This window comes from Phyllostomus hastatus, unplaced genomic scaffold (assembly GCF_019186645.2).
Source record: "Phyllostomus hastatus isolate PE091 unplaced genomic scaffold, TTU_PhHast_1.1 phas_contig_40, whole genome shotgun sequence".
Classification (NCBI taxonomy): Eukaryota; Metazoa; Chordata; class Mammalia; order Chiroptera; family Phyllostomidae; genus Phyllostomus; species Phyllostomus hastatus.
Genome location: NW_025333872.1, coordinates 93736042 through 94303261, shown reverse-complemented (window position 1 = coordinate 94303261; position 567220 = coordinate 93736042). Strand labels below are relative to the sequence as shown.

Here is a 567220-nt window from a genome sequence, read left to right as displayed (position 1 = left end):
TATAGTACCTGATACATAATAGATGCTCAGGCAAAGGTAATAATAGCTCAGGTTTATGAAGTGCTCACTACGGGCCAGACACTGTGCCTTACTGGTTCTTATTTCCACTGGTCTGTCTGTTGCCCGAGAGTCTTGGCGGGTGCCCTCCAGCACCCCCTGCCCACCACCACCCATCAGGGATCTGTTCTCTCTCTGCCTTTCCAGCGTGAACACGGTTTCCTTAAGATAGTTTAACGTGAAGGCTCATTTATAGCAATTCATTCAATATGTTGTGCATCTACATTTGAAGCTTTAAAAAAAAAAGTCTTTCTAATTAGGAAATGAAAATGACGGCCTCTCATTTGGAGATCCGAGGCAGCTGGGACCCATCAGGAACGAGACTTGGCAATGGGGACCCTTCCACTGGCCTTTGAAATCCCACTCATCCAGCGATTCTCATTTTGTTTTATTTAAAAGACTTTTAAATATTAGGAAAGTTGGCAACACATGTGAAGAAATTAAACCAATCCATAATAATGGTTCAATAGTAATCACTAGAAGACAGTGTCTCTCATTCATGACTGGGCCTATTAACTGGAAGTCCCCTCAGCTCTAGGTTCAACTTTGAGACAAATTCCTTACTACCCTGATCAGGCTCCCAAAACGTCCGAGCGATGTGTGACCTTTCTTTGAGAACGATGCTATCTTCGCAACTGCCTTGACTTGCGTCACGCAGTGAACTCAGAGCTCACATTGGATCTGATAGGCATCGTGATAACAGTCTGACAATTAGGGTGTGACGTAAATGTCTTATGCTCATCCATCAACGCATTTGGCTGTGTACCCAGGAAAAAGTACGGGCCTGGGGTGGCGGTTGGGCACCACTGCGTGACTCGGGCTGGGCCCGAAGTCAAGAGGCATCCGAAATCACAGCTGGGTGCCTGGGCTGGTCCGCATGACCCCGTCCCCCCTTCACGTTACTCTAAGACGTCCAGATACTGAAGATCCAAACTCTTCTCTCGGGTCCTCTTGCCTGCCTCCCTATCACCCAGCCTCCCCGTCCACCTCTCCCTCTGCTTCCTGGCAATGACATAATTCAGAGCCCAGTTTCTGCCCAACACAAGCCCCTCGGCCACCAAGATTTCCAGCACAGGGATCAGGAAACTGGACATCCTGCTGGATGTAGGAGTAGGGAAGGTGTCCGTGGCAAAGGAGCTAGAGCTTCTGGAGAATAAGATGCAAGCCGTTTGTCTTTCCACAGATCCTCCAGAGAGCCCAAAATGCCAGTGCCAGCTTAGGTGGCACTAAAAAAGGACAACATTCAGGATGAGGAGGGACTGCCCATGGCCCTCTGTGCTCTGCACTCCCAACCGTTCCTCCCAGCTCAGCACACTACTGCAGTCACATTTCAAGAAGGATATTAGTAAGTGGCAGCACAACCTAGGAAGGGTGACCAGGATGGTAAGGAGCTGGAAGCTGTATTGTACTGTTACACAGTTTTATAAGCAGCTACTAAAGACAACAGGAATGCTAAACTTGGAGAGAGACAGAAGAATAGGTGGGTGAATACGATCACACGGGCATACTATTACTTTTTAATTACTGAGCTGCTACTTTGGACCAGACACTGCCCAGACCGAGAGTCAGCATGGGAGGGGGTTGCTGGAAGGGGGTTTGGTGCAGACTGGAGAGAGCCTTGCAACAGGGCGGTCCACCAGGGAGCAGTAGCCTTGAGCCCACGCATGCCTCTGCTTTGACTCTGACGAGCTGGGCTGGACTCAGCCCGGGGGCGACAGCAGGGTCTTCCTCAGCCTACTGCTTCCTCTTCCCAGCCCCACAGAGCGCTCCTGGGCATCAGCAACACCTACACCCCCCGTCCGGGACCGGGAGTCCTGCTTAGCTCACTCTGAAAGGAAAAGATGGGACGTCTCTGCCCTGCTGTCTCAGGGCCCTCACAGCCCAGACCAGAGACGGCGGACCCCCGGGGTGATCAGGCCTGGGACATAGAATATGCAAGATCCTATGAGATCTGCTTGCTGGAGGATGCTCTTGAGTTAGAATATGAAGGCACGGGCAGGAAATGAAACTAGCCTTTTAGGTTCTGTAGTCTTTTTAAGTGATAAAACCCCAAGACGTGCAGAGCTGAGCAGGTGGACTCTGGGGCCTGCGCCTGGGCCTGGTCAGCACACGGCCTTTAACAAAGAGAGTTTTTAGAGTCGTCCCTTGCTCCCCCCTCACTTGCCCCCCATCCAGGAGGAGAGAAGAGGTGAGGGGGCTGCCGGACTTTGTCCCCCAGGCAAAGCTCCGTCCTCCCTCCTCTGGACCCTGTCCTCGTCCAGGTGGGCCCTCGAGGCAGCCCTGAGCCCCGACCGGACCCTGTCTGAGTGAGTGAATGTAGTTGGTACCACTTTTCTTTAAGCAGAGTAGCCAGTGGGCTCCCCAAAGGGACTGCGGTAGCATTAGTTCAGCAACTATCAAAGCAAGTAGAGACCATTGTCCCGGCTAAACTTTTCGTTTTTCCTGGCAATGTTCCGAGACTGCCTCACCGGTCTCTGGGAGGAGGAGGAGGAATGACTTGTATGAGAGATCAAACACCCACCCCCGGGCCGACCGGCTGGCCCAGGCCTGGGAGATGGCAGGGCAGATAGAATCTGGGGCCCGCATCTGCGGCTGGCCAGGGGAGGCTGGCCTGGCTGTCCCGGGGCTGTGCTAAGGCCACGCTTGACGCAAACCTCAGGAGGCTGGCTCCTCTCCGGGAAGCTGTTGGGGTCTGCCCTGCCTGGTCTCAGGAAGCTGTAACCCCCCGAGACTTAGGCTGAGTGAGAGACCTCCGAACCGGGAGCCACTAAAGAGACAAAACTTATTCCCCTGGCATGAACGCTGCCTGTTCTGTGCTGGCCCCCAGTGCTTGATCAGTTAGCCAATGACGGGTGGGATTTCCCATGGAGGGTAATAGCCTAAGACAGGCATGATCACGAGGAGGCCTCAGGGAAGGACTTGGGGGACTGTGGAAATGAAGGGGTGATGGACATCGACCCTTGCCCCCTCGGCTTTGTCAAAGCCTGAGTCCTTGTTCTTAGTTGTGAGAAATCCAAGTCTCCCGGCTGCCTTTGTCTCCTTTGCCCGACTCAGGCCTGTGGAACTAACAGGGGCAGTGAAGCCCAGACCAGAGTCGGTGGACCCCCAGGGTAATCAGGCCTGGGACATAGAGTATGCAAGGTCCTGTGAGATCTGCTTGCTGGAGGATGCTCTTGAATTAGAATATGAAGGCACAGGCAGGAAACAAAACTAGCCTTTTGTTGTGGATCACCCTGCCTGGTCTCCAGGAAGCTGTAACCCCCCATGACTTAGGCTGAGTGAGAGACCTCCGGACCAGGAGCCACTGAAGGAGACAAAAACTTATTTCCCTGGCATGAACGCTGCCTGTTCATATGCCTCATTCCTCATGCTTGAACGGCAGTCAATGACGGGTAATAATTCTCTTGGATAAAGAATGAATCTAAGACAGACGCGTTCACGAAGGAATGACAGGGACAAGACTCACGGGGCTGTGGAAATGAAGGGGTGATTGACATCAACCCCTGCCCCTTTTGGCTTTGTCAAAGCCTGAGTCTTTGCTCTTGGATGTGAGAAATCCAAGTCTCCCGGCTGCCTCTGTCTCCTGCCTGCAGGGGCAAAACAGCCCAGACCAGAAACGGTGGACCCCCAGGGTGATCAGGCCTGGGACATAGAATATGCAAGATCCTGTGAGATCTGTTTGCTGGAGGATGTTATTATCTTGGAATTTAAAAGCACAGGCAGGAAACTTTTGGAGCCTATACCTCTTTCATATGTTAAAGACCCCCAAACCTTGCCCAGAATCTCAGCAGGAGTGTTGTCCCCACCTTTGTAAGTTGTTTACATCTTTTGATCTTTTCTGCCAGACTGTGAATCCACAAACTAAGTCTGTTTTCTCAATAAAAAGCTGCTTGGGTATGGACACCAGGCACTCCCCATGTGAGGAGTGGCCATGGCGCCCTCCAGGAGAGAGGGTGGCCAAGGTGCTCCCTCTGTGAGGAGTGGCCCTTATGTTCTGATTCCCCCACAGGACCTAGTTGTCTCTGTGTATGTTTTTAGCATGTTTCAATGAACATCTGCAGCCGAGATGGATACTGCAGGCTGGTATCATCCACAGCCTTTTAGATCCTGTAGTCTTTTTAAGTGGTAAAACCCCAAAATCTCAGCCCAGAATCCCAGCGGGAGTTCTGCCAGCACCTTTGAAAACTACCTACTTGTTTTATCTTCCCTGCCAGACTGTAACCCACAAACTGTGTCTGTATTCTTAACAAAAGCCTGCTCGGGCGGGAAAACAGGGCGCTCTCCCCTAGAGAGAGTGGCCGTCTCATCCCTATTCCCCCACAGGACTCGGTTGTCCCTGTGTATGTTTTTCTCGTGTTTCCACAAGCATTTGCAGCAGGGATGGACACTGCTGGCCCATGCCCGCCACAGGACACTGCCAGAATGAGAGCCCTGGCCCTGGGCGCAGAGGGCTGCAAGGCTTGGGACGGAAGCCCGTTGGGGTGTGAAGGCTCCCGGCTGAAATGCAAAGAGTGGAACCTGCTTCACCCAAATACCCGGCACCTCCAACACTTCGGGCTTGCCTGTTATTTCTCTGCAGCCTCCTCGCGGCCTCTCGTGTCTGCTGTAGCCACCACACAGAAGAGCTCGTCGGAACTAAAGTGGGGACAGGGTCACGAGGCCTGGGCTGTCATCAGACCACCGCTCGGTGGCTGTGAGCGTGGGCACTCCATCTCTGAGGCCTTCATTCCTCAGTCTGTGACATGGGGAGGCAGGGGCATTGGCCCTCCGTCCTTCCCAGCTCTAGAGTTTGACAGCCTTTTCAATGACACTGGTACAGAGAGAAAGATGCAGGCCCTTTCCCTCGCCCGTGGCATCTCTACCACTGGGAATATTTCCACGGGCCTACCAGGAGGAATATTTCATTTCACCAAGCCATGTCAACGTCAAGGACAAGGCTAACCGCGAGGGGCTACGGGGCTCAGCTCCGTGCGTTTTTAGACCTCAGGACACTTCTGAAAACGTGAAGTAGCAAAATAAGTTTGCAGGGGCAGACCTCCCCAGCTGCACTTACGGCCTCCACAGCAAACTCATCCGTGTTGGGGTTCCTAAGCCAGGAAGGCTGCAGAGGAGCAGAGGCGGCATTTTAAAGTCCAATTTCTATCTCTGCCCCATTCTTTCCTGTTCTTTCCCTTCCTCCCTCACTCACCCTTTCCCTCCCTTGCCCAGGAAACAGAGATGCACTTGATCACCCATAAAAAGTCACCAACAGGACAGATACTAAAGTATTTCTCTGTTCTGGAGGAGTCTAACGCAAGGGGTCTCTTTCTGAGAAGACAAGTGCAACAAACACAGCTGCACCAACGGTCATTCTCCCTCCCTGCTCGCTAGGGAACCCCAGTGTACAAAGCTACCCGTGCCCTCCACGTGCCAGCCAGCGCGCTCCAGGAAGCCGGGCTGCCCCGCCCCAAGGCTGGTCTGAGCCGCTGGTTCTCACAGGGGGCCCCTGGACCACCAGAAGCAGCACCTGGGCACTGTGGGACATGCCCTCTCTCAGGCCCCACCCCGAACTTCCCGACTCAGAAACCCTGGAGTTGGCGGCTGAGCCGTCTGTGGTTTAACACACTCTTCGGGTGATTCTGACGCACAGGACAGAATCATCGGTATAAGCCGGTCCTGCCAAGTCAGCTCTTTCTTCAGACCTAGGCAAGTGATAAATGTACGTGAGAGCAGTCTGCTAGGAAAGGCTTCTGGAAACAGCTTCTCAGTTCTAAAAAGGAAATATGAGGACCCCCTTCTCAAGGGATCTGAGGGGTCTGTGTCATGATAATACTAAGATGCCCTTTGCTTTTTTCCTCTCATTCTCTCCTGAATGTGTACTGGTCTTTTCCAGAGGTTCCGTGATGTACAAGACACCACAGGCCGAGTGTGGAAGCAGGTATGAGAACTTACTCACACTCAAGGAAGCTAGAAGTCCACAGCAATTTATAAAAAACTGTAAAACGATGCCACTCTTCTCACTAGCATTTTTGATTTGGAAAACAGCTGTCTCTTTTTTCATGAAAATGTGATTTACGTTAACACAGAAAAGTTTATTATAATAAATGAATTAAATATGTTTACATTTTCTCAGTTTTAATTTATAAAATGGTAAATATAAATAGACATGACCTACATTATTTTAAAAAGAAAAGCTCTCTGGAGCTTTGGGGTCCTAAATTTTTAACTGGGAAGAAGTCCTGAGTAAGTCTAAGGGCTGCTTCTCGGGATGTGGATGCGGTGGCTGGGGCTGTTGCTGCCATTTTGTGACCATGAGAGGAGAGGAGCCAACCTACAGGGAAGACGGCGGGTGGGGAGAACTGACCTGCGAGGCAGCTTTGAGCCACTGAGGTACCAACCCTGGTGTGTATTTACACACTTGTCCTGTCTTAGAACTTCTCGTTCTCTCTGATGAGACAGTCCATTTGTGCTTAAGCAATTTTAGGTTGGTTTTCCTCTCACTAGCTGAAAAATCTTTGTTTACCAATTGGACCAGTGGATACAGATATTAAGTCATACCTATTTACTTAAGCACTAAGCCCCAAAGAAAATCATGTGTTAGATACTCAATAACTTTTGTCAATATAAAAAACTAGGTAGAGGAAGAGAGTCTCTGAAAGGTTTAAGTAGTTAAGTACTCTCTAAGTATCAGACAACAGACGAAAGGAGTCCCAGCAATGCTTTACCTACACTGAAGTCAGCTTACTCAGAAATAAGGCAGGTTTGGGATATTGTAGCAGAGACAGGTAATTGTCTGCCTAAAGCCCTTCCATATGGTCAGAGGGGTAACTAGGAAGTCTCTGTCGGGACAGGAGAACATTCCCGCACAGACATACCCCCCCTCCCTGCCCGGCTGGGGCCAGGTGACTGATGCTCCCCGCTGGAATGTGAGCAGCGACGTGCCTCACCTCTGACCGAGTCAGCTGAGAAGTGCATGCGCTCCTCCACCCCGTCTCTCCCCCTGGCTGCCAGCCCGATGCAAAGACCTGGAGACCCCAGAGAACAAAGCCGCTGGATGGGGAGGGCCTGGGCTTCTGAATCTTTCCTGACAGAGAGCTGACCCCCAACCAGAAATACCTCTGTGCAACTGCTACTGGGGCACAAAATGAATTTTGTTTTGTCAAAATGAAAAGATTGTCTGATGTTTACTGTTACATCCCCATCTCTAGTGCCTAGAACAGTGGCAAGTGGTGATTATATGTGTGAGGATCCACTGAATGAATGAATAAATAAAAAGATGGATGGGTGCATGGATAAATGATGAGTGAATAGAAGTTCCTGTGAAATCTATAATGGTTTGGAATAAAAGAACACCAAACATGTAGAAAAGGTTCACATGTTAACTAGCATTTGTTTCTGGATATTTTAAAGTAAAGGGATAGCTAGAGGTGTTCAAGAATAAATAAATTGGGCAGCTACTTGGGAGGTGTGTGAGGTGTGATTGGTAGTACAGGCTCAGTTGGAAAGGTGACTGCACTCGTTTTCTCTTGATATTCTCTGATCTTTTAACTAAAGCCATTAATAAAGTTAAGGATTTTGTCATTATCTATTTTAATGATTAGTACTATCTTTAGGCTCTTTAATTATAATTTTAAGAAGTAAAACTATGAGGTGAAAATTCCAGACCTCTAAATGGTTTTCACATCACATACCAAGGTACATAATTATTGCAAATTCAGTGCATGTAATTATAGGCAAGATGCTCTACAGGAAGTCATCAGCTTCTGGAGTTCTGGGCTTGCAAATCTAAACACATATAGTGATGATAACGAACGTCAATGGGTAAGACACTATGAAAAATATTTGGTTTTGATATTAGTTTTAAGAGAAACTTTGAACTTATATGAAAAATTTCAGAGGATGAGAAGGGAAATTCACATGGACATCCATTCATTTCTCTAAAGAAAAATCCTATCAATTTTGTCTGTGTTCCTGAGACGGGGAGATGGAACAGGAACTTGGCTTGGAGAAATCAGATAACACCAAGTCCACAGACTGGATAGTTTTCCTAGAAACGATTCTGTTAGATACATTTACGTGGTAAATGGCACATACTTTCTGCTAACCTTCCCACATCTCCTGAACAATGCAAGAGATGCCGGGGAGAAGTAGACTGGTTGCCTAGCAACCTGAAATTAGCGAGACATGTCCCCTTTCCTTGACTTGATTTTAAATCAAGCTCTTCAAGGACAACTATGAGATAAATGACAAAAATATAAAACTCATAATGCTAGCACTGTACAGTGAGCTTTAGGAATGAAGATCCATGTTAGGATATTGGAGTTGGTTGGGAAAAGATTACTTTTAGTCTAAAATACTCTTATCGTTTTTCTGTGGTGATCAAACTTACCTGCAACAGATCTTGCTAAAGCGGTAACTGTCGGAAAAGATGGATATGTTCACTAGCTCAAATGTGGTGGTGGTTTCACAGTGTATGTGTACCTCACATCCCCAAACTGTATACCTCAAGTAGATGCAATTTTTTCACTGTCAAATATACCTCAATAAAAACAAAAGCAGCACTTCTGCAGACTACCTAAGTTCAGGACAAATGGAAAGAAAACAGGAAAAATAGGTTGAATCTGGTAAATATGAAACAGGACAGCAGGAAAGGCCCTTGCTGACCAGGGCGGCTGTCCAGAGCCTGCGTGGGGGCGTTCATCTCTGCGCACTGCTGAAGGAGGTGTGGGAGCTCACTGGGGATGTGGGGTCCGCGGCCAGAAAGGGGCTTCGTCAGTATTAAGACACAGTGGCCTCAAAGCAAGAAAAAGGACAGGACGATACTGTTCGTAATCCTCAAACGTGGACATTTATAAAGTAGAAAATCACCTTGCCCTGCCTTTTTTTGCATTACTTCTCTGATAAAAATTAAGTCTGAAATCTAAAACCAGCTCATTTATTCCAATTCGCTACTTCTCCGGAAAATAGATAGCTTGTAGCACGTTTTATTTCACTGACAGGATGCAGAGAGCGGAGGGAGGACACATGAATTCCAGGTGGCAGAGGGTCTGGATCTCCCAAACGGCGGCGGCGCCAGTGCCTGTGCTTTTCAAACTCTGGGTCAGAGCGCCACCTACTGGAACAACTCACTCAGTGCCAGGACGGCCGACTCCGTCAAGACTCAAAGTGTTAATGAATGTTGTTACCCAGTGTCACGTGTTCAATAGGTCACACATTCCTCCTTTGTGGCGGGGGAGAGCTATGACATTAAGTGCTAATTTTTAAAAATCCATATTACATCTTCCATTCACGTGACAACTGATATGTACACTGCGATTTGGGTTAACATTTACACAGGACTTACGGCCTACCTGGCAGTATTCTGAATGTTTAAAAAGACTCATTTAGGGCTTCCAGTCAAGGTGGCGATGCAGGCCGACACGGCTCACCTCTTTGCACAACCCTATCAGAGTTACAACTAAAATATGGAACAACCATCCCTCAGAACCGTCAGAAATCTAGTTGAATGGAAGTCCGACAACTACAGAATTAAAGAAACCCCACCCATCCAGACTGGTAGGAGGGGCGCAGACATGGAATGGGCTGGCCCCACACCCACGTGGATAAAAATTCGGGAGGGATATCGCAGGGGCAAGGAGTCCCAGACCCAGACCAGGCCTTGCAGCCCAGGGTTCCAGTGCCAGGAAGATAAGTCCCCAGGAAGATAAGATAACTTCTGGCTGTGAACACCAGCGGGGGCTGAGTCAGTGGAGGAGGCTGCTGGAGCCCTGAGCAGTTCCTCCTGGGGAACCCACACACGGACTCACCTACTCAGACCCGCTCCCTCTGAGCTCCAGCACCGGGATGGCAGCTTGAAGGGCACCAGTGGTGCACAGGGAAGGACCGAAGTGTCTGGCTTCAGGGGGAGCAGAGGCCATTGTCCCTTTGCTGAGCCCTCCCCCCACACAGAGCTGGTAGGCTGGTACCATATCTGAGACTCCATAACCCTGGCTGACACTGTGTGGCCCACCTTGGAGATCCACAGAGGCTCTGCCCCACCCCAAGCTGCTTTTGCATAAGAATGACTGGTCTTAGCTCCTAAATCCTACCAAACAAGCAACAGCTGGCTTCGGTGAGCCCTAGCGGCAGCCAGATTAGAGTCACAGTTTGGCTTCACCTGAGAATCTCTGAGCCCAGCACAAGTAGCAGCCATCTGAGGTTGTTTTATAGCTCAGGCAGGGGGCCCTGTGTGAAACACAGGTAGGGGCTGACCTCGGTCTACACCACCTGGGAAACTTCCAGGCCAGTGCACTCACTGGACAACTACAGACCACGATGGAGCACCACCACCCTGCCTCTGCACAGCTGACCTTCCATGGAGGGCGGAGGATGGTGGTCCGTGGTCACAGTCACGGTCACAGCCAGTCCTTGCAGCTGACTGGCCTGGGTAAATCCCTCCCATTGATCTGCCAAAAGCAACCAAGGCTCAGCTACAAGACCAGGGTGTACTCAGTCCACACAAAGGGCACACCTTGAGGACCCAGCTTGAGTGATAGGGGAGGGTGTGCCACCGGACCCTACAGGACACTTGCTACATTAGGCCACACTACCAGACACAGCGTCAAAGCAGCTCTACCTAATACACGGAAACAAACACGGGGAGGCTGCCAAAATGAGGAGACAAAGGAACATGGCCCGAATGAAAGAACAGATCAAACGTCCAGAAAAAGACCTAAGGAAATGGAGATAAGCAATCTCTCAGATGCAGAGTTCAAAACATGGTTATAAGGATGCTCAAGGAACTTAGTGAGGACCTTGGTAGCATAAAAAAGACTCAGTCAGAAATGAAGGACACACTAATTGAAATAAAGAACAATTGACAGGGAAACAACCATAGAATGGATGAAGCCGAGGATCAAATCAATGATTTAGAACATTGGAGCCAAAAAACAACCATGCAGGACAAGAAGAAAAGAGAATCAGAAAGAATGAGGATAGTATAAACAGCCTCCAGGACTACTTCAAGATGCCCAACATTCACCTAATACGGATACCAGAAGGAGAAGCGAAAGAGCAAGAAATTGGACATCTATCTGAAAGAACAGTGAAAGAAAACTTCCCTAAATTGGTGAAGGAAATAGACATGCAAGTCCAGGAAGCGCAGAGTCTCAATTATGGTGGATGCAAAAAGGCCCACTCCATGACACATCATTGTTAAAAGGCCAAAGGTTAAAGAAAGACTCTTAAAAGCAAGAGAAAAGTAGTTACCAGAAGGTTGCCAGATTGGGGGGGGTGGCGGGGTGTGGCAACTGAATGGGTGAAGAGGTGAGGAGATTAAGAAGTACAAGTAGGTAATTACAGAATAGCCACGGGGATGTAAAGTACAGTATAGAAAATTGCCCTGGCTGGCGTAGCTCAGTGGATTGAGTGCGGGCTGCGAACCAAAGTGTTGCAGGTTCGATTCCCAGTCAGGGCACATGCCTGGGTTGCAGGCCATGGCCCCCAGCAACCGCACATTGATGTTTCTCTCCCTCTCTCTCTTTCTCCCTCCCTTCCCTCTCTAAAAATAAATAAATAAAATCTTTAAAAACAAAGAATCAAATATTTAAAAAAAAAAGGAAAAAGAAAATAGAGGAGCCAAACACCTTGACCCATGGACATGAACAATGGTGAGGGGATTGCCTGAGGGAGTGGGGGGCACTGGGTGGAGGGGGGCAAAGGGGGAAAAATTAGGGCCACCAAATAGCATAATTAATAAAATATAATTAAAAATTAAAAAATTAAAATAAAAATATTCATTTCACCCTAAGAACTGTATGAGGGAGGAACTGCTATGATCTTTATTTTATAGGTGAGGAAACTGAGGCACATGATAAATCTATTTCCTAAGTTTTGATGTTTTAATGTTAGTATAAATGGTATTTCTAAAATTTCACTTTTCAGTTTTTCATTTGTAGTATAGAGCATTCAATTTTTGTTTGCTGATCTAGTATCCTATGACTGTTAAATTCAATTATTGACTTTTTTCAGATTTTATAAGGTTTTCAACATAATCATGTCTGTGAATACAACAGTTTAACCTTTTCCTTTACATTGTTCAGCGCCTATTATTTCTTTTTCTTGACTTACTGCGCTGGCTGGGACTTAAGTATAATAATGATCAGAGATGATAAAGGCGGATATTCTTGCCTTGTTCCCCGTTTTAGTGGGTGAAGCATTCTCTTTTTTTTTTTTTTTGCTAGTATATATTAATTGTAGTCATTTCAATAGATGCACTTACCAGATTGAAGAAGTCCCCATATTTTTCCAGTTTGTGGAGTGTCTTTTTAATCATGGACAAGTGTTAATTTTTTTCAGGTACTTTTTCTGCATATATTTGATGATCATACGGTTTTTCTCCTATATTCTATTAATGTAGTAGGTCATACCAATTGGTTTCTGAATGTTGAAATAACCTTGCTCCAATGATCATGGTGTTTTATCTTTGTTTTATATACTGGTGATTTTTTAAGTTGATTTGAGTGAGAGAGAGAGGCAGGTGGGGGGAGAGAGAGAGAGAGAGAGAGAGAGAGAGAGAGAGAGAGAGAGAGAGAAGCACTGATTGGCTGTTCCACTTACTTACGCATTCATTGGCTGGTTCTTCTGTGTGCCCCGACCAGGTTGGAACCTGCAGTCTCGGCCTGTCGGGACGATGCTCTGACCAACTAAGTACGCGGCCAGGGCTACGTCGCTGATTTTAGAAAATAAACATCTCCTTGTTGTGCACTGCTAGATTCCATTGGGTAATATTCTCATGAGAGATTTTAGCTGATAATTTTTCTGGAGGTGTTTGTCTAGGTTTGGTGTCAGGATTATGTTGGCCTCATAAAAGGAGCTGGGAACTGTTCTCGCCTCTACTATTTTCTCAGAGTTTGCGTGAATGGAATAATTTCCCCTCTAAATGTTTGATTGTATTTCAACCGGGCCTGAAGTTTTATTTTGGGGGAAGATTTTTAAAATTAAACATTCAATTTCTTGAACAGTGTAAGAATATTCAGCTTTTCTATTTTATCTTCTACGGGTTTTGATAAATTTTATTTTTTTCAAGAAATTTATGTATTTCACCTAAGCTTTCAAAATGGCATAAAATCCTTTGCCAGTTTTCTTTATTATGCGTTTAGTCCATAGACTCTGTAATGATATCCCCTCTTTCATCCCTGACATGTCTAATTTATGTTTTCTTTTTTCCCCCGACCTTCGGATTTTGTTGGGACTTGGTTTTGGAGCCAGCACGCGCTCTGGGCGGTGTGGCTGCAGCACGTGCACGTGAAGAGAGTGAGGACTCTGCTTTTGTGGGCTGAGGCGTTCTGTAAACATCAGACGGACTGACAGAGTTGTCAATTATCCTGTACCCTTACTCACCGTACACTTTCTCTGCTCCGGCTCCGGAATCAGCCACTCCCCAAAGACTCCGATCTTTTTAGTGCAGGACAGCATTTGGAGACCGAGATACGGGGCGCTTGCTAGGAGGGTGTCATTGCTTCCAGGCCCTTTCAGGAGACAGAGGAAATTTTTGCGCATGCATGCACCTTTATAATTATTCCTAGAACTATCTGGATTTATTACAGATTACATGTGTATCCTGAGCTTATATCATATTTCCAATCCCAACTAATATTCTGGTGTTCTTTCTAGCCTTCCCCCTTTCCCTGTTTGTAAATCTCTTTTCAGACAACGAGAAACCCGGTTCCTATTGTCCTCAGCATATTTACTTCTTTGCTCAACCTGTTAACTTGCCCAACGTAGCCAGTTCCCAACCACTCCCCCGCCTCCCCTTCCCACCTCTGCACTGCTGCGTGCTCTGCCGCCAACGCCTCCTCCGCATGGCATCACTGCCTGTCTCTCCCACACCCTCAGCCACTGGGGCCTCCCACGGCGGCCTCTGCAGTGTTCCTGTCCCTCCGCTGTGCCACCTTCCGGACCCCTGGGGCGCCCTCCCCCTCCCAGCCTTACCTCCTCCAGTGCCAGGGTTTCTGTGCCCGGCGGGGAAAGGAGGGAGAGGAGGGGAAGGGAAAAGAGAAAAGCAGTATTTTAAGGCCTTTTCTATTTTTCCCATCTGTTTACTCGGTCTGTCTCCCTGGTGCTCCTCATTTCCCCCCAGCAGATCCAGCCTTTCTTCAGGTGTGTCCCCTCAGCCTGAAGAACATCTTTTCGGATGTCTTGCAAGGCAGGTCTGCTGAGGACAAGCCTCCAAGCTTTTGTCTGTCTGAAAATGTTTTCACTTTGACTTCGGTCTTGATGGATATTTTTAGAATTCTAATTTGTTCTTTCACTTTCCACGACGTAAAGGTGTGTTTCCATTGTCTTCCGGCATCCACTGTTTTTCATGGTGTATGTGATGGGTATGTTTTTCCCTCCGGCTGCTTTTGAAGAGTTCCCTTTTTCTTTGGTTTCAGCATTCTGACTGTATCAGGCCAAGTATGGCGGTTCCTTGTGTCTGGTTTGCAGTTCCGTCTGCTTCTCAGGTCTGTAGGTTATTAATGACTCTTCCCGTGTTCCGAAACCGAATTTCAGCGTGGGGAGAAAGGGTTCCCCACACCAATAAGCGAATCTCAGTTACCGGCCAAGAATTTCACTGAATTCTGACACTGCCTACCCAGAGTGGCCTCGGATTCCGCAGGGGGTGGGCTCGGTCCTGCAAGCCTGCCCGCCCGCCCACTGTCCCCCACTGCAGAGGCCTGCCGCAGGACCAGGGCTCCCTTGCACTTCTGACGGCCTGGCTGGAAACCGGAGGTTCCTAGACTGCTCTCTTCGGGTTCGGTTAACTTGCTGGGGCAGCTCACAGAGCTGCCGCGTGAGTGACAGCGTGAAAGAAGAGCAGGGGACACGGACAAGTCAGGGAGCCCGGGGGAGGGCTGCCCTCCTCCTGGCTCCGCACCGACGGGGGAGGGGAAGGCCGAGTGGAGGTAGCAGGCAGATCTGTAGCCGCTGTGGTTAGACTTTCCACGGCCCTCGGGGTTCTGAGACGGGAGTCAGGACTTTCCTTGCCATGAGGCTTGGAGCCTGAGTGCCAGTGCCGCCCCGCAGACCTCTGGCTGGGTGCAGCCCAGCCCCAGCTGCTGGAGCTCCAGGCCCGTGCGCTTTACAATTAGACACCGGCCCAGCTGCCCGAGTTCGGGACCCTGGGGGGCTCTCTGTCTTCTCCCACTCCGATCCCAGCTTCCTGTGTGCCCAGGGACTCTGTCCACCCGCCACCCCAGCCGGGTTTCAGAAAGCCTCGACAGTGTCCTCGGTGAAGGCGGGCTCCCGTTAGAGAGACGTCTCCCGCCCCCTGCCGGGCCCCCAGCCGTGCGTGCATCGCCACACACCGGGTAAAGGCTCCGGGCTCCTGCCCTCGTGCCCGACGGGGCCCACGGGCCAGGCTTGCTGCGTGGCAGGAGCTCAGCTGTCGTGCTACCCACGCACGGCACCACGCGTATGTCAGAAGTGGGGCTGATTTCCCCGTGCCCCCTCAACGGCAGACCCCCTCCTCTTGCCACTAGGCCAGGAACGGAGGGAAGAACAGGATGAACTCGGTCACTGCATCTTTGAGATCCTCGAATGATGTCGCCTCCCTGACCCGCCCCCCGGCCTAAGGGACCCCAGGGAGCTGGGAGGCCTCGGCCCTGCTCGCCTGTCCTCACCCTCCTGCGCCGCGGGGGGCGCCCAGGTTGCCGCGCACGCGCACGGCCGTGCACCAGGGCGTCTGCTGACGGGGTCAGCGGGGACAGAGCCCCTGTGCAAGAAGGGGTCGCTTTTCCTTCACCCAACAGCTCCACCAGCAGCAAAGCCAGCACCTGCCTCCCTTTTCCTTCCGAGTGGCACAGGGGCCGTGCACGGGGCGGCTCCGTGCTTCCCACCTGCCGATTGCGGCACCGCAGAATTTGTCTCTTTTACGCACATAACTCAGACCCCGTCTCCTGTGCAGTAACGGGCCTGGCTGTATTTCGGTAAAGGCGCAGGTACCCGTCTCCGGACGGGTGGCAGGAGGGAGAAAGCCTCTTCGCAGCAACGCCGCGCCCACGTTTCTCCCCGAATCGGGGGCGCGGTTCGGGTCACGCGCTTGAAAGGAACTAGGTTGGTTAAGGGCTCCACAGGGAGTGCTGGGAAGACCCTCGTCTGACCCCTTAATCTGCTCTTCCTGGGGCTCCCCGAATGAGCTTCCAAATCTCTCCCTTGTCCCAGAGTGGCTCCCTCACCACGTTCCCCTTCGACTTGAACGTGCAGAGGAACCCCCTGGGAAACGCCCTGAAAAGCAACTCGGATTCGGTCAGTTCCAAGGCCCCCCCGCCCCCCCGCCCCGGGGAGGCGGAGGCTGCCCACCTGCGCACCCGCCCTGGTTCATCAGGGCTCCTCTAGGGCCTCAGACACCTGCGGTGGAGGCGGAGAAGCAACTGGGGGCTCCCCGGAGAAATCTGGTTCCTGGAGGAAAGGGAACTTGCTCTGGTGTGGGCCACCGCTTCCCAGAATGGACTGTGCACGCAGGTCAGGGCGTCCATGAAAACTGGGGTAGCAGCCACCAGCTTGGCTTTCGCGGCAGAGACCTCCTGGCTGGTGAACCTGAGGCTCCGGCTGTACCGGCAGGGAGGGTGGGGCAGAGGGAGGGGGCAGAAAGCGCTCTGTTCATCAGGCAGGGCTCCTGGCACTTTAGAAGATGAAACCAAGAACTGGAGAAGTTCAGTCACTTGCCACAAAGAACCAAAACTGAGATTCAGTCAGAATTCTTGATGCCAAAACTCAGACTATTAACCATTAGGATACACCATTTTTTTTTTAATTGAAACAAATGTAAGCGTATTAGGTACTAGACTATTCACATTTAGAAACTCTTGATGGAAATCTTCAAGGCCACACAAAAGCAGACAGAACGTTAATAACAATGGCAGACTTCACACAGACTTTCTCCGATTTCAGCTAGCGCCCCCTTCCTGCCCCCGGAATTCCATTTGGGACTCGGCTGCACATTTGGTCGTCACCTCTCCCCAGCCTCTTCTGGTCTCTTTTTCAGTCTCACCCCATTTTACATGACCTTCATGGTTCTCAGGAGCTCTGGCCACGGGTTTCGTAGAATCCCCTGAAATCTGTGGTGGTCTGAGGCTTTTCTCACGGTAAGACTGGGAAAGGCTTTAGGAAGAAAGCCACACAGGTGACGCACCCTTTTTTTTAAAGTAACTTTTTATTCTTTTTTTTTTTAAATTAACTTACTTTTTAGAGAGAGAGGAAGGGAGGGAGAAAGAGAGGGAGGGAAGCATCAGTCCATTGCCTCTTGCACGTATCCCGACCGGGGACCGAACCTGCAACCTAGGCATCAAACTAGCGACCTGGGCTTTGCAGGGTGATGCCTGACCAAGCCACACCGATCAGGGTGAGGTACCCTTCTCGGCGCATCACACAAGGGGCACACATTCTCAACATGGCTTACCTGTGACGTCCTGATCACCTGCCTGAGGTAGTGTTCTCCAGGTTCCTCCACGGTGCAGCTACTTTTCGCCCAGTCCAAACCTACTCTTTGGGAGCAAGTCCCTAAGTGCAGCCCGTTCTCACTGCAGGGAACTAAGCTCCACGTGGACCGAACAGTATCTACACTGTTATTTGGAAACCCCCCTGGTGATTTTAAAGGTTGAGAATCACCAATGTAAGTCAGTTATTATTCGATTCCTTTTTGCCAACGAATAGTCTAGGGATAGGTTCTGGCAAAGATTTCTCTCCCTTATAAAGAGAGTTACACCAGGGAGAGGTTTTTCCTCATTTTCTCTGCTGGAAAGTGGAGCCTCCCGTCCCTTGTCTGGGCGGCTGCTGTGAATGCACCACCTTGGAGGGGCAGCCACGGTGTGGCGACCACGAGGCGGTAAGCCGGGAGTGAAAAGCCAGCATTATTAGGATGACAAGCAGGCTCAACCACCTGGAACTGTCTCCAAACTTGTTCTGTTTGGAATTATAATTGTTATATTGAACAGTTATACTTCTTTATTGTTTAAATACCTCTTCACTGTTGTTCTGCTACTCGATATAGGGAACCATTTGTGTGATGTGGGAATGTAGCCCAGCTCCCACTCAGAAAAGCCAGTGGGAAATCAAGGTCGGGCACACAGGAGCCACGCCCACAGATAGGTTCTCCCATGGGGAATCAGGCCTGCATTGTACCTAGGCTGCTATGAGACTTGCTTTTGCTAAAACTCCCTCACCCTGGATTGAGGCAGCAAATGTTTACTGCGTATCTCTAAAGTAACTTCCTAAAGTCTGTGCTAAACCTCCCCAGTATGGAGTGTAACCGGTTCAACCACTTTTCCCCTTGGTCTGCAACATCCTTCTCTTTGAAGTAATTAGTAACATTCTTTCCTTTATTACCTGTAAAAGGTAATCCCCTACGGCAAACCTGCACGTAACAAATGAGGACCATCTTCAACTTAACGTACCCAGAAAAGCAATAAAAGCCTGTCCGGGCAGGGGTCGAGGCCCTCTCCCTCACTCAGAGAGCGGCCATGCCGTCCCTTTTTCCCCACAGGACTTCTGCAGTCCGTGTGCATTTGTCTCTCTCGGCTGCAACACACGGCTCCTACCGGCCAGGGTCCACATCAACTTGAAGTTAAAAGCATTCTTGATATTGGTGCTTCATCCACTTTTTAAAAACTATCTATCCTTCACACTAGGACGTGGTGGGTACTTAATTATTTTTTCAATGAGTGAGTGAAGGACTGAATGAACTGAAGAAGCTATTATAATAACAACAGGGTATCAGTGTAACCAATGCCAGTATATTTGCAATTAGATTCTGGACTTCCATATCTTTTCTCAAAACAAATGCAATACAGTTGTATACCTTCTGCCACTGGAGAAAAGTTAGTGTGATAACGTGACAGTGGTCAAGTTTTTTGATGGATGTGTATCAACTTCAAATTGAAGTTTAATGAATGTATAGTTCTTAAAATTTTAGAACTGCTTTATTTATTAACCAAAACATCTCTAGGGTGGCTGAGGCAAACAACGGAACACCTACTGTAGAGCAACGAGAATGAAAAAACTACCTGGCCCTTGAACAGCAGGAGTGGGGGTGGTGAGAGGCACCAACGGCTGTGCATTTGAAAATCCATGTATTCTGACTCCCCCAAAACTTAACCACTGGAAGCCTTACCAATAACATACACAGTTGATTAACACACACGTCGTAAGTTATGTGGATTATATACTCTATTCTTACAAAAAAATAAGCTAGAGAAAAGAACATCACAAGGAAAGTACATTTACGGCATTTACTGAAAAAACAAAACAAAACAAAACAAAACAAAACAAAAAAACGCACGTACGAGCTGACTCGCACAGCACGAACCCGTTGTTCCAGGTCAACCGCACCACGTCGTGCACCGGCACAGGCGACTCACACACACAGCGCTGCGCAGAGACGCTAGGCAGGGACACGTGCCGGGTGACCGCCCTGAGGTGATGACGAGCACAGCGGTGCTGTCCGAGGTCGGCACAGTGCGCATGCACCCTGACTGAGAATCAAACCGGTGACCCTTTGGTTTGCAGCCCATGCTCAATCCACTGAGCTACACCAGCCAGGGCTAAAAATTATATTCTTAATGTATTAAATTGGCATTAAAAAGGTAGAAAAACCATTCACATTTACATTGCAATAAAGGATAATAAAAGTCAAATTATAGCCAACTATTAAGACTTTTTTTAATTTGAGGGCACACGTATTGACAAAGACAGAACAAGAAAACCAGTTTGGGCGCTTTCTTCTGAACAAAGGATACCCCAGTCTCTCCGTGGCACGCTTCTCAGCAATTCTCTAAGTCTGACTTGTCACACGAATTACTAAATGGGGACAGTCTCTCTCGCATCTGTTACTTTGAATTCTGAAGTGGTCAATATCTAATATTTTCACTTCTGCGTAAGAGAAAACGCATTTTGGTCCATTAATTCACCTACTCGCTCCTGGAGGACATTAACCAACTCCGCTATCACGAAGACGTGTGTGTCGTCGATGTCTTGAATGATGAACTTCTTCCCCAGGGCATTCGACTCATCCAAGTACAGCAGAAACTGCTTCATGGCCGGGTCGCTGCAGGGGACACATGGTGAGGAGAAACTTTAACTTCAAGTTATATCGGAAACTGAGCGATCAGAATTTTGAGCATGCAGAAGATTTAGGTTAATTTAAAAAGTCCTAAACTCTCACTCCCACTCTGCCTTAAGTGTTGATGATTTATAGATGTAGATTCATCTTAGAACTGTTAGAGCAAGTTTAAGAGAAGGAGGCCAGAGATGAGATTTTCAAAGAATGCTTTGTCCTTGACAAGCGAAAAAGTAATGCCGAAAACCTTTAGTTACTAGGGCCTAGAATCACAGTCTCCTTAATCAATTTTAAAAATGCATTTCCTCACTCCTCCACCACCATTACATTTAAACAGCCAATAGCTTTTCACCACTTGGCCAATGACAAATTAATGTACGAAACCAGGTGAACTGTCACTCTGCTAAAATGGGGAGTACAGCCAGAGGCAGGTCCAGATTCAACCCTGGCTTTCTCACTCACTCGTGTGACTTTAAAAGCACTGAGGCTCCCAAGGCCTCAAAGTGAGCCCCCACAGACTCGTTGCGGAAACTATAGGAGAAGAAACGCCAAGGATAAGTATTTGGTCTGCGGTAGGTACTCACGTTTTTCTCTTCTTCCTTAAAATTCTGAACCATGTTAAGTCTGAACAATTATTCAGAATCTTTAAAGAAAAGCCTAACAAAATCTCTCTGAGAATACTGAGCTCAAAGAAGAGATCCAAACTCAATTCTGTTTACTGTGGCTTTAGTTTGGAATGAATAGGACAGGCATAAGGGAAAGAGGGATATAATTTCTTGGATTTACCAAAGTACACCTTTTTCATAAAAGCCTTGAATCACAACAAAGAACACTCTTTTGATCTAATATACAATAACATGTTTAGCCACGGATGGATGTTTAGATGCAGTGGTGCTGAAGCGAACAGAAACACCGACAGAAGAGAGCTCAGCAGCTTGGCAGCCCCCGGTCCTCTGACCTCACGTATTTCTAGCTGCAAGCTTTCCAAGCCAGTGCCATTTCAAGAGACACTGACATAGCAGCCAAGTTCATCGGGGCTGGGGCCGCCACAGTAGGGGTCACAGGCTCTGGGGCTGGAATTGGGGGGCCTCATCATTGCTTATGCCAGGAACCCTCTCTGCAGCAACGGCTCTTCTCCTAGGCCACCCTGGGCTTTGCCCTCCCGGAGGCCCAGATGGTGGCTTTGCTCATCCTCGTCACCACGTGAACACGGCGTCACCACCTCCCATGTATGATCCTGTTCTTATACCTCCCTAGGCCGCCTGGCGAAGCGGAGGGCTCGGGGTTTGACAAGGAAAGACAAGTAAGTACTGTATTAACCAAAAAAACCCCCCCAAAACAAAAACCTCATTCAGTATCCAAACTACTAACCATTCTATAAGCACTCCTTTTAAGACGTTGACCATCTTTTCCTCAACCAGGCGATGCCGACGACCTTACAAATGCTAACAAAAGGAATAAGGTGACATAGAATTCAAAAACATCAACTTTAATACACTTTGGGGCAAAATATGAAATACTAGCAACCATTCAAGTCTGTGAAAAACATAGCGCTAACATTAAGAAAACATACATATTTCAAACTTTAAAAAAAATTATCATGCGTCTATTGGAGTATTTGCATATAAACCTTCCTTGCAAACAAATTCTACCCAATCCCAATAAAAGCCAAGTGGCTTAACCACCCTGGTGTGTCCGGTCCAGTTTTTACAACAGTAGTTGAAGGACCTCTCTTCCCCGCCAGGAGTATGATGAAAAATAAGATTCTGGGAGACAGGAATCACAGCATGGTAGCTCTGAAATGGGCCTTAAAGATTATATACTGAGGGCAAGCCTTGGAAGAAACGAAGTAGTAGCTTTACTCCCACGCCCACCTCCCAAATGGGCACAAGCCAGGTCTCCGAACCTGTGTTCTTTTAGCAAATAAACGGCGTTCCCCAGAGATCTACTCTAAAAGGGAAAACACACACCCGGTGCACGTCAACCTGACCCTTAAGCTTCTATACACGGGCGCGGCGCAATGCCTCTCCAAAGTTAATTCCCGTTTCAGCCACTGCAGACCAGCCGCCCGGCCTCGTCAGAAAGGCCCGGAGACGGTGCGGGATACCGCCCTGTACCCCAACAGCTGCAGGACAGGTTTCTGGGTCTCCTCGCCCCCTCCTCGCTTTCTTGGGGACCCCTCCATCTCTTACAGACCCTGCTTTACCCTCTCGCTGCGGGAGCAGACGCGTCCCACTTCCACCTACAGACCCAGCGGCACCTCCGCGACGCAACAGAGTAGGCAAGCTCCCGCTACGTCATCACGTCGGCGACCCCTTGAGGGTGAGAGGCGGGGCGGGGGCGGGTCCAAGGGGCGGGGCTGGGAGCGCGGGGGCGGGGTCACGTGCTGCCCGCCGCAGGGTGGAGGGCGCGGGCGGGGCGCCGCAGAGAAAGGTGGTCGCCTTGGTGACCTGGTTCTCTGTGAGCAGCTGCGGGCAGGCCAAGTCCACGTGCCGGCAGGTAGGAAGCCCAGCCTGGGCTGGTGGGGGAGGGCCACGACGTCAGCGAAACCGGGCAAGGCGGGGAGATGGTCGAATGGCGACGGGGCTTGGTCGGGGAGCGGCCGGGACGCCCCCGCGTGGACGGGCGGTCTCGATTGACCCCCTGATCTTCCGCGGGGTGTGAGGGCCTCTGGCAGCCTTGGCAGCCCACCCATTCCGGTTAACCGCCCCTCCCTGGGGCCTCCCCGAGACCCGAGAGCGCGCGCGGGTGCCATCAACCCGGGCGCTGTAGTGACGGAAGGACGAGAACAAGGAGGACGAAACAGTGTCCATTCAAACGGGAACCTTCCAAACCTCAGCTTCTAGCTCTGCTCCTGGAGGTTGAATAGATTAAATGCTGATAGCTGAGTAAACCCGGGAACGGACATTTTACCCGGGAGACCCCCGGTGATTCTAAAATTAACTCCTTCCCCCTTCTTTTGGTTTGCATCCTAACCGAGCTCGCTCTCTCTGTTTTTACCTGTGGAGGTGAGGTTCTTGCTTTCTGTTCCTTAGGTAAGTTGTACTTCTCGGTTGAGCTCACGCTGCTTTTTACTTCGTGTGTTTATATGATTTAGGAACCCAGCTTTTCCACTCGTTTCCTTTTTTCTGTTCCTCAAATCTTTTCCCTCCCCCTGGTTTCCATATTTTTTCTGGGCGCGTAGGCTCTCGCTTTTAATCTGCCCGGTTCTTCCCAAGGATTCTTTCCTTCTTGCAAGCATTCTTCTGCGTGACCACCTCGGCAGTTCCATCGCCTCGCACCTCCCTCCGTGCACTCGGGCGCTCCAGGAGCCGGCCTGACGCCTGCCCTGTGCTACAGTGAATGTCTCCTCTGGAACTGAGCTACTTCTCATCTTTCACCCTCACTTCAAAGCCTGCTTTTCTTCCTGTTTCGGCGAATCATCCTGATTTCAAACCTCCATTCATTTGTTCCACAAAGATTTTTGTGCACCGGATACGTGCCGGACACTAGTCTAGACACCGGGGTTACAATGGTAAACAAGTACCTGATTGTAGTGAGGGGAGAGAGACGCTGAAATCAGTTGCCGAGGAGGTTTCAGGTGGCGATGTGATGATACAGTGATGGGAGGAGCGGCTTTCGTTAGTTAGGTGGTGTCCGAAATGGCCTTCAAACCCCGAGCTGTAGGACTTCGGGGGCTCTGGGGAGGAACCGGCGCTCCCAATAAAATGCTTGTAATAGTGATCAGCAAGAGTAAACTGACATAGGTAGCTACAAAAAAGTTTGAGACAGAGGATTAATGCTGTCAAAATATATAAAACTGGAGCACTTAAATCACGGTGATAGGAGTACAGAAAGAGACGGATCAGTGGAACAGAACAGACAGCCAGAAACAAAACAAAAACATGTATGTTTGTATGTATGTGTATCTATACGTACACAAATTTATAAGGTAAAGGAATGATCACAAATCAATGGGAAAGAGGAGGATTACTCAATAAACTGAAAAGGAAAAGAAAAATGGTCTTCAGGAAGATTTCTGAATAAAAATATAACTTCTCTACACCAGCAATAACTAACTAGGAATTTAATAACCACATACTCATAATGGTATTCAAAACTAAAGTTACCTAGAAATAAATCAAGGGAGAAATACTTTTTTTAATGAAAATATTTTTTCCTAGCCTCAAAAAACCTAATTCTGTGGGCAATCCACTGTGATTGCGACATGTTCTTATGAGTAAAAGATATGTTTTTAATTAGATGCTAAACTACATTTCTTATCATTGTCTTAAATGCACAGCATGTCCCTGGCTGCTTACTGTGTCATCTGTTGTAGAAGAATGGGAACCTCAAGTCCTCCTCCAAAAAGCAACACGTACTGGAAAGATATCAGTGAGTGCTGGTTAAACGATAGTTTCTAACAGATTTGTTTATGTCTTTTCTGGGCTAACGGTCCACCCCACATTGGCAGGCCCAGAGCCGTGCACACTCCTCCTCCTTGGGAGTCCTCTCCCTCCCCTGTGTTCCCTCTCAGATTCCTGCTGATCCTTGTGAGGTCGACTTAAGGGTTACCGCCTTCTCCTTCAGCAGCTGTGTATTAAGCCCCCACCAAACACAGTGCCTGCACGTATGTTAGGTTCATGACATTGAATTCAGTGGTGAGCAAGGAAGCTCAGCATCTAGCCCTGGTCTGTCTTTATTAGTAAATCTGTATTTACCACTAGCGTTCATTTGTAAAATGAGAAGATTGGCCTAGATCATCTCTCAGTTGTCAGATGTTTACTTTTAACACCTACTGTGCACTGGGTGTTTTTACTCTGTTCTTGAGATCATCTCACGTGGGCCATGTCTTGCAAGTTTATGTTTGAGTCCATTTTCTTTTGTTATCCGAGGAATCATAAATCATGCCAAAGCGGGGTGTCTTGCCCCCACCAAAACAAGTCCTGAGTCCAAACACCAAAGACGACATCTGGTGCGGTGGGGAGAAACGTCCCTGGGCCTTTCCTTGTTTGTGAACTAAACGGAGTCAGAAGGGAAGTCAGGCCCCTGGACGTGGCGTTCAGTGGAAGCTCTGCGGGCCTGGCGGTCCCAGCAGGGCGGCGGGTGCTGGGGCCGCTGCTGGCTGGGGTGGGGGGTGGAAGGAGGGGAGAATGTGTGTGAAACACCCACAGGTTCTGTTTGTACCCAGTGCTTACTGGTTCATTCGTTTCTGTCTGGGGATAGCAAGCCTTGTGTTGACAGCAACTGCTTATTTTAATGGAGAAATATCAGTAACTTCTTATCTGAACATGCCTATTTCCGGTCATGTTTTTAAAGTGAAATTCATTACACTGACTTTTTTTCTTCTTTTTGAAGGAAATATAATAAAGTTTACTGGATCACTTATTTTAGGGTAAGTGTCAACAGTGAAATTGACTGCATTATAATGCTAATTGAAATCTCAGGGGAAGTGGTTCACAGGTGGCATGGGGGAGTGAGGAGGGCACAGATTTCGGAATCGGGCGGAGTCGTCACTGGTTAGTCACTGGTTCTGCCACTTCGGTGGCAGCCACAGCTACTTCACCGTCCAGGTCTTGGTTTATCTTGGGTCCCAGTGAATGACAGGGACAGAGCAGGGACTCCCTGAGTAGCTTCCACACGCCTAAAATCACACCTTGTCTCAGATTCTAAAGTGCGTGGAGAAGGTAAAGATCCACTATTGTCACAATAATTTCTGGAAATCTCAAGAGTCACCACGAAGCTCTCATGGGAGGAAACTGAGGCTGAGAAAATGCCAGGGACAACATCGCCCATCACAAGCTGTTTCACAGGCGCTTGCTCAGTGAATGGAGTGACTTTCCGAAAATTGCATTTTCATTCTGTTTCTTTGCTTGTTTTTGGAGGAGGGCGTGATATAGATACAGGCTCCGGCACAAATAACGCCCCTATTTTTTTATTACATAAAAATCTTCTATTACAAAACCATAAGCATGTACTTCTGTAGCATAACATTATCACGCTCAAGCACACCCTGTGACGTTTTAGGTGAAATGTTCCAATTGCTGTCCATCTCGTGCGAGACATTCGCGTGCTGTACCAACCACACTCGGTGGCGTTACCTCTGCCGGACCCCGGATGTGTTTAATGCACGTCTGCCACTGCTCTAGTGTTTTTGCTGGGGGTACTCTTTCACTGGTGTAACTATGAAGTCAACTCTTAGATGCTAAAATGACAGAGTAGATATACTTGGCTTTTTATCCAAATATATACATTTCTCCATGATATTGTAAGGTCAGGCAAACCATATTTAGATGATTTTCCCCTTTGACTTATTCCAGGCAAAAGTACTCTTTTGTGTAAAGAAGTTTCTTTGTCTGTATCACAGTTACAGCCAGGAATCGCGTGGAAATCAGTCACACCATTTTTAGTAAAGAGATTTTGTCTTTCATGGAAGGCACGATAAAAGTGCTGAACACATTTGCCGGCCTTGGCTGCCCAGAGGGTCCCCCAAAAGAGAAGAGGGTTCTCCCGAGCCTTCTGGCTATCCCCCGGTGCCGGCCAGTGTCTGGCCTTTCTGCCGCACCTGCTGCCGCTTCGGGGGCGGGGGGTGGGATGCTGCGGAGAGGGGTGGTTAGCATGGCTGCCGTCACTAGGCTCTGAATGCAGACGGAGGGCAGCTTTGCGTCTGGGCGGAGGGGGTGTGCAGGTCAGTCTGATTCCGGGAAACAACCCCTGCATCTGGGGTTACTCGACAAACAATACCGAATGTTGCATTTAAAATGGACTTTAGGTATAACTCTTAGGGGAGGAGCAACTCTGTATGCTGGTGACGGGAGCCCAAATTGACTCCTCTTTTCGAAAAAACAGTTTGGCATTATCCAGTAAAGTTGAACAATATATATGCTGCGAGAAAGTCTGTAATTCTGCTTCTAGATACTTGCCCTAGAGGAACATAAACACGCGTGTGCAGTGTCAAGGGGTGTGACGTGTGGTAACAGTACTGTTTGTAAGGGACTCAGACAGAAACCCCCTAAATACCCGTCTGTGGTAGAGGGGACAAGGAAGTTGTGGGGTATTCGTGCAGTGGATGAATCACAGCCTCACGAAAGTGTAAGTGCGTGAGCTTCACCCACGCAACGGGGTGGGTGAACCTCACAGACAGAGGGCCGAACCAAAGGACACACTCAGTGCGACCCCATTCCTGTGAAGTTCGCAGGCGGACCGAGTGTTGGTTACGGGTGCGTGTGTAGACGGTAGACTGCTGGGATGGCCAAAAAGTCCGTTGAGTTTTTTCCATGAAATAAAAAACACACTTTTCATTTTCACCAATAACTTCATTGACTTGGATATTTTGAGTATGACGGCTGTCTCCCGTGGGGTATGATGTTGATTGTTCTCAATGAACGTCTCGATTTGATCACTGTCAGCTTCAACTGGCCTACACGTTCGACACGTTCGATCCGTCACAGCACCTTCCCCACACACGGCGCAAATCTCTTTTCGTGTTCGGCTGCATTTTTACTTTTCTTGAAATGATAAAGCATAATATGCCAAAAATGCTGCTGATTTTCTTATTTTCTTAATATCTTCAATATTTAAATGGTATACAAAAATTCACTGATTTTGACGTTTCTTAAAAATGCACGCTGACATGACAGCTGTCACAATAGAGTCTTACAAAATTGTTTTGAATGAAGTTAAAGACAACTAAGTGCTCACTACTAGAGCCAATGCATGGAAAAAAAACAGAACGGACTTTTGGGCCAACCCAGTATAAAGAAAAGCAGGAGTATTACTATAATAAAAGTCATAATGATGATTAGCTGTAGAGACAAGAGAGTGGGTCAGGGTCAGGAAGGGACACAGTGGGGGCTTCTGGGTACTTACTGTTAACGTTCTGTTGGTGGTTTTTCTGCCTGGATATGGTAATGTAGCTATTATTATTTGTTAACTGAAATGTGTGTGTACCTTTATACATACTTTTTTTAGGTATGTGTAATACATGGTATATGCACATTACTGTACATATATTATGTTTCTCAATAAAAAAAGAACACTTAACTATTTAAAGCTTAATAAAAGAGGAACTCTTGTGTTACATTTATATCATCTATTTTTGATGAATTTTTTGTTTCTTTTTAAGAGGCTCTTTATTTCTTACATATGAAGTTCTGGCCCTGAAGAAGTCTTTGACATTAGATTCTCAAGTGGTAGAAAGAGAAAAAATGAAGTCATATATATATGTGCCCACAGTGTCTTTAGATAAAAGAGAAAATTATGGTAAGTTGATGATAAAGTTATCTCATCTTTGTGAAAAATGGGAGCTAGTTATTTAATTTTAAAATGAGTATTTAAAACACAGTACTAATAACATTCACCCCGTTAGCTCTGAGAATCCCAAAACCCTGGGAGAACCAAGTTCTTGAAGGGCTCACTGAAGACCAGATTCTTGACTTCCACACCTAACGCAGGTTTGCGGCTCTCCGGTGACCAAGGGAAGTGAAAGCCAGCCGGCTGTTTTAGTCTGAACTCGCAGTCCCACACCTCAGTGGGGACCGGCGGCCCAGAGGCTGGCCCTCAGTTTGGCGAACATAAAAACCTGATTTTGTCACTTAACTCAGAGATACTTCTGATTTAGGGGCTTTGTTCATTACGGACACCAGACTGAGGGGATGGATTTATAAATATGAACACAAACGACTACAGAGGGGAAAGCTCTGCCACAAAGTCTAGAAAACCCGGCTTTACCAGTCAGGCCAGTCCTCCTCACCACAGTTGGGTCGCATGGAAACGCGGTTAGCAGTCAGACCACGGCTGGGCGGACAGGAAAGCCGAGTGCAGAGGAGTATCTCTTCATCAGGGTGTGGGTGTGGGGGTGAGTCACCGACCCGAGTCACAGCTGTGGGTGCCTGCGTCGTCAGCCGCAGTGACCTCGCCTGCAGGTGCATCGTGATCCCTGCGTGGGGCGGGGCGGGTGCACTGCTCCCCATCGACATGGTTCATGTGTGTCGTGTTACCTCACCTTCCTGTATTTCAGCATGCTTTTATGGTGTGCTGTTTCGATTAATTACAGTTTTTATGTTTGTAATTCACCTGTAGAGTGAAGCTTAATTTCAGCTAGATAGCTCCAGATTTTAGTTTGAAAGCGACTATTTTTAGGGGAATTTTCCTGCAAGTAGCTAATACTGTGATGTACATGAGGGTTTTTGTTAGCGTCGGTGCGTTAGTTCTTGTTTTTTGGCCCTTCCCTAACTTGGAGAGCAGTCTTGTTTTGGGGTTTAGAGCACTGTGCTCCATGATGATGTCAGCTGCTTTGACAGTGACGACGGAAACAGAAAGACGCTATTTTATATTTTCTTTTTGAAACATCATGGATTTTAGTTTATATTTCTCTTTGAAGTGTTGGAGCTTGGCATGACGAGTACCTATTTAGTGTCATTGTAACCTTTGACTTGGTGATCGCTCTAGGACTCACCTACCAGGCGAGAAAAGAGCTTCACAAAGCAGTAAGGAAAGTACTGACGACCTCCGCCAAGATACTGCGGGGCCCGTTTGCCGGTGAGTACCAAACATGTCACGGGGGGGCCTGCTCAGTATTCCGGAAGTCAAATCCGGCGGTGCACCCAAGGCACGTTGCCATCTCACGTGCTGACGTTTCTTATCGCAGCGCTGAGACACTGAGTAACGTGATTCTTTTGGGCTGTATTGAACTTGAAGGCTTGACTCCTGGGACACTTTTTCCCTTCCATCTTTGAGGATGTACTGTTAGATATTTGTAGATAAACATTAAGACTAAGTATACCCTCTTCAGAATTTAAAGTCTGTTGGGGAATCTCTTCCATGCTGTCTCATAATGAGAATATTGCATCAAAAATGTAGATTTCACAGCCAGCAGCCCTGCGGTGTGGAGTAGCTGTAAAAGAGCTGACCAGATCCCCTTAAAAAGCTGAAATCATGAAAGTGAAAAGGGAGACGGTGGGAAGCCTTTCTAGAATTAAGAGAGACTAAAAAGACTTGAATCCTGGTTTTAGAAACCAACTCTAAATATATTTTGGGGACACCTGGAGGAAGTTGAACGTGGAGTTAGACTGGATTTTCGATGATTTTGGAGAATCTCTGTTAGTGTTCTCTGCTGTCACAATGGCATTGTGATTTTTTAAAAAATATTTTAAGCCTTGGCTGGCATAGCTCAGTGGATTGAGCGCGGGCTGCGAACCAAAGTGTCGCAGGTTTGATTCCCAGTCAGGGCACATGCCTGAGTTGCAGGCCATGACCCCCAGCAACTGCACATTGATGTTTCTCTCTCTCTCTTTCTCCCTCCCTTCCCTCTCTAAAAATAAATAAATAAAATCTTTAAAAATATTTTATTTTTAGATATTTTATTTTTAGAGAGAGGAAGGGAGGGAGAAAGAGAGGAAGAGAACATGGATGTACCTATAGGCTGCCTCTCACTTGTCCCCAACTGGGGACCTGGCCCACAACTCAGGCCTGTGCCCTGACTGGGTCTTGAACCTGCCGGCCAGGGCAGGCACTGTGATTGTACGTGGGAGGATGCAGGCTTATTTTTAGGAGAGTCGGTGTGAACCGTGGAAGGGTAAAACCCACACGTCTGCACCTTCCTTTCACACAGTGTAGGAAAAAATACACAGACATGCATATAGAGTGAACGAATACGGCAGAATAACAGTTATTGAATCTAGCTGTGGTAGGCATATGGGTATTAAATATTATTCTTTTCAGTTCTTCCATATGTCCTTTTCTTTCTCTTGGCGAAGACCCTTTCAGTACCGTGGACGTGGAGGACCACGAGTGCGCCTCGTGGCTGCTGCTGCGGAGGAGTCAGTCGGACGACCCGGCCGCCCGACGGCAGGCCGTGCAGGAGATGTCGGAGGCCCACCACTGGCACGGTAATGACCCTGAACGCGTGGCACCCGGCAGCCAGCTCTCCGTTTCTCAGAGAAACGAGACGGGAGTGGGGTTTCCAGGAAGGAAAAGAATTTGGGCAATTTAAACATATACTGAAAGTATTTCCAGAAATTAAAAAGGAAACTCCGGTGAAACCCCCTGGCCTGGTAGCCAGACATGCTGGATGAGAACCACCTCCAGGGCTGAGGCTGGGTGGTCTGTGTGACTTCATACGGGAGCAGAGTTCTGTTCCATCCCGGAAACTCTCGACTCTGATAGTTACGGCCTGACGCTGTGTTCACTTTCTCTTTTGGTGCATAGGTAACAAAACATATTTTAATTGCTGGCTGCCACACAATTATATTTGCTTTCACTTGACAGTTGGCTCTGACACTAATAATTAGTCAAAGTATACCTAATTTATGTGTATATGTCATTGTAAGGGGTATTTAAAATACTTCTGTTTAAAACTCACAAGTTTTGCAGTAAAAATACATGAGCCTAGAGCTCAGATCTGCTCTAATTCTAGTACAAAGACTAAGGTACACTCTGTGAGTAGCTTCGTGTCATAAAAATGAGTAAACAGAAAATAATAATGTCCTCAAAGAAAGTTAAGTCTCAATAAGATCTCTGCCTCCACCTAAGTTAACTAGCTGATTGATTGGTGGCTGTAATTACACTTTATAAAGTAAATATAAGCTTATTTCATGTTCAGGCAAACTTAGAATAAAAATCTTTTTCAAACATCTGCCTTCTGGGACTCCAATTTGGACTTACTGTACCAGAAGAGTCAGGGCTGGGGCCCTGCGTGTACATTTTGAAAAGTTCCCCACTTGGTCTTGAAGAGCTTGCCCAGGTTGCGGACTGCCGCTGTTAGACACAGTGTCTGCTGCAGGGTCGGAATTTTGTTCTGATACATTTCCTAGTCCGTTTGGGCCACTATAACAAAGTATCATAGACTGGGGGGCTTACAAACAACAGAAATGTCTTTCTTACAGTCCCGGAGGCCGGAAGTCCTAGATCAGGGGCCAGCCGAGTTGGTGTCTGGTGGGACCTGCGTCCTGGTTCAGAGCCGGCCACCTTTTCTTTCTTTCCTCACCTGCCGGAAGGGCCAGGGCAGTTCTCTGGGGTCTCTTCTAGAAGAGCACCAATCCCATCATGACCTAATCACCCCCAAAGGCCGTTCCTCCGAATGCCAGCACACTGAGGGCTAGGTGTCAGCGTGCGGGCCTGGGGGAGCACCGACACTCACTCTGCAGCAGCGATGCGGGAGGAGTGGAGTGGCGGGCCTGGGACCTCGGCCTGTGGGCAGGAGGGAACGAAGGCCTCTTCCCGCTACCAGGGACCATGGACCGTGATGCAGTCCCAGGGTTTTGGGGTAGCGATCGAGACAGCTTTCAAATGCTAAAATCCTTTTTAAAGAGAAGTTAAATTGGTTCTGACCTATCAATGTTCACATTCGAGGTTCCTCTTTTCAAAAATGTCAGACCCTGATGGACCCAGATACCAGATGTGTGGTGAGGGGAATTGAGAGATCAGATACAGAAATGCTGCACACGCAGCTTACTGACGTTGCGGTTTTGGAAAGTACTTGGGGACACAAACGTGCGATATAAAAAGCAGACTGCTTTTGCGCAGTCTGTCCGAGTGACGCCTGGAACACTCTAAGGCCGCTGGCCGCTGATGGCAGACTCTCACCGCCGCAGATTACCAGTACCGGACGGTCGCTCAGGCCTGCGACCCCAGGACGCTCATCGGCTTGGCACGCAGCAGAGAGAGTGACCTGCGCTTCTTCCTGCCTCCGCCTCCTTTGCCGTCTCTAAAAGAAGTGAGTGAATAAAGTAACCCAGTGAGTGAGCAAAGGGTTGATACATAGTCCGGGGGTGCAGAACAGACACTCAGAAGGCAGTTCATTGGCTACTTTTCACGAGCAGGTAAATGAGGTCAGTGGAGATTGTAGTTTTCACACACGGAGTCCTTGACCCCTCAGGAATGCGGTTCCTCTCGTGTCATTTTCTGTTTCGGCACTAGGGGCCTCGGACCCCAGAGGGTAGCTTCACTGCACATCAGCATCCATGCATCGGTCCCTTGACGGAAGGTGGTTTTTAGATGAGTTTTTCTCAACTTCAACACTACTGACATTTTTGGCCAAATAATACTTTTGTTGGAGGCTGTCCTGTGCATTGTAGGGTGTTTAACAGCATCCCTGGCCTCTTTTCATTCGAGTCCAGTAGCAATCCCAAGTCGTGACAACCACAGTGTTTCCAGATCGTGCTAAATGTCTCCTGAGGTCCAGGACACAGTATTAACGTGTTAATGCACCGAGATGCCAGTTTTTAATCGGTAATACAGACATTTGAGCATGCTTCTGGCGTACCCTTCCTAGACTAGAAAATCTGAAAAGTTGCTGTCAGTTTTTGAAAAATAGAAAACCAGATAGATTGGATGTAAGTTATTAGGGAAAATCAGATAGCAACTTTCATTTTGAATCAAGATGTGAAGTAGCTGATGAGGCAAAAATGTCGAGTTGCACTTTGCAACGAGCCTTTCAGATCGAGGTAGCAGACACGAAAGTACAGAATTCAGAGTTAAACAATCCTGTTTATCTGGGTTGAGGACTGTTTTTGAGACTAAACAGCACTAATTCATCTCTGCGTTTTTTTGTTTCTTTGCTTTTTTGGCTTAGATTCTTTTGGTACTTCTTGTTGCGCTCAGTTGTTGAGCTTCATTGTGAAGAATTTCTTTTCCTTTTATTTCAGGATTCCTCCATCGAGGAAGAGCTCAGGTGCCTGCTGGCGTCCTTACCCCAGACGGACCTGGATGAGTGCATCCGGTACTTTACGTCGTTGGCCCTGAGCGAGAGCAGCCAGAGCCTGGCGGCCCAGAAGGTCAGCTCACCTGTTCACCCCTAAATGCTTCCCGGTGCCCCCGCTCTCCAGGGCGCTGTGCCGGGGCCACAGGGACCGAGTAACCGGCTCCGGTGTGTGCCGGCCCAGGGCGAGGTGCTCGGGGTGACGGGGAGATGGCGGATGAACGTCCTTTCTCGGTGCAGCTCTGCTGTCCATGCCCCTCATTGTGAGCGGTGCCGGGTGTCATTTCACGTCTTCCAGAGGCGCTGTATCTCTCTTCCTAAGAGCTTTCTTTTATGACGGTTGCTCATTTTCCGCAGCATCGTTGGTATTTTTTCTCACTGATTTGTAGGAGAGCAGAGCAGATTAGTGACATTAGCCCCTAATCTGTGGTAAGGGTTGAAATGTTCTTTCCCAGCTTTATTCTCACCTGTTTTTAATATCTATTAGGACTATTCCTCACTGTTCTGTTTCATAAAATTTTCCTTTTTCTTCTTTTCTTCCATATGGACTTGAATTTCAGTTTGGGAAGGATTAAAACCTGCATGACCTCTGTCGTCATTGCCTTTAATTTTTTTCAATAATGCTTTTCCCTTTTTTATCATCTTGATTAATAGACTTTAAGTAGACTCGGCCAGCATAACCTGTCCCTGGACCATTATGATTAACCCTGGCTTTTCTTACATATAAAGAATTGTGTATTAGTGCTTCGTACTTTCAGGTACAAAGGGGAAAGAACTGAGAAACACTCAGAGATCATTCTCTTCTAGGGATAATTCCATGTTTTCTACCCTAGTAAGCCACAGTTTGCATGATTATTAAAGTTCCCATAATATTTAGAGTCCTATGTATTAGTCCTTTATAATACTGTGTTTAGTGCAGAGATTTTTTTTGTCCAACAAAAAATATTAGTCATTTAAAAAAAGATTTTAGCCCTGGCTGGTGTAGCTCAGTGGATTGAGAGTGGGCTGTGAACCAAAGTATCACAGGTTTGATTCCCAGCCAGGGTACATGCCTGGGTTGCAGGCAACAGCCCCCAGCAACCGCACATTGATGTTTCTCTCTCTCTCTCTCTCTTTCTCCCTCCTTTCCCTCTCTAAAAACAAATAAGTAAATCTTAAAAAAAAAGAACTATTAAAAAAAGATTTTATTTACTTTTTAGAGAGAGGGGAAGGGAGGGAAAAAGAGAGGGAGCGAAACATCGATGTGCAAGAGAACATTGATCGGTTGCCTCTCACATACCCCCAACCGGGGACCTTGCACGCAACCCAGGCATGTGCCCTGACTGGGAATCAAACCTGCAACCTGTTGGCACTCAGTCCACTGATCCACGCCAGCCAGGGCTTCGTCATTTTGTTCTTAAGTAGAAGTTTTATTCGTCTCACTTGCAGGGTGGCTTGTGGTGTTTTGGAGGAAACGGACTTCCTTACGCCGAGAGCTTTGGAGAAGTTCCTTCAGCGACAGTGGAGATGTTCTGTTTGGAAGCTTTAGTAAGACATTCTGAGGTAACTTGCACTTTCCAGTGTGTTTTATTTGTGTCACAAAGTTATGCGTATGCATGTTCATTCCAGGGAAATCATCCTCATTTAGTACAAAAGAAGCTTTTCGGTTGTTTTTCAATTTCTGCTTTCCCCCACATTTGATGGTTTCAATGGATAAAAAAAATGATTTAGCACCAATACATGGATTTCATCTCCTGAAGTTTTTCTAAAAATGGATGTGATCTTAATTGCACGCGAAGAAAGCAGAGCATTTATCTTTGAGTTACGCTGTCCTCACCCTTTCTCAGATCACTTTTATGAGCAGTGTTATCAGGTAATTTCCATGAAAGCATCTGTCCAAGATGTGTCACGGCAGAAAATATTTGAATGACCACATTTTAACCATAGCACATACCAGTGACTTTCAGATTTCTTGGTATTAGGGCAACTTTTCTATTGAGATCACAAAAAAGGAAAAAGTCACAGACTGTGTGGTGTTCAGACATTAGTGCATAGAAACCACTCAGGAGGCATGTTAACCACTCAGGAAGTGCGCACTTCCTGCACACCTGTGGCCACCGGCACGTCCAGATGTGGGGTGGGGCCCAGCAGCTGGCATTTGTGCCAGACGCCCCCAGTGAGGCCACCACGGGAGGTTCCCACGTGGTGAGAAGCATCCTCCTGGACATTCCAAACTCGCCCGCTTAATTTTGGGGACCACTGGAGTTGGCTCAGAAGCACGGAGCTTCCTTCTGGTCACGGCCGGTCCCGCCTGTGGAATTGGGAGTCAGGGACAAAGCAGAGTTAGTACTGGACTGCAGAAGGGAACGCAGGCCGACTGGCTCGAGTTTTTGCGGTCTGCGTCCGGTTTCTGAAGCAGTAGATGCATCTGCAGCACCAACTACAGTGCGCGGAGCTCCGGAAGCCTCTCCAGTCACGACGTACCTCACTTGATGTCTAGAAGGCATACTTGTAAATGCATATAAAATGTGACGACATTTAATGAAAATGTAGAGAATGGGAATTGTTGCACATATGTGAGTGACATGGTGTCACTAGTGATGGGACAGTGAGTAAAACTAGTGATTGGAAAAGGCAAGGCCATGCCAGTGACCTTGGCAGACCTAATGACTTGGTGGATTTTGTCACCTTACCTTAGCGTACACATTTCCTTCGGCTTTCTTTTACCTCTTTTAGCCACTGAAAATTCATATCCCTTCTTCTGTTTTTTCTTGATCTTCCCCTTTTAAAAAATTTTCTGACTCCTAAGTTTAGGCCAGCCCCAGTAGCCGTGAGTTTGTGTGGGGCAGATGTTGCTTATCTCTGTGCAACCCACCACTTGGACGGGGGTCCTGTTATCAGGGCGCAGGCTCCTCCAGGGTAGAGACCATTCTGAGCCAACCGGAGTGTCACTAGAAATTGAAACAGTTGTGTAATAATGACACTGTCGAGTTATATCCAACCCAACGCCAAACAGAGTAACTTCAAGAAGAAACACCGCAGGCGTCCTGGGCGGATTTTTCTCAGTGATCCTGCAGCACTTCGCACGCAGACGGGGTTTGTGTGTTAGGTGAGCTGAGAGGCGAGGCTGGGTGGTCGGTCTCTCGGGGACTCTGCCACCCGGCTGCCCATCGGCGTGCCGTGGCACCTGGTGAGTGAGTTTATGCAACACTGAGTGAGTGTTCACTGATTTGTCGTGCCAGATACCCACACACTGTGACAAAATCGAAGCATACGGAGGCTTGCAGCTGCTCCAGAGGCTGTACCGCCTGCACAAGGACTACCCCAACGTGCAGAGGAACATTCTGCGGGTCGTCGGCAACATGGCTCTGAATGAGCGTCTCCACCCGACCATAGTTCGCTCAGGTAACAGCTCCACGTGCTCAGTGTTCGGGACCCAGTCTTCTGTGTCCCCGCCTCCGTCCATCGTGATGCATTAATTCTGCAGCAGACTGAAGGCTTTGCTTAGAGCATGCCGTTTTAGCGAGGAATTGCCTTCCATGTGCGGATAATCCACGCCTAAGATAAGCAGTGTGTGGGTAGTCACAGGAGAGCAGTGTTTGCTGATGACCATCTAAATGTTTATATCTTCGATACAAATGATTATCAGAGACCCAGATCTGGGTACTCTGTGTGCTTACGGCTCCTGGGGTGTCTTTATTCTGTGCCTTTTCAGTAGAAAAAGGTAGGTGAGACATACGAATATACATACACACATCACATACACATACACCCCTGCACACGTGTCGTTGACCCTTCAACAACACGGGTTTGAAGTGCGCAGGTTCACTTACACACAGGTGTTTTTCAGTAAATACCTGGACTGTTCTAGATCACCGTTGGGGGTCCACGGATGCAGAGCGCTGACTGTATGCACTGGCCTGCCCCGTTTTTCACAGGGGACTTGAGCATCTGTGGGTGTCGGCATCTGCAGGGTCCTGGCACCGAGTCCCCTGCAGATACTGAGGGACAGCTTCAGTGTTGAGGCGTCTACAGTTACACACGGGTTTCGGCTGCGCGGGGCAGGCGAGGGTCCGTGCCCCCAGTCCCCTCATTGTTCAAGGGTCAGCTGCATATCCACTTGCTCTTATTTTTACATAGGAATTTATGTAAATTCAGTTATGTAAATTATGAATTCACATTTAAGAGTGCCTTTTGATCAGCAGAAGAGGGATCGGCAAACTCTATAAAGGGCCACTTACCATGTCTTTTTAAAATTCAGTTCAGTGGGGTGACGTGGGTCAATAGGGTCATTTGGCTTCAGGTACACGTTTCTGTGACACACGGTCTGTGTACTGTGTTGTGTGTCCACCACCCAACGGCAGCTCATCTTCTCTCACCATATGTTCGGCCCCCTTTCCTATAAGTTTTATTTGTTCCTATTTTTGTAGATTCTTTAAAACTTTTTTTAATTTATTGATTTTAGTGGGGCGGCGAGAGGTGAGAGGGAGAGAGAGAAACCCTGACTTGCTGTTGCGTGCGTTCACGCATCACTGGTTGATTCCTGCACGCGCCCGGACCCGGGCTGAACCCACAGTCCCGCGTGTGGGGCCGGCGCTCTCACCGACACGGCACTGCAGTGCCTGGCCGGGCCGCAGACACTTACGGCGGAAATGTACACGTCGCTTTTAGCCTTGTTTCTCAGCTCAGTTACACGTTGCTGCAAACGGAGTGGGGAGTGACTGACGGGCGTGCTCGGTTGGCGCTTCCCTTGCGGAGCGCCGCTTTCTTTGCTTTGTCCTCACAGTTAACAGGTTTTAAGAGGTTGCGTGATTTAAAAACACTGAGTATTAAAGGAAGACACAGCTTTCCCCAGGGACAGCTGATGCTGTGTAAGAGGTGGCATTGAGAAAACACGGTGTCACGGAGATGGCCTGTGCCCTGCTTCCTCTCATCTCTCAGAGTCTCGTGACCCTGTTAAAAATCAGGTCACATTTTTGCACATACCAACAGTATACTTGTATGTCTCTACAGGTAGAATTTTAAAGCATTCTTCTTATTATAAAGCACGCTCTAATAGATTCTGAAGAGGGATTTTCTGATAGTACAGATGTGAACATTAATGTTGAAGAGTTACTGGGTCTGAAGCTTCCTTTGGGCTGTAAACACTGGCCTTCCGTCACCGCGGCGAGCCACACGCGTGGGCCCTGACGAGCGGGTGGAGGGGGTGGGGCACAGCTGTTCTCCGGGGGCCCTCGGGGCCTGCTCAGAGGCACGGCCCACGTGGACGGCTGTTTCGGAATCTCCTTCCGGCGCAGAGCAGCCCAGGGACCTGGCCGGGGTCCCACCGCAGGTCGGCAGGAGGCAGAAATGTGAGCCCAGCTCTCCCTGATCTCAAGGCCCACATTCTGTTTTATTTCAGATTATATAAATAATGCATGTGGGTGCGTTATTTATATAATTATACCTCAGAGAACACAGATGACATTAAACTCACCTTTTTCTGCAAACCAAAGCATTGCAGGTTCGATTCCCAGTCAGGGCATGTGCCTGGGTTGCAGGCCATGGCTCCCAGCAACCACACATTGATGTTTCTCTCTCTCTTTCTCCCTCCCTTCCCTCTCTAAAAATAAAGTCTTTTAAAAGTAATAAATAAATAAATAAACCCACCTTTTTGTAAGGCCCTCTCCAGTCCCAGGTCCCTCCTAACACTATTGGGTGCCTCTTCCCCGGCCCCTGTGGGGGTGCGTATATGCACCCCTGCACTTTCATACACACTCACGTGCATAAAGTAAGACATTGTTGCAGAAACCCAAACCGTACAAAATACATGACATTGTACTGCTCTGTCTGTCTTAAAAAATGTTCCCTCCTTGAATCCCAAGTTTTACAAGATTTTTATCTATTAAGTGAGCTCATTATTATTAAAAAATAACTTCCCCACACATGTTAAAGGCTGCGAATATGACTGCCAATCGGGATGAAATACCTGGTATTGACTCACTGAGTTTCATCATTCTTGCTAAAAGCAAAATACGATTTTTCTTACCGTTGATGACCTCATCTCAAGTATTTGCAACTTTTGTTAGATTTTCTAAATAAAGAAAATGCCTTTGGAACCCCTCCTACCTGCTTGGAGACCCGGGAGTGGGACCTGGCGGGGACCCCCACGGCGTTGGGGCGGGGACCCGCAGGGCCTCGGGAAGAACGCAGGTGGGGCAGTGGAGCTTCTCCGCGTGGGCAGACGCTGAGGTGCGCCCCTCGGCCATCACCTCCAGCCGCCCGAGACCTCTCGGCCCGCTGAGACGGACTCGAGGCGGGACTGAGGAGGTGCGCTCTCTCCCCCAGGCTGGGTCTCCATCCTGGCGGAGGCCATGAAGTCCCCGCACATCATGGCGGCCTCGCACGCCGCCCGGACCCTGGCGAACCTGGACCGGGACACGGTGCGGGAGAAGTACCAGGACGGCGTGTACGTGCTCCACCCCCAGTGCCGCACAAGGTGGGGAGAGAGCCCCCATCCCCGTGGGGGTGCATGCCTGGCAGGCTTAACGTTTTGACTTACTTCTAAGTGATTCAGAGAAGTCAGATTCCTTATAGATGAGTCACACACCGTATTCACTGAAACGGTTTATCCACAATCACCTCCGAGGAATGGCAGGCTGGCACCAAAGTATGGAAGCAGCTGAGGCATCGGGTTATTTTATATCAGGGCCTACGTTCAGGAAGGTCGAGTTCACCCTTTACAACATGGCGCACTTAAACTTCGTGTGCACAGTTGTTTCACAGCATTTCCCACGTAGATTTCGTGTCTGGTTGGGATGGTGGAGGTCAGTGTGGGTGGGAAGGAGACAGGACGTATTGACTTACGTGCGAGCACCTGAACCAGCCTCGGCCCGGACCTGCAGGGACTGGGGCGAGCACAAGCCGGGTGGGAAAGCACGGGCTGGAAGGAGTAAGTAGTGATGAACGTGACTCCTGCTCCTCCTCGGGGTCACTTCCGGTCCCCGTTTCCAGCTGTGTCACTGCTGAGACCGTAACTGCAGAAAGGACCAGAGTGAAAAGTTACATATTTCTTGGATTTCTGTCAGGCACTTTATTACCTCAAAAAATAGCAAAAACTTTTTTAATATGAAAAATTAATTGCCCACTTAATTCCAATGTGTAGATAAAATACTACGGTATTTGTGTGTTGTGTAATTGTGTGTGCCCTATAACTAGATGCAAGCAATATACTACCTACGTATTTTTTAAATGTCACATCTGAAGACTGTTACTTGAAAGTGTCATTTGCTCTATTTTCTGATAAACATCACCCTTGATAATTTTTTAAAAATCTCTTTTGTGCATGCTGACTTTGAAATGACACTAGCATAGTCTTTTTTTAAAAAGATACTTTTACTGATTCCCGGGACATGCCCATGGAGTTCTCCGGAGGGTTATCTGACAGGTCACCTCACCGGTCAGCACACCCGTGGCAGTGGGTTCTGGTTGGCCCGCCAGGCTGGACCCGCCTCCGTCTTTGCAGAGCAGTGAGCGCGCTCCGTGCGTGTCTCTGCCGAAATTCCTTGGAGGGTCCCGCGGCAAACCTCCGCTCCCAAAGCTTGCCTTAATTTTTACTTTATGTCATATAAACCTGCTAAGCACCATCCTCAGAGAGTGCTATGGAGATTCTTGCCAAAACAATAATGTGTGTGTTCTGCTTCTTTTTAAAACTCTTTCCCTGGTAGTCAGCCCATTAAAGCAGATGTCCTTTTTGTTCACGGCCTTATGGGAGCAGCATTCAAAACGTGGCGCCAGCAGGACAGCGACGAGGTTCTCACGGACAAGGTCTCGGAGGCCGAGAGCAGGTACATGACGTGCTGGCCCAAGGTAAGGACACGGCTGACACTCGTGGGCCATGGGGCCTCCGGACCCGCCATCCTGTCCCCCCAGGGTGTTTCCCTGCTGCTCTCCTCCCCCGTGGGAGCACTTGTGGGGGTCACACGAGCAGCTGGGCTCGTCTCCCCGCGTTGTGTAACTTGGGGTGCGACCCATGACTCAGAATATTCCAGTAAGACAGACTCGGGGGGAGGGCCAGTCATCCTTTACCTCCGTTTAAAAGATAATAATGTATGTCATTCATGATCGTTGGGTAGTTCTATGATTTTAATAATTTAAAAAATAGAAAGACCTTGAAGAAACACTTCTACTTGGGTTTCTTGGACCTTATTTCTCCCGAAGAGCCCTGACCCTGAGGTGCATTCACCGAGTGGAATTTGTCTAACGCTCGGTGGGAACCGACGCGCTAGATGCGCGGACACAGCGTCCAGGGCCTGCCCTGCTGCTGCTCGCCCCCCTTCCCAGGGGTGCACGGGGCACCAGGCACCGTGTGCACTCTCTGACGACACCGAGGCGTGGGGACGGCGACGGAGCCCAGGGCCACAGAGAACAGGGGTGGGACTTGCCCTCGAATCTCTGAGTTCTCAGGGCGAACCCTTTAACTGTCAGGCAGCACTGTTCTGAGATCAGAGTTTTCTGTGGATGCTTCCAGAAAGCCAGTCTGGTCTGGACTCAGAAACAGGCCTTGCTCTAGGCCACTGAGGATTCAACTGGGGACGTTCTCTTGACACCTGCGTTGGCCTTGTGCTGTCACTGTTGACACCACCTGGTGACCGGAGACGTGGAGAGTCAAGACGCTGGAGTTGTTTTTCTGGTCACCTTTACACTTTGCTCCAGGGTGCTCTTTCGTCACCAACGTTGCACGCGTCCTTTAGTCAGAGTTTCGATGAGCAGGAAGTCACTGGGCAGTGAAGCTCACGCGCCCCTTGGTACCTTGTATTTCTCACAGTCGTGGTTGGCAGAGGACTGCCCCGCTCTCCGGATCATCTCCGTGGAGTACGACACCAGCCTCAGCGACTGGCGAGCGCGGTGCCCGATGGAGAGGTAACGGGGGGTCGGGGGGCAGCTCCGGAAGGGCAAGGGCCCGGGCCACGCGCCGGTCCTCCGGGGCGGAGGGGACCTGGGCGTCACAGACAGGATTTCCTAGCCTCCTTCTCTTTCTTCTGCAAGTGAGTGAGTGAAACAAGGCTTAGACGGAGTGCAGATGGTGGGCACCTAGCGCGGCTCACTTAGAACTACTCCAGTAGTGAGGACCAGGGACCCTCTAACGAAGTCCCTTCACTCCTGGAAGTAACTAACCGTGGCCCGTCTGGCTGTGTGTTCGGTCATACCGGCTGAAGGAAGCAAAGGAGACGATGCTGAGGCACACGGGCCCCTCAGGTCATGTGCATGTCACGTGTGCAACTGTATGTGCAGGAGGGACACTGGACTCCGGGGCCCAGGACCCGGACGATAATAGCAGCCACTTCCACCTCTGACCCACGGGAGGTCCCAGACGAGTCACGTAACTCGCCCGGGAACTTGGCCTGCAAGCGGAGGGAGCCGGTCTGACCGGTGGGGGCTCCGAAGGGCCCGGCCTGGGGGCCGGGGGGAGGGTGGGAGGGCCGGCACACCGGACCCCGGGGCTCCTTCCCTGGGTCGCCCCGAGGAACTGTGACGAGCCTTATATGGAAGAAAGGATTCTACAGGTAAATAGTTTGAAACTGCTGGACCAGATAGTTTTGTAGTTCCCTTTTTGGAAATTCCTTAACTTTGAATTCTCTGATTGTAATAGCCTTCTGGTATTTCTAAGTACCAGACCAATGTTATGTTTTCAGCATAAATAGTGATACAAGCAATGACTCAGCAGCAATGCCAGATGCCTTCGTGTAGGTGAATCACAACAGAGGCAAGGCCTCGGTGTCGGGCCACGTGGTGCGGGCGGTTACTGTGAGATTTGCCTTTGGGCTGTAAAAATCGCCAGCCCCGTGGCAGATGCTCTGACGGTGCTTGTTCAGTAAATGAGCGGCTTGCTCGGCGCCGAGCTGCTCCCACTTGGGCGAGTGCGGCTGCGCTGGAAACGGAGCGAGCGGCTGCAGAAATGGAGCAGAGAGAGGGGGGTGTTCCTGGCTCCAGATGCAGCACGTCGCATCGGCCCGTGAACACGAGCTCTTGCTTTAAAAATGGGATAGCAAACCTGGCGGGACGTCAGCAGCCTCCCGTCATGCCTGTTTTCGTTTTGCCCAGAAAGTCCATTGCGTTCAGGAGCAAAGAACTTCTTAGGAAGCTCAGAGCTGCCGGCGTCGGGGACAGGCCGATGATCTGGGTGTCACACAGCATGGGAGGTGAGTCTGTCTCGTTCCCGCAAAGTGCACGCTGCGAGGGGCTGGCCAGGCGTTGAGGCTGACCCAACTCCCTGTGCCTGTCCTACTTAGAGTGACCCTTGTGCCCCTAGAAGAATCCTTTTGGCTGTGGCTAGGAGTTTCTGAATTGCTACTCTCCTTCCATGCTATTTCTGTTTCTAGACAGGGACAACTAGTAACAAACCACAGAAAAGGGATGTGAGTTTGACAACTTAATGCTTTCATGCGGTGGTAACAAGCAAACATCAGACGCAGCCCCTGGTTTTGCAGGCCCGGCTTGTAACGACTCCTGGCTGGTTCCAGGGCTCCCCTTCTTCCCCGCACCCCGACCGTCTGGAGCCCAGCGGGGCTCGGGTGCGCACAGCCCAGGCCCCTGTGTGCCCGCGGCCCCCAGCCCTGCCGCCGTCCGCTGCGTGGCCCCCAGCGCCTGCTGGCTAAGGGACACCTGCTCCTCCCAGCCCTCTCCCAGCCCACTGCCACTGTCACTGCCTGGTTTGTCTGTGGAACGCTCAGGACTGCCACTGCGGCCTGGCGTCCTGCTGAGAGGAGAGCAGATGTCGCCTTTGGTGTCCTTTGGTGTCCTCGGAGTTGCACTGTCACCGTCTGGTTGTGTGACCTCTGGCTTCACCACTGGCCCCAGGCCTGGTGGGGGGAGACGGAGGTGCCCTGCCGGGTGCGTTTTCCCACGGAAGCTTTGTTTTGCACAGAGGGTGGGCTTTATGGGACTGTGTTTTTGGGGATGTTAGTGCTGTCCTAAGGGAGGGGCCGTCATCAGTGGGCTGCTGTGGGCAGGGGGGTGGGGGGCCGGGGGGAGACTGGCGGCTGGCGGCTGGGCAGACACCCCACTCGCGGTCTGGGCACGCCCCCTGTGGGACGGTGCAGCCCGTGACAGGCGCCCGCCTCACAAGGCGGGGCTAGAAGGCCGCCTGTCCGTGGGGAAGATTCCGATCCAGGGGATCAGGAGAGCCGCCCAGTGCTGACGTCCTAAGGCCCCGTTCACAGGACCACAGAGAATTATCGCTTAAACTTCTTAGAGACAGCAGCTCTTGTCCTGTGTTTCTGGTTTGCCCTCTTTGGGTTTTAAGAACAGCGGAGGGAAGCTCATGCGCTGTTCTTCTTCCTTCTCTGTGACTAGGGCTTCTCGTCAAAAAGATGCTGCTGGAGGCCTCCCAGAAGCCGGAGACGAGCCCCGTTGTAAACAACACCCGCGGGATCATCTTCTACAGCGTGCCGCACCACGGCTCCCACCTGGCGGAGTACTCCGTGAACGTGCGCTACCTGCTCTTCCCGTCCCTGGAGGTCAAGGAGCTCAGCAAGGGTAGCGCTGCCCCGGCCACGTTACCCTCGGGTTTTCTTTGAGACCTTCCCTTTTTGTCTTCAGCCACTATTTATTTGTTCAAGTAGAACAGTTTCAATACTATGTTAAATATTTAAAATTTGAAAAGTTATATAATGTTTTGCTGTAAGTATAATTTCAAATGACCAATTAACAGCTTTTTTCCATGAGTTTGGAAAATCGACTGTTAAAGTATGCATAGGCTTTGAAGACTTTTGCCATGTTAACCATTATTTGTTTTAATTATATGCATTTTCTTTTTTTCTGGCATACCTTTTAATCAGAATTTGGAGCCCTTGGCTTGAGCCTTAATATGCCAGAAGTCATTTTATTCATATTTTTTCTCGCCTTTATGGAGAGTTACTTCCCTGTCTTCCGTTGGAAACCTTTTGTTGAATCTTAATTTTTGCAGTCAAATTTTATTTTCCATAAGCTCTTTCTTGTTCTTTAATCTCTTGTCCTTTGAAATCATTCTAAAGATACCCAAATTGGTGGATTTTTTAAAGTCCTTCTGTGTCTCTCCACTGCCCAGGTTTGTTTTCCATTTGCCCCTCGGGTCCGTCTCTTGTAGCTTTCCGGCTGCCCTGTCTGTCCGGTGCTTCCTGGTGGCCCCGTGCTAGCTGAGGCCGAGGGACAGGAAGGGCTGGGCACCCTGTGATTGTGGACAGGCTGCGCTTTAGGGTGGGTGGGCGTGCTGGCCCGAGCCCCACCCGAGCCAGCCCGCCTGCGGACGGCTCCCTGCCGGCCCGGCCAGTGATGTGGGAAGCCCCGCCCCCCGACGCTGGCCTCTGCGTGGGTTTGAGCCCTCGACTCTCATCTTAGGGGCTTCTTTGAAGGGGATACATTACATGAGCCACCTTCCCAAATGAGAACCTAATTTTCTCTGTACACCTGGAAGGTTAGTATACTTTGTTACGAGCTGGACAGACAGAACGTGTCACAGTCCTGTTCTCGATCCTCTCACAGACTCCCCTGCGCTGAAAGCGCTTCAGGATGACTTCCTGAAGTTCGCCAAAGACAAGAACTTCCAGGTGCTGAACTTTGTGGAAACGCTGCCCACCTCCATCGGCAGCATGATCCAGCTGCAGGTGGTGCCCGCGGAGTCGGCAGGTACGCCTCCGCCGCCGGCCGCGGTGGGCGGCACCTAGCGTTTGGTTACAAGCAACTGCTTTCATGTTTAATTTCTCAGTTTTAGAAAGATGTAGATTCTAATTCTGTTATTCTTTTCAGCCATAGATTAGAATTTCTCTGCAGACATATTACCTTGGTATCACCCCTCTCCTCCCTTCATTTACTTGATCTGATGGCAAAGGTGAATTGGCTAGCTCTGTATTAGCCATCATCCGTGAGCTGTGTTGCCTTAAGGGTGCAAAGCCCTCTAGCAGCCGGGCCGGGAGCGTGCACAGAGACCTTGGCACAGAGCAACTGAAGGGACCAGGCCTTGGCACAGTCTCCCCACGGCCCTGAGGCTGGGGGTGGACGGTGCCCGCCACCGTAGCGTCCTGTACTGGACGCAGGCTCTTCGGGAGCAGGGCCCGGATCTGCGCTCTCTTTACAGCCGCCTCCGTTTCCCTGGGCGCGGGGGGTAAGCCCGACCTGGCACTCCCCGGCACAGCTCGGCGTGCGTGTTAGACCCTCGTCCGATCCCCACCGAGCCTGGGTTGGGGGCTGTTCCAGGAGCAGCCAGGGACGGTGTGAAAACGGGGCACTTGCCAGACGGCTCTTTGGTATGCGTAACAAGTTTGGTCCTAAGTTCATTACGTAGCATCTAAATGAAACGAAACCCACCGAAGAGTCCAGTGAAACCTAAAGACGGTTACCTCCAAGTAGTAGGTCGTGTTACTCTTCGGTGGTTGAAGGCTTGAAGAGATCAAGGGACAGCTGCTGGGTGTCTAAAAAGCAGGAAAAAAAAAAGACTTCAGAAGATGAGAGACAAAGCAAAGGTAGCAGAGGCACTGGGAATATTGTGGAGGAGCTGTTGTGGTGACATGGCCTAGTCAGAAATGTCTGCGCCTCCTTCCGCGTCCCCGGGACGCCTGCCTCCTGCCGGGCTCGCGTCTAGGCGGCTCTGGGAGGCTCACCGAGCATCCTGAGCACCGAGTCGTAGATGGAATGGATCCCCTGTAAGACATTCCCAGTCTTTATCAGGACGGGGAGCTCATTGTCAAGGTTACGATACTGACTCTAGGGAAAGGGGCGGTTACGAGATGTGTGGAATGACTTAAGAGTAACCTGCAAGTGTGCACGGGTCTGGAGATGGTCCAGCTCAGGCTCCGTTCACTGTTGGGCTGGGACGTAGGCCAGACGGCCTATGAAGAATTTATGAAAAGCATAAATGACCATTATCCCTGCTCAGAATCCATTCTGGCATGATTAATCAAATGTGAACCTTGAAGTTCCTTTAAGGGTCCCCTGTCACAGCCAAGTCGGCACTTAGAGCCGCCCCCCGGCCTCCGCCGATGCTGATCGGGGGGAGTCTCTCCTTAGACGCTGCTGTTACTGACATTTCGGCTCTCTTCAGACTTAGGCATCGGGGAGCTGATTCCCGTGGACGTCAACCATCTGAACATTTGCAAGCCCCAGAAGAAGGACGCGTTCTTGTACCAGCGCACCTTGCAGTTCATCCGTGAAACTCTAGCCAAAGACCTGGAAAACTGACAGCTGTCCTCCACTTTTCCCGTGAACACAGTGCAGGAAACTCGGTGTCCTTGTTCTCTCTCTCAGCGACCGTGCAAACTAGTCACCCCGGCACCCGTGCGGCCTGGGGTGCGCGGCGGGCAGGCGGACCCTCTGTAAAGCTCAGACGCAGGGCTGGTGGGCCGGAGAACCGAGGGCCAGACTGGACTCTCCAGGTTTCGGGGAAGTCCGTGTGTGCCAGGTTGTGTTCCGCAGTGTCGTCCCTGGTGGGCAAGCTGCTCTGGATAGAGGGTGGCTTCTGTCACCTGTGACTGCCTCCGACTCACGCTAGACGAGCACTGGTGGCCCCCTGCAGGGCGCGTGCCCGTCCGCTTACAGGGCAGTGCCATTGGGGAGGAAGCCCAGCATGGAGAGGAGCGTGAGCCAGAACGTAAAAGACTGTGTTTTCGTTCTGGGTTTCCATGCGCTGTAATTTTACGAGCATGTGAGCGCAAACCTTTGTCCGACCTGCCAGCTTCGTTGGACCTGCTGGCATCCGTGGGTCGGCTCCTCGTAAGTTTTTATTTTCTTATTACTGAGAACAGTTTTTTAGAACAAAATTTTTTTAAAAATCCAGCTTATAGTCTTTCCAGACTTTAAGTACCTATACTTACAGTTTTTCCCAGATAAAGTAGCTAATCTATACCTGATCAGTGTGAAATGAAACTACTCTAAACCATTACCTATATTAGCAATACTTAGTATCAAGATTCTCAGATTCTCTGTAGGCGAATAAAATATACCTTTCTTGCTCATTTGACTTCCAGCATGTGAGAATAGGAAATTGTGTTGATAACTTTTTTTAAATAACAACATTATTGAGATATAATTCTCCTACCATAAAATTCACATTTTAGAGTTCATTGATTTTTTTTAGTATATTTACAGACTTGTGCAATAATCACCACGTTCTAATTCCAGAACTTCTTGCCATCCCCCCAGTAACTCCATAGCCATCAGCAATCACTCCTTACCACATCGCCCCGAGCCCTGGCAGACTCCAGTCTACTTGGTCTCTGTGGGTTTGCCAGTCTCGGACATTCCGTGGGAAGGGAGCCGTACTGTGCCTGGCCCCCTCCTCTCAGCACAGGGTTCCCAAGGCCCACCCGCACTGACTGGGGCACGCGTCAGTGCCTCCTTCCTCTTCCCGTCCCAGCCACGCTCCGTCGCAGGGCCAGGCCCTGCTTATCCGTGTGGGCGTCAGGTGACGGACGCTTAGGTTCTTCCCAGTTTTTCGGCTCTCTTGCTGCTCTGACCAAATTCATGTGCCTGTGTTGGCGTGGATGTATGTTTTCCATTCTCTCGGGTACACGCTAGGCGTGGAGTGCTGGGTCATGTTAACCTTACGTTGACCACTTTGAAGATAACAGACGTTCCTAGAATGGGACAGTCAGAGCTAAAGCGGAGTACAGAAGCCGGAGGGACACTGGGGCCATCAGTGCACGCCGTCAGCGTCTGATCGTTTGGTTGTGCAGCAGCCTCGCAAGCGACTTAGCTGCGTCACTTGCGTTGTTGAGCAGACGCAGGGAATGCGATGCTCAGCCGACAGCGACGCGCGTGGCTGGCGGGGCGACACGGGGAGAAGAGGTGGCTGTGTTTGCTCACTTTCTTTTTCTGTTTTCTGTGAGCTGCAGTTGAAACTGCTGCTCAACAGCTTATGAGTGATGGACTGAAACCCCGCTCCTTGAAATGTCAACACAGCTCTCACAGCTGTGCTTTCAAAACAAAGCCTGGGGGGGAGAGCCAGTGCGGGACTGGGTTACTGCAGTTCTTCAGGCAAGCCATGTAACACTTGTTTTCATTCTGCCTGTGAAATGGGTATAATGTACACAGTTTCTGCACATCCGCTTTGTGAGATTTAAGTCAGTAATGTTTTTAAAATAATCGTTAGCTGAAAAACACTTTTAAGAACACGAAGTAGGAAAACACATGTACTTGAAATAGTTTTAAAATTAGACCATCAATAGAACGGTTCTCCGAGTTTCATGAACTTGGTATAAGTATCCTTTCTGGAAAAAACTTCAAACCAGGCTTCATGTCGCCTTTCCCCTCATGTGAAAAGTCACTTCTTTTTGAAACAAGATCAGCTAGACAATGTAGGTCCCCAAACGAACCACTGAGGCAAGAATGAAAACGCAGTCACAGTTATCCCTCCTTACCGCCCATCCACTTCTCGACCACGTGTCCCCAGACCTACTAGGTTCCATGGTTAACCAGGTTTCCAGGCCCTGAGCCCTCTTCCCCCCAGTGTTTAAATTAAATGTCGCTACAGAAAGGGTCAGAGGGCTGTGATACCTTTTTCGAAGTATCTCAGCCATTCAGCCAAGGTTTCTATGCCGACAACCAGGATACATACGGTGGGGGGAGCCGGGGGTGGGGGCACCCGCATGCACTTCCTGTTGAGAAGACAGCCCGGTCACGCAGCGGCGTGCCTGTTCCTTTGGAACCTGGCTCATAGTTCACAGTGCCCTCAGATTCTAATTCCTGACACTGGAGTTGTAGGCATAGCTTTCTGAACTTTTATCCCTTTGTATTATCAACTACATTGTGTGCTTTTGTTTTTATCGACGTTTTGTGCAAAAATTATGTCCATGAAAAAAGTTCAGACGTGTTCAATAAATGTCACACTTTAAAGTGTTCACAACAGCTGATTGTGCCCTTACGTTGGAGGCTGGACACTCGCCACAGCTAATCACTTCACATCCGGTAGAAGTTTGCTCTGTGAAAAGTGGTATTTTATTACGATTACTTTCACAGAGCGAGCAGAAGACATAAACCAGTTTCATATATAAGCAATGTTCAAATTTAGAAGCCATTCTTGTAAACATTCCAGGTCTCAGTCTGCTTCCAGCTGGCCCCGAGGAGTCCAGAAACAGCGCCGTGGGGTTAAGTCCTGGTGTCAGAGCCCGGACACAGTCAGCGTCCTGGAGCTTTGACCTGCAGGTTAACGCAGACGTCATTTCTGGAGCATAAAGCTAGTTGTTGGCAATGGAAGTGGAAGATGCCCTGATTCCTGGGACCGTGAGGGTGCGTGGACGCGAGCGCGTTCCCCACGCGGAAGTGGTCTGTGTCATACGCACATCTGCCATTCAGCTTTCAGACCGTTTGGGCCCCTGGGATGACTAGGTTAAAACACCCTAAACAGACGGCGACACAGGGGCTCCCGAACTCACCGGCTCCCACGGACGCCACGTGGACGCTACACACGGGGCAGGTCCCTCTGGAAGACGTGCGGACACCGGCTGGGCAGCTCCCGCGCACTGAGTGAGTGAGCGAGAAGACGCCCAGGTTAGACCCGGGAGGGCCGAGACGCCGTTCCCCGTGAACCCCCCGCCCCGGCGCAGTGGGACGCGATGGGGAGGAAGCACAACTCTGTTTCTCCCCGAGGAAAGAAGAGTGTGAACCCAACGGCGAGCACCCCACCTAGGTGGGGCGTCCACCCAAAGGATGGACCCCCGAAGCTCTGGAAGCCCAAGGGGGTTATGTCCATGAGACCCACGAGAGTAGAGCAAAGAGAGGAACAGTTCTGAATGGTCTCGCAAGGACTCGCCACGGCTGTCTCCCCAGGGCCCAGTGCAGGGGCAGCAGAAAGAGGCCCATCTCCCAGTCTTTCCCCAAAGGAGGCCTATTTACACACATGAAAGCTGCCCCCTCTCTCAGGGCCAGGCCTCTGGTTGAAGGCACATCTTTACTCCTGGTCGCCGGGATCTCCCTGGAAGGAGCCTGCACCCATGTCTGTCTGGGCCCCCAGCTTTTGTGGCTGCTGCCCAGGGAATGCACCCCTTGATCACCAGGCTCTCGAGGCCAGTGAGGCTTGTGTTTGTGGGTCTCACAGGACCTGAGCGAACGGACAGTTCTGCAGAGGAGGCAGGTAGAGACACTCACCTCCCAGGCTGTCTGGGGGAGAGATCTGTTTGTGCACTTTCAGAGCTGCCGCCTGAGCATCCAGCTTCCAATCAGCCTGCATCTAGGTGCTGACGGAGCTCCTCCCCCTTGGAGCATGAGCAGGCTTCAGAGGGCCCTCAACTGCTGGGAGCCGCTGAGAACAAAGAAGGTGGCTTGGACAACCATGGAGATTGGAGAGACCACCAAAAGTTCAGTGGGCCGAATGACGAGGTTCATCTCCTGCATGAGACATGAGACCACGTAGGTCAAGACAGGGAGAAGTGGCTGTTTTATCTGCTGCACAGAAACCAACTCGGAGGGTCTTGGAAAGTGAAGAAAAAGGAATATGGTCCAACAAAAGTACAAGATAAAACTTCAGAACCGGACCTTAATGAAATAGAGATCAGTCATTTGCCTGCTAAAGAGTTCAAAATAATAAAGCTCACCAAGACAAGGAGAATAATGCATTGACAGAGTGAGAATTTCAGTGAAGACATTGGAAATATAAGTACTAGACAGAAGTCACGGAGATGAAGAATATAATCACTGAAGGGAAAAATCCAACAGAAGGGTTCAAATGGCAGATTAGATCATGTGAAAGAAAGGATCGGCAAAGTCAAAGTGGAATTTATCCAACCAGAGGAGCAAAAAGAAAAAAGAATGAAAAAGGTAAATACAGCATAAGGGACTTATGGGATACCATCAAGCCATACATTTGATTAGTTTAACATCTAAGGCAGAAAATACAAAACAGCAGCCAAAATGAGAAGACAGAGAAATATACCCCAAATGAAAGAACAAGAGAATTCTCCAGAAAAGAGAAGAAATGGAGGCAAGCAATTTATCAGATGGAGAGTTTAGAGTAATGATTATAAGGATACTCAACAGCACCAAACAAAGACATAGAAACCATAAAAAAGGACCAGTCAAAAAGAAAGAATGCAATATCTGAGATAAATAATACACTGGGAGGAATAAACAATAGGTTAGATAAAGCAGAGGTACAACCAGTGTTTTGGACGACAAGGTAGAGAAAACACCCAGGCAGAGCAGCAAAAATGTAAAAATAATTATTTTTTTAAATGAGAGCTTAAGAAACATGTTGGACAGCATGAAATGTAACAGCATCTGCATCGTGGGAACACCAGGGGCGGGGAGAGTGAGCAAGGGAGGTGACCTGGTAATGGCGGAAAACTCCCTGTCTGACGAAGGAAGAAGTCACACAAGTCCAGGGAGCTCAGAGAGTCCCAAACAAGTCGGACCCAAAGAGGCCTCTGCCAAGACGCATCAGAATTAAAATGACAAGGATTCAAGGAGAGAATCCTAAAGGCCACGAGAGAAAAGCAGGTAGTTACATACCAGGGAGCACCAACTAGCCTGTCATTGGGTTTCTCAGCAGAAACATTCAGGCCAGTAGGGAGTGGGTGTGAAATCTTCAAGGTGACGAAAAGCAAGCACCTACGCTCAAGGCTACTTTGCCCAACAAGGTCATCATTTAAAATTGAAGGGGAAATAAGGAGCTTCCCAGACTAGAAAAAGCTAAAGGGGTTTGTTAACACCAAACCAAACTGCAACAAATATGAAAGGGCTTGATTTAAGAAGAAGAAGAAAAAGACAAATAATTTTAAAAAAGCGGAAACAGTCTAACAATAAAATGGCACTGCATTTGCTGATGACATATATAAAACTCTAAAGACTCAGAAAGCTTTTTAGAATAAATAAAATCAGCAAATTTGCAGGAAACAAAAGTAGTATACAAAAATCATGTATTTCTAAACAGTTCAGAAAACATTAAGAAAACCAATCCCATTTACGATTGCATAAAATGGAATAAAATACCTGGGAATAAATTTAACCAAGGAGGTGAAATATTTGTACAATGAAAACTGTAAGACACTTACAAAACTGAAGATGATACAAATAAATGGACACATTGTTCTTAAAAACATCGAAGGTTCATAAGAATTTCATATTTTGTTTATCCTCAATCAAGACTATGTCTCCTATTTCTCTTTCAGATAATTCATTACATTTCATTCAAGCAGGACCCTTTTCAATTGTTTTGACTTCTGCACATACGATTAAGCACCAAACGCTGTGCCGTTGGCTCAAAAGGTACCAGAATGCTTTTGCGTTTCTCCTGCCCAGACTCCAGTACAGGTTTTCCCAGCTGGCCTGGGCTGTGAGAACCTTCTGACGGGTTCCTCATCCTAACAAAAAAGTGAAACTGTGATTCAGTGAGTGCTTACTGAGTACCTGTGCTCCAAGTGTTGTTTTTCATTAGAATAAAAGGTAGCTTTATCAGCCCTATTTTAGAGATAACAAAACTAAGCATTAAAAAAAGACAAATCTTAAAACTAGCCCACAGCCTCGGAGCTGAGAGTGAAGGTTAAACCGAGTGTTGATGGTAAAATCTATGCGTGTTCACACTGCAATATTTTCATAGAACATTTTGCACCATTAACTTTAAAAGCTGACGAAAAGAGACAGCAAAAATAGTCTAGGATTTCCAAGCTGACATTCGAACTTCTCTCCCCCCATACCTAATTAAAAGGAACAAAATAGAAAACAGGAGGAAAACTAGAAAAAAAATTCATCAGCAACCAAAAAAAAAAAAAACACCCAAAATTAAAAGCTACTACCATTAACTTTGAAAAATGGTGGCTAAGAAAAAATAAGTGATATTAGGGAAGGTTAATCAATACGACCTTGAAGATTTTGATTATCGTTCCCTATTTGGTAGAAAAAAAGGGTGCTAAGCAAAGTTAAGGAAAAAGCCTCGAGGTGGGAAACCTCATCTAACATTGGAAATGTTTTTTTTTTTTTAAAGCTAGAAAACAGCAAAGCTTTGTTTCCCGAAGCCCCGATGGGAGTGAGGGAAGTGAACCTAGCAATAAAACTTCAGAAGAGGGCGCCAGGCCAGGGCGCCTAACAAAGCGAGGTAGGGCTGCCCAGGCCGTGCTGCAGGGGCATCTCTCGCCCCTTCCCATCCTCAGAGAAAAGGGCAACGAGCCGTAATGTCAAGCTCGGACGGACCGAAGCAGCCTGAGATAGAAGGGGATGCCATTCACTAGGGCAAGCTGGTCTGGATGCAGTTTGTTGTATGCCGTCCAGATGAAGAGAAAGGCCTGACAGTGTAACAAAGCAAAACCAAGCTGGCAGATGACGATGGCTAGAGGTTCGCTCCCAGAAGCAAATGCAATCCCTGAGCAGCGGCAGCAGAGAGTGATGGACAGGGCAAGGGCAGAACTACAGACACAGACTGAAAACCAAGTCAGCACAGTTACAGAGTTCAAGTAGAAACCATGATGGGACCCTGCCCGGGCAACTCAGCTGGTGAGAATATCAGCCCAATATGTCAAGGTTGCAGGTTCAATCCCCAGTCAGGGCACATACAAGAAGCACCCAATGACTGCATGAGTAAGCGGAACAAAATCAATGTCTCTCTCTGTCTAAAATCAACAAGTAAAAATTAAAAATATACACTAAGGAATAGAGACATGGAAGAAAATCCCCCTCTTAAAAAGAGGGATGCAGAACATAATGGATACAGGAGGAAAATAAAACAAATTAGAAAATAATAGATGAGTTATTCAACCAAAAAAAAGGCAATAGACAGACACTGTCCACATATTCTCAGGGAATAGGGACCCATACGCCTCTTCTCTCAAATTTGCTTATTGATTAAATGTAGGCATAGACAAGAAAAAAGGAATGAAAATACTGAACTCTAAATCACACGAATTCAAAGGTAATGGCCCAACATGCTCAGGCCCAGAGGAGCTTGGGAGACACTGTTACCTGTCCCAGTTCCATCCGCGGAGGCTAGCTGCAGGTCGATTAAACTTAATGCTGATTGTAAGGATACAGTGACATATATTATTCATTTAGCACTTTACTGTACATTACACATCGAACAATTTCTAGAACGATAATCTCTGGACAGATTCTGGGTGAATTTTTACCTCTTTGTACTTTTCATAATGCTGAGTTTTTGTGAGTATTTTGCTACCTAACTCACTCTAAAGAGAAGACTCTACAGAAGTCAAACTCCAAATCAGAGCCACATTACTCAGGTCATTGCAACATAAGCTAGAGACTACCTTAGAAAAACAAAAGTAAGTTGCAATGCCAGTGAAAAGGAAATCTTAAAAATTATCATAGACTTCTGCTTTCAGTAATAGCAGGCTTGGTGATTTGGATTCCAGTCTGCCTGTAGAGATAACCAAAAATCTGGATCAAAGTTTTTTTTTAAGATTTTATTTATTTCTTTTTAGAGAGGGAAGGGAGAGAGAGAGAGAGAGAGAGAGGGAGAAACATCAATGTGCGGTTGCTGGGGGCCGTGGCCTGCAACCCAGGCATGTGCCCTGACTAGGAATCGAACCTGCGATGCCTGGTTCGCAGCCTGAGCTCAATCCACTGAGCTACGCCAGCCAGGGCTGGATTAAATCTTTTTAACCGACCAAAGTGCTAACAAGGAAATAGGGAGTTACTGACAAAAAACAATAAGGGCAAAAGGCAAAAACAAGAAACCAGAGAGGCCAGAAGTCAAAACTGCCTCTGCCTGAGGCAGGGAGGCCACTGCTGCACTTGGCAGCCCCTCCGTGCAGACGATCACCAAAAGTTGTCCCCCCCCCCCACCCCCGGTCAGATCATTTGTAGCAAGGGCTGTCTTCCGCCAGCACACAGCCCACTCACCCTCCTGGGCCGGGCGTCCTTGTGCAAGGCCCCACGCGGAGGTCGGAGGTCGTGTGCAGAGCCAAAAGAGGCGGCTGAGAAACTGGGCTGAGGTTCTGGCAAATTCCCGAAGCGAATCTGAGCCCACGCTCAAGGTCCAAAGTTGAGGGCCTACCAAAGGGTCTGCTAACCCCACAGTGTGTTAAGCTGGGACTGCAAAGGGCTACATGTAGGTACAAAATCAGGGTGACCCAGAAGTAAACATCCGTGTCCAAGAACAAGATGGCAGCATCGTTGCCTTCTGGACCCTCTTTCTCATTCATAGCTGGGAGCTTCTCCCCCTGTCCTCGCCTGGGGGAAGGGGTGAGGGATCTCTGTGGGGTCGCTTTTACAAGGACCTTAGTCCCATCACGACCTGAGCACCTCCTCAGGTCCTTACCTCCTAACACCATCATCTCTGGGGTTAAGGTTCCAACAGGAGTTCTGTGGGGACACAAACATTAAAACCGTAACACCTTCTTAAGAATGACAGGATACAAATGGTGTGACTTATAACGGATAGCACATTAGGTGTATTAAAGTACTGTAAGTGGGAATTTTATGAGAGGTTGCTTGATGCAGCCAATAAACAAAAAACCTAATACTTAAGTATAGTAGCAAAAACAACGGACATTTAGGGTAATGACTATTGTTAACTGTTATGTATAATTATGGTATTAAAGTTACAAAAGAAAATGTTATTTAGAAATATATATTGAAAGTATTTGAGTCTGATAATCCTAACAGAATTGCTTTGAAATTTTGAGCAAAGGAAAAAACAAAGCAAATATAGAAAAATATTAGTTACTATTAAATCCTGGTGGTGAGAGTTCAAACTATTTCCTTTAATTCCATACATCTTTGAAATTTTTTTAACAAGTTAAAAACTCTGAGAAACATTCATGAAATCCTTAAATGGAGAAATAAACCACTGACTCTTTAAGAGTCAGTATTGTAAAGTTGCCTATTCTATTCTGCGCAGTCCCAGTCAAAAATTCCAATAGGTTTTATTTTTTAAAAATTTGTTTTCATTGTGTTTAGAGAGAAGGAGGGAGAGAGAGAGACAGAGACAGAGAAATATCGATGTGAGAGAGAAACATTAACTGGTTGCCTTCTCGTATACCCCTGACCAGGGATCGAACCCTTGACCCTTCGGTGTACAGGATGATGCTCCAACCAAGCTACACCGGCCAGGGCTAGGTTAAAAAAAATGATTTGGTAACTTTTTTTTAAGGATTTTATTTATTTAGTTTCAGAGAGAGGGGAAGGGAGGGAGAAAGAGAGGGAGAGAAATATCAGTGTGTGGTTGCCTCTTGTATGCCCCCTACTGGGGGCCTGGCCAGCAACCCAGGCATGTGCCCTGACTGGGAATCAAACCAGCAACCTTTAGGTTCACAGGCCGGCACTCAATCCACTGAGCCACTACAGCTAGGGCAGGTTTTATTTTTTAAAAAGGAACTTGACGAATTGATTCTAAAATTTCAACAGAATTACAAAAGGTCAAGAATAGCCAAGACACCCTGAGGAGAAAGGTAGGAGGGTTTGCTTGACCGGGTATCCAAGCTCAGTGAAGCCAGACAGTGTGGGGCTGGCCCAGGGACTGGCTGGCAGGCAGGCCGGCGGTGCGGAGCAGAGCGCCCGGGACGGGGGCTCTGAGACGGCACAGTCGGGGCTCAGGAGAGCCTCCCGCTCAGACGGGTGTCGCACCGGCTGCTCACGGTCAGCAAGGGCAGCCGAGTGCGTAGAGAGCAGTCAAAAGACAGCAAACCGAGACGCATTTACTTAGCACCATCTAAGGAATCCTGGTAACAAGGGGAGGCCGTGGCCATGGACCCAGAACCTGGGCCAGAGGTGTGCAATCTCCCAGCGTCTCTGGGCCACGCTGGAAGGAGAACAGTTGTCTTGGGCCACACATTCAATACACAAACACTAAAGAAAACTGGTGAGCAAAAAAAGAAAAGGTTTTAAGTAAATGTACAAGTTTGTATTGGGCCGTATTCTTGGCCATCTGGGCTGCATGCAGCCCGCGGGCTGGACACCCCCGCCAGGGCCTGCGCCCATCCCCACACAGATCCGCCTCGCAGGAGGGCCTGCCCCGCTGGGGTGCGGAGGAGCCGACCCACCGAATCTCCAACACACACGCTTCCGTGCCCCGGGGCTACAGAACATTCTCATTTTACACTGATGGGGTCACTTCAAAAAGCAACCCTGTGTTTGACCACACGGCAAACCTTAATGAAGTTTTAAAAGCGGATGTTTATATAGGCCATGGTTTCAGGTCATAATCCAATAAAATGAGGCGTTAACAATTTAAAAATGCCAAACAAACCAAACCCTTAATTCCTGGAAAGCTATGCAGTCCTTCCTGGATCAAGGAGAAAATAAAAGTAAGTAACAATCTAGAAATCAGTGAAAAGGGGAACAGTTCGTGCCAAAATTTGTAGGGTGCAGTTAGAGCTATAATCGGGGGAGATACCTAACTTCAAATGTCTTTGTTAAGTAAGACAGACTAAAAATAATGGGACCCAGAAATGGTGGAACCCCATGCTTTTTCACCCCCTCACTTAGGGACATTTTTTCATTGCTTCTAGAGAAAGAGGAAGAGGCAGGAGGAGGGGGAGAGAGAAACACTGATGTGAGAAACATCGACCGGTCATCTCCCACGTGTGACCCAACCAGGGGTCAGACTGGCAGCCCTCCAGGGCACAGGTCAGCACTCCAACGGACGCACACCAGCCAGAGCCCTGGTGCGATGTTCAATTAAGAGATTAGGAAAAGAAAAAAAAAATTGAACAGAAAGTAGGAGACGGGTGCAAATTAAATAATGAAAAATGTTTTTAAGGCTGACAAAATTTTTTTAAAAGATTTTATTTATTTTTAGAGAGGGAAGGGAGGGAGATAGGGAAAGAGAGAGAAACATCAATGTATGGTTGCTGGGGGCCGTGGCCTGCAACCCAGGCATGTACCCTGACTGGGAATCGAACCTGCGACACTTGGGTTCACAGCCCGCGCTCAATCCACTGACCTACACCAGCCAGGGCAACAAAATTTTTTTTAAAGCAATGCAAAGGATAGATAAACCCCAATGTTATTTCCAAATGTCTATAAAATCGAATCACTCCTTGAGAAACCTAATGAAAGAGAGAGCATGGCCTGGCTGGCGTAGCTCAGTGGATTGAGCTCGGGCTTCGAACCAAAGCATCGCAGGTTAGATTCCCAGTTAAGGCACATGCCTGGGTTGCAGGCCACAGCCCCCAGCAACCGTACATTGATGTTTCTCTCTCTCTCTCTCCCTCCCTTCCCTCTCTAAAAAAAGTGGATAACTAAAATCTTAAAAAAAAGTGAGAGCCATGCTTTGTTATTTAATGGATGGTATAGTACAACTATCCCTCAGGAAGGCAATACTGGGCCCGCACACTATTTATAAACCACACTCTAGGTGCTTCGAAGAGTTTCTATCAGCCCAGACAAAGCCTGAAACCTCCGCTCTAACACAGAGACTTAGGTATCTGTTACCCACTCCTTTTATTTTCCATAGCATAAGATCCTAAACTGTCACTGAAGGCCCTCTGAGGTTCTTTCCCATCAGCTGACATCCTTTCCAAGTACATAAATCCATTTTGCTACTTGTCAAGTTCTTACCCCTCGCGCTGCAGATCTTTCCTGCCCTTCTGCTCGCAGTCCCTCGTTTGCACCCTCCCGGCTCCCTGAGTCAGAGGCGTGTCTCCAGACACAGACCCTCGGCTTGTAACGGACTGAGCTGCAAACCTCCCCGCCCCCACTGCCTTGGAAGCGGTGCCGCTTCCTCCCTCTCCACCGAGTCCTGGCTGTGCATTCAGGCCAAATGACTTCTCTATGGTACTTGCTGGTCGGGAAGGACTAGCCATCTTTACTATTTTGAGATGGTCAGTATATTCTCATTCCTGAAAATCATCAGAGAACAATTATAATACATGTTGTGTGTGTGAATTAGCCGAAAACAAACCTAGACGAAAGTTGAAGACTGTTTATTCTCTCCTCCCTCCTCTGTGCAGTAATGCACTCAGACCGACACAGCAGTCTAGGATTTTAGAAGCTCGCTGTTAGACCCTACGGAAAATGTGTTCTAGCATTTCTCACGTCTTACAGATATTGTAGCATAGTTATACAGTTATCAGAGTGGTCCCTACTGGCATTATTCAATTCATAAATTCTCAACCAAATTATTATTATTTTTTTTAACTTAGTTTGATGGTTGAAAAAAGAACCGAAAACCAAAATTCAAACAGAGGAATAACTAGGAGTCACATTTCATCCAGGATAGAAGGCTGGCCAAAAAAGACAGCCCAAAGTGTTTATCGTATCTAAAAAGAAATAAACCCAATTAAAAAACGTTTTTAATAGGTTTTTTTTTTACAATTTCAATACAAACTAACACTTCAAATAAACATTACAAAGTGTTTCGTAATTGCCAAGTCAGTCAATAAATAATTTTTGTGGTTCCCCTTTCTGATGAAATCACTTCATTATTCAGAGAATGTTTTAATGCATTTCTTTGCTCATACACGTCGAGGGAATTGTATTAAGTGTCTTGAATTTCAACAACTTGAAAACTTTTACAGGAATTGCTTAGGCAGATGTTTTAATCTCAATCATGTACTGGAACAAATTTTAAAAGATTTTATTTTTTAGCAAGAGGGGAAGGAAGGGACAAAGAAAGGGAGAGAAACACCCATGTGTGGTTGCCTCTGGCACGCCCCCTATTGGGGACCTGGCCCCACAACTGAGGCATGTAACCTAGACTGGGAATCAAACCGGTGACCCTTTGGTTTGCAGGTGCTGGCTGGCACTCATTCCACTGAGCCACACCAGCCAGGGCCGTTTAGTGGAACAAGTTTTAAAAATACGCAAGAAGTTGCAGATTAAGTTGTAAAAGGGAGAATAGGAACTTGAGTGATAGAGATGGTGTTGAATTGGAAAGTACCGAGTTTGCCGCACTCTGCCGTGAATCGTAATGTCTTACGGAAAAGTAATGAAATGAACGACAAGGTCACGAGCAACAGCCCTGTGCGGGGGGAGGCATCCAACAAAAAATACAAAAACCACAGAATGAAATCCCCAAGATGGCGGAGGCTCCCTGTCGAGGTTATTCAATGGACCGCTGCTAACCTAGGAAACCCACCATCTCCTGAGCGCTGATTTAAAAAATAAGGAATTCCCGGAATAGGAATTCCAATTGTCTTTTTTTTTTTTCTTAGAGAACGTTGGTGTGAGAACCCTATACGCACAACTCCACGCGCTCACTAACCTTGAACGCCCCCAATCACGTAACATTCGGTCAATTCTGCATGTTAAAAACTACTTGTCATTTTTCCTGGGACCTGTCTCCCGAGGTCAGCACGGTTCTGGGTGTCGCTACCCACCGTCGGGTTCTGAAGCGCCACTCGTGTGGCGGGCATGCGTCTGAACCGAAACCCTGCTCTCTGCACCACTGCTGGCGGTTGGCTTTCTGGAGCAAAGAAGGAAGCCGAGAACTGGGCGGATTCCCAGCACCGCGGGCAGCTGTCATGGGAGTCCCTTTACCCTGCGTTCCCGACTGCTCGTCACAGGTTTCTGCTCTCAAACCCGCCTCCTCTGCGGTGGGGGAGAAGAGGTTACGCAGAAAAGCACATCTGGATGAAGAAATCTTCGCTTCCGTGGTCCAAGTGCCCCCTCAGCATGCTGGCCAATCACTGAGCTGCCCCGAGCCCATTGTCCACTTGCTTCCTTTCTCCCTCTAACGCTTTCACGGGTCGTGTTGTGTGTTTGATTTGGTCGGAGAGGAAAAAAACGGTCTAGACAAAGCACTTACTACAGACGGTATGCTAATCACCTGGGGCCAGGAACGACCGCTCTGCTCAAGGGTTCTCTGCTTATCTCATGGGCCATCCATGCCTTTGTCTTTGATCGGTTTTCAGGTGAACTGAGACAATGGGGCGGTTTTGTTTCGTCTCGAGTGCCAGATTTAAATAATCGGCAGTGTGTCTTGCGAGTGGCAGTGAGAGATGGTTCTGAAAACGCAGAGGTCTGAGCGACAGAGAGTGGGACCCCTGGCAAGATGGTCACTGCCGCCCCGATGTCAGCATCACGTACGGGAGTTCCCTGGTGGCGGCAGGGGTGGCAGAGTCACGGGACGCGGTGAGATCTTGCCAGTCAACTACTTATTAGCAAAACTGTATCTGCTCCAAATGATACTCTAGACCTTATAGCATTATTTTTAGAATGTAGAACAGTATAGTGATGTCTTTTTTAAATGATTTAACAGGCGAGAGTGGTGTTGGAGACACACAGAAAAACGTAAGTAAAAGATAAACCTGACGATACATATGGAGAAGCAAACCGAGAAACACTTGTTCTGGGGTTTTGGAGGTAAAGGGACATGTGGTCCTTCCCCTCCTGAATCCTGGAGCCGCAGCCGGGCAGACCTAAAGCAAATATTCATCGTGTTGCAACAGTGAGGACCAACCTCAGCGCCGGGGTGAGTCTTCCCGTTTGTGCTTCCACCAGGTATGCGGAGTGAGGGAAGAAAAGGGTTCACAACTTCCCTGGAAAAGGGGACGGACAGAGTGTAAGACCTGGCTGGAGCGGCGCCCCAGGGCAGTACCGAGGACAGTACCAGCTTACCGGGCACGCACGTCTGAGACAGGATGCATAAGTCTCGAGCGGCTTTGAGCTCAGGGTCAAGCTAATGGCAAAGGCTCCAGAACCCAGAGAGTGTGGACACCGTCTCCCGCATGGTCAAGGTCAACACCTGCGCACGTAAGTCAACCCCAGGGCTCACACGGGGAACGGACGGCCCAGTGGCTTGGCTGACCTAGCTGCAGCTGCTCTTTTTTAAACCCGGTGCCAGCCGGCCAGGGCCGGCTCTTACTGGTCCCCACCACCTCTCCGTGCGATCCCTTCCTTTCCGCACCAGCCTCCAGGTGGCGCACCGAAAAACCATCCCGACCTGCGAACGCAGACAAAATGAAGAAACACCGCGTACACGCATACATTGAACAGCCATTTAAAATTCGACGGGAGAGGACTTATTAGGCACGCTCCGCTAACTCCCTTTTCTAAAACCCGCACGCCGACTCCCATGGGCAGTGTCCCGCACCCCCGAGAGGGAACCTGAACTGCGCGAGTCCGGAAGGAGACGTTTCTCGGTGGCTGCAGCGTCACCTTGCTGCACGCGAGGCAGGACTCGCGCACACGGCACGAGTGACAGGTAGGGGTGTCTTCTCAGCGTGCCCTAGGCAGGGGTGGCTTTTGACCGGGGGGGGGGGGGGGGCGAGGCCCCGGGGCCTGTCTCTGCATGGCGATGCCAGAGGGAAGAAGGCGCACGTTCCACGAGGGCGCTGTCCGGGGCTCCCACTCAGGTTTCCGCCAGCGGGTCGAACACCTCCAGCACTGTCCTCTTGTCCTCGTCGCTGACGGCGGCCCAGGGACCCAAGTCTTTTTGCCTGGGCTCCGGCGGCGGCCCCGCCTCGGCAGCTGAGCCGCTGAGTTGCGGTGGGGCTGTGTGCACCCTTCCGAGGTTCCTGGTCCCCGCGTCCAGGGGGTCAGAGCTCTTGGAGAGCCAGGTGTTGTTCAGCAGGCTGGGGTGGTGGAGAAGGCTCCAGAAGGGGTCCTGACAGCCGCCCAGAAGGGGGGCCGCCTCTGGCTTCGGCCCCTTGGGGCCGTGGGTCTCGGGGCTTGCAGCTGACGAAGGGCCCGGGAAGGCCGGCTGTGGAAAGGGCGAGCCCCGGTCAGGCTGGTGCGCAGGGGGGCCGCCGAGCCCCTGGAGCAGCTGGCTGTGTGTCTGCAGAACCTGCAGGTGGAAGGCCGCGGGGGCGGACTTCTTCCTCCTCGGGGGCGCCTGGGGCGCAAGGGGCGGGGCTTCCAGGAGGGAGGCCACGGTGGCGGCGGGGGCCTCATCCTCGGCTGGCTTTTCCACGCCGGGCCCCCTCTCGGCACCTTTCCCAGGATGCAGCGTTCTCGGTTTGGGGACAGGAGGGGCTGCCACGAGAGGAGGGGCTTCGGGGCTCGTCTCGGGGGGCCCAATCGTAAAGTGGACCGGCTGTTGCCCCTGTGGTTCTTCCGGTGACGTGGGCTGAGAAAAGGCACGACAGAGCAAGTCAGTCGCCGGTGGCGGGGGAGGTGGGAGGGAGCTCAGCACTCGGAGGGTGTCAGCCAGGAGCAGGGAGGAGCGAAGCGGAACATTCTAGCAAATCTGAGATTTGAGAATGTCGGGGATGCAGAAGAAGTGCGGCCAGGAACGAGAGAGCACGGCAGAGGCGCGCACACACACTGATCCAGGCGTACCCGCAGGTCCGAAGCAATGGGAGCGGAGACTTGAAAACCAGGGCCGCAGTGAATAATAACCTGAGACAGGTTTTCCTTTGTCACCTTGGGCAACGGGGCAATCCGCTCTCCTTATTGAGAGCTAACCACTCCGCGTCTCTCCATTTGAGGCCTCGGCTTTAATAATTCACAGGGAAGTCAAGCACTGTATTTTGCCGTGTACAATACGCACTTGTTTTTGGCCCAAACTTTCAGGAAAAAAAAACTTTCGTTTTAATTTTGTAATTCAGCTATTTATTTATTTGTACTTAGATACTTGTTTTTTTATTATAAAGGATTTTTAGCATTTATTTTGAACATAGGGTACAAGAAATTTTATGTAACAAATAACTACATAACATGAGAACAGATACAAGGTGTTTCAAGTACTACTTTTGTGTAAGAAGCATCTTTATTTTTTTCCCGTCAAAAATCTGGGCAGCCCTCGCTGGTATGGCTCAGTGGACTGAGTGCCAGCCTGCAAACCCAAGGGTCACTGGTTTGATTCCCAGTCAGGGCACACGCCTGGGTTGTGGGCCAGGTCCCCCCAGTGGGGGATGCACGAGAGGCAATCACATATTGATGTTTCTCTCTTTCTCTTCCTCCCTACCATCTCCTCTCTTATAAATATAAATAAAAAATTTTTAAAAGACAAAATGAAATTGTTTAAAAAAATTTTGGGCAAAAACGTGTGTACTATACACGGCAAAATATGGTATGTTCCAGGATTAGGCTAATTAAAGGATTAAGGGATACCCTTGCTCCTTGAATCTTGGTATGTAGATACAGAAGAATGGAAAGTTTCACAGAGACTCTTTCCGTCCTCGGTTCTAATCCAGAACCGCCCCAGAGACAAAAAACGGCACAGTGCGGAGGAAGCTTTGGTACCAAAGCAGCTACTACGGAACAGCTTCGGCCTCTCAGTGTTTCCTTTGGTTCTTTAGGAAACAACAGCGAACACAGTCCCTTCTCCAGCAGTCTCTGCCTGCCGCTCTTGTGTAGCCGGCTGGGAAAACGAATCGGTTTCGCCCCTGGCTTTTAAGAGAGAAGGCAAAACAAGGACGGAGGAAAGGGAGGAAAAACGGCAGATGCAAGGAGCCGAGGTGGACAGAGGAGAGAGCGAGCTCGGTGTGAATGCCGCGGCGCCGGGGCCGCGGCGCCCGCGCCCACCGGTGGGAAAGCAGCACTCATCTGTCGCGACCAGCCAGGGTTACCGAGCGTCCGGCACCAGGACACTGAGGTCAAACGGGAGATCCAGATGCCTCTAGAGGTGCCAGTCTCTGGGCCGCTACGGTCCTGACAAACTCATGTCTCTGCAGCAGCAAGCAAGGCTGAGCAGCTTGAGAGCGAGAGCAGAACACAATCTGCAAGAAAAGTCGTGGCGAGAAAAGCTGTGGACCCCCCCGCCTCCGAGGCCGGCACCGCTCCTCTAGGGGCCGGTCAGTGTTCTTCCGCTGCAGACACCACCTGTCCGGGTGTGCCCGGGTGAGACCGCACGCACAGGACGGAACACACACACACACACACACACACACACACACACAGGACTGGAGTGCTTAGAATCAGGCGGCCACAGTTCCATGTGGGGGCTCAACCCGGATGCACAGAAAGGGTGACACCTCCGAGCTGTTCCTGCCACGGTGACACATTCCTGATTTTTCTGCTCAGCTGCAGCCAGGGACACGGAGGAGGAGCAACTGCCAAGCACGCCCCTCAAGGATGGGGCCGTAGCAGGGGCCCGTGACTGTTTACGGAGAGACAGACTCCACGGAGACGGGACTCTTACCCAACCAGACTCAGGAGTAAGAGGCTGACCTGACCAGTTCTTACCTTCCCGGTCCTCCTCAAGGTTGGCTTCTTGATGGCAGGGACTCTGGGCGCTGGCCGACGGGGCAGGGGCGGGGCCGCCCCTGCAGTGGGCTCTGGTTTGGAAGACCCCTGGTCCCTCAGGGCCGTGGCGTCTAGGGCTTCTCCTGGCGCGCCTGGAACACACAAGCACGTGGCGGAAGTGTGCAGTTGGCTGTGTGGTGTGATCTCTGTGCAGGCCATGGCCTGAAGGTGCTTTACTAATGCTGTGTGTTTCCTTGTTTCTTAAAGTTTTTTTTAAAGATTTTATCCATTTATTTTCAGAGAGGGAAGGGGGGGGGGAGAGAGAGAGAGAGAGAGAGAGAGAGAGAGAGAGAGAGAGAGAGAAACATCAATGTGTGGTTGCTGGGGGCCGTGGCCTGCAACCCAGGCATGTGCCCTGACTGGGAATCGAACCTGCAGTACTTTGGTTTGTAGTCTGTGCTCAGTCCACTGAGCTACGTCAGCCAGGTGTTTCCTTATTTCTTAAAAAGATGATGTTGGAGGGTTGTCAGGACAACCAGCTAGGTTCTGCCCCCGGCTTCTCTTGCCCCCCTCCCAAGAGGGATGGTGAGCTGAGTCTGTGGGTGGTCTTGGTGGGGGATCAGTGACACCTTGGCATCACACACAAAAACTTATGTGTATGTGCATTTCTCACGGGAGATGATCTATAACTCCTCAAAATCTCTGCAGGGCCCACGACCAAGGGAAGGTTAAGTTCAGGCGCCAGGTTGATTTCAAACCTCAAACCTCTCCTAACCTCTACATCCATAGAATTTTCTTTAAAAAAAAATAGCAATATGACTCACATACCATAAGATATACCCTTTTCAAGGTTACAGCGAGTGGTTTTTAGTGTGCTCACAAAGTCCTGCGGCCGTCACCACGTCCGACCCCAGAACATCTGGGGCGCCCACAGGAGACCATACCGGGAGGCCCACGGCCCGCCCTCCCCATGCCCCCCTCCCTCCAGCCCTGCAAACGCCGTAACTCTCTGTCTCTGCAGATCTGCCTATTCTGTGTACTTCATACACATGGGACGTGTGCACGTGTGTGTGTGTACACACAACACACTGTTTTCAAGATTCACCCACAGCACAGCAGGTATTAGTATTCCATTCTTTTTTATGGCTGAATAATTTCCCACTGGATAGTCACACTCTATTTTAGCCATTTCACAGTTGATGGACACTTGAGTGGTTATATACAAACTGTAGTTATATTTTTAAAATAAAAAATAAGCATTTATTTTAAAATAAACTTAAATAGGCCCTGGCTGGTGTGGCTCAGTGGATTGAGCGCTGGACTGTGAACCGAAAGGTCACTGGTTAGACTCCCAGTCAGGGCACATGTCTGGGTTACAGTCCAGCTCCCCAGTAAGGGGCACGTGAGAGGCAACCACACATCGATGTTTCTCTCCCGGTCTCCCTCCCTTACCTTCTTTCTAAAAATAAATACATACAAGCTTTAAAAAAGTAAAATAAAATAAATTTAAATAAGAAACCACTTGTGATGACGTTGTCCTGCTGGTGTTCTGCACCCTCGCCACCAATGCCCAACCTCCCACGTTACGTGGAGACCCCAAATCGGGGAGACGCCCCGATTAACCACAGACCCAGGGACGGGGATCGCACGTGGCTTTCCAGAGGGCACGACCTCTCCTTTCCAGAACCGCACGTTAGTGACGGCGGCTCTGCATGCACGACGGAGATTCCAGGGTAAAACAGGGTCCATGGGGTTTGAGCGAAGTCACAGCAGGGACACGGGCAGGCAGCGTGCCCGCCAGCCGAGCGCCTGCAAGTGCTGGCGGTCTCCAAAGTGGATTTCGTGTCTCCGACGTGGATGTGTTCCCAACCACCTCTTCCAACTGCAGAATGAGTCAGTGCCCGGGGCATTAACCTCTTCCAAAATTCACTTTGCTTATTTCAATCTCTGCCTTAAGCGCTGCTTAATAATCCTGGGACGCCTTTTACATACGTACTGAATTTTAAACGCATAACTTTAAATGGACAATAAATCTGAGTAATGGACTTCTACAAAATGTCGCTAACGGGCGCTTTCATTGAATTCTGCCTTTAGGGGAAAAAAAAGTTACTTTCTCTCCCCAGCGCTTTCAGGAGGAAGATGGCAAGGAAAGGGGAGTAGGTGTTTCTCCCTGGGAGGACAGCCCGGGGACACCTACCTCCTCTGGCTTCCAGGAGACACCGGATTGCTGCTTCCGCCTCCTGAGCGTTGGTAGTTTTGATCTGCTTGACGTTGTAGGGTTTGCTTATCCCAGTCCTCGCTTTGGGCTTGAGGACAGAACGAGGGAGAGGAGCGCGTTAACACAGGCAGGAAGACAGCCGCGCCCGGCCGGCCGGTTCACCCACCCCTGATGTGTACCCAGGGGTTCCATCGAACGGTGATGAAAACCCAGTCCTGTCTGAGCCTGTCCTCCCCCGGGCACTCACACTCCAAGAGGAGCAGGGGCAACAGTGTTCAGGGCAGGGGCCCTCATCTCCCAAGGTGGGTGGGTTTCAGGCTTTTGCAAAATATGGACCAGCCATCCGCTCACTTTGTTTCAAGAACCAGGCAAGAGCCACAAAGCGCATCAAACTCGGCCCAGCTGGGTTATAGAAACACCTTCCAGATAGGTTTACTGGAAAGTGCCTTTTCCGCCTCTTCACCCAAACCTCTGGGTCCCCTTTGATGACCTGCCTTCTTTCCTGTAAACCCCAGATGAGCCGTCAGCCGCCTGCTCCTGCTGCGGCCGAGCGAGCACCTGACCCGGCTCTTGCGCCCTCCTGGGCTGCGCGAGCTCCCACCCCGCACCCGGCTTCTCTGCCCTCACCGCGCGACCCCTTTGACCTTCACTATAGCCTTGCAGCTCAGTGCCACCCTCCAGAACTCTCCGCCGCTAAAACCCGACCAATTTAATGATTACTGCTGGGTACGGCGTTATTCAGGCCCACGGGACCTTTTTTTAAAGTCTTTTCTCTCAGTTACCCTGACTGCAGGATGATCATAATTTTGTCCAGACAAAGGATCTAAACTTTTCCTGTTTTCCCTTCTACCAAGCACTGCTCTACACGCCAAGGTCAAAGTCAGGCATCGGAAGAGGGAGAAGCAGGTGAGCCTGGAGACCGACAAGCCTGCCTCGCAGGGACACTTGGATTTTTCACCAACGTGATTGCTCCCCAGTGCCCTGCACGACCATTTCAAAGCCCGTAAAAGTTCAGGGGTTCAGGGGCGCACTGGTGGCAGGGGGAAGGTTAAAGAGACAGCCATCAGTACATTCATGGGGAAAGGGCCGATCCCAAGTGGTTGCAGGGGCTGCGGCGGGGGGGCCGCGGCGGGGGCGGGGCCCCGGGGCCAAGCCCGTGGGGCTGAGACGTCCGGGCTTCGCTTGGAGCCCAGCACGGAACTCACCGCCTGCTGAGGCGCTCCCGGCAGGAGCTTCGCTGTCGGCAGAATCGAGTACTGCCCGTGGGTGCCGGAGGAGATGGACACGTCCGAGGCCGACTTTTTCACCATGAAGCCCGCTGTAAAAACCAACAAGGACAGGCTCCGTCTCAGGGATGTCGCTGACGCTTCCCGGCAGCAGGTTCCCAGCCAGCGGACAGCAAGGCGGGCTGGGCGGGCTGGGAGGCCAGAGAGGCCGGCAGGGTCTGGGCATGCGCGGGCCTGGGGCCTCCACCGGGGCCTCAGAGTGCTGGCGATTCTCTAACAGCTGCTTCCTGTCAGGGGAGAGGCTGCGGAAAAGCATTTTCTTTCTTTTTTAAAAAATTGAATCTTGCCTTGGCTGGTGTAGCTCAGTGGATTGAGCATGGGCTGTGAACCAAAGCATTGCAGGTTCGATTCCCAGACAGGGCACATGCCTGGGTTGCAGGCCACGGCCCCCAGCAACCACACATTGATGTTTCTCTCTCTCTCTTTCTCCCTCCCTTCTCTCTCTAAAAGTGAATAAATAAAATCTTTAAAAAAAAATTGAATCTTGCCCTGGCTGGCATAGCTCAGTGGATTGAGCGCGGGCTGTGAACCAAGGCATCGCAGGTTCAATTCCCAGCCAGGGCACATGCCTGGGTTGCAGGCCACGGCCCCCAGCAACTGCACATTGATGTTTCTCTCTCTCTTTCTCCCCCTCTTCCCTCTCTCTAAAAAAAAAAAAATAAATAAAAATGAAATCTAGAAAAAAACTATTATTAAAAAAAATTGAATCTTTATTGTACTTTTCCCCCCCTTGCCATTTAGTCCCCTTGGAAATGCATTATTTCCATGTGAATGTTAGCCTACTACCCTGGGGGTTCACACCAGATACAAAGGTCAATCCGTTTTGAGTTGTTTAAAATGTACTACTGTTACTAAGGCCAAATTTTTCAACTGTTCTGAGGACAAGGTCTAAAAAACCCCGAAGCAGGGGAATCGTCTGTTCAATTATACTCACAGCTACTAGGAACCAATCACGGTCTACAACATTAAACGACACAGACACTGGGTGAAAACACGTGACCGAAGGAAAAGGACACTGATTTTGTAAACATCGTGAAAATAAAAAATTGCCTCTAAATGTGTATCTATGTCATTGTCAAAAGGCTGGAAATCTTGTTTAACAGCTATGATCTCTAGGTAGTCAGGCGAAATTAAAAATTTAATTATTCAGCCCTGGCTGGTGTAGCTCAGTGGATTGAGCTCAGGCTGCGAACCAAAGTGTCACAGGTTCGATTCCCAGTCAGGGCACATGCCTGGGTTGCAGGCCATGGCCCCCAGCAACCGCACATTGATGTTTCTCTCTCTCTCTCTTTCTCCCTCCCTTCCCTCTCTAAAAACAAATAAATAAAATCTTTTAAAAAATTTTAATTATTCATATTTATATTTGTAAAGTTTCCACAAAAATCATTAACATTTAAAATTTTTATACGGATTTCATTTTCTGCGTGTCAACTCAGGAAAGTGAAAAACGTGCGTAAAAACGCCGTGTGCGTCTGGCTGGCCGTCGGTCGCCACTGAGACATGGACAGAGCCTAGCCGGTGCGGAGATAAGACCGTAGCACCAACACCTGCGTCTAATCGTCACATTCCGGGGGGTGGGGGGTGGGGTTGGAGAAGCCAACAACAGCCGTAACTAGAACCTGATCAGAAGCACGTCACAACCTTACTGTCCGGTCACTAACAGAAGCTCGATGGGCTGACCATCGTGTTTTGGGGAGCCAGGAAGAGCAGCGGTCTGCGAGGGGCCCCAGGGCCGGGAGGAGCTCGGCTGCAGGTCCCGGGAAGAACGCCGGGGACGCCCAGGCCTGGACTCGTGGGCAGGAAGACGCCCGGGGAGAGGCGGGCGTGCGTTCACCCTGCGCATCGTCGTCGGGGCACCTGGGTTTGCTCCGTGGTGGAGAGTCAGGGGAGAGGGCTCCGAAAGACGCTGTGGGGCGGGGGTGGCAAAGGCGCTAACAACCCCCCCCCCCGTGGCTCAGTGCGGACCCCGGTTTTCCGTGCTCTGAGGTGTGGAGCAGAAAGCAGCCTAAGGAAAGCACAGCGACAGGAGGGCCAGGGGCAGCCTCACAGAGAGACCACGTCTCATGGGCCACGAGACACGCAGCCGCATCCCTGGTATCGGATGTGTCCTGCATTTGGCCCCGAAAGGAGCCCGCGGAGGGCGCAGGGCGGTGGGAGGGAAGGCGGGAGCTGGCTCACAGCCGTTGGTTCAGTAGCAGGAAACAGGCGGTTACGAAGCCCAGCCGGTGCGCAAGCCCCAAGCAGCGGAGTCTTACTTGGAGGGGGGGGTCTCTGCGGCGGGCGCGGCGGCGGAGGCCGACCGGGAACCGACAGAGACCTACTTGGAGAACGGTGGCGGTCCCCAACAGCTTCCAGCTCCTGCTTTAACTCCGCCAGGTCGGCGTCACCTGAGGGCACGGCGGAAGGCGGGTGAGGTGAGTGGGGGTCAGGTGCAGGTGTGCACAGGGCCACCTGTGGCGGGAGGAGCCCCCGCGGGACAGCTGGAGTGTCCCCCTGACGGCTGGCGTGGGCGGGGAAGGACACCCAGTGCCTGCCGGGAACATGCCAAGAACCCTCGGCAAGAGCCGGTGTCCAGACACGAGAGACACAGAAAACTCGCGGGGGTGTCCAGCCCTTTGGCGTCTCTGGGCCACCCCAGAAGAAGAACAGTTGTCTTGGGCCACACATTAAGTACACTGTGACATGTAATCACAAAAAAATCTCATCATGTTTTAAGTAAATTTATGGTTTTGTGTGTTGGGCCGCATGCGGCCCGTGGGCCTCAGGGTGGACACCCCCGCTGAAGGGCAGACAGGTGTGTTTCCTTCTGGAGTAACCGACAGGACATCCACCCGGACGGGAGGAGACAGCTGGAAACCACAGCCCCCCGCTGTGCGGCCCTCACTCTAAAAACAGGGCGACCGTCCGGCAAGTTGAGAATGACGTCACTCCTCTGCCCTGAGCAGCCTGCCGTCAGCGACAAGGCCCCGGCAGGGAGTGTCCCCAAGCACCCAGTGCGTCCCACACACGGTGGCCCGGGGCCTGCCACTTCACAGGCCTTCGCTGTCCTGACCTGTCGTGCCAAAGCCGGCTGCAGCCGAGAGCAGCCCGAGGAAGTGACTGCTGTGTTTTACTACGCGTGCATTCGTCACATCTAAGTTCAGAACGAAAATGTGTGACATTCAAATCTTGTATCTATATACTCAGAAAAGTAGAAAATATGCTTAAAAAACCCTGGCGTGCCATGGATTACTATGGTGCCGTAAGCCAAGATGCTCTTGGGTTTTCCCTCCCACGCAACACGGCCCGGTTCATTCTGTTTTCACTCGGACACGCCACCCCTCCAGCCCACAACTGCGCCCCGTGCGAGCGGCCAAAGGCTGAGCTGGGAGAAGTGGGGGCGTCTCCTCCCAGCGGGGATGTCTGAGCACCTGGAGGGTGAAGACCCTGCGTGCCCGCCCGCTGGCCGGGCAGCCTCCACACAGCCTGCTGCTGCAGTCCTCATGCGGAGGCGCTGCCCTCCTCACATCCGCCTCCCCTTGAGCAGTGGCCGGGACGCTGGCCACCTCTTGTCTGAGGGGCACGTCCCTTCAGCCACCCCCGCTCCAGGGCAGGAGCCCTCTGGACGAGCACTGACGGAGCGACCGGATGCACGGATGAAGGCTGTTGGTGCCCAGCGCACCTGGCTGTGCATCTCCATCACCTGGGATTCCCAGGCACCCCACCCCCAACCCACATCTCCAGGGTGGGGCTCAAAAACCTGTAAGTCCCGGCGGGCTGGGCAGCTGGGCTTCGAACCAGCTTTGGAGCCACTATCTATGAGTTGGAGGGACTTGGGGGCCTCTGCACCTCTCCCCACAGCACAACCGGGAAGCACCTTGACTCCCTTTCACCCCTGCTCTCTGTTTTTGCCCCAGCGCAAAGGGTCCCAGCACCTGGCTAAGCTCCTGCACCTGCTGGGCACAGCGCGCCTCCGACAGGAGACACAGGCCCGGCAGCCGCACGGCGTTTGTGGCTGCGGGTGGGCCTGGCGCTGAAACGGGAACCGCCTCTCTCCAGCCCAGGAGCACGCGCGGGTTTTAAACTATTCGAAAGAGTCGCCAAACCACATCATGTAGAGCCACGCAGTTCCATCCATACGACCTCCAGTCCAGTGATATGATGATGCCAATGTGCAGTAGCATCATTAATTACACACATAAAGTTACGTAATGTATAAAGTTATTACTGTGTAAGAACATAACGTTATAAGTAGGTAACACCAGACCCGTGACTCAGGACGCAGATACCGAATGTCTCTTATGAGGCTGAATGAGAAAAGTTTTGGAGAGGAAAAAAAAGACATCAAATGGAAAACCCGTTCAGCGCTGTGGCTATTTGAATACACGGGAGAAACAGGAATTATGAGTCTGGGATATTTTAGGGGCACCAAGAATTGTAAGGACAACACAGATCACTAGAGAAGATCAGCGTGCTGGTCGCTGCTGCCTTCCCCAGCCCAGTGCCTATCACCGGCCGTGACTGTGTGCTGTGGCCTCTCAGGGGGCAGGCGCGCTCGGCCGTGGCCTGATGATGCCAGATGCTGAGACAGAGAGGGAACTCGGTGCTGGGAAAACAAAGGTCCACGCTACCTTTGTAGGTTGGGTGCTGCTTCTTCTTGGTGAGCGCAGGGGACTTGCCGGGCGGTGCCGCTGCCGTGGAGCCGGAAGCGTCGGAAAGGTCGTCCCCCGCCAGGTCACTGTCTGAGACCACGGTCTGGCTTATTTCATCCAAATAGTCTTCTTCGTCTTCGAGAATATCCCCTTGGGGAAAAGTGAGTCACAGACACAGTGAGGGTGGCAGGGCACGGCCTTCCACAGGGGGCTCTGTTTCGACAGCAAGGCCTGCGGCTCCTGCAGGGACACCCCGGCACTGTGGCTTGCGGGCCACGGTGTCCCCACGTGAGCAGGGACGGGGCCCCAACTCTGTTCGTGCCTGGGACGGGGACCGAGCCCCAGGCCCTGACATCCCCGAAGGCGCTGTTTTCAAGGTGAGTTCTGACGTCTGCAGGCCTGTTTACCAGGGCACCCATCACCCTGCACACGAGCACCGCCCTGCACACCAGTGCCGCCCTGCACACGAGCACCGCCCTGCACACGAGCATCACCCTGCACACGAGCACTGCCCTGCACACGAGTGCCACGTGCACACGAGCATCACCCTGCACACAAGCACCGTCCGCCTCGTGGCTCCGGGAGAAGACGAGCACTTGGAGCGCCAGTTTGGAGAAGAACCCCTGCCTGCCCGCCTCACCATCCCACTCGAGAAGGCCTCCTGGCCGGCTCACCTTCTGACTCGTAGTCCAAGCTCGTGAAGTCGAAGTTCTCCTCCAGCAGGCAGGAGTTGGCCGTGGGCGACACGGAGGCCATGCTGTCCCGCTTCCGGGAGATCTCCTCCTGCAGACCTTTGAGCCAGTCCTTGGTCTTCGGCCGGATCTTCACTGCCCGGCCTTTCACCTGCGAGGGACAGTGCGCAGCCCCCTGAGCACGGGGCCGGGCCACCCCCACCCCGGGACCCCCAGGGCTGCTGCGTGCTCAGACTCAGGCGTCTTGAGAAAAGCGGAGTGTCCAGGCCTCCGGCGGGCTGGCATTCGGTCTCAATAAGAGTCGAACGACCACCTCCAGCTCCTCGTCCCGTGTGAATTTACACTCAGGATATCATCAGAGTGGAAGCCAGCTGAGCTGCCGGCTCGAGAACGCACACTCTAGACAGACAGACCACCGCGCGCCCACACGGAGGTGTGGCTGAGGGCGGACCCAGGAACTCGGCGGGAGCTGGACTCTAAAACTTGCTCTTTCTCCCAAATTCTGCAAGTACCCAGGGCCGGGCAGTAGACACCTCCACGAGGACACCAGAGTTAGACGCCAGCTGAAGTGTCCCAGCTCTGCCCTCCGGGGGTGCCCACGTGACCCTGGGAAGACCACGAAGAGGCCCCCACTCCACGGGTGGCCGGCGTGGCTCACCTTCATGCCGTCCACATTGAGAACGCTGAGCGCCGAGTGGCTGTCTGCGAAAGTCACCAGCATCTGCCCTTGGTTGATCCTGGGACGAAGGAAACAGGTCCGGTCAGCCCCGAGGGGTCGGGGCGGCGGCCCCGAGTCCGTGAGGTCAGCGGCCCTGCGACCCACACCCGCCCACCGGGGGGACGGCGGCCACGGTCACCTGACGAGAACGATGGTCCCATAGCTCCCCAGGGTCTGCATGAGCTCGGCGCGCACGTCCTCGGGGAACTCGGTCTGCTCCTCCGGCGTCGGCGACTGGAGGTCGACGACGACGGTGGCGTCCAGCGGGCCCTGGAAAGAGGACACTTCCTGGAACACCCGCTCCCGAGCACCCACGTCCACTTCTTGAACTTCCACCTCCACGATGGCCAGCACGGGTCTGCGTGAGACACGGAGGGAAGACGGGCAACTGTTAGCCTGGGACGGGGCCGCGGCGCAGCCCCACAGCTCCCCCGTGGACGGGGGCCACCCACGGCCCCTGCTGTGGGCCCCAGAGGCACTGCCGCCCCCACCCCCTGCCCCCGGTCCTGTCCTCCCCGACCTCAGTGCTCTCCTGACATTTTTTTTTAAACTTTAACTTGCTGACTTTTTAAAAAGATTTTATTTATTTATTTCTTAGGGAAGGAAGGGAGATAGAGACATCACTGTGCGGTTGCTGGGGGCCATGGCCTGCAACTCAGGCATGTGCCCTGACTGGGAATCGAACCTGCGACACTTTGGTTTGCAGCCCGTGCTCAATCCACTGAGCTACACCCACCAGGGCTTATCCTGACATTTTCATGGAAGGGTGAGGGGAGAGGAAACACAGCCAGCCACCAGCAAAGATTTTGCACTCGGCGATCACCAGCACGGCTACGGACACAGAGGGGTGGGCACCGTGCTCCCTGTGCTGGCGGGGGGAGGGGGTGGTCAAGTTCTTCCGGGGGCCGTTTGGCGACGTGCGTCGAGAATCTCAGAGAGGCTTGTCTCTTCTAATCTGAACTCCCGGGACTCTGCTCTAAGGAACGACCAGGGGTTCAGAGCAAGATCTGAGCGCGAGGCCGGTCCCTCCGACGCTGTGGGGAACCACCTAACTTCTCCGGGTCGGGGGCACAGTGGGTTACGATGCAGACGCAGAGGGCTCGCTGTGGGCTCATGATGCGCGATGCTCCCCGCCCCCCCGGAGCGTCCCCCACCTCCGACACCCACATGGCTCCCACTGTCTGTCCTTCAGGGCCCGGGGCCAAGGTCGGCGTGTCCGAGCGGCAGTCCCCGGCCACCGGGCATAAAACAGCACCGACCCCTCGTCTGACCCCTCAGCGCCAGGGGCAGGGCCCAGGACATACGGCCCCTCGGCAAACAGCGTTCAAATGAGTGCTTCCGAGTGCGCGCCCTGAGCTAGCACACCACAAAGTCCCTCGTGTGGAGACTTCCCGAGGTTCACTGCTAGGCGTGTGTTTTCCACCACAGGCTTCTGAAGAATTACAGGTGTCTCAAGACGGAGACCTACGGGCTGGCCACCAGCTCTCCCTCTTAATTTCTTCCCTGTGAACGCTGACGTGCATGCGCTCTTTCGGTGGCAGCCACGGGGCGATCAAACCTGCTGACACCCTGAAACGCCGTCCCCGGGGCCTTGAAGGGTGGTCTACGAGACGCGTGTCCCCCCCGAGGCCGGTCCCCGTGCACCCAGGGCTGGCAGCGCTCTGCTGCTGGGGCCCCTCCGTAGTTAACGCAGGACGCACGGGCCAACCCCACGGCCCGGAGCGTTTGAATCCCTGGAGCCCTGCCGCGTCCGTGAGACGCGAGGAAAAACACTCGTCACGGAGGAGCAGGTTGGTTCCGGGGCGCGGCATCCGCCGTGGGGCCAAACCGCGGCCACCAACGGACGAGCCGGGTGTGTGATGTCGACGGGACTGTGTCGCAAAAACGTTATGCGGCAAAAACGCGAGGCACACAACGGCGTCACTCGTGAGACTTTAAATGACAAGACACTTCGGGCTGTGTCTTTGGCACTGTCATAAGTGATGTCATTTGTGAGATGGAGTGACGGCGGAATGCACACTCGTCAGTTCCTGGTGCTGGGTGTGTGGCTGTTCGTGCTTCGCTGTTTCTTACTCTCTCTCACACACACACTCTCTCCCTCTCTCACACACACACACTCTCACACACACACACGGACTCAGACGGCGACAGCACGCTGCCCCCCGACGGGGAGCAGCAGACAGAGGAGCATGTGCCGTGGCGGCGAGGGCCATACCTGTGATCGGACGCCTGCAGCTCTGCTCGGCCGTAATACCTGAGGGTGCCGGGAGACCAGGTGTGTCTGACCTTGGAGTCCGCATCCAGGTCGTTGTCCAGGAGGTTGACTTCTCCGGCTACGCACAGGATGCGCATGGAGAGAGGCACAGACAAACACAGCGTTGTATCAGCACACAGGAACGCCGACTGCGGAGCTCGTACGGCAGAGACGGATCCCACCTGTGTCCGACTCGTCTGCTCTCACCCCTGGGGCTTGAAACTGCGCCAAGGCGGCCTTGGACTTGGGGTAAAAGATCTACTTCCACGGAGCCGTCCAGAACAGTAGACCAGCCCTGCCTGCATCTCCCCCCGCCCCAAGGGGCACAGTGGGGGGCGGGGCACAGAAGTCACACCACGGGCATCCCGTCCAGGGCTCGGGGGCGGAGCAGGTCTGCAGCCCTCCGCACAGCGGGAGAGGCTGAGGCTGAGAATACGAAGGCCTCTCAGTGCCCGGGGGCCACACAGAGGTCCACACGGAACACACTGCACCTTCTCACCCTGCAGAGGTGTGTTCCCGGCCTCGACATCTCGGCACGCATCTGGCCAGAGAAGTTCGGGAATTTATGCACACGTTTATAATAGGTGGTCTGGTCTTAGATGGACCGCACGTCCTGCCTGGGCATCCATCACTCAGCGTTCAAGGCACACTGAAGCTGATGGGTAACAAGCCCTGACTTTCCCGTGTTCCATCTGAATGGGGGCTTCAGAAGGGACAGTGTGGTCACATGGGGCAGTCTGGACGACATGCATTTGGGGGTGAGGGGGGCAGGGGAGGGGGACAGCGTGGCTTCTCTCCTGCTCCCCGCCCGCAGCCCAAGGCGGACGGGGTGGCAGGGGGCATAGCTGTGGTGCAGGGAGGGGGACCGTCCGGCCCAGGTCCACCTGCTGCTCAGTCTCTAGAAGGAGGACACAGGGGGGAAGCTCCCCCAAAGCGCAACTTCCTCAGCTTAGGGCCTAACAACTGGGGTGACGCCGTGAGGCTTTGGCTGTTTATGCGACACAGAGCACTGGGCGGAGCCAGTGGAATGCTCCCTCCCCGGGACTGAGCGCCGCGGCCCCCCAGACCCATCAGACGCGCCTGTCCCACGCACCCATCCCGTCCAAGGGGTGCCTCTTCCTCCACCACAGGACCCTGTCTGTCCAGGCGGGGGTGCGGCACTTGTCGCTGGTGTCGTAGGCCGCGGAGCCGACATCATACTTGTAGGTGGGTCCGAAGTTAATGGTGCCTTCGTGGAAGTCTTTGAAGATCTGGGGGAGGGGGAAGGAAGTTGCAGGACCACCGCAGTCCCCCGAGATTCTGTACGTCGTGCACGAAAACAAGGAGGGCCCGCTGCAGGGCGCTCGCTCCTAACAGTCGCGGAACCTGCGTTGCATTTATGAACACGTCTAATCCCGGACATGTACGTGCCTTTTAACCAGCAACGCAGGATCGAAGGCCTGACTCCCACCACTGGGTCTCCCCCGCCCCCCCTGGCACAGCGTCTGCTCGTCAGCCCCACGGGGCGGGAAGGCAAGAGGCAAGGGTGCACACTCCTGGCCTGGCCGCGCCCGCCCAGACCCACCCAGCGAGGCCTTAACCGGTGTTTGTTAACCGAACGCACGGAGGACACAGAAGCCCAGAACTGCAGGCGAACTCTCTTCTGTCTCCGTGTGGCTCTAGATGCAGCCTTGGTGCTGGGGAGACCCGGGAGCAGGGCGTGCCCTCAGTGTGTGGAGGATGTCGGCAGGAGGAAGCTATGGTGTGGTACATCCCCCCTGCCCCCTGCCCGGACCCCCTCAGCGCCCACGTCACCGGCAGGGTCGAGGGGGTGGGTGCAGAACACCCGGAGGCACGCCTGCACCTGGCCTCCCTCCGCTCACGCGTGTGACCAGCCAGCAGCATCCCCAGAGGTACTGGCAGGCACCGCACCCCAGCCCAGCCTGGGGGTGGGGGTCGCAGGGGGCCGACAGGCATCGACAGGTGCCACCAGCAGGAGCTGGAGGCTGGCTGGTGCGACCTTGCAGAAGTGAGCACAGGCCCTACACTTGATTCCTTCCAATTATGCCGCAGCCTTAGGAGACACTGAAAACCGCACATGGGTCCCGGAGGGGGGAATGTGCCCTGTTGGAGTCTGGAATAGCATCGTGGCTCTGTTACTGACCCATGTGACTTTGGATGAGTTATGGGACCCTAGCCTCAGTTTTCTTGTCTACAAAATGGGTATACCAGCCCCAGCTGGTGTGGCTCAGTGGATTGAGCGCCAGCCTGCAAACCAAAGGGTCACCTCTTTGATTCCTGGTCAGGGCACATGCCTGGGTAGCAGGCCCCATCAGGTCTCCAGTAGGGGGTGTGTGAGAGGCAACAACACACTGATGTTTCTTTCCCTCTCTTTCTCCCTCCCTTTCCCTCTAAAATAAATGAAATCTTTTTTTTAAAGATTTTATTTATTTATTTTTAGAGAGGGAAAGGAGGGAAAAAGAGAGAGAGAAACATCAATGTGCAGTTGCTGGGGGCCGTGGCCTGCAACCCAGGTATGTACCCTGGCTGGGAATCGAACCTGCGATGCTTTGGTTCGCAGCCCGAGCTCAATCCACTGAGCTACGCCAGCCAGGGCTATAAATGAAATCTTTTTAAAAATAAAAATAAAATGGGCATATCAATAATAACCAATTTGTAGGAGAGTCTCGAGAGTCAACCATACGAACTGGTGTGTAAACTGTATGTTATTAGATATTTCTCTGGTGGTTCATGGGCGAGCCCATGAGAAATGGAGACATCCACGTATTCTGAGCAGGGCCTAAAGCGTCCCTAAAGCGTGGCTCAGTGCGTCTGGAGTACGGCAGTCCCCAAGAGGCTGGCCCGGGAGTGTGAGCGGGTGGGCTTTTGCACCCAAGCTTCTCCATCCTCCCACCGAGGGGCGCTCAGAGGCGGGGTCACTCCAAGCTGCGGTGACTCACGTGAGCACAGCTACTTCCTGGTTTGACAGGGTAAGGGACACCCCACCCACGGAGCACAGGCCCTGGCGGTGGCTCCTGCAGCTGGCTGGGGTGCCTGCGGTGTGCTTTTGTAGAGCAACGGCACCCTCCACCCCCCGCCACGAGAGGACACCCAGCCCAAACACAGCCCGCTTGGAGAGCGGCAGGAGGTGTGTGTGTGTGAAGAGACCCTCGCATTTCTCCAGCTTCGGGGGCCACACGCGTGTCCTACAACGTCACGGCCCTTGTGCAGTCCACTCCCGGAACCCGTTTGCTGGACAGGAGCACGCACGCTGAGGGGGTCGTTCCCCACTGGAGCGGCTGCTACAGTTGCTTTAGGAGCACCACTTACTTTTCCACTGGACTTCTGCAGCTGCAGCTGATCAAATTCCAGAAGTTTCTTCCAGTCTTGGCGTTTCACAAAATAGAAGACTTCTTCGTACGTGAGATCAATGCGGTAGTTGAAATCGCCACACCAGAACACGTAGTCGTGAGAAAAGATGTTTCTCCCCTGCGTCGTAAAGGAGGTCACGGTCATTCCGGCCCGTCTCGCAGGGAGGGTGGCGGGGGTGGGGGGGGGGAAGACCTCCCCACGCAGGGGATACAAAGATGCACTTCCTCAGAATGTTCCTTAAAAAACGTCTCCTACTAGAACATCTTACATTTCACTCAGCCCACAGACCCACTGAGGAACTTCCACACGGCTGGCTGACTTTGTGATTTTGCGCAGTGGTGTCGTTGCGTGGTTTGGGGGAAGCCCCAGCTCGGACCTGGGCCCCACGACTGTGCTCGGTCATCAGACTGTTCTCTGCGTTTATGTCTACACCCCAAGAAGGATTGCCCAAACACTTCCTGGTGCGAGGATGAGCTTTCAGGAGCTAAGTAAACTCGCTCAGGACGTGCAACTTCATAAAACTTCATGGATTCCACTCATTTCCATCCGGTGACCCTCCCTCTCCGTCTCGCCCAGTCACTCTGACCGGGAGGCCCAGGTCGCCCCCTCCACCCCCCACCAAGAATCCCACACCAGCAGCCGCTACCCATCAACCGTCTGCCAGGGCTGGGCTCTGTGCTGGGGGTGCACCTCCTCACGGCAGCCCTGGGCAGCACACGCTACTGGCTTCTTTACAGTAAAAAAGAAAAAGTTCAGAAAAGCTTGCTGAAGGCTGTCCCCGTAGAAGTATGTGACAAAGACAAAATCTGAACTTGGCTCCAGAATGGGTGTCTGTCCTACTATGTGGTGCAGCATTCCGCTCCGCCTCCCTGTCCCATGACAGCCGTCGGGGCAGAGGCTGCAGTGATCACAGCCAGAGAAGACAGTTGTCAGGGCAACGCCGCCCCATGGGCCCTTCTGCAGTGCTGGGCGAGTTCCCCCTCCTCACCGCTCGAGACAGGGGCTGCCAGCCACCGCAGCCCCCGAGCCCCCCGAAATGTGGCCAGGGCAACCGAGGGCGTTTTGCTTTGTTTCATTTTAACTGATTTACATTTAAGTAGCTATGTGTGACGGGTGGCCACTCTACCGGACAGTGCAGGTGTAGAGTATTTCCTTACAGATATGTTCACTCCTTCTGCTGTCGATGCAGGAGCTACAGCACATCTTTTACTCTGAATGTGTCCTTCAAATAGGACATGATTATTCTGAATGTACTTCAAAACAGCACTTCCTAGGGAGAAGGCTGGGCTTTTTAAAAATTACATAAAGCACACATAAAAAATATGCATCGTGTCCTACATAGTTTGGAAAATGACAGACTGCCAATTTCCCAACTCATTTGTGTCTTCTTTTAACCAGGAAACAAAAACTACAACAAGGATTATAGGAATTATTAACAAAAATGAAGGAGTTTTGCCTAGAGTGCTCGTGCAGCCTAGAGGAGACGGGATGTCAGTTTTGGGGGGTCTGGCCTCCCGTGGAAGGGCCCTGGGACCTCGTCAGCGGTGGTGCATACACCGTGGGGAGAACGGCTGGGGTCCCTCCTCACACTGCGAGGCAGGTGGTCGGCACCAGGCTGGAGGTGTGCGGGCCACAAGCTTGCACAGAACGGAGAACTTCAAATCTGAACTTGAACAGGAAAACCTGGTGGCTTCAGGATGAAAACCTCCAAATCACCACTAGAGGGCAGCACGATGCATGTTACTGGCGACTGGGTGACCAGATGGGCAATGCAGGGCCTCTGAGCCAAAAAAACATTCACTATTTTCTAAAACGGGCCATCTTCTCGGAGCCACAGCAGGACATGTGCCAGGACTGTGACTCTCAAGAAAACCGAGTCTCGTGCTGCGAGGGTTCAAACGTTCCTCACCAGCCTGGACAAAGCAAGGACAGATTCCCTTCCCCACTCCACACACTTGAATTAGACAGAAAGTCAGAAAACGCAGTGGAAAATGCAGCGTACGCGGGGGCACTGGAGAGACGTCTGAAGATGGGGACCGAGCCTCCAGGCGGACGCCCCGGGCTTGCCTCCCTCCCCAGCACGCAGTCCCCAAGAGCTGGGGCCCTGTGCTGGTGCGCCCCCTGCTCCCCGCAGTGCCCGCCCAGAGGCGCAGCTGAGACACCCACCCGGGGGCGGGGCTGGACGGAGCCCCGAGGACCACCCCCAGCGCCGCCCCCAGCACCGCCCGCGCTCACCATGGGGAAACTCAGCTTCTGCGTGATCTCCCTGTAGTCCTCGTTCCTCTCCTTCACCTGGGACTGCCCGGCCGTCAGGTGGCTGCACACGAAGCAGAGGCTGGTGCTGTGGAACTGGAAGCGGATGCCCACGGCCCCCTTGTTCCCAGCCTTGCCTCCCATGCCCGTCTTCACCGTGTCGATCGCCACGTCCCTGCAACACACAACGAGCGCGTGCTTCTCAGCGGCTCCAGGGAAACGCGCCTGCGCGGAGAAGAGCCGGGCTGCCCCTGACGCCGCGGTCCCTCCCGACCTCTTCCGTGTGCTGCTGTCCGCAGCTGCCCCCCCCACCCCTCCCGCCCCGGGTTGGCAGCCGCACCGCCGGAGGGCTCTGCACTCACAAAAGCACTCCACAAAGAGGCCCCGAGGCCGACCCACCTCCATCCTTGCTTGCCGTTCTGGGTTCTCGCTGCCAGCAGAGACAGCACAGACCCCACCACCAACCTCCCCCCACCTGCCTTCCCTGCAAAGCCCAGGAGGTGCGCTCAGGTCATCCCGTGTTTAAGGACAGGAAGCATCCAGTTATTTAGCTGGGCGGGGTAGGTGGTTCAATGCAGGCTCCTGATCGCCTTCGAACGCCAGCTTATACTGCATGTGAGTGAGTGTGCAGGCGATCAGACAGACACATGCACAGGCTGGGGCAGAGGCCATGCCTGCTACAGAGGCTTTCTGCCCACGTCTTATTTACAATTTCCTATTTATTTATTTATAAAAGTATGTTGTCTTTTATTTTTAATTTTAGATTTATTTATTTATTTATTTATTTTTAGAGAGAGGGGAAGGGAGGGAGAGAGGATGAGAAACATCCATGTGTGGTTGCCTCTTGGGCAACCCCTACTGGGGACCTGGCCCACAACTCAGACATGTGCTCTGACTGGGAATTGAATGGGCAACCCTTTGGTTTGCAGGCCGGTGCTCAACCCACTTAGCCACGCCAGCCAGGGCTAGATTTCTTTTTAAAAGAGGTAAAAGAACTGCCATTTCCTGGTGAGTTACTCAGCTCTTGGTCAGAGGTTTCCCGTCTTAAATTTCAATGAGGTCTCCCTTTCCTAGTGCAGAGCTGAGCTCAGGTGATGATGGCCATGTACAGTAACATTCCTAAAAGGGTTCAGCTTCCGCCCTGGCTGGTGTGGCTCAGTGGACTGAGGGCCAGCCTGTGAATTGAAAGGTCAGTTCGATTCCCAGTCAGGGCACATGCCTGGGTTGCAGGCCAGGACCCCAGTTGGGGGTGTGCGAGAGGCAACTGATACATCGTGATGTTTCTCTCCTTCTTTCTCCCTTCCTTCCCCTCTCTCTAAAACTGAATACATAAAATCCTGAAAAAAAAGAGTTCAGCTTCCTAAGCTAGAAGGTCCCCATTGTGGGTCTGCTCATTGCCAGACAATATTCTATTCAGCCCAGCTTCTCCTCGGGGGTTTTCTCCCATTGACCTGGAAGAATGAATGGCGGGCCGAGATTCCTGTCGCAGGGCGAGGAGGAAGTCAGAACAAAACCCACCAACACTCCCTGTTCCCCCGGACGCGCGGGCACTCCAGGTTCTCACCTGATGAACGGGACGTGGTAGGGGCGCACGAAGATGTAAAGGCAGACGCCCACCAGCTGCGCCGAGGTCAAGAGAATGTACCGATGGGAGCGCGAGATGGCCTTCTGCAGCTGCTCGCCCCACATCTTCCGGTTGGTGGTGCTGGGAAAGGAAAGCAGAGCGGCGCCGGTGACTGTCGGGCCGGGCGGCAGTGGGTTCGCCCACCTACAAAGCCTCCAGCCCCGAGCTCGTCCCCGACACGAGGGAGGGCAGGCAGCGTGCCTTGTGGGGCCAGGCCTCCACTGGGCCCCTCGGCTGGCCATTAGACACGCAGTCCCCAGCCCTGCCGCCTGGGGCCCAGCCGAGGGCCCCGGCTCCTGAGAGCTCTGCAGAGTCGGGTTTTATTGTTTGTTCAGGAAGTTCCTGAAATAAAGCCGCAGCGGGTCCGGCAAGAAGAGTGCTGGCTGACTTTACTCGCGGTGCGAATCCAGCGGTGGAGGGCAGAGAGGGGCCTCCGCCCACACTCCTGCCTTCTGGCCTCTCCCGGGAACGTGACTCAGCAGCCGCACCCTCCAGGCCGCCTGCCAGCTCCCAGCCGGACGCAGCCTGCACACCTGGCCGGACAGCTCCCCAGAGAGCGTGCTCGGGAACCCACCCCACTTCCATTCCCGCAGTTAGCAGGGAAAGAGGACAGAGGTTGGGGAGAGGGCGGTCGGCGGTCCCTCCACAGCGAGGGGCGAGGTCGGCAGGTTCAGACCCAGGCGGCTGTGGCCCCGCACCTGGCTCGGGAAGCTCTGGTCTCGGTGGTTTTCACGTCACTCTTCTGCACCCCGGCACCCGGCCGCTTACCTGGCATTGACGATATTCCCTGCGCTCAGCTCCACCATCTCCTCGAACCCCACGGCAAAGATGTCTGCTGGGCTGCTGTCATCTGGGGGCAGGCGGCAGATAAAGGAGTCAGGCCCACCAAGGCTGTGCTGGCTGGGGCGTGGGGCAGTGCGTGGGCCTGTGGGCCCAGCTGTCCCGCTGCCCGGGGGCCCTCATCCAGTCCACGGGGCCCACCTTCTCCTGGCTCCCACTGTGCACTGGGCCTTTCCCTGTCTACATTCTCGGGCACGTGACTGCACCTCACAGGGGTCCCGAAGCGTCAATCAGAGGCCACACGTGGAAGTCCCACTGCCAGGGGCATCTCGCCATCCCCCCAGCCAGACCCCAGGTGACAGGGGCAGGCCCTGTCTCATGTTTGTCTGAGCCCGGCCAGTGGGCCAGTGGCCCAGCTTTCGAGGCTAATGGCTGACTGGGTGGTCCTGCTGGACCGCCTGCTCTGGGGGCCATCTCAGAGAAGGGAAAACAAGCCCCACTGTGGGCTGTGGGCTGTGGGCTGGAGCTCGGATGACACCTGCTAAAGACGCTCCTGGCTCACAGGAAACAGCAGGGGAGAGGCGTTCCTTCTGTCCCCTCGGACAGGAACCCTGCAGCCACCGGCTGCCCCTCCAGTCGCATCCCGCCGACACTCAGCGGCCCCAGCCAGCAGGAGCCTGTAATTCCGCCCCCCACCCCCCACTCCCACTCCGTCCCCAGTGCCAGGCTGTCAGCGTCCTTTCCTGCTGTCCACGCAGCCCAGCCAGGAACCGCGAGCCTGACTGGCATAGAGTTTCCTTCCTTCCTTTTTTATTTTTTAAAGAAAAAACACTGTTCCTCTGATCTGCTGGGCAACTGTCACTGCAGCTCCTTCTCGCTCCTGAGCGTGGCGACTGTTGGCGGGAGCCCTGGCCAGCCCTCTGTCCCTCAAAGCCCCCTGCACAGTGAGAGCCAGCTTGTGTCAGCCCCCCCCAGCCCCGCCCCCCCTTCCTGCGGGCCAGGGAAGACTGGCCATTTTAGCAAAACTGGGGGGAGTCTCTTGGGCCCGGGGGGTGCTCATGCTCTCGGCCCATGCAGGGCCTGCCGGGGGGGGGGGGCAGTCAGTCCCAGCGACCCCGCACTGCGGACTCGAGCTACCCTGCCCGCCCAGGCAGCAAGGGGGTGCGACCTGTGCCTGCCACCGCGGGGAAGGGACCTGCTGACACGCGCGCGGCTCAGAGAACGGGGTCGCCAGTCTGCTCCAGGACCCAGGGAAGCCGCAGGGAGCAAGGCCACCGGGTCAACGGGAGCAAATCGACACATCCTTCAAGTCCTGAGTTCTGAGCCCCTTCGCTATGCCCTAGCAAGCCCGAAGACAACAGGTGGGCTGTCAGATCTGGAGTTATCTCCTCCTTAAAAGGAGCTCGAGGTCGTGACCACCTGGAGCGGCTGTCACAGAGACGCACGGTCGGCTGGGGCGAGGCCGGGACAGGCGTCCTTGGCCAGCAGGGACGCGACCCCTGGCCCGGCTCTTCCAGAAGGCAGCTCGCCCTCCTCAAACAAGAGGTTCTAAAAGCCAAAACCGAAAACCGCGAACTCTGCCTGTGTGAGGAGAGGAGACAGATCCACCGCTCTGACGGCCTTTCCAAACGCCTGGACGAGAGAAGGCGTCAGACCGTTAACTGGCCAGGCGTGCTCTGCAGAGGTGGAGCGAGAACGCCAAACCCCGAGTTCCACAAGTCGGCCGCCCCCCGGAAAGGCCAGCCCGAGGGCCCCACGGCGCTCACCCTGGGGCTCGGCGGCGCCCGAGAGCCTGGGCGAGTCCAGCAGCCAGTCGGCCAGCTCGGCCGTCCCCAGGAGGTTGCTCCTGAACTGCTTCCCACCGTTCACGTTCCAGGTCCCCACGGCGACGCGGATCTGCTTGAGGCGCGTGAACTCCGACTGCCGCTCCAGCATCGCCCTCAGGATCCTGGGAGTCACTGCGGGGGGGGGGGGGGGGCGCACAGAGGGGCGTCGGCCTGCGTCCTCCAGAGACTTGGACGGGGTCTCTGCCTGCAGGACGCGGCCACCTGTGCTGTGGACGCGGGCCGTGGTCGCAAGAGGCTGCCGCCGCCCACCATGGCCAGGATGCCCTGCTGCGGCACTCTGGCTGAGGAGTCCAGAAAACGCAGGACTAGGGAGCCCCTGTCCACACCTGGTCCCCAGCCAGGGCCACAGAGGCGGCGACACCAGGCCACAGCATCTCACCCATTCAGCATCCCCTCCACGGCCCGGGGCAGGGGGTGGTGGGTGGGATTTAAGGGAGGAGGCACTGTGATATGCTGTTTTAAATAACTAAAACCATAAATATCTTACTCCCATCGTGCATTCTCCACCTTCCATCCTGCACGCCCATGTTTTGTCTGAACCTAGTCTCTCCTCAAGGCTTTAAAAAACCGTTACTCTGACCCACGCCCATCCCTAGCTCTCCAAAACACGTCCCCTTCTCCAAGCTAGTGACTTCACCCAAATCTACGTCCCGTCTCCCGTGCTGCCCCACGAGACTCGCTGTCCTGCCCAGTGCTCCCTCCAGCTTTCCCCCCGGGCCGCCCTTCCTCCCGCGGGGACAGACACAGATGCCGCCCGGGCCCCCTGAAGCCACGGACGAGCCCCCCACGGGAGAGGGGAAGTACACAAGAGCTGTGAAACCATCTTACACGAGGGCAAATTAATTTTTTGACAACAACAAAACTTTCTAAAACAGAACTTAAGACTCATGAGGAAAAATGCCTTGCCTCCCCCTCTCCTCCTAAAATTGTATAGGCTCTGGGAAATGAGATGCTATCAAAATTTTCCAAAAGAAACCTCTAGCTCACTTATTTATGATATCTAACCCCCCCCAAAGAGAAACCCCACAAATTACCTACAAACTCATAGATACAAACTCATAGAACACACTGGCGGCTGCCAGAGGTGGGGCTGGGGGTGGGTGGGTGAAGGGGGTCAAAGAACAGAAGACAAATGAGTCCTGGGGGTGTCACGGGCAACGTGGTGACCTCTTTGGGACTGTTGCTAAGAGGAGATCTTAACCGTTTGCGTCCCAAGAAAAACATTTTTGCACTTCTGTATGGTGATGGGCGTTAACCAGGCAAACTGTGGAGATCTTTTCTGATACCTATAAACATTGAATCCTTGCGACGAGCGCCTGAAACTAATACGACGTGTCAATTATGTCCCACTTTTCAAAAAGCAGAAGAAACCTCTGGCTGCAGACAGAACCGTGAGCCCCCACCCCCTGCAGAGGGCGCTCCTGCTGCCTCCACTCTCACAGGGCCCCGGGGCCGGAAGGAGGCAGGACGCTGCCCCCTGGGGGTGGGGGGGGCTCGCTGGCACAAAAGACATCTGGCAAAGGGACCAAGGACCCATGCACTAGGGCGAGAGCGAGTCTCTGGTGTGAGCTGGCGTTCATAGACACCGACGCTTCTAGAATAGTACACGGACTCCGCCTGATGGGGAAACAGAGTCTGAACTAAGAAACACGAGAGTGGGCTCCCGCTCGAGGCCAGAAAGCCCGGGCACCCGGAACACACGCTGGCAGCTGGGACTGCACGCGTATTTTTACTGTACACGTGTGTGTTGACGTCTGAGAGCCCAAAAATTCTTTCTGTCTGGGGAGACACTGCCCCTCCGGGGATTAGCCAATGCTCTTTTCTTTCTTAAATTACTTTTTTTTTTAATCGAGGTAACGCTGGCTAATGACGTTATATAAGTTCCAGGGGGCAACACTGTGACTCACCATCCGCATCCACCAATGTGTGCTCACCCCCAAAGTCTGGTTCCCGCCCATCACCGGACCATTGTCCCCCTTTGCCCGCCCCGCCCCCTCCCCAGCACCCATGGGCATAAAGGACTCTGTTTCTCTGGAGCCCCTCCTCTGCCTCCTCTCGTGGCCGCCCGTGACTGACCATCTCACAAAAGAGGACAGAACACAGCTGCAGGCTGCTTGGGTTAACAGGTCAAGCTCAGGTGACAGCCAAGTGCAGAGCAGAGGCGCTCCCTCCGTCTGGCCCAAGGCTCAGGGGAGGGTCTGCCACTGGCCCCCCGGGATTGCGTGAGGGCGGCGGGAAGGGCTGGCTAGCATCTCCCCACCCCCCGACACCCACCCCCTCTGCGTGGCGGGGCAGCCGGGCGCCCCCACCCTCCCGCGGGCGGAGAGGGCCCCCCCGTACCCAGCAGGGCTGCGTTGTCCAGAAGCACCCTCCCTCTGTCCGCGGACTCCTCGGCGCAGACGTCCCCGACCAGCAGCAGCCTGATGGCCTCCTGCTTCACCCCGTCGAAGAAGTTGGACTGGATGGTGCGAGACACGGACCGGGCCCCGTCCTTCAGCTTCCCCACCTGCCGGGAGCCGGCCCACAGGCCGTGAGAGGCGCCCACGCCGGCCAGCCCCTGCCCCGGCCCCAGCCTCCCCCCCCCCACCCCCCCGTGCCCCTCGGCCCGCCCCCACCTTGGCCTTGCCCTCCAGGGCCCGGCTGCCCGTGAACATCTTGCTCAGGCTGTGCCCGTTCAGGGACCACATGGCTCTGAAGGACTCCCCAAAGCGGTCGGCAATGGGCTTGGAATTCAGCCGCAGGCTCTCGAGCTGCAGGTGGAGGACCTGGGGGAGGGGTAAGGGGCAGCTGTCGCTGACCTCTCACCTGGAAGCCCCCCACAGCCGCCTGCTCACATCAGCATGTGGGTCGTGGGTTCCTTACTCGGCAGACGGTGGAGCACCCTGCGCCCCCCCCGAGCAAGAGGAGGAACCTTTGCGGCACAGGATGGGGCCCCCACTTTATCTTTACCATCCCACCCGGCCCTCCTCTGACCCCCGTACTCCCCACGCCTGCGCCCCACCACCAGGGAGGGGGCTGGACGGGAAGCCAGGGCGGTCCTTGGACCCCAGGCCTCCTGCGAGCAGGGAGCCAGGAGAGACCACCAGGCACACGGACAGACCAGGGCTTCCCGCCGAGGCCTCATGCCAGGCTCATGTCATCAGCCCCGCGGTTCGCTCACAACAGGCCTTCTAGACCCACAGGTCCCCGGGGTGCCCCTGGGCCTCCACGTCTGAGACGCACGGCAGGTGTGCCTACGGGTGGGCCAGGGGCAGCCCAGCCCCCAGGGACCCTCCCTGCAGACAGACGCCTGGCGCCCCGGTCCCACCTCCCCACAGCGAGACCGCGAACCCAGGGGTCCCACCTCCCCACGGCGAGACCGCGAGCCCAGGGGTCCCACCTCCCCACAGCGAGACCACGAGCCCAGGGACGCCCCCACCGGGCCCCACTGGCTGGGGGCCGGGGAGCGACGCAGGGGGCCCCGGGCCGCGGCAGGGACAGACCTCGAGTGCGATGAAGCTCTGCACGGCGTTGGTCCGGTCCAGGCAGTCGAGGCAGTTCATGCGCAGGGTGCCTTTCTGAAAACTTGGGGGACGGCGAGACGTCAGCGGTGACAGGTCGTGTTTGGGGCAGCAGCCACGGCGGGAGCACGTGTCTGACAGGAGACCCCGCCAACGGCGCGTGCCCCTCCTTAGCAGCTCGCGGGGACCCCGTCTTTGTCCCGGCGGAGCCCGGCACTGCTGGGTGGCAGGCACACCCCAGGGCACATGCTCGGCCGCCCGGGCACCGGGGGCCCTGGAAACACAGTCCCCTCCCGCAGGCGACTGCCCTGGAGTCACATTTTTGAAAGTCGCCGTGGACACCCAGGGAACTGGACCACAGGCACGCACGCAGACGCCGGGCCGCTGCTCCTGGGGGAGGTCTGGGCCAGGCCCCCGCGAGCCGCTGGTCCCACTTTCCCATCCACCGATCGACCCAGAACCTCGCCGGTGGGCGCTTCTGTTCCAAGACACCTCACTGAGCACGTGCTGCTCCCTCGTTAACACTGAACTTGCCGCCAAGGGCACCCCCTCTCGCTCACATCTTCTCCGTCGAGGCATGCCCCGCCCTCCCCGCGCTGAGGGTCCCTTGACAGCCCCCACCGCTGCACTGGGGGCTGCTCTGGACAGAGAAACTGCCCACAAAATGCACGAAACGCATGAAGACGCGGCACTGAGGTAGCAAGAGGGGCACCGGCGGCGGCGGCAGAGAGCTGAGCAGACCGGCAGAGCCCGCTGAGGACGGGCGCCCTGGGCGACGGAGCTGTCTCCGTTCTGAGCGCGTCTGAGAACGCGCTGTGAGTGTGGATTTGGGGCCACGGACAAACTTTCGTGAGCAGGCACCATGGCGAACACAGAACCTGGGGGTGAGGCGGCGCGACCGCGTTGCGATGCGCAGACGCTGGGTCTCCTTTTCCTGCCGAGCTCCGGGCAGGGGAACGAGCACCCCGGCTTTACCACGCGATGGGGATGACGCCGGCGGCTCCCCTCCACCCTCAGGGGTTTTTGTCATGGCCTGGACAAAGTTACGTGGTTACCGTGGCTCTACGTGGCAACCCAGGCCCCTTGACTGGGCCCCCTAGCATGCCTCACTGCCTGCTCACACAATTCAACAGCACATCTGACCGTGGGAGGGAACGGAGGGGCCGGAACTGGAGACGGCTCCGTCCCCGAGCCTGCGCCCCTCGCCAGTGGCAGGGCGCCCCAGTCCGCCCGCGGCCCGGCCCCAGCCCGGCCCCGCCCGGAGACTCACCGTGGACTCACCCCCTCGCCCTTGGTGAACACGTCGAAGTCATCCCAGTGGAGCTGCAGCTGGGGCCTCAGGAGGTTCTCCAACTTCTCGAGCTTCCCGCCTTTGGCAAACTGGTGGAAGTCAAAGTTGATCATAGGCGTGTCGCCGGCGTGGCAGGAAGCCCAGAGCAACTTCTGGAAGGGGAGAGGGGGAGCGTGGCAGGGGACCAGGGAGGCAGGACAGGGACAGCAAACCTCTCGCCGCTGCAGTCGGAGTGGCCGGACCCACCGCTCGGTGGAGCCCACGGTCCAGCCTCACGGCGCACGGTGGCCCGAGTGGGTCACCAGCCCCGACCCCGAAAGGCTGGCACGGAGCAAACGCACGGGCCCACGAGGAGCATCTTGCCTGCAGAGAGGGTCCAGCCTGGGCAGAAGACGGCCAGGGCAGGTGGGGCTCGCCCGGGAAGCCCCCAGCCCCGCTGCAGCATTGCCCTCCCGCCGCAGGGCTCTCCCAGGTGCTGGTGAGGGGAGGGGCTCTGTGTCCTCGGGCACCGAGTGCCGCGGGCCCCTGAGGCGCGAGGGCCGAGCAGCAGGCTGGGAGCTCGTAACCCAGCTCTCCGTTGCCTGGTGACCAGTCCCATCCAGACAAGCTCAAGCCTCCAGGCCGGGCTGAGCCTCCCCGGAGGGCCTCTGGGTGCTCCTGGCAGAGGCGACCTGGCAGCCTTCCCAGAGGCCCGGCTCAGGCCCCGCCCCCTGCCCCGCCCCACCCACCCCCACGGCCTGGGCTCAGACCAGCCCAGAGCGTCTAATGACTCTGAATGACTCTGAAGGACTGGAAGGACTTCCGGCTGCCTGGCCCCATGACTCAAAGCACCCTGTGCGCAAACCGATGCCCGGGGGCCACCATCCGTCCGGAGAGTCCTGCTCTGAAAATCGAGTCCACTGAACTAAACAGCGAACTAAACAGCGTGTTGCTTCGTGGCTTTACGCTCTGGAGTGAGCCCCTCGTCCCCCTGGGCCCCGATGGCGGCAGGCAGGCGTGGGGACCTCGGCATTACAGGGCTGACGGGCGGCGGCGGGAGCCGGCTCCACCTGACACCCGGTCGGGCCTCCTGCCTCCTCCCTGCCCAGCAGCCTGCCCTCCCCGGCCTGCGCCGTGGGGCCGCTGTGTCCCCAGCCCCTCTTGTGACAGAAGAGCCCGTGGGCGCAGGAGGCACTTGCCGCAGCTGACAGGTGCTGGGGACACCCCTTCCCTGTATCTCAAGGCATGAAGGGAAGAGGGATTCTTGAGGTTTTTCTTTCCTTGCTTCCCCCCTTTTTCTTTTCCTTACAAGAAGCTGCCAAGATACGGGTGGAAGGGAGATATTTCGCAATCGCGTTGCCAGTAGCAACAACCAAACAGGAAAAGCAGGTCTGGCCAAATGGAGAGTCTGCTCCACGTCCAGGCTTTCCTGGGCAGAGTGAAGTGGGCACCTGGCGGGGTTCAGCTCGCCAGGGGCCAGGGGTCAGGGGTCAGGGGGACAGCGAACTCCACTGCTCCTGAGGTGAGGTCTGACTTTGAACTCTCCATCGGGGGCGTCCCTGGTCTGGAAACGGCCAGAGGGCTTTTCTCCATTCAGTGGGGGCCGTGGGGGATTGGACAAGGGCTGGGGAGGCCCCTTCTGGAGCTTGTCCCTGACGCAGAGGACTGGACACAGACAGGAGCTCAGGGAACAGTAGGGACCAGGGCGGCGGCAGCCAGAGGGGAAGCGGGAAGAGGGGCTCTTACTCCAACTGCTTCCTCCCTGGCCCAGGGTTTCTCCCCACAGGCCCCCGAGCCCAGGCCGGGGAGCCCCAGGGAGCCCACGGGCACAGGAGGCCGAGCCAGGGACGGCCCAAACAAGGATGGAAGGATGGAGGGCTCCAGGCTGGCAGGCGGGAATCGTGCAAGTTGCTTGTCTTAAACCCGCCGGGGGCTCTGAAGGGCCACTTGTGGCACAGTGCCCTGCGGGGGCTCGTGCGAGCTGCCAGGAGGGGCGGCCGGCAGCTGGCCAGAGCAAGAAGATGGGGGGCTCGGGCTTCTGAGCAGGTCAGGGGTGCGTGGGGGGGGAAGCCCAAAGGTTCGTGCACACGCGTGTGAGTGTGTGTGCACGCCCACCCAGCGGGAGGCTCTGCAGGAAATGCAGCCAGAGATGAAGGCGACCTGTTTTGACTCTGAGCAAATTCTCCCGGCCATCGGGTCAGGAGCCCAAATCGCCTGGTGCTGGAGCTCTGGTGAGATCTGCAATGTGGTTTGCAGCCACCCTCCCCACCCCCTGCCCCGCCAGGGAGCCCGCCTCCAGAGAGCAGGGACCCCAGCTGCCCCCCCCACCCTGACCCTGACCCTGTCCACCCCACGCCCACGCCCTGCGTGCTTACCTTGAAGGCTCTGTTGAGTACCTCCTCACCACCCCTGCTCCCCAGCAGGTTCACGACCACTTGCTGCCCATACTGCTCCTTCAGCAGGACCATATGCCTGCAACAGAGCAGGGCCGCACGGTGACCCCGCGCCCTCAGGACACAGACGGCCCCGCCTGCGGGGGGAGAGCGGGTAGAAAGGGCTCGCCGGGCACTCGGTTCCGGTGCAAGCCTCCGCATGAAGGGCTCCGGCCAAGAATAAATAAACTGCCCTGGCTGGTGTGACTCAGCGGATTGAGTGCCAGCCTGTGAAGCACAGGGTCGCCGGTTCGATTCCCGGTCAGGGCACATGCCTGGGTTGCAGGCCAGGTCCCCCTGTAGGGGTGCGTGAGAGGCAACCACATACTGATGTTTTTTTCTCTCTGTCTCCCTTTCTAAAAATAAAAGAATAAAATCTTTAAAAAATAAAAGGAATAAATAAACCCAGCGCACCAGAGGAAGGACTTTCTATGAAGCACCCCATCGCATCTAGGACAGCTGGCTTGGCCTCATTTGGACGGAGCCTTCGAAACGCCACGGGCGTATCTGTGACACCGCTCCGCCCCACTGGGCACACCGTGGGTCCCGAGAACGAGAGCCCGGGAGCGCAGCGGGCCGCCCCGGGGCCCGACGGTTATCTGAGTGCTGCTGTTTATGAGGTTTAACCCAACTGGGCCGGCACAGCAACATTTCGGTCTTCAGGAAAGTTACTGGCACAGCAGAGACCATTTTAAAAATATCCATGTTGAAATATTAGGGGGAGGTTATAATATCTCTTATCACCAACTTCTGAAAAGTAATTTTACAATGTTAATGATAGAAATGTTTAAATGTCGTATTCATAAAAGCATAGGAAAAGGAGGCAATGTAAAAAGCAGACAGAAAACTAATTTAATAGGGACCATTTTTTACACCTAAATACGGAAAAAAGACCAGAAGATAACATACTGTCATGTTAAAAGGGATGGGATTTTTATGTCATTTCAATTTTTTTCTTCTTTAAACAGTTCATTATTTTCTAAATTTCTGCAATGTTTATTTTATCAAGAAATTAAAAAAATTATGACCAAGAAGACTTTGTAACAAATCCTCACCAGAGGGCAGTTTTTTCATTGCTTTTGGGGAGAGGAAGGGAGAGAGAAACATGGATGTGAGAGAGAGACACTGACTGCCTGCCCCCCGTGCGAGCCCCCTCACCCCGGGAACCGGACCTGCAACCCTTCAGTTACAGGACAACGCGCCAGCCCGCTGGGCCCCACCGGCCAGGGCCTGGTCATCCCCCGCTAGAGCAGAGACACTCTCTCACTACCTCTGGGGGGCAGCACTGGGCAGAAGGACAGGATTCGGAAGTGGGCAGTTTGCGCTTCTGGGCTGACCAGTTGAGGACGCCTGCCTGTGTGTGGACGGCCTTCCCCGGAGCAGTGCTCCGGGCAGCCCTGCCCTCCCCACAGTCCCTCCGGGGGAGACGGAGGGACGGGCGAGATCGGGGGACTCAGGGGCTCCGGCAGGCTGCGCTCCATCTCCAGGGAGCTCCGGCAGCCCAGGGTGAGGCTGCCAGAAAAAAAAACAGAACATGCACAGCCTGGCCCTTCCGCCTGCTCTGTGGGGTCTGCCTGCCCAGGGAAGGGGCGTCCTGACCTGAGGCCTGGCGCGTGGACCCAACAGCAGGCTCCGCTCTGGAGGGACGCCTGAGCTGCCCGGCACTGAGACGGCAGCCTTGACTGGGGGGTGGAATGTGAGGAAGCCCACTGCGGCCACGCACCCGAGCCGAGACCGAGCCACAGCGCAGTGTATCAGAACCAAGGCTGATGTCCGACGCCCCCCTGACCGAGGCCGGCATGCACACCCCCGCTGGCTCCAAACTCCAAGGCTCCGAAAGAAACACCACAACTCGTTGTCACTCACGCCACCAGCCCCAAACAGCCCTGGTCACAAGTGGTCCCCGCTCTGAGCCAGTCCCGTCATCTGCACCACGAAGCTAAGTAATCCTCCTCCCGTGAAGGACGGGCACGAGGACTAACAAGGTGGGGGACCGTGACAAGTCCGGTGCTGTCACGTGGGAGTTGGTTCTCCTTTCGATTTATTGATAAATTGAAATATTGATTATTGATAAATCGAAAGACTCATTTCACTGGCTCTAAGGGACAGCGTCTCGGAGTCCACTCCAAGGGCAGCGAGAGTAAGGCTCCCTCCCCCTGGCCTTGGTGGCTCTGCGCACTAGGGTCTTTTTTTTTTTTTTTACACTTTCTACCCAGCTGCTACTGCCACAGGGAGCACCTCGGGAAGCTGGGAGATTTTTGGGACAGTGAGGAGTCACAGTTCCCTCTGGCGCATCCTCCTCCAGCTGGGCATAGCGGAGGGACCGACAGTTAAACCCACGCAAAGGGAGGGCGGGCGGATGGACTGGCTTCACTGTCCCCTGGGGGTGACACGGGGCACCGCCTAGTGGGGGGCTACCACTGTCATCGAACTGCACGACGCTGCAGTCACAGCCCATGGCCTGCTCAAAGCACCCCCTTCCCCCAGCGTGGCAGACAGAGGACAGAGTGACAGTGTGTAACGCAGGGGCCAGTATGACTCTGACAACGAGCACTTCTGTGGGTATCAGAGCTACCCACGGGGAGGGCTCTGGTGCGAGGGCGGGCGGAGGGACTCACTCTGGACCAGACACACCAAAGAACGGAGAGACTCTCTTCACGGCCCTGTGAAGTCCCAGAGACCTGGGGCGACCCTGCAGGGGTGACATGGCCCTGCTCCCTGGGGACCCACAGCGCTCCATCGTGGTCTGCTGGAGACACCCGTGACCTTACTCCCAAACACACACTCCCAAACTGCTCTGCAGTGACAGCAGCCCCGTCCGCAGGGGCCGGAGAGGGCTCAGAGCTGGCCCCGCCTCCCAGCTAGGCGCACACCTGGGAAAGGGGGTGGCTGGAAGCCTGAATCTGAAGCGGTTGCTGCCTGCAAAAGGGCGTGTGGCCTCAGGAAGGCGTATGGTGATTCACAGAGGAGACTGAGTTTGCTCTCCGATTCAGGGAAGAAGTGAGTGTGAAAAAGGAGGGGCTTCTACTCTCAAGCACACACACACTGATTTAAAACCGAGTCTACGGAACGTTCCTAATGTTTTTTTTAATAAAGGTCCCACGGACACGACGGTTCCTGACACAAGCCCAGCACACCCCTTTTCTCTCTTGCTTCCGGCCGACTCAGGAAGGATCTCGTCTCAGCCACATGTTTACCGTTTCCTCCGAACATCTAGCAGAGATCAGTGCCAACTAGGAGAGGGCCGTGTGCACCCTGCGCAGACCACGCGGACAGTGTTCGGGGAGAAAAGGCAGTACCACGTTCTGGATAGGTCACGCATCTCTTCCCAGGAGAAGCCACGGTCGGTCGGTCGGGGCCGTGCTCGCTGGGGCCGGCGGTACCGGTCTGGGGGAGGGGCGGCCACAAACAAGGTTCAAGTCCACGCGGAGCTTCCGGCACAGTGATTAACATACAAGCTCACTTTTTGAAATTTTATGACGGTCTCTAACATAATCTTTAAACTTCGTATTCAGATGAAAAAAGAGACATTTTAGGAAGCTATGAACTCTTCAAGTTCAAATTACGAATAGTTCAGGTTAGCAATGGCTTCTCTTAAGCGAACTGCAAAATACTGCGTTACGATTCCATTTGTGTTTTAAAGCATGAACTATGTATAGGCCAATTCTTCCCTAGAATGATACGTGAAAAAAACTAATAGTGAAACCCCCAGCAGTGGGAATGGAAGTAAAGGGTACTCTTACTTCTCACTTCAGACCTTTCAAGTGTTGACTTTTAAAACCTGTGAATGTTACTTTCTTTAAAAAAAGATTTTACTTATTTTTAGAGAGGGGGAAAGGGAGGGAGAAAGAAACAAAGGGAGAGAAACATTGATGTGTGAGAGCTACATCGTTTGGTTGCCTCTCCCACGCCCCCAGCCAGGGACCTGGCCCATCATCACCCAGGCACGTGCCCTGACCGGGAATCACACTGGCGACCCCTTGGTTCGCAGGCCGGCACTCAATCCAGTGAGCCACACTAGCCAGGGCAAAAAAAACCTATGACTGTTACTTCTCAAATAAAACCAAGTAGCTACAAATAGCCCATTATTTAGATGATCCCTGACTAACCAGGGCGAAGGGATAAAGCTTCGTTGCAGAAGGAACTGATAAGATAATTCCAAGTGTTACCTGCGCATTTACTGCCAAACCTTCAGGGGACCTGAGAGCAGGGGAAAATCTCATTTTTGGAAACTCCCTTTGGCAAAGGAGCGAAGTAAAGGGCACATTTAGATCCAGGGTGAGGGGCCCTCCCCTGCCTGCTGTCCCCCATGCTTCTGTCTGATGGAAGACAGACCCCAACGGAGGACAGGCTGAGCATGGTGTCAGATGCCCTTGACCCCTAAGGAGGAGAGGCTGAGGACAGTGCCAGGGGACCTTACTTGTCGAAAGCCGGGGCGTTCGCTTCCAGGCCTCTGTTGAGTCTCAGATGGTGGGACCCAACCTACAACAAAGAGAAACCACACCAGTGACTCCGGCTGCTCTGCGAACCCAGGAGGTGGTGGTCCCCCCCTGCTCCCCACACACACCCTACAAGCTGCCAGCCAGGCCTCTAGCGGCCCTTTCCCAGGCCCCTCGGAGGCCCCTCCCCGCCCAGGAAGGCCAGGCCTCGAACTCCGGCCCCTGGGCCTAACTCAGGCTCTGCTGCAGCCCAGCCTGAACTGCAGTGCAGACCACGCCACTGGGTCCTTCTGCAGACAGAGGAGAAACTGGGGTGGGGATGGGGGTAAGACCACGAGGCCCACGTCAGAGCCACCAACGCTTCTGTGGTCAGAGGTACAGCCATGCCAACACGGGCCCAGCGTCCTCTACAACAACGGGGCCCTCAGGTGCCCCCCAAAACCTGAGTTATTCACGGCCTGCAAACCACTGTGCCTTACTCTTCAGAACTGGCTGCTGAACACTGGAAGTTTAAAAACAAGGCTGAAACTACATACCGTTCCTGGAGCCAGGGCTCTCTGGACAGACCTGGGACATTTCTAGCACTGAACTGGTTAAGCACAGCGATGGACCGTGATGCGAAGGGTGAATGGGAGCCCACCCACGGACCCGCACCGAGGAGAGCCGGCTGGCGGGGTTCCTGGGTGGGCAGGGAGGTGGCTGGGTGGGCGGACGGTAGGCGGGTGGACGGAGCGGACGGAGGGCTCTTCCCTAGAGAAGGAGGACACCGCCTGACGGGTGCGGAGGGGGTGGTGGGGAGTCACCATCTTACAGCCACGACAGTCAACAGTCGCCCAGTGAAAGCCCCGCGTCAGCCACAACTGCTGGGGAGGGTGGGATGCCGGCTGGGCCTCGGAGCGCCCCCCACAGGACGCTCACTGGTTGACGAGCCAAAGGCACTCACTGTAAGCAAAGGCACTGAGTAGCACCTTGCCCGGGGGATCACAATTCCCACCACTAACGAGGGGCAGGTGGACACCCCGAGAAGGACACGGCGTCAGGGATCGAGAGCCTGAACCTGACCGTGACGAAACACCAAGGAACGCCAGGATGAAGCACGTTTACTTTAAGGAAAAAGGCAGCCAGTGTTCCCAAAAAGGTTGGTGTCACCCGAGACAGAAGGCAGAGGAAGTGACGGGGAGACTCCAGGAGACCGGAGAGGTGACGACTAACTGTGAGGTCATCCCGGCCAGGGGCGGGGCGGGTGGTGCTGAGACCGGCATCTCGGAGAGGACTGACTAATCTGGGGTGTGGGCCGCGGGGCAGATGGAGGAGTTGTGCCGACGTCACCTGGTCTGCACCTGTCCCTAGACTTCAGTAACTAAGAGAGGGTCTCTGCTCTTAGGAGAAATGGCCCAACGGGACGACACGTGGAGAGACCAGGTACGCAACCTCCTCTCGGCGGCTCAGAACGTGACAGCACGTGTGTGTGGCGAGACGGTGACCCTCAGTGACCCAGGTGAAGGACACAGCTGTTCTCGCTGCTGCTCTGCCAGCTTGGCTGCAGGTCTGAGGCTATTTCAAGACGGTTTCTTAACACGCCCTGCCCAGGGCTGTCGTCACCGAGGGCCACAGAAATGGTGCCACTGGCCTCACCCGCAGGGCCAGACGCAGCTGCTCTGAACACGCACTGAGTGTCACCCAGCAGCGCTCCGCTCCACAGGGGACACAGCCACCCCTCTCCCCACCGGAGGAAAGGGCCCGCCTGGAAAGCCAGCTTCCCAGCAGCAGACCCGGAGAGGGGAGTCCGGGCCTGGGTTGGCCGGTCTGGGTGAGTCTACAAATGAAGCCCCGGATCCCTGTCGGCCCCGAGAAACCCTGGGAGGTTTCGAAGGCTGCTCCACGGAAAGGCCCTCGTGGGGTGACTGCGTTCGCTCGGCCCCGCTCTCCGGGGGCCGTCCACACCTGGCTGAGGACACGGAGCTCCCCAATTTGATTCCAAAATCCCTCCCCAGCCGGGGCCGGGAGGACGGCGGGGCCCGGCACTCCCAGGCCAGGCAGCGCCCACCCATCTGTTTATCTGGATTCCCGTGGAAACCGGGCCTGCACTCCTCGGTGGAATGACTGCCACCCTGAGAAGGCGTGGCTGCCCCACGTCCGTCTGTCTGTCTGTCAGTCATCCCCAGAAACCTCCCCCTGCTGCAGGGAGACTGCGGCTGTTCTTGGAGTTGTCCCCACAGGGGGACGCAGTTAAGGGCAGGACAGAAAAGGGGGGCTTGGAGGCCTGGGTTTCAGCTGTGACCACCCTGTTCCTGGACGTGTCCAGCTGTCCCTCCCCAAGTCACAGTCCAATGTTTCTCTGCAAGCAGGAATTTGAGCCTCGGGTGACCCAACCCGGCAGTGTCCAGCCTCTGGGCTCTAAACTCCTCCCACCACAAGAAAAGTGTGTCACCAGCCACGCACGGAGCCAGTGAACACAGCCCGACGACACCCACGTCTGCACGGCAGCGGGTGCTGCCGTAGAAAGGCCGGGGAGAGGAAGGGGGTGGGCCCTGAATTCCCTGCCCTGGACGCCTCCCCACAAGGGGAACGCCAAGGGGGGACCCAGAAACACACCTCCCGGCTTCCATCAAGTCCGCCTGACAAGTGCAAACCCACCAGGTGGAGACCGTGCCCCTGCCAGGAGCAAGCAGCGCAGAGCAGGGCAGGATGCCGCGGCGGCAGCGGTGGGACTCGGGGCCGGGCACCAGCCGGGAAGCAGCAGCCCGGCCGCCTCCCCCACCCTGTCCCCCCCCGCCCCCCGTGCACCCTGACACTGACCCGCATCGGTCCTCTCCGGTGTCACGTAGCTCCGAGGCCGCGGTGTGTCGGCAGCCCCGAGGGGGCGGCGCTCCCGTCAGCACCGGCACACGGGAACCGAGTGAGATGCCCTGTGTCGTCCCCCTCCTCCTCCTTCACCCACCCTCCTCCCGCGGCCGGGTGGACACATGGACAGCCACTCCCCTCTGAAGTCATCCCTTCACTCCTTCAGACCACAGACCTGGGGACGGCGGCCACGGGAGTGACCGCAGACTCTGGGACGCCTGGCTGGGAGTCGGCCGGAGTCCACCCCGGCCGTTCAGAGAGCCCCACGACCACAAAGGGCGCTTGGGACTCTCTCCAGTCAGCCCACCGTGCGCATGCCCCTCCCCAACCCCACGTCCAGGAGCAATGAGCTGCCGGCTTGAAACTGGCCGCGATGGGCGGGTTTACACCACAGCAATGGGCAAGGGCTGCCCATCGAACTTCTCGCCCTGGGTCTCAAGCAAGCTGGTTTACCGGCATGCGCCTGCACGGCCCCAAGCCTTCCTGAGCGTGGCAGCCACCCAGGGGATTGCAGAAAGTACGCGAGCCTGGCTCCCACCCCAACACTGCGGTGTAATCGGGGGTCATGCAGCCTGGGCGTCGGGAGCTTTAACGTTGCCCAGGTGACCCTGATGTGCGGCGAGGTTTGGGCACCGCTCCTCTGGTGGGTCCTGGGCAGGGAAGCGTAACCTCCTCAGCAGAACACGCAAGCCCGTCTTGACCCGGCCCTCGCCTGCCTGTCCCATCCCCTCTCCCGCCAGGCCCCGTGCCTAGGGCTGCAGGCAGCCAGCCCAGAACACGCCCCTCGTCCGCCAGGAGCTAAGCAGCCACAACACCTGCACCCACGGCTCCCTCGGCGAGGCCCTCTCTCCTGGCCCGGTGACTCTGCCCCAGCCTTCCCGAGTAGGCTCAGACTCTGCCCCCCTCGGCCTGGGTGATTTTAATTTTTTCATTTTTTAACCTCACCGAAGACCTTTATTTCCCACTGCTTTTTTGAAGAGACAGGAAGAGAAGAGGAGAAACATCAATGCCAGAGAGAAGCATCGATCGGTTGCCTCCTGTACATGCCTTGACCAGGACTCGAACCCACAACCTTTCAGCTATGGGACAATGCTCAGATCCACTGTGCTGCACGGGCCAGGGCTCTTCACTGCTTGAAACCGTGGTTCTACAAGCCATCATCTTACACATGGGAGTAAAGGACGGTGCAAGCGCACAAACCAGCACATACAGCGCCCGGCACCCAAGGGCTCAGTGAACAGCGTTTGACCGGGGAGGAGGCTGCAGGCTAGGTGGGAGCGGCAGGGACGCGGTCGGCTCGGCCTCCGCCCCCGGCCGGCTTAGCCACGGAGAGCTTCGACACGCAGACCTCACTCCCCCATGCGAGACGGGGGCTGGGGAAGCACGGTCCGTGGGGAGAAGGCTCTCACGTCGTGACAAGGGGGGCAAAGTCTTCGACGGACGAACGGTGTATAAAACACACACTACCACCACCTCTTCCAGGAGGGCGATTAGCTCTGGGGGTAAAATTTCAGCGTGGCTATTTATAAACCGCACAACCTACTGACACAGCCAGGATGCAAGTATTCCCGGGCCACGGCTGCTGGGGGTGGCCTTGGCATCCAGGAGTTTCTGGTGAAGCCCTGTTCCCGTGAAAACTCGAAAATGAGGCGTCGCCCCACCATCCTCTCTGCCCACCCCTCTCCCCCACCTGCCCCCCTCCCCACGAGGCTCAGGTTCCCTGGGGCAGCCCCAAGAGGGGGCCGCACGGCAACCTAAAAGGCAAGCTTTCCACCCCAAAATATTCTCACGTTTACTACAACCTAAATGAGGAAAGAAAAGGACAAGTTCAAAAAGGAGAAAGACAACCAGAATCAATCTGTGAGCTTGGGGTTCACACAGTTCAGTGAAAGGGGCCATGGCCCCACCCCCAGCAGCCCTGCTGATCCCCTGTGGAGGCAGCCTAATTTCTCCCTGGTGATGGGTGGTATTTAGATGGTACACGTGGGGGTGTTAGACCCAAAAGTTAGTAAATCCTTAATAAGGTTAATGAACACAAAGACTTTGTTTTTTAATCCTCACCTGAGAACATTTTTTCATTGCTTTTAGAGATGGAGGGAGGGAGAGAGAGAAACATCGATGCAAGAGGGAAGCATCGATTGCTTGCCTTCCTGCACACACCCGAACTGGGAATCGCATGCCCAGGTCGGGGACTGAACCTGCAACCTAGGCATGCGCCCTGACTGGGAATCGAACCTGCGACCTTTCTGTTATGGGACGACACTCCAACGAACTAAGCCACACCAGCCAGGGCACAGAGCCTTTTGAAGCATATGTTGAGGGAACCGTGGGGGCTCTGGAGAAGCAGTGTCAGGGTCTGAACGATGCCACAGCTGCCGAACAGCGGGACACCCAGGCCCACCGACACGTCAGATGGTGGGCCGGCCGGCTGCTCCACGGCAGGGCCAGGCTGCGTCAAGGGAGGGGCTACCGGAGATCAGCCTCAAAGAGGGCACGACAGGTGAGTGTTGCTCTGTTTTCAGAAGAGGGCAACCAGGACATGGAGGGTCCTAGAAGTACGACTGAGCACGGCCAAGGAGCTGCAAGGTCCGGAGAGCCAGACCCGCTCTGGGGCTGCATAACCCAGATGCAGACAGGCACGCTGCAGGGGGAACGCCCTCACCCCAGAGCGTGGCCTTGCGCTCCGCCCTCAGCTCCTGCGAGCGGGACCCCCGCCTGGGGGCAATGGACGCGTTGCAGAGCGTCCTTCCCAAATCCTAAGACTCTGTCGTGACCGTCCCCCCCCAATCTGTCATTTCCTAACGTGGCCCCCTCCTTTCCTTTTGCACTCCGCTCATTGGATCTTTGCTTTTTATTCTTCTAAGTGCGGAGCTCCAGAAGTGTCAGAAGGAAGACTCCAAATCTAAAGAAATTAAGTTTCAAGCCCTGGCAGGTATAGCTCAGTGGATTGAGCGCAGGCTGCGAACCAAAGTGTCGCAGGTTCGATTCCCAGTCAGGGCACATGCCTGGGTTGCAGGCCACGGCCCCCAGCAACCACACATTGATGTTTCTCTCTCTCTCTCTCTTTCTCCCTCCCTTCCCTCTCTAAAAATAAATAAATAAAATCTTAAAAAAAAAGAAATTAAGTTTCAAACTCTGCCTTGGACGGTCCAGAGGAGGCCACTCTGTGGAGACGGAAGGTGGACAAGCAGCCACTGAGGCCCCAGGGAGAGCGGGGAGGGCACGGGCTGTCAGCCGCGGGGACAGTGTTCTGACATTAATTCCAGCGGTGGCCACACAACTGGGTCAGTGCATGGGATCCACGGACGCTTTCCGTGAGTGAAGTATAAGTGTGTGAGTTATGTCTCAATGAGGGCCCTTAAAACACACACACGTACACACACACACACACAGACACACTCTCTTCTGGGATGCGCCCAGAGGAATTTTCCGTGACATGACCGTCCTGGGGAGGGCTTCTCTCTGCCACCGCCGAAGGCCGCCAGCCGTCTGCACGCAGCCCAGGGCACTGCTTTCCGGGGCAGAGACGGAATGTTCGTGAAGCTGTCTCCCCGCCCACAGAACGCAGGGCCCAGACGAGACACTCGTCCGTCTGCCCTGCTCTAATAGCTGACACGCCTCATCACCACGTCTGTCGGTGGCAGGGCAGGGCGGTGACAGACACGAGGACAATGCAGCTATGGTGGCTCGGGGTGACGTCAAGGGCCGGGCAAGAACCAGCCGTGTCAAACACCCCCAGGAGCCTGGGGGGCGGCCCTGAGCCCCTTCCGTCAGCAGCTGGGGACGCACCTGCTGTCACACCGAGCCCGGAGTAACTACCGCCCAGGCGACGGAGGCCGGGCAGAGCGGTGTGCCAAGCACAGCACGTCCCCTCCGGCCAGGGAGGAAGACCCGGCCTTGGAGCTGAGGAAGCTCAAGCCCACTCGGCCGCGCCCCCCACCCCAGGAACTCCGTGAATGAGGCTGTGCCGTTCCACTGACAACAACAAGTGTGTTCTTGGAGCGCAGCACCCCCCCCCCCCCGCCGCAACCCGCCCACCAACCCCTCCCAGGAGACCAGCCGCCGCCGAATGCCTCTGGCGCTGGCCAGAGCTGTTTTGGACGGCACGGGGTATTTTTAGAAATCATGGGAAAGCTCTGTGCAATTCTCACGTGGCCCCATGACAGGCACCTCCGCACGCCAGACCTGCCCCACCCCGGCCTCACAAAGCCAAAGCCGTCCGGGACAGCCGCTGTCTCAAAAACCCACCTTCAACCACGCTCTCGACAGACCGAAGCTGGGTCTAACTTCAGTGAGGCCGTTCGATCGGGCTACGTGGTTCGCTGCCAGCCAAGACCTCCCCCTTCAGCCTCCACAGCAGGGAGCTCAGGATTGGAGAGTCACACACGATGTGTGCATTTCTGCACACAGACACCACACACACACACACACACACTCAGGCTTGCATGTGTCCTTTGACGGCTCAGCTCAATCCGCATGGGCTGACGGAGAAGACCAGAAACCGTGCCGGGAAAGATAACAGAGTCCAAAGCAGCCGCCACAGGCGCCCAGACGAGGCGGCAGGGGGAGCGGCAACGACACACACAGAGAGGCGCTTCTTTCTTGTCACCTACCTGCAGCCCTGGCTGCTCCCAAAACAGCGGGACGGAGCCTCTGATCTGGACGAAGGACGACACGCCGTCATCCATGTAGATCGTCTGCACCACAAGGAAACAGAAAGGAGAGTCTTCTTCAGTGAAACCCAAGGTCCTGGGCCGGTAACGGGATCCGGCCGCCTGAGACCCGACACCGGAATGAAGGGCAGACAGCGGACTTCGGCCCGGGCGGGCTCCTGGCCCCCGCGGGGCCGCCGGCTGCCCAAGCCCCAGGCCGGCCCGCGCACTTGCGGGCATGCTGGCTGCTGGCTGGCCTCAGGGCCTGGAGCCGGCAGGGCTGCCGGGGTCCAGGCAGCCGGCAGGGAACTCCCTCCACCTTGCGGAGCTCCCTGAAAGGCCCAGCAAAGCCTGCCACCCCGTTTTAGGACAAGCAGGGGAGTGCCAGGGTTTAACCCCGATCTTCCTCAGAACCCTGCATTCAGGGGCTGTGGGAAAAGGGCTGAAAGGATGAACCAGATGAGCCACAGCCAAAGGTGCCACCGAGGGCACTTGTCAGCCCTGTACTTGATGATATGAGCTGAGGCTGTACTTGAACTTGCAGCTGGTCCTGGCCCTAGGCCACTGTGTCCTTTAAACCTGCCACTCACTGAGTCAACACACAGAACTCGGCTGCCACAGGCTCCCGGTGTGACACCACCTGAGCAGACACAGGTGATACTTACACGTTAGAGACCATGTCTCCACCCCCCTGCACCCCCACCCCCGTTAATCCAGAAGGAACCGACCCCTCGTCTGCCTGCAGGCTGCCCCTGGCACGGCCGGCCGCGTGAGGGAGTCTGAAAGGGACACAAAGTACAGGCCCGAGCATCACGAGGGGGGCCGTGGCCGTTCTCAGATGCACTGCCCTTTTTATCTGAGTAACTCTACCCTGGCCTGGCAGGGCCGGCCCGGGCGCCGCCGCTGGTCCTTTCCACTCCTCACCAGCCCGCTCCCTCGCCGGGTAGCTTTCCACCGGCTAGAGTGTGCTCAGGTCGCCCATGCATTAGTAATCCCGCGGCGGAGGGCTCCTGGGCGGCAGGGAGCACACGAGCCGGGTGAGCGGCACTGCGGGGCTGACATTCCATCCCCGGCTCTCCGGAGGGGAAGGGCACTGGGCTGAGAACGTGCTGCCTGCGTCTCCATGCCCACTGCCGGCCAACTGGTCTCCCACCCTCCACCGTTCTGCTGACAGCGACGTTGCAGGCGGCTGCTTCAGCGGCTGCAGGCAGGGCCGGCCCCCGAGCCCCCGGGAGGGACTGCGGAGGAGGAAAGCAGCTCAGCCGGCCCTTCTCCAGAGGACGACTCTTCACGGTGCCCAGGACCCGATCTCAGCTGGGGGACAGTCACCCTTTACTTGAAGGAGCCCATGGTGACAACTCGTCAGCCTGCGTCAGCCCCCGAGCCCCGTGAGCAGGAACTTGTGGGGGACCCGCGTCAGAGGACCCCACCCCGGGGGCGAGAAGAACCGCCTCCCGATGCCGATGTCTCCATTCCTCCCTCCCACACGAGAACATTTCAGTTCCGTGTCCCATCCTCTCCGTAGGAGGTCACCTTCTCGGCCCCGAGGTGACAGTTCAAAGGCAATCCCCAGACACCCCTGACGGAATCTCAGTACTTCCCCTCTGGGTGAAGAACGGGGGTTTAACCACCGAAAGACTGGACGCCCCGCAGCTGAGATTTTAACCGAGGGCCCCTGGGGAAGGGGGCAGCCAGGGGGCAGGAGGGTCAGGGAAAGCAGGTCGGCATGCGGGCCCTGGGGTGACAGCAGCATGGGCCCCACTCCCGTGGGCCCCGCAGGATGACTCTGAGAACATTCCTTCACCTCTTTCAGCCTCAGCTTCCCCCTCTGTCACCTGCTCACAGAGGGAAGAGTCACGAGGGAGTGTGAGTTCTCCCTGCCAGGCAAGCGCTGCCCATGAGCATGGAGAAGGCCCCGCAGAGGACAGCGAGGGGCTGGGCAGGGGTCGCAGCACCAGGGGACAGAGTTTGGGCCGCGGGAAGAGGGGCGTGGGACGGGGCAGAGAGGGGGCTGGAGGGGGAGGCAGAGCAGCCGTGATTCAGGGAGAAGGGCGTCCGCCGTGGCTGTGCGGTGGCCACACCAGGCCCGGGACCCCCTGGGCCCGGCCTCTCTGAGCGGCCCTCTCACAGGGCACTGGGAGCCGAGTCCCAGTGGCCACAAAGAGAAAAGGACAAGGCAGTAAGACTCAAGGCTGGGCATACGCACTCGTATCCAAGAGGCTTGTTGCTGAACCTCTATTTCCAGACAGGGTGTTTACAGTTCTTTCCAAGCCTGCATTCCCGGGGGGACCCACAGAGCCACCCTAACCTCCCTGGATTCATCAGGGGCCTCATCTGCAGCAGCCCGATATCCACCTGGCGTTTCCCTGCGGAAGGTGGACGGGGCGGGGGGGGGGGGGGCCTCAGAGGTTTTGCTTTTCTGCCTGGTGCGTGAGTCACGGCTGCAGAACAAGCCCACCAGGTCTGACTCAAGTCTTCCTCCGGGGAAGACTGAGATGCGCACGTGCACACACAACACAAACGCTCACACACGTGTGCATGTACACACACAAAACACCTCCCACACCCACATCACGCGCTCACACAGCTTGCCTCGGGGGAGGAAAGCCGTCCTCCGTCAGGGACGAGGCTCCCACGAGGCAGAGCGGGCGGTGTCGGAAGCCGGTCCCTCTGCCCTCCCTGAGTGACGCCTTCAGGAGGAGCTCAGCTGCCACCGGGGAGCCACCTGCCCTTTGTCTAGTCCCCTCGTGTGTTTGAGAAGGTCACCAGCAGGGCAATCTGCCAGCTGCCCTCCTGCAGTTAACACAGGCCTTCTGGGCCCAAACAGCCAAGGGCTTGGCCTGAGGGGTCTCATTTCCAAAGCAGGGGGCCTCCCGGCCAGTGGTCACCTGCAGGCAACCACCAGGAGGGCCCGACCGCCCCAGCCGAGGCTCCTTCCCACTCCAGGTTCAGCACTCATTTCCTCCCAGATGCTGCCTGCCCCCTTGGGCGGGCGGGCGGGCGGGCGAGGACACTGAGTTCCAAAGGCTGCCGTTTCCTTAAGTGTCGGCTCACGAAGCAGGTGACAGTACGCTGCCTGGAGGCACCACCCCCTCTGCCCACTGAGCCCCTCCGCCTGAGGCCTCAGGAGGCCCAGGCACAGTGGGCTCTCTCCACCAGCAACGCCCTCCAGGGGGCGCCCTGGAACCTATGACGCCGCCCCAACCCGGGGCTCACAACCGCGGAGGCTGCTGCGCCAGGTGGAGCAGGATGGGCCGGCCCCAGTGGCCCCATCGGACCCCCCGCGGCCTGGACGAGCGCACTGGGGGCAGGGCCACAGGCGGGTTTCCCTCACGCTCCCTGGACTGGCGGGCTGAGCTGAGCGTGCTCCCAAGGCTCCAGTCCCTGGCTTTTCCTGAGAAGCGCCTTCAGGGCAGATGGCTGGGAGGGAGGCCCACACAGCTGCCACTCGGCAGGAACGTGGTTAAACATGTATTCCACTTAGAGACTTCGGTGCTTAAAAACAAAACCACTCAGATCCACCAAAGCGCCTCTGCTGCTACAAAGTGCCTGACCGAACCACGCCAGGATCCCAGATGGGGCGCGAGCGGCGCTCTCACACGGTGAGAGGACAGTGCACCCACGGCAGATGCCACTGGGGCGGGCTTTGGGGAGGGGCCGACCCCCAGCAGGCTGCGCTGGGTACACGGGCACCAGCCACGCCCACTGTCAGGACGTTTTCCCGCTCCGCCAGCTCTACTCCGGCTCCCCCTCCCACGCACTCCCCACCTGGCAGCCCCCACGCCCCCCCAGGGCCGGCCCCGCCCTGCCCGCCAGTGCTCGGCGGCCTCTCCCTTGCCCCGGCTGTGGGAGGCACCCCAGAGGACGAGGATGAGGACGCCGCCAGGGCCAGCTCTCTGTCTTGCTCCTGCGGCATCCCCGCCAGCAAGCTCACGAACTCAGCCGAAAGACCCCGGGTTGGCGCCCACGTGGCCAAACAGGACGCCCCTGCAACCAGGTCTAGGGAGCTGAATCCTCCCCTCCCCCAGGAGGCACCTTCTTCCCCCAGGAGGCACCTTCTTCCCCCACGGGCCCGGACGGGCTCGCTGTCTGGGGGCTATCCGATGGCACTTGTCACCCGGGACCCTGCCGCCCACAGCAGAGCAGGTGGGGAGGTGCGAGAACAAAGCAAGTCCTTTTCATCACGGAGACTTTACCGGGTGGGGGGAGCGGCCTCCATGTAGGGACACTGTCTTCTCTCCGTCGGTTTAAAACAGATATTTATCCACCCGCCTCGTCTATCTCCAGGAGCACAGACACTGCGAGGCGTCACAGGCAAGACACGGGCCCTGCTGCTCCTCGGAAGGCCCCCGTTTGGAGGTCCTCCCACTCAGCCTCTGAGTCAAGGGGACCGTCCTCACCTCTGCGCGAACGGAAGCCCGAACAGGCGGCAGCTCACATGCAGCAGCCAGGTGCTCCAATCTGCGCAGCAGTAAATTGCCTACAGCCTCCCGGGCAACCCCTCCCCCAGCCACAGGCGGCAGGAGGGGTCAGAGCAGCAGCCACTGAGTAAACACAGGTGTCTGCGGCTCGACACCCACAGCCCCACGGCACCTGTGCCTTCCCTGGGCGTTCCCTCCTGCTCTATTCCGCCTGCCGGTCCGCACGGGGGCGGCGTTATCCTCCACGTGGCACGTTAGAGAGAAACACGGCCGCTGCGACACGGCGCCTCTAGGAGCTTTAAGGACGGGCTTCGGGAAACCCGTGGGTGAGGGATCCTGCAGAGGGGCGGGTCCCCGGGCGTCGCCGAGAGCAGCATCCACGGAGCAGGCCGATCTCACCGTGCCCGGGTGCTGGGGCTGCCCCTAGGGCGAAGCTTCGGTCGATTTGGAACGGAAGAGGGCTGTTGCCTCACGCTTGCACGTCTCGGGGTTTCTGAATTCTGTCGGTTCACCCACCCTCAGCTGCCCTCCGTGTGACTGCCGCCCGGCGCCATCCTGGCAAAATCCTGCTTCCTTTCGCCGAAAAAGCTCAGGGAGTCCGTAGGTTCCCCGCAGGAAAAGCGGAGGCCGCGTTTGTGGGCGGGACCCCGCCCCCCATTGACTCGCTCTGTCCTCCAATCAGAGTGAGAGGCTGTGCTCACCGGAAACTAACTGCCTCGACTACACCCCCCACCGGAAACACGTGTGCACGGGCAGCAGCCCCTCTGAACCACCGGGGCCAGGACCGGCCTGGGCACTGACCTGCTCCGTCTCCACGAAGTTGGACACGTGGCCATCGTCGTTCACGCCGCGGATGTGGAAGCGCGCACCGGCGCGTTCGCAGCTGATGCGAGAGATGAGGCAGGCCTTGGCCTGCTTGTGCGAGGCGTACACCGTGCGGATGGCCACCACCCCGCAGATGACCTTCAGCAGCCAGTCGCAGCAGCTCACCTGGTGCTGCCGCAGGGGCACGTGCAGCAGCTGGTTCCTGCAAAATGGAGTGGCTCGGGTCACCGCCAGGAAACCATGCCCCAGGGCGGGCCGGGAGGAGGCCCTGCGGGGCGGCATTCGCTCCCAGCGCCAGGCGGGCTCACGCCGCTGCCCGTGGACTCGCAGAGACGCCAGGCAGGCCCACTGCGATAGGCGCAGCAGGGAAGGGCAGGAGTCCTCTCCCGGAGCTGCTGCTTGTCTTTAACTGGGAATCCCATCAGTAAAAACTTAATCACGTTTTATGATTACCTAATAGTAATGAAAACAATCATATTAAATATATCCGTGCTCATTGCAATTCTGTCCATATCCCACGAGGTGAGTTACAAAGCAATCCCAAACACGTAGAAGAGGATGAGGTAGAAAGAAAACACAATGGAAGGTCCACACATCCGGCCGCACTGGGTGGGTGGTCCTGGGTCTCTGGAGACCCCTGATGTAATGACGGACGTGACGGACCACATTTATCAAGTGCATGCTCAGGACGGAGCAATGCGCTTCATCCTTGAAACGACACTATGTGACAGGTATTATCATTAGCCCATTTTACAGATAAAGAAACTGAGGCACAGTGGAGGGAAGTACCCCTTTGTCCAAGGTCACAGGCAGGAAGTGGCGGCATGGAGCTGGGGGGCCGCCCCTCTTGTGATGAGGTCCTACCTGCACAGCTCACCTATGCGTCCACGCCCTCCTCTCCTCCCCGACTCGCTCGGCCTCCCAACACCCCCTCAAGCTCACTGAGAGGGCAAGCGAGACCTGAGGGCTCAGCGGGGGTGCAGGGACACCTGGACACCCCAGGATGCCTCTGGGCTCCACGTGGCACGTGCAGGGGGCCTGAGTGGTGGCATTCCGGGGTCCCTAACAGGCTCCCAGGGAGGCAGAGCTCTCACGCAAGACTCCCTCTTGTGGGCATGAAGCAAATCTACCAGGTTGGCCAAAACGTCTGTTCCGTTTTTCCCGCACAATGGCTCTAGGAGGTGCTTGGTTGTCTTTAACTTCATTGGAAACAATTTTGTGAGACTGTATTGTGACAGCTGTCATATCAGTGTGCGTTTAAAAAAAACTGATCAAAATTGGTGAATTTCTGTGCAGCCATGTCAATACTGGAGATGGAAAAAAACACCCCACACATTTTCAGCATTATTATGCTTTATTATTTCAAGAAAAGTGAAAACGCCACTGAAGCACAAAAAAATCCGCGCAGTGGATGGGGAAGGTGCTGCGACTGATCGAACGTGTGAAAATGGTTTGCGAAGTTTCTTGGTACTGTTGGCATTTCGGCCAAGTAACCCTTCTCTGTGGGGCTGCCTCGTGCCCCCGAAGGTGCTGAGCATCACCCCTGGAAGCCAATGGCAGGAGATAGGCAACACACTCAAAGTACCCACATCAATCAAGCTATTGGTGAAAATGAAAAGTGTGTTGGAAAAACGTAACGGACTTCTTGGCCCGCCCGGGAGACGTTGGCGCCCTGCCCTGAGTCCTCCTCAAAGACATCATCAGCGCTTTCGGTTTCGGGAGGAGTGGGCTGTGAGCCCTGACATCTCAGGCAGCTTCTCGAAGGGGCAGTGATCCCCAGCTCTTAGGCCGGTCTCCCCGAGTGTGTGAGCAAAGCCACTTCCACCTGGGCATGGAGACCCGCTCGGGGAGGGAACACTTCGCCCCCACCCCCGAGCGCTCAGAACCCCAGGGCCTGCCTGCCTGCCTGACAAATGAGGACCGCGGGCGCTGCTTTGCAGAAACACCCCCGTCTCCTGCATCCCTCCCTGCAGCTCGGACAACAGACCAGCCAGAGTCACAGACGCACGAGATCCACACATGGCATGAAGGCCAGGCTCCAACATCCCCGAGCCTTCCAGCCACACAGCCACGGCCCCCACCGGTCACCAGGGTCAGGAGGAGACTTCTGCCCAGCCGACGGCGCTGAGTAAGGCCTGCGTGCAGCCACCCTGGCCCGAGCCTCGGCGGGCAGGCAGGCGGGCGGACGGCTCACGTCCTCGAGGGAGGAGCCAGAAAGGGAGCAGTTCTCTGCCTCTCCTCCCAGGCCTGCCGGGACTGGGAGGCAGTCATCAGCGGAAGCCCATCACCAGTCTGGAAAGACGACTTCACCCCTCCACCAACTCCCCTCATTCACCAGCCACGCGCAGCGTTGACCCCATGTGACTCCAGCCTCGGGCGCAGACGCGGCATCCCCAAATGGCCAGTTAGGGAATCAGACCCATGACCGCTCAGCCGGGGCCGACGACTGTGGTCAGTTCTGTGAGCCCACACACCACACCCGGGGGGACGGCCCAGCGGCCTGGCACCCTTTGGAGTCGCCGCTGCCTCCTCTCAACTGCAGACAGAGCCTGGTGTGGTTTCTCTTTGTTGCAGGTTGGGTCCCACCATCCGAGACCCAACAGAAGCCTGGAAGCCAACGCCACTGCTTTCGACAAGTAAGGTCCCCTGGCACTGTCCTCAGCCTCTCCTCCTTAGGGGTCAAGGGCATCTGACACCATGCTCAGCCTCTCCTCCTTAGTGTCCACCGGGCTCTCCCCTTCCCAAGCCCCTCTGAACCCCCACGTGCTGAATCTCTGCTTTGTCTTTCTGGTTTTGTGCGGCCACAGCCCCGGCAGGAGGCCGCCGGAGAAGGGCAGCTCCACGGGTGGGTGTCCAGAGTCGCTGACACCCCTCTGGCCCTGTGACGTTCCCGAGGAATGTCACAGCCTCAGAGACATCTCCCCTCTGCTCCCTGGGCAGTCCCCGCCGAAAACGGCCCCGGGGCCTTCGCACAAAGCCCCTCTGTCCGTGAGCTCCGCTGCAGGTGCAGCTGCTGAGCTACAGAGACACCACCCCCGGACCACGTCCTTGGAGTTGGGTCCCCGGTGCCTCCACCTCTACCTTGCTGGAAACGCCGAGGCTCGGGCCCCGGTCCCCGGTCCCCGGTCCCCACCTGCTGAGTCAGAGCTGCCTCCTAAAGAGACCAGCAGCAGAGTCACGGGCATTTTACAGTTGGAGCACGGCACCGCCTGGGCAGCTGGAAACCGGGAACCTGAGAAGATCTGGGGGCGGCGATGGAAGGGTGGGTGTAGCCCCGTATCTCCGAGCAGGAGCCAGGGGTTCCTGTGGCGGGAGGGTCCGAATCGCCAAGGAAAGGACATTCCTCCGGTGGTGACCTTGGACTTCCTCTGCCTGGGCGAAGGGACGGGCCCCCAACGCAGGACGTCGATGAGCCACCCGCCCCGTGGCAGGGCTGGGTAGCCGGGACAGCCCGAAGGTGCACACTGCACCTTCTAGGTGTTCTAGGAAGTTCTAGAGTTCTAGGGACACCCCCCAATGCCTAGGGCGCATCAGGACAACTTCCACAGCAGGACTTGTACCACTTCGGCTCCTGACTCGCTTCTCACGCGTCTCCTGGTGCATCTGGGGGGAGCGGCAGCCCTGACGACCCAGGCGGAGCACCGGGACCCATCTCGGCCATTCCCCCGGCGCCCGGAGGGGGCCTCGGGTATTCACACACCCACAGGGCCGTCCACACCTAGCCGTGTCCAGGAGCGCCGGGACGACGCTTCCCAGCAGAAACCCAGCCAGCTCTGTCTGGGCAGCCAGATGTGTCTTATCACAAGACAGCATCACCTTGGCAGGGTGACTCAGTTTCCCCACTTTTGGGGCTGGTTTGGGATCTGCAGCCAGAACGCCTGGTTCAAATTCCCTCCCTGGGTCAAGCCTCAGTCTCCTTATCTGTAAAACGGGGTTCACAGACCCCACCTCGCAGATCCCCATGAGGATAATGAGAATATTGCCCATGGAGAACTTGGGACGTGGGCGCAGTGTCTGCCCACACAATGTGACTGGCACGGCTGGGAAGACGGTGGAGAACGGCGCAGAGGCCCTGGCACCCAGGAGGCGCCCGGTGGATGGTGGCTTTGTGCCCTTTACCTGCGGCCCAGACTGTCTTTCCCGAACCCACCACCTCGAACACCCCCCTGACCCCAGGGCCGGGCACTGTGGAGAGCGAGCCGGCCCAGAGGTGACCCCATGGGCTGGCGCAAAGCGGAGGTCGAGGACACAGGTGCCCACCAGAGCCTGCCTGCCCTGTGACCCGGAGGCAGGAGATGCGGGGGGCGGGGGGGGCCTCACCAAAAGAAGGCGTCCCCCCACTCGTGGCTGTCATCGCCCTGCTTCTGCGCCCGGACGGTGAGGTCGAAGTGGGACCCGTCGCTGGGCCACGAGAAGTAGAAGACGCCCGAGTTGAGGATCTTCCTGAGGGCCGTGAGCCGGTGGTCCTCCTCCCGCACCTCCTCCTGCAGCGGGTAGAAGTCGGTGGCGGTGATTTTGTAGATCTCAGCCTCCGGGATTCTGCCCACAGACGTGCAGCCCGTCACCAAAACCAGGAAGCTCAGGGACGCGTCACCTGTGGTGGTGGGGGGGCAGACAGGGGGGCTTAGGACCACCGTGGGCAGCGCGCAGTGAGGAGCCCAAATGGCCCAGTTCTTGCAGCCACTACGAGACACATCCGCTGGCACCCCAGATTCCCCAACTCAGAGCCTCGGGAACCCCCCCCGCCATGGGGGCCCACGGTCTGAGCTGAGGTCCTGCACGCGGCCAGACAGGCAGCAGCACCTCCTGGGAGCCTGCTGGAAATGCAGGTTCCGGGCCTGCCCACACCTGTGGGCCCAGGCCAGCAGCCCGCACTCTGACACGCCCCAGGCGGGGCTGCCGCCTGTCGGGGGCTGAGGGTCACTGGCCCGGAGCCTTCCCAGCCTGCACCTGCTCCCCATGTCTACTGCCTGAAGCCTCTCAAAGCCACGCTCCCCCGAGTCCCCAGCCACCGCCGGGCTCTGGGCCTGCAGCTGATGCCCGTCCTCCAAGCTCTGTCCCTGGGGTGGCCTCTCAAGCTCACCTGATGATGGCGGACCTCCCTCCTGCACTTACACCCGCCCACGGCTCCCACTCCCCAGGAACGGAAATTGGAGCCCCTCTCGCCAGCCCCCGGCCCCATGGAGGGACGGACACCAGGGGCCTGCAGCCACTGTGGGCTGGGCTCTGCAGCTCCTTGACGTGCCACATGGCCCCTGCCCCAGGGCCTGCACCCACCACACTGCCTCTGCCCTGGATGGCCCCCCGCCCCGCCTGCCCAGCAAGGCCTTCCACAGCCCCTCCTGACCCCACTCACCTGCACCCCCAGGACAGCGCAAGCCCCCCACTGCTAGTCAGGGCCACCCTGCCTGCCTCTCGCCACCCCCACTCCCCGGCACCAGGAAAACCCCCCACCCTGTGGGCTCATCTCAGCAGCACCTCCTCCGAGGAGCCCACCCTGCTCTCCAAAAAAACAGCTGGTTGCCTCTTCTGTGTACATACGGAGTGTACCCCCGGCTAGCCCTTGCCATGTCCCCAGTAGACTGGGGGTCCGCAGGGCAGCACTGCGTGTGGCCAGTGCTGGATGGATTCTCCCAAACAAGCCGCCGGCCCCCTGTGAAAGGTCACCACCCCCTCCGGGGACCCGCCACCCCCCGCACTGCCACCACACTGTCCCCGGAAGTTTTCTGTGCTGCACCCCCCACTGCCCAGCGGGCACCTGGCACACGAGGTGCCGTGTGTGTCGGGCATGCAGCCAGGCTCAGGGGACGGTGGGGACAGTGCCCCGCCCTCCTCTGCTGCAGGAGGACGTTTCAGGGGGCCCGAGAGGCAATGTGGGGGACAGATTAGCCTTCAGGGTGACGTGGGTCTGGCCCACGGGACGCTTCTCCCGCCCCGTTGGCAGGGAGGTCTACTCCCCGTGGCGAGTGGCCGGCGCTGGAGCAATGGCGGTCAGTGCCTTAGAGCTCCGGACACTGATGAAAGACCCCTAGGACGTCCGGTTCCACCGCACCCCCCTCCCCCACCCCTCCTCACACTTAACGGGAAGGGGCGTGCTGCCGGGTCAGGTCACGTCTGCTCTTTATTGTTCTTTTATTATCGATACACAAGTCACCACTTGTGCCATGCCTGCCGCTGTGGCGGGGGCAGGGTCCACCAGGTGGCTGTTAGGGCCATGTCCCGCCCCGCCACCCGTGGCCGGGAGACCACTCTGAAAGCACACCTGAGCTGCAGGCGGCGACAGGAGTCAGGGGCTGGGTGTCTGAGGTCGAACAGGCATCATGCGGGAAGGCAGGCGGATTCATGAGGAGCTCACAGCCTCACACGACCGCCTGTCACACGCCACTCTTCTTGTAGCCCGGGCAGGGACCGACGCCCGCCCGGGCGTCCCGCCCGCCTCACCCGGCGGGCGCAGGGCAGGGGAAGCAGCGTCCAGGGACAGTCCCCTGGGAGCCTGGAGGCTGGCCCTCAGGCCCCAGGCTTCCAGCCCTAAGATTAGGCTCTGCAGGGCGTGGGTGTGAGGAGAGGCGTGGCGTGGAGAATGTTCTTTCCCGTCTCTGCATCCCAGTCCTCCCGGCCTCCGCGTGGGGAACCGGGTGCCTGGCCAGAGTCCCGGGCTGCCTGCCGTGAAGTCTGCGGGGACTTCCTGGGCAGGGTGTGGCCGGGAAGGGGGCGCTGGGAACAGGCGGGCCGAGGAGGCTCTCCAAATGAACAAGAACAAAGGAGACAGCCGCCCCCACGGAGAGCTGGGCGCTGAGCCCTGGGAGAGGCGCGGGTGGGTCAGAGTCACGTGGGGCCCTGGGAGCAGGGCGCTCTGATAACAGCAGTGCTCACGGTCCTGGCCCCCCCCAAACTTCCTCCCAGCTGCCCCTGCGGCGGGGGGTGGGCAGGTGCCGTTTTTGCCCCACTTTGTACAAAGGGAGACACCGGCACAGAGAGGCTCTGAAGGGAGGGGAGGGTCCCGGTGCGAGCCCAGCACCGGGCCGTGGGGCGTTGCTGCCCCTGGGCCCACCCCACCCGTCAGGGCAGTGTTGGCCGTGTGCCCCCAGAGGTGTCTCTGGGGGAGAACGGGGAGGCCGGTGGGACCCGCCTGCGCAGGTGGGTGAGCAGGCCCCTCCGGGGCTCACCAGGAGCACAGGGGCCAAGCTTTGGTTTTGCAGCAGTCGGACCGGCCAGCATTCTCCCGGCGAGAAGTGCGGGGGGCCTGGGGAGGGCTGAGTCCGGGGCCTTGAGACCAGTGAGGACCGTGTAGGGAGGGGCAGACGAGCTTGCGCTGGGCCTGGCCGCAGGAGACGGGGCTCGGAGGTGGGGCTCCCCCACCTGCCACGGCCTGAGAGACCTGCGGCAGGTCCCCCAGCTCCCGGGGCCTCCGTGTCCTTCCGGCTCCAACACTCCGGTGCCGCCGAGGCCCTGGCCCAAGCCACACCACCCCGGGCCAGAGGGCCCTGGCCGGAGTCAGGCGGGGTGGCGGGGAGCGAAAGCAATGGGTCACAGGCCAAAGGCACAGCAGACACACACACACACATGCACTGTCTCACACAGGCACACACGCATGCACACCCCTCCAGAGGGCAGGAGGCAAAACTCCGGCTGCAGCCGGGACGCGCAGGACGGAGCCCGGCCCGCACCAGCCTCAGCACCTAGAGCTCCGTGGGCCGCGTCTCGGTCTGGGAAGGCGAAACCCGCTCTGCAGGCAGATGGTGCCCACTGGTGTGAATGCCCTTCACGCCACTGAACTGTACACGTAACATGGTTAAAAGTCTCAAGTTTAGCTCCCGTATATTTTACAGCAATGAAACAAACCAACTCCCAAACCTCAGTAACAACTCAGAAATCCTTCCCTTCCCTGGCCGGCGTAGCTCAGTGGATTGAGTGTGGGCTGCGAACTAAAGTGCCGCAGGTTCGATTCCCAGCCAGGGCACATGCCTGGGTTGCAGGCCACGGCCCCCAGCAACCACACATTGATGTTTTTCTCTCTCTTTCTATCTCCCTCCCTTCCCTCTCTAAAAATAAAAATTAAAAAAAAAAAAAGAAAGAAATCCTTCCCTTCGAGAGGGCTGCCCCCAAAACCCACCTCCGAATCGGAGCAGCCCCAGGGCCCCCGAGGCCTGCAGCGCCTTATCTAGCCGTGGCCCTCTGCCACGCGGCAGGGGAGGGCTGGCACCGGGTCATGGCAGACACAACGCCATTTGTTCGGGGACAGTGCTGGGTGTGTCCTCCCGGAGCTCCTCTTCTCTGTGCTGGCGTTTCTCCATGTCTGCCCAGCTCTGCATCCTCTCCCCAGCCAGGGTCCCGCCCACCCCCCCCCACCCCGAACCCTGGGCTGCGCAGGGACCGCCTGCTCTCTGCTCCTGCCCTCCCACCCACGCTCCAACTCCCGTCTGTGAACGAAGACTTGGGGCTCCGGGTTGCCCCACTGGGAAGGGAGGAGCTTTGACCAGGGGCTCCCCGAACCCCCTGCCTGCCCCGTACTAACTAACACACTTGGAATTCTGTTGCCTCCGTAGCCAGGTGGCGCCCTCTCAGGGGGCTCTCTCGCCTCCCCTTCCCAGACCGTGAGAGCGGGGTGTGCCGGCCACTTGTGCAGCTGTGACAGCCGGCTGCACACATGTTGTCCCCGCTCCGACGGGTAGACGGCAACCGTCCGGGTCGGCGTGGTTACACCGTGGAAACTCCCCAGAGAGCTGGATGTCACGTATTTGCCAGCATTCCACTGGGTATAGTTTTGTTTGTTTGTTTTTTAAAGGGTTTTACTTATTTATTTCCAGAGAGAGGGGGAGGGAATGGGAAAGAGAAGGGGTGAAACATCAGTGTGTGGTTGCCTCTCGCACGCCCCCAACTGGGGACCTGGCCCACAACCCAGGCATGTGTCCTGACTGGGAATCGAACTGGCGACCCTTTGGTTTGCAGGCTGACACTCAATCCACTGAGCCACACCAGGCAGGGCAAGGTATAGGTATGCAAATAAACTATTCTGAGACTGATGAAGGCCAGTGCATCTCGAGACCTGCCGGAGAACACTGCCTACCCTGAATCTCAAAAGACTGTCAGACTCCCCTCTCCAGACTTTGCCTTCTGAAGGGACAGGGCTGTCTGGGGTCAGGGGACAGGGGACAGGGGACAGGGCTGCCATGCTGCCCCACAGGCTGTGCACGGCACAGTCCCACAGACGCGATGCCTTACAGACCTTGATGTGTATTCGGCCCGAGGCTGGGGAACAGGGAGGCCTCGGGCGCTTAGGTTAGAAGCAAGTCAAACCCCTGACGTCCCGGGGACAGACTCCTGTCACTCCAACGGGCAGTGCTCCGCTCTGCGCCGGTGGTCCCTGGGAAGCCCAGCTGCCCTGCTGACTGTGGGGTCCCGCCCCTCTGGCTGTCATTTTGGGGAGGAAGGGGGGACTGTGAGCTCCCCACGAACACCTAGGAACCTGAGGTGGGTGAAGCTTTCACGAAATTTCCGAGCACGTTCCTTCCTCTCCAACAAAAGGGTGGGAGGAAACAGAACCACCTGCCCCAAGGTGGAGCCCGAGGGGCGGTCTCTTGCTCTAGGGAGCTCCGCAGCCTAAAACGTCAAAAGGGAGGCCACCTCCCCACCACCCTGGGGAGGGTCGTCCTGGTGGCCACCAGATGGTGAAATGTGAAGTGTGCTCCTCGCTGGCCAACCCCCTCGGCAGGGGAGGACAAACGAAACAAAACAAAGCAAAGCAGACATATCTGGTCTGGGGTGGGGGGTGGCCAATGAGTGCAGATAGAACAAGTGGATGCCAGGGCCCGACTCTCCCCACCCAGACACCCCAGATCACGTTCAGAAACTCGTTGCAAAAGCCAAGCCTTCCCAACTTTCCAAAGGCCAACCTCCCCCGCCCCCCGCCACCCCCAGGCCCTGGGTGGAGCCGGGCAGGTGGGCCTGGGGGCATTCAGAGGCCGTCAGAAGTGGGGGCCGCCTCAGCTCGTCTCCTGGGTGGCCTGAGCCTGCGTTCCCCCCTCCTCCTCCTCCTCCTCCTCAGCGCAGGGAGAGGGACAGGCAGGAGCTGCGGGAAGGGAAGGAAGAGGGGCTTTGACGAGGCAGCCCCAGGAGCTGGTCACTTCTCTCCACACCCCTGGCCCGGGGGGACCCTGCCCCTGGGCCGGGCACCCTGCAGGCACCCAAGCTCATGGTGACGATGTTCTTCTGGGGGCTATCCCCCCTTCCTGGAGGGATGCATTTCCTATAGCTGACCTCAGAGGACCGCCCAGGGAAAAAGTGCTTCCCCCTGGGGTGGGGTGGGGTGGGGTGGGCATGCTCAGCCTTCTGCCCTTTCAGGGACAGAGCGGCCTGGGGGCAGGAAGCAGCCCCTGGGGCCAGAAGGCACTAAACCTGAGTCACTTCATAAGAGCTGCCTGACCTCGGGCAGCTCTGCCCTGAATCCAGGCCCCCTTCTGATGCACAATGCATCATTTAATTAAGCACCAGGAAAATGCTGCCAGTCACTCCCAGCAGGTAGCTGCCCACTGTCTCCCTGAGTCTGCAGAGGGGGGTAAGCAGAGCCCCGACCTCCCAGGCTGCCGGGGGCGCGGAGTTCATGGCCATGACCCTGACGCAGGACCCGGGGGGAGCGCCCTGGGAGGCTACCTGCCATCCTCACGTCACCCCCACTGCAGCCAGGGCCGCAGGAATTTTTCGTAACTTTGGCACGATTGCCGTGGAGGGTGGGTGGGGAGGCACCCCACGGAAAACCCTCAGCGGGCAGCACGTTTTCGAGGAGACAGCAAGCGTTGGAGGGCAGCGGGATCTGGGCTGGACGCCCGGCTGGGCTTCTTCAGGCCAGTGACCTGGCCCCTCTGGGGCCGGCTCCCCCTCCTGTAACTCGGGTCTTCACACTGCCTGCCTATCTTCTGCAGGCAGGGGTCTTCTGAGGGATTAAGTAAGGTGACAAGGGTGTAGCCCCTGGCTGCACAAAACGGACATTTCACACACCCGCCCTGGTGAGTGGGGACTGAGTGCTTTTCCCAAGGGATGTTTAGAAGTCAGCCATGTTGTCGACGGAGCACAGGAAACATCACCCCATACGAGACCCCGAAAAGCCATGGCCAGTGCCGGCACTCAGCCACCGTGCCCACATGCTCACAGCCCTCCCCAGGGGGACGGAGAATCAGGAAGGCCCCCGGCTCTGGTCCTGGCTCCCAGCCTCTCTGCTAACACCGGGTGGGACCTACACACATGAGCTGGCTGAGGCAGAGGGAAGGACACGGAGGCACCAGGGGCCCCGTGAGGTCCAGGAGCGCGGAGGTGACTCAGAGGCCCCCTGGGGAGGCGGGCAGCCACCCCCAAGGACGGCCCGGCTGACGGCACAGCCCCTCCGTCTCGTCCTGAGCAAGGGAACCCATGTGCTCCTGCCAGCTCTCTGCCCTCTCCAGCCAGCCCAGGCGGGTTTCGTGATGCACTTTCCTTTCCTCCAGGTTCCCCTCCCCCCACCGCTCCAGGTCCCGGTGGCTTTTCTTTCCTCGCCAACAGTGCCCAGGCCCCTCCCTCAAACCCACGCCCAGCCTGTCCAGGGGGCCTGGGACTCCTGGCATCCACCCTCCTAGAGGACAGGGCCCTTGTCAACGACAAACAGCCCCCTGGGCAGACCGCCCCGCCCCCGCCCCCCACGGATGCTCGGTGCTGACAGGCAAACTACAAAGGTGAGCTTTCTTTGCACCCCAGGCTTCTGCCCACAAAGCCACACAGACAGGTGAGAACCAGGCTGCACTCACCTTGACCTTGCGGGCATGGAGGCGCGGGCTCAACAAAACAAACATTCACAAGCTCCCCGCAGTTCACACACACACACAACGCCTGGATCCAGCAGTCCTTCCAAACCAGCACACGCTGGCAGGCAGGCGTTCTGACCGCGGCGGCAGCGGCGGCTCCTCCGGGGGAGGGGACACTCACCGGATTTCAGCCTGAGCTCCCCCAAGCAGCCGTAAGCGTCCGTGAGCTTCCCGTACTGGCCTCGGATGACCTCCTTCTCCTCCGGGGCTGGGGGACAAACACATCGCAGACGCTGTCAGCCTGAGTCCCCCCGCAGGGTTCCCGCACCGCAGCCTTCCAACGGCTCCTCACCCACCCACTCGGGGAAGAAAACGCAGAGACAATGGCTCGGCCCCCAGGAATGCGCGTGTGTGTGAGGGTTTCATAATCAGCGAATCCCCAGGCAGCCGAGACTTCGCTCTCCCCACGGAGAGCTCGCTCTCTGGAAGCGCCCACCACTTCCTGGGGGCCGGAGGGGGTGGGGGCCCCCCCGGCGGGCGGGAGGCACGGGGTTCCAGCTGGAAGCAGGTACCTGGGGCCCAGGCGTGTCGCCCTGTGCCACGGTCCACATGCCCAGAAACAGGAATGAGACACCGTTACCCGCTGAGTCTGTTCCTACGGATGTTCCCCGGAGGCTTAGTTCTGCAGTGCCTGCACCCCCAAGGACCTGCTAACCTGAGCAGAAGGTGGGACCCAGATGCCCCGGACCCTGTTCAATGAACCCCAAGGCGCACTGCACGAGCAGAGCGCCCCCACTTCAGCAGTCGTCCTCGAAGCCCCTGGCAGGTCACAGGCTGGCGTGAAAGCAAAGCCGGCAGAAGACCCGCAGGGGCAGGGAGCCCCAGCCCCTCTGCTGGCTGTTCTGGGGGCGGGCTGTAGACCCCTTCTCGGGGCACGTCCCCCAGTGCACAGGACACACTGCAGCTTGGGCGGATCCTCACAGGGCCCGGCAGGTGCCAGGAGGACACTTCCCAGGAAGCAGGCACCTCGTCTCCATCGGATTCACTGACTACAGAGGCTCTTTTGGGGTGACAGGGAAGGCCAGGACGCCCAGCAGCCGCAGAGGGGGCTTTGGGGAGAACCTGCGTCATCTCTAAAGTGGGGGGCTCATGTTTCCGGACATGCAACTTCGTGGGGCTAGGTCCATAGTTTTCATCAGAATCTCAGGTTGGTGATGCCAGAAAGGCTAAGAACCAGCTTAATAAATTACATTTCTACCCCAATACTCACTGAATTTTTCTGATTGTTTTTTTCTTTGGGGGGGTGGGGGCAGAGAAACCTACAGATAATTATGAAAAGGACTGGGAGGCCACAGTCCCGCCCACCCCGCCCCCTCCGTCCTCGGAGCGGTAGGGGGGCGGGCGGTAGAACGGCTTCAGTCTCCGACCGCTGCTGTAGCCAATGACCCGGAGTCTGTGGCTCAACACATCACACACCCACGGCCCTACGGAGATGGGTCTCACAGGGCTAAAGTCAAGGTGTCCCCAGGACTGTTCCTTCTGGAAGCTCCAGGAGAGAATCCATTCCCCCGGTCTGTCTGGCTTCTGCGGGCCACGCCGGCTGCTGGCCCCCCACCCTCTCCAAAGCCGGCCACCGAGCTGCTCTGGCCGCTCCCCCTTCCCATCTGCCTCTCTCCCTCCTGCCCCCCTGTCAAGGGACTGGCGCTGCCAGGTGCCTAGGGAGTCCCCCTGGAAACAGATCCCTCCCTGCTGGAGGACAGGTAAGCCCTGTGAGACCCCCACCTCACAGGTGGAGGCGGGTGCCCCTCCGGCAGGCCATGTGCGAGGCCCCGCATAGCGTTTCCACATCCACAGGGGCTGCGGGCAGAGCCAGGGAGCCGTGGCCGGGCAGCTCCCCAGCCTCGGGGCAGCAGACAAGGGGGTACATGCGAGAGAATGATTCTGACACACACGAAATACGTATTTTGACTCCAGGGGCTTCACAACGCCCCCCGAAAGAACCCCGAAGCCCAGTATGACCGGGTGGGTCACCAGGAAACAAGCCCCTGCCTCCACCGCCACACGGCCACCTCCGCCCCGTGCGTCTGTGTCCCCCTCCTCTTCTTGTAAGGACACCTGTCCCGTCGGACTTGAAGTCACCCCACTCCAGCACGACCTCCCCTCCACTGACTGCATCTCCCTATTTCTAAATCAGGTCACATTCTTCGGGATGGGGAGCTGGGACTTCAACATGTGATGTTGGGGACACATTCGAACCCATAACACTTAGTCACCTGTTCACCGGTGACCCAGTCCTCTCAAAGCCCAGACTCCCCTGCACACCGTCTCTGCAGGAAGCTGCTTTCCTTTTCTCGATGTCTTCCTCTCTGAGGCTGCTGCTTCTTTTTTTGTTTTTAAAGATTTTATTTATTTATTTTTAGACAGAGGGGAGGGGAGGGAGAAAGAAAAACACTAATGTGTGGCTGCCTCTCACACGCCCCCTACTGGGGACCTGGCTGCAACTCAGGCATGTGCCCTAGACTGGGAATCGAACCAGTGACCCTTTGGTTTGCAGGCAAGCACTCAATCCACTGAGCCACACCAGCCAGGGCTCTGAGGCTCCTTCTAACCCACCCCTATGATACAGGTCCCCACACTCCCCTGGGCCCGGCCTCCCAGACGGCCTGTCCCAAAACCACCCACCACCCCTGTTGGTCCCAAACAACTCAATTTCCTCATTAGGTCTGAAGGAAGGAGAAATCCCTTTTGTTCAAAAACAAGCTTCCAGCCTGGCTGGTGTGGGTTGTAGGCCAGGTCCCCAGCAGGGGGCGCTCAAGAGGCAACCACACACTGATGTTTCCCTCCCTCTTTCTCTCTCCCTTCCTCTCTCTAAAAATAAATAAATAAAGTCGTAAAACGAACAAACACACAGCTTCCAAATCAAGTATCTGCAAGCACCAGGCAGGTAAGGAGGGAATGACAGTGCTGGGCGGGGGGTGACAAAGGACACACCCGCTGGGGGTGCTGCAGCCGGTCAGTCCCAGCCAGCTGCCCCAGGTGGGCACGCCAGCCCAGTGCCGGCAGGCCTCCAGCTTTTCCAGAGAAATAGGCCATCCTGGTTTTCAGCGTGACGAGCAGCCCCAGCTTATTTCGGGCACCGTGTGGGCGGCACACGCACCTCTGCAGACTGCGCTTGGCCGGCCCGTGTGCTGCGTCTGTCCGTCCTGTGCACCGGCTCGGGAAGGAACACTCCTCCTTCCACACCTTCGTTGCATTTCCTGCGGGTTTTTCCCCGCAAGAACAGTTTTGCTTCCCCAGCCATTGGCCATGATCGTCCAGGTTGCTAAGGAAGGGCCTCTTGTCCACCCTCCCATCCTCCTCCTCACCCACGTCTTGGCCGTGGGATGCCGCCATTCATTCTCGAGCATGCACACGGGCACTGACGGGGGCTGGGCACGGGCATCCAGCAGTGAACTGCGTGGGCGGCAGCCCGAGCACAGCAGAGTCTGTGAGGCAGGCGCGGGGCTGCGGCAAAGCGGGGACCTGTGCCGTGGATGGGTGACAGTGGAGGCCAACTCAGTGGGTGGGGCCCCGGACAGGGGCACAGCTGAGGCCCCTCACGAAGGCAGCGGAGTGGGAGGCCTACTGGGCGCCAGATACCGTGAGAGCCCCCTGCCAGGGCAAGCAGACAAGGTCGGTGAGCACAATACAGGCAGTGACCTGAGCTAAGGGGGGAAGTGAGCAAAGCAGGGGGTATGAGGTGGGGTGTGGGGTGTGCCTGTGTGTGTGTGTGTGTGTGTGTGTGAAATCCTATGGTTCCAGAAGGCCTCCGCATGACGGCAAACTGAATGCAGACCAGGGGGAGGTGAGAGGGAAGGCTGGGTGGAGACCGGGAGCCCTGTAGGCCCAGCAGAACTCGTGCCAAGGTCCTGGGGCGGCAGCTCTCCAGGACCAGAGAAGGGGAGTGTGTCCAACAAAGGACTCACAGTGAGGACACATCACAAACAGCTTTCTAGGGCATAAAAGGGCTTGGGACTTCCCTGGGCGTGAGGGGGCCCTTGCAGGGTTTTGGGGTACCTTTGGCTGCTGTACTAAAAACAGACCCCAGAGGGGTACGAGGAAACAGCAGGGAGACCACGGCGACTGAGGTGAGAGGGGATGCCCCCTGGACCACGGCGGTGGCCGCGCAGGTGCCGAGAAACCACCGGAGTCTGGGAACACACACACACACACACACACGCTTTCGTCATGGAAATCTCCGAAGGAAAGCGGAGTGCGTGTGATAGGCCCCATGCACCCACACACCATGCACCCACCAGCTCCAGCATCAGCTCGGGCCCTGCCCCGTCTCCCACCCCTGAGCACCCCTGGGCCTCAGCACACGGCCCTTGGACAGTAAGCCTCGCCCAGCGCCCAGCGTTAGCAACACCAGTGAGCAGGCCCCTCCCCAGCCGAGCTGACTCAGAGACTCTGGGCTTGAGACTGGGAATCTGTGTTTTATCGAGTCCTCTTGGAGAGAATCGCTGCCTTAGATTATTCTAAGCCAACCCCAGACTTCGTATCATTTCACCTACAAATATTTCAGTGAGAATCTCCAAAAGGTAAGTGTTCTTTTTATTGATTGATTTTCTTTTTGTTTTACTGACACAGAGAAACACTCAAAGTTGTTCCACTTATTTGTGCATTCATTGGTTGCTTCTCGTATGGGCCCTGACCAGGGATCGAACCCATGACCTTGGCATATCGAGGTGACGTTCTAACCCACTGAGCTATCCGGCCAGGGCAGGGTTCTTTGTAAACACATAACCTCAATATCATTACCACATCTAAAAGAACTGAAACTTAAGCATAATTCCTTAACACCATTAAATATCTGCACGTTCTGAAAGCACAACCCAAGGATCCGTGGAAGACAGGATGTGGGATAGGAGGGAAGACAGGGTTCAAGGACGATGCCAAGTCTGTCTCCCGACCCCCCGGAAGGATGAGTGGCTGTCGCCCGAGATGGGGAGGGCGGACAGGACAGGTGTGGGTGCAGCGGCAGGAGCTGAGGCCGGACACGCCGGCGATGCAGCTGCGGGCCCCCGGGGAGAAGCCAGGGACAGCACCGGCCCGGAGCCCCGCAGAGATGGCCGGCTGAGACACAGCCTGGATGTCCCCAGCCTCCTGAGACTGGGACAGGTCACCCGGGGACAGAGGGCAGGGGACAGTGTGGTCACAGGCCAGGGAGGCTGAAGAGACACGGCCATAAAGATGTCAGAAATCCAGGAGTGCGTGGCGTCCTGCAGGCCTGGGGGCGGAAGCGTGTCAGGGAAGCAGGAGGGGTCAGTGGGCTGTGGCGCTGCCCTGTGTCCTGTGACAAAGTGAGTGCTTGTCACTTGAGTTAGGGCTGGGCGAGCCACTGAGGAGTGGTTTCAGGGAAGTTGAGGAGCAGAACCGTCATGAAGAGGGAGAGAAAATGGGGACGGCAAGTAGAGACAATTCCGTGTGTGCGTGCATGGGTGTGCATGCCCGTGCATGTGCATGCCTGTGCGTGTGCGTGCGTGTGTAGAGGAGAGAAATGGGGAGGTTGTGGAGAGGACAATGAGGTCGAAAGCCCTCCCTAAGCTGGGGGCTAACCCCCAGCCTGCACACGGGCGGGGGGTGGACTCGATCCAGGGGAGGGAAAGGCTGCTCCTCGGCCGAAGTGGGTCAACACCCATGTGCGGGGGGAGGGTGGGGGGCGCTCACCCTGAACTCACACAGCCTGTCCCCGGCCAGGCCAACGGGAGAGAAGGGAGAGATGCAGGTGGGCGGGTAACTGTGGAAATTCTCTCCCGCTTGCTTCCACGCTCCCCCTGCAAGGAGAAGCAGCTCTACCAGCTATGAGAACAGGGGAGGGGAGGAAGGGGAGGGGGCGGGTGGGAGGGAAGGCGGGAAAGACTAGCTGTGGGGAAGGTGGGAGAGTGAGCTGAATGCAGAAGCATCTGAAGGGCCCGCCGGGACTCAGGGACCATGAAGTGACAGGATGAGACCGGACAGCGTGGTAGTGGGTGGCTTCCAGAAACCTCTAACTGTGGCCGTGCATGGTGAGCAGGACCACGCGAGGGCGGGAGGGTGCAAGGCCAGGTGAGGGGGCGAGCGGGGAGGAACGGCGTGGGGCAGGGGAGGGCTGGGCGGGGGAGTGGTTAAAGGGACCGCAGCCCCAGGAAGGGAGGGGGGGGGGCTGGAATGGGAGCACCGAGGGAGGGGCTGAGAAGACCGGGGTGGAGGATGGAAGCAGGGACCTGGGCACTGGTGGTGGCTGTGGAGTGAGCAGCTGAGCCTGGGCGGCAGACACACCCCCCCGGAGGAGGGGGGGTCAGGCAGCCCAAGGCCAAGGCTGTCAGAAGGCTCGCCAGGGCCACGGAAGGCACCGGCGAGGGTGGGGCTTGGCACTGCGGGGACTGACAGAGGAGGAGGAGGAAGGTCAAATCTCCAAGGCACCAGGCGAGTCTGAGGAAGGCGGTGGGTGCCCTGGTTCCTTGATACGTGTGGGCAAAGGCTGGACGCCTAACGCCGCCTGCCGGAGAGTCTGACCTTAGGCCCCCTTTCCGGCCCTGTTTCCCTGGTAACCTGGTACGAGTCGTCCACGTTATTAGACAACGTGGCTGACGATAAAAACAGACCCGACCGGTAGGGTGTGGACCGAGCAGAACCCCGCCACGCGAGGGAGCATGCCGGGGCGGGGGGGGGGGGGGGTCTCCGGACTGCACGTGGACTTTCGGGGCCGCCGTGAGGACGCCTCTGGAGCAGAATGCCCCCCCCCCACCCCACGCCCTGCCAGCAAGCCGTGGCCCCATCCTGGGTCCCAGAGGGGCGATGGCCATTTGGATGTTTAGAAGGACCTGGAAAGACCCCGCTGGGGGGTGCTGTGCACGAGAAGGAAGTTGAGTGCTGGTACGGGGGAGGGAAGGAGAGGGTCTGGGCAGGGTGCCGAGGGGCTCAGGGGACACACATCTCACCCCTGGGCCCGGTGGGCCAAGGGGAACGGGAAAGAATCAGCCCCCACGTGAGTGGCCTGCAGGGACGCCAGTGTCCTGCCTCGGAGCAGAGCCAGCTCGGCCGTGGATTCTGGTTCCCAGGACAGCGCTGTGGTCAGACGCCCCGAGGCGGGGGCGGCTGTCCCCGACTGAGGTGGCCCGCGCCCGCTTCCCAAGCCCCGGGGCCCACAGGCCGGGCTCCTGGCCGGCAGCCAGCCAGCCCACGTCACCAGTGACTCACACCACCCACACGTGCTTCTTCCTTGCACATTCTCTTTCTTTTCTTTCATCAAAGTTTCCGCAGGAACCCACTATAAGGAAATTCCAGCGGAGCCCAGCCCGAGGGTCAGAAAAACAAGTGGGTCAAGTGAACAGCACAGGCGGCCCGAGACTGAGGGGCCGTTTGTGGCTGCATTCTTGCACAGAATAGTAAACCGCCCTCTTGTATTTCAGGGTCTCGAGAGGCTAGAATCGTCCAGATCAAGGTCACTGTCTCCATCCTGTGCTCATTCTGAGCTCAGCTAAGGCCGGCTGGGGCCTGTTCCTTCCAGAGTTATATCAGTTGGGAGCTAAAGCAGCTCTTGAGAGAGACAATGGTTTTCCTGGGCGGACCGAGGCTGCTGGGGCGTTGCTAAGCACAGTGGAAATCAAAACAGCAGTCTGCAACAGAAGCTGCCGAGCCAAGACAAAAGCCAACGGGGCTGACACGTCAGCCTGCCTCCCTCCCTCCCCGAACTGTCCAGGCCGCACAGAAGCACCAGTAGGGAGGGGGTCCTCAAAAAGACCATTACCTAAGCAAGTGCACCACCCCCCACCCAGCTGCACGGCAGTGCACAACCCAGTCAGAGAAAATAAGGGGGGGAATGTATCCTCTCTTGCAGCCACAGCTGGAAAAACTTCTGCGGGGCACCCCCGCCCTGCGCCGAGGTCAGCAGCGGCTGAGGGTGCTGGGCTGAAGGAGCTGGCCAGTGGCTTGGACAACAAGGCTCGAGTGCAGAGCTGGACACGGGGGCTTTACAATCCCCCCTCCCTTAAAAAGAGGAAATCGAGGTCTTCATTCAGCACTGATACAGTGCTGAATGTGCTTCTGGCCAGGGACCAGGGACCAGGGTCCAGGGACGGGGACCCAAGCCTCCATCAGCAGTCCTCACAGCTCCGGGTGGGGCCGCTGTGGGGGATAAGAACAAAGCATAAAAACACCTCCCTCCTCAGATGTGCACATACTCTCTTCAGACCTGGGCAGCGGTGGCGGGGGCGTAGTGAGGACAGATCCTCGTGGGCAATGGGTCACGGCCTGGCCACAGACCCCACTCCTGGGCCCAGTCTCTTCCCACCCCACAAGGGACACCCTCTGGACCAAGGCCAGGAGTGTCCCCTCCTCCTGCGGCAAGCCCTTCGGTTCGCGCCCAGTGACTAACGAGGTCGGTCCAGGCCTGGGCTGGTGCTGGGGGTTCCACTCCAGCTTCTTCCCCGGTTTCTTCACCAACAGACCAGCCAGACCAGTCCCGGGCGCTTCCTCTCTCCTCTTCCTCACTCAGGTTCTCCCGCCAGCTGAACGCCCCGCCCAGCTCTGCTACAACCTCGCCTCCATGGGACCTCCCTCCCACGGAAGCCCTATTTCCATGCGTGTGCACTGCACGCACACGCACACCCCCCCCTTCAGAAGCCACGTGGTGTCACCCATGCATTATCTTCTTGTGCTACATGCACAGCAGGGGGGCAGCGGGGGGGGGGAGATCACCCCCTCACACTCCAGTTCCATCAGTCGGCAAGGCTTCCAGACGCCTGCCGCGCGCCCCCGACGTTGCTCTAGGCCCTGGGGAAGCAGCAGAGAGGCAGAAACAGGACCCGGAGAAGCAGCAGGAGGGGGGTGTGGTCACTGCTGGACGGTGGTCAGCCCTGCTCGGGGCGGCAGGTGGTGAGGGGCTCCAGGGGCCGGGCTGGCCCTGCATCAGGGAGAACAGGACGGGAGAGAGTGGAGACAGCAGGTCCCGGTTCCCCAAGGGAGGAGGGAAGGAGGTGGGGGGGGAGCGTCCAGAGTGGGTTTCTTAACATGAGATACAATGGTCTATGAGTGTACAACAGCCTGTGCGTGTATAACAGTCTGTGCATGCACAACAGCCTGTGCGTGTACAACAGCCTGTGTGTGTACAACAGTCTGTGGGTGAACAACAGTCTGTGTGTGTACAACAGTCTGCGTGAACAACAGACTGTGCGTGTAATGGCAGGAATGACCTAGGTTGGAAGGAAAGGGGGGAACTTCTTTCTTCTTTCAGGCCCTATGTATTTTGTCGTGTTTATTCCCAGAAACTGCTGTCCCTGGGGGCGGAGTCTTCTTTCCCATCACCGCCTCTCACTGACCAATGACAGCTTTTGGGAAACACCCATCAGGTCTCACCTATTGTGGCTGAAGAGCCGTCGGCTTATCAATTCGCTGAGTCGAATGGACAACCAAACACCTGTCGCCCAGCTCCATCAGCCCCCCACGTCCCCCCAGGCTCATGTCCCCCACCCGCCCTCGCTGCTGAGTGCGAGCATGTGTGTGTGTGTGTCTGTCTGTCCATCCATCCGTCTCCTGAAGTGTCAGACGTGGCCTCGCTGCACTCTGGCTACCCTGGGGCCTGTCTCCTGCGTTTTCTGAGTGTACACATCTTACCGCCTGCCCCCGAAAGGCTGGCAAGTGCTCAGGGTGGGGGGGAGACAGAAGCCGCAGAATGAGCGAGGACTCTCCCGGAGGGCCAGGGCCGGGGGTGGGGACCTAACCGCCGCCACACAGCTCTTCCTCTGAAGCTCCTCACCTTCCCCCGCGGGGTCACGCCTCAAGTCCTCCTCCCGGGTACGCGTTCTCTCTCGGGCAAAATCCTAACAGGCTCTCCGAAACCTCATTGTTCCATCAGCAAACTGAACCAGATCCCCAGAGGGGGACAGTGCTGCAGAAGCCGGGACACAGACCCCGAGACCCTGCGGGCCGGAGCCCCCCCTCTGCAGGCAGAGGTTTCTCAATGCCGTTTCTCCCTCCGAGTGCCTGGTTCCTATGCGGCAGAGGTACGAACGCCGGCTCTGAGGACGGACTGAACATTTTATCACGACCACACGTGTTAGAGAAAAGCCTTTACCGACTGACTGACTGTCTCCAGGGCAGTGTCCAGTGCACATGGGGGTTTGGGGAGAAGTGCCCTCTCTGGACAGATTGAGACCCACGGTCAGAGCCCGGAAAGCAGGGGCGGGGCTGGGAAGGGGAGTCTCTCTCTCTCTCGCTCTTGCTCTCTCTCTCTCTCTCTCTCTCACACACACACACACACACACACACACAGAGCTGGGTGGAGACCCCAGACCTGGCGCCCACCCCGGACCTTCCCCTGTGTCCCCACCACAGGCCCCCTGGGGTCTTTGGCATCTTCAACCTTTTCAACATCCTCATGAAAGTCATGCCTTGTCCCCCGTCAGTCATCAGCAAAATTTAGACAGATGATATAGGTAGACAGAGTTCTGATTAAAATCAACTTACTTACACTACCAGACAAAATCGCTCAGGCCTTACCCCAAAACACTGTTTTGTCGTCCGTCCGGGGGAAGTGGCCGGGAGCCCTTGGAAAGGAGAAACAGAAGGCTCCATCCGTCCACTTAGGAGACAAGAAATGTGAGCGTGGAATTCCAGCCCCGCAGCTGCATCGCTGGCCCTCCTGTGACCCTGGAAGGTGTGTCTGGCCTCTGCGCCTCCCTGGGGGTGCAGGGGCTCCCCTCCCTGTGGTCCGGTGAGGCGGCCAGCAGATACACAGCGGGGGGACTTCGGCAGGAGGGTGTGGCTCAGCGCGGCAGGTGGCGAGTTATTTCCAGCCCTCGTCTCCCACTACTCCTTCCTTTATCTGCACCAAAGGAGCCCATTTCTGGGGCAGGCTGGGGCACGACTGTCACTGCTCCACGGGGCCACAGCGCGGGTGACGGCGTTCTGCTCACTCCTCGCTGCCGGCAGGGGCCAGCTCCGCCCCGCCTGACCTCAGCTGCTAAATCCAGCAGCAGGAGCTGCAGGGAACCGTCTCCTCTGCTTCAAGGGACTTTTCCAGCACACGGTATCCGTCCCCCCTGGACAAGAGTCCTGGTGACGCCAAGTTCACGCAGCCACGGTCCGAGAGACAGGCTGCTGAGAAAAGACCGCATGCCCCCAGACACACCAGCTCTCCGCCCCGGCCCAGATTATTACAAAAAAAAAAAAAAGCTATGCAATATGATGAAAGGTAGTCAGGAATCGTCATGGATATTAACAGGAGTCGGCTAAATGAGCTACTGAACCAGGATCGTTTATGATAGCTTAATAAATACCGTACTTTGTGTTCCTAGTTTAAACGTACATGGTTATGGCTTTTTATTTATTTATTTATTTAGTGTTGGTTACAAGGAAGAAGCAGAGTGAAGGACAGACATTCTCATGCATTTTAACTGATTCACAAAGTATCCACTACAAAATGTAGAGAATCAGATATTCCTGGGTTAAGCTCAGACGAAGATCTGTGCCATCTCGGATTTTGTGTGCCAGATAATTTCTCCTAACATTCAACTTTCTGGCTAGTTTACAATCGTGTGTGTGTGTGTGTGTGTGTGTGTGCGCGCGCGCGCACGCATCTGTGACACTGTTTAAATTTTAGTAATTTCTCACTTTTCCTCTACAGTTGATGTGCCATGTTACAGTAGTTGCAGGTGTACAGACATTTATAGACCTTTCCAGGGGACCACCCGGAGACGTCGGACAACCCCCCACACACACACTATGCACAGTCCCTGGGGACCTCGTGCTCTGTTCCCTACGCGGAACTTGATTTCCCTGCGACTGTTCTATAACTGCCAATTTGCACTTCTTAATCCTTATCATTTTAACTAGGTGTATGAACTAGTGGTGAGTCTTAATTGCTTATGCTTAGTGTTTAAGCTTTTTTTTTTTTTAAGCCACAAGGAATCTCAGTAGAAAGAGTAGAAAGCCAATGCAGGTTATCCCTCATTTGTTTCCAGATTAGGAGCTGAGGCCTGGAAGGATTAACTGTGTTCCCCCAAGATTTAAACAACAACAACAACAACAACAACCCGTGAGCAGCCAGAGCCAGAGTCAGGTCCCGTCTCTGCTGCACGAGACATGGGAGCATAAGCAGCAGGAGGGTGTGGGGTGGTATCACTGCCTTCCAGGGTCAGAGGTGAGGACGGGGAAGTAGCTGTTTCTTCGTGGAGGTCACGACCACCGACCCCTGATCAGTCAACACACACTGAACACCAAAAGGCCGCGGCCCTCGAAGAGGCTCCGCTGAGGTCCGGAGCAGCCCGGTCCCGCCCTGGGTCTGAGCATCCGCTGCGACACCCTGCCGTCTCCCTGCCCCACACCCCACACCAGAACTCGTGTCCTGCTCCCTGACACCTCACACCATGTTAAAGGACACAGGAGAGTCCCCTGTCATTTCTTATCCCCCGTTTTGCCCTAGCTGTCACCTTAGATCTTGTCCCGGGGCAGAAGAGGCAGAAGAGGCAGAAGGTGAGGCCCAGCCCTCAGGGAGGGCGTGGTTTCATTGAAAACCCACAGGGAAGAGTCGGAGTCGGGGAGGAGAGCACAGCGACGGCCGGCCCAGGGCTGGACCAGGACCCCGGGTTCTGGGAGCTCTGGGAGGGCCGGCCGGCCACGCCCCAGCATCTGAGAGGGAGGAGGCAGCTCGAAGAGGCACAGAGGCAGGAATAGAATTAAGTGCCAGCTCCCAAGACATTACAGAAGCCTCTCCGGAGGAGTCCCACATCCTCGAGAAACTGCCTTCAATTTAAGTCTGGCATCCGCGCTGTGGAATAGCTGCTACGAACTGGGCCATGGGGAGGAGCTGCCAGGCCGGCCCCCCCGGGCTTGCAGTGAACCACCCCCCACCCCAAGTGGTTTCCGAGCCAGGCAGCTGCACAAGCACACGGTGACCCACCGGCTCCCCGTGCCAGGAGGGGGGCCGGCGCCTCCCCAGGACGTGGCCAAACTCACCTGCCTTCCCAGCCGGGGCACGGCACCAGGCCCATGGCAGGTGCCCAGCATCCACCTCGGGTACCGAGCACAGTAAATCCACCCACTGGGCAGAGGCGCCCCAGAACAAGCAAACGGGACCAGGAAGATGCATTCCTGCAGGCTGCGAACCAAAGTGTCGCAGGTTCGATTCCCAGGCAGGCCACATACCTGGGTTGCAGGTCACAGCCCCCAGCAACCGCACATTGATATTTCCTCTCTCTCTCTCTTTCTCCCTCCCTTCCCTCTCTAAAAATAAATAAATAAAATCTAAAAAAAAAAAGATGCATCTCTGTAGGGTGCCACACTCGGGGACTGCGCCCCACTCACACTCAAGATTTTTGGATGAGGCTAGTCTGTTCTATCTGCCTGACAGCCCTCACCTATATGTTGAGCTATTTTTAAGTTTTAGGTCAAGCTAACAAACAATGAAACAAAATATGCTCTATCCTCTCCGTGTGAGAAGTATACCCCCATGATGAACTAGAGCACCAGGCCCAGAATCCCGCCAGTGTGGGGAGCAGCCCCCACCCCACCCCAGTATCTTTCCACAGACCTCTGCTCTCTGGGCTCCACCCACCCTGGCAGTGGCCTCCTGCCCACACCTGAGAACACCCCAACTGGTGTGTGTCCAGTCCTTCCCACACCCAGGACCTTCACCACACCCCCACCCCAAGGCAGGGGGCCAGAGCGGACACTTCCTATGCAGGAGCCGGGGCCCTGGGCACCTGTGTCCTGGGGCATGGTCCAGATGGGGGGGGGCACAGACGGTAGGTGGACACGGCCCTCCACCCCACTGCTCATTCCAGTGAGAGAAGCGGACTGTCTCCCCTGAGCCCACCGATGTCACCCCCTGGGAGGGGACAGCCCACGCCCTTCCAGGCTGCGGTTTACTCTTCCCATGTGAGCACTTTGCTCCCAAAACTGTGTCTTGGCCAGAATCTCCGAATCAGTTCCCATTACCACCGCCCTGCTACTGGTCACATGGAAATCTGTCAAGCAAATGCTGAACTTGCACACACAAATGCAAGATGGTGGGGGAGGGGCCACTCGAAACAGCAATCTTGTTTGGCATGGAACCAACTAAATTTCAGGAGATCCATTTTTCATTAAAAAATATAGGCGTGGGTAAGAGCTATAGAATGTATTGATGATTGTGAAGTCTGAGTGACAGGTACCTGAGAATTCCCCTTTCCCTCCATTTTTGTGCACATTTTAACATTTTCACGATTAAAGGTTAAAGCCCCCCAAAGAACCCCAGCAGGATTTGAAACCACATTCCCACCAGTCAGTGACCAAACCCACAGGCAGAAGCCCACACGAACGCAGCCTGCATTTTTGTAAGCGCCATGCTGAACAAACCTCCGCAAGGAAGGATTCGAACCGGAGCCCCGGAGGCCACCAGGCCACTGTGGCTCAGGTGTCCCCAGTCAGGACCTGGAGCGCCCAGCTCGCCTGCCCGTGCTCCAGTCTTTACCTGGGAGAAATGACAACCGGTCACTCAAGTGACTCTCCCAGGCGGCCTTAAACAGGTCAAACTTCAAGCCTCTGACCCAATAAATCCGGGCCACAGAGCCTGGGAAAGGGACCAAGGCAACTGAGCAGAGGAAGCCGTGCGCAGCTCCCGTTCAAACAAAGCCCTAAACTCGGGCCTCTGTGCAAACACAGCGGCTGGGAAACCCCAGGCCCCGTGTTTGCAGAGAAACTTTCCCGCAGGAGCTCAGAGTGATTAATTCAGGGACACTCACTCTTCAGTGAAGCCTGCCAACCCTCCTTGCACCCTCCACCCCCACTGCCTGTTCAACAGCAAGCCAGGGTGGGCGGGGCTGCACCAGCTCACAAACGCAGGTGCCAACGTCCCCGGCCACCCCTCCTGGGGGCTGCTGGGAGGACATTGAACTTTGGAACACTGGCGCTGGTTCCGGAGGTGGGCAGCTCCCATGAACAGGCCATTCCCCTTCATCTGGCCCACACTAGGTCTAAAAGACAGACACTAGCACAGCAAGTACCTTTTGTCCCAGTGGGCACACAAGGACACTTCTGTACCCTCCCTGTGGGGTTGCAGGCCACAGGGAATGGTGGTGGCACCCTGTGGCTTTTCACCTACACCTCTGCTAGTTGGCCAGGGCACGGGGAAAACTCCAAAAACCTCTGAAATGGGTGCCAACGTGCAGCTCTTCTGCCTCTGGAACTCCTGTGCCCACTGGCCCATATTAAAGATAAATTCCCCAGCGAATTCTTTTAGGAGCAGAATTGGGAAGTTTCCTCCAATTCCGGCTGGCTGGCTGGCTGGCTAGCTGGCTGGATGACCTCGCACATTGGCACAGAAGGGCTGGGCCCAGCCACCCGCCAATCAAGGATCCTTTGTTTCTCCTGAACTCAGAGCCCAGTTCGAGCCCCTGGCCCGGTCCAGGCCTTGCCTGCAAACATGAAGCAATTCCAGGTGAGCCCTTGCACGGGAAAGCCTTTTCTTTTTTTTTTTCCTTTTAAAGATTTTATTTAATTATTTTTAGAGAGGGAAGGGAGGGACAGAGAGGGACAGAGAGAGAGAAACATCAATGTGCAGTTGCTGGGGGCCGTTGCCTGCTACCCAGGCATGTGCCCTGACTGGGAATCGAACCTGCGACACTTTGGTTCGCAGCCCACACTCAATCCACTGAGCTACGCCAGCCAGGGACAGGAAAGCCTTTTCAAGTCGGGGTCCTTAGGGGGTTCGATGAGGCTCCAAGAGCTGTGCTGACTAGGGGCTGGATGTCGTTCTGCCTCCCCCTCTCCCCTCCCCCCACCAGCTCTCCCGCTGCTGCTCCCGTGAAAGCAGCAGCACCGCTGTCTGCCACGGAGCTGGGCAGGACGTGGGACCCCTCACGGCCGGCCGGGAGCAGCCACCGCTCACACGGGAGGAGACCCTCCACTGAAGTCTCCCTGGCCTCTCGCTCCTCGCTGGGAAGACCCATCCCAGGGAACCACAGCCGGAGGGAAAAAGGAAACTGCCCCTAACCTTGACCCTCACAAAGAGAGTGACCACAGTCAGGATCCTGCCGCCAGCTCTGCGGGCAGCCACAGGTGTACTAGCCCACACCAAAGCAGAAACTGCTACCTTCCACGGGGGAAAAAGGACAGCATTCTTTACCTTGTCCAGGGAAGGCAAGCAACGAAGGGAGGCCTTTGGAACACAGACAGAGGTTTCCAGTGGAGAGCCATCCTGGCTGACCGGGCGCGTTTAGGGTCCTTTCAGAGTCTGAGATAACAGCTTTGCATTACCTGAGGCTCGTACAGCCCTTCTCACAACCAGCTATCCTACCAAATGCTACAGCTGCTTTTAAAAAGCAGTTGTACTTAATTCAGAAAAACGGACTTTAGCAATGAAGTGCTCGGCCCCAGGTCTACCGAAACCTGAGTGCTAGGTTAGGTGACAAACGGGGGTGGCACAGGGGCCCTTTCACTACTGTGCTGCCATCACCAATGTAACGTACGGGCGCTTCAGTCCCAGCCTAATCTCCCCGTTGAAAATACGCACGACGCTACGTCCCTAAACCACTTGTAAACCTTCACTTCTGAGAAGTCTCTTTCTCCCAGCGGCTTCCAAGGAACTGAAATGTGTCTGAATCTGGCTTAATGCGGTAATCCAGCTGAGGGGTAGCTTAATCCCTTTGATGAAGCCACGGTTTGGTACCATGACATTAATCTCTCCGCTCTGGCAAATGCAGTGTGAGGCAGACATCTGAAACGGAACGGACATTTCTGTGGTTTTCTCACAAGACCTTAGCAAATGACCAAACTTGGACGTCTCGGGACGTACTTGGACGTCTCGAGCCCAAGTTGGAATAACTTGACAATAAGTTAATCCACCATCTGCTGCCCACTTATGGTCCTCACAAAAACTGGAGACCTTTCGGAAACCGAGCGATGGAAAACAAGCCCATAACTGTAGGCTAATGAAAGTACTCGGGAAGCAGAACCAGAGGAGACGGTCTTTCTCAGACGTAGATACTAACGGAAGAACCAGTGCGTACAAGTGCGAACAAGAGCCTGGAGACATTTACAAAGTGTGGAAGTAGCCCTGGCTGGCGTAGCTCAGTAGATTGAGCTCGGGCTGCAAACCAAAGTGTCGCAGGTTCGATTCCCAGTCAGGGCACATGCCTGGGTTGCAGGCCATAACTCCCAGCAACCACACACCGATGTTTCTCTCTCTCTATCTCCCTCCCTTCCCTCTCTAAAAGTAAATAAATAAAATCTTTTTTTTTAAAGTGTGGAAGTGAGTGGGACCAGTGACCTCAGGGACCAGTGACCCCCCTCTGCTCAGCTACGAACAAGAGACTACGCAGCGGCATACTGGACACCAGCTGGAAGCCTATTCTCCAGTGGTCAAGTTTAAGGTTCTAACACCCGGACCCTGTTCCGCTCACTTTGGTGTCTGTCACCTAGGCCTTCATGGCGAACGTCAGCCACAACACACGGGACCAGGGGTCAGTGATTCCAGAACAGCCACACGGGAGTCAGGTAGGGATGTGCCACTTTGGGCAAGCAAATTTCTTTGCCTCTTCGGGCCTCAGTTTACTTATCTGTAATATGGGGGTGACAATGGCTCTTTTGTAGAATCATAAAAGGAGATTGCCTCTTGAGCCCTTGGCACAATGCCAGGCTAAAGACTTCCTGCAGCCCCATGTGAAACATACCGGCTGGGCTCTGACTCAAAAACACCCTCCCCGAAGGTGGAGTCGCCACAAAATGTATCCGCCTCCAAGGTCTGTACTTTGCAGCACTGAGGCCGCTCTGCCAAGTGTCTGTATGAGGCAAAGGCGCCGCCGGCAGGAAGAGGAAGACCCAATATGAGACGGCCCGATGCCATAAAGGAAGCCACTGAAACGAGTCTACCGCGGCCGAGCAGGTGGCTGAGGACGGGACACTGTGGGCATCACTCATTCGCGCCATCACCGGGAGTGGAAGCCGGCTCCACTCAGCGGCACCCAGTAACACACACAACGGGGGCATCGGCGGCTTCTCCGAGTCTGTGCTACGGGGATTCTGTCCTCACCCGCGCTGGGAGTGAGGCCAGCCAACACATACCAAAGGGCTTCATCAACAGGTGCAGAAGAACAAGAGCGCCAGGCACATGGGCCAGCTGGCTCCGCCATCAGCCCGCTCCGACCCTCAGGAATCCGTGCCGAGTCCCGGCGGAGCGCCGGGCATCGAAGGCCAGGGGCGGCTCTCCAAGAACGGAACCCCGCGGCCGGCGCGCGCTGGGCCCAGAGCAAGCGCTCTCCTGCGTCCCCTGGGTCACTTCATTCAAACAAGCCAGCCCCCAGCCCTGAAGCCGGGAGGTCTCCGCCCAGCCCGGGACTGGTCACCTCGGGGAAAGGAGGTACCCCGGTCTCTAAGTCTCAGCAAGGCAGAGAGCCCTGTTTCAGGGGTGTCCCTTCCGTGCCCCCCCCCACCGCACAGGAGACGCAGGGGCGCGGCCCCAGCCCCAAGCCCCGCGGCTAGGTCGCAGGCACTCACCGAGCGTGGCCACCGTGCCGGCTTCGAAGAGCAGGCAGTCCCCGCGGCCGCGCGCCTCCAGCAGGACGCTGCTGTCGCCCGCGGCCTCCAGCCGCCGGAGCAGCCGCAGCCCTTTGCTCAGAGCCATGGGCGCCCGGGCCGCGGCCGCCAGGCTTCCCGCGCCCGCAACTTCCAGGAGTTTCACTTTGTGCAGAGGCTGGGGCTGGGGCTGGCGCAGGCCCCTCCCGGGCGCCTCCGCGCCGCCTCTGCCTCCTCCTCCTCCTCCTCCTCCTCCTCCTCCGCCTGGCCGCCCGGGGCAGGTGAGGGCGCGCGCCACCTCCCGGCCCGCTCCGCCCGGGCGCCGCGCTCCCCCCAGCGGCGAGGCCCAGCCCGGGCGCGGCTCCGCGGGCTCGCAGGGAGGCTAGCCGTGGGCCCCGGCGTGGCAGGGAAGCCCTCCCGGCGGTGGGCCGCCGCCAGGGAGGAAGATGCCACACATTCCTGGCTGCGGAGGCGGCTGCTGTCCGCGGGGTGCCCGAATGATCTTGAAGTCCGCACGGACGCCGAGGCCTTATATGGGCAGCCCGGCCGGCGGCGCTGGGGGGCTGGAGCCTCCGGGCCGGCGGCAGCCGCCCTCCCAGTCCCACCAGGGTGCGGCGCCGCCGGGCGGGTCAGTGCAACTTCCTGTGCCTCAGTTGCCCTGCGGGTGAAGCGGAATAATTACCTACTTAGTAAGGCTGAGGGGAGGATCGCGCTAATTCGCTTCAAGGGCTTGGAGAGAGCCTGTCGAGTGGAAAGTGCTAGATAAATATTGCCTTTTACTAGCTTTTCATGGAGATCAAAGTGTGTTGTCTCTGAGAGACTGAGACCTCTGTCTCTAGGCTTGTCATTACCGCGTGACCTTTGCGGGGGTGGGGTCAGAGGAGTGAAGGGCTCAAAGTGTGGGAAGTTAACAGTGAGGAGCTGGTGGGCTGAGCGAAAGGGGCCCCTTTTCCCTCCAGCTTGCACCCCCCTCCTGCTCTGTTGAGTCAAGCCCCCGGCTCAGGGGCAGATGCTGCAACAGGCCAGTCTGTGCTGGTGCTTGCTTCTGCAGACACTGGTGGGTACCCCCGGACTCCGTCTGTTGACCTGCTAGAGCACCCCTGGATGACCTCACAGCTAAGGGCAGGGAGGCAGAGCCCCTCCTAACACTGGGTTCTATCTGGCCTGGGTGTCAGGACACACCGCCTGGGGCAGGCTTCTCTGGAATCGCCCTTTGGGTGGGTGTGGAGGTTGGTTATGGATGTGTTGGGTAGTTTCTCCCCCTCCCCCAAGACCTCCATCAGAATGTTGCCCTCAGGACCCTCGGACCAGCCTGGCGCCTCTCTCTCACCCCATTCCACTCACCCTGACAGGACCACTGTGGGTCCAGCCAAGTGTCTCGGGGGTGTTGCAGGGGGAGCAGAGCCTGGGCGCCCACAGACCCCCAGGGCACCACCCTGCGGACAGGCAGGAAGCACCAGACATTCGAGCCCCCAGGTGATGATTCCGGGAATCAGAAACGTGAATAACCAGCAAGAGATGCAAAGCATTCCCGAGCCCTCTGCCCCTGGCTCACAAATCCAGTGAGAACTGGAGGGTAGCCCAGGGGCGACGTGATCTCATAAGCTGTACACACAGTTTCTCTCTCTCTGTGGAACGGAGATGCTCCTCCCCCATGAGAACCGCGTGCCCATTAATGAGGCAGAGTGGCCTTTGGCTGACTTTTCCTTTCCTTTAAACTCCAAGCGCCCTTCTTCCATGAAGCCTTCCCGGAACACTGAGAGGTTTACACATTCACTCAGATTCACAGACGTGCCCTCCGACTCTCACTGCTCGAGTGGCCCTCCTCGAGAAGTGTTCTCATGTTTCTTTTCTCGTAACCCCCGTTTCTCAAATTAGGTGTCAGACCTCAGGGAGGGGAAGAAGTCTTTTACATTGTATCCCTCTTCCTCTTGCCCGCCTTCCCTGCCATCACATACTTTTAAGCTCTGCACAGTGGCAGGCCTAACGTGTTTCAGAAAGTTTCCTACAGTCAAGGCCAGCACTTGAGCTTTGCAGCTTACAGAATCTAAAACAACCAATTGCAAGAGGAACCGATATATTACGTGCCACTGAGGAAGAAGAAAGGTTGCCAATTAAACAATTTAATTAAGTTGTTAGCTATGCCCTGACCTCAGCGACACTGCAGTGTGTATGTTGGGCTCAGGGGGCTGAGCACTGCTCCCCTCCAGGCACTGGCTGAGCGAGCGAAGAAATGCTGGCCTCTCAGGTCTCTGCCCTGTGGTTCGGGGGGCGAGGGGCGGGGGGCGCCAACCCGGGTGCAGAGGAAGCGCCATCCGGACAGACACACCGCCGGGGCGGGCGGAGGGTCACGGGCACTGGCTGGCACATTTAGCAGGTGGAGAAAGTAACCGATCTTGAGAAAGTCAAAACAGAAAAAAAGTCAGTTCAGCTCTGCGACCTAACCCAGCAGCACAGCCTGGGAAAACAGGTGGACCCCTCTGAGGGGGGAGAGCCTGGGGACCGCCTGCCCCTGAGATGGCAGAGGAGGCCGATTCCATCAGCCGCTGCAGGAGAGTCAGCTTGGCTGCGGGGACTCGGGGCCCGGGGGGGCCGGGGCCCAGCCAGCTGCCAGAGCAGAGGGCAAAGAAGGCAGAGCAGACCCTGTGATGGGTGGGAGGCAGCTTGCGGCACCTGACTGACTGTGCGACAGGTGAACAGGATGGCGAGGACTCGGACAGGAGCCCCGTGTCCAGACACGAAGACAGTGGTGGCACCATCTGCAGCCCCAGTTTTTAAATAAAACTTCATGGTTTTTCAAAGTACTTTTTTATACATATTTCACTAGATATGCACAACGCTGTGAATATAAGGCAAGACACCAGTATTCTCAGCTCTCCGATTTTAGTGGATTCCTTCATCCCTGACTGCGGCTGCCAGGGGTTTGTTCAGCACCCATCCTTGCCCTGCACTCCGGGCCCTTAACCTCGCCGGAGAAGCAGCGTAACCTTGCTCACTGGTGTCATTTCCTAAAGAGTAACTATTCAGCATTGTCAGTCAGTGGTCACACTGCCAGCTGTCTCATGAGGGCCATTTCCCCCACCGTGTGTGTGCGGTTCACACACACAAGCCCCTTTGGTACCTGTCTCCCTCCCTCCCTCCATCATTCTTCCTTCGTATTTGCTCGCTGAAAACCTGGGCTGCGTGCCCGGCTCTCCTCCGCGGGGGACTTGCTGTGCGTGTCCCTCTGTGTGGGGAACCAAGCCCCCAGGAAGGGGTCAAGAGTTAGGGTCCTGCATTGTGAGAATGATGCTTGGGCCTGTTCCTTGGCCTCGGGGGAGGTGACCTGACACTACCCCGGCCTTGTTTGTTATCGGATTGTTCCCAAGAGAAGGACGGGGAGGTGCCGGCGCCTTGGGGCGGTGCGTCCTTGGAGTTAATCTAAACCAGGATGTTCTGTACGTGACCTGAAGGGGTGTGTAAACTTTCTTGAACAAAGACTCTCTCACTATATAATGACAGGAGTTTTCAATAAACTTGCCTTTTGCCACCAGAGCATCTGGCCGCTCTCTCTTTTCAGTCCGTCACTGCGCGTCTCGAACCCACTGCCTCGCTGGCCGCGGCAAGTGGCGCCCGAACAAGGGACCTGAACCAGAGGTCTTCGGGGGACCACCAGAGTCCTGAGATTGACGACAGCAGAGCCTGACAGGACCGCTGCTACAGGGGCCCGGTAAGTACACGAAAGAAAAAGAAAACGAAAGTAGCAGGGAGTAGACGAAGAGAGCTAGTAGAAATGGGGGTTTCGCTTTCTACCGAGAGGGAACTCTTTGAGCAGGTACTGTGTTCCCTATTGAGGGGACGGGGAATTTCCACGTCGAAAGGGCAAATCCATCACTTTGTAGATTTCGTTCAGCAGATCTGCCCGTGGTTTCCAGAAGAAGGGACTATAAATATAGATACGTGGAAGAAAGTGGGGGAGCGCATCAAAGAGCATTATCAAGCTAATGGCCCTGAGAAAGACACCTGTAGATGCGTTCTCTCTTTGGTCTCTTGTTCGAGACTGCTTAAGGGGGGATTCTGAGCTTGCCAAGTGGGAGCGCAGCACGCGGGGCAGTCTCCGTGCTGCTCGCTCGGCGGAGAATCTATATTCCCCACCACCTCCGCCGACCGCACCTCCCCTAAAATGGGAACCGCTGAAGTATGATCAGCCAGAAGTGAACTTATCGGAGAAATCGCGGGCTCCCGATCCAGCAGAAGTTGATTGGGGGGGGGGACCTTGCTGAGCAGGCAGCATCGTATCACCCCCCTCAGGAGGTGTTCCTCGCCTCGGCCGAGGATGAGAAGCCGGCCGGCGAGGCGGATCCAACCCTGAAAGAATTATTGTCTGTGCTTAAAGAATTAAGGGATGAGCGAGTTCAAAGGGTTAGTAAGCAGGAGGTTCAAATGCCCCCAGCCTCAGCTCCCTCTCCTCCGGACCCCCTGTTTGCCACTGGGGTGCCGCTCATAGCCCGTGTAGGACATCGGCTTAACCCTCCACCAGGATTTACTAGGCACAGTTCTCCGTTACAATTAGCATTGCAACAGGCGCGCCAAGCGGGGGACCCCCTTGAGGGATTCCCGCAGTCTCAATTGTTTCCCATTATTAGAAGGCAGGGGCAGAATGATCAGGGAGAGGTTCTTGACATTCGTGATTATGAGCCCATTTCCTATAAGGCACTAAAGGAGCTTAAGTTAGCCTGTGCCCAATACGGAGCTACTGCTCCTTTCACAATTGCTACCATGGAGACTATTGCTGGGAATGTTTTACCTCCTCATGACTGGAAGACCATATGTAAGGCGGTGTTGACAGGGGGAGACTATCTTTTATGGCTGACGGAGTATTATGAGCAGTGTGTAGGTTATGCAGGAACAGACGCAGCTCGCCGGGATAACCTTACTGCAGAACAATTGCAGGGGGCAGGAGATTATTCAGGTGCTGAACGCCAATTGTTATACCCGGCGTCGGCATATGATTTCATCAGATGGGCTGCTACTGCGGCCTGGAGGAGACTACCTAAATCAAGAGTCCGAAGAGAGGAAACTCTCTAAAATTCGGCAGGGGGCCTGATGAGCCATTCCAAGATTTTGTAGCTCGGCTCTTGACGGCCACTCAGCGGGTCATTGGAGACACTGACGCTGCGTCCATAGTAGCCAAGGAGATGGCTTTTGAAAATGCCAATACCGCCTGCCAGGCTGCCATGAGACCGTGGAAGGGTCGCGCTACCTTAAATGATTATATCAAGTTGTGCGCTGACATTGGGCCTGGGTATGTTCAGGGCCTTACTATAGCTGCAGCCTTAAAAGGACAAACAGTTAATGAGTTCTTGGCCTCTAGAAGAGATAACAAGAGAAGGAAGCCCGGGACCGCCTGGGAGCTGCTATAATTGTGGGAAGCTCGGCCACATTGCTCGGCAATGCAGAGGAGGTACCCCTCAGAATTCAGGTTCCGCACAGCCAGCTTCGGCCCGGGCTCCTAGTTTATGTCCCCGATGCAAAAGAGGCAATCATTGGGCCAATGAGTGTCATTCCAAGAGAGATAGAGAGGGGAACATCCTCCCGTCACAGGGAAACGGGAGGAGGGGCCAGCCTCGGGCCCCCGCAGCAAATATACGGGGCAATGAGCAATCCCGTGCTGGATTCACCTCCAGTATCCAGCGGCCAGACGTTTCCCAGCTTAAGCGAGCCACCCCAGGGAGCGCCGGCTTGGACCTCTGCCTCTCCCAGCATGTAACCTTGACCCCTGAGATGGGCATGCAGGCTCTACCTACTGGCACATATGGGCCTTTGCCAGAGGGCACGGTCGGGTTACTTTTTAGGAAGAAGCGGTTTTACCATGAGGGGACTTTTTGTAGCTCCTGGAGTAATCGATTCTGATTATACGGGAGAAATAAAGGTTATGGCAAAAACAGAAAAAGTGATTATTAACCTACCCTCTGGCACCAGGATTGGGCAACTTGTTCTGCTTCCTTATCAAACTTTTGGACAGCCCTCCCTACAGGAGAAGGGCCGTGGATCCTCTGGATTTGGATCCACTGATGTATTTTTGATGAGGGCCATTAAATTAGACCGACCGGAGTGTCAGCTCCGAATCAATGGAAAGGACTTTAGAGGCATTTTAGACACTGGAGCCGATGTGTCGGTAATCTCTCTAAAGCACTGGCCTGAATCTTGGCCTATGCATCCAACTACTACGACCCTCCAGGGGGTTGGACAATCCTCCTCCCCCTACCAGAGTGCCTCCTTGCTTAATTGGTCTCATGAGGAAGGCTCCTCTGGGACCTTCCAGCCTTTCATTCTTCCCCATCTTCCAGTGAATTTATGGGGAAGAGATGTTATGGAAGGTATGGGCTTAGTTTTGTGGCAACCAGGAACCCCGTTACAGTCTTTTTTCTTAGCGGCCACGGTCTCTCCTGCTTCATATGCGGATCCTATAGCATGGAAGGATAATACACCCATATGGGTAGATCAGTGGCCGCTTTCCAAAGAGAAAACTTTCTGCCGCGCAACGGCTGGTGCAGGAGCAGCTAGCGGCTGACCATATTGAACCTTCTACTTCCCCCCTGGAACTCGCCTATCTTTGTCATTAAGAAAAAAATCAGGGAAGTGGAGACTTTTGCAAGATTTAAGAAAAGTGAAATGCCTCCATGCACCCTATGGGGGCCTTACAACCTGGTCTGCCTTCGCCCGCCGGGATTCCCCGGGCACTTATAAACTTGTCATTGATCTCAAAGATTGCTTTTACACGATCCCGTTGTCCCCTGTCGATTGCCCTCGCTTTGCTTTTAGTGTTCCGACCATTAACCTTCAAGAGCCCATGAAACGTTATCAGTGGAAAGTTCTCCCACAGGGCATGGCTAATAGCCCGACCTTATGCCAAAAATTTGTCCAACAGGCGATTCAAACCACTCGAGAACGATTTCCTGATACTCTGATTATTCACTATATAGACGATATCCTCCTTGCACATGCTGAAGAACGGCGTTTACTTGATACCTTTTCTCACATGCAACAGGCTCTTCATTCCTCAGGGCTCCAGATTGCAAGCGATAAAGTCCAGACTGCCTATCCCTACTCCTACTTGGGATTCCAGTTAAAACCCTCCCTTTTTACCCCTCAAAAAATAACCATCAATACGTCCTCTCTCCAAACGTTACATGATTTTCAGACGTTCCTAGGTGAGTTAAATTGGTTGCGACCAGCTCTGAAATTGACTACCGGAGATCTCAAACCTTTATTTAATATCCTCAATGGAGACTCTAACCCTTCTTCCTCTAGATCCTTGACCCCGGAAGCTAAACAAGCTCTCCAGCTGGTCTCTCGGGCCCTACAGGAAGCTCAGTTGACCTATTGTGATGTCACTCGGCCCTGGCAGTTGATTATCATTCCCACCTCGCTGACACCAACAGGCGCTCTCTACCAACAGGGTGTTTTGCAATGGCTCCATGGCTCCGCCACCCCGCGGAAAGCCCTTCCTTCCTACCCTACCCTGGTGGCGGAGCGCGTTCAGCAAGGCCGTAAATTATCTATACAAGTTCTAGGCAGGGATCCTCCCACAATTATTATCCCCTATACTGCAGAGCAATATTCTTGGTTGATGAATTTTAATGACTCCTTTGCTCTTGCCTTTGAAGGGTTTGCAGGTGAAATAGCTCATCACCTCCCGCATGACAAGATTCTACAGTTCGCGCACGTTGCCTCTTTCATTTTTCCTAAGGTTGTCGTCAGTGACCCCATCGCAGGGGCCATTTCTCTCTTCACTGACGGCTCCTCTAATGGCAGAGCATCTTTAGTTACTCCTGATAAAACTTTTGTATGGTCCACCTCCTTTTCATCTGCACAGGAAGTTGAGCTCTATGCAGTGTCCCGCGCGTTAGAGCTTTTTCAGCAGGCAATCAATCTTTACACTGACAGTCAATATATCGTTCGTGCCTTATCTGTCCTTGAAACAGTCCCTCTGATCCATACTCACAACCCTACTATTTTCCAATTATTCCTTACAATTCAATCCCTCCTTCAATCTCGTTCTTCCCCTTGTTTTGTCGGACATATTCGAGGTCACTCCCGGCTCCCTGGTCCTCTTACGCAAGGTAATCATTTTGCTGATCTTCATACACAAGTCTATCTGTCACAGGTACAGCAAGCTACGGATTCTCATGCCCTTCACCATCAGTCAGCCCGCTCGTTACGATATCAATTCCGCTTGACCAAGGGATGCCGCACGACAGATTGTCAAGTCATGCTCTTCCTGTGCTCCCTTATCCCCTGTTCCTCATTTTGGCGTCAACCCTAGGGGCCTTCGCCCTAACGATCTCTGGCAGATGGATGTAACCCACCTTCCCTCCTTCGGGAAACTTCAATATTTGCATGTTACGATTGACACCTGTTCTCATTTTTTTATGCGCTACACCCCTTCCCGCGAAAATACCCGTAACGTTATTCTTCACCTCCTTTCCTGTTTTGCCATTTTAGGAACCCCTCGTGTACTGAAAACTGATAATGCTCCCGCCTATACCAGCCGTACTTTTCCACGATTTTTGTCTCTCTTTTTCGAATTATTCACAAAACCGGTATCCCTTATAATCCACAGGGCCAAGGGCTTGTTGAACGTGCCCATCTTACTTTGAAACACCAGCTTACTAAATTAAAAGGGGGGAGATGGTATGATCCTCGGTCCCCGAAATTACTGTTAGCCCATTCTCTTTTCGTTTTAAATTTCCTCACTCTAGATACCGAGGGCGCTCTGCAGCTGACCGCCATTGGAGCCCACGTATGAGTCAATACCCACAAGTTTATTGGAGAGATCCCGTTGACGGGTCACGCCATGGCCCAGACCCAGTATTAGTATGGGGAAGAGGGTATGTGTGTGTTTTTCCTACAGACGCTGAGACTCCTCGTTGGCTGCCTGAACGCTGTGTTCGTCATGCCCAAGAGCAAAATTCGCAAGCTGACAAGAAGGATGGAGAGGATGTCGCTGACGACACAGCCTCGGATCAGGAGGCCGAAGAAGAAGCTGCGCCGGCTGGCGCTGTTACTTAGCCTTATCTGGCTCTTGAGGCTGTCGGTGAGCGCGGAGGTGTATTGGGCTTTCGTCCCGAACCCCCCTGTCATGCACCCAGTCACTTGGGAAGACAACGAGTTCATTCCAGTTTATGTCAACAACACCCAGGTACTGGGCACCCCTTCCGTCGGACACGTGATACCAGTGAGTGCGATGGTCAATTATTCAGGCATATCTACGACGCAGCCGCTTTGCTTCTCCACCTCTCTGGAAAAACTGTACTCTTATCCAGAGGTATGAGGACTGGGACAGTGACTTTAGTAATGGGACTCACTGGGGTGTTGATATGCTGTATTTGAAACGCAACAATACCTCCGCCACGATTGGCATAGGAACTCCCCCTGCCGACATTCCAACTTGCAGAAGTCGGACCCCGTCGCCCAGCCAATGGGGACCGGCCTGGAGGATTTGCCATCTCAATCAAACAGTTTGCGACCAAGGGGTTTGTGACTGGAGTGACTTTCATAGCGGCTCGTTGCGGCCTCAAAATCTTCTCTACGGAATTTGGACCAAAAACAATAGAACCTATCAGACTATGTTGTGGAAAGCTGTGGCCTCTCTTCAGTATATTACCGTAGCAAAGAGAGCGGTCCAGTGGATGCACATAGGAGCCCAGGACGCCATCTCTTGGTCTGGAAATCAGAAGAATGTTTCTGTGATAGCTTGTGTGCCCGACCCTTTCGCGTTCATCGCTGGAGACTTGCAGGTCTCTCATAATACTGTATATAACCTAACCTGTGATCAGTGCTATCTAACTAACTGCCTTAATTTATCTATGAATGTTAGTTCATTTGCTGTATTGAAACAACCTTCTTTTGCCTTTGTACCTGTTAACCTTTCCACCCCTTGGTATGAGGACCCTGGTTTTGCTATCATCCAAAAAGGTTAATGACTTAATGTTGGCCCGCACAAAAGCGGTTCGTAGGAATGCTCATTGCAGGAATATCTGCCTTAATTGTCCTAAACAAGAAAGGGGGAGATGTGGGGAACCAAGCCCCCCAGGAAGGGGTCAAGAGTTAGGGTCCTGCATTGTGAGAATGATGCTTGGGCCTGTTCCTTGGCCTCGGGGAGGTGACCTGACACTACCCCGGCCTTGTTTGTTATCGGATTGTTCCCAAGAGAAGGACGGGGAGGTGCCGGCGCCTTGGGGCGGTGCGTCCTTGGAGTTAATCTAAACCAGGATGTTCTGTACGTGACCTGAAGGGGTGTGTAAACTTTCTTGAACAAAGACTCTCATCGCGTAGCAAGCATTCTATTTTTAGAACATCTCACTATATAATGACAGGAGTTTTCAATAAACTTGCCTTTTGCCACCAGAGCATCTGGACGCTCTCTCTTTTCAGTCCGTCACTGCGCGTCTCGAACCCACTGCCTCGCTGGCCGCGGCACCTCTGGTGTCGCCCCCCATTCCTTCGCCCTCTGCATCGGTGTCCTAGAGGCTGGAGCAGACTCTGCCTCCTGGGTGGGGGTGTGTTCTCCCCCTCGAGGGGGCACACATCTGACTGTCCCCCTCCGTGATGAGCAGCCACGGGTCATCGGTGCCGTCCACGTCCTGTCCCCCAAACACTCTGCTCCAGTCAGTCATGCCATCTCCCCGGGAGCTGAAATTCCGTGCACAGAGAACTCCCACCTACTGTCGGTTTACCGAGCGGTAACAAACCAAACAAATAGGACTCTTTTCCTTCATTTGCTAGTGTTCGAAATAACGAGCTACTTTGAATTCAGTGAGTTGGTTCGTTCAAATTCTCCAATGGCGACCAACTAATTTAGTATTGTTGTTTTTTAAAAAAATTTACTTTCATTATGAACTCGTGATCGAGTTTAAGTGCATTTGGTGTGTTCCGGTCCAGCGCACGCTGAGCCACACCGATGATTCTCGCGCCCCTCTCGGGCCCGTGGGGACCTCTGCAAGCTCGTCCCTGGTCCTCCTGGCCAGTCGCCTGGTCTGTCGGTTCTGCGCCTTCTGGCAGGACAGCAGCCGGCTCCTCTTGCACATTTTCTGCTCCTTGACCGAAATGAATCATTGCTCCAAGAAGTCCTGGTTTTTTTGGGGTGGGGGTGGGGGTGGCAAAAGGATTTCAAGAGCTCAGGCAGGCGCGGACAGGCCCGGGAAAGTCACTCGCACCGCCTCGGGGCTCCCCGCCTGTGAGTCCCGGACAGGGTGCAGTTCAGCTCCCTCCTCGGAGGCAGTCCTTCCAACCAGCTGCTCCCCGCCCCACATCGACGCCCTGCAGCCCCACCCTCAGCAGCCGGCCTGGCCGCAGGCATCCCTGCGAGGTGGAGCCTCAGCTCCTGGAACCAACCTCGTGTGCAGTGATGGAGGGCGGGTCTCTGCCTCCTCCACACGTGCTGGGACCCTGACCGTCCTCCCTCCCCAAGGACTTTGTGTGCCGCCCCCCCCCCACACACACACACACTGCCCCATGCCACCCGTCTCTCCCTGTCTCCCAAGTCATTCCCAGCAGGGCACAGATGTGCTCCAGTGTCTCCCATTGCAAAGAGGGCCCGCCCCCGAGCCCAGATCACCTCTCACTGGGGCCCTTCGCAGACAGAGGTCAGGAACGGAAAGTAAAGCCAGTCTGCAAGACTGTGGGTGTTTCCCAGCACCATTTGGGGGTGCTAGAAGTAAGCTGGAGATGTCCTGGCAGACCTGACTGTCAATTCCACACCAAATCAGGTAAGCTTCACCTGGGCCCCTCTCTCCTCGTGACCACCGTGGCCGCCCCATCACTGGACTCTGGCTGTAACTGGCCTCCAGCTTCACCTCCTTGCTGGAAAGACTGCACGGTGAGTCATGTGACCCATCTCAGCCTCTGATGGCACTCAGGTGCAGTCCCCCTCCGCCCCTGCCGGCCTCCCACCTGCCACTCTTTCGTCAGCCCTGAGCTGCAGGCCCGCCCTCCCCACTCGGTCCTGTGACTGTGCCAAGCCCCAGCTCGAGGTGCCAATGGCCACTGGCTGGGCCACTTCTCAACTTTCTTCAGCCTCCATGTGACCCTGTGGAGGGATCTGGCCATACACGCCCCCACCATGTTTCTCTGTTCTTTTCCCTCTTCCAACCCACAGGCGTCTGGGCTCTCCTCGGCCTCCTTCCCTCAGACACAGCCCTGCAGGACCCCGATGTGAGGCCTCGGGACCCTGGTCTGGGTCCTGGGTCTGCCCTTTCCACCAGGGGTGCCCTTGAGCAACTTAAATACTGAACTCCCTGGGGCCCGGCATGCTTCATCTCTTAAACGGAGAAGTCGTGAGAATTAAGTGCGTTGATCCTTGGAAAAGGCAGGGAACGGCGCCAGGTCTGCCGTGGGCGGCGTGGAGTGTGGCTGTCACTCTGCGTCCCCTACTGGTCACCTCGCTCCGAGAGCCAGGACAACGCCCCTGGAGCGGCTGTTGGCCCCCCAGCACCTGGCTTTCGGGGAGTCTCTGCTGAGTGCAGGAATGAAGGACCCTCGGACGCCTGCTTGGAGATGGCTGGGAAACTGGGTCTCTTAGGTGGACACAGGACGAACGGCAGTGCCAGGGACACGTGCTGCCATCTTTCAGCCTCACGGTCTGGTGGCACGAGAGCAATGGAGCAGCCACAGTCACGGGAAGAGCTGGAGGAGGAGGCTCGTGAGGCTGGCTTTCAGGGAGGCCGGCTCTGTCCTCTCCCTGCAGGCAGCCTGGGCCGGGGGACCGCTGCCCCGCCCCACCCCACCTGGCGAGCCGGCCCCGACCTGCTGGGAGGAAAGCAGGTGACTTCCCTTCAGTTCTCCAGCGTCACTCACCTCAGAACAGCGGTGCCTCTTGGCCACTGACCGCCCTCGGGGGTGAGGGACAGCCACGCAGGCAGGTGAGCCTGAAGGCACATCGCCCAGCTCCCCAGGACAGCCCGGCCTCCCCGCCATCAGGAGGGGTGTCAGGCGGCCTTAACAGGACGGTTGTTTGGAAGTTCATCTTCACACACACACACACACACACACGCACACACACGCACACACGCATGCACACATACACACACAGGACTGGACATGCGAGCTCAGGTCGCTGTAACTAGATTTAGTCTCAACTCAGCTTTTCTCAGGACGCACCTGAAGCAGCAGAGTGTGCCGGACCGTGACCTCTCAGAACCTCCCCGGAGCCGGCCCCACGCCATCACCGTGGCCTGGCAGCTCCGGCAGTGACATGTGCCACGCAGACATGCATGCACTTAGCGAGTTCCACCGGCCCCGGCGACCCAGACTCCCACACGCGCTCACGCGGCACCTGCCTCCCTGCCCCGGGGCAGGGCCGTTCCCGTAGCACAGTTCCTCAAAATTCACTGCAATTTTCAAGCACCTTCCAGGTGTCCCTGAGCAGACATTACAACGTTTATCATCGCCTGCTCCTCATTGCCACGGGGTCCACCGGTGGACCGTACCCCCTGAATCCATAAAATCAGGCGTCACTATGGGACCTGCTTTGGCCACAGAAAGGTAGCTGGGAGCAATGCGTGTGCTTCCACGGTGACAGTGGAGTGAGTGGTGACGTAAAGAGGCTCCGCTGAGGACACTGAGCCAGCAGCTGGCAGAGACGTGGCCTGGGAGACAGACGACCCTGCAGGAGCAGGAGAAAGAAACTCCTGCCACGTTGAGCCACTCGGCTCTGGGATGTTTGTTACGCAGCTCGAGCTGCAGTGGCCTGCCTGTCCTGACTGCTGCAATCCCTCTTCTGTCGCCCCTCAACCAGAGGTCTGAACACACGTTGCCTTGGTGAAGCAGGAGGGTTTGAAAAGGAGGCATTTGGAAAACGACCCACCCACAGGAGGAAGCCAAGCAAAAACGAAAATTTGCAAAAGCAAACCACTTCCGTGAGCTTGAATTCTTTCGTTGATGTGTTTAAATCCTTTCCAGATGGATCGGTCCATTGCAGTGCAGAAGGGTTCGTTCTTCCCTCACCACACCCCCAAACAGGATGGAAAACCACCAGCATAAACACACAGCGTATCCCTGTACCAGGAGAACTCACCCCGGTGAGCTAAGCATTTTCTCTGAGGAGCTCCGGTTCCTCACCCCCTTCTTTTGCATGACGCCAGCTCTTCCTGTCCTCAGAAATGTGTCTGCAGTTGATTAATCTCCCAAACCCACTTAGAGGAGGTATTTTTGTCATCAGCTTCTTCTAACTTGCTTCTAAAATAGGAATTCCTGGTCTGTGGTCCATGCAGTACTGGGAAGGGTGTATGTACGTATTCATGAATCACGTGCGATGGTAGGCACATTATTCGTGTGCCTTTTGCCCGCTTTTTCTGGGGAGAGGGTCTGTGTCTTTCATCAGCTCCTTACAGGGGTGGGTGACCCAGTGCAGGGTCACTCTGAGATGGCAGTTTCCTCACCCAACCAGATTTTCACAACACATGCCATCAGCCGCATCCTGTTCTCTCTCCTGTGGCTGGTTTTCCTCCTTCCTTCTCTGGCGCTGAACTGGAGGGATGTCCTAAAGACGGAGGGATGAGTACTCTCACCTGCGGACAGGAAGTCAGTTCCCCGTTAGTGCTCCAAGGCTCCAGCCGACGACCCAGGATGCTGTCTGCACAAGCCCCAGCGCTTCCGTCGGGGAGAAGCCGCGAGCACCTTCTGCTCGGAACGGCCCTGGGAAGTGACTCGGACCACAGGGCCCCCCTCGGCCTTGGGCCCGAGGAGGGAGTCGCCCTGGGTGACCCGATGCAGAGTTTCACATTTTTGTACGAAGGGCTTTGGAAAGAGTGGGGAAAGTTACAGCAGAAGGAAAAGAGAAGGTGGAGAAAGTGGTGTCTAATGTATATCCTCACAACTTCCTGAACAGTCTTGGCACCGAGAGGCAGAGAAAGCTCGGGTAACTAAATCCGAGCAAGCCTTCCGGGCGCAGGGGGAGGAAGAGGCCTGGCCGGCTGGTCAGTATCGTTGTCAAACACACACGTGCGGGTGCCGGCGGGCTGCCGGGCCTGAGGGCAGGAAGGAGTTCAAGCCCGAGCACAGCCCTGTGCCCGGAGACCCCGAGTACCCGTGGGGGCCGGCCTGGAGCCCTCCCAGGTCTTTCACGTGTGGCACCCTTCAACTCACAACACCCCGAAAACACAAACCACGGGGTGTTTTAGAGCACAACGCCTCGCCCTCGCCGAGGGCCAAACTGGGAACCTCTGTTCACGAGCTCTGCGGGAAGCGGTATCAGTGAGCTCTCCTCCGGCGGACGGTGGGAGCCAGGCGACCTGGGTAGCGCTCCCCGAACTCCGGCAGGTCATTTTTGTTATTTTCATGACGTCTTACATGGACTTACGTCCAGTGCTGAGGTTAAGACAGACGGCTTGAGAGCTGGGAGGATGCACTGCTTTCCCCGCCATGGCCAGTGGGGAAAATACACCTCTCGCCCCACTTCTGTCTTCCACGCCCCCTGCGGGAGTGTGGTCGTGGCTGCAGGGAAACGGGGGGCTCCAGTTTCCGAGCTGGGCAGAAGGTGCCAGTGACCTGTGCCTGCGTCCACGCACGAGGAGAACCACTCTGGCTGCCCGGGTGTGTCGGGAACATGGGGAAAAACACCTCCTCTCACACAGATAAAACATGGAACCAGAGAGGCAGTGCAGCCAATAGGAAAAAACACCGGGGGAGAAGTTTGGAGGCTGGGGGTCCCACAGCCAGTCCTGCCGGGGCTTCAGGGCTCCCAGGGGCAGGTCAGAAATCATTCCTGCCTTTCCACTTCCCCGTGTCTGCCTCGGGAGGAAATACATGAAATATGGAAAAAATGAAAATAACGTACAGTTGTCTCTAAGGCAGCATCAAGCCCTACGTTAAATGAGAATGAGTGTCAGATGCTGGCTATGCCAGATGCGGCAGACACCGCTGGCCAGTCACCCAGCCCTTTCTCATCTGTCCAGCTCCAAGTGAGGAGACTGCACAAGTCTCCACGGTAGCCAGTGGGGACTATGTGACACATTGTAGCCAATGGGGACTATGGGACACAGTTTTGGCCCCTGAGTCTTAAGCAGAAATTTATTAGGGACTTCTGGAGAAGCGTTTGCCTTTTTCTTATAAAAGGGACAGAAACAGCTGGTGTGGATTCCTCTATTTTTTTCCTACCTTAGGTATTGGTGTGATGCCTGGAGCTGATGCAACCATTTTGTGATCATGAGACAACAGGCTGACGTGCTAAGAATAACAGAACAAAAAGCGTTTGCCTGGGTCTTTGATGGCATTGCTGAGTTGCTACCCCAGCTAAGGTAGCCTCCCTGGAGACTTGTTTATTGAAGACTTTTATAGTTTTCTGTTACTTCGTGAAAACATTTCAAAATACCCCTCCATCCACTGGCTATAATATGTTACTGGAAGATTTAACTAAGTTACGTTCAAAAGGGAATCACCATTGTAGTAATCTGCAATTTCACTTTACTTTTCAAAATGAATTGTGTGTGATGAAAAATTCAAGAGCAATTTTTAAAAATTTTCTACTTTGATAATTTTCAAACAAAATTAGAAGCGTAGTTTAGTTCATATTTATATTTCATTATACATTTATCATTTAAAATATAAATTTATATTTTATTTTTAATTTCTATACAATTATATTTTGAGAATGTTCAAACATAAGAAAAATAAAACCTGCCCAGGCTGGTGTAGCTCAGTGGATTGAGCGCGGGCTGCGAACCAGGCATCGCAGGTTCGATTCCCAGTCAGGGCACATTCCTAGGTTGCAGGCCATGGCCCCCAGCAACCGCACATTGATGTTTCTCTCTCTCTCTCTCTCCCTTCCCTCTCTAAAAATAAATAAACAAAATCTTTTAAAAAAAAAGAAAAGAAAAATAAAACCTAAAGGAAGCTTCTCCTTTCTCATGTACTCACAAGACAGGGGCAGTATCCAGCCCCCCCTTGTTAGTGAGCCACAGCACCCATCTAATTTCCAGAAAGGTCCTGTGGATGTTAGACCAACACCTACTCCCCTGTCACTGTTTCTCCGCTCTCCACAGGGTGACGGGAGGCCCCTGCTGCGTGGCATTTTCTCCATGGGTTCGGCAACCCACTCGGAAAAGGGGTGTTTCTGGAGGAGGGTCAAGGGTGGAAAGGTAACAGCCCCTGCACCCCCCGCCCCATTCCCGGAGAGGCGGCCTGCTCTTTTCTGTGCAGGGAATTCGGGGAGAGGGGCTGGGCAGCCATGGCTGCCCCCCACCCCGTCTCCTCCAGCTCTTGTGCCGGGGCACGTGCTTTGTCATCAAACCCCTTCCGTGGACAGTGACCCAACAGCCAGACCCCGGTCTGAACAGCGGCCCTGCCTCTGGTCGGCCCTCCCTGAAGGTGGCATCGAACTGGAGGAGCAAACCCTGGTGGTTCCTGGCACGGGCAAGGCTCTGCAGCCCCCCCCCCGCCCCGCCCCCGCCCACCTGACAGGTGTGCTTTGGGTTGTTTTTCCAGCTGTGAGGCTAGAGGCCCGACTGGCAGCCGGCGCACTTGTGTTTGGAGCGTGGTCTTGCCTAAGCAGCGGTGATGGCTGCCGCAGGTCCCGGGGCCCACAGGCGCCCACGCCAACCGGTCTGCACCGGCTGCTCCGAGCCCCAGCTCCGACATTCTCTGTGAGTGGGAAAACTACCCCCACCTTAGAATTAAAACGTAAGTCATAGGCTTTCCGCTTCCAGCCATGACAGGAGTCATAGAGGCCGGCTTACCCTCCTTCACGAAAAAGCCAGAATCTACGGACCAGGTTTCAGACATGAGACGCAGGCAGGGCAGGGTCACTGAGAGGAGAAATGAGGTGAGCCCCATGGAGGCCCCAGATTACCCCTTGAATGCAGATTCCAGGCTCAGGACAGGAGGAGAAACCGGATAGAGGTTCTCTCTGAGCCCAGGAATCAGCATTCAGGGAGACCACGGTGGGCAGGGTTTGAAGGGCAAAGCACAGGAGAGGAGAGAAAGGAGACAAGACAGTCAGTTTGGCGCCCCCTGCAGGAGTCCCCAGGAAGGCCAGCTGGGCATTTTCCCCTGCGTTCCTGTGAGGAAGCCATGGGAGGTTTAGGGACACAAGGACCAGAAATGAACAGCTTATGTGACTGGTTCGTGGTGACAGCTGTCGGCCCCAGCCTGGCAACCGGAGCCCAGGGCTCCCACAGGCAATGCAGACCTGCGTGCATGACCAGGGGTCCTCCGCCGAAAGGACGGCCTCCAAGCGTCGGTGACGCCTGTGACACGGGGTGACTGTAGGAACCTTGGCCTGCGAGTGTGGGCAGACCCGGTGCCCAGTCGCGGTCAGAGCTCACGGACATCTGGGAGCAGATGGTTTGGGAAATGCCACTGTTCTCATGGCAAAATAAGGGTTTGACATTACAGCGAGCTCCTTTTGCTACAAAACTCTCAGAAAACACAGTTTCCCGATGAACGTCCCTCACGATCACACGCCCTATGCACACGCAGACACTGATCTCGGACAGCCCCGTCCCGCTTTCCGGGCCAGAGCGCCTCCCGCCGGCCCTCTTCCCCAGCTCCTTTCCAATACCCGCCACTTCTACGTTGTCAACACCTGTAAAAATTGTAGCGATCCCATGCACACACCCCTTCTGCGATATCTAAGGGCTGACATAAACAATGAAAAGATCAGCCTGCGAGGACCGGGCGGTGTTTCTGGACCCGGGGAGCACGAGGTGCACACCAGGCTGTTAGCATCCTGCCCCCTGGCGGGGCGTCTGCTGAGCAAGAGCATCCACTGGGTAACATTCCACTCTCAACACCCCCCCCTCACCGTCCTTTTTCCCTGGCTCATGGTCAGCTTCGCTGTTCTCGGGGTGGGGGGGGCACAGGGCGGTCCAGAGTCCCTCTTCCACCCCTGGCCCCTTCCTCATCCTACGTGATGGCAGCAGGTAGGAGGTGGCTGCTGTGTGGGGGTGAATGGCCTGTGTTGAGCTGACCGAGATGCAGGGCATGCAGACACCCGGCGTGGGGTCCTGGACGAGGCGAGGCCCCGCCCCAAGGGCAGGCTGCCGTGCAAGCGGCTCCCCTGTGGGGCCTGCGGACTCACAGGTCCCGTGTGCCCAAAGCGGAGTGGCAGGCAGGCAGGCAGGCAGGCAGGGAGGGAGGTGGTTTGGAGCCTCCGGCAGGCTCACGGGCGAACACAGCACAGGACTGTAGGGTGCAGGGGGAAAGCCCTGCCACCCCTGCAGGGAACTCCTCTCCTCTCCTCTCCTCTCGGGGAGCAGCCACTGCGCCGCTGCAGCAGAGAGGGAACAGAAGCCGTTACGTTACCGGACTGGCCCCAGCGGGCCCCCTGAGGCCGCCCGAGGAAGTGGCCCAAAGGCCCAAGGCCCGTGCACGCCAGCGACACTCCCCGCCCCTCCCAGCCTGCACCTACCGCACCAGGGGCACTGTTTCCAGCAGAGGGCAGCACACAGCAACGAGTTTTTAAAAAAACCACACAAGAACACCAAGGAGTGTTTTGAAAAAGTGTTTTGAGAATTTACTGTACAGTTTTTTTAAACAATTTGTTTATATGTTGGCTTCTACATGCTCTTACATTTGTGTAAACATTTATACATATTCTTTACAATTTGTACATATATTAAATGGTGTATCATAAACACTGTTCTATTAGATTTTATAAAAGAAAAATCAGGTAGGGAAAATTACTTATAAAACATTAACAAAAACCCGTGAAACTGAGGAACACGAAGTTCTCCTTCATGCCCGTCTGGTCTCCCCTCCTACGTAGTTTTTGGTTTCACTGTATGCGGGCCGAAGGTCCCGCTCTCCGGAAGGCAGTCGCCAGGCCAGGGGAGTGACGGCCGGCCGTGGGGCTCACGGGTAAGGCAAGGGTGCAGGGCGGGGCCCTGGGCCCAGGGGGAAGCCACCGGTCTACAGACCCGGCCGCGGTTCAGGCCACTGACCGCAGTCCCAGTGACTGCGGGGTGTGTGTGGGGGGGCACTCTGCCTGAAGCCGGGGTGCAGTCAGGAGGAAGGCCGCCAGGCCGGGGATCAGCGCACAGGACTCAGGTTGCTGTGCTTCTCAGTCCCTAAGCTTTCCTGTTTGGAGGGGATGCGAGGGGCTCTCGGAACTGGGTTTCCCATCTTTTCCGACATCACCAGTGGGCGGGGTCAAGGGGCGAACCCTGTTCCCTTCTCCCACTGCGCCTGGCTGGGCAGCCGGAGACCGGGGCAGGTCAAAGCCCCGGAGGATCCTGCCTGCGCCCCCACACCCACCCTGGTGCACTCCTTCCTGAGCATGGGGGTGGGGGTGGGGGAGTGGGTCAGTGCGGCTGCTCCATCCCAGGGGGCAGAGTCAGAGTATTTGAAAACCGACTCCAACTCCTCCCACGCGCTCCTCCCAGCACAAAGCCTGCCTGCTCAGGGAGGAAGGGAGCGGAGGGACGGCGCCCCTCGAGGACACCAGAGCACCCTTCCTGGGGTGGGGGGGGGGTCCTGGAGCCCGGCATCGCACTCTGCCCGGCTGCAGCCTCTGAAAGGAGGAGCCCCCGGGCAGCCCCCGCAGCCAGGGCCCCCCCTCGCTTCCTCTCCTGAAAACCATCAGCACTGAGCCTTAGGCATTTCTGTCAGTGAAAGGCATGTAGTTTTTCCCAAAGAGACAGGCGTCTCAAAGCACTGAAGAGAATTATAAAAATATATACAAATGTATTTTCTTTTATTCTGGCATATTTCATACTTTTAAGAAAGCAATTAGTAATTATCTGACCTCGGGTAAGAACTGGAAGATTATGGGCGACCCGAAAGTTACAATTTTATAGAAAATATCGGTGGGGAAACCTCTAATTTTCCATTCAAAATTTTGCTAATTTTAAATACTTTCCAAAAATAGAGACGATTTCCACTGGCTCAAATAATGGATGTAGAAACGAAGAAAAGAAGACGATATAACTGATGCATTTAGGCTGGTAATAAAATAAATGTCGTTTTTTTTGCATCTCCATTAACTTTTTGGTTTTCTTTCTTTCCTTCCTTCCGGATGATGGGGGAGAATATTGAACGGCGTTGCCCCGGGTCAGGAGAAGCACTTCGGAGGTCTCCTTGTCGCACTCCGTCTGCTCTACATGACCGGGAAGCGGCCGAGGGCCTGCCTCAGCTTCTCTGCAATCTGGTGGGAAACAGAAGGGTTTTGAGATGTCACCTCCGGCACAACTTCCGAGTACTCTAGTATCTCGGTGTCTCTGCAGCTAGAAACACTGCAACCATTTCAAACCGTGGGGTCTACGCATCTAGGCTGTGCCGGCACCAACCCAGCTTCCACGCTGCTCCCGGAGGGACCTTCTTCAACGGCAGCGGCAGGGACAGCGCCCGCCCCCTCCCCAGACTCGGCTGGCCCCAGCCCAGGCAGCATTTCAAGACCACCCAGTGACACAGGAGGTCGGTTCACCCACGAACTCCTAAGACCCAGCCGAGGAGCACGCCCCTCTGCTGCTACCGCGGGTGGCAGTGCCACCATCCTCCTAAAGCCACTGCTGTCCGGCAGGTGACACTGCGCCTCTGTCTCCCCCAAGGAGACGAGTGCCCCGTGCGAGGCCTCAGTCGTCCCTGGGTCCTGAGCATTCGCAGTAAGTGCTCAGCGCATGATACTCATTAAATGTTTGCCCGTGGACAAACACGCACATTTCAGTAACCATGTGAAACCGAACAGAGGCCGTGATTAAATACACAGGTTACTCTTCCGAATTATGGAGACATTAGGAATTAAACCCCACTTGGGCTTGAGAATTATTAACAAATCAACACGATCGGGGTTTTAAGAGGTGCCCCCCCTCCCCCTGTCTGTCTCTCACCCGAACGCAGGCACCCGCCACTCTAACCCAGGGTGTCAGGCAACCGTCTGACGGTGGCGCCGATCACCTGCACGTGCGGGTGCACCGCATGCACGCTGTGGGGAGAACACTGCTCCGGGAGCCCTCCCTGTACGCTTGTCTCCAGAACCGCCTGTTTGCAACTCGCAACGCACAACGTGCGCCGAGCACGTGACGGCCGTCCCAGAACGTGCCGGTGGAGACAGAGAGACACTGCCGGCAGTGTCGAGTCCCGAGACCACGCGTGCACGGCACGTGTTCGGGGCCCGCCCACCGTCGCCCCCGAACATACCCACGGGAGAGGACGCCGTGAAGGCAGTGGGGGGCCGAGCGAGGGGCACAGCGGCCCGCCGACCCGCGGGCAGCCCCGCATTGCGGCGCCCGCCCTCGGAGGGCGGAGCTTCCGCCGCCCCGCGGGAGCTGCTGCCTGGGCGCGCCAGCCAGCACACAATGGAACTGCCACACAGGGGCACAGGCGTTTACGTCTCCTTTCTCGCTTTCCCAACGAAAGGACTGCAGGCCCCACCTTCCCGGCGGCAGCACACTCTGAGGCCTCATTCACAGAGGCCGCCCGCCCACCCCCGGAGCCCGAGGTGCCAGGCTCCGCGGCCGGCCGGCCCGCGGGGGCAGGGTGACCTCATCGGTCCAGCTGCGCTCCCGCGTGCAGAGGGGCGGGGGTGGGGGCGGGGGAGTGTGGGGAGCTACACAAGCCAGTCTTCCTGGGGCCCGTCACCAGCGTCCAAGACCCCTTCTTCAAAAGAAAACTTTTTTTTAAACCCAGTGTTATTTAATAAGGGAAGGCAGAGGTAATTAAGAGATTAAAATAAACCCCACTCAATATTTACAGCCTGTTTGGGTTTAATCTCAGGATTAAAAAGCACAGACAGATTAACTTTACCCGGTGGAAGTACGCGAGCGGGAATCCCGCCGTGGGCGCGGGCAGCGGGCTGGGGGGCCGGGGGCCCGACTCACCGTCTCGTAGAACTGCACCTGCTGCTCCAGGTACAGGCGGATGACGCTGTTGTAGTCGTAGATCCGGTTGCTGTGGAAGTGGTTCATCTCGGCTGCAACCAAAACCGACAGCTCCATCAGTGCCCCGACTCCCAAGCGACACCTGGCTTCTCGGCTCGGTGACCGCTCGCCACCACACTCTGCTTGGCCCCGGGGCAGCGCCGGCACCTGAGAAACCCCTTTGGAAAGAGGCTACAAAACCATCTGAACAGCGAAGGGCAAACACCGCCTTCTGGGAGAGGGATGACCCCTGCGGATCTGCACATTAACTACTGGGGAACCCCGGGCAGGTGATCGCCCGGACGCGGAGGACCACTGTGACCAGAGACCGGCAGGACACCCACTTGGTGGTCCTTTTCCCTGCAGACGGCAACAGTTCAGACGCTCAAGTCCGTTCACGGCAGACCCAGCAAGGCACCCAGGGCCGTGCCCTGCTCCTCTGGGCACAGCGATGGCCCAGGCAGGTCTCTCCAGGTGCCCCCGGACGGCAGGCCGATGAGCGGACACAGTCACGGGGCTTCACTGCCCCTGAGCACCAGGGCCGCCCGAAATCCCCCCCCTTACTGGGGGGGAAGGTTTGACGGCCACTCTTCATCTTCGCTGGACAGATCCACTCAGCAACGAGTCCCTATTGGAACGTGTCTCTCGATGCCACTGCACTCTGCCCGCCTCCGCCAACCACAACCTGCAGGGGCCTCCTCATCAGAGCCCTCCTCACCCTGCCCCCGCCCCCTGCCTTGCCCTTCCACTCCAGGCCCAGAAAGCCAACCGCCAGCATTGAGTCCTATGAAGAGCTAACTGTGCTGAGGTCCACATTAGTGTGTCTGAAGGTGCACAGAGCTCTTCACTTGCCTATACGGATAACCCCCAACACAAGTTCAATACCAACGCCCTGTTCCGAACCCGCCGAAACCCCACTCGGCACTCAGGTTTCCCGTTCTGCTCCTGTCGCCTCGGTTCTGGGGGTCTTGCACACGCCCTCTTTCTCCCACGAGTTCCCCGGCCCTGGGGGCTGCTCCGGGAGAAGCTTGCAAACGTGCCCGTTCCCTCCCCCCAGCACCGCCTCTTCTCCAGGCCCCAGAGCCCCCGACAGCCTGAGCAGTGGCTGCGGGCTGGCGGGTCCGACCGCCCCCGCCCCGCCAGCGTGCCCCGTGCAACCAGCACACCCTTCGCCCTTGAGCACCGCCTTGCTGCCCCTCACCGGAACCTTCCGATGACTTCCCGATGCCCGCATCCAGTCTAGACCCTCCCGCCCGGCTCTCAAGGCCCTCCACAACCACCCCCACTCATCCCCGGAACCCGCGGGCGTGTCTTCCCCCCACGGCCAACGACGTGACCCTGTCCCACCGCCGTCTGTGCTCCTCGTCAGACCGGAGCGTCCTTCCCCTTTCTCCTTCGCCCGCCGATACTCTGCCTGGCCACCAAAGCAGGAGAAACCCACTCCCTGCTCCCGTGTGCCGGGAGACACTCCACTACGTAAAGATTAGCATCTTCCTCTTACTAGCAGACCATGCCTGTCTGCTACCTCCACACTCCTCTGCATGCCACGGTCCTGGGCGTGGAGGCCGCAGACAGACACCTGGAGGCTGAACTTGGGGACCTCCCACGGCACTCACTATGAGAGGCGCCTGTATTCAGGCTGTGAAGGCGTCTTCGCCGTCGCTAGGAGATCCTGCCAACAACAGGCTTGCGAGGACAGTTTAAATCAGCTCTTACGTAACTGCTGCCCACACCTGGGACCAGCAACTCACTGCAGGGAAAACAGCGGCCTCCACCGGCCACCCACAAGCCTGCTCACCTTGCAGCGCGTAGGACATTGTGCCGACACGCTTCACCATGTTCTGCTTGTCCTGGGGGGTGATCTTGCTGGTCGCCACCAACTTATCACTTTCTTTCACTTTTTCTATTGCTCCCTGTGAATCACGGAAATGAAATGGCGTCAGTGAAACAAAGCTAAAAGGATTAGTCATCAATTTAAACTATAGCACACCATCTCTTATAATTGACTTGCTGTTGAACAGAAAACTTCCCCCCGAGATAAAAATCTAGGAGAGCATCTAAACACAACTTTCTTTAAGTCGCTTGAAAAATGTAACTGAGCTAAGATTTGCAGTTCGCTGTCACGACGAGGCAGGAAACCAGACAGCGCTCCGGTCCGGATGCGTGTCAGCCACAGCCTGGACTGGGGCGGTTCGCTCGGGGCGGCAGGCGCCGGGTGTGCCCAGGCACTGGGTGGACATGGTCGTTCGCGGAGCGAGCACTCCTGGCCTCTCCTGCACTAACGGCGAGGACGTCACAGGCTGGCGCATGCGCATGCGCCGCTGGGCAGAAGGCTGGACTCTGCACTGGGATCTCTGTAAGACGCGCCGAGTGGGCTTCCAGGCAGCACTCCGATGGGAGCCCCCGGGAGAGCCGCCCAGGGCCCCGGCTGCAGGGCCGCCCGCTGCCCGTCACCCCCGGCCGTTTGGAAAGGGCGCCTCCGCTCTGGTGCGTGACTCAGGCTCCCGCCTGGAACTCTGACTCTGCGGGCACAGACTCCCACGACACGCTAACTGTTCTGAGGTGAGTTTTTAATGGAGATTTTAACTTTATTAACTTTGCTTTTTCAGTTTCACTGAAATATAATGACATGCAACGTTGGATTAACTTAAGGTGTGCAATGTGATGACTTGATCTCTGTGTCTGTTGTGGAACGGTGACCACAGTGAGCCTGGTTAACGCTCACAGAGCCACAGAATTTCCTTCCTCGCGGTGAGAGTATTTAAGATCCCCCCTCCTGGCAACCCCGCTTCAGGGACACTTTCGAAGGAAACAAAGTCACCGTCTCACAGAGACACAGCACTCCCAGGTCACTGCGACATGATTTAAAGTAGCAAAGATACGGACGAATGGATGAGAAAATGTTCAGAGTTTTACAGCAAGTTATCTGAAGCTGCACCAACTTTCTAATGTACCCATGCGGCCTCTTCACGCTTTGATTATGAAGCCGAACACTACAATGGACACGGCCCAGTCCTTTGTAGAGAGCTTCCCAATAAATCCAAGTGCGGTCACAACACCCTCGAGTACTACTGTTGATACACTACCCCAAATTCCGAGGTAATACACAAGTTTGACACAGAGAAAAAATTAACCAGAATTGCGATGTGAGGCTACCCTAAGCCAGTTTTAAAATTTTGTTTAAAAATGCCTTTTTGATGGCAATGACAGTTTCCTCTCTACTGCACTGGGCGGACAGACAGCACCAGCAGTGACCGTCTCACGCTCACCGGGGAACCCGCTGCGGGGCTCAGGGGGGACCGCTCATCTCATCTCCTCGGACGGACTGGGGGGGGGGTCCCCGAGCACCTGCCGTAGCATCTCAGCGGCTTCGCACCGATAAGGGAAAGACTGTTTTTACCGTCGCCTCAAATTTCAAACATTAGGATTATTTTGTTGGACGCCTAACTACATGGATAAAGAAAAACTTTTCATATTTTTAGTTCCATCAAAATAACCTTTTTATAGAATAAAACAAAGAACTGCTCTTCTATCCAAACTATGTGATGGGATCCTGCTATTCAAACACTGCCGGACTTCTGGGGGCCCTGGAAAGCGCCACCCCCTCCCCGGCCGCCCCTGTGACACGGGAGTGGCTGAAAGGCCAGCCCGGTCCCCCGCCCCCGGTGGACTGGCCCACGAACTCACCTTGTGCGCGCCGATGATGTCAGGGAAGCAGCCGAGGAAGCCCTTGTACTCGTGGTTACACTCCATGAGGAAGTGCAGGTCTTTCTTTGGCTGCAACGAGACAGGGCTGGTCGTTACCGGCCGAGGAACTGGGACAATCGGGGGAAAGAAAACTTGGACCTGAGGACCGAGTTAGCCCAACCCTCCCGGGACTGTGTGGAGGGTGAAGCTTTCGGGTCAGTTTTCCTACAGGAAAATAACCCCCAAGACCATGGTGCCTTCAGCCACAGGGTGTATGGAAAATGAAAGAACACCAGGCCACTTGGTGGTCGGCTGGTGAGGTCAGCTAGTTTGAGGGGGCCCAGGGTATTACACCCTGAGGAAAAATAACACCAAAACACGTAGTTAGGGCTGTACTTTTACACACAAGAAAATAAGATGCTGAAGTTTCAATGTGTACATTCCAGCAGAGAACATCAAAAGAAAACCTAGTAATCACTCTTAGTGACATCTGTAACAGTTTTCATTTTCCTGAATTACAATTTTTATAGCTGTGTTACACACAGATCTGAAAGTTAACCTTTTTTACAAGGATCAGAGAGCAGTTAACGACACGCATGTGTGTCCACAGGCACATGTGTACACATGTTTTAAAAAAAGTTGCCGGAAACAACGTGTGTCTGTTTTGTTCAGTGTAGGGGTCTGAGGCGGCGCAGGCAGCGGCCCCCCTCCCTCCCTTGCAGGAACGCACTGCTGCGGGAGGAAGTGAGGCCCGGCCCCGGAGCCTCCTGTCCACACCACGTCCCCGCCACGTGGGCGACAGACACGCTCTGGGCGGGGCCTGTGGCAGCTGCCTTCTCTGTGGCAGCTGCCTTCTCTGCATCAGCTGCCGGACCCCAAGCTCCTCCCTAGGCCGGTGCCGCCGTCGCCGTGTGCCCCGGTGGAGGAAACCGAGGCTTAGCGGAGCCCTCTGCAGTGGACACAGGCAGGGCGCCTGCCTTGCTTTCTGAGCCCTGAGGGCTGAGGACAGACCCGGGCCCTCCACACCGCAAGGCTTTCTTTCGGATTTCTGGATGGCAACGTTGCCCACCCCTTTAGCCTCACCTGAGGAACACCATCCCCAAGTACAGCTAGCAAAGATCCGGAAGCACGGGAGAGGAGGCCCCCGGGAAAGTCTGTCCTAAACAGACTTAAGTGAGTTACACGTGGATTTGATGGCACGAAGCCGTAACTGGAATCGAGGGGTCCCGTTAGTACCTGCTCTGCCACGAGGCTGGCGATCTCTTCGTACGTCTTCCCCGCTTCCGTTATCGCGTCGTTGAGGTCCGTTTCACCTGGAAGTTGTTACAGTTTTCAGCGGCTGCAAGCTGCACTGTTTTCCATTCGTTTGATTTAAAAATTTTATTACCGGAAACTTCACACTTTCAGAACTAGACAGACGGCACAACGAGTCCCCATCTACCTACCCGTCACCCCGCTGCCCAGCGGGCAGTTCACGGGCAGTATTGTCACCTGCACCGTCCACTCCCACCTCCCCTTGCACTGGCCCCATGACGTCTCACCCACAAATCTCACCCCGAGTACAAGGACACCACTGCACACGATGAGGACGAGACCACTGTCCCTGACATGTCGGTCACCGTGCAGCTTTCCGCTGTCCCAGGTCACGCTGGCGGCCTGGACTGGGGTGCGGAGGTGTCCACGCGGCACAAGGCTCACGTGTTTCTTAGACCCACAGGCCCCTCTCCCTGCCCCCCATCACGCAGAGCGTCCTCCTCGGGTGTGCGGAGGGGACCGGGCCGCCCGCGCTGGGGCCCCCTGTCCCTGCCGCGATGGCCCCGCCCGCCGTTCCCCGTATTCCCTTCGCAGTAGTAGTTAGATCCAGAGGCCTGGTCAGGTTCCGGGGACACGACTCCTCGTTACGTGAGCTTCGTGGGACGTTAGGTTCGAAGCCACAGCTGACGACCACCGTCTGGGGCCTGTTTCCGCACGGGTCTGCAGACGCGGTGCCCCCCCACACCCGCCCCTCCCCAGGAGCCCAGGCGCTCCTGCACGCAGCAGCTTTCCTGCGCGGCTTCGGGGCTAACCCCGAGGCACAGGAACGGGGGCCGGAGGGGGGGGGGTGGGGGAGCGAAGTGCGGGCTAAACGCTTGCTTCTTCCTCTTTACAGCTGTCAGAGTGCTGAGCTGACCCCCACCACGCTCCAAAGGTGAACGGGATCAACATGTCCCGAACCACCACCGCATTCAGCATGGACTTCAACACATCTGGCACGCGTCAGTCCAGTGAATGCAGTGCAGTTATCATCTGCACTAATGCGCAAATCTTTCCTCCACCGGTCAGTTGGTGGAAGGGCCTCCAGACTGGAGTTGGAGTCCTTTGGCTGGACAGGAGCCTGGCTCGTCTGGTGGAACCCAGTGTCTGGAGATCAGCACGGGGGTGATGCGGGCGGGGGCTGGGGCACGTCCTCCCGCCGGGGGGGCTCGGGGGGTCCTCGGTCCCAGGTCTTTTCAGTCAACAGAGCAAAGCAAACTCGTGTTTTTAAAAGAAAAACACGAGTGAGCTCATACTGGTGTCTCTGCTTCAAAATGAGGACTACAGGGTTTTTCTGATTATATTTCAAAACTTTTGATTTTTATCTCTTAAAAATCTTAAATGTTAACAACGATAACACAATTACACACTTGCTTTCCCTTACAACGTGTAAAATAACTTCAGAATTTTTGGAATCACAATACCAGCATTACATTGCTAATCATAGCATGACTGAAAATAATTAAAAATTTCTTTGCAGTTTTTTACACCATAAGGCATCTGCTGTTGAGGATGTATAGTCAAAACACAGTGTTTTGAGGTGACTGGAAGTCAGTCCTCTTTATGTGGTTATGCCTTCATCTTTATGTATCATTTGTTTTATTTTGCTTTTGTTTATTAGGAATTTTTAAAAACATTTTGACTTAAACTTGTTTTCTAATAATTACGTACTACACTCCCACGTTTCCAAAGTCAAAACTACCGAAAAAAGACACGACCGGAGGCCCAGCTCCGGCGTCTGCCCTTCCTTCCCTGCGGACGCCCGTTTACAGATCCGTATCGGCTCTGTTTCCGCGACGGTTCGCAAGAACACGGAACGCTTCCCGGCCTGCGCGGGGCCTCTGTCTCGGCGGCGTTCCCAGTCAGTGCGCACACCGCTGGGGGACACGGCAGTTCTATTCGCGGTAACCTGGGGACCACCCGAGCCACGGCCCCGAGACGCCCGCGCACCCGAGGGCAGGGCCCCGCGGTAAGAAACCGTTCTCATCGCTGCCGACCGTATTTCCCTCGACACGGAAGAGGCTAGTCAACAGGGACTCGAGTTCCTGTGCGGGAGCCCCAGATCTGAAACCGATGACGCCGATTTCTTATTCCTGCAACTCACACGCAGGCATCCGAAGACCCGCGTTCCCTGGGTGTCAGGATGAACGCCCTGGTGAAAGCACCGATTCCATCATTTATTTTTTCTTTTTTTTTTTAAGCATTTGTTTTTAGAAAATTCTATTTATTTATTTCTTGAGAGAGGGGAAAGGAGGGAGAAAGAGAGGGAGAGAAACATCAATGGGATGCCTCTCACATGTCCCCCACCAGGGGGACCTGGCCTGCAACCCAGGCACGTGCCCTGACTGGGAATCGAACCGGCAAACCTTTGGTTCACAGGCCAGCACTCAATCCACTGAGCCACGCCGGCCGGGGCCCATCATTTCTGTGACTGAAAGAACATGCATCTAATAGATGCCACTCACTTAAATACTTTTACTTCCTGCCTGCCCCCCCAGGGAAAAGTAAAACTTCAAGGGAAAACAATGAACTGGTTCTCCTGAGTGTCATCACCATCAGCACACGACGGGCCTGAAACCCCTCAGGTGAGACGTACTACGTGGGCTGAGTGGAGAGCTATTATGCGTTACGGAGAGAATTGAGACGTGAATTTGTTATTCAAAATTTTTTCCTCCAAATGACCCTGATGAGGTCTGGCCTTGGTAAGGGGCAGACCTGACCTGACCGCAGTTTGGCAGAGACGGAGGCAGGGGCTATACACAAAGCCACCCGTTTCGTTAAAACACAAGACTGTGTAAAACAAGGCGGGGGGTGGGGGGCAAAGGAGCGAGCAAGAAAACACCAGTAACAATCCCCTGCTCATCTCAGAAGAAGGCGAAGCTGCCGGAGTCCTGAGCGGCGGCCTGGCCAGTCCGAGTGAGCGCGCGTGGTGCTCCCCTGTCTGCCCGCTGGGCAGGGAGGGGCCCGGGCAGGGCCTGGGGCTGGGCGAGACACTGCAGCCCCGGGAGCGAGGGAGCGGAGACCACACACCTTGGTAGCCGCTGGAGCTGAACACCGTGGCCAGGCTCTGCAGCGCCTTGCCGATCTTCTGGTACTCCTTGGGCAACGCTGGGGGGAGAGGAGAGGAGAGCGGCTGTCAGCTGGGCCCCGGGGTGCACCGAAATGGCACTCGGTTCCCCAACCGGGGCTATTTTCTAAAACGGATGGTTCTTCTTAATAGAAATTGGATGTGATTCAAAGCTGTCTGTATTCTTTAATAAAACTATCGGGTTTTTAAATCACTGATATTTAAAAACAGATTCTTTCAATCTGTCATTAACCACCTGTGCAATGAATGGTGCATGCTGTGGCCCACAGCCGCTGCCACTGCCGCCCACGGTCCCACCCAGCACGTGGAATCCGACTGAGCCGGCAGCTCATCGGGAGACGGCGCCGAGTGCACAGGGCGTTTGCGGACACCACTCCGCTCGGGCACCCCAGGGAGCCCTCGGCCTCACGGGTTAGGAAAATAAGGGTCAGGTCAGTCGGGTGCCCTGCCCGGGGTTGCATGGCTGACACACGGTGGGCTTGGCCCTTGTGATTCCAATTACATTGCTTTCCCCACCCTGTTACGTATGTGTGAATAATTATTTGCAAAACAAAACCCTGAAAGCACCGAGGTGTGGGGAAAACAGGCAGTGGAACCTCAAAGGACCGGGGAGGAGAGACTTGAGTCTCCTCACCTGCAAACGAAGCAGACGGACTGACTGCTCTCTAGGGCTCCTTCTGGTGCTAAAGCTCCAGAACCCTCGGGTCACTCTGCGGACCTCCCCAAAGAAGAGGCTCTGCGCCTTTGGCGATTTTCTTTGCGTCCCTACACAGTCCCCTTAGACGCACCTCTGCCCTCCTCTCCTCTGCGGGGCAGGAGCAGCTGGGTCGCCCCCTCGGGCATGCACACAGGGGCTCCACACGCAGCGTCGTTGACAGAAGCCGCGTGGGCGGCACAGGGAGGCAGGCACGGCCTTCCTCGTGCACAGGGCCCGAGGCCGCGCGTCCCCGGAGTTGTGGGGCCCCAGGCGTCCGCTGCACCTGCGCACCTGCCACCGTCACGCGGGAGCAGCCCGAGACAACGTGGAAATGAGGGGGGATGGCTGTGTTCTCATTGCACTCTCTTTACAGAAATGGGCGGCCCCGGCCAGATCCGGCCGCAGGCTGGAGCGCGCCCGTTCCCGGCCGCAGCCTCTGGGCCAGCCGACCTCAGGACCGCGCTCGGCTGTGCTGGGCTGGGCTGTTTTAACGGTTCATCCACACGCCACTCCCACTGAGTTTCTCGTTCATGAAAACTGCTTCCTGACTGCGAATTCTGATTCTCTACAATAAATACCTTAAAAAAAATCTTGACAAGAACAGATCATTTAACCTCTTTCCTACACTGAGTACCAAACTACTGATATAATTTAAAAGTGGGTACGTGTGACTTTTTAATTCAACGTAAAGCCATTTTTATTTTTAAAAAATAACTGGGGACAACCCGTGTTCCTGCAGGTTCTGGTGACGGACGAGCAGGACCTTGTCCACCTGAAATAAATGCTGGGGGGGGGGCACCCCTGGAGCTCAGGAAGCTGGGGTTCCCTCTGGGGCTCAGAAGGCAGTGCTGGAGACAAGGGCAGGGGAGACGCCGTGGGGAACCGTGTCCCGACCCTCTGAGGCGGTCAGAGACACCCGTGTGACCGCCACCGCCCTGGGCCCGACCTCTGGAGACCCTGTGCCTTCAGGAGGAGCTGGGCGGGTGCCAGGCAGGGCCCCGCAGCCGGGCGCCGGTCTCAGCGGAATGACAGCTCACAGGAAGAAGAGGGGGTCGGGGGGCAAGAAGCCCTCGGGGGCAGGGCACCAGCAGGCAGGGCGCCGGGGCTGACGTGCCCCTCGGCCGTGCCCCAGGCGGACCTGTCTTAGGTTCTCTGCCAGCTGCACTGGTTCTTCCTAAAAATCAGAGCCTTGGTCACACCAGCATCTTACCAGTGGATGGAGAGTAAGAGGTACAATCATGAGATTAAAAATAACCACACGTTCTCTGTGAACACGCAGAAAAGAGGGATTTTCCCTGGATCACAACACCCCGGAGCACTGGGACTATTTAGGCAAACGCGGTGTTTTCTGACGGGAGCTCCTGCCTGGCTTTGCTCGAGTCCACTGTCCGATTCTTAACTCGGGGCGGGGAGTGGGGTTCGCCGAGGAGCCAGGGGAGGCCACGGCTCCAGCCACTAAACGCAACTCCACCTGAGGCGCCGCGTCGCCCCCGTCTCGGGTCGCCCCGCCCCCCGCCCCACTCACGTCCTGTGCAGCGCTTCCAGTGCTCCTGCCCCACGGTCAGCAGCTCCTTCACGCCGTCGTCCATGGCCTTGGTGAACTTGCCCACGGCGTCGCACTTCTGCTCTCTGCGGGGCGACAGCACAAGAAGGCGCGTCCTGGGCTCGGCTGCCAACGCCAGCGTCGGGCGCGGGAGGAGAACCGCCGACGCGGCCGGGGACGCTCGCCCCGAACACAACCACAGGCCCTTGTTGTCTTGTCCTGTAGCAACTGCCCTTGACGCGGGTTAGCACTGGACCAGGCTTGAGGATCAGGCTTTTAGACACTTAGCAACGTGTCATCCGTATTTTACTCTGCCTCCCTTTCCCCTTCAATTGCTTGTGGACGGTAAATAAAATTATTCTAAAAAAAAAATCCCCGTTTCCTGAATACCTTATTTAGTGAAGTGCAATCATGGGAGGTACCCCCGAGCCCATAAAACAAAAACATGGCCTGCTAACGGTAGGTGTTCGTTCTTTCCAGTGGCGAATCACAGAAAATAACCCGGCTGCCCAACCACCCGAGGCAGCGATTTTCAACGGGTGCGTCGCGAGAACGTTGAAAGCACGCCACACCTGACTGTTCAGTCAGGGGCACTGCCCTCTTTGCCCTGAGATTGTCACGCGAAAAAATGACGACAGCCGCCAACACAATAGCCATTTGGTGTGAATTAGTAAAAATTATACCCATTTTTGTCAGATCAGCAAAAAAAAAAGCATTGTTTTGGGGGGGCCGCAGCGCTTCAGCAGGTGGTTCAGGTGTGCCGCGAGAGGGCAAAGCCTGAAAGTGGCTGGTCTGAGGGGGCACTGGACCTGTCAGTTCTTTAAGGATGCAAAAAGTATTCGCCAGCCTGAAAAACATCATCGCTGTAATACTCCTAGATTACAAAAAAAGATGACAAAGGAGAGGGTCGTTTCTGCTTGAACGGTTCTTCCCTCAGACACACACGTACGTACGCGGAGAGGAGGGTTTGGAGGGTTATGACGGGGACCAACGTGCTAACGCTGACTTGCTCTCCGGGAAGTTAGAACACTGCGTTTTTTTCCTCGTTTGTATTTTTGGTCACACATAAGCAATGATTTCACAAGAAACGTTTCTTAAAATAAACCTCAAGTCTTCCTATTAGCCCTTACATAGAAAAGAAACTACTCCAGATTTCCAACCACGCCCACGTTTAAGAAAACGCCGAGATCAAGAACAACAGGAAAGGAACCCAGAAAAGCGGGTCAGAGACTGCTTCCTTCCGGGCGGCGTCCACAGCGCGCGCGCTCTGCGGACCGGGGCGTGGGCGCGGCCTGGCTCTGGCCGCCCTGCCCCACCGCGCCCTGCCCTGCCCCACTGTGCGGTGCTGGGAGCAGGGACCGGCCCCTGCGGCGGCTCCGAGAGCACCGACTTCCAGGTACAAAGGAGGAGGCAGGCCTTCCTCCGGGTTCTGGCTGGAAAGATGTGCTTTCACGCATCAGTGACGCTTTCCTTGTCCCCTGACTACAAGCCCCGCTCATCTCCTACACTCGGTCGGACAGTCTGGGTCCCACGCCGGCCGTGCTGGCCAGGCCCGGGGCAGAGGAGGCGGACACCGCGCAGGAGAAGGCAAGGGGGGCAGCGTCGCTTACATTTCCGTCAGGTCCAAGTCGGGGGCCTCTGGCTCCATGGTGGAGAATATCATGACGCCCACCAGCTCATCCTTCTCCGCCTTCCTCTTCCCAGTCTTCCATTCCTGCGGACGGGACAGCCGTGTGAGCAAAGCGTCTCGGAGCAGGGCCGGACCAGTCCTGCACAGCTCCGGTCCTGCACAGCTCCCGTCCTGCACAGCTCCCGAGCGGATGCGGCTCACCCACCGGTCAGCTGCCCCGCTCCCACTCAGGGAGCGGCAGGTCCCGGGCCAGCTCCCTGCACCGTGGGCCGATGCCCACACACTTCACGCGTCATTACACACGTGAACAGGCCCCTGCACAGCACAGCACACGCCCTGTGAGCCACGGCCTCTCTGGGCGAGGCGACCCAGCCGCGGTTCCTCTCCCGAGAGCTAGCAACCCAAACACAGCGAGGAGAGGAACACCCTAAGAACTGTGACCGAGTGCCTCAAAATTTTAGGTTGTTTAGTTCTAAAAAAAAAAAAAGGTTAAAGCTTTTCTAAAATAAAAGATATGAACACATATTGTGAGCCAGTTTTAAAATCCTACTACTGTATGATTTACATAACATCCATACACATACACGGAAAAGTGCTCAGCGCAAAACAGCCCGTGCGAGGAATTCTCTCGAAGTGAACTCCCGCGTCACTACCCACAAGGCGACGGCAGGGAAAGCGCTTGCGTTCCAGAAGCCCCTGGTGACCCACCATCGCCCCCCTCCCCCAACGAGGTAACATCACCCTCCCTTCTTTAGTGGTGGTCATTCCCTCACTGTTCTGCAGTGTCGACCACCGAGGCACGAGTCCCTAACACTACGATTTTGCTGTTGTTTTTTTTTTTAAACTAGCCTAAACTCGGTGCTACACATTGTGTGTGTGTGTGTGTCTGGCTTCCCTTCCCCCACCTGAGCCCAGGAGCCGCATCCAACAGCCGCTCACTGCTCCGCGGCTCCCCGTGTATCTGTCTGTCCTGTGCCTGGCCGTCACTCCTGGCCCCTGCCGAGCTGTGCACGAAGCTGCCGTGTACATGACGTATGTACCACGTATCGTACATTATATATATATATACATGATATATATATATGATATATATATATATATGCCCACTCCGTTAGGTGTGGACACACGGGAGTGGAAAATTGCTGGACTTCGGCAGGTAGCGTGAGACTGGCTCCCAAACGGTCTCACCCGTGTCCACGCCCGCCGGCCGGGCCGTGCGCGAGCCCCAGCAGCCGCTCCTCCCACCGAGAGGACGCGCACGGTGGGGCCGAGTTTCTGGCGCGTGCGCACCGGTGTTCACTGGGGTTTCAGTGTGCACTTGCTTGATTGTTAATGAGATTAAGTACTTTTCAAAATGCGTTCGGTGAGGATTCAGATACTTTCTTTTGGGAAGCACATTACCAAATCTACATTTTTTTTTTTTAACTGGGATGATTATCTTATCTTGTGTGGGTTTTCATATATTCTAAAATTTAGCCCTTGGTTATCTATGTTCATATCCTTGTTTTTCATTTGTAATGGCTTCTGCTGATAAATGGAAGTTCTTAATTAAAAAAGAGATTTTATTTATTTTTAGAGAGAGGGGAATGGAGGAAGAGAGGGAGAGAAACATCAGTGTGTGGTTGCCTCTCACCTGCCCCCTACTGGAGATCTGACCCACAACCCAGGCATGTGTCCTGACTGGGAACTGAACCGGTGACCCCTTGGTTCGCAGGCCAGCACTCAATCCACTGAGCTACTCCAGCCAGGGCAAAAATCCTTAATTGTAATGCAGTCTAGTTTTCCAGCCTGTCCCTGGGTGGCCGGTCATTTCTGTGTCTGGTCTCAGAAGCCCCCCGCCCCACTGCAGGGGATGAAGATGTGCCCCCACGTCTCCTTCTAGACGCTGCCTCATGTCTCCTTCCACAGCCTAACCTAAGGGAGAGCTGGAGCTGGTTTTTTAAAAACCTCATACACTGGAAACTTCCCAACATATACAAAGGTAAAAGAAAGGTACAATAACCCCCTACAGACTCAGCCCTCAACAATGACAAAATTTTGCCAATTTTATTTACTTTCCTCCATTCTACCTGTTTTTCTTACTCATTTAAATGGAAATCTGAGCTATAATATCATTTCACCTACAAATACTGTGTTACATATCTTTTACAGGTAGGGCCATGTTTTCAAAACGTAACCACGATGCCAGTATCAGCCCTAACAAGTCAGAGGCACAGAACCTGACGACGAGGCGGTGCCCAGCCCCCACTCTCCCCAGCGGCGCCCTCGGTGGACTCCGCACCGTCTGTGGGAAGGAGTGCCCGCCCCCCGCCGCACTCAGCACCGTCTGGGGCATGGAGCAAGTGTCCGTTCTGTTCCGTTCTGCTGGTCTGCTTCTCCTTACACCGCTGCCTCGCTTTGGAAATTCTTCTGTCTTCGCAGGAGTCTTCTAGCCAACGAAGTCCTCCCCCGACTTCCTTCTTTCTCACGAGAACGCTGGCTTTGCTCAGGGCTGGGATTCCTGCACGGGATGCCATTCCTGTCCCTCAGCCCGCGAGACAGACGGTAATGCCGGGACACTTACTTTCTTCTTCCATTTTCCTCAACAATGCTTCATAGTTTTTTATGTATATCTCTGTAAATCTTCTTGAATTTACTCCTAGATAGTTTTCATGCTATTGCAAATGATCGTGTAGATGACAGTTAAATGACAGTCTAAACTATGGACTTTCATTTTCTGTTTATTGCCAATATAGAGATATGCAAGGTCTTATATATCCAGCTGTCTTACTAACCACTTATTTCTAGTAATTTTCCCATAGATTCACTGGAATTTTCAGTGTTGGTTCATCTACATGAGCTTCTACTGACCACAGAAATCACAGTTTTTAGTGATTGACACTGTCTAGTTTTAGGCCGTCATTGGGCAGTGATGAGATCGTGGCCCGCAGACTTTAAGTGCTGAGCCAGGACCCAGAGGAAGTTGCCCGAGAGCTGAAACTGGGCTCCGGAGCCCGGTCTCCTTTGTCATTTATGTCACTTCTGTGGTAAGGTGATCAATCTTTCAAGGTGGAAGTCATTTAAAAACAGAAACAATATCTAGATTACTATAATTTTTTAAAGATTTTATTTATTTATTTTTAGAGAGGGGAAGGGAGAGAGAAAGAGGAGAGAAACATCAGTGTGGGGTTGCCTCTCAAGTGCCCCCTACTGGGGACCTGGCCCGCAACCCAGGTATGTGTCCTGACTGGGAATCGAACCAGCAACCCTTTGGTTCACAGGCCGGTTTTCAATCCACTGAGCCACACCAGCCGGGGCTAGATTATTATTTTTAATAATATTCTGCATAAAACATGAACTTTTGAACTATTTTCTAAATCAAATCCTTGCCAAAGTCATCAAATAAACCCTTGTTGAAGTCCTGTGAGTCACCAGGAAGGCAACAACCTTGGAAGGAGCTTTTGTAACTACAAAGTAACAAGACCGAGTTACACAACACAAAGAACCCAATATAGCAACCTGACACCCTGGGACCGAACAGCACATCCTACCAGAAAAACGCGAGTTTTCCAGGGCAGTCTGTAAGGCTAGGCCTATGGCAGATACAAATTCACAAAGAAACGCTGAAACACCTCATTGTTTTTCATTCCCAGCCTGGTTACATGCAACATACTCAAATGCCCTTGTCAATTCTAGAAATAAGCAGTAACTGGAAATAAGGCCCAAATATTTACATTTTGTTAAGTGTATGCATATGTCTATAAAAACACACAGCCTGACATTTAGGCTTATTTTTGTAAATGTAGTCCCTTTAAGTAGGAAAAAGTACTACGAAGAAATTTAGCAAAAAGGTGTATCTTTGTCTGAAAGTTTCAACAAGGTATACAACATTCCATTATTTGATCAAACACAGAAATCATTTCATGACTGTTTTCTAGGATCATAATTTATGTTGTATCTGTTGGCGTCTGAGCTAACTTTTGCCTTTATTCTCATTTTCCAGGATATGTAATAATTATTACAAGAAAACTATGGAGAAAACACATTTAGAGAAGACACTGTAAAGAGTGCATTGAAAGCTTATGGAGAGAGAAAACTGTCTTCTCAGACAATAATGAGATGCCAACTGCCAACAGTCCCTTGATTGTCAAAAAAGAACAGATGACCATTGGCAAAAAAAAAAAAAAAAAGAGAGACTGCCCACAGGTCAGCATTTACTTTGGACCCACAACTACAGTTCTGAAAAAACAGCTCTGCTTTGAGAAGAATGGCTCAATTCCGAATCTACTTTTCCTTTCAAAACGCATTACGCACTGTGAGGTCACAATGTGATCATAAGAAATCATTCACTCCATGTCCCTCACTTCGCGCTAATGACACCCTGCGTCGCTAGGGGTCTAACCTCCTTTTTTTTAGGCGCCTAGGAGCACACGCCTCGCCTCGCACACCCTTCGCCCTGCGCACCGACTCGGGCCGACCTGCTCCCGCTGCCGGAAAACCGTCCTGCGAGCGGGTCTTCCGTCCTTTGTGACCAGAACTGCCCACGGCCGCGCTGTCGGTCCCCATCCCCTCGTTGTCTTTGGGGGGAATGAGAAACACCCGACCAGCCAACGCGATTCCGACTCTTTTCAGACATAAAACTGGTGCGAGTGTGACGTTCCCAACGGACACCGAGCCAGCCAGAGTACAATATCCTACCTTTTCATCCCGGAAATTTAGGAACTGCTGGAAAACCTCGCTTTCCGACACCACCGGGTGGCGGCACATCCTGGTCATCCACGCCTGCAGCCGCTCCATGCGCATCTTGATGAACTCTTCCTCAAAGCGACCTGCGGGGGACACGCCGAGAGTGACGCACCAGTGCGTCTAAACCGTACCGCTGCTGCCACGGCCGGGAGCCGCTGGTACGGCCGATGGCCGCTTGGCAGAGAGTCATTTAGTGAAGCGTAAACCACGGTAAGGTGTCGCCAACCTAGGGACGAGCAGCACAGCGACTGCTCGGGGACCCACAGGAACGACACAACAGACTTCTCCGTTTAAACAAGCATGAATGAAATCCCAATCTGATAGAGTAATTGTGACAAGAATACTACAGCTTCAAAGTGCGACTCTCTTTAAGGGTCCCTAGAGTACTTATAAATCAGAAGTAAATCTTACTTCAATATGAAAAACTTTCTCTTTCTTATATAAGTGGCATGTGGCCATATTAAGCCCTACAAGCGAGTAAGGGGTGATATAGTTGAATCTAATAAGTATTTCTTACAAAGTACATGAAATTTCTATATTTATAAAAATGTGACCAAGTGCAATATAACCTCAGATATACAAATTTATTAAATTTAGTATTTATGCAAAGTAACTCAGGACGATATGTTTTTTCATTTTGTTTTGTAAATTACCTAAAATGAAAATAGAAAAAGCAATTTTCCATGAATGCAATAACGAAAGCTGCTATTCTAGAACTTACGACCATCCTAAAACAGCCTAATACATCAAATTTCTGTTTTAAAAGCAGAAAATGAGCTTAACAAGACTGACACACTGAACATCACGTGAACACTGAGGGTTTTTTTAATAAGCCTACCATCCCAAGTCACTGTCCGTCAGTTAAAAGGCTTCTGCAGATGGAAATTCCAGCTACAGTCAAGTGAGGCAATCAGCCAATCCAGTCCCCGCAAAATAGCTCGAAACCCAGACAACACAGTCAGTGCTCGGGACACCAGCCGAAGGCAAACGGCCCTCTGAGAGGCGTTTGTGTTTGCAAAGCTGCTGACTGTCGGGCACACACAGGGGAAACCCGTGGCGTTCTGGCTGGGGGCAGGTCCTGCCTCCCCACCTCCAACCTCCCTACCCTCTACCTGGTCGACACGGGGGTCTGCCAGGGTGGTGCGGGCTGTGAAGACGGGCAGCCACGGCTTTCCTAGCGAGGAAAGAGCCTCCCTTGCCCTGCAGCGGTGGGAGATGCCCACGCTCAGCAGGGGCAGTGACCACCCAGAGGCTGGTGAACAGGAGGCGCCAGCAGCTCCACTAGCCAAGGCGACCGGCTGAGCCAGGACACGTCAGGCTGAGGCTGAGGCTGAGGCAGGGGAGACGGGATGGGGGGCGAGCCAGGCATGCACGGCTGGCCGACTCCAAGGCTGCACGCACGTACAGGAGACATGAAAGGGCCCGGAGAAGGCGGAAACCAGGGCTAACTTGAACATGACCGGAGCTCTGAGCGTGCTCCCTGATCACACGCAGGTGTGCTGGCAGGGGGCAGAGTCTGAGCGGCCCGAGGGGGCACACCCCCAGGACACACAGACCCCGGTGAACCCAGGGGGCCAGATCTGAACTACTACTACTACTACTACTAACACGTGAGCTGCAGGGGAGACAAATTTCAGAAATTTAGCCCAGGCAAGTTACTTACAAAACAAACAAAAATAAAACAGAAACAACCACCTTCAGAGAGAAAACTCAGAACCCAGAATTGCTAAAATATATTCTCCACACTGGTCAGGATTCGACAAACCACTAAGGGACTGCCCAGCACGAGCTGCACCGGGGAGAAAGCAGGAGTGCCCCCACGTGCTGCCGGATGTCGGACCGAGCAGACGAACCACAGCAGCAGGCAAGGAAGCGTCTGTGAACATTTTCGAAGAACTCAAGGAAGCCATGTTCAAAAAATTAAAGAAAAACTGGACAAGGAATCAACAAATAGAGATTCTTAAGACAGAAATTATTAGAAAAAGACTCACATGAAAACTGTGAAGATAGAAATACAGTAACTGATGTTAAAAATTCACTGCAGCCCTGGCTGGTGTGGTTCAGTGGATTGAGTGCTGGCCGGCAAACCAAGGGGTCGCGGGTTCAATTCCCAGTCAGGGCACATGCCTGGGTTGTGGGCCAGGTCCTCAGTGGGGGGCACTCGAGAAACAACCACACACTGATGTTTCTCTTCCTCTCTCCCCCCATCACTCCCCCTCTGTCTAAAAATGAATAAATAAAACCTTAAAAAAATTTCACTGTAAGGGTGTAACAGCTTTTTCAAAAAGGCAGGAGGAGGAATGAACCTGAAAGTCAACCAACAGAAGTCACTGAATCTGAAGAACAGAGCCTCAGAGAACACGGAGCACACCACCATAACCTCTGGTAGGAAACCCCGAAGGAGAAGAGAAGAAAACATATTCAAAGAAATAATGTGGAAAAACTTCCCAAATCTGACGGGAAACTTTAATTCCCACTCCCAAGAAGCCCAATAAACTCCAGATAGGATGAACATAAAGTATCCACACCGAGATAGAGCAGAATCAGACCACTGGCAGATACAAACAAAAGGAAAATTGTGAAAGCAGGAAGTGAAAAGCGATTCATCATGGACAGTGAGGGGGGAGACGTGCACGCGTGTGTTTGCGTGACCACGGAACAGGCTGATCTGTCATCTGACACCACGGAGGCCGGCAGGCAGTGGGGAGACACGTTCTCCGTGCTGGAAGAAAACCGTCAGACGTGCGTTCTACACCCAATAAACGCATCCTTCACAGACAAAGGCAAAATAAAGACATTCCCAGATAAACACAGTGTGACGGATTCACTGAGAGCTGACCTGTATTACGAGAAATAGGAAAGGAAGTTCTTCAGGCTAACAGGATGTTATCTCAGGCCAAGAGGAAATCCCCTGAAACTACCAGGAGAAATGAAGAGCTCCAAAAATATGTGGGTTGATATAAAAGACTCTAATTTGCTTAACTTCTTCAAAGGCCCTGGGCATGTAGAAAGCCGTAATCATCACACTATACTGTTGGATTAATCGTATACTTAGAAAACTGTATGGTGTATATATGATAATAATAGCATAGACAGAGGGGAGAGAATGAAACTCTGTTTCAGGGAATTCCCGTTAATTTTACGACAATTAAGTTCACAGTAACATGAAGTAAACTGCGATGTTACAGAATAATGTATAGTATCACCACTAAGGCAACTAATAAGAAAATAACTGAAAAACGTGGTTCTGAAAATGAGAGAAGTGTGGCGCAGCCGGTCGGAGCGCTGCCCTGTGCACCGCAGGCTGCAGGTCAGGGCCGGCCAGGGCCCGCGCCTGGGCTGCGGTGCCTGTGGGAGGCAGCTGATGGCTGTGTCGCCCTCCCTCCCTCCCTCCTGCCTTCCCTTCCTTCCTTCCCTTCTCTCTAAAGACCAATAAACATACCCTTGGGTGAGGGCAAAAAATTTGTTTTAATGGGTGGAATTAAAATAGCACAAGAGAAAGTATTTTATATGGCTCTGGCTGGTATGGCTCAGGGGATTGAGCGCTGGACTGTGAAGCAAAGGGTCGCTGGTTGGATTCCCAGTCAGGGCACATGCCTGGGTTGCAGGCCAGGTCCCCAGTAGGGGGTGTGCAAGAGGCAACCACACACTGATGTTTCTCCCCCTCTCTTTCTCCCTCCCTTCCCCTCTCTCTAAAAATAAATAAATAACATCTTAAAAAAAAAAGAAAAAGTATTTAATATAAAGGAAAGGCAGTAAAGGAGAAACAGAGAAACAAGCAAGACACACACAGAGGAAAAATAGCAAAATGGCAAATATCAATCTAACTGGGTTAACAATGACATTAAATATAAATGGTCTAAAAACTCCGATCCAAATGCAGAGATTGTCAGACCTGATAAGAAAGATCCACTGGCAAAAAGACACGTAACTCGGGTTCAACAGGTTAGAAGCAGAAGGCTGGGAACAGCGAGGCCACACAAACAGGGACGTGGGAGAACTGGAGCAGCTGCATTAACACCCAACGGAACGGACTTCAACAAAGGAAGTTACGAGGGACGCGGAGGCACCTTTCATAATGATAAAAGGGTCACCACACCAGGAACACATGGCAGTTACACACTTAGTCAGTGACAGAGCGGAAAGGAGAAATGAACCGTGTGACGGCAACAGTCAAAGACATCAATCCCCCGTTCTCAGTAACCGCCAGCACAGGGGAACGGGGCACGGGCGCAGAGACCTGCTCGCACTCCCCACCCACCCCGACCGGCCGACCAGACAGGCAGAGGGCTCCGCCCGCCGCCGCAGGGCCCGGTCTTCTGCAGCGGACACGGAACCCTCTCCGGGACGGACCGTATGCCAGGCGACGAAGAAGTCTCAAATCGAAAAGGGTGAAAAAATCACAGAAAGTATGCTTCTCTCTGAACATAACAGAATAAAACTGTTTCTCAGACAACAACAAAAATATGTGGGAAATACCCAGATATTTGTAAATTAAACATTTTTAAATAAGCCAAGGGTCAAGGAACTTCAAGGGAAATGAGAAAATAGTTTTTAACTGAATGAGTATGAAAATTCAACGTATCAAAATTTATGCTAAATCAGCACTTGAAGGACATTTTGTAGCATGTAATGCCTGTAATTAAAAAAGAAATCTCAAAACAATAATTTCAGTTTCCATGTTTAAAAAAAAACCCTAGGAAAAGAGCAAATTAAATAAAAGCAAGAAGATGTAGAGAAGTAAGAAAAGAGAAAAAAGTAATGAAATAGAAAAGAGAGAAAATCGACAAGATCAAGAAAACACTCCTATGGAGAGGAGACACTCCTATGGGAACCAGGACTGCAGGAGTGGCTGTCTATCTCGAGAACAACTCCAAACTCCCCCCAACACCTTCGGTGAAACGGGTTAATTCCGGGAAAGGCCCAGACTCCCGAAGCTCGCTGAAGAGGCGGCGGCGGCCTGCGTAGCCCCAGGTTCATTCAGGGAATTCACACCGAAAACCTTCCCACAGAGACAGACCACTGCAGGCCCAGATAACCTCAGGGGTGAATTCTATCAAACATTTATGGGAGAAACAATATCGTCCTACACAATCTTTCCCAGAATACAGAAGAGAACTGCTTCCAAAGTTTCCCCACGGGCCAGCAGCACCCAGACAGCAAAGCCAGACGAAGACATTACAAGGTAACCACAGACCAACCCCATGACACAGGCACAAAGTTCCCCAACCAAGTACCTGCCAACCGGACCCGGCAGCCTGTGAAAACGATCAGTGTACATCACGACCGAGCGAGGTTTGTCCCAGGATCGCAGGGCCGACTCACAGAGAGGGAAAACCCACACGGTCACCTCCACGGACGTACAAAATGCGTCTGACAAACTTGGCAGCCATTCACATAGAAAACTTTTCTTTTTAAAGATTTTATTTATTTATTTATTTTTAAGAGAGGGAAGGGAGGGAGAAAGAGAGAGAGAGAGAGAGAGAAACATCAATGTGTGGTTGCCGGGGGTCATGGCCTGCAACCCAGGCATGTGCCCTGACTGGGAATCGAACCTGCGACACTTTGGTTCGCAGCCTGTGCTCAATCCACTGAGCTATGCCAGCCAGGCACACAGAAAACTTTCAGCCAGTTAGGAACAGAAGGAAGTCCTATGATTTCATAAAAGGGCATCTACAAAAACCCTTAAAGCCAGTCCTATGTAACAGCGAACGACAGTGCTTTCTCCCTGAAGCAGGGAGCAAAGCGAAGATGCCTGCTCCCACCATTTCTACTGGACGCCATGCGGAGTCTTAGCCAGGTGGGCGAGGCAAAGACAGGAACGAACGGGCGGCTGGAAAGAACTGTTTCAGAGCTCGCCCTCAGAACTCCTGACCGCAAGCACGCACGGGTCTTCTGAGAAGAGCGTCGCCGGCCCACGCATCACAACCCCGTTGGCTGAAAGGCTGGCGCTGGGGCAGCCCCAGGGGCCAGGCCGGCTCCCCGCCTGCGTGAGAGCGTTTCGAGTTCTGCATGCGCTGGGGGCAGAGAGCCAAGCATGGGGCACGCTCAGGCTGTGTGTAAACGGTCCCACCCGTTGGGAGTAAGGTGACGCCCCCTTCCACCGGCCCCCACCTCGGACAGGAAAGACCCACTACCTCCACGTGGTCCTGCGCTACACACGCCCATTCCCCACTGTGAGCGAACGAGCGAATTACACCAAGACCTACTGCTCACTGGCTGATTCTCGCTCTTCCTGAAATTCTTCCGACAGCTGGCTTATTTCCAAATGACGACGTCAGAAGTGACTGCGTGCCTGGTGAGGTTTTCGTACCAGGCTTGGGAGAATTCGAGAAAAGCGGGGAGGAGGGATTTCCATTTCCCCGTCTTCTATGACCCTCTCTTGGGTTTCTCACTAAGGACGTGAATATGCCAGTTTTCCACCCAGGAGTAAAACCAGGTTCACTCAATATTATTCCACAAAGAGCAAGCCCATGAACAACGACAACAACAACAAACGTTCGCTCTAAGTTTCTCACGGACCCGTCGGCAGCCCACGGGAGTGTCGTGACATCATCGCCTCGGCACTCCTTCCGCTCCCCGGGGCGTCGGTGGGAGGGACGTTTATATAATGATGATCCTGTGGCCTCACGGGCAGGAGGCGAGCAAGACGAGGGGGAGATAAAGTGGCTTCTGTGCCTTCCGCTTCCTCGGCACACGGCCCAGCCAGTGAATCAAAGCTCAACTTTCTTCTGATGAGGGGCTGTTGCTTTCTGGCTTTCCGAGGACACAACCCTGGCTTCAGGCCTGCACTTTTTTTTTTTTTTTAAACAAACCTTAACATGGGACTAGAACCATGACTCTATGATGCTTTAAAGCAGCGCTTTGTTATCTGATTTAGAATAAACGATGCATTAAAACCTAAGGGATCTGAGAAATCTCCCTGGCCCTAAAATAATTCATTAACCCATTCACTTCAATGCTCACAAACTGCCAATCAAGTTGGTAAAGGAGAGAATAACGTTCAGGAAACAAACCGAAATTTGAAAATGCGGAGAAAGGCAGACTGAAGTTTTCATGGAAAGAATCTAAATGTTTAAGAAGAAAGCCGAATTTAAAGCAGCAGCAGGACAGGAAGGACGGACTGGGACCACGTGAACCGGGCACAGAGCTGGGGGTACAGGGGCGCCTCGGAGGGGAAGGGGGCAGCAGCGCACACCGGCCCGGCCGCCCCGACAGGCTTCCATTGGCCCGCGCCCGCTCAGGAGTCCCCAGACCAGGGCGAGGACCTGCCCCCCACGTGGCAGTGCAGCCCTGGCCCCACTCTCCCCTCTGCTGTGACAACTCGAAACTTCAAAATTTAAAAAAAAAAAAAATCAAAATCAAAGCAGCTTTTTAAAAACAAATGTTTCCATCTCTTCAAAAAAAATCTCAGAGAAACATAAAACACACAACAAAGCACAAAGGAAAGTTTCAAAGAGCAGGACTTTCTCATCCTGAGGTTACTAACTCTAACTACAGAGTGGCACCTGCATCTCGTCTCGGGCCGGGGCACGCTGCGCACCAGACTCAGCACCACCCAGCCGAGCGCGCTCAGCGCCGACTCTGAGCTGAGACGGCGCAGCGCAGCCACCAGTTGGGAAAGCACCCGAAGCGGCCCTGCCACCCCGCCACCCGGCTGACCAGGGCTGCCAGCTCCTCTCTGAACCGTCTCAGCCCGCAGGGAGTGAGGGTTAAACCCCACCCGCGCCTCCCTTGAGCAGACTCCGCGTTTCTTCTTGCCCAGACGTCCCCGGGTCCCAGAGGCCTGTCCAGCTCAGACCTTTTAAGCCTCGCCCCTCGCACTCATCTTTAACCCTTTCCTTTCCATGCCTATCAGTTCCGTTCACCTGGAAAATTTCTAGCTACCCTCCTAAAACTATTTCCGATCTTTAGTAAAGCTCAGCTTCTTTGTAAACTTTTATTCCAAGGAAAACAACACTGAGTCCTGCGTACTGATATTCCAGGCTCTGTACGAGGAGATTAGAAAAAAATCAACGGCAGTTCTCAGAACAGACACAGAAACATTTACCGTCTGACCGCGCATCTGCCAGGGGCGCTGGCAGCACCGTGGGTCGCTGCCCAGATTACCCGGGGTCGGGCTGGCGGGGAGACACGACACCCTAACTCAGTAGGAAAGAGCAGAGGCTAACCACCAACGGAAAACAAAAACATCCAGATGCAAACAGTCACCTAAATAACCGAGTAGGAAACCGGGCAACCCCCCGCGGCTGCACCCCGACGCTGGCGCCCTGCTCATGAAAACACCGCCCCTGGACTGCACGCGTGTGCGTGTCGGCCGGCCACAGACTCTCATTCCCACGTCAGGCCGCGCGGGCCACTGCCATCTCCTCAGGTGCCATTTTTCCTTTTAAAAAGCTCACGGGTTTCTTCCACGGGAAAGGGTGCAGCAATAAAGACACAACGGCTGCCAGAACTCGAGACACGTGTCTGAGACCTCTGACGGAAAACCTCACGACACTCGCTCGCTACGTGCTTGGGGAACCTTCACACACACGTGCGCTACAGCTGTACGGGCTGCGGTCTCCCAGCCCCTCTGTCCGGCTGCTCCGGGGGACGGAAGATGCCGTGACGGTCCCCGCCCCCCACCGGGAAACGCTCCCCCGAGCCCTGCACTCGGCTTCTGGAGGCCAGTGTCGTGCCCACTCACCTGTGACCTGCTTGTCTGGAAGAGAAGGGATGGGAATGGCTGACCCGAACTTAACCAGGAGACGTTCGTACAACCAGTCAAAGTGCTTGTACCTGTGGTTTACAGATCGGTTCGTGTTCTACAAAACAAGGGAAAGAGGAGGAAAAGTTACGATGCCAATCACTCAGAGACACTCAAGGAAGATGCCGATGACTAGCAACTGGCGGCAGAAGCGCGGCTCTGTGGTTTGACGCCGCGGGCACTCACCGTGGGCGTCAGCTGGTACTCGATGTAGCTCTTCAGCCCGTACATCTTGGAGCCCTTCCGGGGGTCCGCGACCACGCAGTCGAAGGTGGAGGTAGGGTAAACCCACATCGGGCCGTAGTCTCCGACCTGCGCAGCGTGCCGGGAGAGTTAACATTTGTTACACGGAAAACCAGTGAGCAGAACTGATGTATCAAATGAGAGTCAAACGATTCTCTCTAAGACCCAGAGTCCTCTGGGGGTCACTGCTGCCCCTGCTCGGGAAGTGACCCCGACGCCCCCAGGCCTGCTGAGGCCGTCCTGCAGAGCCGCCAGTCCACCCTCTGCTCCTCAGGGGCCACACCATCCCTCCCTCTAGTCCAGCTGTCTGAGTTGCTGCTTTTTAAAAAAATGTCTCATCTACCACAGGCCGAGAGTCCGTGAAACAGAGAATCACACCCTCAGGTGTCTGATCGATGTCGAGCTGCCATCAGACTGTGTCAGCACTCTCACTCTCTGGACACCCGGGCCCAACTCTCGCTGAAGGTGGAAGGGGGAGAAAACGGGGTGTGGTATGCAAATTCAGAGGCTCTTAGGTCAGGGCGGTGGCTGGGGGCCGGGGAACTTTATGAGACCAAAGAGAAGGCCTCAGGCAAAGAGCTACGCTGCCCATCCCCTGGCCCTCAAGGAAGGGCCCAGACCCAGAAACGTCCTGAAGCTGCAGCGCAGGGTCTCTCAGAGGAGCCGCTGGGGGACCTGTCACGGTGACTGGGACCCAGAGAGGCAATCCTGACCGATGACGATGACGAGGGCTCAATACCCAGGGGTCACATTTTATTAGTGGGGTGGTGGGGGATGGGGGCACTGCTGTGCTTTAAGAGCAAAAACCAGGTCTGCTTTCTCTCAGTTTCCTAAAGATGTGATGGCTTCCCCAGGCCCCTTTTCCACGCAAGAGGCCCACACAGGCAAGCTGCCTGCAGGGATCACAGCCCAATGCTACCTAAGACAGTTGGGCCCAAATCCCGGGGTCCTTTAACTCTGTTCCACCGCTGCCATGCTGTGACAAAGCCCCCTCGGAGAGCCTGAGGGGCAGGGCCACGGGCGCTTAACGGTGTGGAGATTTAAGTTTAACGAAAAGAGCAATGATACATGTTCTGTATTTACCACAAAGTCTGAAGAAAAAGAAGTAAATTAAAATTATTTGAATCGAGTGACATCGTTAAGAATATCGGTCTTAGAATATCTCAGAAGACAGTTATCCCAAATTTGATTTGCGGAAAGAAGGAAATGTGGGGTCTTGGTCACATCCCTTCTTTCTGGAGTTTTCTAGGTTTCAAAGTTGTAGGAATAAGTCATAAAGTCAGTCCAATATCATTCTTGCAATTTCCTCCAGTTTCCTGGGACCCAGAGACCACAGAGTGAGACCAGATGTTCCCTCTTCCTCGTCTGAGTCCGCAGCCCATGGGGCCTGCAGACAGCCACCAGAGCTCTCTGCCGGAATTTCATCCGGGAATACCAGCCGTATAATGCTTATTAGACAGGAAGTCTACCGGCCATCAACGTCTGGGTGAAACATGACAACCAAGTTATTCTGAGGCAGAGATATTCTTAACGTGTCCCGAACTCCCAGCTTTCACCTGCTGGCTCCTTACTCTGACCTGAGGGCTGGTGTACTGGAAGGCAGGCTAATTAGTGCCAACATCATGGCAAAGGCACTTTATTCTGATAACGTACATGCACTTTGCCAGGAAGAAACCTAAATATTTGATCAGGGTTTATTAGCTCAACCTATATGGCTGGTAGAAAAGCAGTACATGACAGATACTTCCAGACAACTGAGAGATGAAAAATGATTAGAAGAATGTATGTGCTGTTGGTGTTGCTGGTTCAGTTACTCAATCTGAAAGGCAGAGAATATCTAAACAATATAAAGAACAGGCATTACTTTATGCTAATTATCTTCAGTACTCTCAAAATACTAACACATACTGTCAGTTATCTGGAGCACTAAATGTGTTTAAAACTGCTTTCCAAATGACTAACAATCCTCTTAGCTTTAAAGCACACAAAAGAGCTTAATCAGAAACAGAGCAAGTAAACAAAAATGAACAAACTTACAATGATAGGAATTTTCTCTTTGGGTTTTGCTAGTTGCTTAGCCAACAAATACTGTTCCATCCCAGGTTTTGCAAATCCAGGAAACCTAATCATGAAGACAAATGGCTTGTGAGTGTTTGGGCTTCCTTTAAAAGAACTCTGCAGCTCTCGTCCATGTTTACTTAGCCCGGCCATTCTAACCTTGCTCGCTCCGTCTTTCAGGTGGACCAGACCTAGGAAACTGTGGTAAGGGGAACCCGGTACAATCAGATTGTTCGCGGGCCAACTCGCCACTTAATCATTAAGCGCTATCTGGTACGAGCAGTGTGACTCCACAGAGGTGTGATATTTAGGGTGCCCTGTTTGCTTCACTGGGTCTGAAACACTCTATCTCCCCATGAAGAGGGAAGGGCGGACCAGAAAAACACCCCCCAGGTCACAGGAAGAGATGTCCCCGAGCCCAGCAAAGGGGGCTGACCGCCCAGGCAATGGCCACTCACGGGCACCTCTGCATCCGAACTAAAGCTGCCTTTCGGCACGCTCCCTGCAGGGAGCCACAGCCACCCCACAGAAACTGCCACTGTGCATAAGCACTGGTGCTGTTTTCTGTTGGGACTGCCACAAGAACAATAAAACCAGTTCATGAGACACAAGAGAAAACCAGTCTTCTTCACGAGAGACCTGAAACATAACAGAACTGGCTACTTCCAGAAACCCAATCTAAATCCAAAGCAAATCTCTAAAACCGGAGCAAGGCTGGGACCAACCCACAGCCACATGAGGTGTTACTACTTCTGAAGAACACAGGGTATGTTTGGGCTGCAGACATTTTTGCAGGTGCAAATCAGGACTGCTTTGATTTCGTTTGAACCTGGAATGAAATTTTAGAGCAGAAAATTCTTAAAGCCAACCCCTTCCCTTGCGAGATGAGGAAAGTGAGATTCAAACAGGTTGTCCAGCTCCCTCCAGACCCCACAGCGAACAAGAGAGCCGCAGGGAGGGAGCAGGGGAGGTGGAGCCCGAGGCCTGGGCCCCCGCCACCGCCTGGCTTTCCAGCGATGGAAACTTGGCCAGTCACGTGACTCACTCCCTGCCTCCTCACTTTCAAACGAGGACGAAGAGACACATTCTGTTTTAACGGGTTTTAAGTATACTGTGTATTCAGGTTTAAATGGAGAGTAACATACATCACTGCGCACCGTACTGAAAACTTCAAATTTGACTCGAAGAAACAGGACAGGGTCAACAACGAATGACTCCTTTTTATCATGCAAGCAACTGGGCATAACAATACATAATGGGAGAAACTAGACAGAGAGGCAGGAAAGGTGGGTAGCTGAGAGATGACAATCACCGATGCTGTTTAAACACTAAGGCGACTTGTAGGACTTCTTCAATGTGTGCGCACGCGTGCAGGTCTAGCCCTAGAGCCTGAGACCTGGACACACAGGGTCCGGCAGAAGTCAGGCCTGCCTGAACGTGGCGGGGAGGGTCATGCAACAATTTATAGTTTCAACTGGAACGTTCCACCTAAAATGTCATGTGGTGTGCAGAATGATACGCTTGTGATTTTGTAATAAAGGACTTTGCATTTAAAAAAGGGCCGTTATTTGTGCCAGACCCTGTGTACAGCGAACGTTATGTTTACAGCTTTTTTCCAGACACAGATTAACATTCCTCGGTATCTGCTCTGAATCGTGGACTTGGAACACTGAGAAAAAGTATCAGGAACTCTAGAAAAATAAAACTACTGGGAACGTAACTGCTGTCAGAGGAGTACTTGAAGAGCCTCCTGCAGGGCACACGCCCATCTCCTTCGAGCCATGCCGGTGTGAGCTGCAGTCGCCCAGCCCTCTCCCCCCGGGCGGGGGGCGGGGGGGGGGGCCCGTGGCGCTCTGGCCACACCGACCGCGTGCTCTCCTGGGAGGCAGCACCTCCACACGTGCCGCTCAAAGCTTTCTCTTGTTAACCTAAAGAAATCCCAGTGAAAACCAAGTCTTAAACACACAAGGCGCTGTTTAGAGCACACAGCTCAGGAGACTGGGGGGCTGGACTGGACCCCTGACCAGACCACGTACCCCTGTGTGAGGCGGGGCAGTTACTTAACCTCCCTGGGCCCCGGTTTCCCCCACGTATAAACAGAGACTATACGCGCTGCAAAGGGACGGGAGGGTCAGACAAGAATGCATGCCAACCGCGTCACACAAGGCCTGGCTACACGGCAAGCCGTACGTACTAGGAAAACACTGAAAAGAGTTACTACTTTTAATTTTCCTGGGACGTCAGCAATGAAACCTTGGTACGTCATGGAGTTGATAAAGCTAAAGTAGTGTTTGCAGGTCATTAAGTAGAACAAGTTGTTTCCTTTAAAATAAAAAAAACAAACAAACTACAAGAAGCTACCAAGCTAAGATCCAAGCAAACGTGAGCACCACGCAAAGCTTCGTAAATCCCCGAGAAGAGAAAAAGCCTCCTCGTCCCTCCCGCCTGTTCCACGCGGAGCCCCGCCTCCCGGCGCCCCCGAACCTACTTGTTGAGTGGCAGCTTCATGGACGAGGAGCCAGGACGGCTGTTCCCGCGCTGGGCGCCGCCTGCTTCGGCCGCCTCGGAGTCTTTGAAGTAGGGAGAGGACGACTTGGGGTCGTCCCAGTCTTCGTCCCAGTCGTCATCGTCCCCAGTGGCTGCGGGTGGGGGTGGGGGTGGAACACCGTCAGCGAAGAGAAACAAAGCACAAAGGGCACGACGTGATTTTCTGGTGGTAACTACGGACTGGGTGCAAGAACCGAAACAGGGGGGAAAGGGTGCAGTGCACGCGGGAGGGGGACGGCTCTGCAGGCAGCTAAGGCTGCAATGGCAGACACTGTCTTTTACTGCAGAAGACAGGGCAGAAACGGCCTGAAGAGGGCTGTCTGTCCAAGTAATTTCACGCGAACGCAGACTGTAAAAACGCTACACAGCACCCAAGGGAAGGCCTCCCAGGGCCTTTATATGCTGATAGACCCAGCTGGGCAAACTTGCAAATAAAGCAGATCAAATGCCTGGACTGGGGAGGCCAAAAGGCAGGAGGAGAAAGCTCTGAGAAGGAACTGTTTAATGCTCACAATAATACGGGTGAGAGGAGGGCAAGGAGGGCCAGGCGGAGAGAAACAGGATGGGGGCGGGGGGAGGGGAAGGAAAACACGAGAGACAAGGGTCACGGGGCAGCACCAGCTGCCCCACAGACAGAGTCGCGGCGGCGGGTGAGGCTGCCAGCTTCCCCGCTTCCCTCCTGGTCCACGGTCTGGGTCTCTGCCCCCCGGCCCCCCACCCCATGGTCTGATGCATCCTTTTGCCACATGACAGGAAATGGCCCCCGACCTCTGCCCTCAGAGTGCCACCACGAGAGACAAGTGTCAAAACAAAAAAGAACAGAAGTAGCTAAAGGATCTGGGCTGAGGAGCCGTGTCCCTACAGAACGAAGGCCAGTGGTCCGGCTCCCGCGTCGGCGTAGCCCACGACCCCCGGGTCTGTCGCCAGGCCGGCCCCTTCCAGCGGGAGCTCGGAGCCAGCTCCGCGCCCTTCAGGGTCCCTGCGGGCAGGCCCCTCGCCAGGGAGCACGATCCACTCCGGCACCGTGTGCCTGCGCGGGGTCGTAAAGGTGATGAGCGGAGTTTTACCTTTCCACTTCATTTCAGAACAGACATCCATGCCCTTCCTTAATTTCTGAATGGTTCCCCCTTCTAGAAATTCCTTTTCTGCCTCAGCATTTCCACTAATAGCCTGGGAGTCAAACAGGCTATTAGTTAAGGAAAAGGTGAAACAGTTAAGTCAGAGATCATACACTGGCGGGTGATAAACCGTAGTTGACCCGTACACACATTTTCTAGCCCAAGACTTAAAAGCAAATAAATGTGTGTTACTGGCCGAGAGTTTGAAGCGTTCTCTTGCTTTGCGAGCCTGGCCGCTGCAAGCGTGTGCACTCGCGAGCCCGGTCAGATGACCGGGACTGGACTCCGGGTCAGGGGTAACGACGACCCACAGCAGGCGCGGGCGCAGGGCTTGCTGCGCATGAACGGGGCCCCCCTGAGAGCAGTTCCTGCGACCAGAACCCGTTGTGCCTCAGGCGCCCTAGTCATGCTGAGGGTGGGCCCCAGTGCAGGCCCAGCCCCTCCCTCACCTGGTCCCGGGTAGGCCTGGGGGTGACCGAAGGCGTTGTCCCAGTTGTTGGCGGTGCTTCTCGGAGCTGCCGTCCCCTCCGGCTTGGGCCCCCAGCCGTCCGTGCTGTCCCAGTTTCCAGGTTTGGGGGTAGTCCAGGCTGACCAGGGGTCACTGCCACTGCCAACCTGTTGTCAAGGGTCAGAAAGAAAGACTATTTGTGATTTCTAGGAAGCATTCCTCACTTCAGTAGGAGTCACAGGACAACGGAACACAGCAGGGATGTTGAAAGAAATCAATAGGGCCCTAGCTAGTGTGGCTCAGTGGATTAAGCTCTGGACTGCAAACCGAAGGGTCACAGGTTTGATTCCCAATCAAGGCACATGCCTGGGTTTCGGACCAGGTCCCCAGTAGGGGGCGCATGAGAGGCAACAACACATTGATGCTTCTTTCCCTTTCTTTCTCCCTCCCTTTCCCTCTCTAAAAATAAGTAAATAAAGAATTTAGAAAAATCAATAGAAATTTAAAACACTAAAAATAAATAAAATTTTAAATAAAAACGTTAAATATGGAGGAGGGCACGGAAAGCAGCATCCACCTGATTTGATTGATGTTAACGTTCTGCCGTATGTGCTTAGGATTTGACCGCCAGCGACCCAGGAGGGGCTGGGCTAGCCCCCCACTCCCTAGCTTCCTCCTTCCCCGAGTCACTGCTTCCTGAACCCCAGTCCTCTTCGTGTGTGCACATGTACTGCTACTGCGTGTGCCCATGTTCGTGACTTTCATACTTTCAAAGCAGGACTGAACAACACTATACTGCATGCATTCCTCTGCAACTTGTGTTTTCCATTTAACATTGTTTGTGAGACTATACATGCTAATAGTAAGGATGTTTTATTCACTTCGACTGAGTTAGAGCCATCAGTTGTATTTTTACTAGCATTTTTTAATTTGAAAAAGTAATACATTCCCAGTTTAAAAAAAAAAAAACAACAACCCTCAAACAGAATAAAAAGACATGCACTTTAAAAAAAGTCCTCGGGCTGGGATAAAACAATTAATAAAAACATGCCCACCGCCTTAAGACGCCAGTCATTCCCTCAAAGACGACTACTCCTAACCGACGCCTCCCACGCACTCACCCACGCACTCACTCTCGCGTCCCACGCACAGAGGCCCTTGGCGCGCTGAAACACGTCAGTGAGCCCAAACGACACTTCCTGCGCGGCGCTGTTGCCCTTCCCCACCAGGAGCCTGGCAGGGGCTCCGCGGTGCGCCGGCACACACGGATGGCGGCGTTCCTTCCCACGGATCCAGGTTCCGCTGCGTGTGCTCCCCGTGTGCTCCCCGTGACGCGCCAGCACGTGGTGATGCTAGCTTACCTGGTTTTCGGTGCTCTGCTCCTGTGAGGAAGGCTGCAGCCCACACCCTGGCAACCCCTTCCCCTAGCGCCCACTGGGCCCACGTGAAATTCCCAAGGAAAGTCTGCTGGGCTCCTGAGACTGTGCGCTGACAGTCAGTGGACTCCGTCCCAGTGTTCTCCGAAGGGCTTGTGCAGCTCCATTCCTGCACTCTTACATGCTGAGGAGTTCTGTCTTCCACAAAAGGGGGCTGCCTTACCCCAAAGTTAAAGTATTTTTCTCCCATTATTCCTGTAATTTTAATTATTATTTTTAAAAGACTTTATATTTAAAAAGAGGAAGGGAAGGAGAAAGGGAGAGAAACATCAATGTGTGGTTGCCTCTCACGAGTCCCCTACTGGGGGATCTGGCCCACAACCCAGGCAGGTGCCCTGACCGGGAATCAGAGCAGAGGGTTATACACTAGACCAGCAGGAGGAGTAAAAGCCCAGCGTTGCCATGACAACTAGGCTGTAAGTGTCTGCAAACTGCCAGAGGAACATCTTCATCAATACTGAGGGGAAAATCGAACGTGAGCTATTCATATCAAGTGTCCCAAAAAATTAACACTTAGGACAAAAACACGTAACATGATGATAATTCTCTTTAAAACGACTCTGCTTACAAATTGCTTGTAAAAATGGCTGTATTATTTGGATGTATATGATCTTAGCTCTCTAGGTTATAAAATCCTTGTAGGTGAATCTAGTCATTGCTGGCTTCTCGCCATCTGACTTTTGTTACTCTTCCTGGAACATGAGCTCTATCTTGTTTCAATCTGACTCCTGCTCATAAATCTTCCCAAACCCGACCGACCGAAGGAAGACTCTCCAGCTTCTCCCGCCGGCTCTCCACCGGCCTTCCCGCTCCTGGGTGAGCCGTCCTGACCCCCAGGCCCCTCCTCGAGCATTGGCAGCTAAACCCAGCTCACATGGCCACCCCCGGTCTGTCTGTCTGGCACCCACCCCTCCCACCCACCCTCGGCCTCTGCTTTCTTTGCTCCCACCCCCCTCCCGCCCCCACACAAGCCCCCTTGTCCCTCACCTGCAGGCACAGGTCACACACGAACCACCCTGCTCCCCCCTGAGGTCTCGACCCCAAGGCACCTCTTCTGGGCTTATTTCCAGCTTTCCTCCCTCTCCCCTGTCTATCCACAGATATCTTCCTCCTCCTCCTCCTCCTCGCTTGCCTCCCTCTGGGGCACCAAGCCCCTCCTGACTCTCAACCGCATGGTGTCAGACGCCCTTCACTGCTCTCACTGGCCCTGGAACAAACCGCGGGCTCTCAGTCCACCCGCCCCCCGCCCCCCTTCCTCCCAGGACACGACCCGCTGCCCTCCCTGCCACTAACCGCCACCCCTGTCCCTCGGCCTCAGTCTCCCTGCGTCCTTGCCTCTGCTCACGCTGCTCTCTCCGCCGGTGCACACGGCCTCTCCCTCCTCTTCCTCAGCTGTGTCCAAGCCCCACCGCTCGGAGGGCCCTGGTCCCCGAGCCGGCCCGCTCACACCGCCACGTCCGCCCACGGTCGGGCTGAGGTAGAGGTACTCGCATTTCAGGTGGTCACTCCCGCTAGTGGGTCGGGGTATAAGCCTATCTTATCCACAAAACACTTCGCCCAACAATTCTCAAAATATCTTACATAAAGTGGCATGGTCTCAAATTTGTCTTTTTTTCCTTGAAGTGGTTCAGAATGATGCTCTCGATCATTCGCGTGGAATACACGTTACTCCTCGTCAGATGCCTGACCTTCGTAACACCGCCCCTACCTCACAAACAGGGAGGTCGGTCTTCCTCGTGCACGCCGACCCGAGTCTTTTCTCGGGACGCAGCCTGCCCGCCCTGGCCGACCCCACACGCGTGGTCTCAGCACCTGACACCGCCCCACTCGTAGGGTAACCACGCCCCCCACATCGCCAATTGGCGCCAGCACACTGGGGAGAAGGGGGAGGGTACAGACAGGCACAGGCGGACAGAGGGACAGGCAGACGTGTGACGAAGCAAGAACAGCGACATGTGAACGGTAGCACTCAGAAGGTGCTTCACGGTTATCCACTGTGAAATCACCGAAGTTTTCAATGCCCGGAGTTTCAGCAAATGCTGGCGGATCCAACACACAGAGTCTGGGTATACCGTCGTCTGGCTCTGCACTCCGCCAGGATACACGGAGAAGGGCCATGTCCCCCGGTCACAAGTGACTCCCCGCTGCCTATGAACATGGGACCTGCACGCAGTGGGTGCTTAGTAAATTGACTGAGTGCTTGTTGGATGAAAGCACTCCCAGAGCGTGTCTGTCTGCATCTCTGTCACACACGCATTTCCATCCGTCTTTCGCGGAGACGGGCCGATCACCTCTGACTCTTTGCCTCATCCCTGTGCCGACTAAATCCAAAGCCACGTAAGGCCAGGAGCCCCGCGTCTCCAGTTGCTGATTTAGCGCTCTCGAGTGAAGAGCAATCCTGGCCTCATGGAACAAAGAGAGAAATGCGTTTACACTGCCTGTAGAGCTTGAGAAGCATTTCAGTGCATCCACTGAGAGGGTTGAAGCACAGGCCGAGTTTCTGCAGAAAGCAGCCTGGCTCGTACCTGCCTGCACACCCAGCAAGACCCCAGGGGAACCCGCGTGGCCACGGGGTGGGCAGTGATGGGTGTCCCTGAGATGACCATCCCAGGAAAGCTGTGCACCTTACACATGCATAACAGGGCAGGAGATAAAAGGGCAAGGGTAAGAGTCCTGGCCCACTCTGGCTGGGGGCAGGGGGCTCAGCTGGTTGGACAGTCATCCCGAGCACCAAAAGGTTGTGGGTTCGATCCCTGGTGGAAGCACGTATGGGAGGCAACCAATACATGTTTCCCTCTCACATCAATGTTCCTCTCTCTCCCCCAACCCCGCTCCTTCCTCCCTCTCTCTTCCTTTTTCTTTAATAACAATGAAAACAAAACAAAAGCATCCTCAGGTGAAGATTAAAAGAAAAAGAATACTGGTCCATCGGGTGACTTTTAAATCCAGCGACCGCAGATTCACTGGAATTTGATTCAAGTCAATCTCTCATGGGTACGAACTGGGTTAAGAACTGGGGCCCCAGGGCGGTCTGTCTGGGATTAAACCCCAGCTTTACCACTTACAAGCTGGATGAACTTGTCCAAGTGACTCCATCTCCCTCAGTTTCCACGCTTATACAATGGGTGCAATAACTTTAACTTCCTCGTGGGAGTTTTGTAAGGATTAAATGACATAACATATGCAAAGCACTTAACACAATACCCAGCACACAGTGTGCCTGCAGGAGCGGTTACCTTGTTACATGGAGGGGTCATCTAGAATACAAAGAAAAGAATGAAGACTGGCAGTTCTTTGAACAAAACCCAATATGGCCAGTACACCTACTGTTTTATGCTTTGGAGGAAAAGATCCGAAAGTCCTATTTCCAATTGGTTTCAATGCCAGATCACATGAAAGAGGTAATAACAAGCATTTAAGATGTTTTCTATGCTAGCCAAATACCTGTTTCAAACCTAAGGTTTCAGATACTTAAATGAAAGAGGAAGAAGAGAGAACTGTTTCACCTCCTGCTCAACTGTAACCCTAACTCTCTGGGCCCTGGCACAAACAATTTCTGAGCGCTGAACGCTGGAACCTCGGTTTCCTCAAAGCCTGACCCCACTGTAATGAACTGGGCTGCAATGGCCGGCTCAGTAACACGCCTCTGGCCGCTGACTCTGACTCACCCCGGTGAGCCCCCGGTCCCTCACCTGCAGGCGCGGGTCACACACGGACCCACTCTGCTCCTCCCTAAGGTTTCAACCCCCCAGGTGCCTCCTCCTGGCTTCCTGCCAGCTCTCCTGCCTCTCTCGGGTCCACCCACCGGTTAGTTCCTCCTCCTCCTCCTCCTCCTCTCCCTCCCGTTGGGGCCCCAAGCCCTTGCTGACTCTGCAATTCCAAACGTCCCACAGGCCCGAAGAGCTCTGCCAGATACCTGACACAAGGTGTGCTTTACCTGACACAAGGACCTAACTGAGAAGAAGGTATTACTTGCAGGAGTCTTAACTGGTTCTTCCCTCTTGCATTCGAGCTTGAATTTTACCTTATTTATGGAGGAGGAAGGAGAAGGAGAAGATGAAGAAGGTGGCGACTGGCTGAGACTTTCAACACAACGAATCTGAGCCAAAATATCCACCTTAAAATAAAAAGGGCGCTCAGTAAATGCAGGGGAGAGAGAGTGCAGCAAAGCTTCTCACCGAAGACAGCACGTGCACAGCAGGGCCGAGCTCACCGGGAAACCCCAGCATGCCTCTCACGCACACACACCGCGTGCAGGGAGCAGAGCTGCAGGGGCGCAGGGGCGGGTCGTCTCCAAAGCCGCAGCACACATTCTAAGGCTGCTGCTGCCGTACGTAATGCAGTAGCTCTGAAGCAGCAAAAACAAGTTTTTGCAGCACAGAAGGAATGGAACAAGTATCATGCAAGTCACCCAGCTAACGAAAGAAAACTCCAGAGAAATAACACAGCCAAGCTTTGAAAAACGTTAAGATGTTGAACCTTTTGCTTTCACAGCCACCAGACACGTGAGAGCCCGGCCGAGATGAGCAGAGCCACCGGGCTGACGCGAGGCGACCGCAGGCCTGCCAGGCCCGGCCGAGAGCACAGAGCAGGCTGTCCGGGCCGTGAACCCGGGAGCAAAGGGCTTTCAGGGTGCGCTCCCGTGACCCTGACTCGGTATGCAGCCTCGTTGTGAGGACAGGTCACACCAATAACAGGCAGCCCCCCCACGAAGCCAGGCAATGGCCCAACCGGCATCGCTGTTGAGAGGATGGCTTTGGAGCCTAATTTCCAGGTTTCGAACCCCAGCACCGCAACGGTCCATCAGGAAAGTCACGGCCATCATTTAACGTTCGTACGGGGTTATGAGAACGCACTTTTCAGGTGCGACTCTCTTGCGGCGTAAGTGGTGGCATTATTTCTGTTCTACAGACGTAGATACACTTGGTTTCAGAAATCAATTCACATGCAAAGGAGGCGATCGAGATGGAGTAACTGGGATACAATTTACGCCTCCACTTGAAACTAGAAAACAGAAAGGACAAAACATTCGGAACTGTTTTCAAAGCCCTGGGCATGGGGCGCCGCAGGACTTGGCCCTGCCTGGACGGGCTTCCCAGGCCGCAGCTCCGGGGTGGGCAGGCCCGTGGGCTGCAGAGACCGCTGGGAGCCGCACACTGCGGAGGGTGACTGCAGCGCACACTCGTCGGATCCCAGCCCTGCTAAGTACGAAGCGCTGGTCTGACCACTTCAGAACTACGCCCCAGGCACTCTTTCCAGCAGTGCTACGAGGTTTCACTGACGAGGAAACGGAGGCACACACCACCTAAGTAAGTTGAAAAAATACCAAGAGACAACAGGCCCTGGCTGGTGCGGCTCAGTGGATTGAGTGCCAGCTTGGCAAACCGAAGGGTCACAGGTTCGATTCCCGGTCAGGGCACATGCCTGGTTGCGGGCCAGGTCAGGTCCCCAGTGGGGGGCACGCGAGAGGCAACCACACGTTGATATTTCTCTCCCTCTCTTCCTCTCTCTCTAAAAATAAATAAAACCTTAAAAAAAAGAAGTAACGTTCCCTAAAGTGCACTCGTTACGAAGACGCGGGCGGCGACAGCGCTCTGGTACCCGTCCTCCCAGTGCTCGTCACTCACGGTGGGGAACCCACTAGCAGTACCCCAACGAGGAAGCATCACCTGAACTGACTGTGTTTTCGTTAACATTAATGTAAAATGTCACTGTAATTTTCTCAAATTACCCCACTCTTCCAAGTTTTCCAGAAGCAGCGCAGCAATAGTACCAGGTGCTGAGTGCTGGAGTCAAGGTCACTTTCCCTTGCGCTGCGCCTGCAAACAAGGGCGCTCCCACCGACAGCACAAGTGACCAGGCCGAGGCCGGACCAGCGCTCCGGGCCAGCCCGGGCTTCGACGCCGCCCACCTCAGCGCAGGACCCTCCTTTCTCCCCACGCCCTGGCGTGACGGGGTGTTCGCAATCACGGGGTCTGCGTTCAGATCCTGCCAGACGCTGAAAGGCGACTCTTGATGAACACCCTGCCTTTTCTCTTACAATCACCTTCGTGAACAGTCTTTCGCAGGTTCAACAAGCAAGTTCTTTGTTAATACGCAGCAGAAATGCCACACAAACATCTAACAGCTACAGCGCATCGCGAGCGTTCCCAAATGCACTCGGCTCTCTGGAGAGGCAGCCACCCCCAGTGGGATGAGCGGAACTTACCTGGCTGTTGCTGTTGGCGGCTGATGAGTTAGTGTGAGCCGCACTCGCTGAGAGCGAATCGAGGAAGGCTTGGTCGGCCACTGAATTCCCACAGGAAAATGGGTCTTTCCCATCACTGGGTAAAATCTGAATGTCCAAGAGAGGCACGATTATTTTCACAGATTAGAGTTACTTCAGAGTCAGAGTCCCTAAGCACAAGGAAGAACTGTCATTCATTATGCGAAAGGGGTTCATATTCTGAAAAGGCAAGCAAGCCCAGGACCATCTATAACGAGTCCTTTGTGTGAACACGCAGAACGCTAGAGAAAGCAGTTCACGCCAGTATCTACTTAAATCCTCCGAGTGTCCTCGTTCTTGCCCATCGGTAGCATCCTGGGAAGGGCTGCAGATTTCACCACCTTCTCCGGAGGGTGCGCAGCTTCCTACCCCAACTCCCAATCAGGAACAAGTGCTGCAGGCGGCACCCAGGAGAACACCTTCCTGCCGTACCAGTACGGTTCCTCTCTACTGGGGGGAGCTGTAGGTACCTTTATTCTTGCTCTCACTCTGATTTCACCACAGGGCACCAGGCAACCTTAGTTTCTATCATGGGAGCTGAGGCAAGCTCACCTATGGTACAGGTCCTTAGTTTTGAGTGAGCTACAGACAACCAGCAGGGGGCGCCAGGAGGCTGACGCACAGGAGGGTTTGCGGGCTGAGTGGGTGTGACCCAGGCTGGGAGCTCCCTTCATTCAGAGTGTTGTAACCCTGACCTTGGCATCTGTCGTACTAGAACTTCAACCAGGCAATGGTTCTCACAGCAGCTCCCTTCACACCCTCTGTCTGCGGGGATGGGAGAAGGGGCTGAGGGGTGTGTCCTAAATCAGCACAGGGAGAAGTAATAAGTGACTTTAAAAACCACTACTGAAACTTTGAGTCCATTCTCCAGCAAACAGGATCGCAGGCAGCAGCTATTACACAACACGAGCACGTGAACAACAGAGACCTGTGTTCGGGAGGACGAAACACTGCTGTCCTCGGACAGAGCTTAATCTACATGTTAGGAGTCACTCTTCCGAGCTCCAGTTTTCTCAGTTCTACTTCAACGTGTCCCCCACATTGTACACCATCAGCACGCACTGCTTTCACAATGGACATTTTTAACTAAAGAGGAGCTGCCCTCCCCCAGCGAGCTCGCTGAGCTGAGGCAGTAACCCACACAGGGATGTCTGACGGGGCCCGGGGGCAGTGGGTCCGTAACGGTGAGTTCTTACCTCCACGTAGTCTGTGGGCACCAGGCCTCGCTCTCCTCGGCTGTTCCTTCCTTCCAGCCAGCCTCCACCAACGTCCTAAGAAAAATTTTTTTAAAAAAAAAGGAAGAAAAAAAGACTATAGTTGGAATTTCCTGCAGAAATTTTGCTTTATGAATTTTGTTATACATGAAAAACAATGAACATTAATCTTTTTATTCCTATAAAACTTAAGTTCAAAATCTAACATTTTTAAGGTTTCTCTTTACTCCAGAAAATTGTATCATCTAAAAAGAACATCAGCCCTGGCTGGCGTAGCTCGGTGGATTGAGCGCGGGCTGAGAACCAAAGTGTTGCAGGTTCAACTCCCAGTGAAGGCACATGCCTGGGTTGCAGGCCATGGCCCCCAGCAACCGCACGTTGATGTTTCTCTCTCTCTCCCCCTCCCTCCCTTCCTTCTCTAAAAATAAAGAAATAAAATCTTAAAAAAAAACCCAAAAAACAAAACAAAACAAAAAAACAAGAACATCCAACTTCGACAGTAAGTGACCAGAGACTGAAGGCAGCCCACTAGCACAAGGCCACCACTATGAGGTCGCTTTCTGGCTCCTGCTATGGGGGAGGGAGCTCACGAAGCTGATGCGCAGCTCCAGGGTCAAGAAGCGGGGCGCACGCCCCACCTCTAGAGTCTGCACGCCACCCTTTGTGACCACGTAGGCCAACAGAATGAGGTGGAAATGGCGGGGGGAGCTCAGGGCCTGCCCTCGAGAGGATCTGCACACTTCAGACGGCTCTCCCCCGCCCAGAGAGCTGCTAGGAGAATACATTTGGGGTGCTAGACGTTGAGGGGGACAGGGCCCAGTCTGCCCGCTGCCCCACCCAAAGCCAGCGCCCCCAGCAGGAGCCCAGCCAGACGGGCGATTGAGGCCTCGGGAGGACCCTGGGCCCCAGGTGACGGCAGGCTCCTGAATGAGCCCAGGTCGGGGAACCGTCCAGCGACTTGTGGATTCCTGGTTGCTAAAGCCACTCAGCTTTAGGACTGCTTGCCATTTGGGGAAAGCTAGCTACTGATGCACGGTTCCTTAGCTCTTCCGAATAAGTAACATTAGTAAACTAAATAATAAAGTGCTCTATGCCAGGATTCCTATTTTTCAATCTATTACCTCAGCAAAGTCCCAGCTTTCCCCCTTAAAACAGTGAGGATTGAGTGCATAAAGTGTGCCCTAATCAGTTAATAACTACCTGAATCTAGATAAAATATTCTTTCAGAGAAATCACTTTAAGCCACCGCTTTGTCCATTTTTGACAATAGCAACTTAAAGACAATACTGTTTCTTCCACGATATGAAGAACACCTCTTCATTTAAAAAAATTAGATGGGTAGATAATCTAAATTTTTCCTATGATTGAAAACAGAACCCATTTACTTAAATACAGTTAGCATATTTTATAAAACTACATATACCATATTTTGCCGTGTACAATGAGCACCCACGTTTTTGTGCCCATTATACACGGGATTATATAGGCCTCCTGGTCCGCACACCCTGCACGCCCGGGATGCGGGGTCCATCACACGCCGTGCTCCCCAGCGGAGAAGGGAAGGCAGCGGCTTACAGGCCAGACACACGTGGCTTTGAACCCTTGTGTTGCCGCTCGCTTACAAGCAGAATGGTTTTGGGGGCAGATTCCTTAACTTCTCTCAGTCTCACTGCCCTCGTTTGTAAAGAGAGATAAATCATCCGGACCTCACAGAGCTCGTGGGGAGACACATTACAGGGAATACGGCAGCACTTAGCGAACCCCTGGCTCACAGGCTGCCAGGGCGTGGCTGAGGCGTCTGAGAAACACCGAACACTTTCTGACCTCTGCCCCTCCTCCGGTCCGGCGGGCGGGGGTGCCGCTCTCCACTCCGTCCGACAGAACCCCACCCAGCCGTCTTCGGGGGACCGCCCTTTTCTCGGTGTCTGCAGATACATACTCTTACTTTACCGTCAATACTTCGTAAGCAACAGGAAGAAATCCACGCGGGTTGGAGTGACCAACGTGTGAGAAAAAGTCTGAAAAGACCAGCCCTTAAGGGACGCAGCTCTCTCACCGGGTTTGTGACTGTGATGATCTCCCCTTCGCTGACCGTCAGTTCATTGTTCCCGGGCTCCGCGGCAAAGTCGTACATAACCCGAGCCTGCCGGGGGTGGAGAGGAAAGGGCGTTACAAGTGCAAACTCAGCAAAAGACAGCCTTTAAGTGCGTGCTGTAAACACGCCGGCGTGAACACGACACTTCCCCAGCCCTCCTGTGAGGGAGGGGGGAGGACACACGCCAGGGTGAGAGCCCCCCGTTCTGTTCTGCTCTGGGGCAGGGGAGGCTGCTGGCAGCGGCCCCACTGCCTTCGGAGACCGGCCCCCCAAAGTACTGAGAACGCTCCCATCTCGTCAAGGGGGAAAGGCGTGCCCCGCGCCCCCCCATTGCAGGAGGCGAGGAGGGGACGTGCGGGCTTTGTTTATCCGGGGACACTCCCGCTCGGGGACCGAAGAGATAGGCATGTGGGCATACAGATATGTCCGCCCGTCCCAGAGTCACCCAGTTTTAGATCACCCCCTTGCCGCCGGAACCCTCCCTCTGCCTTATCTACAGCCACTGGGACGAGTTGTTGCGGTGCACCCTCCGCAGGCGAGCAGGCTCCGAGCGCAGGAGGTGTTCACGCTCTGCTGCAGCACGGCCCGCTGCGCAGTGGCCCACGGGGCTGCGCTGACCGGCCAGGTGACCTGACCAGCTGCAAGTGTCAAACTTTTTCCTGCAACGAACAATTAATCTCACCGTAAGCAGACCACAGGGAAGCCATGCTGGCCGATGCAGGGCTGCTCTCCCAGCCTCTTCCTTAAGAAGACCCTCGAGGCACCAACCCACAAACATGGGTTTCCTCGGACCACACTGCCGCATGCGTCCTCCAAGTGCATCACCACTGTGAAGAACGTACTGCGTATACGCTTTTATGATACATCATCACATCTATCCTTTTTAGCCACTTCAAACGCTATATAAATGTCCTTCGTAGACTATCTTACAGAAGGAAGCCCATCTGCTAGACTGGGGCTCACACACACCTAAGAACACATGGTGTATTTTAAAAGTAACTGTTCGCCCTGAGAGGCAAACTGAGGTTTCCCCGGGGCGAGTCACAGAGGAGGGAGGGGGCCGCTCGCAGCAGCGAGCATCACCCCGCCCCCGCCCCGTGGCAGGAACAGCGCGGGGCCCTCGCCGGCCAGGGCCCAGCCAGCCCTTACTTACCACAAGGGGTAAGGGCTCACAGCTAATAGAAGACAGGGAAGAAAACCCCAATACTAATTTATTCTGGAATACGGCAAAATCAGTAAGAGGGGCTGACGGACAAATGTGAGACAAAGCAGGCACAGCAAACGCTATTCACAGAATCTGGACGGCGGGTGCACGGTGCTCAGTGAAAGTTGATGCAAACTGTTCAACACGTCTGAGAGTTTTCATGATAAAATGCTGAGAAGGGGCGAACGGCGGCGCACAGTCCGTCGGTCCAGCAACGACACCCGATCCCTCACTCGCACCTTTAGACAGAGCTTGGGGGTGAGAGGAGCAGGCCGCAGGCGGAGAATCCCGCGAGCCAGAGCCCGCGGCCCTTTTCCTCGGGTCGTTACAAAGGACGCAGAACTGCACGCAGGCGTCTTCTCGAGCGGCTGCCAGAGGAGCAGGAACTCTGCCTGCCCCTGTTGGGGAGTGTTTTTATAAAACCATCCTCCCAACCTCGGTCCCCTGTGCAGGGAGGGAGGGCGGGCGGGAAATAAACACCTGGGCGGAGGGCAGGGGGGTCCCTGCAGGCGTCCCGGGAGGGGGCAGGGGCCTGGTGGGCCGACCCTGCCGGATGCTTTCTTACCGTTTCTCGGGAATCCCAGTGAACACATTTTTTTTTAATCCCGCTGACTCCAACTAATCCCAAACGCCCGGACACCAAAGCCTCTTGTTTACCAAATTTACAATTTGGTGAAACACTGTCAAAAACAAAACAGCGGAAGCTCTTACACATTTAAATGTTACTGAACATTCCCCCATGGGAGGAATGTCTATAAACATAGTAGGTTTATTTAAAGTGCTGACCTAGGACTTTTCCTTATCCAGAGATGCTTCTCAAACATTAGAAATGAGAATTTTGAAGAACAGAAAGATTTAAAAGCACATCCTTGAATGTCAACAGAAAAAATAACTACACAGTCTAGGGGAGGAACTATTTTTTCTTTCTTTTGAATTTTAAATTAAAAAAATTTATCTTTATTGTATTTTTTCCATTACCATTAGTGCCCTTATACCCCCTCCCCCCAGCAATCACCCCACTGCTGTCCGTGTCCATGAGTCCTTTTTCCTTTGTGCTCAATCCAGCACCCCCACCACTCGCTGTCATCCTGCTCGCTCTCCATCTGTGAGTCTGTCCCCATTTTCCTTGTTAGTTTTGTTTGTTCATTACATTCCACATATGAGTGAGATCATATGGTATCTGTCTTTCCGTGACTGGCGAATTTCACTTAGCATAATGTTCTCCAGGTCCATCAGTGCTGTTGCAAAGGGTAAAATTTTCTTCTTTATTACGGTGGAGTAGTATTCCATTGTGTAAATGTCCCATAGTTGTTTTATCCACTCATCTACTGATGGACACTTGGGCTGCTTCCATAACTTGGCGATTTTAAGTAACACTGCAATGAACGTAGGGGTGCTTGTGTTCTTTTGAATTAGTGTTTTGGGCTCCTGTGGATATACCCCCAGAAGTGGGATCGCTGGGTTGAAAGTCAGACCCATTTTTAATTTTCTGAGGTATCTCCACACTGCTCTCCACAGTGGCTGCACCAGTCTGCAGTCCCACCAACAGTGCAAAAGGGTTCCCCTCCCTCCATATCCTCACCAACACCGGTTTTTACATCACAGTTTATGTCCAATATTACTTTGTACTGGTTTCGGGTATACAGCACAGTGTTAGACAATCACACACTTTCCAAAGTGGTCCCCTGACTTTTCCAGTCCCCACCTGGACCCGCGCGTAGTTACTGCAGCACCACTCACTGGCTGTGCTCCCTGCGCTGGACCTCACATCCCTGTGACCATTCCGTAACTGCCAGCCTGTGCTGCTCAGTCCCCTCATCTCCCCCGCCCCCCGCTCCCCCCACCCCCGCCCCTCCGACAACCACCGCTCTGCTCCCCTGTGACAGTGAGTCTGTTCCCGTTCTGTTTGTTTGTTCTGGAGGGGCAATTATACTTACAAAGCTTAAGTATGACCGGAAGCCTTCAGCTCGGAAGGGCTCTGGACACGGTCTCCCTTCGCCTACTTCCCTTTCCCGTCCCTGCATCCGGCTCCCACCTGCCCGTCTCCGCCTCCGCACGGTCGCCCCTTGTCACTCCCCTTGTGCCTCTTCCTCTCCCCACAGTATCCGAAACCTAAAATGCCGACCCTGACCCCGACCGCCAACCTACCTATTTTTGACACAGTCTTTGAAAAACAGTTGTTTTTCTACACTGCTTTTCCAATATTAGGTATCCTTTAAGAAATGACTTATTTTCAACAGCTAAATGCCCACATAGTCCCTAATCGGTAGGCACTGAATTTAGCCACAATTATCTCGGGCAAGGAGAGCGGCTGGTAGGCGGCACCCTTGCACGCTACATTCCACCGTCTACATGCAGCGAACAGACACTCTCGGGAGGCTCAGAACCTCCCGGCCAACACCCGGGACACTACGGGAGCCACCACACACCTGCCTGGTACGTGCATGACCTGCCATCCTGAGCACACGCTTCGTTTTGGGAGAAGAGAGAGCAGCACAAAAATATTCGTGCTTTTTGACCTCTTGTGTAAACATCTGTGGTCTCGTCCGCCCCCATCCTTCTTCTGGAAACTTTCTGTCTCGACTCCAAGCAGTTGGTGAGCAGATAACCCCTACAGGGATCATCAGAACTCTCTCCCAGAAAGGGATGCAATTTCCAAAATTCAGGAAGAACTCATGCAACTCAACACCAGGAAGACAAACAATCCAATTAAAAAAATGGGCAAAGGACCCGAACAGACACTTCTGCCAAGGGGACAGACAGATGGCCAACAGACATGCGAGAAAATGCTCAGCGTCACTAGCCATCAGAGAGCTGCAAACTAAAACCACAGTGAGATGCCACCCGCCAGGATGGCTGCCATCGATAAATCTACAAACAAGTGCTGGCGAGGACGTGGAGAAAAGGGACCCCTCGTGCACTGCTGGTGGGAATGCAGACTGGTGCAGCCACTGTGGAAAACAGTAAGGAATCTCCTCAAAAAACTAGAAATGAAACTGCCTTATGACCAGCGAGATCCCACTTCTGGGCACACACCCTAAGAACCCAGAACCATCCATTTGAAAGAATACATGCACCCCTGTGTTCACTGCAGCATGCACAAGAGCCAAGACCTGGAAACAGCCCCAGCGCCATGAGTAGGTGAGGAGTGGGTCAAAAGCCCTGGCACATTCATTCATTCATTCACCCAGCGGAATCACACACGTGGCCGCGAGGAGGAGGAGCTCCTACCCTTGCGACAGCAGGAGCGGACCTGGGGAGCATCATGCTAAGTGAGATTAGCCAGTCAGGGAGAGAGAACCGTGATCTCACCCGAAGGTGGAATTTCACGGACAGAATAAACTGACAAAACAGAAACAGAGGCGTGGACTCAGGGAACACACTGACGGCTGCCAGAGGGGAGTGGGGGGGCGGGCAGGCACTGGGGGAGAGAAGGTGGAGGCAGGGGCCCAGGAACACAGATGCCGGACCCTCAGACGGCAGAGCGGTGATGACCGCAGGGAAGGGGGCAGAGATGGGTGGCGGTGGACAAAGGGGGAAAACGGGGACAAATACAACAGTGAAAACAATAAAAATAAAGGGGGGAGAAAAAGAAAGTGATGTGAGTGCTGGGGAGACTGGCCTTTTTCTACGACAACGTTGCCGGTGGCTAAGGAGCAGAGGTACGAAGGAGTGGGAAAAACCCAGGGAGTGCAATGCAGAGAGGACACGAGGGAAGCAGCTTCCGGATGAGGTCGCTGGGAAGGCCTGCGAGCTACTTCTCCCCTCGGGGGCTCTTCGGTCACACGAGCCCAAGGAGCTCCCTTTGGGCTTTAGCGAACACGAGGTCAGGCTCGGTCACGTGCACCCGAGAGTTCAAGTTGACACACAAACCAATAATTCCAAATGAAAGAACTTATTAAGAAACATTCTAAATGAAAGAAACACACTGGATAATTCCTATTTTGAAGGAAAAAAAAATCCAAAACTAAAAAAAAAAAAACTAGAACCTAAAATGAACAACAGAGAATTAAACAGTTCAGAATAGAAAAAAACCACGAGCAAAAAAGCTGGCGGCACCAAGTGCGCACAAGGGTTAGAACGCAGAACACAAGCACCCACTTCTAAGCATCTGCTTCCTTGGTTTTACACAAGTCACAACTAAATCTTGGAAAAAGGTAGCAAATCTTCAGAAATGGAGCTTTCTTGTCTTTTAAAAGAGATGCTCAAAAAGTGAGTGAAAAATGTCAACCTTCAGAAATCCGAGAGACCGAAGGACTCCTTACTAACCTGACACCTGTGAGTGGTGAAGCTTCGGGTGCAGGTAACGTTTCTATGTAACTAGTTCCCCTTTTTAAATGGCGAGCTCGTTTTACGTAAGCACACTCATTTGGCTTTTTATAAAAATCTTGGATATTTAATGCCTTCCTGTTTATTGCCTTTACCTAGCTATCAAGATCATCAAACGGAACTTACTCTAATAGACTGAGTTGAGCACTAGTATGTAACATTAATATATGCATAGGCACTTATCCCTATTTTAAGTGGCTAACGCTTAAATGCTTTTCAATTTATATCTGTGATTTTAATTGCTTTTGTGCTTGCTCAGTTTGATTCAAAATAGAATCAAATATAGAATCTTAAATAGCCTTGTAAAATTTTGCCTTGTTAGATTCAGCTCACCACTCCTCTACTAAGAGTCTCCTGAATTCTGAAGCCATTGTCCAATTATCCCTTAGTCTTTCTTGCTAAGTCATCAGAAACCCTGATAAGCATGCTTTCCATAGTTTCACCTGCTTCATTTTAAACTGTTAAAATAAGCCCTGACCTGTGTGGCTCAACTGGTTGGTTGGGCATCATCCTATCCTGCAAAGCAAAAGGTTACTGGTTCTATTCCCGGCCGGGGTACATGCCTGGGTTGCCAGTTTGGTTCCCAGTAGGGGTACGTACAGAGGCAACCAATTAACGTTTCTCTCTGTCTTTCTCTCTCCCTTCCCCTCTCTCTAAAAATAAGTAAATAAAATCTTCAAAAAAATGTTTAAATGTAGTATATCCCCAGGATCCAAGATAAGGAACTCTTTCCAAGAGGCCATAGGTCAATTAATTACCAGCCTCGCGTGTGGTGCTCTTGAAATTCCCAAGGAAGAAAACAAAGTCAGTCTACTTCCTTAGACACACGCAGCGTGTTTAGTGATCTCGTCAGAACCTAGCAGAGACGACACAGCTCTGTCAAGGTCGTATTTCAACAGCTGTTCTAGTCAAGATCTTCCCCAAAAGAAGACATTCCTCTAAAGCATTGGTAGCAGCTACTGAGAATGGCTGAAAATTTGATTTTTCTTATGCAAATTTTTCAAAAATAAACTACCAATGAAATTAATACGTTCCTTGAAAATGTTTTTCCTAGAATGGGTTTATACTTGGCATCCTGACGAAATGATGTGCTTAAAGGAACTTTTTAACTAGTGGTCAATTAAGTGAGCAGTTTGGGAAATTTCTAAAATAAATAGAAATGTAAATAGAAAGTCACTGAGTGCAGGAATATAAATTTCCAAGAACTAGTTAGAATCATCTTAAATCTCAGTGTAACAAAGGGCAATTGTTTCATTCCAGAGGGAAGAAGTTCTAAATACGAGCAAGCCACCGAACTGTGCCACCCACTTCCACACTCCCCCCCACCCCACTCCGCTCAGGCGGAGCGGTTCTGAAGAGGACTCGGACCCCAGAGAGCCTCGGAACTGAGGCCACATGGTAACCAAGCCGCTGGAGACCAGGGTGACTTGGAGAGAGCGCCAAGCCCAGCCGGACCCCAGTTTCTTGAGGCAGCAGCATACAGAAGACCGGTTGGACAAAAGCATCTCAGCGAATCACTCGACGCGGTGGGAACGCACTGGCCACGTCACACACAGCGTCACCATCACCACGCACGCCGTGTGCCGAAACAGGCACGCTGACCCCCACGTGCGCCTCGCCTGTTCTACCCACGGCTTCACAGTTTCATCATTAAAGGCGCGCGTGCGCACACACACACACACACACGAAGCGTTTTACTGGCTTTTTATTTTTAGGTTCAAGTCAAAACAACTGCATCATACAAAAACATGTGGTTGCTCTAAATTGGGGTCGGTTTTCCTTTTTCTGTAAAGAACTGGACGGTGAATACTTTAAGGTCTGCAGGCTGCACCGATCTGTCTCTGCTGCTGAGATAGTACAAAAACCATCACAGACGGCACGTCAGCACACGGTCATGGCTGTGCTCCGAAGAATGTTATCTACCAGAAAAAAAAACAGCAGGCTGGGTTTTGACCATAGGTCATAATCTGCTGACTCCTCCAAGGTGGCTGGGAACGAAGTCATTATACAAAAATCAGTAATATGGAAGACATGAGTTACACAGGAAAGAATCTTTGCAATTAGAATCACAAAGGTTAATCTAATACACAAAGAGCTTCTAGAAGTCAAGAAAATGATATGCAACCCAACACGAAAATGGGCAGAGGAATGAAGAGTTCATAGAAAATTATAAATGGCCCATAAATATGTGGGGAAAAATACTCAATTTCACACAGAAAGAAAAATTAACTTGGTAGATGATGTCGGATTTCCCCCCATTGGGGGCTGTACCATTTAAACCTCTACCAGCAACACATGAAAGTAATGGTTCTTCTCCACAGGCTCACAAACAGAATCAATTAGCTGACTTTTGGATTTTTGGTGATAAGTGAGAAATGCTACTTCAATATAGTTTCAGAGACCCTTTTACCCTTTGACCCAGAAGTCTCATTTCGGGAATCCACTCTCTAGATGCACCTGTGACCGTGTGCACAAGGTTCTTTACTGCAGCACTGTTTGCAATACAACCGTAGCGCCCACTAACAGGCGACCGGTTAAATCAACCTAGGAATGTCACCACAAGGGAATACTACGTAGTGATAAAAAATGAGAACAATCTCCACGCACTGGCATGGAGTGAAGACATCGTTAAGTGAGGAAAGCAAGTTGCAGAATAGGGCATATTGTATGCTACCTTGTTCATAGGTAGAAGAACATTTATATTTGCCAGTATTTCCAGAAAGAAGCAGTAGATAAATTAGTTTAGAATTTGCTACCTGAACAGATGGGAGAGGAAAATGAGTGGGCAAGGACAGGAGAGGGAGTGAGAGTTCTCAGGGTACTTCTCTTGCTGTTCTCTCACTTTCAACGGTTACAGGGACCACCTGCCCAGGGACTGCACGTTAAAATCCGGAGGGTGGGGGGAAGACGCCATTTACAGTAGCTGCAAAAGATAAAATACGCATTGTGGGAATAAACTGAAGAGATGTGTCAGACTGATCTGGGAAAAGATTGAAGATGTTCCTAAAAGACAGAAAATTGGAAAAAACTGGGAAGTATTGTAGACTGTCCACAGAAACAGTCACGAGGAATCTGCGCACCCCATGACTGCTCCCAGGCGGGCGACTGCCACTCCCCCCTCGGGGAGGTGAAGGCTGTTTTCCCCTCCCAACTCGGGACTGGGTCTCGAGCTCGCTGTAGCTAACAGAGTGACAGCAGATGTGACGCGAGCAAAAGCCTGAGAAGCACTTGCACTAGAAGCTGTGGGGGGGTGGGGGCTGTCTTGCCGCTCCCACAGCAGGAGCGCCTCTGTGACCTGGTAGATGAGACCACGGGAGACCACAGTCTGCACGGTCTGACCCCAGCCTCCCGGCTGTACAAGGTGCGACCGCCAACATGCGGGCAAGGCCACCTGAGGCCACCCAGCCTCAGCTGGGCTTCCCAGACCACGAGAACCGCCCACAGAAACAGCAGGCACGTGCTGTTTTAAGGAACCACGTTTGGGGGCGGTCGGCTACACAACAACACGGATTCATACAAACAGCCTCTCCACGTTTATAGAAGGAAAGGCTCAAGGTCATTGAGACAGCAGCTATCGCTTCCATGCTTCTAATAAGAATATAAACAGGTTTCCTTTTTTCCTGAAACAGACCTAGTCCAAAAATTCACTTGGACATATAAATATACCAAAATAGCTAAAAAAAATGTTTTCACCAAACCCCACCCCCAAAACAAGCAGAGACTAGTAAAAGCAAAACCACACAACTAGTTCCAAAGACATAGAAATGTAGCAGTATGATAAAGGTGGCATTATATTGTTTTACAGTAAGTGAGTAGCTCTCTGGAATAAAAACACAAAATGAATGAGTGCCTTACACCAAAATAAATTCCAAGATGGAAAAAGATTTACATCTAAAAAAAAAAAAGGAAGAAAGGAAGTACATATTCACACACTTAGTGCCTAGAATGAATCTCCAAATAGCATTTTCCATTAAAAGAAGTCAAATTTACTCAGAGAAATGGCTGAGTCTGTGTTTCAGGGAGGGTGTGGGGCGGAGGAACCAAGAATGAAACCCAGACATACAGACGGGCTGGGACCATCTTTTCTCACCAGATGTGGAAGACCGCAGCAGCACAGCCCACGGTGGTTGCCTCAAAGGGTGAGGCTCCAGCTTACAGAGGTGCTTGCTGTCCAATCAAAGGACAATATGGGCATCAACAGTGTTAAGGACAGAAACATCAAATGTGTTTAAACCCATGAGTTCAAATGACAAAACTAAATGGCCAGCATTATAGGATAGTGTGGGGAACCGATTCATTTTGCAAACTGATATGTAAAGTGAAAAAAAAAAAAACCTTGCATTTATCCTGCCTCTCTTTTAGAAACTGTACCACAAACGAATCAACGAGCAGATAAGAAAGAAGTCTCTTTATAAAAATATTGCAGCGAATGCAAACTGGTGCAGCCACTATGGAAAATAGTATAAAGATCTCTAAAACACACACACACACACACACACACTGGAACTGCCACAGGACCCAGAACCCCACTTTGGGCACTCATCTGAAAGAACTGAACCAGGATCTCAGTGCTGAACTGAGGAGATGTCAGCACTCCCTGCGTCCGCCGAGGCGGCACTCACAGCAGCCCGGGCAGGGAGCAAGCTCAGTGTCCTCCGACAGGGGAGCGGATAAAGAAAGTGTGGGGTGGATGCACAGGTGGGCAAAAGTAGGTTTACAGGTGCAGCGCAAATGAGCGATACAATCATTAATACGTAGAAGAATAAACTCCATATTTCATGCACTGACAAGAGTAAACCTACTTTTGTCCACCCCTGCACAATGGAATATTATTCAGCCTTAAAAAAGAAGGAGACTCTGAAATATGCAAAAACCTGGATGAACCTTGAGGACAAAGATGAAAAGAGAATAGAATTATTATCCTCTAATTAATATTATTAGATTATATGATATTAATATTCAATCTCTAATAACACACACCTAACCAAAAGACAACCAGAAATGATTTGCTGGTGGAATACAATGCTAATGATGAAATATGCGGGAAAGAAAACTAGAATATTGTTTCCTAATATTCTACAATGTAGATCCTAGTGCTGATTTACAGGAGCTACAAAGGAATATATTAGGCTGTGCAATCAGGATGCTATAAGCAAATCCAGACGCAGAAGGCTAGAGAATCATTTTTTCTAACAAGTAATTCCAAAAGGCAGAATCAAGCCACAGGAAAAGAGGAGAGAAGGAAAGGAACCTGTACATGAAGAGACTTAGAGGATCTATCACAATCGCAATATACAGACCATCTGGATTCTGAGTCCAACAGAAGAGATTACGGTATTTGAGACACCTGGAAATGTGAATACTTAAGAGGTGTATGATACTGGAAAGTATCCAACTTTCAGGTACCAAAATCGTCTTGTAGCTACATTCTTAAAGGACATTCATCTATATTCCTCTTCAGCCCTGGCTGGCGTAGCTCAGTGGATTGAGCGCAGGCTGCAAACCAAAGCATCGCAGGTTTGATTCCCAGTCAGGGTACATGCCTGGGTTGCAGGCCACAGCCCCAGCAACCACACATTGATGTTTCTCTCTCTTTCTCCCTTCCTTCCCTCTGTAAAAAAATAAATAAATAAAATCTTAAAAAAAAAAAGGTCTCCCCATCTTCAGTGACTGGCACTAAAATAGCTACAGATGAAGTGATAAAACAGCCAGTACTTCTTCAAATACAAAGGGGCCGGAGAGGGAAGTTGATGCGTCTGGACGGAACAGGTGAGTCAGTACTTGCTCCAGCTGGGTAACGGCTTCCTCACACTATTCTACTTTTGACTACGTGTAACATTCTTTACAATAAAAAGGTTTTTGTGGAAACTATAAAAAGTATCACAGGAAATGTTAAGAGAATTTTTAAAGCAATCTTACAGTAGGGGAGGACTCTGGCTGTGAAACAAAATCCTAAAGCTCTTCAAAGGGAGAGGGGGTGAAGTTTCTGTTCACCCAAAATGAAACATACCTGCCTTGCCTGGCAAGAGCCAACATAAACAAGATAGAAGTAAACGACCAGTGGGAAAAACACCTGCCACTCCTACCCCAGATTACAGGCTGCTCCCGCACCCTGCAAGTGCTCCCTACAAATCAGTAAAGAAAAAAAAGTAAAACTCGCTCTTAAGAATGTAAAACCTCACTCATAAAACTAAATAAGTACTATTTCTCACCCATCTGGATGGCAAAAAGACAGAACGCTGGCGAGCACAAGGTGCTGGCGAGGGTGGAAGTGCCGGGAAACAGGCGTCCCGAGTGCGGATGGGAGAGAGGGGTCCCAGGTGCGGATGGGAGAGAGGGGTCCCAGGTGCGGACGGGAGAGAGGGGTCCCAGGTGCGGACGGGAGAGAGGGGTCCCAGGTGCGGACGGGAGAGAGGGGTCCCAGGTGCGGACGGGAGAGAGGGGTCCCAGGTGTGGACGGGAGAGAGGGGCCGTGGAGCCACGCCAGGCGGAACCACACGTCCTCAGAGACGCCGCCTCTAAGGGCTCTGGCGTCTGGAGACACTCGCCCTCCTACGAAAGGGCTGTGTAAAAGCCCGTGGTCGCAGCAGCACTGCCACAAGAACAAAGGAGCGGACGCGGCCCGGAGGGCGGGACTGGATAGGGAAGGGGAGCCTCCACACGGCGGAGCACCGCGTGTAACAGGGAAGAATGAGGGTGTGCTCCGTGTTTGGGATGTGGAAGTACTTCTAACGCACACGAGCGGGGACTAAAAAAACCCCGGAATCGTCTTCTGGAGGGCGGCCCCCCCCAGGACAGGCTCGCCCCCCCTCGGTGCGAGTTCTAGGAACCCACCTGGGTGGGTGCACCAGATGGCGGCGTTGTGAGAGGCTGTGTTCAGCTTCAGTGAATTTTCGCTGAAGACTCTTTCAACGCACTGGCCCGTTTCACGATGTGTGATTTACCAGCGCACCTGCCTGCACCCTGCTGCGTGTTCCGCAGTTTTTGACCTAAAACGGTGTGACTCTCCTGCAATGCCCCCACCCTCTCTATTCACCTATCTTGCCCCAGTGACTTTTTTTTTGTGTCTCAGGATGAACAAGTCCTCAAAGGGAAACATCTTGCTGATGTGGAAGAGATGAAACAAACAAACAGACAAACAGCAGAAGCACTAAAAGGCATTGAAATCGATGAGTTCAAAAATGGTTTTGAGGAGTGGAAAAAGTTCTGATGGCTGTATTGCATCAAAGGGAGAGAACTTGGAAGGTGGCTGAAGTTTAAACACGTGAGAATATAGTTTTTATAAATAAATTCTGGTTTTCTTCGGTCCCCCGTCACATGTGAGACAATAAAGCAACACACACCATGTGTGTAAAAAAAGGGGGAAACACATTTGCTCATCTGTGCACAGAACACCTCTGCAGAGATGATGGCTGCCTGGGGGGAGGGGGGCAGGAGGAGAGTTAGCTCCTTTGTACCGTTTTAGTGTCTTATTTTTAAAGTGACAATTGCTTGTCTTTTTTTTTTTTTTTAAGATTTTACTTATTTTCTTTTTTTGCGGGGGAGAAAGAGAGGGAGACAAACATCAATGTGTAGTTGCCTCTTGTGCGCCCCCTACTGGGGACCTGGCCCACAACCCAGGAATGTGCCCTGACTAGGAATCAACCAGCGACCCTTTGGTTTGCAGCCCGTGCTCAATCCACTGAGCCACACAAGCCAGGGCTAGTGTCTTGCTTTTAGCATGAACCTACTGCCTAATTTAAAGGAAAAAAAAAGAAAGAAAATTTGAAAGCACTGTCTTGTACCTCTCTTAACGAAGCTCTGAATCCTGTTGAAAATACTGCAGTCTAGTATAGAGAATCCTCCCTGGTTATAGCAAAGTGCGAAATGTCCTAAAGTTTAACGCAGAAGGTGACCGGAAGGCAAACAGAATCTGTATTAGAGGCTACACATTCCTGCCATGCTCATTCTGTGTCCTGTGATTTTTCACTGCGTGTGAGTGTGCACACACATGCACACACACACACACAAACACACCCTTTATAGCAATAACAGAAGCAACATGATGAAGTTTAAAAAGGAGAGGTTAAAAAGTGTTCCTCTTCTGCCAGAGGACACAAGAGCTAACAGGTCTGACAGTGCCCTTCGAACCAGCGTGCACTGGACCTGCGTCTGCACACGAACACAGAAACCGCTGAGAACCGCAGGACGCACACTCTTCCACTTGCCACAGTTAATCTTAGGTCCTTCCCATCAGCACCCTTACCTCGTCCTGCACCTCAGCTGCAAGGCCACTACTCAACCCCCGGGGCAAAGCACACAAAACCCCACTTAGCTGTGATTAAGAAAATAGCCTTCCCCTCCCCCAAATTAAAACAGCTTTACTGTTCTCCTGATCGTAAAGAACAAACGAACGAAAACTACAGCGACAACAAAACCAGGCGCCCGCACACTGTTTCTCGGAGCCCCAGAGACCCCCGGGGGAGAGCCTGCACGCACTCCAGCACCAGCGTCGCAACACAGCCCCGGGGCTGGCGGTGAGGCCAGACCACACAGGTTCAACTGGGCCGAATTCCTTCCGGCTTAGTCTCTGGAATTCCTCAAGAATAAGATAAAGATAGCAGCAAGGCCTCGTGACACACACGGTAGACACGGAGCAATCACTACAGAGTGCACAGGACAGGGACGGGCCCAGGGACCCTGCAGATGCTAGCTGTCGTGACCTCTGGGCTTTCTGAGCGTTACATGCACACACACACACACACACACACACACACGCCGCGCGCTGAAAAACTGCTGCACAACTTCCGTCTCTCCAGCCCACAGAGGTCTCCAGACTAGCCTTGGAGCTCAAGGGAAAAAGCTGAGTGCTGGGTTGCTTCTTCCCACAGAAAGTGGTTCTGCCATCTGTTACTTCACCAGATCATTCGAGAGCCAGACCCACCAGAGGGGGCGCCAACCAGCAACGCCCCCTCCACTCCTGTGCGTGGAGTGCGTGGAGGTGGGGGTGACCCAGCAATGCTGACGACGGTGTCCACGAGGAGTCCCTCACGCTCAGTCATTTGACAAAATATTAGACTACGATAATTTAACAATTATAAAATAAAGTGGCAAAAATCAAGTTTCTCTGTAATTAATAACTTGATTGAAAAAATAATTGGAAGGATATTATTCCCAATAGCAACAAAAACAAAACACAAAAGAAGAGAGAACCAAAAGCAGAAGCAACCTTATTGAAGAAGGTCTATCCAAACATTGCATCCTGTTCCTGAGAACAAGGCACAGCACCATAAAGACGCCTGTCTGTAACTAAACTGCAATCATCCCAAATCCCAAGGATGCTCCACGATCTCAGTGAGAACTTCAACAAAGAGACAGGAGGCATAAAAATGAGATGGCAAACATAAAAAATAGCCACTTAGAAATGAAGACTACAATAACTAAAATCAAGAATACACTAGAGGAAATCAACAGGTTCTATGAAGCAGAGGATCGAACCAGCAATTTGGAAGAGAAGGTAGCAGAAAACACCCAATCAGAACAGCAGAAAGAAAAAAGAATAAAACATAATGAGGACAGTAAAAGGAGCCCCTGGGGCAACATCAAGCAGCCCAGCATCCGCATCATGGGGTACCAGAAGAGGGGCAGCAACGAATTAGAAGCCTGTCTGAGGAGACAATGGTGGAAAGCTTCCCTAAGCTGGCAGGGAAACAGCCACACAAGCCCAGGAAGCTCGGTGAGTCCTGTACAAGATGAACCCAAAGAGGCCCACACCAGGACACATCATAATTAAAAGCCCAAAGGTTAAAGACAAAGACAGAATCTTAAAAGCAGTAAGAGAAGAGCAGTTATTACAAAGCAGCTCCCAGACCTGTCAGCTAATTTCTCAACAGAAACTTTGCAGGTCAGGAAAGTTCGGATGAAATATTCAAAGTGATGAAAAGCAAGAATCTATAACCAAGATCACTCTACCCAGCAAAGCTATAATTTAGAATCGAACAACAGATAAAGAGCTTCCCAGACAAGAAAGACCTAAAGGAGTCATCACCACCAAACCAGTATTACAAGAAACGTTAAAGGTTCACCATTAAGAAGGAAAACAGATGAAAACTATACAGAACAAAACGGCAACAACTACCTAGCAACAGTTACTGTGAATTGTAACGGATCACCACTCTCATCAAACAGCACAGGGCGGCCGAGTAGGTAAGCCAAGACCCTCGAGTACGCTGCCCGCAAGAGACTCACTTCAGATCCAAAGACACACACAGGCTGAAAGTAAAGGGGGAGAAAAAGATATTTCATGAAAGTAGAAATTAAAAAAAAAAAAGTTGGGGCAGCAATGCTCACACCAGACTGGACAGACTTGAAAGCAAAGGCTACAGCAAGAGACAAGGAGGACTCGGCAGTCCCACCCCTGGTCTTGACCCGAAGCGACCCCAAAACTCTAATTCAGAAAGACACATCCACCCAGACACTCAGAGCAGCATTACTGCCAGTAGCCAAGATATGCAGCAACCTAAGTTTCCATCACTAGATGAACGGATAAAAAAGGGGTCCATATATTCGATACAGTATGACTCAGCCATAGGAAAGAACGAAATCTTACCATTTGCAACGACATGGATGGACCCAGAGGGCACCATGCTAAGTGAAATAAGTCAGAGAAGGACAAAGGCCACGTGACTGCACTTAGATCTGGGATTTAAAAAACAAACAAATGAAACAAAAACGAAACAGACACAGAAAACACTCGGATGGCTGCCACATGGGAGGGGGTTCGTGGCGACGGGTGAAAAAGACGCAAGGATTACGAAGTACAAACTGGCGGTTACAGAACAGCCTTGGGGATGTCAAGTACAGCGTAGGGAACACAGTCAGTAATATTGTATCGTAATAACTATGCCTGTTGTCAGACTTACTGTACGTTATATAAATGTCTAATTAGCATGCTGTATACCTGAAAGCAATATAATACTCTATGTCAACTGTAATTAAAAAATAAAATTAAACTACTCAAAAGGTGCTTCTTCTGAAGGTCATCCGTAAGGACACACACACCTGGTTACACGAGGAGTCGAGGGGAGGCTTTCGGCGGAACTCCTGGAGGAAGGCCACATGCTCACGATTTGTTTTTATCAGTGCTTCCCCTTTGGGGCAGTTTCTCCTCTAGATTCACGCAGCTGATATAAAACTCACCACAGAACTACGGCTGGTTTTTATTGTACCACAGTGTAAGACTAAAGATAGAATAAAATCAGACGGCCACAGAGAATTAAGTTAGCAAAAATAAAATACAATCTGAAGAGCTAACGAAGTTCATTGCACCAAAAATAGGAGCAGGAGCCAAACCTAATCAGACGAAAAGACCCGGGCTGCACAGCAGCCAGGGGACGGGGAGAGACGACAGAGGCGGGTTCCTCCCGTGGGAAAGCCGAGAAGCTCCCCGGAGGGCCCTCAGCGGCACATCCACGCGGCCGGGAAGGCTGCTCGGCCGGGCCCTGCCGGCACCTGCTCTCCCCTCGGCAGCGAGCGAGTCCCTCCCGCAAACTAGCGACCATGACAAAAAGGGGGAGCCAAGCAGAAGCACCACCAAGTGGGACTGACCAGGTGCCCCCAGGCCCGAGGCACCTCACCTGTGACCTCATCTGGTTTTCAGGTCGACCCCAGCACAGGGGCTCAGCTCAGTGTCGCCGGGGGAACGGAGGCTCGTGCCAATCCCCCGCATCAGGTCCCCCGTCTCGAGGCAAAGTGACCAACAAACAGAAGGACTGGAAGCCAGCCCCGTCGTTCTTCGCCCAGCACCCTCTGCGATGATGTCAGCTGACCCAGGGCCGCCGGGTGTCCGGACCCCCCTCCTCCCCCGTAAGTGATGTCCCGCTGCCACCTCTCCTGGCCTCCGGCCAACTCCGCACCCGGCTGGTAGGGCTCCCTTGATGAAACGGGCTCAGGCCACGTCTCGAAAACGCCCGATGGTCCCCGATGACCTCGGAGGAGGCTCAGACTCGTTGTCTGGTGTTTCGGATCCTTTAGGATCTAACCCCCCTGAAAATCTAACCCTGTCTCCCACTCCACAACGCCCCCCACCCATACACCTAGTGACACACCACTGTAGTCACTCTGTAGAGTGCTTACAACATCCATGCCCTCTTCCTCCCTCTGCACTGGGCAAACCCCCCACCCCACCCCCCGCCCCCCATCCTGTAAGGTGACACCACGTCCAGCTCTAAGGACAGATCTGGGCCCGATTAGCCTCGGCCAGTGTTTCTCAACAGCGATGCAATCACACAGCATTGGGGTGAGCGGAGGACAATTCTTTATACTTTTTATTTTGGGGACTACCCCGCACTTCGTAAGCATTTAACACCCCCGTGGGAAATACGGTAGGCTCTGGCGTAGTTACAGAGCGGTTCTACGGTCGCAGAGCAGGAGAGCAGTGAAGCCGGGACGACCATGCAGGACGGCCTGCGGGTGAAGCCTGGGCCTCTCCAGAACACCCAGGCGGGGTGCCTCTCCTGCTGGGGAAGAAAAAGCAACTACTGAATAGCTACTACTGATCACACCGGGAGGACACGAAAACATGCAAGAGCCACCACCCGCGGTGGCTGAGGGGACAGGGAACAGGCACGGAGCACGTGGTGTGACGAACAGAACGCGGGAGGGGAACGGGCACTGTGGGTGGGCAGGGACGGGGTGTCAGCTGGGAGGGGGCAGGCGGGGCGCCCGGGAGGGAGAGGCTCTCCTGAGGCTCCGTGGCTGGGGCGCTGTCTTTCGTCTTCTTCCTGTGGAGTACGGTCTTGTCCACGGTGTTTCTCAAAACACGTGAGGGCCTCCGGAAGAGCAGCTGTCTGTCTTGTCTTCTTCTGCATCTCCGCAGTAAACTTCAGGTGCAAAGGACAGTAAGCACTGAGTATGGGCTGAAGAGGAATGGCAGGGAAGAGCGTGTCCCATCACCACCAGCAGGACACGTGCGTTTTTCAGAGGATTCAGTCTCCCCTCCTTCGAAGGGGGAAGAAAAGACTTCTAAAGCGACTGTGGCCATCAGGTTTCCCACACTTGCCATACCCCCGGAATTTAGAGGGCTATGGCATCATTTTCTTTACACCACAGTACTTCCGTAAACTGCGTTGTTGTCTTTTTTAGATAATTGTCTAAGATCCCTTTTCACTGCAACTGTTACAGAAGCACTTCTGGTACGTCACGATACAGCACAGGACACTGAGTTACTAATGACAGCTGAGCCTGTTACAAGCGTAAGGAACATCCCATCACCCACCGTCAATGCTCCTCCAAGCCTGTCGGGTCCACGAGAACCCTGCTCCGGTCTAAGCCAGCCCAGGTAACCAGCCACGAATCTCAGCAGCACTATGACGCATTTACCAGGAGGGTGCCGCGCGGCCTGGACGCCACACGACCAGTTTACCAGCTTCACCGACGCTCCCCGTGCTCTGCAGGAAACACATGGGCATCGGATCCTCGCAGGGAGCAGGCTGCTTCCCGGCCGGGGCGGTCCCCACCCCAGCAGGTGACTCACACGCTGATCAAGACGGCTCTTGAACCTGCTGATGTCCCTTGTACTTACTACTGCGGCGAAGCAACGGAATTATTATTCAATGAAACAAGAGCGTGAAAAAGAGGAACTGTTTCAAGAAAGTTGAATGTTCTGAGAAGCTTTGATAAAAAATAAGTTGCTTGAAAGTTTACAGTTAAGACAAATAGGGAACAATATTTAAAAGTCTAGGGTTCTATATTTGCAATGATTTGAGATTGTTTCTAAATTTGTTTAAAACATGAAAACTGGAAGTTACCAGCAACGCGCTACGAGGTTATCGAAGCCGGGTCACTCAGAGCACGGCGACCTCCCACTCTGAGCGTCCCTCGAGGTGCGCGGTGACCCCGGCACACGGGCCCTGCGTGCGAAACACGCGCAGTGGGGTCGCGTCACCGTTTTCTAGCAACGCCAACGTGCTTTTGAGTTTGTCCCGCTCCTGTGCTCCGTGGCTCCGACATTCCGCCTCGTTTTTACCTTGTTTTCACGTATGAAAGGTAACTTACCGAATTAACGAGGCACACCGTGGCAACGGCAAAAAGAATCCACCTCAAATGGCCGGACACCGGCATCTGGGAACTTGGGTTAGCAGAGTTTGGGGTAAGAATCAGATCGAAAAGTTCACCGCCTCCACAAGAGTGACGTGGAATTACAAAACCTTGTCTGAGCCCCTGGAATACAGTTAAGGTAGAGCCTGGACCGTGGGCTCCAACAGATCCCTGTTTACGGTGTATTTCTATAATAAAACGAGTGACATTGCTCAACCCCACAAACTGCCCCTTGCTATAAGCCAGACACTTGGGTGAGCCCTTTCTGTAAATTTTCACTTAATTCTTGAGAGAAAATTTTGTAGAGAGAATATTTTTGAGATGTGAGTTTTTCATCTTCAGGGGTGTTTTCTTCCTTATCTTTTCTCCCACCTTTCAAATGCAGACCAGCGGCGCCCGCTGCCCCAGGAGAGGGCGGCGACAGGACACAGCAGTCACTGGTCCTGGGTTCCCAGGACTGGCCCAAGGCCTGGAGAACAGAGACCGCCAGGTCTGGACGGAAGCCGGGGGTGAGAAAGAGCGCACAGGAGAGACATGAAGCGAGGCCTCTGTCACCCCCGCTCCCGGAGCCTGGGCAGTGCAGAGCAGAGCAGAGCCCAGAGACAGCGGAGAGACCAGGAAGGAACCGTCCCACCGTGAACCGGCAAACAGACCGGAGGGAACCAGCTGTGTCTGGCGTTAGGGCAGAAAGTGTCTGAGTTTCTGCAGAGCGTGCAACAGAGGCAAGACGGTTCCAGTCCCCTCAGGCACGGCGAGGGAGCGGTGGAAAGAACCAGCACAGAGAGGGGTGCAGACCACAGGCGAGCGGCACTGCAGGGCCCTCTGCAGAGAGGTGGCGGGGGTGAAGCGGCCCCCCATGGCACTGCATAAATACCCCGCCCACACGCCGTCCCCGGTCCTGGGTGAGAAGGGCCTGTGAACTAAGACATGGTAGTTCTACTTCCCCAACAGGATGGAAACATAACTCGCTGCAAATTATTACAGAAAAATTAAGTTCTATTTTTTCCCTCGTCTGGATGGTATGATGGAAAGTCACACTCAAGGTCATATTATTACTTACATTTAACAGATGAGGAAACTGAAGCGTTAAGTAACTTTCCAAAGTAACGTAGCTGGACTTGACTGGGGTTTGAACCCAGACTCCTGGTCTCCACGCTGTGTGCCCACCACTGCATGGAAACTGCAAACTCCAGCCACCCAGGAGTCCAGTCACCCAGGCAACCGTACCGAAACTGACAGACACAACACAACCTCTTCTAAGTGTGAGACCCCGGGAAAATCAAACACTAGTCGAGAAGGTGGGCTTTTATGTCATAGCTACCTTGAATGGGAGGAAAGTCAACAACCTCAAAGTTAATTCCTTATGCACACACATTCCCCACAAACAACAGTCATCACACAAAAGTACCTTTCATTAGGAATACTTACTGCCAAAAAGATACTACGAAGTCATTAGTATTTTTAAATGTATCGTTTTATTTTTTGACTTTAGATAATTTTTATTTTTCAATTACAGTTGACATCCAGTATTAGTTTCAGGTATACAACCCAGTGACTACACATTATCAGACTTACTAAGTGATCAACCCAGTAATATCCAGTACCCCTCTGGCACCATGCACAGTTATCACAGTATCAGTGACCATATTCCCTATGCTGTACTTTACATCCCCATGACTGTTCTATAATATCCCTATTTTATTAATAACATAATCTACATATACTTTTTAAATAAGTATAAAAATTTTAAAGACTTTATTTATTCAGTTTTAGAGAGGGGAAAGGAGGGAGAAAGAGAGAGAAAGAGAAACATAAATGTGCGGTTGCTGGGGGCCATGGCCCACAGCCCAGGCACGTACCCTGACTGGGAATCAACCAGCCAACCTTTGGTTCGCAGGCCGGCGCTCAATCCACTGAGCCACACCAGCCAGGGCCATAATCTCCATATATTTTTAAACAGTTACAAATGCGAAGAAGATACACAATCTGTAACAATGTTTGCTCATTTCCATTTAAAGACCCCTGAAAACTCAGCAGCTGGGAATCCCTAATCTGGAATACAAACTCTGGGTGTTTCCAACCAAGCACACCGAACACTTCATACATTTGAACTAAACGGCCAACCTAGAAATTAAACGGAGCAGACTCGCTCTGACCATTCTGAGACACTAAGCCCACGGGCCCAGGGATCTGGAACAAGACAGGCCACGGGAGGCAGGCGGTCTGCACAGCCTGAGCTGCTCACCGGCTCCCGAAGCAGCTCCCAGGGACCAGTCCCAGGTGACATTCGACGCAGACTCCGATGCAGGAGACTGCAGATGCACTTTCTGCCCTGCAAGGGCAGTCGGCGCGATAAAGAACTCTTTCAAAGAGACCTCCAACTGCGCTCGTTTATTTAATGCCGTTCTGTAATCCACGCAGGTAGAGAAATGGCCCTCTTCTACGTTATGATGACTGTAAACCAGAGTCTTCAGCGAGCACTTATTTCTACATCAAGTTTTCAAACTGTGGCCTCTTTACTGACTTAAGTTCATTTTTACTCTTAAGTTTCCAATGACAGGGAATGCAGGAAAATAGATTAGAGACTTATTTCTGTCTCCAAACCCTGTGCTACCACAGCAACAACTGTAACATTTAATGGGAGAGTGAAGTGTCTGTTTCCCGTCAGACTATAAAGTCTCGGAGCACAGGAAAGTGTGCGTGCATTGTCGACTTACGGCACTCGTCTGTTCTGGAGAGCGCCTGTTTATAGGGGAAAAAACTTTTGATTTTTAGTAGAATACTCAGCATTTCCCATGAATACCCCCTGGCATTTACATAGAATGATATCCTCATGTTAACCACAGACCATGAAAATTAAAAGTACTCCTAGTGTTTAAAAGACTGGGTTTACCCAAATATCACAGATTATCTGAATTATAAAATAATTCAAAGCCAGGGTTCTTCTACATGACAATCCCCCAGAGAATGAAAAACCATCATCACAGAGCCACTTTCAAAGTGCACGCCTCACACAGCGCAGACGGATGCAGGCTCACAGCTGTGCGGCACGGTGGTGACACGGAGCGGCGCGGCAGGCCTCCGGGTGGACCGCAGCAGCAGCAGCAGCAGCAGCACGAGGAGGGACCAGCCACAGTCGCCTCGCCCCCTGGTAATCACAGACCCCGGCAGCGTCGAGTCACGCTGCACACGATGCACGTGACTGACCCACACAGCACAGAATAGCTGATGGGCAACGGACAGCTTCTATGCGAGACTGTCAATATTCTGATTTCCGGCATGTCTTGAACCCGGTTATAGACTGAAGAGTCCTGTGAACACGAAACGATACTCACTGCGCACACGGCGTCCTGGTGCCCACCCATTTCATACCCTACAGATTCCAGGGACGGACGAAGGACAGGACCAGGTTCTTGCTTTGCTTTCCTTTTCTCATCCCCCACAACGGCGGCCCTCAAAGCGTGGTTCCAGCCCATCGGCACCAGCGAGGCCCTGGTGGACGAGTGTGCTCTGGGCTCCACCGCCTGAATCAGAAACTCTGCCACGGAGCCCAGCAGACAGAGCCCAGCAGTCTGCGGTGCAAGAAGCTCCCGGCAGGGGACGGGGATGCAGCTCGGGCACCGCGGCTCTCTCAGGAGTGCCCAGCGCTCAGCAAACATGAAACACTGATGCACGTTAGTAAGAGTCCAGTGTCTCTCTCAGACTCGGAAGCTTACTCCCATTTCATAACCTTCCTTTAAAAGAGATTCCTAACGAGTCGGAGCAGAGGGGACTTGGGGAGGGGATATTTGATACTTGCATTTTAGAGAGTCACCACCTATTGTTTTTATAATGCAAGCTACAGGAAGAGCACGTTTTTACTTAACAGAAAGGGGGGTGGGTTTTAAGACAGCAGATACAGTCATAAAGACTAGTCCAGAAGTGGCCTTTAAGTGTCAGAATTGACAAAAACCAAACAAACAAGAAACCCTGTAACTGCTAGCATCATCTCGGCTTTCAGTGATTAAGACGGCTCAATCTAACGTAACTACAGATCTCGGCACTCTAAAGGCTACTGATTTTCTAGGTTTTTGGGGTTTCTAGTTATAAGGATACTGAACGTGCTTTACGTAATTCCCGGGTTAACGGCTACCACAGGACAAAGTCAGTCTGACACCTCAACAAAAAGGCTGTAAAGATCTTAAAATTAGCCCTGGCTGGCGTAGCTCAGTGGATTGAGCGCAGGCTGCGAACCAAAGTGTCGCAGGTTCTATTCCCAGTCAGGGCACATGCCTGGGTTGCAGGCCACGGCCCCCAGCAACTGCACATTGATGTTTCTCTCTCTCTCTCTTTCTCCCTCCCTTCCCTCTCTAAAAATAAATAAATAAGATCTTTTAAAAAAATCTTAAAATTAATTCTCGACTCTGGAATCTTATGAAGGTGGGGAGAGCACAGAAGGGATTTAAAAGAAAACAAACGACTGTCACCGACCCAGGAAGGCGCGGCTGCTCCACCTCCTCGCAGCCGCCGAGACACAGGCTCCGGGGAGGCCGGTGACTTACACCTGTGCTTAGAAAGCAGCCATTTTTAAGACTTTCTGGTTTAATGCTGCTTATTACGTTTTTAGTTATTTTTAAAAGTTATAAAAAAAACTTCTTATACTTTGGAAGAAGCAGGAAAATACAGGATTTAAATAAAATAAATCTGTAAGTATCTATCTGTAATCCTGAATTCATTAGCATTTTTAAAAATTTTTCTGTTGACATGCTACTTACTAATTAAAGGCACTAATTAAAAACATTTTTCACAACTTAGTATAATTCTAAACAAATTAGCAGAAGGTGGGTAAGTTTGGGACTCTGCTTTAGATGTCTGGTTAGTGACAATAAGTTTTTTTGTTTGTTTTTTTAAAGATTGACAATTTCTCCTTTTTCTTAAGATTTTAAAAAAGATTTATTTATTTGTTTTTAGAGAGGGAAGGGAGGGAGAGAGAGAGAGAGAAACATCAATGTGCAGTTGCTGGGGGTCATGGCCTGCAACCCAGGCATGTGCCCTGACTGGGAATCAAACCTGCAACGCTTTGGTTCGCAGCCTGCGCTCAATCCACTGAGCTACGCCAGCCAGGGCGACAATAAGTTTTTAAATTAAAAAAAAAAAAAGAGCTTGTTGTCTTCCTTATTACCGAAACAATAAGTATTTACTACTCAATATCTTGAGAACACAAAGCAGGCCGAGGGCTGAGCAAGAAGCTGCCGAGAGCGGCCTCCATGAGACAGACGACTGCTGTCAGCACACGCCTGTCTCTCCCCTTCCAAGCCCTCTTCTGTGGATTTGCACTAGGAAACACCAATACGTTCTAAACTGGCATTTAGCTGGTCCATTCCGCTAGCTCTTCGGTTTCCGAGTGCCGGCTCTCCTGGGCAAGGGCCCAGGTCCTGGCACCCTCGCTTCCGCACGAAGAGACACAGAGGAGCCACCGGCACGTCTGCTGCCCCCAACACCTGGGACTCCGCCAGGCGCAGACCCGACTCTGGTGTCCCGAGTATTTTAAAAAAAGAGACCCAGGTGACAGAATGTTTAAAACATCCACTGAATGGATTAAAGAAAAAGTAACATTTCAGGACTCGGCTCCCCCAAGCCTGCCGGCAGGAGGGGCAGGGAAGCCAGGCGGAAGGCCCGCCCTCCTCCAGGATGAGCGACAAGTCTGGGAACCCGCTCTGTTCTTCGAGGGTGAGGACGAGGCCTTGCGGGTGACGTCCACTGCGGAGCTGAGGACCTGACACTGAGGTCACTCAGAGCCCAAACGAAGGAGCCGGCAGACAACGAGGGGCAACAGTTCCCAGAATAAAGCTGCATCTTTCACCCTCATCGACTTATCCCTGAAGTGACACAGCTCTCTCTGACTTAACAGACCACCACGCACGGGCGACTTTTAGATCCTGCCTCCTCAGCTGATACTACTACCTGACTCGATTTCCAGACACGAAAAATAACTTAAAAGAATTGAGTCATGCGAATAACATCCTTAAGCACGGCGTTTGCAATGCCTGAAAATGAATACATGGGCTGAATCTGTCACACGTGTTTTTGAGAGTCAAGGGGGGACAGGATGAGAGAAGCACCACTTAGAAAGTGAAATGCCCACAGTCTTATTTTTACCCTCACCCGAGGACATTGTTTCACTGCTTTTTAAGGAAAGAGGAAGAGGAAGGAAGGGGAGAGAGGGAAACAGCAATGAGAGAGGGAAGCATTGACCAGCTGCCTCCTGCACACACCTGGACTGGGGATCGAACCCAGACTGTTCGGTTCCCAGGCAATGCTCCTACCCGCTGAGCTACACCAGCCCCCTAGGGCACGGTCTGTTATTCTGACTGCTTGACTCCAGGTTTGGTTTCAGCTAAAATGTTGAACAACTTTGTCTTTTCAACTTTTTCCTCCAAAAACAGACTCACCCTTTGCGTGCACATCTTCCCTCCCCTCCCCTCCCCTTCCCAGTCTGTTGTGGTACAGATGCTCTAATTTGGTTTTGTCCTGGCAAACATGGTGGGCTGATACGCTAACCGCCACCAGACTGAAACGCTGAAGTGCTGAATAAAATGTTAAAAGCAAAAGCAAAAGACACTGCTGAGTCAGCACGAGAGGAAAGGCTCTCCACAAGTCGAAGCGGAGAGCTGACACCTTGGGAGGAAAACCACGTGCTGAGACAGGGTTCTGCCCCCAGGGCCTCCTCCAGGCCCTAGCGGCCCTGGGTTTGGGTGGGTGACCTGAAGGCTGTGCGGGAGAAGGGCGGGCCTCCTGTGTGGAGCCAGGAGGGGGGACCCCAAGAGGACCCCGACATAGGGTGGAAGGGAAGAACCTGCTCTATGAAAGGAACAGCAAAGCAACACCAGCACCGGCACCGAGGGGGAGAACAGGGGCTTCCCCCGAGCCCGAGGCCCGTGTCTGCGCCCCCCCAGCACGGCTGGGAAAACATCGGCCAGGACTCAAGTTAGAGTGACCCCAAGAGGCGGTGTCCCCAGGAGACTGGCACACACAGAGACACAGTCTCTGTGGAGTAACTTCAATGTAGGCATGAAAACTCCCTCAGATGAAGGTCCATGGAAAATGAGCAACTCACAGAAAAAAGTAACATAAAACCATAAAATGTGAGAAAACAAGGTACCACGAGTGAGAACGAGGAGAAGAGAGAGATGGCCACATCAGACCTCAAACACCAGAATCACCAGACCCAAACTACGAATGTTCACTGCCTTTAAGGGAAGCTTTAAATGAGGAAAGAATGAGAGACTACAAAGAATGACCAAGCAGATGGGGAACAGAACCACATACGATTGTAAAGTCAGAACGGCACTAAACATTAAAGGGCAGACTAGGCCCAACTGAAAAACGAACAGTGATCTAGAAGCCCGAGCCGAAGAAACTACCCAGAATGCAGCAGGAAGAAAAGGCAGCGGGCCGGGAGCCAGGAAGCGCAAGTCTGCGGGACTGCTCCACGCTCCCCGAGTCCCGGGTGGACGGGGAGGGGAGGGGGAGGCAATATCCATGCAACAATCACCACGGGAACTTTCTACAGCTGTGCTCTTCCCTGCACAGGAGCCGTCAGCCACGTGGGGCCACTTAAATTAAAAACAAGAACCAAGCTCCTCGGTCGAGTGAACCACGCGGTGGCAGCCGGCCGCCACGTGGCCCTGCACAGACAGACGCGCGTCGGCGGCACCGCAGAAAGCTCTGCCGGACAGCGCCGCTCCGGAGCGCCCGGAAGCCCCGGGCCGCCCGTGAGATCCCCGGCTGGGGAGATGCCGTCCGCACGAGGACACGCCACAGTGAGGATGCGCGACGCTGAGGACATGGAGGAGGTCTGCGAGACCGGCGGGGGGAAGAGCCAGGTCGTCCACGCGGGAACCACCTGACATGGCTACCTTCCTCGCAGCGACTCTGGACGCGGGAGAAAACAGGGGAATAACCACTGCAAACATGCCAGGAGAAAATACTATCCACCGAGGGAACTGTGTTTCAAGAATAAAGCAAACTTCATTTTCACACATAAGGGATTTACCAACAAATCTTCCCTAGTGGAAATTCCAAAGAATTCACTTTCGGCAAAAGGAAAATCATGCCAGGAAGAACTGGAATGTAAAAAGGAAGAGTAGGCAAAAAAAAAAAAATGCAGTAAAATGTGGTGAAATTTAAATAAACGTTAACTGTATAAAAAGTTTAAAAAATGTCTATTCGTGGTGGAAAGGAGAGAATCCAAACACCAGGCAGTAACTGGCTATTTGGGGATAGACGGCCAGAGTTAAGAATCCAAATGTCTTTTCCCCTTAGGAGGAGGGTCATAATGTTGAGTAGTTTCAGACTTTAACTGAGAAACAGTAACATACACGCTATGCTAACCACTGAAAAAGAAGGTAACATATGGGACAAACCCTCCAAAAAGCCGAGAAGGGGAAAAAACAGTAAAAGGAGAACGGGGGAGGGAATCCTCAATCTGTAAGACGACAGCCAGAAATCCAAACAGACAGCAAACACCAATAAAAGCAGAGAAACTGCTCTAGCAGTTTCCAGACTAGATGGAAAGGTGAAATTCAGCTACGGCCTTTAATATACTAGGCACATGTTTGCCAAAAGAAAGCAAGTGAAATAACATTAACTTTGGACAAAATGGATTTTTAAAAAAGTATATTATAAAGAACGTTACTTCATAATGATAAAAAGTTCAAGTCCTGCCCTGGCTGGTGTGGCTCAGTGGACTGAGCACAGGCCTGTGAACCAAAGGGTCGCCGGTTCGATTCCCTGTCAGGGCACATGCCTGGGTTGTGGCCTGGTCCTCAATGGGGCGGGGGAGGTGCATGAGAAGCAACCACACATTGATGTTTCTTCCCCTTCTGTCTAAAAATAAATAAATAAAATCTGTTTTTAAAAGAAGCTCAAGTCACCTGGAGGATAATACTAATTCGAAACTCAGAGAATTTTTTCAAATCCACCCTTTTAACATGTCTGACAAGCAGACACAAGGTCACTCAGATACACCCGAGTCTGTGAGGACACAGAGGTGAAAGGCGTAACTAGTAAGTTCAGTCCAGTGGGCACACTCAAAACACACACGTGTGTATCAGCCAGGGAATGTGTGTATTACACACAGGTGGCACCTTGCTGACTATACGCAAGATACGAAGTTAGCCTCGACAGATTTTCAGGTACAGTATTAGTATCAACCAGATTCCCGGATCACAATGCAACCATCAGTAAAAAGACAAACAGAAAAAACCCTGTACTTTAATAAAAAATGCTCACACACACTTTGGGGCTCCCGGTCAAGATGGTGGGGTACGTAAATGCTGTGCTGGCCTCCTCCCACAGCCACGTCCGAATGGCCGTGAACTGCAGAACAGTCACACCGGAGCCACCTGAAGTCGGGCTGAACGGAACTAAGGACACGCCGAAGAAGTCCCGCTGAGACGGGTAGGAGGCGTGGGGACACAAAACGGGCGGGTCCCACACCCACATGTGGGTTGGAAATCGGGAGGAGAGTTCCCGCAGCAGAGGTCGCCCCTGAGGAACGAGGGGTCCCAGCCCCGCACCAGCACCCCCAACCCAGGGCCTCAGCGCCAGGGAGAGAAGTCCCCACAGCTTCTGGCTGTGAACACCAGCGTGGAGTGGGGCTGAGAGAGACTGAGGGCTTCTGGGGTCCCAGGCATTCCTCTTAAAGGCGCCATGCACAGACTCACTAGGACTCACTCGCTCTGAGCTCCTGCACCGGGGCAGCCGCTCCAAAGGAGCCAGGGGTGCACAGAGGAAATGAACTGTCTGGCTTTAGGGCGAGGGCTGGAGGGGCAGCTTCCTCCCAGACAGAAGCGCTGGCACAGGCCACTGTTCCTTTTCTGAGCCCTCCCGCAACCCGGCCTGCATACTCTGGGTTGGTGGAGGCTGAGTCTCCATCAACCTCATCACACTGTTTGCCCTCCCCCAGTGATTCCCTGCGGCCACCCCCCAACCCAACTTTCAGGCCCACCCAGGCCACTTCCAGCAGCTTTTCTATATAAATGGCCTGCCTTGGCGCATGCTGAGGACTTCCCTAAAACCTGTCAAGGGTTCACAAACCCCAAACAAGCACTGGTCTAGGCATGCACGCCCCTTACCTCTTGCTAAGCAGCCACAAGACCCACACTAGTGGCAGCTGACCTCAATGCACAGCTTAGCCTCTCCCATGTGGCTTAGGCAAGCCCAGCACCAGTGGCAACCACCTGCAGATCACCTGGTAGCTCACACCAAGTGGCCCTGGGCACGGCACAGGCAGCAGCTGACCTTGGCCTTCACTAAGAGGCCCCAGCACCAACACACCCAGTGGCCAGCGTCAGACTCCTCCAGAACATCACCCAACCCTGCCCACAAACGACACACCTGAGGGGCAGACTCAGCAGGCACCGAGCCTCGTGAAAGTGACCCCTGCTCCACAGAGCCAGCTCCTCCACTGGAGTCGCAGTCAGTCCTCACAACCGTCAGCCTGAGGGTCAACTCCTGCAACTGACACGCCAACAGTAATCGAGGCTCAACTGCATCGGGGGGCTCACACAACAAACGCACCTGGCGCACCTGGCTCAGGTAACCAGGCAGGCTGTGCCACCAGACCCTGGAGGACATCTACTATAAAAACCCACTCTACCAAGACTAGGAGACACATAACAGCTCTACCTAATACACAGAAACAAACGCAGGGAGGCAGAGTAAATGAGGAGACCCAAAAAACACGTCCCAAATGAAAGGACAGAACGAAGCTCCAGAAAAAGACCTCAACAAAGTGGAGACAAGCAATCTACCAGACGCAGAGTTCAAAACACCGGTTACAGGGATGCTCAGTGATCTCAGTGAGAACTTCACCAAGAGTCAGGAAACATGAAAACGGAGATGAAAAACATAAAAAAGAACCAGTCAGAAAGAAGAACGCAGTAACTGAAATGAAGACCACATTACAGGGACGCAACAGTAGATCAGATTAAGGAGATAATCAAGTCAGAGAGTTGGAAGATAAGGGAGCAGAAAACATCCAACCAAAATAGCAAAAGGAACCTAAAAACTGAAGACAGTTTAAGGGGCCTCTGGGACAACGTCAAGCATATCAATATTCGCATCATGGGAGTGCCAGAAGGAGAAGACCGACAGCAACAAACGGAAAGCCTGTCTGAAGAGATAATGATGGAGAACTTCCCTAACCTGGCCAGGGAAATACACGTGCAAGCCCAGGAAACGCAACGAGTCCCAAAAGAGGGGAGCCCACACAGGCCCACATCAGGGTACGTCATAACTAAAACCCCAAAGAGAGAATCTTAAAAGCAGCAAGAGAAGAGCAGTTACCTACAGAGGAGTGCCTATGAGACTGCCAGCTACTTTGTCAACAGCAACTCTGCAGGCCAGAAGGGACTGGCATGGAATAGTCAAAGTGATGAAAAGCAAGGACCTATGCCCAAGGTAACTCTGCCCAGCAAAGCTACCATAATGAGCTTCTCACACCGGAAACAGTTACAGGAGTTTATCACCACCAAACTAGTATTACAAGAAATGTTAAAGGGACTTCTTTGAGAAAAATTTAAAAAGATAAAACGTATGAATTTAAAAAGGCTGAATAAACATATGAATAAAAAAATCAATAACTACCTATTGACAATTACTTTGAATGCAAATGCATTAAATGCTCTAATTAAAAGACACAGGGTGCCTGAGTAGATAAGAAAACAAGACCCTCACGTATGCTGCCCACGAGACTCACTTCAGATCCAAAGACACACACAGGCTGAAAGTAAAGGGGGAGAAAAAGATATTTCATGAAAGTAGAAATTTAAAAAAAAAAAGTTGGGGCAGCAATACTCACACCAGGCTGGACAGACTTGAAAGCAAAGGCTACAGCAAGAGACAAAGGAGGACTCGGCAGTCCCACCCCTGGTCTTGACCCGAAGCGACCCCAAAACTCTAATTCAGAAAGACACATCCACCCAGACACTCACAGCAGCATTACCGCCAGTAGCCAAGATATGCAGCAACCTAAGTTTCCATCACTAGATGAATGGATAAAAAAGGGGTCCCATATATTCGATACAGTATGACTCAGCCATAGGAAAGAATGAAATCTTACCATTTGCAACGACATGGATGGACCCAGAGGGCACCATGCTAAGTGAAATAAGTCAGAGAAGGACAAAGACCACGTGACTGCACTTAGATCTGGAATCTAAAAATAAGAGAACAAAACAGAAACAAACTCACAGACGGAGAGAACATTTTGACGGTTGCCAGATGGAGGCTGGGGGAGCGCGAGTGGGACGACGCAGTACAAACTGGTCATTAACGAACAGCCTTGGGGGTGTAAAGTACAGTGTCGGGAATGTAGTCAGTAATATTGCAGCGACTGTGCATGGTGTCAAATGGGTACTAGGTTTATCGGGTGGTCACTCTGTAAGTTGTTGAAATGTCTAATTACTACGCTGTACACCTGAAATTAATACGGTGCTGTATGTGAACTATAATTGAAAAATTTAAAAATTATTTAAAAAGTGAAATACTCAGCCCTGACTGGTGTGGCTCAGTGGACTGAGCACCGGCCCAGGAACCACAGGGTCACGGGGTCAATTCCCAGGCAGAGCGCATGCCTGGGTTGCCGGCCAGGGCCCTGTAGGGGGCATGGAAGAGGCAAACACACATTGATGTTTTTCTCCTTCTCTTTTCCCCTCCTTTCCCCTCTGTATAAAAATAAAATAAATAAAATCCTTTTTTATAAAAGGCTACTGTTTAAAAAATAAAATACTCAAAAAAAATTAAGCACATTTCTAACAACTCATGGGTTAAGATGAATCTTTTCCAAGTTTCAGAAGTATGAAGCTTGTTCCAATTACCTTAGAACATAAGAACCAACTTCTCATGTAATCACTAATAAAAGTGAATTATTATATTTAAAAAACATTGTTAATACCTAAGCTACAGGTGTGTATTTTTCTATGTGTACTGAAAAACAAGTTTACTGCAATGCACAATGAAATGAATGGAGGCTCACAGTGGGAGACAGTTTTCCCTTAGTCACTTATCTCACTGTAATATCTTTTTGCTATTTCAAACTGGAGAGAGAGGTACCGGGGGGCAAGAAAAGTCAGCGTTCCCCTGAGTAGTAACAGCTTATCAAGAGCCTCCTCGTTCGAGCCGATCACAGAGCCCGCGAGGGTGAGCGAACACACGGTACCAGCCCCCGGGGGCAGACAGCATCCTAAAGCAGACAAGTCCTGCTCGTGGGAACACACCTTAAATGGCAGTCGGGACATGTGTGACCCTGTCACAAGGGTCAGGCAGATCAGGAATGCTTTCCAGAGGGAAGCGAGGCTTTGCATGGAAACAGAATGTATAAAAAGAAGGCACCTGGGGGAAAAGGTCAGAGAACAGCATTCCAGAAAATAAAAAGCAGCATATGCCAAGTTAGAAAGTGTTAGGTGGGCAATTAAAGTAAAACCGTAATTTAATTTTCCAATGGTCAATATAGAAACAGGGAGCAGTGCCCTAGGCAAGTGACTCAGCTGGTTGGAGCATCGTCCTGTACGCCGAAGGGTTGCAAGTTCAATCCCCAGTCAGGGTACATATGAGAAGCTCTCTCAAAATCAATAAACATATCCTCAGGGGAGGATTAAAAATACATAAATAAGTAAAAATAAAGACAGGGAGCAGAAGAAAGCTTTACAGAAATTTTTATGCTTTCTAATCTACTCCTTGTTCAATATGAAACTGGTTTACCTTCCTACTGTCACAGAATTTTCCTTTGACCAGACAAAAGCCGTGCAGATAGTCTCCTAAGAGTCTTTTAAAAATATTACTGTTACAAAAAATTAAAAGGTTAGCATTTTCCATGCTCTTTTTCAAAAAGCTCTCAAAACCAACGTTAACCCTGAATGCTCTTTAGAAAGCCATTTCTGTTCTTTTTTCTCCCCTCCCCCCCCCCAGACAGAGGTTTTTGCTCAGGAGAGACCACAAAGTTTGCTTTCCACGCTGTTCCCCATAATGTCTGCCGTGCACAGTCCTGTGCAACTGATTTCCTAGCAGAATTTCAACATTCCATCCCCACTTAGTTCTGCCGCATAAGCAGTATAGCGCAAATGTGTAACTTTAGACATTTGAACTGGAAAGAAAAGTTGAAAGAAAAAAAAAAGGCCCGAGGAGCTCTCAGAATCTGGTTATATTGGTTTCCCCTAAAAGCCACTACGTAAGCACAAAAGGATCCGTCAGTGACCAAAGGTTAACTTTGAGATGGAAATGACAACTAAGTTGTACAGCTACGGATTAGCTCTCATTAACTATTTTCTTTATGTGCCTTCTGATAATTATGGGCCAAAAAAAATTTCTTTCCCAAGATTTAATAAACAAAATTTAATTTACCCCTAAGTTCACTATAATACCTAAGTTCACTATATGATGGTGTCAGAACATACCCTTCTGAGGCTTCGAACAAAAGACTCTGCCACTTGCATTAGTCTTTCCCTGAATCCATTAAAAGGGACCAAACTGGTACCCGAGGAGGACACGGTTGAATCCAGCATGCTGGGCGTCCATCAGAACCCGGGGACAGACCATCGACCCCTTTAAAAGATGCAGGTACTGACTGACTGAACTGACCAATTCAAATTTCTCTTCTCAAAGACAGTTTCTATTCTGACCAGAAAAGTTTTTTTTTTAAATCATGGTGGTTAGAAGTGTCTCTTTAAGAAAACATACAAGAACAATATATAAGGAAATTGTATCGCTCTCAATGACAAGTTCAAAGGGAAATCCGACAGGGCCTAAGATATCCAGGCCCTGCGCTTATTTGTCGTCACTCACTGCAAGAGCCTGCGTGCCAGGTGAGTTCAATTTTATAAACAGCTGGATGCTACTAGTTCCTGGAAGTGTGTTCTCCCCAAACACCCAGTTACAAAAAGGGGAGGCCAGAGCCCAAACCGCTCAGGTGTTGGTAAAGGCCGAGGGGGGGGTGGCAGGTGCAGGGGAGCGGACAAGGGCAACGTTACTCTCTGGGAACAACTGAAAAAAGGAGAGTTTGGTTTGATACAAGAATCACCAGAAAGCAGGAAAACCAGAAAACTGAGTCAGGGTTCTTTTTTATTACGTGCTTCCTTGCTCTTCCTTTAAAAAAACAAAAAAACAAAAACGGAAGTGGTTTGTCACCACACACACACACACGGAAATGGGTCCCATGTGGAATGCTGATTAGAAAGATCACAGAAACTAAAAGCCAGAGTCACTGGACTGTGTCTTCAGAGCCGGGCGGACCACCCGGGAGGAAGTGCTGACGCATGCTCTGAGGCTTGAGTTCAGTGAGGACACGTGCAACTCCGGTTCAGCACAACCACCAGCACCGTTCTCTATTTTAGGGAAAAACTAAGTTCAGGTGCACCTGTCGAGTACAATTTTCACGAACGATCCCTGCACCAGCTGCTAAGCCGGGCCCCACGGAAAGGGCCGTGCCGGAAGCATGCACTGTAGTCCAGAACGAGAAATACCACAGCGCTGGCCACCACCAAATGGGTATCTCCCACACACAGCCCCGAAGGCTGCAGGATGAGTATAGAATAAGACCGTGCAACCCATCATTTCCGAAATGTGTGGCAACTAACCTCAAAATCAATTCCCTTACAAATCCTTAACTTGAGTTCAATTTTATTTTTTTTAATCAACACAAAATTATACATGTTTTGAAAAGGAAGCAAATTCTATCACGTCTGATAAAACCAAGGAAGAGCACAGACAATAATATTTTAACAAGAAGTGACAGCAGGCAATAGGTTCCTTGGAGAATAATCTCCATTTAAAAAAAAATATAAATACTGTACCTAGATAGTTTCTGAGCACAAAACTAAACAAATGACATCAGCCAATCTGGTCTTTCAATGGGACTTCAAAATTCTTACCACTTTCTTATATTATCTCTCCAACCAAAACCCAACAACGAAAGTAAGGTTTTCACCACCCCAAAAGAAACTTGGAGATTTCAAACAGGAACACGAAAAAGGGTGCTGATGTTTAGAAGCTATGATTACAAAAACCACCTGCAAAAGTCAATCCATCCATCACAACCCATCAAACCACAGGACTAGTTGCCGGAGGGGTCCTCACGCCCAGGCTTCTCCCTCCGGTTTACACCCAGAACTACGGAAAACGGCCCAGGAACGGGCGCGGGGAAGGGTGCCTCCCGCAGACTCAGCTGGAGGAGAGCGACCAGTAATGCCACAAGCGATACCCTAAAGGAAGCAACACACCACTGCCGGCCAATACCCAAGCACGAGTCCAAGTTCCACCACGTAATTCGGGCCTGGGCCTTTTTCGGGCAAACGCGTAGTTGAAAGCACAGTCATTTCCCACTTCGTATTTTATTCACGCTGGAAATACCATTCAAACTGAAAAGGTAGCAAAACAAAAAGAAAAAAACAACAACGAAAAGAAAAGAAAAACGAAGCAAATGGAAGCGCGGGGCGTTCAATTTGCGTACTCCGTCCCCCGGAGCTGGGCCTGAACTGCAGACGTCCGGTGCTCGCCGGCGGGGGGTCGGGCCCCCAAACCGGCCGGCGCGTGGGGGTCGCAGCCCCGGCCGACCGAGGGGACGCGCCTGTCCGCGGCGGCCGGGCGTGCGGGACTGTGCGGAGTGGACGCCGCTGGGGACGTGATCGGGGTCCCGCGGGGGCCCGGGGCGGCTGCTCGCAGCGAGCAGGGGCTGCGGGAACTTTCCCTCCCTCGGCCCGGCCGCAGCCCCAGCCCCGGCGCAAACTTTGCAGGCGGCGCCGCTCACGCCCGGGGTCCCGCCCCGCGACCCTCCCGCACCTCCAGCCGGGTCCCGAACGCTCTCGCCCCGCGCGACCCGAGCCCGGGGTCTGGGGGACCCCCGGGCCCGCCCCTCCGCCTCCTCCGCGTCCCCGGCCCCGACCCACCCCGCGCCGCCCGGGGGCCGAGGGGCCGCCGGGGCCTGCGCCGCGCGCCCCCCTCACCTTGGTGGCCATGGCGGGCGGATCCCCGGCCCGGGACGGCCGGCTCCTCTCCCGCGCCGCGCGGTCGGCCCGAGGCGGGCAGGCGACGCTGAGGGCAGCTACGGCTGGGCCCCGGCGCGGCGGCAGCTCCGCCTCGGCCCCGAGTGTGGGCGCTCGGCGACTCCGGCCGCCGCCCGCTCCGCCAGTTCCTGAAACTCCCCGGCTGCGCGGCCCCCGCCCCCGCCGCCGAGCCTCCCATGGACCGCGGCGCGCGCGGCGGCCGGCGGAAGCGCGCCCGGTGCCCAGGGCCGGCCCGGCCCCCGCGCCCGCTCTCCTCTCCGCCCCCGCCGGAGCCTCCGCCCCGGGCCGCGCCGCCGGCGCCCTTCGTCCCGGCGCGGGGTCGCGTCGCGCGGTCGGGCCTGCGCCGGGGCCCCCGCCCCCGCCGAGCTGCCCGCGGAAACGTTCGGCGCGGGGAGGACGCGCGCGGGGGGAGCGCCCCGCCGGGCCCGGGCCCCGACCGGCCCCCTCGCGACCGCGCCGCACACGGCCGCCCGAGTGGGGCCGCGTGGGCACGAAGCTGCGGGTGCCTCCCCGCCCCCTGGGCCGGGGCCGGTGACCGACGGGGCCCTTTGGCCCGGGTCGGCAGTGCTGTTGGGCCGCTTGGGCCCTGGGCTGAGGGAAACGAGTGGGAAATAAACAGCCAGGACCGAGAGGAGCAATGGCTGCCTGGTTCGACTGGCCCTTCCAGAAGGTTCTGCCTGGAGCTTCATTCGCACGTGTCCCATTAACCTCCTTCTGCACTTTTCATCAATTTAAGAACGCCTCCCGGCTCCCAGAGGTTTGAGAAAGACACAACTCAACATCCCGAGGTGGATTGGAAATGAGAGGTCTAAAATTTTCCACATTTCTGTGACAATATTTGTCTTCCTTGTTGGACCTACAGGTTTTAGTAATAAATGAATGCTTCAACCTGAGCAGCCAGATTTCCACGCAAGAAGAAAAGACACGACAGGAAGCTGGATCGTCGTCGGTGCCTCTGTGTGGCACACTCTGTGTGTATCATCGGGCACGTGTGTGCGTTAAAAGAAGCAACTGTCAAATCAAGGCAACCTGGCTGGGCTAGGGAAGCGGGATTTACAATTAGTAACAAATTTGTGTCCTTTGGAAGATACTCCATTTGACCTCCAGAGATTTCACGAGCTACCTTCAACCATGGAGTTGAACATGGGTACAATTTTAAGGGCGCAGTTTTTTCCGTAAGTTGTTTCGTTTGTGGGGTTCATGGCCAACGCTCCAGTTCATCGTGAGATTCATACACAGCTGTGGAAGTAAAAGGTAGGCTGGAGAGTAACATGCAGTTACAGCCTCCTCACTGTGTCCTCGGCTTTCACGTACCTTAATCTCATGCGATCCTGATGCAAAACCTTGGAGAAAGTCACCATGTCCACTGTTTACAGACACGAAGAAATCAAGGCTGGCTGAAATAACTCGGCTGAGTGGGTGATACTTACCAAAATTGAAAACCACCCTAACCTTGGCCCTAGCAGCTCTTCTTCCAGGAGTGTATCCTGCTGCCAGATTTGCACAAGTGAGCGAAGAGTTTCAGTAACATGCCGCTCTCTCGTACCCCAGATAGAAAGCTGCCTATACATTTATGAATAGGGCCGTTTCGGTAAACATGGAACATCCACACAGAGGAAGTTCTAGGGAGCCCACAAGAAAATGGTAATATTTTAGCCCTGGCTGGTGTAGCTCAGTGGATTGAGCGCGGGCTGCGAACCAAAGTGTCACAGGTTCGATTCCCAGCCAGGGTACATGCCTGGGTTGCAGGCCATGACCCCCAGCAACTGCACATTCATGTTTCTCTCTCTCCCTCCCTCCCTTCCACCTCTAAAAAATAAATAAACAAAATCTTTAAAAAATGGTAATATTTTAAGAGGTGTTAAAGGTAAAAACATTAGAGCATAATCTATTTGTGTAAAATGTAGGGAATGCATTGTAAATATCTAGAACATTTCTGAAGTTTCATCAGATGCCATTGTCAGAATTTTTGGAAAATGTTTATTATTTGTAAAATGAGTTTACCCTTTAACAAATAAAACAAGTATGTTGACTAAAAAGAGCACGCACTAGTGTGTGGAGAAGCCAGCATCTGACCTTGGGCAATACTCTAAGGGTGGGTTTTCCGTCTTCTTTTACATTTGAAAGCTGGGCACCGCTCTCCCTGGGACAGTCCGACAAGGCATGTGTTCTGACAGCGTGGTACAAAGTCAGGGCTGCTCCCGTGACACCTTCAGCTCACGTGTTCTGGGCAACCAGTCCACCTGGGCACGTGGCTCCGAGAAAGCAAGACCAGAGTCCAAGCATTTCCTATGTGAACAATATACCTGTAGTCATGGTTTCATTTTTAGAAGTAACCGTGGAGACACCAAACGCAACATGACTGATGCAAATTAGTAATAAACATTAAATGAAAAGTGAAATCACTTACCCAGAGTACTGAGTTAGTAAAAAAAACACTATGGCATCGTTTTATGGAGCCTGGAAGTGCCGTCACTGACGCAGTCCCCAGGAGAGCCTGACTTCCGGCTGCCACTGGTACACCGCCCTGGCTGGCGCTTGTCTGGGGTGCGGTTACCAAGCCCACGGAACGATGAAATGCAGGTCCCCTCATGCACAGGTGTAGAAGGGAGACCAGGCTGGTTAAACGACTTAAGCAGCCACAGATCAGGCTAGAGCAGGGACAGGAGCCCACGTCTCTTATCAAAGTGCTCAAAAACATCATTTTTTGAACTAAAAATATCTTAGGTTTTAAGGGAGTTTTGTGAAGGTCAGGACCTACTGCTAAAACCAGGGCAAGGACTCCTGTCGAAACTGTGCTAGGAGCCACCCCTCCGCACAGAAGAACCCAGGAAGCCGGTTCACCTCATCTCATGAAGTACAGCCCTGCCCAGTGGGACGGCGGCTTCTCCCAGACTAGAAAGCAGCCTTCACTCCAGATCAAAAGTCTGGGCACACTGGGGAACTGGGTGGTTTCACCTTTTGCTCCCATTCCGTCACCCATTCACACCCCTTCACTCCGCCCGTCCACCTCCTTCCTTTGACAGGCTTTCCTAGGAGGCCTTATGGGGGCTCCCTCAGAGCCCAGAACCTTGGCATTGAACCTGGCATGCAGGCCAAGTTCAATTATTTCCTCTACAGCCTGAGTTTCCATTCCTTGCATTGGTGAGAACACAATAGATTAACTAAGGAATTCGATTTGCATTGGCAGACTGCTTTGGGTTGCACTTTTGAAAGGGAAAAAAAGGTGCACCCAGGGCGGTGGAGGCCGGAAGTGCGGGCGCTGCACTGTTTTTCCCTTGCCAGGGCGAGGGGGCGATAAGGACCCCTAGGGAGCCTGTGCTGACCACGCAGCTAACCTTCACCCTGAGTCTGCTCAGCAGCAGGTATAATGCTATACACTTAGGAAGCTAGAGCACTTTTATTTTTACTGCAGACATTAATAATAACTTCGTTATTGTCACTCAGAAACTCTCTAGCCCCAACCTCACTTTTTCACCTTGAAATGAGAGTCTTTAAAAATCATCTTTTAAAAACTTGAAATTTCTTGGATACAGCTGTCATGGTTCAGCAAAAACACAAATACAGTTCCTTCTGCCTGCTCTCTCCTTCCTTTCTTCCTTAGGAGTGTAGACTTTCCTGTCGAAAGAGCTGGATTGTTAGTTACAACGCGTGTTACATCAGGTGCGTTACCTCTTCATCCTCGGTTTCCTGCGCTGCAAAGTGGGGAGGATAGTAGTAACACTGCCTGTCTCATGGCTGTGTTGTGTGGGTTAAGCTAGGTAATGAGCTCAGAGGGCTTGCATGATGTTTTGTACATAATAAGCACTCAATAACTATTAGTCGTAATTCTTGTTTCTTTCTTTAGCAAGATTAGATGATCCTTACGTTCCAATAGCTCAGATCCCTACTGAGGGCTGGTCAACTAATGAGAAACTAATGTGGGAAATCGAAACCATGACAAATAACGGGAAATGGGACAACAATGTGTGATGGCCACTCACTGTATACATGTTGGAGGGTGGGAAAAGTGGAGAATAGTACAGACCCCATGTCAGCCTGGGTCTCTCCCTTTATAGTTTTTTTTTTTTTAAGATTTTATTTATTTATTTTTAGAGAGGGAAGGGAGGGAGATAGAGAGAGAGAGAGAGAGAGAGAGAGAAACATGAATGTGTGGTTGCTGGGGGTCATGGCCTGCAACCCAGGCATGTACCCTGACTGGGAATCAAACCTGCCCTTTATAGGTTAAATGAGGTGAAAGTGAACCTCAGGGGTGGCCTTGAAAATAAACATCAGGAAGGGGTGTGCCGGGTGCCTTTTCAATCACAGTACGTGTGTGAAGTCTCACCTTGTGCAGGCACTGTTGGAGATAAGAGCCCCTGCTCCTTTAGATCTTAGACTGGAAAGCATGTGGCGGCAGGCAGCGGGCTACAGTGACGTGTGTAACACATCAGAGGCTCCAGTAAGTGCTCTGACGAAGGGCCAGGCGGGCCAAGGGTTCTGGAGAAAGAGGAAAGATGATTTCACACAAGGCTGTCCCTTGGAGTTAAACTAGCCACTGAGATGTATAAAAGTGGATGTTTTTTGTTTGTGTTGGTTGGTTGGCTAATTGCTTGGCTTTAGTTTTGGTTCCATGTTGACTAAGTCACTTCCTTCTTGCCACTGTCTGGGAGACGCTGTCTTTGTGTAATAATGGGAAATGGTGTCCAGACTGGATTTAGCTGCAATCTGACTGCTGGGATCTGAGCGGGCATGAAGGGACATGGGTGATGGCAGGGAAAAGCCAGAGCCTGGTGCGGCTGCGTACGTGGCAGGGGTGACACCGGCAGGCAGGGTCAGGCCGCACAAGGGCTGTCTGCCCTTGGTCCTATGCTAGCCTGTTGGCTCGGTTTGGGTTGTCCTGACTTCCGGAAGGCTGGGATAGAATCTTGAGATCAGACAGTAATGGTGGTGTTGCCTAACTAGTTGGCTTTCAGCCTCTAAATTCCCTGATGCCCCTAAAACTTTACCCTAGGACATCGCCTTGATCCTCTGACCTGTTATGGACAGACTGGTGTGAGTTCTCAGAAACATAATTACAGACAGCGGTTGGGCACAAAGAAGGGCGTAACGTGGACAGCAGGCGAAGTCGGATAGCAAAGGCCATGGTGCTAGCCCACGGGTCGTTGCTCAAGCCACAAGCTGCAGAAAGTTACCTTTAAAGCTACGAGCCCCATCCAGTGTGCTGGCACACGTGAACACACACGGTTCCCGCTCCGTGGAAGGCGGGTCTGTGACACTGCTCGCTAACCACACGTGCGGGACGTTTGCTGCCACCAGCACGTTTTATCGCCGGCGCTGCGAACCACAGCCTCAGTCCCTTCTCCTTCCCCGGGCCTCTCTGATCAGGAAGGCCGCCGCCCACTGCTGAGTGCTGGACAGTAAGCAGGTGGCCGTGGATGTGGACATTCCTTGGCTTGAAAGTCATTTCCGCTGCTCAGCAAGTGTGTGAATCCGAGCGGGTCACTTCCTGTTGACCCCCAGTGTTCTCACGCACGTGATCCTGCTCCGAGGCTGGTGTAGAAGACCCCGGGGAGACCACCCGCGGCCGGAGTAGCATGCGGTTCTAACAGAGATGAATGGTTGCCAGTGGCTGTCTCCTTGGTGCACTTCCGCTTCTTATTGTGGTTCTCAGGTCTGTAACAAACGTCTACACATGCTATCCACAACATCACACCTTTTGAAGTTGTGATGTAAAAGGTGTCACGTGAGGTTGCAATGTAAATGTAAACAATTTCCGTCCAGCAGCTGCATATGCTCCCTCTTTCTTCTTCTCCTCTCCGTGCACTCTTCTCTTCCTTAGCATTCTCCTTCCTCACCCTCACTCCGTCTCATTCCAGTCACTGGATTATGTCATTTCTTCTCTAATGCGTCCAGTATCTCTGCTGTAGTTTCTCGAAATTTTCACAGATGCCTCAGCAATTTTTCTCCTTCTCAAGGTCTTTAAACCTTTGATTAGTGTCAAAATGCAAAATATCCTTTTCAGTAAATCAATGCATCGAAATTCACCATTCTTATAAACACAAGTACTGCATTAGTTTCAAAATGAGTAACAAGTGTAATGTTATACTTTGTGGAAATAGAGAACGTCCAAGCTTAACGTTTTAGGGATTAAATAAATAATTGTTCAGGAACACATGTGGCTCTTAGAAACAGTCGCTGTGTACCAGTTACCTGTCCGTGTCAACATTTGCAAAGGTGTGGTTTTCAGGTAGCGATTGTTGGGTCATTGATTGGAGTGACGGGCACCAAGTCCTGCCTGGTGCAGGGCTGGGTTGGGGGGTAGGTTTCGAGAAGCAGTGGCCCTCCTTAGAGCTGGTGTGGTCTGCTATCTGCTTTTCATTTCACTCTTGGGCCATTTATTGAGAGGCTCCGACGTGGAAAGAGCTATGGCCGATAAGCACAGAGTCATGCAAAAGGCGGTTCACGCTCCCCTAGATTGTGAAATACCGTAAGGAGCCTAAGACGGCCACCCTGCTCCCACGGTCAGAGGCCTTCAGGCAGTGCTGCCGCCTGTTCACTCCCGTGAGACAGAGAGACAGAACCCAGGCCCTCCTGCTGTTGCCATGAGAACCACTGGGAGAAACACCTGTTTTAGAGAACCTGTGGTTTCAGAAAAAAAGAGGGGAAAGCTGTGAAAAAGCAGAACAGTTGAGGGGAGTCCGTCAAACCGCACTGCCCCAACCTCAAACCCTAGGGCTAATGCGCCTTGCCACTGTCCGTTGCCTCAAATGTCTCCGTCCAGAATGTCACAATTAGAGACTGATTTAGCATGTTTTCTTGACAATGTAATTGGGTTTTTTTTTAAGGTTTTATTTATTTATTTTTAGAGAGGGGAAGGGAGGGAGAAAGAGAGGGAGAGAAACATCAAGGTGTGGTTGCCTCTCACATGCCCCCTACCAAGGACCTGGCCTGCAACCCAGGCGTGTGCCCTGACTGGGAATCAAACTGGCGACCCTTCAGTTCACAGGCCAGTGCTCAATCCACTGAGCCACACCAGCTAGAACAGAAAATGTAGGGCAGAAATTGTTTTTGGGGGAGGATTAATAAACTACTCATCTTCTGTTTCAAAGCAGACTGAAAAGTATTCAGGAGTTAGAATTCACTGCAATGAGAGGGAAGGGAACAATTCTGCAAGGTGGTTCCAAGCTCTGTTGGGAACCAGGTACCTATGCTCTGCGCAGGCCCAGGTCACTTAAAACAGGGGTCCAAGTCCGTTCCTCTGTGGGCACAGTTATTAGGTCTGGCTCTTTGATTTACGAGTCTCAGAGCAACATGAAAATGTTTTCGAAACGATCAAACATTTCAAAAGAATGAAATTAGATCCTTATCTTCTGTCATCAAAATGAACTCGAAATGAATTAAAGACTTCAATGTAAGACCAGAAACCATAAACCTTCTAAAAGCAAACGGAGGGAAGCTCCTGGACATGGGTCTTGGCAGTGATGCTTCGGATACGACACCAAACACACAGGCAACAAAAGCAGGAACAAACAAGCGGGACCACATCAAAGGGAGAACTGTGCAGGGGAGGAAGCCATCGGTGAGACGGAATAGCTGGCAACAGGTGGGAGAAAGTATCCGCAGGCCGCATATCTGATAAGGGGTTACTATGCAACATGTAAAAGGAACTCACACGACTCAACAGTGAACATCAAATAACTTGATCAAAAAATGCACAAGGGATCTGAATTGGACATTTTCCCAAGGAAGACATACCAATCATCCCAGTGGCCAGCAGGTGTATGTAAAGGTGTTCAATGTTGCTAATCATCATAAAAACTCAAACCAACAACGTTCTGGTGAAGATGGCAGAGGTGGACACTGCACTCACCTCCTCCCAAGACCACATCAAAATTACAGATAAATTACAGACCCGCCAGCCTGGCGGACCATGGGAGACGACCTAAACAGAAGTGCTACCGCTGAGGATACAAAAAAGAATCCATGCTGAGTCTGGCCAGAGGTGTGGAGATGCAAAATGGGCTGGCTCTGTACCCACATGGGGCCCCAGGTTTGAATCTGTATTAACCTGGTGGCCTCCACTCACCCACCTGGTGACTCCCTGAGACCCCGCCCCACCCCACACCTGCACCAAATTGCAAAGGAGTAAAACTGTCATTATTTGCAGATGTGAGAGAGAAACATCGATCAGTTGCCTCCCTGTACATGCCCCAACCAGGGATTGAACTGGAAATCCAGGTGTGTGCCCTGGTCAGGAATCAAACCCGTGACTTTTGGTGTGTGGGATGACGCCCCAAGCAACTGAGCCGGCCGGCCAGGGCTGGGGCATTCTTTCAGTGACTTTGAGGACAGCAACAGCAGAGCAGGAGACCGAGTGTGAGCCCGCTGGCTCGGGGCCCCGTGCGACTCTCCGGGCTGCACGCCCTGGACACCTGTCCTGACGGTTGTTGTTTTTTCATAAGAGTTGTCGTCTATGACTGGTACAATCAGGAGACTTCCAAAGAAGGTGGAATTTGAGCTATATTTTGAACGACAGTTACAATTTCAATCTTTCAATGTCCAGGGAACGGCGTGAACCAGGACGCAACAATAAAACAGCTCAGTCTCCATTCCCCTGATGTTAGCGAGTCCAGGTTTACTGGGGCAGAGGTGGTCCTGGGGGGAATTGAGCCAGAAAGATAGACAGAGGGCAGACTGTGACTCTGGAGGCCACGGGACACCACTGGAAAGATCTTAAAGTAACATTCCTGGAAAGTGAATCTGGCCTCGGAGTGCGGGAAGCTTTGGAGCAGGCCACCCTGAGGGGTGCGGGGACAGGTGGCAAGGCCTGTCTTGGTAGGAGAAGGTATTCCATCATAGAGGTAGTAGTTACAGCCACAGGATTCTGAAATGACCCACTCCCTTCACGTCCCTAGGAATTTGGGACAAGAGAAATCATGTGACCGTTAGATGCTTTAAAGATCAGGATGGCATTGCTAAGCTCGGAAATATCCAAAGACACCTCAAAGAGATAAAACAGCTCCTTAGCCTGTGCCTCTAACAAGAATTAGATGGAAGATATTAAAGCACTTGAAGAAAGAGGGAAGTGCCTTTCAGTAGGAGGTGTTTGATCTGCCTGGGAGGGAAGAAAAGCAGAGCCCAGAGGCCAACGTGGCAGCAAGCACCTACCCAGCACCTGACCTTGTCGGGAAGGATCAGGCCACTATGGCCACAAGCAGAGCACAGCTAACTCCCAGTGCTCCGATTCCAAGCTCAGCATCTACCCCTCAGGGCTTGCCCGGAGGAAGAGGAGTTACTGGCAAAAGGACTCAAGTGTCCCACGCTTCCAGCAGGCACAGCTTCCATTACGGGACAGTAAATGGCATCCCGAAGTACCTGTCACTCTCCTGAGCCTCGTTCCCAGGAGTCTGCCCCTCAGTGAAGCCGCAGGTGAGGTGGTGACGAATCAGTCTCTGAGCCTGCGGGGACCCGGGCAGAGGCACGGAGGGAACACGCCACAAACACGCCACCGTGGCCCTCCTGTGACAGCCCAGCCTTCCCAGGGTGCATGCGTCTCAGCACCGCTGCTTACCAAGCATCTTTTTGCTTCTTTAAATGTCTGTATGGTGGGACAGAAAAGACAGAATCACCAAGAAAGCTAATTTTGTGGCTGTCATTTTAACTCTTACGGTGGGAAGTTTTAAAATTCCAAAATAGGTAGAATGGTAACATGAACTGTCATGTAGCCCTTCCCCGGCCCCTGAAACCGTCAGCCGTGGGCAGAGTCTGACACCGTCCACCCACTCCCTCCCACACAGCACTGAACAGAATCCTAGACATCAGCGTCTCATCGGCAGATCTGGCTGCACATAAACGTGAGAGATGCTTCCAATGAAGGGCGTAGCCTTAGTGACCGACTCTGTGTGTGTGGAAAGACAACAATTAAGGCACCTGTGTCTTAGATGCTGGGTGATAGTAACTGCTGACGTCTCCCGAGCGCACCCTGGGTGCCAGGGCGACTCCTGACAGGCTCCGAGTTGACTCTCCCGGAGAAGCAGGAAGCCGCGAACCGGAATGAGGCTCCAGGGAGGAGCCCAGCGCCTGACTTCCTTCCTCTGCAGCCGGGCTGCTGCACCTCCGGGACTGGGAGTAGAAATGCCACTGACCGTGGCCCAACGGTCTTCAGGGGAGGCTCTCCGAAGTGGGTGGAGGGGAAGGGGTGGGGGGGCAGTGGTGGCAAATGTGCAAATTTGTATCATGACCAGAGAGTATGTAGACTGGCCTGGCAGACCCTTTCTGCAAGGCCCTCCTAGCCCGATGCCAGACGTGTGCTGTCGCCTGCTGTTTACTCTTTGGCTGCTTTGCATAAGCAGCTCTCCTGAGTGGCTTCACCCTCCCCAAAGTCTTCAGAGCTCCCTTCCCAGGATCCTCTGCCTCTGCTTTTTACATGGGCCATATTCAGGCACCTGGCAGCGGGACCAAGATAGGACATGCCGGAACTAAACACACAGCCCACTTTATAAAGTTCTCTCCCAGCTTCCCTCCCCGTTCTCCAGTTCCTGTCCCTTTCGTCCACTGAACACACATCTGTGGCGCGTCTACCGGATTTCCGTGCTGGGCAGCCTCGAGAGAGTCTCCCATGATCCCCTGCCCCTTGTATTCCTTCCCTTGCAAAATCTCCTCCCCATAAGTGCAGGCCCAGCTTATGGAATTGCTTCTAATGAATAGGAAGGGCAGAAAGGATGGATGTTACTACTGATGTTAGGTTATAAAAAGGCTGTGGTTTCCACCCTGGATGCTCTGGGGTTCCCACCCAGCCCTCCCTCTCTTTCATGCCCAGCTGCCGTGCCACGAGGATAGCCAAGCAACCCCTGGAGAGTTCCGCACTGCGAGAAGCTGAGGTGTGCTTGGGCTTTACTGAGATCACCTGAGGTCTGCCGACAGTCACGCCAGTGAGCTTCGAGATGACTGCAGCCCTGGCTGACAGCCCGACAGCCAGTCTCATCTGCCACCTTGAACCAGAGGCAGCCAGCTAAATTGTGCCCCCCCCCCCCAGAATGTTTGTTGTGTTAAGCTGCTAAATAGCAGGGTAATTATTTTTAATTAAAAAAAATATTAGCTCTGGCTGGCGAAGCTCAGTGGATTGAGTGTGGGCTGTGAACCAAAGTGTCACAGGTTCGATTCCCAGTTGGGGCACATGCCTGGGTTGCAGGCCATGACCCCCAGCAACTGCACATTGATGTTTCTCTCTCTCTCTCTCCATCTCCCTCTCTTCCCTCTCTAAAAATAAATAAATAAAATCTTTAAAAAAATACAGATTTGCAAATTGTATAAAAAATATTGATTTGAGAAGGAGACAGACAGACAGAGGGAGGGAGGAACATCAATGTGAGAGAGAAACATCGATTGGTTGCATCCCATACACGCCCGGACCGCAGATTGAACCTGCAACCTAGGTGTGTGCCCTGGCCACAAATCAAACCCCCAACCTTTTGGTGCACAGTCCAACATTGCAACTCACTGAGCCACACTGGCAAGGGCAGTTTGTTACGTAACAATAAGTAATCAGCAAGCAAAATAGAACCAGAGGCATTGAAATAAAGAGCAAACTGACAGTAACCAGAGGGGAGGTGGGAGAGGGATAATGGGAGATAATGGGGAAGTGTCATCAAGGAGCATGTGTAAAGGACACATGGACAAAGCAAAGGAGGGAAGGATCGAGGGTGGGAGACAGGGGATGGGTGGGGCGGGGGGAAGTGGTTGGGGGGGGAATGGAGACAACTGTACTTGAACAATAGTAAAAAAATCAGTAATCAGTACAACTTCGTACTAATAACTGGGGACAAAACAGTCAACAAGGCAGATCCTCATAATGCTTCACCATCCATCCTTCCTCTGCATTTTTGAGGCCTAACCCTTTTTTAAAAATGGGTACCTTGGGGAGTCCCAGCGTTTGCACACATATCGCTGACTTCCACTTTTGGACGCAGTCCACCAGTCGGAGACTAATTTTCCTGCTAAATGTTTAGTCTGGAAACCCCCACACAGGGAAGGCATTGTCGATTCCAACTCCCTGCCCTCGGGTGGTGCAGCTCTGAACCGTCGGTAGTGCATGGGTGGAATCGGGGAATCTCCCAGGAACCAGGGAGGGGATCCTTTAATGTGGCTTTCTTGGGAAAGGAGGGTGAGCTTCTAGGCCTTCTTTCAATGAAAGGGCGGCCCATCCAGGGCTCTCATTTATTTAAGGGTCTCAGTTCCAGCTCTTTGCATAATGTGGGCTCTTCTGCCCTTGCTTAAGTGTTGAACTCCCTCCCCTAGTTTTGGGGGCCACATCCAGGTATCATTCCTGCCCTCTCCCCACACCCGAGACCTCAAGTTATAACTTCACCACTCACTCTGGAGCTCATCCATTCATTTAAAACAATTTCTGTTACATTTTATGTAATATTTCTCTGTGTCGGGGCAACGTGGAAAGGCAGGAGTGGGGTCTGCGTGAGCTCAGCGGGCCACGTTTCTGGGACCTGAGTTTTAGGTCCTTCATCCTCCTGGAACTTACAACTAGACTTCAGATTTTAAGCAGGAGAGCCCTCAATGAATTGAGTGTGGGCTGCGAACCAAAGTGTCGCAGGTTCGATTCCTAGTCAGAGCAGATGCCTGGGTTGCAGGCCACGGCCCCCAGCAACCGCACATTGATGTTTCTCTCTCTCTCTCTTTCTCCCTCCCTTCCCTCTCTAAAAATAAATAAATAAAATCTTAAAAAAAAGATTTGCTTTAAAAAAAGATTTTAAGCAGGAGAGGGACGTGATCAAATTCCTTTTTGCAGTGGTAAACCTTTGTAGATCTTAGAGTGAATTTTAGCAGAAAGTGGTCCGTGACCCAAGGATCGGTTACGAAGTGATCGCAGTAGCCAAGATGTACAGACGCCGAGGGAGCGAGGGCCCCCGCGCCCTGCCCCACTCAGGCACCGTCCTTGTCCTCTGACTGCCAAGGGAAGGCTGTGAACAGCGGAGGCTTCCAGGAGGAGGTGGCCGTGGCTTTCACCTCTGATGGGTGGACAGGAATCATTTAGACGGTGATAGGAGCAAAGAGCCTTTTTTTTTTTTTAGAGTAAAAGGCTCAGGATGAGGCCACGAGAGGAAAGCAGCAGGAGTGGTTCAGTAAAGGACCAGGGGCAGCCGGCCGGTGTGACCGGAGTGTGGGCGCCACGCAGGGGCCTGGTGGAAGGCAGCTGAAACACCCAGTGGAACCGGATTGGGGAATCAGTCCCCTGTAGACATTCTCGTTGTCGGCGACTATCGGTACCATTTCTGAAAACACTGCACTGGGCTTTGCAGAAGCCGAGAAGGACATTCTGTTGAGATGGACGTACGAAGGCAGCTGGGCCCCAAACCCAGTTGTCTGTTTCCAGGTCATCCATCTATTCTGTGGCCATGGCGACGGAGCTTACACTTCGGAAGGAAAGAAACTATTTGGCAATTGGTTTAAATCACCCACTTCCACTCTGCAGTTATGCAGGGATTTTCGGCTGCATGGGAGGTGGGTACCCCTCCCCCCTATGCTGTTCACGGGTCAGCTGTACATCAAGACAAAGTCGTCAAAGGTTTGGCTGGCACCAGCTGCCGTTTTCACTTGGTTTTAAGAGTATTCAGCAGAAAGCAGGGTGCAGAGAGCTGTTTGGTTTGCCTTACACTTTAAAGCGTTTATAGACAAACTTGGGGATGGTGCATTTCCCCCGCTAAGAGTTGCATAGCCACGATCCTACCCACGGGATACAGCTTCACAAATGCGCTTCTCTTCACAGTTACCGAGTCTCTGGGAGAGTCTGTGTCACCGTTACACGTGTCGAGGAGAAGTGACTCAGTAACCCGTGGCCCTGCCGAGAGGCCTGGGCGGTGGGTTTGCCGCGCGGAGCAGGACAAGCTGCCAGGAGGAAGAGGTGCCTTTCTCGTGTTCTGTCGAAAACGAAGAAGAGTTACAGACAAGCTCATTCGGAGGCTGACCCTCTTTTGGCTGTTTGTCTTTCTCACCAGTCTGATGAAAGAAAGAAACATACTTTTATTCCTTTTGGGGGTATGGAATTTCAGCAAAACGTTCAAATAACAGCTTTCGGCTCGCAGACGACCCGTGGGGTGGGTGCTTCTTCCCGTGGCGAGCACTTACTGCCCTTACTCAGCCCCAGGCCCGTGGCCAGGAAAAGCTGATGGAGGTGGTGGACTGAACTATGTCAGCCCTTCCGTACACATCTGGGGATATTCAGGGCCTGCCCGGCGCCTGCCGGAGGCACGCCGTAACGCTTTGCCGGATGACCGAGTGTGTGTGTGTGTGTGTGTGTGTGCGCGCGCGTGTGTGCGGGAATGCATGAAAGGGCGCGGCAGGGTGCCGTGGAGATACATTTAGATAGTAGGATGCACATCAGGGGCTACAAGCAGGCAAACTGAGTCAAAATTTTATCCAGAAGGACATTTTGAGCAAAGTGGAATAAATCTAAGCTTCATTTTACGTCCTCAGTTGGGAAACGTAGAGTCATTTAAAGTTCTGTAGTTTACAACCTCTGCTCAGTGTCATGTGTCCTTCCGTCACCCGGGGCAGGATGCAACGCAACCCCAGCACCTCTGTCACAAGAGGTCGCGACATTGGGTCATGAGTCCCTTACGTCTGGCAGATGGGAGTAGTGTGGACCCTCTGGGAGCCCACGTGGGGACAGGCAGACAGGCGAGGCAGACAGAGTGGAGGGATCTCCGAGATGACAGGACTCAGCGACTGATTTGGTGTGGTCAGTGGGACAGAGGGGGTGTCCAGGGTGAAGCCCAGGTCCCTGGGGTGGGTGACGAGGTGGACTGCGATGCAGTTATCTGGCAAGAAAGAGGCGGGGGGTGGAAGGCACGGGGGTTCAGGAGCCACAAAACCAGGCTAACCTGACTCAGGCTCTCAAAGTCTCATGGAGGCCTTGCTGCTGAACTTGCAATGCTTTTGTTAAGAAATTTTTTTTTCTATTTATAATATAACTGCTAAGTGTCTCTTTAAAAGGCTGCTTCTGCTTCTGGGGCACCCCCCCCATGGGTAGTATTCGTGTATGGAGAACCCCCTGTGGGTGGTATTCCTGCATGGAGAACCCCCCGTGGGTGGTATTCCTGCATGAAGACCCCCGATGGGTGGTATTCCTGCATGGAGAACACCCCGTGGGTGGTATTCCTGCATGGAGACGCCCCGTGGGTGGTAAGGGTGGGGCACCAAGCACTGCTTCTCACCCTAGGGGTGCAGGTGGGCTCCTGTCTCCTCTCCCACTGGCTGCCGGGACTCCGGAACGTGCCCTGCGTGCATCCAACTGCACCTGGATGCTCTAAGGGCTAATAATGTGTGCCGGCCTGGCTCAGGACCCAGGCATTTGGTGAAACACTAGTCCAGGTGGTGCTGTGAAGGTATTTATGGATGAGATTAACATCTGAATCAGTAGACTTGGCGTAAAACAGATGACCCTCCATCGCGTGGGTGGGCCTCATACAATCGGTTGAAAGCCTTGAGGGGGAAAAAAGACCGATTCCCCACTCTGCATCCCACCCCACGCAGAGGGAATTCTACCAGCAGCCATGTCAGCTCTCCCCTGGGCCTCCAGCCTGCCCGCCCGCCCGCCTGCCCGCTTGCCCGCCCTGCAGACGGGAGATGGAGTCAGCTTCTGCCGCAAGCAAGCATGAGCCTCGCCTAGTTCGCTGTTGACAAAGTGCAAACACCAGAAAACGGTGAAGAAACAGAAGATATCCCCATATTTCCTGACACAGCTCATTTCAGCTTTTCCCCACTCTCCTTCCAGATTCCTCTGTCTATGTTTTACACAGCTGTACTCACACGGGCGTGGTGTTCCAACCGGCTGGGTCACTCGGCACTCAATCGTAGTGCATTGTGGTGCGGCATTAAATGCCGATCAGCTTACTCGGTCCCTTGGTCCCGTTTCCGTCCTCGTGATGTCTGCTTCCTGTTCCTTCTGCCGCTTTCCTCTTCTCCCGGTTTCCATCTCGTCACCTGGGACCCGGGCTGGGTTGCATTTGCTCTCATCTCCTCAGACGATTTGGAGACAGACGTTCCGTTTGAGTCCAAGGTTGCTTTTAGGTTTAAGAGCCACGTGGTTAAAGCCAATTTCTCTAGTTATTAAAAAGATTTTTTCCCTTATGTACAGATTTCCTTTTCCCATACCCTCTCCCTGTTTTTTGTTTTAATTTTCTTATTATAACATAGGTTAAGTATTTGCTCATATAAATATTTTTTAAGGATACTTTTTTGCTCTGTCAATTTTGAAAACATATTCCCCCCAATACATATATATTCAACTGGTTTCAATACTTATTATCACCATCATCATCATCATCATCATCAAAGAATTCCTGTCCTTTGAATGATGTTTTCGGCAAGGTCTATGCTGGTACATTTCTTGAGCCCTCGCTTATTTGAGACCGTTTTTGTTCCTTTTACACATGCACGACAAGTTGGCTAGCTCAGAGAAGTGTTCTCAGACTATTAATAGGAACTCCTAATGACCGTGAGTCAGAGCCGCGGCCGCCTCCCCGGCCGTCCATTACTGGTGTTGCTGGCTTAGGGAAAAGACGGGTACGGTTCAAAGAGGTGATTTTCGGCCCATCCACATCCACTAGCTGACGTTCGTGGAAACCCCCCCACATTCCGGCCCACGGTTTTCTCCCCTCCCCCGTGGCCTGCAGCACGGCGAGGTCACGCATCTGGGTGCGTGCTCATCGACACTCTGACGGGAAGTTCAGAGGGGGTCTATCGCGTGAGCACGGGGGTCCGCCACCACGGTCACCCCCAATGCCGGCACTGTGTTAGTCCGCTCTTCTTAATTTCTCTACTTTGTTTTCAGAGGCTACTTGAGATTTTCTTCATCTGTATTAGTTAGGCTTCTGTGGTTGCAGGTAACTGAAACGAACTTGATTTAGCATAGACTGAAAAAGGAACTATCGCAGAAGAAGAGAGGAAAGTTTCATGGAACCCAGGAGTAAAAATATAACTGGCTGTTAATGAGGAAATGGAAAGGTCTTAGGACTCTGTGTTTCTTACTTCTGTTTCTCTCTTCAGTGCCGCATAAAGATTGTGGAAATCGCTGAAGTCTGCTGAGAACTTGGACGATGCCCCAGGAACCCACGGAGGAAGGTGTTTTTTATTGTCTCCGTGATCCATCGGAGGAAACGGACACAAAAACGAAGTCACTCTGTGGCTGCGGGCACAGACTTTGGACCTCAGCAGCCTGGTCCCAGAGCTGACACTGCCTCACCCCTACTGTGTTCCTGTGGGTCTAGGTGAGGGTGACAGCTCCGAGGTCCCCCTCAGTGGCATCGGTTTGAACATCTTCAGTGGCGGCTGAGGAGGGGGGGACGTGATGATCCCATCTTGGAGCATCCTTAACAAAGGAAATCCTTCCCCACCTTGAGCTCCAGTAGCCTCTCTGATGACCCCCGCCAGCCAGGCTTCCGTCCCCTGGTTCACCCTGACCCCTCTACGCCTGAGGCCGCACACCTGTGGCCAGGTATTTCGGGACCGAATGTTGTGGCTGTGTTGGACTTGCCATTCTCAATTCTCTCCACGGTTCCCAGTTTTTTTTTTAAAGATTTTACTTATTTATTTTTAGGGAGGGAAGGGAGGGAGAAAGAGAGAGAGAGAGAGAAACATCAATGTGTGGTTGCTGGGGGCCGTGGCCTGCAATCCAGGCATGTGCCCTGACTGGGAATCGAACCTGTGATGCTTTGGTTCGCAGCCCGCGCTCAATCCACTGAGCTATGCCAGCCAGGGCTGGTTCCCAGGTTTTAACATGTTCCTGTCACCCTGTTTCCCATCCTCACAAAGGGCCACCCGTGATAGGGCAGTTAGTTACTTACGGCAGAGCATAGGTTCTTGTCTCTATCAAACCCAATCTCCACCTCCTTCTCACAACAAATCTCTTGTAATGCCTCCCCTACTATCAAGAAAGAAAATTCACACACACACACACACACACACACACACACGTCTATCTAGAAAAATTTCAGCCATTGTTAATGTAACGAGAACAGTTTATGCAACATCTATGTCACCTGACAGCCAAGGAGAGTGGACTGGAATGCTTGCATGTGAACAATGGCAACGTCACCGTACTAGTCAGAGGGGCTGGTAGATGCTGTTGAGTGAGCACATGCACTGTGTGGCCACATTAAAAATGACTGAATGAGTAGAGCAATGAATCTACGTCAAATTCTGTGTTAAGCTTGAAGATTACTGTGTGGAAACTATTCGGATGATTCAGAAGGCTTTCAGGGATGATGCAACAAGTGCAGCGCAAATAAAAGTGTGGCACAAATGCTTCAAAGACAGTCGAGAACCTGTCGGAAGCGATCCCCGTCCGGAAGGCCTGCAGCAAGCAGAGCACCTGAGAGTGTTGAGCGTGTACGGGCTGCAGTCAGCAGAGATCGGCGACCGACAGTGCGAGAACTAGAGGCTGGTCGGGGGATTCCAAACACCACTGTGTCCGAGATTTTGACGCAGGATCTTGGCATGAAACACGTCGTGGCAAAATTTGTTCCACAGCTTCTGCTACCACAGCAGAAGCAACATCGTGCTGCAGTTGCTAATGACTAGATTCAAACCACTGCCCATGAACTACATTTCCTCAAGGTCATAAGTGGAGATGAATCATGGGCCTCCACTATGATCCTGAAATGCAGGCCTGGTTGTCCCCATGAAAGTCACCTGGTTCTCCGCACCCCAAGAAGGTGCAGCAAAGTCACAGGAAGATTAAGATCATGTTAACTGCTGTTTGATTGGGCAGGTGTTGTATGTCATGAGTGTGCCCCTCCAGGCCGAACAATTAATAAGGAGTACTGCCTCAATGTTCTTTGTCGGTTAAAAGATGCAACGCGACAAAAACAGCTACAGCCATGGCCAAACAGTGATTGGCAGCTTCATTACAACAACACCCCCCCAACAGCCCAGATCTGGCACCCTGAGACTCCTGGGTTTTCACAAAACTAAAATTACCCTGGAAAGGGAAGAGATTTCAGACCACTGATGAGATTCAGGAAAATACAACAGGGCAGCTCATGGTGATTGGGAGAACTGTGTGAGGTCCCAAGGTGCCTGATATGATGGGGACTGAGGTGTCATTGTCCTGTGTACAATGTTTCTTGTATTTTGTATCTTTTTCAATAATATCTCTAGATTTCACAGTAGAAGGCTGGAAACTCTCTGGACAGAACTTGTATACACATATACATGCAAATATGCATAACTACCTACGGACATAATTTAAAAGAAATATTCATGCACAAAGCAAGCACTGAGAATACAAGAACATTACTTTCAAAGGGAAGGTCCCCAAATTCCTGGAATTCAAGGCACACTGACAGAGCTGCTTGCCTCAGAATCTCATGTGAATCATTCTCAAGACAGACATCAGCTTCGAACTTCCTTTATTCCTACAAAGCCAAGTAAGTCTTCAAGCCACACTTCCTCATTCAAGGAAACTGATTTTTGTTCATAGAGTTTCTTGTTAAGTTCCGACATTTTTTTATTTATGGGAAGGTGAGAAGCACAACTTCTGTCCAGCAACTGGCTAGGGTAGTATTTCCACACCAAGATATTTTCACTGTTACACCAAAAGCCGTTCAATGCTGAAATGGCATCCAAGATCAAGTTAGAAGACTATTTTCCTCATGCAATGTGCTTTCTGACATTGTTCACATGAGACCTTACAACAATTTTGTGTAGAAAAGGAGAGAGAATAAGACAAGAAATTCTCGTAAAAGTGTCATTTCGACTGTACGGTTACTAACGCTTTGTCACACAAAGTGTTTTATTTTTTCCCTTTGCCAGAGTATTTTAAAGCTGGTCTCAGACTGAAAAACCATGAAAGCCTTTTGTCCTCCCCAACTTTTCAGCCTTTAATATTTCACTGCCCATCTTAAAAATAAGGGTATCTTCTTATACACCATTTTCATGCCCAGCAAAATTAACAATAAATTCCTTCAGAGTAGCTGATACCCAGTCCATATTCAAATTATCCTAAAGATGCATTTTTATATTTTATGTTTATAGTTAGTTTTACTCGTGATCTGAAGTTGTTCACATATTGCACTTGATTGTTCAGTTTCTCACCTCTGTTCATCAACTTACTGTGTTACAAACTTCGTCTCGATTTGTTTCCTTTCACTTTTCTTTCACTGAAAAAAACAATTCTATTTTTACCCTTTTTTGGGGGTGGGGAAAGTTTGAGGAAGACAGTATTCTTACCTTGTATCTGGGGAAGCCTAGTATGTTTTAAAAGCATCTCATAAAATGTATATAAGCTAAATGCTATTTTTCAAAAGCAAATCATTGAAAACATCTAGTTACTGGGGTGCTAGAGAGTACGAAGAAAAAATCTTTGGATGATGGACTTCAGTTTTAGGTGTTTTTTTTTTATGTTTGCAAAGTTAATCTGGGTCAGAAAAAGAAAGTTTTTTTAATCATGAATCATTAAGTGTAATGGCCCTCTCTCGGAACCAAGACTTTTCTTACTCATTCCTCAAAGAAGTTTCCTAGTTATAAAAGAAACAAACACGTGTTCTTTATTTCTTTCGGCATCTGTCAGGGCAATGTGATACAGTAGCAGGGAAAAGGACCAGTTAGAGATTTAGGAAATGGGAAGACTGGGGTTTAGGCCTGCCCTTACGATGAACTAATGATTTGAATAAGTCGGCCTAGACTGGTGGAAAAGGTATACTTGGAACATTCTAGAATTTCATAATACAATGTGACCTGAAAAAACAACGAAATCTTTGTTGCCTCCCCAACAAAGGCACAGGGTCTGGGGCTTGTGGAGGAGGGGGTAGTGCAGTCGGGCCCCCTGGGGCCACCAACTCACTCCTCTGATGCCGCCCCCCATCATAATGGTTTTGTAAACCCCTTCAGAATCAGCGTGCAAAGCAAGTAAAAAAATAAGTACTACTACCTGATGGCCATGACCCTTATTTTATTGAATAAGGGATATTAAATAATATTTAATTAAATACATTGATTAAATAAACTCTTTGATTAAATACGTGTTTGATTTACTTGTTGTGGATTTGCTGTGTCGATGAAGAGCTGTGCTGGGCCCTGGGGGTGCCGAGGTGGGGGGCCACAAAGTGGGGGAGACAAAGCTTCTGCTCGTCCAGGGACTGGTGGTCTGGTGGGAGGGGGGATGCGCCCACGCACAACACAGTTAAAGGGAATGGATGAAAAATCAGGTGGGGGGGGATAGGGAATATCTCAGCAAAGCATTGGTATTCCCAAAGCTAAGGTTCTTGAGTTTGAGAAATGGACCCCCTTGGCTATCAAGGCTTGAACATTACATTTCAAGGCTGATAAGGTGACTTCCATCTGATTCGTTTCCCAAGGGGCTCTGCTGCCATCAGGGCAGCCCTGGGTGAGGACAGAACAGTAGCCAGAAATTAAAAAGTTCGGAGCATCCCCTTGGCAAGGTTGAAGCCAAAGCAAAACACGACACACTCGGTAATGAAAATAATTAATAAATGCTCTTTGAAGAAGTGAGGGCACTGGAGGTTTATTCCACTACAAAGGGATTTTGCTATTTGTGTTTCCAGATAAACCCTAGTTAAATATTCTGGGTTCAGATATGTCCAACGAGGTTGACCCCCAGGGGATTCTTTTTTTCCAAACCTTGTGTTACACGGTCCCTCGCAATCATACCAGTAAGTGTCTCTTCATCGACCAGAAATTGTATTGATTGGTCACTGGTTGATGTTCCTTGGCCTGACTCCCAGCCAAGACACTGGGAAGAGAAAAGGTGTCTTTACCCCTGGCGACGCAGGAGCTTGTCTCCTGGACATGTCAAGTGTTTCCTGGAAGTGGTCCGATTGGCAGTCGCCGTGGACGGACCGGCAGCTCGTCGTGCACGGTTCTGATGTAGCACCCACAGTCTGCGCCAAGGACAGAGGTGTCACATTGCCCAGTGCTAGAGAAGTATTTGTGGAGGAAGATGGGCTTTTCAAAGACATTAATTAGCGTGATCATGATTCTCATGGATTTAGTCAAGAAATAGTGACTGAAAACCTGCCAAGGACCAGGCTTGCCACATGGTCTATGGTTCTTTCAGGGGTTTTCAGCCCATGCAAACAGGTGACTGGCAGTCCCGGAGGGGGACTGGATGACATTCAAAGACAGAGACTACGTTCATTCTTAGCTTCGCTATTAGGAAAAGTAATTTCCATTGTGCGTATCAAGACCATAAAAATTTCTTCTGAATGGAAGAGAATAATAATAGGGGGTTTTCATCAGTAACTTAGACTAAATGAATTCATTTAACCTGCACACACAGTTTGGAAATGTGAAGCAAGTAGTTCAGCAGCATAAGCTAGCCCTGCAGGAGTCTGATAGATACTCATTTAAAAATTCTCTAACACAGCCTGTTTATAAACAAAGCAAAATGAAACAGCAAAACCAATCTTACTAAAAACGCACAGTCACAGGCCTCAAATGCATCAGAGTGACTCAGATGAAATTTGTTCTCTCCTTTGGTTTCCCAAGGGGAGATCCAACGGTAATGACCCAAAGGGGCACCTCGCTCAGCAAGCCGCTGGGGCCACTGCTGCTGCTGCTGCTACTTAAGGAGTGGAGAGAGAGCCGGAAAGGCGGAGCCTCCTCTGCACCCGCTCCCCCAAGTGCTGGAGGCAGGATGAAGGGAGAGGGAGGCTGTCTGGGACAGAGGGGACAGTTGGCAGGGGAGTGTGGTTGCACAGGCTAGCCGACTGCGCCACCCAAGCAGAGCCCAGAAGCAGTGCCAGGCCCCGCCTCTGAGATTCTGGGAATTTCCCCAGGGGCGGGGTAGGATCCTCCGCGGGCCACACCCACTGCCCCCGCTCAGGTTGAGAGAACAGGGAGGGGAGGGAATGCCAGCATCTTCCCTCCTCTGTAAGTGGTGAGGAAGAAGAAGGGCTGTTGAGCAAGGTTCTTGTGCTGGGACCCTCCCTGGCCACCTCACAGCGAGCTGACCACCAATGAACAGAATCAAAAAAGCTATCATGCAGCCTCACCTTCCCTCTTTCCCTTCTTGGCCGTGTCTTCCCGTTTCAAATTTCTCCCTTCTCCATCAGCCATCTTACCCTTGCTGCTAGCGGACTTAGCAAAAGTAAGGGTTTTGATGTTAATATACCAGGTTTTGCAAAGCCGAGTTGTGTTAGAGACAAATGGTTTCCCCAACGCCTGCTTTTCCTTCTTAGTAATAGAACTCCAAGGGGAAACCCAGAAGAATGACATTTCCCAGCCGCCCTTGCAGCGCACTGTGACCACGTGACTAAGTTTCGGCCAATGGGAAATGGACGGCAGGGGTGCGTACACAGGTCCACAGAGAGAGGGCCTCCCCCCTTCCCTGCCTCCTGTCCTCCCGCTCGGTGGCCACGGGGAACGTGGCGTGGTGGCTGGAACTCACGCGCCCACTAGGACCCAGCAGCGGAAGCCACAGGCTGAGGTGGGGGAAGCCGGGAGGCAGGAGGAGCCCGGGGCCTTGCTCATCGCCCCGCCGCTCTCTGCGGTAACCCGGGGGCCAGATACAGCCTCTCCTGCTCCGCCAAGCCTTTGTAATTCTGCATGTTCTCTTCCTCAGCTCCGTATTTTGCCATGTATAATGTGCACTTTACCCCCACATTTTTGAGGGAAAAATAAGGATGCGTGTTATACATGGGTATAATAATGACTGTAATAATCCCATGTGTAATGCTCACCAAAATGTGGGTGCACATTATATAAGACAAAATATGGTAATCCTGATTCATATAAGGGCTGTAACTTGCTTTAAGTTGACATCGTAGCATTGTTTGAGCACTTGGTTACAGGCAGTGTTGCAAGGGTTTTAGGTTTATTAACGCATGTGATACAGCCACCCTGTGAGGAAGTACTGTTATTGTCCCCATTTTAGGGCTGAGGGGACACAGTGAGGCTAAGGCATTTGCTCGAGGTCACACCGCGAGTAGATGGCAGCGTCAGACCTTGAAACCAGGCAGTACGACTCCGCGGCAGGCGGGGCTCGTCTTCTGCAACACAGGCTGGCGAGCGATGGCCCGCGGGCTCCGGCCTGCCTGGGACCTCTCTTTGGAAACCGAGTTTTATCGGAACGCAGCCCCCCTCGCTCGCGTATGGAATCTGTGACGGCTTTCGCGCCAGCATGGCAGAACTGAGTGGTGTCAGCAGAGACCAGCTGACCCCGAAGTCTAACGTATTTATTGCCTGCCGCTTACAGAAGAAGTTCGCTGACTCCTGCTCTGTGATATACTGCCGCTAAATCTGCCTTGGAAAATGTACATTCAGTCCTGGCTGGCGTAGCTCAGTGGATCGAGCTCGGGCTGTGAACCAAAGCATCGCAGGTTCGATTCCCAGTCAGGGCACATGCCTGGGTTGTAGGCCACGGCCCCCAGCAACTGCACATTGATGTTTCTCTCTCTCTCTCCCCCTCCCTTCCCTCTCTAAAAATAAATAAATAAAATCTTAAAAAAATTTTTTAAAAAGAAAATGTACGTTCATATAAAAGATAAACCAAAGGTGATTTTTCACTTTAGAAATAGTATTTTCTAAACAATAGGGTTTCCTAAATGCTAAGAAAAAAAATATTTCTTGAGAAGCTCTTTTGTACCAGGAACAGCAGTAAGCAGTAAGCCCTTTACACAGTGACTTTGTGTATTCCTTGCAAGCATCCCGCAAAGCAGGTGTTTTTACCTCCGTTTGGAAGATGAGGACACGGAGGCCCAGAGAAGGAGGTAACTTGCCCACTGCCCACAGTTTCTCAGCTGTTCAGTGGCCAAGCTCGGCTTGGAACCCAAGTGTTTTATTCTAATCGTAGTCTCTGTCCCCTGTATCATGCCACCTCACTTAAAGCATTTAAACTATAATTCAATTTAGCCCTGGCTGGCGTAGCTCAGTGGATTGAGCTCGGGCTGCAAACAAAAGCATCGCAGATTTGATTCCCAGTCAGGGCACATGCCTGGGTTGCAGGCCACAGCTCCCAGCAACCACACATTGATGTTTCTCTCTCTCTTTTTCCCTCCCTTCCCTCTCTAAAAATAAATAAATAAAAAATTAAAATATAATTCAATTTATAGGAGAGTGGGTTTTTCCAGGAAGACAAACCATGCTTGCATGTTGTAAATGTTGCTACAAAAGCTTGCGGAACAAACGTTCAGTGCAGCATCGTTTAAGCCCTCACTGTGGGGCCCTGCTCGCTCATCCGACTGATCTCCAGCGGGCTCTGCTCTGATGCACACCGTCCTAGCGGCCCTGGGCAAGCCAGGTCTAGAGTGCCGTTGCAGAATGGTCATTTCTCTGGGTGGCCAGAGGAACCAGCCATCTTCGGAACTGCACTTCAAGCGTGAGGGCCTGTGAGTGAGAAAAACAAAACAGGAACCTCTCCACACCAGCCGGTCCGGACACAGTTCGATGTCGAGGCCTTGGCCAGGCAGTGAGTCACTGATCACTCAGCGACTCACTTTGAATTTTCTAAGGTCTGTAAACCTCCAAGGGAGCCTCTAGGTGTTTTCCCTTGAAAAAAAAAATACCACATTTACTTAGAAACAGTTTCTCAGGCTTCCCGAGTCTTATCGACAACATCCTAGAGTCTCTCGCCCCCCAGATTAGGAGCTTCTGTGTTATCTCTAGTGCCTTCCCTCTGTTGTTATTAACCACGAGACTTTGGAAAAATCATTGAGCCTTACCGAGCACCCACTCTTTTCATGGGCACTGCAGGAGTAACGATGAGATTTTCAGCATTACTGCGGAGACGGAGACGATTCCCATAAAGGGCTAAGTGTACTGAAGGCGTCAGCCTGGCACTTCACACAGCCAAGGGTCATCCAATTACGCTGTAGAATGTATGACTTAAGAATATATAAGGAATTAAAAACTTACAAAAATGACAGTTATCATTCCATGAATACAATTTAACTTTTTTTTTAAAGATTTTATTTATTTATTTTTAGAGACGGAAGGGAGGGAGATAGAGAGAGAGAGAGAGAGAAACATCAATGTGCGGTTGCTGGGGGTCATGTCCTGCAACCCAGGCATGTGCCCTGACTGGGAATTGAACCTGCGACACTTTGGTTCGCAGCCTGCGCTCAATCCACTGAGCTATGCCAGCCAGGGCCACAATTTAACTTTTTAAGAAGTTAAGCACTTCATATAATATTTCCCATGTTTTCCGGATTCGCGATGAGGGTATTCGTGACCCACGTGGACGTGCCGTGTACCGTCTTGGGGGAGACGTGAATGCGTGTCAATCCCCTGAGCTGCCCTGACCGTGGCGGGTAGGGCGGGGCTGTGCCGTGATGTGTCCTGGGAAGCGTCAGGGTGTCCCTGGGCTTGTGGAACGGGCGTCATTTTTAGATTTGGTCAAGTAGGGGTTCTTCCTGCCCCTCTCTGTTCAGGGGCACGGCGCTCAGGTCAAGAAGACAGAGAGCTGTGGAGTTCACTCCTGACGCAGACAAATGGTCTTTTTCCTCCTTTTTTTCCCTGGATCTGTCTTGTTAGGGTTTGTCAGTTTGATTAATCTTTTCAAAGAATCAACTTCTGGTTTTGTTCATTGTTTCTATTGTTTGTTTTCAGTTTCATTGACTTCTGCTCTGATTTCCTTTTTATTTCCTTCCTTTTTCTTGCTTTGGATTCATCTTGCTCATCTTTTTCTATCTTTTTATGGTGAATGCTTGATACTTGGATAATTGACTTGAAGCTCTTCTTCCTAATGTGAACATTTCAAGTGATAAATTTTCCTCTAATCCCTGCTGCAGCCACAGCACCCCCCCCTAATTTTGACATGTCATGTTTTCATCATCATTCAGTTCCAAATATTTTCTGGTTGACTCTGCAATTTCGTCTTTGACTTAGGAGTTCCTTAGAAGAACGCTGTTTAATTTTCAAACATTTAAGGCTTTTCTAGATATCGTTATTAATTTCTAATTCAATTCACTTACGGACAGAGAACATACCCTAAGCTTTCATCTTTTCGAAGGCATTGAGCCCGCTGTTACAACTCAGCACGTGGTTGCCCTGGGCAGCTGCTTCCTGGGCGCTTGCTGAGAGTGGCCGCCCCAGCCGCTCCTCTGCGGGCACGGCCTTCCATAAATGTCTGCTCCGTCCAGGAGGTCGACAGCGTTGTTCAGATTGTCTACGTCCTCGATGATTTCCCGTTGTCCTCTTGTTCTCTCGGTTCCGGAGAGGAGGGTGTTAGACTCTCCAGCCGAGACTGGGAACCTGTCTGCTTCTCCATCTGTCTGTCCTTTTCTTTCTTTCTTTCCTGCAGGCAGCTGGAAGCACTCTGTCTTGTTACGTCTTCCTGACGTGTCTGTCCTCGTGTAGTTTTGAAATGTTCTTCATTCTCTTTAGTAATATTTCTTACCTTGAACTCTACAGTGAGTCCATTTCATCCAAAGTTAATGTAGCTACCCCAGCCTTTTTATGCTTGGACTCTCCGTGTAAGTTTTCATCTTTGTTTCTTTCGTCCTGTTTGAGCCCCTGGGTTCAGAGTGTGTGGCAGCGTATAACTCAGTCTTGCTTGTCTGATATGGTTGTGTTTATGTCTGTCATCTTCATATTTGTTTTTCAAGTGTCCCATCTGCTTTGTTTCCTCCAATTTTAACTCCCCTGCTTTCTTTTGCATTTGTAACATTCCATTTTAATCCTCTGCCAACTCTTTAGCTATACCTCTTTGCATTTTATTTTAGTAGTTGCTCTAGTTACAATATATGTCTTTAACTTCTCACAGTCCACTTAGAGGGAATATCGTTCTACATTTAATGCCTCACCGAAACAGAGAGCAGAGTGGTTTAATGTGCTACACACAAATGCACCCACACACTCATTCACATATACTCACACATACATACTCACACCTCATACATATTTGCACACGCTCACACACATGCATACATACTCACTCATATACTCACACATACTCTCACACTCACACACATCTCACACATATTTGCACACATTTGCGCGCGCACACACACACACTCACACAGACACACACACTCCTTGTGCTCCCCTTGTCAGTTGTATCACATCTACCTCACACCAGTGAGGCTGCTGTTTTCTGCCTGTAAGGACCACAGGGGTTCAGGAACTTTCCTCGTGGGAACAAAGGAGCTGTGAACTTCCGATCTCACCAGGTCCAGTTTCCCTGGTAAATTCCATTCCAGTTTGTATGTGATTTTAGTCACAGTCCACTGCTTTCAAATATTAGAAGATTTTTTCCTTGTTGCTCTAGGGTTTAGTCTCACCAAGCTACTTTGTCTTTATCAGAACCCAATCTCCACGGTCAACCCCGTTCAGAGAATTTTGTAAGAAATTCAAGGCCTCCATTGGGATCCATTAGCAAACACTGGCTACTTTGGGAAGATGAGCACACTTAGGCTGAGACTTTACCTTCAGGGCCTAAATTCAACAAGCAGATGCCCAAACAAAGACGGGGCCATGGGGCGCACAGAGTGAACGTGACCTGGGTTACCGAGGAGGAGTCGCTGGGCCCGACAGCAGGCCCCGCTGCACACCCGCAGTGGTTTCTGGGACGGGAAGCTGCGTGTGGAACAGGTGATGTGGCCGCCATTGTCTCTTCCTGTGACCTTGAAAAGCACGGATGATGCAAGTCAGCCGAATGGTCCCTTACAGAGTGTGGGTTTCGATGCTCCTCAAACATTTCCTCATCGTCACAAAGGGCTACAGCTGAAGAAACACTCTTTAGATTGTGATATAGAGACACACCGACAGGATGGACACACAGACAAGCAGGACACCGCCTGGCTGTTAGAAGCGCGGCTCTAGAAGGCAAAACCAGGCGAGCAGGCCCAGTGAGAGACTGATGCCTTACGGAGGGCGTGGCCTGATGTGGGTGACCTGCGTTACACGTTCACGCCCACACCAGCAACAGATACTGTCGTTTCTCGGAGGCAGGAGTTGCTTACTGTGATGTCTAAATATTATGGTCCTGAGATGCTGACACTTAAACACCGGACCTGCGGGCGGCCAGATTTAGCACACACTGACACATAAATGAAAACAGGATGTCCAGTTATATTTGAATTTAAGATAAAAAAACGAATAATTTTTTTAAAGAATGAGTATGCTCTGCTTCTCTTACAACTATTACATGAAACATACAGAAAAATTGTTTGCCATTGATCTGAAATTCACATTTACCCGGGAGTCCTGGCAAATTTAATGGGCACTTCCATGGTCCCCGTTTGGTGCTGCAAAGGGGATAGAACTCTGGCCCAGACACTCGTAGGGAGATGGGTTCCTGGTTGGGGATGGTCGGGATCCTGGGAGGAGGGAGACCCTGGGCTGAGCAGCCAAGGTCACAGGCCATCCCCCAGTCACCAGCTGGACTCCCATAAAGAAAATCTTCCTTCAGAGAGTTCCTCTAAAAATAATATTTACCTTTATCAAGAGCTTTCATGTGCGCGTGCTCTATAATTATTCATTTGTTAATTGCCCCGACATCCTGTTGAGGTTAGTAATGTTTCTACTGCCCTTCTTTTGCAATACAGTAAACAGGGGAGGGGCTGAGTCACTGGGCAGCCCTGGCGGGGCCTCGCAGCAGCCTGAGAGCCCAAAGGCAAACCAGAGAAGGGAAAAAGAAGAGGCTCTGAAACCCCAGGAAACTCCACATTCTAAACAGCTCTATTCTTGCTCAGTAAAATAGACCAGAACCAAACTATGTAAAAAAGACAGCGACTGAAGGCAGGTATTTTTCCCCAGAGGAGAGAACAGCTCACCCACCCTTTGATTCTCCCCCAGCAAAGATGAATTTCCTTGTTAAGTGCCCCAGAGAGGAAGGTCAGACGAGAAACCAACCAGTTCCACCCTGGAATAACAGCGGTGGATGTGAATCGAGTATCTCCTCCGTCCGGCAGCCTGCATGTCCGATGGCGTGCCATCTCCACAAGCCTGCGTGCCCTGGCTGCCCCCGCTTCCCCGGTGGGAGAGGGCAGGCGCAGGGCCCCGAGCGAGAGACCGGGAGACGCACGCACTGTCAGCGGAGGAAACGGAGGAGACTCAAGGTCAGGTGCGTGCGCCATTTTCTCCATGGACTCTTTCACCCACTCACAGGAGGAAAATGGGCACCCCCAAATCTAATTAAATGGCTTGTCTTTCATATGCTCTTTAAATGAACTTTGTCTCTTTCATAAATTCCAAAGCCATCTCAGGGCAGGGGACACAGCCTGCGGGTCTCCCATCGGCACGGTGGGCCAAGCAGGTGTCAGAATCTCCCTTGGGAGGCGGGGCACTGATGTGCAGACAGGTGCAGAGAGGTGCCCAAGGTCCTGCAGGGGCAGAGATGGGACCCGAACGCATCTTTCGACTTTTTCCATGGTCCTTGTTGAAAAATTGAGGAAATGACAGTAACCGTCCCGGATCCGTGATTCTGAGTAATACACATTTTTTTTTCCCTTCGCCTATGTTGTCCACCTGCCATGACTGACAGTTGGAGACAGACCTTTCTGCTACTTCACCGTGAGAAGCTGCCGTCTTCTAGCAACTCCGGGTGTGGCCGGGAAGCCTTCCACCGCCTGGCTGGGACCCACCTGTGCAGCCTCATCCCCGACCCTCCCTGCAGGAGGCGCTCATTCGGGCCAGACAGGGGACGCTCGCTGTCCCCACAGCCCATCTGGTCCCCACACCAGGCTTGCAGCCAGGTGAGGGGGACAGCACAGGCCGACGCAGGACAAAATGTGATACAGTGCCCCTGCCTGCCCCCCGGCCTGCCCCGAATGCACCGAAGGAAGGAAGGTGAGCCCCAGCGTGGTTCGCACGCACAACAGCTGTCACATGGCAGACACTGGTGTCAGACAGGGGTAGGGCCTTCCTCCCCCTTCCTGGGGCCGATCTGCGTCCGCGCACTGGACCCGTCTCTGCCCGCGAAGCTCAATCCCTCCGCCGCCCCTCTCTCCACCACCAACCCCACCTTCATACAGCATCTTCCTCCCCGAGGCCTATCTCTGTCCTCCCACTCCCCGGCCTGGCTCCACCTCCGCTTGGGTGCTTCCCGCCCTCTCGCCCTGGGCTGCCAGGTGTCTTTCATTTGTGCCTCTAGAGACCCCCAACGATTGTACTGGGGGGAATCTGCCCAAGAAAATGAGGCCCTGGGCCATGAGGCCAGGAAGGTGGGCACCGCTCAGGCACAGTCGGAGGTGGCTGTCTCCTGAAAAACTGCCTCACAAGGTGGAGTTAACTTGGCGCGGAGCCCAGCTCTTGGCTGTGCAAGTGACAATCCTAACTGTCAGAGCACTGAGAGAGAGAGACAGACAGAGAGAGAGAGAGAGAACACATCTTATCTTTCAGGGACAGGCTCCTCATTACCGAGGCTCATGGACTGACCCTTTGCAGCCAGAAGGGCGCTGCACCGTGAGAACTGTAGCGCCTGACCCCAGGGTCCTCCAGCCTGCCCAGGCTCTCCCTGTCTCCCTGCCTGCAAAGGGAAGCAGTGCTCAGAAGGTCACCAGAGCCCGGAGTCAGACAAGGAGAGTTCATTACAGGACTTCACATCAGGTGACAGCAAGTCGGTGGCCTTGGGTGTTCTTCTGCATCACACAGGTGTACCTGCTGCTCGGCCCGAACAGGTGACTCCCAGGCAGGGTCAGTCCTCATGGGAGGTACCTGGATGGGTCCTGCCCCTTCAGTCAGGTTCACGGTCGTATGGGGTGTGTGTTTAGGATGGACGTTATGAAGTATGAACATCTGTCCCCGGACGTGGGGGAGAGGGGGGCAGAACGGAGGAAGGTTTACACCAGAGCCTTCCAGGTGGTGTGCTGAGGGTGGGTCACAACTACGATGGCCTTCGGGGCACCAGGCAAGCCTGGGGACAGCAGAGCTGCCTAGCCGTGACCTCCAGCTGCACCTCGTCTGTGCCTACGGTGGGCTGCATGTGTCCCTCCAAAAGATACGTTCAAGTCCTCACCCAGGATACCTGTGACTGGGATCTCCTTCGGAACTAAGGTTGTCGCAGGTGGAATTAGCGGAGCAGGAGGAGCTGACGTCCATACAAGGAAGGGGAAGCTGGGCTCTCAGGAGGAGGCTGTGTGAAGGCACACAGACAGACGGACACACTGAGAGACAGACGCACGCAGGGGGATGGCCATGAACATCTGTTTGGAGAGGTTGGAGGGAAGCATCGAGAAGCCCGGGAACGTCACCGATGGCCTGCGACGCCGGAGCCCGGAGAGAGGCCGGGGACAGAGTCTCCCTTGGACCCTCCAGAGGAAGCCCCTCCTGCCCGAGGACACCTTTTTGTTCTGATCGGCCACCTGGTTTCTGGTCCTCTGTGGCAACAACCGCAGGAAACTGCACAGTACAGACGCCATACAAACAGTGTCACTTTATCTGCGATACACTCAGGGAGACACTGGCTTTCAGAGTCTGACCTGCTCCTCTGGGAATGTCCCAGGGGGCCCCTCAGGGGACCCCGGCTCACGGGTCCCTTTCCCCTCCCCTCTCCCCCATCACAGTCCTTCTCCTTGCCCTTTTCCTTTTGAGGGGAAACACCCATTGCTTCACCTCTTAGTCACGAGCAGGACAGTTGAGCTCAGAAACCGCTGGCTTCTGCCCTGAGAGTCATATGAGTGACCTGGCAGAGGAGCACAGGCTGATTTTTAAGGAAACTCACAAAGGTTCACGCAGATTGCTGTGCATTTAACGGTTCTTTAGCAGCGACTACAAATACAGCTTAAAAATTCAAATTATCGAATGATTGCCATGTGCAAAATATAAATAGAAAGTAGGGGTTATCTCTACTTACATTTGGGGAAACTGAGGCTTGGGGGGGCTATGCAGCTTGCCCAAGACGGAATCAACGTTTGAGCCTGAAACTGCCTAATTACAAAGCTCTTTCTGCTAACAACACCATCAAATCGACCTCAAAATATGTGGCCTTATTAACACTTGGAGGGGCTTGCCAAATTTCTCCCACTCTTCCTATAATTTTAATACTTTATAGATCTGCTTGCTGTAAGCAGATATAAGGTGCTTAAAGAAATTCAGAGTGGTGAATCCATATATGTTATTATTAATAGTTTATTTTCTCAATGGATAATGGCAGTAATAATTATTTGGTCCAGAGCCCACAAGCCTGCAAAGCAATTCTAATAAATCTGTAGACAGTTCCTTGAATAATCAGTTGATTGTGTTATGCCTTAAGCTTTGGTAACACAACAAACAAACAAAACCTTTCTCTTTTTTTCTTCCCTGAAGATCAAGTGTAGGAATATTCACACATTGTTTTAAACCCTTTCGATAATAATTTTCTTTCAAAAGCAAATTTTGTCTTGCACAAGATTCAGCCATCCTGTGAAATTCTTAGCCAGATAAAATAATAAAGCGCTCACTCTTAGAAAGTCTTTTGCTGCCAGACTGCATACCCATTTATTTAGCTGTGGCTTGAGCTGCTGGAACTTTTTAGCTTGAATTACTAACCTAAATGAAACTGGGGGGAGGGACATTCCTGTTTCGCTCAAGCAGCCAGCTCCGAGCGCATGTTATTAGCATGCCCTCGGTCCCGCGAGTACCTCCCAGGCTGTGAACAGTCAGTCTCTGTCTCCCTTGTGCCCCGAGAACTTCATCACAGACCGTTCCTGAGACGCTCACAGATACACACAGCGCTGAGCTGGGCCCAGTGGGCTGCCTTACACTTTCGTTGGGATAAATGAACAGTCTCAAGGCTTTGGAACGGATCCAAGTCCCATTTGCCAAGTGGAGATTCTACATAAACGTGCAGAAGACACTGCGCCCTGGGCAGGACCAGCTATGGCATTTGCAGGCCTAATGCAAAGCGGAAACGCAGGGCCCCTTGCTCAGAAATGATGAGGCGTTTCAGGACAGCCCCAGGGGTTGTCCTGCCAGCTCCCAGACCGCTGGCCTCTCCTGCTGCAACCCGTCACCTGGTCCCTCGCTCCGGCCCCACCTTTAATCGGTCACCAGGGTGCCACTGATGCTGTCACCCAGACAGCTTGCAAGCACACCCATTTCCCCTTCGCCCTCTCCAGATGTTTCTCACCTCTGGCCACGTTCTCCCACACCCGCCCTCTCTCAGCAGTCTGCCCTGCTCACAGTAGGGGTCCTGACCACCCATGCGGACGAGCCTTGTGTATGGGGGGCCGGCAGCGGGGCACGTCTTACTGCTCTTGGTGGAAGGCCACCGTCCAAACCATGGACCTCCAGACCTGGCCCTCTGTCCCGCTTCCTTCCCTGGCATCTCCAGCTCATGCCTCAGTCTCCCGGCCCTGCGTGTTTTGGTTTCCCTGGCCTTTTTCCACGCCACCCCTCAAATAGGGACCTCCAGCCTCTGAGCCTCCTCACAGGCTGTCCCTTTGGGCTGGGCCATCCTTCCTCCATCTTCTCCTGGCCCTCTCGTCAGGTCTTGGCTTAAGTGCAATCCTCAGGAAGCCTTCCAGACTAAGAACGGGTGCCCCTGGCTCCCCACTCCCCACGCAGTCTCTCCGCCAGCTGGCACAACTGGTTACGCTCCCTGCCCGCATTTCCTGCCCGTGGAGGTGGCTGCTCTGCCGCAGAAGCTCTAGAAGTGCCGGTTGACTGACTCAAGGCTCTGTCCTGAATTCAGAATCCTGGAGCAAGAGAGCTCCTGCCTGTGAGTAAGGAGGGAAATGTGCTTACTACAGGTACTGCTGCGTAAAAGGCCACAGGAGGCAGAAGGTTCTGAGCAGCTGGCAGCTCTGTGAATGGCGGCGGGACCATCTGAACAAAGGCTGCTCCCTGGGGTGGGGGGGTCCGCTGCTCCTGCTGGGACTCAGTGTGTTTAAAAGGTGCCATTCCGAGATGATGTGGGTTTTTTTAGTCCTTCTCTATTTTTCCAGTTTGTTACATTATATGCATGTACTACTTTGATAAGCATCATGAACCACTATCCCCAGCAAAGTTTGCTTTTTTAAAAAAAAAAGTACCAGGCAAGAGGAATTTCCTGCTGGGGTTCATTTTCTTTGCAAATGTGTTTCCTCTGGCTGGAAAGGGGAAGCCCCGCCCCCAGTTGCTCTGTTGGTGACAGACAGCAGACAGGGCGAGGAAGGTAGAATGGTGTCAGCGCTGCTGACTGATTTCATTACTATTCTTTTAAAACATTTATGTAACAGCAAGAGAGCAAGCACTGCCCAGAAGCTGGGTGCTGCTGATTCCGGGAATGGGGTTTCTGCTTTGGAGGCGCTGAGCTATGCGCCCGGGGAAGGCAAGTGCCCTCCACGCCAAGGCTGTGGCCGTGCAGAGCCTCGGTTTCCAGCCTCGCCGGTGTCCCTGTCTCCCAGCACTTACTATATAGGTAAGGAAGGGAAATTTGAGAAAAGTCCACGGGGCAGAGCAGGCAGGGACCAGATGTCTAGCAAGGTGGAAGGGCCAGGTTTACTGGAGGCAGGCAGAGCAGCACCCGACGGGGTGGCCAGCCGTCTCAGCCTGACACCGAGAAGTCACCTGGACCCCGGACTTAAAACTGAGTTGGCGCTGGAGAAACCAGGATGAGCTGATCACCTGCCACCTGATAATGGCCCGTGGGGTAGCAGGTGTGCTTCTGGCCCCGCCCCACCCGGGAAGTTTGGACAGCCGCAGGTGGTGGCACGTGGCTAGCCCCTCCCCCCACTCCCCCCAGGACCTCAGCGCCTTACCATCGAGTGTGTCACTTTGTGAGTGTGCATGTGTGTAATTTTCTAGAAAGAAACTCCTTTAACTTCCGTCTTAAAGTGACTTGGGACTAAAGAGAAAACGGGATCCTGGTACGAACGGAGCGTTAGACACATTTGCGCTGTCAAAATTGTTCCCTTGGAGTTGCACAGAATGCAAATTTCAGTTCCTATAAAAACCAAATAAGGGAGCAAGTGTTAAAGGAAGGGGGTTTGATTCATCTCCTTCCCTAAAATGATGACCTCGTAGGAAAATCGCCGATGGACGAAGGACACGTCAGAGGCCCGCGCTAACGCACAGGCACCCTGCGTAGCCGTCAGCCGCAGCCACATCCCCATTTCTGCTGCAGTGGGTGGAAGACCAAGGAGAGTGGGGGGGCGGGGGGGCGGTCTCGGTAATCAGCTGCGAGTGCCACTTCATACATCCCCCGCCCCCCCCCCGCCACACACGTTTCTTCTGCTCCCCGATGCCGTTATTGTCCCGGTTTCATAGAGAGCTGAAGGGGCCTGAAGATGGACACACGCGCCTCCGGGTCTGGCTGCCTCCCGAGTCGGCGGCCTCCCGGCCATCGGTCTCTGGGCTGCATTTCTTCTTCTCCGGAGACGGTGGAGGCCTGTCCTCTCCCCGTCTGGTGCTCCCACGCCAGATCAGCCGGTGGGAGCCGGGGAGTTATACCGCCGCAGAGCCGAACGCCTCCAGCGGAGTAGGAGCAGTGAAATGGCCAGAAGCTTACTCTTCAGAAATAGGCTCTGAGGATCCCCTTGGTTTAGGGGATTGTTCTTTAGGAAGAGCTTTTGCGTTCCCTGGGAGGAGAAGGCAGAGCAGCAGCAGCAGGGGCGGCAATGACGGTCACAGCAATAGAAGTGCCTGTTGTGCAGGACTTGTTACGTGCCGAGTGCACTGACCTATATTTTCCTCTAGTTTTTAAAACAGTCCAGTGCAGACACTGAGTCTCTGGGAGGTGACTGAGCTGGGACCTTATCCCGAGGCTCACCCCAAAGTTCCAGCCTTCCAAACTTTATCACATTATTACTTTTTAGTTACTTTCTCTATTTTACAGTTTAGGAAACTAAGAATGCTTGAGGCTAAAGAACGTGCCAAGTTCACACCCTTGGAAGGAACGGGGGTCACGGCCGCGTCGCCCCAAGTCTCTGCAGGAGGACCTCGGAGCCCGGGTCCGTGAGTGTCAGACGCAAGCAAGCCTTTCGATATCCAGTCGGGCAGGAACCGCAAGCCCGTGGGATGGTGTGACTCTGAAATAGGAACCTGCACCAGCTGGAGAGCTAGCGATCGATTGTATGGGATGGAAACCAGCAGAGTGGCACCAGCTAGGGAGGTGCCAGGTTCAGGAGTGTCCAGCAGGCTCAGGAGTGAGCCTGCAGCCGGGCCTCTGGGAGGGACCGGCCACAAGCCTGGGAAGAAATCAGGGCCTTCTCTGTGGTTTCTGGAGCCCAGCTTCCCCTGCTCCTCAGCACAAGGGGGAAGGAGGAGAGTGGACACATGGTCACTGGCTGCTCCCAAGGTTCCATATTTTAAGTCCAGCTAATGGGAAAGATATCTTTGTTCCATTTCATTTTCCTGGACAAGGGCCTGAGAATGGCTAAGCCTGGGAAGGTGGGCATCCACACTGCTTTGGATGGGGGACAGGTGACCCAGGACAAGCGGCCAGCTCAACCCCTTGGGACCCTCATCCCCCTGTCAGCTGGACAGACGATCTGGAAGGTGTCTGGATGTATCCAGCTGTTAGAACTTCTTAAAAAGTTACAATGAAGCATTATAATAACACCTAGACAAGAGCCATGCTACCGTTAAACAGTGCCTGAATTCATAGATAGATACTTAAAGTATTTATTTTATTAAAACCCTCCAGGAAATATGTATGGACTATGAATATTGTTTTCATTGTTGTGGTCAATTCTTTTGCTTAAGCTTTTTTACTTTAAAAATTTTTTTTGTCATAATAGCTTAGCTGAGAAGTGTGCTAATACAGTCCCAGTCAACTATGCGAATGGGCCCAAGAATCTTCATAAGTGCTTTGGTACGAAGGAGTCTGCCACGATAAATTTTCCTGGCTCGTGGCCTCCTTGTTCCTGAAGCTCCCTTGTGAATAAATATTACAGTCTTTTTGCAAGAGAGTCAGGACGGAACATTAGCAGATGTGAAGTCTCTGGCTCGTGATGGTGGGTGGATGCTGCCCAGCCTAACCCAGCTCCCTTCCCTCTGGAAAATTACTGAAGTCCATGCAGATGGTAAACACATCAATTTAAAAAGTGAATGCTGCAAACCCCCACCAGGAGAGCTGTTCATTCCTACCGTGTGGTGGGACTGGGAACATCCACCCACTTGGAAGGGTCTCCTAGCTGGTTCTTCGTGGGGGAGGGCAGGGGCGGAGCTGGGGGTTGGCGTAGGCTAACACATTCATGATTGAGTGGGGCAATCGCCTTCTGAGCTGAAAAGGCTCAGTGACCCTTGGCCTTCCTCCGGGTCCCTTTTCAGAAATCTGCATCACAGGTTTACACCCAGCTTTTGTTACTATTCTAAGTTGATTTGGATAATTTCCATGCAAACGCTCAGAGCACTGGCATGTGCAATTATGTTTTGCAAGAGGGTGAGCAGAGCGCATTTTACAGTGCGGTGTTACGAGGCAGTAGCTGTGACGTTCTGACACGCGGTTGTGTAATTCCATGCAGGACGGGGACAGAGAGACCTGGCCCGTCGGGCTGGCACAGGGAGGTGATGGAGCCTTCCCGCTCCAGCCACATCCCTGCTCTGCACGCCTCCACTCCCAGAGGGCCATTGCGTGTCTGCCTCGGGCTGGCCCCACGGTGTCAACACATGATTCATTGTCAGCTCACGGGGAAAAACAGACTGTGTAGGAAGGTGCCATCTGGCCGTGCATCCGGGTTTTGTTTTTTTTTTCTGCCTTCAACCGGGTAACCCTGACCTTATTACCACGTGTTCAAGGTGGAAATGGTGACATCACTGACATGACTTACAAAAGCCACATACAGAAGCCGGTGTGACTTTTTTTAGCCTCATTGCGGTTAAGGTTCACTTCCTCCGGGCCCTTACTGTACAGAGAGGCTTTTAGACGCCGCCTGGGGAGAGAGCCCGCTTCGGATACGAGGTTGATGATGCGTCCGCCTCAGTTTCGCCCGGGAAAGGCCTTTGTGGCCTCAGTTAAGTGAGGAGGTCGTGTTCCTCTGCATCCGCTGGCTACTCCCCTGGGACGGCCGACGGGCCGAAGCGGAATGTTGATTTGAAAACGTTCAGAGAGGGCTCGGGGGTGGGACGCACCGCCGCCGATTATTTTAGATCCAGAATATCAGAGTGGGAAGTGTCTTGATCCAGTGTAGGAACTGGCTCAGAAAGGGACCTGAAAAAGGCACACACGCCAGGCCAGCACACATTTGCATCACATGAACGGGAACGTTCCAAGTCCTCCTGGACATCTCAGCGCGCCGGTTTTCAGAAAGGGGCCGAGGCGAAGTTAATGAACCTTGATGCCGGCTTCACTTCCTTCCTCTATGCGGAGATGCTGCCCGGGTTCACAGACATTGTATCCGGAGAACAAGAAGCACTTTGTGCAACACACTAAGACGTAACGAGGCTGACTCTAAATTCGCCGGTAATTACTTGAAGGCACTGGGCCGTGTGTCTTAGCCTGCCAACTTTTCTAGGATAAAATTTCTCGTTGCCTCACCTCGGTGCTTTGAGGGATTGTCTGTAAGATCATCAAGCCCGTGGGAAACGCGAGCTGTTAATGGGCATCAAGCGTTGGGCCCTGGAATCAGGCAGGTGCACAGACAGGGGGCGACTCGTGGAGAAGGGGGGATTCCACCTGGGAGGGGAGCTCGCTTGGTGTTTCTCCAGCTGAGAAGAGCAGGTGAGAGCAAGTCACCAGGTGCGTGGCTCCCTGCCCAACCCGCTCCTGGGTCAGTCCCCTAAACCCCAGGACCGTCTTGACGGCTTGCTTCTGCAAACCTGGTCAGCGGCAGTGTGGATGGGCCTGGAGCGCACTGTGCTAAGCAAAATCAGTCAGACTGAGGCAGACAAACACCATAGGTACGTGGGATATAAAGAAAAAAGAAACAGACTAGAAATGGGCTCGCCCACAGTGCACACACAGGTGGCTGGGAGGGGACAGGCATGGGGACTGGGTGGACAAGGTGAGGGGACCGAGAAGTACCGATGGGCGGTCAGGAAACGGAGACGTGTCAGGTGCAGCACAGGGAATACAGCCACTAACTACAGCGCTAACCGTGTACGAGTCCAGGAAGGGACTGGAAATTCGGGGGACCTGCTCCGTCAAGTGCACGACTGCCTAACCACGATGCTGGACGCCTGAGACCCGTGCAGAATACTATGGAGGGTCAACTGTAACCGAAAAGTAAAATGCAGGCTGCTCTGCCCCCTTCTCAGCCTCACCCCGTTCACTAAGCACTGGTTAGCAGGGGAGCGGGCCCTTTTCTGTCTGATCTGTCCTCGATTCCACGGAGAAGGCCTGGCCACCAGGCTCCTTTATTCCACGGGGGTCTGGCCTGGGGGTGCGTGGCAGGGAGCCCCAGCCCCCTGTCTGCATTGAGAAGGGCAGGTGGGCCGTGCCTGGGAGGGCCGGCCGCCTCCCGCTCCCCCTTCCCGATGAAACGACGTGCCGCTCATTTCCAGTAGCAGAGAAGGAGCCCGAAGCGCTGGTCACACGCGGCAGGGTGTGAGTGCCTGTGTGGAGGGAGCCTCAAGGAGGCCAGAGGGCACTGGTGTGTGTCTGTTTTCCGTTCAACTGGGGAGATGTGGTGCGTTCACAGGATTTCTAGCCCTGTCCTTTGCAGAAGAGACATCACTCTTCAAAAATGCAGCGAATGAGATGAGAAGAGTCACCCGGCTCCAGAGCGAGTCTGCCAGTTGGCAAGTGGCGTTGGCCACGCGGCTCCCAGCGCTGCTTCTAGGCTGACGCAGCCTGACACAGGAACTCCGAGCGGGGGAGATGTGCAGCCCCCGCCTCGTGACCCCTGCTCCCCAGGACCTTCCCTTTCGCTCGCCTCCTGGGGTGAGCCGCACCCTTCCGGAGCCCTGGCCTGGCCTCTTTCCCGACGGAGCTGTTTGCCCAGAGTCCAGTGGCGGCTTTCACTTTGCTGTCCTCAGACTTTTCATAGTGCACAGTGTGTCTGCCGTGCAGGTGGGGGCTCCAGCTCTGAAGCCGCATGTAACCTCCTCCGTGTGCTCGCCCTGGGCACACGCTCCCCGCCGTTGGATTCTGGAGAGCGTCAGAATATAAGCATCGGCCCCTCCCAGCCCTGGTTTCGAGGGACCCTCACGAGAACCCGCCAGAAACTGTCAGCTTCATCTCACAAACGGAGACGCCGAGGCCCAGAGCACTTCCGTAGACGACGTCCGAGGTTTATACAGTTGAGATGCACCAGAACTTGCTTCTAGGTCAACCCTTCCGCGTCCTGCAAGCTTCTGTCTTTTCAAAGAGCCCATTTTATGCTTAAAAGCTCTTTCGGCTCTGCAGGGCCCAATTCTACAATAATAGGAAAGCGGTGACTCATAGCCAGCTTGACTTCTCGCGCTGCACACACAAAACCGGGCTCTCTGCTTTGTTTTTCCGAAGAGCCATCACGTCCTCGAGACTCCTCTTCAGCTCCAAGCATCAGTGGTGGAGAGCAGTCAGGGACCCTCGAAACTTGCCGCCGTCTGAATGAAAGCCAAACCAGGCCTCCAACACTCCAAAAATAAGTGCCTCTACCATGAAACGAACACTGCAGAAAGAAACCGAGGCGGAATGTCTCAGCTCTTCTGATACAATCAGCGGATTCACCGAGAACGCGGTCAGAAATCCACATCCGTGGGGCGGGCAGGCGGCTGTGGGGGCAGGCGTCCCCCAGGGAGAAGTGCTTTGTCTCCGCCTTTGCTCACAACTGCCGCCTCTGGCGATAATAAAAAGCAGGCCGATCGGTTGGTTTTCTTCTTATTTTTGTGATTCTCTGCCGACAAGGCCCCCCAGTTCCCATGACTCCCTCCGCCCCCTCAGCACACTGCCAAGTGGAACCAGTGACTCATGCTACCCATCAGGTCAGATGGTTTCAAAATTGTTTTTATGGGTTTTTAATTTCTTTTTCTTTTTCAGTAAGTAAATCTCGCGTCCCACTGCCTGGTTGCCGGATCCTGCCTTCCCCAGCCTGGTTACTCCCAGCTGCTTGCAGACAGACTCCCGTCAGCCAGGCCGGAGGCGGTGAGAGCTGAATCCCCTTCCCCTTAGGGAGTGGGGACTGGGGCCCTTCTGCCGCGGCCCCCACCCCCACTCAAGCACAGTGGGGTGACCGGTCCACCAGGTTGGCCTCTGCCCTGATCCTGGGTTTCTTCTGACCCCAAAATCCAGCCCTGGGTGTCAAGCAAGACATTTGTGCCCCAATCCCTGCCACCTACTTCCTTCCTGTCCCCAAATCCTCTGTATCCTGGACAGAGCTCGGTAGCACAGTAGCACTGGCATTCCCAGGAGAGGAACCACCCTCTCCCGCCTCCTCCCCCTCAGCCCTCTCCTGCACCAGCCCCACCAGGCTGTCTGAGGTCAAAGCTGGTCCCTGGGGCAGACACGTGGGGTGGCGCCCCCAGGCCTGGTTTTAGCGGCGCGCTGGCAGAGGTCGACGGCCAGCTCTCTGGAAGGAAAGAGCCCTGCGCTAGCTGCGTGGTGGACGTCCTCGCTCCGTGGCCAACGGCCTCCCAGGCGTCAGTGAACACGGAGTTGGGAGGGGATGCACAGCCGCTCCAGGGTCATGTAGGACCTCCCCCAGGCCCATGGAACAGCTGCTTAAATGAGCTCCACGGCTTGGAAGATGTAAATCATTAAGAAGTCATGAGGTGGAGGTGTTTATGCATTTCACTTTTAGTGTAACTGATCCCATCTGTGAGTTTACATACTTGAGTTCGTCACGGTGGCTTGTGTAAGTCGGTCCCCCTGGGCCTGTCCGGGCCAGCCCCCGCGCATCACCGCCTGCTGTGTGCCTCAGGCCCTGTCCCCCACCGCTGAGCTCTGCTGGCCTCACCTGTGGCAGCCCGTGCATGGGATCTCCAGGTTCTCACCAGCCAGGGCCACGTGACTTCTGCGCTCGGGATTGCTAAATTTAGTGCATGCATTACAGTCCTTATTCCGCTCGGCCTTCCAGGGGCCCGTGGCACCAGCTCCTTGAAACTCTGCAGCATCCTCCTGTCTTGGCGTTGGGGCCAAGCGGCTCCCGCAGGTTCCCGCAGGCCCCGTCTCTCTGCTCGCCCTCTGACCGGTGGTGGCGTTGCCCTGGATCCGGGCGTGGTTTCTGTCTGTCCTCCGTCCTCCTTGCTCTGCAGGCGAATGTGGAATTTTTCCCCCAGACTATACCTTTGGCCCAGATCTCTCTCTTTTTTTTTTAACAATAAATGTTTATTTTTCAATGACAGTTGACATACAATATTATATTCGCTTCAGGTATATGACTTTACGTAACTCATGAAGCGATCATCCCAATAAATCCAGTCCCCGCCCAACACCGCGGTTATTACACTGTTGTGGGCTGTATTCCCTGCACTACACTTCACGTCCCCGTGACTGTTTTCACAGCTGGCCATTTGTACGCCTTGACCCCTTCCCTTTCTTCACCCATCCCCCCGCCCCCTCCCATCTAGCAACCATCAGAATGTTCTCTGTATCTACGAGTTGGCTTCTGTTTTTTTTTGTTGTTGTTGCTGTTGGCTTATTTTGCTTTCTACAGTCCACACGTAAGTGAATCGTATGGTAGAGAAAGCTCTGTCTGACTTGTTTCATTTAGCACAACACTCCTTAGGCCCGCCCATGTCATTGCAGAAGGTAAGGTTTTATCCTGCTTCATGGCTGAGGCACATTCCATTGTCCACACGGACCCCTTCCTTACCGTTCACGGGTCGATGGACGCCTAGGTTGCTTCCAGGCCTTGGCGACTGTGCACAGTGCCGCACCGACGCTGGGGTGTGTGCGTCTTTGCGAGTCAGTGCTTTGGGTCTCTTTGGGTAACCGTGGAGCCACCGGACCCTCGCACTCCGGGCTCACGCGTGTCGCTGCCTGCACCACGCCTCCGCCTGACCGCCTCCCGCTCGACAAGTGCCGTCCTCCCCGCCCCACGCGTGTTCTTTGGGTACACTCCTCCCCCGGGCACTCATGCCGGCCTCTGTTCCACACGCACTTACTGACCACACAGCCCCGAAGAGGTCACAGTCCCTGTCCTCACGCAGTGCACTCGAAGGAAGTGGTGTCATGTCCTCCCGGTGACCTGAGCCCGCGCGTGGGGGCACCCTCGATCCCTGCCTCTCCCACATTTCTTGTTTGCCATCACTTGGTGAGGAAACCCAATCTCCTCCACTTCGGACACGAGCCCGGAACCCGTCCTCTCCTCCCAACCGCACCGCGGCTGTGCCCTCTGAGGCCCGCGCAGTCTGTCCCCTGGGTGATGCAGGAAGCCTCTCGCTGGTCCTTCCGTCCAGAGACCTACTGCTTTCTAGTCTGTTCCCTGTCACGTGGTGTGATGATATTTCTGAAATCACACCTATGATGTTACTATTTCCTGGGACAGGATTTCTCCGTGCACCTTCATGGTCTTCAGCACAAAAACCTCTGCTCCGCGGCACGAAATCAAAGGCCGTCTCTGTGACTTGGCCCCTGTCCACCCCTTAGTCTTCTCATCACCATCCCACTTGGGCCCTGTGCTCCCACCACAGGGACCTTCCTTGGGCCTCCCCACCCTTCTCTCTGCCTGGCGTCCCTCCACCCTCCCACGCCACCCTCCCGCCCCCAGTCCCTTCTTGGATTGCCTACTCCTCCCAGTCCCCATTCAAAACTTGTGCTGACGCCAGTCTGCCAGTGCGGCTGTGCGGCGGGCATTGCAAAACCAGGGAGGGGCCTCATGTGCACCTGTGGTCACCGCAGAGTGTCATGACCGTTTCCTGGCGTGTGGCGGTAAGGTGAATAGTGTCATTGAGGCCACCAGTGGGGCTGGCTGCTCCTGTTACTTCCTCCTGCGGGTGTTTGTGAGCCCTCCCACTCTGTACTCGGTGACTCTTCTCTGTCATGGCCACGTGGGACCATGCTGTCAGCATCTGTTGGCTTCTCTGGAAAGTGAACTTCTGAGGGAGGGACTGTGTCTTTCATCTCTGTATCAGAGACAAGAAGGAGGGCGTGGGGCCCCTAGTAAGTCAGTAGTTAATAAGCCCTTGTCACAGGAGTGAACGTAATGACAGAGTGAGGTGGCCGAGGGCGTGGGGCCCCGAGGGACTCCTGGTGCAGACATCCCCGCACAGAGTGGCACGGGCACCTCAATCCACAGAGTGGCCACTTCATACGGTGGGTGCCATGCTCACGTGCAGAAAGGGGCCAGCGGGCACTGGGTACATGGGCACTCGGTACACGGGCACTGAACGGCAGCTACTGTGACGACAGAGTTTGTTTAGGAGCTTCTGTTGCTTCTCTGTCGTGCATCCCAGCTCACTTCTCTGCGCTTCCTCTCCTTGGTGGTTCGTTATCACCTTCCTGATTTTTACTAGAGAAGTGGCATAATCCTGATGGTGCAGATTATTTTAAACCGCTGGCGCTTGGGGCGGGGTGGGGGCTGGGTGTAAAAGTGGACGGCTATTCCAAGATCTAGCGTCCTGATGTGTGAGGGACTGTCACTCACACACACGCACAGGGCCGCTGAAATCTGGGGGAAAGGCTGCCAACACCTGGATCATCGGGCCGTTCCCAGCAGCCGTCAGGCTCGGAGCCTGGCTGCGTTTTGTGTGCTGGCACCCCTTCCCGCATTCCTGATGGGCCGGCTCCCTGTCACCACGCCCTGTGCTGGCGGCAGCCGGACGGGCTTTAATGTGCTGGACTATGTTGCCCTCTAGGGATCAGGCCTAGTTTTCAGTGAGCATTTCCTTGCTGGCTGGGGCGTCTCCTACCTGCGTGTGGGTTAGAAACTACAGGGGCGGAGAAGGGACTCCTGTCCTCAAGGGGTGACGCCCACGTTCAAGGAGCGAGACACGTGACTCATCTTGGGAAAACGTCAGGCAGGATGGAAACTCAGAGGGTTTCTGAGTACAATGAGGCACGCGTTTCTGTGTCTAGTCCTGGAGGACGATGAACGACGACAAGGAATCGTGTGTACAGGGAGTTTGCAATGGCAGAAGACGGTGACATTTTCTGATTTAACCCTGTCAACTCTTTTCAGTAGTCAGATGGGACTATTGATAACTGCCTTGTCAGTCAGCTGACGCTATGTCCCGTCTCAAAAGTCACGCTTGCAACGAAGCTGAACTTCACAGGGAAAAAAAACAACAACAACAACCCACGGATATGACTCACTGGTATTATCTTTCGGCGGCCCGGGAGCTCCCTATCCCGCCTCTCCCGAGACATCTGAGAAGATCAAAGCAGAGGGAGGCAGGTGCGATCACTGGAGAGGCGGCTCGTGGGTGGTTTTCAATCCCTGCCGTGCGGCCGTGATCCTAGAACTCACAAAAGGTTGTGTTTAAGACGAAAAGCACTTAGCTCTGTTTCTCTATGGGAACAGAACGCCGAAATCATTCTGAAGTCCTGTTTCTTATTTTAAGAATCAAAACAACTTTTAAATCTCTCGTGTTTAAGCTTAACTCACAATGACACTGTCCCATTATCATCTATGGTAGTTAAACCAAATAGTGGGAAAGCGTCCTTTTTTTCCCCCTTTAGTCTTTGAGGAAAACAACAACAACAACAAAAAAAACCCAAAAAACCTCCCCAATCATGCCAGGCTGTCATTAGCCTCGGTTGCTGCACACATTCAAAGAGAAATGTCCCCAAACGCCGATGTCCCCACACTCTGCGCTGGTGGTGTTTTCCCTACTCAGAGGCCTTCCCTTCCCCACTGGGAAGGAGGGAGGGACTAACGCTCAGGAATGCGGTGCCAGGAGGGGCCACTGGGAAGGCGAGACAACGGAGAGAGAGAATTTCTCCCTGGGGATCGGGAATACTCTTTTCAGGAGAGAAGACCCCTTTGCTGGGTTCCCTTGTATCTCCTTGGGCAAGGTGGGGTTGCTTACCTATTTCATGTCTATTGCTAAACCGCCCCCTGGCAGAAGTTGCGGTGGGGGGACTATGTTACCTCTCTGAGTGCTTTGGGTAATTCTTTTGGTGTAGAATAAATATTGGGGAGTTGACCAGGTGTTCTTTGGTGTTAGATCAATCAGAGGTCCTCAGTGACTAAACAAAAGTGAAAAAGAAACTCGAATACATTTGTACTCCACATTTGAATGCAGGACGTGTCTGCTGTTGTCCTATGGGGGAGCGTCTTCCGTTCCAGGAGCTCTCCCGTCAACCCGCAGGAGAGGGATGCTTGCGTGGTCCCTCCGTGACTCTGTGACAGCGGGGAGGCCCTTTCTGGGCCTCTGGACAGCCCCTGGGTGATCATGCCATTGCGCAAATAACTTCAACTTGCAGCAATTGGCTTTTAGCAAAATTGAAGTCCTTTGATCGGGGATCAGAAGAGCATTACAAGAAAACTGAGTCTCTTGACCTTTCTTTCTGAAGGGCAGCCAGCGGATGCAGGGCGATTCGAGCTGGTTTTCCCCAGGACCCGTCTGCGTGGGGAGGCCAGCGGGACCTCTGTGGTTCAGCGGTGCGGGCACAGGGCAGTGTTCCTCTTCCCGAGACTGTCGCTCTTTCTGGAAACACCGGAGCCTCCTGCAATAGTTTCTCAGAGGTTGTAACTGGAGCACAGTCCGACCAGGGGAGGTATTTAATGTTAGGCAAAAGTGAGGCGTGGCAGGAGCCTGGTTGGGAGATGGGGAAGGAATCCCGGCCATCGTGTCTCTGGGCCTTCAGTTCTGTGGTCTTGGGTTCCAGTCTACTGGAGGGACACACATTTAATACGTGTCCTATGGAGAACCTCTGCCTCCTTGGATGGCTGCCTGGCCCCCTTCCTCCCCCCACTCTTATTCTGACAATAGCATTTGATGCTTTGGGGTTCTGATAGCTGCACGGTTACGAGGGAGAGCTCTTATTTAGAAATTTTGTCACAGAACCCCAGAGGCGAGAACAGCTCATGAAAGGCTGATGTCTATTTTTACGACTGACTTGCCTTCCCATGTTGCACAAGGTTATGTATGCACAGACCCAGTTTCAAGATAGCACTTTTTTTTGTATCGACTCATGGTGGACACCGATGAACACAGACACGGTTCGGAGCCCACCCAGCAGCCACTCCGGCTTCTTCCTTGCCCACCGGGCCCTGATGGAGTCCAAACCGCTATACTGTGTCCCAATCCCAGCCCTAGGAGCAGAATCTCAGTGGCTCTGCCCCAGGGACCGGTTTGGAGTGAATATACCACCAGTGCTGGCCTGTAAGACATGCGGGGAAACCCGGGAGCTTCTGGGGCAGGTTTCTCTGATTCTTGAAGTAGAGAGAAGGAAGACACAGCCCCGCCTCCTCTCCTGGACTCTGCCATAGCTGTCTGTAAGAGGCCACCACGGTGGGGAGGAGAAGGGAAGGAGGCAGGGGCGCATCTGACCTACTGAGTGTAGTAGACTCAGAAATGCAAGTTACTTGGGTCCTGGAGGGTTCCAAGGCATTGAGTTAGTCCACTCTGAGAGGGCGATACCTCTGGATTTCTTGTTTTATGAGATTAGCCCCCTGGTTTAGACCGCCCTGAGTTCAGACTGAAAGCATCCTAGACAGCCGTCCACAGTGGGCTGTGGTCTCTGTGCACAGGCTGCTGTGTCCCCTGCCCTCTAGAAGTTTCTCCACCCTCCATCTCAGCAGGAGTTTTTCTAAGCTTTGGGCCGTGGGGACATTAACACAACTGAAGCTCATGAGCACAACTCAAGAACAGAAATACTCGTTAGCACAATTGCCAGTGCTGATGCTAACTCCTCCCCTTTCCTCATCATGGGCCCCTCAGGGGCCAGTGCTGAGCCTTTGTATGCTAACTCCTCCCCTTTCCTCATCGTGGGCCCCTCAGGGGACCAGTGCTGAGCCTTTGTATCTTATTTAACTATCACATAACTTATTTAAATAAGATAGTTAAAGACGGTATTTAACTATCCTATTTAATTATCAGATTGACTCCATGAGGTAGGGACTCTAATTATTCCTGTTTGATAAATGAGAAAACCAAGGCCCACAAAAGTTGCCATTTTCCCCAAGTTCTCAAAGCTAGTAAGTGACAGAGCTCAGGGTCAAGCCAGACTCCGAACACACCCTTGACCCTGACCCTGACCCTGGACTCGCCACCCCACTAATCCCAGGAACCACAGACATTCACAGGGCAGAGACCTTGTCACCTGATGGGTTCTCAGCATCAACACACGAGTTCCCCGGAGACGTGAGATCTAATTAGACTCTAAAAGTGATTGAGTGTATAAATTCACCGCTTGCCGTAAATTCTCTTGTGAGCCCTATTTAACCTCCCTGTACCGTGGACTCTCTGTTTGTGAGGTTGCGACAAAGAGACTTTCCACCGCCTCCTTCCTCAGGATATGAACAGATAAATGCGATAATGTATCTAAAAGCGTTTCGCAATATTGAGAGGAAAAGTACCACAGAATGCCAGACCATTGTTAATGTGATTTTAATAACTCCTCCCAACTCTTAGGATATTGATAGTGTAATGGAAGATCTTAATTTGTTGAAAAATTTCCATACTGCTCCTTAAACTCCCAGGAGAAAAGGCTTTGTGAGAACAAAAATGAAAAGTCAGAATTATCAGCCATCGGTTGAATGTTCACTAATAATCAGGGGTTTACACTGAACAGAAGACAAGCCTGTGTTGAACTAGTGGTGTTCACATGTTTTTACATTGGTGTTTGGAAAACATAAGTAAAGGATGGACGCTTTTAAAGAAAAGATTTTATTTGTTTATTTTTAGAGAGAGGAGAAGGGAAGGAGAAAGAGAAGGAGAGAAACATCAATGTCAAGAGATACATCGACTGGTTGCCTCTCACACGCCCCCAGCTGGGAACCTGGCCTGCAACCCAGGCATGTGTCCTGACTGGGAATCGAACTGGTGACCTTTTGGTTGGCAGGCTGGCACTCAGTCCACTGAACCACAGCAGGGTGACCCTTTCTTTGAAGGAAAAATTTCTTACTGACATCTGATGTCAACCTAAATTATTTTTTATGTTACTGAAGCATGAACAGACTAAAACTAGGTAGCAAGCCTTATACTGATAGACCTAATATAATGATAAAACCAAGAAAAATTGACAAATTAGATAAAAACAAAATGGCACAACCAATAAAAGTTGGACTAATGACATTCATTTAATATGATGGATGATGTTTCGTTGAAATAAAATAAGTCATTTTAACAATATAAAGGGCAAAACTCTTGTTCGGTTCCCTATGTCTAGAGTTTCAGCTCCAGATTCCGGCGGCGGTGTGGGTTAAAATCCCAGCTGTGCCCCTCCCAGCTGTGTGGCTGTGGGCGGGTTAGTTACCCTCTCCGAGACGATGGGTGGGCATCTCCAAGGGTTCCAGGGAGGGCTCCAGATGGTGACATCTATTGGTAACTTTGCGCAGCGCCTCGTACATACCAGGGGCTCAGTACGTGTTAGCTGTTACTACAGATGTTATTTGTATTACTTTGTTAACACTAATTAAGAGGATTCCTATTTTCCATAAGTGCGCTTTGTGAGAAATTAATCATTTTAATAATTTGTGTCAAGTTCCCAATGAGCAAACTCTATGCGCACGCAAACTGTCAGGGAGCAATCCCAGAATGCACAGGGCCCCCCGGGAACAGTGTGCGGCAGCCTTGCCATCTGCAGAGCAGCCCAACGCCAGGCAGGGTTACAATTTGCCTGAAGTGAACGGTTCGGACGGTTATTGCTGGAACGAATAGAACAGAAACTCTTCATGACGTGTTTACTCTTGCACTTGGCGCCAGAGGCTGTGAGTGGAGGTGGAATAACCCAGCTGCTCCCCAAGTCGGGGGCACTGAGCCCCGAATCCGGCCCGAGGCTTATGAAGTCTGAATTTGTCTACCACTTTTTAAAAATGGGAGCTACCGCAATAAGACACAATTTGGTCAGGTCTGGCTAAGAAGTAGACTCTGTTGTTGTTTGGTAAAAATGTCTTTGTGAGGCCCTGGCTGGCGTAGCTCAGTGGATTGAGCACGGGCTGCGAACTAAATTGTCGCAGGTTCGATTCCCAGCCAGGGTACATGCCTGGGTTGCAGGCTGTGACCCCCAGCAACCGCACATTGATGTTTCTCTCTCTCTCTTTCTCCCTCCCTTCCCTCTCTAAAAATAAATAAATAAAATCTTTAAAAAATAAAACAAAATATTAAAAAGCATTTGCGCACACATGTGTGCGCACATACATGCACATGTGTGCACATATATGTGCTTGCACACGCATGTGCAGATATGTATGCACACGTTTTGTCCGGTTCCCTGGGCCCCTCTTCTGTTCTGTGCTGGAATATACTTTCTTGTAGGCCGTCTTTCTCCTGTGTTTCGGAGAATGTATTTTTGAGTTCATATTTCAAATGACAGAAATGTTCATTAGTCTAATGGCCAGAGAGTCTTTGGTTCCCTCCAAAAATCTGCAGCTGCCCCCTGCAGACACCCCCTCTGTGCAGGCCTCCTCCTCCTCCCTGGGAGCGGAGCGGCGCCCCGGGCTGGGCGGGGGCTGTGCTGCTGCTCCCCACTGGGCAGGGAGAGAAACTTCCTGGAAACATCACCGGGGTCAGCAGACGCGCGGCCCCTTGACGCTCAGTGTGAAGGGCCAGGTTAAGCATTGTGCCTGGGGGGAGAAGCTCAGGAGCATGACTGTCCCTTGCGTCATGTCCAGCGATGACCACAAATGACCTCTTTTTTGTATATTTGCAGTTGTAATGATTCCTTTTAAAGAGAAACAACTGTGTCATAAATATATACAACCTCAGTCTTAGAATGCTTCAACCTTGAGGCATAATTCTCCTCACAGGTTTCAGGGTTTCACAGAATGATTATATAAAAAACATCGATAACGATACATTAAAAACTAACTCACGAGACACTGGATTCCCGGGGTCCTACCTGCAGGGTGCCATCTGTGAATTCCAACGCGCGGTGCATTTTCATTGAGCCCCGTTTTGGATTCCGTGTCGGCCCCTCTGCACCCCTGCCTGCAGGAGCACGAAAACACCAGGGCTAGCGTGTTCGATGAGCAATAACAACGTCTTTACGCAACATGGTACTCAAGCCACGAGACTGGAAAATCTCCCCCCACCCACATGTATTTGTTTTCATGCTCTGAAAGTGCAGTTGGAAAGGGGGAAAAAAAGAGCAATTTTGGATCAAGGGAGCAGTGCCGGAGGAACTGGCTGGGTCGGAGTGGTCCCCAATTTAAAGAGCTTCCCTGAGCCCCCACCCAGGATCGCAGGGCAGGCCTCCGACCACGGGACACACTTTGTCACGCATTTATTTGCTCTTCCCACTTTCCGCCTCCTGAGCCAATGCTTCATGTTCGTGTTCCTGGAGCCACTCAGACGAGAGAGCCTGTCAGTGACTCACTGGCCCCCCCCCGCCCCGGGCAGGGGAACCTGAGGCCGGCCAGCCTCACGCCCGGCGGGGTGGAGAAGCCAGGCCTCCGAGCCAACTTTGCCCGAGTTCAAACCAAACAGCGGCTGGGAGGGATCAGGTCCTCTCCTCGTGGATCAACAAATCACGCGGGGAACAGCAACATCATCATTTAACACACGGGAAAGCTTTCTGCGCCTGCGGAGGAGTTCCTTAGGTTTGGAGAAGGAAGCCATGTTGCCATAGAAACCCAGGCCTGGACTTCCAGGTTGTCCCCAAATGACTTTTTTTACTTGCGTGCTGCATGCATCCTTCACTGACACCTGGCAGGGGCTGTGATCACTGCTGTTAAGTGAGCACCTACTGTATACCGGGCTGTTGACACATTGAATTACTTTTCACAAGAGCCTCGCAAAAAAAATAATTTGTTTGCAGTTTGTAGATGGAAGGGGCAGAGGCTGAGAGAAGTTTGAAACTGGTCCAAATCACATACGCAGGAAATAGTGAAAGTGAGCTTTGAACTTGGCTCTGCTGGACTCAGGACTCAGCCCTCTGAATGGCAATGACCCCTCGCCCGCACCCCTTCCGTGTGCGGACAGGGCTGTCCACACTCTCTGCCGTCGGCATCTCAGGATTTAAGTGAAATCCTTGTTGCCCAAGCCTCAGGTGGGCCCGGGTCTCCCTCACACCTTTTCAAAGGTTGGTGGGTTTGTCCTTGGTGGGTGGAACCCTTGAAGCAAAGGTCTGCAAACCAGTGACACAATTCTCCTTCGACAGTTTGCGCTGAATGAGGTTCCTTCCCCGTATTATGGGATGGGTTACCTGGGGTGGTGGCAGAGGGCCTCTGGGGGAATTGCCAAAGGTGTTTCAAAGAGGGGCATGCTTAACGCGTGTCCCCACTGGTCAGACCTCTCTGCGGAGCCCAGCCTGGGACCTCACACCCCACACTCCCACGACAAGACGGAAATACACTCTAGGGGGACAAGCTCTGTTCTGCCTTCTCTGTGACACCAGCCAGGAAACCACAGAGTCCATGGCCCTGGAGGGCCGATCCCAGCACTGATAACCCACCGTCCACTGGACATTTCCACAGGGCTGTGTCTTGCGACATGGGTAGGTCACTTACCCAGAACTCACGCTGCCTCTGCCTGGCTGCCTGGGGTGGGGGTTGGGGGGACACTCACCCGTGAAGAACCAGCTCCAGGGGAGTCTGGAGCCTCCCAAGCCCCCTCGTGGGGAATCCGGCCACCCCCTCCTCATGCTCTGACACTGTCCCCATCCACAGCCCTGCGGTCCGAGGCTCATCCCCGTCTGAGAAGGGCATCGTGTAGCTCTCAAGTTGTGTTTCCTTCTTCCCTGTTTTCCACTTTATTTCATGTCTTCATTAGGTGGTAACTTTTCCATTTTTAACAAACGTTCAGTTGGGCATAGCTTTAGTTGTGGATCTAGCAAAATCAATGTCTATTGCAAACAATGCATGGCATGCTTTGAAAATATAATGGATTGGTAGACATTGGCCGCCGCACGTGCGCAGGGAGCTCCGAGTTCATCTGCTGTTGTTTTCACTGAGTCTTCGACATCTCTCCTACAGTCTCAAGCCTGCCTTTGGCTCAGGCCTAAGGCCTTGCACGCCAGATCCCAGGAGCCTTGTACAATGTGGGAAACGGTAGCGATTTAGGGAGGTGTGTGTGCTCAGAAGCCATCTAGCACATTCTCTGAAACAATGGGAAGAGATCAGCACTTGGAATGAGAGCACTGAGCTTTTTGTCCTGGCCTGCCTCTTAGTAGCTGCGTGATTGCAGAGAAATCACTTTATGTGCCTGGCATTTTATCTCGCCTCTAAAGTAATATTTACCTCCCAGAGGGGTGTGTGAGTGTGTGTGTGTGTGTGTGTGTGTGTGTGTTTACAGGGTGTTTGCCCTGTTCGACACCACCTACAGAGTGATGGAGACCAGGCCAGATCATTAAATCCAAATTACACCAATAAAGACTCAAAGTCAAAATGAATAAGAATTTAACTACATGGCTGGAAAAAATATTGGCTCCACCCCTTTAGTTGTTCAATTTAGTGTTTATGAAGATTTCATTACATAAGAGAACTATTTGTGAATTATGTCTTTTTTACTTTGCAAAAATTCCTTAGTATCTGGATGATCTCCAAATGGAGAGCACACGACAAAAAAGTGCCAAAGCCACATGGTAGAGCTTTACCTAAAGTGGGATGCGCGTGCCTTTCAGGATTTTGCTGTGATGGGGGCTCACCGGGACCTTGCCACGAGGCTGGCTGGGAGGGCCGATCACACGTCTGAGTAACGAATTATATGGCGATGCATTAACTGCTCAGGAAAGTCTGCAGAAGAAATGCTCTCGCCCCTGAAGGCCATCAGCCGGGAACCTCTGCCAAGCACTGAGCCCGTGGCTCTCGAACTCGTACTCGATCATCAAACTGCTGGCGGGGGCGGGCCTCAGAAATGCCTGGGACGGGGTTTGTCAGCAGCATCCCAAGGGATTCTGACACCAGGCCGGACCTGGGAGCCACTGGATTTGAACCAGAGCCTCTCCTGTCTCATTTCATTTCACTTGACCTTGGTTCACCCCTTTGGGAAAGAGTCGCCGGTGGCGCTCCTCTGGGCCACATTTCTTCATGAATCTGACTGCCGCCAGGGCTCCCTCAGCCAGGCAGGATGAGCCCCGTGCTGTTCATATTGATAGGGGTTTAAGACTTGGGAAAATTTAACTTAAGGTAAATAGTCATAAATCTAGCAAGTAATGTGTATGTTAAGTTTTTGTTTCAGCAACTACAGATAAGCCCCATCGTGACGCCTAAATTTTAAGCAGTTGACCTCTTGGGGCACTGACTGGGGATTACCTCATCTGGAGAGGTCTGTACCAGGAAGAAGCAAGCGACTGCCCTTCCCCCTTGGAGGCAACTGTTGAATTTCAAAGGCTTTCGCTGACACCTTGTTTGCCCTCCCCCAACCCCCTTATAAAAGATCTGGCTGGGAAAGAAAGAGCAAGATGGTTTGTTAGGGTATGAACCTGCCATCTTCTCGGATCGCCGGCCATCTGAATAAAGCACCTATAAAAGATTCAATCACTGTCATTGCTTATTGGATTTGGTAGTGACAGGCAGCCCGAACGCCGGTGTCTTTTCCGATTACAATATCACGGTCCAATGGGGCTGTGTCCTCAGCCCCTCCCTTCTCCCACTTCCTCCCAGCCATTAGAGCTTGCTTCCCGACACCCCCTCCCCCACCACATCTCAGCATTTGCACTGTCCTTAAAGGTTCTTCTAAGCTCTCCGATGCTGGCAGGGCCGCCTTTTCTCTTCCCCGCTCTTTTGTTCCCAGTCACGGGGGCTTCTGCAAGCTGTTTTCTGTCCTAGTTCGGCGACACGGGGCAGTAACAGGGATTTCAGGGTAGACTGCTGTCGTTGCTGGAAGCCCGGGACTGGAAATCGGAAATAAGCTGTGTTACATCCTCCGGAGACGGAGGGAGGAGCCGAAGTCGTTGCAGTGCGGGAGGGGCCGGAGCAGAGACCTTTGCCCTTCTGGGCATTGGACCTTTCCTGGGGCAGAAAGGCACCAGACAGACGGAATTATAAAGCCAGGTGGGGCCCTGCTCTTCACTAAGCCAGGCTGGAGGTCGTCTGCTAGGGATGTGACGCTTGGTTGTTTTAGTGAGAGTCTTGTTTTGGCTGCGAAGGTAGAGGTAGCTGCCTTCCTTCCTCGGGGAGGGGCTTCCCACTCGAGGTCCGTGGGCTTGGTTGATTTGCCCAAAGAGAATACCCCAGGAATTACGCAGCATTGACCAGTGGGACTGTGGCGTGTCTCAAAAACTGCAGATTTAATGATTTCTAACGGAGTGCAGCTAATTATAGATAGATAATTAACACGATGATGAATTTGCTTGTTGCATGAGCTTTTCATCATGCTCACAATTGACGTAGTACGTCCCCGCACAGTAATCACACCACGGGCACCGGCACCCGCTTCGCTCAGTGCTTCTCCGTGTGTGGCCAGCGAGCCACTGACGTCAGAATCCCCAGGGGCAGCTGGTGAAAATGCAGGTTCCTGGGCTCTCTCAGACGCATCGGTCGGGATGTCTGGGGTGTAAGGCCCAGGAATGGGCATGCTTAGCTGGGCTCTCAGGTGCTTCTCAGGAACACCGAGGTTCAAGGGTCCTAGGTCAGACGAGTACCGAGTGTGTGTCCGAGATGTCATCTGATGAGAATAAAAGTCTTGACAACAGACAGTCTTATAAAGTAGATGTTATTTTCCCCATTTTTAGATAGAAGCTTCCAGACGGTCAATAACATTTCTGAGGTCACAGAGCCAGTGAGTGGTAAAGCCAGCATTCACACTCAGACCCAGCCAACCCCAGAGCCTGTGCCCTTCCCAACTCACCCCCCACCTTCCCGTAGAGGCGCCAGGGGCTGCCAGGCTATCTGTGCAGCCTGCGACGTTTGTGGCGACGGAGACGGCACTGAGTGGGTGTGACAGGGCCCCTGGGGGACCCGAACTCTGTGGGAGGCTGGTGGCAGTCGTGACCTCTCCTCTCCAGCAATTCTCCTCGGACTTGTGGGGACTTGTAGCTCCTCGGAGCCCACACTCGCTGCTGCACCCGGGGCTCTCGCTGGCCCCGGACACCCACGCCGTTGGACACGCTGATGATTCACAGCAAAGGGGGGCAGGTGCACTGGGGACTCACTCTCCCAGTGTGGGGTGACTGTGCTGCAAGGAGGGACACGGCGCTTCAGTCCCAGGAATGTGATTTGTAATTAGCTTAATGATGATACTGGGAATTCCATTCTGCGCCAGTGACTCGGCCACCGGCAAGGGACCCAATCCTTGTCCAGGAGATGAGACAGGAAGTCTGCTGGCTGGTTCCTGAGACGGATTCTGTCCCTAGCAGGAGCTGTCTGAGCCTTTCCACGGGAAAAGCAACCCAGGGCACGGCTGAGAACTCCTTCCCAGGATCGCCGATCCACAGGCAGGAGGGGCGTTAAAACCTGCTGGAAGCCGAGTGTGAGCGGTGCCCTGGGGAGAACACTGAGGGGCTCTCGTGGGGGAGGGAACGGGCCCCTTGTAGAACAAACTGCTCTGCCTGCTGTAAATAGCAATACACACTTGAAGCAAATGTCAGCAAGCCCATCATGACTCTGGGACTCGAGATAGAACGCACAGGTACAATGTAACCTTGAGGAGGAAAGGACAATGTTCCTTCTGGGCCATGCCGTGATGTCCTTTTTACCGTGGCACACAGATAACATGGGGAATCATACACTGCAAACGCGATAAAACAACCATCCCAAGGGTAGATGCAAAGGCAAAGGCAAAGGCGGAACTCTACTCCAGGTACAGGTGAGGCCGCTACACCTCGTCCCGTGGACAGACGCCCCCCTCTGAACTCTGACCACACACTGCTGATGTCGGTAGCTTGATTTAATTATGTTTCACCTACACGTCAGCTGGCGATGACCCTGTACTTCAGGTTTGGAGCAAAAGTGACCTGTACGCCATCCCACGTGCGCCTGAGGCCTCTGGGGAATTCGCAGGGTGGGGGTCGTCTGTGCTACAGGTTTCCTCTGTCACGTCTGGGTCGGAAATCCTGCTTCCGTGAAGATCGGCTCAGTTGATGGAACATCTCTGCATCCCGACTGGCACCTCGCTGCCCTAACTGGTCATGACCTTGGAAACTCCATTTTCCAAAACAGCATTGACTGAGGGAGTCTGTGCACATCGCTGACTTTTACTGACAGTTTGAGGCCACGGAGAGGTTTATACAACAGCCTCTGAATCTGAACCAGAAGTTAAAACGGAACGGAATTGAAGAGTGAGCAGTAGACACCCAGCTCTGGTTTTCTGTCTGTTTTGTCAGGAGTATCTGATGGGACGTTCCTCCCGCCTGCACCCCCACCTGCCCTGTGCACTGCTGTCTCCCCGCTCCCTTCCCTGGCCTCCTCCACTCGCTTGCCTCCCTCTTCTCCACTTTCACCCGAATCCTCCCGCGCACCTGCGCAGAGCAGTTTGCTCCTTCTCGCTGTCCTCCTCGAGACGGAAGATGGCAGCACGCCCGCCCCCCCACCCCAGCCTAGAGTGACCTATCCAGGTGCTTCTGAAAACAAGGGCAATTCTTTTTCTGGGTGAAACTCTAGTGTTAGCTGCTAAATAACATTTTACCAAAGACGTGTATAATTCCTTGTGATAGCCACCATATGATAGTTCTGAATTTTATTTAATTCCTGTGTTACTTCTACTATTTTTTTAAAGATTTTATTTATTTTAGAGAGGGAAGGGAGGGCAAAAGAGAGAGAGAGAGAGAAACATCAATGTGCGGTTGCTGGGGGTCATGGCCTGCAACCCAGGCATGTGTCCTGACTGGGAATCGAACCTGTGATGCTTTGGTTTGCAGCCCGCGCTCAATCCACTGAGCTATGCCAGCCAGGGCTTTACTTCTACTATTTTAGGTGAATAGTAATTCGGCACACAGAGTAAGTAGCCCCAGTTTCCATGAGCCAGACAGGAGCCTCACGGGTCACTGGGTGTCGGGCAGAGCGCTCAGCAGGGCTTTGTCTCAACGGTGGGGAATAATGCACCCAAGGCTAAACTCGACTCCAGTTCACCCAGGAAATCATGAGACAGAAAGACAAACTTTTCCAAGTAACTTGTATAAAAATAATTCAAGAATCTGTATAGTAACACAAAAATACCTAGTATTTAACAAGATAAAATTCATAATGTCTGACATCCAATAAAAAAATTTCCAGGCATGTCAAGAAGCATAAATGTCCTCTTCATAACAAGAAGAAAATTAATCAAAAGGAACCTAGAACTGATACAGATGTTGGAATCAGACAAGGATATTGAAACAAGCACCGTAGCCGTATGTTTAAATAACTAAGGAGAGACGGGGAATATATGAGAAGGACCCAAACTCAATTTCCAGAGATGATAGCCACGCCGTCTGAGATGAAAAATACATCGGATGGGATTAATAACCAGAGCAGATTACCAAAAAAATTAGTAAACTTCAAAATAACAGTAGAAACTACCTAAAAGAAAAAACGCAGAGGAAAAAAAAACAGTTTGAAAACGAACAGATCCCCAGTGGGCTGTGGGACAGCTTTGGTCTGCTGAACCTGAGGCGACTGGAATCTGTGAAGGGGAGGAGAGAGGGCAGGACAGAGAAAATGCTTTAAGAAACAGTAGTTGAGCCCTGGCTGGCGTAGCTCAGGGGATTGAGCGCGGGCTGGGAACCAAAGTATCGCAGGTTCGATTCCCAGTCAGGGCACATGCCTGCAGGCCACAGCCCTCAGCAACCGCACATTCATGTTTCTCTCTCTCTCTTTCTCCCTCCCTTCCCTCTCTAAAAATAAATAAATAAATAAATATTAAAAAAAGAAACAATGGTTGAAAGATTTCCAACTTTTTTGTAAAAGTATCAATCGATAGACCCAAAAAGGTCAACAAACTTCAAGCACAAATAACATGAAGAAAACAAGACACATCTTAACCAAATTCCTCAAAGCCTGTGATAAAGAGGAAACCCTAAAAGAAGCCAGAGGCAGAAAAGGCACATTGTGAAGAGAGAAACTAAGGCCACGGCGGACTTCCAGTCAGAAATAATGCAAATGAGAGGTCAGCGGTACAACATCTCAAGTACTGACAGAAGAAAAAAGTCAGCCAGGAATCCTGTACCCGCTGAAATATCTTTCAGAAATGAAGCCAGGCCCTGGCCAGTGTGGCTCCGTTGACTGGAGAACCGTCGCACACATCAGAAGGTTTGATTCCCGGTCAGGGTACCTGCCTAGGCTGCAGGTTCGGTTCCCTGTAGGGGCGTGTACAAAAGGCAATGGATCGATTTCTTCCCCTCTCTCTAAAAATAAATAAATAAAATCTTTTATTTAAAAAAAAATGGAAGAATTCATCCCCAGCGGACCTACACTATGTCAAAGAAAATTCTTTGGACAGAAAAAGAAAAGAAAAGACAGGAATCTGCACAACAGTAAAGAGTACAGGAAGGGAAACCTGCTACAGAGCAGAGGGCCGCCTTGCCCCCGCTCCAGCTGCGCCGGGCCCGGCAGGGAGCTGGGCTGGGAAAATCGGAATGGCCAGGGGCTGGGACACGCTGGACACGTCCTCACTGGTGTCTCACATCTGAGCGGGGGTGACCCGAAGTCTGGGCCCAGCTGGGCGGCCGACGGGACCGCCTGCGCGTGACTTCTCACGGCGTGGCCGCTGGAGTTCCCTGGGCGGGGAGGGGCCTCCATCACAAGCATTGCAAGGGGAAAGAGGAGACGCTGCCTGGCCTTTCGTGTGCTAGGCTTGGAAGTCCCACGGCGGCACTTCGGATGCCCTCTTTCGAGCTTCAATGGTCCGGGTTCAAGGGCTATAGACCCCACCTCTCAAAGGAGGAGAGTCAAAAAATTTTGAGGCCGTTTTTTAACTCGGCAGATAATCCAAAACCCAGTGTCTTAGTGAAACGACCATTTGTTTAAGTCACGCCAGGCAGTGTGTGCGGTCTGAGCTAGGCCTGGCTGATTCCAGCTGGGCTCATCTGCGGTCGGCTGGCAGGTTGGCTGGAGTTGGCTGGTTTATGCACGTCTCGATGGAGGGCCGCGGTGACTGGCTTATGGTCTCTCCTCCTCCGGCAGAGTAGCCGGGCCTACTTTATATAGCGGCTTCAGAGTTCCACCGCCGCATGAGGTCAAGCCTCAGTCAGAAAGCACTTTCCAGCCCTGGCGCGTGAGGCTCAGCGGATGGAGTGCCAGCCTGCGAACTAAAGGGTCACCGGTTCGATTCCCAGTCAGGGTCACAGGCCAGGTCCCCCCGTTGGGAGCATGTGAGAGGCAATCCATCGATGTATCTATCACTCACACACTGGTGTTTCTCTCCCTTTTTCTCTCTCCCTTCCCCTCTCTCTAAAAATAAATAAAGTCTTTTTAAAATAAAAATAAAAAGAAAGTGCTTTGTATTTATACCAGGGCATCCTGCTCCACAGCCTGTGCTTCTAGTGGTTTTGCCGAACAAGGGGTGGGTGTGTGTGAAACCCCAGGAGGGTCAGCGCAGGCCCTTGGGAGGGGAGCTGGGGGATGGCTGGGACTCGGAACACTTGGACGTGTGTCCGAGAGAGACTTACCGCCTACCGAGTCAGTGTGTGTGCGCTTGGGTCAATGACCGTGCAGAACGGACCTGCATTCAGCATCAGGAAACCGACCAACAATGGGGCCACTTAGAGACACAGAAATGGAGAGGGGGAAGACATGAACCAAAAACTTGGTTTTACTACGGAAAAGCAATACAAATCATAGCAATCCATGAAAACGGAAGACTATTTCTATGGATTAGTTGTCTAGCAAATGCATATGGATGCATATGGATGCAAGGGGCCGTGCACGTTGCTGTGGATGGTAAGACGGTGAATCTTGGCTTTGTGAAGTGTTCGATTCGGTAGCACGAGGAACTGAATAGTGACCGCCCCTCTCAGGGCCGTGCCGTTGATTGGAGTTTGGTCACAGCAAGCTCCAACAGAACATGTTCCCTCTTCTTTGGCCCCTGTGGCCTGATTATCCAATCGCTGCTTAAACAAGTCGAGGTCGCACTGTTGAGAGCGGAGGGGGCGTAATGACTGTGGCATCGCCCAGCACCAGCAGGAGAGGACTCGGGCCCCGCCCGCTGGGCTGTGCTCGGCAAGCATGGGGCTGACGGACGCTGTCCAGAGGGAGGACGGCCAACTGGGTGCTTGTCCCTGACGTGGTTTGCGGCTTCGCAAGGCTACCGGTGTCCTTGCTATTAGCTTGTATCAAGAGCTAGATTTCCTTTGTCCTTCCGTTGTGAGCCCTGGGGTTCTTGGAGGGCATCCAGATGTTTCCTATAAAACATCCATTCACGCCCAGACAGGAGACGCCTGGTAGGCTGTGCGCAGCCTCTGGGGGGGCTGGTGTCTGGGTGCGGGAGGACCCCCAGGGCCGAGCCCGGATGACAGATCTGGCTCAGGAGGCGCAAACGCAGGGTCCGAGGAAAGGAAATGACAGGAAACGGGGTTGGCTGCACGACAGGCCTGAGGGTAACAGTTCACCGTACAGTTCAGCTCTCTCAGGGGTTAAAAAAAATGTGATTCTACTCTTGTAGGAGAATGTGGTTTCATAAGATTAAAGGATCTTTTAATATTAGGAAAAAGAATGTTTTCACTTGTGCCCTGTCTCCTTAAAAAAGGGTTTTAAGGTGGCTTAAAATATTAAAGCTTGCATGAAGTGGGGCAGTGAACACGGAGATAAGAAGGAAGTCACAAGCCAGGGGCTAAGGGTGAGGCGGCTGAATTCAGTGCTCGTTCTGGAAGTCTCTGATTCAGGGCATAAAGGGGGCTGTGACCGGCCATACCACCCACGTTGCCAGGTTAGAGAAACCCTTCTAGAGAGAGTATTTTCCAGGTACTGAACTTTATGAAGGATTAAAAAAAGTGGATCCTCATAGGAGGCGCCTGGAGTGGCACCTTCCACCATGTCTTTGCAGTGCTTTTGTAAAGATAAAGAAAAAAAAAAACCTTTTGAGAATTTGAGGGTGCATCCGTGCCTACCTGCAGGGCGACCGGAGTGCTGTGCCTTCTCTGAGCTTCTGTTCACTGCCCCTGCCCCCCGCCCCTCGCCCAGCTCACAAGGCCACTAAAGGCAGACAGAAACCCTTTGCCAGACACTGCAGCAGGAGGGAGCAGTCGTGGCTGCGGGAGGAGCTGGCAGGGGTGCGGGGCGTTAGGAGCACAGGGAGAGAGAAGTGAGGACGCAGCAAAGACAGGACAGAGGGCGCACAGCCCTGTAATCCCTAGAACGCAGATTTAAGGCGGGTGTGACCACAGAGTAGCAAGGTTTATAACGATGTCCCTTTCCTCTCTTGTCTAGGGCACTGACGGCGGCACCACCAAAGGACTCACTCGTTATCAGGCTGACATTCGAGAGAGGTGATTTCCACCTTCACTGCGCCAGCCAAAAAGAGAAGGCAATTATTGGAGAAGCAGCTTTGGCCTTTGGATACATGAAAGCATGAGAGAAAATCACCCGTTCGCAGCTGGGGGTTAGGAAGGAAACATCACAACATTTTAACTCTTGCGCCTTAAGCACCTGCCTCAGACTGGGCAGTCTCAAAAGCACCTGCCAACGGCTGTCTCCCCTCCCCCTCTCCGGTGAGCCCTTGATGGCCACATGGGAGGGGCTGCAAACCTCAGCGCCGTGAGTCAAAGGCATAAAGAGGGAGTGCCTCTCTGCCCTTGGGGCGGGCGCCACTTTGATCTCTGCAGCCGGCTCTGCCACTGCCTCCGTTTTGGCCATCTCTCCCAGGCCCGGTTCATTCAGCGGACACACCCGTTCTGAGTGTCTCTGTGCGGCCAGGTATTGTGCAAGGGGCCCACACCACAAAGAACAAAAACAGACACCTCCCTGGTCACTTGTGACCACACTGAACAGCCAAGAGAACCACCAGGAAGGGCGACAACAGGCCTGCCAGGTTCTGCAACAGAGGAGCCCGCCAGCGTGGCTCCAGGTGGGGGGAGACCGGAGGGGTGACCAGCTGACTTGCCTGGGGGGGGAGGCCCAGCTCAGGGGAGTCAGAGTGGCTCTCCAAGCCCCTTTGGAGGCCGGAGAGGCTCGAGGCCCCACAAACAAGTGCTCGTGGACTCTATCCCGAAAGAACAGGGGCACTTACAGTGTTGTAAGCAGGGGAGAGGGGGAGCAAGCCCAGGTTTTGAAATGATCTCGCTGTCTGTAGTTTGGAGAAGCGATTCGAGAAAGACCTGAATCAGGTTAGTACTTTACCTCCGTGAGGAACTCTGACTTCATATTTCCTTCAAGCTCCAGGTGATGAATAGGGTACTGTTCGGTTTCTAGCGGCAAGATTAGCGTGACCCAGCATTCATTCCCGCTGGCCTGAAACAGCCCCGGTTGCGGTCTGTGGCCCCGGTGTGCTTAGATGACTAACGGCGCCCTTTGCCCTCTCAAACGCGGCTGAGCTTGGACAGTGAATCATGCGGCCACTCTCACCAGGATGTCATTAGTCACTGTCCCAGAACACCACCACACAGGCTACGGGCTGGCCCGTGCGGGCGGCTGCTGGCTCTGCTTTCCTGGAGGGGCCGGAGTGAGGGCCGCTGCGGGGACGGCGGGTTACCTGGCTCCACGGCGTCTTTGAGAGCCTGGTGCTCCTTGCTTCTCTCCTCTGCCTCCCAGAGGGCTGGCATCGTCCTCCACCTGGCTCCTCTCCGGCTGACGGCGCTGTCGCAGCAGCCACAGCGCCACCGTTGCAGACGGGGGCCGGGCTCTCGGGGGTCGTGGACAAAGGATGGGGCTGGCCACCCAGACATTGTAAAGCAAAGCAAGTGGGAAGTTTATGAAGGAGAGGGGGCTCCCCAAGATGTGGGAGCGGGCCCCCTCTGGCCCGGGAACGGCTCTCTCCTGTTCACTGGCTATAGGCTTCGTAGGGTGTTTACCGAAGCGTCTACGCATGCGATTTCCCACAGTCCTCCTTGGCTGCCCACTCGGGGAGGAAACCCCAGTGCTAATTACTATCAGGTGTCACCAGGCTGGCTGATGACAGCTGCGGGGTCTCCGGATTTCCTACTTCATCTCCGGCCTCAACAGGACCCCCGGACTGCTGGGAGAGACGGTCTCTTCCGACCAACCTCCGCGGTGACCCACCAGCCCAGACCGGGTCGCAGGCCGCTGCGGAGCCGATGCTGTATTAACTGAGTGCCATTCTCCGTGCCTGAACCCACACTTCATGGTCTGAGACCCTGTCACCCCGATTTGGCGGTCCACCCCCCTCAAAATCCATGGGCTGCGTTAGGGGGGAGGAGGCTGCGTGAATGAAAACGTGCGTTCCCTCAGGAAAGCGAAGGGGAGGGGGGGACCCCGGATGCCATGCGCTGAGGTCCACCACACAGAGCATCGGCGCACCAGGGTTCCCTCGTGGCCGAGGAGGCTGGGGAGCTTGTTTGGGCGGAAGAAGGGTCGTCCCCCCCCTCGGGGGAAGGTTGTGCTCTCTGACCGAGTGTACGGATTCCAGAGCGATGCACGTGGCGTGGCGAGGGAGGGCGGGAGGGCGGGCGGGGACGCCTGCCTCCCCGGCCAGATCCGCGAATCAACCCTGGTGATCGGGGGCAACAGATGTCGCAGGGAGATCCCCTTCGTGTCCCTTGTAGCGTTTTGGAAGGGGCTGCTCTCTCTCTTCGGAGGAGAACAAGACTCCTTGTGACTGACATCTCATTAGTAAATCTTTGTGACCAGACATACTCAGGACTATTCAATAACACCCTCAAACCCGGGGAGTTCAGGGCTGACTCTGTCCGATTCCCTCTGGATGCTGAAGTTCGCCCCTAGTTCGCCCCTAGTTTTTCGTCCTGCTGTTTTGGCACCACTGAGCTCCTGACGTGATATATGTATTTCCCCCCAGTAGTGCCTTTGTTTTCCAAACATCATCTTCGATGCAAGGTCTTCACTGGGTCCCAGGAGCCTGACTCGGGAACAGACAAACCCGAGTCGAGTTTGTCTCTCCGCGTCTCAACGTGTTTGCTTCTGTGTTCGAATCCTGGGCTTAACACCCAAATCAAGAGCAAGCTCTTTAGGATCGACCAGTATTTTGTGTTTTCTGACTCTGGCTCTCTTCCGTGAACATAATGGCCACCCTCATACTTTTTTATGAAAGAATCAGACACTTTCCCCCGATCTTTGAAAAGGGTGGAGGCGGTGGGTTTTTCCTTGGTTCTGGACTCTGGAAAACCTGATTTTATTACCGTTCCAGCTGTGCCCACCGGAAACAAACAGTGGGTGAAGTCACTGCTCTCTCGCCAAGAGGCGAGCATGTCGATAGGCCAAGGGGCTCCTGGGAGGCAGCTGCACTTGAGCTTGGCTGCCATCGCCCCAGGGGCAGACAGCGGGGGGACGTTCCCTGGGGCGGGCCTGGGCTGGGGTCCAGAAGGGCTGTGGGTGAGGACCCCCTGCAGAACCTCCCAGAGGAACCCCCTGCTACCGCGGGGCACTGACAGCCGGGGGAGGACAGGGTGGTGCCGCCGAGTGAACACTCGACCTCCTCTGCCTCCTTGCCCTCTTCGCGGCACGTGGGAAGAAGAAGGAGCCACGCGGAGAGGGAGGCGAGGGGGCCCACACTGCCCCTCCTCCACGCCACATCTCTGAAGCGAGGGCTTTGTCCCCGCTGGTGGGAGGTGTGGGCAGGCAACGGAAGTGGGTTGGCATGATGGAACAGAGTTGCATTTCCCCCCAAATAACCCTGTGTCATCAAAGAAATACGGAATCAGACTAGGATCCCTCAAGAACTTTAATGAGTGAGAAAGATAAAGCAATGCCACCTCTGTTTGACACTGAAGGCCAAGTTAAACTTACTCAAGAACGCAGTTAGCTGCACATGTCTAGAAGGAGTGGCGCCAGACCGATCTAGCTTTCACTGTTTAAGTTCAGGACTTCCCAACGATGAGGGGTAGGAGCTCTTTATTAGGGCAGAGTCCTCTGTATCTTTCACGCTGGGATGTCTTTTCAGAATGCATAGAGAAATAAGGAAAAGGATTTGAGTTCAAAGAGGCTCGTGACAAGTCTCTATAGCAACAGCACACGGCTCCACCCTAACGCAGGCCTGCTCAGCCTCGGTTACTTGCGTGGGACCTACTGTGTGCAAGGCCTGTGTCGGGGGCCGGAGAGGTACGACACACCTGCTGCGTGTGGATGCGCCCACCCTGTCTAGGGAGTGTGGGGCAGTAACCAGCAGGACAGTGCAACAGGGAGGAGAGGGAGGTGTGGAGGGAGAGAGTGGGGTGTTCCCGCCCCCCACCCAGGCCGGGGGTGGGGGGTGGCGCAGAGACCAGGCCGAGGGAGGTCTGTCAGGCGGAGCACATGCTGCTTTCAGTGACGAATGACCAGGGACGACAAAGACGAACTCCGGCTGACCTTGGGCTAATCCCAACAGCCCGCCTCTTGGTCACTCCAGAACCTGTGTGATGGTGGCGGGGTCACTCGGTCAGGGCCCTGGGGCTGACGGTGCGGCGGACGCCACGGCTACCGCTGTTCAGTGAAGAAACGCAGCCCAGCCAGCGTGCCCCCCCACGGAGACGGGCCACGGGCGCGCCCAGCGGGATTCGCAGTTACTGGACATTGACTTTGCTTTGTGTTGGTGTTTTTCCCTCCTTCCAAAAAGAGGCCGTAATGGAAGCAGGGCATAAATCACTTCCTGGCACACGGAGACAAATTTCTAAAATGGGCTGTGGCATACAACCAATTTCCCATTAAAAGCCGCTCCTTCTAAACGCTGAAAAGCTATAAATCAACAAGCCTAATGGACTCTGTCCTGTCTATTCAGTACGTTCTAGGGCATGGAATGTAGGGTGTAAAACATCGTGGGGCCCGGGGGGACGGAACCCTCCAGCAGAGCGCACGTTGGAGTGCAATCCTCCAGCAGAAAGCTTCCCTCCGTCTCCGTTCCCGGCCGGCACTGCCTGCCTGCCTCACACACTTCCCGCTGGGCGCGGCGGGCGCAGCACGGCCGCCTGGCGGCTGTGGGCCGTGGGCCCAGATCTCTCATCCAGCCGGCGGACCTCCGGGGGGCTACTCTGATGCCAAAGGAGGAAGGTTCCGAACGGCTCAGCATAGCTCTTGCCTGATAACCCCCATGGGATCTCCATTCCTGCGGTTCTGCTCCTGTCCTAGTTGTTGGCTTAGTTTGTGCTGGTGCAGGGAATCAGAAGCATAAATGGTGCAAAATAGACAGAGGGAGGTTAATAGTAGTATAGGAAAGGGAGAAGCCAAAGAACGTATATGTATGACCCATGGACATGAACTGAGGAGTGGGGGGACCCTGGAGGTTGGGGGGATACAGGGTGGAAGGGAATGAAGAGGAGGAAAAAAGGGACAACTGGCATAGCCTAATCAATAAAATACACTAAAAAAAGAGAAAGCTCTGGCCTTATCACTGTTGTTCAAAACATGGCCGCCTTCATGGCGGCGGTTTTGACGTGGTGTCTCCTGTTCCCTTGCCCACTGCGACCTCCCGTCTGGCTCAGGGGCCAGCCAGCCCTCACTGCCTTACTCTCGGCGTGCCTGCCTTCCCTTCCCCCTCTGCGCAGGCCAGAAACGGCGATGGAAGGGCTCTGCCTCGTCACACAGCAGAGCCCGCTGTGACCTCCTGTCACGCGAGGAGACGTCCTGTGTGGGGCTCTGGTTCCAGGTCAGCTGGGGACAGGGCGGGTTCCAGCATCGAAGTCCTTTTCCAGGAACCGCTGGCTGACCCCCCGGCTAAGTGGGGCTGCTTCCCAGGCTGCAAGGACAGGGGCCCACCCTCGCTGCTCAGAGCCCTGCGGGGCCAGGGGGCAGGCAGCCAGGGTCTGGGGCTGCCAGTTTGGTCACGAGGGCTGTTCTCACTCGCTGTTCGGGTCGCTCAGCCCTGGAAAACATAGCCGTGTTGCAAGATTTCTTCATTGCTCGGTTGCGTACCATCAAATTACTCATAAACTTAATGTAATTTGAGGTTTTCCTCACAAATGAGTCACATGGCAAAGACACAAAGGAGTTGGCCAACCCCAGCAAGAACTCCTAGTTTGCAGACTTTATCTCTGTTTTCCTGTTTATAGGCCATTTATCCCATAATCTTTGCAGAGGAGAACAGCAAGGACAGACACAGAGAGGGCTGGCTTCCTGGTGCCAGCGGTACCCAAGGGCTTAGAGAGGCTTAATCCAGAAGAGCACTCTTGACTCAGACACCGAGCATGAGAAACGGATGAGGAGGAGAGAACATTTACTTATTGTCACGGTTTCTTCGGTCCGGGTAGAGGCCTGTTTCTGCAGAAGCCTCTGTCCAGCTGGTGTAGGCGCACCTGTTTTCTTTACCTTGGAATACAGGGATGGGCAAAAGTCGGCTTACAGCGGCTCGAATAAATACTGCAATAGTTAATAAATAACAACACAAGAGTACACTCTTTGTTTTGCATAGTCACGACTGTAAACCTACTTTTCCCCACCCCTGTGTATATCAGAGGCCCATTGAAGAGGGGCTGGTTAGACTAGGCTTGTCGAGTTCATGGTATATGCATCATTCCCAGGCGTGGCTCATGGCAGACACTGCAAATGGCACACAGTGCTCTTTCTGGGGCAGCCTCAGAATCCTTCTCGGCCCCGAGCTCTGGACAGTTAGCAACAACCCATCAGCGCAGACGTGAGAGAGATGTTTGAGTCGCCCACCCTGAAGGCCAGGCTATCATGCGAGCCTGGACTTACATGTCGGCTGCCTTGGGGTAGAGAAGAGCTCTCCTCTCCTAAAACATAAACCATCGGCTCTTGTCATGTAGAGGCTGACCGAGAAAACTGTTCTAGGGAGAGGAGTTGATGAAATTATCCTCTGAACTCATACCATCCCAATTAGTTAGGACACTGTCATTCCAGAGATAGCAGAGGTCAAGGAGCTGTTGCATTTCTGAGCAAGCAAAGCTCATTTAGGCAGGAAGCAGGCATCTGCTGTCATTTGGGATGGTGGCTGTTTAGGGTCCTCTCAGAGGGACACCTCTGTCCTCTGGCACCTGTCACCGATTGAGGACCGTCTAATGAAGCCCCTGGTAGGCAGAACTCCTCCAGGGCTGAGCTTTTAGGAGCAATCAGACGTGAAGGGGAGGGTGGAAGGGGGGATGGAGAATGGGAGGAGGGACAGGTGGATGGGGAGAGGGCACGGCCCACTTCCTCCCCCTCCTGGCAGAGCAGGTGTCCTGCGCAGCACAGCCGCTATGGGTGCTGATAATGGGCTGAGTTCCAAGGGGCCAGACACCCCCCAACCCCGACATTTCATTTCCCTCCACAGATGCAGATAACCTGGGCCTGTGTGCACCTCTCCTAGGTACAGCCTACCCCTGCAAAAGGGATCTTGTTCTGGCCACCACAAGCGCCTGCTTGGCAGAGGTAACTCTGGTCAGCTTTAAGGCAACTTCCATGATTGGGCGGTGGGCACTGTCAATCACCTGCCCAGCAGTTATGCTCCCTTCCTCCTTCCTAACAGAATCCAGTCCCAGAGGAGGATTCCAATAAGCCTTAACCAGTCACGGTAATCCCAGGCTGATTGCCAGTGATTGGCTCTCCAATCCAGGCTAAGCCAATCAGAGTGCACCATCCAGTTAGATGCTCTAATGACAGAATGGGGTGAGTTTTTGAGCATGGTTTCTCCACTATGCCTCATACTTGTTTTGCCTTCCCCCCTCCATCCGTGAGCAAGAAATGGCCACCAAATAACTTGTTTCCGGTTGCCATGGTGTGGGCGGCCTCCACAGTAGTTGATAACCTATTCTCAGCGAGGTCTCAGGGGCTCCTTTAGTAGCTTTTAAATCTCTAGGAGTCCAGCAGAGGTCGGGAGGGGCTGTGTAAGAGAAACGCTCTTTTCCACTTCTCCTTCCTTGTTCTCCTCTCCGGTGGAGGAACTGACGAAGGGAGATGGTGCTGAAAGTCCCATCCTACGGAGGGAAGCTAGCTAATTGCCAAAGGGAAATCTCCATCCAACCAACGTGCTATGTGTTCTGTGTCTGCGACGCAGGGGTTTGGGAAGGGGATCCTTTGCTGGAGGGGACCCCATCATCACGTGCTAGGACAGGCCAGCTCGGAGAAGCCACGGTCCTGGGGTGCTCAGTCCTTGTCCTGCTCTCCAGCCTGAAACCCCAGAGCTTTTCCAGGGGCTGGGCGTTAGTTTCCTTGGCATCGGGAGGCCCCCCTCCCTAACTAAGTCATGAAGGTGGAGACAATAACAACTGGTTCTTACTAAGAGCCACTGTATCAGCCACGTGCTCTGCATGGACCTTCTGTACCATTGAGCGCTATTGCTGAGGATGTGGGATGGTGCCCACTTTACAGACAGGACACAGCCGAGGCCTGCAGACACAGGCAGCTCGCCCGGGTGTGTTCAGTCGGTAAGAAACAGAGCTCAGAGTCCATCCGTAAGTGCACCCCTGTCGCTAGACAGCACCACACCCACCATGGCGGTGCCCCACCATGCTGGTGCCCCCCTGGCCTGCCAGCCCACTCCGGCCCCTGCTTGTCACTGGGGGCTGACCTGGGAGGTGAGAAGGCAGAGCAGCTGCACTGTGCCGGCCAACCAGCTCCCCAGCCGGCTCTCAGATGCAGCAGGTGGAGGGCAGTGTCTCAAACCACACGCACTCCCCACCCCAGCGGGACCCAAGGGTCTCAGTGCCATTTTACAGCTGACAACCAAAAGACCAGAGACGGAGTGACCGGTGTCAAGCCACTCGAGGCAGCGACAGGACCGGTTGCTCGGCTCAGACCTTCTGCTTCTGCCCTGGTGACAGCGCTGCCTCTCAGGCCAGGCCGGCCAGGTCAGCCCGCAGATTAGACCAGCTCCCGAGGGTCCTGGGGGGCACACGTGGGTCCAGTTCCGTCAGCTGTTGGCCACCGCAGGCTCGCGGAACGGGCGGGGGGTGCACGGAGCCACGCCCGGGGGACTCTAGGAGAGGGTGGGGGCTGTAGAAGCGCACGGCCAAGCGGAAGGAGGTTTCCTCTCAGGCCTTCCCCTCGGGGGCCGCAGACAGTCTCCATGTGACGAGTGTTTTCCGAGTTCTCATTATGGGCCGGGCACATGGCGTAAGCTGTCCTGCACACACACCTCTGTCACAGCAACCCGGCGAGGTGGCGACGGCGGCGTCATTTGAAAAGGGAAAAAGTGACACGCTACAAGATGGAGTGACTTACCCGAGGTCACGAAAGTTACAGGCAATGGAATCAACACTTGAATCCGGAGCCGCCTGAACCCAGCTCCCCCGGTCTTCGCGTTCGCCCAGGCTCTTCTCTGCTCATCCACTCACGTCTTCCTGGAAGCCGGAAGAACAAAGGAGGCTACCCCAGCAAAATCTGAATGGTGACGAGAACATCGGCGTGTCCCTGATCGATGAGCCGGGGCCCCTGGCGCCGGAACCTGCCCGGTAAGTCTGACCCCACCCGGAAGGAGACACGCGCAGACGAGTGTGCGTCACCTGCCCCCAAGGGGTGGCTCTCAGGTGGGCCCACACACGGTGCAGGGGTTCTGTTATGGACTGATCGTGTTCCCCAAGTCCAGGCGTGAAAGCCTGGGCCCCCAATATGGCCGAATGTGGAGACTGGGCCTTTGGGGGGGTAGAATGAGGTCATAACCGCGGAGCCCTAGTCCGGCAGGACCGGCGTCTTTGGGAGAGGAAGGTGGACCAAAGAGCTCTCTCTCTGTCCCTCTCTCTCCCCCCACCCCACGCGGAAGAGGCCGTGTGGGGACACAGTGAGAAGGCATCATCTACAAGCCAGGACAAGGGGCCTCGCCAGAAACCACCCGCAGAGGCACCTCGATCCCAGACGTACGGCCTCCAGCCCTGCGAGAAGCCAGGCATCTGTGCGGGCGCCCGGCCTGGGGCCTCTTGTCACGGCAGCCCGAGCAGACAGACTGACACAGTTCTCTCTAGGGGAACCCCAACCCCACCTTCCGGCGCAGGGGCCAGAGCTCGGGCTCTGGGGGCGGGCGGGGGCGCTCAGGTCATCCCGGCTTTCCGTTTAGCAGGGAGCCTGGGTTTCCCGTCCTTCCCTGAGCCCGTGGCGTGGAATTGCTATGGCGAGTCACTGCAAAGAGGCGCAGGAAGGGCTTGTCCGGATGGGCGGGACACTGAATGCGGTTACCGCTGTCCCAGTGAAGTCACCCTCACTCTGCACGGCCCGGGAGGGAGGGGCTCGGCCACCAGAGGGACCGGCATCGTGGCGCACCACCTGCGGAAGGCCTAGTTTCTCCATCACAGATTCTCTGTTGCTCTACACAGTCATTTCATCCTTAGTTTTAACTTTTTTAAACTTTAATTTTTGAGTTTTGAGAGAGAGGGAAAAGGAGGGAGAAAGAGGGAGAGAAACATCGACGTGTGAGAAAAACATTCATCGGTTGCCTTCTAGGGACCAAACCCGAAACTCAGACGCGGGCCCTGACCGGAAATCAAACCCGCAACAACACTTTAGCCTGCAGGACGATGCCCGACCAATGCAGTCACAGCAACCGGGGCCCACTTTGTATCCTCTTTTAAAGTCATAGCTGCACACTTGGAGACTGGTCTTTTCTCTCTGGAGCAGCTCCCGAGAGGTGGGGACTTTGGCAGGGACAGGGCAGCGTGGGGGAGGCGTGTACCACCCCACCCTCCGGAGTAGGTCTCGCTCTTGCCAGGGATTTAGGAAAACCCAGTCATCGGTGGAGGAGAGTGTACGTGGAGAACTGCAAAGGTTCTCGAGAAGCTGCTCGAAGGAGGTACGCACGGTGAAGGGGCAGGAAGGCCCCGTTTCCTGCCGTCTTGGGGACAGTCACACCCAAAGGACACGACGCCTCGGTGGGCTCAGTTACTTCCTCCTGCAGCAGCAGAATCGGTCCTTTTTCAAGCACACTTCCTCCTAAGATGCCCTGACGTCCCCTAAACCAGGCAGCTGGGTGTGTGCAGGCTCGGTGGGACTTCTGCTCCGCAAAGGAAACTGGGCCGCTGGTCGGAAGCCTAAAATAGCCCTAACCCAGGAAATCCTGAACTGGTTTCCCCGGCTCCTCAGAGACGCGGAGGGACTGAGACATCACATCCCCACTCCCTGTCCTCGGGCGGGAACTGGGCACTGATCGTGGGCACCCGTCCGTGGGGAGGAGCGCCTGCTGGTGCTGCCTTGGGCCGGGCTCAGGACAGAGGCCACCTGACGGGACGCCTGTACCTGCTGTGCCTTTTCACGGGAGAGGCACGTGGGGAATGTCTTCTGTTCGTTTCACGATTCATTCTACTGTGTACATATAATTTACTTTCGATCATACCATCACTTTCTTGAACATGTGGCCAGTGCTTTTAATTTCATTAATAGACTTTATTATTTAGAGCAGTTTTTGGTTCCTAGCAAAACTCAGCAGAAAGTGTAGAGAGTTCTCGTGTGGCCCTTGGGTTCCAGCGGCCACTGGGGAGGGCGGGCAGGAGGGCGTGGCACGGAGGGAGGGAGCTGCCAGCGGAGTGTGGAGGGAGTCCGAAGGCCCTAGGCCCAGCCTGGTCCTTACCTGTTCTGCAAATACTAGGGGGCAGAGTGCCTGTCCCGAGGAGCCCCTGGTCACACAGAGCGGCAGACTGTCCGAAGCCTTGCCTTAGGGACATTTTTTACCTCTCCTCTCTACCCCCCAGCGCTGGACCAGAGCTGCTGACAAACTAGGTCTAAAAGGCGGGCGTTGGGTTACCAATCCTGCCTTCCTTTGCTTACCCTCAAGTGGAAGGTCAGAAAGTCAGGAGGTGGTTATAAATAGGCGGCAGAGGTTGGGGTAGCGTGGGTCCAGGAGCCACGAGGGCCGGCTGTCACCACCTTCGAGTCCTGGCGACGGGTGGCTGTGGAGGTGACTTTGAAGTCCACTCAGTGTCCCCATGTCTGTGCAAAGCTCACTGACCGGGAGGTGGTGGTGATGCAGGAGCTTTATCCTGCCCTAGACTGGGAGGTGGCCATGGCTTTTTATTCCCACCCCCACGCCCCACTTGGGGTGTGTCTGTGGAACTAAGCACTGACACGCTGCTGAGCCCCAGCAATCATGGCTGTGCTGAAAACCCATAAAGGAGAAAACGGTAAGGCCTCTCCCAGCCACACAGGGTGTTGGGAGTCCTCGAACCCCTCTGAGGCTGGTGGGGAAGTCCCACGCGGACGGGCCTCTGGACCTGGAGCCCAGGACGGCGGGACAAGCGCAGCTCAAGCAGCCTCCACAGACCGGCCCCTGGGCCCCGGGGCCGTGTGCCTGCAGCTGCAAAACTCAGCCTCTTCTGAATTAAAGTCTGCCCTGGCCAGTGGGTTCAATGGTTGGAGCATTGTCCCGTAACTGAAAAGTTGTGGGTTCGATTCCAGGCCAGGGCACATGCCGGTTCTGGCACAGATTCCTGGTCTGGGTGAACAGGAAGGCAACCAATCAACGCTTCTCTCCCATCGGCGTTTCTCTCTAAAAAGCAAACAAACAAAAAAGACTGTCCTTGGGTGAGGATGCCAAAAGGGTCTGTCATCTACTTAAAAACACGAGCACCTACCACTGCGTGCCAGGCATTGCTCTGGGCCCTGGAAATACAGTCGTGAGCCACCGAGTCCCTGCTTTTTAGGGGGTGTATGCTTTATCTCGGGGAATGGGATACAAATAACTTCAGTATGGCGTACACCTGCACCATGACATGGAGAAGCCAAAAGTGCTATGGTAAATTAAAAAAGCAGAGTAAGGGGCTGGAGATGGATGGAGGGGGTAGGTATTATTAAAGGGGTTTGAGCTAAGTTAGAAGTGGGCCACAGATGCCTGGAGAGGGGGTCCCACCCCGGCTGCAACTGTGGGGCCGTGTGTCAGAGGAGAGGCTGGTGCCGCCGGAGTGTGGACAGGAGGCGGGAGGGACGGTGGGCCCCACGGGCTGCTGAGGGGGACACCGCACATGGCCAGGGCCCCAGCCCTCTCTGGGCCAGGTACAAATTTCACAGTCACCAACTGTGCTGTAGAAAAAGCGAAGTTTTGAGAACTGTGCACTTACCGACTCTGAGCCACGGCTGAGAAGCTAGTTTAGGTCCTGCCAGGTAAAGTGGGTCTGTCAGGGATTTCCCTGGTCACCCTCCAGTCCCCACTACCCCTCACACTGGGGGCTTCGCTTGAATCCGTGTGGTGTTTGTCACGGTGTCCTTGACCGCTGTTTCTGCCTGGTGGCCACCGCGGGGATGTGACCCCCCTCACAGCGTCTTCAGTGAGGCCGTGGCTCTCGGGATCCAGTTGCATCTGCTCGTGGCAGCCCTGTCGGACCCCAGAGGGCTGCCACCACCCTAGGGTGCTGCCCGGATGCTAAACATCACAGATCTGGGTGTTCACTCAGATGGTCTGTGGCAGTAAGTCCCCATCTGCTTATAAACACCAGTCCAGGTGAGTGTCCCCAGCAGATGGAAGTGACAGGTCTTAGGACCTTCTCCTGCACTGCGCACAGGCGCTCCACCCAGATCGGCCCAGGCAGCTGCCCGCTGCTCCTTGCTGCTGCCCGGGGCCTGGGGGCGAAGGGTGGGCTCCCTCTGTCTGTCTGCCTTTCCCCGTCCTGCCGTGATTTCCACCAGCTGCAAACCACATCAGAACCGAGTCTGTAGGCAAACAATTTCTGATGTCTTCTTTCGGATTATCTGTATACTCATTGACATTTTAGATAAAATACAGAGAACTGAATGTAGCTCGGCTGGTTTCCATGGGTTACAAAAACGGAAGTAGACTCTGTTAAAAAAAAAAAGAAGAGAGAAAGCTCTGCCCCCCCTTAGACGACGCCTGCCCTCCCGAGCTGCTCACTGGGGCCCCTCCGCCCCCCAGCAGTGAAGAGGTCAGGAAAACTCTAAGGGATTCTTCTCAGCAACAGACACCCCCCACCCCATGATGGCGCTGATCCGGAGGAGTCTGCGGAAACAAAGGCCAGCCCCTTCCTTTGGATAACACAGACTTTAAAAATAGGCTAACCACAGCGACAGGAAGCTCACATGTGAATGAATTTCTGAAATAACATAGAAGCCCCTTGGTCACAAGGAAGTGCCAAATCACAGGGAAGGTGACAGCTGGGGTGGGGGGGGCTCTTCCTTTCGGAGGTCCCCGGTTCACATCCTGCTGGGGACAGAAACAGGGGGCTGTCCTTGTGAGGCGGCGGCGCCCAGTGCTGCACATGGGGCACAGGAGGATTTGGGGGGACGTCGAGAGCTTCCTAGAAGGTCTCCTCCCAGCCACATCTCGGTCACCTGCCGACGTGTTCGTGGACCAGGTTTTATTGCAGAGTGTTAGTGTTCATGTAGATCTAGGACAACCTCCTAGGGCACCCCCAGGATGCCGGCGACAGAGCAGAGCGGTAGGGCCCCGCTCTGACCTGGGCACAGCCGATCCGAGGCCATAATCGATGTAACGATGGCGGGGGCCCTGGCCTGCGCTCCCTGGGAACGGGGTTCAGAACAAGCCTGGTGGCCTCGCACGCCATCTGTTCTCCTCGTCCCCAGAAACCGTGTTTTCCAGAACGGCTTCCAGACTGACCTAACAGCCTAATTAAGCTTCAATCCCCAGGCTGGATGGCCATAAAAAAATACCGCCGCTGCCAAAAGAAACGGCGGCCGGCCAGCTTTCTCAAACAGGGACGGCGGGACGGGCCTCTGCGTGCTGTCAACTCCTTTGTATCTTTCCAGAACGTTGATGGGGTCAAGGCAACCTTTTCTAAAGGCTTTATAAAAAATCTGTATTTTTCCCACACTGATGTTCCATGCCAGCCAGGCCGGCCTGCCCCAGAGCCCACCACGGGCTCTGCGTCAGGAGAGCCACAGAAAAATAAATTCGCGGTCCCGAGCGAGTCGGACGGAATTCAGCTGCCGAGTCATCGGGAACTGCTGCCAGAGGAGCATCCCCGCCGAAGTCCCTGAAGGCTCCGAGGAGAGAGGAAAAACTTGTTTTCAATTGATGCCTCGGAAAAGAACGTAACGGTTTTGAATCTCTGGAAGTAGGAAGTTAAGTTTTCTTCTTTTCAGCTTTTGTTTGTTCGTTTCTAGTGGTCATAGAAGAACCACCTGATGAGTTCCATGTGTTTCCAAACATGGGTTTAGTCTGCGTGGTGGTGGTGAGGCAGAGACAGCCGCCGACGGGAACCCCACCATCTGGGGCCTGGACGTCGAGGGTCAAGGGTGGTGGGCTCAGGGCCAGGCTCAGAACTCAGGAGAGCTTGGGGCTCAGGAATGAATGCTTCGGGGTGCTTAGATCCTACAACTGTCATTAGTATCAATTCAGGCAGGTTATGGATTATTTTGTGGCCTGGCCTCAGATCTAAGTATTATTTATGACTTTTGTTTCTATGTAAAAATATATTCCAAGTTTCAAGCTAATTTATGGACTATAAGCAATCCATTGATAAAAAGTATGCAAAATATGCATTACTAGTACGTACTATAGTGATTAGTATGTACTGTATAAAACTAATTATGTACTAATGTGTAACAGTCTATAATATATTTGAGTATGATATATACCTTTGAGTATATGCCTTATACTCGTTTCATTCTCAGCTCTTCATCACAGATTAGCCTGGTTTGTGATATGAAAGGTCACGACTGTCCATTTATTGGTCATTTTTCCTCTCCATCAAACACGGTTAGCTCGTTTGGAGCACGTGCGCTGACTCAGCATCAGTCCCAGCGACGAGCGTGGTGCTGTGCTCGGGGCTGGTGGCAGTGAGCTCAGGAGAGGCGGTGCTGCCCTTGTGGAGCGGAACTTCTAGTAGGTCAGTGTTGGGACCGTAGAGGACATCTGGGCACTGTGACTTCCTGTGTCTCCGGGGACAGGACACTCCACGTTTCCTGTTCTCTCCAACAGGACGATAGATAACGCTGCCTGTGCATTCATTTTGTTGAATCGCCCAGGTTTCTGTTTCCGAGTAAAAATGTGACTTTAGAAAGGTGGCACATAAGTATTTATTTTACGTTTCACTTCAAGGGCATCTGTTTCACCAAAGGTCTATTATCCAGCGACAAATGACTGTGGCTGTGAAATGTGAGTGCACGGCACTTACTCCCCGTGGAACAGAAAGCGTGCGCATTACTCCGTGACTGAGAGCGTGTCACGTGCCCCACGGACGCTTGTCAATGGAACCGGTTAATAGATTTGTAGTTAAAACATTTTAAAGCATGCAATCCCCACATGAAATACGTTAAATACTACAACTTTTTTCCTATTGGAATGAAAGGCCTCAATTTCACCCCACGTTAGGATACGTGCCCTGCCGTAAGGACTGAAGGGGGGCCTCAGGGGAGCCTGCGGGGCTGAGCCAGACGCCCAGGAGCAAGTTCTTAGTTCAAGTTCTTGCTCCCAGTTCAAGTTCCGGCTGCACAGGGACCTGCATCTCAGCAACTTCCTTCCCTTACCACCAGGACACGGAAGGGGGTGAAAGAGGAGGTGGCTCTTCTCTGAGGCCCTTAGGCCTCAGGATGCGGTCTGCTCCATGAGGCTGGGTCTCTGGCCCAGAACTGTGGTCACTGTATCCTGGTCACCTCCAGCAACCACGCCCACGCCTTCCCGAGCATTTGATTGTCCCCCGCAGGGGTCTACAGGGACAGAGGACATGCACATGGGAACAGAAACAACAGGTAGTCCGTGAAGACTGTCCAACATGCGAGGGAGTGGGACGGAGCTGGTTAGCGGCGATGGTGGCAGAGCTGAGTACACTGAAAACCACGGAATCGTACGTTTTTGAGTGTATGATGTGTGGAGTACATCTCAACTTGAGGAAATACACGGTGGACCAAGGACTGTAGGAGTTCTGAGGAAGGTGGGCCCTCAGGCTGTCGGAGATCTCGTGGAGGCGCTGGTCCTTGGGCAAGGTCGTGAAGACTGGGAAGGACTCAGGGGGAGGGGCACACGGCCCTGCAAGCAAGGGGAGGGGTGAGGTGGGCCGAGGGTGAGGCAGGCGGGAGGCACAGGAGGCCGGGGCCAGACGACGGAGGCTTTGGTGTGGGTCCGAGCCTTACACCTGGAACCTGGGAATTGGAAAAGATCCGAGAGGGGACCTCTTGGCCAACATTCTTACCTACATTCCGGGGTAGGTAGTGAAGGTAGCAAGACAGAGGAGAAGAAGAACAAGTGTATTGCGGGTTGAGGGTCTGTATACTCTGTGGTCATTCATGAATTGAAGAAGTTCAGACTCACACCTGCAGGAAACCAGCATGGATGTTTGTGATTGGCAAACCGTGTTTTATCCAGAGGGATGTCTACACAGTGCAAATCTACTGCGTACAAGTTGATTCTGGAGCGCAATAAAGTTGCACCCTTTCCTACACCTGTTGACCTTGACAATATCTCTCTTCTGTTTTTAAAGATTTTATTCACTTCTATTTAGAGAGAGGGGAAGGGAGGGAGAAAGAGCAGGAGAGAAACATCACTGTGTGGTTGCCTCTTGCACGTCCCCCACTGGGGACCTGGCCCACAGCCCAGGCATGTGCCCTGACTGGGAATTGAACTGGTGACCCTTTGGTTTGCAGCCTGTGTTCAATCCACTGGGCCACACAGGCCAGGGTGACAATATCTGTCTTATAAATACTTGTTTATATTTGAGGCCATTAGTGGTGTTTACTGAAGGAGAAAAATGCCTTAATTTATTTCGGGTTCAAGGTCAATTGTGCAAATGTTGATTAAAAGATGAAAAGCACTTGGGTGACCACAATGACCTCCGAACACATGCAATGTCATGCGTGATGTTCACCACTGCTCAGACCGTGGGCTTTGAGTACACTGTGCTTGCAGTTTAAAATGATTTATTTTTCACTTATGCGACAACGTAGGACTCTTGTGAAATAACGACCCAGAATGCCCCAGTGCCCTGAGCAAACGGTTAGCAAGACTTCAACCTTTATTACATTATTTATTATTTTTCTGTTGCAGGGTAAAATCATCTCCATTCGTATAGAACCCAGAGACCGTGTTTCCTTGGAGATGGCGTACCGCCTCTCGGCGTCCGTGTTAAAACAGCCAGGGCAATTAACAGACTTTGTTCATTCACATCTTCACCAGCCATACCTAACACCTTTTAAAACGTCGACAACTGATGGAAGAAAAGTCTTTGCAAAGCACATGATCGTCTGCCTTCCAGTCCATTCTGTATATAATTTCTGGGTTTGTGAGACTGAAGAAATAATTCCAGGTGAGGCCATTTATCTAGTCTTGTGGCGGCTGCAAACGCAGTTGCTGCAGAAATGGCCTAATCTTCAACCTCCCAATTATTTTTAATGTCTGGATTCAGGCACTGAACACTCGTATTCAAAATCCACCCTGGCTGTCTCTTATCAGGATGGTGTGCGACGGGCAAGTCGACGGAGGATTGGCTGATTTACAAAAACAACCTGTTACATCTTTGACATTTATTTGAAAGAAAACGGCGCTTCCACTTATTTAATATCTCAGTGATGACTTATTCATATAAGACAGAGAAAGACATCTCAAGGGAACAAAGGAGGGGCCGTTTCTTCGTGGAACACAGCACACGAGGCCATACCCAGACCTCCGGGCCAGTGCGGGGGACCAGGGGGGATGAGAATTCACTAGAAAGGCGCTCCCGCTTAGACCAGAGTATGCCAGACTCCCACAGTGCCTAGGTACTTCATACAAAATGTAAACATCCGTTCGATCTAGGCTCAGCTTCGAAACAGTTGTAAGGCATTAATCAGAAAAGTGTGTCCAACATTTGTCCCTTTATTCTCTTCTCTTACCCGATCCAGAACCAAATGGGCCGCACAGTGCGCTCGAGTGGAGGAGTGAACGGCAACCGACTCGGGAAACATCCCCTAAACGATTTGTGCGATCCCTCTAGCTAACCCAGACGCCTGAGCTGGGCTGGGTAAGCACGGGCTTCCCGGCAGAGAGGATGGTTGGTGAGTGGCAGGGGACAACAGTCAAGTCACAGAGAGACGCATTCACTGGGGTGCGGAGTGGGGTGGCTCTGAGACCTGCAAAGGGACTGACTGGTCAGGCTGGGCCCTTCGGAAGCCTCCAGCAGTTCCAGAATTTCCCTGGAGGTGCCGCCACAAGCCCCCGTGCCCAGGAGGCCTGCTGCCCAGCCTGGCGAACCCGTTTGTCCTGCTGCTGAACCGATGAGAAGGCTCAGGACTGGGGCTTTCAAAGCCATGAGAGGAGCCCCATGCACTCAGGAGCAGGAATGTGGCTCCTAAAATGGGGCTCGCTTCTCGTTTGGAAGCCCAGTTGGTACCCTGAACGTGGCAGGTGAAGACGGCGGTGCACGCGGAGGGCTGGGCAGGGCCCTGCCAGGCCCTCCTTCTGCCTGGTCTCTGGGGCCAGCTCAGGCATCCGGCATGCTGCTGGCACAGGCAGGGTGTGCACGCCGTCCTTCTCACGGGCTGAAACGGCTCCATTTAAAAGCTGGGGCGGGCACACACCCACACGCGGGGCCAGTCCTCCAGGCGCAGGGTGACGCGTCTGCGCGCCCTCTCGGGGGGCGGGCTACGGGCTCCACGCGCCGCCCTTCCCAGGGGACCGGGGCTTTCAGGCTGAATTCAGCCTTCACGCGCCCGCCAAGCCCGCCGTCCCTGGAGGGCTCCTGGGAGAATAACAGCAGATGAATTTTTAAAGAAGAAAATGAGTGTGGATGTGGATGTCTGATAATGGTCCAAGCTTTAATAGCACGGTGAAATATTTATCTTATGTCTTTAGAGCTAGCGTGCAATCGACCTGCGACAGCCGGACAGGACTGAGATCTGCTCAGCCGCGGCTGGATGGAGCCGCTCAGTGCTGAAACATGTATCGACCAGTTCGTGGGAAGTGCAGACCCCTCCCCAGGCACGTCACTGTCCTGAGGTCACCCCCCACCCCCAAGTGCAAGGAGGGAGCCCCTGGGAGCACAGTTGTTCATTCCGTGACCCTCTGTTCTTGTCCAAGCCAGAGCACAGGGCTGTGGGTATCTCTCTGGTTTGGGGTTTTAAGACGTTAAGTGTCCCAGCAAACGGGCTCATTGAGTGAGTATCTCCCTCTTGGATCCTGAATCTCCTTGATTCGTCTCACTGAACTTCCCCATCCCCTCTTGGATAAACGATGCGGGTACTGGGGACGGGGTGCAGGCTGGGCTGGGGGGTGGATAATCAATATTATGTAAATATTCATCAACGAAAGACAAACGAGTAATGGCTCCTGCTTCTTGGGTTTTTCATAAGGAGGCGGGAAGGGGGGGTTGGTGATCGGACATCAGCAAGCACTGAAGGAGAGAACGCTGGGAGTGGGAAGACCCCAAGGACCGCCGTCTCTGTGCTGCAGGGACAGAAGCTGGGGCTGAACGGGGCCACGCAGACCCAGAGGGAGAGTGGGCTGTCCGCGCCCCGCACTGGGGCTGGCTCGCAGCCTGGCTCTCGGGAGCGGATGGAAGGGGCAGAGAGGGACGGGAAGTGCGGAGGCAGGTGGTGGGGCCGTCGCGTTCTGCTCTCAGGCAGTGCGTGCGCGAGGAGTCCCCGGCATTGACGGCTGGGAGCGGTTGTTAAGGGCAGCGATTGTTAAGGGCAGCGAGGTGCTGTCCTCCTGTTTCTAAATTCCAAGTGTGTACAAGTAGTTAGGAGGTCCAGAAAATGAACAATAGCTACACACAATTTACCTTTCGCATTTTCTATCTGATATACTCTATGGGGCAGAGATGGTTCGGAGATGCTGTGGCCTAGAATTCTGCGGTTATTTCCAGCACGAATTACTTTTTTGACTTGCGGAGAATTGGTTTCATTCCAAATGAGACTAGAAATTGCGCTTTTTTTGGTCCTTTCCTCCTTTTTCTTTTATATAAAAATGGCAGCTCTTTCTCAGATGAAACAGCTTTTTTCTATAAATGCCAATCATCTGGGGCTTCTTGTGTCACTGGTCGATGCACCCTGTCGTCCCTACGGCTGCAGGGGCCGCGGGAGTTTCAGCCCGAGTGGATGTGGCTGTTGCATTTACCATCTGGAGGGAAGCGAGCACGGGGTCTCCACAGTCCCCGCAGCTGCCTCCACGGCGACTTCACTCCCTACGTACACAGCCGGTTCCTTTCCAGATGATACAGGGGCCTGAGGGGAGTGGTAATTTTCTTAATTCCACTCGGGCGAGTGTCTAGGTGAGAATGACGATCTACGTGATCTCAGCCCAGACTCCAGACTGGTTTCTCCTCTCTTCTCCATGCCTTCACCAGGATGGCAGGCCACCCTTCCGAGCACTGGTGCCACGTCAGCCACTGGTGCCACGACAGCCACTGGTGCCACGTCAGCACGAGGCAGGGCAGAGAAGGTGGCCCCGTGGCACACCTTGTCCCCAGGTACCCGCTCCCCCTACACGGCACAGAGGACCTGCCTCAGGCCAATCGGTGCACGTGGAACAAATTCCACTAAAACTGTGTCAAAAAGAGGTGATGAAGGAAATGACACAAATAATGAAAAAAGCAGCTCTCTTATCTAAGAAATCACCCCATCCGTACCCACAGTTCAACGGTCTGAGTTTTGGCGGTTTGGGGACTGCTCCTTGCTAGGGACACTTCAGTGAGAACAGACCCTCTGCAGCCACCCCGATGACCTGGCTGTCGTTTAAGCTGGGAAGGACAACGGCACACAGACCCCAAGTAACAGAGGACGTCACTTTATTGGCTGCCCACAGGAAGTGTGGTCACACAGGAGGCGGAGACTGTGGCGGGTGCGGCACAACACAAGACCTCGGGGGACTTCTAAACAGAAGGTGAACTGATTCTGGGTCCGGTCAGAGCCCCCGCAGCCCTCTGCAGCCCCCACCCAGGGGTGCCGGGGCCAGACGGGCTGGCCCGCGACGGCGCCGCCCGTTAGCCCTGGTTCCTTGCACTGTCTTCCCATTGAACAGCGCGAGAAAACTCACAAAATTAAGAAGAAAGAAAAGAGGAAAGCAGCACGTCCTTTGGAATACCAACACCACTGTAAACAGAACAGCGTGGCATGCAAGTCCACATCTGGTCGCTTTTTTTCCCTTTAGGTATTTTTTTTTAAATTAACAAATGGAATGGCATGTCTATTTCAAATATTAGTAGCATAACATGTAAGTGCAGTATCAGTCTGGCCACCAGTCTCATTCGCCTTCCGTGTGTCTGTCACACGAGCAGCAAGCAGACAGCGTGACATCCAAGCACTGTCCTTTCCCCCAGCCGCTGACGGCAGACGCCCGGGCTCCTCTGTCCCCACGCCCACCTTTCATATCCCAAATGCCTGGCAACAGCCACCCCTCTATTGCCGTTGTTATCAAAGCCGTCAGTTTGGGAAGCAAACGCCAAAACCACCGAGCTGTAAGCACTGGGGTCCTGCCGCCTCTGCTGTCGGAGCGGATCCACGGACCCTCCACCTGGTCCTTGGGACCAGGACCGGGAGTCGTCCCCGCCAGAGTGGCACTGGGTCGTGGGGGGGTGGCTGCGGGCAGCCGCCCTCCACCTGCTCCCGCGGCCTGCAGTCCCCGGCCGCCGGGCTGCGCGGTCACACGGAGCTGAGTTTCACCAGGCCGCGCACCGAGTCTTCATGCAGAGAGTCCTGGCTGGCCAGGCCCAGGACGTGCACGGTGCGGCTGTGCGCCAGGGGGCTGCCGGCCAGCAGCCGGGGCGGCGAGGGTGCTTCCTCCGGGGTCAGGAACTGGTGGCCCACGTGCTCCTCCTTCAGGGGCAGTATGTCTGTGAGCCCGGCCTCGGCGGCCAGGTTGGGCATGGAGGAGGGCGGCGTGGGCTGCCCGAGCGTCAGGCTGGCGCAGGGCGTGCCCAGGCCCGGCTTCCCGGGCAGGTGCAGCTCATCGCTGGTGAGGCTGGGCTCGCTCTGCAGCAGGGGCGTGGCCGCGGCCTGCAAAACGAATTTGGTGCTCTGAATGCACTGGTCTTGGTCGCACTGGAGCGCAGGAGGGAGCCGGCAGAGAGAAGCCCAGACGAGGAGATGGCACCGAGTGGGCGGGGAGAGGGGGGAAGGGGGGCACCGGGGCAGGGAGGGTGGGCAGGATGTGAGAGAGAAAGAAACTCGTTAGTGATGCCTCAGTTAGCCAGGGGCAGAGAGCATGCGCAGCAGCCAGCTTTATTTGCAGACACCCAGCATGCAGCAAAACCCGACACCTGGCGTTCAAGCTCACAGTCCCCCGTGGGCGCCCAGGGGTGAGATGCAGCCTCAGGCCACGGGGCCCCAGCCCGGGTTCACACACAGGATCTTATTGCAAAACAACCCGGCCAATGGATCCGATGGAAACCTACATGATTCTATTAACCGATGTCACCTCGACTGAAACAATCCCGCGGACGGGGCCACGGGCTGCTCCACCACCTTAGCAGGTGGCTGTTTCCTGTTTGCCGAGAACCGTGTTTACTGTGTCGTTACGAGTGCAGGGGCCTGAAGGCCCGAGTTCATCGCAGCGTTACTCCCGATCGCCGGAAGGTGGAAGGAACCCGAGTGCCCACTGACTGATGCGTGAATAAACCACGTGCATTGCTCACGCACAATGGGACGCCCCCGAGCCGTGAGAAGGGGGGGCTTCCTCACACAGGCTATACGACACAGGGGAGCCTCGAGGACGTCACGCCGAGCGAAACAAGCCAAGGACAAATGCCGTACGATGTCACCTCTGTGAGGTCCCTAGAGTAATCAGCGCCACAGAGACGGAAGGTAAAATGCTGATTGCCAGGGCCTACGAGGACCAGTAACCAGAAGTTATTGGCGGCCACATGGGTCCCAGGACGGCTGCGAGTGTGGCCCAGCACAAACTCATAAATTTACTTAAAACATGATGAGATTTTTTTTTTGTGATTACACATCGCAATGTGTTTAAAGTGCGGCCCGAGACAACGCTTCTGCTTCCAGTGCGGCCCCGGGACGCCAAAGGCCTGGACGCCGCCGGGGGGCCCGCGTTCCAGTTCTGCACGAGGAAAAGAGTTCTGGGGATGAACGGTGGTGGCGACTGCATATTAGTGTGAATGACCTTAATGCTGCGCAACTGTGCGCTGAAAAAGAGCTAAAATGATGTTTTACATTATGTACATTTTACCAAGACAGACAGACAGACAGACAGAGCACAGGCCAGAGAAGCTCCTGCGGTGTGATCAGACTGCCCGTAAAAGCCCCAGAATCCCCCACTCAACTGTCTTCCCGTTCAAGACCCACTAATGGAGCGAAGGTGGTGTTTGCTAACCTGCGAAAGAGAATGCCGACCTTTTACCAGATATTCCCTTTTCTTCTAGGAGTTTTAAAGTCACATTCTGTCTCGTGTCACTTCTTTCGCTTTTCTCATCGGCCGAAGGAATGCGGATTCCCGGTCCCTCGGTGAACCCCTCCCTTGAGCTGCGGGCAAGTTCCCGAACAGCTGGAAGAGGCTTCACTCACGATCTCGCACTTGACCCTGTGCAATGACTTGTCAGAGTTTCTCCTGTCGGTGTGGGCGTTAGGTGAACACTCCGGGACTTCACGTTCCAGCGTAAGCCAGCGTCCGCTCCGTGTCTTCAAAAGTTCTTGTAACACCGTGTTTCCCTCTCTACACATGCAGACCCTGAGGTGCAGACGAGACCTTGCAGACGAGACCTTGCAGACGAGACCTTGCAGACGAGGCGAGGGGAGGGATCCGGGTTTGGGGCTGGGACTGCTTGACTGCAAACCTCTTGTCACTGCACACCGGACACACAGCAGGTGCTTGGTGAATGTTGCTTGTCTCCGTACCCCTCCCTCTCTTTCTCTGAGCTCCGGGGTTACTGAGAGCTCCGTGATGGATGCGGGACCCACCGCTGCCCAGAGGCGCCCCCGAGCGGCTCCCTGACCCACCTCCAGGCACGGAAGCTTAACCAGGTTCTGCCAAGTGCAGCCGTCTGGGGAGAGAGCTCCCCCGAGGTCAGGGCGCAGTTCCTTAAGCTTTTACCTCATCTGCTCCGGTCATGTGTCATTCTCAGCCGAATGGGCTTCTTTCTAAATCTACAGGGGCGGGCCACCCCTTCCTTGCTCCCAGGCCTCCGTGAGAAGGTGGAGGAGCCATTCTAAGCAAGGTACAGGTTTTAGGAGTTCACCGACCTTGGTTCCAGCCAAGGTTAAACTCCTAATGGAGTGTTATGAGCAAAGCGAGCCTCAGGGAAGATCCTGGCTTTTCCATGATTGTTTCACGGCAGCCCCGGAGAAGCTGGGGAAAGGGCGGGAAAGGCCGGGGTGGGCGGAGGGTCCTCGGATGCTGTGCAACCACAGGTGAAAGGTGCTCAGAAGGGGCTGTGCGGCCTGAGCCGTCACTCAGTGCAGACATTTCCCCGGTCACCCCCAGATCGTGTTGTCACAGCACTCCCTGCCAAAGGGCGCCTGAGTCTCTTTCTCTGCTCTCGAGGTACCTCAGCTTGGGGAAGGGACCCTTCGCACTGGGGGTCGCCAAGCAGCCCAGCTGTGGGGCCGCAGGCAGCTCTGGCCGGCCCTGGGCTCACTCGCTGTCCCTCCCACCTGGTCTGTCGGCCGGTGGTTCCGCACACTGGCTCAGGCTTGACAGGGCAGAGGCGGGCCGGAGCGGCTTTCCTGACTAAACATCTTCTGAAAGCTAGCCCCAGGGCCTTGGATGGGCTGTGCTTTGCACAGAACGTTCGTGAAAATACCATTTAGTCTTCTCACTGACGGAGCTGCTGGACTGACTGCCTCCGCTTCCTGCAGCCAGGAACAGCTTCCCGGCAGGCCAGCCCCGCTCCGGGGACCCTGGGGCTGAGACACCACCGCGGAGGGCAGGCCCCTTCCTGGGTGACGGAGCCCTGCTCTCAGCCTTTCCTTCTGCGGCCCTTGGTCACCCTAACACCTCCGTCCACACCCCCGACCCTGCTCTCGGAAACGATGAGATTGTAGGTCAGACGGGCTTGTCTCCGGGGGCTCCAAGAAAGCCTTTACTACTTTTTAACCGAAAGCGACTGACCAATTCTGTTTTAGGGACTGGCCCTGCTGTAGGGACCGGCTCTCGAAGGCTCCCAAGGGAACATGTTAGAGGTCAAAGCTGGAGGAGACTGTCAAGGTCAGGAGGGGGCCCACGGCTGAGGGGAGACAGGGGCTGCCCTCCTGTTTCCACCTTCGCCCTCCCTCTCTCTTGGTCGCTTGCCCTTTTCCTTCTCCCTGGTCACTCCGCTCAGGCCCGGCCTGGCCGTAGAGCTCGGGGGCGCCCACCAGAACCTTCTGGAATAAAGGCTGCCAACAGTAGTTGGTTGAGTTCCTTAGAGCCAAAGTTCATTGGGCAAGTCACATGGAATTTGAGGAGCCGGCTGCGACCTGCTGCTGTAACATCCCCGGGGCTGGCGGGACAGGACAGCACGTGCCTGGGGTGGCAGATTTCCCTGGAAGCTCCGAGGCTTCAGTGCGGGGCTGCCTGCTGGCACCACCCCTCCCAACGCCTCCTTCCTGGCACGTGGTTTTGTTTCGTACATTGTTTTCTTTTTCTTAAAGAAGGCTCCAAACTGCATGCCTCAGGCACCTCAGACCTGGGTCCTCTTCTGCACTCTGCTACCCGCGTTCCCGTGGCCAAACAAAGGACTTGTGAACACCAGCCAATCCCAGCTCAGCCACAGGGCCGGGGACCCTGTTGAAACTGCTCTCTGGTTTACCAGGGGCAACACACAAAAATTAAAAATGTGAAAGAAAGAAAGAAATTCAGCCCCAAGCATCTCATTAACAATACCCATCCGTGAGCATAAGTGTCTAAATCCTGCTTGTATTCCCCAACTTTGAAAACAGCTCGCCGAGTTCCACTGATTTCCGCTGAGAAGACCACTCCCACTTGGGCACCCAGGGAGCGGGCTTTCTCCTGCACTGCAGGACCCTGTCCACTCTGCGCTCCCACTGGCTCACGCCTGGCCACCGGGATGGGGCACGAAGGATTCTGTCAGATTCCAACCAATGGGATGTACAATTCTCATAATAAGAACTTTGCACGTTTTGAACAGCTCCTTTTTGGAAGAAACTCAATGACTGGGGGATATTTGGCTTTTGTAAGACGTCAGAGCTCTTCTTCCTCCTGCACACGGCCAGAGCTCCAGGGAGAGCGGGTCGACGAACCTTCACGCTGTAAACCCCGCCGGGGAACTCCAAGGGAGGAGACGGCCAGTATCTCAGGGTTCCCATGGGGATGACCCGTGAGCAGGCGTTCTGACACCTCTCCCTTTCCACCTCTGCTTCTGATTCTTCTCTGCTCATTCCTGTTCATTTTTCTGTTTGGTCGCTTTCTGTCTGGTGCCACCGATTCCCGTCCCTCCTTTCCCTTCCGTCTTTTCCTTTCGTTGGTTTCCCTCCCACCCCTTTCCTCTCTTCTCTTTCTGCTTCTCTTCCTTCCCACCTCTCTCTCCTCTCACCTTGGCCTTTTTACCGCCCCCCCCGCCCCCACCTTCCTGGCTTTTCCGGGGAGGACGCACCTCCTCCCAGCAGGGCAGACCTCAGGGCTCCCGGGTTTCCCTCCCAGCTCCGCAGGGTCACATCCCGGCATGGACACCATGGGGGCGTTTTAATGGCTATAACCAGTTACAAAACCTAAAGAAAAAAAAAACAAGCCCCAAAATACTGGACAATGATGACTCATTACCATGAACAGGAAATGGAGACACTTGTGTTTTCCTTCCAAAAAAATAACCCTTTACAAATCCCTGTTTATCAAAGACAGGGTTGAACCACAGGAGATTGCCACTTTGGGGGTCAAAGTCATCCAAATGCTGAATCCTAACAGAACAGACACCTGACCCCTTGAGAGAGTGTCTATGAAAAGCTCCTTCTGCTGTCTGCATCGACCTAGGGCCAACTGAGCGCAGGGGCCCTGGCCGGGGGCGCCGGAAGCCGCCGTGACAGCTGCTGACGCACTGCCTGCTCGGAGCGCTGGCATTTAACCAGCAAAGACATTTACGCCTTCAGATGTTCGAATGTCACAGGCATTGTTACCGCCTAATGTTACAACTTAAAAACACCCCAGAGATAATTCACTTTTGCTTTTGTAGATTTACAAATAGAATGGCGTCTGTTGGAATTTCATTTCACCCTAGCTGATTTTGTGTCTGAGATGACCCTTGCATACAGATTCAGTGCTAAGCATGGAGTTTTCTAGATGGTCTAAGATGCAAATTAAGAATGAATGAAATTATTTACTGAATTTGCTCCAATTCTGCCAACATAGTAACATTGGGCATTGTTCACTTCTGCCCACCTCTGACGCTGTGTTCTGGGGTCTCATGAATGCTCACGTACAGCTATAAAAACCCTGCAAATGTCTAAAATTTACCTAAAGTGCAGGTTGGGAGGAGAGCTTCCTTTTTATTCTTCTATTCAACATTATCATTTAGAGTTGCTTAAGTTATTTTTTTCTATAATATTTGATTTTTTCAGATTATGCACGGAGAGTTCTTCCGATATACTAGTTTCACAAATCATGCAACCACTGGGTTCAGTCCTGTTTTGATATTAAATTAAGGGGGGTTTAAAAATTAGGTTAAGGGAAGATAGGAAATCATCTTCTAAAAAAGAGGAAAAAGAAGAAAAAAGAAATTCCAAGAACTAGGTGCTATCTTTGTGCATCGCACGTGATCCCCAAGGAGCTTTGGAGCTACAAGCGCCAGATCTCAGCAGGAACCGTGAGCCCCATTGCACGAATACACTTAAATTATCAGACAATCAGATGCGTCCCACGGAAAACGGGCCCACAAGTGGTGTTGGGACGGCACACCCACGCACGGGGCTTCAGCGTTCGGTCAGGACACAAGCTCCCCACGGGGAAAAGAGGAGTAATGGGGATGTGATCCTCAGGGGGCATGGAGGTTTATCTGGCGCTGAATTCCACGTGGCGCCCCAGAGTTTCACAGGTGTTCGGAGGACGAAGGCCACGCTGGGGTGACAGGCACCACTTCCAGGCTTGCGTGTCACTCCGTGACTTCTGTAACGCTGTGCTCTTTGGGGTCGAGGAGTAGAGGACAGGCCACTGGGGCACGAGGTCACTGTCCCTGCCCCCAGAGAATGTGAGGTGGGAAGCGAACAGTGAGCTTTCCTGGATGTGACACAGTAAATAATACCTTCGTGGGCACTGGGAGGCCAGGGCTGGCTATCTACCTAGGCTTTCCGTTCTGCGATATCATTGTGTCTTATCGAACACCTAAAGCCTTTTCCTCTCATTTCTAAAATAGCACGCATTTCCCCAGAAACACTCTTCCTATCACTCAGGAATGATCTAGACTTTGGTCTTAACATAAAATAATTTCATTTCCTTCCTCTGCAAACGAACATGCCGAGTCTGGTGCTAAATCTACACGTCTCCAAATGTTCCTCCTTCACCGAAAGCTCCGGCCACAGAAATCGTGTCCCAAGGTCAATGCCGTACTTGCTGTTGGCGGAGTGGGTAACGACCGTGTGTGTCTGGGCGTGTGGCAACACTGGCCACAACCTGTCCCCGAATCACAGACACAGGCTCTGCTCCAAGGGAGGACGCATGCCTGACAGTGGACCAGTGCCCGCTCTGCACACAGGGGGCACACAGAACTGCCCCACGCAAGGGAGGCACACGGCTCCCAACAGTGCACAACCCAACGCTACGCCGCGGCCCCTGGGAGAAGGGAGACTCCGAGGCGAGCCCGCAGTCGGCCGGCCCTTCCCCGGAGGAGGCTTTGCCCATCAGGACATAGGCCAGCGGCTTCTGACCTTTTTCCTCTCCAGGCACACACACCAATCACCGAAATTCTGCAGCGCCCCAGCATACATATTGCATTTTTTGCCGGTTTGACAAAAACAGTAACTGTAATTTTGATTCATTCACACTGGATGGCTATGGTGTTGGCTGTTGTCATTTTTTAATGTGACAATCGAAGGGAAAACAGGTCAGCCCCCTTGACTAAACATGTCAGTCCTGTTTTTAAACATTCTGGTAGAACACCCGCGTGCCCCTTGCGGCACACCAGTGTGCCGTGGTGCGCCGGCGTGAACATCGCTGATGGCGGCTGAGGTCCGGGCAGAGCACGGCAGCTCTGCTGAGTGGAGAAGGCAGAGGTCAGAGTGTGAGGAAGCTGCAGCAGCTGGACCACGAGGCAGGGCATTAGAGAAGGGGACGCTGTGCAGAGCGGGGGGCCAGAAGTCCTAGCGGGGGTCCCCCATAAGTCTGCAGCCAAAGGCTACGGTGCACATGTGCAGGACGAGCCCCCCTCCCTGCAAGGACTGACAAGGCAGCAGCTGCAATGGGGCTGAGAGAGGAACAGAGATGCTAGAGGTTGCAAACTTAGTTCTGGGGCACACTGACCTCTTTAACACCGTGTGGACATCCCTGACGTCCAGTGAGGGCCTTAGGAAAGCTGTGCCTTAGGAGCAAGAATCATGCCCTAAAGTGAGACCCGTGGAAGTTCAAGGGGATTAGCCAGTAACTGAACTGCCTGCTAAAACAGGAGTCAACAGTCTTCAGAAGAAGATGACAAAATCTAGAGTCTCTACAACATATTGTTTAGAACATGCAGTATTCAACACAACGTCAACAGGCATTCAAGGAAACAGGACCATGTGCTCCAGAGTCAAGGAAATAAGTGGTCAGCAGACACCACCCCCAAGGCGGCCCAACTAGACTCAGCGGGCAAAGCCTTTAGGCAATATTGTAATTATGTTCAAACAATTAGAGAAAAATATGGCCCCTTGAATAAATGGAAAGAAAATCTCAGCAGACAAATACAACTCGGCAGAGAAACAAGGAGAACCAAATGAAAGTTCTAGAATAAAGAAGTATAATGCCCAAATGAAAAATTTTCCAGGGGAGCTGAGTGGGAGATCGGAGATGGCAGAATAAAGAATCACTGAACGTGGGGAGAGAACCAAAGAAATAATCCAGTTTGAAAACCTAAGAGATTGAAGGAAAACTAGGAGTTTGAAGGAAAATGCACAGAACCTCAAGGAGCTATCTCCTGGAGTAACATCAGAGGTTCTAACTTGTGAGAAACTGCAGTCCCAGGAAGAGAGAAAATGAGATAAAGCAGGGAAAATACTGAAGACATAATGGATAGAAGTGTCTTAGTTTGATGAAAATTGGTAACTTTCAGACCAAGAAGCTGCATGAACTCTGATCAGTTCGAGTGCAGAGCAGAGCTCACCCTCGGGCCAGGTGAGTAAACCGCTTGGACACTGGTACGGTTCCGAAACCCGGACAAAGCTTTAGCACTCAGGCTCGACTAGTCCAAGGGGCTGCCAAGTAGCTTGGGCTTCGGAGAGCAAATAGAGAGAAAAGGAGTTAGTTTGTTGCTGATCAACACTGTTATCTGTCACAGAGCAGAGACCGCAGATGCTTCACAGACATTTGTCTGGTCAAGTTGCAGGTTCAATCATGAACGGGTCACACGTTCAGTTCCACAGCCGGGTTTTGTGAGTGACCACGGCGAAGTCACGGTCCTTCTGCACGGAAGGCCCACGTGGTGGGACTTCTTCAGCCCTGGGCGGGGCCTTCGTGCCACTCCACTCCAGGGGACCCACCCCCCGGGGAGGCTTTTGCTGCGTGGGCAAGAAGAGCATGGTCTCGGCGTGAGACTGCCGAGGGAGAAATCGCAGCTCGGCCACATAGCAGTCAGTCCGTCTCTCCCCGCCCCCCTCCCATTCAACCACCATCGGCTGAAACCACTTAGGGACCTTTCTAGATAATGAGGATACCGTGCTGAATGAAAAACGTTAAAGCATTCAATTATTATTATTATTGTTATTAAAGGCTGAAATGCTTTTAATAGCGAAACCTTTCATTCACAATGGAAATTCATATGTCCCTGAAATTTGGCTTAAACTCCCTTTGAGATACAAATGACTGATAACAGATACTTTCCTGAGAGCAGGTTTGACAGGGGAGAGAGGGTGAGGATCACGGTTGCGAGGATTGAAAGCGAGCAGGAGAAGCGTCACGGCACACAGCCAGTGTGCACGGCTACCGCACAGTACCGGGCAGGGCTACGAGCACAGACTGCGAGTCAGGCTCTCTGAGCCTCAGTTGTATTAATCTGTGAAATGGGGGCAGTATCAGTAGCAGCCGCATGGGCCTGTGAGGGTCGGCGTAAGTTACCTCCGTGGCATGTCGCGTGCTGGCAAGGGACGGGATACAGTCAAGACTGCGCAGGGGGAGCAGGAATGAGCCCAAAGAGGGGCGGAGCCAGGTCAAGCTTCAGCTCTGCTTCGCGCCAGCCCTGCCTCCACGCCCACCCGCCAGCCTGGTACTCACACGAACCACCGAAGCCCATGGAGAACTGCTGGCACTACAAGAGGCACACGCTCCTGGTGCCTGCATGGCCTACACATGCACAGTGACGCCAGCCTGTTGACCAGACCGGGCGGCCGGAGGCCCCGGAGGACAGCAGAGCCCGCCAGACAGGGTCTGCATGGGAAGCGGCCCTCAAGGCCAGCACGTGGCCCTCCCATCAATGCTGCATCCTCTGCCCACTGCCCTGGGGGTACAGACTCCCCCAGCCGGAACATCTCCGGGGGAGGGGCTTCTGTCCCCCACAAGCTCTGGGTGAAGGACATTTCCCTGTTGGACGGAGCAGGATGGATCTGCCTCCCCCAACTCTCCAGTTCTGGTTCTGAACTGTGGGGCCACACAGAACACGGCTCATCTTTCACCCCACGACTGTCTAACGTGTGGGGGCACCCCCAGCTGCGGGCGAGAGCCCGGGGACCAGAGAACTGTCTCCCAGCTGCCCACGGAGTGGAACGGGGGCTTCTTGGAACAGAGGCGGCGGCAGCGGCGGGGCGGGGGAGAGGGTGCGAGGGGCCCTGCCCGCTCACTCCTGAACTTGCCTGCCGGCGGCGCGCTGGCTTTACCGTCGCCAACGATCTCTACGTAATCAACCTGCAAACCATCTCGAAAATGTGACACGATTTTCATGAGTGCGAAATTGAATAATGAATGAAGTCGACATACTCATGTGTCTTGTAGGCATGAAACGCTTACTAATGTTGATTTTATAGTTTTCTTTCTGTGTTTTAGAACTTGTTTTTTTTTAAGGTCTTAAAATTTTTCACTTCCCAGAAAAGCTCACAGGCACCTTGCCGGCAGTGGTTAATGGGTAAAATGGCCATGACCTCTGGCGTCTGGGGACATGGACTAATTTGACCCTACCAAGGCCATCACTTCGTGACGCTACGCTACATTGTCCCTGCACTAGAGAGAAGTCCTTGACCCTAGTTCCTAGTTCCACACTTAGGACAGATACTTCTGCAGACAGAACAAAATCGGAGGAAGGAAGGAATAGAGAAGGAAGACAGGAACAAATGAATATTTGCTAGGAATCTTCCTGGAGCAAACCCTAGTAAGGGAAACTTTCACATTCATTCAAATGTACATTTAATAAGCACCTACTATGCGCCAGGACCACTGTTATAGAATGGTAACGGGGGGATGAAACAGACAGGATCTCAGCCAATTCCAACCACCATCCAGGAAGGTGAACATCCTTATCCCTCCCTCCCTCCCTCCCTCCCTCCCTCCCTCCCTCCCTCCCTTTAGGAATTTAAGGCCCTTGGGATTAACTCACTCCTCCAAGGTCAGCCCCAGCGTCAGAGCTGGCAAACGCAAGCCCAGGTGACTGAGGCCACGTCCCACTCGCTCTCCTGCAGAGCAGGGTGAGGGCGGTGTTATGGGTGTCATGGGTGAAACTAACACAAATTCATTGGTTTTGGTGAGGACCACAGTCATCGTGGATGGTTCTAGTGAAACCTCACAGTATCTTTCTTCACATCGCTGTGTCCTGTCCCCAGAAGACTGACCTTGAGGGCTGGGGGACTGTCCCCTACAAACCTTGCACCCCTAGTACATAGCTGAGTCCTCAGCACACAGCAGGGACTCGGGAAGAGCTGCTGAGTAAACAGGGGCTTGTCTACAGAGCGAAGCGATCATGGATGGAGGGTCACAGTTCCGGGGAGCCATGACCTTACAGGACTTTTGTCGAGCACCTGCAGGTGCTTGAGAGAGACCTCAGAGCACGAACACACTCGAACTCGCTGCCTGCGCACTTGAAGGACGCAGGGCACGGAGTAGGCGTGGGCCCTGGGGTCCTCAGACTGGGCGTGGACCCCCGAGGTGGTGGCGGTGTGCACGTGGGCAGAGGAGCAGCCTCTCCTGGCTTAACCGAGAGCGGGAGCAGGCAGGCCCACGTCCACTCTCGGCCTGGGATTAAACGAGACACGGATCACCGTGGGCCTCGAACACAGCTGAGGCCCGATACATGTTATCTCCTTTCCTGAGTGCCTGTCTCTTTACTCCCTCTGTCCTGACTTTTCTCCCCGGAAAAACGAGAAGGGCGCCCCCAATGGGCTGTTTGTGCGGGCGAGTGCAGACCGCACAAGGTGTGCCGGGATGTGGAACGGCGCGGCAGGGACTGATGTGTGCATGCTTTCTTTCAACGAAGGCGGAACATTAGCAAAGCAAAGAGCAAAGCAAAGAGCAAAGCAAACACTAACAAAACACCACTCCCAACAAGTAAGCGCAGGGAGTTCTGCTTGGGCCAGGGCGTCGCCTCCCTGCCTGTAAACACGGCCGGGGGTCCCAGGGACTGAGCTGTGGGCACGGCCGGGGGTCCCAGGGACTGAGCTGTGGGCACGGCCGGGGGTCACAGGGACTGAGCGGCGTGTCCGAGCCCCGAGAGGTCGGAGCCTGCCGGCTTTCGCCTTGCAGCTCTGCGCACTCAGCGACCGCGGGCCCAGGAGGCCGTCCCCCCGCAGCCCGCCCTGAGAGGCAAGGTGATCCCGGAGACGCCGTTGTGGGCGGTTCAGGTCTACAGAGAGCACCCAGCACCGCTGGGGGGGCGGGGGCGCACAACTGGGCCCCTTACAGAGCCACGGAGCCTCAGGGAACTCCGTTCCATATACAGAGGGCCGCTGCCTCAGGGGTGAGAAGGTGTGATGGTCAGGGCCAGCCAGGCTGCGATTTCAGGTGCCCACGAGAGCCCCACACCCCCCCGCCCCGAGTCTCCCACCCGCAGGCTGGAAACAAAGCCTGCCTCCCCACAGGGCCACAACCTGGGACCCCCCCAAACCCCCCTTGGAGAGGCTCCAGCCAGCTTCTGCTGGGAGAGAGGAGCACCTTGTCTGGAGTGCAGATTGAGGCAAAGGGGCAGAAGGGGACATGGGGACACTGTCTAGCCTGCCAGCCCTGCCTCGGGCAGTGCATCTCGTCCCCCGGATGACAGGGTGCCCTGGGTAAGGGCACCTTCCGGCAGGAGGCACCACAGGCTGTCTCCGGAAGAGAGTCTGTGTGTCCTTCCTCTCCACAGCCCCTCACACACACTGATTGCTCGGGGGCGGCCACAGCCCTCCCCGCCCTCCCTGTCGCCGGGGTCGGGAAGCGTCCTTGGCGCGCCAGCCCTGTTACGGGGTTAGCGCACAGAGAAGCGAGGGGCAGCCGCTGCGGGGTGGGGGTGGGGGGTGGCCCTGCTGCAGGCAGCTCCTACCATGTCGCTCTGCGACGGCGTGGCCCCGTACGCGGACATCCCGTTGGAGGGCGCGGCCGGCTGCGGGGTGTCGGGCTGGATGTACCCCCTTCGGTCGATGAGGCTGCAAGAGAAAGGGAAACAGCGAAGGAGAAGGAGCGGGAGTAAAGAGCCAAAGACGCCACCAAGGCCGTTTTAACTTCCACTTTGGGGGTCCCTCTTTCTGTGGGTGGACGGGCCCACCTCAGACACCTCGGAATACACCCTGGTCATGGCCACGGGTGGGCAGGCTCCACAGTGTGTCGCTTCTGCGTTTCCGAATCCCATAGCACCCGTTCCCTCTGTGCCACCTGCCGCAGGCCCTGCGGCGCCGTGTGCTGGCCTCTGCCCACCGCCCACGGTCCCCGTCGGAGGACCCGATCACAGCGCCCTTCCTGCGGGCACGGCTTCGGGAGCTTCGGCGCCAGCGGACACAGTCAGGATGCCTGCGCTTGGCCTTCAGGCCTCACGGCCCCGCCCCCGCCCCCGCTGTCCGCTCCAGCCTCAGACCCACGTCTCCTGGTGGCACACTTGGTCTCGTAGGTTCGTCCCCTCCACAGTCGTGTCTGAGTGCCTGTCACCTGCCAGCGCATGGCAGGGCCCAGAAGCCTGGTACGTGCTCAGGGCCTCGCCGGCTCTGGATTTTTATGCAAACTGTTTTTTTCTTACCCAAAGTTACTTTCCCTTCCATTCCACTGTCCATCCTTGTTTTTTTTCTTTTAGATTGTATTTATTTATTTTTAATATTTTTATTTATTTTTAGAGAGGGGAGGGAGAAAGAGAGAGAGAGAGAGAGAGAGAAACATCAGTGTGCGGTTGCTGGGGGCTGTGGCCTGAAACCCAGGCACGTGCCCTGACTGGGAATCAAACCTGTGATGCTTTGGTTCGCAGCCTGCGCTCAATCCACTGAGCTACACCAGCCAGCGCTGTATTTATTTATTTTTAGAGAGAGGAGAAGGGAGGTAGGAAAAAAAAGGGAGAGAAACATCAGTTTGCTAGAGAAACATCAATTGGCTGCCCCCATCTGGGGACCTGGCCCGCAACCCAGGCCTGTACCCTGACCGGAAATCAAACCGGCGACCTTTCGCTTCGTGGGACAATGTCCAGACCACGGAGCCACCCTGGTCAGGGCTCCACTGTCCTTTCCTCACGGCCAGGTTCAAGAGCCCTGCAGCCCCGGCTCCTGCCCCTGTACCTGCTTCCGTCCCTTATCTGCCTTCTCCTAGCCCTGCCTGGGTGCCTCCCGGTGGTGCGCCTCCCCGTTTCCTGGTGTCACGGGGACTTGAGACAGTCCTGCCGGGCAGCCTGCAGCTCCCGAGGGAGGGCCGTCTTCCTCTTTTCTCCCCCTCCGCCCCTGGTCCCGGAGGGTGCGGGGCTCAGAGTCCCCTGGGCCCCGTCCTGTTGGCATCGCCTGTGCCCACGTCTGCATCTGTCACGGGTGTGAGCTCCACGATGGGAAGGTTGGAGTCTTCCTAATCACTGTGTCTCCACCGCCGGCAGCAGGAGGAGCTGCGCACACGCTCGCTGATGAAACGGGAATGGCCCTCTGGCTCCCGCGGACAGGTCTGCTGAGCGATGTCTCTACGGGCATCTTTCCTTCGCTCCGCGGCGGGGTGGCCCAGTGCAAAGGTGGGGTGGTGAAGCTCTCCCCTGCCATCCCAAGAGCTGCTGGGAGTGGGGGTTCAGCGCTGACCTTGAGCCTAAGGGCAGAACAGCAAAGCGCAGCAGGAGGCTCAGCTAATAAGTGGGTGCGCCCACTTATGGGGCTCGGGCCACACTCTGGAGGCTTCTGCAAGATGCCTGAAGTGCCCCCCGCCCCCCACACCTCCTCCTGGGCGGGCGGGGGCTGGGCTGCTGGCAGCGGCTCCTGCGTGTCAGCTGGGCTTTCAGAAGATAGGAATCATCATCGCAACCACTGCCTTCGGGTCTTCAAGTGACAGAAGAACAAGCCATTACAAATTGTTTGGGACAGGATCTTGGAACGGAGCTCTCTCTGCTTCAGCCTCAGGTGGATCCCCGGAGGTTTAGGGGAAAAACAAAAGGCACCAGGCACCTCCACCTGCCAGAGGGAGGTGCGGGACCCCCATGCAGGACATCAACAGGGTTCTCAGACCCGGCGCGCCTGGGCAGGAAGGGCAGAGTGAAGCGAGCCGGGGAGGAAGTCCTGGAGAAAGGAGCCATCGGCACCTGGTTGAGGAAGAGGACCTGGGGGGGGAGCCGGTGGGTGAGGTGAGGGTGGGGAAAAGTTGTCCTGAAGGGGCTGTGTCGGGGGTTGAATGGTGTCTCCCCAAGAGATATGTCGAAATCCCAACCCAGCGTGGAACGTGTTGACCTTCGGTGAACTTCGGAGTTCTGATTCACTGGGACGACATGATTTTGGAGGCCACAGAAGCGCCCTGAATCCTTTTTTTTTCTTTTAAGTGATGGGAGCAGTTTGGGGACTTGCAGGGGACCTCGGCCAGGAGCAGGAAAGAACCAGGTCACCGAGCCCGCACGTCACACATTTGGCCTGTTTCCTGGACCAGCCGCGGCTGACGTCCGCCACAAGTCTCCTCACAGTGGTCCACGGCACCCTGCCCGCCCCCTCCCCCGGTCTGGCTGTGCTCCCCTCGTCTCAACTCTCGTGCTCAGCTCCCTGCCCCCACCCTACCCGCCCCCCCACCCCGACAAGCCAGGCTCTCCCCTCTGCGGTCCTCCCACAGTGCCTTCCCCCATTCCTGCTCGTCCTTTAGCACAGATCACTGGAAGCCCCCTGCCCCGGGGAGCCCACCCAGAGGTCCCCTCGCAGCCCCTCCACCACCCTGACGACTTGCCACCGAGGGGTCTGCGCTGCCCAGGACGCTGCACGCGGCAGAGCTGGCCACACGGCCTGGGCTCAGCAACCCTGGCCAGGAGAGTTCTTAGGACTGGCTGACCCTCAGCACTGCCCGGAGGGCCTGACCCTGACCACACCTCGGGACTTTCTGTCTTTCCAATTTCCATTCCTCCCGCCACCGTTGTAGGAGGGGCCCCTTCCCCCAAACCTGGCCACTCCCGCCCTGCTGTCCCCGCACTTCTGGGGACACTGCAGGGAACCGAGCGGGGGGCTGCAGCTCTCGCTGGGCTGCAGGAGGACACACACCCTCTCCCCCTCTCTCGTACGCGCATCGCTGTGCCGTTGAAGAATGTTTCGTAGGCGACTCAAGTGCACGGTTCTGGCACACGGATGGCGCGGGGCCCCTGCCTGGAGCAAGGACACGGCCCAGTGGGCGGGGCTGGCTGGGCCGCCCACCTGTGGAAGGCCCTGGCCCTTGCGGGGGCGGAGGCGTTGGGAGAGGTCAGCAAAGAGAGGAGAAGGAAGGAGACAAGAGGGATGGGTGTCCGGCCAGCTCTGGGGGCCCGAGGACCAGGTGAGAGAGGCCAGCGGCCCGTGGTCCCTGTGCCGTCCAAGTGATGCCCCATCCAGAGGGACTTGGGTGTTGGAAAGAACACAACCCCAACTTGGCCAAGACAGCGGTCTTCACCTCGTTGTGGAAGAGATAATTTCTGTTGTGATGTGCCTGATCCATAAAGAGCAGGAAATAGTGCCAAGGAGAAGTCGAAGGCGCAGGAACAAGAAGAGGGATTGGGACGACAGTGAGGCTTTTCAGCCCTTTGTCTGGATTCAGACGCGTGCTCCAGACGGATGCTCGGTCTCGGGTCTCTCTCGCCTCTTGCCCTCCTCCCAGGCTCCGAGCCCCCACTAGCCACGAATAACCCCACCAAAGGAGACACAAACTAAATTGTGAAAACACAGACACTTCCCGAGGGGTTTTCTAGTTTCACGAGCCCCGAAAGGGCTCCCTGGGGGAGTCTGGAGCTCTCTTGGAGAGGGGCTGGCACCCTCGCAGGCATGCCTGCCCCACCACCTGAGGCGGCCCCGTCCTGTTGGCCCCGCCTTAGAGCAGGCCAATGAGGGGCAGGCAGGTCAGGGGGTCTTGAGAGCCCCCAACTCAGGAGAGAGGCACTCCGGGCTCCCAACTTGCTGGGCTCAAATAGGGAAATGATCCAATTCCTCAACAGCACCAGCAAAAATAACCCCGTACCAATTCATGAACGGCTTTGGAATATATGCTTGAGTTTTTTGTTTTTTGTTTTTCTTTTTGGGGGAGGAGCACCATTCTTACTTCCCTATTAACGATTCACTGAGGCTGGTGATCGAGTTAAGTGTGCGTCCCGTGAGCACAGGTCAGCGAAGACGGGCCATGGGGGTCGGAGTGCTCAGCCATCCCAGCGCCTCCTGCGGGGTCTCCCACTCTGCACACTTAGAGGCTGGCTGGTGGAGGGAGCAGCGGCCTGGGAATGCCCTCGAGGTGTCAGAAGCACTCGCCCGACACGTGTGTTTGAGGGCTGCCTGGCCGGCCTGCTGGAAGCCCTCCCCACGCAGACGGCGGCACTGTGGACGCGCGTGGTCCTGACCGGCAGGTGGCACGCCCCAGTCAACCGCCTGCTGCTTCTGACGGCGGACACTGGGGTCCGAGGTCTGACTAGGCGGCGTTCACCAGCAGCGTGCGCTTGGGCCCCCCCCTTTAACCCCTCTGTGCCTTCGCTTCCTCCTCCATAACGTGGGATGGGACGGCCCCTGCTTCCTGGGGAGAGAGGGAGGCTCTGCCCGTTAACACAGCTGAAGTGCTCAGAGCACAGCCTAACAATGGTCAGTCAATGTCAGCTCCCGCCATTGTGCGTACGACGGTTGTCTTGCCGTCACCTGCTGCAGCCGCACAGATCTCCCCTCCGAACGGCTTGTGCGTTGACGTTCTGGGCCGCTCAGCTCCCCGCACTCGCTCCTACGGGCCTCCTGACTGCCCCCTGCTCCCTGCCCTGGTTCCCTCGCTGCGCTAAACACAGCCCCCTGCCACCACCGACGCGCGGCATGCAACCGTTACCCAGGTCACCCGCCTCGGTGTCCCTATTTGACCCTTGGGGGGTTTTCCCTGAACTTGATACAAATTCAGTGTGTCGAGCACGACACGGCCAACAGCCCGGTCTCTACGGTCCCTGTGTCACGGAGGCCGTGTCTCTGTGGCACCAAGTGGAGCCCTGGGTGGGCAGTCACCCGGGCGGAGTGACCTGACCCACCACTGTGGCTGGGTCTCCCCCCGGGGAGGCCTGCGCTGACCCAGCGAGGTGTGGGCTTCCCAAAATCTGGGAGCGAGCACGATGCTTTGGGGGTCTTACCTGGGGGACACGGGCCCACACAGGGCGACACAGCAGTTCGTGAAGATGTTCCCGTAGCTGTAGGGGTTGTAATTCTCTTTACCTCTTTTATTTGACCAAGAGCCTTTGATCTGAAAGAAAAAGACAGTCGGTCAGTAGCACAGTATCCTTCACATCAGGGCCGCAGTTTGAGAGAACTGGACGACAAGAAGTCACTGAGGATGCAAATAATCTTTCCTTGTTTCCTCAGCAGGAGAAGGGAAAATGCGTTCCTCGAGGAAAACCGGCCTTTATCCTGAACTCGGAGATACCCAAAACCAGCAGGTCGGATAACGGTCTCTGGGGTCGATCTCCTATCCCTGCTACAGAACACCCCAGGGCCAGCTCACACTCGCCACGGGGGACTTCTCACACTCACAGCTGGTGCACACTCGCAGCTGGTGCGCTGGGAGCGCGATTCAATGAACGGCGGCCGGAGGGGGTAAGGAGGCTCCCCCATCGCCAATTTACAGCCCGCCTGCATTCGGCCTCATGGTGTTGCCAAACTGCTTTTGCAGATTTTATTAAATAACTATAGTAACATTCTTTTGACTCATGCATCTCGCCAGCATCAATTTTCTCAAGCCCTTCCGGCCCCTGGAGTGACAGGGAGACGTGCTGATAGAGACTCTGTCAGAACCTAAATGTTTAGATGGAAGAGGACCAGGCTTACGAGGAAACTTGTTCCAACATCCTGTTGCTTGTTTTTCTGGGGAACACGCTGCCCTCCATCCCCATGGGGGACAGGCAGGGGACCCTGCACAGAAGTTAAACCCTGGGGCCGGCGGGCCTCCGAAATGTCCTAGAGACGCTGACCGTGGAAGGCAGATTCTACGGGCACTCCGAGGTGCCCGCCTGCCCGGGCCTCTGCAGGGAGGGGTGGGTGGCGGGGGGGCTCACACACTACTGAAAAGGACCCTGACGGGTGTGGCTCAGTGGGTGGGGTGTCCCTCCGCAGGGCGAGGGGTCGTCGGTTTGGTTCCCGGGTTGTGGGTTTGGTCCGAGGCTGGGGGGCATGCAAGAGGCAACCGATGGATGTTTCTTTCTCACATCGACGTTTCTTTCCCTCTCCTCCTCCCTCCCTGCCCCTCTCTCTGGAAATAAGTCTTAAAAAAAAATAACTACTGAAAAGGAATAGAACAGAACCCCCTCAGGGCTCCGAGCTGGGTGGCACTCGGCTGGTCTTAGTGTCTATTTAACTGACAACGTGAGCAAGCCGGACAACGGAGAGACGTCCCCCCGCAGAGAGCTGGGAGCGAGGGTGAGATGCTTCCAGGCCCCTCCTGTGCCCCCGAGGGCTCACGCCTGGGGCAGGGCGGATGCAAGACCCTGGCTCCTAACCCCCTCTGGCCCCTTCCCTCCTGGTGGCCGAGCACGAAGGACACCCCGGGGCGCCAGGACTTACATCTTCGTTCGTGGTCTGGTTGGAGCTGATCAGGTACGTGTGGAAGCCCGAGAGTCCCACGATGGACCAGACGGAGAAGAAGCACACCACGGCCTCCAGCACGGTGGCCTGGAGTCAAGGACGCGAACCGGGAGGAGGGGAGAGCTCCTGGGGTGGCCCGGGGGGGCCGAGATGGGTGGGACCCCGCTTAGGCCTCCCGGGTAGACCCACCCCTGCAGGGGTGTCCTCCCCAACCTGGGGGACCCCCTTGGGCGGGCCCCATGTCGCCTTCTCCTGCCGCCCGCTCAGCATTCTCGAGCAGTGGGAGGGACTCCCCTGACTGGCTCCCCCACCCCCGCCTGCCCTTCCTCGCCCTCTCCCTGTGGCTCTGGGTGTGGCCCCCGAGTGCGGCAGCAGAGCCAGGACACTGGCGGGCTGGGGGGGCAGCGGCCCAGGCCTTCAGAGAAAGGACCCAGTGTTGCGTCTCACTCCCATCACAGACTCTAACTTTGGCTTCTGAGCGCCGAGGGCTGTAGCACCAACAGGTGACCCCCCAGCCTGAAGTCGGGGCTGTGAGCGAACTGCTGTGGGGCTGACCTGGGGTGGCTGTGGCCAGGCAGGGTTTGTCTTCCTGCCTCGCTTTCTCCCCGGGCGGCCCGTCCACACCTGGGTGGCTGCCTGCGCCCGTCTGTGCGTGGGCTCCTGACCAGCGGGGACATTTCTCAGAGTGGCATCTGGGGCAGGGTCATTTTTATTGAGGGGACCCTTCCCAGCCCCTCGGCCCACCCCGACACAGGAGGCTCTGACCCCTGGATGCTCGCCAGACACGGAGTGACAGACGGTCACACCAGACGCGTGACAACCAGAGGAGACAAAGGCTGGCATCCTTCGGAAGAAGAGACAAATCAACCAAGAGTGTGGCAGCTTGAAAAGACTGGGGAATTTTCCTGTCTCGAAAATGTTCATGAAATTCTGTTTACAAGATTCAGATGATTCTCAGGGAACAGAAAACTCTTCTTAGGCCTGGGGGTGTAAAATACACCAGACAATGCCCACCAATAACTTACGGCCAGAGCAAATAAACACTCACACTTTCCTACCGCTCCCAGGGATGGAGGCCACAGCTCATACGGTAATCCATCACCATTGATTTTTTCTCCGGGAGTGGAGATCATTCATCTTTACACCACAGAAGTGGATGCATGAACCAGGGCAGCCCGTGACGTGCTACGTCCTAATCAATGAATGCCACGTCCGGGCACACCGGGCCACGTACCGAACGGGAGAAATGGAGGGGCTCCCGCCTATTCACTGACCGTCAACATCTAGATAAGCTGGTGGGTCTGCCCTTGGGGAGGTCGACAATGCTTTACTTTTTTAAGGCCTGAACGTCTAGAAACCGCAAGCTCACAGCAAAGCACCGCCCTACATTTAAGAGGACGTCCCAGGAGGAGGAGAAAGGTCACCCAGGTCACCCTGCGCCCGCCCGCCGGCTGGCCCAGAGTGGGATGGCCGAGGTCTTCCAGGTTGCCGACCCAGGACGCTCCCAGCAGGCCCCGCCGGTCCTCCTGGAGGAAGGAGGAGGAGAGGAGACCCAAGTGCTGTTTCGGAAAAGCAGGTAAACCCGGAGGGGAAGGGAGGACCGTTGGGGGCTCAGAGAGAGGCAGGGAAGCAGACCCCTGCCCAGGGCTGCCGCTGGCCTGGGCAGCCCCTTCCGCTCTCCCAGCTGGGCCAGCGGTTACGGCGGGAGGCCCGGTGTGCACATGGGGATGCTCGGACAGCGGCCTACGTAGCAAGGGGGGCCTTATTCTCAGCTGGCTTCCGGCAGGTCGGGACTCACAGACGTCCCTTTTCCTAACCTCACCCCCACCCACGGGGCATACGGGGTTGGAAGCAGCGGCGGTGGAGTCCGGGGACAATGAGGAGGTCCACGGGGGGCAGACCCAGTCAGGGAAACGGGGTGTGCAGGGAGGTGACTGTGGCAATGAACTTGCATAGGCTGGGGGAAACCAGAAGGGATAAAAAGACCGGGGAGGAGGTGGCTCAGAAACCAAGCCAGAGATGGTCAAGGGTGGAGAAGAGAATAAAAACCGGAAGCAAGGATCTATTTACTGAGTAACCCACGGAGAGCAGAACTTTGACCTCGGACATGCTGTGCAGCTGCCACGCAGGTCCAGAAAGGGTCGTGGCCAAAGGCACACGACGCCCTCAGGCACCAGCCGCACACGAACCGGCGTCTCAGGGGAGGTGAAGGGGCCACTGCCCCTATTCTGTTCCCTTTTAAAGCCACATGACACCATTGCCCCCACCAGGAGGCATTGTCTTGCCAGTGGAGGTGGAATTTTAAAGGTTTAGAGCAAGAACAAAAGAAAAAAGGCAGCTTTCTACATTAACATCTCCTGTGCTTCAGGAACATTTTACAAACGGCAGAACGCGGCCTCACCGTCGGCTCGCTGCTGGGCCCACCTGACGCGAGTCCGAGGCAGGACGCGAACCACAGCCTGCCCTGGCTTCTCCCCCGGTGTGTCTCAGGGGGTAACCGTCATCATCAGCGACGATAGAGGCCGGCCTCAGGCTGTGAGTCAGGTGCTGTTCCGAAGGCTTCCCGGGGACTAACGGAATCCTCTGATGCACCCAGGGAGATGCACGATTCCCACTTAATTGATGGGGAAACTGAGGCAGGAAGCAGGTAAGTATTTTGTTTAAGAAATAGCAGAGCTACGGTTTGAACCCCGGGGTGTGGCTGTGCCCAGACAGACAACCCATGGGCAGGCTCCTGTCTTACATCTTGCCGAGGCATGGGTGGCTCTAGGCTCACCCTCCCAGGCTCCCCCACCCCCAGGGGAGATCCTTGTCGGGGACCCCTGAACCTCGGGCAGCCGAAGGAGTCCACCCCGCCAGACCCTCTCAGGCTGCGGCACAGATGTCTGAACCACACATCTCCTCGCCGACCTAATAGCTGGGCGTTGACAATGTCTATGCTAGAATAAGAGTAACATAAAATTCCCTGAAACGTATAAAAATCCATTTACTGATTTTTTAAGAAAGAGAAATGGGAGGAAACGCGCCAACTCCATTAGGAGCCAATTTCATGAGCACTCGGATATGTATCGCATCAGAAACAAGTCCCGAATTAACGCTGTTACCACGGCCAGTCTCCACCTGTCCCCCCCCCCCGCCGACACCCCAGTAAGATGGGAGTCCCCTTTGTGGCCAGGGGTATGGCTGTAATTCCCCGCAGCCCCTGGCCCAAGGTGTCACCCCCGGGGCACTCGGGAGCTGATCACGGCATTGAAAAAATCCTGAAAATGCTGATGGGCAGACGCCCCTCTGTCCAGTACCCCGAGAGCCCAGGAGTGACGGGCTGGGAGCCTTCCCGGGCACCAGCCGGCCCTCGGGACGGGCCGCAGGGCACGGCCGCCTGTCCGCCCCGGGAAGGTGAGCGGGGGCCGTGCAAGGACATGGAAACATCCCTGCCGGGCAGAACGGTGAGGACCCCTCAGTAGTCGGAGAGTCATCGCCGTGGGACACCATGGAACCTAACCTTTCTGGGCTCTGACTTTCTTCTCAGGGAAAAATGCACACAAACACGTTCCTTCGTTATAGTTTCAGGGGCCCTAAAACTGCCCCGACGCCGCTCCACGGAGGCGCCCTGAGCTCCATGTTCGGTGTCTGGTTGGCTCCCGCCGTTTCACTTCACGGGCAGGAAGGACGCTGGGGTTCCCGGTCGCCGAGCCCCTTGCGGGAGCTCACACGGCCGTTCGCAGAGCAAAACGGAGCTGGGACTCGGTCTCCAGACTTCTGGGGGGGACGGACGCTTCCCAAGGTCCCGAACGGTGATGACGGTGTCCCACGGCAGGGGCTAACTTTGGGCCCTCGGGCCTCGGAGCAGCGAGACTGAGACGGCCCGGGACGTCCGTCAAGACTTGTCCTCTGCCCCCTGGCCCCAGAGCCGCCCTGGCGGAGAGCCTGGCCCCTTGCGTTACCACATCCGGGCCCCTCTCTTCCCATCCCAGCAGCCAGGCTTACGACCTGTTTTTGCCTAGTGCCAAATCCAGGTGGCAATTTATTTTAAAAAGTCTGTGTGTCTCACGTGGGTTTTCTTATCGACCAAAGTCACCCGGATCCCAGCGTGGCCAGGGAGTGCTGAGGCCCAAGGCTCTGCCGTGGGTCCCCTCCTCTCCGAGCGCTGGGCTGAGGAGGCCCTGGAGCCCCACGGAGTCGAGGGGCATTGCCCTGGGGGCGCCACGCATGCGCCCCTGATCCTCGTGCATCTTGCTCTGTGTCAGGCCCCAGTCCGGGGTCCTGATATTTAAACACAAGAAGCAGGTGCCGTTGGGAATCATTTCTTTTTTTTCTTCCCTAAAAATTACAGGGAGACCGGCAGTGCTCACTCACAGGAAGGGCCCCGATGGGATGGCGTGTATCGGAGATATCTCCTTTTGTTCTCTAGGTTCAACGCCTCCATCAGCACTCGATGCTTTTAAATATTTAGGTGCAGGAGCTGGTCGGCATCTCATCTTCATCAGTTAGATGGCCGTACGGTCCCGAGACAGAGACAGGGAACCCCAGCCTGCGCCCGCCCCCGGAGTGCCTGCCCCCGTGTCCGGGACGCGGGCTGTCGACTTCACGCCGACTCACATGGCAGACCCTGAGACCGGAAGGTCACCGGGACCCTTCCAGTCTCTCAACTCCTTTCCTCCCATGAGCCTTTATACCGGGCAGAAAAGGGGGCAGTGTGTCCCAAATTACTCTGTGAAGTCACAATAATTCTCATCTAAATTCCAACAGGGATTTTAAAACTGGAACGAGACACACTGGTCCTAAAATTCATCCAGAAGAGAAAATGTACGAGAAAAAGTAAGATGTTTTGGAAAAAAAAAAAAGCATCATGGGGGTGGGGGCAAGAGAAGAGTTCTCTAGCAAACAAAGCAAGGTAACGGGGCCCAAAGCAGACTCGTGGGCATGTGGGATGGAGAAGGCGTTTCAGTCGGCAGTGGAAGGACAGGCTGCTGGTTCCCCAGGGCTGGCCCTGGACCCTTAGGGTCCCCGGGATGCTTTCAGGGTATCAGCACCCAAACGGTACTCCCAACGGCAGCCTCACTCTATCACTCAGCGGCGAGTTCTGGAGGCTGCTTGAAATGATTGATGTAAGCTCACTCACTTGTGCTCACAGGAAGGGTGCTTGTGCATCCTTGTGTTTTACACATATCTGTGTCAATTTCAAACCTGACATATAGAAATAGATACACTCTATACAACTAAAGCTCTCTGGGGTCCTCAATACTCTTTAAGAAGGTGGAGGAGTTCTGAGACGAAAATACTGGAGAACCGTTAGGCTGGAATAACAAGCCGTATTGAGAGACCCTTCACTAAACAGTTGAGAAGAATTGCATTAAAACTGTAGCTCACACCGCACACACAAAATTGTACTGCGGAGAAACGACTGTGCCAAACTTAAGAAGCAAAATACGAAGGTTCTAGAGGACAATGAAGGAATTATTTCCATAATTTTGGGGTGGGGATATAAGGCACAAAGCGTGGGATACGAGCTTTGTGGCACAAGATTTATAGATTGACTTTTGTTGATAAATGAAACACTTCTGTGCGCTCAGGGAAGTGACCAACCGGCAGAGACTACTGGCAGAGGACACTTAAGAGGGTTCTTACTAAGAGTGCACACAGAATGTGTTAGCAGAAGAGCAAACAGCCCAGTTAAAGTACAGACAGAGGGCAGCCCCGGCCCACTCTGGCGGGAGGAAGAAGGTCAATAAACATGCAAAGAGGTACAAGGCGATTTTCATCCAGAAAATGGAAACTAAAGCAGTGAATTTTTCTCAGCCCATCACACTGGCAGAAACGGTGGCGCTGGAAACAAGCAGTGCGGGTGAGAACGGAGGGGATGGGAGGGTGAGTCGGTGCTCTCTTTCGGGGGCCACGCGGCACGTCAGTCAGCACGTAGAATACGCTTAACTTCAGGCTCAGCGGGCCCACGTCTCCATGTGTGTCCTAGAGACATGCTGACCCTCCCTTAAGCACAGAGGAATACAGAGAAGGAAATCCTCCACCTTATTTCTTGAGCAGTAAAAGAATTAAAACATCCGAATGTCTAACAATAGAATACACTATGGTTCAACTGTACTCTGGAATTACAGAGAAAGAACTTGAAGAAAATGAAGTCAATGTACACGTGGACATGGAAATATCTAAAAATCAAGCTGTAGGACGATGCAGAGAGCACGGCCCCTTCCAGGCACCAGCAGCCCCTCCCCCACGCCGCCACCGCGTATCGGTCCACGTGTCGGAATGCACACACAGGAATTCACACTCTTACAAGGGAGAGCACTTGGAAGGAGCCACGGAAACCGACGAGGATTCCTACAGAGGGGAGGAGCTATGCTCCCTTTGCATCTCACCTATTTGACATTTTTTATGGTGAGAATACGCTCTTGCATTACTTGGATGATTCTAAAAACCCAACAACCTCTTCCCTCACTTTGTGATCTTATGAGACGCAAGTGACACTTATTCTTCATGAAACTCCCTCCATCAGCCGGGGGAGGGGCAGCAGGAAGCCTCAGCTCCCTGGGTGGGAAGAGGGGCCTCTGGTTCTGGCAACGCTGTGCTGGGTAAACTGGGGTCGTTTAACCTGCAGCTGTCGAGAGAACCCAGGACGCCCATCCTACCTGTTCTCCGAGGATCAACAGATATCAGTTTCCTGGACGGGCCCCAAAGGCCGAGACTTGGGGAGGGCCTGAGCGGCCTTTGTTAACGTTCTGCCAGGCAGTGTCCTAACGGTGTCCTTTTTTTCGGCGGGCCCTCGGCCAACGCCAAGCGTTCTACCAGGTTCCATACAAACAGAACGATGCCTGTCAGACTGTCTGTGTCTCTCAGATGACGGTCCGAAACGACCGGGGCCTCGCTCAGGACAGGGGCCTGCCTGCCTAGTGCCTCGCCCCTCCACCCCTGTTGGAACGCCCCCATCTTCCCAAGCCCCAGGCAGGGAGGCCACCTGCCAGCGCCTTCCCTGGCTTCCCTGTGGGATGTGCATCTTCCTTCTGGACTCCACTCTGCCCCCTGCCCCCCAACTAGTGCATTTTCTGAGTCTTTGTGACACTTAAGACTTAAACTCTGCCTTTAAGAAATCGGAAGCCGGGCCTACTGGATGTTGACCTGCAGAGCTGTGTGCTAATACATTTCTGTTGCTTTAGGCCTCCAAACTGTGGCTTTTTGCTACAGCAGCAATGGGACGCTTCTTGCTACGACGGCTGGGCACATGCAGAGCAGACATGGCAGAGGCCGTGGCCTGGAGGCGCCAAGGTCCTTCCTGCACCCGAGCTGTGCCGGGATGCCGCAGGGCGCCCGTCACCCACTCGGAGCAGGTCGTGGCCACCAAGCTCTGGAACGTGGAGGCCACGCTTAGGTCGCCGCAGCCCGAAGCGGGGAAACATCAGGCTGTTGGTGGAGGGGCAGCGGCGAGATACGGCAACGCTGGAAAGACAGTGGCCAAGTTTTCAAACACCGGGCCATAGGGAAACCGTTTCCTCTACCTGAGAACGACATGCCGAGGGAAATGAGCTCAAGTTTGCTCTGGACCCACTGAGAGCGTGTCTGCCTCGTCCAGGTAGACAGTTTCTGCAGCAGAGTCAGCAGGCCACTTCAGTCGGACACACTGCCGCCCTTCCTTTCTTTCCGTCAGCAACATCTGTCCACTTCCTTCGGGGGAACGCAGTGCCCCTGACCGTACAGATCACGAGCACAGCCAAACCTGGAGAACCAGCAGACACACGTGCTCCTAAAGAAGGTGCTGGTGGAGCCTGCCCGTCGCATAAACCGCCACAGAAGGAAGCCTCCCAGAAATCGCTCCCGCCCGGCGTGGAAGCAATGCTGTGGCTCTGAGCGTGGTCACGGGAACTCCAAGCAGTTGGTGTCGTCAGCACAGCACTGCCGAGTGCAGAGTGGCTGACTACGGCCAGTCAGGACACAGACACAAAAGGGTGGAAAGAAAGGAGTCGGCTCTCGTAATTAGCTCTGATGGAGCAGGCATCAGAAGCTGTTACCCCGGGCTAGGACTTGCCGCCCCTACCGCCTTCCCTTAGGACTCGTGCCCGGATCGTGAGCTGGTACGATCTGTGAGCTGGGGGTCTGTGGCGGACAATGCAAACACCTGCAACAGCCCAGCCAGATGCAGCTCCTCTGCTCCAGCTGGGGGTGGGGCTGCGTCCGAGGGTGCCTGGCAAGAGCCACGTGGAGCAGTGGGAGCCCAAAGGCCCCCGGGAATCAGGTGGCTGAAATCCCCAGGCTTCAGGTCAGCCTTTCTGACCAGCGAGAGGTCACTGCCTTGGCCTGTCCACTGGAATGCATGCATGTGACATGCACATCTCAGTGAAGCTCTACATTCTTTTAGGATTCTCTACCACAAGACAATGACTCCCGGGAATAACGAGAAGTTCAAGTCCAGTCTGCCTGGTTACGTGAAGAAGAAAGAGAGCTGGGTCCCAGCGGGAGCTGGTCAGGGGGCGCCAGCTGACTGATACGACACCAGTGAGTGTACACAGTGGGTGGACAAGGGAGGGAGTGGGAGCCCACGCATAACCTTAATGGGTGAACCTTTTTCTTTTGAGAAGTTCAAAATACTGTAGTATATGCCCATGTACACTGTAGGAGAGGACAGGATTAACCGAATGACTTGAGATGGACCATCTTCGTCCACTCAGGCCTGTGGAAAGGTGTTCTGCTTCTAAAAATAAATACGGAGTATCTGTCCTGCCCAGAGCAACGCCACCCTGACCCCCAGACAGAATCCCCTCCCAGGCTCAGGGGATCCCCACCTCCCGGCTGCCTACCAAGAAAAGGACGCCCACGGGCCTCCTTAAGTATCCTGCAGGGACCACCCACTGATCCACAGGAAGTGAGCTGCAGGCTGCAGCCTGAACCAACCTGGTCTAGCACCGATGGGCGAGCGTCTGGGGGTGGGCAGGAAGTCGCACTCGGTTTGCTAGCGCAGGGGCCCTCCCACTGGAACGGGGCTGGACGAGTCGCCGCGCTGAGCGAGCGCTCAGACGCCACTCCTCGCCCAAGTGACCGCCAAGGGGTCCTCCGGGCGCGTCACGGAGCGAACCCCAGTACGATTTCCGAGAAGACAGGCCAGGGCTCCGGGTGGGGAGGGAGCTGAGTGGAAGGTCAGGCCACCACGTGGCACACCGCCGGCCTCGGGAACCGCCGGCGCAGCCGCCAGAAAGGATATCTCGCGGGACTGTCCTTCAGCGCGTTCAGGAAGCCCGTCTGCTGTGAGCCTGCGGGAGTAAGACCGGAGTTTAGTGTCCGCGCGTTCGCCTCCCGTAAAGCAGCCTTCACGCCGAAAGCTCTCTCGTCTACACGAAAGTAACAGGCGTCTCAAGATCAGTTAAGTAATTACATGTTTTTTCTGCGGGCCACGGGCCCAGCGCCCGGGCTCGAGGCTGAGACCCCACCGAAGTCGTTCCACGAGAAGACGGCAGATGCGTAACTAGACCCAACATCTGCAGGCTAGTTTTTTTTCAACGACAAAAAAGCAGATGGATGCCTGCACGCTTTCCCATAAATTACAGTTCTGATGACTCCTTTGTTCGCCTCGTTTGCACAGGAAAACAGAATACTGCATGCAATCTTTCTCTCTTCTTTTAGGAAAGACTGTTTTCCCCGAGTCTGTTAACTCCCGACCCCGGCTGTCCTGGACGCCAGGCTGTGCGTGAAAGACGTCCTCCTCTGCGCTCGGCGCGAGCAGACGTGCGGAGCGCGGTTTATGACCGACTCCCTTCAGGTGAAAACGTTTCGGTGTGGACGGCCTGTGCCGGAAAACGTTTCGGTCAGGACTTGAGTTTTGGTTTATGTGCTGGCACTACGGTTTTTAGGGATAGAAGCCCGTAGGAGGAACTGGTGACGCCCCACCCTGGGGTGGTGAGGCCGGGTCCCTGCTGCACGGCACGGAGCCATGCGTGTGGGGACACGGCTTGGCCCCCAGGCAGCCGTGAGATGGACAAGGGAAACGGATAGAATTGGACTGTGGCACTTTGTGCTGCTGCTGTGGCTGCCGCGTGGGAGTTAGAGGCGGTGTCCTAGACCCTCTGTGTAACCGGCAACTCTGTTTAGCTCCGGGACGGCTGCCAGTGGGTCGGCTCCCCATCCTTCCTCTGTGCGTTCCACTCCCCGCCACCCCGTGCCCACTGAGGCACAGGGATGTGCCGTGTGTTAGGGTGCCAGTGTGTGGGAGAACTAATAGGAAAGTTGAGGCGTTCTCCTCACCGCTGCTAGTTCAGTAGGGCAAACTCCGCAGGGGCTGCGGCAGATCTCTGAGCTAACACGGCCTGAGGCAGAGTGAGCTCAGGAACCTTGGGGTAACCGAATCCTCACCCCACTCTCCCTGCTCCCAGAGCCTGGTACCTGGCGGGGAGAACTCAGGTGACAGTCCCCCAGCGGCCGTCTTAGGGGGGTTATGGGGGACCATGTAAAACCCCTTGCCCCTCCTGAAAGCATCTCAGGTTGCACCAAATGGGGGTGGGGTGGGGGTGTTGGGGTGCAGAGCAAGAGGAGAGGAAAACCTTGACTTGCTTTGCTTTCATCCAGAATGTTCGGGTCACTTGCAGGCAGAGGGGTTCCAAATGCTTTTTGTGCTGAAGATGGATCGACCACGCACAAGCACAGACCACGGCAGGGCCCCGCTTTCTGGAGCCCGGCTGGGCGGAGCTTCGGTGGAGATGAAAATGAGCTGTCAGGTGGCGGGCTTCGCTCTGTGTGTGTGTGCGTTTCCAGAGTTTACGTGTGCGGCCGAGCAGGTGACAGTGGGCCGCTGGTGTCCAGAGTGCAGGGGCAAGGCCACAGACACAATGAGATCGTGTATACAGCAGGGCAGTTGGAAGTTTCTAAAGATGATGTAAAGACGTAATGTGTAAACTCCGGTTTGTGGCGTCACGGATAATGTGCCGGAGCACCGGTGCTTGGTGCTTCCTTCTTCCAGAGCGCACGGCCACTTCTCTCGGTTCTTTTGTCCGCTGGCACGCAGCAAGGACCCTGGCGACTCTGGCTATTCCTGACTCTGAAAGCCGGCAGGAAAGGTGCCCCTGCAGGGCCACGTCCCCCACCCCAGTGCCCTGGGCACCTTCTCTGGCGACTGCCGACTCTGCCCCTGCAACCCTGCCCGGGAACGGCTCGCGAGCACCGGTTTCAAATTTGTGTCACATTCGGATGAAAGGATTTCAGTAGAAAAAAACGGGAACCAGGATTTAAAATGCCTGTGAAAGTCTGGGACTCTTCATTTAATGTCCAAACTTGACGACTATTTAAAAGAACGAACGTGAAACTTTCCTGACCACCGACTTCCCCAGGGCCCCATACAAACTCCGTGGAAAGAGAGGGGGAGGGAAAGGTTTCCAACCTCAGCCTTAGCCCACACCCCCTTTGTGGTTTCAGCGCTGCTGCTTAGGAAGAAGGGGAGGCATGTACTCAGATACTTTCTGGAACATTCCAGAAAGAGGCTCTGTACTTGCTAATGGGTGGCTGCATTTCAGGAATGTGGCCAGGAGGCTCCATTGGACTTGACTGTTGCTAATGGCCCTTGTAATGGAAGTTTAGAGGCTTAAATTGATAGCTCAAAGCCAATCAACTTCCTTCTCATCACTGCCTATTGTAGGAAAGTGAATGACCTAGAGACGAACGAAGTTCAAAGTTATGACCTGCAGACTGCGGAATAAACAATGCCATTTGCTTAGGTAGATCTATCTATCTATCTATCTATATCTATCTATATATATATATGTATAAAGTCATTTATACCCAAATCTCATTTTTAATCAAGTTGCTTCCTTTATATGCCAGGGGCGGCTTACCAATGTCCTACCAGGTAAGTGAGCACCTTATCAAACGTGTACCTGTGATGCGTAGAGTGTGTGCAAGGAAACCCAGTCTTTATCCCCAGACCCCTGTTTCTGGGGAGGTGACTGATCTGCCTGAGTAGACACCCCAGTAAAAACATGAAAGACTCCGTGCTCTGGCTGATCCCCCAGCGTGCGAAGCGTGGGGATGATTTTCCCAGGGGACCCCTCAGCAGAAGAGAAAGTGAAGTTGCTGAGGTTGGAACAGGGACAAGTGTGTCCAGGACAAAGTCTTGGGAGTGAAGAGAGCCTGTCCCAGGTGTGAGCCGGGCAGCTGCTCCGGGGAGGATGGGGGTGGGGCTGGCAGGTGGGGGCAGTGCCCAGGGGTAGAGGAAGGCAGAGCTGAAACGGGGGGGAATGCCGGAAGTGAGGAGGGGGGGCCAGGAGGAGGGGGAGGAGCAGAAAGAGAAAGCCCGGAATGACCAAAGCGTTAAATCAAAATTAAGTCAGAAAACCAAAGTTAGGCAAACGGTTACATACGCAATCTGGTTCCGCCAGCATACTTACGAAGGATGACGTGGGTGATAACGAATGCAAATATAAAGACTGTCAGAAAAGACAGAGATAAAATAAACATATAAAAAAATCTGTAGTTTCTTTTCCCCACACAGTTGCCTACCCAGGGACAGTGGTGATCAAATCGTTCTGAAATGAGAGGCAGAAAAGAAAACAAGGAAATCAATTAATAAAGTGCTTTTTTAAAAACATGCCAGAGCCCCTCCCCCACCACCCCATGCTCCAATAATATAACAAATGATATCATATATCATACTACGTATTTACAAATTAGCCACTCAGAGCAAGGCTTCACGTTAAGACATTTCAGGAACATAATGATTCTTTCAGTAGAACTTGGCTGTTCCGAAAAACAAAGAGTATACATTTATTCTCATTGCAATTAGCAAAGTAAAGATTTTACCCTTTTGTAAAAAAGACAAAAACAGAAACAAAACACAGACACCTCTTTGGTTCACAGAACAGTGTTTCCTTAAGATGGTACCAACTCCTCTGACGCTGAGTGCAGGGCCGGGCGGGGCAGCCTCGCCACCTCTCGTGGGTGCACATGTAGTAGTAAGCGACCGCTTCTCGGGGCAAGTGACATGGAGTGAGGTCCCAAGGGGCCGGGGACGGGACCGAGGAACGACCCCTGGTCTCCCATCCCAATCACTACTGTTCCTGAAGAAACGTCTCCACTCTTTCAACAGTTGTAGGGGCGTCGGTATTGTTTTTAAAGGGAACCTCGATCTTCAAGTGCGAGGTGACCAGGCCACTCAGCCCACAACCCTCAGCCCCCTCACCCGTAAAACAAGGAGATTCTATGGGATTCTTGTGGAGTTAGATACAGTAACGTCTGGGAAGATGTTTTAAAAAGACCTACAGGACACTTGAGAGTTTGTCGAGAGAAGTCCCGTACACGAATACATTTGGCCTTGAAGCATTCCTATGGGGAACACGGTGCCGCCACCCTGTTTTGCGGGCGCGCAGACCGAGCTCGGAGAGAAGGCAGCCGGCACGGGGTTGGGGGGGGCCACACACCTCGGAAGCAGAGGAACCAGACCTGGAGGCCAGGCTTTGCCTGGGTCGATCCCACCTTCCCACAGAGAGGCTGCCTCCAGCGCTTGGTAACCGACAGAGCGCTGGCTTTGCGCTTTCCTGCACTGCGACGCCTCGGCACCCTGAGTGCACACCATGTCTTCTCGCCTTGGGAATGTCCCCTGAGCGCGGTTATGACCCGTTCCTCCCTTTGAGAGGAACTGCCAGGTGGATGCGGTATGACGCTTCAACACCCCTCACCTCGGGCCGCCTGCGTGGGGAGTGGGGCGGGGGCGAGACACACGACTTAGCGTTTCACTTGGGCTCCAAGCTTAGCCTCTGCCCAGCTGTCACATTTTTTCTACCCGGACGCGCTTTAAAACACACAGAGAGGGCTAGGTGAGGTGCAACTGTGTCGGCAACACATGACGTAGCTGTGCAAGGCAGTCACCTTCATTGCTTTCTGGTCAGCTGTCATAAATCACTCAGCTCAGGTTTTAGGTCAAGTGCACGCTCACGTCTTGAAAAGGGCAGCAGGACACCTGGAGACAGTGGAGGCTTAGGAACTGTAGGAGTCACTACAGTGCGTAAGGGACATCGACGAGCAGCAGCCAGCCCGCGCAGAGGACCCCAAGAGAAATCCCCGAGCTCCCTGTCCTGGCGACACCCCGGTGGCCCATGAGACGCCGACGCTCAAAGGAAAGTAACTCCGATGGGTGTACCCGTGTGACCTGCACGTTCACACGTGCCGCTGGAAGGTGAACCCCTGGGTACAACAAGGTCATTGCCCCACGTCAGCGACCCACACGGGCCGTGCAGTGGCGAGGTCTACACGAAGGGGTGCAAAGAGAGAAAAAAAATCTGAGCCAGCCAGATGTCCCTAAGGCCGTGAGGCTGTTGTGTTGAGAGACCTCTTTTCTTCTCTGCACGGCGCGTGGGAAGTGGGGGCGGGACGTGGAGCACAGAGCACGTGGAGGGCAGAGCCTCGGGCCCAGCTGTGCAGTCTGGTCTCCAGACCCCGGCGGGGGCGGGGATGGGGGCGGGGGGGCAGCCCCCTCTCTAGGATCGCCAGCTGCAGAGAAGGCCCCAGGGCTCGGGGGGCCTGCATGTCGCTGTGGAGCCCCACGTGGGCCCCGGTCTTGGCAGCGCACTGCGAAGCATTTCTGCGGGGCAGGCAGTCGCTGTATTTTCAGCTTAGGAAGCTCACTGTTAGCTACGCCGCTGTGACTGTGCGTTCCTGCGGGCGGCAGAGCAACACAGGAGTGAGAGCGACAGGTGATGCGCAGGAGACGCCCTCAGGGGGCTGGGCCGGGGGGCACTAGGGCGTGGCAGTGTCCCAGGTGTGGGTGTGAACACCTGGCCCTCTGGCAGCCTGCGCTGAGAGCAGTTTCCACTTGGAAGCTTGTCTTATGAAAACCTTTTTCGTGGCTGATGAACACCCCACTAAAAACGGAGGCTCATGGAGAAATTCTTTTCATTAAGGTGTCTCATGCCCTCCTTTTTGTGTTGGAAACTCGGTGGGAACAGAAGCCTCCGCCGGCCTCTCTGGGGCACGAGGACACGTCCGAGTCCAGGCCTCACGGACTGACGGCGGCCTCACGCCCTCTGGCTCCCGACCCGGCACCCCCCCTCCCCCTCTTCCTCAGTGGCCCCTCTGCCTGAGTTCTGGCGGCGGCTGCACCCAGGGCTCAGGCTGGGCCTCCTCATGTCTCCAGGGACTCGCTCTCTCCCTGGGCAATCTCTTGGCCCCCAGATCAAATGCCGACTCTACACAGAGGCACTGAGATGGCCGCGTGCCGTCTTCAGTAACAGCCCCGTGCTGAGCCAACTGACCTCTCAAACCTGACACCGGGGAGAACTTCCTGCTGTCTGTCCCCAAAGGCGTTCTTCCTCCCACTTCCCGTCTCCCTGCTGTTCAGCCCAGAAGCCCGGGCACCATCCTTGACCCGTTCTTTCCCTCACCCTCACGTCCGATCCATGAGCAAGTCCCACCAGGGACCCCCACTGTTATCGAAACTCATCTTAGTTATTTGCTTTTATCTGCCAACTTTACCATAAGCCTTTACCAAATACCTGTCAGATGACTGAAGAATCCCTCATGCCACCAAAAGGACCCACGGGAGTAAGTGCATTGTCCAATGTTACAAAGGCGACGGGCAGTAAGGTCGGGACAGGGCCCAGCTCCACCGCCTCCAGAACCCTTGACCACTACATGCCACGTGCCTTTCACATTCGCCAGGTGCCCAGCCGCGCCAAGCGCTAGGACTACTAAGAGGAAAAAGGACGACACAACGTTCCACGGCTTCAAGGAGTTCCTTATCTTCTTTGGTGAGGACACTGTATTTTCAGACTCCAAGATACGGGTATTCCGCAGACCCCAGGCCGGAACTCCCAACACAGGGAAACCTAATCTAGGGTTAAACCAGGCTGCCCCTCACCACACACGATGGTCTCCCTTTATGGGGCAAGGATAAAACGGTGTGAGGGGTGGCTCCCCGGCCCCCCACACCTCTGCTCTAAATGCATTCACCCTCGTTCTGAGGCGCGGGGCAGGCCCAGGCGCTGCCTGGGGGCGGTCTGAACGGGAGGCCGGTGGTATTTGTGTTGCTCGGTTTCCAGGGAGGAAGCGCAGAGCAGCTGCGCGCAGGCTGACACGGACGTGGCTCCTGGGGATCTGAGTGAAGAGGCACCCATTGGCTGGAAGGGACGACATCTGGAGGAGGAGAGGGGAACCCAACAGCTGGCCACGAGCTGCGTGCAACCACAACATCTGAGACGTTTCAAACCTCTATTATTAGAGGTCGGTTTGCGTATTTCTGTGTGGACACGTGGAAGGGCGGCCGCCCTGTGCTGGCGGGCGGGGCGGGGCCGGCCATGTGTGACGGGAGGATCTTTGGAAAAGCACTTTGAAGCTGTTGCCACATCCCTTGATTCTGAAGGCGGGATCCTGCCAGGAGGGGGGTCTTATGCTCCAGCATCGCCGGAGAATTCTTAGGAGCTGCTCCCTGAAAGAGGCCGCACTGGAACCGAGCCTGGGGCGGGGAGCCGGGGAGCTGATACACCCAGAAGGTTCTCTAATCCTGTGAGACCTAAGTTAGTTAGCTGGGGGGCGGGGGGGGGCCCTGACCGCACCTCAGTTAGCATCTCGCTGCCCTGCGGTAGGTTGTGGATTCTCCCCTCCTTCCCCACGTGAGTCCTGGGGGTGAGAAATCATTTCTCGTCACCCTAGTAGCCCTGGCGCGTGAGTGTGTGTCTGGCACGTAGCAGACACTCCACCGATACGCCCCGAGAGAAGGGAGCACACCTTTCATTGCCTTAGGTTCCCGAGCGATCCCTGTCCCTGGCTGCCAGGCAGAGACAGACGCTGGGAAATGACAGTAACGATGAGGCTTCCGCAAGCCAACCCAGCAGTCAGCGGGGTCAGTGGGGTCTCTGCTCAGAGGCCGCTGAGGGTCGGCAAACGGCGACTCGAGGCCAGAAGAGCTGAGCGGACAGCTGTCAGGGTGAGTTGTGGGGCTCGAAGAAAGAAGTGGCCTCCGCCCTCCCTGCGCTGCCAACAGTGGGCCGGCAGAGGCGGGTTTACGAACAGCAGCGCCACCGCAGGACAGGACGCCACAGGGGGACCCGGAGGCTAAGGGGGGAAAGCACGTGGGGAGGGAGGGCCCTTTTGACAAGTCAGCTGCCCTCCGATTCTACGTGGCGAAGGCGGTCCCGTGAAAGTGGCCAGGGAAACGTGGTCTAGGAAGAGGAGTTATGGTCCTATTTCGTTGACCTAAAACTTGAAAGATGAATCAAAACAGTATTATTAATGATCATTAAAACTGCCCTTCACTGAGTGCCCGTTGCGTCATTATTTCATTCATTCTTGACGACAGCCCTACACTTTCCAGCGGGGGGACGTCCAGGGAGACAGCGAGGTGCCCCCAGGGTGGGCGGGCACCACGCTGAGCGACACGTCGAGCACTGGATTAAAGGAAGATTTAATTTCTGGGAGAGATGGAATATGAAAGAGAGCCCATAAAAAGAAGGAGAAATGGAGAAGTACTAAACCTGGACAGGACAGAAAGAAACACTGAAATGTTAGGGGAAAAGAACTCACAAATGTCATATTTGAATATCGAGTTCAAAGATGTCAAGAACTTGAACTCTCCCGGAAGTGGGGCTCTGATCTAGGCCCTCAGGAGTGGGGTCCAGAGATGGGTAAAATCACGGCCTGTGGGTTGAGCACGGGTGGCTGAAAATTCCAAATTTCCCGTGCCCTCGTGGGCTCTGGGAAGACTGTGCGCCTCCGCTTGTTCAGGAGGAGGGAAAATGCTCCAACTTCTGTCTCCAAGAGGGCCTTCAGAGGCATGTGAGCATGCAGGTGAGATGTAAAACTTCTCATTTGAGTGATAATTCCATTTCAATTCAGTTAAGTGATTTTAAATGTATGAAGTGGAAAAGGACTTCTCGTGGAACCTAGGACATTTGAGGAAAATCTCGGAGGACTTTAAGGAAGAGCTTGATGGCAATGCAGTCATCGTGGGGGAGTTTAACACCCGCTGTCGACAGTGGACAGATCTTCCAGCAAAGAATCAACAGGGATATTGCGGCATTGAATGGCACTAGAGATGAAATAGATTTAGTTGATATTTACAGAACATTTTACCCCAAAGAAGCAACATATGCATTATTTTCAAATGCACATGGGTCACTTTCAAACACAGACCATGAGGTCGGACACAAAACAAGCCTCAACAAATTCAAGAAAAATTGAAATCATATCAAGCATCTTCTCAGATCACAACGGCCTAACACTAGAAACCGACCTCCAGGAAAAAACACAAAAACTTTCAAAGACACGGAGACTCAATAACGTGCTATTAGATCATGAGTGGGGTTAACAATGAGTTCAAGAAAGAAGGCAAAAAGCATCTGGAAACAATCACACAGATGGAGATGAACACACAACCACCCAAACCCTGCGGGGCCCGGCGCAGGCAGGCAGTCCTGGGAGGAAGGTCATAGCCACACAGGCCCGCCTACACAAGACAGAAAATCCTCAGATAAAGCTAGGACATTTTACCTCCAAGATGAGAAAAACTTTTGCCTTTTGTTCTCTTGGAATGATGACTATTGAGATAGAGTGGTCCCTATGGTTACCTGGCTTTTACAGTTCCTACATAATTCATAAATTCAGGTAATAGGAACATTTAAATATTTAACTGGCTGATGTATCAGAGGACCGCACTCTTAGACACTGAATAATTCATGCTGTGCTAAGACTTTCAGCGAAGTCTAAGTTAGAACAGCCGGCGACCATGGCCCATGGCTGGTCGGTTCCCTGGAAAGCAACCTCACGTGCTCAGTGCCCTCCCGCTCTCGTTCTCTCCCCCCTTTTCTGAGTCCTGGTCACATGCCGGGCATTGCGCTAAGCGCTGGGTTGGCCAAAAAGTCCACTACATTTTTTTTTCTGTAAAATAAAAGACACATTTTGCATTTTCACCAATAACTTGAATGATTTGGAAATTCTGAGAATGTCGGCTGTCTCCCACTCTTGGCTTCTCGTGGGCAGAGGCCAGGGGTGCTGCTGAACATCTTCCAGTGCATCAGACAGCCCCACAGTGGAGAATTATTTGGCTAAAATGTCAATAGTGCCAAGAAACTTTGCAAACCACTTTATTTGGCACATTTGATCAGTCACAGCACCTTCTCCAGACACTGCATTTCGACTGCATTTTTACCTTTCTTGAAGTAATAAAGCATAATAACCTGAAAACACTGTGTATCTTTTTCCATCTTCCATATTAAAATGGCTGCAGGAAAATTCACCCATTTTGATAATTATTTTAAATGCATGCTGATATGACAGCTGTCACAAGACAATCTAGGACAATTGTTTCCAGTGAAGTTAAAGGCAACTAAGCGCTCACTACTAGAGCCATTGATTGGAAGAAAACGTAACAGACTTTTTGGCCAACCTAGTACTTCCCATGAACTGAGTCATTCAATTCCCATCACACCTGGGGAGGTAGATGCCATTATGCCCATTTCCCAGACGAGGGATTTACAGATGAAGGAGTTGGCACGGGGACCAGGTGGTAACCTGAACTCTTAACCGCCCCCCGTCACTGCCCCCTGTGCCAGGTCTCTGCTGGTCTCGGCGCCCGGCAGGCCTGAGGACCCCGCCTGTCTCTCCTGGAGCAGCGCCACCATGGGTGCCCTCGGGTCCAGGCACAGTGTCTTGGTGGAGCGGGGACAAGAACCGAGCGCTGCCACGCCAGCCCTGCCACTTGGGTGGTGCCTTCCAGGGACTCTTCTGGTTTGGGGGGCCTGCCCTCTGCAACACGTGGGAAAGACTTGTCTCGCCTTGGGGATGCCCCCCTCGGTCTGGCAGCTCCCTTGTACCCACTTGGCACAAGGGCCCCATCTGAGGGTGCACTTGGAAGTCACTGATCCCAGGCTCCGTCCTTGAGCCTCGACGCTTCTCACTGAGGACATCGTCATCGGGTGAGTTCGTGCTGTCTTTCCAACCGCCTGTGAGACAGTCCTATGTGACTGTGCTACAGTCACCTCCCATCCAGAGGGTCCAAAGCTCCGTTCAGGACACTCCCTATACTCTCCCCACCTCACAAACCCGGCCCCCGCCCTTAGCCAGCAGCACACCCACACTTCCAGGGGCTCACAGTACAGAACACACTCGTCTCTTGCCCTTCCCTCCCAACCCCCACCCCGGGCGGTCACAGGGCTGTCACCCGCACTCCCGCCCTCTTTTCTGCGCCTCTGGCCGCTGGCGGGGAGGCCGCTGCAGTGCGCATGTCCCTTGTCACCTCCTCCACGAGCCGCTCGAAGAGCTCCCGGGGCATCCCCAGCCTGTCCCCACTGCTGCCCGAGGGGCTGCAAAGCAAGCAAGAGCCCGTGAGGCCTCCGCCTGCGTCCCCTGGGCAGCGCACGCTCCCCTTGCGGCAGCCTCGACCCGTCTGCCCAGCTAGCTCGTTTCCAAGCTGAGCTCCTCGGGAGCCGGGAGACTCCTGCCGCCCAGCTCTCCCCTCGTCTCCTTCGTCCGGAGCGCACAGACCTGTACCCTCGTCCCGTTCTGCTTTCCACAACGGCCCGCCGCCCCCCACCGCACACAGGGTCACGCCCGCCAGCACACGCGGACTGGCTATTCTAACCGGTCCCCAGGTGAGCGGCCCGTGTGCGTGGAGGTGTGCGGTTGTGAGACAACAGCATGGCGGCCCACTGTTGAGAGGACCCTGGGTTGTTAAACCAGGGGACCCGACGGTGCGTCCTGGTCTTTTGTCAACTCAGCAGGTAACCTGGGCAGGTCGCTGGGTCGCGGCCGTTGGCCCTGCTCTAAGAGGCTCTTGCCAACTCAAAGCCTGTGACTCTACGGCTCAATGAAACTTTTCAAGAGTTGACATCAGTTGCATCTACCCTACACAGCACTACGAAATACTGGCAGGCGTGAGCAGTAGAAACTCTGTATTACAAAACTGAGAAGAGCCGGTCCTCTGATAGACCCGGGTTTGGCCCAGAGGTGCGTGGCGGCTCCCGGCGGCCAGGAGCTCCCGCGCCGGGCCGGGCTGAACGCACGCAGTGCGCTGCTTTCGTGTTTGCGCCGTGGCTCCTGTGAAAGGTGCAGGCCCTCGGCTGAGGTCGGGACAGTCCGGTCAGTGGACCTCCATCGCTTCTCGGGACAAAGGCGCTCAGAAGATCAGGCCGAAGGTCCCGCCTCGTGGTCGGGCCTGGGGCCCACCGCACAATGAGACTGCAGGGCATCTGACTGAAAGGGGACTGAGAATTTCAAGATGGTGACGGCAAAGCCTGAAACCGACCTTGGGCCCCGCACGCACAGCTCACTGCCTCACGCAGGTCACGGCCTGGGAACTCGGCTGTCCCCTTTGTGGCAGGTTCATGGCTAGAGCTTCCACGGGCCGGTCTGGAGGGATTTACAGACGGCTCCTAAGAGCAGGGCACAGTGAGGAAGTCGTGATTCACGGTAAATGGAGCAGTGGGCTGCCACCCATTGCCCATGGAGAGCCCTGGGGTGAGAACAAGAAGAGACCCCCCCGCCCCGCACCCCCCCCCCCGGTGCCCCCGGCCTCCCGCACTCACACACAGCAGGTTACACACGGCTTCCTGAGGCCCGGCAGGCCGGGGTTAAGAACGGTCACCCTATTGGGCTACTTTGCTGAAATAGAAGTAACTAATGTCAACAGCTACTTCTGAAGTTGAGTTGTTCTAACAAGAAGGCAGGCAGAATGGTGCCTACCTTCTTTTTAGTTTTTTAAAACTTATTAATTTTTTTCCTTACCCAAAGACATTTTTTCATTGCTGAGACCCAGAGACAGAGAGAGAGAGAGAGAGAGAGAGAGAGAACGTTAATTCGACAGAAACAGCGATCCGTTGCCTCCCCTACCCACATCCGAGGTACATGCCCTGACCAGGGACTGAACCCACAATCCTTTGGTGTATGGGTCGATGGTCCAACCAAGTGAGCCACAGTGGCCAGGGCAGTACCTCCTGTCTACCCGGCCTGCTAACTGGGCCACACTCGGGCCCTGAAGGCACCCACCCTACAACCCAGCGCTGCCCGAGGCTGGCACCGCGCTGGACTCCGCCACGGCCCTGTGACCACAGAGAACGGGACAGAGCCGCTTTTCTCACGGAAGGGCCTGTGTCTCACTCAGGGTTTCCCAGTGAAGGGCAGTGATTGAGTAGCGGGCCATGCAACTCATGCAGTTGGTCCTGAGTGGAAAAGACAGACTAGAAAATATCAAGGCAGCTCATGCAGTCACGTGAGGTGCTGCTTCACAAAACCTGATCTGAGCCCCGATCTGTGTCCACCAAGCCCGGTGGAAAACGCCGTTGAGGTGCAGGGGGAAATGTTTGAAAGGTTCTGCTTTATTCTGATTGGTAGCTGGCACAGGGTAGGCCCTCTCATATTTGTTGAATGAATAATTAACATATAAATTATATCTGTAATAGCCCTAAGATACATTGTGGGTCATTTTCAATTTTGTCATTTCCATTCTCCCAAAACTGTATCAGGATTACTAGTTCCTGATCAGACCTAATTAAAAAAATTTTTAACGTTTGTCTTGGAGTCTGAGACTTTTCCTTTGAAGTGCTGGTAGGTTTCAGGCTGAGGCTGTGAGTTTTTAGCTCATTTAGATTAGGGGAAGGACACTTTCTGGTTCCAGTTGAGAACACTAACCTAGTCACAGAGCCAGAAAAGCAACTTACTGTTTTGTTTTGTTTTTAAGAGAGAAAGGTGAAATGGAGAGATGAAGGTAGACACAGACAGAGGAATACCCGGTTTCCTTTTCCTCCTTTCTCCCTCTCTCCCTCCCTTCCCTCCGCAAACATTAACCGAGGAGCAGTATGCCAGGCAGGGTGCGGGGCGCTGGAAGCACCTGGCGAGGGAAGCACCTGGCGAGGGAAGCAGACAAGGCCTGCTCTCTTGGAGTTTCACTCCCACAGCGCAGCCACCATCACCGTGCAAGCCTGTGGTGCACCATGACACAGTGGCTGATGCTGTCAAGCTGAAGGACAGGACCCTGTGGGCGGGGTAAGGCATGGGGAGTGTCCCTGAGGACCCACCCTGGAGCCCTCCCTGAGAGGTGGGCAGGAGTCAACAAAGGGGACTGTGGCTCTTCCCAGGAAATGAGAGGGGGCCAGGGGGCCACGGCCCAGTTGGTGAGGAGTGCGGTGCCCACCGAGCTGGGGGGTGGCAGGGCTGGGCTCTGGCAGACCAGGCTCAGGATTGTGGCTCCTCCCTATTCACCACCAGCAGGGCAGCCCTGCCAAGCAGAAGGGCAGTGTGATCAGATTCTGTTTGGGATCGTAGGGGTAGCCCAGCTGAGGAGCGGCGTGGATAGTGGGGGGTCCACTGGAAGACCCCTGCTTGGGCAAGGTGAGAGACGATGCACCTGGCAGCTGGCCTCTCGGGGCAAAGGGAAGGAAGTGGGTCGGCACAGAGCCCAGCGAGGGGTCAGGTGAGGATGCAGAGGAGGAGTCAAGTACGACAGGTAGGTGTTTGCCTCATGCGACCGAGAGACAGTGTTGGCACTCAGCAAGGGGTGCAGGTGGGGAATGCTGGTTTGGGAGGTCTCTGAGCACCCAGGTGGGGCCAAGTTCAGAAGGCAGGTGCGTGTGCGCCTCGGGAGCTCTGAGCAGAGGTGTGGCCTAGGGATGTAAGCCTGGAGGCAAAGGGGGCGGGACTCAGAGAGGAGCACGCACACACTCGGAGATCCACACAGGAGCCACGGCCAAGGGAGACACAGCCGGTCAAAAGGGTGCTCGTGTGGGGACAGTGAGACCAACAGCGAGAGACTTCCATGAAGCAACGGCTAGCGGCTCCTCTGGGTGCAGAAGAAAAGTGTTTTTAACGCGGAGCTGCTGTTTGAGTCACGGGTGGCAATGAGCGAGTGCTCCTGGCGGGACAGAAGCAGAAGCCACGGCCGAGATCGCCCTCCTCTGGCCCGGGCTGCTTTCCTGGGCCTGGGACGCTGGCCCTCCTGCGGAGGGCACTGCCCCTGCGGCTGAGCTCCCGGGCACTCATCCAGGGTAGGCGGAAAACGTGCCCAGAGGCCCCCAAAATTCTATCGTTCAGGCTTTCCCGTTGGCGGGGAACGCACTCCCAGAATATCGCATCAGACACATCGTCTTCCATTTGTTGAAAACAATTTCTAAACTAATAAATAAATACACAGGGTTTTTAAAAGACCTGTTTTAACATTTTCTTTCCATGCATTATTGTAAGCCATGGGCATCCCCAAACAAAGTGTGTCTCTGAAGTGCCCCAGTACATGTCTCCCGGGCTTACGTGACCGGATCTGACTCAAGGGCCCAGAAGGCGCCCCAGGGGTGGCCGCGCAGGGTTCTGCTTCCCACGACGGCTCTGCTGCTCATCCCACGATTATAAATGGAGCTTCAGATCCTGACCCGGCCACCCTGGCAGCCTGACCGCTGGCAGGGGCGGGCTGGCTCTGCGTGTGGGCACGCTCCGGCCCCTGTGACATGAGTCACACAGGCGTTTGCTGAAGACGACGACATCAGCGTTCTGGCTTTGCACATGCGGTGTGAGCGCTCTGAACGAGGTCTGTGCCACAGGGATGGCTCTGTCCTCGGTGCAGACACAGACCCTGGACTCGAAGCCCTCGAGGTGCGGGGCCCAGGACCAAGGCCGTCCGAGAGGCCTCTGCTTCCCGGCGAGTGCGAGCCCTCCCTGCCCCTGCCTCACGCCGTGAGGCTCGCCCGGTGCCGGACCTGAGCGTGGGAGGGGACCTGCTGAGCCACGTGAGGCTCGCTAACACTTCCGGGGCTAGCGGTTCGTGTGATTGCTCCCACTCTAGGTCCAGGTTCTCGACTTGGGCAGCAGCTCCCCGGCTTAGCTGTCTGTGGACAACAATGTGGCAGGGTGGGGTCCTTCCCCGGGCCCCCAGGGTGTCCCCAAAGATGCTGTTGGGAGTGTCCGAGGCCCCCGAGACGCATGAAGACTCATCCTACAAAGTTATGGGCAAAGTTCTAAAAAAGGGTGTTATGATGTTATTTCCCAGTTGTTTTTTCTTCCCTAAGAAACTGTTGATGACTTTCAGCCAGCAAGTCTAGGACAGTGAGCCCTGGTCCAGCCTGCATTGCCTCTGGGGTCCCCGTGCTGTCCCCCGACGTAGCGGGGCAGGGCTCTCGTTCCTCCTCTGGTCCCTTGGACGCTCTCCCGGAGTCCAGCCTTTGCCCCCGGTCGTCCCTTGTTGCCCACGGGCTCCCCTGAAGGACTTGTTTCCTCCTCTGGGCACTGTCTGTCCTCGGTGCCTGTCCACGTCCCCTGCTGTGTCCCGTGGCCCCGGCAGACAGGGAAGACCCTGGCTGCTCCAAGCAGTGGCATGCCGTAACTCCTTCTGTTTACGATGCTGAACAGCCCACCCCACTCCCCACAAGGCTCTTAGCGCCCGCCCTGGCAGTACTTTGGAAACTGTAAAGAGCTGGTAACGGGGAGACACTGTGGATTCAGGGAGCTAAGTTACCGGGGGTCTGCGACTCCTGGGGCGGCGTCTCCCCCCATCCAGCAGCAGCAGCTGGGTCGCAGCACTGCCTGCCCGCAGCCCTGGGGGGGAGGGGGCGTCACTTCCCTGCGCCGTGGTGGCCGCCTCCCTTCTTTACTTCCTCTTCCTATGATTTTCTAACACTTCTCCCCCCTTCGCTTCCTCCCCCACGCGTCTGACTTCGCGGACACCGACCACCCGTTCGCAGCTGACACCTGCATGCTCGGTTCCGTCTCTGGGAGCCGATTCCGTGGGCTCCGCGTCCCCGTGTCGAAGCTGCCACGGACCAAGCTCTGGACCGAGAGCCGGAGGGTCCCGGGCAGTTAGACTCATCGTGCACTTGACAGACTCGGGTCACCGTGTCCTGATGCACGTACAACACGTGAACTCCGTTTTTCATTAAAAACATTAATTGTAAACATGGGGAGTGACCCAACACCCGGGAGACAGGGATCACACGCTCGGCCTCGCCCTGACTCCACAGCGGAAGGAAGCACCGAGTCCCGCCGTTGCTCCTCTGGACTGTTCCCGGACGGAACCCGTCCACGCGGCCTCGCTGCCCCAGCCCCAGCCAGGGAACCGGTCCTCGCCCCGGGGCAACGGCTCGCCCACCTTGGCCCTGTCCCGCCGCTGTCCAGGTCACTCTCTGCAAGGCGGACAGAAGGGCACGTTCTGCAACATATCGCTGCTAAGGCCACTCCACGTCCCGTGCCCTGGGGCAAGATCGGAACTGCCCACCTCCTGCCTCTCCCTTCAGCCTTCTCTGCCCAGAGTCCCCGCATCAGCTACCTGCCCCCGTCCCTGGGGCCGGCCTGCCATCTCCTGCGCTGGGCCTCTCCGCCGGTCTTCCTCCCACCGGCCCGGCACATCGCTCTGCTCGCTGCCTCCCTTTGCCTGACGTCTGGTGCTCACCCTCTAAAGGTCTCAGCGAGGACGCCCCGCCTCTGGGTTAGGGATGGCTCCCGGGTGCTCCCACCTGCCCTGCACTTTCCCGCTGTTTGTCACCTCCCCGTACCACAGGTGTGTGTGAAACTACCCGTGTTCCTCCGTGGGCACCTGTGACCTCTTCGCAGGCAGGACCGTGTGAACTGCGTTCGCCACCGTCTCCCCAGGGCCGACCCGGCACGGAGCCTGACGTGCGATACCCAGGGGGTGGACATGCCCGAGACAGGGGGGTGAGGTGCTCACAGGGGGATGAAGTGCTCACAAAGCCACGGGCAGAGCCCTATGGGGTCGGTCACCGGGAGCCCACGGCCTCCCCGAGCTCAGCATTGTAATGACCCGGGGCGCATGTGCTGGGCCACTTCCTGTCCTACGGCGAGGCTCCGGCATGACCAAAGACGGCAAAAATGCACTTTTTTGTTCAGTGAATTGGACTGAAGAACAAACCTATAAATCAGTTAGTAATAACCAGTGGTTTTTCAGGCACAAACTGCTTGGTAGAAAGCTGGTGACTGCTATCACCAGCTCGCAGAGGGGCACGCCACTCTACTGTGATATTGCTATGAGCTGAACTCCCAGGAGTCAAAAATAACATGGGCAATGTCCTCTTATTTTTCGCCAACTTCCAGTGGAAAGATATGTGATACAAACATTATAAAGCCCATGTGGGGCTTGCAAATGATGTTTGCTTCAAATTAAAACATTGTGTTATCTTTGGGGGAAGGTTTTAATTTCTTTTTAACTATACCAAGGGTTCTTTTCTTCCCAGCATTTCTCAGGGGCCTGCAAGGACAGAGAAAAGAACCACGGGAAGGAATGAATTCTCAACAACTTGAAGCGGTGTTAAGGTGAATCTCTTTACCCGAGAACACGGAGCGGTGGTTTGGAGCGGGCCGGAGGGGGCCGGCCACACAGACCTCGTCCTGCTGCCGAGCTCTCTGCTCCCTTCTTTGCAACAAAGGGTTAAACAGCTGCTCGCAGAAAACAACCAAAACAGGGGAGCGGGCTGAACACCGGGCTCAGCAGAGCACGGGGATGGGGGGGGGGGGTTTGGTCCCGGCCTGCCGGCCCACCTGCAGGAAACTCTGTGTGTGTGTGTGTGTGTGTGTTGCACACCTGTGTTTAGGTTGAGGAACAGAGAAAGAGGAAGAAATAGAGGAAGGAGGAAGAATGAGCCCAGTGCAGTTTTGTTTTATTTAAAAAGGAGCTTTTTAAAATGGCACCCTTGAAAAAAAAGTTATCACATCTTCCTTGAAAACAGTCCACACCAGCCCTCTGGCGGCATGGAGAGAAGACGGTTCCCGCGAACCTGTTTTCTAACGACTGGACCGTGTAGACGTGGAAACTGCCGAAGCGCCCCCAACAGCAGACGGGACAGAGACAGGGTTCCCACGCACCACGGAACCCCACGTGGCCATAAGCACGGGCGGAATGCTGCCGTCTGCTGAGAATATCGTGCTAAGTGAAATAAGCCAGGCAGAAAGAGCCAAGAACCATACATACGATCTCACTCACATGTGGGATATAAAACTGGAAGCAACAGAAAAACAAACGAGAACTCACAGACACAGACAGCGGAGTGGTGGTCACCAGAGGGCAGGGGCGGGGGTGGTGAAGGGTAAAAGGGTCAAATATCTGGTGACGGAAGGAGATCGGACGGTGGGTGGAGAACACGATGCCATGTACAGACGATGTGGCATCGAGTGTACAATTCTATTAACCAATGTCACCCCAATCAAGTTAATTACAAAAGAGTCTAAACAATTTTCACCAGGGGTTCTAACCTTTTTGTGCCGGGAACCCTATGAGCAGCCCCATGAGGCCCATGGACCCCTCCCCAGAATGTTTTCCAATACACAAAACACCTGAGGTGACCAAAGAAACCAACAGCGCTGTTTTGAGACTAATTTAAAAATCATGGTATAGTAAAACACACAGTACTGCATTAACACGGCAAATGACAAGAGCCACAGTTCGGCAGCCACCGTAACTCTGAAGCAGTGACGGGGGTAAATACTGATCTGAGATACCTGTGACAACTGTAATGCCCACGCGAGTCTCTGTGGTCTCCAGCGGTGACTAACTGTTGATGTGGTTTGTTGCTCACGTCCGTCACGGAAGGAACTACTACATTGCGCTTCAGAGGTTAGTGAGAACAGTAAAGATGTAATTGTTGTTCCCACCCAAGTTCATGGACACCCTGAATTCCATCCACAGCGCCCAGGCCAGGAATCCCTGCCCTCAGCGCACCCTGGGAGCACGGGTGGGGTCCCTGGCCGGGCCCAGGAGAGCGTGTTATGCGCTATCCAGAGAGAGTCCCCAGTCTCTCTGCACCTGAGCTCCGTAGCAAAGGGGAGGGGTGATACTTCCCACCCCAACTAAGGCTCAGGGTAGTTGTGAGCAGCGAATGAAACAACGCATAACAGCCGGTCTGTCTGCATGGAGCCGAGCTCCCTCCGGGCCTTCTGGGGAACGAGTTCCGTACGGGGCAGGGAGGTAAATCGTTGAGCCGGGCCTCATGCTCGGGGCTCTGCTTCCACTCCAGTTGCTGCGTCTCATTAGGGTTCTGGTACCTTCTGGTCCCAGTGTGCACCTCATCAAACTCTCTCCTTGGACCATAAAGGCCCCACAGGACCCTCAGGAGGCTGAGGCCCCATGCAAGGTATGCAGAGCGTCTGCGATCCAGAAACGAAGGTGTTCCGACGGTGTAGCCGCAGGAGGTACAACCACCTTCACACAGGAACAGGAGAGCTCTTGACAGAGTGAAGTGCCTGCACATGCACCTCGTCTTGCGTACTGAGCTTACCGGTGACCCGGCGTGGGCCCGACAAGATCATGCTGGACACTGCTCTGCTCACCCTGGGGCCTTTGTAAGCTTCTAAAGGCTGGTGACCACCTGCGACCCACCTCCCTGCCCTCTCCCTGCACACCGCACCCAGCCCGGTGCCCAGGCGGACTCCACGGCTCGGTGAGCAACGCCTTTCTACTAGGTGGGGGTAGAAAGTGATACCTTTTCTGATGTGTTACAATCTTACTTGTCCACCTATTGCTCACCTTCAGGCCGAGGTGCGTTTCTGCTTGCCCTGATTCGGTGGATCGTGACATTTCTCAGGGTTGGGGGCTGCCTTCTAGTCTACTTCTAGAGCCCTGCCGTCTGCTGGCGGGCAAGCCCCCACTCTCTCTGCACCTGAGCTCCGTAGCAAATGGGGGTGATACTTCCCACCCCAACTAAGGCTCGGGGTGGCTGTGAGCAGCGAACGAAATAACGCATACAGAACTACCTCCAAAAGGGAAAAAGCTACGCCAGACTAAATGATGGTGTCATAAAACACCGTCTCATTCTCATTGAAAAGAGCTATTTCAGTATAAATAGGTTTCTTTGTATTAATTTCACTTCTTTAATCAAAAAAGATAATAATCACATTTTCACAGGTATATCACTCGATTTTAAAACGAGTTATTGTTTTTCCTTTACCCCAATATAATGTTTCCATTTCCATTACTTCTATACCTTTCAACCTTTTAAAAATAAAATAAAACCTAACCTATTCCAACAAGCCAAACTATTCTCATAGCTTTTTAAAAAAACGAACAAACTCGTGTTAAGCTTTCAAAACTAATGCACGCAGGTTACTGCTCACGACCCCAGTACCCAGTCCTTACACTGGCTCCGTGCTGCCCAGCCCCTGCCAACAGCGGGTGGAGTTCTGAGGGACACGGAGGGTTCAGCGCCCCACGGAGAGTGGCTGGGTCAGCTGACACAGCCCCAAACATCTCGGGAGAAAAAACTTTGGGGCTGGCGAGGTATGTTTCATCCTTTGCGTCCCTAACTCCCATCTCTGTTGCTGGAGGCCAATTTCAATCCCAGGCACCTCAGACAAACAGCTGATGACTGGACACCTACTGGAAGGCAGAGTATGTTTAAAAAGATGCATCAGACACAAAACCACTTCTTAGAAAGTAATTGGTCTTTGGTCTTCCAGTCTCCCTACATGCAATAAACTGGGTTATTTCAGAAGTATCCACTGCTCTTCCCTCCTGAGGCAGAGCATACTTCACTGGCCCACTGACATGTCATGGTCATGGTCATGGTCATGGTCATGGCTGTGGGCCTTGTTTGGTCAATGGAGTCTTAGCAGACGTGCTGTCAAGCGGAAGCCATGAGAACCCCCAGGTGCTGGCACCCCCTCATATGGCCCAGTGACCCAGCACAAGGAGGACATGCCTGGCAGCTGCTTTCCCTTCAGTCTGGGTCCCAAAGTCAAATTTGAGGAGAAGACTGGATCTGAGCGATGCCTGGTGCCAAGCCCTGCCATGTCCCCAAGGCTTCCCCTGATGACCCACAGGCACAGGAGAAAACAAAATGCCGTTTGGTAAATGGCACTGAGAGTATGGGGAGTGTTTGTTACACAGCAACACTGGGCCACAGCAGACTAATACAGCTCATCAATTCACTTCATATTTCTGTGTGAAATTAATCCTCTTAAGGCTGAACCTGACCATCTCTGTTTCCTGGTCAAGTGTGTGAACTAGTGGCTGAGTCCAGTCCTTGTTTCTTGGGTGTGCCGGGGACTCAGGGTGGCTGCCCTATTTTTCCAGCCTTTCCTCCCATTTCTCCCCTTCATGGGAACTGGCCTCACATGACCACGCTAAGGCCGGATTAGAGAGCCTGGGTGCTACCACCTGGTCCAATATTTCTTTTCATGAGTAGGCAGAAAAATTGTCAAGGGCAGGAAGCCTGTCTCATGCTAATTTGCGTTGAACTTGCACAGAACAGTCACTGGGTAAATGCTCTGAGGTTAGCGTAGTGCTTGCCCTCCAAGGCATTCCACAGACACGGCCTGATTTCTCAGGTGGACTCTGCGGACTTCTGCCCCCGTTGTGAGGCCAACATCCTTCTCAGACCCCCAGACAGAGGATGGCCTTAAGGTAAGAGGAGGAACGCAGCCGTCTTGAATGAATCTTACAGAGTGTGGCTTCCAACAGGCCTCAAAAGATGGTGACTGTTTATTGACATTAATTTTTCAAGGTTGAAAATCATCCTGGCCGTGCTCTCCTAGAAGTAGCCACCCCCTGTCGCAGGCCACGGCTCTCTGTGACAGATGAGTCATTCCCAATGCATCCCAGGGGCCTGACCTTGATCTTGGAACCCGGACAGGGTCAGAGGAAGTCTGTCCCTACGGCTCTCAAACTTGACTGTGCCTAAGAATCCCCCAGGGTAGTTTGCTAAAATGCAGACTCCTAGACCTGGGTGCTCCATTTCAAGGAATGAATACCTACTCACAGGCACGTATACCCATAACAAACATGTTACGAAGTAAATTATTCTGAAAGATTAAAGACTTTGTGGAATTGCCTCGAAAACATCTCAAGACTCATTAGCAACTTTAATTTCTATGGAAGAACCTCTTGGGAGCTGAACACGGGCATCTTACTGTGGGGCGAGCAGGTTGGGGGCGAGCCTGCCAGACGAGGGGCCGGCTTCTGGCGCTGAAACCAAACGTGGCTCCCGCTACAGCATGCGGGCCGCGGGAGGACAAAGTGGGACCGGGAGAAGAGCTCGGGGACAGCCAGGGACAGGAGGCGACTGATGTGAAGCACAGGAAATGAGCACCGGCAGGAAGAGACCGAGAAAACAGCGCTCTGACAACCAGGCACGGTTTTAATTTGACACAAGAGGAAGTGAAAAGGCTTCCGGGGAAGAATGTCATCTCCCGGCCAGATGAGTCAGAGAGGTTCCTCGGAATCTGTCACCGCTCCCTGGAGCTAGTCCCGTTGAGTCACTGATCATGAGTGATGGCATTAAAACCCACCTCTTTCTAAAACCATCCGAGCTGCTTCTAAGACAACCGGGAATAAGTCAGTGCCAGAAACGGGTGCCCCGAGGTCTTCTTTACATTGTGCAGAGGCGGGCCGGCCTGGCTCCGAGCTCCTCGTGCCGGTGAACAAAGCCTTTCGTGAGGACTGCTGTCTTCTGCAGAGCCGTGGCCGGGGCCGGGCTCTCTCGGGCTCTAGCAAAGGGTGAGCTCCATCCCAGGGACGGTCACATTCCTTGAGCTATCTGTCATTTGGCGAGTCTCATTAAACCCTCAGTGCACTCCCATAAATTATCTGTGCAAAGAAAAACCGCCACGTTTGTTTCCAGCTGAAAGAGCTCACGGCTGCGTGTGTTCACTTCGAGCCAGAGGTGAGAACACAACTGTCAGCCCGTCTGAGGCGTGCCGGCACTTTCCAGAGAGGTCAACGGCGGGGAGAGGGGGAAAACACAACAGGCGGCTTGGATCCAAAAGCATTAATGAGAAGGTTTGACATATTTTTAGGTCTAGCTACAGCATCTGCTGCTTCACCCAGAAAGGCACTAAGGGAAAACCGACAGGCGGACGTGAAGGGCCTGGCAGCCCTCCGACGCAGGGGTCCCGGCCCGCGTGCTGCCCTGGGCGGCCCGACACCATCCAGGAGGTCGGCGGTGCCTCCGCCTTCAAACATGCCTGCTGGGCCGAGTGCCGCCCCCTTCCTGGCCAGTCTCTGAGCCCCTGTCCCAGGGTCGTGTCTGTCTGCCTGTCTACCTGCTGGGCCCTTTGCTCTTTCTTCAGTCCCGTAACTCCTACCTTCGGACGTCGGGACTCGGCGCAATGGCCAGCCACACAGAGAAATCCGGGCTCTCGAAGACGCCCCCCACCCCCCCAGACTTGCTCCCCTCCTCCGGGTTCGCTCCCCTCCCACAGCCTGCCGCCAGCACACGGCTAGACCTTCGTCACAGGAACTGGGCGTTTCCGTGGTCACGGAGGAGTTGGGAAAACAGAAACGGACGGTGCAGAAATCACTCACGCGCGCGTGCGTGCACACGCGGGCACCTGCGGGGCCACTGAGTCACTTTCTGCAGCGTGGCCTTCGGGTCAGGAACGCACTTGGGACTTCACACTGAGCGATGCTGCGCCGCTCCTCCCCCAGAACGTTGCTGGTCGTCACGGCCGGCTCAGCCGGCGACCTGAACTTTAGAGTTGTCTTCTCTCGCCCCCTGCCTCCCACTGCGTCACGTTTATGGACACGTTTGTGGACACGACGCATCCCGATTCCCACTGCGGTTCCTGATACGTGGTGCCCTATTATCATGTATTTGTGTGGTGACTCATAGGTCCACTACACTAAAGAACGAGTTATACTGTTTGTTGCTGCTGTTATTCTTGGTTTTCTTGTCATCTACAGATGACAAGAATCAATAATTTAGTTGGCTCATTTTTAGTGTTTATCTGTTCATATTTTTCTCATCTTACTGTATTAGTTAGTAAAGCTGAAAAAAGTTAAATATTAGCAGTCATAGTGAATATCCTAATTTGCTCCTAACTTTAATGTAGATAATTCAGTGTTTTACTATTTAAAAAAATGTTACCTTTGTAAAAAAAAAGTTAAAAAAATACTCTTCAGTAGTTTTCTATTGCTGAAGAGCAAATTACCAAACCGCATTGGCTTCAAGCAACACAAATGTATTGCTTCGAGTTTTTAGCGGGTCAGGAGCCCAGCCCAGGGTCTCCCCAGGTAAGATCACAGAGGCGGGGTGCAGGTCTCGGATGGACTCGGATCCCGGTCTGTCCAAGCTCAGTGCAGCCGGCAGGACTCACTTCTGGTCCCCCTTCTCCCGTGCACCCCGCGCACCCCCACCTTCGAGCCAGCAGCATGAGCGGATGCCTTCTCCTGCTTGGACTCTCTCCGTCTTTGCTCCAAAAGGGCTCCCGTGGTCCCAGGGGCCCACCCAGATAACCCAGGACCCTCTCCCTAATTCAAGATCAGTTAATGAGGAACCTTACTGGCATTTGCAGAGTCTCTCTTCGCCACATGAGGCGACAGAACGGTGGGAGTGATGCCGCAGGATGAAGATCACAAAGGCCATGTAACATGATAAACCCGGCCGACCACACCTCCAGTCTCAGCTCTCTGAGTCTCAGAGTTAGACCCGGGGCCACATGGTAGTACATCTCTTTCTACTGTCCACGATCACGATCATTTCGGGACAGTTCGGTTACCATTGCATTTTCCAGAAAACTTTACTTTATATATTTTGATGCGGTGTTATCTGGGGCATATAGGTTGATGACTGAATTTTTAATTGCAGTCTTTACCACAATTACTCTCTTTGACCCATGGAATATGGTAAATATATGTGCTCTACCTTGAATTCTCCTTGGTCTGCTCTTAAGAGAATGATTCGTGGGGACAGTCTTTTATTCTGACGCACCCAGCTGTCAGCACAGGGCCTGACACCCAGGTGCCCCTTACATGCGAGAGAAAAGCCAAGACCCTGGAAACGGGGCTGGGGGGGGGGCCGGTAAAGGCCCATGTGTTCTGGCTCCTGGTAGGATATGGACACCAGTTCACTGCACTCCCTCCAAAGACAGACTTTCCTGTGGGAAATTGACAGCCCCGTTGCCACACCCAAACGGTGACAAGGAAACTCCAGAGGCCTGCCCACACTGTAGAATGGAGGGCGGCTGCCACTGTGAACCTCAGATGCAAATCTCAGTTGCTACGACTGTGAAGCAGGGACGGCTCCCTGGGCAGCAGGGGCGCACAGCACAGCATACACACACACAGGATATCTGCAGTCCCAGCTCAGGAACCCACCTCCCACAGGAAGCAGCTGGACAGAGTGGGGGGGGCGGTTGGGGGGCACTGAGGGGCAGAGGGAGGGCACAGCGCAAACACCCAGGAGAGAAAGAGCACAGCTACACAGAAAGGGGGCAATAAGGACTTTTAGACATGATGGTGAAGCTCTTCCGAAGCCAAGAGTAATAGACACTCTGTCTGTGCAGAGGGTGTGTGTGGGGGGTCTCTGTGCCATTCACACCAACAACAGCAGAAGGGGAGGACAGAAGGCAACGGGACAGCTGCCCCCCCCCCCACCGGAAGAGTATGGCAATGCCGAGGGCTCCCCAGAGGCTCCCTGCGCCACCTCCTCCGCCTCACAGCCCCTCCAGACGCGGCAGCAGAGCAGTGCGAAGAGCATCCCCCTCCCCAGACCACAGACCAGGCAGAGTCTGGGACCCGGATGGCTGCTGAGTCCAGAGACCCCCTCTTAGCCTCCAGACCAAGCTGCCCGCTGCCTGGTCGGAGGTAGGCGGGTAGACACTGGCCCAGAGCCCACCAACAGACAGACTTCCGAAAGCATCAATCGCCCTGGTCGGGGGAGCAGGAGGGACTCGGGTGGGACTTGTGCTCCCACACAGGCAGGGTGAGAGGTCCTCCCGGGGCTCGCTCGCTTGCAGGCTCTTCGGGGACTCGGCGTTTGCCACCCGAGGGGCCTCGGGAGCCGGGAGAGCAGAGCCGGGCGCCGAACAAACTACCCCAACACTCTGTGTCGAAGGTGCGGAAGCGACAGGATGACCGCACGGAGAGGGAACTAGGGAGACGGACACAGCGATAACAAAAGCAGGAAGAGAGAGGAGAGTCGCTTCCGTGCACCCGGTCACCTGAACCCTCCGGGCCCCAGAAAAACAAGGCGGCGCCCGTGCCTGCGAAGGCCACCCTTGCTCTAGGCAGCGTCCGGGGGCCTGCACGTGTTCCGTTACCCACGACAACAGCGTCAACAACAAGCACTTCCTGTGAGCTCTCAGCGGGCAGCTGCCCTGGGCACTGTCTCCCCTAATCCCTGAAGGACGCCCAGGAGGGAGTGCCAGGGCGACCCCATTTCACAGCCGCCGGAACAGTGTGGGGGGGGGTGGCCTGCCCAGGTTCCCATTTCTTCAGTGACAGGACCGGGACGCACGCAGGCCAGGGCCTGCTTGTCTTTAGACCCGGGTCCCCGGTCACCAGGGTCTGCAAACAGGGTCTGTGTTCGCCCCAGAGCGAGCTCCCCGGGAGGGCTCCTCCTCATCCTCGGCTAACCACAGACCCTCAGAGACCCTGCTTGCACTTCAAACGTCCTTCAACAGAGGAAACTATGCTTCTGGACCACCGGGGAGACGGCGATTCCCCCCTCTCCTCTCCCAGCGCAAAGCAACCTTCAACATGGGTGGGCACTGTGCGCGCCCAGGAAGGACGGGCCCAGATTCCTCTGTTGTTAAGGGGAGGGACCCGCCAGCGCCCACCCCGGCTTTCGTCACCTCACTGTATGTGTTTCCCCTGGCTGCAAAGAGCAGAATTCTTCCAATAAAAACTTTCCATCTAAAAATAGCACAGGGGCACACTGGGCAGTCACTCTTCTCGGCGGGAGACATCCGCTCCCCCTCTATTTCCTAAGTGCAGAAGGCCCAGTCTGCTGGTCTGCTAGTGGGTCCCAGCACCGGCCCGAACACACACGTAGCTTAGTGAGCTGGGACAGCAAAGCTGAGTGGCTTCCAATCACTGTGTGGTGTTTTCCGGGAGTGCTGTGAGCAGCTTTATTTTAAGATCAACTGTATGCCACTCCCTCACCTGTCCTCCTAGGGCCATGAAATGATGCGTAGGGGCAGAGGCTGGCCATGGGCTTTCGGTCCAGTGTTCCTCCTCTTGGACCCACCCCGAAACTTCCCCCCTCCCCTCCTTTCCCTCCGCTGTCCCGCGCCTCCCGGTTACAGGGCACCAGCGGGCTTGGCTGTGGCGTGCTGGACGGCCACGGTGACCTGGACTTCTCCGAAAGGTTGCCGAGTGGCTCCGGGACACTACACACGGGGACTCGTATTTTCTCAGCGGGTGGTTTCTGTGAGAGAGGGTGCCACCTTGGACAGTCACCCCGCAGGAGAAGTGCGCCGGTGACGGGGCCGTCTCTGACGCTGGTATGGGGACTCTACACTAGGGCATCTGGGTTCTTTAAGGAACACGTACACCTACGGGTGATGGGGGGCGCGGCAAATGAGAGAATTAACGACCTTTTAGAAAGCGCTGGACAACAATCAGAGGAGTGAGACAAGTGCACGCATGCGGGTGGATGGAGACAGTCTCGGACACACATTTCGTGAACGATGAGAAGAAGGAGGCACCCAGCGACCTCAGGCTCGCAGTTACCAACTCCCCACCGACAAGTGCCAACCGGACGACATCCTTGGACTCCAGGGGAAGGTGTGCAAAGTAACAGACGATTTTGGGTGAAAAAGCGTAACTTACACACAAGTCCATCACGCAATACATGCACCATCAGAATCACACCCCAAGAAAGGGCCCTGAGCATTCCGAAAGCTTGTTCCCCTGAAGCTATATAAGCTGCTGTGATGTTCTGGCTTGGGAGTGTCCCCAAGAAGCGCACGGGGCCCGAGTCACCAGGGCGGGCATCAGAACCCACACCGAGGCTGTCACGTGTCCTGGTAGACACCCCAATGTACCCTCCCATCGAGCACCGGGCACGGTTTTGGTCATCCTGCCTGCGCAAGGCTACAGAGATCAAGAAACCATCCAGGGGAGGCCAATCAGAAATGTCGGGAGAGGCGGTGACAACAGTCACCGCTGCGCTCAGGGTCTCAGTGCACACCAGGCGCCCCTCTAAAGCTTTGCCGGCGCTGAACCACCTACTCTCTCCGCCACCCCCGGAGGGAGGCGCTGTCATGGGCCCCTAGCAGAGACGAGCAAAAACCAAGGCACAGGGTGGGGGTGGGGGGCCAAATTCGGTCGTCTGCTCCCAGGCCGAGTGGCGCCCAGTTCCCGGCACTCAGCGGCAGGCCGCCTCCTGCCGGGCAAGACTTGCCGTTCCACTCAGGGTGGAGGGCGGGGCAAAGGCTAAAGGTAACTGATGCAGGTTCATACAACCGGGACAAGGCTTGATAGGGAAACCATGGGCTTTCTCGCAAATGGTGGATGATTAAAGTTACAGTAAAGTGAATTTCAGGCAAAACAGGGAAAACTGCTGGGCACAGCAGGAAGTACATTACAGCGTTTTATTTTCCCCGAGGAGAATCGAGACCACACATTCCGACAGACTCAACAAGTGTGTGCAGGGACCGACGGCGTGTTCCGGAGGGGGCCGGGCTGGGTCTGAGGCGCAAGGAGCGTCCCTGGCCAGTTCGCCGGGGGCAGGCTGCGGGGCTGAAGGCGCGAGGGCTTCCCTAGGGCGCGAGGCCTTCCCCGGGTCCCACTGCCCTCCCTAGGCCGTGGGTCTTCTGCCGCCTCCTGCCGCCTCCTGCCAACCTCAGCTCTGAGAAGCTCCAGCCCAGCCAAGAAGGCGGTCTGCGGGTACGGCTGGCAGCTCCCAGTCTGAGCGACCGGAAGGGCTGGCCAACTCATCCCACGGGGCTGGGGACCCACGTCAGGGGTGGAAATCCCGGGCCGGGTGGCAGTGGCCTGGCAGTCCTACGACCGGGGCCTCTGGGCTGCACTGGGTTCCCTCTGCCCGTTTCCCTGGTCCGTCCCGGGGAAGGCCAGTGGACAGACGGGGGAGGGGGGTCATGGTGGCCTCTGGGAAGAGCGACAATCCTAACTGTAAGTCCGGAGGTCTCCTGGCCTCTGCCCCTTTTCTCTCCTTCACTTCAACTGCCTCCAGCTCCCCATTGCACCACCGGAGTCCCTGGGAGACCCGCGCAAAGCACGCCGGCGACACCCGCAGCCAGCTCACTGGGCAATGGAGGAACTTAGGGGGAAAATGGTTTGGTTTCCCGAGCCCACTGCCCTGGGGGCCCCAGGACACAGGCGACCCCCACGCTGGTGCACCAGCTCAGGGAGAGGGCCTGGGGCACTGCCCTGGGACAGGGGGCACCGCAGGGTGTAAAAGAGAAAAACAGTTTGGCGTCGCTAGGCTTGGTGAGGGGGACCCGTGGCAGGAGGCAAAGACATGGAAATATGAACTGTTGCTGAGTGGTTCGGTTTCAAAGCATTCAAGGGACACACGCGCTGACTCCCGTTCGCACAGGTCTGTTCGCAGGGAAGCAGCTGCGCCACCCGCAGCGGGCGCCGAAGCACAGGCAGGGCCAGGGGCGGGGCCAGAGGCGGGCTCTGCGGCTACTCACCTACGCAGTTATCGCACAGGCTACAGTGAGAAGCACGAGGGGGCCGGAAAATCTTGCAGGTGAAACAGTATTTAAGTTTCACAGTCTGGCCATTGATGATGACTTCTTTGGTTCTGGGGGGTGGGCGGTACCCCCCTGAACTGGTGCCGTTTGCGATATCTGTGGAGAAAAGAACAGAAAGAGCGCATGCCCTTAACGGAGCACTCCACCTCTGAGGGGTCCTCGCACCTAGGGCGCCTGGGGTCTGCATTCCCCAGGGCGAGGCTCACACCTGGCCTCCAGGTACCCGTGCCTTGCCGGGAGACTCCTGACACGGGTCACACAAATGCGCTGGGGCCCGGAGCCCTGGCTCTTCCACAGACTTGGGGCTCCTTGCCAGGGCTTGGGACTGCGTTTACTAATCCATGCGGGGGGAGGCTACCGGACTGAGCTCTGGCCAATGAGGTGCAAGCACACCCGGCACTGCCCCGCAGGTGGGAACTTCCCCTGGGCCCCTCCCACTGCTTCCCCTCCCTCCTCCGGGCCACCTGGGAGCCACAGACTGGCGGCCTGGAACGGTGGCCACGCATAGAAGGCTGCCTCTTCACCGGCCACACTGGTACATGGGCGCCTAACTCCTGGTGTTAAACACCCGAAGGTCTGGGTTCACTTGCTACAGCGGCGTTGCCCTAGTCACCGTGTGTTGCCGTGTATAATGCACACCCACATTCCGTGAACACTATACGTGGATTATACCCCACGATATGTATTCGTTAGACCCATGTATCACGTGCATCCTTATTTTTCCCTAAAAATTTTGGGCAAAAAGCGCACATCACACACAGCAAAATGCGGTCCTTTTGTGGATGCTGACATCATCCACGGAGTACTCCAAACCCAGCTCAAGAATCTCTGCATTTTCCCCATGGGCCTCCTCAAAAACACAGGTATTGGATGGAGGGGAATATAGATGTAAACATGTATATTTGAAATCATTAAGTGTATATCTTGAAGATAGTTTGTTTTGTTGTCTGACCTTTTTGTTTTTTAGAGTCAGTTCTGTAAATGTTGAAGAAAAGACAAATATGTCCGATGTTTAAGCTTCATGTGATCTCACAGCCCGGTGCCCGTCCCTGAGTTCCTGTTAGAATCACGCAGGGAGCTCTGAAAGCCCCCCTAACGCACGGACCCCCCGGCAGGCCCGGGACAGCAGAGCCGCCCCGGCCGATCCCAGCGTTGGCAGCCCGAGGCCCCCCACCGGAAGGTGGAACAGGCAGCCACATCCCCGTTGGCGCCCCTCCCAGCCCGAGGAGGTTGCAGAGAGAACGGGAGAGGGGGAGGGGAGGCTGCCGGCCAGCCAGCCGTGCGGTCAGAACAGGCCGGTCAGAACCGGCCGCCGGCGGAGGGCAAACAGCGAGACTGTCTGTGTGCGCTTCAGCGGGGACTCCGTGACAGCAGCACTGGCAGGGCGGGCCCTGGTGGCTGGGGGAAATCTGGGGACCATTCATGGTGTTCCCCCCAAACAGAGCCGGTGACGTCGAAGGTGGCTGCGCGTCTTAATCCACGCACACTTCAAGGACACACTACCAGGCAGCGATCGCTGCGAGGTGCTTTTGGTACATTTCCAAAGTGGCAGCAATGAGTCCCATCACGCACTCGACCCCCCCCCCCCCAAAGGCTCTGATTTCACTGGTGGGACAGTCTGGCGTCGGGGGTCTCAGAAGCCCCCCTGGTACGGGACTCCGTGGCAATGCTGGGGACCGCTGCGCCAGGGCCCGTCACTCCGGTGCCGTCCTGGGCAGCGTCGGCTCATCCCAGCGCTCACCCCAGGAGCTAGTTCTGGGCCCCGCCCCCGAGCTAGCGCCGAAGAATCAGCATTTTCCAAGAGCCTCCCGGATTTGTGCACGTGGAAGCTTGAGAGCCCTGCTGGAGGGGGGGGCAGTGGGTCCTCCCCACCCACACATCACACGCACCTTCCTCTCCCATTCCTCTTCGTGCTGGACCCAAGCGCGCTCACGCTCACGGGTGTGGTGGCGAGCTAAACTCAGAATGCAGCTTATCACATGACGCTGCCTCACCGGTCACGCCCAGCCATCCCAGCATCCATCGGGAGAGTTGGTGACTGGGAACAGGGGGAGGTGTCTGCAGAGAGGGCCCCTCTGCTTTGCCTGTGAGGACAGCCCTTCTACCTGGACTGATGGGACAGCTGCGGGCCATCCCGAGGCCTCTGGGTGGCCTCCCCAAGCAGGACCTCCCCTGCCGGGCACCCCCGCTGGCTGCCCCATGGAATGGTGCTAAATCGGGCAGCTGCCTGCAGTGGCGCCGAGCCCCCAGGTACAGAGCTGGCAGGGCAGAGGGAGGACCGCAGCCGCTTCTGTGAGAGCGCCGGGGGAAATAACTGGCTTTGAACCCTTCGCAGATAAGGTCAGATCTCCCCCGCAGTCAGCAGGGTGCCGCTGAGGCCTGAATGGATCAGGGCCTGGTGTCTCCCCAGCCTGCTGTCAGCTGTGACATCCACTGTGTCTGTTTAGCTCTTGCAGACATGGGTGGAGAAACTAGAAGGTCAGATATACAGGTTTAAAAATATCCATCACCAACCAGAAACGTTTAAAAACTGATTTGTCAAGGAGATACTTCACAAAGCAGGGACGACAAACTTATCCACACTAGAAGGACTACTAAGAAAGCCTAGCCCCTTGAGACAAAGACTCGAAAGAGTGAGAATTTGCTAGCGCTCCTTAAGACAAGCGCTAGTGATCTTGTAGTTTCCAAGTGCATTTCCGAAGGTTAAACCTTTGCCATAAAGTGAGCTGGAGGCTAGCACTCAGCCGGCACGGCACACTGGGGCAGGTGAGTTGAACCTAATCACAGAGCTCTGCCACTGGGTATGTGGGAGCTCTTTAGGTAAAAGAAAGGGAAGAACCACACGACCTGGATTCAGGGCCCAGTTGTGCCATCACTGGGTGACGAAAGGACCATAGAACTAAAAAAAAAAAAGTCAATCGATATTTAGAGTATTTGCTCTGAAGCAGAGGCGGTGGAGGGCCCACAGACGTGCAAGCAGAGATGGCTCGTGGGGAGGAGTGAGCGAGGGGTCCGCTGGGGTGTTCGGGGAGCAGGGGGTCTCCTGGCCTCCCCCTCCCGGCCTGCTCTCTTTAGGGCTTCAGAGCCGCTCCCTAAGCACCAGTCTGGTGAAGACGTCCAGGCGTCTGGGGAGGCACAACTCTCCGAGCCGCTCTGAGCCCCCGGCCCCTCTCCTCTGGCTGCACAGTCCCCCCTGCAGAGCCCTCAATCGAGGCATGGGGGCCTCCTTGCATTCCCTAACAGACAACTCGGTGGCACAGGTACAGACGTCTGTACGTGACGCCTTCTCCACGTCGTGCCCCCCAGTCTGCGCTTGCAGCCTGTGACCTGGCTCAAGCCCCTCCGGGAACCACTCTGCCAGCAGAGCTGGTTATGTCCTCCTCCGTGCTGCTCCCGTACTTAGTTCACGTCCCTGCTCAGTCGGTAGCTGTGCCGAGCCAGTAGGTGCTGGCGCTGTGCTGGGGGCTGCCTGGTGGGGGCAGGGAGTGCAGGAGAAAGGACACAGACTTTTCTCGGCTGGAGGGACCTCTGCGGGGCTGACTTCCCTGCCTCCCCGATGGCTGCTGGAGTGCAAGGACCATACCTGCGATTGCTAATGGTTAAAGAACACTAGAATATTTGAGCACAGTGTCGAGCACACAGTGGGTCCTCAGAAACGGCCTGCTGAATGTTAGGCCGACTGTCCTGGCAGGTTGGGAGCAACGAGCTGGGATGCACAGGACTGGGGTCCCCGCTCCTCCACCCCCAGCTGACAGAGTCACACAGCTCAGGGACTCCTCCCCCCGCCCCAGAAACACCTGTCCCAAGGCCCCTCTGAGGCCGTCACTACTCTAAAATGTGTCCTCAGCTGCTGCTGGTCCAGAGACCTACCTCGCACAGCTGGTCGGGGCCGCCAGGGAAGGCCTGGCACAGCGGGCTGCTGGCCACCTCCGGGCAACCCGAGGCTGCTGCTGCTTTCGCACAGCAGGTACACTCACCAGCCACCCGGGACCGGAGGCGCCCGGCAGGCCTGCGTCCGGGACAGGTGGGGGTCACCCAGGGCCTTTAAACCCAGGGCTTCGAATACCCACCTAAGGACAAAAGAAGTCTCTCTTTCGCATTCAGACTGACGCCAGCGGCCTTCCTGAAATCTGTTTCTCATCCCCGGGGAGGCTGAGCACCGTGGCCCCGCGCCATGAGGCACAGAAGGTGGCCTTCCTGCCTGCCCCCGAATTGCTGGGGTTTTGGGGTTTGGTTTTTGCTGTTGGCAACCGTTCTGCCTCTGCTTCTCGGCGCTGCTCTTTGTGGTTTAATTGCAGCTGCGGAAAAAGAGTAATTGAAGCCTGCGATTGCTAATGGTTAAAGAACACTAGAATTTTTTTTGAGGCGGGGGAACCTCTAATAGTCTTGCAAGTTTATATGAGTCAGTATTTCTCAAGGACATTTTTATACACAAGTGTTTTGAAAGAAAACGTAAAACAGTTGGGGGTGGCCTTTTTCTTCCCACCGCCAATTGCTGAGAGTTGAAACAGGCTGCAGCACATTCCGCCCGCACTTCCAGCCTGCCGCCCGTGCACTTGGCACTCCAGGCGTCAGCACCAGCCCTTGCCTGGCTTCCCAGCCTGCCCTGCAGATGTCACACTGACCGACCCCGCCCTCCCACGGGCCGTCCCAGAAAATGAAATCTACGTAGCCATATTTTTCACGTATAACACACACCCACATTTTTGGTCCAAACTTTCAGGGGAAGAAAAAACCTTCCATTTGAATTTTTTAATTCAATTTTTAATTTCTTTATATTTAGATACTTGTTTTTTTTGTATTACAAAGGAATTGTAGCATTTATTTTTTAAACATGTTATGGTACTAGAAATTTTATGTAATACATAATCATAAAACACAAGAACAGATAAAAGATATTTCAGGTACTACCCATGTGTAATGCAAGTCCTTATTTTCCCCTAAAAAATTCGGGCAAAAAAGCGTGGATTATACATGGCAAAAAATATGGTTATCTCTTGTTGGTGTTTTCTCTGAAGAAGCTTCACAGAGAAGCCAAGAAGGGTTGTGCGCTGTGCAGCAATGTGAACAGTTAGAGATTAAAAAATATTTCTTTGCAGTCCGCAGGACGGACGGAAGTGGGGGAGAAGCAAGATGGACCCAGGGCCTTTGGGAGAGGTTTGGAAGGCGAGCTACGGAAGATGTCGGCCTAAAACGGTGTGGTGGCCGTGGCGATGGAGAGCAGACATCCCAGAAAGACTCTAGTAGTAACGTCAGCCAGAAACGGGCGAGGTAAGTGAGACACAGGTGGGTGACGGAGCTGAGTCCCGAGCTCGGGCTGGTCCACCCCTAAGGCAGGGAGCAGCGGGAGGGCAGGGAGAGGAGGGGGAGCTCACCGGTGTGAGGAAAGGTGCAGACACAGAACAGGGGCTCGGAGGAAGGGCCTGGCCTGGAGAGAAACGTCTGGCAGTGACAGGGGAGAGCAGGTGGTGTCAGGAGGCGTCAGATGGCAAGACGGCCGAGGGCTGAGGCTTGGGCGCTCCTGGTCTGTGTAGACCACGTTCGGGAAAACCCGCCTGCACTTGGGATTCCCTCTGGGAGGCTGCCCTGCCACCCGCACAGGGAAACCCAGGCTTGCCCCAGTGGGCTCGGCTCTCAGGCCACCCGAGAGTATTCCCTCCCGTGTGGTCAGGAGCGGCGTGTGGCTGCCGGCGTGGGACATGCTGGTCAGGACGTGGGAGCAGGAGGGAAAATCAGGGTTTCCTGGGGACAAGGAGGGCGATGGCTGTGACTGCGGCGTGCAGGCATGGCACTCGCTCTGGGCCGGACAGAGAGGACGGGAAACAGAGCTCAGCCAGGACTGGTGGTGGCGGGGGAGAGGGATTAACCCACCGCGCCCCAGTGTGCTCGGACCACGTGGAGAGCGGAGAAGGGGAGAGAGGGAGAGAGAACGGGCCTGCCCTCAAGTGAGGGCAACAATCGAAGGATGCAGAGACCTGGTGGAGAGGGCTCCTTTATGCAGGGAGGAAGGCCGCAGGGGTGGGGGCGGGGCTACTGCAAAGTCCTGGGAGTGAGGATCTGGAAGGGGACCTGGGGCTTAGCCCTTATAAAGGGATGCAGCATGGTGGTGGTGGGCGGTCAAACTTCTCCCACTGAGGCTCAGACCTGGCGGTCCTGCCTTCATGAGCAGAGCAGGGCACACAGGGCCTGGGCCGGGGCCCGCGGCTGCCTGTGAGACCCTCAGCAAGAGGAACTGAGCGGGCCAGGCAGGGTGCTTTCTGGCTCTGAGAGCAAGTGACGCAAAGAAGAGAGCAGAGCTGATGGTGTTGTGACTCACAGGTGTGCCCCGAGCCAGCCCAGAGGGCGTGAGCAGTGGGGACAATTCAAGGGCACAGCCAGGGCCCTGTGGCACCGGAAACCACGCCAGGACAGGGCCGGGCTCTGTCGGCATCACGAGGAAAATCTGGTCGGCTTCCACTGGCATGAGTGACACTGATGTGAGGGCGTCAGCACAGACCTGGATGTGAGGACCACCGTCCATCCCCTTCTGTATAGCGATGTTTTAAGATTTCATCTTTACCGAGGATGCAGCGGGGACTGTGACAGACACAGAGAGTGGGGAGTGGGTGCAAACCACACAACTGTGTTTTACAGAGTGGCACAGGCTTGGCCTGGCCGCTCCCTGAACACGAAGCTGGTTCTGAGAGGCAGGGCATGATTTCATTGGGGACCGCACAGGGTCTGGGCTTTTTCTGGACTTGCTCATCAAAGGGCTTGTGGGACGGACCTCCTTTCGGAGAGAACTGGCCGAGGAAAAGCCAGCTGTCAGACGACAATTTAACAGGCCCTTCTGGCTCCACGACAACCTGACGACGGAGTGTTAACAAGGTATTGAGAGAAACACAACGGAAATGTTTGTCGAGAATTGGGCAAAGCCACCTTGTTCTGTCTGCCTTAAAAGACAGTAAAAAGCAGCCTCAGGGAATGAGCTTCCTGTGCTACTCATTGGAGGTTTCCTTTGCTCATTCATGCATGCATTCGCTCAATTATTTATTAGGCACCTCGTATATGCTAAACGGCCTTCTGGGTGCTGTAAACACAGTGGTGAACAGGGGAGTCCTCTGTCCTTGGGGGCTTGTGCTCCAGGGAGGTCAGGTAAGCTCAGAGGACGGATTTTTCATAATGCAAGTGTGCAAGCGAATCGCAGTTAACAATAGGTAGATCTTAAGCTTGGCCCATGATCAAGATCGCCTCGGGCAGGGATTCTCGACCAGGGCAGACGCTGCCTCCCCGGGGAAAGTTGCCCCTTTGCCCCTGTGGGAGGGGGCGCTGAGGCCTGAGGAGCACTGCCCTCGATGCAGACACTTGTTAGCAAGGACTGCAGCCCAGCGAAGTGTCCACTCCCTCCTTTGAGGCACCCTGACAAGCACATAGGTACAGATCTGCTTTCCTGGGGTGGGGGGGGAGCTTTAAAAATATGTAGACTCCTTACTCCTGAAGATTCTTATCTGTGGTTGGAGCTAAGAATCGCCCTTTTTAGAAAAGCTTCCTGTGTGCATCTGACAAAGCCGGGTTTGGGATCCACGGCAAACACTGTGCATATAACAGCCAAAACCCGGGCCCAGCTGCGGTGTCTTTGGCTGGAGAATCTAAGGGGGTGGCTAAGAATGCAGACGCCAGAGAAAAGGTGCGTGTGGTTTCCCGAGATGCTGCCGTGACTCAGCGCTGATATTATCTAGTTAATGACGGAAAGTCTGCTTAATGAAACAGCCAGGCGGGTTTTCAAACTATTCATGTTTGTGGTATTGACAGCAGAGCAACTTTTTGTTCAAAGAAAATCTTACGAAAAACCCTCAGTATCTAAGATAGGCGAGAGGATCAGCAGACATTTGGTTCCATCCAAACTGCCCATGGAGACGTCGGGTCTATGCCCAAAGGTCCTTGAACTTGGTCCTATCTAAAACATCCATGCTTAGAAAATACGTCTGCATTCAAACAGCCCGTGCATTTATTTACACTCTTGGTTTACAGGATGATAAAAAATATATATCACGGAGCAAACGTCTTCAGGGACAGAACCAAACACGACCAAATATCAAGACCTACCTCTGGGCGTGGCCCGAATGTCTCGGGGGACGTTTGGGACAGAACCACGTACCCTGCTGGGGCAACAGCGAAGTCTGGCTTCTGGGGCCCACGGACCCGGTGCTCCGGTTCCAAGGGGCACAGTTCGAACAATGCCTGACACACAACAGCCGTGGTCTCCGTGAAAGTAAACTCTATGATGAGCCGCCAGTGCTCACAGCTACGGGCACGACCGCAGCGTGCTAAACATCACTCTTCCCTCCGCAGCAAAAAGAATCCCACGAGAATAAACCCAAATATTCATGCAAGTAGCCCCGGAAGCATATAGTCCAGCAAACCGGGCCAGCGATGGCGTCGGCAAAGAGAGGGACTTTTTTTTAACCCGGTGGAGATAACTAGCCTGTTTCTCCACATTTAAATTTTGATAATTGGGGTGCCTGTCCCCCGGGGGGGACTGTGATTCATGGACAGACCTAGAACTGTCCGTTGCTGTGATGTTCACAGTTATCAAAAACTCTTTTTGGGGGGAGGGCCTGTTATACATATCTCACTATTTAATGCCACGAAAGACAGAAGGGAAAGAAAGTGCTTGGTAGCTATGCCCTTTTTAATTCTATCTAACTGGGTTAATCCAAAATACGCTCACAGCAAAATGAAAATTAATGACCATCTCATTTCTCGCCGCGCTCTATTTTCCACACGGATGGCGGACACCTCTGCCTTCAATGAGAAAGAAATAAAGGTGGCTTTGTCCTTGCAAAGTGTTCCTTTTCCTCACATTCGGTTCACGTTCTCTGAGCGCGCACACAAGACTGCTGTGCTGTGGAAACGGAAATCAGTTCTTCTACCGAAGGCCAAAGCGAGGACCATTTCTGGGGCGTGGCCCCTGGCTCGTCAGAAACGACTGAATGTAGGACCCTGACGGAGATCGGTCTGGGGGGTCAGGGTCTGTGGTCACGGAAGACAAGTGGGTGGGGACAGAGGAAACCCTGGCGCCGGAAACCACGCCAGGACAGGGCCGGGCTCTGTCGGCATCACGAGGAAAATCTGGTCGGCTTCCGCTGGCGTGAGTGACACTGATGTGCGGGCGTCAGCACGGACCTGGATGTGAGGACCACCGTCCATCCCCTTCTGTATAGCGATGTTTTAGGATTTCATCTTTACCGAGGATGCAGTGCAGAGCTAGTCGATAGTATTTATAAATATACTGTATTTTAAAGGAAAAAGATGCCCATCCATGATGACCATATACTCTCATTTCTTCCGTCAGCACGGATGGGGTAAAATGAGTAAGAATCTGCACTGACTAGTGTCAGTCAATCAATCCATACCTATCTACACACAAATTTCAAAAGCTTTTAAATATGGAATATTAGCAATAACCACTTGGAAGCTATAAGGGGTAAAATCCCATTTACAATAGGAAAAACAATCATGAAACTCTAGAAATAAACCTAATAAAAATGGTAGTAGGCCTCATATGAAGAAAACGATAAAACAATATAGAGAATTAAGGTTTTGAAAAATGCGAAGAGACATTCTATATCCTCGAGTGGAAGATCCTGGGTTTTAAATGTCAATTCTTCCTAGACTGCTTTATGCATCTATTACAATACTAATCAAAACCTCAATATAATTTGGGGAAGTTTTGACAGACTGGAAAAATGATTGTAAGCTTCATCTGGAAGAATAAACAGGAGAGAATACTTGCAAAAGTGAAACTGAGGGGAAATAACTGTCCCTCAAAAACACGGAGACAGCCCTGGCTGGTGTGGCTCAGTGGACTGGGCACCAGCCTGCAGACCGAAAAGTCGCCGGTCTGGTTCCTGGTCGGGGCACAGGCCTGGGCTACGGGCTGGAACCCAGTGGGGGCACGTGAGAAGCAATGGATTGAAGTTTCTCTCTCACATCTATGTTTCTCTCCCTTTCTTCCTCTTTTCCCCTCGCTCTAAAAATAAATAAAATCTTTTAAAAAATTAAAACAAAATAGAACATTCCCAAATAGATGCAAATTAAGTAAGATTCAGTATTTTACTAATGCAGCATTTTAAATCAGTGGGGAAAGCATGGGTTATTCAATAAATGGAATTGGGATAAGTGGTTAATCGTTAAGGGGGGAATATGAAGTGGGCGCCAACCTCAAGTCTTATACACAGAAGATTTTAGTGTAAAAAATAAGAACAAATGAGAACTAAAACATATACATAGACTCATCAGATTTTGAGGGTGGGAAGCTCTTTCTAAACACGAAAGGCAGTGCACAGAAAGATGGGTAGTTCTCTACAGGAAAATTTTAAACCTCTGTGTCAAAACACTTCATAAAATGCAAACGATAACGTAGGAACCTGTTTGTCACACATTAAATGAAGGGTGATATCTTTAAAGAGCTCCCACCAATCATGAGGAAAAAGAGAAAAACAGTATTCCGATAAGAAAAGGGTCAAAAAAGATGAACAGGAACGCACCCACCCAGGAAAAAATACGGTCAGTGCATGTATTTAAAAAGCTTCTGATATGCTCATCCAATTTCAAGCAAATGACGCCCAAGGTTAATTTCAAGTGAGAATATTTAGTAGTGTTGGTGTGGGCGGGGAGAACAGGCATGCTCACGTCCTTCTGGTGAGAATATAAATGAACCAGACCCTTTGAGGAACCAGTTGGCCTTTCCACGTACGTCCCCTTTGGCTCAGTGCTTGCGAACGTCTGACCTAAGAACATGTTCACGAACATTGTCTGCAACACTGCTTTTTATTTTCAGAGTGGAAACAACTGAAATGTAAACAAGAGGGAAGTGGTTAAACAAATTATAATCTATGATCCCATAATGGGCCACCATCCACCTGTTAAAGAGGAAGCAGAATCATAAAGAGGAAGCCCATCATATATTAAGAGACAAAAAAATCTGTTTTCAAAATAATGCACAATGTGAGCTCATATTTGTGCAAGAATATATTATGCAGAGAAAACGGACTGGAAGGCTACCTCAAAATGTGAACCTGGATATCACTTAATTGCCACGATTAAATAAATACATTCATTAAAAATAAATTCTTTTCATGCTTTTCAAGGTTTCCACAATCAATATGTGTATGTGATTTTGTAGTGAACAAAAAAGGGTTACTTTTAAAACAGTTTGGAAAGAGAGGTCTACAAAAGGGACTGTGACAGTTTCCACTCCCTACAGTTTTTAGTTAAATGTCAGTGGAAGTATCTCTGCTGCTTCAAAAAATGATGATAAATTCACAGATTTCATCAATAATTTGAAAAAGATGTCCTCTCTACCGCTCCGAAAGACTGGTTGTGAGCACCATGTTTTTTTAAATTCTTTTTTCATCCCTGAAACTCTGTGAGAAGGAGGCCGCGTGACTCATCCGGGGCCACTGGTAGCTCTGGGGTTCTGATTCCCTCCCGGGCCGCTGGCAGCCACACGGGGCTGGGTGAGGCCAAGTCCCAAAATTAGATCAAAACACAGAGTATCTCAGGGTTTGTCTCCAGGAAAAGCGCCTTTCGTGCTGCTAGGCACGGCACTCTTTCATCGGCCAAAGTATCGGCCAGGCTTTGCGCCAGGAGAAAGCAAGGGGGAAAAAGAGCATTTCCCTGGGCGCCAGGACACCCAGTTGTACGGTCCATCTCTGCCACCACTGTGTGACTTAACTCCTCTGGGCTCCTCAGATCTGCACAATAGGGGCTGGAGACGTGACTAATGAGGTTCCTGTTTGGGGGTGCAGGATTCTGCCCAGGGCTCGCGTTCCCCAACTTTTTGACCCCACTTTGCTGTGCCCTTCAAAGGCGTGTGACAGAGTTGGAATGAACACAGAGTAACTTGCTCACATTGTCCGTGGATACATTTCTCATATTTTGCTTTAGTTGAAACACTCCACAAGCAGATGGCGAATGGGCTGAAGAAGGCACATTGTAGGTAAAGCACGTAATGAGTTCTTGTTAACCTAAATCCAGCCCACCATTAAACCCCCACCCTAATTCAACACCTTTCCACTCACAGCGATCAAAATGAAACGATTCAAACACTCCGACACTGGACGCAGCCCTGAGGACGTGCTCCTTCACCGTGTCCCTTTACTGACAGAAGCCCGGGGGCCCCACACGTGCCTCAGGGAACCCACAGCGCCCCCGAAAGGCCCAGACCTGTGGGGTGTCCAGTGCCAGGTCTAAGAAAAGGCTGACGATGAGTCTTACCTAAACTTGGCACCTAAGACTGGCGGTAGTGTCTCTGTCTGCCCTTACTGCTCACTGCTCCTCTAACAAAGGACCGTGAGTGCTGCGAAATAAAAATGCGCAAGCACGGAACAGAATTCGGATGAATTATTTACTAGCAAGCCCCTTGTGATCAATAACGGCGCAGTCTAGAATCTGACAAAAAAATAACAAGGTCGTTTTTCTTTGTACTCTTTCCCATGCTTACAGTGTGACCACAGCGACGGTCAATGACTCACTCAGTGTCTGTCGGACCGGACTGGATGAGAGGCGAATTGAGTTTCCACTTCTAGAGATTAGCAGGTATGGCTGGAAACCTCGGGCCTGCACAGAAAGGGGACAGGGCATGCGCCCCCCGTGGCAGAGCTTCCGGTCGGGGGGTCAGGAGGAGACCAGGACTGCACTGCCCTTCTCACGGCCCCATCGGTCCTCAGCATCCGGGGATCCCGGGCCCTGCTTCCTTCCCTCGCTGCCCAGACCCACGAGGTTCACGACCAAGGGCGGCTCACAGGCACCTGTGTTCAGCCACATGCGTCAGGACTAAGCCCCAGGCTGCAGCTGCCCACCCTCCTGCCCCACACCCCTTTGCTGGGTCCCTTCAAACTGAACCTCCTGACCCTTCCCGCCAAAAACTCTCCGAGCCCAGGAACTGAAGTTGTTTTGTTTCTTGCTTAACCCACAAAACCCCCAGATACTAGGAGAAAAGAGTGGGTCTCCGAGCCCCCCTCTACAGTGTGGGTTTCACTCGCACATTCGAATCAGCAGTTCAGGAGCTGTGAGTAGGAGCGCCTGCCCAGTGCCAGGTGTGTGCGTGCGGTTTGTGTCCCTGCGACTGCAGCCCCAGGGCAGCTGCTCCGTCCCCTGTGCTCCCTAGCGCAGGACAGTGGTTCTGACATTTGGGACTTTGCGGTCCGTGTGCCGGCAGGGGAGCCCAAGTGCTGAGTCGGCGTCTCCAGGGGACGGCGTGCATGGGTCTGTAAAAAGATGTAATTATCAGAATGTCAGACACATGTGGTAGAAGAAAAAAACAGCAGGGAAAAGGTGAAAGCCTCCCTGGGGATTCTGGTCTGCACTGACGACGAAACCCTCGGCCTTGGCCGAGCTCTGGGGTTTGACAGTGGGTGCTGATGGGCGCTTGGGCAGCAAAGCCTCAGGAGCTCGCTCTCCCTCCCACCCCACCCCGCCCCCGTCTCCGTGTGCCTCTCCCGTTCCCAGGCTCGTGGCTCTGAGTGGGGCCCAGTAGACATCAACCTCCGGGGCATCCGCACCAGCCCCCGGCAGTGACGGGGAGGCAATTTCCCGTGAAAAATAGTCCTTGCACCAGATCAGCTGATGCTTCACGCTCTGAGGACCTGGGCTCCCCCCAGGGTCCCCCGTGACATGCAGTTACATTGTTGCCATTGTTCAGTTTAGTTCCCCGTGGGCTTGGATCCTACACATGTCCTCACAGCCTGGTTCAAGTTCTGGTTATGTTCTAGTGGGTTTGACGATGCTATGCGTCCTGCTTGTATAAGCAACTGCTGCTTTTGCAGACTCTTCAGGTCACTGCGTCCGTGCCTTGCAGTGCTTTCGCGAGTTGGGCAAGGCCGTGCATCCCACCATCCAGATGAGGAAATGAGGCCCGAGAGAAAATCCGTGATTAGCCAAGGCCAGGCAACTAGCACGTGGGATTCCTTAATGACTGCGTGTTGCAAGGACACCTGTTAGAGTTTATGCGAGGACACTTACTGTGTGTTTTTTTTCTGGTTATAAAAGTAATACATTATCACCATAGAGAATCTGGAATAGCAGAAACATATTAAAAAACAATTTAAAATTAAAAGTTTGTGGTCCGTCCAACCACACAAAAAATTTATTTTTCTTTCCAGTTTTTCTGTGCTCAAGCATATTTGAGATTGCAATGCCCATACAATTTTACATTTTGCATCTTTCCATTTCACTCTGCACCAAGGGCATCTTCATAAGTCATCGCATACTTCTGAAACCAATGTCTGGACGTCTGCCTTTATAACAGCCTTCACAGAAGTATACAAGAAGTCGTTTATCCATTTTCCTATTGTTGTACATCTAAGCTGCCCCTACCTCTTTCGCTATTATAAATAACTCATTTCACTTTCAAGTACGGTTTAAATTCCGCTCCCCGCAGCTCCAGAAAGTGGGTCCTATTTCAATTTCCTTTCCTATCGGATTCCTTCCATCATCATCTTTTGGTTCCTACATTCATTTCTAAACCTTGACACAATGCCGAGAGATGGCTCCTAGTGATCCTTCTACAAACTCCAGGACTTGAAACGCTTTCCTTCCAGACTTTCGTCTGCGCAAAGCGTTTACCACTGACGTGCTACAAAACAGCACTCAAGACGACTGGAGCTTGAAATGAGGAAGCACCAAACAGTGAAATAAATACTCTGAACATCCCTTTAACAGAGACAGGAGACGTGTCCATGAAAGATGAATAGCGCTTTTCTCCCAGGAAGGTTCCCTCTGCGATGGCAGAGGGGCAGAACTGTCTCTGTCAGAGAAAGGCCAGGCCAGGCCCCCTCTTGGTCAGACTCCCCCACCGGCGCAGGACCGAATGGCTGCCGACAGCGAACCGTGCCAGCAGGAAGAGACAAGCGGCTGACTCCAGAGCCGGGGTTTCGTGCCCTCTCCCGGGAGCCGAGCTGCGCTGGCGAAGAGCGCGTCAAAGGGGCAGGCAGCCGATGCCGGCCGCGTTGGCAGTGCACCTGGTCCAGAAGGCTGCCAGGCGGCCCGCTGCCCGGGCGGAAGGCCGCCTGTCACACAGAGAGATGGCCCTGCCTCTGACAGCCAGTGGCATCCAGTGAGTCACCTCTGCAATCAGTTTCTGGAATCACCAGCAGACTCTCTGTGCCCATAATTGCCGAAGTGGGCAAACAGTTATTAAAATGTCAATGAAGGAAAACCAAGAACCACTGATCATCATGGAAGAGCAGTTGTTCACCGCTTGTATCTCGGGAGGGCTTCCTGGGAGGGCCTGGCAGACTCCTCCGCCCTGGCCCACTGGGGTGTGGGAGCTGCAGAGACGCTGAGTAAGGAAGGGAGTCAGAAGTGCTTCCTTTCGTTCCTCTGGAGGAGCTGGGGAGTGGGGGCGGGGGGCAGCAGTGGGGGGGCGGGAATTCAGGGCCCAGAGACCTGAGCTAGGCGGCCCCCCCAACAGATAGGTCGCATTTCCAGATGGTTTCTCCTCTAGTGAGCTCCCCGCTCTCCGTCTCGGCCAGGAAAGAGAAGGAGCCTGCAACAGAGGAGAAATCTCCAGTCCAGGTCATGTGAACTCTGCTGTGTTGTTTCACACTCCCAAAGCTCACGGGGCGGTTTTTGCAGAACGCCATAGCAATCATTTTTATTTCAGTGATGACTCCCTGGAACCACCCTGAGCGCTGTCGGCTGGAAAAATGGGATCATAAGGACCTGAAGTGAGGATCTCAGACACAAGAAATAAAACCAAAACCGCAGTCCTTCGCCTCTCATTGCCTTAGCCTGGATCCAGTCTGTCTGTGTTGATGGGCTGTTCCCTTCCTTTTAGAAAGTCCGCCTTCCCACACACGGAATTCCATTTCAGCACCGACGTTATTGCTGCTTTTGTTTCCCTCTGGAGTGGGTGACGGCCAGATGCCGGTGTGCTGGATGGGCCACTCCTGCCACTGAGTGGCCCGGCTGGGGCACTCAGGGTGACGGGCGTCTCAGAAGCAGTTTCCCTCTGTAATGCAAACGGGCCGAGGGGGGAAATGACCCCCAGGCCGGCACTCCTGTCCACGGGCGGCAAACAGGAAGCAGGGCGAAAGGGATACGGCCAAGGCGGAGCGGTCTCCAGCTGGACGGCAGCGCCGCAGCTGGGGTTTGCAGCTCCGCTGCCCGACACGGTGGCCACTGCCGCGTGTCACTCTCGAACACTGAGACTGGGTCTCACCCCAGCTGGGATGTGCTGCAGGGGTCAAACACATACCAGATTCGAAAGATTTAGTACAAAAAGGAGAATGTAAAAGATCTCAACACTCTCTAAATACGGATTTCACGTTCAAACAATAATCCTGGGAAGCACTGGGTAACAAAATATACTGTTACAATTAATTTCACCTGTTTTCTTTTATGACTGAAAAGTGGCTTCTAGAACACTTAAAACGACAGGTGTGGCTTGCATGTGTGGGTCACAGTGCATTTCTAGTCGGTAGTGCTGGGTTAGGAAGTGAAAAAGAGCCTTTGTTTCCCTTCCAGGCTATTCCTCAGTGGACAGCAACCCTCCCCTTCCCCAGCCTGCCCCACGCCCAGGCCTGCCCAGGCCCTGGGGTCACCTCCTGCCCACACTCTCCATGTCTAGCTTTGCCTTGAAACTTGAGAATCTATTTGACTCTTCATACAAATTCCTGACATTTTTGTAAACTAGGGTCATTTTTAAAATTCCTTTCACACCTCCCTTGACCACCTGGATTTCAGACCCACTCCTGCCTGTGCTGGGGAGAGTCCTTCGCCCTGGTAGGGCCTCCGCTCACCCTGCCCGCATGCAGCAGGGAAGAGCGTGGTCTTAGCAACCAGAGAGGTCGCCATGGTGGCTCTGGTGGCTCTGGTGGCTCTGCCATTTACTGGCTGAGACTTCCGTGAGGCACCTCTCCATGCCTCTGTTCTCCAGCTGTAAACTGAGGCTAACAACAGCCCCTGCCTCCTAGGATGGCCGAGAGGACTACGTTAACCTCTGAAACGCCGGGAAACGCCGCCAGGCATCACACAGCCTGTGAGTCTGTGCCACAAACGCATTAGCCGTTCTCTCCTTTCCAGGTTCTGTTTTCTGGCCTGCTGAACTCTGGTCTGAGCAGGCGTTACCTGTCCGACACCGACCACCCTCATTAATCGTTACCCCTCACTCTTACGCACCGCCCTTGCCGGCCAGCCGGAGAAATCTCGTCTGGGCCCTGTATTTCCCTTTTAGTCGCTAGTTTCTGAAACATCCCTTCCCTTCTCCTGTTTGCTGCCTCCCCAGGCCCACCCCCAAATACCGCCTCCTCAGGCATTTCCTTTCCTTATCCTCACGGCTTTTGAAATCTCAACCAGATTTGTTTCCTCTGGACAGCAACCTGTGATTAGTCTCTTCATTGCCTCCTAGGCCCACGGCTCCCTCTCCCAAACCGGGCTTACATTATAGCACTGGTTCTCTCCACCAGGGTGACTGCCCCCCAGGGGGCATTTGGCACGGTCAGGAGACAGTTTCATTGTCACAACTCAGGGATGGGAGTGCTACTGACATCTCGTGGGTTCTGGGGAGGGATCTGCTGCTGAACACCCTGCAGACACAGGGCGGTCGCCTGCCGCGAAGAGTTCTCTGGCCCAGGTCGTCGGTAATACGAAGACTGCACACCCTGCACTGTGGTCAGCTGTCCCCGTCCACCTGTCCCCGTCCACCTGTCCTCATCCACCTGTCCCCATCCACCTGTCTTCATCTACCTGTCCTCATCCACCTGTCCCATCCACCTGTCCCCATCCACCTATCCCCATCCGTGTTCCCTTGTTTTAAAAAAAAGCCTTCTTGGCCTCTGGGGGAACCAAACCTGCCAGCACCTTGGTCTTGGACTTGTAACTTCCAGGACTGTGAGAAAATAAATTTCTGTTGTTTTGTTTTAAAGCCCTCGGTGGTTTCCCTTGAGTGTGCCGGCCTCCAGCTAGACTTCTCTTGATGTTTCCACAGGAAAAAGCTCTAAGCATGTGCCGAGCTTAAAATGGATCGATTGCTGATAGCGATTAATTTTCTACCTAAAGAGCCAGCCAGGGATATTTTTCTTGCAATGTCACGGGTATGTCATGGCAGGGTAAAAAAATAGCCACATAAATGTCTGAAACACTCTGCACTGGCTGGGACACACATGCAGAGGTCTCTCTCTGGGGTCACCAACAAGAGCCTGTCCTCCTACAGGAGGGCTGGGCGAGTCGGACAGCCTGCTCGCGGCACCCGCCACAGCCACACAGGCACCTGTTCACGACGGGTGTCATTTCTGTGTTCTCTTCCAAGAACTGGACCTTTTCGTCCGTATTCATAGGGTTGCCGCAGGTGACAGCAAAGCCCGGTCGCCTGCATCTCAGAGGAAGTGCCTCTCTTTCTGGGAAAGGGGGGCGGGCGGGGGCGGAAGAAGGCGCATCAGCGCTCTGAAGGGGACGCGGAGTCACCGGGCCCGGGGGAGCAGACACAGGGGCATGGCACACGGGGCCGCCGTCCCCTAGTCTGTCACAGGTCTGTCCTGGAACAACGATAACTACCTAGTGGAGGAGAAAAGACCCTTTCTCCCTCTGCCCCTCTGGCGGAGGCCCCCATAAACCCACGAGTTTACTCAGAGTACAAGTGGCCAGGCCCTGAACCCCGTCCTGCCCGAGGCGAGGAGCTGAGAAAGGGGGACGGCAGCCGCAGGCATTCCCGAGCGACTCTTAACGGCTGCTTCCCCGCAGGCGAGCAGCGTGGCAGCGGAGAGCAGAGGGCAGCCTGTCCCGGACACACACACAGGCTGCGGCAGCCGCTGGGAAAGCCCAGGACCCCAGTCCAGTCTGCCGAGGAGACCCGCACACCTTGCAGGTGGAACTCACAACCACCTCTACACCAGAGGTCTCCGACTTGGAGAGAACACACGCTGTCTCTCCAGACAACACTCTGCCGGCATTCCGAGTTCACGCAAGTGGGCCTGCGCCACGGTAAAATCACACACAGCAGGCACAGACAAAGGACCAGAGGTCACCAGGCAGGGCGGGCCTCTTCTCTGGGGGCTTCCAAAATCTGAGTCAGCCGTATGGCAGGAGCGTCACCAGGGCCCAGCCGGAAAGTGCTGGCCTCACGGACACCTGAGACGGCCCGACTCTCCCTCCCAAGTGCACCCATTACACCTGAGTCAGTGCGTAAGACTCACGTTCTGCACCAGAGCCTGGTCCCACGGGTCCTCCTGTGAGGGTGTTGGCTTTGGAGCAGCCCTTGACAAAACGCATGGGAACACAGCTGTCCCGCATTGTCTGGGAGTGACGGCAGCTACAGCTGGGTTTAGGGATCAGCTGTCCCCCGGCAGGAGGTGGAAGGAGTGTCTCCAATGTTCTCTGTGGGTAGCAGCACCCCAAGGCTTTGGTAAGCATGATAACTCTTCTCGACCTCTCTCTCCCCAGTGTGAGCTCTGGAAACCTGGGGCCGGTGCTCAACCACAGCTGCTCGGTCCTTTGAACTCAGTAGGACGACATGGAGCGGGGTCTGCTCGGGTCACCTGAGATGCTGCTTCTGGAACAAAAGCACGGGAAGCTTCCCTTGGATGAGCCCACCCCGGACCATTCAGTCTGGCTGCTGTTCTTCAGTAAGTTCCTCAGGGGCTTTCCTACTGGGGTCCCTACCTCTGTATCTTAGAAAGCAGACCACAGGAAGACGATGCACCCACTCCCCAACTAGCCCCTCCGAAAGACGCAGGAATCTTGTTCAACCTGCCAGAGATGCCCAACTCTGCCTTCAGCCATGGGGGACGCATAAAAGGTGCGGGATCTTAAAGGGGACACTCTGTCTCTAACCCACTGATTCTCCGAGTGAACCTCCAGCCCAGCATCATTAACACCTCCTGGGGACTGGTCAGAAGTTCAGGTGATCGGGCCACAGCCCTGGCTCACCGCCTCAGGTACGCTGGAGAGGGACCCAGCCATCCGTTTTAGCAGGAACTTCAGGGGACCCTGCCGCATGCTCAAGTTTAAGAACCGGTGGCCTAACCAAGCAGCATGGAATTTGACCCTAATAACTAACAATAGTAATGAGTCTGTTCAGGTATTTCAGATGATCCCATTGTTTACAACTTCACGATTACACTGACAGAAGCCAAAAGAAGAAGAAGAAACCTATTAAGAGTGCAATTTACCATTCCCACAGTCCTAGTACTCAGTTAGTACTCAGTAAATACATGTTCAGTGAGGGAGGGAGCGAATGAATGTCTGTTACCAAGTTCTTCAAAAACAAAAAAAATGATAAAGTTAAAAACCACTCACCCCAGCTTTTCTTTCAAATAATCCAAACCCAAATAAACAATATCGATAATTCTTAGAGATCCCAGTAACTATTCGGGTCCAATTTTTTGTCGTGTAAGTCTGCGCTGCCCAGTATGGGAGCCACTAGTCACCGGAGTCTGTGGGCCCTCGGAACGCGGCGGTCTGGATGAAGAGGGGCCGGACGTGGGCAACACGCGGAGAAGTCAGTACGGAAACTAAAGAGCGTAAAAGGTTTAGTTAGGGCTTTTTCCAACACTGAACACATGTTGAAATGATATTTTGGACATCCTGGATTAAAATATACTATTAAAATTAATGCCACCTGTTCCTTTTCATTTTTTAAAATGTCACCATTAGAAAGTTTGCAATTACACACGTGGCTTGCATTGTGTTTCTACTGGACGTGCTGGTGGGTGTCGCTCCAGGGGTCTCTGATTTTGTAAGGGCCACTGGAGATGTTAGCCTCTTTCTAGTCTATTGATTTCCATTGAGCATAAGAGGCAACCCACCCATAAGCTCATTCAAGGACCCGTGCACTTCAAGTTTCCATCCTTAAAGGAAAACAGATTTTTTTAAGTGCATGCTCCAAATTTTGATGGTATAGAATATGGCATTCGCCCACTTGGTGTTCTGTTTTCCAGAAGGTGTTAATCTACAGTTTCCAAATACATGGTCTTCACTGCTGGTAAGCCAACTCTCCCTACAGGAGCCTTGGAGGGGAACTCGGGATAAATGACAAGTGGGAGGAATTTTTCCCTTACCCTGCGTGGTGGCGAGGGGAGCCCTCCGTGGAGGGACCCTCAGCCCCCTGCAGGCACCCCCTACACCCCCTCTGTCCTCTGTCCCCTGTCCCATGGGCCTTCTAGCCACTGCACACTGACCACAGCGGAGCCCACTGCCCATGGCCAGCTCTGGACCACGCGGCCGAGAGCACCCTGCTCCTGTTTTTCGGTGACGGTCCTGAGCCTCAGAATGTAACTACAAGAAACGCAAAATCCTGTTGCTCTGTCTCCCACAACTCAGACTTGCGTTTTCTAGGGCACAGAAGGGAAGGGAGACGCAGGCCCCACAAAACTGGCTGTAAATACCCTCTCAACAGCATTCAGTTCTAAAAAAAAAAAAGAAGGTTCACTCAGAAAGCCCACCGTGAGTTGGCTTGATCATAAAACCAAGGGCCCATGGGTGAGTGTCGTGGCACAGTTTCATTAATATCACAGACTCCGGAGACGGCCTGTGAAGTTCTAGGTTCACGGGCGGTGCGAGCACATCGGTGGCCTGGGGGCGTCCACAGCAGTGAGGGCCAAGCAAGACGCCAAGAGCAGCTTGTTTGGCAAGTGGCTCTTGGTTGAATCGTATCCTTAGTTCAGACCGCAGTCACGAAACAGGTATATGTATATTAGGAAGCAGAGTGTGGGATGGCCACCTAGGAAGAAAGAAAGAAGGAAAGGAAGAAAGGAAGAAGAGCAAGCAGAGAAAGGAAAGAAACGGGGGGGGGGCCCGCCCTCCTCTGCCACCTGCTCAGCCTCCCCTGCCCCCGAGCACAGCCTGTGTCCTTCCTGCTCGCTGAGTCCTTTGTTTCCTCCGGTTCCTGAGCTGCCTTTCCTGTGGCTCCACACTTGTGGTAAGAACATGCCTCCCACTTCCAGTCACTCCTTTGATTCACCTCCTCTGGGGGGGACTTCTCTCTTGCAAAGCTTTCTGGCCTCCCTCCCCTCCCCTTCACACCCAGCACCCTCTCGAGTGTGGCTGGATCCTGGCCCAACACGCCCTGCCGATTCCTGGATGAAGTGATTTCCCTCTGAAACCTTATTGATGGACTGGCTCACGCTTTAGCTCAAAAGAGCTATTATATCACCCTCTTGCTTCATCCTCCCAAGGTACGAGTTAAAGTAACAATGACGGTAATATTCCAGTGAGTCATTTCAATACCTCACTTACTGTGCAGCGCCTACAGGTTACTTGCTGAATTTACACGGGCGTGCATGTAGCTCTGCATTCTAAAATTACCGACAGAATATATCTTTGCTTCAGTTTAAGTAGTCGAACAGGCTGAATAACCTAAACCATTTAGGTTCTTGGATTTGCATGGTTAGGCAAAGTAGGAAGAAGGACTTATTTCTAGAATCAGAATGATAATGCTGGGATGGATCTTTGCACTCACTGAGTATATACTGTACATACAGTGGAATCAAGGTCCAGAGAAGTTAAAACACTTCTCAAGGTCACAGAGCAAGTAGACAAGCTGGGATTCAGGATCAATTTAGCTACAGGGCCATAACCACATAGTTGACAAGGTCTGGAAAGTGTCTAGCCCACCGTTAATATAATGAGAATGGGTTGTGCGACATCAGTGTAACCTGGTAGCTAAGGAGTGTGGACTGGAATGTGCACGTGTGAGCAATGATGACTGTACTAGTCGGTGGGGGTGGTAGGCGCCACAGAGTGAGCATGTGTACCTGTGCGGCCCTCATATTCAAAATGACTGAGCGAGTAGAGCAACGAATCTGCATCAGATTTTGCGTTAAGCTTGAACATTCCCCCATGGAAACTATTTGGATGATTTAGAAGGCCGTAGCTATGGGCAACTGGTGATTGGCAGCTTCATCATGACAACACACCCACTCATGCATCACGTCTCGTGCAGAGTGTTTTTGCAAAACACATCAAATCACCCAGGTGACTCAGCCCCGCTACAGCCCAGATCTGGTGCCCTGCGACTTCTGGCTTTTCCCAAAACTAAAATCACCTTTGAAAGGGAAGAAGTTTCAGACCATTGATGAGACTCAGGAAAACACGATGGGGCAACTGATGGCGACCAGGAAAACTGTGTGAGGTCCCGAGGTGCCTACTTTGAAGGGGACTGAAGTGTCATTGTCCTGTGTACAGTATCTCTTGTCTCTTGGTTTTCTTCAATACGTGTCTCTATTCTTCCTAGCACATGGCTGGATACCTTTCGGACACGCACCGCCATACTTTTAAGAAAAACATCTGGACTTTGAGACAGGTAAAGTACTATCGAAAGAGAATGGTTACTATTCATAATTAATACTAAAGAATAAGATGCCACTTACAAGCACCACGGAGAGGTTATTACACTGAACGTTCAAAGTGAATGAATCTATGGTTAGCCAAACTCCTCAAAATATGACCTGAGGGGAGAGGAAGCAGGTGCTGAGGCTAGAGAGGAAGTTCCCGGTTCTGTCACAGGTCACGGCACAGTCATGGTCACGGTCACCACTGGGCGGTGGAAAGGCACCCCGGCTGTGCTTCTCCACTTTCACGGAACCACTGCAGTCTTGTTGAAAATGCAGACTCTCATTCAGTCTCTGGGTTGGGGCCTGAGGTTCTGCTTTTCTAGTATGCCCCCAGGTGGTTTTGATGTGGCTCTTCCATGGACCTCACCTTGAGGAGCGAGCATGAGGGATTCAGTGTCAGAAGCAAACGTCTAAGGAGTAGGACCTGGACGTGGAGAAAGGACCCCAGGGCTGCAGTCCTGGGCCTGTCACTGATTAGCTCTGCGTGAGCACAGGTAGATTTGCACCTGTCTCCCTCCGAACCTCTGTTCATTGGTCTACAGACTGAGGGGCGCGTCTGGGGCGAATCTCCGTGATCGCCGGAAAGCTCCGCCATCACTCAGAGCACGGCAGCAGGCCAGCGTGCCTGGAGGCAGAAAGCCCTTTCATTAGCTTGAAGGGTTCCACGCATTGGCAAAGCCTCAGTGGCCCCAGCGGGGTAAGGGTGGGCTTTCCATCTCCATCCACATGTTCTAGGCCACCTGCTCTTTCCTTTCCCCTGCACGCCATTTCATCCTTCACTTCCCCTCCTTGCGGCCTCGGCTTCCCCTGCTCCCTGGCGGGTGACCTTCTCCTCACCCTCACTGTTTCATCATCCACCCCCTTTCCGTGGCCTGGGGTACAGAAATGATTATAATTAGAGTGCATTTCTTTTCTTTTTCAGCAAAGCATGTTCACACTGCTCTATGCCATCATCTTGCTGATGGAACACAAACTTGAAAGAATGTGGTATCAGTGCGGAGAGTGAGAGAGAGAGCGATTCCACTCATCTGAAATGAAGGCAGGCCACTGCTTTGAGGGCGGGTTCACCAGTTCTACAGAAAAGATTCCCACCCTACACCCGCGCACATCTGTAAGTTGCATCATCGACTAGATTCAGAGAGACACCCAGTAGATTCAGGAAACACAGGAGCCACTAAACACCTCCGTCGGTTTAGGGATTTAGAGCCCTGGGCTTCGTGCGGTGTGAGCTCGGAAGTGTGACCTCAGCAAGTTCAAGAGCCCCCCTTGTCTGCATTTCTTCTCCTGTAAGGAGGGGGAAGGCACCACCTGCCACCCACAAAGCTAAGTGGAGGGCTGAGAAGGCAGCTCTGTGAAGGGCACGCATCCAAAGGCAGAGCTGTGGGTGGCTGTCTTGGTCATTACAATTCTCCACTCGGACCATCGCACAGTGTCCGGGTCCCAACCTCACAAATAAGCCAACACGTGTGCATCAGAAACTGCCTTCACTTCCGACACCATGTGCGTCCCCGCCAACGTGGATTTCTACAGGAAAAGGAAACCGTAGAGGCGCCAATGACCTTCCTGGATAAAAAACACCCACTCTTCTAAACCCTTGGGAAAAACACGATCTCCGGCTCCTTCCTTGCCTCAGAACTAAACCCGTCATAATTTTGCGGTGTTTCCCCAAATCCCATCATTGTGACTGTGACATCGGGCCCCCGCTCTCCAGGCTGGGATTTCTGTTTAAAAGAGGCAGCGAGGAACTCTGAATCTGGGAGCCGCTGCCCCCCCACACTGCCTCTCCTCTTCCCTGGCATCAGTGTGTGTGTACTGACTACATAGTTCTAGCATTTTCCCCAAGTAAGGAATCCAGTTTTTTTTTTATTCCTAGAATGCCAGTTTGTTCTAAAGCCTTTGTCTCTCCCTGCAGGTGTTTCAGACACGGAGGGAGGCCCCCGCTGCCCACTCTCCTCAGGCCCATCACGAGCACCCGGGGAACCTGGACATCAGGGACACTCGCACTGGGCCAAGGGCCCGCACCTGCAGGCGGCTCCCGGAGCGGTGCCAGGCCGTCCGGGGTTTCCCTGCCCTTCCTCCTTCTCCGCCCACCTGGGCCCAGGGTGTGAGAACCAGGCCCTCCAGTCACCGAGGACACAGCGAGAGAGGCAGCAGACGGGGCGGCAGAGCTGGAGGGGGGAAGACGACGCCAATCTGACACTCAGGCGGCGACGGGAAGCGCCACCTGCTCCGGCAAACCAGGAAATGCCCCCGTGGCAACCGGATGGTGGGCAGTGCCGTGCTGTGGTTCAGAGCACCGGCCTGCGCCGGACTCCCAGCTCCGGCCACGTGACCTCTGGCAGATGGCTTTTCTTCCTGAGCATCGGCTCGCCCGTCGATGAAACAAGGGCATCTACAGTGACTGGGCGTCAGCGAGCAGCCGCTGTGTTAGGCGAATCCTCACGGAAAGAGCTCATGTGGCTCCTGGTGCAAGAGAAGCACTTAGTGAAAACTAGCCATTAATGTGATTCCATTGTTCACCGCGGACCAACAGACCAAGTACTCTACAGGGAAAGCACAGGGGTCATTTGTTTTCGTGGACACGGGGAAGTGCTTCAGCCGGTGCCTGGAAGGGGATGTACAAAAGCTACAGGAACGGCGCTGCAGTGACTCTGCACGGACCAGGGCCGGGAGCGGCAGGGGAGGAGCGAGACGGGTGAGGGTGGCTGCACCTCCATTCTGACCGGTGTGCTGGGGCCTCGCGGCGTGGTCCCGAGACGCCGGAATGACCGCTGCGAACAAAAATTACACAACGGATGAAGTGTGGTGACTTGGGAGGTGAGTAGGGCATGCAAGTAAGAACTGTGGGGAATGGTCAGAGAATGCCACCTGCTGAAAAGAAAACTGGCAAAACCAGTCGAATTAACCACCTGTGATGCCTACCATTTTTTCTTTTCTTTTTTTCAGTATACTCAGTATGGACATTCAGCATACAGGACACAAAGTGGCTGCAAAGCATACGGAAGAATTCATTAGAGACCAACCACAGCCAACAGAGTGATCGCAAGGCAAAAAAAAAAAACCATAAAAACTTAAAGCACTGGTATAGTGGATACTACCAGTAGAAATAACCAACACAAAAAGAAATCAATAATGGCTTAAAAAATATACGTGGTAAAATAGTGAATCACCAGAAAAAATGTCTCAGTAGAAATAGTAGTTCTATAAGAAAATTCATAATGACATTTATGATATTTACAAAAAACTGATCAATTAAAAAACCTGTTATAAATTTTATGCAGAAAAAGAAATTACTCCAATAAAAATAATTTTAGTAAAATAAAAATGCAAATGGAAAAAAATTGGAAATTGTTTGGCTTTACAATAGAGAAAATGGATTAAAGCCTTAAATTGGTTTCAAGGTGTTCTCAAAGATCCATCAGTGTCATTAAAACTGCAATTATAATGCTTCTGGTCTGAAACACAGAATTAGGGTGTCTTTGGGAGAAAACATCTAGCAAGTCAAACTGGCGGTGACACCATCATCGTGTTCCCAACGGAGCTCTGGGTGGCACAGAGGGGTGCCCGGGGCCCCAGCTTCCCCCGATCTGGTCTAGGAGCTGCACGGCAGGCTGCCCGAACCCGTCTACAGGAGATGCCGTCTGAGCACTCATGTAGGAGACAACGCGAGACAAACTTCAGTGTTAGCGATGGTGACTGGTTCTGTGTACTACACGAAAAATTGCTGGATGAGAATGTGACCAAAAGAGTGGGGGGCAGGTGGTGAGAGAGGGGGAAGGAGGAAAGGAGAAGTGGTGGGGGAGGGGAAAGCGGAGATAAGGAAGAGGAAGGAGTGAAGAGGGAGGGGGAGGAGGAGAGGAAGGAGGGGAGGGTGGACAGAGAGGGAGAGAGAGACAGAGATGGAGGGCCCCACGCAGAGAGGGAAGAGATGAGATACACAGTCACACACGCACGCACTGTGTCCAGCAGAGTGGTGCTTTAGTTGGGCAGCGAAAGGTGCAGAGGGGAGGTGATAGCCACTCACACAGTTGACTTTTTGAAGGCCACCCAGCTTCCTTTGACCTGATTGCGCCCTCGCCAAGCAAGGGCACCTACGGGCAGCAGGGTTCCTTGGACACAGGAGAGCGTTTCCCGAGAAACTGGCCTCGTTTCCAGAGCTCAACAGGCAGACCAGGCCACTGTTCGGCCCAGGCTGACGTCCTGGCTTTCGCCCCGCCCCCTTAGCACTGTCCAGGGGCGGGGAAGAGAGGACGCAGGCACCGGGAAGTAAGCAGAGGCAGGCCTGCTGCTTCTCCCTGACTCGACCCCTGCAAAGGTCTATCTCCAACTGAAACAAAATGCTTTGATCCCAAACCATCTGCTTCAGTGTCTGATTGTCCCTGAGTGAACTTGAAAAAAAAATTGGGTTTCTGAGACTTAGTTTCCAAGCGGGACTCCAGGGAACCAGGCGAGACCTCCTGGACCCCTGCTGCCACGCTTTGCTGTCTTTTCAGCTGCAACAGAAGTTATTGAGGAAGTTCCTTCAGAAAAGAAGAGGCCTTTCAAGGCACTTGCAACAGACTCTGAGACGCACAGCCTCCTGCTCGCCGCCGCCGCCGCCTCCTCTCCGGGGAAGCTGCAGACGGGGCAGCGGCGCAGGTCCTGGGCGGATCTCTGACAAATCACTCCGCCGGCTGGTTCCCTGCGGCTGCTCGGGGCCTCTATAAGTAGCGGTGTACTACGGCTAATTAGAATTAATAACCCTAATAATGAAAAGTTTCCAACTCTCATTTTTCATTTTCTGGTTACAGCGCATAAAAATAAATGTGCTAGGATTTCGCTGAGACCTCATCTTACGTTCCACACTGGAGAAACACAGGGCAGGACTCCTTGTGCAGTATGAGAGCGCTCTGTCCAACCTCCGCCGCTTACGCCTGTGACTTTGCAGGCCGCTTTTTGTGGGAACCTACGCTTGTGGAAGGCGAGAGAGACCTGGGTGGCAAGGAGGAAGATTCCTCCTTCCAACACGCTCCCGTGCACGGAGCTCACCCCGACAAGAACCTGCAGGAGGTGTGTCATTGTTCCCATTGACAGATCAGAACAAGGCGGGGGTGGCATTTATAAAGTGAATGGCATGCCTAAGGTCACGCAGCTCGAGCGTGGGGAGCCCACCTTCCTCCTCTCTCCCTTCCTCTCTCTTCCTCCCTTTTATTTTTGACAGAGGTGCTGTGGCGTGACTTCCACACCGGAACTGTTATCCACAGTAAGTGGGCAATAGCGTGATTTTTGGTAATTCCTTAGCGGGCACCACCGTCACTGCAATCTGATTTTAGAGCGATTTCATGACTTCGGAAAGCTCTGCCGTGACCGCGGCTGTCCACGCCCACTCCTCCCAGCCCAGGCCAGCCCCCATCTGCTTCCGGTCTCTGAAGACTCGCCCCTTCTGGGCCCTCCATGTAGACAGAACCACACAGACACAATGTGTGGTCTTCTCATCTGGCCTCTTTCCCTCTGCTCGACGTTTTTAAGGTCCACCCACGTTGTAGCGAACGCCGACACTCGGCTCTTCCTTGTTGCTTGGTGGCGTCTCATCTGAGGACACACCACGTGTTTATCGTTCACCAGTGTCCCCACGGATGGACATTGGGGTTGGGGCCAGTTTGGGGCCGTCATGTATACTGTGCATACGAGGACACGTATTTCCATATCTCTTGGACCCATTCCTAGGAAGGGACTTGCTGGGTCACACGGCACCTCTGTGCCCAACCTTGGGAGGCATTCTGAGGACCTGGTTTCCAGGGGGGCTGCCCCGTTTCCCACCCCCACCAGTCAGGCGTGCGGGCTCCAGCTTCTCCATGTGCTCACCAGCATCTGTCTCTGTCGGCCGTTTGGATTAGAGCCGCTCCAGGGGGGTGTGAGGCAGTATCTCACTGTGGTTTTGATTTGCATTTCCCTGGTAACAGAGATGCTGAGCATCTTATGTGCTTATTGGCCACTCAGATCTCTTCTTTGGAAAAGTGTTCAAAGCTTTATCTATTTTTACAAGGGTTGTTGTCTTGTTATTGAGTTGAAAGAGATTATATATTCTAGAGACAACAGCAAGATACTTTACCAGATGCACGGTTTGCAAATATTTTCTCCCACTCTGTGGCGGGTCTTTTCATTTTTGTAGTGTTGTCTTTTGAAGTACTGAGGTTTTCAATTTAATTACATTCAATGCATCGTTATTTTTCCCTTACAGATCATGCTTTTGGTGTCTTATCTAAAAACTCTACGCCTAGCCCAAGGTCGTGAAAACTTTCTCCTATGTTGTCTCCAGCAGTTTCGTAGTTTCAGCTCTTATATTTAGGTCTCTGATCCACTTTGACTTAAATTTTGTATATGGTATGAGGTAAGGATTCAAATTCATCTTTTTACAAATGGACAATCAATTTCTTTACTGGTTATGGGTTTCTTCAGATTTCCTATTTCTTCTTGAGTCTTATTTTTTTTGTCATTGTGGTTTTCTAAGAATTTGTCTTCATCTAAGTTGTCTAATTTGTGCCACAAAGTTAACATCCTTTTTTAATTCCTGCAGGGTTGATGGTGTTGTCCCTGCTTTCATACCTGATTTTGGTCATTTGTCTCTGTCTCTGTCTCTGTCTCTGTCTCTCTCTTTGGGCGGGGGGTGGGGGCAGATGGGTGTTGGCAGGGAGGAGGTGGTACAATTAATTAAGGTTTGTCAACTTTGTCGACCTCAGAGAACTATCTTTTGGTCTCAGTGATCTTCTCTACTTGATTTCACTGATTTCCACTCTCAGCTCTGATACTTCCTCACTACTGCTGGCGCTGAGCTGAGTTGGCTCTTCTCTCTCTAATTTCCCGAGGTGAGAGTTCCCGTTGCCGTTGTTTCCCATTCCCCACTCCGAATCAGGTCAGCCCCGGAGACAGGGAGGCTGCTGGCCGGCCTGCAGGTAGGGCTCCCTCCCCTCGGCGTTCAGGCCGGGGACCTCGCGGCCTCAGGGAGAACGCCACGGACGCCCGCGGCTCTCCTCTGAAGTGCAGTAGTTTTTCACCAATAACCTCTCTGCAGTACAGTCCTATTCCAAGTCCTCAAAGTGACTGGCTCTGACTATCCAGCCCAGTTTTGTCCTTACCCCCTGGGGAGAGGCCATGCGAGCTGGTCATTCCTGCCATGCCGGAGTCCTGCCCTGCAGCCCCGCCCTGCAGCCCCGCCTCTCTCCGCCACAGGCAACGCAGCTGGGTTCCATCCTTCAGGCCCTCTCGTTCTCTCTCTGGGGGGCACGAGGGCAATGCTGGTTACAGAAAAAATACTTACGTTGAAAAATACTGCCCTGAGGTTATCAACTGTGTGCTCTCTCTCTCTCTCTCTATATATATTTTTTAAATGTGCTTTAGTGAACTGCTCACCAGCTTCAGTATTAACAAGGGTGGATGGACACCGCCTCGCAGAACCTGCGTTTCCAACAGAGGACAGAGGACCCAGAGGCACCTTCCCATCCATCCGAGAGGCAGGCAGGCGGACGGCTGGGTCCCAGTCCTGCTGACTCAGCTGAGGCTCCACCGAGGAGGTGGCATGGAGAGCAGGATCACAGAAGGTCAAGGCTGTGACCGACCGGTGTGGGAGCTGGGCTTGGCACACACACCGTGCTCCTCGGGTGGAGGACTGTCGAGCTACTGAGTGCACGCTAATGTGACGTGGACACGGATGAGTGGTGTCTACGGGTCTAGTTCTGTTCCTGGAAGGACACGCTGGGACTGCTCTCCCTCTCTCCCCTCCGACAAGACGGCCTGGAAAGAACGAGGGCTGAGACGCAGGAAACCTGGGTTCCAGGCTCTGGCGCTGCCACTTTCTCCCATGTAACCTCTTCCCCACAAACTCGCTTGGAAAAAGCTATCAAGTTCCATGATAGTTTTTACAAATTATGAATGTGCTATACATGTAAGGCTTAAACGATGAATTAATACCCTGTCTTGAAATGCCAAGATGCAATGACTAAGAAAGAGATGTCTCCCCAGCAGAAGAAGGAGATCTCCCTCCCTCTTCTTCCCTACCTCAGGGCACAAGAAGGCTGCTGCCCATCTGACAACCCACCCTACGTTCCCACAATCAACTCCATCACTGCTCCCCTCCCACGAGACAAGGACGAAGGACGGAGGCAGGTGCTCAGAGAAGGACACAGCTGGGTTTCAGTGTGTGGGGAGGGCCGACCGGAACAGGCACTGTCGTCTAAGGCCCACACTGGTACCTGTGCACACGGGGATCTTTCAGCCAAGCAAGGCGGGGCAGGGAAGCCCAGGGCCCTGGGGGAACAGGCAGAGGACCGTCTCTGTCATCGACATCTCGTGCCCAACCCGGCATTCACAGAGTCATCACTGCCCCTCCGCCACCCCTGCTAGATATCCACGGGCCACACCAAAGCTACACATTCACAAATGCACAGTTTTGGGGGCCAGACAACGCTCTGCTTCTAATTTCATTTCAGTATATATCACAAATATGTGTCTCTGTTATGCCATGATACATGTTATGCCATGTGTCATGGCATAACACATCATAACATGTGATAATGAAATTCTGCGCCCCAGGCTGCATACATAAGACAATGATCCTAGTCGTAGCCTTCCCAGACTCAGACTATGGAGACCAGAGTTCGGCTGCGGCGGTTACAAACGGGAGGGAGAGCAGGCGCCGGTAACCACGGACCTTCACGCCCGACTCGGACACTGGGGTTTCACGGAAACGTCAGGAAGCAGGGCTCAGTGGCCGTGCCCTGGCGGACGGCACCACGAGCCCGCCGCCTCCGCCGTGCCAGCCCCGGGCCTTACCTCTGGCCGCTTTCCATCCCACCTCCTACTCGGCTCATCCTGCGGCAGAGCGAAGGGAGCCTTCGGGGGCTCTGCCCCGGGTCCTCGTCACCATCCAGCGCCCAGGCCCTCTGGCACGGGCACCTCAGCCTGGCCTCCACACCGGGGCTGCGCGCGGGTGGGGAGGGGTCAGAGGCTAAGGGCAGACCTTCGGGGTTACCTATTTGCCTTTCCAGGTCGGCAGCTTCATCAGGCGTGGCTCGCGGGAGGACTCCGGGGTCACTGAAGCTGGTGCGGAGCAGGGTCCCCATCACAAAGAAGAACAGAACGCCACCGACCACGGGGATGGCGGGGGTGAGTTTCACCGCTAGATACGGGCAGCTGCCAACAGGTTGGGCAGGCGGGGGTGGGGGGAGGGGAGAAAGAGAGGAAAGATAACGTCAGTAATCAACAGTGAGCAGACTGTATCTTCCGAGGAGCTGTAGGTTACTTTGGAGAAGCGAAATTAATTTCCATTAAAAATTCATCTGTGCTAAGTAAGCATTTACCTCCGGGGAGGCCTGCCATTCTCTCCTGTGGACAGTGTAACACCCCCTTCCCGGTCACAACCACTCGGGCCCTCGGCCGCCGCAGCGCCACCCTGCCAGGGCGCTGGCGGAGGAATCCCACTCCCCGCCTGCGCGGTCCCGTCGGGGTCCAGATCCTGCACCCTCCGCGCGGAGGAATCCCACGTCCCATCTGCGCGGTCCGTATCCGGGTCCAGAGCCTGCACTCTCCGCGCGGAGAAATCCCATGCCCCGCCAGTGCGGTCCGTGTCGGGGTCCAGAGCCTGCACCCTCCGCGCGGAGAAATCCCACGCCCCATCTGCGCGGTCCGTGTCCGGGTGCAGAGCCTGCACCCTCCGCGCGGAGAAATCCCACGCCCCATCTGCGCGGTCAGTGTCCGGGTGCAGAGCCTGCACCCTCCGCGCGGAGGAATCCCACGCCCCGCCAGTGAGGTCCGTTTCGGGGTCCAGAGCCTGCACCCTCCGCGCGGCAGACACCGCTCGGGAACTTGTTGACCCTCCCGCCCGTCCCTGCAAGAGCATAACAGAAGATGACACGAGCTCAAGGCGGGCCTCTCTTCGCCGGGTCAAACCACCTCGGGCACAAAGTGCTGAGAGCTGCAAGCTCACCCTCCAAAGGCAAAAAAAAAAAAACATTTTTCAGTCTTTTGGAGCGAATCTATTCAAAAGTGGTTCATGAGTTATGGAAGTGCGCTTGCAGGCCAGTTTCCAAAAAGGATCCAAGGGATTTCGGCGGCTGGGAGATGCTGGTCTCACGCTCTTCAAGAAGGCGTCCGGGCTCCCACGGCAGATCCCGGCCCGTGAGCAGACGAGCAGCCCGACTGCGGTGAGTCACGGAGGGGGGCCCTGGGGACACACCAAAGTCTGTGCCAGCAGGGCTCCGGGGACCCAGGGGCCAGGGCACTGTCACTGCCCCTCGCTGCCACAGAGGGGGCGAGAGGCCCAGCGGGAATGAGCTCAAAGCCTGGAGCTGAGTGAAGGGTGGCATCCCCAATGACCATGGTCGACCATCATGGGCCTCGAGGCGCGCACCACGGATCACAGAGTGATAACACACAGAGTGGAAAGCGCCCCGCAGACTGCCCACCGCGTCAGCGACACTGTTCCAGACACCAAGGACAGAACGGGGCCGGAGAAGACAGGCTCGGAAAGCTCCGCTCAAGACGAGGAGGTAACAGGTGCTCGGCTGTGAGGGTATTGGGGGCCGCGCCCCACCCCTGTGCAGGGGAGGCGGTGTCGGGACCCCTGATGGGACAGCAAGGGGAGGTACAGGCCATGAGGACCACGGGCCACGGTCCCCTTTGCCAAGACCAGGGACTGGCATGCTAGAACACCGGTGTTAAGAAGAGGCGAGGCGGCGTGGACGTGGGGGCGCTCACTGGGAGCCGAGGACCAGAGGCCTTGCCTGAGCGCCCTGCTCTGAAGAATCCCAGAGACTCCCCAGCAAGTCTAAGAAGGTGGAGGGGGAGCCCAAACGCGAGGAGGCGGGGTTTCCTGCCCGGCGGGTGGTGGCCTCCAGAAGAATCACGTGATTTAGACAGATGAAGAGGGGCGGCGTTTCTAACATCTCTCTCCTGTCCCCCACATCAGCCACCTGCAGAAATGAACACACACACACACACACACCAACACCATGCCACACTCTGGCTGGACTGCCAGTTGTGACTGCTGTTCACGGGGTTCATGGGGAAAATTAGCAGAAAAAACCGCTAATTGCCATTCCTGCATCAGTGTGACTGACCCGCCCACACTCCCAGACACTTACAGGCCTTTTTAACATCCTCGGAGGGTCTCGCAGGAAAGCGAATTTGGCAAAGACAGCAAGAAGACATAAAGAACTTGCAATGGAAAAATATAGGTGTATGAGTGCCTGACCTAAAGAAATTCCCTTTGCGAGAGGAACCACTTACATTACGAAAAGAACTTTTCAGGTCCAACTAATTTTGCTCTGTGTAACATAAAGAATCACTGCTTTTCCTTGAGTGTTTCAGGCAAATACGAACATAATTAATGCCCTTTAGAAAGATAGGGCTTCCAGCCTTCCTAAAAATTTTATTTTATGATTCTAGGTACTAAGAAGTTTCAAGGTAAATAAGCGTTTAAGGAACTGGCCAATCACACTGATGTGTGCTCCTGGACTTGTAAAGGGACTATTTTCCCATGTTTACGAGTCCTGGCAACGAGAGAGAAGATTTTGAAGGACGTGGCCTAGGGCAGAACTCGCACTTCACCTTGAGACATGCAGAGAATAAAAGACTTGTCAGGAAATGGCCACTTTCCCTTTAGAGATTCAATATAAAGTGACAGCAAGAATCACATTTATACGGCATTGAACTCCGGGTCCTTTTGAGCTGCCTCTCCGCTGTGAGGGACAGTGCAGGGCAGCGGGCCACAGACCCACAGATGGACACCTTTTCAGGGCACGTGTACGGCGTACGGCGGGGGGGCACGTCGGGACCGCGACGTGGAGGCTCTCTGACAAGTGGCTGTTACAGATCAATTGCTTCAGGTCTATTGATTAACTAAATCTCTGTGATATCAGCCTGGTGTTAATATCTAGAGTCTGAAGGAATTCAGACTCTAGGCGATCATTAAAAAGCATCTGCGCCATAAAACATGACATTATCTTTGATAGTCTTGCTGTCAGATGAAAAGCAACCGTACCCTGTGCGAAGCCTTAAAAATGTGCCACAATCAGAAATGAACAGAGTCCACACTGACGGCATAAAATTGACCCAGGCACTGCTAGATTTCAATTCATATACACTAGCCCTAAATTATTATTTTCTTGAGTCTAGAAGAATTTACTCTATATGGCCTTATTTTTTTAATGGTTAGGGAAATGATCGATTGTGTAGAAGAGAATTTTCCAGAATTTAAATTCTGAAATCAACAGAAGAATGCCTGTTTGAACAATGGGAGAGAATAAAATGGGCCAGTGTTCTTCCTCGTTGCCATTACGAATGAGGCTGAACAAGAAACAACTGGCACAGTTGTTCTGCGACAGCACCCAGGGCACAGCTGCACCGTATGCACCAGCCTGAGGGGCGTGACCCACCCAGGGCCCTGGGGCTGTGATTTATTTAGCTCCTTGTGGCTTCTCCAAGGACTGGGGAGGCGGTTTAATAGATGTGAGGTTTTGGTGTTTGCTTTTTTCCCTTTTGGGTCTGAAATGTAACTTGGTTGACCTCAAATCTTGCTTCCGTAGACAAGTTACCGAGTAAGCCAGGTCCTAAACACTTTCTTCTTGACCCGGGTGCACTGCGTGGGGGTGGGGGTGCCGGTGCCGACTTCTCCAGGCCGACTGCACTAGCGTCCTCGCTGCCGCCTCCGCTCCCTCTTCCCACCTCCCATGAAGACGTGCGCTGCCCCTGCTGATGTCTGACGTTGAAATTTCGAGATCAATGTCTTTAACCCAAGGCTTGTGCTCCCCGAAACAGGCTCCCCCGCAGAGACCCAGCACTGTGCTTTAAGTTATTCGCACTTGAGCGTTTATTCATTTCCCCCAGCCCTTCCAGGAAGAGAGGGACAGTCTCCGTGACAAGGGAATGCCTACTCCCCGCCGGGGCGCCTTCTCACTCTGGCCCTGGCCGCCCAGCATGGAGGAATCCCGCGTGGGCCTGAAACTCGGCGATTTCGGCCTCCTTTTCACACCTGATCCTGCCCCTGCGTGAAAACTCCGGCAGGGCTGGGACTTTTCTGGTTGTGAGACAGAGGCCACGGGAAGTCATTCAGTCACGTCGGACGGCGAACAGTCTCGCTTAGGCAACTGAGAGAGTAACCGTCCCAGCCAGTGGTGGCAAGTTCCCACTCAACTTCCAGTTAAGCCGCCACCACCCACCCCTCTGGCCAGGGGCAGTGTCCGGCCCCCGGAGCCTCAGGGTAGAAGGGGCCGCACAGCGCCGACGTGACTGCTCCGTCACAGGTGGCTTTGCGCACCCGGGGCCTGGCAGATGTTTAAATCCGGCTCTGGGTCTGCACGTAGTCCCGAAGCACCCCTTCCCCCGGGCCCAAGTGCACTGCCGCCGGGCACGGTTGCCCTCCCTCCCCCTTCTCACACAGAGCATGGGCAGCCCTCTCCTGGCCCACAGGCTCCCCTTCAGTGTGCCCTAACCGCCCTGCCGGCTCTGTTCCACACGTCTCTGCTCAGGAGCCCACCGTGACCCCCCTCCTCCTGCCAAATTAAGTTTGAAAAGCGCCTTGTCTGGCATCCGTATCCCATCGCCCATACGGGTCTCTCCTCCCCCTCAGCCCCACTGCCCTTCCCTCCGGGGCCAGGCTGACCTCTCGGCCTGCCCAAACGGTCCCCGCCCACCCAGCCCTTGTGTCTGGAAAGCCCTCACACCCCATGTCAGCTCCTTAAAGCCTCTGCAACTTCTAAGGTCCCACAAGATTGTGAAAAGTTGTTCTTGCCTCATCCCCAAGCAGAAGTGACGGCTTCCTCGTCTGAACCTCCATAATATTTTTGTTTCCCCTCCCCGTGGTGCTTGTGGCTCTTTGCGGGGGCCTGCAGGGTGGGAGCGGTTGCCGTCTGTCCACCTGTGAGTGTTTCACAGCACCTGGCGCAACGCGTCATGCCCGGTAGATGTTCTACAAACACCTGTTGAGGAACTCAATGAATGGGGCCTGTTGACTGAGTGACTTTTACTGTCACATGGAAAAGAGGAAATTCTCATCAGCCAAACCCTCAACATCAACAATGCACCTCGTGTCTAGAACTCACTTCTCTGTCTCCTCAACTTTCTAGGTCCTGTGGCTTTCTTCAAACAGGTGCCAAGGACTTGCCCTGTGCAGGAGGCACCCACAGCTGAGTGTGGGAGGAGTGGACTCGCCCTGGTTCCAAGTTGAGTGTGCAAATGGACACATCCCTTAGCATTAACTAGAACCTGTAACCCTTCCGCACGCTCGCATTCTAACGCATGAAACACCTGAGGTTGGTACAACCTCATACAATATGAGGTGCTCTGTGAGTCCCCTATCCTGCGAGTTTCTGTGTGACAAAGAACCATGTTAGTTTCTCCTTGAAATCCTGGACAATGCTCTTCACAAAAGCAGCAGAATTCACGCCCCTAAACAAGCCATGAGATTAGTGCTACCCGGACCCCTTCCAGCCGCTGCTCAGAAAAACAGAGAGGGTCTGCTCTCCTTCCGGCAAAGACTAGCAGGACCCCACCCACGACGGCTCGCTAGACCTCTGAAGGAGGCGAGAGGAGCGGGGAATCTCAGCCGACCCACCTCCGCTGGCAGGGCCTCGTAGCTAGAGCGCTACGAGGAGGAGCGGAGGAAATGCTGAGCCCCAGCTCTGACCACTGCAAACGGCTCCTTTCCATCTCTGAGCACCTGTGCTGGGACCTCCCGCTCGAGTGCCGCCTGTAATGAGGGGCACTCCTTCCCTGAGGTGCTGAACCCTAACACGAGAGGAGGATGCAGCTGCCAAAGCTCTCACGACCCATTAGAGTCCTCCTTCCGTCGGAAGAGCTGTGACCTACAAACAGCCCGGGGCCATGCCTGAAACAGGCAGGGAGCACCTCCAGTCTCCACGAAGTGATGGGAGGAAACATGCAAGAACCTGAGAACATGCATTTTCATAACGTGAAAGGAATGAGCTGTCGTGGCATCAGGCCAAACAGATGCTCATGAGAAGAAAAGCCATTGGGACGGTCCCCTCCTATCATGCCCATCGCTGCAAACTGTGTGACTTCGATAAGACTGGATGCCTATATGCCTGGTCTGAGCCCTCCACCCACGTGCCTTGGAGGTGCAGACAGGGACTCCCAGGTCCCAAGGAGACAGTGCGGCTCTGCCACAGCCTGCAGGGGGAGCTTTCAGTCCCAGTGGCAGTCTGCTCCAACCTTTAGGAGACAATGATTTGTGCTTTAATTTTTACACATGAGACTGTTTTCTGGGTGCTCTATTATCTGAGGCCATGCAGCTAGCGTGTCTTTGTCATTAATCATGACAAAACCACGTTACCATGGAACAGATACTGACATCTCAGAGCCAGTGCTTCCAGTAACTCTGCATTCGCATTTAGAAAACGACTATTGTCACACACACACTGTAATCTGACTTGAAGCTGACTCCTTGGACAAAAATCCTGGGACTACATTAATGTCTTATGCATCTCAGAGAGGAAACCTGGATTTCATTATTGGGTAGCTTGGTCTCTGTTTTCCCACAGGACATTCTTTGGGGGAAGATCAGCTTCACGGAAAAACAAAAACAAAACAATATTAACAAGATGTAGCAGAAACATTAAAGCCAAGTGGCCTTTGGAAGAAAACGTGGAGAATCTCTTTCCATATCAAAACATTTTGAGTCATCTGTTAATATTTTGCCCGCACACGGGGGCACATTCAAAAAAATGCCGTTAACTGTGGCTTAGGACCGTGACCACTAGGCGGCCGAGGCCGGGCATCCCTGCTCCGCCCTGTGCGTGCGGAGGCGCGAGCACGTGAGGCGCGAGCACGTGAGGCGCGAGCACGTGAGTGCCGTTCTGCACGCAGCAGGGCCAGGCAGGCGGCTGCAGTTCACACAGGACGGGGGAGTGGCCTCTCTTCACGGACGCTGCGCCCCTCGAGCGTCTCTGTGTTTCAGAAATCACAAAGTCCATCTATCACTCCACATCTCAGAGTCTGCACCACCACGCATTTCCATAATAAATAGCTAAGGCCAATAATCATAAATAATGCGGGCCACTGACTCACGCGTCTGAGATAATAACAGGGTGGCCGCGTGAAGCAGGGAGGGTGTAGGGCTGCAGTAGAAATGATCCTTTTCCCTCCCGCATGAGTCACTGTAAGATAAATGTATTTTTCATGGATAGGTCGGGACATCAGCATCATTAACTTTATGATTTGTTCCTTAATCACATATGTGGAAATGTAGCATTACAGGGCAAAGATAAGCACATTACTTGGTGACAAATAGAGGGAAAAGGGGGATTTCAGAAAAAACATCCACGCACAATGCTAGAATGGGAAAAGAAAACCCTCAACAGATGATTTCATAAAACTCCTAAGAGTGCCACCCCCCACCGCAAACACCCCATGACAGCACCCAGTGTCTGCACAGCCCCTTCTTGCTAACTGCACATAATGATGAATCGAACAAGATTATGTGGGAGGAGGGAATCTAAATAAATAGAGCCAGGGACCAAAGGGGGAAAATATGCCCTGGCTGGCGTAGCTCAGTGGATTGAGTGCGGGCTGCAAACCAAAGCATCGCAGGTTCGATTCTCAGTCAGGGCACATGCCTGGGTTGCAGGCCACGGCCCCCAGCAACTGCACATTGATGTTTCTCTCTCTCTTTCTCCCTCCCTCCCCTCTCTAAAAATAAATAAATAAATAAAAATATTTTTTAAAATTTAAAAAAGGGGGGGAAGTACAACAAGAGAGAACTGGAAGGAATAACTCCAATGCAGAGAGAAGGGATGGGTAAGAGTAGAACGCCCCTTATGCATCTGTAGCACGTAAAGAGGACTCGCCACGCCATCGGAACGTCCAGAGGCTCATTTTCACAGCCATCACCGTCTGCTCTCTCATCTGACAACTGCAGCTTTTAGGCTCGCCGAGGGACGAAGGCAGCAGAAGGCCACCCTGCCGAGGAGAGGGCCACCCCAAGGAATCTGGCCTGGCCCTGCGGGCCTCCCCAGCCGGGTGCCTACACACCACAGAGATAGCTCCAGGTAACACAGCCCAGTCTTGCCCGAAGCCTGCAGAGCACCTACCTATGGGACAAAGTCAGGGTTGTTATTGTAACTCTGGGGCCCCCAGGCCGCCAGACAGGTCCAGCTGTAGACAGAGAACCTGGGAATCTCTAGCTCAAAATGCAGGCTTCAAGTGAAAGTATTACACAGCCCAGCACACCCATCTACCACGGAGCACGTGCAAGGGCTTGTTAGGGGAAACGGGCGTTTCACAGCTTTTGCCAAATGATTTTGAGTTTGATTCAGAATTCCGGGAAAGCAAAGGCTTCTGGCTAGTGTGTAAACAACAGGAGGATCCCCAGCATTTCTCTGCCTTAAAACGAGCTCTTCGTTCTTGAGTTGTATGAGCTCCTTATACAGTGTGGCCACCAACCCCTTACCGGATACTCGGCTTGCGAATAGATTCCCCCAGCCAGTAGATCGCCCTTTTGTTTTGTTGAGGGTTTCCTCTGCCGTGTAGCAGCTTTTTAGTTTGATGTCATCCCACTTGTTTATTTTTTCTTTTGCTTTCCCTACTTGAGGAGACGTGTCCAAAAAGATATTGCTCAGACTGATGGTAGATAGTTTACTTCTTACGCTTTCTTCTAGGAGTTTTAGGGTTGCAAGCTTTATATTTAAGTCTGCAACCCATTTTGAGTTTATTTTTATATATGGTGTAAGAATGGTTTCGCTTTTTTTTTTTTGCATGTATTTGTCCATTTTTCTCAACACCACTTGTTGAAGAGACTGCCGTTACTCCCGTGTATATTTTTACCTCCTTTGTCATAGATTAAGTGACCATGTAAGTGAGGGTTTCTTTCTGGGGCCTCTATTCTGTTGCACTGATCTATGTGTCTGTTTTCGGGCCAGTACCATACTGTTCTGATGATGACAGCTTTGCCACAGAGTTTGAGATCGGGGAGCATGATACCTCCAATTTCGTTCTTTTCTCCTTTTCATTGAATTTACTGGGGCTGACACTGGTTCACACAATGACACAGGTTTCAGACGCCCAGTTCTACAGCACAACTTTATTCTTCTTTCGAGACTGCTTTGGCTCTTCAGGTGTCTTCTGTGACTTTATAGACATTTTAAGATCATTTGTTGTAGTTCTGAGAAAAAGGACATTGGCATTTTGATAGGAATTGCGCTGAATCCGTAAACTGCTTTGGGTCATGTGATCATACCACTCAGTAACAAAAACAAGTAGATAAACAAACGGGTTGTACCAGCGAAGAGGGGAGACCTCGGCAAGGGCACAGAAGCCTCCCCTGTATTTACTGTTTCCAGGCCTCCAGTGGTTGACGGATGAGCGGTGAGACAGAGTCTGATCGGACATACCCGCGCTGGACGCCACCGTCCAGAGAGGGGTCTCTGCGGGTGGTTGAGTCCCTGCTGCGTCCCCAGCCCCCCGGGCACTGCCTGCTGCAGAGCAGCCCTCGAGAACTCCTTGCTAAACTGAAGTTAATAAAGTCACCAGAGCGCAGGCCTGAGAGGTCGGGGTGCGCACTGTGCGTGGGGACTGTGGGATGATGGACGGGGAAGACCGTCACGCAGATGAAAAACGCACAGAAGCTGTGGGCGGAGCACACGCGCGTGCCGGTGCGCTCCCGAGTTCCGCCGAGGGCGCGCTCCCGTTCCGCCGCGGTGCCCCTCCGCCTGCTGTCCCCCCCAGAAATCCGGAGCAATTAGCCTCCCTTCTTCCTTTGGCAAAAGGACAAAGCATTACCGAGTAAATTTCCCGTTGTGATATTGCCCTAAGATCAAAGAGGAATCGAAGATTTGGTTTTCAACATGCCCATCATCACAGACCTCTTAGCATCAACGATACAGGATGAACGCGAGCTGGAATCGCCGATGGTTCAGGCGGAGACGCACACGAGTCGGGGGAGCAAGGCTGTTTCAGTCATCAACTCACGAAAAAACACGGCATTCACAGCAGAGGCACGGTAACTCGGAAAACAGTGCGCGGTACTTACGTAAAACGGAAATGCGATGCCTTTGACTAGAGGAGCGAAAGCCTCCACAGGTATCTCAGACGATGATGTTCTGTCTCCCACGAGGAGAGAAATGAAAACACAACAGAGCAGCCTCAGGAGCTGGTGTTTGAGAGGGAAGTGAACTCAATAACTAGGTCCTCCAAGGGTTTCTGGACGCTGGGCTGCAGGGGAGGGCTGCTGATTTAATTTTCCCTTCTCAGCATTCACAAACAGATGATTCCTTTCTCCCCACCCAGAACACTGCCCGTGGTACTACTGCCTATTGTCCTTCGTGAAGTGCGCTTGCCCTACAAAATGCCGAAGGCACTCCTCTCCCCGGAGGGGGGGAGGACTCCACCAGGAAATTACCCAGCCCCTGGAGGCAAGGTCAGAACACACAGCGGCAGGGGGAGTCCACCCTGGCTGGACACGTAGGTGTGGGCCCACGGTGTTTCAAGTAGCAGGGAGTAGGCGGGGAGATGGCAGGGAGAGGCGGAAACTTTCCCTTTTTTGACCGGGAACCTAGGTTTCGAGCAGTTTCACGTGTAACACTTCCTGCGTTCTCTACAAAAGGTCCAGGACCTTGGTATTCCTGAGACCGTTCACTGGCGGGGACACTAAGCCCTAAGACTTAGGCTCACTGATCCAGGGGCGTCAACCTCATGTTCGCCGGGGGCCACATCAGCCTCGCGGTTGTCTTCAAAGGGTTGAAGGTAATTTCTGGGAGTCGAAATTACATAACCCTAATTACCTAACCCTAGCCCTAACCCTAACCCTAGCCCTAGCCCTAACCCTAGGGTAATTACCCGAAGGTAACTTCTAGGAGTTGAAATTACATTCAGCCCTTTGAAGGCAACCGTGAGGCTGATGTGGCCCCCGGTGAAAATGAGTTTGACACCCCTGCTCTAATCTGATGGAGGAGGCCCCGCTGGTCAGTTGCAGAACCAGAAGTTGGATCAGATGACTGGTCCTAAGAGCCTGCGTGCCCATGACACATGATCTCAGCTGTCCCACAGAAAAGCCTGTGTCTGATTGGCGCTCTCTCCGTTTTCTTGGTAGAACATAGTAACCCTTGCATCTCCTTTTTATCATGATCTCAATGACCATCATCATATGTAACTAAGAGCCCCTGGAAAACCCCACCCTTGATTCAGCCCGATGGCACCTCGCCCAGTTTGGGGAGAAGACAGGCTCGGGAGCCACGGTGACAGCCCCTTGCAGTGACGCACGGCCAGCAGATGGGCAGGAAAGGGACCGATTCGTGGACCTGCCAAAAAGACAGCTAAGTGCAGGATCCTGACTGCTGGGAGCATGGACCGAAGCCCAGCTCCCACACAAGGCGGCTGCTGACCATGGGAAGCCACGGCCACCATCGCGTGGGACACACGGGAAGGGGCGCAGGCCACAGTGTGGCTTCTGCACCTCCGGGGACACACAGGGTCTTCCGCTGCTCAGCAGCCCTGAGCCTGAGTTCAGACTCATCAGCTCCGAAGGTAAGAACATTCCTCTCGGGCTCTGCTTCCCAGTTCCACCTGATGAAGAGCAAGCTCCGTGATTTCCACACACAACAGTGTGTGGGTCCCCAGGGGCCCGGCAACCAAGCTCTGACCCCGAACGGTGAAGACTGCTCCTGCGATTTCAAAATGTGTCCAGGCCACACAGACAGTCTTCATGGCCTGCTTCAGCCCCGCGGGGATTCGGGCAGGTATAAAGCTAAAGCAGATCACTCATTTGTGGAAAAGGAGAAGCTTCCTAAAATTCCCGGGGTTGGCCCTAGGAATAACGTGCCTCCCGTGGGAAGAGGGCAGGGCGGGCAGGGTGGCCAGCGCGGGAGCGAACAGACCGCGCGATGTGCTCTGCCAGGCAGGCGGGACGCGGCGCCTCCGGAGAGGACAGGTGGCGGGCACCAGGTAACACCGGGAAGTCCGAGTGTTCTTGCCAAATGTGACTAAGTACAATGATACCCTTTTTATGAAACTCCCAGAACTCGCTGCGAAAAAACTGAAGAAGACCCCCGTGTGGTTGACCAAATGCATGCTCTCGCCACCCCCCTCACCCGGCTGTACTTTTCAAGTATATTTTCTGTGGTTAAACTCTCATATTGTCTCTTCGGTTTTCTTTGAAGCCACACCGTTCTGAGATAGATAAACATCTCCTTGGTTCGTTTTCAAACAGAACAGGGTTCCCGAGGGCTGCCCAGTGGCCAAGAAGACTGTTAGTTAAAATTCAAAAAGAGGAGGTCAAAGGGCAAAATAATAATCATCAGTTCTGGGGAAATTACAGAAACAGCCGTACGGGGTAGGGTGGGGCAGCCCATCACAATTAGTGAGCGATCCCCAACAGGGATTCCGGCAGAGGAAGTCAGGCCCGGCTCTCCCGGTGGAATTTTTGGATGGCGTTACTGCCATGATGCACCCATGAGCGCTGCCGCATCCCCGGAAATTTGCCAAGCAGATGGCCAGGCTGGAGCGTGCCCTGGGGAGCTGGAGCGGCACCCAGAGAGGGAAACCAGTCGGAAGGCAGCTCGGACCCGGGCCTCAGTCACCTGGGGATGGGCCTCCTGGTCTGGTTGGTTTAAGCAGCAGAATTAGTGCGCCCAGAACTGTCAAGTTCTGAGGGTGGTCTTTCACGTTTCCAGAGACAATCGCCTGAGAGGGCTGTCACGTGCCTGCCAATCATCACTTCACGTCTCAGGCCCTTGTGAGACTTGATGGTGTCAAAACACAGAGGTCCACCAAGCAGGGCTGACGACAAAGATGAAGAGGAAGACAATGAAGAAGAAGAAAGAAGAAGGAAGAAGAAGAAGAGGAGGAGGAAGAAGAGGAGGAAGAAGCAGAGGAGGAGGAATCGGAGGAAAAGGGGAAGGGAGAGGAGGAGGAGGAAGAGGAAGAAGAGGAGGAGGAATCGGAGGAAGAGGGGAAGGGGGAGGAAGAGAAGGAAGAGGAGGAGGAGGAGGAAGAGAAGGAGGAGAAGGAAGAAGACAATGATAACGAAGGCTCTAACCTTCTTTTTCAGTGCTCTAGCTCAGAGGCAAGATCTTATGTATGTAGTGCTCGTTTTATTCTGCACAGTTCTAGAAGACTTGTTCAACCAGATTTCCACCCGTTTGGCTTCTGACTCCTTCTTCCGTCGAGGGATGCAGGCCCGCTGAATCTGGGGGGTGCATCCAGAGGGCCACCAGGAGGAGTCCCACGGTGTTGTGGGAAGACCTTAGACAGGGGAGTCACACCAGCTGCCTTCAAATCTCCAGTCTGGCACTGGGTCTGTGGGCTGGAGAGCCCTGCCCTCGGGGGTGTTCATGGAAGCCTCATTACACAGGCATTACTGTTCACCCTCCAGCCCCGCCCCTCCTTGACGTCAAGGTGGGGGTGGGACTGAAAGCCCCAACCCTCCAATCACACGTTTGGCTCTCCTGGTGACCAGCCCCACCTCCCACTTAGGTGCTTTCCAAAGTCGCCTCTTTAACTAACAAAAGACACCTTTGTTCCTCTCATCACTGAGGAAATTCCAAGGGTTTGGGAAGCGGTGAGCCAGGAACCGTGGACCAAGGCCAAATACACATTTCTTTCTATACATCACAGTTTCACAGCACGGCAGGCAGCCTCCTGATGGCTCCGGGGTCCCCACCCCCAAGCATTCACAGTCACCTTGGGGGGTGGGGTGCTGACCCTAGTGACCTGCTTCTAGAAAATGGCAAAAAATAATGGGGTATTACTTCCAAAACTAGATTACAAAAAAATAGCAACTGCCCTCTGGCTTTCCCTCGCTTGCTGGCTCTCTCAGAAGTCTGCTGTCATGCTGTGAACTGTCCTATGGAGAGGCTCATGTGACAAAGCTCATGACAGTGGCCTCTGGCCAACAGGCTCCTGATGAGTGAGCTCAGAAGCCTTGAGGTGACAGCTGCCTCAGCCCTCCTTTGATTGCTGTGCCCCGTGGGACACTCTGAGCCAGGAGACGCAGCTAGGCTGCACTAGATTTCTGACCCAGAAACAGGAGATAATAAAAGTGTGTCGTTTTAAGCTGCTCAATGCTGGGATAATTTGTTACACAGCAACAGCTCACTAGCACAGTGGCTCGGGCAGGCACAGACTACATTTGGAAATGACATGTCCATATTCTATCTGTGACTTGCTCCGACTAGCCAGGTGGTATGAAGGGATCCTTCTGGATGGAAGGAGAACCTGCAAATGATTCGTCTGGGCTCTGTCTCTAATTAACATAAGCCTGGGTTACCTCTCCACGGGCCAAATGGCTGTGTTCGAGGCAATGTGAAACTTTTATAGAAACAATAACCAAGGCAATCTGACTTCTTAATATGTAAAGAGAGATTTATACGGAACTAATAAGGAAAGGGAACACATATGCTTATGCTCAACCACATGCCATGGAAGAAGCCTTAAAGTGAAACCAGGGAGCTGGAAAACGGCCACCTCTTAAAAAAACTTGAAATAAACAGAAGTTAATAAAGTGAGCACAAATAAACTGTTCTGGCATTTCCTAAAGATCCTCTATTCACCCACTGCATTTCTTTAATCCTGGGCGAGGTACCACCAGACATCTCCCCTGCCCCACCTTTTTATTTCCTGAGAAAATACTGCCACCTTTTATATCAAATGGTAAGAGGAAAACGTTTACCAGTGAGCCTTAGTGTCTGAGCGAGTTCAAAGGATATTCCTTCTGGAATCAGGCTGCGCCCATGCTCGTGCTTCTGTGGCTTAACGCCGTTGTGAGTGGCATCAAAAGTACACTCAGAAGTCTCTGTGGAGGGGTTCGCGTAGCAGCCGACGAGACACACCGCTGTCCCTCCCTGCTAGGTCCCGTTAGGACTCTCCCGATGACACAGAGAGAAAAACGATGTCAAGAGCGACGGTGGCAGGAAAGTAGAGCTCCCCACAGGCCGAAGTCCGCGGGTTTTTGGTGAACAGACTGTGGACAGGGATGAGCTGGGAAAGGCGTTTCTGGATCACACGCCACGTAAAACTTAAAACAGAACGAAGCACATGGCCCTCCCAAAGGGCAGGAAAGGACTTAACCACAGAAGAAGAAATTCAAATGGCCGTCGACCCCACTAGCCATCAAATAAAGGCAAATTAAAGATAGCATTTGTAGACTCACGTTGACAAATGCCCCTAAGACTTCTCAGAGAAGGAATGGGGCGGGGGGGAGTGGGGGTAGGGTAGAGGGAGGAGCAAAGAATGGCTTCCCCCCCCCCCCGCCCCCCGCACTGGTGGGAGGGCGGGAATGAAGCCCTTGTAGAAGACGGTCTGGAAATACACACTGCATGTCTGACGGTTTAAGGTCTCTTGTCTTTTAAGCCTTTTTCTTGATGGAAAGAAGGTAAAGGGGTTGGGGGCGGGGAGGGGAAGGAAGTGGAAAGGAAGGAAAAAATAATTTACAGTAAGTAGGTTTCTAAGAATCATTAAAAATAGTTATTTTTAAATCACTTTTTAAATAATAAAACAAAAATTTTGGCAGCTTTTTGAGACCAGAAAAGAAATAATTTCCTTAAAGTCTACACCACCAGCAATGAGGCCACCGCATTTCCTTGTCTAAGCCAGCCTTTCCTGGGTTCACTGTGTCTCCGTGATCACAGGAGCAGGAAATGGGAGGAAACAAGGGGACCCATAAACATGATACCACCCCGGTCCCACCTAATGAAAGAGCTGGTGTGCAGACAGTGACGTTTGTCAAACCCTGCCTGTTCGTGAGCACGGATTCACCCGTTTCTCATTAACATCTGGCTTTAATTTGAGATCGTGTGGCGGGGTCTACACTCTCACTGTCTGATGGTGGACTTTCCCATCTGGTTGTGAAAGCCCCTTTGATCCGTTTGGCTTCTGACATCATGTTCATATTTATACAGGCAGGAGCTGACGCACTGAGTAAGCAGGTCCAGGGGCCTGGAACAAAGACAGCGTTTGACTTCCACCGAGTCCTGTGAGCGGGCATCGCCACAGGGGATGACACAGTCACCAAGCGACGTGTCAAAGGTCATCTAAGTTGTAAGTGAAAGGGCAAACCAACCCATGACCACCTCACGCCAGAGCTGGGTGTCTCTGTGCAGCCCGGCTTTGTGAAACGTTTGTTTAAGTGCGATTTGTTACCACGCGAGCAATTTTCAGGTGAACCAGGTGAATGCAGCCACCTCCAAAGCGTCTCCTTTATTGAATAGCCTTAGTGTTTCCACAGCAATGGAGGAATCTTAGTTGCTCCCTGTGTTCCTTGGGGCAGGAGAGTGGGGAGGTCTGATCAAGGCTGGAGAGAGGTGTGATCCTGGTGGGGGAGAGGTGTGTCCCCTGGGAGGGGGAGAGGTGTGTCCCTGGGAGGGGGAGAGGTGTGATCCTGGTGGGGGGAGAGGTGTGTCCCCTGGGAGGGGGAGAGGTGTGTCCCTGGGAGGGGGAGCGGTGTGTCCCTGGGAGGGGGAGCGGTGTGATCCTGGTGGGGGAGAGGTGTGTCCCCTGGGAGGGGGAGAGGTGTGTCCCTGGGAGGGGGAGAGGTGTGATTCTGGGAGGGGGAGAGGTGTGTCCCTGGGAGGGGGAGAGGTGTGATCCTGGTGGGGGAGAGGTGTGATTCTGGGAGGGGGAGAGGTGTGATTCTGGGAGGGGGAGAGGTGTGTCCCTGGGAGGGGGAGAGGTGTGTCCCTGGGAGGGGGGAGGTGTGTCCCTGGGTGGGGGACAGGTGTGTCCCTGGGAGGGGGAGAGGTGTGTCCCTGGGAAGGGACAGGTGTGTCCCTGGGTGGGGGACAGGTGTGATCCTGGTGGGGGAGAGGTGTGTCCCTGGGAGGGGGGAGGTGTGTCCCTGGGAGGGGGACAGGTGTGTCCCTGGGAGGGGGACAGGTGTTTCCCTGGGAGGGGGACAGGTGTTTCCCTGGGAGGGGGAGAGGTGTGTCCCTGGGTGGGGGACAGGTGTGTCCCTGGGAGGGGGAGAGGTGTGTCCCTGGGAGGGGGAGAGGTGTGTCCCTGGGAGGGGGACAGGTGTGTCCCTGGGTGGGGGACAGGTGTGATCCTGGTGGGGGAGAGGTGTGTCCCTGGGAGGGGGAGCGGTGTGGAGGTAGAAGCACCTCCCTTCCTGAGCCCCACCCCTCGGGAAACAGGGCACCTCTCCTCACACCTAAGAAGCCTCCTGCTCTCAAGCTGAGGTCCAGAGTGGAAACCACAGGAGCCCTCCACTCCAGGCTGCTCTCCAGGATTTTCTGAGCCCACACTCCGTGACTGGCACTGTGCCGGGTTACTGTGACATCACACTCTCAGATACAGTGCCTGACTCCAGACCATAAGACACAACCCAGGAGACCTGACTCACTGTGTGGGCTCTTGACCGACCTCCCTGGGCCCCCGCTTCTTCATCTGTAAGTGCAGGTGGACGGCTCCCCCCCACGGGCTCTTGAGCTCGAACATTCTGTAGCTTTAACCATGCACCGGCTCGTGCATTTTTGTCTCTCCCTCCTCCGGCCCCTTCCTTACACACCGGTGAACAGAGTGCAGGGACATCTGATGTGGGTTTGAGTTTACGTGAATTTGCAATAGTAGGATTATAAACATGTTAATAGAGCTTCATTTTATGTGCAAAAAAATCCATATCCTTCTAAATTAAAGAAATCATCAAAAACCACATCATTTTGAAGTTGGCAGGGAGTGAATCGTCAGTGACGTCACACTATCGCCCCGCCCCTTCTCAGCACTAGTAGTCGGTGCTCTGTCCGCAGGTGAACAGTGAAGCCAGCCACCTCTGCACCAGCGCCCCACTGCCAGCACTTCTGCCCCATGTAGCAGAACATATGTGAGCGATTTGGTGACTAACGTGTTGTGATTTAAGTATTTACTGCTGTTATAGTTTAAAATCTTTAAAAAAACATTCTATACAAATGTTTGCATGTTCATTAAGAGCTAGGGTTGGTATTGGAAGACATAAGACAGTGAATAACTTTGGAAAGAAAGTTAGACATTATAGAACACTATTGTTGAGTGTAAATATTGTGCATTTTAAACATTTTGCTCAAAGCAAGCAAAAGAAACGTCTGTAGATTCATGCTTTTAAACACATCTCCCTTGGTATAAACTTATTCCTATGAAAAATGAATTTGTCTCAAATTACATGAGTTTTAAATCACATGAAATCTTCAGGAACTCCTCTCTTGCATAACCTATGACTACCACATCATGTCTCATTAAGTATGTTCCAGCAGGACTTATATGCCCTGACAGCTGGGGAAGAGAGACCTAGAAAGAGAGAGCCAAAGCGCAGTACGGGCAGGAACTGGGGGAAATACAGCAGCTGAGCCTCCTGGCTGGCTCCCCACCCAGTGAGAATGGGGAGGAGCCTATGTCAAGGGCTACCACCCCACACCAGAGCAGGGCTAGGCCAGCACCAGGGACACTCATCTGCCTCAAGTGCTAGAGACATCACACACTGGACTCAGCTGGACTCAGCGTTGAAGATCTGGAAGCAACCTTGGAACTCACTCCTTGTCCTACAAAGGCCCTCCCCTTCCCTTCGACTTGGCTGGCGTGCCACCCCCTCCAGTCTCTCCTGAGCGACCCTGCCAGCTCATTAGTGCCACGCACGCGTCCTGGGCGTCCACTCACTTTCCCCACTGCAGGCTAATTGCTGATTTTCCTATTTCTCTTTCTGATCAGGACTTCATGAGGTCCTTGGGGGCAGGGGCTGGTTTGTTAGCTTTTTACCCGCTCAAAGCGACGAGCTCCAATGGGCAGTCTGTCGACGTGTCTGATGTCACAAGCCAGTGGAACCCTTTCGTTTCACAGAGGAACAGCTGGGAGGGACTTCCCCGGAACCACACAGCTCCTGGGCCCGAGCAAGAGGAGAGTTCCAGCCTCCTGGCTCCTAGGCCCTCACCTCCAGGATCCTTGTAAAGACAACCAGTGTTTGTCTCTACAACAGTCGAGCCAGTGCCTTTAGGAAACGATCACAACTGGGCCCTCCCCTCCCCCGGAGCTCACCTCTCTGCACCGGTAGGGAGAGTTGCTCTGGGCTCCCTTAGCGAGCATCGGAAGAGAAGGGCTCAGGCAAGAAACGCACCTTTTTTCCTCGCAATGCCCTGCCTACCTCGGCGTTTCTTCAAATCAGATATCATTCCCTACGACTGCGTCAAAGCAAAAATAAATAAATAAAAGAATAAGGATAAACATCAAGCTCTGCCTCTGCTTCTAGTCTGAAGTAAAGACATTATCACAGCTGTAATGTCGGACCTGGAAAAATATGACATAAAAAAGTAGAACTGAAAAACCTGAGTTGCTACTGTGCAGAGTTTGCCCTCCCTATTTTGGGGAAAAGTAAATGAAAGCGGCCCTTTAAGACAACCCTACCCCCACATGTCCCTGAGCCCGCTGACGTCCCAGCTCAGGAGCGCAGGGCACCAGTTTGGGCGTACCTGACACATGCTGTCCAGGTGCACCGCACGGCCGGCTGCCCTGCTGGTGCCTCAGGGGAGACGCCTGGCTCTTTGGGACGTGCCTTCCTCCCTTTGGGGGCAACTGTTCATGAGGAAGGGTCAGCGAGGAGTGCCCAGGGCAGCAAGGGTCTCCATGACAAGACTGCAGCCGTCACCTGGCCCTGAAGTTCAGGGCAGTGCTGCGGCAGACGCCAGGGACACCGGTTCCCAGGGGCGACCCCGGACAAACAACCCCTTTACTCTCCCCTCAGAACTTGCAGTGCTCACTCTCGCTGCCTCGCTAGAGCCTCCCCAGAGGAAAAGGAAAGAAACCCTGCCGCCAGCCCTCTCCCCCGGGCACCTCTGTGTTGTGGTTTCCATGTACTACACACAGGACAGGTCCAACGGGAACAGGTACACACGGGACAGGTCCAACGGGAACAGGTACACAGGGGACAGGTACAATGGGAACAGGTTCCTTTGGGAAGATAACAATTGCACCTGGTGTGGTTTAGATATTTATTAACTCACTGCATCTCATTGAGTCTGGCGACAGCACACCCCCCAGGAAGGCCACTGAGGGTCCCCTTTACAAGGTCTGCGATTCTCTTGCTTGGTTGCACCCCAAACTTGACCTTTTCCTCCTTGACTTGTCCTTCCTTTCACACTCATTGTAGCATCATGGGACACCAAGATGGTAAACAGAACTAAGCAACCTCGTTGTTTGTTTTTCATTGCAGCCCAAGACTTCAGGCTCCGTTCCCTCATCAGAACACTCATTCAACTAATGTTTACGGATTATTAGTGACTGGCAGGAGATCAGCCAGGTCCACTGAGGGTGGCAGGGGGCGGCAGAAAGAGCACTGACTGGGCACTCAGGGTCCTCACCTGCCCATGCCAGGGACAATGTAGTGCTCCCAGAACTCCGAGACACAAGTACCTGAGGAGAGCAAACTTAGATCAAAATACAGTGGATTCACCCTGATGACGTACACAAGATGCTCAGAACAACACTATTCGTAACAGCCCCAAACCGAAGAGCCCTCCAATGTTCACCAACAGCAGAAGGTACTAGCAAGTGATCCATTATTCTAACGGCACGGTTCACAGCGAGGATGCCAGTGCACCGTGCGCTGCACCAACAGCACAGGCGTATCTCACAGACAGGGCGCCGGGCAGGAAGAGCACACTGCCGCGATTGCGGTCTCTGCGGTCTCTCCCCTGCCGGGGGCGCATCATGGAACTGCGCACCTGAAACCTACGCGATGTTATTGACCAGTGTCATCCCAGTAAATTCAATACAAATCTTTACTTTAAAAAAACCTACTATAAATTAGAGAAAAAAAAAAGAGTACTACTATAAATTTTTTTAAAATGTGAGTTTCATTTATATAAAGCTCAAAAACAGGCAAAAATAAACCCATAATGTTAGGGGACAGAAGAGCAGGTCCTCCTGAGGGACAGGTGGTGTACACAGGGACACGGCGGGATTGTGGGGTGCTGAGAGCGCTCCAGTTCCTGCTCTGGGTACGGGCTCTGTGACTCCAATAGCTTCGTGACAATGTATTGAGCTGTACTCATAATTTGTACACTTTTCTGTATGTATGTTATATATGAATATATATTTACTTAAAATATAAATATGTGTGTGGGTGTGTAGATACAAGGTCTGTCTACAAGGTATCCAGCCACGCACTATGAAAAACAGAGACATCTGTTGAAGAAAATACAAGAGACAAGAAACACTGTACACAGGACAATGACACCTCAGTCCCCTTCAAAGTAGGCACCTTGGGACCTCACACAGTTCTCCTAATTGCCATTAGCTGCCCTGTTGTATTTTCCTGAATCTCATCAATGGTCTGAAATCTTCTTTTTCAAAGGTGATTTTAGTTTTGGGAAAAGCCAGACGTTACAGGGTACCAAATCTGGGCTGTGGGGGGGGGGGCTGAGTCACCTGGGTGATTTGATGTGTTTTGCAAAAAAACTCTGCACGAGATGTGATGCATAAGCAGGTGCGTGGTCGTGATGAAGCTGCCAGTCACCAGATGCCCAAGGCTGCGGCCTTCTGAATCATCTGAATAGTCTCCGCAGAGGAATGTTCAAGCTTTATGCAAAATTTGATGCAGATTCATTGTTCTACTCATTCAATCATTTTGAATGCCATGGCCACACAGTGCACAGGCTCACTCAATGGCGCCTACCGCCCCCATGCACTAGTACAGAGAAGTCGTCATTATTCATGCATTCTAGTCCACTCTCCTTGGCTGCCAGGTGACATCGATGTCGCACAAACCATTCTTGTTAATATTAACAATGGCTGGACCTTTTCTGGACAGACCATTCACACAAATAAATGCCTGCTATTAGAGACAGCAGGGAGCAAGTCCCACACCGGGGACTCTGTCCGATCCAACTCTTGGTGAGATATGAATATTAAACAACAATAACGATCTCACGGGAGGATTTTTGCTCTACGGATCCATAAAGCGGATCCCTTCGTTCCTATGGGAAGCCCAAAACCCCAGCAGCCATGTGGTAGGGCAGGGTGGGGGGCACCTGTGTCTGCTCTTTGTACAGCCGAGTGTGTCTGAGCACAGGGGAAGGTGACCACAGGCGGGCGTGGAAAGAGAGGGAAGTCCATGGGCGTGGAAAGGGAGGGAAATTCCGTCGTGTGCCCGAGTTCCGAACGTGAACGTGGAAACCCCTACCGAGGAGACGAGGGTCCCACCTGTAGAAGGGCAGTGACCCCACACGGTGCTCGAGGGAGAGGGCAGCGGTGGGGAGCCCGCTGGCTTGCTTGTCCTGAAAGGGGTCTGGGAGCCCGGACCCCACTGGTACCTGCTTGCCTTCACTACATCACATCCCAGCTGGGGTTTTTCTTCCTTTTAATCTCTGCATCTGCATTTGTCACACTTCCTCATGAAAACTCAACACAGTTTGTTTCTACAGACAGAGCCAGTTCTGGTGAAGCAAACCCACTCAGGACTCCTCGTGTGAGTGACCAGCCACTGTCCAGAGAGAGGTGACTGCTGAGACATCCAGCGCACAGCGGGAAGAGTAGGGCTGCACACAGGGGCCGGAGACCACCGACAGGAGAGAGACCCTGGCGTGCCCCTCTCCTCTGAGCCGCGACTTGATCATCCATAAGATGAGGGGCTGCAAATCGGTGTTTCCTTCCAGATCCACGGTGGGTGGATAAGGCATCTTGTCCTCAAATCAGAAAACGCCTGGATCCTGACCCCCAGTTCTACCACTAGCTGTGTAACTAGGGTAAACTGTCTACCTTCTCTCCGCCTCAGTTTCTTAACTCATACGACAAAGGCAATAACAGTCCCATAACAATAATCAGATACAATGACACCATGGATATAATATACAAGTGCTTAATACAACAACAACAACAATAATAATGAATGGGTGGGTAGCTGTGTCTATGGCATTTAGTGAGGTCCTCGGTCCAGTGCAAAAAATAAACAGCAAGAGAAAAAGAGGGCTGTGGGTCTGAGTTCCTGTTGACAGAGCCCCCGCCCGACGGGACACACTGCCACCAGGAGCCACCGTGCCTTAGGTAACGGGGTGAACCGCTCAGAAGGGGCTGAACGACCATCCGCTTGGACCCTGAGTCCTGAAATGACCAGCCCTGGCTTTCCCAGCAAGTCTTAGAGCCGCCGCCGCATCCACAGTTGGGAAACGCCTTTTCCCCAGAGACAGCTCCCGCGATTTCAGGGCACATTGACGGAAGCTAATGACGCTGAGAGAAGGGGCATGGTGCTGAACAGTCAATTCCGTTCTCATCTCGTGGAGAGCAGCAGGCAGCTATTAGGAGCAATCTGTGCTTAACGGCAAGAAGAAGCCGGGCCACCTCTCCTGGTGTCCCCAGCGGAGGTCCTCTCCAGAAGACCAGCGTCGACTGGACCTTTATTTAGAAGTGGACACAGCACTTAATGGAGCCCTGTGTAAACTATTTGGAAAACTGATGTAACCGTTACAAACAGGCCTTGTTCAATGTTCCCAAACACTAGGGTTTTGTTTCTTTTCTGGGTCCTTTTGAATTTTTTGTCACTGATAATGACAGGCTAGTTGTACACAAAGGCAGAAACACAGGCTCTTCCCGAGGTTAGCAAAATATTGAACTGGAACATGTGAGATAACTAATCCCTCAGTGCGGATAATAAGAATGCTTTGAGGATGTTTAGTACAGTCAAATCTGAAATTCTAACGCATGCACAAATTAGAAAATACAGACACTGAAAGACAGATATTTTGATCTGTTCCAACAAATCCACCCACTTCTAAAAAAGCAATTAATTTATTATCACTCTCTTTCCCCAAAGAAGCCCATGGCTGGGGTGTGTGTGTGTGTGTGTGGGTGTGGGTGGTGTGTATTATGAGCCACAAACTGTTCTACATAACACAGCAGTGCTGTGCCATCTTTGCAAGATGGATGGTGAAAGCCCTAAGGGGGGAAGTGGACAAATGGAGAGCAGAGCTGCTGATGTTCCGGAAAGGCAAGCAGCCGTGAGCTAAGGACACGGCTCCTGGGTGGGCGAGTCAGCCTGGCAAGGAGCCCACCCAAGACGCCGGGCCGCCAGGGGCGTTGAGCCTGCATTATGGCGGCTGTGGTGAGATCCTGGCTCCTCGATTCCTCGCTCTGTGACTTTGGCAAGTTACCTAACCTCCCTCTGCTCGAGGTTCCTGAACTCTAAGATGAGAATAATCATCGGCCTACTACAGGACGAAACTGTATCATTATATGCGTATGATGTAATATATATAATGCCCTTAAGATAGTGCCTGTCACTATCTTAAGGTAGGTTATTATTTACCACCCTTTGAAACATGCTAGTTCATTGCTTCGCTCTCCAGACTGTGTTGTCTCTGTGTCTGTTTCTAGCAAACCAAGAGCAGTCGGAGGCGCCAGGGACCCCTTCTCTGCCAGCTCTCATGTGCACCATCGACAGCAAAAGCATTATTAAAATGTCGTTGCCCGTGACTTTGTGCTGGGTGCTGCACACACAGACGTCCTCTAGAGATTCACGGCACAGACGGACACGACAATGACACTGCACACACGTGTAAACAAACAAGGGAATGAAACACGCTGGGCGCTTCTGATGTTGGCCAGCGGACACACCGTCAGATGAAGGGCTCTTCCCACGCACGCTCCACGCACCCCACGGCCCCCTCCACGCCTCCACCCCCTCCGAGCAGGACGACCGCCCGTTCCCAGGCGGCGACCCCAGGAAGCAGATACAAGGACACAGAAGCACCAGGCACAGGGCAACTCCACTCCCTGACCCCCGCCTCCAAGTGCCGTCGGCCCCGCCGTCCAGGAGGATGTGAGGTAGCCACCCAGGCCTCCCTGCCCCCGCAGCACGGCTCTGGAACTGGCACCCCAAGGATCTGAGCCCTAGGAGTGGACTCGGGCAACACTGAGTCACAAGAGGCATGAGGCCTGGGTGCTGAGGTGGAGACCCGGGCAGGCAAGGGTGGCGCTGGGGATAGCTGCTTTCCATGACTGAATTTCTAAAACCACAGAGGTGAGTTTGAGGACAAAAATGTAACATTTATGTCATGTCTAATACTGAAAAGAATTTTAAAGGAAATGGCAAACACACGGGCGGGCGGGCAGCCACCGAGGTGTGGTAGCTGAAGCGTTGACAGACGCCGCTGGAGACTTGGGGCCCGGTGGCAGTGTCTGGCTCACAAATGGGCATGGCTGCCCGGCAGGACGCTGCATCGCATGGTGGATGGTGGACATGGCGCAGGCTGGTGTGCCCACTGCGGTCTGCACAGGCCCAGCCTCTGGCATCCCCCACCCCCATCCCCCCGAGCATGTGCACTTGCTTCTCCCAGGGACCACAAGAGCGACTGATGGCAGGAGCCCGCATCCGCAGATTTCGGGGGGCAGAGAAAGAAAATCAGAAACGTGACTACAGAAGAGTAGTCACAAAGTAGGAAGAGAATCCAAAGGGCTGGCAACAGAAAGCCAAGAGAAGAAAGTTCCGGAAGAGGGCTGCGGCCATAGTGTCATGTGCTAAGGTGTTATACAACATGGGACCTGCTGGGTCTCCCGGGGTGGGCGAGGAGAATGAAACAAAACCAACACCCCAGACACGTGCCTGTGTGTGGACTCGGGCCCGGCGCCAGCAGGACTGAGGACCCTGAGGAATGAGAACCTTCCAGGAGCAGGGAGGTCAGGGCACCGGCCAAGGCCGCATTCATCCCAAGGACACAGATTTAGGAAGCTTTGTGCAAACACAGCTTCCTACTGCCCGCTATCCAGAGGGATGCTCCCTTCAGCTGCAGACAGAAGCTCACACTGACATTTCCCTGGACCATCAGCGAGCATTTGAAGAAAGCTCGGTAAAACCAGTGGCCTTGTTCACACGCCGTCCGAGTTTGAAATCTAATGTGCTCTGGAAAGTTCTGGCTTGTCGTTGCTGAGTTCACTATCACGGGCGTGCTTCTTGGGGATGAACCTGGAACATAATTACTATAAGACAACTGAGAAATAACGTGTATCGGGAAGGACAGCACGAATGACAGCGTCAGCGAGGTTGTGCCGGTGGGTCACGTGAGTCTCCCGTGACTCCAGGACGGGGAGCAGGGCCGGTGGCTCTTCACCAACAGACGCCCCGAGTCGCAGAATGCTGCAGCTGAAAGAGACCTCCGAAATCTCACGTTCAACCCTTTCACCCTCCTAATGGGGACACTGAGAGGGGGACACAATCGCATCGCCCCATGCAGTCACTTGTGGTTAGGCAGTGACGTCAACGCCGGGCTCGGTCCAGGGTGCACATGGTGAGTGAGACACAGAAAGTCCCCAGAGGGGACTCACAGAGGGTGCGGATTCAGGTGGGCGCCCCCCCGCCCCAGCACCAGCACTGGGTTCAGCCTCGTGGTGAACCATGAAGAGACTCTCTTACAGGCGAAGCTGGCAAAACCCCGTAACCGCAGGAGCGACGGCAGTGTTTGCCCACCGAGCAGCAAGCCCTGGCAGGGGCTGGGGGGGGGCGGGGGGGGGGGTCTGACAGAAGTGGAAATCACCAAGCAGGTGTGCCATCTGCACGAAAGCACGTCCGCTGGGTTCCCGAGTCAGGCGGGCCCTGCTGTCGCGCTGAAGCTTCGTCTGCTCAGTGTTTCACCTCCTGGCTTCCCTCGCCACGCCCTCTGAGCCTGGAGTCCTCTTCCCGCGCAGTCCTCCTCCCGGTCACTTACCAAAAACATGCACCAGGCAGGCACCGACTGACCGCTCCAGAGACGAAACGCTCCCACTTCTGCACACAGAGGAAGGCTCCTGTAAGTCCTCTTCTAAATTTCTTTTTTTCTTACTTCTGATCCCTGCCTCCCTGAACATGATTTTGAAGAAACGGCAAAAAGTTTTCTAGTCTATATGTAGTATATACCCTATAAGTTGTATATACCATATACAGTATATACACTTCAGTTAAGTCAAAGGGTACCTACCGGTCGGTGCCCCTTCCGGTTTACGAGATAACGCCAGCTCCTTCCCCCGGAGTGGTGGCTGGACTGCACGCCCACTAGCAGTGCGTGAGAAGTTCTGGCCCCTGCACACGTCATCGCCAGCACTGCACGCTGTCAGTGTGATCACTTTTGCCAATCCAGTGGAAGGAAAATAGCACGTCACCCTGCTTTATGTTTCCTCGATTGCTCATGAGGCTGAGCACGTTTTCGTGACTTCCAACCGTCTATCACCTGGCCCCTAATAATTTTAGGTAATTCATCTCACATCACTCCATATTGAACCACTCACCAGCCCCAACTCCCGCTTAGGAGGATGGAAAATAAGACACATCGGGAAACACGGGAGGCTCTGAGTCTTCCTTCCTGTAATGCACGTCCCTCTGGACTCTGTCACTGTCTAACTGCACCCTCCCTGAGCAGCAGCCTGGGGCTGGGAGAGCTGAGCTCAGCTCACAAGGTGGGCATGCATGGTCTGAGGGAATCCCACCCCTCTTGCCCAGTAATTGGCTCAGGAATGCAGGCGTGAACCCCATTGGACTACTGGAGGCTTCTGGGAACACCCTCCCTCTCTCTCACACGCAGCAGTGGGAGGCCAGGGTCCATCTGACACCAGACGGGAAGCAGGAAGGCGGGGAGGGGGTCCTCACACAGCAGCCATCCTAGGCCTTCAAGGAGCCGTCAGAGAGCGAGGGTGTCCACGTGGCAGGCAGGGCCGGCAGAGGGAAACGCCTGCCTGGATCTCACCGCTCGGCTGCCAAGGGAACTGACCCTGGACCACGCTCCCCCCGGGGGCTGATTGATGGAAACCAAGCAACTTCCGCGTTGCCAAAGCCAACGTGAACCTGCCCTTCTGTTCCTTCAACCAAAAACATCCTGACACGAGTTATGTGGTTGCAAAACAAAAACGACAAAAGCGATGAGCCATAGACAGCGCTGCGGATGCCTGTAGAGAGCTCGCCAACAGCAAAACGTGGGTGTTTGTCTGGGAACCGGAGGTCCCCTTACTGTCACCACATTAGAGGGTGGGTGCGTGAGGAGAGATGGGGACCAGGCAGCAGGGGCGATACTCGGAAGCCTGGGATTGCTCAGCACACGCTTCATTACCGAAGGCAGGCTCTAACCGCCCCCTCCTCCCGCTCCTGTACTGGAACATTCAAGAGAGTCAGTAATTAAATTCTAATCGAGGTATGTCCTCAGTGAGCTGGCGGATGCCACCACAGTCGGGCTGCTGTTTTAGCTGCTGTCTCTCAGCACTCATGGGGAGCAGTGAGCTCACATTCAGTCGCAGAGTTCTTGCTCGCATCGAGTTGTCTCCTCAGTGTTCCATATAATTATTACCTTCTCGGTCTTCCCTGATGGGCTGGACGTGCTCTAAGGGCAAGTGCTATGCTGTCCTCTACTGGGTAGCCTCCTTTCCACCCATACGATCACTGGTCCTGCCGATAACTCCTGTGGACCCCTGAGAGGGCCAGCCGGGAGCCTCAGGTTCTTGGCTTGTTACAGAAACTACACGGCCAGACTGTCGAGTGCATCATAACAACACGTACTAAGTAGCTGACAAGTGGCAGCCATGATCATTAACGACCGATGTGGAGTCACGAGTAACGAGTGTCCAAGGTCCAACGTGCCCAGGTGTGCTCAAAGGCTGAGTTTGGGGTTTAGTATCCCTTCCAGCCCAGAACATCAAGTGCTATGTACTAAAGGGTCTGGGGACGAAGTAAAACGTTACTAAATGACGTTCGTATCAATAAAGGAGAATCTGAGCAACATTTATGTCAGCTGAAGAAGGATGATCTTATTATAAAATCAGATTCATCACCAAACTAACCACCGACACCCTGCTACGGGCGAAGCTACCGGCTCCCTGAACCAGTAAGAGGCCGAACCCGTAACCTTCACAGGGGGCTACTGCTGTCGGCACGTTCCAGAATAAATCCAGATCGACCCTGGAAATAGGGGAGCGCTCTGCACGCGAATCCACTCTTTAATAACCTCGTGTCTTCTCAGATACGAAACAAGAGCTGATACAGTTTTTTTTTAAAGACTTTATTTATTTATTTTTAGAGAGGGAAGGGAGGGGGAGAGAGAGAGAGAGAAACATCAATGTGTGGTTGCTGAGGGTCATGGCCTGCAACCCAGGCATGTACCCTGACTGGGAATTGAACCTGCGACACTTTGGTTCGCAGCCCGAGCTCAGTCCACTGAGCTACGCCAGCCAGGGCTCAAGAGCTGACACAGTTTTAATATCACCGTTTATATTTCAGTACTACGAAATACATATAATCATAGACTATCCATGTCATCTTAAAGATCAAGAAATTATCCAAAGACACAGCTAATTTGCAGTAGAACAGATTCCTGGGATAATTATTCCTGAAAAAGTACTAGAAATAGTGGACCCCACCAAAAAAATCAGGTTATTTCAATTTTGCTCATTTTTCCCCCCACAAAAGTATCCTAAAGCATAGTTGTCTTAGAGAATTTAGAAGCCATAAAGTACATGGAATTCTTTTTTGCAGGGGAAAAAAATCTGATAAGCAGCGTTGGAGGAAGGAAAGAAAAACAGCAGAACAAAAGGAAAGAAAACAGGAAATCCAAAACGAGTCCACCCAACTCTGAGCATTGTTTCTACAAGAAAATTATTTAACATTTCAACTGCCAGAACGGAGGAAAGGAAAACCTGAATCTCCATGATGTGCCTCCTTTTCACCGCAGACTGGCCTGATTACGTCTGGGGCTCCCACCCGGCAGAGGCAACTGTACATTAAACCCGGTCTCTCCAATACACAAAATAACGACCTGCGTAATGAGCCCATGATAATGGGTCTCTTCTTGCTGGAAATTGCCATTTACTTTGTTTTTCTAAGGAACATCTGCTGTGGTTTTGAAAGGTTGCTAAGGAAAGCTTTTTTGTTTTCTGTTTTTTTCCCCCCAAAGGTGATACAAAGCCAGCAACATCTTTACTCCATTCTTTACCGAAAACATATCACATGTAAAATTTTAATTTTTATTTCAAATTATGAACACCCCTTGAGGCTTTGTTCATTCTTGATCTTCATGACAGGACCATAGAATCAAGGGCCCTGGGTCATTGTCACCCTGGGGCATTGTGGGTAGAGGGGCGGGGGGGGCGGAGCAGGGCTGTCCCCCTGACAACCACACCTCCAATCCCTCCACCAGCAGCTCACGTCAACCACCAACATGCTCCTCGTTCCAGCCACTTCTGACGTCCTCCATCCCTGGCCCCAGTCAAGGTCACTCTAGTCTCTCATCGGGAATCTTGCAGCAGTTTCTGCATTTCCCCCGTTTCCTCTCGTGCTCCCCAACCCTCCACTCTCCACCCAACAGCTCGAGCCATTTTCAAAAATGACTTCCCCTCGTACTTAGAACAGAGTCTAGCGCCCCGGCCGTTGTCTGGAAGGCCGACCGGACCTGGCTCCCGGCTGTTCTCTCTGGCTTCAAGTCCACTACCGCCGCCGTGGCCAGTGCACTCCCGCCACGCCGACCTTGCCATCATGCTGCAAATGTGCTGGTGCGATCCCACGGGGGGGGAGGGTCTTTGCACTGGCTGGCCCCGCCCCCTGGAGTGCCCTGCCCCCTGGTACTTGGGAGTCTCAGTCTCTCACTTCTTTCTGTTCATATTTCTGCTCAGTGTCCCCTCTTGAAAGACGCCTTCCCTGACAAGTCCGCCTGAAACAGCCTCTTCTCCCCAAGTCATGGTCTATTATAGCCTTACCCCCTTCAATTTCCCTTTAACAGTCATCATTGTCGTGTGACATTCCATTATGCGATTCTTTGCGGCTTGGATGATTGCCTGCTACCCCTACTAGAATGCAAGGATGTTGCGCAGTTCCTTGCTAGAACACTGTCCTAGAACACTGCCCAGTCCTCACCGAATATTCGTTGACTATTAAACGAATGACTCTCTTCAGACCTAAGAGTTACAACATTCAAACAAACTCCTACTTCTTAAGTAAAATCTGTTATCCCGTAATTGTAAGCAGGTGGCAGTTTGTATGCTGAGGCTGATCCAAGGCGCAGAAACCAGTACATCGCACAGCGTGGCGCACGGCTTTGCAGCCGCTCCCTTCCCGGGGCCGCCTGACAGACGTCCGCGGGGAATGGCGGGAGCTGAATCCTCTTGGGGAGGTCGGTCTGGACTGACGGGTTCAGACCGAACACTGCTCCGGAGCAGAGGGAGGCCACCGTGGTGCCCACACACCACGAGTGGGCTCGGATCCCCAGCAAAGTTCGGCTACAAGAGTTTTAAGAACTAATGGAATTAAAACTGGGCAGGTTGTCAGCATTTGCTGTTTTTTTCTTTCTAAGTTTTCAGAAATGAATACATCATTTCATGAAAAAACACAATGTCAAACACAGGTCTACTGTCCTGAAGCTGTTAAGAACCCACAGAAATCCTTATGTTGAGCATATGGGGTCATAATCTGCGCGGCTGTCCACACGTAACAGCTATGGAAGTCGGTGCAAAGGAGACACAGATGGGAACAACAGCTTTAATGTATGAATAACCTCCCAAGTATAAATGAGCAGATATTTTGGCACTACTCTTCGGATACACTACCACCTTTATCTGAACTGCTATTTTTTTAATTTTAACTTTTATACAAGCCAAAGAAATAAACACAATGAGACAAGAAGGAGAACGAACAAATCTTCCTTCTGTTTCAGGAAGATTCTTTTTCTCTCCATTCAACGGGACACACATTTGCCAAGAGAGCCCAGAGATAATATGCCTTAAAGACCTTCCAGAAATAGAAAAGTCATCTGGGCAATGATGCTAATGGTACTTTTCTGCACCAAAGCCCTTGAGTCGCCGATTCGGACTGGACTGCAGATACTGGCTGGAAGATGTACGGTCGCTCCCCATCCCTGTCAAACGGATCGATCTGGTCCACGTGCCCCGTAGTTCACCCTCTCCCACCTCTGCTCGTGTTCGTTCTTCCTGGGCACCCTCCTCAGCCGCCAATGTCTGCTGTCAGATCTGCACCCACGGCAGATGCCACGTTCGATCTCCGCCCCCCCCCCAGGTCACCCCAGGCTCTCTCTCATCCCGGAACGCGCTGCTAATGATATGTCATCATTTGCGGTGCATTTTACTGTTTGCAGATAGCTAGTTCAGGGGCAAGGCAAATGTTGTTGTTCCAGGATACAGGTGAAGAAAAGGAGTTTCTTTCTGAGGTAAGGGCTCACAGAAGACTCTGCCGTCTTTATTGCCCTTGCTGTCTTCAATGCACACCCCACGGCGACTCGCGTTGCCTCTCCAGTTAGGTTGCAGGCTAGGAGAAGGAAGGACGTCTCGTGTGGTAATTGCTTTACAACGTTGGCTGACTGGGAGGGTACCGAGAGCCTTGGATGGCTGGTGGCCAGTCCCGGAGACTCAAGATTTCTCGCCTGCTGACACAAGGGTGTGGAGCCGAGAGCCGGCACTGACTCTGATCCCGTGACCCACGGACGGTCTACGCTCACAGACACCGCTGCCCCTGGGCTGACGCCTGCTGGAGCTGCTGTCAGGGGACCTTCACAAATCCCGAGCTGCCAACCCCCCAGATGCAAAAGCTCCTGTAAGCGTGACGGAGATTCTGGGCCGCCATGAACCCGTCGGTACCTACGCCTCCCAAGTCCTTCCTCGTGGGATTTGTGTCCTGGTACGCACGTCATACGCGTGGTCCTGCCCATGCTGAAATGACGCAGTGTCGTTAGACCCACTGCCACCGAGTACAGGCTACGACCTGTGGGGAATACCCACAGGACAGTAAAAACTCTCCATCCTAATCCATGAGAGCCAACATCCCATCAGTTTTACAAACCTAGACCTTTCAGGTTCTCTGTAACTACTAATGTTCCGCAAACCCCTAAAACATCCACCGTTTCCAATTCCTGCAGTTAATCATGTTAGCAACAGAACCCACCATAGTTCGCCTTCCCATGATTCTCATTACAGTCACAGCCACTCTCCAAAACAAGGAATAACTTCCCAAATCAGAGAGTTCTGAAGGTCAAAGTCATGAAGTTATTTTGTAGGTTGACCTCAGTCTCCTTCCCCAGCCAACTCCACTCCGGGCAGGCTCCTGGCTTCCTGCCCCGGCCTGCTCCACCTGCCAAGGCCCCTGGCGCCGGGTCTCCATCCCGGCAACAGTCTTCCGACAGCTCTTCTGAACCCTTTCCCTAGTCCATCCCACTCACAGCGGACAGAACAGCCTCTCAGTCTCTGCGTTGCTACGCTGCCCTGCCTCTACAACCACAAAATGTTAGACGTCCCTGCATTCACAGGAAAGGCAGATAAGATAGAAGAGATCAAGAGGAAGTGGTGAAGGAAATAAGGAGTCTGCTCTCCACGACCTGTGTCAAAGGAAGCCCTTTGAAGGCTTACGCAAGCGGGCATGTGCACTGGTTTCCTCGGGCTGCCATAACAAAGCACCACAAACCAGGTGACTCAAAACAATAGAAGCTGACAGCCCTGGAGGCGAGCTGTCTGAAATCCAGCTGTGGGCAGGGCCACGCTCTCTTGAAGGCCCTAGTGGGGGACCCTCCCTTACCTCTAGCTTCTGGGGTTTGCCCACAATCCTTGGGGCTGCTTGGCTGGTAGGTGCATCGCTGCAGGCACAGGGACATCTGCCTGTGTCTTAGTCTGCTCCACCGCTGTGCCAAAATGCCACCAACCGGACAGGTTAAAATCAACGACAACTGCACCCTCCAGTCACCGTGTCCTCCATGAATGAGATGCCTGCCCTTATAAAAGAGGCTCCAGAGCATGCCTAGGTCCTTCTGTCACTGCGGACACAGTGAGATGGCCCTGGCTGCGAGCCAGGGAGTGGGCTCTCTCCAGAATGTGACCATGTTGGTGCATTGATCATGAACGTCCCAGACTCCAGCACTGGGAGAAATCAATCTCCGTTGTTTGTAAGCTACCCGACCTATGGTGTTTTTGTCACGCAGCCCGAATGGACTGAGATACGACATAAGGAGGGCCGAGCTAGAGGATGGCGCCCTGGGTGGTGCTCCCTGTCCAGTCCCCACGGCCCCGAGGTCTCTGTGTGCCTGCACCATCTCCTGCAGCCACACCAAGCATCAGATCAGACTGGAACGCAGCACCAGCTGCTGAGCACCCACTGTGGGCAAGCATGGACACAGGGGCCATCGGCCCAAAGGTGGTACTGATGCGGTCCCTGTCCCAGGAGGGTCACAGGCTAGGGAACACCCTGCTGCACCACCCCCCGTCACAGCCTCACGGCTTACCGTCCTGTCTCCTTCTCCCCTTGTCCTCTGTATCCGACACCTGTCATCATGTCCCCTCCGATATCCTGTCTCTCCTGGATCCATCCCTGGCTCTGCGACCTCAGCAGCCCCTTAGAGCCAGCTCAGCTGAGCCCTGCACCCTGGGTTCCCACACACCCCTCTCCCTCTCCCTCTCCCTCTCCCTGGGGGCTGGTCCTGGCGCTGACACCTCTCTGCTGGGGAAGGGTCAGGCTTCAGCGCCACGTTCCTCACACTACGGCCCACGGGGATGGTCATTTCCGGCTCCAAATCCCCCACCTGCTCCCTGCTGCCTGGGGAGCCACAGACGCCTTGTCCTTCCTTACGCCCCAGCCTGCTTTCCGGCCCCACCCCAGGCTTCTCAGCCCCCTCCCCGAACGTTTGCACAGTCCTCTTTCCACACTTTCATCCACGCCATTCCTTCCTGCCTCCCCCTCCGGATAAAGCCTGCGCCCCCTCAGATCGCCCACCGGCTGCGCTCCTCCCCCGCTCCTCTGAGCTCGGCCTCCATGTTTGTTAGAGAAACGAAACAGGGCATGCACGAGGTGTGCATTCCACTCCAGTTTTTGTCCACCTTAAAACACTCTCAGTGTTACCCAGGATGACAAAATCGGTGCTCATTTCAATTCTCCAACACACAGAGGGCTGCGTGTCTTGGGCAAGCTTGCGGCAAAGGGGAAAGAAGGCCCCACAAACATGCCCGAAGCCCAAGCCCAGTGGAAGGTCTACTTTAGGTAGCAACCCTGACGGGCAGAGGACACATGTGGCCGGCTTCCCGAAAAGAGAGGGCCGTCACCCGTCACAGGGTGACACACTAACACTGCCATCAGCTGGGCCGTGTTCCAGAAAATGACCTGTGGAGGGGGGAGGGGCGGGGCCTGAGAGGGAGGGGGTGGGTGAGCACATCTGTGAGAAAAGTGCCCCTAAAGCCACCAAGGGGGGTGGGGACGAGGAAAAATCCTTGAGTGAGGGGTGGTGCCAAAACCACCTACTGTCTCCAAGACTTGTTTCTTACCTTCTCGCAGCCTCATTTGTTCACTCATTCCTTCATTCATTCAGGCATTTGTTGCATGCCTACTCTGTGCCACTGCACTAGGCCTAGAGATATAGGCCAGGCAGTGAAGGAGGAGGAGGAGGAGGAGAGGGAGGGCGGGGAGAAAGAGGAGGAGGAGGCTGCTTTCTCGAGCCTGGTGTGGTGAGGGCACTTCCTTGGTCCCGCAGCCACACTAGTTCACAGGCAAGCCAACCCGGACACGGGCGCCCTGGGGAGGAATGTGGTGCCCGGGGAGCGACTGGGACCAGAGGCTCCAGGCACAGGGACAGAGCCCCTTCTCGAAGAAGGCACACGGCGCAGACGGAAGGCCTCGGTGAAAGGCACAGCGTGGAACACCTGGTCCAGCCTCGGGGCCCTGGGGCCCGCTCACGCCCCCATCCAGTCCCTCGGCAGAGCCCGAGGGCTCTACCTCAAACCGCGTCTCACGCCAGACCCCTCTGCACCTCCAAAGTACCACCTGGTCCACACGCTGTCACCTCTGCTGGGACCTGGCAACAGCACCTGTGGGTCGACCTTCTTCTGCCCTTTCAAGTGCCCGGAGAACCTTTAAAACCCTTCTGTGTGGGTCCTCTGCTTAAAAGTGTCCAGTGGCTTCCCCATCCGAGCTGCAGTGGACCCACAGGACTGTATCCGGCCCTAATGTCCTTATGTCCTTTCCCACGCACCCCTCCTCCACCTCAGGTCCCCTCCCGCTGCCTTCCTGGCTGCTCTGAGACTATGCTAGGCCTTTGCTCCATGACCCCCGCCCCCCCGCAGAGCACACCCTCATTCTCTGAAGTCCCTCCTCCAGGCCCGCCCCGCCCCCCACCCTCAAGCCCCTCCCCTGCTTCACTTCCTTTCATGGCTCTCAGTGCCTGCCTGTACTGTTCTCCACCGTCCTAGGCTGCAAGCTGCATGAGAGCAGGTTAGGACTTGGCTTGGTGGGTGGTGACATTCCCAGCAGCCAGAGCAGGGTGACACAGGACAGCTGCTCAGGATCCTCGGACACTCAGCAAACGAATCAAGTTGGTAAAGACCCGGGCTTCCTTTTATGTCAGCAGTGCCGCCCACAAAAGAGCAGAATCTGTCCACAAGCCTCACTCTCCAAACTGGGAACTGGCTGTGCCTCCCCCGGGAACTGACAGCGGAAAGGGGCGGGCAAGGAGCAGGCAGGACAGGCAGTCAAAGCCCCAAGGTGGGGGGCAGCACCCAGGTTTCTGGGCTGAAAGGAAGGTGCTGTGGTGGGAACTCAGAGTGAGGGCAGGGGAGGCAGGATGAGGCCACACAGGTGGTCCAGGCAGGACCCCGGTGCTCGTTCTGAGCCAGGAAGTGACAGATGGGGCTTGATCCCGGTAAGGGTCCACCTGGCCCCCGAACGGATGCAGGGAGGGGAGACCTGTACTTCTCGGGAAGGAGGTGCTGGTGGTTTAGACTCAGGTGGTGGGGGAGGAGGTCCATGGGAGGGGCTGGCTGTCTTCCCCTGTGAAGTGGGGACAGTAACCGTGTCCGTCTGCAGGGCTGTGCCACGGAATAAATGAGGTGACACTCATTGGCTGGTGTCACGGTGAAGAGGACGGTGGGCCGGCAGGGAGGAGCGCTCCGGCTCCTCTGAGCCGCCCCGTGCAGAGCTCGGAGCGCTTCTGAAACCGGCACATCCACACCAGAGAGAACTCGATAATCCACGTGATCAGTCCTCCGGATGGTGACGGAGCCGCGTCCCGCCTACAGACTCCGCGGTCACACTCACCCTCAGCCTGTCCCGCGTCCTTCCCAACGTCCTGTCATCCGCCCGTCTGTGGGGCCGGGGCTGTTAGTGCAGCCACAGGCAGGCCGCCGTCACCACAGCACCTCAGACCTGAGCCAGGTGACTCCCTGCCAACACGGATGATTTGAGCCTTTGGTTTCTCAGTTTAACAAATTAAATTTTAATGCAGAAATTCACATTCAGCTCATTTACAGAAGTTGATTAAAAAAGTAAAAGAGGAAACCTATATGGATCTCGTTATAAGTGTATTCGTCAAATCCTACACTTTTTCCATTTGTGAAGCCTTTCCACTAATTTATCTCTTTTCTTTCCCTTTCCAGGGACACTAACCCGGCCCAATCAATCACACCATAAATATTTATTGAGCACCTGCTACCTGCAAAGCAGTGTGCCAGGTGCTGGGTGGGAGGAGGAAATAAATGTGCTTCTTGCCCTTGACTCTGAGGACACAGAAAAACCTCCAAATGTGGGCTTCGACCTCACCGAGAGATAAAATCTCACCTCGGAGGGGCCTGCTTAACGTACCTCTCCTCCTTTCATTTGCATGGCCACGCCCCCCAGGGTGGGCACACGGCCCTGAATGCGGCAGTGTGGGGTGAGGAGGCAACTGGGAGCACCCTCTGATGAGGCAGTACAGTAAGAAGTGTCCCGTGTTAAGGATGAAGTTCAGTGAGGGAAGCAGCACCCTCACCATGACCATGGCCTGGCTGGCTGCAGCTCAGACCTTCCCGACACAGCCTCAGGGGAGGACCTCCCCCTTCCACCCTCCCCCCAATTACTCCTCCTCCCCTCACCAACCTCCCCCAAGTCTCACAGCTCTTGGAGCTCCTGACCCCCTCGTCACCTCATCCATCTTTCTTTGCACACTGAGCTAGTTACACACTGAGCTAGGCAGGTCCAGACAGAACGTGCTGAAAGGCTTAGAGGAGTAGGCCATTGCCGTGGTGATAAATCAGGCAAGGTTCCAGGGAGGCGGACTGGGGAACTTGAGATAGGGGGGTGTGGCTCAGGCAGTGCCAGCCTCATAAACAGGGTTCCAGCACAGCAGGTCACACTCAGTGACCACACCAAGGGCAGGGTTGGCTCAAAGGGCATTTTCAGAAGCCTGGGGAACAGAGCGAACACCAGTGTGCGAGCACCAGGTGGGCACATGACAGAGAAGTGGCCAAAACCAAGAGGAGAGTCACCACCCACGTTGCTCTGGAACTTGCCATGCCAACGCTGGACAAGCATTCGGACGGTTTGGGCGTTTCGACTGTGACGGACAGAACTCCAGTGAGATGCCCTGTCTGTAGCCCTCCGCTCACTGCTGAGTCACAGTGTTTCCTCAGGACGGGTGGTCAGAGTGAGACATCGGTGTCCAGGACACGGTGTGTTCTCACACCTCCGATGCGCACGGCTGAACTGCTCACCGCAGACACCGAGAAGCAGTGAGCGGCCGTGTCCGCATTCCCAGCAATGGCGCCCGTTGGTTAAACGGTCACCTGTTACTCTAACAGGTGAAAATTGGGCTTTCTTTTTCGTGAATTGCCTATACAACACATTCTCAACCCATTTTTCTACCACGTGGATGCCCTTGTTTTCTCGTGCTCAGAATACAAATCTTTTGTCCAACAAGTACCTTGTGAATACCTTCCCCCCTTTCGTTGTCCTTACATTCAAAAGGGGTTGTTTTTGCCCACATTTAGATGTTTATGTAGTACAATCTACCGAATCTTTCTGGCTTTCTTGTAATGCTTATAATTGCCTTCTCCGCTCAAGACTACATGGTCACTGATAGCTTTTCTGTTGCTTTTACGTTTGTGCTTATTTAAATGAAACTTTTAACCTACCTAGACTTGACGTAAAGTTTATCATAGACCTATCTGGTATAATAAATTCAATTCTTACGTAGTTTAGGTCTCATTCTATGTGATTAACCTCTCTCTCCGGGAATCAGAACAACACAACTTTAACGATGACTAAGCTAATAACTGGATTATTTACAAACAGAAATGCCCCCATCCTCTCTACCCTCATTACTTACTTTTTGGAGTAATTTGAAATACGCTCATACATTTTTTCTTTCAGAAGAACTCATGAATTACTTTAAAAATTGCCTCCCACCCTGGCTGGTGTAGCTCAGTGGATTGAGCATGGGCTGCGAACCAAAGTGTTGCAGGTTCGATTCCCAGTCAGGGCACATGCCTGGGTTGCAGGCCATGGCCCCCAGCAACCGTACATTGATGTTTCTCTCTCTCTCTCTCTCTTTCTCTCTCTCTCTCTCTCTCCCTCCCTTCCCTCTCTAAAAAGAAATAAATAAAATCTTTAAAAAAAAAGAACTGTGGATGGTGAGATCGGCATACTAACTTTCGATTAGTTTAAAAAAAATTGCCTCCCACCCCAAAATCATGCTGCAATCCCACTAGAATTCTGCTAAACTTACAGACTAATTTTAGGGAGAACTGACCTCTTTACTATATTGGACTTTCTATCCAGATACTCAACATAATTCTCCATTTTCAAATGTGCTTTTGTAGCTCTCAGTAGGTTTTATGCTTTCGCCCCTATGAGCACTGAACATTTCTTTCAAGTTTATTCCCAGGTATAAATCACTTAGGAATTGGGTTAACATTTTGAATGACTTTCATCATATTTTTAGTTGCTCATTGTATTAAAGAAGCATTTTTTAAAAAATCTGTAACTGGCCATCTGAGATCTCTTATCTCTGATAGTTTTGGGTTCTCTGGAGTTTTGATTCTGCCCCTAGAAAAAGGTGGACAATCACATCTTTGGCAAATAATGATCACTTTGCCTCTGTCTTTCTTTCTCCTCTTTTTTTATTCCCTTACCTAATTAAAGTGGCTGTCGCCTCCAGAAGAATTTTAAGTGACAGCGCCCTGGGGGACGCCCTTGTCTCGCTCTGAACTTCACTGGAATGCTTCCCAGGAACAGTGAGGCCAGCTGTATTCACAGTCTTTGAATCCACCCGTGTGGTCCCCCTGCCTGCATTTGCACCACTTCGTCTAAAGGGACGGCACTAGCCACAGGACCCCTGTTTCACTGTGCTGCTTCAGCAACAGAGAGTTTTCAGGTTCCTGCCCCTCCCTCGTGCAAGGCACCCACGTCCATGTCCTCCTGCCCCTTCCCCCCCGGCCCCTCCCCTGGTCGGGGAGGATGGAAATCGCAAAGGAGTGAGGCTGGGGTCCTCACACAAACCATTAGTTAGTTACATGACCTGGATTAATTCATTTCTCGAAGCCTCCTTTTTCTCCTAGGTAAAATCGGGGCACTTAGGATTTAAATAAGACAACTACTGTAAAGCTCCCGCCAACGGCTTGGTGTTTGTAAGGCACTCAGTAACAGGCGGTCATCGCTGTTAGCCTCATCACTGCTGCCCTCTCTCCTGCTTGGGCTCCTCCTCTGGGGCTGTCCCTCCCTCTCCACTGACTCAGCCCGGCGTCTTCTCTTCCCTGTGCTCCGCACAAGGCCATTGTCAGCATTTCCTTCAAGGCCCAACTCACGACTCCTCTTCTCCAAGAGACCCTCTCGGTTTAATGAACGTGCCTCAGACTCTCGTGTGTGTTCTGTCAGCATTTCGTATGCAACTCACGTTACATTATGGACTTGATTATATGTTGCCTTCAGAATTTTCTAGATAATTACAGCTGGTAATCATTTGTTGGTTTCCTGTAGCCACATCTTGCTTTTTTAATGAGATTAAAGCCTTTTAAGGCCAAGGATCACATCTGCCGCCCTGTCACCCACAGACCCCAGTGCCTCGAACAGTGTGGTGCATCCAGATATAGAACACACGCTTGCTTAATTACTTGTCAAATATTAAGCAGATGAAATTATCTGACTCGTCCTCCTAATTCCAATGCAAGCATATAGAACAGAACTGGAAAACTGTGAATAAACCATGATCGTATCTGTTTAGAGGCACCAAAAGTAATTTTTAAGACCCTCATAAATCTTCCTGTGCCTCCCAACCCCAGGCCACAACAGATCTGTTTCTCTCCCCAGCCCACACGTCCCCACTTCGGGGAAATGGCAAACCATCCACCCCCTCTGAGTCTCCCTCCAGAACCCCAGGGGCCCCCCTTGAGCCTTCCCTTCCGTTCACTACCCCCTCCCATCCCACCGCCAGCAGACAGCCAGCTCCAGCCAGTGTCACCTTGGCCTCGTCACAGGCTTGCTTCCGCCGCTCCTCCATCCAGCACAGTCCTCACCCAGCAGCTACAATGAGCTCTCACACCTCCTGTCTGACCCCTTCACTCCCATGATCTTCCTTCAGGGACCCTCCCCTCCAGGGGCACAGCCCACACTCCCCTCCAAGCTCAGCCCCCAGCCCTGGGACCAACACCAATTCGGGGTTTTGGGCCCCCAGGGAAGTGGATTTCAGGTGCAAAGACCCTCAGAGAGAATGACCCAAAACCTGGGCTTGAGTTCCAGTCAAGGAGGAGCCTGGCTCGGTGGGTGCACCCCATGCCAGGAGATTCCCAGGCCCGACGCCCCATCACAGCGGAGGACAGAGGCTCGACAAACGTTTCTCCAATCCAAACCCCCGTGCACCCTCCTCTCCCTCCCCAGACTTGAGGAGCAGGTCACCTGTCAACTGCAGGGAGGTCTGAGTGAAGAGAAGTCTGTGCTGAGGGCACCGTGGGGGGAGGTGATGGGGTGGGGGGCTGCCTGCCTTCCCCTGGGAAGGGACAGAGCAAAGTCCGAGGTCCCCTGTGGGTTGAACTGGGGAGGAAGTGTCCACTTCCACCAGGAAGCAGAGGGATGGCAGCCCAGCCAGCACACGGCTCCTGGCTCCCTGGGCATCTTGCTGCTGGGTGGGGAGGAGACCTGGCTGGGCCCGTAGAGAAAGCAGCTCTGGCACACCTGCCTGGGGGATGGGAGGGGGCCTGGGGAGAGAGACAAACACTTGGCTGGGAGTCAGGAGACTGCTAGCCCGGCTTCCACCATCTCCCTGTTGCTCCTGCCTGGCTCTCAGACCCCTGCCTAATGATAACAAAAACCAGCATCACATTGATAAAACTGCTGACTCCCAGCTGGGCACCAGGCCCCATGCCGCTGGAAGGCAGTAAGGGTAGAGGTTCAGTGCCGTGACCCGGGGCCCCATCTGAGCTCCACCACTCACAAACTCGGACGAGGCCGGGTCTGTGCACTGTGATGCTAAGCACCGCATGGTGCTGTGGGGATCAGATGGCACAACGGTCCGCAAAGGCTCAGAGTAAAGACCCAGTAACTACGAGCTGATACTACTTTTCCACCTATTTTTGAATTTCCTTTAATCCTCACCGTTTTGCAAAGAAACTGAGGTTCAAGGCTGCAAGAACGGCTAATGGTGGACGGGAGACAGAGGGGGAGGGCAGGGGGAAATCCCTGTACTGAGCGCTCGCACAGTAGGAGCCAAGATGGTGACGTAAAGGGGCGGAGTCTAGCCTGAGAAAATCTGGGAAAAGAATCAGGTCGGATGAGGGCGCGGAACCCCGGAAGGTCCAGGAAAGGGACTAGTTCACGGGAGAGCCCGGCGCAAGCCTGGTAAAGACGCATCAAGTAGGTCGGATCGTTCGAATGATGACCAGTTTGTTCCTGCAACCAAGACAACACATGGGGGATTATCAAGGATCTCGGAGTTGCTTCCAGGGCCAGCCTGCCCTCTGCATCCCTGGGGGTGTGTCACTTCCCTTCACCCCCATGAACCCCGCCACCGCATTTACACTCCCCCCACGTGGGTGCCCTCTGAGATCCCTTTCTTGTGACACCGTAAGAACTCATTTTCACCAGCAACAGACATATGTATAAAGGACCTCAGATCTGACTTGGAGAATTCAAACATGCACCCAAGAGCAAGAATCGGAACTGCGGAAATGCACAGCTGGAAGGAACGGGCACACTCGTCTCGGCCGCCGCCTTCCCCCTCGCGTGAGGATGTGCAGACTAGAACTGGCCGGCTGCCCGAGATGACGCAGGTGGGAGACGCCCGGCCCGGCAAGTTCAACCAGGCTGTGGCATACTCAGGTGACAGTGGAGCGTCATCACGTGGCCAGGCGCAGGGGACACACTGAGTGACATCATGGGCTGTAACAGCGTGATGGCCCTCACACACGAGAGGGCTCTGCTTCTCTCAGAGACACCAGCACACACCCTGAAGTCAGCCCCATGGACACCCAGGGCCCCTCACGTCACAGGGAGCAGCCGATGGCAAACACCACTCACTGACCGGCACACACAGATGGTCACCCCCTTTCCTAGGGGCCAAAATGAAAAAAATCAGGAACAGGGAAGAGACAGGTGGGATTTTTTTTAATATAATATTTTTTAAAAGGCTCAGCTTTTAAAATTCGGTCACCAGAGCTCTGTACATTTCTGCCAGCGACGCAAAATCAGTGTGGGAAAAGCATGCTTTTCAGTCCAGAACAGGCCACGGAGAGCCAGAAAACCAGAATAAAAACAGAGACAAAACCTACCACATAAACAAATGGGGGAATCTGAAGACATAATATCTTGGCTGAGGCTTAGAAAGGAAAATTTTTAATAAAAGGAAAGATATCAGCAGGAGAAGGGAAATTATATTCCAAACTTTCTTGCTCCTACACTTCCTCCTGGAAACCTCTCCCCAAACAAGACTGCTTCCCGAGGGTGGGTCGGGGGGGGGGGGCGGTGTTTCGCAGAAAGGGAAGCCCCTCCCCACCCGGATGGCGGAGGACACGGTCTGCTGCAGCACTCCAGGCACCGCCCCCGCCCCTGCCCCCAGGGCTCTGCCCCAGGCCCAAACCTCCCCAGGGAGAATCTGTATGGAGTTGTTAGGGCTTCAGAATCATTCCTAGGTCCAAGAGTCTCCGATTCCAACACCTATATTATGTTAAAATTAAGCAAACCCGCCCATTTCTATCATCTTCGATATCCCTAATTATAACGCAGTCGGAACTTTCAAAGAGAAGGAGGGTTTCTGACCCCAGCTTTGTTCGCCTTGGGTGTGTACCCCGAAGTCCGTGGACGCCTTTGTATTTTTCGTCACACGGAAAGATTTTAGCAGATGACCAATAAAAGTAAGTATAGAGAAGAGTAGGTCAGGCAGCTTACCGTCCCCCCAAATAGAGAAGCCTGGCCTCTTCATGCAGTGAGCGTGCACCACACGCACGCACACACGGGAAGGGATGCCAAGGGCTCTACCCACAGGCCCACTGCCTGAACCACTGCCGTACGCCATCTCGCAGGAACACCAGTGGTTGCACTCCTAGCAGGGGGGGATCTAGGCCTGAGCTGGCAATGATCATGACACAGCGGAAGGGTCGTACTGCGTCTCAGTGGAGGCCCATCATCATCGTTACTGTGAGCCCACGTTCCTTCACCCTGCTGTTCTCCCGCTGTGATTTCATATAAAAGCAAACAAGTCACCAGTTAAGAAAAATAAGCTCCAAGAGTGCATTTCATCCAAAGGAGAGGGTCACTCCCCATAAAGATGAACTTCCCGGACAGAAAGTGCCCCGTCCCCAGAGGCTGCGAGTCGGATGCCGTGCATTAGAAGTGTTGCTTTGTCGGGTGTAATCTCCCACCGAAACGTTTACGGAGCGTCGGCAGACAGAAAAGCAATCTTTCTCAAAACGAGCTGATTACAGAAGGGCTAAGGGGCAGGGTTTCTTTGGTTCTGTGCGACCACACTGTATTTCCCTGCAGGCCGGTGAGCCCGGCAAGAGACTCGGACCGGAAAAGCTGCCCAGAGACAGAAGCGTGATTATAAAAGCAGTCGGCACGCGGGGACTAGCTCATCTGACTGGATGAGCTCGAGGGGTCATCAGAGGCCATCACATCCTGACCTGAGAACCCAGGGGACTAGTAATGCCCAGAGCAACGATTTGGACCATGTGGCCGGGCAGCCGAGAGGCTGCGAAGGGGGTGTTAATTGGTTCGAACTTAACGTAGATCATCTTAAGGGAGAAACAGCAAGTGGAATACAGGCATTTAGAATGTTCTACACACTTGTCCTCACTCTACTCTGGCATTCGAACCACACATTTCCAACTGGCTTCTATCAGAGGCCAAGTTTGAATTCTCGCATAATTTCCCAGAAAACTCCAGCTCCCAGAATGTGAGGAAGATCAGACCACGAAGCACTTTTTTCTGAGTGTTGTCTTTGTGAAGTAGTATCGAGGGGAAGGTACAGGCCAGGCACGGCCAGGTTACAACAAATAAGCCTGCCTGGCTTGATCAACTCATGGAGAGTCATTCTCTGAATGCAAACCTTCTCTGCTCACGTGTACGCTGCTGCCCGATTTGGGGACTCCGGCTACAATGCGGTGGACAGGTAACAGTCATCACTCAGAAAAGCAGTTTCCATGACACCTCTTCACAGTGCCCTCCCTGGCCAGCACCCTCTGTGTGATGAAGGCTTCATCGCAGGCGGCGGGACAGACGTAAACATTACAGAGACAGAAGGTCACCTCCCTGCGGGAGAATGCTTCGTGGCCATCTCTTTCGTACATTCAGTCAATTAGCATTCACTGAGCGCCTACCGTGCGCCGGGCACGGTTCTAAGGGCTGGCACCGGCGCACTGAATAAGATAAGGTCCCCACCCTCACGGGGCAATAAATGAGCAATGATTCAGTGGACCAGTCCAAGATTTATGATGGGAATTTCAGTCATGCATCGCTTAAGGATGGGGACCTGTTCTAGGGAGGGCATCCTCGGGCGATCTCGTCGTCATGCAAACGTCACAGCGTGACGCACACAGACTCAGACAGCACAGCCTTCCACACACAGCCCACAGCTCCGAGGCTGGAAACCCACACAGCACGTCACTGTCCTGCACACTCTGGGCAACTGTGACACAAGGATAAGTGCCTGTGTATCTAAAGGTGCAGTCGGCACAGTAAAAATACGGTGACCAAGATAAAAGGTACGCCCGTACAGGGCCCTGACCACGAACGGAGCTTGCAGGGCTGGAAGCTGCTGTGGGTGAGCCCAGTGCGAGTGAGTGTGAAGGTCTGGGTGCCACTGCACACCAGCTCAGACTTCATACACTCTGCACATCACTGCGGACTTCATGCACACTGCACACCACCGCAGACTTCATACACACTGCACACCAGCATGGACTTCATGCACACCGCACACCAGCGCGGACTTCATGCACACTGCACACCACCGCGGACTTCATGCACACTGCACACCACCGCGGACTTCATGCACACTGCACACCAGCGTCACCACCAACGCATGAGTAACGCATTGTTGCTATGGTGTTTGGTCAGCTAGCTACATGTCACTAGGCAAGAGGAATTTTTCAGTTCCGTTCCAGTTTTATGGACCACCGTCAGGTATGTGGTCCATTGTTGACCAAAACGTTGTTAGTCGTGCACGGCTGTGTCAGAAAAGCTGATATCTGCACCGTGAAATTAAAAGGCAGGAGGAGAACACCAAGACCAGGCCAGTCTTAGCTAGTCCAAACCACACAAATCTTATGTAGAACGTATAAATACCATTCTTTTCACCATTCTTATTTCTAAACAATGAGGTCAATTAAAAGCAACTTGAATAGCACAAGAAAATAAGACTTATGTTGAAAGACAGATCAACATAACAAAGAGCCTCCAGGAGGTACTCGTGTGTGTGGCACTTTCAGGCACTGTGTGTGATGCCAAGCCAAGCCCGAGGGAGGAGAGTCTCAGGAACAGAGTGATGCGTGCGCGACTCAGCATTAGAGGAGGAGATGGTTCTGGTGCAGCTCAAGGTCAGGGAACCAGAACAAGTCTCGAAGTCCCACTGCCTCTCCTGGACAGTCAGTTGCCTGTGCTGGTGGCCACTGTCTGTCGTCATTACCCAACAAGCCACAGTCAGCCTCGACTCCTCTCCTTGCACCCCCACAGTTGCTACCCCGGCCCAAGCTGCCAACGGCTCCCGCCTGGACAAGTGCCGCAGCCTCCCACGTGATGTCCTTTCTGCCACTCCTCCCTGCCTACCGGTCAGGGCCCGGAGGGGAGACATCGGGCAGTCCGAAAGGGTGACGGAGGCTGCTTAGAAGGAGACAGCTCACTGAAGTGTGGGCAGACAGAAGAATCAGGAACACCAAGGGAGTGCAGCTCACACTCAGAGAGGGCTTTTCCTCAACCACTTTCCTCAGCGGGCCCTGGAAGGGCACTGCACCCAAACGGTGGCAGACCCAGGTGACAGAGTGGCAGCTGGTCCCGGGCAGATTCCTGGGATGAGAGGAAGTTAGAATCAGCCCTCGAGGCCACCAGCAGTCTGTCCCCTGTCTGGTACCCCCGCGGGCTGCTCCCCATCCACAGGACCCCTCCCTGCGTCCGCCCATGTTCCACCATGGACCCAAGAGCCCTGCACTTCGAAAATAGTTCATGTCTCTTTAAAGCCACGTGTGACAGAGGGGGAGGGCAGGTCAGCAGAAAGAGCCCCATCTCACGGACGCAAAATGCCCCCTCCAGACCCCAGAGCAAGAGTTGGGCGAGCTGGGAGCTGTAGGCTCGTCCTGAGGCTTCTACTGCACCCGGAGGCCTCTCTGCAAGTGGGACCTCAGGAGAGGGTGCTCCCTGCTGGGGGTGCTTGCCATCGGGACCCCAGAACGGGGTGCTCACCGACCCGGCCCCAGTCAGGGCGGAGCCCAGCGGCCCGCCTCCGACCATGTCTCGCTGCTCCCCAGCCCCCGGGGACCCAGGCTGCTTCTGTCTGTCCCAGCAACCCTCCCACAGCTGTGAGCCAACCCAGTCTCCTTGTCCCCTTGAGGAGACGGGCTGCTGCCTCCTTCCTTCCCTCTTTCCAAAGCACGGTCTCACGTGACGAGGGCCCGCCTACTCTGCCTTACAGGGGTGGAAGTCACCCCTGCTTTATTATTTTTGAGTGGAAATGACAGAAATTCCTCTGTCGTCCCAGCACCACTGAGATGCCAGGTCTTCTAGGGCCGCCAGGGAACCAGCGAAGGGTCGGCGAGGTGCCACAGGCCAACGCCACTTAACACGGACTCGGGGTTGTACCAGTTCTCCCCCTGACACGTCCGCCCCCATGATGGCGTGCTCGGGTTCGAGGGAAAACCTCTCCTTGCCACTTCTGTTTACACCTCCAAAAGGGAAAACCAACCTCCTATGAACTCAGAAGCCTGAGGCCACAGCAGCGCTAGAAATCCGCGTGAACTCTGGGAGCTGCAGTGGGGGAACCCGAGGGAGACAGTGAACAGGAGAGGGAAGAGGGAAGCAGGTTCCAGCCCCGAAGTGCGGGCAAGAAGGTGCCCCAGAGGCCCCGGGGGAGACCCCGCCACCCCCGCTGGCTATGGTGCGAGGAACCAGTTTCCCAAGGAGTGGCGACAACCAGCTAAAAACGTGAACACAGTGAAAAAATTCTTTAGACTCCTAAAGTAATAACAAATTCTTTTTAAAAAATACTTTATGTATTTTTAGAGAAAGGGAGGGAGAGGAACATCAACAGGTGGTTGCCTCTCATGCACCCCCATCTGGGGACCTGGCCCACAGCCCGGGCATGTGCCGTGACTGGGAATCAAACCAGCGACCCTTTGGTTCACAGGCCAGCGTTCAATCCTCTGAGCCACACCCGCCAGGGCAGTAACGACAGATTCTTACACGGCCCTCAGGAGGCGTTGATCGCCGCGGGCCTAAGGACTTTCCACATCTGTGTTCACTCAATCCTCAAAACACCCTTATCAAGGTGGTGCCATATCCCCATTTCTCACAGGGAACTGGGACACAGAGAGGTTAAGTAACTTGCCCAAGATCACACAGCCTGTTAGTGGCTGAGCTAAGACCTGAAATCAGGAAGTTGTGCCCCAAGGTCCAGGCTGCCTTTCTGATGACGAATCAGAGCAGGACTTCGGAAGGAGAGTACCTCCAAGAAAAAGGTGCTGTCATCTTGTCACCCACAGACCACCCTTTAGTGCTTCGGGGTTGCAGGGGTCACTGATCCGACCCCCTTGCTACATCAGTCATAATTCGCGGCTAAAGAAACATATTACCTATAGCTCTAACGATACTTGTACATACTTGACTTCACGGGATTAAACGGATCTTCAATAAAACGATACTGAACTGGTCTTCCACCCAAACTTTCTTCTATGAGCATTTATGAAGTTACTAAATAGAATGAACACTGTGAGGCATTTCCGGAGGCCCAGGCACTATTTCAGTGTTAGGGACACAAAGCTGAACTGTCTGGCGGTTCTGTAACTCAGAGTGGCCCCAGCAGCAGGCCTCAGCGCGCAGCAACGACCTGAACTGCCGGCGCCCTGTGCAGACCCGCTCCGGGAGTAGCCGGGGGGGCGCCGCCCTCTCACCATCCTGCGTGTGCACAGGCCGGCGAAGACCAGCCCGTGCAAGTGCACACCATGCACTTCACGGGAAGTCACCTCCAGCAAAACGGTCGGAAGTCAGGAGACTAAAATGCGAAAACGGAAGTCCCACATGTCCCGAATCCACCTTCTTGTGTGGAAACATGAAATACAGTGACTGTCATGGTTAACGCTGGGGAGGGGCAGGAGTGTGCACATGCGAGGCTGCTGTCATAGAAGCAGCGCCGTGCTGGTCAAACTCTACTTCAGGCTAGATGGCGGGTTCTCGAGGGTTCGTTCTATTCCTCCGAGGCGTAGCTTACATCTGCGCTACAGGAATACACAACGCGAAATCTGTAACTGTCCAACTCTTCTTAATCGTGATTGCTTCCAAGAAGGAGTGCCTGAGGCTTAAAATATCGCAGGCTCCCGAGCACATGTTTAATGCAAAGGTCTTCAAGAATACGTCCTAAATTAGGACCTTCTCATCAATGCAGGATGTAGCAGCGCACTGTTTTAATTACCCTGGAGCTCTGCGTGAAAGTTGAATTGATTTAAATAGACAGATACATGAACTGAACAGCAAAGGGTATTTAATTGACGTCTGCGAGGATGAAACTCACAGCGTCAAAACACAACAGGAAATCGCTGATTATTTTGCCTGTGTCAAAAGGAGGTGAAGAGCCTTCACACGGCAATATGATAACACTCCTAAGATAGTAACGAAAACAGTGGGAAAAGCCTTTCTCACTTGTTCGTTCCAGCAACATAAATAAGTGACGACGATCCTAGAGACAAAAGACAGCGTTACAACTTCCTAAACGTAAACAGACATTACAGCTACTTCACCCAGAGCTGTGGTTCCATGTAGGCCTGAAATAGAGGAAACTGCAAATCACTATTTGCAATTTTACCTTCATTGTAACCCAATATATGCCCCTATATATGCCTACTAAGAACTGTTTGGTCAAGTAACTTTTTTCTTAGGATAAGTTTGAAATCACACATACTTTACCCTTAACTTGAGGGGTTTCTACATTTATGGATGCACAGGAATGTGTTCAAAAATCAGAAGTGAACGCAAGTCTTAAAACGGGCTGTACGTCTTCAAAAGCACCCTTCACCTGGCTATCTTTGCTTTCCAAAGCACGGTGCCTGCAAAGTCTTCATTTTATTCAGAACAGGGGCACGTAGCGAGACGTGGTCCAGCACAGCACGGCCAAACGACGCCGTCAGGCGTCAGCTCGGTACTGGCTTCGTCTGCCTCCAGGAGCAAAGCCGCCCTCCGTGTGCCCCTGCGAGGACCACGCACAGGTGCCTCCCCAGCTGGACCCTGCATCACTTTTCCGGAGTAAGTTTCTCAGATGCCTCAGTAAGTTCCAGTGACACGTGTCACTGCTAGGACACGTGTTTCCAATGTCTTTTCACAGAAAAGTACCACCTGGTGAAAGGAGCAAAAGCACCTCTAGATTGATGTTTTTAATCAGATTTTTAAAAAGACTTTATTTATTTTTATTTTTAGAGAGGGAAGGGAGGGAGAAAGAGAGAGAGAGAGAAACATCAATGGGCGGTTGCTGGGGGCCATGGCCTGCAACCCAGGCATGTACCCTGACTGGGAATCGAACCTGTGACACTTTGGTTCGCAGCCCACGCTCCATCCACTGAGCTACGCCAGCCAGGGCTAGATTGACTTTTTAAAAAATTCACATAGTAAATGTGGATGCCGGCATAAACACTGTTTCCCCTCCCAGAATCAGGCCTCGACACCGCTGGGTCACTGGGTCGAGCAGGAACTGCAGCCCTCGGTCCTGGGGACAAACGAGCTGTCCGTTAAACGTGTGTGTGTCTCTCTCTCCCCCCGAAAGACCCACCTCGGGCCCCACAGCCACTCCCCACACCCAGGGGAAGGCAAGGTGCTTCCAAGGCCCGAATGAATTCCCCAGGCGGGAGGGTCAGCAGCCCTGGGGCACACGATTCTGTCCCTTAGCTGGACGCCGCAGACACACTGTCGGCCACCACTAGCCATGGGGCTCCAGCTGCTGCACAAGAGAAACCAGGGCCTCCTCAGGTCCCACTGCCTGGCTGTGGACAGGAGTGCTGACCAGGAGGCCCCTCCGCTGGTGGCAGAGGGGGCGGAGCAGTGCGGGAAATGCTCCCTCCTGTCCCCCTCTGCAGGAGTGCCACGTGCATTCGCTCATCAGGAAAACAGTGGTGCCACTCCGAGTGCTGCATCTACAGCATGTCCCCGGGTCCGCAGGGAGGCCCCGCTCCAACGCCCACTGCGCAGATGAGGGGACAGAGACACAGGGGTCTCTGAGCATCGTCGAGATTTGGCCACAAAACGACACAGCTGTCTCAGAGCGGGTGTTTCCAAAGGCTGAAACAATTAAACTTGTGTTTCGTTCCCTCCGCTCCGGCTTCCAAGACCATCTTCTCTCCCCAGGCGTCTCATAACCACTGTGCTCAGCAAAACGGGTTCGCTGTTCTGCACAAAGGCAGCCATGTCCCCAGCTCTTTCGAGCCCTCCGACTCTGAATTTTAGATTGCTCCCTCCTGTGATAATCTCCCCCTTCTCACAGGAGACAAATTAACCAGTGCAAGCCACTCCTGCACGGAACCTGGGATCCGACTGGGGAGCCGGCGCTGTGCGGAGGAAATCCGGGCTCCTGGGAGCCCAAGGGGAGAAGCAGGTGTGTTGGCGGGGCAGGAGGGGGTGGGGCAGGGGGCCCAGGAGGGGGAAGCCGGGGAGAGGGCAGAAGTCCAGCAGACACAGAAGTCACCAGGGGAATGAGAGCTATGCAAGCATTTAAAGCTAAATTCGTCTCCAGCCTCGTTAGTCTGCTCATGTCACAGAGACACCTTGAAAGGTCTTCCTGCCAGCGACAAAGGCCTGTCCCCACTCAAGGCGAGTGGCTAAAAGCAGATTCCTGGGCCTCACTCCAGACCTCTGAATCAAAATCCTGGGGGAGAAACACAGAATCCTGGAGTTTGAAATTGGCCCTGGGAGAGACCCTGAAGATGCTGTCAGGCACTGGGACAGACCCCAGAATTATAGAAGTGACAGAGACCCACTTCCCACACACACAGCCTCCATGTCTCTGCGGGAGACTGACGTGGTGACCACCCTTCCACCCCCAACCCCGCCCCCAGTAACTCCCAAAGGAGTGGCCGGCTGCCCACCCAGCTCTCCGGGCCAGCCATGCTACATCGTAAGAGCTTTCTACGCCTAAAGAACTTTTCACGTTGCAAAACTTCATAGGCCCATTCACGTCTGGAAGTCACCGTACATGTGTGTGTGCACTTCGCTGCCAAACCTACTCTGTAATTTTTGCTTTTTAAAAACATTTCATTTTCTCTCTGACCCAGTTTCTTCCACTGGGTTCAGAAACCAGATGTGATCTTGCAGCGTTTTTACCTACGTCAACCATGGTATTAATGTACCCAACTTTAAAATTTCTTCATAGTTTCTCATGCATAAATACATGAAGGCCTTTGGGTTATTTCTCCAAAGTTTTCCTATCTGTAAAATAAGAGTTTTTAAAACTATGTAAGTAACAGTGAAGGACATTCTTTATTCTACAACTCTAACACACCTCCCATTTTTTTGGTGTTTTTATTTCCAGTGGTTTTTCAAGTGCACTTATCGAACACACTTGTGATCAGCAAACATCTACAACTTTCTAATATGCTTCCCATCAGTGCGCTATCTTGGGCATTTTTCATATTGTTATATAATCTTCCTTGTTATTTTTATGCTGTATAACATTTCATAAAATCAATATGCCATTATCTCCTTAATCATTCCTCTACAGTTGGACATCTAATTTTGGTTCCTCCCAGTTTTCCAAATGTGTGTATAATAGAATAGCATTTTAAAATGAATTGATTTTCCGGCCTTAGAATAGAATCCCAGACACTGGCTGATCTAGGGAAAACAGAACTGAAAGACAGTGGAATACTGTGGGGTTTTGGGGTTTGGTTTGGTTTTCGTGTGACTGTTTAGAAACCGTAACTTTTCATAAGATAGCGCCTCAAAAGTTATCATTTGCTGAACACCTACTATGTGCCAGGCACTGCAGTCCTCACGACAACACACTTCGAAGTAGTGTGCGTCTCCGTGTTTACAGAAGTGACGTGCCCACGGTCATACCGCTCCCTGGGTGGGTTCTGGGTCTCATCCCTGGTGTAACTCACAGTGAGGAAGAGGGTGGGGAGGGGTAATTTGAGATGCCTGCGGGAGACCTCAGAGCTGCCTGCCAGGCACTTCCAGCCCCTCCCCCACAATTTACAGGCACCTGGGAGGACTGTGGCAGGAGGAGGGGTGCAAGGAGGGGGACCGGGTGGGGCCCTGCAAACAGTCCTGGCCAATGAGTTGCGAGCGGCAGTTCTGTGCTCCACTTCCCGCCGGAGCATCTAATGGCTGCCGGGACCCTGCAGAGCTCGCCCCGGGCCACAGGGCTGCCGACACGTGCAGGCACTGTCGCCCCATCAGCCTGGGTCCCAGAGAGGAGCTCAGAGCAGAACTGCCGCTGACATTGGTGGCCACGGAGCTGGAGCAAGACACAGACTTCTGTCGTCCCAACTTGCTAACATATTGCAGGTGTCTGTGACCACAGCGCGACCTGGCTTATCCTGCCTGAGGCGGCGTCCCTCGACGTCCAGATGGCTGTCCCATACGCTTCTCCCACGCGCATCTAGCTTCCTTCATAAGGCGATCGGAGGGGTATCCAGGGCACAGCCGCCCGGAAACACCGCTGAATGACACCCATTTGGGTGCAGGGCTGTGGCTGGTAGCGTGGTGTGTGGCCCCGGTCACCCACACCCGTACAGGTCCAGGCTCCCCGACGCCCTGTCAGACAGGGCAGTGCGCTGGCCAGCTGCACTGGGGGCGGGAGGGCAGGTCACAGTCGAGTGCTGGGCGCGTGGGACTCACCTCCCGAATGGCTTTGCCTTTGACCTCCTGCCTCCTGTCATTCATACCGAGACCACGCCCCTCCCACGCCAAGAAGTCCCTTCCGGTTGAAGGCGGCCACCTCGGACTGACACACTCCTACAGGTAAAATAATTCTCCAGCCGATGGATGTTGCCAGAGTTTTGTCCCACCCCCAGCACCACCCCTGGGGGGGGGGGGAGACTGGCCAGAGCAGGGCAGGGCTGGGGGGCACCGCGCTGGGCACTCGGTGCCTCGTCATCTTGTCCCAGTTGCTCAGGGGGAGACTGTCAACACAGAAGTTGTTGGTTCTGAGAACTGCACCACGCAGCAAAGCAAGGATTGGCTCAGCCCTCCAAAGAGGCTCTCAAAGAGAACTTCAGAAGGCGGAGAACACGAAACTCCTTCCCCTCGCTCCAAAGAGCCAGACGGTTATGGGAAGTCCTGACGCCCTGGCTGGCGTAGCTCAGTGGATTGAGCACAGGCCACAAACCAAAAATGTCGCAGGTTCGATTCCCAGTCAGGGCACATGCCTGGGTTGCAGGCCATGACCCCCAGCAACTGTACATTGATGTTTCTCTCTCTCTCTCTCTCCCCCCGCCTTCCCTCTCTAAAAATAAATAAATAAAATCTTAAGAAAAAAGAGAAAGTCCTGGCGATCCGCACCCCGTCTATAAAAACCCTAAGGACAAGAGACTGCCCGTCCCATTTTTCTCCCCGATATGGGAGAAGACAGCGCGGCAACAACAAAGAGAGTGAAGCATGAAGTCTGCCTTCTAAGTCGGAGCATAACACAGGCTTAGGGCTCGGAGGGAACTCGGCTGTTGACACCCTCAAAGAAGCCGCGGCTGCCAGTGTAACTAACAGCAGAGGCCGGCTCGGGGGCCTGTGGCGAGCACCCCCGCAAGCGAAGTCAGGAGAAGCAGAACGAAGGTGACCAGGGCGGGCCCGCCCCCGCGGGGACCACAGAGCTGAGGAGGGCACTGGGAAGTGACGGGGGCGGGAATTCGAGATACACAGGAGGAAGCTAACTTGACCCGGTGGGAGAAAAGCAGGAAACTCATGGCAGGGGAGGCCGGCGAGGCCAGAACTGTAAGTAAGCTCAGAAGAGATGTACAGTTGTGGATCTAGAGCGAATTATATCTTTCTTTTACTTTTTTTTTTAGTTTTGCTCTGTTTTTTTTTTAAATTGTCACCCAAGGATATGCTTACTGATTATAGAGAGAGAGGAAGGGAGGGAGGGAAGAAGCGGGGGTGGGGGGGGAAGAGAGGGAAAGAGAAATGTCCTTCTGTTGCTTACCACATACGCCCCGACCGGGGATTGAACATGGGACCTAGGTATACCCCCTGACCAGGGATCAAACCCGAAACCTTCTGGTGTACAGGACGATGCCCAGCCAACTGAACCACCCACCCAACCAGGCCTTACTCTACCTTTTTAAAAATTGTGGTGAGGGCCCTGGCTGGTGTAACTCAGTGGATTGAGCGCAGGCTGCGAACCAAAGTGTCGCAGGTTCGATTCCCAGTCAGGGCACATGCCTGGGTTGCAGGTCATGGCCCCCAGCAACTGCACATGGATGTTTCTCTCTCTCTCTCTCTCTCTCTCTCTCTCTCTCTCTCCCCCCCTTCCCTTCCCTCTCTAAAAATAAATAAATAAAATCTTAAAAAAAAGATTGTTAGAGATAATCTTAAAAAAAATTGTGGCAAGAACACTTAACATGTCCACACTCTTAACAAACGGTCACACGCACAGCACCACGCTGGGAACTGCACATGCCACGTGGGGCATCAGGTCTCCGGAGCGCAGTCACCACGTGTCACTGAAACTGGACGCCCAGGGAACAGCAACTCTCCATGTCGCCCTCCTCCCGGCCCCGGACGCCCACCTTCTCCTCTCTGGCTCCGGGGGGCGCATGACTAGCTTAGATTCCTCACACACGTGGTCTCATGTAGTGCTAGTCCTTCCGGGTCTGGTGCATTTCACTCAGTGTGATGAGCTCCAGGTTCGTCCATGTGGCTGTGTATGACGGGCCTTCCTTCTTTTCTGTGGCTGAACAACATCCCATCGCACGTATCTACCACGTGTTTAAAATCCATTCATCCATCAACAGACGTTCGAGATGTTTCCGCGTCCTGGCCACTGCGAGCAGGACAGTGCCGTGATGACCGTGGGAGGGCCGAGGGCAGTGAGGCTGCCTGACGCCCACCCCCAAAGCCCCCCTCAGAGCCACGTCACAGGCTGGACCAGGATCCCACCCTACAGGGCTTTTACGATTTTCTTCTAAAACATGAAAATGATCCTAAATTAACTGTAGAGTCTTCACGTGCGAGGACCTCAAGGCCCAGAACTGCCCCACCGCTGGCAGGGGCCCGACGGGCAGCTCCGATGGGCAGCTGCTGAGAGAGGTAAAGGGCTAGTTCCTGAAGCCCCGTCTACAGCGGAGCACACAGGGGCTGGCCGGAAAGTGCCGGAACTGCACTTCCCAGTGTCCTCTTTACGGGGAGGAAAAGAGTGTCTCTGGGTGTCTGGCCACGCGTCTGCCTGCCCCCCACCCACCACCACTGTCCCTCCCTGTTCTTCTGCCTCCACCTTGGTTTAGTGGCAGGGAGGTGCGCCGCCGAGCCAGCATCCCCTGCCCTTACACCTGGGCTAGCACTGCCCTCCGTACGCACTGTCCCAGACATTTCAGACGCCCTCATGTCTTTACTCACACCTAGAGGAACATCTTTGTAAGGGGGCTTCCGATTTAAAGAGCCTGACGCAAAATATAGCTGCTGTGACAGGAAGGAAGGACTAAGAACTGGGAGGCACGGCGAGGGGGCACGCTCTGTACGATCCAAACGCCTTCGCCGTCGGGAGCGACGTGGGCCACGGGGCTGGGGCCTGCGACAAACCGAACAGACGAGTCCGGGGAATAAAGTTCCCAAACCCGCAGCCACTTGCCTCATTCCCGTGCCCTGCTACACTGGTGTCCTGATGGCCCTCTTAAAGCTATTTTTAGTAAAGCTATCCTTTAGCCAGAAGAGGAGAAATTCACATCCAGTGTATTCACGGAGGCCCGGGACACTCTGCCCACAGGCGGACGGCCTTTTCAAGGCACCTTTCCCCACAGAGACCCCCTGGCCCCTTGTCACATTCGAGGCCGGCCGCCGGGAACCCCTGCTGCAGCTGAATCAGGTTCAACAGGGCGGAGTTCATGGCCGCAGCCACCCGGGGATTTCCCAGGCCCCTGGCGTGTGTGTGTGTGTGTGTGTGTGTGTGTGTGTGTGTGCGTGTGTGTGTGTGTGTTTGGTGTTGCAGGTTCCAAGCACAGAGTGCACAACAACAACATCCGATTCTCCAGGACAAGCTACGTGAGCATTTTAACCAGCCCTGCCTTTGCTTCCTGCTCAGCCAGTCGCTGGGGCGAGCAGGCAGGAAAGGGAGTCTTCTCCCTTTAAATGAGCCCGTGCTCGTTTTATTCACTGTCCAAACAGGAATTATCTGCCCACCTCCTGCTGTTGCCAACCTCGGCAACAGGGAGAAGCATAACTGACCGGAAGTCCGTGGTCAGAAGGCACGTGGCAAACCTCCCCGTGCCCTGCACAGGTGCCCTTTGAACTCCCTCCACCCCCATTGTTCTAATGAAGCAAAGGGAGGATGTTTACACACAGGCCCAGGTTTAGGCACGTTTTTCTGCTTCCATGTAAGTCAAACGTGCAAGTGGGAACTGGAACTGTTGATTATAACAACACATAATCTAGACTCCTAGGATGCTTTTTTATAGAAGGGTTCCTACACAGGGGGAAAATGGATTACATGGCATCTAAATGATTCCTTCCCAACTCCGAGAGTTTATTTTTTGTGCCTCAAGCAGCAAGCTTCCTCAGCAAAACTCGCAATCACAGAAATTCAAGAGCTGCTACGTAGGTATCAACAGTGACCTCTGGAGAAGCAGACACAGGAAGGCTTCTTTTTAAAGGACATCACAGTTGCATGCAGACGCATCAGCTCAGAGGAGTGAAGTGGAGGTCTTGCCCATCAACTGCCCCCTCTCGTGGCTACTCCTGCACCCCGTTTAAGGACGCACGGGCCACCTGTGAACTGCCAGCTTCTCCAGGCTTCCTCGTTCTGGAGATTTCAATCCCGAGGCTGCCTCTGCCCCAGACTCCCCTCCAAACCCCCACACCTTCCACAGCGGTCGACGGACGGTGCCCATCAGTGAGCGACACCCAGACATGGTAAAGCTTGGTCAGGCTTCCCTGTCGAGTTTCCAAACTTCCAGCCACCACCATGGGAATGAGGAGCTCCTCTCCCTCCTAACCTTAAAGGCTGGGGAGAGGGAAGGGGGACACCTTAAAGGCTGGTAGCGAAGGGCATATGGAGAGAAGCCAAGGAGAAACGAAGTTACTCTGCTCACAAGGCGCACTGCCACCACGAAACAGCAACGTGGAATGCTGTCGGTTACACACAGCAGGAGCTATAAGGCACATTTGCTACATTATTACAACTGTCGATAATTTATTTTCCAGAGAGTTCTTTCAATGGGCACTTTTGGAGAAACAGCTTTATCCTGCGTATCTCTAGGTTTACACATGGATCAATGCTACTCTGACAAATGGTTCAGAATCAAGGTTCCCGGTCCTTTCCAGGGAACCTCCCAGGCGGGAGCTGTTTTTTAATGTTAAAACATCATATGCATCCCCATATGGTAGCAGGCATCTTTGATAGCTCTTGATTACTGAGAAAATATATAATTCTAGAAGGCCATTGCGAATTCAGCAATGCTTCTCATTGAATTTGCTTGATTGGTCACACGGGATCTACATGTGCTTGGAGACACGCGACAGCACGCAGGTCCGTAAGGCGTGCTGTTTGCTGCTTACAGACGGCCCTGGATTCTTGACCCCTTGAAGCACCCCACTGCCCCCAGTCTCGCCCAGGCTAAAGCCACAGGTTGGCAACCTCTGCAGTCTACCCTCTTGTGTGAATCCTAAAAAAACAAATACTTGGGGATCCCCAAAAGAATTTTGAATTCACATTTTCAAGAAGAAAAGAGCAGAATCACTTACTATGATTTTTTTCCCTTTCATGATGCCCTTGGTAGGGTATCAGGAAACGAAACAGGTATCAACGGAACACCTTTTCTCCCATCTTCCGTCGTCCAACCACCAGCAAACACTAAACAAGAGAAGACACTAACAACTCACAACACTCTCTGCTCCTGGGGACTATTAGAGTCTAATTAAAACGCACAAGATCAATGCTACATCTAACGAAAAAAATCACCATGGGAACTATGGAGAGGAAAAAAGACTTGTTAGCCATCACATAAAATTACCCTGAATAATCCTCCTTCCTGCCAGCCCCCACCCCTCCAAAACCACTCCCCTCTGCTTAAACATAAATAAATGCCAATAACCAGGCCCTCAGGGGCACCGGCTCCAGAGGCAGGAGACACAGCCCCGAGCGGCCGTGGGGAGGGGCAGGCCACAGATGCCAGCTGTTCGCTTGCCTTCCCTGCAGAGCCAGTCCGAGCAGATGGGCTCCCACTGTTTTAAGAGTTCGTTTCTTTGGTGTTGTGTTTTCTTTTGTCCAAATGTGCTCTTCTTTATCACCAGGACACAGCCAAGCCCAGGCCCACGACTGTACACAGCTCAGTGCAGAGGTCAGGGCTCCGTCCCGGGGACCCTCTGTCGATGCTGCGTTCTATTGGGAGGGAGCAGGAGGGGCCGGGCAGTGGCCACTGGAGGAGACCCCCTGGAACAGCGAGAACTGAGCACGCAGGCTCTACACAGAAGCCACGTCAGTCCCCAAAGAGACCCCATGTCCAGGCATAATCTTTGACACATACCTCATCTATTAGCAGTTGACAGAAAAACCACACTTGTACGACATCCGGTTTATGAAAAAGACAGGGATAGAACATTTTAATGACTGGGAAAGATTCGAGTGAATATCGTGAGCTCTTTACTTAATTGCTGCGCATTCGTACTTGCTGACAGAGGCCAAAAGGGAGAACAGTGCGGGCTTCTTGTCCATTTTACAACATCCCAGGGCAGTTCTGCTGTAGGATTCTTAGAGCAAATTACCGATCTCATATTCTGGCTGCACAGAATATCACTCCCAACCGACCTGGACCAACCCGGTCCACAAAAGAGACTTCCCGTTCCCGACGATGGTTCCTGCCCCTGAGCTCCTCCATGGATGGGTCTGGACCCCACTCACGTTCCCCGTGGCTCAACCGGCCAGGTCCCTGTGGCCCAACACCGAGTCCCGATCTGTGGCCAGAGGAGGGGCCCACGGACTGTCACTGACACCTCCGGGTTTGTACCAGCACAGACGGCGAACGGGATCACTGACGATGACGTCACTTCGCAGCAATTTAAAGCAGAGGCGCCCAGAAACGAAACGGCTGAACGAACTTTCCAAGCAGTTGCAACACTCTTAAACCTCCTCCTTCCTTAGCAAATTTCCAAACCTTAAAAAAAAAGCGATTAGAAGAGCAGGCCGTCGTGGATCGATGCCTTTCTCTGCCCACACTGTACTTGGAGGAAGCACAGATTGCCGAGACAGGGATGACAATGCTTTGCCTCCATTCCCGAGAGTTTTTTTTACCGTGCTTGCCAATAAAAGTGACGTCCTGGCTGCCCCTCACAACTGTGGGCGCTGCCCTGGGCGGCTGTCCTTCATGTCGCTTTGCACAAACCAAGGTTCCACCGGGCTCGGGACTCACTCCCGGTTAACCGGCCAGGCCTTGGTACTGCCCTCTCACCCAGAGCTCTTCCACTACACAAGGAGGAAGGAGAGGGCCGCCTGGACCGCACATGACAACATTAGCCCCTGCATGAAAGCAAACCCGCTGGAAAGGCTGAGGGAGGATTTTTAGGCCCTCAAGAGTGATGACAAAATAGAGAGGCAGACAGGGCAGGCCCACGGTGGGGGCTGCCTTTGCTCAAGCCCTAACCGAGCTCCCTTGTTCCGAATCCAGGACCAGGAGCCGGGGTGGGGGCGGCGCCCGGGGAGCTCCCTGGAATGCTGAAATCGAGGAGCTGCGGGCAGCTCCTAAAGCACAAGAGCTGTTTCCACGACAGCGGCAGCAACCTGCCAGCATCGGTGACCCTGAGTGAAACGGAGCTGCCAAAACAGTGAACCCCCATTTCCTCTGTGCTCTCTTGGGTGCCCGCAGTCAACGCCCCCCTCCCCTGCGAGTCACAGTCTGGGGGTACGGAGCAGCCTGGACCAGCTATCAAAGGATGTCGTTTGGCCCCGAGATAAGAGCCGGAGCACGCTGCTCACACACCCAAGGGCCAGCATGTTTCCCTGACGGGCTGTCTAAGCCAGCGGCTTTATCTGCGGGAAAAGGCCAGGCTCCGCGCTCATCCTCTCTCTAACAAGAGGCGCTTGTGTGCCCAGCTGACCGTGAGACAGATTACGTTCTGTTCCTCAGGAAGACAATGGCAATGGTCCCTGCGTGGCCCGAGGCCGGAGAGGGAGCAGCTGCTGTCAGGAGCTGGGAGCACCCGCCCCCGCCCCACCCCCAGCAGGACCCCACCTAACGCAATGTAACTCTAGGAGCTAGAAAACAAAACAAAGACAACAAAAAGCCCAGCATCCTCAGGGCCTCCAGATTTCAGAAAAAGTCCTCGAGGAAAAACACTCTCCAGAAAGAGCCTAGTGGGGGTCTCGCGTGTGAGTCGCCTGCTTTGTTGTGGGGGTGAAGGTCAGCGATGAGAAGGAATCTTGAGTCAGCGTGAACCCTGCATGCCAGCCCTCCAAGGCCCGCATGCCCCCTTTTCTTGCTTTTGTCCTTTTTGGTTCCTGAGTCCAGAGACGCGGCGGCTGAGCTCAGGCAGACCGAGCCTGTGCGTGCCAGGTCTCCTGGTCCCCGCCAGTCTCCTGCCCATGCGGCCTGGGAAATGCTTCGAGAACTGGGGGCGAAAATGCTCCTGCGGCAAACGCCCTGCTCGGGTCACTTCCAGGAGTCCCCTGCTGCCCTCCGAAGTGGCCTGACAGCACTCCCCAGGACACGGCAGCCCACGGACACAGACACGCAGCCAGGAAGACGGCGGGGCGAAGCTCTTCGACTTGCTGTAAGCGAGACTGTGGACGTGGGCGACACCTAACCTGAGGCCTGTTTTCAACCCAGGCAACCCATGACCTGGTTCCCAGGCCCGCCCGAGGCACGCACAAAAGGATGCTCTCGGGGCCAGCTGCAATCAGTACTGTGTTTAGACCGCAGCCTAGACAGCACTTAAACATGATGTCAGCATCAACTGCAGCGCTACCCGAGGAGAGTACCAGGCGGGCCTGGGGCTGCCAGCAAAGGAATCCTCCGTTAATGTGGGGAACACCGTCAACATTTTCAGAGACACTGAATGTGCCAGAAGAAAAATGGGAGCCCTTAGTCTGTTCGCTTTTAATTTTGTTAGTTCAGGTTTGAAGATACATCCAAAGCATTTTTAAAATTAGTAATATTATGTTACATGTTTCTTCAATATTTTATGGAAATACACGTCACAGCCAGGGATTTCTTAGAATTAATGAGTATGACCTGTAACCACAAAGCATTTAGAAAAAGGACAGAGAAGTATTCTTTGGAAAAGTGCCTTCACCAGTAGCAAAGATTGAGGTCATAGAGAGGAGGCAATGCTTAAAAATGGCAGGTGCATATCTTTTGACTTTCTTTGTCTTGCCCTTCAGGGTGGCTGAGATGCAGATGTGATAGCTGGAGCTGGAGCAGCCAGGTTGCACTCTGAGGTCATCTCGGGAATACAAACCAGCTTCCCCAAAACAAAAGGGAGTCTAGACTTGAGCAATGTGAGGAGCAGCACTGCCACACCAGCCCCAGCCTATGAGAGAGATAAACATTGATTTTGTCTAAACGAATTAACTTTTTTCCAATTCCTCACAGACAAACCTCAACCTACGTTATACTTAAAGCACTTGAGGTAAGCATTTGTAACAACACCTGCCAATTAATAAGCCAGCCTATTTTCAGAGCCAGAATCGAAAATAATGCATTGGCCACCGGAAGTAAGTATTTACGTGGGATCATCCGTAGTCCCCGCCCACAAAAAAATCACGGCCACAGGTTGCATGAAATTTCCAAGTTCAGGTGGACCACCTCATCACCCATCTGGTCTCCGGGGGAGCGCGGCACCGTGAGCCCCTCCCACTGTGTCTGGGGCACCGCAGATGCGCAGTGAAAACCTCCTGAACGAATGGCACCACTGCTGAGGACTGCTGGCCGGTCTAAGCCCCGAGACCAACGATTTAGAGGGTCCCTTTACGTACTGAACAAAATGATAAAAACTTGAAGCTCTCAAGCTTGTGTGAAATGTGCCTTCGAGTTAAAGCACATGGTTCCAGTGTCGCCATGGAGGGACCTCAGAGAACAGAAGCTCACAGTTCGTAAAGAGTTAGCACTTCATTCCGTGGAGTTCATAAACGCTAACAGTGAAGGTAGGAGTGTCGGGGTTCCTGTGTACCAATACCCTGCCATTCGGATTTCATAAAGCTTAGAAATGAAAGATCAACACGCAGGCAGAATGTCTTCTACGAACCTAAGGAACAGAGATGGAAAGTGGAGATCCCTTTAGAAGTCCTGTCTGAAGAACATGCCCCGGGAACCTGGAGGTACCGGGATCAATAATGCCTACTGTTTTCCTAAATAAATGCACCTCATGTCAGAAGCCTTACAGGACAGGAGATTTCTATCACGTAAAAAACCCTAAATATAACAGGCGGTTGGGGGAGGGGTGGGGAAAACAGAATACTGTGCCTATTCCTCTCCCCTAGCGGAGCGACTGCGTTCTCTTTATTAAAAAGAACACTTCCCGTGTTCTGGTGATCTTCAGGAGACTTGTCAAACATCTTTCTTCTTAATGGAGGTTATAAAATCTAAACCCAAATCTCCTTGATGGTCTAGAAAATGAAGGTATCATAAGCTCTACCAAAAGCAAAGGCTGCAGAGTACAGAAGAACGTGGAGCTACTGGACTTTAAAGTTAGCATAAGGTTCTGAATCTTTTCTTAAAAATTCATAATTAGTCCTGGCTGGTGTAGCTCAGTGGATTGAGCTCGGGCCTACGAACCAAAGGGTCACTGGTTCGATTCCTAGTCAGGGCACATACCTGGGTTGCAGGCCAGGTCCCCAGTAGGGGGCGAGTGAGAGGCAACCACACACTGATGTTTCCCTCACTTTCTCCTTCCCTTCCTCTCTCTCTAAAAACAAATAAATAAAAATGTAATTTTTTTTTAAAATTCATAATTAAATTAGGTAATTTTCATTACCAGAACATACACACACACACACACACGTGTCAGAAAAAGAGTCCTGCCTCAGACATATCATTGCTTGGAGACAGAGAGGTTATACAGGCTGTTTTGTGAAGCAGGTGGGTTAAGTGGTTCACGGACAAACCAAGTCCTTCTGAGTGAGTCCATTTGCAGAACCAGGAAATGCGCAGCGCAGGTGGCAGGTGGTTTGGAAACACTGTCAAAACGCACATTAGAAACTGGGAGTCCGTCCAGTCGGAGGTCAGGGGCGGTGGAGGAGGGGGCCGGGGGAACCGTGGCCTCGGCCCCAGAACCTGCAGACCCGGGAGTGACACTGTGCTGAGCCGGGCCAGCATCCGCAGGGTCGACTCGACTGTCTGGGCCTGCAGCAGAACTCACCCGGCCCCAAGCCCACCGGCACCCACAGTCCCGGGGACCCCGGTCGTCCCTTGGGACCTTGGCAGGACTCTCTGTCCCCTTACCCTGCTTTCTTGCTTCCCCTCGAAAGTGTATCCACCTTCAGTAATGGGTATTTGAGAAACAAGGTGCCCGTGAAGTTACACGAGTGTGGGGCTTGTTGTTTTTAATTTCTGTGAAATGCTTCTCCCCTGAAGAGTTGAGTGTGGCTCATTTGAAGCTAATGCTCTCTTCAATAATTCTTTCCATTGTAGTCTTGCAGGCGAATCTATTATTTCATCCTTCCATGGATTATTCATTTACTAGTAAGTGCTTATTGAGTGACATACACGCTTACTGAATCAATGTTGATTGAATAGAGGGCCTACTACGTGCCAGGCACCGTCCCAGGAACTGGGGAACACACTGCCCTTTTGGGCACAGGGCCCAACTCACAGCGCCCTGAGAGCTGGACTCCCACCGCTGCTCTCACCGCTAAAGAGCCAGCAGACTTCCTTCCCCTTCCTCTGCCCCGAGACCAACACGTGACGTGGAAGCCAGAGGAGGTCACTCTTCTGTCTGCTACTTCTCCGAATACCTCGAAAACTGTTGTTGCTGCTGATATTGATCTGCGCTACATTCACCAAGGAAAGACGCACCGAGGATTGGCATGTGTCAGCTCTGAGGACGGTCCAGGTCACAGCGAAGGTTAATTGGTTTCTCTGGAAACCGTGAGCACTGTGCCAGCATCCCGGTCCATCTGTCCCAGCGCTCCATCCCTGCAGGGGGTCAGGCCGCGCACGCAGGGCGGGCCCCAGTCCGGCTCCACAGGCACGTGGGGACACGAGACCAGGCTACTGACACCAGAACCTCTCCACAGAGGAGAAGAGTCATGAAAGAAAAACAGACATGTTTCCACCTGTAGAGATCCACAATATTGTAAGAAGCTAAAATCCGGGTCAACTACAACGCTGATTACGGATGGGTGCGTGCCTTCAGGAAACCTGAGTGAAGACTCTCCTTGGGTGACATTTCTAGAAAGCGCAGCTGCCTTCTGCTTTACTGTAACATGCACACCTGTGACAGCTGACCCGAGTCCAGATCACAGATGTGAGAAGCGGTGGTAAAACCCATTTGTCAAAAGACACAAATAGACGGGCAGCAAATATATGACCTTTTTAATAAACTGATATGGTTTTTTATTTACCTCTTGAAGTAATTGGGTCGACCCATTGCAGGGCTGCCTGGTTCCAGACCCTCTGAGTGAGCAAAGAAAACACTCCACATGAAAGTGGAAGGAGAAGAACAGTGAGGGTCCGGGAATTCCTCGAGTTCAGGAAACAATTTGGTATTCCCTTCTTTCTTTAGTTCTTAGCTCAGGGTATTTCGTGGACTCGGAACTATTCCTCTTCAAACACATGTATTTGCTGACGTGTATAAATATTTACTTAAGCTGTTACCACGTGTCTCCAAAGCACCATCAGTAAGGCTCCTGGACTGTGATGGAGACACCTGCAAATCAGTTTGGCTTGAGAAATACCACACGTGGGCGCTTTCCTTAATCTCACTTCATCAGTCCCCCAGCGAGGGCACCTGGTTCGTCAGAAAACTATCGCTGTCCCCACTGCAGAGGTGAGAACACAGGAGCCCGGAGAAACGGAACCTGCTGGAGATGACACAGTTAGACGCTGGGAAGGCTGCCATTCAAACCATCCATCTGCATGGGGTCAAAGCCCATTATCCATCAGCGCATGGGCGGAACTGCCAAGGAGTGGTTTGCCTGCGGTGCCTAAGTCGCTGGGTGAACCTTCCCATCAGTAAGGCAGGAGGCATCATGACACCGCCTGATTGGACAGTGAAGCTGAGTTCGCGTGCCCCGGGACTACGAGAGTCAACGTGCGAACAATTCAAAGTGGGCTCGAAGGAAGGAAGTAAAAGCCAGACACATTTAATTGGTCGATTCCAGTTAAATGAAACCCTAGAAAAGGCAACACTATCACGACCGCAGGTGCGCAGCTGCCCGGGGCGGGCGGCGGGCGCACCCACCTGGGAGGGGCTGGGAAGGGTGCGCTGCGGTCTGGGCTCTTCCGTGGAGACGTGCTCACAACCCAGCGTACCTGTCAGACGCACCCCGCTGTCCGCTTACAGCGCGTTAGTTGTATCTTCTGTGGACTGTACCTTAATAAACCGGATGGTTTAAGTGGGCTTCAGAGGACATTGAATAATATTCCCACAACATACAATGTGTCCTCTTTGTATTCCTTTTTAAGTCTGTTTCAAGTAGACCTAGGGTTGGTGGGAGACTCCTGAATGTATTTGAACATAATCTTCCACGGGTTGAACTTCCCGTGTCTTCAGGAGCCTCAACTCACCCCCCAGAAGTATCTTTCCCTGGCTGACAAGTGTTCGCGGTGGTTTACGACACGGCCACTGTCCGGGGTGCCTGGGAAGTGCGAGGGAGGAGCAAAGAGGTCTTCCTTCAGGGTCACGTGCGTCTCCCCCTTGGCCCGGCCCCTCTGCAGCACAGCTGCGTGACCTTGGGCGAGTCACTCCTCTTCTCTGAGCCTGAATCTCCGCTTTTATAAAATGGGGAGCATAGTGTTTCCCTTTAAGGGTTCATGAGAACTAAATGTCTAATGGTAAGTGAAAGCACTCTCATTTTTATTATTTTAGCATGTGAAGAGGGTGTCTTCTAAAAAAACAGGAAAACAGTCTCTTCAAGACACTGAAAATCTATTGTACTCCAGCACGCATAGCTGAAGCCACAAATTGTACGGTTTTGTTAAATTCCTTACTTGTCCTCTCATGGTTCCGAGCACGCAGCTAGACTCTGACCTCCTGTGCGGCCACGGTGCTGGCCCCACGTTCCGCACACGCAGTAACGACTTCAACAGAAGGTGGTAATAGGATGGGAAAAGGGCAGGTCGATAGAGGTAGGTGGACGTGGATGCACTATAAATTGAAAAATACTATGCGTTGCAATGAACTGACATTGACCAAAAGGGTTTTTATAATTATTTGTGCCCCACTTCATGTATCCACCCACCACACAGACTAGACAGGAAAAACACTCATTTGGTAAAGAGATAGGCTGCGTGATGGAACAGGGTTTCACTTAGCAATTATCCCAAATATATCCTTGAAGTCCCTGGAAGTCAGATTTAAGTACCATGGTTACAAAGAAATCAAATAACGTTATTTTGTAAACACTGCTGACGGGGAGCTCAAAGTCTCCCCCGGGGGCGGGGGGTGGGAGAAAGGCCCCCACAATGGGGGTGTGAATGGGGACGAGAGTAAGAGGCCCGGCACCCTCACCTAGAGATGCAAATGTTACCAGTGGAGGTGAGAGACTTAAACTGCACGGGTTTGTTCTCCCACACTGATGTCTTCATCAGGACCTGGAAGGTCAAGTTCTCATTTAGGATTCTGGGCTCCGCGGCTGCCCTGGCTCTGCTCCCCACCCCTCCCGCGGGCTCAGCCCCATCTGTCTGCACATCTGAGTGCAGTTCCCCCCACCTGCCATCCCGGCAGCCTCCCAGCCCGCCCCTCGGTCCCAGGGACGCAGACTCACTGCGAGGAGACAGGAGGACGGGCTGAAACGAGGCGCTGCACCCCTGACCCGCCAGTGCTGGCCTCTCCGACTCCAGCCCGCAAACATCCCCTGGTGCTTTAAAAATAGAAACTATTTTGGCCAGACAACCACATGAAATGGAAATGTAACAGAAAGAAGACAGGGGACAAGACAAATGCACCAAGATTTTTATCTATTTCTAGCCCGACTCGGTTTTGTTGATTTTTTAATAAACTAGAATGGCCCTTGTCTAATCAAAAATGCTGCAAGGATCTGGTGGGAAACAGAGGCAAAATTAACTCTTCGGATCCCTCTCTCCCTTTGCGTCACGTTGATTTATCCCCGAGTCGTCCAGAGCGATTCTTGTCAGGGGTTTCACGTAAACCTAACTTACCGGGATAAGCTGTGATGGGCGGGGCAGTGCAGGAGCCGTTTGCTGGGAGGCCCCTGGGGTGGCCACCAGTCCCGGCCCCACGCCTGTCCACCCGCTCCGAGTCCTCGCTGCCTGCGACTCTGGTATCCACAGGGACCCTTCCCCCTGGTGTCCTGCTCCCTCCCTGTGACCCCAACTTCTGGCCACATGGTCCCTTCAGGACTGGGCCTTAGTCATTACACGACCCTCCCGCCTGACCCTTCTTCACCCTGGAGGTGGGAGCCTTACCCAGGCGATCCGTGGGCAGTCCCCAGCCTAAGCGGGCTTCAGACTGGCAGCAAAGGAAACCACCGCCTGCCCTTTGCCCACTGATGTCCTTCGACCAAGTTCTGGATAAATCTTCCTTTAAAACGTCTCAGAATGGTTGCTTTCAAACAAACGAACTAACCAACAAGCAAACCCCACCAGCAGTGTGGCAGGCCGAGGAGGCTGCCCCAGGGCGCACCTGCGGGGAGGGAGCCTGCAGAGCACGGCGAGGCAGGTGCCTGGGGGCGGCCGCGGGCTGGCTCCGCGGGGCCCACCGAGGCCCACTGTCCATCAGGGTAAGAGCCTCCTGGGCAACGCGCCAGGGAAATGATGCACCGCGAACGTTTCTCTTCTCCTTGGTTAATGGAAACAATGTTTACTTTGCCATCGAGGAGAGAGGGGCGTTACAGACCCACAAGGATTCCGGAAGCCTGGGGAAGGGAGGCTCCCGTATTCCATTAAGAACCTACTCACCTTTCAGGGACCACACTCATTAAGGAAGGTCGCCTGGGGACGTTTTTAAATAACTTCCAGCATATTACGCACGCCTTTGTCAGCAGAGCTCTGCTATTACTATTCTGAGGCTGGATAAGGGGCGTCCCCGTGCCAACTGTCCAGTTCATAACACCGAGGCCCCATGAGGGTAAACGATCTCTATCGTGAGTTACCTTAATGCTAGTGCAAACCCTTAAAATACTCAATACGTGGGCCCGTACTGCCTCTTTTCATAAACTTCATCCTCTTATCTTATTGCGCCGGAGAGTGAAGGCATTCATGTGAACACTAGACACTTCCCCTACTGTATACTGAGTAACAACACATTTGCACCGAGGAACGAACAGGTCCCGTGTGACACCTGCTGGAGGGTCTGACACGCACCAGGAGAGAACAACGGCCGCAGGAGTGCACTGAGAGGAGCTGGGGGCCAGGCCGGAGACTGCGCGCTGTGTGCTCGCCCCTCCTGCGTTTCGAACACTGTGACTGTGGCATCTACTGAATACCTGAGTAAGTGATGCTGTTTACATTTTTTAAGTGAGACGTTGGCTCCAGGGAGCTCTAAAAAATTTTTTTAAAGATTTTATTCATTTATTTTTAGAGAGGGAAGGGAGGGAGATAGAGAGAGAGAAACATCAATGTGCGGTTGCTGGGGGTTATGGCCTGCAACCCAGGCATGTACCCTGACTGGGAATCGAACCTGCGACACTTTGGTTCACAGCCCAAGCTCAATCCACTGAGCTATGCCAGCCAGGGCAGCTCTGAAAAATTTAGCTAAGCTTAGATGGGAAGGCGCTCCCAGAAGTGTCACCCACACTCCAAGGCTGTGACTTCCAGGTGAGTCCACCGGCTGCCCTCCGTCTTCTGTCGTGTGGCCACCGGTCGATCTGATTCTCACCAGCACCCTGACTGCAGCGCAGAGTCCAGAGCCACAGCTGTGGGTCCTGCTCCGCAGCCACCCGCCTCCCTTGGGGCCAGTGCCCACAGAGATTCCCGTCAACCCCCTGCTGCCTCCCCTTCTTACCCGGGCTCTGGCTCTCTGTCATCCCAGAGCCCCGTAAGGCCTCACTCTGGAGGGACAACTCACTGATTCAAACTCGTGGGCCCCAAGTATTCTGAAAGTCAAGGTCATGCTTCCCAAGTCAGGATGGTTCTCAAAGCTTCTGACTCAAGAGAACTGGAGAATCAACCGCTCTGCGGTTCCCTCCGGTTCCTGCAGCAGTTCCCAAAGGGAGCGCAGACGCTAGGAGAGAGCAGGGAACTGCGAACACAGTCACCCAGGTTTTATTTCCAAACGCGGACCCAACTCCCAAAGCAAGGCGGCACGTTGGTGCAGGCCAAGAGAAGGTGCAGACTGCCAGCGTCACCAGGGGTTAAACTCACACCTCCCACTGACCCCACCCCCGTGGAGATGGCACACCCACACTGTCACGTGACCTGCGATGCGTCCTGGCGGGCAGAATACACCTCTGACCCCACCCTCCAGACCGGCTATGGGACTGCTTTGGCCAACAGGGTGTGGACAAATGTGGCACCTGCCACTTAAAGTTCAGTGTTCTGGTTCGACGTGGCATCTTGCTCCCATCCTCTGCCAGGAGGACAGCATGTCCAGACACATGCTGCTTCCGGAAGGACAAAAGCCATACAGGGCCGTGCTGTAGCCTACAGAGGAGCACTGTGGCCTTGGCCAGGAGGCTCAGTTGGTTGGAGCCTCGTACCATACACTGAAAAACTGCAGGTTTGATCCTGGGCCAGGACACATGCCTAGGTCACCGGTTCAGTCCCTGGCTGTGGTACGTACAAGATCACTGTTTCTCTCACATGGATGCTTCTCTCTCCCTTCCCCTTCATCTCTATGATCAATAAACATATCCTCGTGAGGACTGAAAACACACACACACACACACACACACAACAGCACTGTGCTACACGAGCAAGAAATACACATTCCTTGTTAAAAGCCAGTGACCTTTTGGAGCGGTATGTTACAGTAGCAAAGCTACTAACACATGGCCCTAAGTCATGAGTCACAAAACTGCTGGGTTTGATCTTCACCTTCCTTGCATGTGTGCAAGTGTGGTCCTCCCGTGGCTCATGGGAAGGGCTCAGTAACTAACCATGACACTCAACATGCTTGAGCTATTCTCAGTCACAGAGAAAACTAGATGGTCGTGGGGACTAATGATGGTCGATAATTGATGGAATTTTTTCTTAAACAATGGAACTGAAATATTCTTTAAACTTATGCCATGCTGGACTGTTCAGGCCAATTTGTGCTCATAGCATTGAATTATCTAAGCTTCCTTTCTAGTTTAACCTGGACATTCTGGTATTCATGATCAAACTCTGTGCAGCAAAAATTCTTCCCGTAAGTATTTCCCAGGCTCCACCTGTGCGCTGGGGGCTGTGCCAGGCTACTCTGCTGCTGTAAGCTCTGTAAATTCCACTGCAATCAAAGTTGTTTGCATTTGTGTGCAAAGTAAATGATACTATTACTGTGTGCAGTTAGGTGAGAAGACTGATAGGGCAGGCCAGGAGTTAAATGCAGAATACCTTTTTATATCACTAAGCACCTTTCCCCTACTTCCCGGGGCGGGGGCTGTCCGTCCAGGGAGGGCAGAGCCTCTGACATCAGACGGCCAGCTTCCAGCGTGAGCTTCTCCCACGCAGAGGCTGTGTGACCTTGAGCAAGACCTCTCAAAGCCTCACTCTCTGCCTCTGCGAGAGCATCGAGGTCACCTGCTTGCGGTGAGGAATAAACAGGAAACAGGCTTAAAGCTTCAGGCAGAGAGCCTGGCGCTGGGTAAGAATCCAATACATATTATCGACTACTACTCAGTAGTGACCAGTTCTGCGCCCACGGGTCATCAGGTGGAGTTACTTCATGCTGTTTTCCATTTAACAATGTTACTTCCCCAATGGTCTCCATTAGCAAACAACCGGCTGTGGATACAGGTAGGACCTACTTTCCTGATTAAATTCCACATAGGAGGAGGAGGAAGGAAATAAAGTCCGTACTCGGTTGAACACAGGCTGACATTAACCAGAGCATCTTTTCTGTGTGGAAACAATACACATATACACACACTAAAGAAAGGAGACTTTTATTTCCTTTTATCCTTTTTTTTATGCAAGAGGCTGTGTCTAAATTTGCACACGTGCTTGTCAGAGAGAAATTAACATAGGAAATTTTCTTTCCTTGCTCCCACGCACCACAGCTGCCAATCTCACCCTGGCAGAAGCGGCAGGCGAGGAGGAGGCTACAGCCCCAGAGAACAAATAACCAAATGAACAGAAATTGGGGAGTGAGTCTTCGGTGTCTGCCTGCAAACAACTGCCAGCTGAAGAACTCTCTTCTCGAATACCAGAAACCTGCGGGGACAGAGCGAAGACTCTGCAAAGCCCGGGCAGGTCTGAGCCACAGGCCATCCGGAGAAAAACCGACGTCTTCTTCCTGACTCCGTGACCACCGCCACTTCCCAAAAGCCGAGCCAGGCGCCTCTTCGCAGCTTCCGCCAGCGACACACTTGCAGACCCGAAACTATTAGCAAACACCAAACAGGGGGCAGAAAGTAAAATCCGGGGCACTGGTAGGTTCCTTCTGGGCTAAAGCTGAAATGGTGGAAGACCCTAGAAACCAGTGAAGACCCTAATAGGTCACACGGCTTGTCCTCCCCCTGCAAACAGCCCAAGTTGCCACACGGGAGATCCTCTATCCTGTGCATGGCTTGAAGTTGCCAGGTACTTACTGAGGTCATACTGTGTGCCAGGCTCAGCCGGGGACACGGAAATGCGTGCGTGTCATCAATCACCCAAGGGACGAATACTGATTGTGAACAATATTACTCATCATTCATTCATTCAACCAATATTTACTGAGTTCCTACACTAGGAACTCACTAGTGTCACTGAGGTATACACTGAGGTGTCACTAGGTGCCATTGTTGATACTGAGATTCGGTAAAAAATAAAACAGACTTAAAAATTCTGCCCTCAAGCAGCCTACACTTTAATTGGAAGAAAGAAGTAATAAGCAATATAAGAAAGTAAAACATTATATACACAGAGATTAGAATAAAGGATTAAAAATAAAGTAGGGAGGGGGATCATGAGAGTGGGAGGGTTCCACTGTAGACAGCGTGGCCATGGGTGGGGGGGCGTGACAGAAGGTGACACCTGACTGAACACCTGAAGGAAGACTGGGAAGAAGCTATGTGCACGTCTAGACAATTCCCAGCCAAGGGAGCTGCAGCAGGGGCCAGACCACACAGGAGAGTTGCTGGGCGCCGGGGGAGCCGAGAGGAAGCTGGGGTGGCTGGGGCAGAGGGTGGCCCGGGAGAGGGCAGGTCAGACAGGGGGGAGCTCACAGAGCTGTCCCCACCACTGTTGGAGCCCCAACCACGCTGGGCAGCGAAGCCACAAGGTCCAGTTTGTGCTTCAGAAGGTCACTCTCATTGCCGTGCTGAGACCTGGGTTGCAGAAGGGGTGGAGGGTGCGAGGAGACGGCATCAGGAGGGAGTGATGACTGAGGCCTGGATGCGAGGCGGCCGTGGGTGGTGACCAATGTCCGGTCACAGTCACACGCGTGTTCTCTCCCACGGGGTGCAGCCGAAGGGCTGCATCGGGGGAACCGCCAAGGGCAGGCCCTGTGTGACCGGGGAGCGGGGTGGGTCTCAGCAGCTAATCCCTGCAAAGGAGCCCTGTGGGGCCTGAGCACCTGGTTCCTCGTTCAAAAGCAGGGACCGTAAACACGAGAGTGATCAGACCCCACGGTGCCCGTGGGCGGCCGTGAGACCGTGGCTGCCATCAGTGATGGCTCTGTAGGCCGACCCCTGCCCCTCCCAGACGGAGCAGCCGACCGACCGCTTCGAGAGCCCAGGAAGGCCGCTATGGCCCAGACCTCCGGGCGACCGAAGGCAGCAGTGCTGACCGCCTGATGCTCTTTAAAGAGAAGCCCGAACCACCGGCTGAAAAGGGACTAACCCCCACACACTCAGCATGAGCGCGGGACTGCGGGTCACCGCCAGTCTCTCGGTTTCCGGTTGTGACGACAGCTACGACCGTGGCCTCGGCCACTCACTCCGCTCGTCTGCCGACAGGTGCGCATTCCCTTGGGAACCGAGTAACAGACCTGGGCACAGTGTGCCGGGAGGGTCTGATGAACGGCCGTGCCACGCTGCTGTCAGCACGCCTGAGCACGTCCGCTTCGAGGGGACGCCGCAGCCTTCCTTCGGCTCCCAGAACGACAGCGTGTGTCCGTCCGTAACCATGGCCGCCTTCCCCACGTGGGAGCCGTGTTTGAACTGGCCTCCGTCAGGGCTCTGCTGTGCGGATGGGCAGTTCCTAATACACAGACTTCCGGTCCACTTGGCACTCCATCCCCAGCTTTCAAGATATTAACAAAGCCGCCAAATTTGGCGTTCGGTGTAAATGCTATAAACGTGCTAACCTGTGCTTCACCCAGCTTACTGTACATCAGTGAAAATCACTGCACATCAGTACCAGCTGGTGTACACTCACGTTCCGGGACAAGCGCCAGGGGCCCCTTCCCCCGCGCAGAGGACGGAGGGAAGAGGCACCCCGGGTGTCTGAAGCGGAGGCCCTGTCATCGTCGCAGGAGCTCACCGGCGGTCCGGAGCCCAGCAGGTGAGGTGCCCAGCGCAGGGGTCGGCGCAGGTCCGCTGCAGGCCCAGCTCTGCTCGAGGCGACCTCGGGAAGTGCCTCCTTCTTTCCTTGACTCAGAGTCCTCATCTGAGACATGGGCACAACCTGAGGACCGGCCTCGGGGGGTGGGGGGGGACCGGAGGGTGGATGAGAACCCATATACACTACCTGGTACAGAACATCCATGCTCAATAGACTCCCAGGAAGTTGCAGAAATTGTACAGAGGGGTCTCCTGTGCCTGTCACTCAGCTGCCCCTAATGGTAACACGTTGCACCAGCTTTATCTTTCTCACTCATCACGTTTTTTGAGCTGCATTCACTGTCAGCCCCTGCCTATCACTACGTTTCATGGGTAAGAAAACGTGCAGAAGTTAGGACACTTGTCCTGGGCCACGCAGCCAGTGGAGGGTGCACATCTGGAAGCCACTCTCTGGGCACCCGCCGCCTCCCACGTCGGTGGCAGCGAGGGACCAGGAGGAAGACGGAGGGTGGAGGAGGGTGCCGCTCGGGGGCTCTGACGCAGACCGCCCCTCCTGCGTGCGAGTCTGAGGCCCGAGGGGACACCCCTTGAGATGCGGAATCACTGGTGCTCGGGGACTGCACGGTCTGGGGAAGTGGCCACTCTGAAAACATTCTTGTTGAAACTTCGGAGCCCTCGGAGGGGCAGGGAACCTCTCGGGCCCCTCCGCCCACGTGGCACCGGGCTTTGGCGGAGGTTCCCTGGGAGAAGCCCTTGAACCCTGCGGTCCAATTAGCTACCCTCCCCCCTCCCCCGGCAATAGGGCTCTTAGGGAGGAAGTTGGGATTTATTGATAAACATGGTAAGGTTACAGAATAATTGTCACTATAGCAAACGTTTATCTGCCACATACCGTGCGCCAGGCACTTTACTTCTATGACCTAAATCAATCCCTCAGCATCCCTCCTAGGTAGGTCCTATCATTGCCTCCGTTTAAAGACGTGGAAACTGGGGCACAGAAGTGGTTCGCCTGAGGTCGCACAGCCGGGACGTGGCAGAGCCGGGGTTTGAACCCAGGCAGCCTGGCTGCAGCGCTCCTGCTCCCAGCTGCTACCCATCGGGGCTTTCTGAAGACGAAAACGAGCTCAGGAACCCCGAGCAGACTGATGCGTCTCTCCTTCCCACGTGGCCTGTTGGATCCCACAGAAGGTCGTTTTCGTGATTTCATTGCTCGAGTGCGAATACCTTGTCTTCTGAAATGGTCCCCTGGGTGGGCCAGGAGAGGATCCTGCTCTCCCTTTTCCTGTTCCTTCCGCAGGGCTGAGTCCAGAGAGAAGCATTTTCTGAGTGTGAAACTCTGCATGACCTCCCCTGCCCACCCACAGAGATTTTCGTTCGGGGCCCGCACCTCGGCCCTCCCGGGAGCCCCACTACGTACGGCTCGGGTCCCTGGGCACTCAGAGCGCCTGCACTCAATGACTGATGTACCTAGTCTGCTGTCTCCCTAATAAAGTTAGGCCAGAGATCCGTGCCCACCCTGACTTCTTTGTAGTAAAAGATGCCTTAGAATCAGTGCTTCTCCGGTCTTGACAAAAGTTCTCGTATCTTCTACAAATTCTTAAAAAGCCTTTCTAGTGCTCTACTAGGATTAGAACACTAGACTTAGCTGCTTATGGGCCCCGAGATGTTTTGAGAAGGAAGGAAGGAACTAAGAGATGGGAATGACTGTACTCCATGGGGAAAACGACAAAGTTTCTTTGGCTGGGGAACTGTGCCAACCCTAAGTGCCAGAATGTAAAAAAAAAAAAAGCGCCACTCAAAGACCCTCACATCCGCTGCAATAAAGACTCTTTGTTGGCAGTGGGATTCTCCAAGGGGTGAAGAAGATAACTCAGCAGGAACGCTCAGCCCCACATGAATTCAGCTCTTAGAACTCTCTGCGGTCTGGACAAGACCCTCAGTTATCACTTACAAACTGTGTTTGTCCAGAGCCTTCCCCACTATAGCCCGTAGCCAAAGGCATCCACAAATTCCACAGCTTTGGTTCCCACTGAGGTTGGAAATAGTGTTCTAACTCCCCGACATGGACACTAACATTGCGGCTGCTCTGCTGTGACAGCCAGACTTCGGGACTTCGAAACAACACCCGGGGTCAGGGAGGAACCCTGTGGTACCACAGAAGGAGAAAGTCTTTTTCTTCCCCCAACACGACTTTAATAAAGGCACAGGCATCTCTTACCAACAGCGTTACAATGTAAAATTTAATACAATGTAACTATGGTGACTCTCACATTTGCAGACGCGCGTGGGACTTCACGCTGTGCCGCCGCACTGCACACAACTGTGAAGCCTATTCATTAACTTCAGCTGATGGAAAAGGCAGAGCTGTGTCTGCACCTGGCATTTGTTTTCCAGCGTCTCGCTGATTGTCTGTACTTCCAAGTGCAACTCAGAGTCCAGATCGTAATCTTACCATCTCTCAAATTCCCTCATTTGGCTAATTTTGCGATTTCCTTCCTCCTCCAACAAAATAAAAATAATCACTTCATATAAAAAAACAACAATCCTATTTCTAGAATCTATGAGAACTTTCCATAAAGTGTTCTTATCTTAAATACTTGTTTTTTTCCCTTGCCCCAAAAAAGCCCAAGTTTGTGATACTCAGCATCCAGTTCAAGAAGTATGTTGTTCCAAGTAAATACTTTATTACGCTCTTTTCCACTCCCTCGGTTCTTTTTGAAGGTTCAGAAATTTTTCACAATAGGATTAATTAAAACTACCTGAGGTCCTTAGTGTCACTGATCTGTATACTTAAATTCACCGTGGTCAACATGGTGAATTTTATGTTATGTATATACTTCATAAAAAAACATTTTACTTCAATAAAAAAAAATTACAGGATACACAGGGGATCCTAGAAGGTATTATGCTAAGTGAAATAAGTCAGACACAGAAAGACAAATACCACATGATTTCACTTACAGGTTGGACTCTAAAAAGCAAAATAAATGAACAAAACAGAAACAGAGGGTAATGGGGGGTGAAGCACAGGAAACACAGCCAGTGACATGGTGACAACTCTTTGGTGTCAGATGCACGAGTGGGCGAGACCTAAGTGGGGAGGAGTCCCTTCGTCAGGTCCATCAATGTCCGAACACTGTATTGCACACCGAGACTAACACAACATTGCATGTCCACGGCCACTGAAAAATTTTAAAATACATTTAAAATGTTTAAGTGTTTTAATACATTTTCAGACAAAATGTGTTCAGCTTTATTGAGATTTAACTGACGGATAACAGTGTGTGAGCCGAAGGTGTACAATGTGTTGATTAGTTACACGTATATGTTGCAAAACGATTATCACCAGAGCCTCCGAGAACAGCACAGGCTGTTACATCATCACATAATTACCATTCCTTGCGTGTGGTGAGAACATTTAAGATCCGCTCTGTCAGCAACTGGCAAGTATGTAATACAGGACCGTTAACCATAACCACCATGCTGTCCGTCAGAGGCCCAGCATTTATTCACCTGGTAACTGAAGTTCGTGCCCTCTCTCCTGGGCAAGTTTTGAAGTAGCTGCTACCAGTCTTGGGTTCTCCGGTCAGCTCCTCCCCACCCCCCACCCCCCCGCTACTCCCGGTCTGGCCTCCTGCACCTTCACACTGGCAGTGTCCTCACGATCTCCGGCCATCCGAGCTTCCCTTTCTGCACCTGCACAGACCTACCGTCTCCTGCCCTCCCCAAGTATGTCATGACGCACCCCAGCATGAGCTATCTTCCCCCCAACTAACCCTATCTAAACCCTGTCTCTTCCTGCGGCTGACCTCCGGAAAAGGTTGGGCAGAAAGTCCTCTTCCGGAGCTAATGTGAATCAAAACCTTTGGCTAATTTAATCGTTGTGGGTCTATTTACATGGGAAGGAGGACCGTTCTTTATCCAACTTCCCGTGACTGGGCAGCAGGACTGTAGGGTCTGCACAGGAGACGTTTTTAGGTTGGGCAGCACCTTCACCAGCAGCAGCTCTCGGCCTCTGCTGCCCTCCAAGGTCATGGGGGCAGCCTCTAAGAGGGGCCCCGTGTGGAGACCCCTACCCTCAGATTCTACTACATCAGGTCTGGAGTGGGATCCGTGTGTTGGGATTTAAAGCAAATTTTCAAAGGACATGATTGTTCAGTACACAGAGCTTCTGACTAGCCAAATCCCTTTTTAGAACATCAAATAATTCATCAAATACTGAGAAAGCAGACCTGGATTTTTTTTTTCATCCTCCCTTCCCATAGAAACACGAAGGTCGATACATTTAACCACCTTGTGCTTTCCCTTCTGCAAAACTCCAGCCCACGTGATCCCGTAACTGATTTACATGGGCAGAATGAGTCATAGCGTCCGCGGGACTACTTCTCCCCGCTGTAAACACACAAGTTTATCATCCTACAGCAATCGGCAGTAGAATTGCATCGAAGAGCTCGCAGCCTTCGCTAACACGTATCTGAGTGCCTTTCACGCGGGCGCAGAGGTCATCTTATCGGCGCCCAGAAAACGCTGAGGCGGCGCCTTTCAGGGAAGGACTCTTAGGCTGGGGTCTCCTGGGGACGCCGGCCCCGCCGCTGCAGATAAGCACGGGGGCGGTTTTTCTGGGAAGAGGACGCATTATTTCCTTCTAACAAGACGGAGAGCCTCGATCTCGCTGCAGAGACAAACCCGCTCGCGGTGAGGGCGGGTGCAGGGCACAAGGAGGGCCTGTCCGAGACGCTCCTGCTCGGCGCACCCGGCTCTGCACCCGTGTTCCTCCGCACGGCACCTCCGTAAAGGGGACCTGGTGCCCCCTGGCGGGGAAGTGGCCCCCTTACGGAGGGACCCGTCCATTAACCCGACTCGGTTTCCTGCTTAGTCTCCTTGGGTGCCATTCAAAAGTGAGAATGTGCTGACCAGTGTAGACCTTCATGTGACGGGCAAACGAGGACCCCCAGCAAAAGGCGTTGGCGGGATTCCCGCTGTAGCACCCCCCCCACCCCCCTGCTCACCAGGCCTTTCTAGGTGGCTCTGGTTGTGGGAAAGGCCTGGGTGGCATTGGGATGAGCTGCGATCTTAGGTCAAGGTCATACCAGCAGGGCCAGTTGCTGTCACCGTGTCACTTGCGTGACAGGAGGAAACTGGGTGAGAGCTCCATTTGGGAAGGACCCAGAGGACAGTCACAGGAATCCGGACGGCAGCGATTCCCGTGGCCCCGGTGACCCGGACACTGTGTTCTCAGGGGCCCCGTTACGACGGGCAAGGGCCCCTCCGAGCACGGCAGGAACTGGTGCGAACAGGCCACCGCCCCGTGCAAATCACTGTATCAGATGCAGGCCTCGTGGGACTCCCAGAGCAGAACGGAGAACGCTGGGGCCGCGTCAGCCACCGCGAGGGCCAACACGAAACACGCAGCTCCCCAGGGGGTTCTCCCCCCGCCGTGGGGGGCAACAGGAGGGACCCCCACTTCCTCCACACTGAGTCTATTCGGCACATCAGAATGGCCCCATGACCCTGCCCTCAAACCACAACAGCACCACTGTACGTAAATCTGTAGTTTATAACTAGATGTTTTATAAGCTGGCTTATTTTTAGGTGACTCGCAGTTAATTATCCAGTAGTTACCATAGCTTTTCTTTCCTAGTTTTTTTTTTTTTTTTGGTTGTTAGAGGCTGTCATCTCAGATGCGGATTCTTCTAAATCCCTTTAGCCTATCTCTTGGCGGAGTCAAAAGCCACACCCCGTGCTCCGTCTCTGGCGTCGGTTTCCCAGCCACTTCTGAAGCCTGTGCTCGCTCGGCGAAGCCACATCCGGACACAATGACCAGGAACAGAGTGCGTGTCCGCAGGGACCGGATCGCCCTTCTCCCAGGCACTGCTGTCCCCTTTCCCCGAGAGCTCGCTGCTCTCTCGGGAAAGACGCAAGCCAGCCTCTGGGAGACATCAAAGCGTCCTCCTTCTTCACGGCACATGTCCTGTCACGATTTGCTAATATCTCCACTGGGAAAGCGCACCAGTCAAGGTCACGGGGCCAGCAGCTGTGCTCTGGATCGGGAGGGGGGTGCATCTGCACATGTGTTTGCACACGCCGCTCTGTCCCGCTGCTGTGGCCGAAGAAACCCGCCCTTCCAGGAGCCTGGTCACACAGTCAGAATCTTCACAAAGATGGAGCGGACCTGGAACTCGCCTGCTCCACCCCCTCCCCACCCCCGCCCCGCAACCAGGACAACACAGTGCCCCGGAGGTCAGACAGCTGTTCCCGAACATCTCACCCCAGCCTCTCAGAGTCCAGAGCCTCCGGTTCCGTGACCCTTTTCTTCCTTGGCTTAGTGAGCACCTACCGGGCTCCGCACGTGGGCAAACAAAACGCACGTCCCGGGAGGGGCCGGAACTCCCCAAGGAGAGCTGCCCCCCTTCCTTCAGCAGCAAAGACACCCAGTGGTATTTGGTATGCAGCTTGCGAAAGTGTGCCCACATGAAATTAAAATAATTAGTTATAAGGGCCAACTTAATTCAATTATAAATTCCTATCACCCAAATAAGTCTCAGGAAGTGGAGCGATCGTGCCAGCAGCGTGCTGGATTTCACGCCCAAATGCAGGCTCGCCATCTGCTAAGGCGCGCGGAAGGGTTTTCGGAGCAAAGTGACCACAGGCCATTCAGACGTCCTCCTCGGACGCAGACGCATGTGGCCGGGGAGGCGAGACGCCGCGGCCCCGTGGCAGCCGCGGCAGGACTGCTCGCTAAGGTGGATTTTAAAGCTTTCCAACTTTTTCTCTCCTTCCCACTTGATCAGCAGGGACAGTGCTCCTTTTGGAACAACCATCTGGATTCGAAAACACAAAAATGGTCCCCAGAAAATAGCACATGCTTAAATGTCAGGGGTACATGGCAACTCTGAGAAGCGTGGATGGGGGAGCTGCTTTCCCTGCTCCCTCTTCTGGGCTCTGTTAGTGACCTCCGCGGGCCGAGGCCCTGGCTCGTGTCCGCAGTTTGACGTGGCATGGAAGCCGTCCTGCCATTCATAAAGCCCCGTGGAAACGGCTCTGATTAGATTTCTGGTACAAAATGGGTCTGCCTCTACGCAGTCCTAACGCCTTTTCTTCGATCCCGCAGGAAATCAAATTTTACATTATAATGGGAATCGTCCAAGAAACCGCCTCCTGTTGAAAGGCCACCACTGGAAGAAAACAGCGACGCAGTCCGGCCTCCGTCGACTTACGAGCTCTGTTCACGGCGCACCTTCTGCGCCACTGCTCGCGTCCTCGGGGAAGCCGTGGGCGAACACATCCGCTGGACACGAGGCTCAGCCACGCACGGGCTCAGCCCCGCTCTCTTCTGCCCCACGCAGCCCCTTATTACCACAAGGAGATTGTATCAACGGAGGGAGGGGTGGGCAATGGGATTATTCATTCTACACAGTTGTCATGCACCCACTCTGTCCAGTCCCGGAGACACCAACGAATGAGGGAGACGAGGTTCTCCTGTTCACCTAAAATGTTTTCTGTTTATTTTAAAAGTCAGGTGTGCCCGGGACGAGAATCCTCAAACGGCATCTTACACAAATTTCGCCACAAACACAGAGAAACCGCAGGTAAACTTTCCTCGCGTGGCCGTTTCCGAGCCCACGCACGGGCCCCTTGACTGCGCTAGAGGGTTCCTGGCTGAGCATTGCCGCGAGTCCCAGGGAAAGGATGAAAGTGACATCCCAGGACCCGAGGGAGAAGGTGGGTGCTTGTCTGGTTGATGGTGACCACGGTTCAGGCTGAATTTCTAAGGAGCTGAAGTAACCCTGGGTACCCTCAATGGTTAAGAGAACCCAACATGCCCACACTGGTGCCCGTGTAGAAATGTGCCCCCCTGGGTCACATCCATACAAAGGTCACCCTCATCCTCAGCCATCGCATCGGAATCTCGGGCCCAGGGCGGCTCCTTGGCTCCGTCCCGTCGGTGAGACGGCCCCCGGCACAGGATGTGGACTCCGGTACCGTCGGCCCCCATCACGGAGGCGGAAACCTGAGCACACGGCTGACCCAGCCAGGGAGATTCCCGTCCAGCGCTCGGAGCCTGGCACCGATCGCCCCGCTCCTCCGGGTGCTGGGCCGGAGCCCAGGCCTTGTCACGGCCCCAGCTGAGTCACCCTCTGGATGAATCGCTGGCCGCCCCCCAACCCCTCCCCCTCCGAGCCTTGCTCGCTCTGTCTCTAAACAGGGGATGGGAATGGCACTGACCTCGGGCAGCTGTTCTGGAGAGTAACTTCAAAACATGCTGTGCAGAGCTTGGTAAAGGCCCCCGGGCACCACACCCCACCCCTGCACTCATTCACCCCGCATCCCCAGTACAACCCGGCAGGAGGGAGCAGGTGAGCCGGAGGAAGACAGATGCTGCTCACGGACAACTTCGCGAGTGGGCCGGCGACACTGTGTCAGCTCTGCACACGCCCACACGGGAGCGTACTGCCACCTGGCTGTCCAGTTAACCCCGCCACACCACCGCCAGGCCAGCCTTCCTGCTGGGCCGGTGACCCCCACTCTGCAGGAGCGGAGCCATCCACCACCTCTGCCGGCTGTCAGGGCACACGAACCAGCTCGGCGGCACGCCCCACGGACACGAGAGCTCTGGCAGGGGCCGCCAGCAACTGGCCATCACAGAATCCCAGACCATACGGGCTGGCAGCATGGTGGCCCCACAAGCGGTCCATGTCCCAACCCCTGGAACTCGTGAATACGTCAGGTTACGCGCAAAGGGGAATGGAGGTGGAAGGTGGAATTATGGTTGCTGAACGGTTGGCTTTAAAATAGAAGTTTACTCCAGGCTGTTCCAGTGGGTTCACTGTAACCTCAAGGACCCTGAAAGGTGGAAGAGAACGTGGGGTGCGAGGACCAGAGAGAGGGCAGCATGAGAAGGACTCGGTGCAACATCTCCGGCTCTGGAAACAGACGCAGGAGGCCACACGCTGAGGAGGAATGTGGCAGCTTCTGGATGCTGGGGAGGGCCAGGGCACAGCCTCCGCCTCAGGGTGTCCGGGAGGCATGCGGCCCGTCGGCCTCCCTGAGTCAGCCTGGTAAGACCCTCGGGGGCCTCTGAACTACAAGGCACTGAGTCCGTGGTAGTCTGCTGCAGCAGCAATAGGAAACGAACACGCAGTGTTACCCAACCAAGAGCTCTTGAGCCGAAATTACATAAAGCTTAGAGAGAGCATTGTTTCTAATGTTCTCCTTTGCCCCTGCTGATTCTTCACTATTCTGATCTTCAGCTTTCGGCTTGAAGCTGGTTACCTCTCCCCATCTTTCTCTCTCCTTCCCAGCGGAGACCAGGGAGTCTCGGCTGCGTCAGGTTCCAGATGACTCAGGCATCGTTTTGAAGAGGGAAGAGAAGGGAGACCGCAGCTGAGATCAACGTAGGATGAGGCTCAGGAATCAAATACGATCCCCAGATCTGCCCTATCCCAACCCTTCAGGTCCAGGAGATCAGAGCTCCCTCCCTCCCTCCCTTCCTTCCCCAGCTAACTGCTGAGCACCTGATATTGTTACATACACCTAGAGGGAAGGGAGTACAAGAATGAATAAACAGTCTCCAATGCTCAAGCAAAAGAGCTCATTAAAGACTGGGCATCCACCTAGAGCAGTGACTTTCACTTCTGGACCGTGACCTGTCGCAACGAACGGGTCTTTACATCACGGTCACACACACACACACACAACCGAGACAAAATCCTTGCAAAACAACACTTATCTTTACCAAAGTAGGGTGGATCTTCTATCCTGTTCTTAATCGGACCGGCAACTTATGAAACTGACTTAGTAACCGGTAAGGGGTCACAGCCCTCAGCTGGAAAAACATGACTCAGAGGTCCTGACCCCTGTGCCCAGATGCTGGCCGCACAGGCCCAAGGAGGTCCGAGTCCTCGGGAACCTCCTCCAGACAGGAGCCGGCTCCAGACCATGCCCCTCTCCCGCCCCCACAGGCAGTCCGCATGGGGCGAGGCGGCTCAGACTGCCGTTCGGATTCCAGTTGTTTCGATGACAACTGTCACCGCCTCTCCCCACTCCCTCCCGAGCACAACACACAGTCCCATCGCCTTTGATGTGGAGAGAAGAAATTCGAGGTACCGACCGTGGAAAACCGTGACTCACTCTTCCCATCAACCAGGTACAGGGCTGTAAATGTCACCAGGTGAAGTCCCGGCCAGGAGCTCCGAGCAACGAACAACAGTGTTCAGAGAGGAGGCTCTGCCTGCTCACACAGAACCAGGGGAGGGAGCTGAGACCTGACTAAGGGGAAACACCAGAACATCTGGACAGAACAGCCAGTGACCGGGAACGTGCCGTAATTAACTCCAGCGATCTTCCCCCACACGCTGGGAAGGTCAGTAGGGAATACGCAAAAGACCTGGTCTCTGCCCCTGCAAGCCTGGGCTGAGGGTGGCAACTGAGCAGGACTGGGCCTGTCCCCGGGCTGACCCACAGGTGTCCCCACAGGTGCCCCCACAGGTACACGGCCACCAGCGTCAGGGGCTCCCTGGGAAGAGCAGCTGGGAAGGTCATGACACCCTTTGATGCAAAGCGCCAGCTGTGCACAGGGATTTTTTTTTAAATGGGAGATTTCACTCTCCATGACTTGTCATTCCACCTAATAACACGTCTCCAAGCTTATCTTTTCACAGGCTAATTTTAGATGGATACCAGCTCACAGATCACCAGTCTGGAAGAACACCACCGTGCCAGGCAAATCCAGTCCACTCTCGCTGGCTGGTCCTGCAGCAGCAGCAGCAGCAGCAGCAGCAGCGGCGGCAGGGTGGCCAGAGCCAGCGGAGGCTGGGTGGGCCCCTGGGCCCCGTGCGTGCGAGTGGGCATGCAACCCTTTCCCTTCGGGCTCCGTGCGATGCTGCCCAGACGAGACGGGGGGCAAACACCACAGTGGCGACGTCAGGGCCTGGTCCTAGCACAGCCTTGCCCTGGTGGAAGCTTCTCAGCGTTCTCCACGGGTTTTGTCGCAGGAAAGGATGAAGTCGAGGGGGTGCTGAAAACAGTGCCCGTGGGCAGCAGAACCACCCCCGGCAGTGGTACTGAGTGCTGCTCTAACACAACGCCCCCTGGGAGTGCTTCAGGGGCACCCCTGACGCTACAGCGCAGCGGAGATGAAGACTGGAGGCCCACCACGCATCGTCCTGGGGGCCACAGCATCCTTCCTACGCAGGATCTGGATTAAACGACGCTCCCGAGTTCTAACGGCAGGGGGGCCGACTTCCCGCCAGGCTGCTGACTCTCGCTCCCGCAGCGGGAAGAGCCCTGCGGTCTCTGAAGTCAACCCAGTTCAACAGGCCTCTGATGTGACCTCTTGACTGCAACCCATGCCTGTGGACGCCTCTCTTCTCCTCACTCCCCTCCGCCAGCCTGCACCCCAGGGCTCGTTCCGTCGGCTTCTCTCTTGCCACTGTCTTTGGCTTTCGAGCCTCCTGGTCCTGCAGGTTCTCTGCTAAATCTCCCCGCCCTGAATGAAGCCAGCCGCCGCCGCCTACACACCAGCCCCATCATGCTCCTGGGCCCCGGCGGGAAAAACCACAGAGCCGGGGGCAGGTTCTCCAAAACACGAATGGTCTCCGACCCTAGGGACCCAGGGACCCTGTCACACCTTTAGAGACAGGTTCCCTCCCTATTTCACTTTGGAAGTGACACTTCTAAACTCTGAACCCCCACATCTCTTCTCCCTTGGCCTCTGACCACCCCGAGAAAATCCAGGCCACGAGGTGCGAATGCCCATGATGGCCCTCCCCCCGTCTCGTCTGAGGGCAGGGACGGCCCTCCCCCGTGCAAGGCTGACAGGCCCACGCGTGCCACGCCGTGTGCTCTCCTTTCCGCCCGGGGCCCTGGCTCCCCAGACGGGGCCCTCTCTCACCCATTTTTCTACCTTTTCCTCTGGACTTCTCTCTTCCCGCCTTCCCTCCAGATACCGCCTTAAATGTCTCCCTCCCTTGTACGAACAGGTGATCTACAGCGGAGCGAAACACAGCATCTGGCTAGACGAGGCCAGACGGTCCAGGGCCTTGGGAAGCAGGTAAGAAGCGTTTCCTCTTCAGAGCAATGAGAAGCAGGAGGGGACAGCATCAGGTCTGAGTTTTCAAAGATGCCTCTGTGAAGATGCTTAATTAATGAAGTAGTGACTACTGACGGATACTTCTCTGGCATAACAAAATCCATCTATCTCGACCGAAAACTCAGCATGAGGAACAGAAGCATTTCACCGCTTGGGCACAAGACAAAATGTCCACTATCGTGGCTCCTTGAAAAGCTGGCCAACACGCGTGAGTGGGAGAAAGAAACTATAGATCTAAAAACCAGAAACAAAGAAGTAAAATTATCACTCCTTGCACGTGATATTCTTCTATCCCCCCAAAAAGAATCCAATAGCTTAACCCCCTCATCCCACCCCCCGCTACAAAGGATCCAATAAGGAATTCACACAACGCAACACAAAACAAACACTCCAATTTACAAAGTGGGCAGAGGACCAGAACAGACACCTCTCCCAAGACAACATACAAATGGCCGGCAGACACACAATAAGATGTTCAACCTCACTAGCTATGAAGGAAATGCACATCAAAAGTACAGTGAGATACCACCTCACACCTGCTAGAATGGCTGTTGTCAGCAAGACAGGTAATAACAAGTGCTGGCGAGGTTGTGGAGAGAGAGAAACCCTCCCTCACTGTGGTGGGGACGTGAGCTGGTGCAGCCACCACGGACAAACAGTCTGGCGATCCCTCAAAAAACTAAGAAGAGAGTTACCGTAGAACCCCACAATCCCCCATGCGGGTATCTGCCCAAAAAACTCAAAAATACTTATTCGCAAAGACACACACACACCCCTACGTTCATTGCAGCATTATTCACTGGGGCCGAGACGTGGAGACAACCGAAGTGTCCGTCAGTAGAGGGATGGATGAGGAAGACGCAGCACGTACGTATCGTACAATGCAACGCTGCTCAGCCATAGGATGAAATGCTGCCACGTGCAACAGCATGATGGACCTTGAGAATACCATGCTAAGCAAGATAAGTCAGACGGAAAAAGCTAAGAACCGTATGATCTCACTTATATGTAGGACATAAACTGAAACTCACAGACACAGACAACAGCAGGTGGGCACCACAGGGAAAGGGGGCTGGAGGGGTCGTAACGGGGAAAGGGGGGCCAAATGTGCGGTGCCGGAAGATGAAAGAAAAAGAACCTAGTGGGAAACGGTTCAAACCATAAGAGGATTTAGTAAGAGGGTAGGGGCCAACTCACAGGCAGAAATAAATCACGTGCGTGTGCACAAAAAAACCACCAGCTGGAAGAGCTGTTACAAGAAAAGGCCTCCGTGTGTGATAGGAACCACAGAGTGGCATTCTTCCGAACAGATGTAACAAGAGCCGGACACCAGCCACACGGGGAGAACTCGGACGGACCTGGGGGTGCAGACGGCTGGAAAAGCCGACGGACAGGAGGATTCGACAACGTAACAATGTCGATTCTTCCTAAATTAATCTATAAATGTAATGCAACCCCAATAAAAATAATGTAGGGTTTTTTTTTAAAGATTCAAAACGATCCTGCTTTTGAGTTTACCTGATAGCATGGTTATACGTGGTTAAGCATTGAAGAGTGAGAGTGGATGGGGTTGGGGAGGGGTGTGGCGGGCCCTGCAGTGGTCCCAGGTAACAGTGGAAGGAATCTGGGCCTGCAGCCGGGGCCGGGGGCCGGTGGTCAGGGGAGTGGACGGCGGAGCAGAGGGGCATCTGAGAGATGTTTATTTGGTGGAACTCACAGGATGTGGTGACTGGCCAGGCCTGGAGGGTGGCAGATGATGACTCCCGCTTCCGGTTTGTGTGTTTTCCTACAAATCAAACCTCCCGCGGATGTGGCTCCTCTTGACTGAAATCCCTGTGGCGGGGCGATGGTTCTGGGCCGTGGCCTCGCCACAGAGTGAACAGCCCTCCAGAAAGGCCGTCGCTAGGTGGTGTTCACCACAAATGGAAGCACTGTGACCCTGCCGATTAGGTGGTGAGTGTAGGTCATTGGTGGCCAGGACAGTTTCAGCCTCAGAAAGCCTGCTGACCCTGTGCTGCGCTCTCCTCCCCGTGATTTCTTCCCCTTGTGATTCAACACTGTGCGGGAAAACAGCAGGGCAAGCAATCCCTCTGTTTGAGTGCGACCTGATCAGGCTCAGCGTCTCCCTGAGCCGGGGCCAGGCGCTCTCTGCCGTATCGGTACCTCCCCAGTCAGTACACAAACACTCCACGGCCAACCCAAGCCCTCCCCGCCACTGGGCTGCCACCTGTCGCTGGCAGTCTCCCTCTGAGGTTTGCTTTCTCCCCTCTTCTGAGCTCTTTCCAACACATTTGCAAACAGCAGAGACTGGGTTTAAGTATGCCACACAGAGGCTGCCTCCCCAACATCTGCAGGAGTTATTTCAGGGACTGTGCTGTGTGATATGAAAACGAAGTTTGTTTGTTGTGGGTACAAGGCACGTGTCTGGGAGAAGCCAGGTGGCACGAACCAAGGTTTTGCAGGAAACACGCTGAGACGCAGCTCACCTCACATCTCCGCCGGGTCGGGGTCTGCGTGACGTGGAGACGAGGCCCCTGACCCCGGGGCCCAGACCCTTTCCCTGCACACGAATAGCCTGGGGGTCTCACTATGTGCAGATGCTGAGTCTGCCGCCCTAGGGTGGCACCTGAGACTCTGCATTTCCAAGGAGCTCCTGGGCAATGCCTCCCCACCAATCCACAGATGGCACTATGAGTGGCCAGAGTCCGGACCGGCTCAGCAACATGGAAGCCACATTTCTCCAGAGTGACCCTGTAGCTTGGGACTCCTTCTGGTTCACGAAATAGGGATTGGCCACTGTCTCCTGCCAAAGAAGCTCAGATGTACCAAGGGACTGTTTCAAAGTCTCTTCAGGCTTCAAACATCTAGAGGTCAGAATATCCCATCCCAGTCTGACCTAGATGTTATATTTGATGAAAAAGAGTCAGACCTAGAAAATCCTGCGACTCTCAGTAAAAAATCTCACCAATGTGGATTAAGTAAAAGGGATGCTTTCATGATAAAATTTTAAAAATACAACCAGACTTATTACATTCAATTTCATAGGCCGAGCAAGTTTTAGCAGTTAGGAAACCGTTTGTTCTTAAGTGTTTCACACACTCCCCTGCAGATCACGTTGGTCGTATATCATGCGCACCAGGGCCGTCCAACCTTTGGGCGCCTCTGGGCCACACTGGAAGGAGAAGAGTTGTTGGCTGGGGCCGCACTTCAAATACACAAACACCAACGAAAACTGATGATAAAAAAAAAGGTCCGTGCGTAATTTTTGTGATACCTGCTACCACAGATGACCAAAAAAGGTCCTCACATAATAACCCCGACTATGCAGCAGCCCTTTCGACAATCTTCTAAAATCCTCAAGCCGGTCCCAGGTTTGTGATCACTGGTATAGAGAATGTACCTACCCAAGGAGTACAACTTAGCATAAAACTGAGTAATGGAACTAAGTGACGTTTTAAGTAAATGTACGACTTTGTGTTGAGCCGGACTCGTGGCCATCCTGGGTTGCAGGTCGAACACCCCTCACCTACACTGTCCGTGGGGGAAAGAAAAAGAAAACAAAAGAAAAGCCTGAGTCTTCCCAGCAAAAGGAAACAATGTCAAATGTCCTCCTGTATTTAAAATTAAAAGTCTTTGACACCCAAATGTCAGTGTCAGTCCTTCATTAGAAACCATTCCTACCCTGGCTGGTGTGGCTCAGTGGACTGAGTGTCCACCTGGCAACCATAAGGCCGCCGGTTCGATTCCCAGTCAGAGCATATGCCTGGGTTGCGGGCCATGTCCCCAGTTGGGGGCGTGTGAGAGGCAACCAATTTCATGTATCTCTCACACATCAATGTTTCTCTCCCTTTCTTTCACCACCCCTCCCCCCTCTCTAAAAAGAAATAAAATCTAAAAAAAGAAAAAAGAAAGAAACCATTCCTATTAGTGAGCTTCACTTAATCCACTTTGGGGTTAGAACAAAGTGAACACCTAAAGTCATGTGAAAAGTCAGTAGAATTCAAGGTCAATGCCATTTTCAGGACCTTATTAAGCTAAGGAATGTCCGCAGCAATAAATTCCACCCACACAAGTCCCAGCGGCCTCACGGCAAGGTGTGAGTGTGTCCTGACACACACATACCCTCACAAGGCCAGTTGTTTGGCCTTGGAAAATATTTTCCTTATCAACCCAAACGTAGAACGCATAAGAAAGAGTAAATGAACTTTTTAAAGAGAGGGGAAGTAAAGTGCCCACGGGTAAGCTGTTTTTCCTGTAAGTCACTGCACAGATCTGTCTCTGCAGGCAGAAGGCCGCCAGGGCGGCCGCCCTGTGGAAAGAGCCACTCCGCTCTGCAAGAAAACGTGCAAAATGTGGAGTAAAAAAAGGACAAAATTTTACAAATGCAAAGTAAAGATACAGAAGAGCACAGAATAGGCCCCTGTAAAAGCCTCACATGCACTCTTTTCGTCCTCCTGGTACCGCGGCATCATGAATAGAGCGTACCCTGCCCACCCTGGTAGCAAGAGGGGGAAAACCTTACAACGCGAGACGTCTTTAAAAATCACTAAACTAGAAATCACGTACGGTCCAATGTTAACGACCACGAGAAGTTTTCAGCTAACTCGGTTTTTTTAAGGCTGGTAACTGCCTTTCCCACCCCACCCCCTCAGCTAACTGCCCCGGGGGAACCCTGGGCCAAAGGCGGAGAGGTCAGGTCCCCAAGAGCGAACCAGGGCCCTTTGATTCACTTTCGTCTGGGAGGAGCGGGGTGAGGTGCAGAGCCCAGAAATGGACATGGAGCTTAAAACAAAAAAAATCCAGAACAGTCCCCGGACAGGTCCAGGTGACACCTGGCAGAGAATCAAGAGTGTTTGCATTGCTTCTCGGGCGGTAACCCGCGGGCCCATATCCATCCGCCCTCAACCTCTATTTCTCCGCCACTGTGACCTCTTCGCTTAAGAAGCTGGAGAAGCAGGAGCCTGGAAGACGCGCCGCCTACCGGCTGCCACGGGACGTGGGGGTGGGGGGCGCAGCGCCGAGAACCCGCAGATGGGTTCCAGGAGCCCGCCACCACCCCCCACCCCCGACCTTCGCTCTCTCTGGTGTTACTTGTCTGCATCTCCGTCCCCACCCCCAGCCCACGCTGTTCCACTGTGGGCTGGGTCTTGCTTTGTCCCCGGTGGTGTCCCTGGAGCCTGGCACAGGGTCTGGCATTTTGCACCACGACAAACCTGCCTCGGAATGCTGAACCCGCCCCTCAACAAGCCGGGGTAACTAGGGATGCGCTCCATCCTGACCCGGTTCTCATTTACCAAATGCAGCTAATCAGACACTGTTCATGGCGGTGGTGGCGGTGACGGTAAGACTGATGACAATGAGAGATGTTCGATGAATCAACTCATCCGAGCCGTCCCGCTATTCCGTCCAGCGGGGCTCCCCCCCTCCCCCCTCACTCCAGCCAGGGGCCCGGGCCTAGAAACACGGAACTCCGGCTGAAGTTTCCCTGAACGAGCGGTCCTGGCCGCCTGGTAAGTAAGTGACTCACTGCCCATCCATAGGGAAGGTCCTAAATGCTGCATATCGCATTGTCTTTCTTGCCTTTCCCACGCACGTGGGCCCGCACGGGTGGAGTCTCGCCCCGAGGCTGCAGGACTCGGCAGGCTTCCAGGGACTGTGCAAGGAGGAAGGGGAGGGGACAGCGTGAGGACAGCCCTCTCTGCACCAGGCATCCGGCTGTGCATGGGGCTCGCGCTTGGGTTCTTCTCTCGCTGGGTTCATGGCCAAAATGCTGACAGGCAAGAGCCGCTTCCCCAGCAGCAGTCGAGGAATTGTGTGCCGGGGCCTGGAGGAAGCCCAGGTACAAACTCCTCCCCGAGAGCCCTCCCCCCCCCCCACGCCTTTCCTAGCACATCATCCCTCATCCAAGTGAAATGATTGAATTGAGAGGATCTCCGAAAGTGGAAGGAGTCACCCTTAAAACTCCGCTTGGGTCCTTCTGGATCGATTGTTTCCACGACCGAGAACAGGCAGGCGGCGCTGGCTGTACCTGACACACTGCCGTGACCTACTTCGCGGCTTTATATAGTCCCCTGCGCAGCGCTGAGCTGGCTCCTCGCGGTGCCTGGGCGCAGTCCAAGAAAAATACAGTCTTGAAACATTTGCAAACGTGTGCCTACGTTGATGCGGAGGAAAAAAAGAATCTCCCAAGGAAAGAAAAAGACTGCTCTGAATGGCAAAGAGGGGAGAGGAATTGGGAAAAAGGGAAAAGAAAGAGCAAAATGCACTTCTCCTCCACCACCCGCCGTGGCGTCTGCTGTGTCAGGGCGGAAATCTCAGGCCTGCGCTCTGGCCTCCCTCCGGCGGCTGGCGGGCGCCAGGTCCCCGGGGGCCAGGGCTGCCCGTGGCCTGGCCGTCATCACCGTCACCCGGTGAGTGAGCATGTCATGTTTGGTTAGAAAACCGCGCCTCCCTTGGAGTTCTTTTGGCCATGAACTTTTACCCCGTCTTTCTAAAGCATTCAGGATTTTTAAAACACGGGCATCGTGTTTCCGACAAATTCTTTTCTGACAAGCTTTCCTCTCATGAAGCACATCGCACCTGTTCTACAAAAGCCTGAAAAGTACCCAATTGCCTTTCTGCGTTCAATAAGCAGGTTGGATGAGGGTCCTAATCATTCTTTATATGACGGCGCGCCACCCAACAATTCATCTGGGAGTGGTGATTTTTTAAACACTTTCCCACCCCCTGCAAAGCTCTTTCACAAACTGGCAAAAAAGACAGTGTCGATAAATGTTGTGACGGTATTTCCTATGTGTACTCATGTTACTTAATAGCTATTACCAGCCCAGAACATAACGAAACTTCTTTTTTAAAGGTAGTCATTGATTTATTATGGATGGCATGTTGACTGAAAAGCTGGGCAAGTCCCAAGTACTCTCGGGGTAGCTCCCCTGACAGCCAGTGGGGCCCGCCTGGCGCCCCGCCTTCCCTGCCAACACCGCCCATCATTCCCTCTCCGAGGCCTGGCCCGGTGAGCCCTTGAATCCCCACAGCAGTGCCCTAAGCGCTGTAACCAGCGAGCCAAACAAAGGCCTCAGGGAGATGGGCAGCCAGTCCAATGCTATTAAAATATCCGGAAGACGTGCAGTGCAGACAGGCAGGAGGAACGGCGGGCACTCGGCGGCCCGTCGGGCCGTTCTGCGTCCGCGAGAGAGCCGTGAGCCTGAACTGGAGGCTGCAGGGGGGAGGCCTCCCAAACAGGACACGAAAAGGGAAAGCGGTTGTTGTGAAAGAATGTCCTAAGGCCGTCACCGAACTCAAGAAAACCAGCACCAACGGCGTGGCATGGACACTGCGTCCTCTCCGACCTCACACGGACCGGGAGCAGCGCTCCACCCTGTGTCCACTGGTGGCTGCGGTACACGGCCCCACACACGTGTGGCCTGTGGCTCTCGCAGCCCCAACTGCATCTGTCTGTCATCTGCTGTCCCCCCGGGACCTCGGACTGCAGGACCAGCACTTCTGTGAGATCCCCTGCCTCCCGGCAGAGCGTGAACCAGCACAGACACTCGTTTCGGTTCTATTTCAAAGGGGAGAGGGGACAACTGGCACCATGAGGACCTGGCTCTAACCACCAAGGATGCCAGCCTGACGGCTTCTCAGCTCCTCGGGGCTGGAGGCCACCAGGTAAGTTCACAGGCACAGACAGGAAAGCCCAGAGGTGGCGGCAGGGGAGCTGGCCACGGGCGCCCCGCTGGGCGGGGGCAGAGCTGGGATGAGCGAGAATCCAGCAGTCTCTCCGTGACCCTGTTACGGTTTCATACATCACGTGTCTGAAGTTGCTTTAGATGTTACTCTTAGAGCAACAAGCCAGACACCCAACGCTCCGTGCACGGGGCCTGCCGTCTCCCCGACGTCCGAGAGACGGGCAGGAAGCACAGCTCGAAATCTGCCGTGTTAACAAGCACGGGTCCCCGGTTCTGGGAAGTCAGTGGTGGGCTGATGGAGGCAGCCAGAAGTGTCTACCCCCGCGAGTGCCTCTTCCTCGTGCACTTGAACCAAAGCAGGCCAAGGAGGGCACAGCTCAGCGTCCCCCAAAGGCAGGTAGTGGCTCCCGGCTGCCCTTCCGGGCAGGCCCTGCAGAGGATTCAGTCACCGTAGAAGTTTCTAGAGTGTGAGGGAAATTCGGACTCAGCCCCAGGCTCCCTCACGGTTCCTCGGCGACTCCCACCTGAACCAGGCTGGGGGGCGGGAGCGTGATTGGGTGAAACTGTCTCTGCTCCGCTCAGGCGCCTGACGTGGTCGACCACCGTGCTTTTCTTCTTTTCCTTACCGCCCCCTTCCTTGGCGCAATCAGCTTTCAGCATTTAGGGATTAACTGTGTCTAATGCATCGTCACCCAAGTTCAATGCCTCGGGAAATACTGTTTATCCCAAGGAGCCCCTGAAAACGCACAGAATGATTTCCTCACCTGCAGCGGGGCTCACGGTACCAAATACGAAACAGCGTTGTCACCATCCGGGCTGAGAGCCGAGACTCGGCTCTCAGAGGACAGAGAGGGATTTAACGTGGGCCTGGGTCCGCTGTCAGTGCCGTCCTGGGTGGGCTGCAGACTTGGGGTCTGCCTTCCTCCAGCCTCCCCGCAGGCTCTGGGTGGAAGTGCCCGGTCCCCAGGCCAGGCCTCCCCTCCCGCCTTCTCCGAGACCCTGCTCCTTCCCCCAGAGTCCGCTGGAGCCTCGCCATTTTACTCAAGTCTCTACTAATTAAAAAAAAACATGTAAAACCTCTTAGCCTCGTCCCCCCTTCCAGCTGCCGCTGTCCCTGTCCTTGCCTTTGTGGCCCAACTGTAAAGAGCGAGTGCTTCCTGCCTCCCACAGACTCCTCGGCCCACTGCAATCTGGCGTCCCCACCAGCGTTCCGGTACACCAGCCCTCGTTAAGGCCACCGACGGCCCCCGTGCCACCGAGCCCGCCTGTCCGCTTTGGCCACAGCATTTCGTTTCTGCGGGTCACCCTCCTTGACGCACACTCTTCCCTGTCCCCGCCCCCAGCAGCCCCTCCCTAACCCTCCTCCTGCACTGCCCCTGCTCACTCTCGGGGACACCGTCCTTGGCCCGACCTCCACGTGTCCAGGAGACCTGTCCCTCGGGTCAAACTTCTCCTTCCGTGCCTGCAATGCACAGATGACCGCAGGCTGGACAGAAGCGCCGCAGACTGGACAAGCCCCAGCGATCTGAGTGCTCCGCCCCCCCAACCCTGCCATCCATTCAGTGCTGCAAACCAGGAACCTGGGAGTCACCCACGACCCCATCCCCAAATCCGATCTAAGCCCAGGCAACTGGACCTGCTCCAAGATGTCTCACCTGATTCCGCTTCTCTGCACCTCCGCTGCCACTCCCGGTTCACACCCCACCTGGCCTTTCTTCAGCAGCCCCCCAGCCCTGGGACCACTGCACCCCGGCCCCGCTAGTCAGTTCCCCACACTTAAAGCAGAGCTATCATCTGAAAGCACACTTTCGAGACTGTTTGATCCCACCCCCTCATCTGACAGCTTCCCACCGCTCACCCGAAAGGCCTGTTGCCCAACCCTCTTCAACTCCCCCAAAGTGCCCCCAGGCAAGCTCTCCTATGTCCCCAGCTTCCTTCACCTTCACCTGGTGCACTCCGCCCCATTCTTCAGACCTCAGCTCCCGGGGAGGCCTGTCCCGGTCTGTCTCCCCCACCCCCCCAGGCAGGCGGGATCGCTGCAATGCCCTCTCCTAACGCCCTACGCTCTGCTTCCATCCGAGTTCATCACAGCTCTAATTTCACATTTTCCCACGTGAGTTCTTGGCTAATAGGCTGGCCGTCCCCCACTCCCATGGCCACGTGGGAATGTGCCTCCTCCTGCACTGCCTGTGACAGGGACTGCAGAGGATCTGGGGCGGTCCAGCTGCCACCCCTGGAAACCCACCTGTGTGTGTGTGTGTGTGTGTGTGTGTGTGTGCGCGCGAGCGTGCACGCGCGTGGAGGCCAGGGCTCCGGGGCTGCCCCGGTGGGTGACCAAATGCCGTGACAACACTAAGACCAGCCCCATCCTGGAAACCCTTTGTCCTCTGAGTCGAGGACTCCCACCCAGCAGCTCTGCCAACCCCCGCAGACCACACAGAACGCTTCTACCCAAACTCCCCCTCCCCGCCCCCGCTGGGGGTCGCACCTGCACGGACTGAAGGCTGTCCCCAAGTTTCTGACTTCCTCCCCATCCGTTCCCCTCGTAACTCCCTCGCCCACTTGGTCACCTTGCACGTGCCTCTCCCGGGACCCAGACTCCCACAGCCCTCAAGGCGCCCAGAGGGCGAGGACCCAGTCTGTTTGGGTGGCCAGCTGGTGTCCAGCACCCAATGCAGCAACACCGAGTGCATCTTCTCTGTGGAGCTGAGTGGCTCGATTAATATGTCATTTTTGAGGGGAACTGGCATCCGAACATCCAAAATCTCTTACTGACTGTAGGGCGTTCACTCGGTGCCCCACGCATCCACGTACACGTAAAAGCACTGGGTAGCCTCTCGAGGCATCACCGAGTTAGGGCAGGTTCCCCAATAAGTGGCAGCGAGTCACACTGCGTTTGTCACACAGCCGTGAGCGATGCACTGATTTCTGGGACCAGCAAGTAAGGGCACAAAGAAACGCGTAGGGCGACCCCCGTGGTACCTACCGCCCCACACCGCCAGCACAGCCTCGTCTGGGGAGGGAGCACTTCGGGGGCGCTGGACAGACAGAAGACTCGTCCCCACAGCGGGCGGAGTGTCCACGAGAAAGCCCCGCGGATGGAGCTCTGGGCCAGGCACAACACTCCCAGAGAAAGGAAAGGACCATCTGTGTGCGGAAAGGAGTCTTGAGGTCCCGCGGAGACACGCTTCAGACATTAAAAGACATTTCAGAAAATGCGGTGTCGAAAGCTACTCGGCACCCACACATCCTGCCCACTAAGTATCTGAATGTGAGAAAATTTTGGCTGCCTTCTGACTTTTAAAAAATGCTTTCAAAGACAGACACCCAAGAAAAGAAGGGAAAAAAGCCCATCATTCTGGAAGGACAGGGTATGCTATCTGAGGTCATTTTGAAACCAGGAACCAGGACCTTCTCCTTCCTGAGGCAAAGTGTCTCGGCAGTGACGCCACACCCCGGAGTGCTGGCCCGACGGGACCGGGGACACCGCATCCGCCTGCCAGGTCCCCAAGGACAAGGTGGGACCAGGACCTGGTCATCACTTCTCCCTCTGCTTACAAAGCCCGTATGGCATCCCAGGAGCAAAGCCTCTGCCCTCGAGATGTTTGGTGTCGTAAAGGTGACGTCTTAATCTGGGGCGGAGAGGGCCAGGACAACTATCAGGACACCACCCCTCGCCTCCCGCAGGGCCCCATGTGACCAGTGCCCTACACGTCCTGACGGAGTCTCTCCTACACCGGGCACCCTTCTGGGCATTTCTGCAGGACAGGGTTACCCCCACCCCCGGTCATGCTCTCCCGCACTGCCCAGCCTGTACCTGTGGAGTCTCACTTCCATCTGTCGCTCAGGAGCGTGGGCTGACCACCTTCACTTCCCCATGACCCCAAGCGCCGACCGCACCCCCTCCCAGGCTCTCTGAAACACACTTTGGAAAGCTATTGCCTGTGTGACCCCTGGGGAGGACATACTGGTTTCCATGACCGTGTCTCTGTTTTACAGGCCTTATTTTCCAGCCCTTTACGATCACGGGTGCTCCCCTTCCAGTGTACGCCCAGAACTTCGTGGCCCAAATTCGACCTGTTGCTCTTGGCTCTGATTATAACCGGTGTGTGTATCTCGTGGGACGCTTTCCCCTCCCGGGGGAACTGTGTTGTGCGCCGGCCCAGTCCCGCACTAACCCACGAGAAGCACCAACACGTCCAATAACTGGGTGGTCTGGCCAAGCGGTCGCTCCTCAGAGGCACCTGGAAAGTTCTTTCCAGCTTCTTGTTTGACGTGATTATAGACACGTAATCAATAGTAAAACTAGTACAGAGAGTACTCAACCTTTCCACTTCTCTCTCCCTTCTTTTTGTTATTTTCCTTGACCTCAACCTTTCACAGACCTTATTTTCTACGTAAGCAAGCGCCCGTCAGCCAGCGGGCCCCAAGAGTGGCAGCTCACGTGACTGAAGGGAGTCGGTGGACACAGTGCCAGGAGCTAGACCGTCAACGGTGCTGATCGCATCATTTTTCACTTACGCGCATTTATTTCATGTCTTTGGTGTAATTTTATGGCCTTTTTTTGCTTGTACAGATTAAGCGAGACACAGAGCTGTCCCAGCGACACAAAGGAACTCCTCCAGCTGCCCGTAACAGTCACGGCGTCCCTCCCCATCCTGACCCGACAGCCCTGGTCCCTTCTCCAGCTCTACAAGGTGGTCGTTTTGACAACGTTAGATAAGCAGTGTCATGCAGTGCGTGACCTCGTGAGACCAGCTGTTCTTACTCATCGGTAGAGCTCGATAGATAGAACCCCCCATGTTTTATCCCCGTGCCCACCGCCCCGTCCAAGCCCCGGGACTCTGATTTAGAGTAGATGTAGAATGCTTCCCGGGAATCCGACCAACTGCCGTGTTGTGTTGGGCCAGCGGCCTGGACCGCTTCCTCCCGGCGGGTGGGTGTCCGCAGTGCTAAAGACGGAACTCAGTCTCCTGCTCCAGGCAAGTAACCCTGCACCCGCCACTTCCGTCACCCGTCACACCCTGCGGGCTCGGAGGGAACTAGGGGAACGGGGGGAATAGGGGGCCGCCTGCCCCAAGGTGACTGCATCCTCACCAAGTTCAACTAGCTTTTACTTCCTAGCCTGTTCTTTCTAAGGCGCCTAAGAATTAGTCTGCATGAGTTTTTTGTTTGTTTGTTTGTTTGTTTGTTTGTTTCACAATTACGTCTGGCTGGCTGGACAGTCTGCAGGCTCTCAGACATGAGCTGGGACTTCTCTGTGCAGAAGCCACGTGTTCAAACAAAACGCACGGCCACAATCCCAAAGGACAAGGTTTGCTGGCAAAGCGTCCCCCGGGCCCACACAGCCCCAAGTGACATCGAACACTTCATCTCCCCTCGGGTGCCCCCTTGCTGGAAGCGAGCACATAGGGAGGGCTGCAGCTGGGCTGGCCTTCGAGACGTCGAGGATCCCAAAACAGAGAAGAAGAACGGATGCCTCCAGGTGCAGGCAGGCAGGCAGGCTGCCGGGCCTCACAGGCTGCCAGGGCAGCGTGGGAAGCAGTGACTCGCTGCATCCCCACAGAGCGGGAACGCAGCTGAGCCCGGCAAGCGGCGGGCACTGCCGCGCCTCCTGGAACAGCCGTCGGGACGGGCGAGACTGACCTTCTCCCCGGGGCTGCCAGCATGGCCTTCAAGGACACAGGAAACCAGGGGAATCCTTTCATGGGATGGCGGTGACAGTGACGGCGACGGAAAGGAAAGGAGCAATGATACACTCCGAGGGCGATCCATGCATTCATCCTGACTTGGGCAGCCTCCCTGGGGGAGTGGTAACTCCGCGCAGGCAGAGGTGGGCTCTGCTCCCTGGGCTGCCCAGGTGCTGGACTGACAGCCAGTGCTCCACAATGATCTATCGAGGGACACGACTGCCCGGCCCCCCAGGAGGGGTCAGGACCCACGGCCAACACCTGGAAGGAAAAGCAGGTCACCTCGGGGTCCACATTCTAGTTCTTACCAGCTGGCCGCCCACGGGCTGGTCGCCCACCCTCTCTGAGCCACAAGAACACCGTAGGGCCGTTTACTGCAAGGACTAGCGATACGTCTGAAAATTCCTGGCCCATAATGGGTGCCTGTTACATTTATGAAAACACTATACAAAATCCAAGGCACTTCTGATCCAAGGTTGCCAGTGGTACTGCTAACACGCGTCTATACCTCCCACCCAGGAGTCCGCCTGCACGCAGGCGGGGTCCTTGGGCACAGCAGCCAGTTGGCTGGGGGTCAGGGGGCGGGTGCTCAGCACTGCTGGAGCGATGCAGCGGTGAGACGCAAGCAGCACACAGCAGGGCCGCAGGTGCAGGCGCACAGTGTGCGCACGGAACAAAGGCATTACAGTTAAGGGGCACTGGCTTCATTATAGACTTCATGGAATGATATCTTTATCTTGATCATGTTCCAGCAGAGAGGAATGTCTTGTTTTACTAAAAAATATTTATATAATAATAATAATTTTCACACAGCTGGACGTAAACCAGCTTGAACAGAGAATGACTTCCTCAGATCGACACGGAGGGGCCGTGTAAGTCGGTGATGCAGCGGCGGTCGGGACTCTGCCCGGCTTAACCAGACATTCCTGCCGCAGCACCAAACTCCATCCGACTCCTGGAGCAAAATCTTTCTGAAGTCACACCCCGGCAGGCCCATCGCAGGGTCAGGAATGGCCAAGCAGACACAGGGGTCCCTTGGACTTGAGAATCCTTGCAACGTTCTTTCTCCTTCCTGTGCGCCTCCCGGTGCCCTTCCCTCCCGATCCAGTCCCGCACCAGCCCTCCCTGCCCCCAGCAGAGCCCCGGTCTGGTGGGAGAGGGAAGAGTTAACGCACACTCTGGTGCGGGGATGATTCAAACGTGATGTGTGACCTCTCTTGTTGGGAACTACTACTTAAAAACGTGTCCCTCAAAAGGACAGGGTTTAACTCAACAAATGAATCCAAGGGTGGTATTATCCCGATTAGAAGTAGCAACAATGAGGAAAAGATTGGGGTTGTCAGAGTGGGAATGGAGCTGAGTGATAATTATCCAGAATTCTCCATCGATACCCCATCTAAGACTAAACCGGCACGTAGCCCAGTGCAAATCCCTCTCCTTCCCACCGAATCACTAGGAAATCACGGCGAAATGTCTTTGCTTGGACAGTAAGCAATTCAAGCCAAGAAACTGCAGTAAAGCAAGAAATTTCTTTGCTTTATTTCTAAGGTCAGTCATTATATCCGAGCACTGAACCACACTGGCAATGGGGAAGCATTCCCAGGCCGTTGTAATAAAGAATCATTTATGTTTGAGTAAATCATGGCTCGCAATTCAGTGCCTTATGCAAATACGTCCTGTGGTTCCCGTGAAAGCCACCGCATACTTCCCATGCCGTCCTCCCCATCATCATTAATACGGGCCTGGACAGGTTTATTGACCACGGTCCCACACTCCAAAAGGGAGGAGGATACTGGACCAACACGACATCTTGGGGCCTGTTCAGGGAAGGTTTTGCACTGGGCCTGGGTGGTGTAAAATGCCCCCACAAGGGTTTCTCTCCTTGTTTCGTGTTTCTGCATTCAGACCCTAAGAAAATATGTTCCTGAGCTACTTAGAATATATATATATTTTTAATGAGCCAGGAAAATAAAGAAGTAAAACGCAGGTGAATCAGCTCCATTGCCCGGGGCACCCCGAGGCTGAGCTCCCCCCACTCCTGAAGTTTGTGTGTGAAGTACTGTGTGTCGACGGACTTGGGGCGCTGGGTTTCACCCACTGCCTCTGTTCCCCGGGGGAGCTTGCTTTCTGAGCTGACGGTGGTGCAGGAGGAGTTGGTTCATGAACTCAACTTCTGGTGGGGAAACCTATCAATGGCAAGGGAGTACATGAGGAAGAGAGGAAACATGGACAAGCAGACTAAGAAGTTACCGATTTCCACGGTTTTTCTGTATTGTGAAAATAAAATGCTCGCTTAAAACCAAGTTATCCAACCAAAGACCGGGATCCAACTTCCGGTTGGTGTGGACGAGCCACGCACAGAGCCCCAAGCTGCAGGTACGCCCTCTCGTGGGACAGCTGCCAGGAAGCCGTCGGAAGCTGATGTTACCCCATTTTTAAGAGAAAAATGAGGCTCAGACAGCGGCACTGCTGACAGAAATGGAGAGAAACTCGCGATACAGCAGCTCACGAAGGTCCACGAAGGCTCCCGTTAGCACCGGGAATATTAATAAAGTAAAGTGCTACTGATTAGTGCAGGGGACAGACAGACTGCTTTAGAGCAAAACGCCCGTTTGCCACTTTCAGAAGACACTGGTTTTATGGACAGCGGGCTCTCGTGACGGACGACTTCATCTGTCTTCTCATGCGGATGGGAGGACCACAGTGCCTGCTGCGGAGCTGGTGCGAGGATTAAGGAAGATAACGCTTGAAAGCCCGTCCTGGCACAGGGCACTCACGCAGGCCACACGGGGAAATGGCCTCACGCTTGCGCCCCGGGCTGGGCGGTCTGTGCCGGCGCCTGCCTGGGTGCGTGCCGGTGCTGCTGCTGCAGCCTCGGCAGGCGCCCTGCATGGGGAGATCGGGGCGATCGGCACTCCGGAGCGGGCCTGCCGCCTGCCCGGCCGCCTTTCATCCTCCCCGGCACTGTGTACGCGGGAGTGTCACATTAGCTAATGAGACCGTACTTGCTAAACTAAGCTAAGCTAATGAGCTCTCCGGCTTCCCCATTCAGCTCGAAAGAAAACGAGCTTTCTCTGCTGGTGAGTGGGCAACCCCAAAGTTAACTCCTGTGCTGGCTGTGGGAAACGGGAAGCGCGTTTAGCCCCTGAAGTAACGAGACAGAGGAGGGCCGAGTTCTCAGAGCCACCCCACACCCTTTTTCGTCCTCAGGGAAGGGGTCCCGCTGCGGTGGGTCTGTGTGCGGGGGGAGGGACAGACCCACCCTCGGCCCTCTCCTCCGAGCTCAGGCTGGGTGAGGACGGAAAATGGAAGAAAAAAATAAACCAAACAACCCCCAGTGTCTAGTCCCTTCCGCCCTAACTACAGGGTCACTAACTTCACAAAATGTACGCTTTAGTTCATCACCTACAAGATCACGGACTTTCACGATGGCCTGTGACACATCAGAGCGATATCTGCGGGAAGGGACAAAAACAAAGAAATTCTGTGAAAACCCCTTACCCACCCAAGAGTGCACATTAGGAATTTATCAGCATTTCCTCGTATGTGCGAAGGCCTCTGATGAAAATAGGGGCTCCAAAATGCGCCGACTCCGTGACCTCCGGTGAGGGAGTGTAATCGTTACGAAGGATGAGCACCACGGTTACTGTATGATGCAGTGAGACCAGGTCGGACAGCAACACCGCACACACGCCACCAGCCTGAGATACAAGCCAGCATCTTCACGCGAGGGACGAAAGGACAACCCGCAATCACTTTTCCCAGGGAGGAAAAGAAGCTTAAAACGAGAAACGGTCAGAACAATTTCCCACTGACGACATTCTGTCAACCGTCAGGGGGATGCAGAACATCGCGCTGCCCCTCGCTACCTGCGTCGCCCTCCTGAGGTTAAGCAGGGGCGGTTGGTGGGGAAGCCCCAGACAGGCAGTCGGCGATGTGCGTTCCCGCCCTTCCGCGGCCGTCATGTGGCGGAGAGGCCTCGCCAAAGTCAGCTGGCCCACCGGGCCTTCCCTTTCCTTGTCTGTAAGACGGGGAACCTTCCCCAGTTCTACCATTATCTGAACAGCCAGTAAAACTCCAGCGTACAGTTCCCAGGGAGACTGACTAGATAGATCAACACGAATCATGAAAAAAAGCATTATTTGAAAAGCACCTATGTTAACATAATTTTTTTGCTTCTAAAAAAAGTATTTAGACGTCTGTTTTTTCTAACACCCATGTTTCTACCTGTCCTTGGCCTCTATGTCCACACACTGGGTTACTGGTAACGGTCATTCCAGGCCTCTTGGGAAAGAGCGGCCATTCCAGGCTGCTTTCCGATCTGGCGCACACACAACAAAGGAGGCTCTCGCAAACACCGCGTGCAGGAGCCTGGACCTGGACGGGAGGGCGGGGGAGGCAGGCTTTGGTGGGCCCTCCGCTCCAGGGCGTCGGCTGTTTTAGTGCAGTTCCAGAAGCGCCGATACAGTGCCTACTATGTGCCGCACACTCGTCCCAGAGGCCTGCAGCCGAAGAGCAGGAGGACAGGCCGTGGGCTCAGTGAATGCCCAGCCCGTGGGCAAGGAAGGCGGGCACCGTGAGCCAAGGCACGTGGGGAAAGTGCCAGAGACGCAGGAGGAAGTGCTGTGGGGACACGGCTGGGCCACCGCCTGCGGGTCAGGAAGGCTTTGTGGACCATGCACGTCTGAGCAGGGCCGGAGAGCTGGTGGTGTGTGCGCCTCAGAGGTGCAGGGTTGGAGGTGGGAGGAGTGTGGCAGAGGACCCCGCAGGAGTGAAGACGGGAGGCGGGGGACCTGGCACCCCAGGGACCGGCAGCAGTGCCCCGGGCGCTAGGCTGCGGCCCAGCCTTTGTCAGGGTGCAGCCTGTGGGTCATGACATCAATTCCGTGGGTCAGAAGCATGTTTGAAGGGAACTAGTTGAGAAGAAAGCAGCAGAATCGAATGAAACAGAGCCCAGGACACATGGTGGGGAAGTGCTGCTTCCGGAACTTCTCACTGCTAGTGTGAGTGTGTGTGCACGCACGTGCATGTGCCCTGGGTCTCGGTGATGACTGCTCGGTGTGGCTCACTCTCTGAAGTTGGACAAAGACGCTGTTCGGGGTGTCGGGTCCTACACAGGGAGCCACCCAGTCACCATCCCCCTGCCACCTCACAGGGTGCGGAGCACAGTGGTGACGGCGGTACCGGAAACGAAGACAGCGTTCTCCCAGAGGCGAGGACACAGGCGAGGACTGAGGGCCGTGGCTGGCACACGAGCCCTGTGACAGGCCGACCACACAGCACTTCAGGACACCGGCGGGGCAGGGAGTGAGAAATGAGAAAATGCAGCTTCAATGAGCTTGTTCAGAATTTGCAACTGGAAGCCCTGGCTGGCATAGCTCAGTGGATTGAGCGTGGGCTGGGAACCAAAGGGTCCCAGGTTCGATTCCCAGTCAGGGTACATGCCTGAGTTGCAGGCCATGACCCCCAGCAACCACACATTGATGTGTGTGTGTGTGTCTCTCTCTCTCTCTCCCCCTCCCTTCCCTCTCTAAAAAAATAAATAAATAAATAAAATCTTAAAAAAAAAAGAATTTGCAACTGGAAACACGTATGTTTTGTGATTTCCCATTCAGTTTGGAACATCAGTTACACCTGTCGGGGGGCCGGGGAGGGGCTGGCCACGTGCACTTCTGGGTGCTCACAGCTTCTGACGGGCTTTGACCCGGCTCCCATGGGGGCAGCGCAGCGGACTCTGAGCGAAGCTCTCCTGCACCCAACGTCATCCTCCCGTCCCTTTCAGAGCGACCTGACCAGCCTTCCTTGGGGGCGCACCCCGCCCGCGTCAGCAGTAGGCATGGGGAGTGGCCCCAGGACGGGGGCCATCCAGCCCGCCTGGCGCCGCCTGGGAAGGGGTTCTCCGAGAGTGGGGACGAGCAGGTGTGGCCTCAAAACGTGACCCTCGAGGGACCCTGCCTGCGGGGGCGTCACTGTCTGGGCTGGCTCCCGCCCACAGAGAGGCCCGCTCCAGAAGGGGGACGTACGTGGACACGGGAGCTGCTGCTTCCAGATCCTTCTTTCTTCCTCACCAGCCCATTCCCCGCCGGGGGAGGTGGGGATCTGTTTGCTTCATGTAAGTGACCATAACAACAAGGGCTTTTCACTTCTGAAACAAGAATCTTTCGAGGGGAAGACATGAATTACAAGAAGAAATCGGAGCCTATCGGAAGACGGGGCAGAGACCCGTGACTGCGCGGAACAGACGATGCAAACCCCTGTGTTCGTCATCTCCCGGGAGAGACCAGGAGACACTAACCTTGGCCCTGACAACAGACCACAGCCCCTCAGTTTACCTGGCACACGGACCGCCTCTGACCCACAGCCCCTGGGGCTCGGCATGCCGTGATTACTCAGTAAGTATTTCCGGAGCAAAGAGACGGAGAAATATGAGCAAAAGCAACAGAAGAGTGAAAAACTCCCGAAGGAGAAATCATCCAATGTCCTTCAGCCTGTGGCGCTCCTGGGAATCATGCCCTCGGTCTCCCCAACTCGAAAGAGAGCGCCCTCCTGTAAGGCCCCTCCAGGGCGCCTTAAATTACTCTAATTACTCCCTTGATTACGCCTTAGATGGAGAGAGGGGAGGAAAACAATGACATCTTCCAACATTTCTTTAGGAAGGCAGGCTTAGCACTCACTGAGAGGAAAATGTAGTTACATGTCAGGCTCAGCCTGGATTCCGGCCTCCTCTTCCCTTTCTCCCCCCAACCGCAGGCTGGCTCACAGGCCCCACAAGGCAGACCCAGAGGGGACGGAGCAGGGACAGCCCAGCCTTTACAGCCTGTCGTCCGCCAGCCGGCCACAGCCCCTCCCTGAGTCTGTGCCCAGTCTGATCCCACAGCCCTGCACTGGAGCCTCACCCAGCACTTCCGGGCCCCGCCGGTGCCCCTGGGCACAGACGCACTGTCTCAGGCGGAGACCCTGCCCTCCATGGCACAGCTCCTTGGCTCCACACTCTCCCAGATAGAGTGACCAGGCCTCCCCGATCCCACCTGTCGCCTGCCAGGCTGGGTTCCCTTCCTGCCCCTGCCATTAGCTGATGCGTCCCCACCAGCACCCGGGCCATCCCACTGGGCAGCTGACCCATCTGCAACACTGAACTGCTGTGACCTGTAGTGGACACTGTTGCTGGCCAGACAGACAACCCCTTCTGCCCTCGCCACACCTTCTGTTATTTCAGGGCGGATACATTCCTTCCCCCAGCTGCTGGAATGTCGGTATCTTCTAGTGTCGGCCAAGTCCCTCTCGGGAAGCCGCCTGCAACCGGACTGTCCCCTCATCCAAGGTCCTGCCCCCTTCCCGGGGTGGCCACAGCGATGGCTGGCCGTGCGCAGGAGAGGGGCCTGCTGCTGCCTCGCCTGGCCCATCAGCAGGAGCCTTGACCTCGATGACACCCGCCCAGTGCCGCCCCCTTCACCCCGACAGGGGGTTTGATCCCAGAGCCCCTCCCGTAAAAGTCCCACAGGCCAACTTCTGTCTCAGGGTCGGCGTCCCTGGGGACCCTACCCAGGAGGTGCACCGGGCCAGTCTATCCTCAAATACTCCACCCCCTCTCATTGGGAAGTCCTCAGAATTTGCAGAGAACCAAGGCTCCTTTTCGTGCATCCATTCTGTGATGTCTGATGAACAAGCCCTCCTTAGGGATATACACAAGTTTCCAGCAAGCCAAGTCCAGCTTCACAGAGACAACTCCAAGGACAGGGCTGTGGCAGACAGAACAATGGCCATCCAAAGAGGTCCACACCCTAATCCCTGGAACTTCGGCATGTGGTACCTTACACTGCAAAAGGGACTTTGCGATACAATGAAGACCTTGAGGCGGGGAGGCCGCCCTGGGCCCTGTGGGTGGGCCAGTCTAATCACAGGAGCTCCCGAAGGGGAGAGAGCTCTTCGTGGCTGTGGTCAGAGGGAGCTGCGACTCCAGAAGAAAGGCACCAAGACGGGGGCACGTCGCTGGCTTTGAGGACAGAGGGAGGGGGCACCAGTCCGCTCCAGCAGCTGGAAAAGGCAGCAGAGCGAACTCTGCCCGAGAACCACCGGAAGAGAACGCAGCCCTGCCGACGCCTGGGGCTCGGCCCTGGGAGACCCGTGTGGGGCTTCTAACCTGCGGAACTGGAGGGTGATCGGCTCCTGGTATTTTTAAGCCACTAACTATGTGTGTGGCAATTTGGCAACTATAGACCGTGAGTCCGGAGGAAAGACGTGTATGTCCACACTGTGCCTCCCCCTTCGAGCGTGACCGGGGCTCCCACTCAGGAAAGCTCCAGCTCATTCCTGAAACCACCACCTGGGGTCAACTCTGGAGGACACACGGCACTGACCCTGGCCAAATAAGAAGTTTAGGGTGGCAGGTGGCCCTCTCTAACTATCGGTATCTATTTACTTCTGAACAGACAAATCATACCTTTTGACGTATCTGTGCTAAATATGCTGACAGCTACTGAAACAGGATGGAAAAAGGCACACTCAGTGTCTCCCCTCAATGGAGCGGCACTCGCCGTTCGGATGTGTGTTAGGACCTTTCTGGAGTTTACTTTGCACAGGTTATGATTTGAAAAGGAAGCAGGAAAACTTCTATCAAGTTAATAAATGTGAGATAATCCGAGTAAAAAATTCCCTCTGGTCAGAAAGACAAATAGACTAAATATAGCTGCAGAAGTTCACTTGACTTTGGCTTCTATGTTCAAAAATGCCCTTATCTGCCATCAAGAATGCGGGTATGGGAAATTCATGACATTAAAAGACCTCAGAATAGTAGCGTGCAACATGATAAATTGTGTTGATCATATAAACCTGGGGCCCACTCAGAAGATCAGATTCCGGGACATCGGTGGCGGTCCAGCAGCCCACCGCTGGGGCAGCTCGGCTCTGCAGACACGAGGCCAGCACAGGTGGGGCAAGAGCACGGCGGGCAGGGGAGCCAGGTGCCTTGGCCTCATCAGGAGCCCGGAGGAGAGTGAGCCTCCTCCTACACAGCGGTGTCGGGAGGCACCCCTGCCAGGGCCGTGCTGCCACATTCAACGTTCTCCAAAATCGACACACAGGACCGGTCTAGATCTTAGAGACCCTAGAGGAGGAGGTTCTCAGGCATCCCTCTCAATAAATCGTGAGAAGAACAGAAAGGTCTTGCATGCTGATTTTAACCGCCCCGTGTGGGTTTTCTTTCCCACACACAGTGGGTGTGGGAGTCTATCCCTGCACGTGTAACGAACACGGCACAGCTAGGGACTCAAGGAAGGAAGCTGGGACTGGGGTCCAGGCACGGGGTGGCCAGGGCCTGGGTCACTGGGACTCCAGCTCTGCCCCGGGACACGCGGGACAAAGGACACCTCTGGTCAGGAGATCGGGGGCTGGCACCGTGCGGGACGCAGTGTCCGACGGCAGCCCTTCCCCTGCTGCCCTGGGCACACCGGAGCGGAAGCGGCGAGCGAGGAGCGTGAGCCTTGACTCGACCACACTGGTGAGAAATTCCCCAACCTCAGCACTGGAACTCCAGCGCTCTTACTGTCGCACACTGACTGTCGCGCACTCCAGACCCGTCGCAACACTCCCCTTGAGGATTCCTGGTAGTGAGCTTTCCAATTCCGATGGCTGTCTAATAAGCCCCCCGCCGCCAGCACCCCCGAGTGCAGTGACATAAAACACCGTCACTCTGCTCACGGACCTGCGACCGGGCAGAGCTGGGCGGAGAGAGCTCACGTCCGCCCCGTTCAGCTCTGGCTGGGCGGCTCACGGGAGCCGCGCGACCCTGCGAAGGCTCCCGCACCGGCAGGTCTGCCCCGTGGGCACCTCCACCCCTGCGTGCCCTGGAGTCTGCCTGCTTGGTCTCTGTGTCACGCGGCTCAGGGCTCCAAGGGCACATATCCCGAGAGAGAGAGAGAGAGAGAGAGGCAGTGGCGGGTGCGCCAGGTGGTGGTGGCGGGGGGTACCCATTATCACAATTCTAACCTAGCCTGGACCATAGTCAAGGGGAGAAGAATTACATTCCATATTTTTTTCTAATTGGGAAGAAGGTTAACACTCTTGTGAATATGTCTGAAAACCACATTAAGTATGGAAAGGAAGAGGAGAACATAGCCTGAGAGACACTGAGGAAAGGATTCCAGAGTGTGAGAGTAGGTGGGAAAGGGTGAAAGGGAGACGGTTTCCAGGGAGAACTCTGGGGACTAGGAGAGTGTTCTCCTTACCGAGAGGGGTGCAGCCACGAGCAGCGCACCTGGTTGTGAATGACCTGCTTTCTGCGCATTGGAGACCTCCGCGGACAAGAAGCAATGCAAGACTAGAAGGCAGGCGCTGCGAGCAGGAGAAAGAGACACGGAGAGGCAGAGACAGAGCCAGAGGCAGAGGCAGAGCCAGAGGCAGAGGCAGAGGCAGAGAGGCAGAGGCAGAGGCAGAGCCAGAGGCAGAGGCAGAGGCAGAGAGGCAGAGGCAGAGGCAGAGGCAGAGGCAGAGGCAGAGGCAGAGGCAGAGGCAGAGGCAGAGGCAGAGGCAGAGGCAGAGGCAGAGGCAGAGGCAGAGGCAGAGGCAGAGGCAGAGGCAGAGAGGCAGAGGCAGAGGCAGAGGCAGAGGCAGAGACAGAGACAGAGACAGAGGCAGAGGCAGAGGCAGAGGCAGAGGCAGAGCCAGAGGCAGTGACAGAGAGGCAGAGGCAGAAAAGGCATGTGGCTAAAGGCAAGAGTGGCGGTTGACACTTGCCCGAGAAGGCTAAGAAAGGCAGAAGGGGACCAGCAGAGTTAAGGAAGGGCAAGGAGGAAAGGACAGATATAATACAGGAGAAAAGGAAAGATCTACAGGTCCGTAGCAGGGGAACGTGCTAGAAACTAAAGGAGGAAAAAGGTTCAAGTGAAGCGAAAGCAGTCGCAGTCTCTCAGACCTCGGAAAGTAAGGGGGTGGGGGACGGAAAAAAAAAGACCCCAGACTTTGCCGAGGAAGGAGCCAGGAACACACAGGCGCAGGCCCGTTTTACTTCCAGTGCCTGAACGGGGAGAGGCAGCAACTTCTCTCGGCACGCGGAACAAATGCTTCTACCACGCTCCGGCGTTTTGTGTTAAAATGGGCTTGTACTCTGTCTTTGTGGGAAGCTCCGGGAGACCTCCAGAGGCCAGTACACTCAGAGAGCTGAAACTCCTTCCCCAGTGAGCTAGACCACCATTCCCCTACTGATAAGAGTATCTCAAGGCCAACGACAACCAGCCCCGAGGGCCGTTGGCCCCGCCCTTCCTTATCGGCCCCTGGGTTCATCGGTCACATCCTGAGGGCGGCGCTCAGAGGCCAGAGCAGTTCCCAGGGACTCCAGGTCAGCAGTCTTTAAAACCCAGCGTAAAGGTGTATGGAAGTTACTGCATTCCTGCTTTTGTTCAATGCTATGTTCAGTCCAAATGTGCTTACACGTTAAGACATTCTCCTTAGTGTTAAAAGCAAGTCTACTTCCGAAATCTGCAGAGAGGGGCAGGGACCTGTACGCCAAGGCTGCGTTAGCTCTTAGCGGTGAAGGGCCCAGGAGGCAGAGGCTGGAGCCGGCCTGGATGAGGGACAGTGCGGCTTCCCCAAACAGCCGGGAAGCACGGAGTCGAGAGGAAGGGACTCTCGCACATGCACGCGCGCGCGCACACACACACACACACACACACACACACACACACAGAGTTGTCATCTCCCTCTGCAATCTGGGCCTGATGATGGCAGAGGAAGAGCTTCTCTCCGTCACGCACGGCATCAGGAGACCGGAGGGTCTGGCAGGGCTGGGAGGAGCCAGCTGGTGTAGTCGGAAATCCCTTCCATCAGGACGGTCAGCTACGGCCAGCTGCCTGAGCAGGGACCGCTCCCAGAACCCTCATCAGACGCACTCCGAGGGGCTAGACGTCACCCGGGCAGGAGATCAGAGAAGAGCTCCCCGGCATGAAGAAGCATTGTGAGCGAGGGAGGAAACGCTAAAGGCCTCCTTTAAAATCAGCGGAAACCTAGCATCAAATTAAACTATGAAGATGAAATGTGCGATGAGGTCCTTCACTCCTCATGAAGATAAGTATTTCTTTACACGCTGCTCTCAACTGTATGCAGCTTCAACGATCAGCAGAGAGTCACGATGTAACATTTCGATAAATATTTCATCCTTATGTAAAAGCGTAATAGAATCAACCCCCTTGCTAAACTGTATTTCAGTGTTGAGTCTGAACGTCACAGTGACTGCCGGGCCACACTTGGGAAGGAGTTCAAGCCCGTGAGGGGCAGCCTTACAAAATGACAGTGACCCCCAGGAATCAGTGAGAAGTCACAGAAAGAAAGATTAGAAAGGAGATAAAGAATCAAGCATATTAACACAAATCAAATGCTATGCCAATAAAAACTAATTACATATATATATATGCACTCATAATCTGAGAAACAAACACAATATTAAGCTTTTAAAAATCACCAGTTGAAAGTTGCAAGTGCTGTCACTGCGCTCTAACGATGCGAACATGCCGAGTTAGCTCCAAAAGCACTGTTTTTCAAGTGTATCAGGGGCCCTGGCTGGGGTGGCTCTGTGCTGGCCTGTGAACCAAAGGGTTGCCAGTTCAATTCCCAGTCAGGGCACATGCTTGGGTTGCTGCCAGGTCCCCAGTGGGGGGCACTCAAGAGGCAGCCACACATTGATGTTTCTCTTCCTCTCTCCCTCCCCTGCCCTCTGTAAAGATAACTAAAATCTTAAAAACAAATAAAGTATATCAGGGAGCTGAGGCTAAAGGTGTCAAGCCCTCCCCAAAAGCAAACAGGGCCAGGGCCAACATCATTCCTAGCAAAGTTGGCAAAGCGTCAGGAGGAACAGAAAGCCAGCACAGACGGGAGTAAGGAGAAACCGAAACAAGGTGAATGGCCCCACGTACACTGCCACCCGGATTACAATTCCAGGGAGCCTCAGCCATGGGGTTAGTCTACACCAGTGGGCAACTGTTTCCAACGAAGAGTCGTCACCAACACACGGCAGGAGCGCACGTAAGGCAGGGGTAGGGCCGGGGGGAGTAGGGGACATCTCCCCTGATGCCTGTGGGAACTTCCCCGGGGCGAGGCCGGAGTCGGGAGTCAGCACAGAACAGGACAGACCTCTCCCCGCTTCCTCCGGCTTTCGCCCAGGGCGCTTCCACGGTCTCCCAAAGCCTGGGCTGGGCAGCAGGGCACAGAGGGACCTCCCAAGGTACAGAAAGCTGGGGCAAAGCTGGCACCAAAGACATCTTCCCAGTGACCCAAAAAGCTGGCGGTCTGGCTAAAAAGCAGAGATCTTCCAGTACGGTGAGCTGGCTGTGAGACATGCAGAAATCTTCGGAGTTTTGCCAGAGCTCAGATTCTGCTCCCGGCCGAAGGGAAAGTCGCGGCGCTGCCCTCAGAACAGCTGAAGGCAGCGACACACCAAATCTAACTAAGCTCTGGCAACGCCCACACCCATTTCAACGGTGACACGACTCAGCTCACTCACCAGGGACCCAGTAAAAGGGCATGCACGTCCTTTTACCTTACTTAGGGTTAAAGTCAGGGGCACCAGCCTCTAGAATTCTCGGACACACAGTATCTGCCACGCTATCAAAGACGACGAGGCACACAAAAAGAGGAGTAAAGGTAACCCATAGTCAAAAGAAGAAATTGCCCAAAGAAGCAGGCCCAGCGTTAATGTAGATGCCGAAATCATCAGGCAAGAGTTTTACAATAATTACAAAAAAAAAAAAATACGTTAAATGATCCAGTGGAAAATATGGGCAGGAAAAGATGGGGAATTTCAGCAGAAGAATGGACATTATTTTTAAACTATATTTAGAAATGCTATTTGTAAAATATAGAAATGTTCAAAATAAAAAATAGTATTAGCAACAATGGCTCCACACAGACCACGACGCAACAGAGGAAAGGATCATTCACCCTGAAGACATACTAATAGGAATTATTCAAACTGAAACACAAAAAGAAAAATAGAGAAAAAATGTAATATAGTACCCAAGATGTATGGGACTACATGAAATAGTGTCAAAGATAAATAAATGGAGTTTTAGGAGAGGAGAGAAAAGGGGACAGAAGAAATAATGGATAAAAATATTTCTAAACCTGATGAAAGATATCAATCCACAGAGCCAAGAGGCCTTAGCAAACTCCAAGCAGGAATCCTATCGAGAAAACCACACCTCGGCATGTCCTGGTTCTGCTGTTGAAAACAAACGATAAAGAGAAAACCAGCTGGGACAATAACTGACCCATTAAATACAGAGGGAAATGCTAAAAATAGCAGCTAACTCCTCATCAGAAGTAAAGCGGTCGTATTTAGGGAAGAACTAGACAAAAGCATTAAGATAGTCCCCGACCCTTACCTGAGCCAAATTCCTGAATGTAACCAATTGTTAATATTGATGGGTCACTATTTTCTCTTTCCTAATAACCTCAGTTCCAAAAGGATAAATGTACTTCCTTAAAACCCTTAATTTATATTTTCTTGCTGAGATTTGACTCTGAATTAAGAACTGTATCAAATGGTCAAAGTTTCTAAGACAAATACATTCCCTGAGACATTATTAAATTTTACTAATGTTCACGACTTTTCAAAATGAAAAAGTGAAACACAAAGAATTCACTTTTCATTGTTTCAGTATCACCACTATTACATTAAACAACAAGTATTTACTGAGAGCCTGCTATTTACCAGGATACAGCAGCAAATAAAGCAAATGGAGACCTTGTCCTCACAGGGCTTACGCGTGTTGCTCGCACACACAATGGGAGGGTTGGTGCACACATATCAAGAGATCATTTATTAAGGCTTCGAAGCAAACTAAAATTCTTGTGGGCCCATGGTGGGTTATGAAATGTCCTCGACACCATCTGCCATGCTAATGGGGACTGTTCACTGGTCCTGACGCCATTACCATCACCCACCACCAACCTGGTGATACTCTACGACACACAGCATGGCCATGTAGATGAGGCAAAGGAAGGAAAAGGAAGAGGTGGAGGAGAGGGAGGGAAGGAAGGATAGAGAGAGAGAAAAAACACATGGCCCTTTAAGAGAAATCACCAAGAGATTCCTAGTGCTGAGAAATGTAAGAGCATCCCCACATTCTCAAGCGTTTCAGCCCTAGTAACACCTCCAACCTGTCCACGCTGACAACACAGCATTGGGAGGCAGTCAAGTGCAAGATCAGGAGCACGGGATGCTCCCGAAGACAGGAACCTCGTCTCCCACCCCCCAGTTCGCCTCCTTCCTTCAGCCCTTGTGATCAAAAGACCATGAAGTGCCAATATTTCAGGACCAAAGACTTTCTTTTCAAGTTTTCAACCTGAAACAAAAGCAGGCTCTGTGTGTGTGTGTGTGTGTGTGTGAGAAAAAAGAGAGAGAGAAATTGGTAACGTTCACTGATCTCCTCCCATTGCCAGGCTGGGGATGGGAGCTGAAGACAGTGCGGTGGGTCTCGGGTGAGCCGGCCCCTCCAAGAGCAGCGGGCCTGTCTCGGTAACACTGCAACCAGCGCCCTCCCTTCCCTCGGAAATACAGCTGCGAGACACTGTCACTCTGCATCCGTCCTCCGTGTGTTGAATAAAAGATGCCAAAAGACAAACAGCCAGCTGCACTGGGAAGAGGGCGGAGAGCTGCCTCAGGTTGTTTCCGGGAGCATTCTTCGCCGTCTTCACGCAACGATGCCTCCGAAAACGGAAAGGAAATCCAGTCCTCCCTCCTTGTAGCCTCGCCCAGTGCTCCTTCTAGGGGCCTGCTGGAGGGCGGTCCCCAGGCATCCCTGCAGGACGCCGCTCAGAAGGGGCAAGAGCGAAGCCACTCCTCGGATGCACGCCGAGGGCTTCCTTTCAGCCGCAGGCTACAGCTCTGTGCGCTCTCAGCCCTAGAAGCCCCCACGGTCCCGCTGCGTATGAGCCCACACCCCCTCCCGCAAAGGCTCTCCGAGAAAGAGACGCCAGAGTCCCTGAGAGGCTACTTCTAAGGCTTCCTCTAATCACAGGCTCCGTTCCTTGAGTACTTGCTGTTATGTATCAGACACCGTACTAAGTACACTTTTTCATTTCATCTTCACAGCATTTAAAGGTAGGTATTATGAATCTCATTTAATAGACTGGGAAACAGAGGCCTTAAAAAGTGAAATAATTTGCTCAAGGTTGTACCTCTGGTAAGAATCTTCGGACCTGTCCATCCAAACTCCACACCTGTGCCCACGATTCTGTGCTGGAGGGGAAGAGGACCGTGGGGCACCCACGGCACTGGCTGTGCCATCAGAAGCCCTGCTGGTAACCACTCCACTATCTTGGGTGGATATTTAGCCTCTCCGAGCCCTGGTCACTTCATCTTCAGTGCGGGACTAATCATTTCCACCCTGCCTTTCCCCTGGGTGTGCAGGTAGTAGCAGCGCCCATTGCTGCATTCTGGCAAGTTTCTTTCCCTCCATCGGACTCCCTTGTCCCTCTGTTCCAAGTTGCGCATGAGAGGGGTGGGGCAGGAGCAAGAGTCGCAGGATAAGGACGTCTAAAACTAACTTTGGAAGTTACATGTCCTCTTTTTAAATTCTGAATCTGTCTTCGTGTAACTGTATGGGGAAGCATGGAGTCAAATGCGTGAAAAACAAATGCTACTAATAGTCACGTTCCCTAGGCATGAAATTAATCAGAACAGGCAACCACACCGTATGTGCTCGATGAACAGCTACAGGAAGGGCAGCGGGAGGCAGGGAGCGAGCAGGCAGGACTAGCTTCTTCTTCTTCTGATCTCTCTCATCTCTTAGCCTATTTGTACTTCATTACCTGCAATGTGACTAACTGGTTCTCTGAGTCTCTCTCCAATTCATTTAGTCAAAGTTCTTTATTTCCCCTCGATAATCAGCAATGATGAAGGACTGAGAAACAATGCAGTGACAACTACTCTTTGCCAAGTCATCATATTCCATAGTTTGAACAGCCCAGTGATTTTTCTCGGCCGAGGCCTGGTGCCAGGATGAGCCTACCTTCTTGAAATGTCCAACTGCCTAAATGAGCAACCCTCATGGAGACCGAACACACAGACACGCAGAGCTGATAGAAAAATGAAGCTGTCCAGAGTGGCTAAGAAATCCCAGTGCCTGCGTTTATTCCTACAGCCATCAGTCAGCACAACGCTGATGCAGAAAAAGATCCACGGCAACCCGCTAGTGAGGACTTTGGGGAGCTCTCGGAAGAAACGCACACAGAGATAAAGAAGAAAAATCCGCCCTGGCTGGCATAGCTCAGTGGATTGAGCGCGGGCTGCGAACCAAAGTGTCGCAGGTTCAATTCCCAGTCAGGGCACATGCCTGGGTTGCAGGCCACGGCCCCCAGCAACTGCACATTGATGTTTCTCTCTCTCTCTCTTCCTCCCTCCCTTCCCTCTCTCTAAAAATAAATAAATAAAATCTTTAAAAAAAAAGAAGTTTAAAAAAAAAGAAGAAAAACCCATTTATGATGGTTTGGTTAAAAGCAATGTTTGAATGAAGAAAGTACAAGATGGTAAGTAATAACGGGCGGAGGGGGGGGCTGACCATACAGTGGGGATATACAAAAAGAAATATGCATCGTTCTACCTGAAAGACACCTGTGGCTGACGCTCTGCAACACAATCACAAAATTAACCCATCTTCTCCACTCTTAAAATTGCTAAAAAAAAAAAAAGGCAAAAAATGTCAACATAGAGCCCTTCAAAACTTTTTTAATGTTAGGAACCTCATAGTGACCGCTCTGCCTCCGGAGGACCACCTATCACGAAGCCGCCGTCAGAGGGATGGCATTCCAGTGCCTGGATTTACGTCTCAGAATGCAAACTGGCCGGGCACATCTGGCCCCGTCCTGGGTTCCCCAGGGCTGTAGGGAGCCCCAGGGGTGGCTCCCGATGGGGACAGCAGCAGAAGGAACAGCATTTCTCCTGCCGTTCCGAAAGCCTTGTCACAACCTTCCCCTCCCGTCCCCAGTTTCCCTGACAGACTCCACCCACTAGTCTCAGTTGTGCAGAGAAGTTAAACTGCTAGGACAGACCTGGAAATGTTCCCTGGTCAGCAGTGGAGGGCTTGTGTGTGAGCGGGCCTGGGGGAGGAGGGCAGCTCAGGCTGAGCTCTCGCCTCACTTGTTCTAACTCAGTCCTGTTCAAAGTGTTCCCTGTGGCACACCTGAAATTGTTCATCTTAGCCACCGCTCACAAACAGTATGTTTCCCCACAGTGAGTCAGAGGGACTTCAGTAAAAAGGGAACCATTGTTACCCTGTCAAGAGACCATTCATTTCCCACTGAAACAACATTTGGAACAGCAAAGCCCAGGCACAAAGTCAGAGCCTATGAATAATACTTAGCAGAAACAACAGTAAAGAAACACAAAAGGTTTTAATTCACCCTACCCAACAGGAGCAGACCACAGGGGATCAGGCCCCAGAGCAACCAGCACGCAGGAAGCACAGAGAACCCACAGAAATACATGGCTTTTCTAATGCTGGAGGGAAGGCGCTACAACTTTCATGGAGCATGCGAGACCAGGAATTGCATAAGAAGCTGAATTACAAACACTGGACCCCGCAAGAGCACTTGAAATTGACTCTGGAATGCGGTTAAACTGCTCTATCGAATACCATTAATAAATACGACCTTTCATTAGTTGGCCAGGAGGGTAGTTGCTACTGGCCGATTTGATTTTCCTGAAAACAGCAAAGACGCACATGCACTGCTTTCCCAGATGAAAGCCCTCACGTCCCCAAGTGCCGTCCCTGGAAGGAGAAAGTTGCCAGGCAGGGCCACGCTCTGAACAGGTCTCAGACCTCCTTCCGCCTGTTCCCACATACAGGAGGGGAAGCGAAAGTGTTCGTTCAGAACATTTTCTGTTGAAACTTTTTAAAAAAGTGAACAGTTTAGAAACACTGTATAGTGCACCAGAAATTGTTGTTCAAGAGTGAACCCTCTAAGGAGGATAAACCACGAAATGATCCTTCCAGGCCACATCCAGTGGCCTACGCTGGGCACCCTAAAATAACCAACACTCTTTCTTCATCATTCGGTGATGGTATGCAGAAGATGAAGTCAACGGAGTTGAACAAGATGCCTTACGGCTCCTGAGCAAGAAAGGGAGTCGATTCTTTCCACCCCTGCCTTGAGACCCGGCCTCATCCCCTCCCGGCAGGCTACATCTGGGCTGCTGCGCTAGTCTCCAAACTCCAAAGAGACAGCGCCGAGAAGCAGCCACCTGGGAGGTGCCACCCAGCCCCTGGAAGCAGCAAGGCTGGCACACCTCGCAAGTGCCCCACTCCCCTCTCTGCGGCTCCCAGAGCCCGACCCAGAAATGCACGGTCTCTGGGGCCTTCAAAAGAAGAAGAGGGAGAAAGGGCTTGTATTATATAACAATATTCGGCAGATAAGGCTTCTAGAAACGAAAGTAACGAGCGGAAGGGCAGGGGAAGGCGAGGGGAGCCCGGCGTGGGGAGCTTTCGCCGCTACTCACTCGAAGGCGAAGAAGAGTCCGCTCGTGACCAGGATGAGGATGAGAGTCAGGTAGAAGACGCCGGTCTGCCGGGCCATCATGATCCTCCCGTTGCAGAAGAACTTGTTCCTTCCCGGGAAAACCTCCCATTTCCTCCGGGCCGCGATTTTCTTCTTGTGGGGCGACTCCATGGGGGAGGAGCTGTGGGTGCTGATCTGACTGTACTCGCAGTCTTTCATGGGCCCGCCGCCGCCGGGAGGCATCCACGAGGGCAGCCGGCGTGGGGCGCGCACCCCCAGGAGCCCCCCGGCCGCGCGGGCCCCGCCGAGCCACGACCGCCCCCCGAGCCGCGGCGCCGCGGCCCCTACGCGGGATCCGAGCTCGGCGACAACTTTGCGGAGGAGACTCAGGTTAACCCCTCCGGGAGCCCAGCTGTCATAGCCGGATCCCCTTCCTGGAGGGACGGTGCTCGCCCGCTGCCCCCGCCGGTCCTCAGTCGCTTCCAGCCCGCGTGCCGGGGCTCCGGGGTCCCGCGGGGCGCGAGGGGCTGCCTGGCCGACTCCGGGCTCGCCGCACGCCCGACCCCTCGCACAGCCGCTCGCTCGAACCCGCCGCCCTCGGCTCGCCCGCCGCGCCTCGGTTCCGGCCCGCCGACCCCGGAGCGCTGCGCCCCGGGGGGACACGAGGCGGCGGCCGCGGCGCCGCCGGCTGGCTCGGGAGCCACTTCTACGCCTCGGCAAGGTTTATTCTAATCCTTCCTCGCAGCGGTGGATCCTCCCCGGGAGAAAGAGATGGAAACTGGGAGGCCGCTCGCGGCACCGGCAACCCCTCCCAGGGGTGGGGACACCAAGCACGTTATTCTGTCAGGAGCAGGCTCGGCGACCGCCCGGGCGCTGCTCGCGCTGCGACCCCGCGCCGGCGCGCCTGGCAGCCAAGCCGAGTCCGCGGCCCCCGCACGGGGCTGCCGGGGCCGCTCGGGCCGAGGGTCGCAGCGGCCGCTCGCGGGCTGCGCGGCTAGGGGCTCCCTCGCTCCTTCCTGCCCCATAAGAGCCGGGCCGGGCGCGAGGAGGGCCGCCGGGGGGCGGCGGAGCGCGTCCCAGGGCCGCGGGGAGAGCGCCACAGACACTTGTTTGCAAGAATCAGCCCGGCGCGCGCGCAGCGCTCGGAGCGGGTCCGCCTCCTGCCGGCCCGGTGGGCGGCGGCCCAGGCGTCGCCCTCCTGGCTCCTCCTCCCGCTCCTCCTCCTCTCCGCGGAGCCTCGCACGGGCTCCGCGGGGCCCCGGCCCCAGTTCCCTCCGAGCCACCCCCGCTCGGCTCAGGCAAAGGCGCTGCGCTCCCTCTAGCATCGCCGGACGACGGCTCGGCCCCGCCGCGGCGAGCGCTCCCTGCTTCTCCCCCGGGGTTATTCCCCGCAGCAGCTGCCTCCTCGGGACACACACGCACACACACAGGCACGCACACCCGTTCTTGCAACTTCGGGGACCTGAGGACCCCGCAAGGGATGGTGACCCTCCTCGGCCTGCCCCGGCCCTTCCCTTTCCTCCCCCAGCTGGGCGCGTGGTCGAGCTGTGGGGGTTTACTGCTGCCCAGGAATGGGGCGGGCGCCCTGGCCACCGTATGGGGAGGGACTGCACAAGACAGGCCGGACTCCGGGCTGGGGTCTGCGAACTGGGGTCTCGGGCCGGGTTTCCAAGATTCCCACGGGGACAGAGAAGCGGTCTGGGTCGCTTCCGGCCCCAGCCTCTGCCTCCCGCGGAAGGACAAACCCGGTCGCTTCTTTTGCGTGGGTTGATGCCTCCCGGGCCTTTCTCACTTCTCCGACACGGATGCTCACAATTTGCTTGCTTTATTTCTCTCCTTTCCCCTGGAGCCCCAACGGCCGCAGAGGGATCGCCCCTGCGTTCTCGCCCCGCACTGCCCCACAGTTCCGGCCGATCGGCTTCTGCGCTCCCGCCCTCCCCGGCTTTGCCGAGGGGTCTGAGCCCTCCGCTGGTCGGCACAGCCCGTGGGAAGCGGAAAGCGAAGGCTGCCAGCGCAGATGCTCGGTTTTCCGAGCCCCACTTTTCTATCACGGCCCACTGGGATGTGTAGTTCTTCCTCTCGCCGTCCGGCTGCGAGAGGAAACACGACTTGGGGACCGAAAAACTACAAATCCCTGCATGCCCCGCGACGAGGGTGGGCGAGGCGCAGTGCTGGGCATTTCTGGTGCTCGGGGGTGGGAGGTGGGAACTAACAAAGGGAACTGTGGAGCAGGGTTCGGCCTCCTCCGTGCTGGCACCCAGCACTTGACGCACGTTCTCTATCTGATCTGCATTACAACCCTGCGGGAGGCACTGTTGTATCCAGCTTCCAGGACGGCCGACTGCTTGCCAGCGATCACAGACCGCTCCTGTGGAAGAGATGGGACGGAACCCAGAACCCTGAGAATTGCCCCTGCCAAGCGCAGTGTCAAAGAGAGAAGAGACTGGTTTAATCAAAAGAAAGAACTGGGGCCAGTCGGGGTGGGGGGGGGAGGGGTTGCGAGGCGGGGACAGTGGGGATGGCAATTAGAGAACAACACGAAGTTGTAAGGAGTTCTGAATTTTGAAATGGAATTACAAGCATCCCTTCCGAGTGTAGGGCCTCATACAGTGAGAACGGAGTTCCTGTGGTTTCAGATAGTGCATGATGGATGAGCTACTGGGGGACAGTGAAGTACTCTGGCTGTACGTACTATGTTTTGTAGAGAACAACTGGCAGGCCTCCGACGTCGCGAGTGAAAGCTCCTGTGCTTTCCTGTCCTCTGGCTCCCGGTATCAGCAGGATGGCACTCTTACACGCTTTATTACAAGCACTTTTCTTGGGGCGTCCAATCAGTAGACTAGATCCATTGACTTGATGGCCTTAAAAAAAGACTCCTTTTTGTTCTCAGTGAAGACCTAATTTTTTTAGCATCGCGGTTATGCTTTTTAAAAGTCCTCTGAGTGTGCTTTAAAATACTCCAGCCCACTCAGACCCCTCCCCCGAAACATGATGGTAGAGATGAAACAATATTGGCAAACTGTTGAAATTTGTTAGTTACCTGTTGCCACGAAGTTAGCAGCTTCCAATGACCCAGATGTATTACCTCAGTTTCCGTGGGTCAGGTGTCAGGCTCCTGGGGTTCTCCACTCAAGGTCTCACGCCTGCCAGCAAGGTCTGGGCCAGGCTGCGTTCTCCTCAGGAGCTCAACTGGAAAAGAACCCATTTCCACACTCACCCTGGTCACTGGCAGAGCTCCTCTCCTTGCAGCTATAGACTGAAGCCCCTGGCTTTGTTGCTGGCCCTCGGCTCCTAGAGAGCACCTGGAGTCCGTTGTCACCCGGGCTTTCCCAGCATGGCCACTTACTTCAACAAATCGGCCAGGGCAGTCCCCAGAATGACACAAGATCATCACACAGGGGTGACATCAAATGTGCCCTATGGTGTTGGTGGGAAAGCCACTGCTCACAGGTTGCCCGCACACTCAGGGGCGGGGATTGTGGGTACAAAGGCATGGGCAGTAGGGTGAGGACCACTCTGGGCAGTGTCCACCACAGTGTACTCGCGAGATCACTGCGTTCTTCATATCTTCCACATCTCCTTATGTTTACCTTTGAAATTTTCATAACAAAAAGAAATGAATTCTTTCTTTTCACGTATCTCTGAATTTCCCACTGCAAGTAAGTTTCTAGATAAGCTGATGTGATTGTTCGCATTTGTCTTCTCAGGAGTTCCCGTTTCTTCTCACTCCAAGTTTATTCAGAACTACAGGAATTAATGCACGTGGGACCCATAACTAAAGAAGTTCACTAGAATCCGGCATGACAACCACAGATTTCAGCTCGCCGCCTAGAAATTGCTCGCTAAGGCATCGTAGGGTTCGTTCATTCCCTTTGCATTTATTTGGGGGCCTAGTTGGTGCTAAGGACTATTTTAGCAGCAGGGGAATGAAAGGATCTGAGATATTGTGGGGGGGGAGCCAGAGCGAAAGGTAGAGAGCCAAAACACTAAATGTCAATAAAATGCAAACAATGAAATGAAATAAATAAGGACTTCAGAAAGCAGTTACAAGAATGAAAAAAAGCAGGGGGGTGTGGGACGGTCTGAGGCGGAGCGAGAGACCTCTGCAGAGGAGGCGTTGGGCAGAGAGCTGGATGACACGAAACAGCGAGTGCAAAGGCCTTGAGACAGGTCGAGCCTGGAAAGTGCTAGGGGTACAAAAAAAAAAAAAGCAAAAAAACAAACCAGGCCAGAATGGAGAGAGGGCACGTGGGAAGAGGCACGACTGGGAGGTGACAGGCCTGGCGAGGTGTCCAGAATGGATTCTGTGTGTACTGGGAAGTCACTGACTCGCGACCACCATAGTACTAAGGGCTGAGGGTCAGAAAGTAGAATAACGTGCAGTGCATGCCTCCAAGGAATATGCAGACCCCAAACTTGATGCTGAAACAACCTCAGTGCATCTCCTGGGTTGGCAAAAAAAAAAAAGTCCGTAGGGTTCTTCCCGTAAAATAAAAGACGCGTTTTTCACTTTCACCAATAACCTTATTGAGTTGGATATTTTCAGTTTGTCAGCTGTCTCCCACATGGTACAACATTGATTTGGTCTCAATGTCTCAGTTTGATCGCTATCAGTTTCAGGCGGACCAGCTGACTGTGGAGCATTGTCCAGAGAGAAATCTCCAGCACGAACCTTCGCGAACCACTTCTGACATGTTCCATCAGGCAGATGGAGAGCTCCTTCCCCATACACGGCACAAATCCTGTTTTGTGCTGTGTGCCTGCTGCATTTTTACCTTTCTTGAAATAATAAAGCTTAATATGCTGAAAGTGTTGCATATTTCATTCCCTCTTCAATATTACAATGGCTACACAAACATTCACCAATTTCGATGTGTTTTTTTTTAAACCCACATTGATATGACAGCTGTCACCATACAATCTAATGCAATTGTTTCAGGTGACATTAAAGACGACTAAGCAGTGCTAGAGCCATCTTCTGGGAAAAAAAACAAATGAACTTTTTGGCCAACCCAATAGAACTATTGCCCAAAACACCTGTTTTGCCTGTGAGACAATCAAGACCCTGAAAGGGAGTGACCTGCTAAAATTCTTTGAGAGCGCCTCACAACAAGAAATAACCCATGAATGAATCTTGAATTGAAAGCATTTCTCTGATGTAAAGCTTTAGAAAAGTACGGAATAATTATGGAATGCCTGTCACGGGCGAGGCAGCACGAACGTCAAACATGACAGACAGAGAAGCTACAGTCTAGTTCAGGACACAAGGTGGAGGTGCGTGAGAAAGTAAACCAGGAGAGAGAGTGATGCACTAAAGATAACAGTCTCTTCCGGAGTGTCCTATCTTGGTATATATCTCATAGATTCAGTTCATTAGATCCAGGGGACAATGCAACAAGGTCAGGGTTGCTGTCTTTATTGCACAGAGGAGGAAACTGAAGATCAGAGAAGTTGGGTGATTTGCCCAAGGCTTCACAGCTAGTGAGCACCCGAGCCAGGACGGGGGGCCAAGTATATATGTCCAATTCCCCCTGTTTCCACCCTGGCCCACCACATGATGGGAAGAGGGCACCGTGTCTGACGAACTGCCCACTGAGTAGAGAAGAGGATCTTGATCTCAGAGGAAAGAGAAAAAGTGGTTCCCAGGGCTGTGATGATTTGGGTGGGCAGAACAAAGGGGGTTAGCATCTCACGGAATGGGAATGGTGGAGGAACACATGGTGTTTCTGGTTGCAGTGAGCGGGGCAAGGTTCAAGTGCAAGTAGCTCACTTGGGAGGGGATTCCAGAGAACACCACGGGGATAGTCAGGGAGGGGAAGGAACCTAGGAAGCGTGGAATGAACGGGTTACACTAACTCTTTTTTTTTTAAGATTTAATTAATTTATTTTAGACAGGGGAAGGGAGGGAGAAAGAGAGGGAGAGAAACATCAGTGTGTGGTTGTCTCTCATGGACCCCCCACTGGGGACCTGGCCCGCAGCCCAGGTATGTGCCCTGACTGGGAATCAAACAGGTGACCCTTTGGTTCCAAGGCCGGCACTCAATCCACTGAACCACACCAGCCAGGGCAACATTTACCCTTTGTCTTCTTTGTATGCCCACCCTCCTGAAGCTGCTACCAAAGCCATCACCACCAGGAGCACGTAGAGCCCCACACTGGCCCTCCGGGGACAGTCGGCTGTATCTTTGATTCCAGCGGGTCTTTCCCTGTTGTCATCTGACACAGGGCCCACTGACGACAGGGGTTCTGTTATCAAGAAAAGTAGAGCTTTGCTCCTTGCATCTGAGCAGCTCAAAGCATTCCACAGACCCACCTCTGTAATTCTCAGAATACCTCCAGGCAGCCCAGAGGAAGCATGGTCTCGTCCATGGGAAGGAGGAAGACACTCAGGTCCTGAGCGTGCACCCAGTGTGGTTTCAAAAGACAGAGAGGTCGGAGGGACATGGTCCTAGAGGGAGGACTTGGAAATCACCAGAAAGGGATTTCCTCCGAGTGACCCTGAGATGGCAGGAAGTAGCTGCTAAAGCTCCCGCACCAACAAAACTCCTCCGAAACCCAGACACCCTAACCCCCTCCCATTTGTACATGCACTCGGCACATCTGGGCACGGGTTGTGGCGAAACACTATGGTATTGAAAGGAATAAACCCAGCACTGCAAGAGAAATGGAGGGAGACAGAAAAAATTGAATCCAAAACATTCTTGTCATTTCCCCAAGTGACTTTTTCTTGCCTTTTTTAGCAGGGAAAAATTACTTTTTTGTGTTGTTATAAAAATAATACATGTGCATTAAAAATTTTTTTAAATATTATACCTAAGTATTAACAATGAAAAAGTTCAAATTCCCATCATCTTAATAATTATTAACATTTGTTGATCATCCTTATATAAGTCATTTATGCGTGTATACACACATAGACCTCTATCTATGTCATTTAACAAAACCAGAATTACATCATGCATGCTTTCTCCCTGGATGCTTTTTTAAAATAATCAGAGTATTTTCCCTCTTTATCCCCCACCCCCCCCCCTCTTTCCCAAGTAACCGATGTTGACCACTTGGTTCATACACTTCTTCAGGCTCATGTAATCACAGGAGAATACAGATGCACACATACACACAGCCCATGTTCCACTTTTAGCAATTGTCTTTGCAATGGCCCTTACAGTCCGATTTTCCCGTTAAGGATTGCACATGCACTTATACAGGGGGACCCGTGGGTACCCTTCCATATGGAACAGCCTCCCCCCCTTTCTTTTAGTGTTTTGCTTTTGACATTTTAGAGGAGTATAGGCCGTGTATTTTGTACAGTGTTGCTAAGTTTGGGTTCGCCTGGCATCTCTTCCCAGTGAAATCCAGGACAGTCTCTCAGCAGGTTTCGGCCACGTGCATACATGCAGGCAGCATGGCTGAAACCACGAGACAGTCACCTGGGCCTGCAGTGCCGCTCGCTCCAGTGAGAGCAGGTGTGTTTGAAGAGGCAAGTCCATGCCGCTGCCAGCTGCAGGTGCCGCGTAAATCTGGAATGTGCCTGGAGCCCGAGCCACAGCTGACACCCAGAGACAGACACTTGTTAATTAAGAGGCAAAAAAAAAAAAAAAAAAAGGTATGCACTCAATTTTCAAGAAGCAAAAATTACCAAGAGGCACAAGGCTCTCAAACTATTTTGCTGATGACTTGTCAAACGCGCACCGGAGCAGGAAACATGATGGTACAAGGAGCTGCTTCCTACCAGCAATGAGCAACAGCTCTGCTAAAATTACACAGAGCAGGAGGCCCGAGAGCCCCCCCACTGAGTTCCGAGTCTGGCTGCAAAGGTGGGAGCCCGCCCCTGTTTCCAGAACGCCTCCGTCTGCATAGTCAGCACCCACCTGCTCGGCCAAGGACGTGAGCAGAAGAACAAAGAAACACTTATCTCAACTAGAAATGCTGCTCAGTCAGAAAGAATTCCGAAAGAATTCAAAGTGGATTTCAGAAACCTCTTGTCTCCTCTGTAAAGAATGGATTTCAAGAAACGTCTTATGCTCCTGCTGAACAAAAGCTAGGCCCTGAAACAACTTGTGTGTGATGTTGTCATTTGTTCTCAGAATACATGGAAACCAGGGCCAAGAACAGACTTTTCCTGGCATCCTCGGCATTTCTGGGAGACAGCAACCTCACCGAGTGAGTAACTGAAACCCACTTCCCTCAAAGGTGGGTTGTCTCTGGAAGTGCCTGGTAACCAGTAAATTCATACGCAGGTGTTAGTTGCATTCTTATTTTCCCTTTTCTCAGAAGTTTCCACTGTTCGTGTCATTTTCTTTCAAAAGAAAACTGAGACCTTTATAAGAGTTTCTACTTGTGAGGGTTTCTCCTGGGGGTCAGTAGACAGATTGCTAATTCCTAAAATCATGTTCTTATTCTCCCACAAACCTCTGCTACATATTAGTAGAATCTGAAGATTATTCTATTTGGAGTATAAAAATATCATAGGTTTTCTTAATTAAAGATAATGCAATAGGGGTATAAATATATTTTCTAGAAATTTTCATTTTTATAACTTTCTATTGTTCCTATAATATTTCACCATAAGAGACATTTTAATTTGTTTTGGTACAGACTTCTTTCTGAGTTTAAAATTATTTCAAAACATAGCATAGTAAGTTACACTTTAGTTATCGTACATCTTTTTGGGAACACCATAGGTATAAGTTTTATTAATGAGCTGGGATTGCTTCCAACTTTCCTATTTTGCTCATTTAGATACATTGAGAAAAAAATCAGGTCGTACATTTAAAAAAGATTTTTTTATCCTCGACCAAGAAAAAAAAATTTTATTGCTTTGAGGGAGGGAGGGAGATGACACTGGGTATGTGCCCTGACTGGGAATCGAACCTGTAACCCTTCAGTTTATGGGACAATGCTTCAAGAGAGCCAGGGCAGGGCATGTCATACGTTACTGCATTACTCATACAGTGCATTTGAGAGGAGTATCAGTAAAGTGATGTTGTGTCTTTCTCAGCATCAGGTCAAAAGGCCTGTGATGTTGGTTTGTCCCAATATTTGTGATGTTCATTTCTATCATTAGTGTAAGATTATTCTACCAGGATTTCCCAATGGATTCTTTCGCCTTGTTGTTAATAATTACAAAGACCCTGGCTGCTGTAGCTTAGTGGACTGAGTGTGGGCTGTGAACCAAAGCATTGCAGGTTTGATTCCCAGTCAGGTCACATGCCTGGGTTGCAGGCCATGACCCCCAGCAACTGCACATTGATGCTTTTCTCTCTCTCTCTCTCTCTCTCTCTCTCTCTCTCTCTCTCCCTTCCCTCTCTAAAAACAAATAAAATCTTAAAAAAATAATTACAAAGAATGTAAATATCTTGTTCTTCATCAAACTCTTACCCACTCATTTAAGTATCTATTGGTGATTTTTTAATCCTTCTTTCCTCCTTCCCTTCCTCCCTCTCTTCCTTCCTTCCTTCCTCCTCTCCTTCCTTCCTCATTCTCTCTCTCTGGCCTTCCCCTCTCTTCCTCTTTCCTCCTGTCCCCCCACCCATTCTCCGCATGCTATGGTAAGGAAAAACTTCCTTTTTTTCTCATTTATATCTCTATTCACTGTCTTGTTTATATTAATTTGGTCTCATAGACATTTATGATATCAATGGGCTATAATCTACTATTATAAATAGTTATTTTGATATTTAAATTGTCCCAGAGTTGGCCAGCGGGAGCCCCTTCCAGCTAATCCCTGTCACGTGACGTGACCCAATCACCCAGGAGCACCTGCTTCCCTACCGCCTGACCCAAAGGGCGTCCCAGGCCCCTCCTGGGCTTTCCCTGTCCCAGCCCTGCAGTCTGTCCCTTCTCCAAGGGGGCCTGTGTCCTTTCAGTGGAAAATGTATATGTTTATTTCTATCTATTTCTGTCTTTATGAGCACATGTTTTTTTGCCCCCACGGATCAGTGAGACTGCCGAAGGAACGTAAGCCGCTCTGGTGGTGCACCGTGGCCCAGAAAACACCCACAGGCAAAGAGCTGACCCGATTCCAGTGCTCGCCCCATTTTCTGCCTGCTGTCCAACATCCCAGACGGGCGACTGATACCTTTTGACTCGTTTTTTAACCACTGAAGGAGAGAAGGTTAGTTAGGTACCAGTTATTCTGCCACGCCACAAGGTGAAAATCTAATGGCAGATTTGCATTATTGTTCTGTGGGTTCCTGCTCGGTTGCATCCTATGAGGGACACGAATGCAGCCCCAGGCTGTCATTTCACCCCTGGCTCAGAGACCCCTCAGACCACCATGCTCTGTGCCCCCCAGGAGAGTGCTCTGACGCTGACTCGACTTCTCCACCTCCGGCCTTCCCCCGAGATCTCCCACTCAGAGGAGGTCATGCTGGCTTCCTGTCTGGATCTCAGGAGGTCATGGGTTAGCTCATCCCCAAGTCCCAGCCGTGTACGGTCGCAGTCAGGAGTAGAAGCTAAGGAGTGGACGTTGAATAAATCAGGAGGGGATGAGACAGATTTATTCAAAACTCAATGTCATTACAGTCCCTCTGTGGATCCGTCAGGGAGGGATATTTGTTGAGCATCCTTTAATACAGAAAGTAAATTTATATTTTTTTATCCAATGCACATTCACATGAAACTCCTGGTCAATATTCCTTTTCTCTTTTTTTTTTCCAAGATTTTATTTATTTACTTTTAGAGAGGGAAGGGAGAGAGAGAGAGAGAGAGGGAGAGAAGCATCAATGTGCGGTTGCTGGGGGTCATGGCCTGCAACCCAGGCATGTACCCTGACTGGGAATCGAACCTGCGACACTTTGGTTCACAGCCTGAGCTCAATCCACTGAGCTACGCCAGCCAGGGCTCAATATTCCTTTTCTTATGGAGACCTGTGACTAATACTTGAATCTGTTCATACTTCCATTTAAAGATAAAGTTTGAGCAGACTGGGACTTAGATTTGTGTCCTGTAATCCCCTCCCCATCATCTAGGGCAAAAGTCTAGGGTGAATGTGGGCGATGACGATGAGCCAGCCGCAGCCACAGCCACGTGGAGCGCCGGTGAGGAGGTGGACCAATGGCGCTCTCCACACTGCGCTCACCTAGGCCTCTTGTGCTGCTCGGAGGAGACAGGTACGGTGCGTTCACGGAAGCCATGGGTGTTTTGATAGTGAAAAGAATTAAAATTTGAAACATTGCCCATTAGTGGGAAACTAGATCAACTGTAGATTACTCCGACAGTACCATACTATACAGAGTGAAGTAGAAAAATGGAAACTATAAGAATAAATATATACATTTCAAAAATGATGTGGAATAAAAAACTTGCTAAAGGTTACCTACATAGATTATGTTTTTATGTGAATTATAACAGGGGATATTTTTGTGGTTATATACACATAGGCTAAATTTCAAAAAAATTCAAGGGATGCCAAACAGAAAATTCAGGATATTTGTTCTCTCTGAAAAAGGAGGAGGAAAGAAGAAAAAGGACATCCAGAGCTTAAGCCGTATGGCCGACACAGGAAAGACTGTTACATTTTAACATCCAAACTTTTTCATAACTCTGCAATATTTCTTCATAGATTTTGAAGAACACAGGACCATCTTTTCACTTCCATGCCAGATCAGGTTAGAAAGGAATGCAAGCATTTTCAAACAATATATTTTCTCAGATTTTAAAAAATCTACCCTTCAGAAGCCACCCCGTGTAAGAGAGTTTTCCTTCTGACGTTTCCTGTTCTGAGGTTTGGGAGTCCCTTCCCAGACTGCCCCTGCGCTGGGGAACCAGGGCCGCATTCACATCCTGAGATACGGAGCAGCGATTCTGTAGGCAGGGTGATTACTGAGGGTCAGCAAATACGAGAGCCGTGGGACACGGGGTGGGAGGAACACCTGGAAAAGAGAGAGGACACGTGTGACTCACTAGGAAAGCGTCAGCAGGGTAGAGTGCCCAGTCGCATGTTAATGTTTTCCGGGCCCCGAGGTGGCTCTGTTCACGCGTGAAGCCATCGCCACGGGAAAAACTGAATCACGTTGCCTGATCTCAATCAGCTCTTCTCTGTTAAACATTCACTACCCTCCCGGCTAAAGGGAGAGTGGCTAATAAAAATCCCATTGTCTTACCTCTGGTATTTGAACAGTGAAACCAGTATGTCTAGATTCACGGAGGTGTTGGGTGAGCTTGAGGCAACATTTTGAAAAAGCTCTTGTAGGCTGGAAAAAAAAAAAAGAGTATGGAAGGGGGGAAACTGGGAAGAAAGAAAAGCAGACAAAAGGAGTCTATACGATCTGAAAAATGTCAAGTTTGAACCTGAGAAGTCTTGGGTACCCGAGGTAAATTCGAGTCATGGTGGTGAGCCATATCTCACCTACCCATCCTCCGAGTCCCAGGTGCGCGCTGTACACAAGGAGATGCAGAGATGCGGGAGGACCAGTCCCCGATGTCAGGTGTAGCGACCGGAAGGTGGCCACGAACTGCCCACAGGCAGAGTGGAAGAATCGCCACGAGGACGGCGCACATAACAGAGCCCGGGGCCAGGCTGCAGGAGTAACCCTTGGTGTACGTGCCGCTGGCGTGGGCACCAGGATAGCCAACCGTGGGCAGTCTCACGGGGGACCTTTGCTCAAACTCTACTCACCCTCAATTCAAGGTATAAAAAGAAAGATTCAAAGCCAAGGATGAAAGGCCAGTACCATAGCATTGTTTAAATATTTGAAAAAAATGGCATGAATGAAGCATCATTTTTTAAAATATATGTGTCGTTGGCTGAAGTATGTTCCCTGCACCCTCAAAGTCCCTGGGTTCAAATCCTAGTCCCCAGTAACTCAGAATGTGACTGTATTTGGAGATGAGGTCTTTTTTTAAAAGATTTTATTTATTTACTTTTACAGAGATGGGAAGGGAGGAAGAGAGGGAGAGAAACATCAGTGTGTGAGAGATACATCGATTGGTTGCCTCTTATGTGCCCTCAACCAGGGACCTGGCCTGCAACCCAGGCAGGTGCCCTGACTGAGAATTGAACCGGCAGCCTTTCAGTTTACAGGATGGTACCCAATCCACTCAGCCACAGCAGTCAGGCCCAGAGATGTGGCTCCTAATCACCGTGGGCCCTGTCTGTCCTCACAGACATACACACAGGAAGGTAATGTGGAGATGCAGGGAAAAGATGCCGGTCTCCGAGATGAGGAGAGAGGCCTCAGGCAAGACCAGCCTTATGGGTACCTTGACCTCAGATTTCGAGCCTCCAAGCCTTTGAAAATATAAATTTGTGTCATTCAAGCCACCATTCTGTGGCACTTTGTTATGGCAACACTAGCAAACTAATTCAATATGCTACACCTAAAATGATGGTAAAAACAATAGTTAAGCCATATTATTGAGGGTTTTTTTAAAGATCTTATTTATATATTTTTTGACAGAGGGGAAGGGAGACAGAAAGAGAGGAAGAGAAACATCAATGTGTGGTTACCTGTCCTCTACTGGGGACCTGGCTTGCTACCCAGGCACGTGCCCTGGCTGGGAATCGAACCAGCAACCCTTTGGTTTTGAGGCTGGTACTCAATCCTTGAGCCACACCGGTCAGAGCCACGTTATAGAGTTTTAAAAAGTATGCTATGCAATGCATGTAAAGAATGGTCCAATTTTTATAAAATCAGGGCACTATATCCATAAATGTAGATAACAAATGTCATCGGTGATGTTTTGTGCGATTTAAAAAATTTTCTCCATGAGGCTTTTCTGCATCAGTCCGTTATTTGAATAAGCATGGGAGGGGACAGAGTCAGGTGGGAATACATATATAGAGCAAGAAAAGAATGTAGCTCAGGGCAGAGCCTTGGGGAGTGCTGGTATTTAAGGGACAGGGGTGGGAGCGAGCAGAATCAACTGGGAAGGATCGGTGAGGGAGGAGAAGTCCGTGGTGCAACTCCGAAGGAGCCGGGGAAGCGCCAGGTTTCCGCGGGAACAGGGCGCTCACCGGCGTCAGCCACTGCAGAGCTGCGTGGAGAGGTCTGGCAGGAACACGCAGCATCGGAAGCGGGTGGTGGAGCGCTGTCCTCTGGGAGCCCTTTGAAGGAGTGGTGGGGCCAGTTTCTGAGGGTTTCAGGAAAGAATGGGCAGCAAAGAAGGAGGGCAGCCAAGCCAGGAATAGTGAAGAGAACTGCAGACGGTCAGGTCCTTGAGCACACTGTCATCCTCATACTAAGAATAGCCTGAATACAAGCCTGGGGATTTGGAGATGCCAGTTACCCTAGAAACCCAAGCAAGGGTGCCTTAGCAACGTGTACCGGGCTGCTGTGTTCTGCGTGGTACCCAAGATGTTTCTGGAGCCATTCTAGTGTAATCTGCCCAGTAATTAGCCTCTAAGTCTTTCCTTAATGGGAACGATGTTTCTGTAAACCGAAGGACTTAACAGTGAAATCACCAGGACAAGAAAGGCAACAGCCAGCACAGTCTGTTACTAGACAGCTTCCATAAGGGGACTAAAAAAGTGTTTGTAAACGCATCGGATGACATGCAACATGTTTTCTTTCATGGTTTCCTTACCCTCAGCCAGGTTCTCTTGGGAGGAGGATGCTCAAGAAATAGAAGGAGACAGAAGGAGAGAGAGAGGGAGAAGGTCCGGGAAGTGTGCCGGGCACCATTCTCTTCCTTCATCCTGGCCAGGCAGCGCTGGGGGGGCCCGCGGTCAATGTTATCAATAGATACGCACACACTCACCCATCCGTGTACCGGAGTACCACGTCCGCAGCAGCACACTGCCCGCTGTACTTGGATTATTCACGCTTTGCACAATGAGGGAGGTACTGTTACCGTCCCCATTTTCTAGCTGAGAAAACTGAGACTTAGAAGGAGTTATGTTGTTTGAAATTGGAGCCTGCTTGGTGTACAGTCCCTCCCTGGCTACCGCAGAAGGCGCAGAGCGACTGTCCCCATTCCATCGCTGGTTGAGGACCTCGCGCCCTGATAACACACATGGGGCACACGCAGAGGTACCAGCACCTCCAAGAAGGGTGGGAATGCGGGAGAGGAGCCAGGTGTTCCCTCCAGGTGGGGGGCCACCAGAAGGTTTCTTAAAGGAGCTAGTTTCAAACTCTGGCTTTGAAGGCTAGGAAGAGTTTTAATAAGGGGAGGTTCCTTTTGCCACAAGATGAAGGAAGCATCATGTATTTTTTTTTTTTTTTACTTTTCTCTGTGTTCTTCCTTCCCAGCTCTTCTGAAGCTGTCCTTGAACAGCAAGGCATCTTTAGCACCACCATCCCTTTATCTCGGTCATCTGTATGTCCGTCAGAATGTGGAAACTCCCTGGCAATAGCCGGCAGAGCTGGGCATGCTCAGAGGCTCAGATGCCAGCACAGGCCGTCATCGCTGAGCGGCGGCGGCCAGGGTGACCTGGTCATCGTGACTTCAGTGAAGGACAACGATAGCCAATGTCCTTCTGCTGGGCAGCTCTGACTGCCGTGCCCACCAGCTTGCAGGAGGGGCTTGGTCTGAGGCAACCAGAGCTCACCCTGGAGGCTTTTCCAGGCACAGCACTGTCCCAGGTTGGAAGTGTTGTCTGAATTCACCTTTATTTGCTGTCTGTAATGCATTCTCAAGCTCTTTGTCTCTTTAAAGCTGGAGGATGGAGGAAGTGAGTGAGAGGTCAGTTTCACACCCAGGAGCCAGTGGCCACTCCGGCTCTGACTCAATGAGCATTTGTCTGGCGTTTTCGCAGCACCTTCTAGCATCCACATCTGACCTGTGTCCTCCAAATCTGTCTCTGATTGGCTGAGCTGCTTTACCAGAAAGCAGACAGTCATTGTTAAAAAAAAAATCTGTTTTTAAAGGGTTAAAAACACTTTTTACTTGCTCACCATCAGACATCTGTAACTCCAGAATCTGACCATACAGCGATCAGAGAGGAAGGGGTTGCATTTTAAAAAGGGTCTGCGCAGTGAGCGGTTGCTGGACCCCTGTGGAAAACGAGTCGAAGATACTGAAGAAAAATTACAGAGTCATTCGCTCTCCCCAAAGACAAATAGATTGAGAAGAAAAGCTGTGAGAATCAGGTGATCACAGTCTGCGGAAAGAAACCGTAGGAAAGAAACCGTAACACCTTCAGGAAAAAGCTCTCAGGCCAGCAGTGTAAACCTTTGATCACAGTGCCAGGTTCTCACATGGGAACTTACAGAAAAGGCTTGAGATGTTTCAAAACCTTATTCAAACACACGCAGGCTATGAGGAACTATCCCCTCATATTCAGAAGTGGAGTTTAGTTTTAAGAATAGTTTAGATGACATAATTGGGGAAAAAAACTTATCTCTAGAATTAGGGTCAACAAACAAGATACTAAAATGATTTAACTAAATATTCCCAGCGCAGGATGGACATCACAGGGAAGGGACCACTCACGTCCACTCCCCGGTAGTCTGGCCAAAGAACGCGGCGAGGAATGCTGCGAAACCGAAGCAGCTGAATCGTCACGCATTTCCCCTGTCATTCCACATTATTTTTAAAGCTAGACACCTAAAGTGCCGTTTCTTCCCAGTTTAAAAATAATGCTATTTCCATTATTGTTTCCTGTGGAAACCGTTTCCCTAGGCACGGTGATGCCATCTCTGAACAGGGACTTGTTTGCCGGTTGCCTGTGGGTGACTCAGAGGCGTCTTTTGCGCCACCGGATCCTTCGAGGCTGACCCCTGCCCGTTGGGGAATCATCCGATGCTGCCGCAGCCACGCTCCCAGCGGCTAAGCTGCCAAGGAAAGCCATTCTGTTCCCCGGAATCAGTGTGAGGAACTTCAAGTCCTCAGGGACTAATGGAAAGTTACAGAAGCTGGGACCAAGTCGTCAGACTCTCCAAATCTGCCTGAGGTCAAATGCCGAATCAAGCAGTGAGACGCCACAAACACAGAAGCGTCCGGAGATAGAAGGAAGGGCCCCTTTGCATAAGGCATGTTTCTGACAACGTGGTGTTCTTCTCTAAACACTGAAGAACGGGAAACCTCTGCTGGCACTTATGAATAGCTGGTATCAGACTAGCTCTCCTGAAACAACAACAACAACAACAACAACAGCAACAACAACAACAACAAAAACCCATCTATAAAAATACCCCCTCCAAATCATGAAGCTATTAAAACAGTAACCAAAGCAAGCAGGACTTAAAAGGTCAAGGTCTGGAGAGAAATAAAATGCATTGAAGTGAGCCAGACAGTTCAGATGCAGATAGAGAGAGAGAGAGAGAGAGAGAGAGAGAGAGAGAGAGTCAGATACACAAAGAGAGGGAGACAGACACAGAAATCGTTCAGTGCTGCAAGAGTCTCAACGGCCTGAGGAGATGAAAGTAGACCTCAGGGCTATGGAACAGAAAGGATTTGCAGGGCCAGTATCCTGGAAAAGTGAGCCCCACATTCCCTGTGCAGTGTCCCTTCAAGCCACTGACCTATTTTTAAAGTAAGGAGACATAGTCCAATAGGTAGAAAGCAAGCAACGGTATTACTGAAGTTTTTAATGGTCTTGTGGTGCTGGGAAGACAGAACCTGGGGTTCAGGATCCTCCAAAAAAGGAGTCCCAGTGTACACTCCAGACTTTCAGCGGAGACCACGGAAGGGCCACCCCCTGGAGTGAGGGCGGCAGGACTCGGGGCCCTTGTACCACCTGGAACGCAGCTCCAGTCTGCTGAGTTCCTGATCGGATCCAGGTGATCTGCTCATCAGAATGTAGTTAAACCCCCTCTGTAGGATGGTGATCATCACCTAGACTCTCTGGAATTTATTGTACACAATGTGGGTCATTCAGTCCACATTACCAGGCATGACAGAAAATCTGACCAATGACCAAAATTCAAGAGAGAAAAAAAACCCAAGATAACAGAAAGGAAAACACAGGTGACCCAGACATTGAGGTTCTCAAACTCAAACTTTAAAAAAAACTATGACTGAAACGGTCATAGAAATAGATTGAAATACCAGGTGGGGCACAGGTAGGTTTATAATTGTTCATATAGAAGACAATAGAATAATTAATTATTAATAATACAAGAATAAACTCTGTGTTTTACATACTCACAACTGTAACCCCATTTTCCCCCTGCCTTGTATGGAGGATTTCACCAAGAACTGGAATCTATTTAAAAAGTATTATTAAATCACAATTCTAGAACTGAAAAGAAAAATACCTGAATTGAGAATTCGAAAACTAGATTTACTGGTAGGTGAAAAGCAGAAGAGAGAATTAGCGAACTGGAAGATGAGTTCAAAAATCTAAACTGAAGCACAGAAGAAAAAAAGTGTATGAAAGTGGAGAAAAGAGTGGAAGAGACATAGGAGATTATGAGACGTATGGAAAGTAGTGATGTAGTTGAATTAACATTCCAGGAGAGGAGAAACAACGGGGCAGAAACTATTTCCCAAAAGTAACAAAAGACATCAAGCCACAGATCCAAGAAATCCTGACCCCTAAGCAAGATACACAGAAAAGTAAACCAGGCCCAGGCACATCCTAAGACCGATGAAAATCAGACTTAAAGTGGAGGAAGTCTTACCAGTAAATTGAGAAAAAAGACATGTGACCCTCAAAGGGGCAACAATAACGCAACTCTGATGCAAGCACTGTACTTCTTGTATATATGTAGCAAAAATATTAGAAAATGGAGCTTAAAAGACAAGACCATTACAATAACAGCAAAACTCATCAGATAGATTGGGATAAATCAAATGGAAGATGTACCAGTTCTTTCCACTGAACACTCCAAAATGTAACCGAGAGAATTTTAAGCAGACCTAAATAAGTGAAAGAATATATCAAGTACACAGATTAGGAGACCCAATATTTTAAGGGCTAATGCTATCAAATCAGTCCGTAGATTCAATGCCATCCCCCCACGCATGCAAAAGTGCCTGTAGGCTTCTGACTATTAGAAACTGACAACTTGTTTTTAAATTTTATCTGGAAATGTGAAGGGCAAGAAAAGTGAAAAAAATATCTTGATGAAGAAAAAGTTGTATAAGATGTGCTACCAGATATTAAGATTTTTATAAAGGTAAGTTTAATAACTGTGGTATTGGTGGAAAAGAAATAACTAGATTACTGGTATATAACAGAGTTCAGAAAAAACAGTAGTCCTTCTGACAAATGGTGGTGGATTAATATGGAAAAAAATTAACCCAAATCCCCGACTTGCATGCCCAGATCAACTCCAGAAGGACACAGACCTGGATGTGAAAGGTGAAACAATACAGCTCCCAGAAGGTCACCAGGACGATGTCTTCACAGCCCAGAGTAAGCAGAGTTCTTACACAGGACATAAAAAAGCACTAGGTATAAAGGAAAAGGTGGAAAATTGGACTTTATTAAAATTAAGAATTTCCATTTACTAAAACACCATTAAATAATGAAAATAATGAAAAAGCAAGTGACAAGCTGTAAGGAAACATAAATAATGAATACATGTATGTATGTGTTGAAAAGGGAGAGAATCCCATTAATAAATGGACAAAATATTTGAATGAACTCTTGCAGAGAGCATCGTGCTTGCTTCATCATGGCCAGCTCTGAGACGCCAGTCGTCCCCCTGGGTGTCCATGCAAGCCAGCTGGTTCCTACTGGGCACCCACCACATTCACACCACACTTGTCCTTGGCCTTGTGACTGGTCTGTAATTTGGAGATGCTGCGTGTAGTTCGTGTCTCCAGGTGTGCGGGTGACTGAGATGTGGCCGGTGTGCCATTCCTACAGCCCTGACTCCTCTCCTTGGGCGCCACCTCACTCCTTGGCTCAGAATGTGCTGCTCCACTTCTAACTGCTGCCAGCCAGGTGAGTGCACCTGCTGCCGTGTCCTGTCAGGCCCCCGATCTATGCACCATGGAAAGCTGAGCAATGCCCATCACCTTTAAAGTACAGATTGTAGCTCCTTTAGACCAGTTACCACATGAATCTGGGGCAGAGTTAAGTGATAATGGTGTCTCCATAGCTCTGGACAAAGAGTAATAGCTAATTTTACTCTATGACCTGGAGTCTTTTTTTTTTTTTTAAGATTTTATTTATTTCTTTTTAGAGAGGGGGGAAGGGAGGGATACAGAAAGGGAGAGAAATATCCATGTTCGAGAGATACATCGATTGGTTGCCTGTCACATGCTCCTAACATACTCCCGCAACCCAGGCATGTGCTGTGACTGGGAATCAACCAGCAACCCTTCACTGTGCAGGCTGGCGCTCAGCCCACTGAGCCACACTGGCTAGGGTGCACCTGGGTTCTGACCTGAGCGAGAGCATGGAGTGGGCAAGTGCGGGGGTGGGGAGAGATACCTGGGGCTCCGTCAGCTCCGCTCTGGCTCCATCCAATGCTGGCCTCTGTCTCTGAACACACCTCTTCTTAGGAAGAGCGAGTATGGCTTTCTGTCCCCGAAGCAGAGCCAGCCCTCCTTCTGGCCTTGTAAACAGAGCAAGTCCCTGGTCTCTCCTAGAGAGGCAGCAGCACGTCCCTCTGCCTGTCCCCAGGGACAGGTGGGCGGCCCCTCCCCTAGTCTTGTGAAGCCACAGGGATCCCTGAGTCTCTTGGGCCAAAGCTATAGGGAACCACGGAGCAGGAAGTCACCCCAGATTTTCAAACTGCATTTTCCCTGTGCCTCCAAGTTCCAATCACAACTCTTAGTCTACTTATACATCCAGTAAAACAGGAATAATTAATTTTGCTTTTTCTTTCAGTAATGACCAATTATATCTAGTTGAACAGATTAAACTCCCTTAAACAATCACTGCCATTTACATCTCGGTTAATTAAATTCCCTCAAATATGTAAGACTACAGTTATAAATGTAATATATTCACTTTTCTTTTGAATTCCTTCAAATGCCTCTCCTAGGCGGTAAAGCCTTTCTCAGTAGTTAAATAACTGTAATAAATCTAATAAATTAAACTCCAAATACTATGACTCTCAAGTTCATTTAAATATTCCAATTTGTTGATAAATTTAATCAGTTTTGTACTTAATTTAAACCACGAGCCTAAAACCATTTGCTTAATTACACATTGTAAATTGGAATCACAAGGCTAGTCTGTCTTTGTTCTAACACATTCGGCTCTGTCAGAAACAGTGAAACCCAAATATGGGCCAACTTCAGTGCTCCAGCGTTGCCCATCTCGAACAATTCGGTTCTCCGCCAAGTTGTTCTCAGGGAAAAAAAAATGTCTCGGTTGTCCAATACAACTTCAGTTCTTGACCTGACAATCGCTCATGCTGATACCTGTATACTCACATTTCGCCAGTGATTTCTACTGTTTTCCTGAACTACACAAAAGGCTGAGTTTTAAGCGTTCATTTACTTCAATACCTTCGTGCCTGATTCCAAACTTTCCAAATGGGCTGGAAATACAGTTCACCCACTGAGGGAATAATCTCATCACCCCCCCAAAACCTGGGTTGTCTTTTCAGGTGTTGGGATCACTTACCGGCCAGGCAGCCGAGTCCTGGAGGAGAGCGCACCCGTGTGAGCCTGCATTTGCCCCGGGGATCCTACCTGCACCAGGGGGGACCCGTGGCCTTTATTGTCCTTAGACACAAGTTACTCCAGGCCCTCACCTTGCAGAGGGTACGAATCCTGAAGATGCCTGGGATTGGGTGGTAGCATGACCCAATCTTCGAAAACGTCCTTCGACTTCCTGCCTGACGGGGTGTGTTGGGACCTGAGCCCCCGTGAAGTTTCCGGGGAACTTTCTCTAGTCCCTCACCACCTGCTTGGAGCTGAATCCTGTCCGTCTTCCTACATGGCCGGGCCACAGATCTTACAGACATTTAAATCTGATTGGTTCTGCACACGTGCCACACCGCCGCCTGGTTTTCTGTCATTGCGCTGCTTCCGCCATGTCCCTCACAGGGCGCCCTGCTGGGACCTTCTCTCACGGGCTGCTGGCCTCAGTCCTGCAGACCAGAAGCGGCAACCGCTCTCTGTGTCCAAACATGCCTCCAAACCACAGCTCTGAAAGTACTAAGTGCGCTTCCCATGAACGAAGGTGACCACAAGGTGATTGGCTGGAAGGATGTAAGTTACAAGCACCCATCGTAGCAGATGCCAGCCATGCGTTCACTTCACAGACATTGCTGAGCACATACCCTGTGCCAGGGGAGGGTGGATACGGCGATGAACAAGACCTACCAAGTTCCTCCCATCGTTCCATCGCCCCAGGGAGAGAAACCAGACACTGTTGCACAACTACCCCCACTCCCCTGAGTCGTCTGTCAGACCCACAGTCCTCCTGTGGCTGAGGACCCCGGCAGCTGCCCTCTGCACCCAGGGCATCTGTGCCATATCTGCTGCCAGTCCCCACAGTCACCCTCCGGAGGCAGAAGCCGCCCTCGCTGCTGTGTGGCCTGGAACAAGAGATGGCCAACTCTGCCCTGGCTGGTGTAGCTCAGTGGATTGAGAGCGGGCTGCGAACCAAAGTGTCGCAGGTTCGGTTCCCAGTCAGGGTACATGCCTGGGTTGCAGGCCATGAGCCCCAGCAACTGCATATTGATGTCTCTCTCTCTCTCCCTCCCTTCCCTCTCTAAAAATAAATAAATAAAATCTTAAAATAAAAAAGAGATGGCCAACTCTACGGACGACAGCTTCCTCCCGGGTCAGATGGGGTATAGGACCTTCCGGACAGCTGTGGGGATGAAATGAGCTTGGGCAGATAAAGCACATGGCTCAGTGCCCGGCAGTGAGCGGGGGCTTGATAAATGGTGGTACCGTCTCCAATACGTGCATTTTTAGTTTTAGGTAGATGACCCATCAGCTCGGCCACCACAGGCTGCAGGGCTTAAACAAGGGAAATGCATTTCTCCTTGTTCTAGAAGCTGGAAGACTGGCAGTCCAAGGTCAAGGTGCCAGCGTGGTGGAGTTCTGGTGCGGGCTCCCTTCCCGGCTCGCACACAGCCACCACCCCCTGGGTCCTCCAGTGGCGGGAGCCTCTTCCTCCTCTGACAGGGACACTGATCCCATCCTGAGGGCCCCGCCCCCAGGATCTCACCTCACCGGAATTAGGTCCCAAAGCCGCCCCTCCGCGCGCCATCACGCTGGGAGGCGGGGCTCCAGCACGTGAGGTTTAGGGGGACACAAACGTTCAGTCCACAGCAGTGTGTTCTTCTAAAATTTCTCTGGGGTTGACCCTTTTTTTTTTAACCTCTTGGAAATGACACGTTCCCGGCAGCACTCATGGCTGGACGTGAGGTGGCAGAGCTAACCCGTTGTCCCAACCATCCTCCAAAGAACAGAGGGACTCCATACAGAGGAGCGGGAGTGTGTTATCTCCTCGCAAAGAACAAAGCATTCCTTCGGGGAGTGAGCTGGGCATTCTCCAGCTCAGATCCTCCTGGTGCCCTCAGGTCCTTTCCCCGCCTTCCCTGCCTTTCCCTGAGCCCCCGAGAGCTGTGTGAGGTCCCTTCAGCAGACTCTGATTAGGGTGTGGCCCACTGGAGGCGCTGGGGCACACAGGAGAGCGGGATGCAGGGAAGTCTTTCCCTCCTCTTTCTGCTTCGGTGTCCGCGTCTGGGGGTGGCAACGTCCTTACAGGCTCCACCTCCCACCACAGACAGCGAGTGCCTCCTGCCTGACCCCCGGTCTCCCTGGGGCCCCACCCCCTTCGCACCAGGGTTGATGATGGTTTCCCACCCCTGTAGCCTCTGCCTTGACCTCTCTCATTGGTCCCTGTGGCCCTGCCCGCTCCTCTGTAAGGAGTCCCTCAGTTAAAAACAATCTTCTGTTGAAGCACCCGGGACCGTTTCCATCTCCTGCTGGGCCCCTGGTTGATAGATATGCTTACCATAAATGTTCCCACCCAACCTGCCTCCCTATCATCCGTCACGCTCTTAGCTTACAATATTTTCCATCATGAAAAAAGAAAACCCTGGAGAATCTGGCACACGTGGCTTTTGCAGGGTTATGCTGATAATTGCCTTAAGGGAAAGAGTTACTTTTCGTATTACTCAGAAGTGAGACTGAGAAATACATAAAGGAAATTCAGTCTTTGCTCATGGCTTGATGGATTAAGAAACGTGACAAATAGGAAGTCTGAAGCTGTCAGACAGGAATTCGCAGAATCGAGCTCTCCAAAGAGCACCTGCCGCTGCTTGCCGCCTGCTCACAGCTGCCTCCCAGAGAGCGGGGTGCTGATTGTTTTTTCACACGACTTCTGTTACCCCTCTGCCGACATTCAGGGGTGCCCATGAAACATCCCTTCCTCCCAAACCCCCCAAATCTTGGGAATCAGGGAAATCAAATTACTCTTGAAGAATTCAACTTACCCCTGGCTGGCGTAGCTCAGTGGGTTGAGCGCAGGCTGCGAAGCAAAGTGTTGCAGGTTTGATTCCCAGCCAGGGCACATGCTTGGGTTGCAGGCCATGACCCCCAGCAACCGCACATTGATGTTTCTCTCTCTCTCTATCTATCTCCCTCTCTCCCTCCCTTCCCTCTCTAAAAATAAATAAATAAAATCTTAAAAAAAAAAGAATTCAACTTTAAGTCACTTGTACTGATTTACCTGTACTGATGCAGAGATGCAAAGCCACCTTAGAAAGCAGAAGTCCCCTTAGACCTGGAAGCCTTGGCCTTAGCGTGGCTGACCATATTAAACTGCCTGGCGGGGGTGTCCGACCCGCGGCCTGTGGGCTTCATGCAGCCCAGGATGGCTGTGACTGTGGCCCAACACAAAATCGTCAATTTACTTAACGCATTACGAGATGTTTTGTGATTGCGCATCACGGTGTATTTAATATGTGGCCCAAGACAACTCTTCTTCCAGTGTGGCCCGGAGACGCCAGACGGTTGGAGTCCCCTGGCTGAAACACACACATGCCATTGGGAAGAGGCCAGCGAGAGGAGCTCTCCGCAGCAGACACCACCTGTGCTCAGAGAGCCAGCGTGCAGAGGAAGGGGCCCGAGGGACCGGGAAGGGTCCGGCATCCTCAGCGTGAGGCAGGCACCTCCGCGTGTCTCAGCCCGGTCCCACTCAATAGTCGATTCTTCTAATTCCCCGATCTCAACCCTGTGCTCATCCAGAAATATTTTCGCAGGAACGATTTTCGTATTTCAAAAGCAATGCGTGTTTATTACAGAAATTATTTAAAAATGTGGACTGAGCCCAGGGATGGTGTTACAGCCTCAATTTATCCCCCCGCCCCTGCCATTTCTCACACACACATAACTCCACAAGCATACAGAGAAACAAAAATAGCAATGTGTCTTCCTTCCTGGGGGGTGGTTCCACTTGTTCTCTGCTTAATAATGAATAATGAACATCTTTGCGTGTCAGAAAGTACGTCTCTGCTGCAGCGGGTTA

The 567220-nt window shown here is 53.5% G+C and overlaps 5 protein-coding genes and 2 long non-coding RNA genes across 21 annotated transcripts; 2 read left to right on the top strand and 5 right to left on the bottom strand.

The window, feature by feature from the left end:
• Positions 1–19688: 19688 nt before the first annotated feature.
• On the bottom strand, positions 19689–22419 carry GTF2H5 (general transcription factor IIH subunit 5). 2 transcript variants are annotated; one of them, XM_045843418.1, is made up of 3 exons: positions 22317–22419; positions 21482–21555; positions 19689–20098 (listed from the first exon to the last, which is right to left on the bottom strand). In XM_045843418.1, the coding sequence occupies exons 2-3, from the start codon at positions 21514–21516 to the stop codon at positions 19918–19920; spliced, it is 216 nt and encodes a 71-aa protein (XP_045699374.1). In that variant the 5' UTR covers positions 21517–21555; positions 22317–22419; the 3' UTR covers positions 19689–19917. The 2 variants fall into 2 exon arrangements, with proteins under 2 accessions (XP_045699374.1, XP_045699375.1); XM_045843419.1 differs by having other exon boundaries at positions 22307–22388.
• A 52-nt stretch (positions 22420–22471) lies between these two features.
• Positions 22472–50617, top strand: SERAC1 (serine active site containing 1). Of its 3 annotated transcripts, none has more exons than XM_045843803.1 (17): positions 22472–22609; positions 24393–24484; positions 25448–25484; positions 28215–28351; positions 29540–29629; positions 30847–30978; positions 32683–32804; positions 33736–33864; positions 35217–35330; positions 37010–37172; positions 40095–40245; positions 41474–41615; positions 42574–42668; positions 43851–43948; positions 45102–45284; positions 46269–46412; positions 47824–50617. In XM_045843803.1, exons 2-17 carry the CDS (start codon positions 24394–24396, stop codon positions 47958–47960), a joined length of 1965 nt encoding a protein of 654 aa, XP_045699759.1. In that variant the 5' UTR covers positions 22472–22609; position 24393; the 3' UTR covers positions 47961–50617. The 3 variants fall into 3 exon arrangements, with proteins under 3 accessions (XP_045699759.1, XP_045699761.1, XP_045699760.1); XM_045843804.1 differs by lacking the exon at positions 22472–22609 and adding an exon at positions 22693–23145; XM_045843805.1 differs by lacking the exon at positions 46269–46412.
• Positions 50618–63587: 12970 nt separating this feature from the next.
• Positions 63588–143278, bottom strand: SYNJ2 (synaptojanin 2). 8 transcript variants are annotated; one of them, XM_045844105.1, is made up of 27 exons: positions 143035–143278; positions 124721–124807; positions 117089–117362; positions 112745–112970; positions 107484–107567; positions 100008–100069; positions 95531–95627; positions 93156–93328; positions 91868–91949; positions 91001–91150; positions 90726–90891; positions 88305–88496; positions 86527–86608; positions 85699–85839; positions 84117–84309; positions 81840–81998; positions 79624–79780; positions 78492–78609; positions 76416–76634; positions 76217–76295; positions 75541–75709; positions 74846–75016; positions 72491–72622; positions 70155–70267; positions 68929–69037; positions 66732–66883; positions 63588–64671 (listed from the first exon to the last, which is right to left on the bottom strand). In XM_045844105.1, the coding sequence occupies exons 1-27, from the start codon at positions 143159–143161 to the stop codon at positions 63955–63957; spliced, it is 4431 nt and encodes a 1476-aa protein (XP_045700061.1). In that variant the 5' UTR covers positions 143162–143278; the 3' UTR covers positions 63588–63954. The 8 variants fall into 8 exon arrangements, with proteins under 8 accessions (XP_045700061.1, XP_045700062.1, XP_045700064.1 ...); XM_045844106.1 differs by having other exon boundaries at positions 93156–93265; XM_045844109.1 differs by lacking the exon at positions 63588–64671 and adding an exon at positions 66122–66265.
• A 19244-nt stretch (positions 143279–162522) lies between these two features.
• Positions 162523–246078, bottom strand: SNX9 (sorting nexin 9). The gene is made up of 18 exons (XM_045842936.1): positions 245315–246078; positions 208685–208771; positions 206611–206685; positions 205358–205483; positions 197715–197880; positions 196089–196239; positions 193580–193664; positions 191486–191611; positions 191240–191357; positions 182503–182633; positions 177806–177909; positions 176178–176281; positions 173898–173975; positions 170811–170887; positions 169575–169664; positions 167686–167800; positions 165849–165940; positions 162523–164176 (listed from the first exon to the last, which is right to left on the bottom strand). Exons 1-18 carry the CDS (start codon positions 245324–245326, stop codon positions 164129–164131), a joined length of 1785 nt encoding a protein of 594 aa, XP_045698892.1. The 5' UTR covers positions 245327–246078; the 3' UTR covers positions 162523–164128.
• Positions 246079–291364: 45286 nt separating this feature from the next.
• On the bottom strand, positions 291365–309466 carry LOC123821524. 2 transcript variants are annotated; one of them, XR_006786126.1, is made up of 3 exons: positions 309331–309466; positions 297042–297130; positions 291365–291490 (listed from the first exon to the last, which is right to left on the bottom strand). It is a non-coding gene; the product is annotated as an uncharacterized LOC123821524 (long non-coding RNA). The 2 variants fall into 2 exon arrangements; XR_006786125.1 differs by lacking the exon at positions 291365–291490 and adding an exon at positions 296324–296864.
• A 20192-nt stretch (positions 309467–329658) lies between these two features.
• Positions 329659–543090, bottom strand: ZDHHC14 (zinc finger DHHC-type palmitoyltransferase 14). 4 transcript variants are annotated; one of them, XM_045843155.1, is made up of 10 exons: positions 541940–543090; positions 448391–448449; positions 421765–421925; positions 389380–389538; positions 362481–362618; positions 359312–359360; positions 350086–350188; positions 348663–348772; positions 343449–343551; positions 329659–330927 (listed from the first exon to the last, which is right to left on the bottom strand). In XM_045843155.1, exons 1-10 carry the CDS (start codon positions 542066–542068, stop codon positions 330529–330531), a joined length of 1410 nt encoding a protein of 469 aa, XP_045699111.1. In that variant the 5' UTR covers positions 542069–543090; the 3' UTR covers positions 329659–330528. The 4 variants fall into 4 exon arrangements, with proteins under 4 accessions (XP_045699111.1, XP_045699109.1, XP_045699110.1 ...); XM_045843153.1 differs by lacking the exon at positions 448391–448449; XM_045843154.1 differs by lacking the exon at positions 448391–448449 and having other exon boundaries at positions 329659–330882; positions 541940–543089.
• Positions 541883–546701, top strand: LOC123821603. Its single transcript, XR_006786146.1, has 3 exons — positions 541883–541989; positions 545646–545795; positions 546553–546701. It is a non-coding gene; the product is annotated as an uncharacterized LOC123821603 (long non-coding RNA).
• Positions 546702–567220: the final 20519 nt, after the last annotated feature.

Excerpts from the sequence above, each read along its gene's own strand:
- SERAC1 (XM_045843803.1), top strand. The coding sequence starts at position 24,394 with ATGTCCCTGGCTGCTTACTGTGTCATCTGTTGTAGAAGAATGGGAACC. Across the intron at positions 30,979-32,682 it reads GGAGGCCCACCACTGGCACG|ATTACCAGTACCGGACGGTC; the intron begins GTAATGACCCTG and ends TCACCGCCGCAG. Across the intron at positions 37,173-40,094 it reads CCCGACCATAGTTCGCTCAG|GCTGGGTCTCCATCCTGGCG; the intron begins GTAACAGCTCCA and ends TCTCTCCCCCAG.
- SNX9 (XM_045842936.1), bottom strand. Across the intron at positions 205,484-206,610 it reads TGCCCACAGACTACGTGGAG|ATTTTACCCAGTGATGGGAA; the intron begins GTAAGAACTCAC and ends TTGGACATTCAG. Across the intron at positions 177,910-182,502 it reads TAAATTTCCGGGATGAAAAG|GAATGGAAGACTGGGAAGAG; the intron begins GTAGGATATTGT and ends TCCCGTCCGCAG.
- GTF2H5 (XM_045843418.1), bottom strand. The coding sequence starts at position 21,516 with ATGGTCAACGTCTTAAAAGGAGTGCTTATAGAATG. Across the intron at positions 20,099-21,481 it reads AAAGGAGTGCTTATAGAATG|CGACCCGGCCATGAAGCAGT; the intron begins GTTAGTAGTTTG and ends TGTCCCCTGCAG.
- SYNJ2 (XM_045844105.1), bottom strand. The coding sequence starts at position 143,161 with ATGGCTCTGAGCAAAGGGCTGCGGCTGCTCCGGCGGCTGGAGGCCGCG. Across the intron at positions 85,840-86,526 it reads GGGAATATCGTCAATGCCAG|CACCACCAACCGGAAGATGT; the intron begins GTAAGCGGCCGG and ends TTCCTTTCCCAG. Across the intron at positions 64,672-66,731 it reads CCTTGAGGAGGACCGGGAAG|CCCACGTCACCGGAAGAACC; the intron begins GTAAGAACTGGT and ends GCCTTTTCTCAG.
- ZDHHC14 (XM_045843153.1), bottom strand. The coding sequence starts at position 542,181 with ATGCCTCCCGGCGGCGGCGGGCCCATGAAAGACTGCGAGTACAGTCAG. Across the intron at positions 362,619-389,379 it reads CCTGTGCGATAACTGCGTAG|AACGATTTGATCACCACTGT; the intron begins GTGAGTAGCCGC and ends CTCTCATTTCAG. Across the intron at positions 350,189-359,311 it reads CTGAAGGACAGTCCCGCGAG|CGTGCTGGAGGCCGTGGTGT; the intron begins ATATCCTTTCTG and ends ACTCCAGGCCAC.